The 471,002-nt window shown below is 45.7% G+C and overlaps 8 protein-coding genes and 1 non-coding gene across 13 annotated transcripts; 5 read left to right on the forward strand and 4 right to left on the reverse strand.

The window, feature by feature from the left end:
* Nucleotides 1–6,431: 6,431 nt before the first annotated feature.
* On the forward strand, nucleotides 6,432–20,327 carry LOC126532086 (uncharacterized; the record flags this gene model as incomplete). The annotated part of the gene is made up of 2 exons (XM_072288359.1): nucleotides 6,432–7,501; nucleotides 18,890–20,327. Coding segments are annotated over 2 exons (2,232 nt in total), but the record flags the coding sequence as incomplete, so codon positions are not given.
* Nucleotides 20,328–37,442: 17,115 nt separating this feature from the next.
* Nucleotides 37,443–48,505, forward strand: LOC129380115 (uncharacterized). Its single transcript, XM_055071002.2, has 6 exons — nucleotides 37,443–39,186; nucleotides 41,349–41,437; nucleotides 42,916–43,088; nucleotides 44,275–44,333; nucleotides 47,320–47,385; nucleotides 48,259–48,505. The coding sequence occupies exons 2-6, from the start codon at nucleotides 41,351–41,353 to the stop codon at nucleotides 48,378–48,380; spliced, it is 507 nt and encodes a 168-aa protein (XP_054926977.1). The 5' UTR covers nucleotides 37,443–39,186; nucleotides 41,349–41,350; the 3' UTR covers nucleotides 48,381–48,505.
* An 11,993-nt stretch (nucleotides 48,506–60,498) lies between these two features.
* Nucleotides 60,499–73,212, forward strand: LOC126531173 (uncharacterized). Its single transcript, XM_050178598.3, has 6 exons — nucleotides 60,499–60,604; nucleotides 66,518–66,606; nucleotides 68,062–68,234; nucleotides 69,476–69,534; nucleotides 72,015–72,080; nucleotides 72,962–73,212. Exons 2-6 carry the CDS (start codon nucleotides 66,520–66,522, stop codon nucleotides 73,081–73,083), a joined length of 507 nt encoding a protein of 168 aa, XP_050034555.2. The 5' UTR covers nucleotides 60,499–60,604; nucleotides 66,518–66,519; the 3' UTR covers nucleotides 73,084–73,212.
* A 9,278-nt stretch (nucleotides 73,213–82,490) lies between these two features.
* LOC126532087 (uncharacterized) lies at nucleotides 82,491–143,366 on the reverse strand. 3 transcript variants are annotated; one of them, XM_055071003.1, is made up of 13 exons: nucleotides 142,998–143,366; nucleotides 140,851–141,114; nucleotides 110,336–110,455; nucleotides 108,763–108,951; nucleotides 100,315–100,413; nucleotides 98,545–98,723; nucleotides 95,185–95,576; nucleotides 93,893–93,989; nucleotides 92,576–92,771; nucleotides 89,538–89,682; nucleotides 87,427–87,507; nucleotides 86,232–86,386; nucleotides 82,491–83,420 (listed from the first exon to the last, which is right to left on the reverse strand). In XM_055071003.1, exons 1-13 carry the CDS (start codon nucleotides 143,277–143,279, stop codon nucleotides 83,256–83,258), a joined length of 2,364 nt encoding a protein of 787 aa, XP_054926978.1. In that variant the 5' UTR covers nucleotides 143,280–143,366; the 3' UTR covers nucleotides 82,491–83,255. The 3 variants fall into 3 exon arrangements, with proteins under 3 accessions (XP_054926978.1, XP_054926979.1, XP_054926980.1); XM_055071004.1 differs by lacking the exon at nucleotides 87,427–87,507; XM_055071005.1 differs by lacking the exons at nucleotides 140,851–141,114; nucleotides 142,998–143,366 and adding an exon at nucleotides 111,801–111,998.
* LOC126531169 (uncharacterized) lies at nucleotides 115,196–137,687 on the forward strand. The gene is made up of 13 exons (XM_050178592.3): nucleotides 115,196–115,545; nucleotides 118,821–118,940; nucleotides 121,191–121,379; nucleotides 121,957–122,055; nucleotides 124,168–124,346; nucleotides 126,304–126,641; nucleotides 129,565–129,661; nucleotides 130,865–131,060; nucleotides 131,526–131,597; nucleotides 133,254–133,398; nucleotides 133,542–133,619; nucleotides 133,845–133,999; nucleotides 135,251–137,687. Exons 1-13 carry the CDS (start codon nucleotides 115,324–115,326, stop codon nucleotides 135,413–135,415), a joined length of 2,055 nt encoding a protein of 684 aa, XP_050034549.2. The 5' UTR covers nucleotides 115,196–115,323; the 3' UTR covers nucleotides 135,416–137,687.
* Nucleotides 143,367–146,441: 3,075 nt separating the features above from the next.
* Nucleotides 146,442–156,673, reverse strand: LOC129385071 (malate dehydrogenase, cytoplasmic-like). Of its 3 annotated transcripts, XM_055071006.2 has the most exons (5): nucleotides 155,997–156,672; nucleotides 153,962–154,015; nucleotides 152,740–152,793; nucleotides 148,216–148,754; nucleotides 146,442–147,201 (listed from the first exon to the last, which is right to left on the reverse strand). In XM_055071006.2, exons 1-5 carry the CDS (start codon nucleotides 156,531–156,533, stop codon nucleotides 146,619–146,621), a joined length of 1,767 nt encoding a protein of 588 aa, XP_054926981.1. In that variant the 5' UTR covers nucleotides 156,534–156,672; the 3' UTR covers nucleotides 146,442–146,618. The 3 variants fall into 3 exon arrangements, with proteins under 3 accessions (XP_054926981.1, XP_072144389.1, XP_054926982.1); XM_072288288.1 differs by lacking the exon at nucleotides 153,962–154,015 and having other exon boundaries at nucleotides 155,997–156,673; XM_055071007.2 differs by lacking the exon at nucleotides 152,740–152,793 and having other exon boundaries at nucleotides 155,997–156,673.
* Nucleotides 156,674–175,885: 19,212 nt separating this feature from the next.
* jus (EB domain-containing julius seizure protein) lies at nucleotides 175,886–379,561 on the reverse strand. Its single transcript, XM_050178591.2, has 7 exons — nucleotides 378,788–379,561; nucleotides 238,692–238,850; nucleotides 206,416–206,556; nucleotides 204,662–204,800; nucleotides 203,525–203,679; nucleotides 191,605–191,729; nucleotides 175,886–185,552 (listed from the first exon to the last, which is right to left on the reverse strand). Exons 1-7 carry the CDS (start codon nucleotides 378,924–378,926, stop codon nucleotides 185,445–185,447), a joined length of 966 nt encoding a protein of 321 aa, XP_050034548.1. The 5' UTR covers nucleotides 378,927–379,561; the 3' UTR covers nucleotides 175,886–185,444.
* On the forward strand, nucleotides 338,089–463,142 carry LOC126531174 (uncharacterized). Its single transcript, XM_055071008.2, has 4 exons — nucleotides 338,089–338,107; nucleotides 427,052–427,380; nucleotides 462,082–462,294; nucleotides 462,982–463,142. Exons 2-4 carry the CDS (start codon nucleotides 427,199–427,201, stop codon nucleotides 463,058–463,060), a joined length of 474 nt encoding a protein of 157 aa, XP_054926983.1. The 5' UTR covers nucleotides 338,089–338,107; nucleotides 427,052–427,198; the 3' UTR covers nucleotides 463,061–463,142.
* Nucleotides 402,548–402,620, reverse strand: TRNAK-UUU (transfer RNA lysine (anticodon UUU)). Its single transcript has one exon. It is a non-coding gene; the product is annotated as a tRNA-Lys (tRNA).
* Nucleotides 463,143–471,002: the final 7,860 nt, after the last annotated feature.

A 471,002-nucleotide genomic window follows, 5' to 3' on the forward strand; every position in this document is an offset into this window, starting at 1 on the left:
GCGAACAGCGATAAAATATGCGTCTCGAAGTCCTCGTCAAAAACAGGTGCTCTGTGTCGTGTGGACGTAAAACTGCCCATCCGTCGCAGCGTCTCGAAGGCACGCAGGATCGTTACTGAACTTGGCCGCCTGCCTGGGTGCCATTGTTGCATAAGGTCTGCAGCGCGCCTTCTGTTCCCATGACATGCACCTAGAGCCAGAACCATGTCTGCTTTCTCTTCATTTGTAAACGGCATGTCTGCAGTGCTAGTAATCACTACACCAAAGATTCAGTCTCGCATGAGAGTGGCATAAGAAGAGCACACGACAAACTGTGCTTCACCGCTGCTTCCAGCTTTCAAAATCCTCATTAGGAAACTGCAACACACAGCCGCCAACACCTCGCGGCGAAACATTATTCCCTGTATTTCTCTTTTGCTTCTGAGTGACAAAGCAGACTCGCCATCTCAGTATCTTATCAGATTGGGACTAAGTCGTCGTCGCCGGGTGCCAACTAGCTGACGCGGACGAAAAACCCCCGCCAAGATATCGGCCTGCCGCTGCAACGGGGCCGTCGAATAAAGGCCGGAGCTGATTTCGTTCACTGAAAGCACGGTTGAGAGCAGCACGATCGCGACGCGCAAATGTGCTCGTCACGTGATTTTTTTTGTATTTCGCGGGCTTTCTTTCGAGCTCGGAAAAAGAGGTACACGTAAGGTTTTCTTTATGGCGAATAATGGAATGCGGGTTTCTGAAAGTGCTCTCCAACTTTGCGAATCACATTTAGTGTCTAAAGTCAATATTAAAAAATTTAAAAAAATTATCTTAATTACTAGTTAAGTAATTGCGATACAAAAAATTTCCCGTGGTGCGCCAAATGCCTATCACCAATATGCAGTTAGTTTCACTCTCCTGACTCCAATATTTCATTTTTAAACCCTTGGTTCAAGTTAGCTGGGACACCCGGTATAGACAGGCCACCACAGTTGCCGCTTCCCGGCAACTTCAGCTTATGCAACCGTAATCGTTACCGGGAAATGCTTGCGGCGAACTTTATGCGCGAAGCGAGCTTTCCGGTTCTTTTCTCTAAATGAGTAAGCATTTACATGCTTACTTAACAAGAAAAGCCATCCGTCTGTCCTTCTTTCCTTCCGTCTCGTAAGACGATCGCTTTCAAGATAGTTCCCACAGCAGCGAGCGAATTCACCTTCGTGCTGCCTATCGCTCCAGCGCGAGCTATGCGGCGAGAACACAGAGCACACGAAGCTGTCAGCACTCACCGCACTGAGCGTATACATTGCAGATCGCTTTCGAGACTGGAGCCCGCGCGCCTCTCGTCAACGCGAACTCAGCGGCGAGCACAGAGAACACACGAGGCTGTCAGCAGCCGGCGCTCTCTTTCGCCTTCGCAGATCACTTTCAAAATACGGCCCTCGTGGTCGCGCCAGATGCAGCCACCACCGGAGTGCGTTCGATGATGCCTCATAATTGTTCGACGGAGACGGATAAGGCGCTAGAGGGCGATAACGGCTTATAATGATCTGAAAGTCGTCAGCGCACCTGACGCCACCCCATGCTGTATTTTGCTTGTGACACGAACTGCTGCCGACGGCAGCAGTTCCTGTCGCCGCAGTGCTGTCGCTTGTACTGGTCGGATCAAGTTTCATAACATTGATAATGACACCAGGCTGCGTGAAGATGAGCAAGTGGCCCAATGTTTACACAGACTTAACATACAGAGGAGTTTCTGCTCAAATTTTTTCTTTCTCCCGCTGCTGCTCCGTTTTTCCCTAGACGTGCGCGACGACACGCACCACAAGTAACGAGATAGCTGAAGAAGTAGCCATAGCGCTCGCAGTAGCTCAGACTAACGCAACCGCGATAGTCAGCGACTCTCAGACGGCAATAAGAAACACTGCCAACGGCCGAATATCCCCGGAGGCACTACGCATTCTTCTTGCAGGAGGGCAAAATTACAAAAGAAAGATATGCATCACCTGGACACCCGCTCACACCCTCGCGGAGGACGGTAACGACGAGGCGGCACACGACGCAGCTTGAGGGCTTACGGACCGAGCCGCAGTCGCAAGTGACGCCCCGACACCCTCCGGACGTGACGGTGCGGTAAATGAGTGGGAGTGGGAGGACAGAATGACAACATATAATGACATTACGAAACATTATAGGTTACAGAGGCGTATATTCCGGCGACCTCACGCTAAATTGACAAAATAGCAGTCTGTCACATGGCGGCAGTTACAAACTAGGACGTATCCGAATCCTGCGCTCTCGCACATCATATATCCGGATGTATATGCTACGGACAAATGCAAAACATGTGAATCCAGAGCCACTCTGGAGCATATATTATGGGAATGCCGAGGGATAAATAACAATAAAGAAAACGCGGCCTCTAGCAGCAGCATTCGCACGCGCTGGGAAGCCGCGCTGCTCAGCCCCGCCCTCGAAGATCAACTATGGGCCGTCCAGCGGGCCGAGGATGCCGCCAGGACCCACGAACTCCTGGCCGTCACCTAGGCGGGGCCTTTGGCCATCCCCACCAACTTGCAGGGCACACAATAAAGTTCTTTCCTCCTCCTCCTCCTCCCGCTGCTGCTGGATGGATGGATGATAGAGCGTCCCCTTTGGAACTGGGTGGTGGGTTGCGCCACCAAACTCTTGTTATCTTATTGCCTAATGTCCTGCCTATGGGTAAAAAGGAAGAAAAAAAAAGACCCACGATGACAAAGAAGATGGCGGCTAAGCAGGACGCTTGGAAACTCCACGGGAAGGTAGTCTGCGCACACGAAAACGCAAACATGCTTTCCTATGCGCTTAATGTAAGTCAAGGCGTTTGCAGACGGTTCGCAGACGCAAATAGTTTAAATACAGAAATAATGTGTGCGTTGCTACACTTTTTCTCGTCGTCGCGAGGTGGCGTCACGTCGCAGAAGCGTCTCCCATACGCATTCTAAACGGTTCGAAATGTTTTCGTTACTTGGGTTCAAAGCTGTCTTAGCTGTCTACATAACCTGTCTCCGATGCTGGCCAGAATTGGAACACCCCCTTTAAATACACTGCTGTGTTAACGACCAGCATTATTGCACCAATATATCATAATATGCCATCCCTATTTCGTTTCCTTTCCCCAGCCCACAATAGCAGGTTAGAGTGCACAAACTCAGACCGATCTCTCTGACTTTTTAAAGCGAGAAGTGGTGGTTCTTGTGGGGAAGGAGAAAAGCTAGCGCTATTTTCTGCAACCCATGCGGGAGCACGGCTCAGCGCCAGCAGGGTGGAGGGGATGGGGTTAAAAGAGAGAGAGAGGGTAGGAGGGAGAAAGGTAGAGGGTCGTAGAGATGGAAGCGAAGTAGTGGTCGATCAGGAAGCCCGAGGTGGTGGGATGGCCGGTAGGCCATCCGTCTTTGTAGAAATGTCCTATAGTTTCGCCGAGAGCCCCGACGAGTCGAGGTACTCGACGACACTTAGGAAGGCTGGTAGCTGATTACGACAGGGGAAGAGGATATCTTCCTGTCGTGAACATGGGAGCCCCAGGCGGTGGAACTCTTGCAGAAGTCGACCGCGATGCTGCAGGTGAGCAGGGCAGGCCAGCAGGAGGTGCTCGAGAGTTTCTGGTTCACCACAGGAGGCACAGGCTGGCGAGGTGGATTTCCCAAGGCGGTGCCGGCGGGCTGCCGTCCAGTAGCAGCCAACTCGCAGTCGGAGCAGCAATGAGGCATCCCTTCGTAGGAGGCCGTGCTGTGGAAGAGGCCGTGGAGGCCGGCCCAGGGATACCCGTTTGTCCGGGTGGCAGGCGATGATGTGCCGGCGCAGCCTGTGCTTCGAGAAGTCTGCGGCCGTTACAGCAGGGCTGAGGAGGACGCTTGAGTGGTGGGCACTTTTTGCCAGAGTGTCCGCCTCTTCATTGCCCGGGATACCCACGTGTGCCGGTAGCCAATGCAGACATACTGAGCATACTGCGTCCTGAAGGGCCGTCAGTCTTGAAGAGAGTAGCGCTACACCAAGGCTAGCCTTGTCAGGGTTCTGCAGGCAGAACATCGCCGCCTTGGAGTCGCAGAAGATGGCTGCGGGGGTCGCTGGTAGCTCCTCTGCAAGTAGTTCCACAGCAAGGTGGAGTCCTGCTAACTCTGCTGCGGTAGAACTTGCGTGCCCCGGGAGACGACACAGCTTGCTCTTTCGTAGGGCCGGTGCAACGCAGGCTGCTGTGGATGAGCCAGTCTCCGATATCACGGATCCGTCGACGAAGATGTGAAGGTGGCCCCGAAGTCTCTCTTGGAGGAGAGAAGCTGCCGCCTGCTGTAGGGCACATGTTGGGGAACGGTTCTTCGAGACACCTGGCAGCTCCGTCGAGATAGGGATTGGTGGTCCATGTGGTGGGCGAGGCTGTACAGCGTTTGCAGGCGTGTCCCCCATGACCTCCTTATAGAGGCCACACAGCCGTTCCATGTGTGGTGCTGGCCGGGAGCTTAGGCGGGTCAGAAGTGCTTGAACATCTGCGGCATGGTGTAGGCGATCAATGTGTCGTAGCCCCTGTTGTAGGAAGAGTAATGACAGGGGCAAGGCGAATATATCTTGAATTGGATTGTCTCTCCTAGTCGGGCTCGTGCCACCAGTGAGCGCAAAAGAAGACGCTCGAATTTTCGCTGCGACGCTGGACCGCGTTTGCAGGAGCCCGTCAAGCTATATCTTATGTGTGCCGCCCACTTAGCCTTTCCAGTGACAGCGTGAAATGTCTCCTCCGGTAGCGTGCATCCACCCGCGAACTACAGTTAAAATCAGTGAAATGGAGGCACTGATGTTGAACGACGACAGCTTGGCACCACCACATTGTCTTTTTCTCCTTTGGACGCTGCAAGGACATTCTCCAATCTTCCTAAAAACGACACCACAAGCCCCTCCATCGAATGCAATGGGACCAATACTGCGGCGACCTTCATTTGAAATGCAGTAGTAGTTCATTTGGAAGTCAGAAGGTTTTTTTTTTTTTTTTAAGCGCAGTGCCCGCTGACGAACAATCTAGGTAGCGATCTGGACGTGCCATACGGTGACTGGTAGCGCACTGACCGAAAAATACCGAAGGCAAGAAAAAATTTAAATTACACAGTCAATGCTCTTTGTGCAGAAAGAGTAGTACCTGGTGCCACTGGGGTCACTCTTGCATTTCAAGTACATTTGTGTCGCTAATGCCTGCGAAGATTCTACGTCTCATAAATGGTAGAGCTTTTGTGAATAACTTTACGCGCAGCTTAGCGCCAACGCGACGAAACGTGACTGCTTTCTCGTATAGGTTTCCCTGAAATACGAAATCACTCTTGTATAACATGCGATCAAGCAGCTCAACAGGAAAAAGAATATTGCCAAAAAATATAGGTAGGAAACACGCATCGTATACGACGCCGTTTGATCTACATTCCGTCAGCGGGTGGATTTAGAAACCTGTTTTGTGCGCGCTTCAGTAAACCTTTAGTTGTCGCCTGCCCGGCTTCTCACTTCGACTTCTTTTGTATTCCGCTGCTTCCGAGCGAAGGTATATTCTCAGCCCAACTGAGTATACGTGTAGAGACCAGCGATAGACCGTGCCGATACAGGGTGTCAAGGTCGGGTGGTAGCACTGCCTCTCCATTATGGTTGCATGGAGCGTCACTTCATTTTACCTCACCTTAAGTGAGGAGGATAGAACGCTTGGGAAGTAGCGGAATGCGCTTCTAACCGCTTTGATAAAACATGCATAAATTGCGATGTATCCTCTTCGTTTTTGTTCTTTTGTATCTACGCACTTTGATCGGCCACCGCTAGAGCGCTGCCGGTGAGAATTTCGATATAAAAAGGAGACCGAACGGTGGAAAAATCAGCAGTTGGACCGTCAGCAGCTGAGAAAGACCATGGTAAGAAGCACCAGCATGTCTCTAATAAGAATCTTGCTTGGCTCCATAGGAGAGCTTTAAAGGGAGTTGGGCTTAGCGGGAAGGTTGAAGTCAAACGTTTGGTGAACGTGCAAGACAGTCGTTCAGATTTAGTGGTAGGCTCGTTACGATATTTACGTCCATCGCTACCATATCTAGCTTCTTCCTGATCAATAATCCCTTATAAAGCCGTGGTCTGAAACCAGTTTCGAGTACCAGAAGCTGGACGCATAGTCAAACTGCTGCCACTAGCTTTGACACAAAATAAGCGTGTTGCGAATAATTAAACACATCATGCGAAATTCGAATTCCAAGCAATTAGGCAAACCTTGATCGTTTAGGATTGTATAGGACGAGTATAAGGTCTGATGGCAGCCGGAGATATTTGTACTCCAATAATTTCACCATTTATCAACGTTTACACAAATATAGGAAGCAAATGGAACCTTAGATATCTACTATCAAATATTCAGGAAAAGCTGTACACATTAAGGCAGAACCTTGTTGTTTAGACGAATGTGATGTTTACACCACCACATCGTATTCTTTGCCCAGATCCGTGCCTGCATTGTCCTGGCTCTGGCCACCAGCGCCTTCGCTGGCTTCACCGGCGGCTACGGCCTCGGCCTTTCCCACTACGGCCTTGCTCATGGCATCGGCTACTCTGGTCTCGGCCTCGGCTACAGCTACGCCCCAGCTGCCAGCTACGCCGTCGCCGCCCCAGCTGTTACGCGCACCGTGTCCACCTACCACGCTGCTCCAGCCGTGACCGCCGTTCACGCTGCTCCAGTCGCCACCTACGCTGCTGCTCCAGCTGTGACCACTGTTGCCCACGCCGCTCCAGTCGCCACCTACGCTGCCGCTCCAGTTGCCACTTATGCTGCTGCCCCAGCTGTGACCACTGTTGCCCACGCCGCTCCAGTCGCCACCTACGCTGCTGCTCCAGTTGCCACTTATGCTGCTGCCCCAGCTGTTACCCGCACCGTGTCCACCTACCACGCTGCTCCCGCCGTGACCGCCGTTCACGCTGCTCCAGTCGCCACCTACGCTGCTGCTCCAGCTGTGACCACTGTTGCCCACGCCGCTCCAGTCGCTACCTACGCTGCCGCTCCAGTTGCCACTTATGCTGCTGCCCCAGCTGTTACCCGCACCGTGTCCACCTACCACGCTGCTCCAGTCGCCACCTACGCTGCTGCTCCAGCTGTGACCACTGTTGCCCACGCCGCTCCAGTCGCCACCTACGCTGCTGCCCCAGTTGCCACCTACGCCGCTGCTCCAGCCGTCGCCACCGTTGCCCACGCTGCTCCAGCTGTGGCCACCACCACCGTCCACCACGCTGCCCCAGTCGCCACCGCTGTTGCCACCCCAGCTTTCGCTTCCTACCACGCCGCCCCAGTCTACGGCTACGGTGTTGGCTCCCTCGGCTACGGCGCTGGCCACTACGGTTTCGGTCACGGTCTCCTCGGCTATGGCCTGAACTACGGCTATGGTCTCGGCAGCGCCTACGACTACACCGCTCTCCTCCGCAGGAAGAAGTGTAAGTACTTCACGTACATTGAAATGCGTTGCTTGAAACAGTCTGACGTTCAATTAAAATAGCGATACTTGAGTTCATACCAAAAAAAAAGAAGGAACAATCACGGGCTGATATTGCTACTATGCTTTATATAAGTCCGTCTTGTTTGCGCCAATTACAGTTTTTTTTGTCTTTATTAAATATTTGAGGTGTTGTAGACGATGGAGTTAAGAACTTATATCTGAAAGGCCATATGCCGCACTTCATACCAGTGGCTACAGTATGCTGCGCATGTAGCAATGGTCAAAAAGAGTTTGTTATTGGTTATTTGAATTTTACAGCATTGAGTGTATTAGGAGAACATTATACTAATCAATATTATTTTGCTTGTTTTCAGAAATCTCCTTCGTGGGAAGCAGCACAGTCATCGTCGAAAGTTAGTAGATTTAACAAATTTAGGGTCCGTCTTCTTTTGTCCCCTTTCATCATGGCACAAGAGGAAGGCGAGAATAAACTTAACCAATTTTCAACTTGCACTACTGTCTACAATATTTCTTTCATTAATGTAAGCATTGTTCACTGTTTCATTGTTTCAGCGTCGCTACATTCATTGTTCAAAACACCAATCACGCGTTTATAGTCTCATTTATTTAGGCTTAGGGAAGGATGGAGTTATGGTCCTCTATCGGCATCAAATGTAACGGGAACAGCGGAGCGTGTGGCCCATGCATAAGTGAAGGTTTAGTGCGCGCCGTCCAGTCATCACCGTTGAAAAGCGCGCACATCCGATTTGGCCGCACGGCGCTCGTTTGGGAGTCAAGCAAACGGCCAAACGCGCTCGGCACGCCCACGCCGGCCAACGTGGTGGCTGCCAGCGATGCCACGTTGTGCAAGTTTGCCGATCGAAAGAATGAATGTGGTGCGCAAGCGGCCAACCGCATGAGCGAATCTATGTAATGACGGTGCAAACTTCACTACGCGCACCGCTGTTCGCGTCGTTACCACTTATGGTTTCGGCGAAGTGCGCGACAAAATTCGCCGCACACTGCAACATTTTAGCTTCTCTTTCATTTTTATTTTCTCCCTTTCAAACGTAAGAACCAGAACAGAAGCAAAAGCATCGCGTGGTGCGGCCAAACCGGATGTGCGTGCCTGTCAATGGTTGATGACTGGACGGCGCGCACTATATTGGTGACTGGACGGCGCGCACTAGATATATTTAGTGCGCGCCGTCCACTCATTCTTCACTTATGCTTGGGCCACGCGCTCCGCTGTTCACGTTTCATTTGACGCTGATAGTATATTAATATGAAGCATTAGAGTAAGATTGCCATCACACCGTACGACACCGTGTTTCAGAGGCTATGGCAACACGTGGCTAAGCACCAGGGTGCAGCGGTGGCGTAGAGGCAGAGCATCCGCCTCACGTGCAATAGGACCACGGCTCGAATCCCGATGCCGCCCAATTTTTCACCAGATTAAAAAAAAATCCGCGGGCTGATAAAATTGCAGTAACAGGCCTGGAGTGCAGCCTGATCCCGGTGACCAGAAGTGGTAACGCACTCCTTCACCAGAGCAGGATTGGCACTCCGGTGCAGTAATTGGCCACAACCTCCTAAAGAAAGTATGGGAGAGGCCTCTGTCCTGCAGTGGGCGTAACCAGGCTGATTATGAAGCACCAGGGTAGCACGTTCGGATCCCAGGGGGATATTAGTGATGTGAAGTAGGTAAGTGAGCTGCTACTGAGATCTAGCCAGCGGCCTTGCTGATCGTAATCAATTCAGAACTCTGTAACAGGCGCAGCTGTAGAAAGTTAAACTAACCTCTCTCTGAATACTAAACCAGAGACACGTCAAGTTTCAGCCAGATGCAAGCATACGTAGCAAGCTGTCAGGCGCACGATGTGGTTCCAATATCAGCCAATACTCCCGTTCGGACTGATAGGCCAGAGGTCGCGGAGCAAGCGGCTATTGCGCTCGCCCTGGTTGACAGGCGCAGGCCTTTTGTATATAACGATTCAAAATCAGCCGTTAGGGCCTTTGAGAAGGGCTCGGTGGCTAGGGTTGCTTTTAAAATTATGCAGACATGTGAGATCCCGCAACACTACATATGTTGGTTCCCTGCTCACCTTGGGATGATTGAGGGAGCCCCTCCGAATCTTAATGAGTCTGCTCATGAGGCAGCGCGAGATCTTACCCTCCGCTCTGCCCCGCGCCACGGCGTGGTGGTACTCCCCGAGAACAGAGACTCCCCTTCCACATACAATGAAATCACGACGTATTACCTTCTTAATCTCGCAGGGTTTACGGTTCGCCGCATCCTAAACTAAACAGGGCTAAGGCGCTTACATTACGCTTACTACAGACTGGTACTTATCCTTGCCCACGGAGACTGAACATGTTTTATCCGGAGACGTATACAGAGCTTTATTGCCAAGACTGTGGTGCTTTAGCCACGCTCGAACACATGCTCTGGTCTTGCGAAAGAATTGAAGACTCGGCGATCAAGGAATGCATGCAGGTGGGAGGCTGCACTTCGCAGCCCGGAACTGGATGAACAATTCTGGGCTGTCCAGCAATCTCACGACGTGGCCGTGAGGCTTGGCCTTCCGGTCCCGACGTGGGAGTGGCCCGCTTAGTGGTTAATTATCACTACTTGCAGGACCAAATAAAGTTTTCCATCCATCCGTCCCTGTCACCAAGCACCAGCTGTTGTTATTTTATTGCCTAATCTCCCACCTATGTTAAAAAAAAGGAAGAAACAAAAAACACACACGATGACTGATGCGCGGAGGTGAGCACCATCCGGTAGTGCTCGGAACCCAGCACCCACTTGGCGCGTGCCTCTCACTTATCGGCTGTGGCTACGTGACTTCTTGTACCATGTACGGGGAAGCCGCCAGATTTTCCGTTTCATGAGCCAATAAAGCTTTCGAATTAAAATGATGGAGGCTACTTTCCTGTTCAAAGAAGATGGCGGCTAAGCCGGACGCTTGGAAACTCGATGGGAAGGTAGTCGGCGCGCACGAAAACTCAAACGCGCTTTCCTATGCGCCTAATGTAAGTCAAAACGTCCGCAGACGGTTCGCAGACGGTTCGCAGACGGTTTGCAGACGCAAATAGTTTAAATACCCAAATAATGTGTGCTTTTCTCCCCTTGTCGTCGCGAGGTGGCGTCACGTCGCAGAAGCGTCTTCCATACGCCTTCTTCTTTTTTTTTTTATTGCGATAAAGACTTGCCCTTAAGGCATAATTCTTGATGCGTATATGTGTATTATATGTGTGTATTATATGTGTGCATACCACCTAATATGGACATACGCCTTCTAAACGGTTCGAAATGTGTTCCGTTACTTGGGTTCAAAGCTGCCATAGCTGTCTCCTTAGCTTTCTACGTAACCTGTCTCCGACGCTGGCCAGAATTGGAACACACCCTTTAAATACCCTGCTGTGTTAACGACCAGCATTATCGCACCAATATATCGTCATACGCCATCCCTATTTCGTTTCCTTTCCCCAGTGCAGAGTAGCAGGTTAGAGCGCACAAACTCAGACCGATCTTTCGGACTTTTTAAAGCGAATAGATTTTGAATTGGGTTGTCTCTCCTAGTCGCGCTCGTGCCGCCAGTGCGCGCAAGCGAAGACGCTCGAATTTTTGCTGCGACGCTGGACCGCGTTTGCAAGAGCCTGTCAAGCTATATATGATGTGTGCCGCGCACTTATCCTTTCCATTGACAGCGCGAAATGCCTCCCCCGGTAGCGTACGTCCGCCCGCGAACGAAATAAGGCAGGCCATTGCCTGGGCACCTGCGTTAATCGGTCAGGATTTACGGCGTGCCCAGCGATCACCTGCGGTGCAAAAAGTTCCGGTCGCCATGCACTCTGAGTAACGAATTTCAATCGCTGAACATTGTGCATACACTGGTCTGAGCTGAACGGACAGCGAACTGTTGACGCCAGACTAAATCTATCTGGTCCTTTCGCTCGCGCTGATCTAGGTGTGACGCTTGTAATGTCGCTGCTGGTGTTTCTAATCGTGCCAGCGTTGTGACAAGCCGGGCGTCCGCCTGGTTGTGGTTTGCGATGGGCAGCAGCAGTTGTCATGTCGTGTCATTTACACCACGCGAAGAGCTCGAGTCCACTGCTAGACGTTCCTGTGGCTTTCAACGAAGGCGGAACTACCGATCTTTCTAATTTAGCTGCTGTAGCAGTAGACATTTAATTCAAAAATACCTAAAAGTTAGCCAATGCAGCTTCGAACCACACACACACACACACACACACACACACACACACACACACACACACACACACACACACACACACACACACACACACACACACACACACACACACACACACACACACACACACACACACACACGCACACGCACACGCACACACACGCACACGCACACGCACACACGCACACGCACACGCACACACACACACACGCACACACACACACACACACGCACACACACACACACGCACACACACGCACGCACACACACACGCACGCACGCACACACACACACGCACACACACACAAACACATGCACGCGCACGCACGCACGCACGCGCACACACGCACACACACACACACGCGCGCGCACGCGCACGCACACGCGCACGCACACACACACACGCACACACACACACACACGCAAACACACACGCACGCGCACGCACGCACACGCACACACGCACACACACACACACACACACACACACACACACACACACGCGCGCGCACGCAAACACGCACGCACGCACGAAAGATACCTCTGTAAAATGAAGAAAATTAGAAACTTAGTTGTGCATCTTGTTGAATTACAAATTATCCAAACTTTCAATAACTCCGAATTACAATACCACCGGCGGCAAGGTCAAGAGCTACAAAGGGCAAAGGAAGCGCTTTTCTGGTAACAAAGTGATGAGAGGGCATGAAGAAGACCGTCCCGTCGGATATGGTACTACAGAAGAATGGTACGAAAACTGAAGAGCACGGGGGAATACAGGTGTCTTCTTTCACGAGAATTTTAGCGGCAGGATGAGCATCGACAGAGGCCAGGTCACCAACGTGGAAAAGTTCAATCTCAGCCCGAGCGAAATTGATGATGGCATTGTGGAGTGAGAGAAAATCCCATCCTAGAATAACGGCGTGGGATCACGATGAAAGAACTATGAATTCAATCGTGTACAAAACGTCCTGTATGGTCACACGGGCAGTACAAGCAGCGGTAGGGCAAATGGGTTGAGCACTCGCCGTTCGTAGCGACAATCCAGACAGAGACGTCGTCACTTTACGAAGCGAACGGCAACACCTGGCATCCATAACTGAAATAGCGGCACCGGTATCGACGAGGGCGACTGTGGCGACCTTTTCGATAAACACATCAATGAAATTGGCAGGTAAAGGAGGAGGACTTCGGCATGTCGACACTTGCGCAGTTCTTGCCTCAGGAACTGCGTCGTCTAGTTTCCCTCTTCGTTAGAGACGGGTCGTCGACGCATAGGGGAAAGCGATCGGCGACATGGAGAGGGTAATCGGAGGCGTTCGAAGCGAGGACGGCGATCAGTCTGGGAGCGAGCTGGTGATGGGTCGAAGGGTCCGTAAGGCGAACTTGAATCAGGCGGCACATAGGGCGCTCGGCGATCGTCATCGAACGCCTGCGATCGGCGGCGGCAGAACCTTGCGACATGACCGGGACATCTACATGCGAAGCATATAGGGCGATTGTCCGGCGTACGCCACGGGTTAGCGATGGCAGTGGTGTTCCAGGGGTTGGGAGGGAGAGGGCGGTGCACAGGCTGCTGGAAGCGACGCACGGGAACAGTGCGAGGGGCCATTGCAGCAACTGTAGCATAAGTGACTGGTGTAGTCACGACATCCTGCTGGTGAACAGCCGGCAGCGCTTCTGCGACCTCTTCATGGATCACGTTACGGAGATGAGACGGTAAAGTGCTAGCAGACTCCTGAGTGACGGACACCAGAGATAGCTGTCGTGCGACTTCTTCGCGCACGAAGTCCTTGATTTGGGTTATCAGGGAGGCTTGTTCTGGGCCGGTGGTCAGGCTGCAGAGTGACGCCGCATTTGGTGTGGGATGTCGACTTGTCAGAGCTCGCTGCTTACGTAATTCATCATAGCTCTGGCACAAGCTGATGACGTCGCTAACAGTGCGCGGGTCCTTGGCCAGAAGTATCTGGAACGCGTCATCATCGATTCCCTTCATGATGTGCTTGATCTTTTCCGCTTCTGTCATGGCAGCGTTCACGTGCCTGCACAAATCTAGCACGTCTTCTATATAGCTGGTGAATGTCTCACCCGTGTCCTGTGCGCATGTACGCAAACGCTGCTCGGCTCGTAGTTTCCTGACGGCGGGTCGGTCAAATACTTCCGTAATCGACGTCTTGAACGCCGACCACGTTTGGATATCCTTCTCATGATTTCTGAACCAGAGACTGGCCACGCCCGCGAGGTAGATTGATACGTAAGCCAGTATGTCCGAGTCATTCCATTTGTTGTGAACGCTCACCCGTTCGTAGGACGACAGCGACTCTTCAACGTCGTTGTCGTCGGTTCCGCTGAAGATGGGAGGCTCCCGCTGGCGAACGGTGCCAGCGCAAGGCGCCGGTGGCGATGGAAGAGTCTGCTGGTCGGCGTCCGGCATGGCGTAGGGTAGCGTCCGAGAACGGAGTTCCAGGATGGTAGAATGGAACGTCACCCCGCACCTCCACCACTTATAAAGGAGATTTATTGGGGTTCGTAGCGACCGCCGGTCCTGGGATGCACCGAGCAGTTCCCGAGCTCGAGCCTCTGCTGTGCGCTTGATGCTGCCGATGCTGCTGACTCTGTGCGCACGTTTGTCATCTTCCTTACACTAATTATTTGTTTATTTATTTATTTTCAATACTGCCAGTCTCATCAGGAACCATAAGTGGACAGCAAAAATTAAATACATGGTAATAAACGTGCACGTACAAATTGCGTGTCAATAAGCCAAACAAGGAACGCAAAGGAACAAGGTAAGTATACATAAAAAACAAACAAATGTAGATATAACATATCTAGGAGATATGCGCAGCAATACAGAGAACACACCATGAAAAAGACAGCAAACGGGAACAAAAATAACAGTAAACACCTTCACGATAATCAGCATGGCTTACAAGAGTTGCAAAGCATATTATGTGAGTAAGACTGCGTTACTGATTGCTTGATATGGATTCTAACCGTGATGTGAACTGACATAATGAGTCTGCAGAAATGACTGAAGGATCGATGCGATTCCATTACCTTATCACGAGGGGGATGTAAGAGTATATGAATGTGTCATTATGACATGAATATTCTGTTAAGGCGTGTACATGTTTACGTCTCGGTGATCGTGACTGCGAAAAACATGTATTTTGTCAAGTCTATGTTATAATAGTTATGAATCAAGTTAAATAAAAGTTTGAGCCGTGCTTGCTTCGCTCTTTATGATAGCGTCGCTAAACATAATATAGCCGCAAGGTTAGTGAGTGAATCTGTGCGCTTATATTTGTTGTAAATAAACCGCAGCGCTTTTCGCTGTACTTTTTCCAGTTTCGTTATATTAGTTCATGAGTGGGGAAACCAAACTGTGTTAGCGTGCTCCAAAACCAGTCTAACGAAAGTAGTATACGCGAAAAGCTTAGTCGACGTGGGTGCCAGGCGGAGACATCTTCGGAGATAAAATAGCTTGCGTAATGCCTTCGAGGTCACGTTGGTAATGTGCACGTCCCATCTCAGGTCAAAAGGTAGAGTGATGCCTAAGTATTTATGCTTGTGAACTTTTGTTAGCAATGTGCCGATAATAAAGTACGGAAAGTCGTAAGGTTGTTGTTTTCTTGTTTCCGTCATTCAAACTGATTTAGTTGTGTTTGTCATTTGCATTTTTTGCACCATTCATTTAGCTGGCCTAGTGAATTGCTTATCTAAACTTGATCTTCGTAGGTGTTCTTTGGTAGATGATGCAGTCATCAGCAAACAGTTTGATGTTACAGTCAATATTTCTGGTTAGGTCGTTAATGAAAATTAAACATAACAGTGGCCCCAACATGGATCCTTGGGGAACGCCTGATGTGACAGGCACTGTCGCAGATTACACATGCTGAAATAGTACGAATTGTGTCCGGTTTGTTAAGAAATATGTTAACCAGTTTAAAACTTCCCCATTCAAAATAAAACCTCGCAATTTCGTTAATAATTTACTGCTGCATACGCGATCAAATGCTTTCAAAAGGTCTAATAATATTATATCAGTCTGGTTACAGTTGTTGATATTGAATGCGAGGTCCTGCACAACTTCCATAAGCTGGGTGACGGTTGACAATCCATGGCGGAATCCGTGCTGCTATGGCGTTAAAAAGTTGTGAGTGTCAATAAAGTTTGTTAGGTGTTTAAGGATGATATGCTCGAGCGTCTTGGAAGCGGTGCTAGTGAGAGATATTGGTCGATAATTAGAGGGCAATGAGGTATCTCCTGTTTTATGTATTGGGATGATTTTCGCATTTTGCCAGTCATCGGGTAAGGATGACTGCAATAGGGATATTCGAAATATCAGGCCCAAGTATCGGCAGCACCACTCTGCGTATCTCTTTAGAAAGTAGTTTGGAATGTCATCTGGTCCGCATGATATTTTAGAGTCAAGGGTGAGCAACATGTTAAAAATAACCACGTCAGATATGATTAAGGATCGATGCGCCATGTTGAACTGCTACTCAAGTCTGAAAGGTTACCGTCATCTTTTGTGAAATTCGAGTGAAAATAATTATTGTACGCATTAGCGTTGTTAGTTTTTTCCTCAGGAGACAAGTCCGATAACGTGTCTTTAGTAGGGCGGAAATGGCTCCAGAATCGCTGAGGGCTGTTTGTCAGAAAGTTAGGCAGCGTTACATGAAAATAATATTCCTTAGCTTCTTTGGCTGTCTTTCAAAAATGTGCTACTGCGCATGCTAGTTTGTTGGTTTTGGATGGGCATGATCCATGATTTTTAATAGAGTTACGTATCCTTTTTACATGACGCTCTGCGTAGATAACTTCCCGAGTTATCCATGGGCTTGTTCTTTGTGGTCGCCTGATTTTTAACGGAACATAGTTAGTTACGCAGTAGGAAACCATATTCTTAAAATGAAGTCGGGCTTTGTTCACATCGATTGGCGGGTCGGAGGTTATTTCAGTAAGGGCTTGAAATTCGTGCGCAAGGTGGGTTAATATGCTGTCGTCATCCGCCTTCTCGAAGTTGGGTACTATAGATGTACTACAACGCATTCTTATCGAGCAGTCCAGAGGCAACAAGCATAGCGGTATTTTGTGATATGAAATGCCTTCAATAATTTCTGTCTGTGCTTGGTGCCCTGCAAAATGATCACTGATTAGTATAAGGTCAATGATATTGTCTGCTGAACATTGCTTACGCGTCGGTTCTAAGATTATTTGGTGAAGGTTAAATGATGACATTAGGTCAAACAGAATTTCTGAAGAAGATGATGTGTGATGCATAGTTACCCAGTCCACGTCCGGAAGGTTAAAGATTCCCATAAGGATAATTCTAGAGTTGTTAGCATATCGGCGTAGAAACTCATGAATGGCAGAAATGCTCTCATCACCCGAAAGAGGGGCTTCTGTAGAAGCAACCAACACAAATAGTAGTCTTGTTACAAAGAAGCCTGCAAAACACGCTTTCAGCACCTGACACATCTATATCACAAATATCATTGGATATTTAGGGAGTAGAGCCGGGATTTGGCCGCTAATGAGGCAAAAAGAAGTTGCTGCAACTACTGTTAAAATCAGTGAAATGGAGGCGTTGATTTTGAACGACAGCTAGGCCCCGCCGCATTGTCTGTTCCTCCTTTGAACGTTGCAGCGACATTGTCCAAGCTTCCACAAAACGACACCACAAGCCCCTCCATCGAATGCAATATGACCAATACTGCGGCGACCTTCATTTGAAATGCAGTAGTAGTTCATTTGAAATCAGAAGATTTTTTGTTTTCTTTAGCGCAGTGCCCGCTGACGAACAATCTAGGTAGCGATCTGGACGTGCCATACGGTGACTGGTAGCGCACTGACCGAAAAATACCGAAGGCAAGAAGAAATAAAAATTACACAGTCAATGCTCTTTGTGCAGGAAGAGTTGTACCTGGTGCCACTGGGGTCACTCTTGCATTTCAAGTACATTTGTGTCGCTAATGCCTGCGAAGATTCTACGTCTCACAAATGGTAGAGCTTTTGTGAATAACTTTACGCGCAGCTTAGCGCCAACGCGACGAAACGTGACTGCTTTCTCGTATAGGTTTCCCTGAAATACGAAATCACTCTTGTATAACATGCGATCAAGCAGCTCAACAGGAAAAAGAATATTGCCAAAAAATATAGGTAGGAAACACGCATCGTATACGACGCCGTTTGATCTACATTCCGTCAGCGGGTGGATCTAGAAACCTGTTTTGTGCGCGCTTCAGTAAACCTTTAGTTGTCGCCTGCCCGGCTTCTCACTTCGACTTCTTTTGTATTCCGCTGCTTCCGAGCGAAGGTATATTCTCAGCCCAACTGAGTATACGTGTAGAGACCAGCGATAGACCGTGCCGATACAGGGTGTCAAGGTCGGGCTGTGGCACTGCCTCTCCATTATGGTTGCGTGGGCCATCGCTTCTTTTTACCTCACCTTAAGTGAGGAGGACAGAATGCTTGGGAAGTAGCGGAATGCGTTTCTAACCGCTTTGGTAAAACATGCATAAATTGCGATGTATCCTCTTCTTTTTTGTTCTTTTGTATCTACGCATTTTGTTCGGCCACCGCTAGAGCGCTGCCGGTGAGCATTTCGATATAAAAAGGAGACCGAACGGTGGTAAAATCAGCAGTTGGACCGTCAGCAGCTGAGAAAGACCATGGTAAGAAGCACCAGCATGTCTCTAATAAGAATCTTGCTTGGCTCCATAGGAGAGCTTTAAAGGGAGTTGGGCTTACACGGAAGCTGAAGTCAAACGTTTGGTGAACGTGCAGGACAGTCGTTCAGATTTAGTGGTAGGCTCGTTACGATATTTACGTCCATCGTTACCATATGTAGCTTCTTCCTGATCAATAATCCCTTATAAAGCCGTGGTCTGAAATCAGTTTTGAGTACCAGAAGCTGGACGCATAGTCAAACTGCTGCCACTAGCTTTGACACAAAATAAGCTTGTTGTGAATAATTAAACACATCATGCGAAATTCGAATTCAAAGCAATTAGGCAAACCTTGATCGTTTATGATTGTATAGGACGATTATAAGGTCTGATGGCAGCCGGAGATATTTGTACTCCAATAATTTCACCATTCATCAACGTTTACACAAATATAGGAAGCAAATGGAACCTTAGATATCTACTATCAAATATTCAGGAAAAGCTGTACACATTAAGGCAGCACCTTGTTGTTTAGACGAATGTGATGTTTACACCACCACATCGTATTCTTTGCCCAGATCCGCGCCTGCATTGTCCTGGCTCTGGCCACCAGCGCCTTCGCTGGCTTCACCGGCGGCTACGGCCTCGGCCTTTCCCACTACGGCCTTGCTCATGGCATCGGCTACTCTGGTCTCGGCCTCGGCTACAGCTACGCCCCAGCTGCCAGCTACGCCGTCGCCGCCCCAGCTGTTACCCGCACCGTGTCCACCTACCATGCTGCTCCAGCCGTGACCGCCGTTCACGCTGCTCCAGTCGCCACCTACGCTGCTGCTCCAGCTGTGACCACTGTTGCCCACGCCGCTCCAGTCGCCACCTACGCTGCCGCTCCAGTTGCCACTTATGCTGCTGCCCCAGCTGTTACCCGCACCGTGTCCACCTACCACGCTGCTCCAGTCGCCACCTACGCTGCTGCTCCAGCTGTGACCACTGTTTCCCACGCCGCTCCAGTCGCCACCTACGCTGCCGCTCCAGTTGCCACTTATGCTGCTGCCCCAGCTGTTACCCGCACCGTGTCCACCTACCACGCTGCTCCAGCCGTGACCGCCGTTCACGCCGCTCCAGTCGCCACCTACGCTGCTGCTCCAGCTGTTACTACTGTTGCCCACGCCGCTCCAGTCGCTACCTACGCTGCCGCTCCAGTTGCCACTTATGCTGCTGCCCCAGCTGTTACCCGCACCGTGTCCACCTACCACGCTGCTCCAGTCGCCACCTACGCTGCTGCTCCAGCTGTGACCACTGTTGCCCACGCCGCTCCAGTCGCCACCTACGCTGCTGCCCCAGTTGCCACCTACACCGCTGCTCCAGCCGTCGCCACCGTTGCCCACGCTGCTCCAGCTGTGGCCACCACCACCGTCCACCACGCTGCCCCAGTCACCACCGCTGTTGCCACCCCAGCTTTCGCTTCCTACCACGCCGCCCCAGTTTACGGCTACGGTGTTGGCTCCCTCGGCTACGGCGCTGGCCACTACGGTTTCGGTCACGGTCTCCTCGGCTATGGCCTGAACTACGGCTATGGTCTCGGCAGCGCCTACGACTACACCGCTCTCCTCCGCAGGAAGAAGTGTAAGTGCTTCACGTACATTGAAATTCGTTGTTTGAAAGAGCGTGACGTTCAATTAAAAGAGCGGTACTTGAGCTCATACAAAAAAAAATAAGAACAATCACCGGCTGATATTGCTACTATGCTTTAAATAAGTCCGTCTTGTTTGCGCGAATTACAGTTCTTTTCTGTCTTTATTAAATGTTTGAGGTGTTGTACACAATGGAGTTAAGAGCTTATATCTGAAAGGCCACATGCCGAACTTCATACCAGTGGCTACAGTATGCTGTGCATGTACCAATGGTCAAAAAGAGTTTGTTATTGATTATGTGAATTTTACAGCATTAAGTGTATTTTGAGAACATTATACTAATCAATATTATTTTGCTTATTTTCAGAAATCTCCTTTGTGGGAAGCAGCACAGTCATCGTCGAAAGTTAGTAGATATAACAAATTTAGGGCCCGTCTTCTTTTGTTCCTCTTTCATCATGGCACAAGAGAAAGGCGACAATAAACTTAACCAATTTTCAACTTGCACTACTGTCTACAATATTTCTTTCATTAATGTAACCATTGTTCACTGTTTCATTGTTTCAGCGTTGCTACATTCATTGTTCAAAACACCAATCACGCGTTTATATTCCCATTCAATTAAAGGTTAGGGAAAGATGGAGTTACGGTCCCCTTACGAGAGTACTATCGGCGTAAAATGAAACGGGAACAACGGAGCGCGTGGCCTAAGCATAAGTGAAGGATGACTGGACGGCGCGCACTATATATATAGTGCGCCGTCTAGTGATTAATATAGTGCGCGCCATCCAGTCATCACCATTGACAAGCGCGCACACCCGATTTAGACGCACGGCGCTCGTTTGGGAGTCAAGTAAACGGCCGTGCGCGCTTCAGTAAACCTTAAAACCAGTAAAAAAAGGCCAAACGCGCTCGGCACGGCCACGCCGGCCACCGTCGCGGCTGCCAGCGATACCACTCTGCGCAAGTTTGGCGATTGAAAGAATGAATGTGGTGCACAAGCGGCAAACCGCATGAGCGAATCTATGTAATGACGGTGCAAACTGCACTACGCGCACCGCTGTTTGTGTCGATACCACCTATGGTTTAGGCGAACTGCGCGACAAAATTTGCCGCAAACTGCAATGTTTTTTTTATTTTCTCCCTTTCAAACGTAAGAACCAGAAAAGAAGCGAAGACATCGCGAGGTGCGGCCGAACCGGATGTGTGTGCCTGTCAACGGTTGATGACTAGACGGCGCGCACTATATACCTTCACTTATGCTTGGGCCACGCGCTTCACGGTTCAGGTTTCATTTGACGCTGATAGTACATCAATATGAAGCATTAGAGTAAAATCGCCACCACAGTACTGGTGCGACACCATGTTTCAGAGGCTATGGCAACGCGTGGCTAAGCACCAGGGTAGCAGGTTCGGTTCCCAGGGGGACATCAATGATGTGAAGTAGGTAAGTGAGTTGCTACTGAGATCTAGCTAGCGGCCTTGCTGATCGTAATCAATTCAGGACTCTGTAACAGGCGCAGCTGTAGAAAGTTAAACTAACCTCTCTCTGAATACTAAACCAGAGACACGTCAAGTTTCAGCCAGATGCTAGGATATGTAGCAAGCTGTCAGGAGCTCAATACAGGAGTTCAATATGTCCATTCTGACACGGTTTTTGCGGTGACCCCATCAGTGTTTCGCCACTTGGGTCAAATCTACCACAGATAGTTTCCCGTGAAACGTTAAGCTCCGTCACTCATAAAACACCAATTCTAGCGAAAAGAAGTCACCTTTTCGGAAAAAGAAATTCTGACAATTGCGATACTCCATAATGCAAAATTTGAGCGCAGCTCGATACGTGTTTTCATTTCGCGATGTTTTGAGCCAAAGGATCGCACCCAGTGGCAGTGGGCCAGGGCCGTCAGGGCCTTCGCAGAGGGAGGGGCAGTATGGAAACGCTGGCATGATGAGCGGCATCGGAGCCAGTTGTGGGAGAAACGATGAACGCGCGAGCAGTGGCACGAGTACGTTCACGCGGCTACGCCGAGGGACACGAACGCTTAACCTCAAAACCGGCACCTAAGAGCGGCGCTCTACAATCTGCGTCGCACAAGTTGCTCCATGACAGGCAAGTGCGAGTGTTGATTTGAATGCACTGCATCGTGTGCGTGTGTAAAACGCTTTTACATCCAGGACAACAATAGTCGTCTAAAATGCTCTGCAAAGAGTTATGAATTACGCTATAATTTTATCGACTCCAACAATGCCTGTGTTACATAATGCACAACGCTTTATTTGAAGACTCAAATAGCGCATAAAGCACTTGCTGCATTGTTTATAATGAGTTCTTAACAAAACTATGTATTCGAGTAAAACAAACTCAAAGACGAGTGGATCCAGGACCTTCACGCCATGTGGATGAAACAGCATGGCAGCACAAATCAAATTTAGATGGACGGCAGATTTCTGGAGCGATTCCACAGCTTAACTTCCGTAAACTGCTATGCTTGGTTCCTGGCATGGGAAATGATCGAGCCGTAACTACAGAGCGCTCGAGTTGTTTTCGTAGTTCTGGGCTACTGGACAAGCTTGTAGAATGAAGCAGGAAACGATGGATCAACTATTCTAGTAAGTCCGATATGTCAACTGCTCTCGCCAGTTCAGTGGCTATATGTGTTCCACTCCAGAGCACGTGGTCAAGGGTTCGATTCCAACTGAGGAATGTAAAAGTGCTCGCGTACTTAGATTAGTACGAGTTAAAGAAACCTATGTGACCTAAATAAAGTCCATGAAAAGCAAGTTATGTACCGTCAAGGTCACGCATTGGTCATCCTGGCCGTGGCAATCTTGTGATTCGATTACAATATATTTTTTTTCTCTGCGCTTCGTCGTCGGGCCGAGCTTCGCATCGCTTGCGTTATTACTATGATCGGCCGGCCGTGAGCGGTAAAATAACATGAGCGTCAGAATCGAGAAAAAGGAATCGCTCCACATCGCCAGAACTCAACGCCACCCAAATAAACACAATAACACAAATCGACAAGCATTGAGAACACAGGTACCCGTGACTTCAGATGATTTTCCCGTGTTCTATAGGGTACTTTGCCGGGAGAACGTTAAATGGAGAAGAAATGAAGGCTGCCTTTACAAACCACTTTATGACATTTTACTAACAAATTAAGTCAAAATGGGGTTTCCAAAAGTAACTCTGCTGGAAATTAACTGCTAAGAAAAAAAGAACAAATACTTGATAAAATTGAAAAGAAAATTCTAATTCTGCGAATATTTCTTAATTTTAAAAAGGCATTCGACAGCGTTCAGCAAGACATCCTTTTTTTGAAAGAAGCACTCCTTTTCTTGTGGAATTTATGGTGTTGCTCTAACACTACTAAGAAACTATCTTACTATAATATGACTCAGTTCACAGTCATAAAAAATTGACTTAGATCCGTAACCGGATACAATTAATATGAGGTACCACAACGATCTATATTAGGCTCGGTCCTATTTCTGCTGTATATCAATGATATCGTAAATGTGAAGGGCTGTTCTGAAGTGATGTTATGTGCAGCTCTATGTTTGAATCTAACCGTTTTCGCGCCTACCTGGGTCACTGGCTAGTGAGTGGTCGAATGGTTAACGCGTCAGGCTGCTGTACTGAGGTAACAGGGTCTGAAACCAACCATCGGATCAAGTTGGGTCACGGAGTACGCGCCGATATGTACATACGTGCCTCTCTTCAACGAAGCTCTCTCACGCCGACACGGGTCACTGCAGGTGCGGGACTGAGTTGACAACGCTGTTCGAAGAAGCTCTTTGACGCCGACTTGAAGTACTGGGTATGTAGCACTCGGTCTGTGCTGATCTGCAATGAATATCGTCGATGCCAACTTGGGAGGCTGGGCATGTGCCAGTGGGTGCGTCCCGCTCCTCAACTAACGTTTTTGACGCTAGCTAGGGCGACTAGATATGCGCCCCCGAGAATGTGCCGCTCTGCAATGACGAAAAAGGTCCCTTAAAGCATTTCTGATGTCGAGCGGAATCACACCCACGTCTCAAGAGTTCTTCAAGGACAGCAACCCAACACATTAGCAGGCTCTGCCACAAATGCTCTGGGTATGTGCCACCTTTCAATGAACGCCTTTCACGACAACGCTTTCCGCGAGCTGCGCTACAAGTGCCACTGAGTGCGAGGCAAGCAAGGGAACAATTCTCAGCTTTCGCAGGCACCGGCGCGCCGCGCTTCTTGACTCGAAGGCGATGAACGGACTTCTCGGCCGCGCCACTAGATGGCGCAGCGTGTTCACAAAGAAGCGCAATAGAGGAGCCCGGTTTCCGCATGACGCGTTTCTCAGTGTTCGCACGCACCGCGCCAGTACATGCGAACACTGAAACGGTGCACGAAGCGTGGCCTCCGAAGAGCCATGCATCTCGGAGGTCCCCCACAGGCTTCGAAGCGGCGGTGCTAGATGGCGCCGAGTGTTCTTAGGGAAGCGCGAAAGAGGAGTCCCGCTGCACACACGCCTCATACATTACTCATTTAGACGGTAGCAATACGTTGCGTACGACATATTGAGCCAATGCTAACGCGTTACTTTACTGTCAACAGTCATCATCGCTCTGCTACAATATTTTAAGGTACATATCTACAGATCTTTCAGATACATATTTAATAATCAGGCAAATGATTGGTTGTAGGATTTAGGCACAACAAGCTAAAAACAGACGAGACGAAGTACTTACATTTCAAATATAAGAATACTACAACAACCGAAAATGTACGCCGAATATTTCGTAATCGTTTCATTCAAAAGGTAACAACTACTCGATTTCTAGGAATCAAATTCCGCGAGAACCTATTGTAGTCACAGCATACCAATACTCATAAATCTGGCATCTTGCTGTTGGCAATGTGAACAAGTTGAGACACATTGTCCCACTTACAGTGAAGCGCTCACTATATACTTTGCACTATACACACTCGCTTTATATACTGTTTTCTAGTATGCTCCACTACAACACAGACAAACCTAGGCTCGTAGGAAACGTTACAGAATCGTACGCTCCGGGCAATAGCGAAAGTAGGATGCAGAGATTGCACTGTGTCATTCCATAACAAATAATAAACCCTAAACATAACGAAAGCTTGTAGATACAAGCTAGTGTTAAAAGCACTACGACAATATTAAACGAAAATGTCATTATTTTTATCCCAATTTCCAAAGAACGAAAGTACGTACAATTTAAGAAGAAATATGATATCTAAACCATGATAGAGAACAAGATTTGAGGAACGAAAGCTTGCCTTTAAAACAGCCGAAATTTTAAATGATTAGCCAATGTCCCTAGAGCTGTCAAACACTGGTATATCAACACAGAACTGTCAGAAGAAAATGATTGGACTGTTATTAGATTACTAAAATACTTCAAAATTTCTTTCTTCGTGTCTTCATTGTGTTAGCCAATATGATCTTGCTATAAATTGTCTGAAATGTTTAAAATGTGCAGATGACCAAAATTTTATATGTGTGCGAATGCTCTCAACAGAACTGTTAAGGAATAAGCACGTTATTATGCATTATTAGCATACGTCTTCAAAATGTTTGTGAATTTTGCTGCAGCTTCAAAGGTGTCACTTTCCAGCCCCGCAACTGCTCGCCTTTAGCCATGCCCCCCACGCCGATTTTGTAAGAGCTTCTTGAATAAACAATCAAAGAAAGAAATAAAGAACTCCAGGTTGAGCTAAACAGGCTACATTGAAATATTACTAGATAGTTCAATAGATCTTACTGCGACAGAAAACAAAATCTTGGGACCCTGTTTGCTGTGTCTGTTCGTAATTCCGACCCGTTGCACCGCCGACGCCGGCCTTCGTCCTCAAAAGTCATTGTAATTATTCTCTCGTCGTTGTCGTGAGGGCATCTTAGTGTTCTCAATTTCGCCCTCGTCTAAAGGCAACGAAAAGGAAAATTAGCCAATGAGCCACTCACGAAAGGCACAAAAGAATGCAAGAAATTGGCGGATCCCACGTGCATTTGAGAAGCGAAATTTTCTTTGATGTCAAATGACATTTCTTCACCTCTTTTTCATTTTCATGCAGCTCAACGCTCCTCGCTAAGTGCACGCACTCGTTCCATTTTTGCTCGCTCAACCACTTCCTTCACAGTCGTCTACTTCTGATGGCGACTCCTTCATTTCTTTTAGTCGACTTCTTCACTTCGTCCTTCCTGTTCTACGTACTTTTCGGGCACCTACTCAGGGGCACAAATCCATTCCGATGAGATTGGCTAATAATGTTCACATGCCCAGTGCCACATGCCCTGTCGCACACACCCAGTGGCCCAGCTTTCCTGTTAGGAGACAGATTCATAGTGCATATCCGGTCACACAGCTTGTCTATACAGGCACGCACCTAGTGGAACAGAGTCAGTGCCTCAAGCCTTTGCGTAATCGGCACGGCAGCCAGCATAGGTAACGTGTGGGAAAGACGCAAAGAGAGCTTCGCTTTAAAACGAAAAAGAATCACTGCAGGGGCGCTATAACATAAAACTATTCCAAACTTTTCCATTCCAATTCTGTAATCGATCCTCCGCGATCTTTTCAAAAACCTTTTTGGACCCCCTCCACTTCACCTGCCTGTCACGCGACGTCAGGAAAACCGCGATAGCTCCCCATCAGATATGACGTGTACACACTGATTATGCATGATTTGACCGAAAAAAAAAAAACTGGTTATTTCTGATTGCACACCTTTTCGCCATTAGCCCCCGGATATTGGTCAAAAGTTTTCGGGCTGCACCCACTTCACCTGCCTGTCACTCGACGTCACAAAACCGCAAAAACTAACGCGTCAAAGTGACGTGTACGCATTAAAGATGCATTAATATGCCGAACAAAACTGAATTTTCTTCTGAATAGCCGCAGGCTGCCCCGTTCCGAAAGGAATAAAATATGGCTGCCGCCGATCACTCAGGTGCTGGGTACTCGCACCTGCCTGAGAGCATGGGTTTACTAATGTTCTTGCGTTTACTAAATGTTTTTGCGTGGCCGTGTAACGTTTTCAAGCACTTTCGGCACGTTTAAGACCTCATTCTGCCTACAATTCTTTGCTGAGGATCCGTTTTGGCGTCATTCTTAAGCTTCCGTTGCATGCCGCCGCGATTTTCGACGAGCCACCGCAAGCTAAGTAAGGGAAAGCGGACGAATCTCAGACGCCGGTACCTATCATCGCAGACGCCGGCCCTATCAAATCTCTCTCCACTTGAGCGTGCTCCTCGCCTCTTTTCAGCCAATCAGATAAGACAAGCCGCTCAGCGTAGGCAACGTTATTCGTTTTTCAAGCAAACAAAAGTGCCCTCCTATAAACGAGGGGAGCGTTCGATTGGCCTGTTCAGACAACCCTGCGGGTCACCGCCCGATGCTTGCGTCGACGGTTACGCAATTTGACGTCACGAGATTGGAATAAAACCTATTGGAATAGCTTTACGTTAGAGGGCCCCAGAGCACGTCCGTGGACTCCCATTACTCCATCAACCGATCATGCTTGGGCGTCGAGCAATCGGCATGAAGGACAACGAACAATGCTGATAAGCTCCCTTTCAGGGAACACAAAATACAAAATCATGCGCCCGATATATATTCTGACTTTTCAGCGTATCAGCAATAGAGCAAACTGTGTAATCGTTCGCTCATGTGCAATCCCTAAGGTCCGGTGCATATGAGCTTCATATATAGCAACTTTCCCTCTGCCAGGAGGGTCCCATCCGGCAAGCTGCAACATGACAGGTAAGTGTGATTTGTAGATTGGTCGGCAATTTGGGACATACCCAGTGAATATGGAAGGCGTTTCGATTAACGTGCTCATAATGAGTTTTGTTGGCAACAGGAACACCATGTCGCCGGCTTCTCCGCAACATTGAATTGTCAAATGAACAAAGGACGATGATAGGTGAAGGAATAACATTTCACAACCAAACTCAGGGCACTCACGTGCACTAATAAAGAAGGACATATAAGAATATATCATATTCCTCATAGCCTGCTGTATTCTAGTGTTCACAAATATTTCGCATACACCTCACAGGTAGTCACTCTAAGCAAGATGATGTCAAAAAAGAGCTTTCGCTTAGTTTTGCAAAACCATACGAAAAGCGAGACATCATCAAGACAACTACACACATACACAAACACAAAATACCGCTTGAGTAATCTATTATGCCGTTTTAATATGAGCGTCTAGGACATTTATTCTTAAAATGTCGTCTCTTTTTTATTTTAGCTGAAAGAAAAATACTTCTTGGGAATCATTTTCGCAATCTGGACCGGAACAATAATCTTCCGGTAGTCCTTTTGTTTCGTGCACTTGTTCTCGGTTTCAGGCACATCAATATTTGTGATGCAATATCAGATTTCCTGAGCGAGACGAGAGATGGATGCTAAATTTCTCCTTTCTTTAGTTTCTCACTTCTCACTAAATTATTTATTCATTTATTTATTTTATATGTACCTCCCGGCTTCCGACACCAAACCATTGTGTGAAAGAAGAGTTACATTTTTATATTTATGAGGAGTAGTCAAAAGTGCATGAAGCAGAAATGAAAGAAAAGCAAGGAACTTTTGTTTTGTCAGGAAATACATAAAATGTACATAGGAGATGAAACATCATACAATTTTAGGGACGAATCAGCTGTATAATCTACATAAATAGCGATACCTAGCCAATAATACATTCCTATATATACTAGAAAAACGGCGTACAAAGAAAATTGCAAAAACGTACAACATCTTGAATGTTCATTATATCTCCAGCAAGGTTATTCCATGATACTATGGGGCGTGGCAATGCAGATGTGCTAAATATACTTGTGTGACCACAGAGACAATAAATACTGAGAATATTGTACAAATTGCGGGAAGTGCGATGTGGTGTAAGAAGACTGTCAGTGAAAAGGGGTATTTGCTGCAGGTGATTTTGTGTAGCAGACGAACCGAAAGGTTCCTGCCAGAACCTAACACAACTCGCAATTTATCAAATGTCGAGTTCTTTTTATTCTGTTTCCACCTCTTGTTTCTCAAGATTTACTTTCTGTTCTTGAGCCCAGTTACCGCCCGATTGTTGGCCGATTCCCAAGAGTGGATTGTGTCATTTCTCTGATGACCCAAAGAACCAACCAATCGGCGCACAAAAGAACCACTCCATCATGGTGCACCGCTCGTTATGCAGATTGTGGTTGTACAAAGCGTAAATTTGCGTAACTCAAACTGACGTATCTTGAGGGACTGCCTGGCTCCAATTCAGCAGTTTCAACATGTCACCAACTCAGTTTATTCGCCAGTAATTGCGGCCTTTCCACCAAAAATATTTATATTGAGTTTTGATGGAAACGCCCTATAGATCAGACAAAAGTCATATAGTGTCTCTGTTTATCGTCCGCTAAATATTGCTTCATGATTACGTTGCGCTGAGTTTTACACTGACAAAAAAAATAACAAAGAAGGGCATAAGGATGCAGACGGACGAACCGCAGGCGAACTTGCGTTTCGTCCATCTGCATGCTTGTTCCCTTTCTTTTTCTTAGTTATATATTTTTTTGCCATTGTAAAACTTAGCGCATCGTAATCACGACCGTGCACCAAGTGCTTTCATTGCTTTACTCAGCATTGCTTGTTAGTGCATTCTTAACTGCTTTCCCAACTCTTCTCGTAGCGCAGTTTCGGTGGGTACGCTGCCGCGATGGCACCATACCGATCAATGTGGTCACCGGTGGCGTAAGCAGAGGAGACGAGCCGCCGTACTCGGTACACGTTCCACGTCCGGCTGTTCTCGAGGCGCTCCACGTACACGACGTGCCGAGCACAAGGGCGGCCTGCTCCCAGGCAAGGGTCACCGCTCGCACCGCTGCTGCTATGTGGCCTGGGGCGGCCGCGAACACGCCCACAAGGAATACGAAGTAAGCATGGCTTTCGTTGACTGTCTCTTACACCTGGGTTGCCTAGCGCACGTGTCCTTTAGCCACCGCATCTGAGTTTGGACGTACACGTCGAAAAAAAAAAAGATTAACTCTGTTAGGTCCAAACGCAGTTCAACATCGAGAATAACCAGAAAGGCGTGTTCACGTTTATTTGTGGCCTAAGAGTAATTCGTACAGCAAAGAAGCAAATAAATATTGTTTGAGTAATAACTTAGCATGATAAACAATTAGTTAATGGTTTGATAAACTCATCGAGCGTAAAATAAAAAGCAGTAGTACAGACTATGCGTTTTCTGCGTCTAAATCAGAATTTTTAGGTACCAAACTCAGCGTTGCAAAATGTGATACTGGCCATTACAGGATTAAGGTAACAGAAAAATAGATGGCGATTTGATTAGATAATGCAATCTGCGTAACGGCACAATGGTATGGATAGAGCCGACACTGCAATCACTCTATGCGCTATAGACGAATTTTTCTGACGCTCGAAGGTACTGCAGAGTGCTTTGTTCATAGTAAAGTATCACCCGAATAATGTAAACATTTGAACGAGAGATTCGATAGGTTATCGAGGCCTGACCTCATGCGAAACTCATTAAGTTCTTAGTTTTTTATCAAAATGGTGCTACTTGCGTCAACACGGCAGTGACGTCGCGAGGAAATCGCGTTTCTGGTTCAATTGATAGAGACACCGAAGTCTAATCACTTTGATATTTCTGTGGCATGGCTGTTCAGAAGACGTTGATGCCTGCTGGATGCGCCGGCTGCTCTTCTTCCCTGAAGTTTGAAAATGCTCCATTGAAGACTTTAAAAAAAGCTTAGAACTCAACGTTGCAAAATTTAAATCCTAACTTCACAAATGTCTCGTTTCTGTAAGTTAAGAAATGACATGATTTAAGACTGAATGCCTGAAAACGTTGGTTAGACAATGAAATTCAAACATGTCTTATTTTACTTAAGGCTTCCTGCAGATTCCACTATTACAAGTTGCACAGAGGTCATTATGGCGTTCGTAATATAGTGAGAAAAAAAAAAGGAATGCGAATGGGACAGGGATACAAAAAAAAAAGAACAAAGACGATGACCCGAGCCCTTACTTACAAACGGTTCTTTTACTGAAATAAACACAGAACAATTGCAGTCGTGGTGGGCAAAGAAAAAGAAAGGACACAAGAAAGCCTAACATTGACCAGAATTTGTTGAAAATAAAAGAAATTGGCGGGGTGTTACGTGAAGAAACAATGTTCTTATAATGAAGCACGCCACAGTAGAGGACTCAGGATCAATTTCAACGACTTGGGGTTTCTAAATTGCTCCTACATTGAGTACATGAGCGTCTTCACTCCCCACTGAAATTCCGTCACCGCGGCCGTTGTTGAACCTACGACATCGACCTCAGCTGGATAACGCCATAACCACTGCGCTAAGGCGGCTGGCAGAAATTATTCTGGGAACATGACAAGCGGTTGTCAAGGAAGCAAACCTTTTATCACAAAGTAGAATTGTGGCTAGTTAACACGTGTTGCTCCTTTCCTTTTGATGTGAAATGCTTCGGTTATTTCGTGCGATGTATGATTACGGTGTCTAGCCACAATGGCTACGTTACGAGAATCATGGTGGCGTAATGAACGTCTCTGTCCTGCTTTAACTCTCTCTCTCTCTCTTTTCTCGCTATGGCGCCCTACTAAATCGCCCAGTTGACCATCTTTCTGCGGTGCACGCAATGTTGTAGAGTAACTCTGGGAAAAGTTGCGGGCTCACCTACAGCAGTCCTTTAAGCTGTGCATAGGTTAACAATACGGCTTTCGTGACATCATCAGACTAGTATGTGTAGACAAGATGGTGACATCGTGCCACTGTTTTGACAGGTTGTCGTCTCTGATGGCGCGCCACTCAGCTGGGTCTATTGTTTTGAAGGCGTCGTGCCGAGTAACGCAGTCCAGGGCGGCTACACTTTCTCCGGCGAGCCACTCTACATCGGCCGCGTCGTCTACCAGGGCACGGTTTGCGGCAGGATTCAACCTTCCCTGAAGTCTCTATTCGTTTCTCACGCAGGTGGAGAGTACAAATTCATAGGCTACGAAGTCCTCTTCAGTGGTACAAGTTCTCACTGAACAGAGGAGTCAACAAGTGACACCAACTACGTTGCGAGCCTGCGAGCTCGTGGATTGCTGCACACTCGCAATCGCCACAGTCCGCATTTATGTATACAGTGTGTTGTTCAGCTTCACGTGCACAAGTTGCGTTTATTATGTTGGTCTTGCTTGCTTGCTTCCTTCTCTCTTACCCCCCCTCATTTATTATAGGCGAGACAACATCGGATAAGCGGCGCCACTGCGTCCTTTGAGAAGCGCCCCCAGTGTTAAAAGTGTTCTCTTTAGGTCGCGTCACTGTGTGATTCTACGGAATCGCGCATGCTTTTCTCTAGTCCCTCGCAGCGTCGCAGCGCTGACGCTTCATTTGCTCCTATTTGGTACGGGACGCTCAGTCACACTGCGCGTGCTCTCTCTCTAGTCCTTGGTAGGTGAACGGTACATACAACATGTTGATACATTATCCTTGTTTCGGTAACCGCCACCAGCCATTATAAGTGCCTTGACTTGCAAACGATTGCTAAGAATAAACTAAGGGCTTTAGACAAACAGTGCGCAATTGACAATTGTGTATAAACTACTAGAGTTCTCTAACTGTCAAGTGGCCAACTCATAGGCTCGAAGACCGCGGGTAGAATTTCAGGAAAATACCCACAATATTTGCACTTTAAGTTACTGCTAAACGTGATATTGTTCTTACTGCATTTCCGCGCTGCCCACTTGACCACGACAGTGTTCATCAGCTGGTCCTGTAGTGCGCCTCTTCTCGAAGGGGCCAGCGCTGCGGCAGTTTATATGAAGCTTACTAAACTTTATTGCTGTGCACGTAGGGGGAGGGGGGTTTCTCGATTAATCACAAAACAAAAGAACGCACGCACACACACACACACACGCACACACACACGCACACACACACGCGCGCACACACGCGCGCACACACACGCGAGCACACACGCACACGCACACGCACACACACACACACAAACGCACGCACGCACGCACACACACACACAGAGAGATAGAGAGAGAGAGACATTGCAAAGTTCCTTTATTTTTGCTGTACTGGCATTTGTCATTGCTACGCAACACAAGCTGCACAGGTGTTGCCACATGGCCGCGTTAGTTTGCCAAGCTTTATAAGGAAGCAAGCGAAGCCTTACAGTGCACACTGCAAGTCAAGCCTCACAGTGCATACTCCCAGAAGGTAAGTTACTCTATCACTTATAACAGTGGTCGACATTACCATTGTGCGCACCTTTTCTCTCAGCTTCGTCGTTGTCGTTCTTTATAATTCTACCATGTAGCTGGTAGCGATTGCACAGATGAATATTTTTTTGTGTATGTCTGAGTGGGTTTGATTATTTATGCTGAGGAAAATTGATGAAACGTCTTCCCCTTGTTATCATTAGAGTAATTACAATGAATGTGTTCTGCAATACTCAACTAGCCCTCTGCATGCTTGAGCTCAACATAAGTAATGACTAACAATGCTGATGTGAACTGCAACATGAAGAAATACTGGGCAAGGTCGTTTGTAAACTTGCAGGCTGAAAGACAGTGGAGAAACAACAAGGCGAGCAGCGTTCGTCTTGTTGCCTTCTCTGTTTTTCTGACTCATGGTTAACGGCTCCTATTTTTCAATTGAACTCAATTGAGAGGGCCAGACATTTTCTTAATTACATCCCTTAGCATGCACGATGCAGGGCAATATTATTGCCGTACATGAAAGACAAGTACGAGCATTTGGTGTGATGTCGTTGCTTTAGGTTGAGTTACGTCATAAGCCCGAAGAATGCAAATTAAATTTTGAAGTTGCCATGCCTGACTTCCTACGTACTGCAAGGTAATTGCAGGTCGATAGATATCCTACAGTGCTTGCTTTGACTTCTAGTATAAGTATGATAGTTGGAATGTGGTCTGGTTTGGCAAGAAGAGTAGTTCATCCTAACCAGATGACTTGTACTTAACGAATTGCCTGTCATTCATTACTCGTAATCAACTACATTTGTTCGTAGTTTTGTAATTGATTAATTACTCTCTTTACTTGGTAATACTCACTCTAATTGAATTACTTCTTCGGTAACCAATTACGCGCAATCAGTTAGTTCATCGGCAAGACAAGCTGCAAGAGGCGAAGTAGCTTTGAGCATTTGAATTTGGCGTAACTACATCTGACTTTCGCACGTTACAGAAAAAAAAGTGACCGATTGCAATTACAGTTACTTGGTTCAACGTATAATTGATTACAGTGATTAATTACAGCCCCACGAAAGTAATCCAGCAATCACTAAAGTATAATCAATTGCTTTCGAGTTACTTGCCTACCAACCACGAATTCTGCAAATAAAACAACCTGGCCAGGCTCTTTCAGTGCATCCTCTGCAACCTTTTACAAGTTTATTATCTTCACAAACAAATGCTTTTCAGGATTATTGTCGGTCATCCCCCGTCGTTTTCTTGTAGAGAAAGCACGCAATGACACGGGAAACTCGTTCGATGGGCGCGATAGAGGAAAGGGTGGGGTTGCAACGTATACGAACAGCTTGCGCAAAAGAGGGTGGTTACTCAATGCCGCGATGATCGCGTCTGGGTCCTCTATGAAGCGCTGAGCTCCGTTGCTGCTGGGGCTCAGAGAAGCCGCTCCCGGTAGGGCTAATGAAAAGTTTAAGAAGCAATTGTGTCTCGGGCATTGGGGGCACGTTAAAGATCCCCTGGTGGTCAAAATTAATCCGGAGTCCCCCGCTACGGCGTGGCTCAACACCCCAGAATTCAATTTAAAAAATTGCAAATGACTTTCTGGAATCAACGTCTGAAGTGACCATCGCCAACGAGCCATTACATCGCTGTTTGAAATCAACATAGACCGAGCGTTAAGACGAGGAACCAAATACTGAGCGCCCGGGTACGCATGCTTGAACATGCGCGTCCTCGAGGCCGATGTTTGGCCTGACCGAAGGCGTTCTACTCTATACAGTTCCCGCCAAATTTAAGTGCTCAAAGCTACGTCGCCTGTTGTACAGCTTGTCTCGTCAGTTAGTTTTACCGGCTACGTGTAAGTGGTTGCTGAACAATATAACAGAATTACTGCAAGCGTTACCAAGTAAAATAGTAATTGTGAAATACTAGAACTACTAATAAATGTAATTGATTACAAGTAATTATTTATATGCCATTCGTTATGTGCAAGTCTATGTGCAGTAGAACGCCCGCGGTTGTAACCCACAGCAGCCTCGCGCATGTGCATTTTCATAGAGTCAGCACCTAGGCTCTCAGTATTTGTTTCATGGACAAGATATTGACTGACTATTCGAACCGGCGCTGCTATATGGCTCGACATCAACGGTTGATGCCAGGAAATCACCTACGGACAATTTTGTTATGTAGATTTTCATTGGCTCTACTGGGAGAGCTTATTCCGAGTCCCAGCGACAATAACGAAGCACGGCACTTCGTAGAGGACCCAGACGTGGGCTTCGCGACACTGAGTAATCACACTTTGCGCAAGGTGTTCGTACGTTACGAGACCCTCCTTCACTCAGGTGCTCTAATCCAGAGAATTTTCATTGTCGCTGCCGGTCTATGCTTACGTCTTCACAAAAAAGAAGGAAAAGAAAGAAAAAGAAACGACGAAATATGACCGACGATAACTCTGGAAAGTTATTGTTAGTGAAAACACACATGTGAAGGGCTGCAGGGGATGCTCTGAAACAACCAAACCAGGTCATTACATTTGCTGCATCTTGAAGAAATGTTGGCAGAAAGGTAACGTAAAAGAAATCAATAACCTTTTAGTAATTGCTCTCATTTTTTTCCTGGGCCACTAACAGGTAGCTGTAATCAATTACATATTTGAGTACTGTAATTGTAATTGTAATCGTTTCTCCTTTTCCTGTAACGTCTACAAGTGCTGCTACCTCCAATGGTTTCCCGATCCGCACAGTGGGGGCCGGTGCGCAAACCACTCAAAAATTTAAGAAGGGGGGGGTAGGGAACAACACTTATACGTCTAATACGTTTTGTGTTTCATCGCTTCAATATCCCTAGCATGAGACTAATTACTTTCGACGTCCCTGGCTAAAGCATGGATATGCGACATTTTGTAGGGTTGACACAAGTGAAATATTTGTCTTCTGTTTTTTCTTTGAGAATACAGGGCCGAGTAAATGCTTTTGAACCATTTAAGAACAATTCAGTTTGATAACTCTATGTATGTGCCTCAAACCACGAACGATGAATGCGTTTAGCTAAGAGATCTATAAATCGCCATACGCCCACCAACCTTCCGCGCATTGCTTTGACTGAAGACGCCGTCAGACAAGCGATAGCTTCCCGTGTAATTGACTGCAACAGAGAATGAGTAGCACGTTTATCCGACGAAAGTTATAGCTTTGACTTTTTCAAAGACACAACTTCGGGGATCTTAGGAACTTCTCGGAGGGGGAGCGGGTGCTTTAATGGCACTACAATAAGATTCTTTCATTTTCTCTCTCTGGTGTAGACAAGATTGAATTCTGTCTCTGTATGGAAACGACAGACATGCAGACGTTACAGGATGAAAGGTAACCGATCACAAATACAAGTACTTCATTCAAAAATGTAATTGAATACGTTGACCAATTACAGATCTACAAAAGTAATTGAACAATTACTAAAATGTAATCGTTAATTTTTATGTTTCCTTCCTTCCTATCTTTGTTAATATCGTTCAAATAAAGTAAATAGGATCAGCTGACCTGGCTCTTTCAGTGCACCTCCTGCAGCCCTTCACACGTTGTGTGTCTTCAGTAACAATAACTTTTCAAAGTTACCATTGATCATCTTCTTTCTTTCATATTTAATTATTATATTTGAGAAAGCATGAGCAGTAACTAGCGGCGACAAAGAAAGATATCGTTGCTGGTAGCTCTATGTACGATCTGGCGCTCTGTGTGTGCGCTATAGGGAAGTGCGGTGTTGTAACCTATGAACAACTTGCGCAATAGAATGCGGTTGCACAATGCCGTTATGCTCGCGTCTGGGTTCTCTTTGAAGTGCAGCACCACGTCATTGTTGCTGGGCCTTTGGAAAAGGCGCTTCCCGGTGGCCTAGGGTAAATGAAAAGCACGCAAAAAAAAAAAAAGAAATACATGTCGTCCGTACACATATAGGTGATTTCCCAGCATAAACTTCCAAAATGGGCTCCACTGTCTGGTGGTGTCCAATATCTGGTGCAGGAAAGAAATACTGAGCGCCCTGCCTGTCTGAAAAATAACATTTCAAAGATGCTTCTGCGTGGCAGAACCACTGGCATTGTACTTTATATAGTTACCGCTGAATTCAAGTGCTCAGCGCTGCGTTGCCTGTTACAGCTTGTCTCGTTAATAAAGTGTGTAGTTGAATGTAAGTCGTCACTGAAGAAAAAGTAATGAGCGTTACAATGAGCGTTACCGAATAAAGAGAGTACTCAACAAAGAAACAAGACAACTAATACCGAATTAAGAGAGTAATCAATAAAAAACAAGATAACTAAAAGTGTAATTGAATACAAGTAATGAATTACATTTCTCTCGTTAGGTACTAGTGTGGGAAGTAGCGATGAAGACAAAATTAAGCCTACAACTGAATGCAGTTCCCTGGCCGAAACTCTTGTTTTCTCGTGAAACCGCTCCCGAATATAAAACTCCATTCAGTCCTCGGAAAGAGTCCCTCGTGCTAGCATGCGTATGTTTTTTTTTTCTTTTTGCGAGCAGCAGATGTGTGTTGAACTAATCTGTTCTGGAGGCAGAAAGGAAGCAAAAAATAAACGAGAAGTGTGCTTAAGTGTCAAGAGAACAACGTTGAAAAAATGGGGTCATTGTCAATGACGCTAATTACAGATCACACAACTCAAAGCCTTGGTCGACGTGCAAAACGTCACGGTGACATTAGTGCGAAAAAGAGCGAACGAAATCTTGATTTATGTTTTCTGTTCATGTAGCCCTAATGAGAAGACCGTGGCACCAGTAAATGCCACAAGAGGGGGAAGGGTCTGCAGTCAGACGCACTTAAATTTGCCTTGACGCGAGGTGACAGAGCTCGACGAGGAATACTTAAGCAGAAATATTCTAGTGCATATATGCATGCAGTTTATGTTCGGTAATAAAGTTAGTCATTGCTGCCTCGATCAAACACCTCCCTTATTTTATATAGCCGCGGCGGTATTAGATTGAAGTGGACGTTCTGAGAAAAGCTATAGGGATACCCGCAAGTGAGCCGTCAGTTGCCGATCACCCTGCATCACCCTGTTGGTCCTCACCTCTCGACTGTCGTGTACGAGTAGGTTCACCCAGGCAATCATGCGACAGTCGCACGAGCGCAGTCTCGTTTGACATGGAAAGATGTTTTCACAAAATAGTGATTTGGGCGAGCTGTTCTGAGTTTATGGCGTGATTTCGGCAGCGTGAAGCACTGACGTGTGGATATAAAAGAAAGAAAGAAAAGGGTTAGCGAAAGGACAGGCACGTGCGCTTTGTTTTTCTTTTTCTTTTTTTTCCCCTTGAGTGCTTCGTGCTGCATAAATAACGCCACGTTTTGACAGGCCTACAGCTCTAGAGAGCGCAACAGGTGGCTTTACCAAAATAGTCACCACGTTCTACCATAATTATCGACAAAAAATTGCCTTAGAACAAATATATATATATAGTAGTAGTAGTAGTATAAGACTTTTATTCAGCCAAAAATTACAGGCCGAGCATATCGACCGCCTGGGTGGCCAGTCGACGCTGTTCTTCTTCACCTTCAGCGCCAAGCCAGTCGATATATATATATATAGCACCTGGGAGAACAAAAATTACCCTCTGAAGTGCGCGTGCCAACACGCAATTTACTTGCCTTTACTAGTCAGGCAATAAATCTTGCGGAAGGCTGTGGTAAAAACATGCCCCACAAGCACTTCCTTAATTACGGAAACAAGCGCACCCTCTGCGTAGGTTCTGACGCAGCGTGTTCTATATCGGCGTCATTCGAGCGCGGTGTCAGCGTTTCCTTTACCTGTGCTGTGCATCAACTCTCTGAGACCACTCCGACTGTAGTACGAACGTCCCAGCTGTTTCCTGAGGATACAAAGTTGTCCACATCGGAGTCAACAATCATCTTCATGAAAAATAGGCGAAAGTGACGCTGCTAGTCTGGGCTCAACTGCAACTCCAACCTTTGGTGAGTATACACAATGGCACTCGCTAGTGAAGCGCTGAAATGCTTTTGTTTGGCGACCGCTGTTCTAATTTCAATAACATTTGCTGATATTTGGATGGATAGTCTATTTCCAATCGCTGAATGGTACGAAGAATTGATTTAGGGCCTCTAGGAATTGGTAAACATTAAAGAGCAATCGTAAAACTTACAACTAAGCGTGAATATAGCAAATTCGCAACTTTACCGCTGACTCTAAAACGGTACGTTTACTTTAAGGCAAGGGGAAACAGAACATTATATCACACTTGATATGTTCTCGTTAACTCGGCTGATGGAGGTTTCGTGGCTGTTGCTATCCCGAAATACAGGTTTTGATAGGACGAAATATTGTACAACTATTAGCGCTACTGTGAGGTGCTGGTTACAGAATTTGGATAACAATTTTCTACACGAGCTTTTTGTGATCATTAATCAGACGTTTGTATGCCTTTTTCTTTTATGTATTGCAATTTTAGTTAAATTTCATGAAATTAAAATAGGGCGAATGTCATTCAGTGGAATATGACCCACACTTCGAACATAACGATTGAAATGGACTAGTTGTATTCGCATTCGAATAAAACACATAAAACAAAATCCTTCACATAAGTCAGCGAACTATTGTTCGAGAAAACGTAGCAAACATTTTTGTGTACAACGGGCACCAGGCGTCGAGAAATTGGTAGTTACCGATCATGTAAAGGTTTCTGTTCGGAGAAATCTGACACTATGGGAACTGAGGTGGCTATAATTACAGCGAAATACCCCAGGAAGTAGGTGGTCCCGTCAGCTGAATCTAGGGTCTAACCCCCTAGTACCCCGGGAACTGTCCCAATTGTAGTTTCATCATCTACATTGACTACCTGTGACTGTCCAGAAACGAGGCCTCCACAAGAGAAAATTTGTAGAGCTACCAAGTTAGCGGGCTGATTAACAGACACAGACAGACAGACAGACAGACAGACAGACAGACAGACAGACAGACAGACAGACAGACAGACAGACAGACAGACAGACAGACAGACAGACAGACAGACAGACAGACAGACAGACAGACAGACAGACGGATGGACGGACGGACGGACGGACGGACGGACAGACGGACAGACGGACAGACAGACAGGTTGACTCGTTGGCTTATGGACAATAAGCTTTCCAAGGCAACACTGCAATTTTTACTCGAGGAGGGCCACTGGGTTTTTATTAGAATCCCCACATACGTAGCAGGGAAAGCCGTTCAAATTAAAAAAAAGAAAGAAAGTGATGATTCAAACCTGACGCATACACGCATATAGCATAGCGGAGAACATTGCTAGGTTTTGAGATTTCTTTTTCTTCGAATGCAATGTGAAGTGCCACCAATATTTGACTCCTAGGTTACGATTGTTTCTGAGAATACAGCTTAATTATTACATTACTTCTAAAAATGCAACCATATAAATGGATATATATTGCAGGGGATGTAGTGGAGAAATGGTGCAATAATCATGTTACCTTGAACGAAGATCAGGTCATCTCATTTTGTTTAATATACAGGTTAATGCGAGTAGTCCCACAGTGATAAACTTTCAATGCTTTGGCGCCACATACGTAAAGTCCGACGTTATCGGCGCGCGGGCGACCGTCGTTCGCGGTCAGTCACGCTACGTCGGTTGCGCTGCGCCAGCCGAGATGCCATCCCCTCTATACTTCAACGCGTCCGCCGTCGGCTATTATCTTCGGAGCATGCGCAGAACGTTCGCCAAGTCGCGCGCCGTCCGCAAAAGCCGTCTACGGAGTCGTGTTGGCGCCTTTTTCTTCGCGCGCAATGCATTGTGGTGCGAGAGTTCTGCCGACTCCGACGCGCAAATGGCTCAGGAGCCATATCGGCGCCGGGCCCGTCGGGGCGCGTCGGAAGCCGCCGGTTACGTTGGCTGCGCCGGTGCGCCCGACTGTAGAGGGGTCGTTTTCGCCGACGTAACGTAGCGCGCGCGCGCGCGGGCGTTACGTCGAACTATAAACGGCCCTTAAGGGAAACAGATCATTCCGCTATTATATGTCAGTTAGCCAGCTGCGTATTCAGGTTACAAAAAAAATAGGGAAACTCTGCAGAACTGTGACGTGTCTCAATGTAAGTGCATGATCCGTCGCTTGGTTGTTTGCAGCCATGTTGAGGAGATACGCCAACGTGGCTTCTCTGATTGCTGCAATCGTGGTGGCGGTCGGGGCAACTGATCTGGAGGATTTCTTTGAGGCAAGAAACGACTCCCTTCTACGCGTGTTGCGCCAGCTGTATTAGCCTCGCAACTGCTACGAACAGAGCAAGAGAGAGGGATAAATGAGGTGAAAGGAGGAGTAGGGACGTCAGTGAGACGCACGGGGGAAAGTGTTACGAAAAGAAAGAAGAAAAGAAGAGAGGCACCAGCAGCTTGCCCACACGGGGCGGCCCGCTGCATTCGCGTTCGGAGCTTCCCGTGCAAGTAAAGTCGAACGATATAGCGGCTAATGGTGAACGGAAAAGCGAATCGTTTTTTAAATGGGGAACTTGCTGTCAGAAGCAGGGCTTATTGGCTAAAAAGCGCCTTTACGTTTCCTCTCGTGCCATGCAGGTATTTATATGGGCAGCATGCGAAGGTTTTATATACGAAACATTTCTTGCCATACTGGGGCTCGCTGGAACCGCATTCTGTAAGGATTATCTTGTTTTCAATTCCTTTACTCTTGCCTTCCGTCATTGGCTGGCACGACGCCAGCCGCATCGCCAGTATTCACAATTTTCTCGGACGGGTGATAAGATTTTGATAGAATTGAAGGAAACAATTGAAGGAAACGTAACACAGCCCTTATTCATCGTTGTCGCGTTCAGTCGCTTATTTGGATCACTTGACGGCAGTCGGCGCTAACGGTCACGTAGGCGCCGCGCAGACCTTTGAATCACGTGATTGTCTTGCGAGGGAACGAGCAAGCACTGACGTGTATTGCGCGTTTCACCGTTTTACGCAGGGAGGTAAAACACCGACGGAGTGTTCACTTCAACTTGGCGCTTGCGGCGAGAGGCAGCTACCGAGACAGCGGGAATAAAGACATCAAAATTTCCCGCGCGTAGCTGCGGATTTATCACAGAGCGTTAGCCACCCCGCGTTACCCTACCGAGAACTCCTTGCCATACGGTAATACGGTAAACCGCATGTCTTGCACCAGTTGCATTTCAACAGAGGGAAAAACCTTGCCACGTGGTAAGCGTACGGCAAAATACGACTAAAACTTTCTATTACTGCGTTACGTTGCCGCAGTAGTATTGCGGCAGGATACTGAATAAAGTAATGTGCTTGATTTTGTCAATTGAGACTGCCACAAAGTCGGCCCTTCATCGGTAATGCATGAAAATAAATTGGGTAACTAGGAGGCTCGCTTAGCGAAGCAAATTGCCGAAGAGCATCAAGAAACATATACATTAGCGCGTATTTAACTTGCTGATTCTGCAGCCACGCTGACTTCAAGTGTGGTGATGGTCACAAAAATTCTAAGAAACATATTGGAGGACAAATCGTTGTTCGAAAGACCCGTCTATCAGCACGAGCTTTCAGCCCACACATTTTTGGGTTATTCTCACACCGAAGACCCTCCACTCTACACCAGCACCATGTTTCTAACACAGAGCGTTAAAGTGTTGGGCATTTGGTGTTTAAATGAATCAACCAATACGAAGTATGATGTCTCGAATATGTGCAGAGGATACACAGTGAAGGCGAGGTGACGACGTACCAATGCTACCGAAACGGCACCACGCTCGAGCCATCCTCATCGCGCGACTTCACCGTCCTGTGGAAAGGCTCGGACCAGCCCGATGACGAAGCACAATGCGTGTGTACATTCCAGATTGCCGGTGACAGTGAGAACCAGAGGTGGATACCGTTCGTTTTTTTCTTTGCATTTCGAAGACGCTTGTATAGGTGCTTCCATGTCGGGGTGTGCTACTGCTTAACAGGAAGTCACATGTCCACAACAATCACAAGGTGACCTTTAGTGCCAGGCGCATTGTAAAGGTGTCCGTACGTGTGCTCATATTTTGGTGCAAATGAGCATGACCAAAAGTTGCCTAAAAGCCTTCCTGCTACGGTGTTCCTTCTAGGCCAGATGTAGCCTTAGGAACTCAAACGCTACCAAAGTCCTCCCCTCGAAGCTAAAACAGATGAATATAATGGGAGAAGTGGTAGCCTGGCTTCACTGACATCAAGTATAAGCAATGCCGCAGAATTTCACGTTGGACAAGAAAATTTATGGCACCAACACGAACTTGCAGCAAATATATATACGTAATATAGTTACGTTTGTTTATATTCTAGTGTATACGTAAACTGCCAGAAAACATTTAAAACTAATGGGTTCGATCTGCCATTTTCACCAAACAATCTTGACCTATGGTTGTCATAGTCAGGTAGCGTCTACTTGAAGTTTTGAAGAAAAAAAAATTTTTAATGGAATAACTTGACTCTGGATCCCAGGCTCTGACACTGAGTTGTTTTCGACCTCATTGCAAAACAGTATTGAATTCACCAAACTGAGATAAGGCATTTAATTGCGTTCTGTGCGTGTCAAATAGATGTGTATCCTACGCTATTACTCGCAGGGCACCATCCTATTAGCCAGCTTCACGATGAATGGAATCCTGTGCTTGCTCTTTTTAACGTAGCGGCATAAGAACATCGCATTTCTTTTAAAGATGACGTAGGACTTAAGTTGTGATTGTTACCAACCAGAACTGCACATGAAAAATTTCGGTTTAATGTTAGGTGCGACAATGACGTCGATGCTCTCGGTTGATTCAGTTGTTTTAATGGGAACAACATTTACAGTGTTTGCGCACTGTTATAAAGATAAACAAAAGTCAGAGAAGGGATCATAAACTGAATCCAGATACCCTGGGGAAATTTAAAAAAGAAAGAAAAAGAGAGAGAGAGGCTATCCCAGTCAACACTGTAGTAGAAGCCCCCAAGAGAATGTTTACAACAACGTTAATAATTTTCGTTAGTGGTGTCTAGTCAGTTTGCAGCTTTTTGCTAATGTCATAACAATTTCAACCCTTTGCAGGTTCGATGCCTCTGCCGAGTACGAATCACAAGGAGACTACGCCATTCTGTCAGGCGACGGTACGTTCGGCCATCGCGAGCCACGTCTACACCGATCTCAAGTAGAAGATCCATAAGCGTTAGTTGGAACGGGGGTTAACGTTAAAGTGGAAGGCAGGGAGAGCACGTAGACTTAGGTTGATATATCTTTATCTAATTCTTTTTTGTCTTGAGCGAAAATGTCTGGAAAATGAGGTTAGAAAAGCGAACAAGAAGAGGGAAGAAATTTACCATAGGTTTTCTTTCCTTTGCATGGGTGTATTTATAGCAGGGGAAAAAATATGCAACTCTCACACACAGAGAATTCGCGGACGCGAAGCTTTCATGAGCCAGTGAGGGAAAATGGCGTATTAAGACAAAAGACGCGCTGCAGATTTCAATCAGGGAAGCTTTCCTCAGTCATCATTGTTGACCTTGTAGAGAAAGTGTTATTTTTATTCAGCCTTAAAACGTGTTAAATTGCAAGACATGACGTGCTTGACCTTGTATAGAAATAAGGTTCCTTGTGAGTCTAGGGACCTTACGTAAGAACGCCCCACTGCGCCTTAGTACAATGCCCAACGCGCAGAGAATTTCTGCGAAGAGTCCGTCCCATAACTTCTATCTTTAATGCGAGATTGTTAAGGGTCCTGTGTCGCAAAAAAAGATCCAGTGTCGGCGTATGAGACGTTGTTTCGCGAAAAGTCATTCCGAACCACAACCACGCCGTCAATCCGCGTGGAGCAGAGGCGTTACTGAACTCTCGAATTCCTCAAAGTGAAATGCGTCAGCAAAATCGTAAAGTACGACCTAAACACAACCTACAGACATGATAGTGTCGCATTGTAATTTCAATATGCCAGAAAACATAATTCTCTTACGTGGAAACTGATGCACAAACCTCTTTCCCAGTGTTTCTACCATTCACACAGCGGTTCCTTGCAACAACACCATCTAGATGGCGCTCGCCTCCGCGCATCAGCAAGACAGCTGTGGTTGCCGGGAAGCGTAGCAAGCAGTCAGGGATCTTCGCGAAATGCGAACCGAACCCACAACCTTCGCGAAATGCGAAGTTTGTGGGTTCGGTTCCCACCTGCGGGAAGTTGTTTTTTCATCCACTTTAATTTCCAATAATTTATCGTTTCATTATTCCATTTATTAAGCACAAGTAATTTCCCCTATGTTGTCCTTGGTGTCAGTGTTTGTTGGCTTCTTATGATATGATGATATGACTAATAAAAATAGGGCCCCTCGGTTAACCCCCTTTCTTCTCCTTTATATATATATATACATATATATATAATATATATATATATATATATATATAATATATATATATATATATATATATATATATATATATATATATATATATATATATATATATATATATATATATATATATATATATATATATATATATATATATATATATATATATATATATATATATATGTATATGCGGTCGTTTAGACTAATGTCGAAGAGTGGTGCATGTCATATACTACAGATGCAGTATGTTATGTGTACAGTATGCTGCACGTCCAACAGTGTCACAGATATGTTTTACGTAGAAAGAGCAGCGCTTCAAGACGGGACACAAGGGAAGTACATGTGTATGTTTTGCCGTGCATATAAGAATATTTGTAAAACAAGAACTCTTCATGAAGCGAGCATTAGCCGCCACCGCATTTGTCAATTATACAAAAAATAATAAACGTAAGAGAATTGTACACCGAGTTAATGCAGTTCAAGTTGGAATTTACCTGACGACGTCTTTCTGGCATGTTCAGTATATGAATGCAGAAGGCGCTGATCAGCGTGAATATTTTAAAACAATAAAACGCCGAAAATCTAGAGCTTCGTCAGTATGCTGTTGTTTTTACGACGTAAATACTTCCCAGTTCATTTCTCTTGAGAATTTAATTATCATTCCTTTTCGCTACTTTTCATCCGGTGCACGCTCTGATGCTTGTGGATACGACCACACAGCCATGTAATGGACTTTTTAGATGACATCTATAAAAAAAAATTGTGACGCGCACCATTGCCTGTGCGTTTATCAGTTCCCGCGCAAGGCGTAATGGGGTGCGTACGTATATACGCGAACATCTAAAGATAGTCTTCTAGAGTAAAAATAACTCCCTCTATAGCTGCAGATACCCTAAATGCACTGGTATTTATGTGCGCGTCAGACGGTGGGGAAACCAAAGCAATTTCAAATTAAGAGCACGGTTTTTTTTTATCACTTCAGACACACCATCCTGAAGGATGAACACTAGTATCAGCAGCACGTTTACGACAATTGCGTGTATAGTTTCATGTGCAACGGGAAAATTAATTTGGTACCGTGGTCTAAGTAATCTAAGAGGTGCTTTCAGGAAAAAGAAAGAGACCACATCCGCCCCATAACACCCGAAGGTTTCTGTAGTGGCGAGAACCATAATACATTGGCCATACGGCCTCATAATTTTTTCTTCTGACATGAGAATACGTTTTCGTGACTTCTAGGGCAAATGTGAGCGCAGCGTCTGTCTAGCCCTCCGTTGTCGCAGGACTCGGTAAGTCCTGCGCTTAAATCCTGGTTCTTGCTCACAACACCGCACCATGCTACTGTGGAGTCATCCGGAGAGTGGTCCGGAATCCTTGCCGCATCGCAAGAGGCTTTACTTGCGTACAAGACGTGCTCATCGCGCATTTCGTTCGCGCACACCTTCGCCTTAGCCCTTGATCCAGCACCTATGGCCTCGCTTCTCTCTGCAATACTTCCCTTTGCGCATCTTTTGCGTACGCCATACGTCCACATTCGGTATTTTATTCTTTCCCATGTCCTACCTACATACTCTCTTCACCCTTCTTACATTGCCCGTTTCCCTGCGGTCACGTGTTAATTTATGCAACGCGCGAGGCTTGACATGTTTCCCAGCCATCTGCTCTCCATATGTGGCTGCAGGGATTACAAGAAAGTTACATCACTATTTCAAAATTGTCTTTTTGAACGACCCAATATATTTTTTTCATATTCTAGGTAAACAGGCGCGTCTTTACCAACTCCAGCCTCCATACCAGGGTGAAGCCTACTACTTCAAGGAAGGTCAGTCACAAGAAAACACTGTGTTATCTCGGCTCACTCAGTAGCACCATTACGCCAACGTTAGAAACAGTGGTTTCACCTCGAACACGATAGTCTCGGAGTACGAGATTTCGTCGCTGCAGGCCGGGAGACCATGCCACGTTAAGGTCCGAATTTCTCAGAACTCATACAAAGTCGATATGCCTTGCAAATGCACTAGCTACAATTCGTGGATAGAAATATGTGGCGTAAGCAATAATTAAAAAGGTAATTCGTGTAATTATGTTGATTGTCCAATTAAGCATTTTGATTTCTCGTAGAAACAACGATCCCCTCATTTAGTAATTTAGCTCAAGGGCTAGAATTGTGTTATACACCACAGGCTATTTATCAAAATTTGTTGCAGCCAAAAAGAAAAGGAACACCTCATATGATGATCGGCGTTTATTTTGAGAAGCGCTAAATATTCGTATGTGGCTTTAGATTAAAGTAAAATTCTGGGGTTTTACGTGCCAGAACCATGATCTGATTAGGCACGCCGTAGCGGCAGACTACGGATTAATTTTGGCCACCAGGGTTCTTTAACGTGGGCCTAAATCCAAGTGCACGAGAGTTATTGCATTTCGCGCCCACGGAAGTGCGACCATCGCGGCCGGATCGAACTCGCGACCTCTAGATCAGCGTTGCAACGTCATAGCCACTGGGCTGCCATGACTGGGAGGTGGGGGCGCATCTGGCTTTGCACTTTCGTGGCTGCGTAGTCAAATTGATAATGAAGTTAGCACGCCTATGTAATCCTGTCCGTGCACGTTTTGAGGTTAGAATTGAGCTTCAGCATTACTAATTTTTAGGTGCATTTACTGCGGCATTAATTTTTCTCTGGTTGGTGCGCAGTGGTCGACGCGGATGGAGATCCAGTCTTCAAGATTTACGACACAGCCGAGACCTGCACGAACGCCGAAGCGCTTCGCAACCAGGTCTGCCCTGAACCGTGCGACTTGGAATACGTACGTTGAAGGATGCAAAGATGCGGCTCAGGCAATAACAAGTATAACAACGAAGCATTAAAAGAGGTAGAGGGAACACATGTAAGTTTTACTTGTACGAGCGAAGAACTGACTAATAAAGTCTTTCCACGTTATTTACCACGATGTTATTTTTTCTTTTCCTGGGTCTTTCCGCATTTGGAAGTATTAGCCATCCATTCGGCTCATTGCATTGTCACTAGGTGAATTAAGAACAAGAATTGTGCACTGATATCTTTCGCACGCTTATATTTCTTTGTATCCTTCACCATTCACAGCCGGTCGAACCTGGTGATAACACGGACCAAGCGCTGCTCGAACCACTTACGAAACGCGAAGGGGAAAAGCATTGCAATAGACTAGGTGGTGTCCAAATCTACGCCCTAACGATGGGCAACAGAAGTTGATATGAAAGGCCATGCTTTTGCTGCCTGCAGGCGCCCGAAGCGACTGCAGAGTTGGACACGCGTAATAGACGCGATGTTTTGTACATCATCCCATTTCACGTGTGTTTTACTATCGGCCTTTACAAGCACTGGAACGGTATTCACAAACGAGAATACCACCCTTTCGGGGATCACTTTCTAGGATCGCCTACGTCACGCCTCGAAGCAAATTTCGGAATGTGCAGAAAGAGGCTCTAGACAATTTTCGTCTTTCTCAAGGCCTGCCTTGGTACAGTGTAGAGCTTCTGTCTTATGCTGTAATATCGGAATTATATCTTCACGGAGTCGTGGTGGTGCTTTGTCAGGCAAGCAGAAAGGCAGGTAGTGGCGAGGACTTTATGAGGCAAATATGTGCTTGCGTCCTCAAAGAAATTAGAACAACGCGGCCGTGGCAATTGCAGCAAGCACGGCCAGCGGTCGTGGAATAACAGCCGCTTGCGTCTGGTCGCTTTTTTTGCATGTGTCACCGAACATTCCAGATGCGTTAGCGCGCTCTGACCGGAAAGCTTCCTGAAGATGCCACAAACATATATGAGCCTGCCTACAAGCTACGACGGGCCGTCGATAACGTTCAAGCGTCGTCCCTTATCTGATATTGTGAGCGCGTTCATGCGTGACAACTGCGGTAACGTATAACGACTATGCCGGCGCAGTCAGAGCGTATTATTGAGACTGAAATGAAACTCGCATGGTAATATCAGCAGGAAGGGACGAGCCGCAATGCCTTTTCTGGAACAGGCTCATTTATGACTGAGCAATTTTCGCAAAACTAATTGGTAGAAAAAAAAAGAAAAAAGAAAGAAGACCAAACAAAAAACCGTGGAAATAGTGTTGCGTTCCTCAGTGTGTTTCAGTCGAATGGAAGTGCTGCGAGATGTCGCTCACTATTTCGTGAATACCAGCGAACCAAGCGGAAGGAGACAGCATTAAGCGTGGAACCTACAAATGTGCTCTGTGCGCATGGATAACGGCATCAATGACTGTGTGATTGTGGAATTTTCGTGGAGACGGCTGGATCATGCACAGGGGCAATTATGTTTACCTAATGCCCATTGGTAGGAAAACATTGTGTCAGAAGTTTATTTCTACGGGATAAGCAGGCTTTTTCGCGTGGTTCTAAATGTTAGGAGGAAGCTTGGCCTCGGAAGTCCTTACTGAATGCACGGGGGAGGTGCAATCGTTTTAGGTCGACGTCCACTTACTTTGATGTCACTTGGTTTATTAAAAAAAAAAAAACTTTACAGCTGTCGTCTACTGGGAGCAGATAGCACAACATAATTGCATCGTTGCATCATTATAGTAAGCTACGTCGATCTTGTGAATCGTATTGAGCCTCAGTCCCCCCCCCCCCCCCCCCCATTTTTTACGGTGCGACGGAGCTTACGCTGTTTCTTGATGTGGTTGTACGCTGCCAGTTAATATTGAAGCCTTAAATAGAAACATTGCAAATACATTCAAGCTTTTGACGTAGTAGTTCTGCGGAAACCCGCAAGGTGGAGAGAAGTAATTAATACAGGGAAAATCAGACATCCACCAGTTCGTAGCAATTGCTACAAAGGAACCCCATACGGGTTCCTCGAAAGAAAAGCCTCAGAGTTGAAGAAAAATTCGTCCTGATCCGGGACACGCAAAACTAAATGATGTCTAACGGGTAGATGTCTGTTTTTTCCTTTATTAATTACATTCAAGCTTTCGGGTATCGCTGCAGCATACAGACGTATTAAGTGTAAGTAGACTGACCTAGATTTTTAGGTCACGCTAGTATAAGACCGCATGACATTCAACTGTTTCCTTATACATGTCTCCGCGGTAGATAGGCGGAGGATAAACAAAAATGTTTTTTTGGCCTCGCGTGGTTGCTAATTGATTCACTAAAATGCTCAACACAATTTCGCCGGTTTTGCGCTGAATCCAATCTTTGAACAATGAGCGATCGAGGTCTTTCATTATTTAGTGAGCTTATGAAGTCAGTATTTTCTAATGAATTTCTGTATACAGTGAGGAAACTACGTTCTCACCTCTAAAAACCAACGGATGCATTCCTTTAATTTATTCATTAAGGCTGAATGAGGCTATTGCTAGAGATCTCGCATCGAGCTGGCGCCATTAGGCCATTGTATTGTGCCAGGGCTACGTGCGCCATCCCGCGAGCTTTCGCCGAAGCGTCTGCATCGCGAGTACCAGCTGGTCGCCTATAGATGGGGTAGCGTGTTGAAATGGCATATGTGCACTGGAAATTTGTTCGCAGAAAACTAACAAAGGCCTCTAATTGCAACGCTTTTCGTTGATCACTACAACGAGAACAACAAGAAAATCCTTGGCAACCTTTGACGTGCTTGCGACTTAGGGTCGATTATATGTCGGTGTGCTGAACGAAAATTTGAAGCCTACTTTTATCGTAGGCACAGGGGAATCCCGCAAACGTTTTCAGAGAACGGAACAGCCGACTCGGAAAATAGTGCATGTCTTCCATGCGGCGGCCGAACTGAAAAACCTGGCTGGAAATCGAGGCATTACCCCGCTGTCGATATCCGTTGGGGAGTCACTCGCGTTGCACGAGACAGAGATAACGCGGCTTAGAACGCACGCTTTTCACAAATGGCCAGTCGCTTATGCGATCTCAAAAAAAAAGAAATAAATAAAGAAAGAAAAGCAAGAGCGTTGGCGCCTAGGTGCGACCAGTCATTACGTTTTATTGAGATATCAATTTCTGCCGTCGTCGTCGTCACCATGATGTTGCGTATTAAGTCCAAGGGCGATTACACCATCGCCGCGCGCCGTACAGTCATAGAATAAAGAACCAACTTTATGTGCGAGTGAAAGCGCGCGAGGGGAGCCGACGATCAGCGGCTCAGTCTGGCGCGAGCAAGCGAGTCAAGCGGGGAGGAAACGCGCCGTCTTCCGTCACGCGAAGGGCCCGGGGTGGTGGATGAGGGGGCGGCGGCGTTGTACTCCGGCAGCAACTACGGATTGCGCCACCACGCCCGAAGGGAGCCGACGATTGCCGCTCAATCTCACGCGCGCAGCGGAGGAAAGTGGGGCGGCAACACGCCGTCTTATGCGCATAGCCCGGGGGAAAAGCGTGTAAGGGGTTCGGCGTTATGCCAACGGCTCATACCTTTGCGCGTGCTGTGTATGCGCTGCTCAGTTTGCGTTGAAGCGATAGACATCCCGAATGTTCCTTCGCTCGTTGCTGCTGCCGCGCTTCCTCACACCAGCGTTTCGACAGCGACTGTCCGCGGTCATTAAGTGTGATATGTTAATGTTTGCCTGTGCACGCTGACACCATGCTTAATGATTTAGTTAGCAACCGAATGTTCCCAAGCTTATATACGGCCGACAAAACTAATATCCGTACTTCGTATAGCTGTTTACTAATTTGCTACCGCAATCGATACTTCGCCTTTCGGGCAACACAGCGACTATTTTTTTAAAGAGGAAGCTTTAGCTCGGGTGCTCCTATATAAATACATGTAAAAGGAGAATTCGTTTTTCTCGGCAACCCCTGCACCAAATTTCACGAGGTCTGTTGCATTTAAAATAAAAAATAAAATCTAGTGACTGTTAGTTTTCAATTTTTTATTTAAATCATCAAATTTTATTAAAAATTGGCAAAAACATTTTCGGAAAACGAAACTATCAAGTTTACAACTCTAACTCAGCAAGGAAACATGAAGTCACAATTCTGTGAGTTGCATCTGATAGTACATCTAGCGGACAAAACTGATGTGTTACACATGAATAAAAAAAGATTTAATAATGTGCAGATACAGCTTTTGCAAAACCCTTGTACAGAACGTAACAAATTCACGTAAAATATAAATTTACATATAGAATTTGCCCGCTTTGAATGACGTAATGGATGCCGTTTGCAGAACCGAGATATCTCTTTTTGACGCAGAGCTATTAATTTATAAACTTCGTGCGTCTATCTTCTCAAACTTTCGATTTTTCGAAAATACTTTTCGTAAAATTGAGGCCCTAAATCAAAATTCCTCTTCTGACAGTCGCTAGAATTTATCTTTTTCTCTCAACTGCAACAAATTTCATTAAAATCGGTCTAGGGGTTACCTCAGAAAAGCGTTTTTGCGTTTTACATGTATTTGAATAGGCCGCGTCAGAGTTGGGCCCGAGCTAATGCTTCCTCTATAAGAGGTGGACGTAGTCCGTCGTAACACGCGCGCGCGCAAAGCACGCCTGAGCGCACGCTCTACATACACTCTTAAAAAGGTATTCAAAAAGAGTGCAAGATACGACCCTTTTAGGTCGTATCTTGCGCTCTTAAAATAGTTGCACCCTTCGGGGTGTATATTTGACCCACAATAGCCGTCATCTGCCTTGTTTGCGTTTCCTCCCTTGAAAACTCAGCGCTCGCTATTTTCTCAGCTACGTTATCAGCTCGCTACGCACGCTGATAACGCGTGAGCCGTTCGTGATTTGGAAGTACGGTACTCGAAGCGTTAAAGAAGGGAAATACTTGCAAGCCAGATGACGATTACTGTTGTGGGACAACACTCTAAAAACAGTTGCACCCTTTGGGCTGTATACTTGCAGCATAACAATAACGATCATCTGTCTTGCCCACATTTCCTTCGTTTAACACTGCAAGCCCTGCATTTCCAAGTTAGGAATGGCATGCGCGTTATAGACAGATACACCATTCGGGGTGTATATTTGCCCCGCAACAATAATCGTCATCTTTCTTGCTTGCGTTTCCTTTCTTGAAAAAGCTGCACTTCTTGCTTTCCTGACGAGAATGCTCTGCCACGCTGATAACGCCGTCACTGACTTGGAAGTACGGGGCTCGCAGCGTTAAATAAAAGAAACGCTGGCAAGACAGATGACGATTATTGTTGTGTGGCAAATATACTACCCAAAGGGTGCAACTGTTTTTAGAGCGTATAGCGCCATGGAGTGGCCAGCGTAACCGTCGGCGTTCGGTCCGCTTTCGCGCGGCCGGCGCGGGAATAGAGCATGTCCAATTTCATGCCGAAGCCGCTAGACCAGAGTTCACCACGCGCTAGAATGGCTGGTCGGCAACATGCTGGCCTTCTCTTCGGGTGCACTGAGGGAAGCTGTATGAGTGCTTGCTGATCATGTGCAGTTTTATTTCCTTTTTTTTAAATCCTTCTCTCTCTCACCTATCGCATTCCCTTGCCCCTCCCCCAGTACAGGGTAGCCAACCGGAGATAATCTCCGGTTGGCTGCCGTGGTAGAATTTGCAAACAGGCGTACCATGTCCTCACACGACGCCCCCTAAGCGGCTTGAAAACCCTCGTGTGGACCCCCGCTCACGCGGCTGTGCCCGGCAACGCGTCGGCTCACAGTGTGGCTCGAGATCTCGCGCGCCGAGCCTCGTCCGCGGATGCGGACGGCGTGAATGAGGAGGAGAGACACGAGAACCCTGCGAGACTTAGTAAGTAAGTAAGTTTATTTCGACCATCACGTCATACATGATGATGCAGGGGGACCGAAGTAAAAGCTGTCTTTCAACAGCTTATTATGAACGACTTATTATGAAATAGCCCATCGGTATCGCTTGAGGCGTCGCGCGCTCCCACCACCGGCCAAGCAACTCGACAAAACGCAAGCGGTCGCGTTTCGGCGACTTCAGACGAATACATACCCACACCCAAAATACATTAACAAAATCACAGGGGGCAGGGAAAGCGACAAATGTAGGCTCTGTTCAGAAACAGGAACACTCACACGCATAATGTGGGAATGCACCTCGCTCCCGTTCTCTCATCCCCCCGTCAGCAGCGAGACTGACTGGACAGCCTGGCTCAGTTCCGGGGACGTCGACCGACAACGTGAGCTGGTGGACTGGGCGGAAAAGGCCAAGCAGGCCCAGGGCCTTACTTGAGCCCTAACCCTCAGCCACGTCCCTCTTTACCCTTCCCCCTTTCAATAAAGTTTATCATCACCACCACCACCACCATCTCTGGTTAACCTCCCCGTCTTTCCTTTGTCTCTCTCTCTCTCTCTCTCCTTCGCCAAACCAGAACGCGCACGCTCGCCGTGCACTTGAACGAGTGTACCGTATACACTGCTGCAACAGCAGATCGCCGCGCTGCTACGGGCCACGTTCAAAGTTTTGACGATCCTGGCTTGGCTAGCGTGGCGTATCCAAATTTACTGGCCCCCTGCCAGGCACGCTGGAAACGCCGGACGATATCCACGCCTTTAGAAAATGGCGGAAGGCCCAGAGGAAATGTTCTCGGACGGTCACTTTCGGAGAGATCACATTTCGTGCGCGCTGATTGGATGTTTGAGCGAAACCGATCGAATCATCGAACGCGCCGTGTGCTACGACACGCGAAAATGTGATCATCCGAGAATACCGAGCCTGAGTAACACCTCTGACTGGAAAGCACCTCTCTTGCGCACGCGGCAGCGCGCCGCATGCTTGCTGCTGCATGCGTACAGCAGCAAGGCGCTTCATAGAAGACCCAGACGCGAGCGTCGCGACACTGAGTAATCAAATTTTTCCGCAAGGTGTCGGTACGTTACGACACCGTCCTTCTCCCAGGCGCGCTCATCCAGAGGGTTTTCATAGTCACTGCCAGCCAATGCTGACGTCTTCACAAAAAGAAGGAAAAAAAAGACGAGATATCAGCGACGATAACTATGAAAAGTTATTGTTAGTGAAAATACACAACGTTGGAAGGGCTGCAGGAGATGCTCTGAAATAACCAAACCAGGTCGTTCTATTTGCTGCATTTGATCAATGTGAATAAATGTTGGCAGAAAGGTAACGTAAAAGTGATCAATTGCATTTTAATAACTTGCTCTCATTTTCTTCCTGGGCCACTAATTGGTCACTGTAATCAATTACATTTCTGAATAATGTAACTGTAACTGTAATCGTTTCTATTTTCCTATAACGTGCACAAGTATGCCACGCACGTAAGCTGCTACCTCCAATGGTTTTCCGACACGTACATTGGGGGTGCCCAAACCACTCAATAATTTGGAGAAAGAGGAGTAGGGAACGACACTTATGCCTCTTATACGTTTTGTATTTCATCGCTTCAAAATCCGTAGTATGGGACTAATTACATTCGATGTGCCTGGCGAAAGCGCGCATATGTGACATATGTGACAAATTTCTCGGCGGAAAGTCATGGGGCACTTCGGTGCGGTCAATGCTGCAGCTGTATAACGCCTTGTTCCTCGGTTTCGCAAGATACAGCCTCCCTGTGATTGGGAACACCTGCAAAACAAACCTGCGTATACTCCAGGGACTACAAGCTCAAGCCCTAAGGACGTGTCTCGGTCTTCCGAGGTGTGCGTCTACAGCGGCAACGATTGTCATAGCTCGAGATCACCCAATATCAACGTACTTGGCAACCGACGCTCTCAGGGCGCATATTCGGCACGTTGCCCGATTACCTTCTCACCATCTTGCCGCTCTACCCACAGAAAGGCCACACACAACTTTCAGTCGTTTAATTGATGCCAATCGTAACTCACTGCCATCGAACTACATGCCTGCAGCAAGACCATCCTTACCTTTATGGTGCCTGCACAGACCTGACATACGCCTCACCATCCCAGGAATCATGAAGAAAGCCAACATGCCATCGTTTGCCCTTAAGCAGGCCACGTTAGAACTTTTACATGAGGTGCACAGTGGCCGCGTACACGTTTACATCGACGGTTCAGTCACATCTGCAAGCGCAGCTGCCGCTGTGGTGATACCAAGAAGATCCGTCAAGATACAGCTAAAGACGTCACATGTATCCTCAACGACAGCTGCTGAACTGGTAGCCATGCGTGCGGCTCTTCATTTTATTAAGGAGGAACCATCCCACGCATGGTCAATCTTCTGTGATTCCAAGGCAGCCCTGCAGAGTGTACTCTCAGCACTGCGCCATGGATCACATGAGCAGCTCGCCGCAGAGATCAGAGAAGTCCACCATCGACTAGTTGACGAAGGACACGATATAATATATCAGTGGTTGCCTAGTCACTGTGGCATACATGGCAATGATCGAGCAGACGCAGCTGCCCGATCTGCCCATGACGGCGTCAACTCCGTTGCCATTCCTCTTTCGAGAGCCGACGCAGCGAAAAAACTTGCCGCACTTGCGCGTGACCTGACATTAGCCCAGTGGAATTCATCCGATTTCACAAGTGCACGCCTCCATACACTGGACCCTAATTTACAGCTCCATATTCCGCCCGAGCTTCCACGAAGTGACTGCACCCTTCTTATCCGTCTATGGCTTGGAGTAGCATTTTCAAATGCCTACTCTTTCCTTATCGGAATGGCCAACAGCCCACTGTGTGACTTCTGCGGGTGCAACGAAACGATCGAGCACCTTCTTTGTCAGTGCTCTCGTTTTAACCCACAAAGAACTGTCCTCTCAGCCACCTTAGACAAACTGGACAAGCGCCCAATGACAGAAAGCAAGATCCTTGGAACCTGGCCTACGCGAACATCAGCGCGATCCGCTATGAAGGCGCTGCTGCGATACTTGAAAGACACGGGACTTTCTGACAAATTGTGACAGTACACTGTGTGGCGCAGGACTGTACGGTGACACTGCGTAAGACTAGGAATGCCTTTGCGGGTTGCGTGACAGTGCCCACAGAAATAGTTCGTGTGTACGTGCGTGTGTGTGCTTAGGTTTTTTTTTTTTCTTTTTTTTTATCCTTCTTTCTTTCTCACCTATTGCATCCCCTTTCCCCTCCCCCAGTACAGGGTAGCCAACCGGAGATAATCTCTGGTTAACCTCCCTGTCTTTCCTTTGCCTTTCTCTCTCTCTCTCTCTCTCTCTTGACACCGGCGAAATATATGTTCTTCTCTGTGTTCGTTAGGAATACAGGGCCGGTTAAACGCTTTTGGGCCATTTAAGAACAATTCAATTTGATAACTTTAAACAATGTAAGCGCCGTAAAGCCCAAACAACGAACGCGTTTAACCAAGAGATCTATAAATCACCATACGGCAGCCAACTTTCCGCGCAAGGTTGGTGGCCGTATGGTGATTACTGCGACAGAGAATGAGTAGTGCATTTATCCCGACGAAGGTTATAGCTTTGACTTTTTCAAAGAAAGAACCTCAGGGATCTCGGGAACTTCTCGGAAGGGGAGCGGGTGCTTTAATGGCACTACAGCATTAACATTTCTTCGTTTTCTCTCTCTGTTCGAAGTCTGCCTCTGTATGGAAGCAACATACTTGTACATGTTGCAGGAATAAAGTGTAACCGATTACAATTACAACTACTTCAATTAGAAATGTATATGAATACATTGACTAATTACGGATCTACGAAAGTAAGTGAGCAATTACTAAAATGTAATCGTTAATTTTTATGTTAGCTTCATTCCTATATTTATTAATATCGTTCAAATATAGTAAATAGGATCAGCTGACCTGGCTCTTTCAGTGCACCTCCTGCAGCCCTTCCCACGTTGTGTATCTTCAGTAACAATAACTTTTCAAAGTTACCATCGGCCATCTTCCCTCTTTTAGTTTCAACTATTATTTTTGCGAAAACACGGGCAGTGACTAGAGGCGACATTGAAAAATATCGTTGCTGGTAGCTGTATGTACGCTTTCGTGCTCTGTGTGTGCGTTACAGGGAAGTGCATTGTTGTACGGTGCGAACAACTTGCGTGAAAGAATGCGGTTGCACAATGCCGCCATGCTCGCGACTGGGTTCTCATTGAAGTGCAGCACCTCGTCATTGTTGCTGGGTCATGGGAAAAGGCGCTTCCCGGTGGCCTAGGGTACATGAAAAGAGCGCAAAAAAAAAAGATGTCCGTACATATAGAGGTAATTTCCTGGCATAAATTTCCGAAATGGGTACCACTATCCGGTTGGTGTCCAATATCTGGTGCAGGAAAGAAATACTGAGCGCCCTGCCTGTCTGAGAAATAAGATTTCAAAGATGCTGCTACGCGGCAGAACCGCGGGCATTGTACTGTATAGTTACCGCTGAATTCAAGTGCTCAGCGCTGCGTTGCCTGTTACAGCTTGTCTCGTTAATAAAGTGAGTAGTTACATGTAAGTCGTCACTGAAAAAGAAAAGTAATGAGCGTTACCGAATAAAGAGAGTAATCAACAAAGAAACAAGACAACTAATACCGAATAAAGAGAGTAATAAATAAAAACAAGACAACTAAAAGTGTAATTGAATACAAGTAATTAATTGCATGTCTCTCGTAGGTACTAGTGTGGGAGGCAGCGATGAAGACAATGTTAAGCCTAGGACTGAATGCAGTTCCCTGGCCGAAACTCTGTTTTCTCGTGAAGCTGCTCCCAAATATAAAACTCAATTCAGTCCTCGGGAAGAGTCACTCGGGCTAGCATGCGTATTTCTTTTTCGTTTTACGAGCAGCAGATTTGTGTTGGATTGATCTGTTTTTAAGGCCAAAAGGAAGTAGAAAATAAACGAAAAGTGTGCTTAAGTGTCAAGAGAACAACGCTGAGAAAATGAGGTCGTCGTCATTGACGTTATTACAGATCACACAACTCAAAGCCTTGGCCGACGTGCAAAGCACAGAGGTGACATTAGTGCAAAAAAAGAAAGAACGAAATCTTGATTTACGTTTTCTGTTCATGTAGTCCCAATGAGAAGACCCTGGCACCAGGAAATACCACGGGAGAGAGAAGGGTTGCAATGGGGAGACGCACTTAAATTTGCCTTGACGGTAGGTGACACGAGGAATACTAAAGCAGAAATATTCTAGTGCATATATGCATACAGTTTATGTACGCTAGTAAAGTTAGTCATTGCTGCCTCAAACCCCTCCATTTTTTTTATATAGCCGCGGCGGTATTAGCTTGAGGAGGACGTTGTGAGAAAAGCTATAGGGATACCCGCAAGTGAACCATCAGTTGCCGATCACCCTGCATCACCCTGTTGATCCTCACCTCGCGACTGTCGTGCACGTGTAGACTCACCCAGCCAACCACCCAACAGTCACATGCACGAGCGCAGTCTCGTTTGACATGGAAAGATGTTTTCACAAAATAGGGATTTAGGAAAACTGTTCTGAGCTGATGGTGTGATTTCTTCAGCGTGAAGCACTGACGTGCGGTTATAAAAGAAAGAAAAAAAAAAGTTAGCGAGAGGACAGACACGTAGCACTGTGTCGTTCTTTTTCTTTTTCTTTCCCCCCGTCAGTGCCTTGCGTTGTATAAATAACGCCATGTTTTTGACAGGCCTACAGCTCTAGACAACCCATCAGGTGGCTTCACCAAAATGATCACCACATTCTCCCATAATTATCGTGAAAAATTAGCCTTAGAACAAAAACAAAAGATGCAAGGAGAAATACAGCGCCCGCGGGAACTAAGATTACCCTTTAAAGTGGGCGTGCGAACGCAAGATTTACTTCCCTTTACTGGTCAGGCAACAAATCTTGCGCAAGGCTGTAGTAAAAACATGCGCCTCAAGCCCTTCCTTAATTACCGAAACAACCGCATCCTTCGAGTTGGTTTTAAAGTGGCGTGTTCTATGTCGGCGTCATTTGAGCGCTGTGTCAGCGTTTCTTTTAGCTGTGCTGTGCATCAACTCTCTGAGACCACTACGACTGTAGTACGAACGTCCCAGCTGTTTCCTGAGGCCATAAAGTTGTCCACATCGAGGTCAACAACCATCCCCATGGAATGAGGATCGTTTTTTGAGCAGCCTGAACAGACCTCATAGCTGAACGTGTGCACATAGAGTTATTGACAGCGCAGGCGTCTCACTTGCAATACAGGCGAAAGCGACACTGCTAATCTGAGCTGAACTGCGACTCCAACCTCTGGTGAGTATACACAATGGTCCTCGGTAATGAAGCGCTGGAACCCTTTTGTTTGGCGACCGCCGTACGAATTTGAATAACATTTGCTGATTTTCGGATTAATAGCCTATTTCCAGTGGCTGAATGGTACAAAAAATTGATTTAGGGCCTCTGGGAAATGATAAATATTAAAGAGCAATCGTAAAACTTACAACTAAGCATGAATATAGCGAATTCGCAACTTTATCGCTCACTCTAAAACGGTACGTTTACGTTAAGGCAAGAGGAAATCAAACTTTATATTACACTTGACATGTTCTTGTTAACTCGGCAATCATGGAGGTTTTGTGGTTGTCACCATCCCGAAATACAGGTTTTGATAGGACGAAAGATTATACGTCTAAACTGTTAGCGCTACTGTGAGGTGCTGGTTACAGAATTTGGACACAAATTTTCGACACGAGTTTTGTGTGATCACGAATCCGACGTTTGTATGCCTTTTGCTTTGATGTTTTGGAATTTTAGTCAAACTATGTGAAATTAAAATTGGGCGAATGTCCTTCAGTGGAATATGACCCGCTCTTCGAACATAACGAGTTAACGAACTCGTTGTATTTGCATTCGAATAAAACACATAAACAAAATCGTTCACATAAGTCAGCGAACTATTGTTCGAGAAAACATAGCAACCATTTTTGTGTATAACGGGCACCAGGCGTCGAGAAATTGGAAGTTGCCGGTCATGTAAAGGTTTCTGTTCAGACAAATCTGACACTATGGGAATTGAGGTGGCTATAATTACGACGGAACACCCCAGGAACAGTGGCGTAGCCAGAAATTTCGTTCGGGAAAGGGGGGGGGGGGGCTCACGCAGCAGCTCGGCCTCATCCTTATAGAATTTGTCGAGGGATCCAATACATTAATAATAACTGCATCGCCATTGCAAAAAATAATGGAAACGAATTCTTGAACGCTACGCATCGTCAAGACAAATAAAATATGTACCTCTTCATAAAAGAAGATACTCGTCTGTCTCAAAAATTGTGCTCGAAATAACTTATAAGATTACGTCCATGTTTTCTGTCTATTTAGTACGTAAAGATAATATCTCACGAACTTTATAATTGTATCAGTTTGAAACCAGCAAAGCAGTGCATGGCGCTGATATGAAAATTGTAAAGGCCATGAAATGAACAAGGTGGGGACAAATATTTTATTGAACCTCCCTACTTTCTCTCATTTGCATCTTTCTCTCCGTGCCATTCAAGAACCCTGCTTACATTTTTGTACATATACAATGACCAGGGGAAAATCTCAATGACGTTGTCCTTTATTAGAATGTATTGCGAAGGAGTTGCTGTCATCGGTCGTGCATTCTGAGTAATTGCACCGAAATTAAAGTCGCAACAGAGAGTACATATAGAAAGCGGGAGATCTGCAAGATATACGAGGGCGAGTCAAATGAAAGTGAGCCAATACGAATATGTGACTAACGGCGTACTTTATTTAAAAGTAGTATAATGAGAATTTACACATTTGTCCCACTGACTAACGAGTCGCATGACTCCCGTCTCACAAAACTCATTGTGTGGCTGTTTCAAAAAGTCTCTAACTGACTCTTTCGCGTCACCATCCGACACGAATCTGGTTCCTTTGAGCTGCTTTTTTCAAATGCTCCAAAATGTTGAAGTCACAAGGCGGCAGGTCTGGGCTGTATGGCGGATATTGCAGCGTTTCTCACTTGAATTTTGCCAGTTTTGTGTTAACCACATCAGCGTCGTGGGGAAGGGCGTTGTCGTGGAGCAAGGTGACCACATTCCTCAATTCTCCACGTCGTTTGTTCTTGATTGGGACACGCAGCCGATCCAACGTTTTACAATATCAGAAACGATATATAGCTTCTTCAGGTTTAGGAAATGGCCGCTCACAACAACGACAAAAAAAAAAAAAGTCAGCAACACTTTTCCGACGGGAATGACGGCCTTTGTTTTCCTTTGGGGTCGTGAATTCAGATGTTTCCACGGTAAGCTTTGTCGTCGTGTTTCAGGCTTGTAGTAGTGGCACAATGATTCATCCCTGGTCCCAATTGCAGAAAAAAGTGGTCATCCTCCTCGTGATACCGGATTAGATGAGCCAAGGCAGCGCCGAACCTCTCCGTCTTCTGGTGGTGGTTCAAAATCTTGGGCAATGATTGCTTACACAAGATGCGATAACCGAGGTGTTCATGAATTATGGTGTGACCCGAACCGTGACTGATGTTCACACACTCTGCCCATTCATCGATGCTTATCCTCCGTTCTTGTCTAATCAGCCTTTGCAAGGTGTTGGGGTGATTGCACGGTGGCTTTGGCACGGTCTTGGATCGTCTTTGTAACGTTCACGTCCTTTGAACCGTTTTCTCCAACGCTTCACAGTGGCCAATGAAATACAATGTTCAACGTACACGGCAGAAATAAGGTGACTAATTTCTTTTTGGGAAACATCTTCATCTGCCAAAAACCTCACGATAACACGCTGCTAAATTCTGGAGTGTCCATTATGCCACGAAACCAAGTTCAACCCAGTATACGAGAGCATTAGAGGGCCCCTCACCAGGCCGCATAGCAAATTTCGATTATACGCTGGTGGTTGTTACGTGTCCTCTAGGGAGTGTTTCGCCACAAAAATTTTTTTAAGTCGGCTCATTAATAACCGAGATAAAAATATTTCAGTGCTGCGAACCCATGATTTCAGGAGGCGAGCTCCACTGCATAGTGAGACTCTCCACTCGCCCTGTCTAGCCTCCCCAAGCGAAATTCTTTCCCTGCGTTCCCCTATGCCGGACCTCGAAGATGGAGTGACACGCACGTCTTGGGCCCCACCTTCACTTTTTTTTCCTCGCTTTTTTCTTCGGTGCCGCGCACTTTCGCTGACGGCGTTGCGCTCGAGCTGTTATCGTTTCGCGCAGCGCACGATTTTGCACGCTGTGCACAAGAGCACATGACTAGCGGAATAATTCAGTACTACACGAATACTGAGGCAGAACAAGCGGATCGCACAACATGATCACGCGCTGGAATACGGTAGAAAATGTCATAGTTTCGGTACCGGCGCACGTGACCGCACGACCGTTGGAACAAGCAGACGAAGCGGAAGTACATCGCTCGTGCTTCGGTGCGAAGTAACACACACACACACACACACACACAAAAAAAAAAAAAAAAAAAACGCGCAGACATTCCGTTTGTGTGCTTTATTATTTCTCTAAAGTTCAATTCGTCAATTCAAGCAACAGATCACACTGATAACAGATGTTGCCTTGAATAATTCTCGAAGTCACGTGTCACCACGAGTGACGTCACACTGCAGGCACCAGTACGTAGGGACAGCTACACGAGTACGTCATCCTCCGGATTAGAGCGCGGCGGCCGCGAGGAGAAGGGAAAACTGTGTTCGGTTTGAAATGTCAGATCTTTCCGCGGTGCGTAGCGATGTAATACTTTGCAGACACGATCGTTATCGCACAATGTATGCTCTGCGCTTGTCAGGTCAAATGGCCAGACCTGGTGAGGGGCTTTTTAAAGAACCTTTATCCTCACACCTGCGTGTCACTTTTGTAAATGACAGATGACTCTGTGCCACGCGCATGCCTCGCACATTATGAACCGAACCATTATTGCGCTGGGCGGGTTGGTTCACTTTCATTTGACTCGCTCTCGTGCGTTAGATATGCGAATATACAATGGAATATACAGATGCGAAGATACAGCTTGATAAGGGCAAAAAGTTGTCACTGGAAACAAAGTTCACTGCACGTATACACAAAACCTCGCAATAAGATATTTAAATATATGTATAAGTCTCCAATAAATTACGTATCTAAGAAAAATTCACTTTATATAATGCGTCAAATAAGGCAAATAAACATCTTGCGCAAAAACAGATCCGCAGATCAGTCGCACTTCCTCCACGCTTTTCTCCCTTGCGCACACAAGACTGAGACACCATTGTCGGCTCCGCCATTTCACCCCCGCCCCCTAACGCTTTCACTAGCACACAAAGCAGGCGGCGCGCGGTCACGATGTTATCGCCCTTGGACTTTATACTGAACATGAGGGCGACGTCGACGGCAGGAATGCGCCTAGAGTGTCCACATAATTGCTATCGCAATAATATAATATCAGTATTCGGCATGTGAAGCATCCCGTGGATTACTTTCCGCAAAAGAAGTAATAAAATTCAACATTCACCGTGCGACAATTTCCTGCGCCGCAACAATGCCTTTTTTCTATTGTGGGGCGGGGGCACAGAAATAATAGTACAAAAAAAACATAAGAAAAGCATGTTGGCCATAATCGAATGCCTACTTTGGGTACCTAATGTGGCTACGGAAGGAATATCGAAGAAAACGTGAGACGCTTGGTCTACAGAGAACCGTAGGCATACTGCTCGGTATTCTACAATGGCGAGACAAAATTTTGCTGAGAGGTTGCACTAAAGCGAACGCGTTGCAATCCGTCGAGTCGCCACAGTGATGGCCGCGAGGGACCACGCATTGTTTCTTTTTCTCGTCTGCTTGCCAGAAAGCGTCCAAAGCTATGCCAGCCGAAAATCCACTCGGCCAGAGAAAAACGAACGCGCATCGAAGTGTGCAGCGCTGTGGTCGGCGCAACTCGAAAAAAACGCATGCGCTCTGGCTGGTTCCATCAGCCCACGGGTAGCGAGAAAAAAAAAATTGAGGAGGTTCTAGTGTCCTCGCGAATAAAATTCAAAGTAGAAAGATAAATCAGATCGTATAGTTACCTTTGCTGGCTTTAGCGTCTTGACATGAATGTGCATGTGCAAAAAATGTTGATATTCCTTTCTGTGACATCATGACACAAATTAACCACCACAACGCTTCGTCTCATTGGACCTCGCTGGGTGCTTCTTCAACTTGTCTGATAGTGTGTTGATTTGGCTTGTCTCGTTTTATGATCCTACGTACGACTTTAGGAAAGTCAATGCACCTTTGGCGTCAAATGTTTATAACAACATTAAACCCACAAAGTTCCGGAGTTGAAAATCTAAAGCACGACTTTGGAAATGTCAATGCACATTTCGCATCAAAAGTTTATCAGAACTTTATACCCATAAAGTTTCAGAATTGAAATCCGTGCGCTCCGTACACATTCCGCGGCCTTCGCGAGATGCCGCGACGAGCCCACTCGCCATCAAAACGCCCTTGAAACTTTGTGCTCGGATGGGGCTCTTTGCGTTACGATCTGTGGCTCCCGGTGCATGGGCGTTGCCGCAAAATTCAGCCCTATTTCCCAATGTTCGTGCTGAAATGACTTTTCGAGCGTGAAAAGGACATTCTAGACAAAGTCCAGCATGATTTCCTTCGCCGAGGGTTGTTTTTGTCGGCGGCGCACGACAGCACGAAAAAATTGATGATTCAAGCCAGGCTCATAACACGAACTGATGGTTCACGAAGTGATGATTCAGCACTTAGTGATGATTCAAGCTAGACGCATACACGTATATAGCATAGAGGAGAACATTGCTAGGTTTTGAGATTTTTTTCTTCGAATGTAATGTGAACGTGCCACCGATATTTGGCTTCTAGGTGCCGATAGTTTCTGAGAATACAGCCTAATTATTACATTACTTCTAAAAATGGACATCACATAAAGTCATATTTGTTGCAGGGGATGTAGTGGAGAAATGGTGCAATAATCATGTTACCTTGAACGAAGATCAGGTCATCTCATTTTGTTTAATATACAGGTTAATGCGAGTAGTCCCACAGTGATAAACTTTCAATGCTTTGGCGCCACATGCGCAAGTGGAACAGATTGATGATTTATTATAAGCCAGTTTGCCGGCTGGCTATTGAGCTCAAAGAAAAAAAGAACATCTACAGAACTGCGACGTGTCTCAATGCAAGCGCATGATCCGTCGCTTGGTTATTTGCAGCCATGTTCAGGAGATACGCCCACGTGGTTTCTCTGATTGCTGCAATCGTGTTGGTGGTCGGGGCAACTGATCTGGCGGATTTCTTTGAGGCAAGTAACGACTCCTTTCCACGCGTGTTACGCCAGCTAGTGCTACGAAAAGAATAAGAGAAAGGGACAAATGAAGTCAAAGGAGGAGTATGGGACGTCAGCCAGTGGCGTGGGGGAAAGTGTTACGAAAAGAAAGAAGAAAAGAAGAGAGGCACCAGCAGCTTGCCCACACGGGGCGGCCCGCTGCATTCGCATTCGGAGCTTCCCGTGCAAGTAAAGTCGAACGATATAGCGGCTAATGGGGAACGGAAAAGCGACTCGTTTATTAAATGGGGAACTTGCTGTCAGAAGCAGGGCTTATAGGCTAAAAAGCGCCCTTACGTTTCCTCTCGCACCATGCAGATATTTCTACGGGCAGCATGCGAAGGTTTTATATACGAAACATTTCTTGGCATACTGGGGCTCGCTGGAGCCGCATTGTGTAAGAATTCTTTTATTTTCAATACTATTTTTTTTTTTGCCTTCCGTCAGTGGCTGGCATGACGCCAGTCGCATCACCAGCATATTTGCTCGGATGGGTGATAAGATTTTGATAGAATTGAAGAAAAATAATTCATACGTAATACAGCCCTTATTCATCGTTGTCATGTTCAGTCGCTCATCTGGATCACTTGACGGCAGTCGGCTCTAACGGCCACGTGGGCACCGCGCAGACCTTTGAATCAGGTGATTGTCTTGCGAGGGGAACGAGCAAGCGTTGACGGGTTTTGCGCGTTTCCCGCAGGGAGGTAAAACACCGACGGAATGTTCAGTTCAACTTGGCGCTTGTGGCGAGAGACAGCTACCGAGACAGCGGGACTAAAGACGTCAATATTTCCCGCGCGTAGCTGCGGATTTATTACAAAGCTTTAGCCCCACCCGTATTACCCTACCGAGAACTCCTTGCCGTACAGTAAATACGGTAAACCGCATGCTATGCACCAGTTGCATTTCAACAGAGGGAAAAACCTTACCACACTGTAAGCGTACGGCAAAACAGGCCTAAAACTTTCTATTGCTGCGTTATGTTGCCGCAGTAATATTGCGGCAGGATAGTGAATAAAGTAATGCGCTTGATTTTGTCAACTGACACTGCCACAAAGGTGGCCCTTCATCGGTATGCATGCAAAGAAATTGGGTAACGAGGAGGCTCATTAAGCGAAGCAAAGTGCCGAAGACCATCAACAAACATATATATTAGCGCGCATTTAACGCAGCTAATTCTGCAGCTACGCTGACTTCAACTGTGGTGACGGTCACAAAAATTCTTAGAAATATACTGGAGGGCAAACCGTTGTTCGAATCACGTGTCTATCAGGAAGAGCTTTTAGCCCACATATTCTTGGGTTACTCTGATGGCGAAGACCCTCCACTCTGCACCAGCACCATGTTTCTAACACAGAGTGTTAAAGTGTTAGGCATTTGGTGTTCAAAACAATGAATCGATACGATGTACGACGTCTCGAATATGTGCAGAGGATACACACTGAAGGCGAAGTGACGACGTACCAATGCTACCGAAATGGTACCACGCTCGAGCCATCCTCATCCCGCGACTTCACCATCCTGTGGAAAGGCTCGGACCAGTCCAATGACGAAGCACAATGCGTGTGCACGTTCCAGCTTGCCGGCGACAGTGAGAACCAGAGGTGGATACCGTTCCTTTTTTTTTTCTTTACGTTTCGAAGACGCTTGTCTAGGTGCTTCCATGTCGGGGCGTTCTACTACTTAACAGGAGGTCGCATGTCCCCAACATTCACAAGGTTACCTTCAGTACCAGGCGCATTGTAAAGGTATCCGTACATGTGCTCAGATTCTGGCGCATGTAAGCATGACCAAAAGTTGGCTATATAGGAGCATCCCTGCTATGGTGTTCCTTATAGGCCACAGGTAGCCTTAGGAACTCAAACGCTTGCAAAGTCCTCCCCTCGAAACTAAAACAGTTAAATACAGTGGGGAGAACTGGTAGCCTGGCCTTACTGACATCAATTATCTGCAGTACCATAGAATTTCACGTTAGACAAGAAAACTTATTGCACCAACGTGAACTTGCAGCAATTATATATGATTACTGCTAGTTACGTTTGTTTATGTTCGAGTGTATACGCAAACTACCAGAAAACATTTCAAACTAATGAGTTCGGTCTGCAATTTTCACCAAACAAGCTTGAAAATTGGCAGTTGCCAATTGCAAGCTTGGGAACTGGGCAATTTTCACCAAACAAGTTGTCATAGTCAGGTAGCGTATAGTTGAAGTTTTGAAGAAAAAATATCTTTAATGGAATAACTACACTCTGGATCCCAGGCTCTGGCAGCTGAGTTGTTTTCGACCTCAGCGCAAAACAGCATTGAATTCACCAAACTGAGATAAGGCATTTAATTGCGTTCTGTGCGTGTCAAATAGCTGTGTAACCTACGCTATTACTCGCAGGGCACCATCCTATTAGCCAACTTCACGATGAATGGAATCTTGTGCTTGCTCTTTTTAACGTAGTGGCATAAGAACATCGCATATCTTTTAAAGATGACGTAGGGCTTAAGTTGTGATTGTTACCAACCAGAACTGCACATGGAAAATTTCGGTTTAATGTTGGGTGCGACAATGACGTCGATGCTCTTGGTTGATTCAGTTGTTTTAACGGGAACAACATTTACAGTGTTTACGCACTGTTACAAAGATAAACAAAAGTCAGAGCAGGGATCATAAACTGAATCCAGATACCCTGGGAAAATGAAAAAAAGAATAAAAATATAGAGAGAGACTATATCCCAGTAAACACTGTAGTAGAAGCCCCCAAGAGAATATTTACAACGTAAATAATTATCGTTAGCACTAACGATAATTTTGCAGATTTTTGCTAACATCATAACAAATTTCAACTTTGTGCAGGTTCGAATCCTCTGCCGAGTACGAATCACAAGGAGACTACGCCATTCTATCAGGCGATGGTACGTTCGGCCATCGCGAGCAACGTCTACACCGATCTCAAGTAGAAGATTCATAAAGGTTGATTGGAACGGGGGTTAACGTTAAAGTGGAAGGCAGGGAGAGCACGTAGACATAGGTTGACGTTTCTTTAATTCTTTTTTTTGTGTTTTGTTTAGATCGAGAATGTCTAGAAAATGAGGCTAGAAAAGCGAACAAGAAGAAATAAAATTGACATAGGGTCACTTTCCTTTGTATGGGTGTATTTATAGCAGGGGGAAAAATATGCAGATCTCACGCACAGGGAATTCGAGTGCGCGAACCGTTCATAAGCCATCGAGGCAAAGTGGCGCATTGCGACAAAAGACGCGCTGCAGGTTTCAATGACGAACGCTTTCCTCAGTCACCATTGCTAATCTTGTAGAGAAAGTGTTACTTTTATTGAGCCTTAAAACGTGATAAATTACAAGACATGACGTGCTTGACCTTTTAGAAATAAGGAGCGCTATAACGTAAAGCTATTCCAAACTTTTCTATTCCAATTCTGCAATCAGCCCTCCGCGATTGGTCAAAAGCTTTTTTGGACCCCTCCCCCCCCCCCCCCCCCCGCCCACTTCGCCTGTCTATCACATGACGTCACGAAAACTGTAATAGCTCCCCATCTGATATGACGTGTACACACTGATTGTGCAAGATTGGACAGAACAAAAGAAAAATAGTTATTTCTGATTTGACGCCTTTTCGCCATTAGCACTGGGCTATTGGTCAAGAGTTTTCGGGCTACACCCACTTCGCCTGCCTGTCACGGACGTCACAAAACACGAAAACTCACCGCGTAAAAGTGACGTGTACGCGATAAAGATGCATTAATATGCCGAACAAAACTGAATTTTCTTCTGAATAGCCGCAGGCTGCCCCGTTCCGAAAGGAATAAAATATGGCTGCCGCCGATCGCTCAGGCACTGGCTACTCGCACCTGTCGAAGAGCATGGGTTTATTTGCGTGTAATAAAACTTTCTACGTGGCCGTGTAACATTTTCGAACACTTTCGGCCCGTTTACGACCTCGTTCTGCCAACTCTCCTTTGCTGAGGATCCGTTTTAGCGTCATTCTTATGCTTCCTTTGCATGCCGCCACGATTGTCGACGAGCCACCGCAAGCTCAGTAAGGGAAAGCGGACCAATCACAGACGTCGCGCACCAATCCCAGACACCGGCACCACCCTCTTCATCCGGTAATCGATTTTCAGTGCACTGGCTCAGCCCCATCGAACCCCTCTCCACTTGAGCGTGCTCCTCGCCTGTTGTCAGCAAATTAGCTAAGACAAGGCGTTCAGTGTAGGCAATGTTATTAGTTTGTAGAGCAAACAAAAGTGACCTCTTATAAACAAGGAGAGCGTTTGATTGGTCTGTTCAGACAACCCTGCAGGTCACCGCCCGATGCTTGCGTTGGCAGTTGAGCAAATTTGACGTCGGCAGATTGGAATAAAAACATATTGGAATAGATTTACCTTATAGGGCCCAAAGTTCCTTGTTTATTTAGGGATCTTACGTAAGAACGCCCCACGGGCACCTTAGTACTATGCCAAACGCGCAGCAAAGTACTGCGAGGAGCGCCCACTAACTTCTGTCTTTTTTAATGCAAGAGTGCGTTTAGGAAAAGTTTATTTATATGTCACAAAAAAGTCTGGTGTCGGCGTCAGATGTCGTTGCGCGAAAAATCATTCCGAACCACAAGCGCGCCGTCCATCCGCGTGGCGCAGATGCGTTACTGAGCTCTTGAATTCCTCTTAGTAAAATGCGTCAGAAAAATCGTAAAGTACGACCTAAACACAACCTACAGACATGACAGCGTCGGATTGTAATTTCTAAATACCAGAAAACATAATTCTCTTACGTGGAAACTGGTGCACAAACCTCTTTCCCGGTGTTTCTACCATTCACACAGCGGTTCCTTGCAACAACACCATCTAGATGGCGCTCGCCTCCGCGCATCAGCAAGACAGCTGTGGTTGCCGGGAAGCGTAGCAAGCAGTCAGGGATCTTTGAATGCTCTCGCATTTCACTCTTAAAGACGCAGCTTAGGCGTCCTCCAAATTTTATAAGTGGATTGTGGCTATGCGGAGCTCCGCACGCGAAAAGCCTTTTGGCTTGCACGAGGGAAATTCGTAAACCTGTTTTATGCCACCTCTTTAGGCATGCACCCATGGCCTAATATTTAGAGCATATTTTTTTTTTGTGCCGAGGGGAGGCGTGTTGGAAACCGGCCATCACAAATGTCCACATTCTGTTATTCTTTCTTTCCCCCATGTCACGTGCACATACTCTCTTCATCCTTCTTACATTGCCCGTTTCCCTGTGGTCACGTGTGAATTTCTGCAACGCACGACGCTCCACATGTTTCCCAGCCATCTGCTCTCCATATGTGGCTGCAGGAATAAAGTTACATCACTTTTTGAAAATTGCGTTTTTTAACGACCCAATATATTTTTTTCATATTCTAGGTAAACAGGCGCGTCTTTACCAACTCCGGCCTCCATACCAGGATGAAGCCTACTACTTCAAGGAAGGTCAGTTACAAGAAAACACTGTGTTTTTCTCGGTTCATTCAGTAGCACTATTACGCCAAATGTTAGAAGCAGTGGTTTCGCGTCGAATGCGACAGTTTCGGAGTACGAAATTTCGTCGCTGGTGGCCGGAAGACCATGCGACGTTAAGGTCCGAATTTCTCAGGATTCATTCAAGTAGATATGCCTTGCAAACGCACTAGCTACAATTCGTGGATTGAAATATGTGGTATAAGGTAACTAATTAAAGAATGTTAATCAGTGTAGTTATGTTAATTGTTCAATTAAGCATTCTGATTCTTTGTAGAAGCAATGACCGCCTCATTCCGTAATTTAGCTCAAGGGCTAGAAATGTGTTTATACTGCAGGCTACTTCTAAAAAGTTGGTGCACTTAAAAAAACAAAAAGAAGCACCTCCTATATTTCTCTACGTTTATCTTGAGAGGCGGCAAATATTTGTATCTGGCTTTAAAATAAAGGGAAACTTTGGGGGTTTTACGTGCCAGAACCATGATCTGATTAGGCACGTCGTAGCAGGGGGCTACGGATTAATTTTGGCCACCGGGGTTCTTTAACGTGGGCCTAAATCCAAGTGCACGAGAGTTATTGCATTTCGCGCCCACGGAAGTGCGACCATCGCGGCCGGATCGAACTCGGAACCTATATATCAGCATTGCAACATCATAGCCACTGGGCTGCCATGACTGGGAGGTGGGGGCGCATCTGGCTTTGCACTTTCGTGGCTGCTTAGTGATATTGAAAATTAGGTTAGCACGGATACGTAATCCTGTTCGTGCACATTTCGAGGTTAAAATTGAGCATCAGCATTACTAATTTCTAGGTGCATTTACTGCGGCATTTTGTTTTCTCTCGTTGGTGCACAGTGGCCGATCCGGATGGGGATCCGGCCTTCAAGATTTACGACACAGACGAGACCTGCACAAACGCCGAAGCCCTTCGCAACCAGGTCTGCCCTGAACCGTGCGACTTGGAATACGTACGTTGAAGGATGCAAAGATGCGGCTCAGGCAATAACAAGTATAACAACGAAACATTAAAAGAGGTAGAGGGAAAACATGTAAGTTTTACTTGTACGAGCGAAGACCTGACTAATAAAGTCTTTCCACGTTATTTACCACGAGGTTATTTTTTCTTTTCCTGGGGCTTTCTGGATTTGGAAGTATCAGCCATCCATTCGGCTATCACTATGCGAAATAAGAACCAGAATTATGCCCTGATATCTTTCGCAAGCTTCTATTTATTTGTATCCTTCACCATTCACAGCCGGCCGAACCTGGTGACAACACGGGCGAAGCGATGCTCGAACCACTTACGAAACGCGAAGGGGAGACAGCATTGCAATAGAATAGGTGGTGTCCAAATCTACGCCATAACGATGGCTATCGCTAGGCAACAGAAGTTTATCTCAAAGGCCATGCTTTTGCTGACTGCAATCGCCGGAAGCGACTGCAGAGCTGGACACGCGTAATAAACGCGATGTTTTGTACGCCATTCATTATATCCCGTTTCACATGTGTTTTACTTTCCACCTTTACAAGGACTGGGGCGGTATTCTCAAACGAGAATACCGCCCTTTCGGGAATCACTTTCTGGAATCACTTACGTCACGCCTCGAAGAAAATTTCGGAATTTGTAGAAAGAGGCTATAGACAATTTTCGTCTTTTTCAAGGCCTACCTTGGTGCAGTGCAGATCTTCTGTCTTATTCTGTAATATCGGATTTATATTTTCACGGAGTCGTGGCGGTGCTTTTTTAGACAAGCAGAAAGGCAGGTAGTGGCGAGGACTTTATGAGGCAAAGTTGTGCTCGTTTCCTCAAAGAAGTTATAGCCGAACAACGCGGCCGTGGAAATTGCATCAAGCACGGTCCGTGGTCGTGGAAGGATGAGCGCTTGCGTGTGGTCGATTTTTTTTGCATGTGTCATCGAATATTCTAGATGCGTTAGCGCGCGGTGACCGGAAAGATACCTCCAGAACATGCCACAAACACATATGAGCCTGCCTACGTGCTACGACGGGCCCGTCGATGACGTTCAAGCATCGTCCCTTATCTCACATTGTGAGCGCTTTCATGCGCGACAACTGCGGGAACGTGACGAAAGAAGCCGGCGCAGGCAAAGTGTATTATTGAGACTGTAGTGAAACTCGCATGGTACTATCAGCAGGAAGGGACGAGCCACGATGCCTTTTCTGGAACAGGCTCATTCATGACTGAGCAATTTTCCCAAAACAAGCTGGTAAAAAAATAATAAAAAGGAAGACCAAACAAAGAATCGTCGAAAGGGTGTGACGTTCCTCAGTGGGCTTCAGTCGAATGAAAGTGCTGCGAGATGTCGTTCACTATTTCGTGAATACCAGCGAATCAAGCGGAAGGAGACAGCTTTGAGCGAGGAACCTACATATGTGCACTGTGCGCGTGGATAACGGAATCAATGACTGCGTACTCGCGGAATTTTCGTGGGGACAACTGGACCATGTACAGGTGCGAATATGTATGTTTACCTAATGCCCATTGCTACGAAAAGATTGTGTCAGAAGTTTATTTCTACGTGATAAGCAGGCTTTTTCGCGCGGTTGCAAATGTTAAGAGCAATCTTTGCTTCGGAAGTCCTTACTAAGTACACGGAGGCGGAGAAATCGTTTTAGGTCGACGTCCACTGACTTTGGTGGGACTTGGTTTATTAAGAAAAGCTTTACAGCTATAGTCTACTGGGAGCAGATAGCACTACATAATTGCATCGTTGCATCATTATAGTGTGCTACATCGATCGTGTGAAGCGTATTGAGCCTCAGCCCTCCCCCCCCCCCCCTCCCCACCCTTAATTTCTTACGGAGTGACGAAGCTTAAGCTCTTTGTTCATATGGTTGTACGCTGCCAGTTAATATTGAAGACTTAAATAGAAACATTGCAAATACATTCAAGCTTTCGGGGATCGCTAGATCATACAGACGTATTAAGTGTAAGTAGACACCTAGATTTCGAGGTCACGCTAGTATAAGACCGCATGACATTCAACTGTTTCATTATACATGTCTCCGCGGCAGACTGGCGGAGGATAAACGAAAATGTTTTTTGGCCCCGCATGGTTGCTAATTGATGCACTAAAATGCTGAAGACAATTTCGCCGGTTTTGCGCTGAATACAATCTTCGAACAATGAGCGATCGAGGTCTTTGATTATTTAGTGAGTTTATAAAGTCAGTATTTGAATTAATTTCTCTATACAGTGACGAAACTACGTTCTCACCTCTAAAAACTAACAGATACATTCCTTTAATTTGTTCATTAAGGCCGAATGAAGATATTGCTAGACATCTCGCATCGAGCTGGCGCCATCAAGCCATGTATTGTACCAGGGCTACGTGCGCCATCCCGCGAACTCTCGCCGAAGCGTCTGCATCGCGAGTACCAGCTGCTCGCCTATAGGTGGGGTGGCGTGTTGAAATGGCGTAGAGAAGCTCGCAGTAAAATTGAGTATGAAGAACAGCTGAGGAATATGGAAGAAAGTTAATGGGCTGGGACAGTGTTCAGGTATCTGTACAGGAAACACCTTGATTCACAGTGGAGGAAAAGAACTAGGAAGCTTACCACCAAGTATGCGGCCTGTAGGGTGGCCAACACAGCAACAAAGAAGGTCAAGCGGAAAGTCGGAGAGGCTGAAATAATCTCATGGGTGGCGGCAATGGAAAAGAAACCTGCCATGAGTAACTACTTAAGAGGAAAAAACGAAATCAGGAAAGAAACCATTTATGATAACTCAAAGGGACGCTCATTACTTTTCGAAGTGAGATCGGGATGCCTTAGAACACGCACCTATAAAGCGAGATATAAGAAGGAAGAAGAAGCTTGTGCTTGCTGCGGTAAAGCTAGGGAAACGACGGAGCATGTTTTATTAGAATGTGAAGACGTCTACCCAGCGGTCGATTTAGGCACCACTGGCCTCCTTGAACTTGAAGCCCTTGGATTCAGCGGGAGCAGTGGTAAAGCAAACATGTCCACAATAGGCATTAGTAAGAGGTGATTGGAGGTTTGGTGAAAGAAAAGTAAGGAAACGAGAAAAGACGGAGACGTACAAAAGCACTGTTCGCAATAGGGGATCAGAAAATTTGGGCGTGGTAATTCATAGTTTTTTTTTTCATTGTTTAACCTAGGTAGGACATTAGGCAGTATAATAGCAAGAGCTTGGTGGCGCAACCTACCGCCCCGTTCCAAAGGGGACGCTCATAACGTCCATCCATCCATCCAGCATATGCGCGCTGGAAATTCGTCCACAGAAAACTAACAAAGGCCTCTAATTGCAACGCTTTTCGTTGATCAACACAACGAGAACAACAAGCAAATCTTGAGGCAACCTTTGACGTGCTTGCGCTTTACGGGTCGGCCATATGTCGGTGTGCAGAACGAAAAGTTGACAATTTTTATCGCAGGCACAGGGGAATCCGCAAACGTTTTCAGAGCACGGAACAGCCGACTCGGAAAATAGTGCACGTCTTCTTCCATGCAGCGGCCGAACGGAAAAAACCTGGTTGGAAAACGAGGCATTACCCCGCTATCGCTGCCGTTGAGCTGAGCCACTTGCGCTGCATGAAACAGCGATGACGCGGCTTAGAACGCACGCTCTTCACAAATAGCCAGTCGCTCATGCGGTCTCAAAAAAAAAAAGAAAGAGAAAGAAAGAAAAAGAAAGAAAAAGCGAGGGCGTTGGCGCCTAGGTACGACCAGTCATTACGTTTTATTGAGATATCAATTTCTGCCGTCGTCTTCGTCGTCGCCATGTTGCGCATTAAGTCCAAAGGCGATAACACCGTCGCCGCGCGCCGTACGGTGTATGTGCGAGTGAAAGCGCGCGAGGGAAGCCGACGATGGCGCGAGCAAGCGAGTCAAGCGGGGCGAAAACGCACCGTCTTCCGTCACGCGAAAGGCCCGGGGGGTGGATGAGGGGGCGGTGGCGTTGTACTCCGGCAGCAACTACGGATTGCACAGCCGCGCTCGAAGGGAGCCGACGATTGCCGCTCAATCTCACGCGTGCAAGGGAGAAAAGTGGGGCGGTAGCAAGCCGTCTTTTCTCACGCGCATAGTCCGGGGGGAGAGCGGGTAGGGGGCGGCGTTGTGGCGACAGCTCATACCTTCGCGCATGCTGTGTATTCGCTGCTCAGTTTGCGTTGGAGCGATAGACATCACGAATGTCCTTTGGCTCGTTGCTGCAGCCGCGCTTCCTCACGCCAGCGTTTTGACGGCGAGTGTCCGCGGTCATCGAGTGTGATATGTTCATGTTTGTTGATTGAGTTAGTAACCGAATGTTTCCAAGATAATATAGGCCGATAAAACTAATATCCTTACTTCGTATAGTTGTTTACTATTTTGCTACCGCGGTCAATACTTGGTCTTTCGGGCGACACGGCAACATTTTTTTAAGGCATGGACGTAATCAGTCGTAACATGCGCGCGTGCCACGCGCGGCTTAGTGCATGCTGTACGTACACTCTTAAAAAAGCTTTAATAAAGAGTGCAAGATTTAACCTTTTAGGTCGTATCTTGCGCTCTTAAAATAGTTGCACCATTTGGGGTGTATATTTGACACAGTATAGTCATCTGCCTTGTTTGCGTTTCCTTTCTTGAAAACTCAGTGCTCGCTACTTTCCTGTCGAGAATGGTGTGTCATACTGATAACGCGCGAGCCGTTCGTGACTTGGAAGTACAGTGCTCGCAGCGTTAAAAAAGGAAATACTGGCAAGGCAGATGACGATTACTGTTGTGGGACAAGAGGAGCCCCAAGGGCGTAAATGTTTTTGAGAGTGTGTCCGTGTGTCCCACAGCCATAACTGTCATCTTTTGCCCGCATTTTCTGTCTTTAACGCTGAGAGCCTGGTACTTCCAAGTCAGGAACGGCTTGCGCGTTATCAGCGTGACACAGCATTCACGACAGGACTGTAGCGAGCGCTGAGCTTTCAAGAAACGCAAGCAAGGCCGATGACGCTTATCGTAGTGAGACAAGCCCCAAAGGGTGTTAACTTTTTATAGACCACTCTAAAAACGTTTACACCCTTTGGGGTGTATATTTGTCACACAATAATCGTCATCTGTCTTGCCCGCATTTACTTTCTTGAAAACGCTGCGCTCGCTACTTTCCTGTCGAGAATGCTCTGTCATGCTAATAACGCGCATGCCCTTCGTGACTTGGAAGTACCGGGCTCGCAGCTTTAAAGAAAGGAAATGAGGGCAAGGCAGGCTATTATTGTTGTGTGGCAAGATATGACCCAAAGTGTGCACATTTAAGAGTGTAGCTACACTCTAAGAAAAGTTTACTCTCTTTGTGTCGTATCTTGCCACACAACAATAAACGTCGTCTGCCTTGTCCGCATTTCCTTTCTTTAAGAGGAAGCTTTAGCTCAAGTGCTCCTGTCTAAATACATGTAAAAGGAGAATTCGTTTTTCTCGGCAACCACTGCACCAAAATTGACGAGGTTTGTTGCATTTAAAAGAAAAACTTAAAATCTAGGGACTGCTGGTTCTGAATTTTTGGGTTAGGTCGTCAATCTCTTATTAAAAATCGGCAAAAATCGTAAATAAAAAGAGAAGAACGGAACTATCAAGTTTACAACTCTGTAACTCAACAACGAAAAAGGATAATACAATTCTGTGAATCGAATCTAATAGTCCATCTAAAGCGGACAAAATTGATATGTTGTACTTAAATCTCAAGAAATCTAGTGATATGCGAATGTAGCTTTTGCAGAACCCTTGTACCCAACGTAACAAATTCACGTAAAATATAAAATGACATATCGAATTTGTCCGCTTTGAATGATCTAATAGATACCGTTTACAGAACCTCAATATCTGTTCTTAATGCAGAGCCATTAATTTATAAAGTTCGTGCTTCTATATTTTCCAAACTACCGAATTTTTAAAATTTTTAAAACAAAATTGAGGCCGTAAATCGAAATTCCGCTTGCAACAGTCACTAGAATTTAACTTTCGCTCTCAAATGCAACAAATTTCATTTTAATCGGTCCAGGGGTTATCTCAGAAAAACGTTTTCGCGTTTTACATGTATTTGAATAGGCCGCGTCGGAGTTGGGCCCGAGCTGAAGCTTTCTCTTAACGCTGCGAGCCCGGTACTTCCCAGTAACGAACGGCATGCGCCTTATCAGCATGACATAGCAATGCCGACAGGAAAGTAGCGGGCGCGGTGTTTTCAAGAAAGGAAACCCAAGCGAGAGAGATAACGATTATTGTTGTGTGGCAGATATACACCCCAAAGAGTGTACATTTGTTTGTGTATACAGTCTATACTATTAAGCAAAATTACACCCTTTTGCCACACAACGATAATCATCATATGTCTTGTCCGCATTTCCTTTCTTTAACGCAGCGAACGCGGTACTTCCAAGTCACGAACGGCCTGCCCGTTATCAACATGACAGAGCATTCTCGACAGGAAAGTTGCAAGCGCATCGTTTTCAAGGAAGGAAACGCAAGCAAAACAGATGACGATTATTGTTGTGTGGCAAATATACACTTCAAAGGTTGTACATTTTCTTAAGAGTATATACACTCTTAAGCAATATTACACCCTTTTGCCACACAACGATAATCGTCATGTGTCTTGTCCGCATTTCCTTTCTTTAACGCGGCGAGCCCGGTACTTTCCAGTAACGAATGGCATGCGCGTTATCAGCACGACATAGCATTCCCGACAGGAAAGTAGCGGGCGCGGCGTTTTCAAGAAAGGAAATGCAAGCAAGGCAGATGGCGATTAGCGTTGTGTGGCAGAGATACACCCCAAAGGGTGTAACTTTGCCTAAGAGTGTAGCGCCATGGAGCGGCCAGCGTAACCGTCGGCGTTCGGTGTGCTTTCATGCGGCCGGCGCGGGAATAGAACATGTCCAACTTTATGTCGAAGCCGCTAGACCAGAGTTCACCACGCGCTAGCTTGGCTGGTTAGCAGCATGCATACTGGCTTTCTCTTCGCGTGCACTGAGTGAAGGTATATGAGTGCTTGCTGATTTTGCGCCTTCGCCAAACGAGAACGCGCACGCCCCCGCGCACTTGTACGTGTGTACCGTATGCACTGCTGCAACAGCAGATCGCTGCGCTGCTACGGGCCACGTTCAATATTTCGGCGATCCTGGCTCAGCTGGCGTGGCGTATCCAAATTTACCGGCCGCTGCCTGGCACGTTGGAAGCGCCGGACGATATCCGCGCCTTTAGACAATGGCGGAAGGTCCAGAGGACACGTTCTCGGACGGTCACTTTCGGAGAGATCACATTCAGTGCGCGCTGACTGGCCGGTTGAGGGAAACCGATCGAATCATCGAACGCGCCATGTGCTATGACACGCGAAAATGTGATCGTCCGAGAATACCGAGCCCGAGTAACTCCTCTGACTGGAAAGCAACTCTTTTACGCATGCGCAGAATATTTTTTTGAAATGACCCATTCGGAAAAACGTTTAAATGTCGTGGCTACTTTGCAACAACACCCCGAATTTAAGTGAGAAATGTGTTAGGCGCGTACGTACAGGTATCCTCCGCACATGTTTGCCGTAAGTGAAACAATGTTTTTTTTTTCTTTTTCTTTTTTTGAGGGAGGCGGGGCGGTATGTGGGTGGGGATCTCATGCACTGAAAGCTTTGGCTATTCGCCGCGAGATCGAGCTAAATATGGTAGCACCATGGCAGCATTAGTGGGGACGGGCGGTCGACAGCACGCATTGAAATGTGCATGGCGGCGTTTCGAGGTGAAAGATTTGGTCAGATTTTCGTATAATAAGACGCGCTGACTGCAGTGAGCTGATCTTATACTGCCCTCGACCGGCACATTTTTTTCACGAAATGCACAAAACATTTAAATTTACTTATCAGAAGCTCAAACTGTCGGTCAGCATGGGATTGGCACACAGCCACACAGTCTCTGTTTCAGCATTTTCTTGGGGCTTTTTGTGTATATTTGGCTTGCGTTCCACCTACTCTTGTTAATATCGTTGCACAAGTTAATTATTAACTCAATCTGTGCGAGCCTAGCATTGGTGTAAAAAAGTCTGTATTCCTGTGCAACGAAGGTAACGTAGCAAGTTAATGGGCCCTCTGCATCATGCACCAGCTGAACGCATACATGCGTGTGTATGTGAATGCCTATGCTGTTAAGTGTTTATCGTTGTATATATCGTAATAATTACCCAGCACCTGATGTAGCATGTTAAGCTAACAGTCAGGCTAACATCTGCAGCATATCATTCTAGCTTGTTTCTCGCTCTCTCTCAATTGTTTCCATTTTATTATTGTTCACTGCGACATGCAAACAGATAGTAAAGTTCATTTACTCGAGCCAGGCCACTGTGCTCGACAATGCGTTAGTAGGATCATCAGGTTGCTTCAGACGAGTTTAGTTTTATTGCACTTGCACGGTCACGCGCAAGACAGCTATATGAAAACGTAGTTATTTGAGCAGCTGAAGTCATTAGTTTGTTTTATTACAGCTAATAGTGATGATTGTGTTATGTCAAGCTAACAATGTGAGAATGTAGAGCGAAAGGAGAATAGTCGACTTTAAACTCAGTGTTATGACGTCCTGCGTTTATAGACTTCCGTTTCACACACGATCCTCATATAATACCCTATTTTAGCTTCTATTTCGTAGCAACGAATCGCAGTATAAAAGCGCGCGGTTTAATTGGTATGCAGAATTCATTCACCGTAGTGGTATCAGAGCCACATATCAAAAGTGCGCCTCTGGTCGCGAGAACACTAAACGAGGGTCATGCAATGATCGCAGTTATCATAATGCAGCTATCCTAATATAACGTTTATGACACGATATGATATGAGCGACCTCCTTACGGTTTCTTGTTTTTTTTTTTCTGCTGCTCACTGATATCACGCTACCCCCTCCATGTTTCGTGGTATCACAAAGATGGCGGAGTGATCGACACATCGTGACAAATCGCTAAGGCGTGGCATTTCTGTATCGCTGCTACACTTCATTTATTTAAAGCGAGGTAAAATGCGTTTCTTTATGTACTCGAAACACGAAGCGATAAGAAAATTGGTATCGTTGTGGCTAGCAGAGGGTGCGACAATCATACATCGCGCGTTCGACAAGGGAAAATAGTCACTGACCATACTACAGCGCGAAGGCGACAGCGCAAGGCAAAAGGATGTTGTACATCGTCAAAAAGTGCATCGCAGCAGTTACGACTGTGCTACAACCAGGGAAAAAACGGTCTTTAAAGAGATTCGCGCCGTACGCACGTAACGGTCACGCCGTACACGCACGTGTAAGCACGTACACTAGCCATGGTTGAAGCCAGTGCTCCCCAGGCGCCAACTCTGCTCAGAGTGGCGACCAGTTGGGTGTGCTCGAGGAAAAAAAGAAAAAGAGTAGGCGGCACGAAGGTGTACTTTAGGAGTTTATTACGAAAAGAAATGTAATTTATACACTTCAGCAACGACACGTGAAGAGCATTTTTGCATCGCGTTGTAAAAAAATCACGTTCATGTTCTAAGCACGTCTTGCACGAATACCACTGAATATACCAGCTTAATCTCTCTTCTAATTTTTTAGCACTCAATGTTATTCCCATCACGTTTAAACCACAATTCTCCCTGGTGTTATTTTTGGAAGGTTATTGACAATAGAGGGAAATATACAGGACATATGCCATGTGATAATGAAAATAATTGTCGTGATGCCGCACTCGTTATGTAGCGAATGTGCCTATACACTACTTATAGGCGACTCGTGCTGCGTTATTTACCGCTTAATGTGTGGTCTATCGTTCATGAGGTCGCGAATGCCACCGCGTCTCATGCCACGTAGAAAGTGTCTTATAGGAGACTATCTGTTGATATTCCTGTGCATACTTCAATAGTTAAACAGCCAGCCAGACGGGTGAATAACACCGTCCCAATTTGATGTTCACTATATTTTGGTTCACTCAGAAGGCATAGCCATTATTGCTGTCCTGCGTCACTTTCAAGATGAGAGTTCCAGCTGCGGAAGAGGTCCAACGCAGCCCAAGCGCTTGGCCTTCCTCCTGTGACCTAGTTTATTTCCTTCCTTGTTCTCTGCAGTCTGTCTCGAAAAAAAAAAAGCAAATAGCAAGACAAGCGAAGAAGTGAGGAAAGCCGGGCCGGCGTGTCGCTGTTTGCTCAATTTCACTTGGCGTTGTAAGCCTTTTGCGAGACCGGCATTGGCAGCGCCAGCCATGGGAACACAGGTGTGCTGACGTAGAGCAGACCTCGGCCCTGGATCATCTGGAACTGCTCGCTCGACGAAACGCACACGTCTGTGCGGGCGGTCATTAGGCCTTCCTTGGGAACCTGCGGCGACGTTGTGTGCAGTACAATACAAGCGAAATATGTGGAAGAACGCGTGTGGGCCGACTGGTTGGGCATTGCAGCGAATTAGGTTTGTTCAAAGTTGCACTCGCAAAAGAAAGGATGCGTGTAATAAATCTGGCTATAACTGTAGGTTGCGGCTACAGGACAGTAATGAGAGCGCAGAAAAAAAAACGAGAACAATAAACGAACGCGATGTCTTGAGCAAGCTAGAGGAAGATATAGAAATGAACTTTCCAATGGACTTCTCTGCGACGTCTCAGGTTCATAGGTGGGCAAAAGCCCTCATTTTTTCCTCCCTCACCCTTACGACCGAAGTACCTTCCTCACCTCATCCTCCCGCTGAAAAATGTGACCATCATCCTTCACCTTCGCCCTCATATATAAAAAATGTTAACCGCCCCCTCCCCCCCACTCTCTCACCCTCAGCACAAAGAGCTTTACCTGCCCTCACTCACCCTCACGATGAAAAGGCTGCCATTCTTCTCTTCACTCCCCGTTTTCTACAATTTGAAATAAACCATTTGCTCGACCAGCGAGATTAGTTTACAACACTGATTGTCTAGTGCTGTTCCTACTTACTATTGCTACGTGCCACACTGCTTTTAGGCTCTTGAACAGCGCCGCCTAACAATATCAAGAGGTTTCATTCTTTCATGGCGGTAGATCATCAGACGGCGATGTTAAATTTGAAGAAATACACTATGTCACTTGAGATGTGAATATATCGTCAAAATTGAATATTTTCGAGTGCGTGCGAGTCGTGGTGGCTCAGAAACTACACGCATAATACTGCTTTCGTCAAGCATGAGATCACGCCTTCCATTTATGCCACAGTGGTTGCCTATCGGCAATGGGCAACGTAAAAAAACTTTAGTAGTAATTACTACACCTTGCTTCTAGCAAAGTAGGCCTACATTAAGCCGAAGCTAATACTTTACAGCAATAAGCGTGTTCGTTAACTGCATGAAGCTGACTATTGTCTTTTACAATGCGTGCCTATGGATAGCGAATTAGATGGATTATAAATGAATGTGCTGAGCGCTGTAATGTGTCCAATAAATCGCTAGATGTGTTTTTCATGTCAAATGTTTCAGGATGCTTACAGTGATTTGAAAACAGAGAACTGGTAGGAATTCAGGAATATATACTAAGCAACTACGTGCTAATCTATTCAGCTATTCTGCTCTGATTATTGTTGAGAATCGATGCAACAGTTCGACGTTGTGGATGTTGAGCTAAAACACTTAAGCTGAATCTTTACTGTAAATAAAGTCTCTGGACTGTCGTTGCCATGCGCGGGCTTAAGAATAAAACAAGCAAGTTTTAGTTGTACAGTAGATGAGCTCTAGCTATATTACGGACATGGTTTTTCTTCACCTTGATGTTTATTTTAGTTCACATGCGAACAAACGCCATCAGTTCCCGACAATTCTCAAACTCAAATTTTAGACCATTTCATTAGAGCAAGAAAAGGTAAATTCCAGGATGTTCATTTCGGATAAAGGAGAGCGCTTACAGGTGGTGATCAGCGAAAAAAAAAAAAAAAGAATCTGGCAGTGACGCCAAAACGTCGCCATCACTCCTCCGGCTCTCGTTGCCGCTTCTAGGGACTAGAGTTTTCAATAAGTTTAGCTACAGCAAACATGGACAGCCATTTATGACTTTATTCCCTTAGAAGTGGGCTTCCACGTACATCTGCGCTAGAGAGACTTCCTGTCACTGCACTTCAGGGCTTTAGTCTTTAAACCCACCCCGCATAAGCTTAGTGTGACATTTCCGTACTTCAACAATATGAATCACCTTTTCCTCATTTAACCTCGCATCGTAACCGCACCCTCTCCCCCCCCCCCCTGACCTCACAACGTCCGGCCTCCATAACCTCACCTTCACCTATCTTCCCGAAGGTGTTTCTCACCACAACTTCAAGTTACCATGTGAGGGTGACGGAAGGTGAGGGTGACGAAGGCCCTCGTGAGGGCTTTCCCTCGTGGGTGTACGAATGTCTCCTCAGGTGAGGGCAATATCGGCTCAAGAAGGTTGATAAAAAAGAAGTAAAATCGACCACAAGTTAAGTACTATTCACAAATAACAAAAAAATATCGATCTTGTAGCTGATATAGTAACTTTACACAAGAGCAAGGTAAAGAAATTAAGAAATGGGTAATTCACTGCTGGATGTTATAGCGATGACGTGTTCAGTGCCGTAGTTGCCACGCAAATTACTAAAAAAGAAAGGAAGAGGTGGCCTTGAATTCCTTCTAAGCTAATATATCGTTATATTGTTTTTAACATACGCCGAGGTCGCTAAAAAACTGTGACGTGATTGTTTTCTTTCACTATGGGTGGTGTCACCACAGTTGCGTTGACTGAGGCGTGAGGACAATGTCACGTGAACTGACTTCACAGAGCTACTGTGCAAAAGCATAAATTTGCTGGATGCGTCCAGAGAAAACCGATCGGCCTGAGTTCATGATCACCTTGCTTAGCTGTTGGCAGAACTAAACGACGGGAAATACTGCTTAGTGCAACTGCCCTCTTCAAGCATGTGGTGCATGTTTGCTTTTTATTACTTCGAGATATTTCATCGTCGTCTGTCGGACTTGCTCTCCACGTGACATCACATGTGCCTCGATCACGCAAGCAGATTGACACATGCTCGCTTTGGCATCCACACGAACTCTTTCCAGAACTAAAAAAAAAAAAAACAAGGAGCTCCCGCTCAGCGTTGTCCATGGTGTCTCTAGTGCTTTCATGTTACGTGTAAGCGTCTCTGGTGCGAGGACTACTTACGAAATCTCCGTTCCAAAAATTTTTTAGGTCGCCGCGACACCAGGCGAGAAGTATTACGGGCAGCAGGATAGCAGGAACGAGGTAGAGTAGCGCAGGCTGACCAGTGTCCATCAGACTGCTTGCGGTCAGTGCCATGATCAACCCTGCGGCGTAGCCTGGAGGGAGGATTCGTAGCAAAGCCAAACGTAACAATCAACCATGGGCTAAAGCATTTATTTCCTCAACTCAGTCAATCTGAAGACCAGGTTGAAACTGGCAATAAGTACACAGTCCATATTAGTAGTCACCGGCCCGTACTTTAATAAGCCCCTCAAACTCAACGGGATTGAAGAAAGTCCCAGATTATTTAAGCAAGTCCTCCACCTTTTTCCACTTCTACAAATCTGCAGCCCATATTTAACTGCCGCTTCTCTGCTAGCTTCTGCGACTGTGCCTTCTCTTGCGAGGTGTTTTCGAAGAGCACGCATCTGTTCCTAGGCCACCGCACCTATAGCAGTCGAATTCTTTTCCTTTCATTGGCTACATACGGCGCATCGACCTGTGCAGTCGCGGAGTCGTTCAAGCCCCGAGCTGCGCGCCGGTGAGGTCATTAGCCCCAACGTGGCGGCACAGGAGCTGTTTATTGCGAACGGAAGAGCGAATGGAAACGTTCTGTGCATTTCCTTGATTGCAATTACTGTGCGCACTAACAAAAGAAAGAGGATGACATCGCATTGGTTTAGTGCCTTTGCAAATTGCCTCCGGACGTGATTGCAAGGCTGTGATGAATCCAAAGGTGCGAGCGGTATGCTTTGTTGGGAGGCGTGAAATTGCGACGGCGGGAAATGTGGTGAACGGGCTATTGCTTGTGACGGCAAGAATAAGAACAAATTACTTGGCCCTTACTTTTTTTAACACACATTTACAAATCACTAAAGGTTGTCAATCTCATGACTAAATCGTGTCGAACTGGCCCGTCAACGTTAAGCTGTTCATGGTCACTGTATCACTCATTTGGGTTTAGGCGCCCTAAAACTTAGAACTCTAATATTTTTTCCTTACTCGGAGTGTTGTACCTGGTGTTTCTGGCCAACAGTCTACAAGTCAGCAAACGCAGCCGGCTTGCCGGCGTTATAATTCGTGCACATAACTTTTATAAGACTGAAAACTTGCATGATTAACGTTCGCAACTGCATGCTCATGATGCACAACTTACAGACTATTGCAAGCAGGAAGTACCAGGGCAGTCCTTTCTTGACGATGATGTCGTACGAGCGACAGTATGCGACGGCGAGTCCTAGAGAAGAAAAAAATATAAAGGGCCAGAGGTGTTTCACGGTCCCTATTCGGAAAGAAGCTCTTACACTCCTATAACAGATCGTAAGAAAAGGTCGCGGCCAATCATAAGCAAAGATGCTTGGGGAATAAGCTATCGTTATGGATGAAAAATTAAGTTTGCGAGTTTTCTTAAAGCTTTGTACGGACGCGTGCAACGGCTCAGCTCAAAGCGAGCCGATTGAAGTGCACCGAAATACTTCTGACTAGAGTCCTTTAAAAGGAAAGCCTGGTCGGAGAGTTCCGTGCTCCCACATCCCCTCCCACTTAGCTCATCTGAAAAAAAAAAAAAACAATTACATTCGCGACTTTCAGTGGCGAGTGCCAGGCTGTTTACAAAGGACATCACGTGAAAACGATTTCATTGGTTAATGAAGTTTTAAGTCGGAAAGCAACAGCTGCGATGTAAAAGCTGCTGTATCGCAGACATGTTACCTTCTAAAATCACGGTATACGTTTATCTGCAGATGTCTGTCTTATTTACTCGGGTGTAAGCTGCCATGAAGAGCAAGTTTTTTCTAATTCCGCATCGCAATGTCTCAAGCAGTGGTGCGCGGTAAATAAAATGAAAATCAACCTTACCAAGACCCCATACATACGACTGACGAACGGAAGTAAACATATGCTCGAATTCAAATGTGAAATCGATGGACAACATCTAACCCATGTTAGCCACCTTGGCACAGTTGTCTCTTCTGATCTACACTGGAGTACACACATTACCAATGTCTGTTCTTTAGAGGAAGTTAAATCTTGCATTCATAAAGGCCGAATGAACTGCGCATCTGATCTTTGAATGCCTCCTGCTCGTATATGCGAACGTGATATGGGAGCTGCGCCAAAAATACCAGATTGATAAAATAGAAAAGGCTCGAAGAGCGGCGCAGGGCGCCATATTACCGAGATATATAAGGCCAGATACCGTTATTAATATGCTAACTGACCTTCAACTTCCTTGCGCTTTCCAAGCGCAGAAGGGTTGATAGCCTAAAATTTCTGTATCAATTACACCGTGGTTCGTCCAGTTTAAACACTGAATTGTACTTACAACAGCGCTCACCTCGGACCACAAGAAGCTCTCACGAAGTAGAATTTGACATATCACAACGCGAACTAACACATTCAAATATTCGTGTTTCCCTTGAACTATATATGGTTGGACCTCTCTACCTAATGCGCTAACCCAACCAGATTACTTAAGCCAGTTTGAAGGTTCGCTATTGTGTCTCATTTCATTTGGGCAGTTGATGTTATAGTGCAACATAGTGTTAAAATTAATTCTTCCACAGGTAGTGGCTTGTTTCCTTTTTTTTTCTCTGTTTCTCTGCTGTAAGCATTGTGTAACTGGCACGTTTTACTTATTTGTTTGCTTTTTGACTTGCCCTGTTTTACTCCGCACACATACCTGACCGCTCTGTAATCCGTTATCTCACTCTTTAGTTTAAGGTAATATTCTCAACATTCTTCCTCTTTTACATTTTATGCAGTTTGCATTGGGCTTTATTAAGCTGTGGGTAAATTCAGTGCCCGGTATGCTTATATTTATTATTCACTGAATATTTTGCCCTTTAACGACCTTCGGCTCGACAGCATGCATGCATGCGTGCGTGCATGCATACATACATACATACATACATACATACATACATACATACATACATACATACATACATACATACATACATACATACATACATACATACATACATACATACATACATACATACATACATACATACATACATACATACATACATACATACATACATACATACATACATACATACATACATACATACATACATGCATGCATACGTACATACATACATACATACATACATACATACATACATACATACATACATACATACATAAAACGAGGCCCAGTGGAGCGCTCACGGTCATTTGTTCGAAATGCAGTGCCGTTGATGTGATGTAGGTAATGTTTAAGTAAATGGGCGAGCAAGAGAGGCACCTGACGCCGCAGCTTACCTGGTACGGCAATGTCGCCGTATCCCAGGAACATGGCACTTCCGTTGCAGGCGGCCGATTCCCCCGGAAAAAAGTGCGGGACCCTCATGAGTACGGGCAAGTCTTGCACTCCCATGGCCACGCTTTCCATCACGCTCACGTCTTTCTGCGATAACAAAGCAAAGAAAAGAAAAAATTCTGGAGGACGCTTAGGCTTCGCCTTTAAGAGTGGAACGCGCTAGCATTCAAACATCCCTGAGCGCTTCTCATGCTTCCGGGCAATTGCAGCTTATGTAAGCGTAATGTCTACCAGGAAACGCTGGCGGCAAAATCTATGCACGAAAGCCAGCTTTCTAGTCGAAACTTCTTGCGAAAGCCGTGCGTGGGCCGATCTTCTGTTATTGTTTCGCACTTTTGATTTGTGTTTGGCGTTTGTTTGTGGGCTGCCATTCTCAAAATTCTGAGGAATAACTGTGCAAAGAACGTAAGAGAAGGTACGAGCAACTTTAGTGCCGCATAGGATATGCGTGGTTCGGAATGATATCTCGCGGAAAGACGGCCGAAGCTAGTCGCGGGACCCCGGCGCCTGATTTTTCGCGACATGGGGCCCTTGACGCTATCGCATTAAAGAAGACGTAACAGTAAAGGTACGTAACAGCCGCTCCTCATAAAAGCGGGGCAGCTCACGTGCGATACCTCGTGACCTTCATAAATGTGCCGGTCAACGTGTTGTTTATCTGGCGCTTATGTGTACCACTATTGCAATTACTATCCTGCCATGTGCGAGTGCAAGGCGTAAAATTATCTGGCATGAAGTATGTAACATGTACTTCACACTTGAAGTTGAATCAGGGCGAAATAAATATTAAAAAAAAGCTCGCACGAGAAACACAAAGGGTAAGAGAGCTCACTAGCTGCTGTTTATCGTCAAAATGACAATACAATAATATAGCGAACATGAGCTATATTAATAATGTGCCCTTAATTAAAATCTGATGAAAAGCAGTCGCTAATGGGTGCTTGCGTTCGCTGTCTTTTCTGCGTGCACATTTTTTCGCGATCACATTTCTTCCATAACAACGTACAGCCTACTCGTTGACCAAGTGGTTCTGCTGTTGCACAATTGACCATTGCTTTAGCATTTAGCGTTGCTACCATACCTTAGGTATCCAGGTATGCGATAAAACCAATTTAGCGCTTCGAGGCCTTAATGTAGCATATACTCTCGATTTAACTTGACACTGAGCTGCGCCAAAGGGCCGAACTAAATTGGAATTACGTATTTACATTGTCTAGCTGTGACATTAAAAAGGGATTTAGTTAACAAGAAGAAGGAGAAAAAATGAGATTCATGGAACCTTTGATAAACATCGCATTGAGTCAGAGTGCTCGTCTACTTAAGGCATTAAATGGGAACCAGTCATCGCAGCAGCTATAGAACTCCTGCCAGTAGTTTCATTTTACTTCCATTCAATGTTTTAAGGCTGCTGGCTTCACTATGAACTGGAGGGCTCATTTATATATATATATATATATATATATATATATATATATATATATGCGTTAGAAGATAAATATTGTTTAATTTCTTTTTTATAATGAATGATCACAGACTAGCAGTTCACGTCACAGCGCCCTGAGCACTTACCGTGAGTAAAGATGTGATGAACACCATAAATATGTCGTCCAAGAATAGGAGGACGGATATCAGTGTAATAATCTGTAAACACGAAAGACAAACCAAAAAGTAACTTGCTTGGGGCCCTTGAGGCAGATAAACGAGGTGATTCTCTTTTTTTTTTTTTTTGGTTGCAGGCTGAATACAAATTGCCTACGACAGATAGCGCAGTTTCGCAATACATAAGCTCGATTACTTGGAGAAGCGGACATAGATTGCGTTATATTGTTTGATAAATAAGTAAGTCTAACTAATGAAGCTATATGAGTATTGCCTTTAGGAGACACTTCTCAAACGCAGAATTGATGCTCAGCAGTAATGGAGTGATATGCACCTAGCCGAAATCCTACTCTTAGGACTACCAGTTGCGAAAAATACGTTATATAAATCTGTGGCCGAAGGCGTTGATGTTGCAGTTAATGTTTTCAGCGCTGTGTTTTTTTTTTTAATGCGAGAGAAATTATAGGGACGCTCGAAGCGCATTGGTCCCGCTGTCACGGGGTCGACGCGCATGCGCGCAGTCATTTCCTTCTTTGGACCTCTCTCTCTCTCTCTCTCTCTCTCTCATTTGGCTGCAAAAAGCGACGAAGCCAACGCGGAAATGACGCTCCGCTCAGTCGGCTCTGCTGGAGTCGGGGAAGTATTCTGGCTTCTGCTGCAGACGCGACCGTTGTGCGCGAGCACATTGGCGTCCCCGCTGGGCAGCTGTGCGCATGCCACGCACACCGTGGTGCACACACTGTTCCGAGTTCACCTGTAAGTAAGCATCAACATAAGGACAGCATAGGTGTTACTGAATACCTGTCTCAACAGACACCGGCGACAACAGACACCTTCGGCCTCATTTCATGCACCGTCGAGGTGCGACGCCTGCACTAGTGCTTGCGGCGCTTCACGTCACGCAAGCGTTGCAAGACACCTTCAACGCAACGCTAAAGTTTGCTATCGCTTTCAACGCTTCGCCGTTCTATCGCCCACTAATACTCTGCGATTCCCGAGGGTGAAGCTGAAAGGTCCCGCGTTGCGGCGTTCATAAATAGGGGAAAGGTATGTGTACAGTAGCGTCCACAGGTAGTATACTACTCTGACATTTACCAGTAAAGGTTAGTTTGGTAACTCTTGGTTATACTTTCAGTTGTAGTTAGTGCACGTGTGCTGTCTCGCTTCTGCGCCTTGTCTGTCATTCGACGAGCCGTTTCCTAAGGTAACCGGCGCCTGTTCACACAGTTTGCTGCTGATCTAAACTTTATACCGTTCAGCACTAGCTCACCTCAGGATTTCTTGTCCTTGAGCGGGAACAGAACGACATTCCCGAGACACAAGGCATAGGGAAACGGATGGACTCAGTAATTTCAGAAAGTGGCATTTCCGTCAAGCTTGCCTTGAAATTTGGAAAGTGCACGCATCGCAGGATGTTGATGGCGAAGCTCGATCCCAGGAAGTCCTGCAGGATCCAGGCGTGCTCGGCCTTCCGGAATATGATCCAGACGATGGGAATAGCCACGGCGAACCATATCACGATGTGGTGCCGCAGTTCCATGCTCCGCACGAAGCACGGGAACATCAAGTTGGTCATCCTGCACAGGGCCGGTTGTCCGCGATTGTTTTGCGGTTGTCCGCGATTGTTTTGTTGCATTTTGTGAAGGGCCAAAGGCACGTCAACGCGATAGCATTAAGGGCCCCATGGCGCAGAAAATCCGGCGTCGGTGTCGGCGTCAGCGGCCAAGAAAATCCTGCTGATTCATCCAGGCCCTCCGCGTGGAGCACAGGCCTTACTGTACTAATTTATTTCTCAAAGTAAAATGCGTCAGAAAATTCGTTAAGCCTGACTTCACACAACCTACCGACATGATAGCGTCTGATTGTAATTTGAATATACGAGAAGACTCAAACAAAAACCAATTTCCCAGCTGCCGTTTAAGTCCGTCTTAGCAGGAGCGGCGCGGGCCGCTCTGATCCTTCCAACACTATACAAAAAAAAGAGAAAAAAAAAACCTAGAAAGCAATTCTTCGGGCGTATACCGTTGCCTGCCAGCGTTTCCAAGAAAACACTACGGTTACTTAAGCTGCAGTTGCCGGAAAGGGTGAGAAGCAGTCACTGTTCTTTGAATGCTGTCACATTGCACTCTTAAAGGCGAAGCTCAAGCGTACTCGCAAATTTTCTTTCGCCGACAGAATGTAGCTCCCACGTTTGACGCGTTTATTTTTTTATAGTAACATTCGCCGCGTCTTGTTCAGGAAGTTCTTCTGGGTGTTACTGACATGCACAAAAATTATTTGACAATACAGCTGAAGACGATGCAGGCATGAAGGAGAAATAAGGAAGAAGAAAACGACCAGAAATATACAAGATGCCTGTAAGAAATAAAGTGAAATATATATTCATTTACGCGGAGTTTGTTGTTCGAAATGTGACTGAACATTGCTTACATCTAAGACATTGATTAGCTAGAGCTACATTAACCCCTGGGCGAGTCACTAGAAGCAAATAATTACTTTTTGTCTAAGCACGTGAAGTCCACCTATGATTGTAAAAGTAATTTATTCAAGTCGACGCATAAGAACACAGCGTAAGAGACTACGGTGTATCACAAAAGTTCTTAAGGAGTCAAATGCCTTAAGGGAGACATATCGTCTGCGTTTCTAACAGACGATGTTAGATACGTATCGCATGTGACATGGAAAAAGTAGAGCTTACCTCGCGCTGGCGCAAGGTATAAGAAAAGCGATGCAGTCGAAAATGATGATCAGTGACATCACTGCGCCGATCGCAATGCAGCCAACCAGTACAGGCCCTGCAGAAAAAAAAAAGAATGAGGGGAAATATTCGTGAATGACACAAGACAGACTTGATGTTCGTCGACTTTCATCTGATTAGGAATTCTGTGCAGTTACACTAAGTGTGAACGATTTCCCAACGTTCCTGCGAGCAGCACCTGTATTGACGAAGTTATCTGCGCTGTATTAAATGAAGTATGGGGCTTTACGTGCCAAAACTACAATATGATTATGAAACACAGCACTCCGGATCAATTTTGATCACCTGGCGTTATCTAACGTGCACCCAATGCACGGTACGTGGGTGCTTTTGCATTTTGTCCCCATCGAAATGCGGCCGCCACCGCGGGGATATGACCCCTGTGCGCTCGGGCTCAGCAGAGCAACGCCAAAGTCCATACGTCACAACGGCGGGTTCACGCCGTATTCATGGGCTGCGTCGTTTTGTTTCTCTAATGTAATTCCATTGCGGAGTGAGTTACTCAATGCTATTGACGGGTAACGTGCGGCTATGAACACTCTTTTCTTTTTTAATTGAATTTCAGTTTTGTATAGATCAGGATGTCACATTGCGTTTATTTTTTTTTATTGCATATATGAACTATGCATTAATGGTGATTGTGCTACTCTTCTTCTGAAGAATATAGTAGTAGCGGTGTAAATAAATAAATAAATAAATAAATAAATAAATAAATAAATATAATAAATAAATATCGATATATTTGACAGGCTCTGATTGTGTACCTACTCTTTCATGTGTCTTTATTTCATTCTTGCGTCGCTATCAATGGGAACCAAATTCTTACATACATGTAGCTACTGTTTACTGTTTCAGTGACCATTTGCAGGAAAAATCAGAAGATTGTAGAGTTTAGCTACATACTAATAACCAAGCAGAAAAGATAGAAATAATCAGACATTCAAGCGCAGAGTGGTCAGTATTACCTGGTACATTCATGGATAAGAAATTCAACTCTTTATTTCGTAGGAGACCGGTATGACTTCCCATTTATAAAAAAACATTTCTACATCAATAACAACTGCCGAGAAATCGTGACTGCAAGCGGGATGAGAAGCGACATCACTGGTAAATGTCAGGTTGCTTACGAACTAACTGTGCTTATGAATTAGTCACCAGATTATAGTTTGTGCATAGCACCCCAAACGTAAGAGAAAAGAGAGCAGAATGTTAAAGACGGAGCTGGCACTCACACATCTTGCTGAAAAAGTAGTACAGCAGGAGCAGGTTCACGGCTATCGCGAGCACGAACAGCGTGATGAGGTTGCCGTCGACAGGGCACTCGCCAAAGTAGCTATCCTCGTTCAGCAGCTCCTCGTCAGAGCTGGCGAAATCGTCAGCCGGTTTGCGTTTGTGGCCGTGCCGTGGGCGGCTGCGCACATCGAACGGCTGCTGCTGCTGCTGCTCGTGATGATGCTGATGCTTGCGCTTGTGCTCGGAGACCGCCACTGAGGAAGTGCTCGCCAACGCCAACGATGTGTATGACGATCCCGCAGCCAGGGCCACCGGCACCACGTCCAGGTCGGCGTCGTCGTTATGCAGTGGCTCGCTCTTTGGCTTGACGCGCCGGTGCAGCGTGAGGAAGCTGCGCAAGCAGTGTCCGTCGAGCGCCGGTTTGCGCGCGAAACAAGCAAATGAGATGCGCTCGATATCTTCTTGGAGGCACCTCGTCCCGTATCACAGGCGCTAAGTTTATGCTTCAACTTCTCTAGCACCAAAGGAAAATGCCGCTGATAAAGAGGTTGCATGTGTTCGAAAGTATTCCAGGGTACACGTGTTAGAAGTGAGCGTTTGAAGTGGGGTGTAGAAAAGCGAGCGTTAGAAGTGGGGTGTTTCGGAAGTATGCGTGAAATTAGGGTCGGGTGTCTTACGTGCCAGAAACACGATCTGGTTATGAGGTGGTTCGTACAGAATTTTGACCATCTGGGATTCTTCAACGATCAACTAAATCGTAAGTACTCCAGTGTTCTTGCATTTCACCTCATTCAAAGTGCGGCTACCATAGTTGAGATCAAACCCGCAACCTCGAGTTCAGCAGCGTAACGCCATAGCCACTATGGTACCGCGACGAGTAAGATTGCAAGATCAGTGCCTGGAGGAATCGCTGAAGGTGCCAGTGCCATGCAGATGCGTTTCATTTGGTGTTTGATGAAACCGGTTTTCTGAAACGGCTAGGCAATGTTAAGTATTCCCTCTCACAACACACGTATGGACCATCCGTTCTCAAGTGTGCCAAGTGTTTTGCAAACTATCTCCGATTCTTATCATGACCTTCATGTCACGTCATTCTTGTCCTGACCATCCACATCTCCGAGTACTGACATCAACACCGCCAGCTTAACACACCTTTCCAAGATGCTTATCTTTACACAACTCTACAGCAAGTTTATCACGCTTTGGCCATCGCGCTCCTGAACGTGCCAGTAGTTTACAGGGGAATATAAAATTTTCGATGATAGCCCTGCACTTGGAATTCTTTAGAAAAATGAAAGATACATTTAAGACTACTATTCAAAGCGGGAACGTATGTACTTTAGCTCAATGCTATCGCGGATTGACCTATCACACAAAAGAACAAAAAAAAAAAGTGAACGTGAGAGCTTTTGGCTGTCGTCTAAGAGATATCCAATGCGGTAGAAATCGCGGCTAGAGCATCGCAGATCCCTATTCCGCATCTTTTTTTTTTTTGCGTTCGGCTTCCCTCAGTGCACTTTTTTGCTTGCAGGTTTGAAATGTAACCTGCTTCACGTTACCGATATATTGATCGCATGCGACTCGCATACCAACTTAACCGCGTAGAAATAGGCACTACAAGACCGCTCGCTCTTCTGGTCTGTACGAAAGTAACATCAAGTTTTAAAAAAGCGTACATTCGCGGGGCGAAGTGATATGCGCGCCGTGCATACATAATACGACAGAAATATTGGAACTTCCAGCGTTAGATATTGGGAAGCAGATGCATTTGCGTTATTTCTTTTTGCTGCATGATAAGAAATATGTTTGATTTGCCGCATTTAATTATTCGTTAATTAAGTCGCGTTTACGCATTCGTATATATTGACGCACCTCCCGAGAAAAACAACAGCAAAAGAAAAAAACAAGTATAGTGATTGTAGATGGAGACATTATGTGCTCAAGACTTGTAAATTTCAACCAATGAAATCTGCCAAAAATTCGTGCGTATTACCCGCCCAGCGGGCGCTGGCTACGGTGCTTTTCTGATGAAGACGAGGAAAGAAATTCTATACTTGGCTTGGAGTCCGCATTCTGACGTGGCAGAATGTAAAAAAAAAAAAAAAGGAGAAAAAGAAGGGCTAGCGTGCCGAAATCGGGTGGGCGTTAGAAGTTGTCATGAAGTTAATGTGGAGCCCTACGCATCGATGTGTAGTGTTGCAGCTATGTTTTTTCAGGACTTTAAACCTCATCGGCTAGTTTAATTCATGCATGCTACGCTTACTTCTTGTGTCGTGGCGCAATTATACTTGACTCATTGCATTATTTAGTACGGTCAGAGTTTGCACCTCCAAATAAGAAGGGCTAATATAGTAAGTGCGACTGGAGAGAGAAACCGTATACGCAGGAATAAAAGCCACCGAGCTGCATGCGAAAGACGCCGTACAACCAGAAACCTTGGTGAATTTGCAGTCTTTTAACGAACACCTACATTGCGTTGCACGCACCTATGTACGATACGTGCGGTGGCAATAGAACCAGAGTCTCTGTGCTTAGTACCAGAATGCAATAAACTGCTGGGTCATTGCTGTAGCTCCCAGTGAAAGCATTCAACCAGCTTTATATATGCGACTTCCTACTGCGTTTTCAGGAGCTGCAAGAGCCGCTCATGCCGACTTCGCATTCCTCTTTTATATTCAAGCTATGCGTCGGCAACGACTATCGTAAGTGTGATACACCTATAGACAAAGAATCAATAAATGCTTGGCTTGTAGGCTTTCTTAACTTTGCTTTGTTAGAAACTACGCCTATGTGTTGTCCTTCTTGCCCCACCGTTTAGCGATGGTACAAAAGCTTCAAAGTAAAGCAGTTTGGATAGCCTGCTACTGGGTAAAAAGAACACAAACGGCTTTTCCGGTTTTTGTTCATTTTTACCTAGTTCTTTTTACTTATGGCGGGCTATATCAGGTACGTTGCTACTGGTCCTCGCTAATCTCACGCGAGCGATATTGAAGGGATGGTCAACACCTCCTAAAAAGAGTAAGATATAAAAATGCTCAATGCTAAAGGGCCCGCAGCCGATTTGTTGCACCAGATACTTCGCTTGTGAAATCGCACGCAACGCTTCTCTATCTTAGACGCCCAACAGCGGTAAAACAGGCTACTGTGTGGGGCATCCTTTCCTCGACCTCTGTTGATCCCTTCATGTCTCCACTCCTGTCTTGTTTGGATTTCGTTCTAAACGGGCCTTTCGACTAACGTCCAGCTTATAGAGATGCCTTTGAAGACAACGAATGACTTTCGTATATGGCGTGACGGTTCGTGTTTGTAAATTATACCTGTGAAGAACGATAGGAAAACCAAAGCCCTGTTACTCTTACAGCATTTTCTTGGTGTTTCCGGCCCAAAGAGCCCCGACGGCCACCGTGGAACAGGCCAAGATGCCCAGGACGATCCAGCTGGCTGTGATGTCCACGTGCACCAGGTACAACTTGGCCGCAGGAGCCATGCGTGCGCTCTCATTGGCTGCCACCGACGACCACTCCAACGCACTCTTGGACTGCATCAGGAGTGAGTATAACGTTGATGAGGGTTTACGGACTAAAGTTATCACAGCCGTGGCGTGGGAGCTCAGGTTGTCTTGGCTATAAGAAGTTGTTGGTTGTAATCCCAGCGAGATTGGATATGTTAATTAAGGCACGTAGCTCCTTGCAGAGATTAATTGCAGAGCTTATTTAGCATGTGGTTACCCATTGGTAAAGCAGGTACAAGCGTCACTTATGCCAAAAGCCTGCTTCCGAGCTAAGGGGTGTGGACCTGGGAATATCTGATAACTCTGCTGTGTCCATGAGCGAGCATCTATCAGCATGGACAAATAGGGAAGGCATTGAGGCGGTTGACATGCATGTGTAGGTTGCTAACCGTTGAGAAGCTACACCGGGCCTGGACTCCAGAAGCCAAATTCACAAATATTTTAAAGCTTACGTTGCTTGCTTCACACGGTTTCGCGTGTCGTGTCTCTGTCCACGCACGATGGACGGAACCGACAAATTGGTGCCACTGAGCGCCACCCTTGTCTAAGACAATAAATAGCGGCATAAAACCTGTACTTCAATGTCAGCTCAGAGATGTCTCTAAAGCAAACATACCTTTTTATGGAATTCAGCGCCTTCTTTGATTTTCTTAATGTTATATTTGGGCTGCACCATTCTTGGGAAATTGGGGGACGTGCCACTAGGTATATGGCACTTGGCCAGTACTGCGGAATTGTTATGTGCCACTGAGACACGAGGTGTAATAATGCTTGAATATATTTAGATATTAACCTATGAGCGTACGCCTTTCATAAGCATTGTTTCCTCGAGAAGAATCATATGTCGCTTTCGTTCTTGTGACACTCTGTGCATTCGCCTGATTTTGGTACTCGCATTTCTGCATAGCTTGTGAATGATGTAGCGCGTAAACATAAACATTGAATGAGATTAAAGTTGTGACTTATGCGGTGCATAAACAGAAACACTGTATGAGATTAACGTTGCGTAGGATGCGAATAGATACAGTTGTAGGGATCGCATTGAGTTGAACATAATTGAATGAACCGCCCCACTGAACCTTCCTTTCACATAGGTTCCAAAAAGTGCGTTTGCCCAGAACAGTTTCTTTTTTGCTCGCGTGAGATGGTTGTCATCAACTGGTGTGAGATGGTTGCCTTCCCTAAGAATGTGTAATTATGACGACTCATGGAACCATTTATGAATAGCTCTAGAGCTAGAATTCTGTCAATACGGGCCTAGATAAATTTCGATTGCTTGGCGTTCTTTAATGCGCACGTAAAGGTCAGTGAACGACCATTCTTTCTTGAGTTCCTGGTAGACAATCAAGCATGATAAATAGCGGCCAATTAATATCGATCTTCATGCTTCAGGGAAAATGAATGCGAGTTTCGAAGGAAAGGGGTTGCTCTGGCAGAAATGGAGGCCTTTCTTTGTGAATGTGTCTGGAACCAGTAATTTTTCAGCCGGTGTCACATTTTCCAGGCAACAATATTTTCAGCTTGTGCTTGGAGCTATATATCGTTTTCTCATATACCTCAATACCCGAGAAGAACAGTTTTATGTTTCGTATCTGGTTAGCTTGTTCCTGGTACATACCTTTAACTTTTCAGCTGTGTCGAAGAACATTTCACCAAGGATGATGTCCTGGGGTGGTACCGTACCATTTGATCCGGGAGCAAAATAAACCTTGTGAGACTGCGTTAGAAAGTGAAAAAAATTGAACTGTAGATAGCTTTATTTAGTGAGTCGTGAACGCATACGAATGTATCTTCACATAATGTACAGCAGCAGCTAATAAAATTTATGGCGATTTAAGAGAAATTGACACATCAACCCAGATGACACAAGTTATATTAACTGTACTAACTTTCCCTGGCCACACTTAGCTGTGGTCCATGTCGCCAGGGAAGGATAATTACAAACCTTTTTTTCGAAATGTTTACTTCGGAATCAGAACTAGCAGCCTGTTTCAAAAGAAACCTTGCAAATGCTTTCTGGAAGCAAACTGCGAATTTTCAAATTTAAATAATAATAGCAGTTACAACCCGTGCATGAGGATAATAGAAGCTATAGAGATAATTTTCTTGTAAACGTATTATAAATGAAAGTTGCAGCAAGTTATGTTACGTTAAAGGACTCCTCACCAGGCCCCACTTAAAGTTTTGGTCATACATTGGAAGCTGTAAAACGCCGTTAAGAAGCGTTTCGCCTAAATAATTTTTTCATGTCTGTTTATTATTATTAGAGGCGACAGAAAAAATGAACTGTCCTGTACCATGCCGCCTGGAGGCGAATGCCACTGCCAATGGAAACAGTCTATCTTTCTGTTCTTAGTAGCCACCCTTAGCGGTGTTTATTCCCTGCCTTCACCCATACCAGAGCCGAGGAATGTACAGCGGCGTCGAACCCTGTCTCCTTCCTTTTCTTTTTTTTTTTTTGCCTTCTCTTCATATTTTGTGTTGCGCCTTTTGCATTGCAAGGGCAGCCATGGCTAGTGACGAAACACACCCTGTGAAGAGGCATTTGTGCATGACTGTGGCTGTGGGTTAAAAGATTCTTCGGGAGGGAGGGCGCGAAGCGTTTCGATTTGTTTTCTGGCGGCGCGCTACGCCGTAATACTTTACAGACAAACACGTCATTTATATGCTACGCTTGTATGTTGAAAATGGTCAAACCTGGTCCAGAGGTACTTTATACGCTTGGATTATAAAAATATGAGTTAAGAATAATGCACAGAATAATAATAATAATAATAATAATAATAATAATAATAATAACCATCCCATTTTATGTCCACTGCAGGACGAAGGCATCTTCCTGCGATCTCCAATTACCCCTGTCCTGCCCCAACCGATTCCATCTAGCCCCCGCGAATTTCATAATTTCATCGCCCCACCTTCTGCCGTCCTCGACTGCGCTTCCTTTCTCTTGGTACCCATTCTGTAACCCTGATGGTTCAACGGTTATCTAACCTGCGCATTACATGACCTGCCCCGCTCCATTTCTCCCTATTTATGTCAATTAGAATATCGGCTATCGCTGTTTGATCTCTGATTCACACCGCTCTCTTCCTGTCTCATAACGTCATGCCTAACGTTCTTCGTTTCACCACTCTTTGCGTGGTCCTTAACTTGTTTTCGAGCTTCTTTGTGTCTCCAAGTTTATGCCCCATATGTCAGCACCGGTAGCATGCATTGACTGTACATCTTTCTTTTTAATGATAATGGTTAGCTTCCAGTCAGGATCTGCCAATGTCTGCTGAATGCGCTCCAACCCATTTTTATTCTTTAGTAAATTTCCTTCCCATGATCAGGGTCCCCTGTGAGTAATTTACCTAGGTAAACGTACTGCTTTACAGACTCTAGAGGCTGACTGGCGATCCTGAACTCTTGTTCCCTTGCCCGGCTATTGATCATTATCTCTGTCTCCTGCATATTAATCTTCAACCCTTCTCTTATACTCTCTCTGTTAAGGTCCTCAATCATTTGTTGTAATACGTCCAGAGTGTTGATGAAGACGATAATGTCACCTGCAAATCGAAGGTTGATGAGATAGTCGCCGTTGATTTTTACTCCTAAGCTTCCCAGTTTAATAGCTTGAATATTTCTTCCCAGCACGCAGTAAATAGCATTGGAGAGATTGTGTCTCCTAGTCTGACCCCTTTCTTTGTAGGTATCTTCCTACTTTTGTCGTGGAGGATTAAGGTAGCTGTGGAATCTCTGTAGATACTTTCCAAGATATTTACGTAAGCTTCTTGTGCTCCTTGATTCAATCATATGCCTTTTCGTAATCTATGAAAGCCATATAGAGAGGCTGATTGTAATTGTCTGATTACTTTCAATATTGGAAGTAAGCTAATGGGCCTATAATTTTTCAATTCTTTACCGTCTCTCTTTTTGTGGATTAGTATAATGTTGGCTTCTTCCAGTTCTTGGGGACCTTTGAAGTTGACAGACAGTTCATATAAAGGGCTGCTAGTTTTTCAAGCATTATGTCTCTACCATCTTTGTTTAAATCGACTAATAGTCCATCTTCTCCTGCCACTTTTCCCCGTTTCATGTCTTGCAAGGCCCTTCTAACTTCATAGCTAGTTATAGAAGGAACCTCTGTAGCCTGTTCACTACTACTTCTAATTGAGGTATCGTGGCAGCTTTGGGTACTGTACAGGTCAGTATAGAATTCTTCCGCTGCATTTACTATATCTTGGAGACTGCTGATGATATAACCCTGCCTATCTGTCAGTGCATACAACTTGGTTTGTCCGATGCCTAGTTTACTTCTCACTGTTTTCAGGCGGCGCCCATTTTTTACTGCTTCCTCAGTCTTTCTCACGTAATAATTTCGAATATCCCTTATTTTCTCCTTGTTGATTATTTTTGAAAGTTCCTCAAATTTTATCTGATTTGTTGAGTTGGGCACTTTCATTCTTTGTAGTTTCTTTATTAGGTCCTATGTTACTTGGGAGAGCTCACCTACTGGTTGCGTTGGTGCCTTACCTCCCACTTCAATTGCTGCTTCAGAAGCCAGCCTAGTTACGGTTTCATTCATTGCCTCTATGTCGTCTTCAGCTCTCTGTTCTAAGGCCATATATTTGTTTGCAAGTGCCAACCTGAATTGGCCTGCTTTTACTGTTACTGCGTCTAGGTTGGCCCGTTTTGTTTTGACCAATTTTACACTTTTAGTATTCAAATTGAGGTGAACCCTAACCCTCACTAACGTATGATCACTGCACTTTACCCTACCTAACACTTCTACATACTGTACTATGCTGGGATCGACAGAAAGTATGAGATCAATTTCATTTCTTGTTTCACCATTTCGGCTTTTCCAGGTCCACTTTTAGTTCCAACGCTTCCTGAAGAAGGTGTTCCTTATTCGCGACTTATTCCTTTCCGCGAATTCTGCCAACATCTCTCCTCGAGTGTCCAAAAATCCACGCCATAGTTGCTACTTGCTTGTTCACGAGCCTGCTTTCCCCCACTTTTGCATGGAAGTCACCCATGACTACAGTATACTCAGTTAGCACTTTTCGCATCGCTAATTCAACAGCTTCATAAAACTGTTCTATTTCTTCATCACGGTGACTGGAGGTTGGAGCGTAGGTTGGTACTACCTTTATTCTATACATCCTATTCAGTTTTATTACGACTACTGCTACCCTCTCATTAATGCTGTAGAATTCGTCACTGTTCCTCGCTATGTCCTTATGGATTAGGAATCTTATCCCGTATAGCTTCTTATCTGGGAGACCTCTATAGCAGAGGACATGTTCGTTATTCAGCAATGTATAAGCCTCACCAGTTCATCTAACCTCACTAAGGCCAATTATATCCCAAACAATGCCTGATAGTTCCTCAAAGAGTCCTGCTACGCTAGCTTCATTCGAGAGGGTTCGACTGGTAAAGATTGCAAGGGTTAGTTTACATTGGCGGCCTGTCCGGGTCCAGAGATTCATATCACCCTCTGCTGCGTCACAGGTCTGACCGCCGCCTTGGTCAGGTGCTCCACAGCTGCTGGTGACTGAGGGCCATTGGGTAATTGAATGAGTCAATTGGGAGGGTTGGTAAAAATAAAAAAAATTAAAATAAAGAATAAATAAAAGGTAGGGTTGGTAAACAAAGTATAGAGGGGTTTTTTAATGCTTGCTATAGGTCCTAAAGGAGCTGAAAGAGTCGATAAGTTCCCACGTGTAATTACAGGCTTTCAGCATTTTCCGCGTGTGTTTCTATAAATCTCGGTACATTTTTGTTCGTTTAGTGATTATCTTATTCACCTGAATGCTTAGTGCGCTCTTGCTAGCCGTAATGTTGAGACGGAATAGTAAAATTAACAGATTACTTTCGACCAATCCATTGATCCATCTCTACCTGATAACTTGTTGCATACTTGCGGCATTATCTGCGACATCTTCAGCCGGAATAGCGCATACGGCCCCAGGTTACTTCGTTCTACAAATGGGAACGTAGTGCGGTTTTGAAGCACTGCACAAACGGGGTGGCTGAGACTAGGTTGCGGTGAATGGAATGAAGCCGTCCTTATTCCTTGTGGCTAATTAACACGTCAAAACACGTGACAAGCGTAGCGTACTAGAGCTACGCGTGAACCGCTTAACAAGGAGAAATGTTACCAAAGATAGTGCTAACTAGAAATAGCGCGAAATCGAGGAATAACAGGCAGTTATCAAGCACGTGCAGCCGCTTTTCCTAGCAGAGACCATCCATGATAAGGCAAATCTAAAACGTGTCACTTTCACCATTAGGCGAGGTCCTTAATTCCTCGCACAATAACACAATAGAATAACCTTCATACACACATGGCTAAAATGGCTTATGAGTCGAAAAATTCGTAGTCCGGCATTGGCGAAAAATTGGCCGTCCGGCGTTATTGATCCAAAATTCAGTGGCACCAAAATTGATGGTGGCATCCACGACAATTGGTGGAAATCGAACCCACGACCTTAGGCGTTAAAAATTAAGGCACTTGAACCCACGACCTTTGGTGGGACCAAAATTCAATGAAACCGAAATGAATGGTGCCACCATTGATGGTCGAACCCATGGCCATTGGTGCTAATTACGGCGAAGTTAATTAAGACATGTAATTAAGATATAGTTAATTAAGGCACCAGAACCCACGCCCTATGGTGTTTATTAAGGCGCGGTTGATTAAGGCACAGTTAATTAAGTTATAGTTTATTAGGTCACTCGAATCCATGACTTTTGGTTTCTTTTTTTATTTAGAGAATACTGCAGGCCATCAGGAGGCCCTAGCAGAGTGGATATAAATACATTCAACTAATACAAAAATACATGCAATTCAGATGGATCAATGCAAAAACACCAATTGTATTGTAACAGCAACAACGATAAATAAGGTAGAAAGTGTGATAACAAAAACAAACTAAAAAAGGGTGCTTTTACACACCTAAAAGCTCTAAAATAAATGACAACGCTGAAGACCACTACAACTCTTCAAGCACCCAAATGTTAGATTAGGTTATACAATCAGGCTAGTAAAGAAATGCACGAAATACTGTAACAAAAGCAAAGCAACAACATACCAATTTGAATCAAGCAAATGGAGACGCATATGCATAAGGTAACAAGTACCAACAAAACAGAAGGGTACCAACATAAGGTACCAACAAAACAGAAAAGAGAAAAAGATACCGCTACGTCCTATGTAACCATTTGTTCGATTACCTCAGTGCTGTACAACCATGCCGATGGAAGAACGTTCCAGTCATTTACCGTGCGTGGAAAAGAAGAAAATTTGAGTGTGTTGGTTCTCGCGCTGAAAGGGCTAAGAGACTCAGCATGGCGATGCCTTGTTTCTCTGGTGAAGAGGAGTGATATATAACCATCTGGATTTAAAGCTAGTTTCCTGTGCTCTATCTGAAAAAAGAAACTTCAATCTTTGAATCTTGCGCTGAAGCTGCAATGTTTGAATGCCATGTTAACGCATTAAAATAGTCGAGGAGTCTTTCTGCCGATACTTTTAATAAGTAAACCGTATAGCTTTCCTCTGGATCCTCTCGAGTGCATCGATATTAAGCTTTGTGTGTGAATCCCAAACAATCGCCGCATATTCAAGCTTCGGTCGAATAAGCGACGAATATGCTAACCGTTTTGCCGCGACCGGTGCTTGTTCTAATTGACGTCTGAGGAAACAGAGTTTCCAGAATGGGGACGCGCAAACATTTGATATATGTGAACTCCATTTCAATGCGTTTGTTACAGTTACTCCTAGGTATTTGTAGTTCGATATCTCAACAAGTGGCTGTGATGCAAGCGAGTACGGAAAGGCAGAACAATGGCATGTTCTGGTTATTTTCATGAAAACTGTTTTCTGGGCGTTAAGAACCCTGTCCCATTGTTCACACCATTTATGAATGTTCTGTAAATTGTCATTAAGAAATGATTGATCCTCAGAACATTTCACTTCATTAAATAGCACGCATTCATCACCAAAATGTCGGATACAAACTGGCTCACTAATTACATTAACAATATCATTTATGTATATTGAGAACAACAAGGGACCAAAGACACTTCCTTGTGGTACACCTGATCTCACTGGTAGCTTCCGTGGGCAATGGCCATCAATACTTACAAACTGCACTCTGTCGCTTAAATACGATTCAACCCAAGAAACTATAAATTCTGGTAAGCCTAGAGACCGAAGCTTTAAGATTAGTTTTGCATGACATACACGATCAAATGCCTTCTTAAAATCCAAAAATATAAGGTCAATCTCACCTGACTTGTCAAGAACCGAGGCGAAGCTGTGAGCCATTGTTGTCAACTGGGTGACTGTGGAGAGACGCTTTCTAAAGCCATGTTGAAACGGTGTTATTATGTTATTATCGGTTGAAACCTTGTTTATGTAATTCATGATGACATGTTCCAGAATTTTACAACATGAAGGCCTTAAAGAGATTGGTCGATAATTTGTTAATATCATGCTGTTTCCTTCGTTGAAGACAGGAAGGATTCGAGCAGTTTTCCAATAGATACGAATGCTAGCTGATGATAGGGAAGCACGAAAATTAACAACAAGAAATTTAGCAAGTACCTCGGCATACCTGAAGAAAGGGGTTGGCTATATTGTCAGGTCCAGATGACGATTTAGTTTTTAAGTTTAGTAGCCTAGAAACAACACCGGGTTCTGATATAAGGGTAGATATGTCATACCTGTTTTTAAGGCTCAGACGTAACGGTTTCGTTAGGCTAGAAAAAACACTGTGAAAGTATTCATTGAACTTTTCAGCTATACTACGCTTGTCATCAATAGTCATGCCATCGCACACAATGCGATCAACTGCATTCTTTTTTGTGGACAGCTATCCCCAAAACTTCTCAGGAGAGTTTTTTAATGAAATTGGGAAACGTGTAGTTGAATAGTGCGTAGCCTTATAGATTACCTCGTTTAAACTTGTCAGTGCCATGTGCACTGTGATTTTGTTAGATTTTACTCGCTTGAGTCTTTTAATTCTTCGTTTGAGGTGCAATATATCCCTCGTTATCGAAGGATTGCTTTTGCGTGTTTTTAAATATTGTTCGGCACGAAATTATCAAAAGAGTACGTGCAAAGGCCCTTAAAAGTGTTCTACAGTGATTCGACATCACAGCCTTGGAAGTTGTCTAGGTTATGAAGCAGATAAGCCAGAATACCTTCGTCTTTATTACTTTCGTGTTAATACTTTCGTCTTAATTAAGACAAGGTAATTAAGGTACTTGAACCCTCGAACATTGGTGGGCCCAAATTTCAATGGCACCAAATTTTATGGTGCCACCATTGATGGGCGAGCCCCCGACGATTAGTGAGAGTCGAACGCACAACCTTTGGTGTTAATCAGGGCACTCGAATCCACGACCAATGGGGATAGTCGAACGCTCGACCTTTGGTGGGGCCAAAATTCAATGGCACCAAATTGATGTCACCATTGATGGTCGAACGCACGATCATTGGTGGGAGTCGAACCCACGACCTTTGGTACTAATTGAGGCGACGGCAATTAAGGCACAGTTAATCAAGATAAAGTCAATTATGGCATTGGAACCCACGACTTTTGGCGGGAGAAAGCAATAGGAAGTAACGACGCATTCCAATGAGAATGTCAGGTAATTTAATTGTTGTCTGGGCCGCGCGCAGGCTGTCGCCTTCATCCTCTTTAGCGTATGCTAAAGTGACTGTGAACTTTTTCTCATACCAAGCAGTTTTTTAAATATGTTCAGCTACTGTTGACTTGCACCTCCTTAAGGTTACATTATCCGTACTTTGAAACTATTTTATGCATAGTGTCAATGTATTGCTTAAATTATGTTACATTCCACGGCTTCTTTGCGTCTATGACCTATTTGCTTGCTCCGTGCCCTCCTCTCCCCCTTCTCCCTCCCTTCCCGCGCCCACCACCACCAGCTCTCCTACGTATACCTACTCTAAGTGCGCCTTCAGTGATGTTTTAATAAATAAATAAATAAATAAATAAATAAATAAATAAATAAATAAACGTTTCATAAGACTGAACTAATGTAGACGCACCTTTACAGATAAATTGCGAGCCACGAGGACAGAGTGAGCGTGGGCCGAGACCGCCTGCCAGAAGGAGGTCTCGAAAGGACACGGGCTCTCGTCCACGGGAAGCAAGAGCACCACGTGCTTGGCCGACGGCTTCTCCAGGCCGAGGTCACAACTTTGGTTTGCGTAGTGGAACACTGCTTCGCGGAATGTCTGCGAGAAATAGCGAAACGTGCCCCGCTATCGCCACATTGCCTCATTTCAAACAAACTCTGTACGAGTCCATGCTTATAGCACGACTGGTCCGAAGGTTTTGCTGCTTTTCTTGCTTGCATTTCTGCCTGGAATTTTTGTGCTGCCATCTGTCATTTCGCATGATGACGCTAGTCTAAAACGTGAGGTTAAAAAATTTATAGCCCGCTTGAGATTCTGCGAATCTCGTAGCAGGGAAAACAGTAAAAGCTTTTCTTTTTCCCTTCCGACTTACCAAATAAAGATATAGTGATACAGTATAACAAACATATTGAATAAACACGTGGCATCGGCATTGATGAACTACACGGGCCTTTAACTTCGAAATATGAGCGTGTTCGATAATATCGGCTGGCTGCCACCAACAGTGTACACGCGGAGCCATTCAATGTGGTGGAGTAGATCCGGTATGCTAGTGACGCTTCGTTAGTGAGTGTTGGTGACTGTCAGGATCGCGAACGTTAACGTAGTGGTACTTGCTGTATCGCAATACTGTCACACACTCGCAACGCTGGACACAATGAGTGCTGCACGCTAACCGGCACATGTCAGAAACTTACCGGTGTAGTTCAGCGGCTATGGCCTTAAGCTGCGGGGCACGAAAGCGCCACATACTTCTTTTTAACGCGACAGCGTTGAGGAGCTCGTGTCGCAGAAAAGCCGTGTCGTCGGCGCCGGCGGCGTTGGCCGTGAGCGAAAAATCCCGGACGGCAATTCATAAATAAAAACAACTTTCAAGATGGGCTGGGTGGGAATCGAACCAGGGCCATGAGTTCGATGGTTCAAAGCGGGACGAAAGCGCCTCTAGTGAATGCGGTGTTACCTTAGAAACGAGCCGTGGAAAGTTATACTGCGGTGTATATCGGTAATTATGTGCATGTAAATTACAGAAGTCGCAGTCAAACGAGTAGCGAAGTACGTTTCTGCTACATTTCTTCTGCGCTTGGCGCACACGCAGAGCCATCTTGCGGCAAACACAGAAGACCCCCTCCTCGCAATGTACGGCGCTGCCCCGAGAGGTGGTGCACTACTCGCCCGCTTCTCCTCTTCGTCTCGTCAAGAGCATGCCGAGCGAATGAGTGAGCGGTGCGAACGGGGTGCAATAACGTTATCACGTTCCACTCTTGAAGGCGAGCTTAAGCGTCCTCCAATTTTTTTTTTTCATTTCGCCTTCGAACAACAACAACAACAACAACATGTTGGTGTGTTGAAACTTCAGCGCGCGTTAGGGAACCTCGGCTAGACTAAGTCATGATGGATGTTAGTCAAAATTAGAATGTGACTGTGTAATGTAAAATTTCATAAGTTATCATTACTAATGAGAAATAAATCAGAATGAACGCACGTCATTTTCTTTGCCGTATGGAGGTCGTTTGAAGCGGGTCGACACGTAGGTGCAGTGGATAGATTCGGAGCCCGAGGCATCTCGATAGCGTAGGACTCCAAGCACTGGATAGCCGAAATTCTGGAAGAATAAATAAATAAATAAATAAATAAATAAATAAATAAATAAATAAATAAATAAATAAATAAATAAATACTTCGTGAAATAAAGAACGTTAAGTTTTATGATTAATATATTTTTACTAATATATACAGCTCTATTTCTCTCTCCTAACACCCAACATTTTCAATTCCATTGTTCATTGGGCGATATTTAGGTTCCTCGCAAGTTTCTTGTTAACATGCACGTTTTCGAAGCAAAGGCTAGTACTGCAAGAATACAGTGAAAATTGCCACGCGTACTTTCCGGTGACCGTGTCTTTCGCCGAATGTTAAAAGTTGTCGCTCAGCGCAAGACGCGCCTTTCTGTATCGGAAGTTGAAGTGTTATCGCTGTTCCTATAAGGTGCCTATGTCGTCGCCGAACCTTGTATAATCAGATTACATGCGCGACGCAATTAGTGGTGACCATCCAATAGCTTACGCGAGCTCCCACCATTACGCTGTGAGGTTTATCGAGCCACGTATTAATAGCTGATGCCTCTGGATCGCAGATTGGATTTTCGATAAATGCCGCATGCGCTCATCGCTATCGTTCTAGCCGAGCGTAACTGCTTTATGGTGGGCGCAGGTTCGCCGAATAATTAAGACAGTATTGTGACTCGCAGTTGTGCCACGATGCCATTGTTCACACGTCACGATAACGTAACGTGACAACGCTTTACAAATATTCATCGTAACCCTTCTAACAGCGCAAAAGCGACACGCTCGAAAGGAAGAAAAAACACGCCATGTTGCTCTTGCGCTTTTACAATGAATTTGAAATATCACCCACCTTGCTATCTTACTGTTCAAAGGTATCGGTGAGCTATCGTCGATCGCTTGGAAAGACCTACCGCATGTGCGCCACACATACTTCGGGCAACTTTACACAACGGATACTTCAAGGCAGCGTCCCCATTCGTCCTTCGTTGTCGCGTCTTTTCTGGCTTATCGAGCCTCCTTTATCGGTAAGAGTAGCTTCTTTGGTATTGTAGAAGGGCACTTTGCTAATGCAACTCAAGTTACAACTTAGTAGTCATTTTAAACACCCGATTCCGCAAAACAGTCGACGAAAGGGAGCACGGGGCACATCTTCACACTGAGCACGACTTCATCGTCTCATCATCATCATCATGATTTTATTTCAAGCATTGTAGCCGATCCCATGGGGCACAGTGAAAAAGAAAAAAAAAAGCCAAATTGTGGCTCGACGCGGATTACGCGCCGCACACTTGACAGCTGCAGTGCAACCGTAGGCGAACGCTGCCAGATTGTTCTCCTGTTGCTGCGAGCTACACGTTAAGCGCACGAGGCGTTAGAGCTCACCGCGTCCTCAGAAGGCGCGCCCGCCGCTGCGCAGAGAAGCAGGGATCCTTCGAGCAGCGCGAGGAGTACTCGGGGGGGATACAAGGCTACGCTGGTCTCACGTCGGGTGGCCGCGGTTCGGCCGGGCCCCATGGCGATGTGGCACGGCGCGGATGCTCCTCTCACGGCGGCCTCCTGAGAATCATTCCGATGGCGATGGCGGTGGGGATGTGCCTCGCGAAGCGACGCGCATTCACACTGTCAAATCAATTGAGTCAGTAGAACAGGGCAAATACACGGTTGCCTCTTCTGGAGTTAGAACAAACAAGCAAAAGAAACCAAATTACGCTTCTTTCGAAACGAATGCAATAAATGAAGGCAGACGTTCGGCTTGAGGCACTTATAGCAAGCAAGAAAAGAAGAAAGCGGAAGATGGTGACGGGGAAGAAGACAAACATGAACAAAAAATTGCTGCCGAAGTCCCTAGGTATACTGGACAAAATGTCGTTCTAGAGTTTGATCTGGTTTCCGGCCAATCCCCCAGAATGAGTTGCTTGGCCTGCGAATTTTTCCATCACAGCCACTTTATTATTACAGCAGCCACAACATTTATACCGAGGTGACGGTCTTATTGTGTGTATGGGCCAGATTTGCGTGGAAACGAAACCAAACCAAGCAAGCGTTTTTGTTCTACTTTTTAAAATAATGGGGCTTACGTGCAAAAAAGAACATTTGATTATGAGGCACGCCGTAGTGGAGGACTCCGGAAGGATTTGGACCACCAGGGGTTCTTTTACGGGCACCTAACTCTAAGTGCACGGGTATTTTTGCCTTTCACCCTGTTAAGAATGGCGAGCTGCAAGGAAAAATTGCCACCCAATTACGACTGGGGGACAAGGCGCGCATCCCCCACTCTCCGTTGCTGCAGCTAGGCTGCGTTCGAAGAAGCGGGCTTTGTGCTGAAAACCGCCTCCATCCACCAGCCCCATCGCCGTTGTGACGAAACGGGTTCGACGGACGAACTATTGTGCCCGAGGTCCCTAGCGCGAACCTGATTTTGCTTCGCATGAGCAAGCCGCGGCGGGACAACGAGCTACCCAGAATGTCTCCGAGCTTCCCAGAACGGCGCCCCTCCGACGACGGCTCCAGACCTTCGCACCTGTGTGTTTGCGTGTGTGTGGGCGTAAACGATACTGCGGAACGGCGCCCCTCTGTCGTCGGCTCCAGACCTTCGCACCTGTGTGTTTGCGTGTGTGTGGGCGTAAACGATACTGCGGAACGGCGCCCCTCTGTCGTCGGCTCCAGACCTTGGAATGTGTGTGCCTTTGTGTGCGTAAACTGTTCTTCGGGGCGGCGGCGAATTTACAATGAGTAAACGAACGCTCGCGTCACCTTGTCGCGGGAGGCGGCTAGTTTTGCGATGACGAAAGGAACATTCACTGCCTTGTATCGCCGGAGGACCGAGTGTTTAAAAACGGCTGTTGGGCGGAGGCTCGACACACTTCTCTCGTGCAGTGAGGTTGGACTGACACACTTTCTCTTGAGCAGTCATGTTGGACTGACACTCTTTTTCTTAAGCAGTCATGTTAGACTGATTTAAATTCTGTAAATAAACCCATTTTCCTCGTTCTCGATGAGAAGCAGTTCTTCCCTTCATCAACGTCCTCAGCGTGTTTAAGTTGGACGACGGCATGGGCCAGCTACCTTCGAATTCATGCCGGACTCCAATCTTGGCAACGGATCTCGAGTGATGGGATTGAGCCCCCAATCCTGACAACCCCAATCGAAATGCGGCCCCTGTGGCAGGGATTCAATCCCACGACCTCGTGCTGCTGAGCACGCTATAGCCACTAAGCTACAATGGCGGGTTTGTTCTACTTCTCAATGGATGATTATTGATTAATCAAATATTGATGAATAAATTAGTATTGCTCTCATTTTAACTTATAATTTCGCTTTTCAATAGCCTTTACACTACAGCATTCTGCAGTGTTATTTCTTACCTTAAGTACGATGGACAGCTGCCAAAATAAAGGACCCTATGCATAGCTTCCTGGCTACGCTGCAGTAACTTCGAGCCTTGCCCTCGAAGTCGCGTATACTGTGAAGTGTAGCTCTCATCATCAACTTCATTATACCGTCCTCTTTTCTTTTCGCATTCCATCTCTATTGCTTCACCCTAAGCACTTCTACAGCAAGCAATAGGCACTTACTGAGGCAAACCTCTCCATCTTTCTGTCATTAAAGTATCTCTCTCTTACAGAGAGGCTTTAATTTCAGTGTTTCTGTAGTACAGAAACGTTTGGCTTTTCTGTGACTAAACTTTAACGACTATCTTATAAAGGTCGTCATTGCACGCGGATGACACTGCTCTTGCGGGCGAATGTGTGCGGCCCCATAAAAACAGCACGAATCCGACACTTTCAATCTTAATATCACGTGACACATGTCCCCGAGGACTCGGCGGGTTCGGTACATACGCGAGCATGCGTATGCCAGAGGCACACTATTAGGAAATTGTCCGAAGGGTGCCAAGCTTCAATTGGGGATGAGATTGATTTTAAATAAAAGCACCGTGTTCCTACATGACCTCATACAAAGGGCGCATGGCCCCATCCTTCGCTGGCATTGAAAGCTGTTCGTAAGCTTTGGAACGCTCGAAGTACAGCGATCTCAGTGACCTGTTATAGACCTACTGCGCGTCTTGGTTCGTGCGTGCAGTGCTCGCTCAGTCTCCCCCTCCTTTCCACTTGATATTACCTTTTCCCTTGCCGTCTGTCTAGCGTTGCAAACCGGACGCCCTTATGGTTAACCCCCCCTACCTTGCTTTTCCTGTTTTTGAATACAAGGCAACTTCACACGGACTTGGCGTACAAGGGATCTGGGTACAGGTATCTATCAACCTGGCTCCTTGGTCTATACATGGTCCTTTAGCGCCTTCAAATCATCGTAGTGAGTCGGGAAACGTATAAAAACATAGATCCTAACCGGAAAAGAAGCGAGAATTAGTCGCAGAATAGGTAAACTTAATGGCACGAACGTATTTAGCACTAATATAGTCGAAATTTAACCATATTACACTATATATACTTCATTATTTTTGTGAATAGCTTACCTGGATTCTTGGCAAAAGAAAAAGAAGATAACGTCGACGTACATACGCATAAAAACAAGCAGAGCAAATGAAAAAACTTCATATAGATGAAAGAAATAGAGTGTCCTGAAAAGAAATTTAAGGTCTGATAATGGAACGAAGAAAACCGTACAAATAATGCAAAAATATAACTAAATTATGCAACGTTGCATTACTTTAATGCACCGATTTCAGCTTAACATAAATACATATACCATGCACGCCGACCTTGTCTACTTTTGGGTTTGGCTTTGGTTGACAGGCCGTTTCTTTTCTCTCGATATCTGCGAAAGGTGACCTCTCCTGTTGTTTTTAAGCCCCAGGGGTGCGTCATTGGCCAGTTCTCTATCAGGCGTATACGTCACTCCAGATTCGTCGCGTGCGTAGGTGACGCTCGAACGACAGGATAAGATGAAGATGAAGAGGAAGCTGGGCGACGGGAGAGGAACGCGGCCGCCGGCCACCGCCGTCAGCGGAGCGCACAGTCATGTGACTACGCCTTCGACGCCGCGCTGGCCCTTGGCCGTTCGCCAGCTGAGTCACGGTGCCATCTCGGTCGCTTCACTGCTGCGGTGGCTGCTGCTCGGGGCGACGCTCCAGACCGCGGCAACGGCGAGGAATGGCTTCGACGCAGTAAGCCCCATGACTGCTTGCATCGTTTTGTATTTTTTGATGACAGTAAGACTAATTTTCAAAGAAGATGAAGCGCCAACAGTGACGGCACACTAAGAAGGAACAAAGACACGACAAGGAGCTTAAGAAGGAACTGTTGGCGCTTCATCTTTTGAAAGCTATGCACCAACTAGCCTCATAACGTGTTTTACTGCAATACTTTATTACAGTAAGACTAAACAACGGCTAAAGCAAGTGGAATCTACCTGGAGGTATTGGAGGGTTGCACAAGCAGCAATTAAGCCTGCAGCTGTGACACCCCAACAACTCTTAGCTTACGAACTCTGAGGTGCGACGTCGCTCATGCGCTACTGTATTGCAGCGCTCTCAACTGTGCTTCGTGCGAAAGAACAGTGCGCGCGGACCATGGCAAAGAGAGCGGTCCTAGGCATCGGTTTCGCAGTGCATCAGCACATTTGGCGCACGGAAAGGAAACCCCGTCGTCCCTTATAAGAGCTAGGCTCGGCGCACGGTTGAGCGTGCTGCAATACGGTAGTTCATGAGCGTAGTCAGGTGGTTTTATTTCATATTTCGCGGGCTTTCCTTAAACGCCGGAAAGAAATCGCCACGCAGCATGTACGTTGCCACAAAAAATTTTATCGGTTGTCTTGAAATGCCTTCTACAGCGTAACGAAACGCACTTGGCCCTAAAGGGAATAAAGTTTTTTAATAATTGACCTTAGTTAGTTAACTCATTAGGCACACTATAAAAATATCCTAAGGAGCGCCACATGGCGGCAAACCATATGACCTTGGTTTCATTCAGTTCCCGTTATTCACTTCTTTTGAATCCTTGGTTCAAATCCTTGGTACGTGAAACACCCTGTATATTCGCACGTATGTGTGTTTGCAACTATACCTATCGTTTTTCCACCTACCTGGGTCATTGGGTAGTCGCTGGTCGAATGGGTAGCGCATCGGGCTGCTGTTCTGAGGCAACAGGGCTCGAAGCCAACAATGGGACCAGCCGGGGCACTGAATACATGAGAGCAGCATTCCGGGCAAATTGATAATCTATTACTCAAGTGATATTACGCAAAAAAAAAAGAACACACGGACGTCAGAGAAGAAGACACACCAAGCGCAAACTTTCAACTAAGTTTATTGTACCACTGAATCGGTTACATACATGTGAAGCAGTGTAGACTGCGCATGCGCGTACATGAAAACGAACACGAATGCGCAGTTCGTTCTTATGTAAGCGCATGCGCAGTCCACATTGCTTGACATGTATAAAACCGATTCAGTGGTACAATAAACTCAGTTGAAGGTTTGCGCTTTGTGTGTCTTCTCCTACGTCCATGTCATTTTTGTTTTGTTGCGCAATATTGCTTGAGTACTGAATGCATGAGATGTGCACATGCCTGCCGCTCTTCAACGAACCTCTTTCACGCCGACATGGGTCACTGTCGATGCGGGGGTTGGTAGGTGCCGCAATTCGCAGAAACTCCTTGACACCGGCTTGGAGAATTGGCTATGTGCCGCTCTGTTTGTGCTGGTCCCCAATGAACCTCTTTAATGCCAACTTGGGTCACTGGGTATGTACCAGCAGGTGTACGTCGCCCTTCAATGAACGTCTTTGACGGCAACTTGGGTAACTAGGTATGGGCCAATGGGAATGGGCCCCCCTACAATGACGAAAAAGATCCCTTAAATTTTCGTGATGCTGCGTGGAATCGAGCCCACGTCACAAGGGTTCATCAATGACAGCAACCCGACGCATTAGCAGGCTGTGCCATGAGTGCACTGGGTATGTGTCGCTTTTAAATTAACGCCTTTCATGCCAACGCTTTAGCGAGCTGCCCTATGAAGGCACTAAATATGTGCCTCTGTTCTTATGAACCTCTCGCCAACTTGGATCACTGACTACTTGCCACTGAGTGTGCTGCAAGCGAGAGCCCATTTCTCGGCGTTTGGCGGCACCGGCGTGCCACGACACTGATCTCAGAGGCCATACAAGGACTTTTCCATAGTGCCACTGTATGACGCAGCTTCTCCAGAAAGAAGGGCGAGAGAGAAGCTTCGTTGCTGCATGACGCTTATCTCAGCTTTCGCAGGCATTGGCACGTGATGCATTTCGGAGGCCAGGTGCGGACTTCGCGGTGGCATCGCTAGATGGCGTCGGTTCTTTGGGAAGCACGAAAGAGGAGTCCCACTGCAGTACACGCCTCATACGTAACTCGTTTTCACGATGGCAATACGTTATGTCGTGATATTGATCCAATGCTAACGCATAACTACCGACAGTCATCGTTAGATGGATTCTGACGCAATTTTTTAAGGTTTGCATATGACATGATATTGCTGCGGAACAGTATTTGCGATCACGAAGAGGCGAGCAGTGTGAAGACGACGACGACGATTAGAGGCTAGCGCGGCTGTTGCCTCTTGGCGAAATGCGGCGTATTTTCCTGTAAATATACTTGTATATAGTTTTTCGTCTGCGTCTTTCTACGTAACAATATTAAGCTCTGTTTGTTCTTTCCCAGTTCTCTCTGCAAATTAATGATACATATATTAAAAAACTGTGTTGCCTAGGTACGCCAGTGTTTAGGTGAGGCCAAAGTGCAGTAAATATACTTATTAATGGCCAAGAAAAGATGCACTCGCCAAGAATAAATGAAACATAAAGAAACATGTTTTTCTTTATTCTCTTTTATTCTTGGCGAGTGCATGTTTTTTGGCCTCAGTATGTTTCCTCGCCAGACGAGTTTTCGTCGAACATTTGACTAAACATAACTATTTGTTTCACTTGAGAGCTGGAAATGAACTTGGTGATATCATATGGTAGCTTATGATGCTGCCTTGTGGGAACAAAAGACAACGAAAGAAACGCGAGCGAAGGGCTTTCTCCAAGCTCTAAAATTTACTAAAGCAGAATCTGGGAAGCTTTCTTATATAAGCACAATGAAGCTGCTGGTGACCCTCCTCGCAGTGGAGCACACTGGGCTCTTTTGGGAGACAAGTATGGACTATACGCTCTCGGAGTTGCTCCGAATGAAGCCCTATGTTTTGCTAGATTATATTTGAGAATAAAAGGAAAAACATTTAAATATTCTTGGCGGTTGCAGCGCCACCTAACGAACTTCTACACGCCACTGCCCTACTATTGAAGCTAACGAGAACAATATGTCACAGAGTCTGCATGTAGAGCGCACGCAATAGCCATTGAAATGCAGGTATCGTTGTAACAAGCACGCAAGGCTCGTTTCTAACAGAGGTGTATGTATTTTCAGAACTTCGGCAAACCGGTGCATGGGCTGCTGCTCTACCGGAGCGCCGAAGGTCCCGTACGCCCCTGCTGCACCTTCTTGTCGACTCGATTCAGGCTGCCACCGCTGTACGAGCAGGAAGACGTGAGTGTTGTCTCAATACTGCAAGCGCCATAGAAATTTCGGGAGCAGGCCCGCTGCATCGCGCGCGAGGAAGCTGCCGATGTTTATTGGTGACGACCACTTAAACCCAGTTTCCCTTGGAAAAACGTTTGCGTCTGAAGGCTCGTACTGCATGCGCGATCTACCGAAGCAAGCCTCCGAGCAAACAGCCACGGCGATTGGCCCATTGTCTATTTCCAATCAGTGCGTAAAATAAGATAAAGCAGGCATGTCGAGGCGTAGCGTCCATGTTTCGCAAAAGAGGAGCAATGTGCAGCTAGCCAGAATGTAGCCGCAAGTTGTCGCAGGATGAAAAAAAAGAAAAACTAAGAACAGTAAACGCAAGAAGCAGAGTGCACAGTAGGGTGGCGATAAAGCGAAGGAAATCGAAAAGGCGCGAGTGGCAAGACCTTGCCTAACGAGAGCAAGAAGCTGAGGCATGCAGAGAATGTGGCACATAGATTTACGTACAGTGTATTGCGCAGTTTCTGCGAGCACCGAGAAATTTTGCAACAGGGATGCATTACGCAGGCACAGGCAAACAAGACGTGGCCATTACATCCTTTCGCAAGATATGCGAAGATTTGTACTGTTGTGGCTCTCTGCCTCCTGCGCCGATGTGCGAGCAAGGATTGTATATTTTGGTAGAACGAAACTTTCCGATGATTGCCTTCATGTTTCGTGATGCAACCGAATACAGCGAGAAACAACAGCGTAGCGACGAGAAAATTCCATGGAAGGGAAATACAAGAAAGCACGTTCATAACTTTGACTGAATCTCCTTACCACGTGGTTCCCCTTACTCCGTGTTGTCCGTTTAGTCTCTTGGCTGACAACGACGTCATTTTAAATAACCAAAGGAAGGCGAAATTATTACGTCGCACCTCCCCCCCCCTCCCTCTTCGCCCCTCTCTAGGACGGCGTCACTTCTAGGTAGCCCGTGAGTTGCTTGGGACATTAAGCCTGATAATTTCGGTTCACTTCAAATGACGGGATCTTTGGGGTAGCCGGCCCATTTTTTACAGCGCGAGCTGTTATGGCCGTAATCTAATAGCCGTTTCGGTCGGCTATGTTGACCGCTGCCGCCGCCGCCGCCGCCGCCGCCGCCGCCGCCGCCGCCGCCGCCGCCTGTGTCCGTTGCAGCTATCGTTAGGATTGAGAAAAAAAAAACCTAATTTGAAATTTGAGCTCAGCTTGATAAGTGTTTGCATTTCGGGATATATTGAGGCAAAGAATTTGATACCGAAAACACCGCACCGACTGGCAGTGGGGCAGTCCCGTCAGCGCCTTCGGAGAGGGAGGAGCAGTACGGAAGCGCTGTCATGATGAGCGGCATCGGAGCCAGCTGTGGAAGCAGAAGACGGCGACGAACGTGCGAGCAGTGGCGCGATCACGTTTGCGCGGTTACGCCGAGGGTCACCGACGCTCAACCCAGGCACGGGCGTCTAAGAGGTGCGCTCTAAAAAAAAAAAAAAAAAGAAAAAAAAGGGAAAGACAGTTCTCGCCGGAATCCAACTTGTTCCCCCTGCGCGGAAGTCACATACTCTGCCACTGCGCCAAGCCAGCGCTTGCTAGCTGCTGCGAAAACATGCACTGTAGGCGTTCCCGCGCGCGAGGAGTCACGCGATGCGAGATGGCCGCTGCGTAGCACACTTTGTATTGCAGTTACATATTATTACACCAAGTGACACGCCATGTAGCAGTTGCATCGTATCGTGCCACTTGTCACGCGATGGGAGATGCACGCCACGCAACTTCGATACGTGCAAACTTTGCATTGCAGTTGGGTTGTATTCCACCAGGTGTCACGACATGTAGCAGTTGCATCGTATCGTGCCAGGTGCCAAGAGAGGTGATATGAGCGCCGTGTAGTCTCGATAACTCTGTTCAGTCTTCGGCACACGTTATGGAACCTCCTCGCGAAGTACGAACCGCTCCTGAAGAAGGGAATCTTACAGCTAAGCGCGCGGCTGCAACCAGGACATCTTGGGCTCTGCAGACCGCTGTGCAGAGAGCAGCACAAGCCGCAGCTCCCCGTCGACGCGGGGCAAACATTTTAGTTCATTCCTGTGAAAACGACGCAAAAAGATGGTCTCCTGTGGAGCCCCTCCCCCAGCTTACGCTGTGACTGTGCTGCGTGTGTGGCGCAGGCCTGTGACTTTTTTTAAATATCCAGACTGAGGGTGCAAATGCTACACGAGTACTACACGAGTGACTCTTTCGCTGACGCAGGTCTCCCGTGGTGTGGAGTTCCGCTACGCGAACCGGAGCTGCCAGCTAGACTTGGCCACTGCGTCTGCCAAGCACGTCTTCCTCACCGTTCCGGTGGACGACACGGCATGTCCATTCGAGGACTCGCTGGCGCAGGCGGTCTCTGCAAAGGCTTACTCCCTCATCGTGGCCTGCGACATTGAGCGCAAGGTGCGCATGAACTCGCCTCGTCGAATGAAGCGTGCCGACTAAGTTAAGTGCTGGGGCCAGATTCTGCAAAATTAAAAGGAACACAGGACCAGAAACCATATACGATAACTTTTCTTTTTTGATCCTGTTGTCTTGCTCACAAATACTGTCGTCTACGTCATCAGGAAGCGTTCACTGGCTGTTCTGGCGCTTTTCATGTTTTTCCAAAGATAATTCGAGCAAATTTCTTCTGCACTAAAGGAAGCATACCGCCCCCCCCCCCCCCCTTCTTTTTCTTGCTATCGTGGTAGCTTGAGTGCTTGTTGGGTCCCTGCGACTCAGTTAGAGGAAACTGCTGCAAACGCTGAACCACTTTGTTAGCATATGCAAGTAACTTTTGCTGCTGTCGAAGTTGAAAGAATGTGTGGGCACTTGGAAGTAAATTCATCACGTTTCCCTGGCGATTGGTTAGAATATATAAGATTATAGCTACATGCCATACGTTGTGTATGCGCTTGCTTATTCATTCTTTGTTGTCAAACGATATTCTTGCTCGCCCAGTGTGTTATCATTGTGTGTTCCTTTTTATATTGTGCAGGTCCACCTAACCTATTTTACATCTGGAGAAAATTACACAGTGCCTGTGCAAGACATTATAGTGGGCCTCATCAGGCATGACATAGTCGAAGCGTTCAAGGTAGGCACCAATTGCCTATGCAGCGAAGCCATTTGAATGAGTACTATCATTTATCGAAGCCTGTACAGTGATGATGTGCTGTGTTTGTAATGGCATAGAACATGACAACATGTGGAACAGAGATTTGGAGATCATCTGCGGGCGCTCACTTTAACAAGCCATAAGAAATCCAGATATATTCATTTGTTCCTTTTTGTTGTGATGTTTTTCACTAGATGGGGAAAGAGCCTGTGTTTCCACAGAGAGTAGAGAGAGAAATAACAATTGTTAGTATCAAAGGAACTAAAGCCCCAGTCCGGGCCTCCTGGTAGGCGCATGCCTTCTGGTGCATAACGTTGTTGACGTGCTGCACTAAAAGCGGCCACCATAGTTATTCAAACTTTGGCGGACGAGTGGTCCATTTCTCCCAGCTACTGGGATGCTGGTTGCGTGGTACTTTAGAAAATATTGTCTTTCTGAAGATGGAGCTGGCAGGGGAACTTCCACAAGGTGTGTTTATTTTATGGATAGGCTCCGCACTGTTTCAAGGGGGGAGCCTGGGTCTCTGTTGATATAATGCGTATAGTGTGGTGTGAGTAACGTGTCTGTCTGCGCTTTTCGTATGATTGAGGCCTCCTCTCTCGAATGCGTGTAGGATGGTGAGTTGAGAAGTGTTGGTGCTTCCATGCGAGACTTAAAAATATCTACCCTTTCGTTACACTCAATCTTCCGCTCTTTTCTGAGGCGGTAAATGTCTTCGACAGGCCAAAGAATAGGAAGTTCTGGATTTTCTGCGCGGGAAAGCTGGGGCTCTATAATGTACAACTGTTCCAATCTGTTTTTATTTCAATTTCTTGACGTCATATTTACGTAAGCACCGACGCAAGCATCGAGCAGCAACCCGCAGCGTTGTTTGAAAAGCCCAATCAAACGTGCTTATCTTTTATAGGATGCCCCTTTCTTTCGCTTTCAAAGCGAATAGCATTGCCTACAATTAGCAGTTTTTATTATCTAATTGGCTGAGAAGAGGCGAGGAGCATCATCTGGAGAAAGTTTCGATGGGGCTGAACCAGCACAGTGAAATTAGACAACCGTATGAGGAAGGTGGTGCCGGAGTCTATGATTAGTCGCTACCTCTTACTTAGCTTGCGGTGGCTGGTCGAAAATCGCGGCGGCGTGCAAAGGAAGCTTAAAAATGCCGCTACAACGCATCCTCAACAAAGTGGAGTTCACAGAGGAATGTCGTATATGTGCCGAAAGGTCTCGATAACGTTATACTGCCACGCAATTGTTTATTATTATTATTATTATTATTATTATTATTATTATTATTATTATTATTATTATTATTATTATTATCATCATCTCATGGGGGTGATTTAGGGCGGAATTGCAGATAAGTTGGTGGTTTCGTATTGAAGTGTGTTCAGTATTCGTCGACCTTGATGAGATGATTGAAGTGCTTGTATTTGCGCCTGATTGTGGATGTATATTCTGCCTTCTACTGAGTTAAAGAGCCTGGTTGCTTCAAACTTATGGTTGGGTGCGAAATTACGAATTTCCTGGGCAAGTCTAGCACACTTTCTAACTATGATGTCTATCTTTTTGGGTTGCGTGTTGGTTATCTTAGTGTATGGTAGATAGTACATTATCCTGGAAAAGACCAGGGCTTTTATAACATTACGTAGCTCGTGTGCTTTCATTCCTCTCCTTTTTCTAGATACTCTACGCATCATTGCAAGGATCTGTTCAAGTTGTACGGTCGGTTTCTGCACCCATGGTGTCGTTTTCAGAGGTTGTCTGCTGGCGTTTCAAGATGTTAGTGCTACTCCCGACACAGCTGCTACACAAATGATAATCGACATGGGCGCTACCCTCGACACAGAAAATTATCAGGCGACAAAATTTCTTTGTCACGGAAAGGTGAAGTGTCCTTGAAGGCAGTCACAAACAGCAGGGCGGGCTTCACTACATGTGCCCTGAATAGGACCATGTCAGTTCTTTACAATGTAGAAGGACAACACTCAGTGATAGTCCTTGCATGAATTTCTCAGCATGCCTACACTCGACCGTATGAATCGCTACGCCGTCCCTTACTGCGCAGGTGATTGATGCATTGGGTTTCAATCGCAGCCCAAAAATGCGGAGGTGCCGGCGACCTCGGCAACCAACGTCAGCTATTTGGGCGGAGACACGGCTCAGCTGTACGTGCTGGAAGCGAACACCATCATTGGCGCTTCCCTGATCTGGTTGATGGCGTGCACCACCGTAGCCGTGGGGGCGCTCTGGTCAGGAAGCACCAGGAAGCTGCTGTAAGGCTCCACAGGAGACGCATTTGCCAACGATTATTTCACTGTGCCTGCGACGCGCACTCTAAAATAACTTCTATCTAACGCGTCGGTGCAATGCACAGCAAAATAGGTAATCCCACAAACGAATCCGACCATTTTTCTGTCTAGTTTGTCAAGCTGGTAACACCGCTGTTTATTTTTGGCGACAGTTCATGAAGTACGATTCTGAAATTAAGGAGCGGGAAAAGTGTAGGGGTGAGCTCAGTATAGTGGGGTTCTAGCTTTACTTTGACGCCGCTGAAGACGGTGAGAACACATTCCCCTTATAAAACCAAGATAACAGCGCTGACATAGTCCAAAAGCACAACGGTTTACATACATTTACACCTGCATGGCCACTGCTATACTGAACGCGGATATTTGAGCACCTTCTGGCTGTAGGGAAGGCCAATGATGGCATCAAGCTAAGCGGGCGGAAGAAGGCGCTCCGTACACACTCAATTTCTAGTAGACGAATTTCGTCTGCACTATGTATACCAAATTATGTCAGGAGGCATGTCACGGGAGGCGGAGGTGTGAAGCTGTGGATCTGCTCGTATCGGAGGGGAATCGTGCGTTTTATTTACGTCTATAAAACGACTAAGATCACATGTATCGGAATATGTTAACTAATTATTTCGTTTCGAACGGAAGAGGTGTTACAAAGAAATACGCAAATGATATAACAAGGGTTCCGATTTAGTAAAGCAATGAAGAGGGCTAGTTGGAGAAGGTTCATGGTTATATTGCGCTCAGTTTTACAAACACGATATTAAGGAAGGACAGGACGTGGACGTACGTAGCGCAATACCTCCGTCCACATCCGGTCCTTCCTTAATATCGTGTTTGTAAAACTGAGCGCATATAAACATGAAGGGTTCCGACTTTGTTCATGTGGGTGTGCACAGCAACATGACTGAGCGAGACCATCACAACATTTTCGTAAGAGTGATAGATATGCTATATATACTACAGCAGTAGAGGCACGTACGCTGAAAGCACTTAATACAGAAAAAATTAATCGCATACAATGAATGCATTGTATGTCCATACAACACTGGAAAATTGAAAATACAGTCAATTACAGGAGGTAAATTAGCGCAGGTGTGTTGATGTGTCTTACCTGGTCTCTCTAAATTTGTCTGTAGAGGTTTAGCAATTGAGAGATAACTTATTTGAGAAAAGGGCACAGAGGTCAGTCTCTGAATATTATCACTCCTACTCCTTGTCATTGAAGGTGGCTCAAGTAGAAATAATAAATCGGGCGAGGGCAGACGACGAAAGAGGAGGGACGAGTGGAGAAATGGTGCAAAACCTGCGACACCGCTAAAGTCATAAATCAATACCGTTACTTGTTTTGTAAAGCACCCAAGCTGTGCGCAAGTACCTCTATGTTTTGCATACTTGGATAATCCCATTGAACTAAGAAGAAACTTTTGAAGGCAGATGGCATGTTAGTGCGGATCCGAGGAGAGGTTGGTGCCTGCCGCTGTTGGACACTTGTGCACAACGGGTGCGACGTGTGCAGTTTGTTTTGCGATACTGGATACAGGGATAACAGGCTCGACTACCTGAATTATTTGCTTACCTGTCTTTGTCATCGACACCTTGAGTGGCAGCCGCATGAAATACATTTCCAGCGTATTTTAGGCGTCACGCCGTTCCGGTAATTCGGGGCGAAAGTTGTTCGACGTAGCTATAGAAGAAAGCTTATAAACGGAAAAAGCATTTCTTCATTTGTAACTGCGCGGTTATCGTGTTGTGCGAGTGGACGCCTCTCGGTCGACGCTGTTTCAAGATTACGCCACAAATGCATTCACTAAATAACGAGGAAGCGCACGCGTTGAGTACAATCCTTCCACTTTACCGACGAGCGTGCGCCGGTACAACTTCTCAAAACGCCGCTACTGCATCCTGCACGTGCCTACCTGTCTCGCAGCTACTTAACCCAGCACCGACGCACCGAGCCGAAGGGCGAGCAGCAGCGTGAAGCGGACGCTGCACAAAGCCGCACGTCGCTCGGGCCGGACTCCACGACGTCGCGCCCGGCGTGGACGACGTCGACCAAAGAGCGCTCCAAGTCGCAACACCACCACCACGACGCTCGGTCGCGGTCGTCATCGAAACGTGCCGACGACTTCCCCAGTTCGGACAACGAAACGCTCGACGAGGAGATCGCGTTCGCCGAGTGCCCTGTCGACTGCAACCTCCTCACGCTGTTTGTGTTGATGTTGGCGGTGAACCTGCTTGTCCTCTACTACTTCTTCAACAAGCTGTGTGAGTCGCATTTCCGCAATTTGTTTCAATAAATCTATCCCCCGGTAAACTGAAGGGGATGCACTGGCGCACATAACCATCATTTCACAACTTTTTACAGCGAAGCTGTTTACGGCTAGGATCTCGAAAAAGAATCTGAGATGCTGACAAAAAAAAAAAAAAAGATAATGTGGGCCGATCTTGGTGATAGTGCAGAAAGGGTCTACGCTCAGTGGCACATTCCCCTATGAGCTCGGGGACCTGTACCGTGTTCTTGAACTACCCTTGTCACACGTGGGACCCGCGTGTCGAAACGTCAGTGTACATGTATCAAGTAAAAAGAAGTAAAAAATAATAAAAAAATGACAATCATTCCACTCTGTAAAGATGGAATGGTAGCGAAAGCTGACGACAGTCAAAGCTCTCAAACGAAAAGCAAAGTGCTTTCGCTGTCATTCCATCTTCGCACAGTGGAATGGTTGTCATTTCTTGCGTTGCGAGTCCGGCGTCGTTGTTCGTTCGGAGGTGCCCGGGCTCGCAATTGTCGCTTTCGTTCACGGGAGCGCGTAACCCGCCGTGGTTGCTCGGTGGCTATGGTGTTAGGTTGCTGAGCACGAGGTCGCGGGATCGAATCCCGGCAACGGCGGCCGCATTTCGATGGGGGCGAAAACACCCGTGTACTTAGATTTAGGTGCACGTTAAAGAACCCAAGGTGGTCGAAATTTCCGGAGTCCCCCACTATGGCGTTCCTCATAATCAGAAAGTGATTTTGGCACGTTAAACCCCATAATTTAATATTTTTTTAACGGGAGTGCGGTAACGTTCTTCGTCGGTGGTCGTTTCGCGCCGGCGCCGTTTACATTATCGTTGCTGTTGCCTCCGGCGCTCCTCGTACGTATATTGTTCTTCGGGTGTGCGAACTATAGGTGTCTGCCCCATCGATAACGCAGCTGTACTCAGCGATGATACCTCTGCTACTTATATACCGCGAAAACCTTGACGTCGCGCTATTGTTCACGGCGAGCGTTCTAATCTGTTCCGCATTTTGACTTCTGCACCGCTGCACGGCACCCGTATGGGTTTGTTAGAAATCGTTAAGTCCGTTTTTGTTGCCGGACTCCCAAAATAACGACGGAAGGTTAGTCATATACAGCTTTCGCTGTAATAAAAAGTAAGAAAAATAAAGCAAGTCATGTGCTTGGGCCTTTATTCAACAAATATAGCATAATGGCCACATAGAATTTCTTATAGCTATTGAGCAATACAGCTTCGCTGGTCTTCAATCTTCGCATAGTGGCAGGGCTCTGATTTTTTTTATTGATCAGCAGCTCTTTGCATTACATTGTATCGCTGCACCCTATTTTTCTGCTTTATTGGCCCTAATTATGGTAACTTCACGCCCTGACGGCTGTGGCACGATATTTTGCTAGCTCGACGTGACGCATGAAGCACCCAGTGCACCTGACTATCATCGTGGTGTGGTGGAGGCTGAAGAAATGAATGATTGTCACAAACAGCATTGAGCGTGCAGAAGTTTGAGCGTTACTGTCCGCTTGAATAAGCATAAAAACTGTTTTGTGGAGTTCCACAGAGGGCTGGTGAGCTTTCCCGTATGGTGGGCAATTAAATTGACCATAACTATTTGTCGTCTTTGCTAAATATCTCATTATATTTATTCAACAGTGCTCGCTTCGCTCTCTTAAAACTTCTTCGCACATTTTCAGTTTTCTCACAGAAACAAACTTTTGTCAGAGACAAGCAGATGACGCCAAAACCTGTTGCAAAGTTCCAGGTGTGCCAGTGTTACCGCTCTGCGTAAAAAGCCGAACTTCATTGTCTTGATCAACGTAGAATAATTTCCAGACTTAAATATTTGTACCTTCTATATCATGAACATTCTAAAATATCCAGAACAGAGCATCTGCCTGAACCGCTCAGGCACTTCTCAAGAACTAGCCACAACAATGCGGCTACCTAAAAGCCACATCATTAACAAAAACTATGTTTTGAAACATTTGCTCAAGAAATCAGAGATGTTGATTTCTTCTAAATTGTCAATTAGCACTACATGGATAAACTATTACCAGCACAAGGTAATGAGTAGGATTACACGGTTTATTAAAAACTTAAGTTTTCTCCCATTATTTATTAGGTTTGTGTGTTTTCGCACTGTATTGTTTGCGCTGTTGTTTACACTGTACTCAGCATTGAATTGTTTCTAAACTCGCATTGTGTTCGTCTCTTTCTGTATGGGACACTATTGTAACTGTACCGCATATATTGGGTGCCACTCCTGCTTAAACCGAGCAGGTCTGCATTATATTGAAAATTAAATTTAAAAAAAAGAAAATTATACAAAAGTTGAATAGAAGATGATGTGAAATTGAAGCTCTCAAGCTAGCAGCAGCAAGGATATGCGCCATAAAACTTGCCGTAAATGTGCATTGTTCCACTTGCATAAAAAATAAAAAATAAAGCCATTGTATGCATAGAAACACAAAAGTAACTGGTGCGTCAGTGTATTTCTTCGCACACTTCTGGAATTAATATTTCGAAACTTGATCGCTTCCTATATTTCTTTCCAAGTAGATACGCTTCGTGCGCTTATCGGCTGCAATGTGCAAATTGCAATATGTCTCGTGAAGTAGCTTGTTAAGAACCTAATTAGTAGGGTTCTGTTAGCCAATTATATATACATTTCAATTTGTCGTTCATGTAGTGTCCGCCCTTACGAGTAAGTCAGATCAAGGACTAGAATTGTGCTATCTGCGACAGGTGAATTTTACAAATACAGCATAGTCTAGCAGAACGACACAATCATTCGTTCTGATTTAGGACGGCCGAATAATAGCTCACTTAAAAATCGGAATATCACGGGCTGTGGTACTTGATGAAAGTGTAAATACTCACTCAAAAGTAAGGCTGATTTCACCCTTTCATGCAGGGCCCCTCCTGGTTGGGTGCATCGCCTTGGCATCGACGATGTCATTAATCGTCATTTTCAATTCCCTGGCCTTCTTGATACCATGCGCCAGTATGCGGTAAGGATTATTTTTCTATATATATAGCGCGAACTAGCAAATTAAAACATTTACCAGGGAACTGTTCCATGCATCCTAAGCTAATTACTGATGGACCTTCGTGGTCGATTTATGGTTATGAGCACGTTTGCTTTCGATGGCGGTAGCCCATTTCGGGGTCACTTTGTTACCGCGTGTGACAATGTGAATGCACGCGAAATTGAATCTCATATATAAAGCATTCATATGCCTGTACGTGATATGAAATTTTCTGTAGGATCCTGGTGAAAATATTCTAACATTCGGCAACGAAACTTCGCAAAGATAAGAGATCATGACCAGTATGAACGAATTCCGAAGATAGAAGGAAGGGGTCAATTATGAGCCGATAAATCTGCAGCCCTGCTGGATGAATGTCGTCTTTCCAGCGCCTATTCACAGAAAAATATAATGCGTTTCCTTGATCACGGCTGGTCTGGAGAGCGCGTCTGACGTGTGGCAGACGCGAGCTCTAAAGCGGCCATGGCTTGGCATCAACAGCACGGCCGTAGGTTCGACTGACTCGTGAGCTGGATCGAATAACGAGGGACACTCGCATGGCAAGGTCTTTGTTTTATCGAGTTGGTTCTATCGCATTCACCGTTTACACCCCATAACGTCAATCTGCCTGAAGTTGACTTATACAGTCACATGTTTTTATTTAACGTAATGTAGCTTGTGTTGAAGATATTACATGTCAAGAAGCTGTTAGAAGGCCGCAGTTCATGGTTATTAGGTATGCATATACTTTCCACGTAAGCGTTGCGCAGGTGGGTTGTCTTCTGTTGTGGCAATCTACCATGGTGCGCATGCGCGAACTGTTAACCCAGGCCATGCCATTTAGATGTGCACAGACATCGTAAAAGCTTCTGTGGCGAAAATTCTAGCAGAGGTCTGGTTCGATGAAAACCGTAGAAATTGCGGACTTATGCGACATGTTGTTCACGCGAGTTAACGGGCACGAAACGTAAGCTAGACAGCGCAGGACATGATATAGCATCTCTGTTGTGTCCTAACTTTTTTTTTTTTTTTTTGCACTGTGAACACGTCTCAGAAATAGAGCCAGCAACTGACCCACGTTGCCATGTTAAATGTTTGCGGAGTTTGCCCATTAATGTTTGCCCATTAATTAACGTCGCTACGTGCTACCATGAAGCAGACTTATTATTTTTTCTACTTGCACAGGATGCCAAACGTGTTGTTTCCGTGCTTCGTGCAAAGCATGGAGATACGACACCACGTGGCGATATGGTGCGCCATCAGCATCACCTTAGTCTGGGTCGTCTTCCGCAAGGCCCACCACGCTTGGATACTGCAGAATTTCTTGGGCTCCAGCTTTGCCCTCAACATCTTGCGATGCGTGCACCTGCCAAACTTCAAGGTGTGCTTCCATGTAAAGCTTGTTTTAAATACATTTCAGATGACTTCAAGAAGCCGTTCGACAAACTGAAAGTTCATTAATGCACGCCAATCGTAAATATATGGGCTGCAGCAATGAAGCCAAGTGTATATAATGAAGCATATTTCAAGCAAAGCACATAACTGGAAACCAAAAGAGAAGGTTTCACATGCACATCGTATAAGCGGGAAAATTTTGTATGATTTTTTTTACCCTAATATTTCTTTTCTGGGACGTTGGATTGAGTCCAATCACACTGTATTTTGCGTCGTGAAAGTATCAATCTGCTAAGAGAATGCGCCTGAGGGAAAGATAGCATTTATTTGTGGCTGATGTCAGTGAGGCGCACACCTTTATATGCACATGCTGTCCTTATGGAGTGGCACATTGCATGACTGTGCAACCACATTGCGCAAACCAGCACACATGTGCTTTGTTTTCTTGCAGATTATTACGTTCATATCCATCCTCATTTTCTTCGACGACATATTTATGGTGTTCATCACATCTTTAATTTCGGTAAGTGGGTGACTGACACATATAAAAAGTTATGAATGCTGCTGACTTCCTACTTTTAAGACTACAACGTTTAGTCGGTGATTGCGAACTTGTGTTAAAAATATGCTGTAAAAATACTCTCCCATACTTTATGAGCACGGAGCATCACACATTCTTTAAAGAAATCAAAATGTGACTTCCACATTTCTGTGTTTCTTTAATTGAGTACATGCTTCATGACAAAGTGCGCTCTGGCGCTTCATTCAGCAGCAGTATTGGCGTGTAAAAGTTTATGCAATTTAAATGAACTGGATGAATGGGACGGAAATGTCTGAAGTAGAAAAAGTATAATTACCCGATTAAGGGTGGCAGGCTGAGCTAGTTTGTTTTGTAGTGAAGGCTGTGCTATAGTATCATGTGCTTTACGCAGACGGGAGAAGTGTTTCTACAAGAGTTCGAAGTATGGCTAGTTAGTTGAGCAACATTCGCAGAAGAAACAACGGAGCAACAGGACCAATGAAAGACGAAACAAAAAGGGTTGTGGTACTTTTTTTTAACGCGAAGCATTCCTTGCCTCATTCTTAGCACCTTGCGGTATCTAGGTAGGCTTTTGTTTCACCTGGCTTTAATAAAAAGAAAATGTGTGATCGACACAGAATTCGAACCTATGATGTCGAACACAGCGACCCGGTGCCTAATTAGGACACAATTGCGTTTTTTCCTTCTTGCACACTTCTCTCATTCCAAAGCCAGCTGGCTCTTTGAACCATACTGGGCGCCTGCGTCCCGTGCCACTTTCTGCTAGGTAGCGCTACGTAGAAACTCTGCCGACTTCATGATCGCCAAATTTAATCCCGTTTGAACGTTTTTTCGCCGGAGTACAAATGCTATCGTCGTTTCAGCATACACCGTACGACATTGCCATAGGTACGTACGACTGTATAGCACGAAATCACTGACGACGTCACAATCCGTGTTTTTTCTCGCCTACGCCGTCGTCCGCTACACATATCAAACCCAACAGTCGCCATGCCGTAAGCTCGCGTCGTGTGACCTGAGTAGGAATTGTGCTGTTGCCGCCGTACGATCGTCTTCAAACCGGTCGTCATCGTGCCGCTGTCGTCGCCCACGCGTACGCTCACGACCCACCCACATTCATCTCATGAAACTACTCAGTGCAGACAAACACGTTGGTCCATCTGGTATCGCTTTGCCGAACCCCAAACAACAATGCTGGATAGCCAGGTACCTGCACAATGCTTCGCATAACGTCGATTCCCACAGTGCGTGAGACCTGCACATTTTTTCCCCCTCTAGTCCGCGTAAAATAGGCACCAGTACGATGCATACGCCCAGCAAACTTGCTTTGTCCTAGTATTGCAACCAGCCCACGCAGAATTTCTGCAGGCTCCTTAAGGTTGGCAACAAGTTGTCTTTGTGGTATGGACGCCAAAGAACGCAACACCCGAGACCCCAACACAAGAATAGCCCAATACAAGGACGTAAGAGCAACACAATTCTAAATTTCACGCAGTGGTTGCTCCATGGTGCACCATCCTTACGGGTCAAATTCTTACGCTATAATCCTAAGCTTCCATTCCGCGAGACGGCGTCTATTCAAGTGGGCGACCAGTTCATCGGCAACATTGCTTGTGTTGCTTCTTTTCTGCTGCGCAGAAAGACTTGAGCGTGATGGAGAGCGTTGCGAGAGGCGTGCAAGACCTGCCCGTGCTCATGCGCGTGCCACTGTTTTTCACCGGTGACGCGACCGTCTGCAGAGCTAACTCGATGATGCTGGGCTACGGGGACATTGCAATTCCAGGTGACTCTACCAGCTTCGTAGCGCCAGACGACTTACATGAATCCTACGTGATTCTACGCGGGCAGTCACGCATGCTTCACGATCCTCTTTCGTAGTTCATGAACCTCCATTCTCCATCCTATGTTTTGTATCACACCTTCTAGGTTTTGCTATCGCCTACTGCCGCTCCTACGACGTCATCGTCAAGAATAGACCATGGTACTTCCTGCTCGCGATTGCATGTAAGTGCCCAGCTAAGGCTAGGTTCGAAATGCTGGCTCCATTTCTCTGGAAAGCTATTTGCAACGTAATTGCCTCCAATGGCCTGCTTAGGTGTAGGGGAGCAACTTAAGCGCTTAAATATTTATGCTCTTGAAGCAATTCAGAACTACCTACATTCTACGGTTATACGTCAATAAAGTTCGGGAAGCCTTTCAGTGCTGCCGTTTATTTTCAAATATTCACAGGTTACGGCGTGTCTTTGGTGTTCACGTTCTTCATGGGACACCTCATGAACACTGGTCAGCCAGCACTTCTCTACCTCGTTCCTGGCGTATTGTTGCCCACCATCCTGCTCGCTTGGTATCGCGGTGATCTGCATAACTTCTGGAATGGAGAATTCGTGAGTAATCCCGAATACAAGTTTATTCCGCGAAAATATATTAGGCACATGCGCAAATGTGAGCTTAACATCATAAATACAAGACATGAGCAACGGTTTTAGACATAGGATGCAGTGCCTAGTGGGCTGCGAACAAAATAGAATTTATCGGGACGTACTAAGAAAGTTATTTGCCTCTTTAATTGTAGTTAACCGGTGGACAATGCGACGCAAGGTCCCTCCGCAATGCTCCCTCCAGGGAGCATTGCTTCACGCTCGAAGGCAGCATTTGTAACGAGCCGACTCGAATGTTAGTTGTTTTCATGAATGACTGAGACGTGTTTTGGTGACTTAACATAAAGATTGGCACGCTGCAGAGTGCGTCCAATTTTGCTGAGAATAGGTTAGAAGATACGTTTAATGACGGTGACGTCGCCTTTACAGTTAACACTTGTGTCTTAAAGGCGTTTCACGGAGATAACAGAAGCCTTGATCTACTGACGAGTACTGAGCATGCCATGTCCACAGTGGCGCGATTACCGTAGCTTCTGAAAAAAAAAAAAGTTCTGCTGGCGATATGCAGCATCACTAAAGCTTGTAGCGCTAGTTTCTTTTTCCGCAGTCCACAGAAGTGGACTGCGGAACTGGACGCCCCGCTTCCGAATCAAGCTTTTATTGCGTGCAGACAGTTAAGAAGACGTTGACACATACATTGATTTAGACGTCCTCGCCGTCATTGCACTGGCTGTACTGACTGTAGGAGGCAGGCGGGGTAGGCGGGTGTTGTCGCACGTCATTTCGTGCCCGGTATTTCTGGTGCACAAATTCCGGGCCAGGTGAGGGCGCGTGCCCCGGCGTGCCACCCTCTTCCTTATCCCGGCTTTGCTCATGGCCTTGACCGAAGTTGCAAAGAGCACTGCGGCTGAGGCGAATCAGCGACGTCCAGCTTCTTCCAAAACATTGCACGTGGGCAGAATACACCTTGTAGTAGTGCATGGTAGTGTTGAGTGAGATTCAATGGAACTCGAGTTACTTTTTCGCAGAAGGCTTGAAAATTGAGCTCGTTGGCAGACAGAAACGTTTAGAGGAAACATTTTTTTTCGCTCTGTTGAGTGACAACTTCCCCCGGAGTCTAAAACCATGAGCCCCCGGTGATGACGCTGTGTACCGTGTTTCACGTTGCCACCGTACGTATACTCATGGTGTCAGTAGTCAGAAAGAAAGCTCTGATCTAATGGAGACATTGCACGTGCCATGCGACGTGATTCGCAGGTTCCCAAGAAGGGACTGATGAGTTCTCACCAGGACGTGTGCGTTTCGTCGAGTGAGCAGTTCCAGATGATCCAGAGCCGGGGCTTGCTCTACGTCACGACCCCGTTGTTCGCGTGGCTCGCGGTGCCGTTGCCTGTATCGCAGAAGGCCTACGACGCGAAGTAGAACTGTGGCTCTGGCGGGTTAGATTTAGGCTGCTTGAGTGACGGACATTAGCTTGATTACTGCTACGCAATAATACCCACCGAATAGGAGAATGAATCCGGGAGCTTGTTCTTTGATCTTCATACCGACAGTAGCTGGAGTGAGCCATCTGTTGACGTGTGGAACACCTTGCTTTATATTTTGTTATTTGTCTTTAGTGACGAGGTGCTCTCGTGCACACGTTTTCGAACCAAGATAGACAAACTTTTCGGATATCTGAAGTCAAGATAAGGGCCGACAGACGGAAGTACAACAAGATTAGAAAATTAAGAAATTTCTGAGAAACACAGCACAAAAGAGGAGATGGGACAAGGGAGAAATTTCAGATATGCAGTGACGTATACAGGCTATATCAAAATAGGGTCAACTATTCTTTCCTTTTTGAGTAGCCCCTGTACCTAAACCGAGTATGCTGTTGATATATTTCCTGTTCAGTATTCAGAATAGGAGAGGAAGTACTTGCTGTAAGTTTGAATTCGAGGATATAGATGACTTTGTTGCGGAAAAAATAAAAATAAGTGTATGGTATGCCACGGTCCAGAAACTTTTGCGATTGGAGGCACGTACCGGTACATTGTGAAAAGTTGGCCAATCTAACCTGAATTTACGAAGCGAGGTACGCTCTAAACAGAAAGGGTTACCAGAGTCGTCGGTATGCGTTCATAAAGGGTAAGAAAACGAGGTGGAGGTGGTTGTGCTTGTAGTTGCGGTTGTAGTTCCTGAGGTATGGGCTGCAAAAACAGTAAGTTCTGTTTTCTCGTGGCCCACGACATTGCGGCGGGACTTCATCTCCCGGTCCCATCGTGGGCGGAGCCACCGACTTGATCTTCGGGAGCCTTCGGGTTTGGCTCCCCAAGATCTCAGTCCCTCTGTACTGAAATAAAGTTCATGTCGTCTCGCAAGTTATTATTGCAAATGGGGCACCTACAACTGAGTGCTGTGAATTTGCGTTGGGCAATCGAAGCGTTATTTCTGTCAGCTCCGCGACTAGTAAACTATAGTGTTACTTAACAAAGCAGAAAGGAGGGGAGTGCGTCGAAGATGAAGAAACTCTACACGGCCTGCTTGAACCACGGCACAAGCATGGTAAGGAAGTGACGGAAAAGAAAGGCTGCTCCAAACAAATTAGCGCCTTAACATTAGCGCACACACGTGTTCATTAACATTATCGAACAATTTCAAGCTACTCGATGTCGAGTCAATGAAGCGAGGCCTTGTGGTTCGACGGCAACGTGAAGACACTGCCCATTAGTGTGCACAACGTCTTTATAATGAGTGGTGGTGCAGATACACATTTCTCAACAGCCGCACTAACAAGGCCACAAGTGAGAGCAACGTGCTTCGAGTTAATGGGCTTTCACTTCCACAAATCGTGAGATGCCACACTATTCCGCAATAACCGATGCCGTTCCCTAATAGTCATGGCCTAAGGGGATCTACAAGCGTCCAAACAGCAAAACAACCTTCGTTCTCCCTGTCACGATCTTTTTCTTTTACTTTGGCGCGTGGACTAAAAGGCGCCAAATGTTTCTCTTACTAGTGAAATCTACCGAGCGGTTTCTTATATCAAGTTTCCATGACAACAGGGTTTTTGCAAGAAGAAAAAGCAATACAGCACGCATGAGAAATTTCCCCGCCTCCTTAACTTCCTCCTCAATAAAGAAGAAATGTAACTAACTCTCCACTTTCGTGCGGTTGCCACTTCTTTATCATGTCACTTTCACTTCTTTTTTCATTTACTTTTTTTTAACCAGACATGCGAACTTTCAGTTCCCCACGACAACCATTTCCCTGCCAATTAGTGCGTTACCGCTTGCCTTGGTTGCATGTCTTGCTTTGCCCATATTCAGTGCGATCGCTCTTCATTGCATAGCATTCAACGCTATGGCGCTCGATCGTCCAGCTTTGGACGTTATTTCAGCATTTGGGCCACAAGCCATAAGCATATCCAATTTGAAATGTAAGAGTGCTTAAGTAAATGACTAACTGATATACAATGCCACCACTATATCCACTTGTTCTTTCATTTTTTGACACATTCGTGGTTTACGGGGACAGTCGCCTTGTTGGAAGAACGCCTACGGGGAAATATAGGCACCGTGGCAAGCAGCAGGCGTGTGTCAGGCAGCAGGCATTGGTTAGTTCTATCGCGATCAGGGGCGCCGTTTCGACTTTCACATTTCCTGACGGTGATCCCACAGCAGTGGGCGGTAGTCCGACGAGTTGTCTCCGTGACTAGGCGGTGACCTCTACTCGCACCGCGCTCTGGATCTCCTTCATCATGAGCTGGGCGGACTGGTCGATGCGCTCCTTGACGTTCGGTTTCACATCGATGCCCTCGACGATCTGCCATTCCTTGTTCTCGATGCGGACGGGAAAGCTGTAGACGATTCCTTTGGGCACGCCGTACGCACCGTTGCTGAGAACGCCCATGGAGACCCACGTGCCTTCAGGAGTGCCCTGTGGCATGGAGGCCACCGTTTGTTTAGTCAGAAAATTGGGGCCATATTTTTTATCAGTCGCCCGCGTTGATAGCAAGTTTACAAGTCACATCTTTTTTTATTGGACAAGCAGAAGCGGAACGAATGAATTGAGATTGTGGGTGTAATACTAACGCCATTTTTTTTTTCACCCGCCGTGGTTGCTTAGTGGCTATGGTGTTGGGCTGCTAAGCACGAGGTCGCGGTCACAGCGGGCGCATTTTGATGGGGGCGAAATGCGAAAACGCCCGAGTCCTTAAATTTAGGTGCACGTTAAAGAACCCCAGGTGGTCCAACTTTCCAGTCCCCCACTACGGCATGCCTCATAATCATATCGTGGTTTTGGCACGTAAAACTCCCATAATTTACTAGCGCCATTTTTGTCTACTATCGCTGGTGTTCATGCACATATAGTATTCAGCGGTTAAAACCGATTCATTCGGGTAACCATTATGTTGATATGCACCGATTGGTCAAAGACCCACGACTTCACTACCCTGGACGGCATCTAAAGGGCGCCAGAACCACGACAGGTGGCGAGTTAGTCAATACACAAAAGTAAATTGATAAAGACGTGGAACAAAAACATCTCGAACGTGAAAAAAAAAAGCCATCTATGCTGCCCTCTGTGCGTGCGAGGGGAGTATAACTGCAGCTTTTTTTCCCATTTAAAGCAGGAGACCCTATTGTGTTATGTCGACAAACGGCGGGCTATCTGTAACCCCATACTTTGTGCCGAAACGATCGCTGTGGGTTATTTGTCCACCTGCACATCCACCGCTGCGCGATCAGGGCCATAGAGATTTCTACAATAATTACTAAGGGGGGGGGGGGGGACACTAGTTTGGCTCTGCGAGCGTTCAGCCATCATGGGGAATGGTGGTTATTACATAGATTTGTCTGGTTTTCGTGCATATGGCTTCGAACATTTTTGCGCCTTCGCTTATTATCAGCCTTCATTGATATAAATTTCAAAACAATCTATGCCTTTCTAAATGTAGAAGTCGACAAGTCTGCAAGCACGCATAATCGCTAGTAATCACGTGGTTCCACCTGCCAAGGTGGCAAAATTGAAACGCGCCAAGGGTTTCATCGTTTTATTGGTTCATCGAGCTGGTTTGTCCGAGATTAATTATTATGGATCTTCTTGCCACTTGTCGGCCCATTCATCCGTGGCGCAATGGTTTAAGTATCGAACTTCTGTGCTAGAGCTCTTGTGTTCTAGTCCTGCCGTCAAACAATGTTCGTACTGTTTTTTTAATAACCTATTACGCAGTACCTTGTTGAATACGAGGAGTTTGCAAAGTCACGAAGCAGTTTGAAGCCAGGATGACGAAATCAAGGCAAAATGATGTACCAAACATCATTCCCTTGCTGGCTGAACCAACCGGATGGCAGATCCCGTAGACTCTAGTGCCAAAGTACCTTCTAATAATTTTTGTATGAAGCTCTGTATGCACGACAATGCTAGTCTGCTCAAAATAGCAGTCGCTCAATGCCTTCATAGGTAAAGTTTCGAACGTGGGAAGTTTAAGGAAAAGTGTTGTGTGTTACTATATCTGCGGCGCCTGCGTTTCGTGCGCTTTGAGAAAAGCGTTAGAGAAGAGATGATATGCGCTACTGTCTACTTTACGGAAAGAATAATCGCGCTGCCATTTTCGAATTCTGCATCACTCCGGCAAAGCTTCCTATAGTTACTATGCTTGTTATCGTTTGGTTCCTTTTGGTTAGCGCAGCTGCTCGCGCAGGTTTATTACGCCACGTAGTCGGTGGAGCGTCAGGGAAAATGAATATTCGAGACTCGTCTCCAGTGTTTCCTTCTTGTCACGTGTCAGTTTTCGTGTTCTGAAATGCGTCCGATAATTGCAAAACACGCCCTCGGCGAGTGATTTCGAGTATTTTTCCTACCTGCCACCAGTCGCGCATGTGGTCGCAGGCCGCCTTGCCCTTGGAGAGGGACGGGTACTTGGAGCGTGCGTTGTGCACTTCGCGGGCGCGGTTGTTGACGACTTCGACGAACTCGCCGCTTAGGTACGTCTCGTCCTTGAGAGTCTCAGTGACCGGGAGCAGGGCGTCTCGGTGCAGGAAGACAGCGTTGTAGGCGTCCGGAATGCGGCCGCGACCTCCCCAGACGACGACGTTGCGGACCTTGTTCGGCGCCACGGCAAGCTTCGAGGCGATCTGGGCGAGCGCCTGGTGGCGGAAAGGTTCATGTCGAAACTGCCGCGGCGCAGTCTCGTATAACGCCGTTTTTCAACCGCTAGCGTAGAATTATATGTTGCGAAAGTGTGTTCTCGGCCATGGGCCACGTTCAGGAGGGAGTTAGCAACTTCTTAAATTTTTTAAAATTTCGATGCGTGCTTCGAGAATATTTAGTAGAGGAACGTGTAATTAGATTCTTGGCATTTCGACTTAGCTGAATTCATCGAGTAATTTTGGTGCGTAAGACAGACAATGGTCATTTATCACTTTCTCCATATGTTGGTGTATTGACACTTATCCGCAAGTTCAGGGTCAGTCTGGTCAGAATTATCGGCTCTGCAATATTTCCATAGGAAAAGACCCGAAAGTCGTGCTTTTTCCTTTAATGGATGCTTTTCCTATATATGTGTGCGGAAAATAGAGGTAATATCTGGTACACTCAAATCGGTAGACCATTTTAGTAGCAATTTATTTTTTTGTGGAAAGAAGTGAAAATGATGCAGTACGAACATTCAATGGGTAACCTAAATAATGGCTATGTAACAAGCATGTGAATATATGTATGAAACAAAGTGATAAACATGTACGGAGCCAAATTAACGAAGAACGAAATGAATAACTTCACCGTCCGTCATTCCTACGCGATTAGAGAAATCACATAGAAGGATTGTGATTTTTTTCTCAGCATCAGTGATGTTGAAGGAGACCCCATACCTGGTTGTGCTCGAGCCTTGTAAGCGCAGTGATGTTGCGGCTGTCTACGGAGGGTGCACTTTGGATGCAGGCGAATGCGTTGATTGCAACCTGGCAGCCGCAGACGACCACCTTGACAGACCTCTTGGCATACTTCTCGAGGGCGGCGCCATAGCGACGGAAAAGCTGGACCCCTTGATTGACGGGCGCGTCTTGAGCCTCGTACAGCAGGAAGGCGGCGTCGATGCCCGTGAAGGCCGAGTCATCCACGGTCGTCATCAGGACCTTTAAAAAAAAACACCAATACCAGTGGCTCATATTCAGCTGTTTTATTATGCATGATGTTCCCGGGCAACCTGAACAGTCGTGGCTGAGAAAAAAAAGATATGGTGAGGCTACCATTATCAAATTGCTGTGGCTGATGGACTCTGGAGGAAACGTTACCGCAGCTTCCGGCAAGAAAACTTGTGATGCAGTGAAGAACAATAAAAATGGGCCTTTATATTATCCATAAAGCACGGAAGCAATGCGGTTTGCAATGCGTTAACATCGTAGGCAGCCTGCTTTGTGACAACTTAACTACGTACACCTTGCTAGTTGAGCTTAGCATCGCATTTGGTGTTTTCTCTCTGAATTTGGCTTTCATGGCCGCCATTTTATCAACACTCCCATGGTATTGCCAATGCGACCCTCAAACCTCACCAGAGTGCCAAACGACGACGTGCTTCGTCGCGTCGATTGGCCCCGTCGTTCATTGAATCGGCCATCCTTGCTGAGCAACAGATGGCGCCACTAACCATGTCGATGGCGGCCAGTCAAGTCTCTCACTGAGAAGAAACTTTCTTGTACGGGCGATCACCGCTAGATAGCATGCACTCCCTCTGCTGAATACTGTTCGCGCGCTCTAGACATGTGTGCTGTTAACTGCAAAAATCAAGTCACGCGGACGAAGCGAAGTAGATCTGGCGGCGACACAGCTTTCGCTGACTGGCAACTGTAGGGGTATTCTTGTTTCTGTTCGACAAGCAAGATTTATAGCCGGCTTGCTTTCCTTGTCGCTTTTGACTCAAAAGTTCTGCACGCCAATTACATGCAAAAAAGAAACGACGACATGTAATGCTTTCTAGCGCATAGAAATCAAACTGTGCAGATGAAGTTCGCGTGTTTGTCACCAAGACTTAATATAGTTACGTCTTCGGAAGCACCTGAAAAACGCTTCGTCAATGACTTGAATCAAAGTTAGTCGCCATAATAACGGGAAACACAAGCCTGGATTCACAAAGCCGTACCTTTATTTACTCCAAAAACTCTTACGGCTCGAAGGTATTACGGAGAAGAGGAGTTATTGCTGTCCATAGAAAACAGCAGTTCCTGCAATAGCTTGCAGCCTTCTATTGTAGTGAGCGACATAATAGCCGATTTATGGCAATTGGCAATCCTACATCAGTACATCATTAATACTACTGACTGAAGAAGAAAAAGGTTACCTGCGGAAAATGGGTCTAACAGCCTAAAAAACTGACTGTTGACGTAACAAGAAAAACAAAACAAAACAAAACGAAGAAAGACAAGACACTGCATTAGTTGCTTTGCGATAACAAAAGTCTGAAAATGAATATTAAAAGTTAAGTTGCTAGTCTAGCGCTGAGTCGTCTGTCGTTTTCCTTTCTTTTCATGCCAGTGCTTTCTCCTGGAAGCCTTTCTTGCTGTAGTAGCCAAAGGCAGGGACCAACAACAACGATGTTCGTGTAAGCATGAAGAATTGCAAATACGGCCAGTTATTTTACGAGAAAGTTGCATACTTGCAGCAAGGAAGGAAGGTCCGTGTAATATCGGGCAATAGTTGGTCTTATATGCTCTGTTGCTCGAAACGACACGGGGAATAAAGAAAACAAGTAAAGTTCTAGAGTATGGCGGGCCAGAACTACGACATGATTATGAGGGACATCGTAGGGAGGGGGCTTCGAAATAATTTTGACCGCTGGGAATTTTTAACGTGCACCCAATGCACGGTGAAATGAGCGTTTTTGCATTGCGCCCCCATCGGAAAACGGCAATCGCAGCTGCGATCGAACTCTCGAGCTCAGTAGTGCTGTTTGGGCTACCGCGATGAGTCAAGAAACGAAGAGTACGAGGAATAAGACACGAGATGACATATCAGGGCCCACCTGCCTCAGAAGCGGATAAGTGCAGTCCAGCAGCTCGAGCACGAGTCCCTCGAGCATGCCCATTGTACCCTTGGCGTCGAGGAGGTGCAGAATGATGGGCTGGTCGTAGCCGAACACGTAGCCCTGAGCCACGGCTGTCGCGATGGTGTGCGCCATCGGGTTGGTGGCGTTGGTCACCAGCACACGGAGGTGATCCTTCTTGCGCTCTGCCTTGTCCTCCGCGACCACGATGGCGGATTTGGTTTGCGGCTGCTGCTGTGCCTCCTGCGTGTGCTGCGCCATGCCTTCCTCGGGTGCCCCACCACGACAAACCGCGCTGCTTTCTGGACCACGACTGCGGCTTGTTTCTTCTCAGTCAATGTCGGGACACCCTATTGGCTGCGGTGATGGTGATGGCAATGGCGGTTGGTGTCTGTGAACCGCGCTAATGAAAATAAAAAAAAGGAAAAGGAAACAAGGGGAGAGATGACGTTCTATATGTAGAAGAAAACAGGGGTGGCGCGAATTTCCCAGTTAGAGCACTGTGTGAAAGCACCATGTGCAACCGTATGCGGCGTCCTGTATGATGAATCGGCATTTTAGCTTTGCTTGTTCAAGCTCCGCACAGTTATCACTTTCATTGCTAATTTATAAGTTCATCTTAGTTTACGAGTGTCTATCGCCACTACAACAGCAGTGGCAGCTTTGTTTTTCTCTTTAATTAGTTTGCTGACATCTACATTAATAATGTAAAATTACTTCCACTTCCGATTTTAGATGCTCTATTACTAGATAATCTGCAGATTCTCCCAGTAAACATCATTGTTACGACAGAATCTTCGAAGTGGGTAGAAAAGTCTGGCGTTGGTATATTTGGCCTTTTTCTTGACCTGCTTTTTTCTCTTCGACTGCCGGCTTTTATACCCATCCTTATGAACGAATTCGTGGCAGTGGGACTGGCTTTACGCGATTGATATCAATCACTCATGAGGATCTCTTGCTCTGTCTCTGTGCTCATCATTGCTTCTGGGGCTCTTATGTCATGAGGAATTTTCATTCATTGGTACCTTGACATTAGGGCGTTCATTCACCTGGGTCTAAAGGACAATTTCTCAATGAAGTTGCAGCTTACTTACCTAAGGTTTCCATCCACCCAATCCTTTCATATTGTTCTTTGTCTGCTTATGTCACTCATGTACAAATTCTATATTCTGGCGCAGATAATATTGCCAAACGCGAAAACGAAGTGTCCAGCACAAGGCTGTGTTTAGTATACCTTCACTGAATTTCTATATACACACGTCGAGACTGGTTCTCTTCCCATTACGCTAAATATGCGGCGAGGGTGAGGCAATCAATATTTTTTTGTCCTGTCGAAGGAGAACGAGGGAGAACACAACTCCGACCTCGATAAAGAGCTTAGCGAAGCAGAAATAACAGCAATCCTGCACAAACACAGCGCCAAATCTGCACTAGGCCCAGGCGCCACTACGAACAAGACAATCAGAAACCTCAACGACGCGTCCATTGGCAAACTGACAGAATATATCAACGAGTGCCGGTAGCAAGGAAATATACCGCAACAGTGGAAGACGGCACAAGTCGTCCTAATACCAAAGCCTGGCAAACAAACACAATTCAGGAATCTAAGATCCATATCGTTAACATCCCGCGTGGGCAAACTAATGGAGCCTGCTTTCGTCTCCAGACTCACCAGCTACATAAAAGACAATGACTTCCTCCCAAACACGATGATAGGGTTCTGAAGAAACCTGTCTACACAAGACGCCATGCTACAACTGAAACAGCAAGTAATCGATGAACCAGGGAGATCGACTCGACCCATCCTCGGGCCAGATCTCAAGGAGGCATTCGGCAATGTAGCACACCAAGCCATATTGCACCAAATCGGCAACCTTGGCTTGGACGAGTGGGCGTACAATTATATCCGAAACTTCTTAACGAACAGAGAAGCAAAAATCACAGTAGGAGACCTCACATCCGAGAAAGTGCCTATTGGCAGTTCTTATTAACTTAATTCTTATTTCTCCTAATTTTCAATTCAGTGTTTAATTCGATATTGTTTTGTGTATACATCTTCCCCCAAATAGGCTTCGCATTTTAAACTGACAACTTGGAAAACTTGGAAATTCTTCGAGAGAGAGAGCGCTCCTAATGAATCCTGGAGATACTTTACTGACAGCATGCACAGCATGCTACTGCAGATGAAAGTGTTGAAACATTAAATATGCATAGTGCATCTCACCGCTACTGGTACACTGCACTCAGAGAGCACGCCACAATACACAACTAAAATATCTCATTCAGACCAATGTCTCTATGAAAGGTTAAAGTTACTTGTTAATTGAAATTGTTAATCACCTCGTCTTTGTACACTCCTCTTAACCGCCGAATTTATGGCCAATTTTTCACTGTGGGTAGCTACTATTGCCAATCAGGAGACCGCCACAACCGCTACCAGCAGCAGCGGCAGCAAGATTGTGATTGTAAGGGTGGATGGCGGAGAAAAAATCATTAGTGAAGTTGATGGCACGTGCCCTATGCTAGGTGAAAAGGGAAATTCCAACTGCTACGAATAGTTAGTGCACGTAAGTAACCTCTCCCGTACACAGTTCCTTCTTGTGTTAAAAATGTGTTACGAAAGGAACAAATTTGTGAAAGTGCCAAGGTCTAACACTCCCATTTAATGACTAGCGGAAATTCGCAAATTATCAAAACCTAATTACAGCGCTTTTTTTACCATCAATACAAGTAATTACCCATGGCAATTGGGAGAGAGAAGTCAAGTGATGCATCTGACTAGCGCTACCTCCACTGGACGCACGCCAAGACGTAGCATCGGTCCTAAATACGCTCATAACAAAGTTTCTGCTCAGCGCTCATGCGAAGTGCACTTTTGATAGGCTTAAAGACAAGGCATGTATAACGCGAATACGTAAGACATTAATAGGTAAGAATATCTAATAGCTGAATAAGTAAGACAGGCTAAGCCATCAATACTTTATGCACATGCTCGCGGTGAGAGCGAACAGCCAAGCATAAGAACGGTGGCTATAGCAAGTATGTGTGAAGTGCATGAGGTATAATTTATCAGGGAAGTGCATATATTGGGCCGTGCAGCACGTTTCGTTGAGAATCATTCCTCCCGTTGCATCACTCCTCCCGACACAAGTGCATACAGAGATAATAAGGTCCCAGCACCATGTTTTCTCGTGCGCAGTTGTCACTTAAATGCATATAAGGTAGTACAATGTACAACGAATCTGTCGTGCATCGGACAAATCCTGGCGTGATGAGTAATTGGAATGTTGTTCTAAACTACCGATAGTAATTGCAGATGCCTGTCACTTCAGCCGAGTATCGCGAAATACCTCACACCAGACGCCCTGTTTACTTGCTCAGCACGCTTCATTTGTACAATGTAAAAAACAGAATATGGGAGGATTGTACGGCTCGTTATAATGTATTTGTACCGGTATTAACGTGAAGCTGATGGTTCTCGAATAAGCCAATTCCCGGCACAGAGCTAGCAAAAAGCAGTTATTGCGTTTCCAGGATTGTCAGACGTCCTTGGCCTTGTGTTTTGTTGGCTTCGCCACAGAAAAGGCCTGCCTCCTCTGTTCACAGAGCGAGCTCTGTGCAGATCTCCATAGCCTCGTCTCGTTCCCGCTCGAGGTCCTTGGCCGACTCGGTGATGCAGTTCCGTAGATTTTCATTGACAGAGATTCCCTGTACCACTTTCCACGAGCGAGAGTTATCGATGAACACCGGGTACGAGAATACAAGGTCGGGTGGGACGCCGTAGAGACCGTCGCTGAGCACTGCCATGGTAACGAACTGACCCGCTGGCAGACCAATCCACCAGTCCCGCATTTGGTCGCAGGCAGCTTTGGCCCGAGACAGGATGCCAGGATGCTTGGTGAGTTTCTGTACGAGGTCCTCGCGAATCTTGACATCCTCTGGCAGTCCTTCGTCCAGGTAGTCGCGGCTCACTAGGTCCGATATCTTATATCGTTTCGCCTTCTTGATGACAACGCTTCGACTGTAGTCTGGCAAGAGCATGTCACCACGGTGACCCCAGACGATCATGTTGACGATCTTGTTAGGAATGACGCCCAGTCTCTGAGACAAGAGTGTGACAGCACGGTTGTGGTTGAGCCTAGCCAGACCCGTGAAGTTTTCGTAAGGAATGTTTTTTGCATACCTGAAAAATAGTGAGATAAATAACAAGGAAGTCTGGTTCCCACAACTTCTGACGATGTGCCATGCTTGACTTTCTTATGGTACAAGTAATCCCCGCTATCACGTTTAGGATGCCAGGTTGCTATAGTTGCGGCTATACAATTAGAAAACGCTAAGATAAAAACAACTTGCGGGTCTTAGGTGTAAATTGAGATTGCCGACAGAAAACGCATAACATTCTTCTTATAAATGTACCTTGTCGAGAGTAGGATTTTCTGCAATACCCATAACTATAGTACGTTACACATCTGTAAGCCGTGAATTAAAATAAGTGAAAGAACAAACAAGCAAGCAAGCAAACAAAGAGACAGACAAACAAGCTAATGAATGCAGTATAAAATTTCGTGTGCTCGTCTTCGAAATCGATCACGATATCAAGTAATTTAAGACTAATACTATGAACTCTTATAACTGTGCGCCATTTGTGTAATCGTTTTCTAGTCCTCACACGCTAGCTTATCTTTGTACTTCGAATGTTTTTTTTAAACCCTGCGCGATGTGCTTTCTGCATGTGTGTGCTTTGTTTTTCAGTTTTTTCGTGATTTAATCAGCACGTTTAGATTCTGTTCTTGTTCAACCATGTACCCACCCCCTCTGTAACGCCCCAAAGCCCTGAGGGTAAATAAATAAATAAATAAATAAATAAATAAATACATACATAAATAATCATCTTTAGCAGCAACGTCCACTCACAAGTACTTCGCAAGAATAATGTTCAGATCCGTTATAGTTTGCGTGTGCTTCGCCTCTATGCATCCGCTTTTCTCCAGCATAATGTATGAATTTGTTTGAAAACGTTATTGATGGCGGGAATAGCGAATTTCTGACATCAGCAAGGCATGGAACCTGAATGCGAATACGGCAGTTGCATTTAATGTAGAACACATGCCGACTTCATAAGTAGCTATGCTATTTACAACTATAGTTACAGATTCAAGAGAACCGGCTAACAGTTAAGAGAGTCAAGATGCCTCACCGGGTACAGACGTAGGTGTTGGTGTGAATAGGGTGACCAGCGATGATCACCTTCACCGTCTTCTTCGCGTGCGCCGAGAGTGCCTTGCCGTGACCGGCGTACGTCTGCACACACTTCTCGAATAACGCTCGATCCCCATCCACGGGCACCGAGTCATTCAGGAAGGCCACGTCGACGTTCAGGAAGGCCACCTCGTCTTCTCCGGTGAACACTACCTGCTTGAGCAGTGCGAACGAGCAGTCCTCGATTTCCATGGCGATGCCGTGCAGGTCTGATATATTCTCGCTCTCATCATACAGGTGCAGCACAATCGGCTGGTCCCCACCGAATACGTCGCCACGCACCATCGGAATAAGCATGCGGTACGATAGCTCGGTCGTCACTGCCGTCACTAGGACTCGGATGGGGTCCTTGGGGACGACCGGCTCCTGCTGCCTCACCACGATATGGGACCCAACTCGGCTCAGAAATTCTTGCTCGCTCATGGCTGGAAACGTTTTGCTCATGGGCGTCGAATGGCCCGAGGGTTTCTTTTCCACCTGTTGGTTCACCAGCAAGAGCAGTAGCTGATCATTTGACAGTAACAAGCGACCAACGTTTGCCAGTTTGCCCAGATTTCAGTAGTGGAAACAAACAAACAAACAAACAAACAAACAAACAAACAAACAAACGAACGAACAAACAAACAAACAAACAAACAAACAAACAAACAAACAAACAAACAAACAAACAAACAAACAAACAAACAAACAAACAAACAAACAAACAAACAAACAAACAAAAACGAACAAACAAACAAACAAACAAACAAACAAACAAACAAACAAAAACGAACAAACAAAAACGAACAAACAAAAACGAACGAACGAACGAACGGACGGACGAACGGACGGACGAACGGACGAACGGACGAACGGACGAACGGACGAGCGAGCGAGCGAGCGAGCGAGCGAGCGAGCGAGCGAGCGAGCGAACGAACGAACGAACGAACGAACGAACGAACGAACGAACGAACGAACGAACGAACGAACGAACGAACGAACGAACGAACGAACGAACGAACGAACGAACGAACGAACGAACGAACGAACGAACGAACGAACGAACGAACGAACGAACGAACGAACGAACGAACGAACGAACGAACGAACGAACGAACGAACGAACGAACGAACGAACGAACGAACGAACGAACGAACGAACGAACGAACGAACGAACGAACGAACGAACGAACGAACGAACGAACGAACGAACGAACGAACGAACGAACGAACGAACGAACGAACGAACGAACGAACGAACGAACGAACGAACGAACGAACGAACGAACGAACGAACGAACGAACGAACGAACGAACGAACGAACGAACGAACGAACGAACGAACGAACGAACGAACGAACGAACGAACGAACGAACGAACGAACGAACGAACGAACGAACGAACGAACGAACGAACGAACGAACGAACGAACGAACGAACGAACGAACGAACGAACGAACGAACGAACGAACGAACGAACGAACGAACGAACGAACGAACGAACGAACGAACGAACGAACGAACGAACGAACGAACGAACGAACGAACGAACGAACGAACGAACGAACGAACGAACGAACGAACGAACGAACGAACGAACGAACGAACGAACGAACGAACGAACGAACGAACGAACGAACGAACGAACGAACGAACGAACGAACGAACGAACGAACGAACGAACGAACGAACGAACGAACGAACGAACGAACGAACGAACGAACGAACGAACGAACGAACGAACGAACGAACGAACGAACGAACGAACGAACGAACGAACGAACGAACGAACGAACGAACGAACGAACGAACGAACGAACGAACGAACGAACGAACGAACGAACGAACGAACGAACGAACGAACGAACGAACGAACGAACGAACGAACGAACGAACGAACGAACGAACGAACGAACGAACGAACGAACGAACGAACGAACGAACGAACGAACGAACGAACGAACGAACGAACGAACGAACGAACGAACGAACGAACGAACGAACGAACGAACGAACGAACGAACGAACGAACGAACGAACGAACGAACGAACGAACGAACGAACGAACGAACGAACGAACGAACGAACGAACGAACGAACGAACGAACGAACGAACGAACGAACGAACGAACGAACGAACGAACGAACGAACGAACGAACGAACGAACGAACGAACGAACGAACGAACGAACGAACGAACGAACGAACGAACGAACGAACGAACGAACGAACGAACGAACGAACGAACGAACGAACGAACGAACGAACGAACGAACGAACGAACGAACGAACGAACGAACGAACGAACGAACGAACGAACGAACGAACGAACGAACGAACGAACGAACGAACGAACGAACGAACGAACGAACGAACGAACGAACGAACGAACGAACGAACGAACGAACGAACGAACGAACGAACGAACGAACGAACGAACGAACGAACGAACGAACGAACGAACGAACGAACGAACGAACGAACGAACGAACGAACGAACGAACGAACGAACGAACGAACGAACGAACGAACGAACGAACGAACGAACGAACGAACGAACGAACGAACGAACGAACGAACGAACGAACGAACGAACGAACGAACGAACGAACGAACGAACGAACGAACGAACGAACGAACGAACGAACGAACGAACGAACGAACGAACGAACGAACGAACGAACGAACGAACGAACGAACGAACGAACGAACGAACGAACGAACGAACGAACGAACGAACGAACGAACGAACGAACGAACGAACGAACGAACGAACGAACGAACGAACGAACGAACGAACGAACGAACGAACGAACGAACGAACGAACGAACGAACGAACGAACGAACGAACGAACGAACGAACGAACGAACGAACGAACGAACGAACGAACGAACGAACGAACGAACGAACGAACGAACGAACGAACGAACGAACGAACGAACGAACGAACGAACGAACGAACGAACGAACGAACGAACGAACGAACGAACGAACGAACGAACGAACGAACGAACGAACGAACGAACGAACGAACGAACGAACGAACGAACGAACGAACGAACGAACGAACGAACGAACGAACGAACGAACGAACGAACGAACGAACGAACGAACGAACGAACGAACGAACGAACGAACGAACGAACGAACGAACGAACGAACGAACGAACGAACGAACGAACGAACGAACGAACGAACGAACGAACGAACGAACGAACGAACGAACGAACGAACGAACGAACGAACGAACGAACGAGCGAGCGAGCGAGCGAGCGAGCGAGCGAGCGAGCGAGCGAGCGAGCGAGCGAACGAACGAACGAACGAACGAACGAACGAACGAACGAACGAACGAACGAACGAACGAACGAACGAACGAGCGAGCGAGCGAGCGAGCGAGCGAGCGAACGAACAAGTAAACAAGGAAGCAATCAATCAATAAATCAATCACTCAGTCAATCAAACAAACAAACAAGTAAACAAGGAAGCAATCAATCAATAAATCAATCACTCAGTCAATCAAACAAACAAACAAGTAAACAAGGAAGCAATCAATCAATAAATCAATCACTCAGTCAATCAAACAAACAAACAAGCAAGCAAGCAAACAAAGAGACAGACAAACAAGCCAATGAATGCAGTATAAAATTTCGCGTGCTTGTCTTCGAAATCGATCACGATATCAAGTAATTTAACACTAATACTATTCCTTAGGACCACAAATTTCTGTTAGAATACACATGAGAAGTGAAATATACTGTGGCTAAAGCATCGTTACCCACTAGTCCAGTGAAACATGGGGCAAATTCTGAATTAAATGACGTATAGCAGGGGAAAGAGTTGCTTTGTGCCACTTGAGTGCAAGAAACGTTTCGGCTAATGTATTAGTTCTGACGGATGAAGTAATTGAATATGTACATGCCCTTTTAGCTCATCTTCGCTAAGTTGCCGGCTCCGAGAAGCTGGTGATTTCACGCCCCTAAATTATTTTCTACCATTAAGCTAGTCACTTTGACTGAGGTCCTGCTTAAGATTGTTGGAAGGAGAGACCCTTTACTCACATAATAAATTAGTTGACAATGCAATAAAAATAAATAAATCACTCCCCATTTTTTTCCACAAACGTCCAGGTGCAAGGAAGATTGGGAGCTTTCTATCCATTGCAGTACTCGTTCCATCAGCTGTTATCATATTTATTTCTTTGATAAGATAATAAGGTTATGTGATGTTAATTTCTTTATCACGAAAAAAAATTGTGCTGTGATATAGCTACGAGAACCAGAACACTCTTTAGGAATTCTCAAATGCAATGGTAAAGTAAAGTGTGTTTTATGCTATAGTCCTTGTGTGGCGGCCTTGTTATTCATAGCACATAACATTCAGTGGAGAAATCGGGTATTTCCGTATAGTGGCGATAAAGCAAACATAAAGCATCTTACATGCAGAAAATTCGGCGTTTGATAACATGGCAAAACAGTTCACCTGTTTTACAGTGCGCAGCACTTCCTCTTCAAAGTTGGCCCTTGGAGCCGCTGGCTTGAAGATTAACACATATTTTATTAATTTTCCTTCATCATAGAACAAATACATCTAAATCGTGCACTAAATTTTTATCTAATACTATATTTATTGTACTGTTCTTGTACTACACAAGCATGCCTTTCAAGAAAAAGAACACTTTCAAGAAAAAGGAAAAAGCTCTCACAGTATTGCAGTGTAAGGTCAGCCTTGTTAAAAGGTCAGCACTATTTTTTCTAATAAAACAACGTCTTGAGCATCCAACACATGTCACATGTGTTTGAAGCACAGCGCATTTGCTCTTGCTCCAGGCAGAAACGTGGTTCTCGTATACCCCTTAAAATCAAGTGTAATGCTATCTAACATGACAAGGCAGTACTTGGTGTCTTCATTAATGATTCATTTATGTCCTCTCTGATTCACTATATTTTCTTTTTTTTTCGTGTTAGATTCTGTTTTACTGAATCACTTTAAATGTAAGCAGAACAACGCCGTTGTTTCGGAAATGTTTGCAAGCCATTATATGGTGTTTTCGACTTTTTACAGCATGCAGTAGATAAAACATCAGTGGTTTACTTACACAATACAACCATGACCAAAGGATACATTTTTACGCTAGCATTCACTCAAAATCTCTTACGAAAGTGCCATTCGCCATCGCATCGGCGTTTGTTTCATAATCGAGCCGATTGCTGCCATAAGTTATGGGCGCTGGAACTCCGCCAACGGGAATACGTTCTATGTAAATCGATTTTTTTACACATGCCTCCTCAATTCCATGCTTTCTTATATCTGTAGGAATAAAAGAACTTTGTGAAGAACGATGGTGTAGACATTTCGTTCCTCTGCGCAAATAGCTCTGTCTAGTCTTCTAGCGTTTTTTACGTGCCTTAACATGCGCTAAGCAACTTTTGACTAGCGCTCTCAGAGCTAAAGTTCACTTGTCGCAGTACGTTGTAATTTCAACGCACTCTAAAAAAGCTGTGGACAACGCGTCTGCTGAGATATCTTGGACCTATAGTGTGACTATAATGAGCTGCAGAGTGTCCATACTTTTTGACGCCATTTTTCTTAGCGGACTTGAAAACCATTGAGGTTTAAAAGGTCTGAGTACTAGCAGAATCGCAACTATTTCATTTACTCAACGAAAATGGGAAGTCTTACGTAACTTAATGATTTAAATTACCTCTTTCCCTCGGGGCTGTGCTGCTTCCGCCACCTTTGTCCGCGAAGATGTCGGCTTAAAAACAATATAAAAAGGAATTAGTTGAATTTCGACAGGCACATGGAGAAGCGTAACAAAAAGCCGAAACGTGAGCCTAATAAAGTGAGAAATTGCTATGGAAAGTCAAAATGTAATATAATAAAGTTAATCTTACAGAAGGTGCATGGTTGTGGAGTGTGATCATTCGCAACCGCGTGAAATGTGCGAACATGTTTACTGCTCAGGCGACAGCGCAGCCGCATTCGGTAGCCTCTCTGTTGTCGCAACAGTAGACGAGAAGCAGGCACACAGTCGGCGTACAGGAGAGCGGCGCGAAGCAAGAAGCAAATTTAGGTGAGAATGCATGAACACTCCGTAGACGTGCTCTATAGATGACTTAACGCGATGTGACTTTTTGGGTGCTTAAATTTGACGGCACTCGCAATTCCTGAAAGCCATGACTCCTTCGTGGAACACCTTACTTGCAGCATTTCTGGTGCTGGTCCAAGCACACCTAGGATTCCCCGAAAGAGTTATGGCAGATCGCATAGCCACACTGAAATTGCGTCACTGACAAGCATCGTGTATGGAAAAAAAAAGAAGAACAGTTAAAGTGGTTGGGGCGCATTTTGAGCATGAAGGAAGCAAAGAGCTAGAAGGGTGCATGACGTCACACAGCCAGCTTTCGCATGGAAGCGCTACGTTCTCTCCCGTGCCCCCAAAAAGCTTACGGGGATATTCGACAGACTCGATCACGAATGTTTGGCTTTCAGTAGGTTCAGATATGGATGCGAGCTTGTTCGGTTGCTTTGCCAGCCACTTTGTGCCCATTATCTCGCGGTAAGCTTGTTTAGCTTTGGTCGTCTATGCATTCACATTTATTTTCGTTGCAACACGGGAGTGCGGCAGCCGCACGTTCCTGATACATGTGTTTTGGTCTCTTGAAGAGCTTCCCCAGAACGCGGTGGTTTGAGACACTAAAACATACCGTAATAAGATCGCTTGCTAGACCGCTATTATAAGCCTTCAGTTCTATTACGTGACGCTCCCTCCTAGCTTCTTTCTTTACTCCATGCCTTTGGCGCAGTGAGAAAAGTAATTGCCACTATTTTTCATTAAGTGTGCCGTGTGTAAGACATGAAGAAGGTATGGATCCGTTTGCACTAACAGATGACACTTGCGATATATTTACAGCAGAACATTTCATGACGAGAACTGCATCTGTAAAAGAGTACGAACAGAAGTTGGGCGCTCTTTTTGGATCTCTTGTGTGTCCGTGTCTTGAGGGGTCAGAAACTGTTGCGCAGCATATAGCGTAGATTGTGCAGCATAGCAGCTAGCATCATCTAGCCCAATTACGTTTGTCTACTGTAGTTATACTTAAATATGACTTCTCATCGTCAGCAATATCACTGATATATTGTAGCCACAGTTTCATGCTAGAATATGGGACAGTACCCAGGTAATCTTGCGTCATTGCAAAATATGTGTAACGGTCGCGTATGTCTAGATTACTAGAGACATCATGCCATTTCAAACGCGACATTAAGCACATTATAGGACGACGAGTGAACTGACACTGAAGCACTTCTTTGAATTTGCAATGGACAATTACTTTTATGCGTTCTGAAGCATAAACCCTTGCATTTATTTTCTAATCCGCAACAAAGCATCAATGGCAGTTGTTGCAACATATCGAACCCTTATGCGACCTTGTACACTTTGTAATAAACATAAGATGCCCATGGCCGAATATGTGGCAAGCGGGCACCTGTGCACCGTCCATGTCTCTTTCACAAGCGGCGGCTTTCTCAAGCATGTGACAACCTCCGTAATGATCGTAAATAATATCAATTGTTCGAGTAGGGCCGATAATTAATCGCAACTATCGCGGAACGTAACCAACCGAAGTCCTGCTTTCGGGAATGCCTCGCTGCATTCACTGTATCCACGTGAACGCAGAAAGCGTTCACGGATACAGTCACTCTAGAGCATTCCTTCGGAATTGGCTGCTTACCGTTCCCTTGGCGACTTGCTGTGGTGGCGGTGGTGGCTTGGGCCTCATCGTGCCCGGCTTGACGAAGGGTTCTTCCTCGCTGTTCAGCTCGTCCGGTCTTTCCCTGGCATGCTTATGGAGCTTCTGATAAGCAGCGTCTCTTTGCTGCTCCACGTTACTCGACGCGGACGCGGACGACCGACGCTTGTGCTCGGACGTCGTATATTCCTCCTGGCTAGCGCTGAGCTCCTCGGCTGGCCTCGCACCCGATGCCGCCTCCTCGTCGGCAACGCCATGCGCGGAGGCGGCGTCGGCCGATACTCCCGGCACCGCCGTCGCCGTGGCAGCATTCTCTGTCGTCGATTTTCCGGCAACATGGGCTCCGTGCTTCTTCTTCGTGTCCCACTCGTCCGGTATGAGTTGCTCCTGGCTTCGCGGGGCCGCCGCTGCCGTAGGTCTTTTTCCCGTGGCCTTCGGGGCGCGCCGCGAGACATTCTCGGCGGACCTACGCGAGACGCCCTCGGTAGAGCGACTCGGCTTAGAAATGAGCGTTGACATCGCTCCGGCTGGGCGCTGATTCTACGTTGCTTCGCGTCAAGCGGTCCACGTCGGAGCGGCGGCCCCACAGGGGCCCCAATGCAGCGGAGGGCTTCAGCTGTAGTTCTTTTGTTTCTTCTCTGCCTCAAGGGAAAGGGCTCGAGGCTGTGCCATTGGTTTATTGTTCTCTTGTTCCTTTTAATAAATAAAAACAAGAGGACGTGGTCTGCACTTCCTTCTTTTTCCCTTTATATTTCTACAGTTAACACTTATATGCATTTATTTCCTCATATAACCTTATTTTACTTTATTTGTACAGCCCGCTTCTTGGCCAGTCCCCTGTGGGGGGTATGTGCTATATAAAAATCATCATCATCATCGTTCTCAAGTGTAGTTTTCTGCCACGTCTAAGACCTAAGAGAAGGCATGGCGGCAGGTAGGTATGTAGGTGGGCGACATCCACCATTGAAAAAGAAATCGTTAGCAGTGGCTCTGAGTCATCGAGAGCCTTCGCATCACCGCCGGCAGGATCGTTCCCATTCGGGCCACAGTGATCGGTATTTCATTGATATAAAACACGGTGGCCCTTCTCTTGCGCTAGAGTGTGTTAGAGAGCTGTCATACGAAAAGCAATGTAATACCAATTGGACCACGCGAAATATTGCCACAGAAGGCACAGACTGGACCCCAAGATATTGTTTAGGCTAGCACCAAAGATTCATCGGTGAAGTACCAGCTTTCTGCAGAGGCTTACGTTTGGAGTGGCGTTTACGCGTCCTTGCTCACGTGCAGATAATGCGTCGCGCTGAGTGTGCTAGCTGTGAGTTTCGACATGTGCGTGACTATATACACCATGTGTATGTGACTGTCCTTAAAACGTGCAAAATCGACAGAGGTTGACCGATGCATTTCTCCGTCTCGACGGCCAACTGTTGTCAGAGTACTGTTTTATTGAACCAGGTCTGGCATGTCCAGGATGTGATTACACCTTGCCGCTATGCACTTTGCTCCCCTCACTTGTCGCCTCACCCATCTTGTTCCTCTTCGATTTTTTTTTCTCTTCCCAGAGCACGGAGAAATCTACGAGGGCGATACAGAAAGCAATGCCTCCAAGCCCACTACTTTGCCAATAGTACTGCAAACATTTTGAACTCTTTATCTTTAATGCACTGATGTTTAAGCTATAGAATGTCACTTGCTTCACCTTTCTGCCTTTTCTTGTTCCAGAGCAATCGAGCGATTCATGGCATTTAAGGGTAAAGTCCGGTTGAAACGGCGGGCTGTAATTGAATTTTTGGGTGCGGTAGGTTGTGCGTCCATCAACGTTCATCGCCGTCTGACTGTGTTGCCTGTGTTGGGAATGCCCGTGTTGGGGAATGCCTGTGTTGACTTCAGCACTGTAAAGAAGTGGGCAAGGATAATGAAAGACGAAAATCCAGGTGCATCAAATCTCCAGAATCAGCACCGAAGTGGACGGCCCGCAACAGCCTCTGATGAGGATTATCAACATCAGGTAGACGAGTTGATTCGGGGCAATCGCAGGATCAAGCCACACGAGATGGCAACAACACTCGCCCTTTTTATTGGTTCAGTGAACCACATCATTGAGCACCTTCTGCGTTACAATAAGATTTGCGATCGTTGTGTACCACGGCAACTAACGACTGACTTGAAACAGTCGAGGAAGCGCACCCAACGAGCGCAAAGTACAGGGCGGGACAACATATTAGTTACAGCGCGAAGTTCGAATGTATAACCAATAGTGTTCTTAAGCAGTGTTTCGCCAGGTCGTTTTCCAATAAGAAACGAACGATCGTAAGAAGCACCGCGAAGAATTCGCTGTGCTTTAGTTTTCCTTGTGGCAACAAATAAGTAACCGGAATATTTGGCATCTTCCGAGAGAGCTGCACACAAAGCGAGGAGTAATGGAGACTGCGACGAAATGGTGCCCCGGAGCACTCGATGCTGTGAGCAACACGAACGACCCCCACCTCGCACCCCCCTCCCTGAGTTTACACAGCAGGCGCGATGCTTACCACGCGCGGCACGGCCGATCCTCGCAGCTCGACAAATATTTGCCATCGTCGCCGTACTGGACCGCCGGCAGCCCCGGCTGTCGACACTCCGGGGCCAGAGGTGATCGGCAGTTTGAACAGCTTCGTGAAGACCATAAATCCCTCCAGGATTTGTGTACTGGTGGCTGTGCGCGCTAGGCGCTATAGCATTTCTATGGCATTCTACTGCGGAAGGCCGTTTGGCATCCTCCCACAAGTGGAAATTTGTGGAGGAGGCTTACCTGTTGTTCTTCCAACGATGATGTCGCGACGTTCATAACGGCCAAGACTGGATTGCAATCGGCGTACATTGCTGATTTATGGCGCATCGTGCGATGGTTGATGTGCGAAATGTGGGTGATTGCCGTTAAAAGCCCATTGTGTGGTAGAACGCGCCTTATGTACGACGCAAAACTTGATTTCTGCGTTAAATTAAGGAGTGCTTTGCGGTATATGTTTATCCTGTAACCAGCAATGACAGATACGCAGCGAATACAGGATTACAGACTGTTTTGCAAGAATGGCTGCGCTTTTTTGGCCATAGAGCCCACATTCGTGTTCCGTGACAAGTTTGATTCTTCCTCGTTGTAGAAAATGGACAGCTCTTGCAAAAACCCTATCGCTTTAGATCTCAGTTTCTTCGACATGACCACGTTATGTAACTAGATTGGTTGCGGTGCTTTGTTGCGAGCGATTGTATTCGTGAATACGGGAATGGAAAATGTGATTACGTGTATCGGTGGCCTAATGATTCTCTGTTTAGCTAAATAGCGGAAATAGGATCCTGTAGGAAAGAGACAAAGACAACCAGAGCACACCAAGATCAAAATTGATAGGGTGTTTTCTTGATCTTCATATTTACTGACAGTGCTAGCATGACAAATAAAAAAAATGCTTGAAAGAAACTAAGAAGATGCAAATTTATGCGTCGAGGCTGAAGCAAGTGCTGGTTGTGCCCGTTGGGAAAACCAGACCAACGCAGTGTTGGACTTCCACGCAAATCAGTGACACGAGTGACATAGGCAAATCACGCATGGACCACCGTAAAATATAGAAAACAGCCGAATCCTACCACATTATGTACGCTGTATGCCTTTTTCACTCATGTTATTTACCCATATATAATCGTGTTTCACCACTGCCTTCCTCGAAAGGTCTTGCCGGTTGTCACAAACTCGTCAAGAATCAAAGGTAGAAAAAGAAAACGAAGACAGTGGCCAGGAAAAAGAAAATCGTCTTTGGCCCTAAACAGTGTCACTGTAGAATTTCCTTCTCGAGCAGTTTAGGGCCCATAATGCACTCTAAAAAAATGGACTCGCGAAACAATAGCCAATCATTTAGCGCACAGTTGAATGCCTTTGTGTTGCTCCGGTTATGCTTATATCTTATTACGATTGTTAAAGTGCAACTAGTAGTTACGTCCTGTAACAACGTTACGACAACTTACACTGTAACCTGGCTTGTTTTGATTTGTCCTGCTACTGAACGTTCCTATGAACAAGTAAAGACGTGTGCCGTGTCCCTCCGTGCCCCTCTTATGCAGTGCATGCGGATATTTAACGTGCGATAAATGAATTTAGAAAATTATGTGCAAACGGCCATCATATTTCGGCGGAAGAAACATCCCCACTGCTCATTTTAACCAGTGATACAGAAATTGGTGTGCCACATATGCGTTGGTGGCAGGTGCCTCAGTTGCCGAGTTTTTCTCGTTCCCTCTTCTACCAGAACTGTTCTTAGCGCTTGCCCGAAAAGCATCATCTTAATTTCCGGAACATTGCATGAACGCTGCACGCTTCCTTCGTTGCCCATTAGCCTCCTATCGGACGCGAAAATCCCGAGGATTTTAGGGGAGGGTACCTGCAGTTATTTGGCTGCCAGTGATGGGCGCCATTCGTGCACACTTTCTTACTGCTTTCTTGAGAAATTTCAGATGATTGGCTTTACGAAGAAATTCCATCGTTAACTGAATGAATGCGGCGCTGCCTTTGCACATAGATACACGCGAGCGCTGCCCTGTTCACGAGTACAGTCGTGCGTCGTAGAAATAAAGACGAAGTTTGCCGCTACAGATACAATCTTCATTGTCCGCCTCTGAATGCTCTCGTCTAAATTTTTCTTGGAACAATAGATGACGCTCCACTAGAAAGGTTTGCTTTCGAGAATACCTTGTCGAGTGTCCCTACTAAACTTTCCCCTTCGCAGGTCTGGTTTTGCTATATGCGCTCACTGTCATTTCTGTTGTGAGGGTGAATCTCTGAGACACTTATTTTTTAGCGCCGTTTTAATATCTAGTGGAAAAAATTTATTACAAGGACCATTATGTAAGTTTCGCTTGAATTTGACTCTCCCGGTGGTCCTTTCCTTCGGTGCTACCGAAATGAGTTTTAGTCGGAGGGAGGTTAGTGATGTCCTCTGCAATCTACTGTTAGAGAGAAAGAAAATTGTTTTCCTAAATGTTCCACGTTGTTTTTCTTTTCTAATTAACACGTTTATTTGCTTACTGTGTGGATATTACAGGCTTTATATTCATATCAGGCAATATCTAATTTAGCAAGCTCGAGTTGCCAGTTCTGATTGAATTTGTATTCCTAGAAATTAGTATTATTTTTGAGCCCTAGCTTTGAACAAACGAACGAAAAACAAACGAACAAACAAACAAACAAACAAACAAACAAACAAACAAACAAACAAACAAACAAACAAACAAACAAACAAACAAACAAACAAACAAAATGAAGGAAGAAGGGTTCATATAGGCACCTGAAATTTTCGCATAATTGCATAGCACGAGAAGACATATACGTTGAGAGTACAGCGTTCTCGTCCACCGAGAAAAAGACCCCAGGTGAGGCAGCTAAGTTAGCATGAGTTGAGAAGAGCTGCTAATTTTGGTTTTCAGGCGTTAATCCATGACAAATAGTGCACCTGTTAAACAAACAGAAGGGCTTCATCGGCAAGACGTTGTAGGTAAGGGAGAATAGTCGGCAGTTTCGCGCGAAGGTCGAAGCTGTTGGCCAGTGATAGCGGGGTACAGTACTGAGCTTGAACTCCTCGGACGGTGTTGTAATTATATGCGGGTGCGACATGGCTCGAAGCAGAACGCGAGGTAACTACTGCTTGGCAGAAGGAACAGCACCTTGGGCGGCTTGCCAGTCATGTAGGAACGCGAGCGTCATAAGCGCCGCCACCAGCCGTGCTGACGTAATAATGGCATTGGCCTTGCGCTGCTAAGCCCGAAGGCGCGGGATCAAATCCTGGCTGCGGCGCAGGCGCATTTCAATGGGAGCGAAATGCAAGTACTCCTGTGTATCGTGCATTGGGCGCACGTTAAAGAACTCCAGGTGGTCAAAATGAAACCGGAGTCCCCCGCTGCGGTGTGTCTCGTGATCATATCGTGGTTTTGACACGTAAAATTCAAGAATTTAATTTTTTTTAATGATCAATGCCAGTGCAGGGGCAGGTGTCACACCTAGACGCTACCCGAGATGAGTCATTACGGGAGACCGCCTGCTCCCACTGCAATGAGACATGCCTAAGGGCACTGGCGCTGTTACCAGTGAAACTGCATCGCTTTCAGATGTTTAGCCCTAATATTGTTGTGGAGTTTTTAATGATTCGGGCTAAAAGGCATACACTGCGAATGAAATTACTTGACTGTGGTTTGCCAAAATTCTGACGAACGAATCATTCATAGCCACAAAACTAGACCAGGGTTTCTTGGGCGTTTCAATATTACGGCATCTATCTAGCATATCGAAGAATTCGAACTGGTCATCACATTAACTGCGAAGGCCACCCCTTCGACGATGGCGATCACAATAAAATACCATCGTTATTGCTTTAGTATACGATACAAAAAGTGAAAGCGAAAAGAAGAGTGACCTTCACTCGCGTTGGTGAAGAAGCATCTGCAATTGAAACGCATTTTAAAAGATGACCATAAACAAATAAGCGACGATGTTTTTTTTAGCAATCCACCAAGCATGAAGCGCATGCGGAGTTCCTCCTCTCCGGTGTAACGTTCGAATACCGCAATACAGCATGCCATATGCATGCACTTGCTCTAGCACTGCCATAACACTACCAGGAAAGCTGTCCTCAAGAAGTGCAAGGGGAACATCCATTGTCATTGACTCCGTAGTTTTGCCTGCCAAAGGGGGCGTTTGATGAGCAAACAAGTAGGGTGGCCTCGAACTGATGCTATACACGTAAGCACAAGTGTAGGTGTTCCAGCTTCAGTCATGCTCTGATGTGACAGCATTCACTGACTGGTCAGGAAGACATCGTGAAGCTGACGTGGCGCCTCTGCAAAAATTAGACTCCTCGTTCAACTAATCTTCAGGGGAGTTGCTTCGTCTACTTTCATACTTTCATATTTTCCGAGTGAAGTAATCATATATGAGTCACTCGGGCGTTCTCGCGTCTGCGCAACAAAGCATTCACCGCCCTTGCAAAGTTTTATAAGTATTATTGAATTCCAAGTCGCAGAAACTCAGCTGCCCCCTTTTGAAAGAACGGCACTGTGTCCAGTTATGTAACTGTCGCGGGCACAGCGCGACGGGCCACAGAGACATAAGCATTGTACAGAACGGAATACCGTAAGCTTAGACGCTGTCAGGCTTTGACGGGAGAAATCTGAGTGATTGGATATTGGAGGTACGAAAGCTGTACACCGTCCCTCAATTATACGAGTTATAGCAAGGTTTTTTATAGCAGCAGCTGCAGCCATAAGATATGAACAACACCGAGGTGGTTGTTATAAAATCAGTCCTGCAGCTTAATTTGTCCACACATAGTGTTCGCTATCTACACACCGAGCGTTGCTTCTGCTCAAGAGCTTAGTATATATGGACTTACTGTCTCTAATGCACTACGCTGTGCTTCAAATTACCTAATTAGCTCGTGTCTTTAAAAGCCTCACTTGATTGCAGTTCACGAATGAGAACGAACAATAAAAAAATAATTCAAGAGGAGCTCGTGCCTGTAGGCTTAAAGCAGGTGGTCGTGACATTAATGCTACATCGATTTTCTTTTTTCATTCATTTTAAAAGTCTTTGTCTCTCTCTGTTCCTGTACCTACTTGACGCGTCTCAGGTTCTAAAAGTTCTTCGGTGCAAATATCGTTCTCGAGAGACGTTTTTCTTTTACCTTCTCTTGTACGTGAGATGCTTTATCATCCCATAGCTTATCGTGTCTTGATTCTCCTGGCTTTTTACTTCCGTTGAATGCGGCGTTTATTCTGCAGATCTTATCTTTCGCACGTGCATGCAGCTATTGAATGCGACGCATTCTCCCGTCATCATCTATCTCGTTCAGCTCGGGAGATTCACAAAAGTGTGCTCCACAATATCGACGTTTGCGTGGTGCTATGCAGACTCGTACTGAACCGAGGAAGGAACAGCGAAAAAGCAAAAATAAAAGAAGGAAGAACGCGAACGGGAAAATCGAAACTTTTTTGGGATAGGAGGGGGGGCTCTGAAAAAGTTCCCTCGCGTTTATAACCCTGTCTTCTCACCGCTGCCGCCACTCGCTTTCTCAACTACGTGCTTTTACAAGCGTTTCCTGGCTCAAGAAACTAGACTCAGTTTTCAGAGGAAGCGCTTCTCGGAACAGGTACGCGTGTCGTGCCCCTTTGTTCACCGCGAGATAAATGAAGACTCGGAGAGAACTTAGCGTGCGCACGCTCTATAGCTTCGAGGCGAAAGGGCACAGGGACTTTGTTAATAGCCGGTCGTGAGACTGCAGGCCGAAGAAGTGGCGCATTATGCAGCCGCGCGCGGGCGCCCGCGTTATGAGAACGTTTCTAATTAGTGGCGTATGCAGAGCGCGAAGAACTGTACGTCGGGTTAGCTTGTAAGCCAGCTTTAATAGTGGTGATGTCGTTGCATAAATGTTTGTGGCGCCCTTCATGCAAATGATTAATTTTTCTCGTGTGCGACTGGCTATTCGCTGTTTAGTGCAGAATACAGTGGGCTCTCCTGGAATTTCGAGACAATGGACACGTGCTCGCTTGAGTATGATTATGAACGAGCAGGTCATGTGGGAAACAAGCGAAAACATTATTCCTAACTATCTGCAGCTTTCGTCTTTCGCGGTTCTGTATTTAATCTTCATCTATTTCCTTTTCTTTATTGTACAGGAGAGGCCATTTGGAAAGAGAAAGGCACTACAAAGGTTGCAAATAATTACTATGAGTTTACCATGTGACACTGAGTGAGGTGTATGCGTAAGCTCTGCAACACTAAGCTAAGCATACGACGCCCTCTTATGACTTGAGAATTCCCACAGTATGAGATAGTTATTGCGCTGCGATATTTGGAGCTACATGTTTAATTTTGGCCCAAGAGCGTGGTTCGCTGCTCAAGAGTATCAGCCCGCACGATCGACGAGTCCTCGCAACATTGGCCTCGCGGAGGCATTAATCGGCAGAATTGGCGCCGGTCAGGATCTGCTGCAGGCTGTCACGTTGCGCCATTTACATTGCCGCTGCAGCGTCTGCCTCGGAGTGAACTTTCTTGGTGCGCGATGCAGCCTTTCGTGCAGTTTGGGACCAATCAGCGTCGCTACAATGTCCGTCCAGCCTACTCAATCCTCCTCCACCAACCAACAGGTGGCCCTTAAACGCCCTCTTCGCTCACTCCTTCAACAGTCTTCGTCGCATAGCGTGAGCTCGGCCTCCTTTCCTCAACGCCAATGTGGAGGAGGCATCTTTTTTTATATTCTCCTCATACCCCAATCACGAAGCGCAGAATGCTTGCTGTAGACTGTTCTTACAATACATACGAAAACAACGCACGTGATTGACAACCTCTATGAACCTTGCGGAGAAACGTAACAAAAGGGAACATATAGTTGCATAATGTACCATTTGACCACCTAACATTGATTGCTCCAGACGTTCGTTTGCTAAATGAAACTGAAAAGCGATAAAAAAGTTTGTGCGGATAAATTTAAGAAGCATCATGAGTGCCTATTTCTAATAGTCTTTGCACCGACTCGTGAATGCGTGGTATTTTCTAAGCATAAGTCCCGACTTGAGACGTCTTTCTTGCGTATTAACTTATTTGGAAGAATGGGGTGTCTCCGCTGGACTAATTTATCCCGAATGTTTCGTTGTCCTACATGAAAAAGCCTACAAGTTATCACCTATATTTAGCCACTTAGGTATAGTGCTCCTTCAGTCTTCTATGAGTACATATTTCTTTGCAGACAGCATGGTTAGGCTGTGCTTGAGTACTTGCACTTTTGACGTTGGACTAGCTGCGTTCAAGTGAACACATCCCTATTCGCGAGGCTTTGTGCGGGGTCCACCAGTGCTCTTAAGATAGGACAGCATCCTAGCGGCACACGTAACCAATATGTTCTTGTGCTTGACTTGTCTGCAGAGAACGTAAGCGAAGGCGGAAGCACTAGACTGACAAAGGAATTTCCTCTTCGCTTCGCTTATATGATCAAATACGCGAAACAAGCAAGCTAACTAAAAACGAAAGCGACGCGCACCTAGGAGGCATTAATAACAGCCAAACGCGTTTAAGCGCCTGTTTAAAATCAATAGGGATCTTGACAAATTGCGAGCCATTACCGCTCCTTATTCTCGCTACTTCAGCGGTACCAGCACGCGGGCTTCTTTTTCTTCCGCCTGGTTTCACCATTAATGAGTTTTCGCTTAGTCTCCGTCGTACGTTCAAATTTCTGTCCATCGTACCGGATGTCCTGCGGCGATCCCATTATTCGGAGGAGAAACGAGCCAGCCTTCTCTCTCACCACAGCCCTTCTCTTCGGCCTCCGCGCTTTCCCCTCTTTCCACCGATCGTCCACAGTGCGCACGAGCCGTACAAGGACAGACGCACGGAGGCTCGCAAAGTCGCGTGTACAACACGCTTGCCCCGCGCTTCCCAACTTACCGTAGCACGAGGGAGAAAGCGGTGAGACAGGGAAGGTGCCATTATCGGAGTCTCCCGGTTGGACGATTCGCAGCCGCTACTCGGTTAGGGGAACTGCCGCGCCCGGTGCACGGAGGAACGAAGTAATTGGCAGTCCCCCGCTACCCTCGAGCAGGCGTGAAGCCGGACGCGTCGCTTGGGCGTCGAAATTCTCTTTCGCCTTCCCATCTCGCCCCAGCTTTCCATCGTAGGGCCTCCCACGTCATTAGGATACCCGCTTTCACCTCCTCCCTCGTTCTGCTCGATCTCGTTATTCATCATCGGCCGACATAAGGAGTGGACAAGCCGGTGCTATGAGCTCGCGAGCAGAGTAAAGAGATAAATGCTGGAAACGAGCGAGCCTGAAAGAACGAGGGCGGAGATGGACAGTGCGCTTACGGGAAGTCGATCGTGTCCTGTGTCAACATCGACTTGGACGGCGGTGGCAGTAATGAATTTGCATGAGCCTCACTGCCTGTCGGCTCCGCCTCCGGATAAATAAGACCCGTTCCGCGTCACTTGGTAGCCCTGGCAAGTTCACCGCACCCAGGGACTTAAGAGAGGGGCTCTTACGGTGCCGGAGACAGTTATGTGGGAGAAAGTAAAACAATAAAGAGAAAGGAGAAGACTCACTGCAAAAGAAAGTCGAAACTGAAAAGCAGTTGGAAGGCAGGAGGAAGAACTGTAAAAGGAAACCTGTTTTGCAACGTACGTGTATGGACATCGCTTGGTTTCTCTTAAGGTATTAAGAGGTACTGTTTGAGGACACGTTCAAGACACGATAACTTTTAAGGTATTACAGCTGCAGAGCAAACTACCCCCGTAGACATCGAAAATGAGTCTACACACTTCGTTTGCAACCATTCCTGGTACTCTGAACTAGTTCTGTGGGTGTGAGTTGCCGTTTCATATGTAATGACTATCTTTATGTCAAACGTTTCTGGTACAGCAAACTAAGTGAATAATTAGGCAATTATGCAGACTTTATTCCCTTAAGGCACAAATTACCATGAAGTGACGATAAATGCAGTTACATAGTTTTTATTTCAAAGCACTGGAGGCTTAATTAAAGAGAACTCAACGTGGTAGGTCTTCTCACACACAGTCTCGTCATGTGGAGTTCACGAATGGCATACACTAAAGAACGAAACTTTTCACTGTACCGGACAAGGCTCCGTTGGGAGTTAACAACTGTGAACTGCTACAAACTGCCTGACATTGCTTCAGTGGACGGAACCTACGAGATAAGCGTTACATAATAAGTGTGATGGCATGGCAGTGGCCTTATTTTATAGTGGAATGCAAGTTGCAACTCATATAAAGAAAGTTGCACTTGCTCCCAGAAGGCGAATGATTGGTAGCAATGACGAAGTATTAGACAATTACGCGATGGAAAGTTCGTACTTCTGTCGGCCATGCAAATTGCAGTAAACAGGCTCTCACTAAATAAATTAGCAATCATGGTGTCACAACGCTGGTGTGATGAAGAGCACAAATAGAGAGAAACGAACGCTTCTGCTGCCTCTTGCTTCGGCACGTCTCCGAAACTTGAGTTTACGCGTCCTCCAACACTGTAGCTGGATAGAAGACAACGCATATGCAGCCACCAACCAGCCATATTGGCTCGCCGAAGCTTGGCACCTGTCGGGTGTTATCTCCTAGATCGCGCGCGGGTGGTGAACGTGCTCAGCCGCGTGGACAGCCGCAGCCACGGCCGTGCTATAGAGACGATACGCGGGATACGCACCCGCAGCATACGGCACACGGGGCGCGATAGGATCTTATCGAAATTTGACTTTATAGGGAACCTCACGGCGACGTCCATGATGACGGCGAAAATTCGCCTGGAGTGTCCATATAATTGCTCTCGCATTAAAAGCAAGAGGAAAGCGGGTTACCTAGAGAGGCAAAAGCAAAACTGTTATCGCGTAAGGGCAACCTGATCTTAGAGAGGCAGACGCAAAAAAACAACAACCCTAAACTCAAATATGACCCCATTTCTTGCTAATCTCTAGCATTTTTCATCCTTAAACGACATAGCCGCCGGTTACCAAACGACAGGTTCGCTCCCGTGGTACGATTCGGTGCCTGATGGTGCGTATAGGGTGCTTTACTACGACTGTTCTGGCTGGCTTCAGTGCAATCTTGAGAGTTCCTGTTAATGAATATGTGACCTGCTTTCGAAAACGTGCACTGTGTGGCCACGTGATATCTACGTTAGCAGCATGACATCACTTCTGAAACACAAAGGGTGGACAAGCATAAGCAATCGTAAAATTAAATTTATGTAACTTAGGTCGCGAAAGCAAAGCGTGCGCATAAATATTGAAAAAAAAATAAACACGTGCAAGTTTCCCTAAGTTAACCTACGGAAAAGAAACAAGCGCAGCTAAGAAAATGATACACAACAACTGATGAACTTCGGAGACGCCGAGCCGGTTCAAAAGACTTTCAGGAAAAGAACCATTCAAGAGCCTGTCACGAACGTGGGTGCTGAGGAACGGGACCGGATCACGCAAGGGTCGGCTCGCCGAGGCATGGTCACGCCAGCATACCACCACTTTCTTTTTCGTGACGTTGTGCTGAGTCATTTCCGCATACGAAAGCGCTTTCTCCGCAGAGGCCGTCTTTATCTGGCTCCACCACTCGCTCGGCTCGTTCTCGGATTCCGAAAGCCTCAAAGCGATACGAGTCCTACGGCGTACCTTTTTTTGGCCACCGGACGATGTCTTACACCTGCAGAAGGTTGCGCCTCGCTTGAGTTAAGGTGAAAGGTTATAATTTTTCAACGAAAAGAGAGCGCCGGGACAAAAGGCAAAAACCTGATAGAGTTCTGGTCACTCGTAAAACAATTGTCATTGTACACAAGCCCTTCATAACAAGTTTACACTGCTTTATGCAAGCATGCAAAGAGGATGACCGCAGTTATAGTCAACATGCATCAAATTTATATAAGTGTACGACCGATGTGTACACTCGATGCGCAAGTACGATGTCAAGAGCCCGCAACTGGAAAGCGGGCATGCAACGGGATAGTTCCTATGGACAAGGAACCGATGCCTAGGCAAGTTCGAGATAAATGAAATGTGCACAATGACAGGGTAGAAACGCCAAAGAAAGCCCTGAACCAATCACTGGAGTGGACGTAAAATATTACGCCCTCGAGAAGATACTAAATAGGAAAATTATTTTAGCCGTATTAGTAAACTGCTTCTTTACATAGACACTCTTACCGGGAGAGAAGGTTTGGTAAGCCAGAAAAGACAAAAACATGACAGACCGTTCGTGACGCTCTGTGAAATTGGCACACCTGGGGCGTGACCAGAGATTGGTGTTCGAAACTCACGTTCAGTTTTAGTTCAGGTTCGCATCACGCGATTGGCCTAGTACGACTTGGCGCGGCCTAGGCCAATCGCTTGAGGCGAGACTGAACGCAGACTGAACGTGTTTCCAAGAATGAACTCCGATCGTGCCCCAGCTTGACTTGACGTCATGGATTTTGACTTCAATGCTCGTAACGGTCTTATCAGTAAAGATAAACTGCACTGTATGTTAAAGGAGCCAAAGGCAAAATTTTGCAAGTTCCGAAAACATTTACGGCGCCACACTAACCAGAATACGGAGACATACTTGGAAATCCGCGGGACGATACACCAACGTACTGGCGCTGCGAGTTCGGCACGGAATGGAAGAAAAAAAAATAAGACTTTCAGCTCCCTGAAAGTTTCATTTATAAGAACATCAAATTTTTATGAATGCCAGCATTAGTAGGACAACTAACGTAATATATTTAATGCACCTTCCATAAACCCACCCGACCCGATGTGGTAGCCCCATGCTATCGCGTTTCGCTGGTAGAAGCTCGACGTTTCTGATTAGACTTCAGCAGAGGCGGCCACATTTCGATGGGGGGTGAAATACAGAAACGCTCATGTATACTTAGATTTAGGTGCAAGTTAAAGAACTCCAGGTGGCCAGAATTAATGCGAAGTCATCCATTACTTCGTGCCTAATGATAGTTTTGTGGTTTCGTTTTGGCACGTGATATTCTAGCATTGAAAATGTTTTTCAGTTAAACTTTTTTCATCATAGAACTGCAGCCCTCTCAAGCATGAACATGGTCTCGGGTCTCAGTCTTAAAACGTTGCGCCGAGCTAGTAAATGAGAGTATACGCAGCTTTGGAAGCAAAGCACGATCCCAGAGCTCATTCGTGATATTTCGCGTCGACTATGCAGAATTGTAGCTGAATTGAAATTTTACATTTCCCTTATAATTCATGTCCCTTGGTGTTGCATATATAATTTCTTTTCTGACAAGAAAAAAAATGTAATCATTTCACTGACAAGCGGTTTATCCGGAACATTACCTGCACCACGCCCTATCGTGCTTCGCAATCGTCAAGCATGCTTTGCACTTGTTTCTCACAAATAAACTCATTGCCACTTTCTAATGCAAAACCATTTATGTTTGTTTAGGTTAGCATAATACTATTTCCGTTAAACGCGCTTTCACACAACCGCAAAATACTCGGAAAACCACCACTTTATTAGCGTGTGAATAAAGACGTGGCACGAAGAGAAAGAAAACGCAGGAAAGCTTGTGAACATTTTATTGCGCCCTTGTATGTCCCCGTTCTTTTTTTTGTCTGCGTGTCTCGCGCTCCAAGTACTTAGTCGGCCAAGTGCCAGCGATCCTAAACTTCTCAATTTACCTTAGTTTTAAATACTTATGAAGTGCTTACAAAAGAAATATCTCGAAAATTATTATCTAAGCAAAGGTTGGCACCTGTTTTTGTTACTCGATAGCACTTATTCCCATCGCTGGGTGAACCTCGCCCGCGAAACGTGTTAACCAGCGGCGGTGGCTCAGCGGCTATGGTGTTTCGCTGCTAAGCACCAGGTCACGGGATCGAGTCCCGGCTGCGGCGGCCGCATTTCTGTGGGGGCGAAATGCAAAAGCACCCGTTTCCCGTGCACAGGGGGCGCGTTAACGATCCCCTAATCATCAAAATTCATCATCACTACAGCGTATCTCATCATCAAATCGTGGTTTTGTTACGTAACACACCAGAATTCAATTAATTTCACCCACTAACAAATTAATGTTATCGCTCAGCGCGAGACGCGCCTGCATTATTTGGAACTTACTCGAAGGTCATGCTTGATTCTACCTACTGTGTCTCTTGTCACCGTACTTTGTGTAATCTGATTGTATGCGCGATTCGAATTGTGTAGTATTAGACAGTTTTAGTTACACGTACGTAGAGGCTTCACGTACGCAAACGTAAAAAGCCTACGTACCTTACGTGCACGCCATCTGAAACGCTTTTAGCTACACGTACGCGACGCACGCCAAGAGGGACCCCGTAGCTACATCTATCGGGAAATGCGAACACGGCGGTAGCCAATTCAATCCTGTCGCCGTGTTTCGAAGCAAGCCGTCTGCGCGCGCGCGGCCCGCTATCGCTTGTTCGTGATCTCGCGGAACTCCCGCGCGAAGCTGTGTACGTGCGCAAGAAACGCACGCAAAGAATTGAATCTCACGTACGTCCGTGAGACGCGCGCGCGCCCGCTACGTACTACGCATGCGCACTGCTGACACGTAGAAGCTCTACGTACGCAAAGCCTCTACGTACGTGTAACTAAAACTGTCTATTGTCTAAAAGGCACGCAGGCACCAGCGATTACGCAGGGACCTTCGACGAGTCATGCGTAAAAGCAGACGCGCTTGACCCGCAGATCAGATTTCGACGATCGCCGATTGTGATCGCCGCTATCGTTGTGCTTCGAGTATCACTTGCTTTTGTGGGCACAGGTTCCCCAAATGACAGTTAGTTTCGTTATTCACAGTTTTCTACACTGGGTACTTAACCGTCACTATGACGTGACAATATATGTATGATGGGAAAGGAAACCGAGGGGCCCGATTTTTATTAGATCAGAAAACACTAACAAAAATGTCAGGAAGGAACGCATAGAGGCATTTATTTGTAGGTCCTAATTGAATAAAGGAATGATAAACGCGTGCGGTGCTCTTACCAATTATGCTACCCAGGCGCCATTTTATCATCCACTTTTGGAGGTAGTTATGTCTGTCCACGAGAACTAACCCTGCTTGTATTCAAGGTACACGCGAATTTATATATATATATATATATATATATATATATATATATATATATATATATATATATATATATATATATATATATACGCATACATGCATGCATGCGTGCATTTCTGTACGTAGGTACGAACTTAAGTGTGTAACTATGTATCTACAGTCGACAGCAAAGGTCTGGGGCCCACAGGTGCCGTGACAAAAATTTCTTAAGCGAGTTGGAATTGCATACTGGTATTTGTTACGCTTTCAAAGACAAGGAGACAAGGACACAGTGCGATGAGCAAACGGAGAACAAGGTATAAACGGGAGCCAACGTTTCGACAAGTGAACAATTGTCTTTTTCAAGCCTTGAAAAAGACAAGTCTACTTGTCGAAGCATTGGCTCTCGCTTTTACCGCGTTCTCCTTTTGCTCATCGCCTTGAATTCCCATCTCCCACCTACCCCCTGTTTTCCAAGTACACGGTAAGGCACACTGTGATTTACTGTTTGCTGTTACTTTAGTTTATACGTATGTGTGCCTTACTGCGTCCTTTTCTTTGAAGGCGCAACCTATACCAACAAAAGTCTTTTCTGTCTTCGCAGCGTAGGCATGAAGAATGAAATTGACTGGTGTAGCCTAGGTCATGCATTAAGACAAATTAATGTTGCATCGCTGCGCAAAAGAAAATAGCTTTTTTTTGCTGATGCCAACATATCTATACGATTTCTCTCGACCGTATGTATGTATGACGCAATAGTTCTCCGGAAACCCGCAAGGTGGAGAAAGGTAATCAATAAAGGGAAAGTGAGACATCCACGGGATTGTACAAAGCTACAGATACAAGCTACAGAGATACAAAGGCCTTTGTAGCGATTGCTACGATTGGGTGGATGTCTTATTTTCCCTTTATTAATTATGTATGTATGTATGTATGTATGTATGTATGTATGTATGTATGTATGTATGTATGTATGTATGTATGTATGTATGTACTCCTTCTATAGCTGTATATCATACTCGCAGATGGTTTTAGAGAAGTCATTAAAGGACACATTTTTTTCCGAGTTTCGACAAGCCCTACTTACGCCGTAAGCTATATGACCTACAATACATGAATTTGATAGTGTATCAAAAGGAAAAATATACATCGCTCGGTGGTTAAGTCCGTATTATTATGTTTTTGCCAAGGTCCAGAGGACTGCCCGAATCGATTCATCGCACTTTCTTGCACGACAGAAACGTGCGATTTCAGACGCGCCCAAACTCCCCCTTGTTCGAGATTTCTCAAATACCACTTGCAACTAGATTCCAAATAATGCCGAGAGCTGAACCTCTTCAACTGTGCTCGATTCGTTTCTGTGTTCTTTTACTGGAAATCACTCCACAGGAAGCCATTTCAACTGGCTCGAGGATATGTTGAACGATGTCAAATGCAATGAGTGAGTAGTGACCCAATGAACGATGATTACAGGGTCGCGCAGCCCTTCAGTGAAATGTTCTTTTTGCACAGGGTGCAACTGACGAAGCATTGGCGAAGAAAGGTTCAGTTGTCTTCATCTCCCTTGACTTGCAGGGAAACTGCACCGGCACCACTCGCGATATGCTTTCCTTCTCGGTAGTTTTGCGCAAGCAAAGTGGGACAATTTCAGAGAACAGATCGTTCCCATAGAAAAACGTGAAAGTCTTCACTGCCCAGATAGTGAGAAAATGAAAAAAAAAAAACAAGAATGAGAAAAGAATGAACACATTTTCGTAGACCAAATTTTGTTTACCTTATAAAGAGTCCATAACGCGCAATGCTTCAAAGGCGACATTTCGACATTTTGACATATCTCAAATTGATCTAATCCAATCTTATTTTAGTTCTGTTGCAACGAAACTTCATTCCGGCTTTGTTATTATTCTGAACGTCAGCCAACTTTTAGCCTAAGCCGGATCGTCAAGTAAGTAGGCTGATAGTTACAATCAAGTGGAACGGGTCGCTGTATGTCTACCGCCCCAGAAGGCACAATGAAATATGGTGGATAATTTTCTGTATAGAATTTGAGCTGCCGTTAAAGCCCGGCACCTTTAGTGGAAGTTGTTTACGCTGGCGTGTAATGGGAGAAGTTCGTCCCTCAGTGCGTCGAGAAGCCCTATGCGTGCCTGAATACCTTGCACTGCGTTTCTTATTGCGCGACGCATTACTGTATACAGCACTGTCGCGTGCAGGGGATTTAGGGTTGCAGATCGACCTTGGGGGGCTCAATTGGCCACACCAGGCTGCAACTACGTCACAATATAGGTTGCACGGCGTCCAAGATGCACGCTTCAGAAGATTCCTGCTGAATGTGAACTCTAAGCTGTGCACACGTTCAGTTCGGCGCAACCACCTCTGGTGATTTGTACGAAATATTCTCAAGTTTCGCTATCAGTTTCTTTTTTTCATAATTACGAATAGATTGTGAAAAAATAAAGTTAAAATAAGACATAAAAGCCAACCTGGCATTGTCCGCGTGTTTCTCCAATGTTGCATTTTGTTTTGCAAGAGTCCCGACTATAATACATCACCGAGTTGCTCGGTTTTAAAGTATGCCTTATTCAACAAGTTGAAGCCGTGTGCTCCCCCACACTGAAATCAGGGGATGTTGTAAAGAGACTTGATCAATCAATAAAGTGGGAACCTGATAACCGCGGTCACGTGCATGACACACTTGTGCTTGGCCGTCACCTTCTCTACAAGCTGCAGAACCATGGCGTCATAAAACGGTGGTGGTGCTGTCATCAGTTTTGATACACCAAAAAATGATATTTAAGACATGCTCACCTGGTTTGAGTCTTCCCGAGTGTGCGATGATGTCTGAGGCAAATTTACCAAAGCTAGTCGTATGAAGATTACCTTTGAAAGTGGCCAATAGCGCAGACAATGCGAAGCGTTAATTAATGCAAACCCTGTATACTGGCGCCATGGCACCTCCAGAACTGTCTGTTTGCAAGGCCTGACATTATTAACAATCGCATACATCACGCACTACTTTGACTTTTGCATTGTTCTCGTGAAACCTTCGTGACTATTTCAGAATTTGCCGCAGTATTCGAAGCTGGTATTAGTGCATGTAAAGAACCGCCGGACTGACCTTGGAGACTCAAACGCTGTGTGGTTTGCAAATACCTGGTGTTTGGAGTGCTGCCTTCGTCGGACTTAAAGTTGGCAGCTAGTCTATTGCGATCAATCTGTATCCGGTACCTTCTGTGCAAACAAAGCCCGTCAGATGCGTTTCATCCACCGGAATAAGGACAGGACGAAATGTTGGGTATCAGGTAAGAAAAACGGAAATCTGTTCCTTTAATGTCATGAAGGCGTGAGATGTACATAGTATTGGTAGTAGTAGAATGTATCACTGTATCTTCGCGATGGTGCAAAAGGAGCCATATAAAAAATGGAAGGAAACTCTCGGTAACTAACATAAAGTAGGCTCTGGAACAAAGAACTCGCCATTTTTTATGGAGGTGCACGGTTTCGCAGCGGACGCAATACACTGCAGAGAGGCACATCTTTACACACGCAACAAAACTTAGGCTGGCAACCATACAGACAGTGTAAAAAGTATTGAAGAACGACGGCAACGTCTAGGGTGTTTATGAAGGCGTTAGGCATGCAGAAAGGCTCGTTTTTGACCTCAGCATTCCAGCGGGCTCTTATTTCACCATAAGTTTCGTGCGCCCATAAAGGAACTGAATATATACAAGTAAATTGTATAAAATAAATAATATTGTACCGGATTTAGATGTCCATGAGCGACATTTTACGAAAGAAAAAAAAAAAACATTCAGTGAAACATGAGTGAATGAAGTCGCCTTGTGGTTGGCTTCTCGTCAGTACAGGCTATAGCAGTTGCTTGTACCTTATCAACTCTGCGACTGCATCAATTTAACAATAAATCTATCGATACTCCGTATCAAGGGGCTTCGCTGATGTAACTTGTGAATGCAATGTCGCAATGTTAAAAAAATAACAAATAACACTCACTTTCCTATAGGACAATTACGAAACTTTATGCTGGAAGGACATAAGCTTTTTTGCATGCCTAAATAGGCTACTGTACATAATACATTTTCCGCTTCAGGCATGTCACTTGGTGGTCACGAGTAATGCGTCTTTATACAAAAATTGTTCTGTGACATTCAATTGGCCACATAAAGCCCTCAACAACGCGTTTGTAGGTGGCCTAAAGAATCTCACACCAATTTTTTTAAAGGGGGATTCACTCATCTTTCGTTACATTTTAACGCTTGCATGTGGTACGCATAACGGGGAGGGGGGGGGGGGTGACAACGGTGTTGTTTGGTTAATGAACCTCGTTTGTTGTCACAATGATGCCATGAAAAAACGTGAACCAAGCTACTTGGTGGAAGAAAACTGCTTATGTAATGACAGGACTTATCGGCAGGCTGTGTATTTGAAAGATGATTCTGGCATCTTTGCGTGGGCACTGTAAGGGTTACCTAACACGGCAGCGAAATGGCGTTGTCCTGGCATTCATGTAGTAAGGGCTAGAGTTTGTATTTGGTTCTATCGCTTGTTGTGCGGCATATCATAGTGCGTTGAAAACGACCTACTATTGTTGCAGGAGCGGCGCAGTCTATGTTCTCAAAAGGACATCCTTCTTTCAAAAGAGTAATGCTTCCTCAGTGATAGGAGGCATCAGTGTAGCTGTGCTCTCGAAGCTATTACATTGTCTTCGTAGAAAGGAGTCTGCAAGGGAGGTCAGTACACGTATTGAAGCTACGTTCGAGAATGGTTATTTCATTTTGCACTTTTACCTTGAATGAACACCTTGCCTTCTTAGCCAACCTGGTAATAAGAAACCATGGCTCATGCTTTGAAAAACAAAAGAAGCTGCCCTGCTGCATGGTCTTTCTGCAGTGCTTTTTCAACACAATATGGCAGCGGCACATTTGCACATTGCCCCTTAGTATGAGCGAAAAAGCTTTGAAAAGCTGGCTCAAGTTCATTACGCTTCTGTGTCAAATTCAGTGAATGTTTACACTTTAACGTAGGGCGTTTGGAAACCATTGCTATGATGAACAAGATAACCTGCCTGAGAGTACTCAAGCCAAATACAGTAATATTTCGCAAAGGTTTCCGATAGCGTTGGTTCAGGCCTTAGCCTCATCTCGGCTATTCCTCTCCATGACAGTGCGGCGTCCAAGTGCCGTTTGGTTATTGAATGTTTTCGTGTTATGCAAAGCCAAGCGCAGCAAGCTTTATTACATAATTTTAAAGTGTCTGAAAGAGAGCTCTCTGAAGGGTTATTAAGATTATTTTTACTGGTAAAATACGAGTCCTTTTGAGCACCCTGCGGAAATAAAGACTACACCCACAAAAATCATTAAAACTTATCAAATGATCGTGAAAAATAAATATTACAGAACATCATTTTGCCCCTGGGAAACCTTTCTGGGCAAATGAGCATCGCTAACCTATGTTGAGGGCATGAGAGAGAGTGTGTGTGTGTGTGTGAGGATGCAAAAGGACTTAGTATTTACAATAATTTGTCCTCGGGTATTTACATGAAGCATTAAAATAAAAGTGTCCTATAAGCTGTCACATAAGAAAATGGTTTCTATTTCCTACGGTGCGAAAATCGGAAGTGCTAGTAGAAAGAACTAATGCGCGATTGCTCTTTTCTGTATACGAGCAGATATAAACGAAGTTTCTGTGTCATATTCTAAAGATACTCGGCATTGAAAATTTACTAAGGCTTTGCATTAAAAGGTTAAGCGGTTCTCTGTCACTACCCCACCTGCACTCGTTGTTTTGGAAAATCATACCCAAAATATTCGTGAACCAGTTATGTCATTATTACTGCGTTTGGGTTGGTGAAACACTTCTAAAGGACATGGATTCCATGGTCCAGTTCCCGTAACGAAATGAAAGTTTCTAGCAACACATCATCGCTGCCGCACTCTAAACCGGAGAAGTATTTTCTCAGTGATTATCTCCATGTTTGAGCTCTGGCGTTAGAACCGGCTCCCAAATCCATCGGTGCGGTATTGCGGTCTGCGGTATTGCCCAGTCACGTAGCTCTTCAACTAGAGTGACTTTGGGAGTTCACAATTCTAGTTCAACTAGAGTGACTTTGGGAGTTCACAATCATATGAATTGACATTGGCTTACGGCATGTAGCCTGCGCCTTTTACAAGCAGCCACGTGGTAAGCATTAACGAAAAGCCTCAATTCGTACCTTCATTTTGTCTGCACCGAATTTGAGGTCGTCCGATAGGAAATTAGTAACTTGTAAGCATCCGACCAATCCAAGTTGGATTTCGGAGAGCGATGGTAACACTACGCCGCAAAACGCTGCGCTAAGAAACCGAGTGGTGTTGAAAACGGTGGGAGGTGGTAAGCTAGCGTGTGTAGCTTACGTTGTAGCGGGCTACTTCACGACCAAAGAACCAAAATCACGCAAGCGTCTGCCGCAACCGACTTGCTAGTTTTATTCTGGACCAGTTTAGCACGCTGCTTGAAGTAGTGATCAACGAGCCACGATGTTCTGCAAACATTTTCTTACTGGCTTAGATGCAGTGGCTCCTGATTGCTGAATGCTGGACGCCCCCCCCCTCCCCCCCCCCCAACGCAATGCTTAAACTCTATCCATGTCATAAGGCAGTACTTCTTTATGATCAGAAATGTTATGGCGTCACTAACTATATTCGTTATCAACATCATCAGTGACGACAGCCTTCATTCCAAGTGTCCGGACGTAGCACTATTGTGTCACTTTTCTGTTTCATAATGGTCTGTGAGAGCACGACTACAGGCATGCTTGCATTGCCTCGAGGGATTGGATGCTTGAATGCTTGCTTTGAGCAAGTATATGCGATGCATGTTAGTCTTAGACTGAATAACTGAGACCTAGAAAGGAAGAAAATTTTGAAGTGCGTTAAGATGAGGTATTACTTGCATCGAGTGCTTTGCTTGATCGGTATAAACCGTAAACTTTTAATTCTTCTTGAAAGCCAAAGTATTTATTCTTGACCTTCCGTACAGTGGACTTCTATCTCGCCTAATTTTCGTAGGCCATTACTTCATTTCATTACATATATCGCACTTTCATAATCTTCCCAGATAAGATGTACGATAAGATGGGCGAAACATTGCGCGAAAGGCGCTTGCTCTGTTTCCTGGGGCCTTTATTTCGTCGTGCCGAACCACCAACAGCCCCTGCATGAATGAGCGACAAAATCTCCAAAGCTGAACATTTTAACCTCTGTTTTGCGGTGCTACTTGCTTTCCTGTTCGCGCAAGCTTGTCTCTGAGATGCAGTGGATTAGCCTTTATAAGAGCTTAGCACTGTCATTTCAGATAAAGAAAAAGGGTAATTAACGTAAAATTTCAGAGAAATAGAACTACAGACTGCAGCAACTTTTCGCAGTCAAGAGAAAATTGGCGAGTTGTGCGAAAAGCAAGTGCATGACCGGCTTCGCTCGAGAAGTGTTCACTTGCCGCTTTCACACCGTACTTTTGTTTCTCCCCTTGACCGGCGAGCAATGGGGCACGTAAGGAGTCGATCGGTACGCCGCACGCGTGGCACACCATCGTTAAACTCAATGAGCCGGATAGACCAGGATGTGTATTTCGGTCGATGAAAGGCGACCTTCGAATACTCCTCTCAAAGAAATTGTGCACAAAAGGACGCACCGACAGTGGTATACGGGAAGCACTAGCATTCACTATACGCCAAACTACGCCTTCAAGTCGAGCCCGGGCTGTTGGACGAATGCTCGTGCACTGATGACGGTGCATGGAGTTGCCTGCGCGTGCTTGCGGTGCACCTTAAGGTAAAGGAACTTCTGGCCATTGTCTGATATTGTTCGTATTCGCTTAACATGACCGTGTCGTATCGTGCCAAGAAGAAAACAATGACGAGCTCGTAAAGCGTTCTGAGAAATTAACGGTCCAGTACGTAACATTGTGACTATTTCTGAGGTACTTCCATGATATGCGGGCAAATACTCTAATTGTAAATTTTGGCAAGTAGCACAAAAAAGATCAATTTGTTAACAGAACAAAAGGTGCCCGTGATGCAAGAACGTTGATGGTAGCAGCACATTGGCTATAACAACAAAAATATATCTATTGATTTCTTATTGATTTTACTAAATATGAAATAAAGAAAAGAATATGAGTAGGCTTTGACGAATCAAACAGGCCGGCCTAGGTTTTCATAAGAGAACGCAGGAACCAGAAAGAGGTTCTCCTAATGAAATGATGACCAGACTGCTTAAGAAAGTCAACTTGGTTCAACCATTTTTTTTCCGGGCATGTTCACTTTCATTTGTTGGTACAAGAACTTCATAGTGGGTTTTATTAACCTTCCCTGTATCCAGACAGACATATAGGCAGTGATGGGGGCTAAAAAAACTTCAATACAGGCGCATAACTCTTGTTTAGCAGATAGTAGTGCTTGTAGCGAATAAACTGCGACGAGTTCGGTATAATTATCGAATGACACAGAATGCCCACAGAAAGTTCACGAAAACATTCTGGGTTTTATGTGGCATGGTCACATCGTAGCTAAAGTCCTCACGATTATTCGAAACAAAGAACTGGTTTCTATCTAACTTCTGTTTGTGGATATGTATTACAGCGGTTAAAGAACTTTCGAGTGAAATAGCTGAGAGAAGTAAACAGCTGGAGACTCTGCAGTGGCTTTTCGCTGGCACAAAGCGCCAGTTTCTGTGTCACAACAAACACAACGTCATACGTGTGACCCTTTTGTTCTGTGCGCTAGTTACTTCATAATTTTCGCCGTTCCCTGAAGTATTCGTCGTTTAGTGCTAGCATTTAAGAAAGCTTTGCAGTTGGAAGTAAACACTGGAATTTCATAATTGAAGAGGGCTTTGCAATTCTGTGCCCAACGTTTAAAGAAGGGCAAGGGAATACTCCGCACTGCATATAATCACTAACTCAATATGACAACTGTGAGTAAGGCAATAATTTCCACTAATGCCTTCAGTGAGAATAAATAAGATTATAAAAAGAGATTTACAAAACACAGAATATAGTTGGGGTAGCCTCGATGCCTACAGGTACGTAAAGCCACTGGAATTTCACGAAGTTGGATGGATCCTTTGTGGCGACGAGAAGAAAATTGTTGATTTTTTTTCCCCAACCAGTCTCAGTTGCTGTTTAAACATTTCAAAATGCACTTGTTTTATGTTGACAGTGCGGATGTTGACTGTCACTATGTGTCCCATTTGTCAACGAGCAAGCAAATCATGATGGGGTATTGCATCAAATTTTGATTGAGATGCATTTCTCAAACTTTTGGACGAAATATAACGTTGTTTCTTGCACTTGGGTACATAACAATTTGCTGCAATATATTTCTTAACATCAACATTCACTTTCAACAAAACAGGCAAGGAAAGCTTTTGTACGTGCAAAGGCAACAAAACATGCACAAGCTAACGAGTAACGTGTTTCAACCTGCAAGTTGGAATGTTTGCAGGAAGGGAATGGAGTATGTGTCGCTGGCGGTAAAAATTTACAACGTGGCGTGAAAAGATCCGCGAGGACACGCGCTACGCCACAAGCACGAGCGACGCTCATTTTGGATATTCCGGATGAATCTCACTTAGCAAGTCTTCGCAGAGAAGTGCAACCGATCTCATAGCGCTTTCGCAATTAATAGATTGAATAGCACATTGGCTGGGCAACTTACAAATCCATTTAAGAATAGGACATCATGATAAAAGAAAGAGAAGAAAGCGGGTAATGATCTGTTGTAACCAACCGTGGTAACTTAGTGGCTATGACATTGCGTTGCTGAGCTCGAGATCGCGGGTTCAATCGCGACCGCGACGGCCGCATTCCGATGAGGGCGGAATGTAAAAAGACGTTCGTGTACTAATGTTTAGATGCACGTTTAAACACCCCAGGTGGCGTGAATTAATCCGTAGTCCTCCAATACGGCGTGTCTCGCAAACAGATCTTGGTTTTGGCACGCAGAAATCCAGAATTTTGTGAAAATTTGTTATTTGGGGTAATGGCGCCATAAGGATGGTGGGATAAAGCCCTCGATTCTGTGGCATTGTTAACAACATTGTTAAGCTCACGTAATGATTCTTCGTAGCGTTTAACTTCCGAGTGTTTGTGAAAATGTAAGACCCCTTAAAAGCATGCATGTTGGTTTTTTCTTATAAACCTAACAAGAGATGATGCACCGTCGCCTTTGCGCCAAGAAAGCAACCCTGCATGTTTAACGGGCTCACTTTATTTTAGTTGAAAGGGCGTGTTGCAACATCTTCATAACGATGGTACAGACAATTAACTTGAGAATACGCGAATTCGACAAACGGAAACACCTAGTTTTAAATATTTTTGCTACCCATAATCTTAGTTTTTTAATCTTTCTTTGTGCATCCTCGCTTAAAGGTATTTGAAGCTGAACGAACGATCACTGGCCTATTACTTTGAAAAAGTACTGCTTCCCTCTTTATATGTCATTTGTGATAAACAGGTGTTATACATTGTGCCTATAAGTTACAATTCAACAGGATACTGATTTCATTACAGACTGGTAATGCTTGTTGTATGCCTATCAGTAAAGAGGATACAGGGCTTTAGGCGCCATTTCAAGTGCTCGTCGATGTATTGCGACAACAAGAGAAGAAATGTGAATTCCTTGGACTTATGTATTAATTAATGCTGGAAAAAGAAATGCTACAAGAGTTGCGCGGTTCCTATTTTCTAAATATGACAAGCATAGGGCGAGCTATGTTTTCATTGCTCTTTGCCAGTTTCCTCTTCTGCATTATCAACATGACCTATGAATGGACATGGTGACAAATGTGAATAGTCGTTTCACCCTCGTGAATGTCAAGTCACATTAAGGAATCCTCCAAGCAAGATCTTCACGATCAACCCAATATGCGAAGCGGTACTAGTAGTTAATGTGAATTACAACGTTACGAACGGAGCTAATAAATAACGTGATTGAATAACCGAGTCCCTTAACACTGTCAATATTGGAGTAGGAGCTACGCGTCTCGGATTAATGTCATTGAATGCTATGACATCCATAAATATTGCCAAAGATCGAATATGATTTTTTTTCGAATTCTAAACGTTATTTCAGACTTGTCCGTATCTTTTAGGCAACTGTGATTAATCTGAATAAGAACCGCTTTATAATCAAACGTATATTTAAAACTTTTTTCGGATGCGAAACAAATTATACATAAGCTTTGCTGAGCAACACGTATGTTTGTAGACAAGTTAAAGGCTCAATCGGCATCTGGTTGCTAGGTTAACGTTGTGTATGACTCGGTGAGCGTTTTTGAAATTACCAGCTTCGGATTTCACCGTTTCTTGCCTTGAGAAGCGTTAACACTGCTTGTTCGAACAACCGTTAAGGCAGACCCCATTAAACATTTACTCGTGCTGCCGGTATCCTATATGGAAGGCCAAGTCGCAATAGGTGGTTTATGTCATTCAACCTGACAGTGCCACAGAGATGTTTGGAGTTTGCATTAAGCAATATGGACTTCTTGATGCGATGGAAAGTGGAGCCTAGTGGCTGGCAGCGGGAATTCAATGAATGAATGATTAAAAGCGTCTAGAGTTCGAAAGAATGCGCACACAGACACACATGTGTGGCCCCTGACAACACCTTTTCGGCGGAACAGGACGAGTGAGCCGGTAGCTGTTATATAATAGCGCGTGGCCGGAAAAAGCTCAATTAAGCTGAGTCGAGCACGCGAATAACGGCGCGTATACGTGCGCCCGCGCGCACGTGGTCGAGTGTGCGAAAGCGCCTTATCGGCATCGTATGCAGACGCGAATTCTGGCGATAATTGCGACGTGCTTATGGCTCTTATTTTTAGCAGTTGTTCTGCACTGGCCATTCACTATAGCAAAGGAATCCATTTTAACGCATCCGTGTTATCTCACGAGGAAACCGCACACTTTAGCGCTACATGAAGTTTGCGTCAGTCTGCTGGCTGTACGATTCCCCACAATGTGACGTGATTCCTGGCATGCATTCCTGGAAGTGCAAATCATCGATACTCTAACACTAAACCGGTAAACAGCTTAAAAAAAGAAAAGTGTAAGTTTGATGCTTTGTCTTTTTATATGCAGACCCTCCACCATGGGATAATAATGGACGTTAGTCAAACGCTTTCCCTTCTTTTAAACTTTTTTTTTTCAGGACAAAACAGCGTTTCTCTTCATCTTACCACGTACATTGGGTAGGTCATCAGAAACAAACAAACAAACAAACAAACAAACAAACAAACAAACAAACAAACAAACAAACATACAAAAATTTACACAGGCAGTCGCCTATGAGGAGAGGCTTGTCCAAAGGCAAACCAGTATCGCTCGATTGCGCAATAACAGAAGTCGAGCAACGTCATCTCGGGCCTGTTTTAGAAACTGGACAGCCACCGGAAACCAGACAAGAACGCTTTCTGCTGTCAGTATAGAACACAGGGGCTTTTCAGGGCACCACGGTAAGGTGGGGTCCTGTATGGCTTCTGCTGCTGGAAGCCATCTCCACTTCAACAATTTCCGTATAACATCGTAGGCCCGAGTAATGCCGCACAAAATGCGCGTGCGGGAGGCGCACTATGGCGTTTTTCGGCTGAGATGAAAGCACCGCGTGTTGGTGGGTGGAAGAGAAGATACGAAGCGGGAGGTTGGGTGGCTCTGCACTGAGCGTTCAGCTGGGGCGACGCAAGACTGGCTGCTGCTGCTGCTGCTGCTGCTGCTGCTGCTGCTGCTGCTGCTGCTGCTGCTGCTGCTGCTGCTGCTGCTGCTGTTGCTGCTGCTCAGCCGGCGACGTTGGGGGGCGGGCTCACGCTTGCGGCGGTGGTGACGGGGACCGTCCCCGATTCACGATCACCTTGGGAGAGCCGTTCTGGAGCGACTCCGCAGCTCTGGCAATCAGTGTGTGGCCGCTATCCTGCGTGCAATGAAAATAATAAACAGCAAAATTTTATGTAGGCGTGCAGCACGGGGAGCGTCAGCCGAGAGCGAACATTTTAAGGACCCGCATAGATATCATGATGCAATATTTAGCCGATGCTGGACAAAGAGAGAGAGAGAGAAAGAGGTCGCTTACTGCCCTCACGTGGTTAAAGTACGTAACAAAAAAAAAGTAAATTCAGAAAGAGGGCCAAACTGCTGTAGTGGAACCTCTCATACTACGCGTTTCATTGAATCTAAGTATTTACAGACGGATCCAAAAGAATAACAAGTATTCACAAGGATCATGCATGTCGTTCACGAGCGAAAGGAAGGGGAACGGAGGGGATCAGTTTTTATAAGTCACAACCACATGAAGCGAACGGACAATGTGGGTAGCGAAGAAAAGCATAGGAGAAACAACTGTGATTTTAATTGAAATCTAGAAATATCAAAGACAAGAAAGCGAAGGTGGACTAAAAAAAGAAAGACAGCAGGTTTGTGAGACTTTGCTGAAACATAACCCAATTTTCAGCGAAGCGGTTTTTCTTGAGCAAGTGTATTAAGAACTTCAGTTGCCTGTGCTTAAATTACATACTTTAAAACATTGCCTGCATATAACTGGCCCCTTTGAAACCTTGCCTGAATTTAACGTTTCCGAGCACTTCTTAACAAATATTTAAAAGGGCAGCAATTTACCTCGCATGTTTTAGTTTTTCTAGACATTGGCCATAATGTCCCTCCCTCCCCCTCCTCGCCCCTATCTCGCTTAATTTGACCGTGGTTGCGAGTATAGTTCTCCTAGGGCAGCGGGATAAATAGTTTGCATACCTAATTCACTGCGAACGCTGTATTTAGTCAATACATTTTGAACTTCCCGTAGATATTACCCATAACGAACCCCTAATTTTAAACAAATAAAAACAAGATGCATGTTGAGTTGACTGAAGACAACGCGGAAGCCTTCTACGAGCCTCTTATAAGGCATGAAAATGAGAAATAACGAGGCCTCATTAATATCTTCCAACGCGTCTAATTAGGCGAACAACGTTAATGTTTCCCCACACATTTCGCTTGACAAGATCCCCCATTTCCACTACATTTAAACTTGCTGTAACGGACAGTTTTCTCGGAGCATACAGAAGCATAGCTGATAACGGCGGCCGTATGACACTTTGAAATGCTTGCTTAAGCATTTTTTTTCGCAAAGATTGTATTCGATCCATACGCGTTTGACTTCGCCCCCGACTTGCCATGGCTCTCCCTCCCCTTGCCCCTTTTGCCCAAAATTTGATGTCGATGGAATTTGTAGTTCTTCGAGTGCAACGAGCTAAATTCTTTGCTGCTCATAAAAGACACTCATAACGCTCCGGAGCATTTCCATGCTTAATTTATTGCAGCGGCCGCGATTAACCCATTGAATTTGAACTTAGCCTACAGATCACCTATAACGTATCTCTTCGCTTTCACCAAAGAAAAAAAAAACAAGTACCCTGTTTAGTTCACCGAGAACAGCCGGGAAACCTTGTGTAACACATCAAAATGCCGCAATATAGTCGAGGGTTAATAAATATTTGCAATTCTCCTTACTAAGTCAGGGACGCTAAAATTGCGCGATACACTGCACCTAAATTGCTCCCAATTTCTACTAAATATATACTGGGTGTAACGCTGAGATCCTTTGGGGCATTGAGAAAGATAGCTGATAACGGCCGTGTGACACTTTCGAACGCTTGATTAAAATTTTTGTTGCTAAAGCTGTATCTCCTCCACGTGCGTTTAACTTCGTGCACTGATTACCTGTTGTCCTGCCCCCGTTTTCACTAAGTTTGAACTTGGTGAGTTTTGTAATTATGCCAGGGCTACGCGCTAAATTTCTGACCACTTGCAAAACTGAATCATAAGTTCCTGGAGCACATGAATACATAATTTATTACAGAGACGCGGTAACTACCCAAAAGATTGTGAATTTTGCTTACACATAACCCATAACGTAGCCCTTATTTTCACTATATATAAACTTAATATAACTTAATATATTTTACACTGGAAACCTAGCGTAAAATGGCCACGCGACGCTATCGAGCACTTGCTAAAGATAATTTCTTTAAAAAAAACTCCATTTGACTCGCAAGCATTTAACTGCCCGCAAGAACTTGCCGTAGCGTTCGCCCCGTACTCGCTACATTTTATCTCAGTGGTATTCGTAGTTATGCGAGGCCAACGGGCTAAATTTTGCGTTGCTCGCAAAACACACACATAATGTTCCGGGTCACTTGTACGCGTAATTTACTTTGCCTATGCATTACCCATAGCTGTCCCTTATTTTTGTTAAATATAAAACTGATGTCACGCGAAGCTCCCTCTGTACACCAGGATATATAGCGTAAGATGTCGATAGTGTTTTCGAGCGCTTAAAAATTAATTAAATGGGGTTTTACTCGTTGAAGCCATAACTTAATTATGACGCACGCCGTAGTGGGCGAATGCGGATTAATTTTGGCCACCTGGGGTTCTTTAACATGCACCCAAAGCACGGCACACGTCGTTTCTGCAGATCACCCCCTTCAAAATGCGGCCACCGTGGCCGGGAATAATGAACCCGGCGACCTCGTCCTAAGAAGCACGACGCCATAGGCACTAAGCCACCATGGCGGGTATTTTTCGAGCACTTCCTGAAGGAATGCTTTGCTAAAGATATATTTGAGCAACACGAATTTAACTTCGCACACAGATTGGCCGTGGCAGTATCCCAATTCTTGTTATGTTTTATCTTGGTTTCATCTTACGTTTAGCCAGAGTAGTGGGCAGAATTGTGCGCCGCTCGAACACACTTATACCGCTATGAAGTGCTAGCGTACGTAATTTATTGCGAAGTCCGCGACCCACACTCTCAACTTTGCATACGTAACACTCATAACCTACCTCTAATTTCACAAACATAAACAAGGTCTCATTTATTCCTCTGAGAACATAGGGACGTACTATGCGAATCTCGTATACCGCATGAAAACAGGGAAAAGAAGAGCACTCAGTAGTTATCTGCAGCTCTTGTAATTGCGCCAAAACCTTTACAACTTCGCCACATGCTACACTTATTTCCTTTATTTACCTCGACTGTGAACTTGGTTTCTTGTATAGTTCTTTTAGGACTCTGGAAAACATTGTGGATAAAATCCGTGTCACGCTTTGGAACGCTTGAATGAGTAATTTTGTACAAACGCTGTAGTTAATGTGCACGTATTGAACATTTAGTGCTTGTTACTCACAACGTACTACCTACACTTCAACAAAATATAACCAACATGCCTCGCATAGTTCCCTGAGGGGATCGGGGAGATAACTACACATCTCCTTTATGACGCATGAATTTGAAGAAGACAAGTATTCAGTAATTTTTTTTCAAATAACCTTATTATACTGCACCCTTCAAACTTTCGGTACTCGTCACCTGTAAACTGACGAGTGAAGATTTCAGGCTACATCCAATATGAAATATGTGCCTTACTGGTCCTCTCAGGAAAACGGGGTAACTTTGTAAGCGTTTCAATAACGAATCTTAACTGGCCGAAAACGAAGGTTTAACATATTTCGTTCGTTTAAGACCTAATTACCTCACACACTTCAAAAATTGTCTGCAAACCGCCTCTTACACTCTCCGCATTTTTTTTTTTGAAATATGAAGCTCGTGAATGGTCTAGATTTATTCTTTCAGGGGGTGGGGTGGGGGGGTGGAGGGTGGCAACGTGGAAACAATCATTCATTAACAACTTCGGTGTAAAACAACTTGCAACAGGCGGGAACCAAGCGCACATCTTACGTTTTACGCGTGCAGGTACTTTACCAATTGAGCTATGGCGGTGACTGCGCTCCCGTTTGTTTTGTTGGGTATTCGTGTACGTGTAGTACTTCTGCCTCTGACAGTGCTAGACAGAGCCACTCGCACCAATGGCTGGCGGCGGATGAAGTAACGTTCACATTAGGTACCGTGAAGTGCGGTGACGTGGCTCTCAGCCACCTTCCGCGGCATCCACCCTCTCTTGGAAAATTATTTGCAGATTTGCTAATTATTGGTTTTATCATTTTGCTTATCATTTTGTTATCGTATACTCATCGGTATCTATACATGCTCCACTCGCTTCCTTGAAAATTTCTTCTCAATACATGCACTTTTCTTTTGTCCCACTCTAGTGAATAATGGAAGTATAAAGCGCATTCTGCGTAACGGTCCATACTCCGACTCCTACACGATATGATCTGCGTACTAGTCCCAGCCACTTAGACGACAGGCTGCCCTTGGCAACAAAGGTCCTGGGACATTGGGCGAAACAAGTCTAGTATGCACAGGGCCGCCAAATCTTTAATGCACTTCCGGAAGACAACTGAGCCATACCAGAACTCGTGGTACGTGCGTGAGCATTGTCCTGCGGATGTAAGCGCACTGACTTTGCTTCTTCTCTGCCTTTCTTTCCCCCTTTGTCCTTTCCTCACATGTAGGGTACCAAACCAGGCGCGTCCATGATTAATCATCCTGCCTTTTCTTCCTTACCACTCTCAAACAGTGTGTCTATGTTCACCAGTTTAATGTGAACGACTCTTAGCGAACGACCGCTGGTCGAGAACACCGACAGTGAATATCTGAAGATGTGGCAATAGTGTCTGCCCCCTTCCCGCGAGCGTCAAAGTTAAAGGGACCGCAAACTTTCCTGTCGCAGTGGCAGAAATGGCCATGTAGTGATGAGTTTTAAGGTGTGCTACAGAAATACTGTTGACACAAAAAACAACAACAAAGAACAAAACAAAAATATCCAGCAATGTTTTTTGTAATTTGCGGATGGAAGACCGCAATACGGAAATTTCTGTCGCTACATGCATATCTGTATCGCTATATGCCTGACAAAGACGCTATGTCGTTATGAGTAAACATTTCTGGTGTTTTCACACTTGTGTAATGTAATTTTGCAAGCACGTCTACTAAGTAGTACCCTTCTGTCAACAACGCCTGTCTCGAACGCCAAACAGGCCGTTCGTACGATAGTTTGTAAGAACAGGCTTCGTCAAAGCACCCGATTACCAATACATGGGTTATGCCCAATGCGCCTCACAAAGATAAATCAGTAGTGGGTTTTATATTTTGTGATCCCAAAAGTTTTGGGGACGCAAATCACTGGGCTTACAAAAGCGTGCAAAAAGTAAAAGAAACCGTAAGAACTATGTACAAAAGAAGGCAAGGGGGTATGACGCTTTGGGTGCGCAAAACCTAAAGCTCCCTAGTAGCTACAAACGAGAAGTGTCATGAATCTAGCCAGATACTTTGTTTTGACTCTGTTTGGCCAAATTTCGCTTTTGTTCTTGCATCTGAGATCACTATTGTTGTTTCAGTAACTATGTGCAGACATCTGCACAGCTCTCAATGAAGAGCATGCGAATGTACGAAACACCCCAAAAGAAAGAAGCAATGAGCAAGCCTATTGTGAGCTGCACCCGAAAAATGCTCATCGGTGAGCATATGATAATAAAGAGCAGTCACCATACGTCAAGAGCGTAAAACTACCGCTTAAACTTCAAAACAGAGAAAAACTGAAAGAAAAAAAATTATCGTATGTTACCTGCTTGCTAGATGAGGAAAGAAAACTGATCAAAGCATCTGACATCCAAAATTTATCCGCTCTTAAACAGCTATGTCGCTTCTTATCTCGTTGTTGAACGTGGATCTTTACTATATCTAAAAGCTATCGAATGCGCCACAAAAGAGGGCGTATATAGATACATGACATTATCGAATAGTGCCAGCATTAGCTGCCATCTTCTCTTGGGTTAGCAAACTGAAGCTGACTATACCATATTGAACGCTATGCTTTAACGAAAGGGAAATGAGGCTCCTGCCAACTGAAAGTGTCTGCAAATACTATACAGAGAGATAGCCAGGGAAGGGAATACAAAACAGAGTAAACGTTGGCGCTCAGCGTATCACATTAAAACGTCAGGAACGAGCTTCAGGTTATAAATATACTTCCGGAGATCGCGGCAAGCCATTCGTGCTAATGTACCTTGGATCCATGGCGCTCTCCGTGGTGCTCGCCATGATGCTGAAAACCTGAAGAGCGTCGAACGTCGGGGCTTCCGCTCCTGCTTCCGGCTCTGCTACCAGCCCTACTTCCGACCCTGCTTCCTGCTGAAAAGGAAGAAGAATAAATATGTTACCAAGCTCGCTATAACCACAAAGAAATTACTTAACCTCATGGAGTGCACTGACGCCTCTTTATCGCTTAACTCGTGGTCCTTATGGAAACAATAATTCCTTTGCGCACTCACTAAAAAGTCCTCCTACCGATTCATCGAATAAGTTTCATTTTCTATGCGTTAAAGCATTGACATTACTTTCGAATTTTTGCATGACCTGGAGGTGTGGTATAGCGAATTTTGAGTTCTGTATGGCGGTCCTTTGGTAAAGAAATTGTCATAATTGGCTGCAAGGGTAACATCGACTGAGGGAACCTGACGTAAGTGAACATAACCTAGCACCACCACGTTGCACCAGCACAGTCGAGATGGTCTTATGTTCCGTCCCATCCAAATACCGCAACATTTGGTCGAGTCAAGAAAGTGCGGCACAATGAACCAATTCAAATTTTTTTATTGCTTGAAGTAATTTGCAGTGTTATTTGGCTTCTCCCTCTTGAATCACGTATCGACCATCTTGTAGTAAAGAGTGCCAACATATGTCAGCGTCGGACTGGCACATTGATGACAGTGTTGTCGTCGTTGAGTGGCCCACATACCTCAGGAATGAGAAATATTGAAAAATGAGAAAAATAAGAAAACCTCAGATTGAGAATAATTTCTCAGAGGGACAGAATAGACAAAATAAATAGCTTCGTCAGCTGAATTTCTTGTGTTTTTATGTTTTCAGTAACCGCGAAGGCTAAAGAGGGTGCGCTGGTTTATATATGTTGGAGTCGAATAAACCGCAGCGACATGCTTTTGCGTTCAAACTAAGCGTGTTTTCTATCCATAGTAATGTATGGTTTCTTGCAGGGACTTTTCAGTGTGGTCCAACTAAGAGTAGAGTCCAATTAACCCACATCGAATTAACGGCAGCCTATCATATTAAGTTCGGTATTTCTCCTTTTCAAGCTGGCTAACTACAAGATGCCCGATGCTGTTGCACTAACATTATAGACGCTTTGGAAAGCGCGATGAAAATCCAGCATCAGACTCTGCGCACCCTGCATGCTTGTGCAAGGGCCTTGGTTGGAGCCTTCATCTGCTGTCAGGGGCACAAACGCGGCCGCTTGGTTGAGTTGGGAATTCATCATTCGATAAAAAGCGCTCCCAAAAAATAAGCTCAAAGGGAGAACGTGCTACACGTATGTCTCCTTTAGTCCTTGTTTTTAGTGAACTACCCGCGCTGAAACAAAATGTCTCGTGTTTTTATTGAATATTGGAAACCCTATTGTATGCAAGACGTAGCGTCCGTTTTTCTCTGGTGAATACAAGAATCGCTATTCGACCTCGCTTTGTTCAAGCCCTCCCTGTCTTTCAGATAATTGAGACGGAAGACAAGGCAATACATGCTACTGGGCTGCATGATTCAAGCTTAGGAATAGTGCTAAATAAGACATGAACAGGAAGGACCGAATAGGTTCCATTTCTTTTTCTGTTCTTTTTTTGCTGAACAATGAACGCCTAGAAGGAATCGATTGTAGAATGAAACTGTCCGCGTTTTAATTATATTGAGCTATTCTTAGGCTTGAAGACATGAATACACTACTAGATGCTGTTGCCACCGTGCTAGGATTGACGCTAACTACTCGCCCACCGTATTTTCAAAACTGTTTGCACGTAGCAGGGCATTACGATGGGCCGGACGTATACAGAAGATTTAAGCGATATCTAGAGACTGCTTGGAGACGTAGACAGTGTTGACGGCCAATATGTTTTTTTTATCCATACTCAATAGTCAAAACAAAGTTGCCTTTCACGTTTCCTAGCTAACGTTAATAAAGTGTTGAGCGAATGCAAAGATCGACAAACGACAGCGCAAAATAAAATTATAAAGTATTCGGTCGTCAGAGGTATGACAACCGGACACCGCAGGTCTTAATATTGTTCCCTGCACCATGTTTTCTTTAATTTCCTTTTCACTGAACAGCTTCAATAACGGCAGCCAGGACACCCTATATATTTACATAACCATTAGTAAACCGGTTGCAAAAGGTATGCAGACCTCAGCTTTGGCGAAAACCTAATTTCTTTGTGACTGTGACTGACAACGTGACACTGACTAATGATTTGCGATGTTTACAATGCCGCCTGTTAACTGCAGGGTTCAGTTTGCGGTTACATGCCAAGGCGGCGAGAATTTTTTTTTTGCAGGGCCACGTGCTGGTCCACATAATTTTTTAACGGATGTATAGATTGTTGCCTGTAGACGCTTATCAGCATAGTGACAGCAATGCCCTTGCGACCCCCCAAAACGAATTGAAAACTTACATTTGCGAACGTTTAGTTTGTCTTTCACCTTTGTTGATTCATATTGAGTAGTATTTTGCTCGAACGGGAGATATCGCCATCCAAAGGAATGTAGTGCCAAGCTACAGAATAAACCGGAACAGATTCCTCAGAAAGAAAATTTCGTAATTGAGAAATTTGTTCCATTGCGAGGACAAAACCTGTCGCCGCAGCTTTTCCAGGGCGTTCACTCAATCAACTTCTTTAGTAATGTCTTCTAATGTTAGAAGATAGGGCTCATGACAAAAACTAAGGTATACGCTATTTTTTTTTTCTGCTTTGTAATAAAATAAAATAAAATTACCTGCGGTGCGCTGACGACACCTGCAGAATAGAATCTCTGCCTAGTGAAGCTATATATTGTAGAGCTCAATAGCCACCTGCATAGTGAATCCGCTCGACGCGTTGGGAAAGGTTGGGGGGATATTTTTTTTTTACGTGACCCACCGACTAATTTTTCAGAAAGGAAAAATCAAGCCGAGAGGCAACATTTAAATTATCCTTCCTCAGTTTATACTTGTTGCGTTACCAAATAATATCACCACCAGCGTTGCAAAGATGCAGAATCTCTCTCGCGGGATGCGGTAATCGGCACAGCTCTCCAGCCGTACCATGCTGAAAATCTTCCCGTAAGCACCGCGATTCAAAGTCAGGACGCGGCGTACGACGAATAGTGTCATCGTCCGCTGATATCCGCCACCTAAAAACGAAATAGTACGCACAAAATGACACCTTACCAAGCAACGAAACGATCAAGAAAGGTAAAGATATGAACATTCTTTCAGAGAGAACCAAATAAACAAAATGTATTCCGACCAGCAATTTTTCTGCGCTCGCATTTGCCATTTCGAGTACACTTCGCTAGGCCGAAGTGTCTTTTTAGCCTTGTTGTTGTTCGGTGGGGCCGCGTCAGAAAGTAACTCGAGTGCATCGGACATCGGTTGCCCGCCCAGAGTTCCGAATGATGTGAAGGAAACCCCAAGGACGGCGCACTACGGTGTACTCTCGTGTCCAATTCGCACCACTACACTTAAGTAGCCACCTTTACAAGAATGCAACAGGAGCGTAAAACACTCCTTAGTGCCTCACTGTAACACTTATGCGGCAGCGTCTACATTTGGTGCCTCTCACTTCACCCAAATTCAGCGAAAGCCTGTCACCGGCGATTTCAGTTCAGCTGTGTAGCGGAGGAGAGTACGCGATGAAATCCGTCCCAGTTTTCTTGTCTCCCTCAATGCGATATGCCATATAACATTCACAACGAGAAATAACTTACCCCGCCTCGATCCACCCTCTCGTAACGCGCCAATGCGATTTGATTTTCCGGCGCATTACCACCATTTACGTCAATCCCATGTGCTTGAAAAGCGACGCGAAGCGCCGCTTACCGTATTCATGTAAACGCCACTAAGAGGGAGGATATACTGAGGAACTCGCGAAAGCAACAGTTAATGGTGTGCTAAACATATAACCACGCATGCGGGTCGGATAGTGCCCTGCCCTCGCCTCTTTCTCACTGTAAAGAAGCGGGACAGCATGGTCCAAGCCAAAGCGAAAGCATTGCTAAACGCCAGCAACACAGCACAGCAGCGTGTGTGCTCCGTTACGAATTCTCAGGCTCGCCGGAAGGCGTTTTATCCTGGCTTTTCAAGGTGTGCCCTTTCTTTCTAATATGCCTTTCAAGAATCTTTCACGGTGTATAGAAATTTTCATTTTCGAAGGCAACAGCACGTTTGACGCTCTCTCGCGTGGACCCTTTGGCTGTTATCGAGGACATCAAAACCGGGCTGTTCTTGTTTTCAATAATGTATTTAATAACATCGCTATCTTTACTCTCAAGTGTACCGCTGCTTTTCTGAAGAGCGAATTTCGTACATGAACGACCAAAGCGTGGACACATTTCGCTGCAACAAGCGCTAGAGAACCGAGTTTTTGCTGTTAGCGGCTGCCATTGAATTTTCTGCAAGAATTACTAGAGGCGTCTCTAGCGCTGCGATGGTTCAAATAACATGTGAATGATTGTTAGTACACATGGACTTATATTCGTCCTCGTAGCTTTAAACGTTCTCGTGATCGCTAACTTTCTAAACAATTATAGTTTTCTAAATAAAGCAATTAGTCCTTGCACACGTCTAATCACCGCGAATTGTTGCAATTATAATGCTATATTTAGTTTAATATCTATATTAAAACTCACAAAGCCATTTGAAGCCAGAAGGACAAAGTCAATACGAATATATGTATTGTTCATAGGCTCTATTCTGGACAATCTGCCATCTTCTTCGAGGCGTGACGTAGGTGCCACGCGTGCGATATGGTGGTGGTGGCCCTGATTTGCTTTCGTGACGGGACGCATGCTTAACGTATTGCCGAAGGAACTGAACCTAGCGTTCTTGATAAAGCAAGTTTTTTTCCTCCTCTGTAAGAACAAACAAACACAGTAGTGGCGATATTGCAGCCAATGCAAGAGAAATGCCTTTAGCATTACATCGCACCTTTTTTGGGGTCCAGGATTTATGATTTAAACCGCGTTCCCTACATTGCTAAGTGTTGTTCAGGAGTTCACTTGACAGCACGTTCTTCTTCTTCGAGGAGCGAAGTATACCGGAGTGCAGACCACCGTCAGTTGTACTATACGTATATGCAGGGTGTCCTACGTAACTTCTACCAAAATTTGAAAATATGCGAGTGCCACGGAGCTGGACAGAACCAAGATAATGTTGTTTGCCGTCACTTGGAGCAAGTGGAACTATTCTTTTTTATCTCGCCTAATTACATAACTAATTATTATTGATTAATTAACTTCGTAAATAGCATAATCAGAGCAGAATTGTCAACCATGTAATTATAGGTTATCTCGAAAAATTCCCGATTCCTCTTTCTGTTGCTCTATACATGCTGCATAAGAAAATTTTCCAAGCGGTAAAGAAAGCCCACGAAACACAAAAAACTGCATTGCGACTATTTGCGCGGAACGCATGCTCTTGTGGAATTCTTTATATAAATATATATATATATATATATATATATATATATATATATATATATATACACACACACACACACTCATACACGCGCTTCTAAGCTCTCCCACCATCTACCTCTACCACGTGACCGGCTTCCCACACATCACACACTTTTTCCACTTTGACACTCCTCATTAAAATAAAGAAGCTAGCTCTAAGCACATGATTTATCCTGACAAATATGCCCGTTGTTTCCGTCGTCTGCCGCGTATACAAGCCATTGTCTGCTTCCTTAGCCAAGATCCATGTCTCCGAGAAACGGAATGAGTCATCGTATATCGGCACCAAATCGCTTGTTTTCGCTCTTGAGACAGCATACGCGACCGACCAATGGTGACAAGCGCGCGTTCTAGGCCGCGTTATCGCTCTCTTGCGAAGCGCAAATGACCCAGCCCGACTCGGCTTGCTGGCAAGTGGTCGAATATCGCCAATGCATGACGCAAGCGCCGGCGCTGCTATCTCCCCCCTCCCCCGCCCCTTCGCTTCACTGCTTGCTCGCACCGCACTGCGTAGATTTCATTTAATAAATGAGAAAGTGGCCGTTGTCATAACCTCTGATGATGTGGAAAGTCATTAATCATGACCGCAATAGGAACGCAGCAGTGAAAGGGGCAAAAACTCGCACAAGGTTCGTGATGCTCAACCAGTTTTATTTCAAGTAAACACTTCCTTTAAAAAAAAATGATGGCTCAGAACAAGAATGCCAACACCACCAGAGATCACTGCAAACGCTACGAGCACGCATTATCACCAAAAGACCGCCACGACCCGCTGTGATTGCTTAGTGGCTTTGGTGTTGCGCTGCTAAGCACGAGGTCGCGGGATCAGATCCCGCGGCCACGGTGGCCGCATTTTGTGGGGGCGAAATTCAAGAAGACCCGTGTACTTGGATTACGGTTCACATTAAAGAACTGCAAGTGGGCAAATTTAATGCGGAGTGCCTCATAGTCAGATCGTCGTTTTGGCACGTGAAATTCGATATTTTTTAAGAATCTGCATGGCCCAAATGACGGGTAAAATGCGTAGATATATACGTCTTTTGGCCTCCATTGCGTATGGCCGCTTATTAGCAGGTTTTGTGCAGCTAGTCGCACCCCAAATTATGGCGGGAAATGTTTTCAATGTGGCCCAGCGCAACGTCAAATCAGCGTTTACAAGACGGCCCTTGTCGTGAATTTACTCACGTGATATTTCTTCAGCCAATCAAGCTGACGAGCCAGCTATCTCGTAACGCCACCATATATTCACGAAATTGCATATTCATTGCACGAGTAGCTGCACGCTACCGTTTACGTTCTTTTCAAAGCGCAAACATCGTTGTATAGATGCCAAGTACCAGCAATTTATCGTATTCGAAAAAAAAGAATACACTGCAGCTGCACGTCGGGTTTCGTCATCTTGACAAAACGCAAAATTGAGTTCTGTGAGACTACCAGCTTCCCGGCACATTTTCCAAGAATGCGCCTCTCGACAGTAAATTAGAGAGCCAACGTGGTCAATAATGGCTGCCTTGCAGCCGCCGTACGTGTCGACAACAGATTCTCGTCATTCGCCTGCTGCTTAACCACACTGTTAGCAGCTCTCGTAAACACTAGCGCCACAGTTTCCTCTAGTGGTTGTATGCGACTCTATGCGTTCGACGTGTTTACGATGCAGTTTAGTAGAAACCAGTGCGCTGATGAGCGACGCGGCAGGTTCGTCGTCGTCAAACACGGATTTCATCCAGCCGCGTATAGCGCGGGTGCAACCGCGCAGTATTCCCGTCTACTGGGTGCCATGACGCAGCGTCTAGCCACACTAGCGGAACAGGCCGACAGCGGTGATGAAAGGCACGCATAGAGCTCACGCGTTCAGCAGAGGGCGGCTATTCTAGTAAAAAAGCGCAGTTTCTTCCATGCGTCGCGTTCGAAATCGGTCGCGCCATGTTTCTCGGAAGCGTCCAAATGCGCAGTGCCATCTGTTCCGCCAAAGTGATGTGAGAGGCCTGAACTGAAGATTTCTCCGAAGGAGGAAAAGGTAGGATGTCTTACGTGCAATACCGCCTTACGTTTTCTTGCGCTCTCCCTATTGCTTTAGTGGCGTAGCTCAGAAGCCTGAGGAGGCTCAACAAGCTCGGTCACTTCACCATCTTGCTCTGACACGGGAACTGTCGCAACTTAGGCTGTCATGTTATTTCCACGCAATAACAGTAATGAAGCACCTTTTACGTGACAGATTCTTTTTTTACTAAGTCGGTTCCCGACTACGCATGCTACAAAATGTGATCTTTAATATCAATTGAAACCCTGCTGAAATATTGAATGCGAGGATCAGTACACCCAGTACCAACTTATAGGTCACGATAGGGCGAAGAGCAGCTTTGTGTATTTCACCCCGTTGCACGGTATTAGTGAGACGGAATGTGCAATACTTCGACGCCGACAGACAGGAATCGCTATGGAAAACTTTCCGCACCAGCGCTCTCAGTGTCGACTCCGTGGGCTGTTCGGTACATGCCACTAGCGTGCCTTCTCGACTGCCGCGAATCTACCTAAACCAAGAAAACATTTCCAGCGTAATTGTTTGCTCAAACTCGCTCCGTAATTGAATTTGGGCAGCCTGTGACATAAAGGGGCTCGGTTCGCAGTAAACGGCGCCCTCTGGGTTTGTAATAGCGTTGTGTCTGGATTGTACTTAATCCAATCCTACCGCGCTGCAACAGATTATGAAAAGAAAAAAAAAAGAATGAAAGACGGCACGCCTGTGCTTTTAGTAACTGAATATGGTGTCACTTTTAACGCTCGCGGAATATGTCTGCATAGGTCTATCAAAACATGTCCAGATACAATTTAATGGCGTCTAAGTAAAGGACGGATCTATAATTTAAGACATTTGGTACACAGTTTACTGCGGCTATCGGAAACATTCGCTACTTGGGACCAACCTCATGAAGACAAAACAATAGAAATTAGTGACCCCACGACTTTTCTCAAGAAATCGTACGAAAAATTTCTTCTGGGTCTCGAAACTTACGGCTGGTTCCCGTTTTCGTTTAATTGTTACTATATTTTTTGAAAGCGTCGCCAAATGAAGTTTTTCGGGCGTTCGTGACAAAGCAAAAGGGGAAAAAAAGAAGAATATGCAGTGAAAGAGAACATCATCTAATACAGCGTAGTTAGCATTTCTTTGTTTGCCGAATTGAGCTGTTTCTGATGTAATATTGTTATAAAAAAACGTGACTTAGCTGTATGCCTCGAAGTTTGCAATTCTTTACATTGCATAGCTGGGAACCTACGCAGCTATTATCCGGATGCTCCGTGTTGCTCTGTCGAGTGCCTTTAAGTAACGTTCCTATTGAGCATAGCGTGCGGGTGTTTGATCGCACCATTAGGAACACGCGTATGCGTATGGACACGTGTGCACCACTTCACGGTCAGCGACAACAGTACCTGCTCTCACCAAAATATAATTTCAGACACAGCAGTGGCTTAAGCAGACGCAAGTAACAGCGGAGGACGCGGTGGTCAGAGACTTGACGTGTTTGACGTTGCGTCTACTATAGGTACGCTATTAGATTAGGGGGAACCCGTCACCAATGTGCAAGCGACTTTGGCAGCTCCAAGTTAAAGCGAAAGCTTGGAGAGTGACCATCGATTATTGTGATTAATGCGGTGATCAAACAAGATAAGGAGACTTGTTTTCGCCAGGGTGGCTGACGTTGATCGCTCCACTGTTGATCAGTTGAAGTCTCCCACTGCCTCTGAACCGGTGTCTCGTTTGGATCTGTAATCATTGTATTGCCCATGATGGTCGTCAAATCGGCAGCTTTTCCCCATCTTTCGAAGTAAGATAAGCGCTGAAGTCAAACTGTATTGAACATTATTCAGCATTCTACCTGTGAGTGTATGTGCCCTGTAGTACACGTCGTCGATCTTCGTGTTACGCGCAAAATTGCATATAGGGCACGTATTTGCATAAAGGTCCGTGTTTGAGGTCACAACGAGTCTCCCGAATATTTTTTTCCCTCTTGCGCGTGCATACAGGACTGTGAATTTTTCGCGGGCATGGCTGAACTGATAAGGAAAGAAGGAAAGAAATATTGTCGAATAAACATAGAAGAAATTGCGCAATCTGCCTTACTTCCGTGTGGCGCTTAGCTGCCACATGCGAGCAACTGATATGAGAGTCGCTGAAAAAAAGGGATGAAAACGAACCGCTAAGGAGCGCAGGTATACCTGTTGCGTTTCTTAAATAAAAAGTTCTTGGCCCCACCTTGCCAGGAAAAGTTACGACAGGCCAGCGCGCACTTCAAAGACCGGGCAACGGCTGTAGAAGAGGAACCCATCGATCCTGTCGGAGCCGCCTGCATCGGCTGGGAAAGGTATACGAGAGCTCCGCCGACGTAGGCGCGAGAAAGATATAGATATCTCGAACCTACGACTTCAGGGTCCTCCCTGTGGTCGTATAAGAGAGCGCCGAAGAATATAAGAGTAAAAAAAAAGGGGAAAAAAAGGGAGGGCGTTCTCTAGCCATGCTCTTCTGCGGACGCTACTTCTATACTGCCACCGCTAGAGCCGCAGCCCCTCCCTTCCTCCCTTTCTCTCTTTCTCGCTCCATTTCTGGTCGCGCCTTTGCTTTTTCCCCCGATCGCCATCAGTCCTCGAGGGAAAAATCGATGGGTTTTCCTTCGAGCTGAAATTGATGTCGATTCTCCGCAACTTTCCCGGCATCTGCCGTCGTATGATGGGTTGGTCGCTTTACCTGTTCGCCTTGGATTATTATGCTTTACTTTCTTTCTTTCTTTCTATTTTTTTTCTCTCCTCGTGGTTGGGCGTCGGATTCAGGCAGTCACCGCATTTCGTTCCGCGCTGGCATTTCGTTCTTTGTGTCCCGTCATCTGTATTTTTTTTAACCTCTGGTGCGCGTGCCAGGTATTTGACAAGCCGCAATAGGGACATCTGCATTCGCGCCGCTCGAGAAACATTGGAGCGGAATTGAGCTTTTCCACATCGTCTCGCATTTTCCTGAAACGCGATCTCGGAACTGTCTGCCCACACAGGCGAGCTCTCTCATCGAATTTTTCAGCTGTCTCATTCATTGCAATGAAAGTAGGGCAAAGGGCGAAAGCGAAACAGAACTGCGATTTGCGTTTCAAACACGTGAAGTAAACGACTAATAACTTATTTTACCCCGAATAGCAAGGAAAAAAATTCAGATACAAAGGAATGACCCGCCGTGGCGTTGCCCTGCTAAGCCCGAGGGCGGGGGATCAAATCCCGGCAACGGTGGCCGCATTCCAAAGGGAGCGGAGTGCAAGAACGCCCGTGTACCGTGCATTCGGTGCACTTTAAAAGACCTCACGTGGGCAAAATTATTTCAGAGTTCCCCACTATACGGTGTCCCTTATAGTTATATCGTGGTTATGGCACGTAATACCCTATAATTTATATTTAAATTCAAGAAGCAACGCTCCCATTCGAGAAATGTTATATAGAAGAGCTGAAATAAAAACGCCATTACAAGCTTCCAGCATTTGGGCGCGGAGAAATAACGCAAAATTTGAGTTTATGCTTTTCCTGCCCCTCGCCTCCCCCCTTTTCTTCTTCGTTTTTTTTTTTCGTTCCACTTGAACCAAATAGTGAGAAGCCTGACGAACTGATGCTTTCGCCGCAGACGCACAGGCGAAAACACCATTTCTATAAGATGCTGACACGAAATATGAGGTTTTGATGCTCACGCATAGGGCTCTAAACAGTTTGGTCAATTGGGGCACGCTTATCGTTCTTCTATAGTTGTAGCTGCCCCAATGTGAAGGGGGTCAGAACAGTGTCGGGGTATTGGCTTAAAATACGAGAGTATCCGTGAGAAAGGAGCTTCTGGAGTTGAGAAATAAATCGTGCTAATTGATCCTTACGCTTCGTTGTACTATTTGCTATACCAGCCAAACCTGCATTAGAGAAGCGATGAACAGCCGAGAATGTTCGCCAATGATTTGAATGTTTACTTTATGGATACACTGACCAGCAAATATTTAAATTGTTTGCATTCACTCTTGGCGTATTAACGTGCACGTACGTAAATAAGTGCTCTCGGATGAGCCCACTGATTGTGTTCTCATAAGCGGGGCCTATAAATCATGGTGAAGCGGAAAGAAAGGGAGCAGGGGAAGAACGTTCGTGCACAAACTTCACAAGAGCCGTCAGCTCAGTACTCAAAGAAAAGCTAATGACCGTCTTGTTAGCATGACATGAGTGCGTATATAAGCACAAATCGCACAAGAAAACATGAACGGGCCGAGCGCAAACTACTTGATCCTCCATTAGTTTTAGTTCGGACTCCGACGTCTCTGTGTTTGGAGGGAAGTTACTCAACCGAGAGCAGCGCTCGTCACGGGCGCTGTCTTACGTTAGCCCAGTGAAACAGGAACCAAATAAGAGCCGGTGTTGCTCACCCGTCTTGGAAGGCGACAGCTGGGAACAGGCGCTGGCTCTGCGAGAGCCTGCGTACAGGCTCGCGTGACTCTGGCGCCGCTTGCTGTCCATCTTGAGGTGCGACAGCCGCGGGTTTGGAGTGTTGAAGATAGTGCGCTGGTTGCGGAAACGAGCCCTGCGCCCCGTAACAACGGCAACAGGGTTAGTTGGGAAAAAACGCTGTCATTACGTCCGTGCAGCAATTACGCAGTGTTTTGTTTTTTGCGTTTCCTGTTTACCTGCTGATAAAAAGAAAGGAAATGTGCACGGGTACTTCTTCATGCGATAATCGAACGAGATATCTTACAGGCGATAGCGACCGCCTTCGCTTCAACTGGTGGGATTCGTAGGTTCGCTACACTAACGGCTCGCGGAGGTACAGGCTCTAGCACATCTGACGAACACGATGGGCCACATATTAAGTACGGCGTTGGCTCCGAGAAGTTAATGTGCTACGCGGACAAACGCACGCACTGTTCGGCGAGGTAGCGCGTTCTGTTTGGAAAAGGAAGCACTGGTCCTCACATGGTATCTCGCTGCACAAACATGCGCTCAGGCAAAGAGAAAACGCAACGAAATGAGCCTTATCGATAGAAATTGCTTGACCACGCCAAGGTCGAGAATGTTCATTCAAGCTGGCTAGCGCCTGACAAGGAGTCCCGCCCAACTTCGCGATTTGGGGAAGCGGTCAACGTGCTGTGTGAAGAAACAAAGACAAGATAGCAGTTTACGTGTGTTTTATGTCTACTGCTATGGGGTAGGCGACGTCTAAGGCATGCACCGGAAGCATGGTCGGCTTAAGCGACTCCTTGTAGAGAGGTTCGTGATTAGATCTATCGCAGTACTTAAGTGACACAAAGCATCACATTAGTCATGTAATGTTGTCGTGGTTAGAAAACGCGATCAATAACTTATGTCGTGCGTGCTGGGCTACGCTAAGATTAAAGAGTGCCAACGGTGAACATGCCCGATCTTGGACGGTTCATGAGATGCAGCTCTGCGGGTTGCAGTGTCACCGCTATGGCTGTTAGTCGTGTTAGCGACCTTTAATGGCGAATGTATCTGTCCTTGGCGAAGACGCATTACCAGGGTATCCACGCATCAAGATATTCACGTACCTGCTGAACAACTGCAGGGCAACGCACATGCCAACGAACATGATGGCCAGGCAGACGATAATGGGCACCATGTTTTCCTCTGACAGGCTGTTGTCCTTGGGCATCAAGCCGTAAGGATGCATAGTCTGTACCTCCACGTCTGTAGGCAATCATGCAAGCAGGAAGGCAAGGGCGAAACAGCAAGTTTGTCAACATGTTATGGGCCACACATACACAGCCAAAACAAAGGCGCAGCGAAACCTTCTTCAGTCGGTCCGGGCCATGCAACTTCTCAGTGTACTAACGACTTGCAGTGGGATGACTGTGCTAGTCTGTATTAAATAACGGTGCGCTTCGTCTTCCGGAAATGCACGTAAAGGCAGATTAGTCTGTCCATTTCTCACGTCCTGTTATGTTGCGCTGTTCTGCAATTTTTGAGGAACACCGACTTCAATGACCGATTCTATACCGCCATGTGTCCTACTGTGAGCATGCAGTCCTCCTTCCGCACTTCTTTTCCTCTCCCTCTCTTTCTATTTCTATTCCACCTTATCCCTACCCCCAGTGTAGTGTAGCAAGCGGGACGCTCGTCTGTTTGACCTCCCTGTTTGACCTCTGGTTGCTTCCTTTCTTTCTCTCTTTCTCTGCTCAAGGCAGGTTAGTAGTTCGGAAGGAGCCTCTCGGCAGAAATCAATGTGGCGGCGCTTCACTCACGAGCCAACTATGTCGCAACATCGCCTACAGCATCGCTAGTGCATCGGTGCACTACAATCTGAGCGGCATCACATAGTTGAAATCGCTGCGCCAATCAGCTCCGGTTGCTTTTCTTGAAACAGCTGGTAGTGCAAAAACACAAGAGGCCGTGGGCCCAGAGGTTACCCGGAGTTCATGTCATGGGGGCGGAGACAATGTCTTCCATTTAAAGCGTTAGTAGGCGTAGTCTCCAGGTGGCTTTTGCTGTGGCGACTACCATGCGGTATTCTATTCTAACTAGCAATATTTACATGACAACGTGTATGTGTGAAGCAAAACAACGAAGCGTAAAGTTTTTTGACGCTTTGTGACCTTGTCTGTGAGTTAAAGCTTTTGTAGAATGCAACGTGGCTTATAACAAACTGCCGAAATTCGGGGCTGAGGTCAAAGAATAAGGATGCTTGTCGAGAAATATTTATGTTAAGGCAATAAGTAATATTCATGGATTACTTTGTTCGCGAACAAAAAAAAAAAAAAAGAATGGTTGTAAGGCCTGCTGTGCCACTGAACCCGAGAGCATTGTAAAAATGATATTTTACAAAGAAAATTCATAGTATGAACGGCTTCAAGCCAAGGCCTATTATCTTCAGCAGCACCGAACGGGTGGAAGAGTGCTCACAGTCTCCGCACGAGAGAAAGATAGAGAGTAGTGAGCGAAAGAACTTGTATTTGCCTTTGACCATTTGAGATCCATGTCAGTTATGTAGTTTGGTTTGAAGTAATAAAACAAAAAGATTGCACTTAAATGAGAGCAGAAAGTGGTGGACAAGAATGTGAAATAATTCTAAAGTCACAGTCTAGGGCTTTGCACGTAGAAAAAGCTTTCATGTTAGAATAAAGTTGAGCACGTATGGCAACTCTCATAAATCAGACACGAAATGCACGGAGGTCAATCACGGTCTCTGAAGAGATCGTGCTGCAGAGGCAAGCGATCATCGAACGCTACACATACCACACCAGAGCATGCACAGCATTTCAAGGGCATGTAAATGCAGACGGCGCGAGCAATAATGAGAACATACCTGGTAAACAGTATGTGCCGTTGATGTCATTGAATAGAAAGAAGCCATCTTTGCACTTGCAGAAGCCGTCGTCACACTCAGAGTTCTTGTCAATTTTTAGGCACTGCTCGTTGCGCCGGCAGGGTTGTCCCAGCATGCGAACTGAGATCGGAGAGAAAGAAAATGAAAATAGTCAGGGACCGTACTCGCTGGGCAGTTCGTATATGCTAGAGCACGCAATAACAAATGGAACAAATTGTGAAAGAAGACATTAGTTAGCGATGACAAGCCAACGACGAACAGTTATTACAAAATGAGAACTATGCAAATTTGGTTGCAAGCTTCACATTCACAATGTACTTCACGATATGTCATAAGGTATTACCTTGTGAATTCTGAGCAATCTATATCACGCTGTCACAAGATGCCCTTATATCAGTTGGGAAAGTTAACCATGCAAGTCTAATTAATTTGAAGTCTGCTTAAGGTTGGTCACTGCGCGCTCAGAAACAGCAACTGAAATTTCGAGTAATTGACGCAGTTCGAAACGCTACCGTAATTCAACTCGAGAAAAATCCATCGTCCAACGACAGCAACGTAAGATTCCGCACCGCATTTAACAGCGTACATGCCGTTTTAAAAAACTGATCGATAAACGACCACCGCCAATCTATTTACCTGTGTTGGAAAGTCGCGCCGTCATTAAAGCCGGCTTCTGCATGTATCTCATGCATTTCGCAAATCGCGTAGTGCTTCCGACGCTTGTACCTACGCTCGACTATTACTGTTCTCTGCCCTCCGCGCTCTCGCGCTGGGCCTTCTCGGAGGATACCGATAACGTTGCGCTGACGTCGCCCAACCCCATTACTCACGAGCCTGGTTCTCTCTGCCTTGCTTTTTCACGTACTAGACGAAACGCGCACCGACAAGCGTAAGAGAGAGAAAGAAGGAGACGAGGAAGGCGGTAAGGTCTAACTGTCAGATCATTAGTGAGCGGTAAGTGAACGTTTAGGGAGGATGCCGACAGACACGGCGCTGACGAGCTTATTTTTTGTTTTCGTACAAGCTTGACGTGGCCGTGGTGACCTCTGGCACTTCCGGATTGGTTCGGCAGAACGACGCTCTTGGGAACGGCCAAATAGGTTGTGCCCACGACCAAGCGCTTTCATCAACTGCGGCGAAAGTAGAGCCGGGTTAGGTTCAGAAATTAACAGAAAATGTGATCACGTGAAGTAGTGAACGTTATAGTGAAATTATCGCTTTCAGCATACTTCCTTTAGTAAGCGTGGTATAAGAATTATTACTACTCGATATTATTACTGAAGTTAGAACATCAAGCGATGTGCGCGTACTAATGAGAAATTGTTTAACAGTGCTTACGAGAAAAACAGACAGGTATTTATTTAGAGAAATGCGAAGACACCAGCCAGAGTAATAGCTTGCCCTGGCATGTTACTGTTAGGAACAGTGAAAGAAAAGAACGACGCGTGATGAAGAGAACACAATGCGTATATAAAGGTACACCCCATTGCGGAAGACTAAAGCCATGTGTCTAGCCCAGAGGAAAATAAAAAGACTAGAATTGTCTTAATAATCGCGGCTATAGCGTTTCTGTCACGCCAAGGACAGAAAAGGAAGTCGTCATCATAGCAGTCTGCCATTGACGTGTGCAGTGGAACAAACCAGTTTATTTCATTCTACCGTGTACGTAGGGCAAATGAAAAACATGTGCGCGAGTGCTTCTGGCAGCTCACAGCATTCCCAACTTGGTTTACTAAAAAGAATGCTTCTGCTGACTAACAATAAAGACGTTCTATCAAGCTTAATGTTTCCACACTTAGTTTCCCGGTTGATGGCGTCGCAACTCGTTTTTGTTTTTCTTGCTAAATTCTCGACCTGTGAAAATTAAATATCTTAATTTATGTTCGTTAGCATGCATTGCGGCGGTGTCACGAGGACCCATTATTAGGCGACACTACGCCTGTGCTGCGTCTGGCACGGTCGGGCACCCGATTATATTTGCTTCACCACCGTAAAAAAAGTTGTCTTACGAATCAAAGTAAGACGGATATCGTTTTCACTGAGAGAAATTTAGGTACATGTGCCGGCAACAAGCACCAAGAATTGTGTTTATTCACCACTTGCTTTTTGTATAGGCGTTGTGATCGGTAGCAGACAGACTTCTGAAGGCCGTAGGTCGGTAGCCATGCTGCTGAGATCGAGGATTTCTAATTTCCGTTTTAAAATTGATTAATAATTAATTTTATGCCATACAAATCACCAAAATCAAAACAGAATATACTGGCTACGACGTTTATAGATTATCAAAGTTAGTTTTAATAAATATGAATACATCAAATCTGCTGCATAACATCGCTACGTGCTATAGATCATTGGCTATTGGCAATACAGAGATCACGTGAAGGCTGTGTGGCTACGTTGTCCTTGTCATGGCAGATGAAACGGTAGTATCTTGTGAGAGTTAACATTATTGTAAGTAATTACTTCGTTCTTGACAATATGTATTAGTTTTCAGCATGTGGTGTGCAAAACTCGTTCTATCTTGGGACGCTAGTATTGAACCAGGATGAAAATTATTTACCGCACACATCAGTAGTTTTAGACGACCAGCACTTGAGATTTCAACAGAGATAGCCTTAAGGAACTAATAATGCTGCAGTTGTCAAAAGGAACTACTAACTGAATTTCAGTCATCGCAACGGGAATCTTGAGAAAGGTAAAATCGCACCGTAGATGAATGCTAAGGTGAAGCGTCGAATTACACAACTAAATCTCCTTTCTTAGGAATAAATTGAGGAAGGTAATGTGATAAAATCTCGTAATGTGCTGATAAGTTTAAACTACATGTTATAAACGGCAGCCGGCGAGCTGTGTATAACCTCCAATTGCAGTGATTCATCAATTGACATGTCTGTCCTCGCGTTTGTGTGGTTACCCTGTAAGGCAGAGATGTTCATGTAACATTTAAAGGTTATCATTCTGCGTGTATTTTTTCCTGTTTCAGTTTTCATTTCAATTGAATTTTCGTATTGGCTTTTGACATCGCGTGCTACTGCGTTGTACGAATAGAGTTTTTGTTACGCTGATGCCTTTTCTTGTTAATGAAGCTTATATTGCGTTGATTAAACCTTGGCCCCCTCTTATTCGATGCATTCCTAAAGGTCTGTAATGCATTCCTTATCTTCTGTTAAATAAACGAAGACATCGGGAACAACAGCATACGGATTTTTCTGGTGTTTGGCATGCATATAAAGGCGAGAACAGAATGATACAAGCTCTCATTTTCTTTACTTGCCACAGGATTAACCATTCTGGCAACCAAGCATTGCGCTTTCGCACTTGGCCAACAATCACGTGTATCACTTGCGTTGGAACTAGAGTGCTTGTATCAGCACCAGGGGAAGAAGAGTAGCCGACTCAGCTGCAGCTTGCGTCGTCTGTTCGTTATTGCGCGCTCTTGCATTTTGTGTGAAACTTATGCTTTGATATAGCGGAACAGCCATCATGAAAAAAACCAGGAAGAAAGAAAAAGGAAATAGAAGGAAGCTGCTGCGCCACGAGGGTTTACTGCAGGATCCACTGAGAAACAGTTAATTCCACGCACGTGGAGCCCCGTAATCGTTCCTCATTTGAGTAGCATTATTCGATTAGCGCAAGACTGCCGGCCGTGCTCCTGCCTTGTGCTAAAGGAAACGACTTTGCGTACGTGCGCAATTATGCTGGTGGGAGACCTCGCCTCTATACTGACGTTAGATAAGCGGTACACGCCAGCAGTGGGAAGACGAAAGGCGTGCGAGAGAGTCTCCGCAGAAGCGCAAACTCGGCAAGCCCACCTTCGTTTGAGCCTTCGCTTCTATTTGTTTTGTTTCTTACTTAGTTTTCTCAGAAGGCCCGCGCTGATCCACATTCCACGATGCTCTCGATCTGTTAGCCTCGTGTGCGCACTCTAGTCACGCGCAGCTCGATGGTCACTAGTCGGTAGCCTTACGGTTGTAGTGGGCCTCTCTCTGTGGGCTCTATATGCTTCCTTGGGAATCAGCAAAGTTCAAGCACTAGAGTAAAGCATGCTGGCCCTTCCCATGCTCGAGCGCGTCGATTGAGTATCGCTCGGTGTCAAGTCACGTGGAATGTTGTGTTGCATGTAGGTGTTTCTCTTCTGCATTATTGAAGATGACATTGAATCCCTCGATGGATTGCCGGCTCGTGACAGAAATAGTGTCGTCAAGCGTTTCGCCCTATAAATGTTCTTTCTCGCTTCCGTCATTATGTGATGCCTTCTGTTGTGTGTGTCCCTTAAAAATACTGCATCGCCCACACAAAAAAGAAAACATAGAATTTATATCAAGGACGTGTTGTCGATGAACCTGAAGTCACTAGAGGAATGTAAAAAACAACCAACCCCTGTGTTCGCGATCTGGGCCTGCTTCAAGGCGCTAGAGCAGCACTACTCAAGCTAAGGGTTGGCTGCCTGAACGTGTGCGAACGTTCATACCGACAAGCACGTGTGGCTATTGCATCGTGTTCGTCTTGTGGTTGCTGCGAGACACTTCGGCGCCTGATTTTGGAGAGTCCCGTTTTCACTGCACAACGCACATGGCTAGTGAGGGACATCAGTACCTTGACCTGCTGTGTAAGACCCTCGACAAATGTTGGTACCCCACTGGTTGTGCGTCTCGACGAGATCCAGGCTGATCGCGCTGTCCCTATTTTTCTAGAAGCAACTAAGTTTCGCGTTTGTACCTCATTTATGCTTTCAAATGACAATAGGGAGGTATGGCTCGGCGTACGGGCTAGTGAGTCCAGCGAGCCAGCCGAGTCGCCACTACGCATGTGCGGTACGCACATGCGTAGTGCGTACCTCAAATGCAAGTGCGGTACGGAGTGGGCTACGGAACGGGCCACTCGCTCGCGGGTCTCGTCTCACCGGCGGACCGCGCGCAGCGTACCATCGTTCTTGCGAAACAAACATGGCGACCACCCGCACGAACGGCGGCGTGTCGTCACCAAACGGGGCGCTGGCTCGTCTGCAGTAGAAAAAGCCTCGGATGTGTTTCATCACTGAAGAGGACCTCTGTGCTCTGCGAGAGGTTTCAGCAACGGGGCCGTTTGTCGACGATTTGAGGTGGACGACTGCAAACGAGAACCTGAAGCGAGCGTGCTGATCTTTTCACAGTAAGTCCAACCTTGTTCTACAGGTGGAGCAGCAAGGAGCTCCGCTCAAAAGTTGAAGGGGCTTTACTCCGCTCTAAAGTCCCTTGATAATTTATTTCGCTCGACAGAGCGAGGGATCGCTGAGCTAAAGTTCTTCCATTCGTGCGGCGCCCCGCTGCCGTCTCCGCTCGCCCGCTGGGATGGCTGGCCCGTAAACCCGCTGAGCAACAACTGTCTCATACCTCAGACACTATTTCTTCTATTCTAACATCCTTACTAGCGTCCCCTACTGTGCGGGACCTGTACTTTATGTGTACTGCTTTATTTCCTTTTTTAGATTTGTCAACTTTCTCTTTCTTGCCTCCCCTTTTTCCTATCCCCCATTCTTATGTTTCTGCCTCCTCCTCCTTATTAAAGAGTATAGGCAGGCGTTGTGCCCCTTCTGGGGGCAGTTGTTGCCAGCCTGCTCCTCGCTTTACCTTTCCTGTCAAGTGCATATATGTATTCAAGGCAAATAATAATAATAATAATAATAATAATAATAATAATAATAATAATAATAATAATAATAATAATAATAATAATAATAATAATAATATAATAATAATAGGGAGATTAATCAAAATATTAATTTTAATATTTCAATTATCAATATTCATATAAACATATATAAACACTCACCAGAGAGAAAGGAAACCCACTCATTACATCTGACTTTAAGCGTGACTTTCCCATTCTTACCTTCCTTTCTTTTGTTCAGTTCCACCATTATTACGCCATTTGCACCATATTTGGCAGAATTTTGGTACCATAGTTTAGTTACGTGGCCGGTAGCTATCTAACAAAGACAAACAAGCAAGTCCCGAATGTTGTGTCAGTACTTCGCTGCAGTTGCTCGCACTCTTTGTCCACGTTTTCCTGTAAAAAATGAATACATCTCGTCTAACGCTAACTGACCATGCATTACGTGTTAATGTTTGTAAAAAAATGAAAGTAGGTGCCTGGTTGTTAGACAACACGTAATAGTGTTTCAGAAAAGTGAGCACTCGCAACTAACACAACTTTACAAATGCATCCTGAATCCACAAATTTATAGCTTAAAATATTTAGAGGAGTCAAATAAGTAACCGAGTGAGAGCGTTCGACAAATGTACAATATTGTACCTATCATGCGTGGCTATTGCAAGAATGCAAATAATAAAAGAAAATGTTCTGTAAAAATCACTTCAAGTTCTTGATGCTGATAAATAGGAAAAATCACATTGCACCGATTCTTAAAGCGCACTTATAATGTTCTAGAGCACTTCCATGCGTAATTTACTACAACGGGCGTAATTAAACCTAACACTCTTTGTCAACACATCACCTACACTCCTTCCGTTATTTTCGCCAATTATAAACAAGCTGCCTCGCCAAGGACATTGGCGAAATCTGCTCGGCACCTTGTATAACTCATGAAAATGAAATAAAGAAACAGAAATAATGAGTTGAGTAACTATATACAAAACTCATATTTAAACAACGAACGTTAAACGTTCCGCTCACATCCCCCCGAACACGGCATCTTTTTGCCCCAATTGTTAACCTGGTGTCATGTCCAGTTCTACAGCGTTTAATGGCCGTTTAACCCTTTCGATCCCTTGCTAAAAAAATTATTTATAAAAACTGCAATATTTGCACCACACATAACTTTGCATACCCATAGGCAAAGTTAATAACGTAAAAATGTAATATTCCCCACATTCTTACAAGGGTTAGCTTACTGGCTGTTGTACTTTTCAATGGACAGTGGGCTATACTTGCGCCGGTCATAAAACGCGCTCATAATACTCCGGAGCGCTTCTATGCGCAGTGTAGTGCAAAGGCCGTAATTAAGCCACGCAATATGAACTTCACCTATACATCACCTGTGCCATGCCCCTTATTCTCACCAAATGTCAACAACGTAGCTCGTTTAGTACACCGAGGCCATCGGAAAAGTGTACTGTGAATCTCGTATAATACATCAAAAGTAGAAAGCGGGAGTTCAGTAATTATTTACAACATGTATTTTTATGCTAGAGGCATTAAACTTTCCCCACACGTCCTCGCTAACACGGATCCTAGTTCAACTTAATATGAACTTGGTGTCCATTCCACTTCTCACTGGAGACAGGGAAACACTCCGTTTAACTACTTTCGAGCACTTTCAATAAAAAATTTACAAAACCCGTAATCAACTGACGCTTTTTAAGCTTTGCCCACATATCAACCAAATTGGATGCCTCCTGTTCCCACGAAGTGGTAACGTTGAGGCACGTCATATTGTTTCGGAACATTGGCCAAACTTCCTACGCGTTTCATAAAACACACCTGTAAAGCTCTGGCACCCCTGTATAAGTAATTTACTGTGAAGGCTGTAAGGAACTTACACAGTTCAAACTTTGTGTAATGGCTATCCATAACATATGGCTCCTCTAAATATAAGATTGGTGCCACTCCTACTTCTCTCAGGGCAGTGGGAAAATTTTGCGAGCGTTCCGTATAACCCCTCTAAACGGGCAGAAAACAATAATTTCTGCGCCAGCAGTTCATAGCCTTTCCCGAACCCGTTAGATGCCCTGCACGAGCAGTATATCCTCCACGACGACGAAGCGTGAGCGGTGGTCTACCGAGACAGTGCGCTCCGACGACGCGCAAAGTGTACAGTTGAGCCAACCATCCGTACAGTTCAGCGAGCCATCGAGACCACTGCGGCGAGCCACCTGAATACTCCCGAGGCAACACGCCACGTGTTGTCCCGAATTGACGTAAAGGGCGTCGTCCGCTTTCGTAGAATTTCAGCAACAACGACTCTGGGCTGGACCTGTGGTCGAGTTGGTTCGGAATCGTTCCTGCAATAAGGCCCGGTTCGCTTTCGGTTCCAAGTTGGCCGAAACAGTATCGGTTCGATTCGGTTCTGGTTCAGCTGAAAATCACGCTTCAGCTCCGGCTTTCGGTTAAGTTCCGGTTCGGTTCGACGCCTTGCTATATGTATACTATTTGTCCGAGCACAGCAGCCGAAAGGCAAATTAAGTATGGCGTAGCTTGACTATCAGTGTCTGGGTATGCACGTGTTAGGGTTGTCTTTGTGTACCCTACAAAAAGCTGAAGTCAACAGAATCGATCGATCGATCAATCAATCAATCAATCAATCAATCAATCAATCAATCAATCAATCAATCAATCAATCAATCAATCAATCAATCAATCAATCAATCAATCAATCAATCAATCAATCTGAGGTTGACTGACTGATAGAGCCTTTGATTGGCTTGGTTTTACAGCGCAGAAGAACACAACGCCCAGGAGACAGGCTGTATATAGTTCGAGCCTGCGAGTTTGTGCATTAATATTAACCGCATCGTATGTTTTAACGTGCATTAAAATCTCGGCACACGGTCACTTTTTTCTTTCTTTGCAATGCGCTCCCAAAGAAAATTCGGCATCCATGGCCGCGAATTGAACCCGTGATTTGGTGGTGTTCAGCAGCGAGATACCGGAGCGAGTAAGCTACTGCGGCGAGATACAGCCTTAACGAAATATGTTTCAGAACATAATTAAAGGAGACTATCCTAGGTGGCAAGGTTATTTATTTCCGTATGTTTGGCTCGTCGCAGAAACTCGTCGCAGAAACTTGTCGCACGGTCTAGTCCTAAAGACGACATTTAAGTCGGTAATGTTATCGCAGCCGGTATATGCCTACCTCGCTATGAAATCTAGGAAGCTCGGAGAGAGCATTGCCGTTATGCTTAAATATCTCATGACTCCTGAGGCATCTTAAGTCAGAGCTGTGTGATCTCTTAACCATTTTTATTTTGCGTGACTGAAACCTTTTGGCAGATGGACAGATAACGTTAGCTCGCATTACCAGAATATATCCATCGCGATGTATCAATCATCATCAAGAACGTGTTGCCATCATCAAATATTTGCGCCTGTCTACGTTTCAGTAAAAATTTCAAATGAGGCTGGATATGTGCAGCATAACTGTTAGTAAAAAAAAGAAAAAAGAAAAGAAAGCTTAGAACGCTCGTGTCTCTGGAATTTCTGACGGCAAGTGTATCCACCAAGAATATTCTCAACACGTGCATAAAATATGTTCCCTGCAAACCGTTTACACATTAAAGCGGAAAGTGAAATTCGCAGGAAGTTGCACGGCTACTACAGTACTGTCTCTCGAAGACGGCACTCTGAGATGTCATTCCCAGTCGGAAATGAAAAGCGTCGCAACCTGGGAGAAGACGACGTGCCACTGGCTTGAGAATAAATTAAATAAAGAAAAAAGAAAACTTGCTTCCGCTGTAGACAGACGCAGTCGACCCACGTAAAATTCATAATGGCTTCATTTCCGCGCTCTGTATGTGCAGAAAAACTAAAGTTAGGTAACGAAGAGCTAGAAGGGGCGCAAACGCAATGCCTAGACTGACAACAAATTCACTTTTACCTGATTTTGTGCATTTGGCGACGTACAGAATATAGGTATTCCTGGGCAACCTTTCAATGGCGGTGCCTTGTCTTTGTCCACACATTTCAACAGAACATTAAAAAACCTGTTATGTCTGCTAATAATAATAATAATAATAATAATAATAATAATAATAATAATAATAATAATAATAATAGTAATAATAATAATAATCAACTGCTTTGTATTTGTTCAGAAGTGCACACCTTAACGAAGAGTCGTGGTAAAAATTATCCTACTTAAACAGGCCTTGCAACAACGCCATTCTGCACTGTATGTGTTTCCGTGCGCCGTAATGTTTTTGCATGCAAATGGACCACCACACACACACGGTTGCGACAAAAGCTGCAATACTACGTTTTCTCACGCGGCCGAGCGCGATAGGTTGACTGCACATAGGGCGAAAAGATAACATAAACACTGCGCCGTATAATTGCGCATGACTGCCCGTACACCAGGGGCGTCGCGCGTTCAGCAGCCAAGCGCGACAACTGACAACTTCTGTGGCATATAGCGTGATGGCATTCGGTTGCGTCATGGAAGTGCCTCGGAGCTTATGCGTTATGTTGCTTTTCCTTCTCCTTTGGTTGCCCGAATAGGCCGGCACTTTTGACGTTTAATATCCTCACCGCGCTGTGAAAGACAACATCGCGGGTGGCTCCGCATTATTTTTCCGCAAATCTTAGTATGCGAAGTGTCGCTGCTTAAGGTCGTCAGAATGAGACCTCGGCTCCTTAAAGTTGACCCTGCTACCTGCCGCGTAGCAGAATAGAGAGAAAAAGAATATTTATTAGAATTCGGCCCCCTAATTCTATAGTTATGGAGTCACTGGGGCGGTTTTCAGTAGTGCCTGTACATGTTTTTTGTATCATGTGTGTGTGTGTGTGTTTAAAACACACACACACAGATTTTTAGTTTTTCTCGCATCTCTCTCGGTATGTCTACCATCCAGTTCCAGTAAACTACCATCCATCCAGTAAACCATAATCTCGCAATTCCACGCATTGTCGTTCTGTTACGTGGGTAATACTGGTAGCACCAACGTTCTTGACTGGGCAGTGACACTTAATACAAACTTAAGGTCACTGGTGGCCCTCTCTGAAAATTCAGCGGCAATTGTTTGTCTAGTTTACTCCGTTCGTCTGTCAATGTGTGAGGGGAAAACTTGTGCTAAGTTTCCGTTTGTCTAAATCGTTGCCTTAGGTGTGATGACACGTATCTTGGCTCGCTTATAGATCTTATATCATGCGCACAGTCATACGGTAATTTTGACGCAGTAACTACGTCACATTTTCCACATTTACAGCGGTATGTGACGCTGACGACCGACCTACTCTGGGATCGTCTTGCATCGAATCTCTGCCACCCCGAAACCCTTGGTGTCATTCAAGGATATGGCTTCTCGATAATACTTTGCCTCCATATACTAAATGAATCGTGTTCAATGTCACCATAAGTGTTTTCCTTAACCTAACGCAGAACTTAACGTTAATTTAACGTTAACCCGCTACTCCTCATTTGTATCAATAATGTTACTCGTCTAACGTCCAACTAAATGCGTTCTTGAGGGCAATAATCTTCCCATTTGATGTCGCGAAGCAAATCAATGAAGAATTTTTACACATTCACGGCTCCCGAGCGCTGGCAACTTTTGCTCATATGTGCACTTTTGCGTTCAACCTCGACATTGACTGTGCCTATATATGACTTGCTTTTTTTGCTCTCCACAGCGAGGGGAAGCAGGCGAGGCTTATTTTCTTTTACATTTTTTTTGTGCTCCTCTGTCCGCTTTCTCTGAGCGCTAATAATGTATAGCTTTCCAAGAAAACTACTTTCATTTTGCAGATTTTCAGCATAAGCAATGAAAAACTTGGAGGACGCTTAAGCTTCGCCTTCAAAAGTGAAACGCGACAGCGTTATTGGGCCCCATAGATGCTGACACGGGCGCCGGATACTCTATATGATACGGAGCCCGATAGAAAACAATGGTAGGCTGATCCCGGCGCCAGTGCAGGGTAGAGCAGTGGCTCATAGCCCGTAGGCAAGAAAAAAGACCTTTGTGATGGAGTTTCCGCTTCAGAAAATTATGTTTTCTCGTGTATTCAAATTATTTTCTCGTATGTTCAACTTACAATCCCATGCTATCATGTCTGTGGCTTGTGTCTTAGTCGGACTTTACGAATTTTCTGACACTCTTTACTTTGAGAAAGTCAATTAGTTCAGTAACACCTCGGCGCCACGCGAAAGGCCTGCGTGTTTGTGGTTCGGGATTATTATTTTTTTTTTTTTGACGGGCAACGCCGCCAACGGCGGACGCCGACACCAGATATTCTGCGACACCAGATTTTCTGGGCCCTTAGCACTAGCGCGTTAAATATCACAGAATTGACAGTGGCGATAAGGTTTGCCCTTTAGGCCCGAAAACTTACAGGTGGAGGTTTCACAGATGGAGCCATGGTTATAAAGGTAGCATATACAAGGGATACGTGTTCATATTTTGTTGTTGTTTGCTATGGGACAACCATACTTACTAAAAGCTCAGAGTCAATTTAATTGATTCTGAGCCCTTAGTAAATACCAACTGTACCAGGTTTGTTACTGACAATAATATTTTGCTACCTAAGCTTTCTGCCAACTACGGTAAATCACCTTCATCCTTCTGTGCGATAATATTATGGAATCTGTAATGAAGGCAGTGGGCATGGTGCTCGTGAAAGAAGAAAACGACGAGAAGCGCTTGCTTGCCCGCTTCGCCACCGCATCGACTGACTTGTTTCTTGGCCAATCCTCCATAGTGGGTACGCGCCACTGTCTGGGACACAAGACAAGACAAGACTTGTTTCCGCCTACCGCTCCAAAGCTACAAGTACTGCTAGGCCAACGCCTCCATTGTATTCGGTGGAGGCGATGAGTTGCTCTTCGACATCCTGGAACTCCGCGGTTGGACGCTACCACCAGCTATTGAAATGGACGATCTGGGATCGTCCCATGCTGCTGCTCCCGTACCCACGGCCATCGTCTGCCCTGACGTCATCCGGCAGCACGATCCTGCTATATTTATCAGAACAGATGAGCACGACGTGGAAAACTGGCTCGCCAAATATGACCGTGTAAGCGCCTATATTAAGCGGGGCGACCGCGCCAAGCTCACTAATGTGATCTTTTACTTGGCGGACGTGGCAAACCTATGGTTCCGCAATCATGAATCCGATCTTGCCACCTGGTCGGCTTTCACGACAACTCTGACAGAGATCTTTGGCCGACCCGCCATTCGCCGGCTTGCGCTTGCGTAGTCGAGCTCAACGCAAGGAAACTTCACAAGTTAAATTGAAGACGTGCTCTTGCTCTGAAAGCGCGTCATCTCGTCGATAACGAAGCTGACAAGATCAAACAAATCATAAAAGGCATCGATGACCATGCCATCCAGATGCTCGTCGATAAGAGTACCCGGATGACTGCCGAGGCCATACAGCTCTGTCAGCAGTACGACGAGCTGTGCAAGCAGTGGGCCTCAACGCGTTGTGCTGCTCAGCAGGACACCGCGGCTCTATCTCCCTTGGAGTTTAGCCGCAACGGTGCCGATATTTTGGTTTAAGGCCGCAGATAAAGCAGTTCATCTACTGTTAAGAACGGCCCAGCTGTAGTGCAAGTTTTGCCAGCCAGTTGCAACAGCGGCCTCAACTTTCCTGGAACGCCACCGCAAACCTCTAGCCACGGCGTCACTAAGTCAACTGTGTGTGAAGAACAATACGCGCGTACTCGACTCTCCATCGCTGGAGGCAAGATGAATGCGACGAAGCAGGCTTTGTGCTTGAACCCGCCACCGCCAACCTGGTCTGCTGTGAACGAGGGAGTCCCCGAGGGAACGTAGTTCGAGGCTCCTTCCCACGCGCCCTTCAACAGGCAAGACAACGGGCACCTGGCGGCGCGCTGCGGGGGTCAGCTCGGGGAATAAAAGGCGCCTTTCCTGAAGTAAGCCCCGAGTTCTACGAAGTCCGTCTGACGTCGGCTCCGGAACGTGAACCTGTGCGGAAGTGTGTGTGTGTAAGCCGTGCCGCAGAGAGGCGGCTTGTTTACGATGCCTGGACGAACGTTTCCCTCACCTTGGGATCGAGGGGGGACCGAGTGTTTATAAACCGTTTGTGCGGCTGCTCAGCACTTTCTCAAGCAGTCATGTTAGACTGATGCACTTTTCTCTCGCAGTCATGCTAGACTGATGAACTGCATGTAGATACTGTAAATAAACCCATATTCCCCGTTCTCAATGAGAAGCAGTCCTTCCCTTCATCAACGTCCTCAGCGTGAATAAGTTGGATGACGGCATGGGCCAGCTACCTTGTAATTCATGCCCGACTCCAATCTTGACAACTGATTACGAGCGATGGGTTTGAGCCCCCAATCCTAACACTACCAGGAAGTCGCACGCTTACTCTCTCTGGCGACTAGCGCACTCGAGCTGTCGACACCGTTAGCTGCTTCGCTTCGTCACGTAATTCAAATGCAAGTCGCCGAGCCACTGCCACCTGCCTTCCCTCCGCAGCCAGTTGCTGGACCGCTAACTTACGCTAACCCTGTTGCCCGGCCATACGCTCCTACGGCTCCTGAAGCCTATCGGACCACCGGAAGCTTCCATGTGCCGCCGCCACCTTCACGTCCGATTCCCGTCCCTTACTCGGCAGCTGGAACCCCTGTCATCAACCCGTGGCGATCACCTGATATGAATAAACATTGAGTGATAATGAGTGGTAAACACCCCCATAGTAAATTATTTACCAATCTCCCTAAAAACCAATGCTCCTTTCATTTCACGCAAGAATTCATTAAAAGACTATTTGTTAAATTTTTGATCTTCCTGCTTGTTTAGTTGTACTAGATTGGTGTTCTTATATACAGTATTTATTTCTCAGTTTCTTAGTTTTTGCTATCATGCGTGTTTATGCTTTCTTCCCTTATGCTTACTGTTATTTCTTACTTTATATTGTTCGGACTGCTGCCAATTCTTGTATTATTTATACGTAATCTTCACCGAGGATGCCGTTGCAATCTTGTACCTTGGGACCCTCCTCTGTATATTTTATAGGCTGTAATTGAATGAATGAATGTGTGGTTTTTATTGGCGCAAGGGCCAGGTGTGGCCAAAGAGGTCATGCAAACAGGCTGTAACTAACCTACGATGTAATAATAAGAATAAACTGATTGGACTAGCCTAATTAAACCAACAAGCAAAATATCACGCGGCAATGCAGAGTATAGTACCACTTGTCAGAACTTTCACTCCCTTTGTCGAGGCATGAGTTTTCAGGACTAGGGCCGAATCAACAAACATTTTCGTCCGCAAGTGTTGTTTGCTATTGGCCAGTCGCGTTCGCTAATAATACGTCGAACGTCATGATTGCTTGTCACCTGCTCTTAGGAAGATTACTTGCGCAAGTGCTCATTTGTAAATGCAGGCCCTGTGTATACATTACTCGTTATGGCGACGCAGCTAACAACTGTTCATGTCCGGCTTCACACTTTTCTTGCAATAAAACAAAAAGAAAATCTAAGAACGCCACCCCTCCCTCTTTTTTTTTTCTTTACCAGCGCTTAAATATTCCTCTCTACGAACCTCGAGCGGAACTTTTATTTAAGCTTTCTTCGATCTGAAGCCTATCCTTTTAGGATCAAGGGCCAAGACTAGGTCATGAAGGGAAAGGAAAACAATAGGAAAAAGCACGAATGAGAATGAGAAAACGTCGACGGAGGCATCGCATACGCGGGCACCGGAAGGCGAAGAAGCCGCCAGACGGACCACAAGAAACTCGCGAGTACGTTTAGGCGAGCCGAGCCAAGCAGGGAGAGGGTTTTTGAGCGGTTAGTTTTCGCCTCGGAGGAAGCGGTGCGTGAGCCGCATCAATGCGGGCCTATACGAACGAAGCAAGCAGTGACCAACGCGAAATAGCTGGCGGAGGAAAAACAAACAAACAAACAAACAGAAAGAGTACATCGCATCTCGGCGCGCGAGCGGGCATCCAAGCGCGAGCCAGACTACGCTCCAGCGAAGAAGTGCGCGTGACACTCATTTGTATGCGGGTAAGCGAGGACGCAAAAGCTGCGGGGCCCTGGGCACCGCCGCGAGCGCATGGCGATGGCTGCAGCAACGACCACGAGCCACGGGCCCGTGGACCGCGCATAAGATTCGCGTGAACGCACTACAGCGGTGAGCAGAGCTACGGGGGGACTTTCTTGCTGCAGGCATAATCGATACTCGTTTCTCCAGAACCGTTCGCGCCCTGTCGAAGCCGACTGCGCGAGCGTGAAGGTGAAGTTCCTTTACATCTCGGTGGATTTCGATGGAATGAAAACAAAAACGACGCGGAGGAAAAGAACCAGCTTAACGCGCAATTTAAGAGTGAGAAGCGAGAAATGGCGAGTAGAAGCCGAGCAGTCTGCGTGAGGGTACACGTAGTCGCAAAACAGGGGTCGACTTTTCTGGAATTTCGAAAAGGCAGCAAACTTCTCTTTGAGCCGCATACGTGTCCTAGTGAATGAATGAGAAACTTGAATAACTTTCTAGTCAACGCTTCAGTGACTCAGTTTTATGAAGCAAGGGTGCGGGAGAAGAAACGAATACGGAAAAAAAATCTGAAAGTGAAGAATCTTCTATCCAGGCGGAGTGTGTTTAAAGCTTTTTACCATGCGAAGGGCTATTGGTGCGAGATGCACAGATGATGAAACAATTGTGGCCACGGTATAGCCGCCGCGACGACATAAAACTTGACCCGTACCTTCATTGACCGCGGTTTCACAGGCCGCCGCCAGTAGCCTCTGCGGCTACGGAAGGAAAGCGTTTCAGTACTGCGCGCGTTTTCCGCGAACACTTGAGAAGCTTCCGTCTGCGTTGGCTGGCGGCGTATCCGCTGTTAATGTACACAATGTGAAACTCGAGCATTTGAAAGCAAACCTTCAAGAGTTCGATATCAGCGCCTTATACCGTTCCACCACGGCAGTAACGTAGGAAAAGCGCGTTATATTGGACGTTCGTCTTTTTCGCGAATCCGTAAGCCCGTCTAAGAGCAGGAGGAAAAACTTTATTTGCTCTAATTGGTTAGAAATTAGCGGTGGCAGATGCGGTCGGCCGTCTTCACGGTCTTCTTCCCCATCTGCGCAGGGTCGACGCCCCTATTCCAGGGCACCACTGAGGGTGGCTACTCGGCGAGCGTGCCTTACTAGTCCATGCTGGACTTTCGGGTCGCTGCTGGCGAGCACCCTCTCCCACTGCTCCGCACTCGGGTCTTTTATTTGAAGGAATTGTTGATTCTGAACGCATTCCCATGTAATGTGATATAAGGTGGGCTTGGCGCCGCACCAGGGGCAAATGTCTCTATACTGGGTGGGAAACATCTTGCTTAGTGTGTTTAGGTTTGGATATGTTCCTGTTTGCAGCCTCCTCCAAGAGGTTGCTTCATGCTGATTTAGGCTGTTGTGGGGTGGAGGGTATTTGAATCGGACCCCTTTATAGTAATTCAAAATGTCTGAGTAGCTTGGGTTGTCTGGTATGGTTTCCTCAGGGTCGGTGCTTGTGGCCGCTCGGTTTGTGTGCTCTCGAGCTGCCTTGTCCCGTCTAAGAGCTCTTCTGGGCCCAGCGTCCACATCAAGTCTGCACGTAAGCCCAGTGTTGATAACCCCGAAGAATGCTTATTTGTGACAAAGTAGGAATTTAAATGCGTTTCATTTCAATCGAATACAGGATGTGACACATACGAGATCGGATCATTAAAGACAAGTGTTACTGCCAGCAACAAAGGATGAAGTGACTTAACGTTTCTTAACTGGGAGTGGTATGGAGTTACAACAAATAATAAAAAAAGAAGATTTCGCGCCCGCTCATATTTTGTTTTAGTTGAAATTTCGGAGAAAACATGTTTTTGTTCACTTCGTTAAGCGAAGCTGCTAGCATCTTGTTAGCCTACTTTTTTAAAAACAATGATAAACGTCTGCCGTATACATACTACTGGAGAGAGGTGGTTTTGTTGCCTGTCGGCGAATAAAGTTCCAGAAAAACCGAGCAAACAAGAATAACTAATGAATGGCCAGAAAAAAAAGGATCCTTTCTCTTTTAGGAAACGTGACTGAAAACAAAGCACAGCTAGAGAAAGAGAGAAGGAGAGAGATTGTGGTACGGCAGAAGTGTTATTTACGTCATTCAATTATGAAAACAACCTTTATTTCATATTCCTCAGAATAAACGCAGATCCCTGCCGACCTGCGTGCACCTATTTTGTTGTTGTTGTTGTTTTTTTTTTGAGCTGTTTGTAGCGCTTAAGTATTCGCTCGCATTCCCTCGTCGGGTGCAGGCTGCAATTTGCGTTAGCCTCTCGTGTACGGTGCTGGCATGTAAGGTTGCGTGCCTGTTTTCCAAGCACCGCATCTGCTGCGCCACAGTGCGTCCGCGTATATCCGGGGGACTCGGACAGCACGCTGGAACGCGGGGTCTGTCGCAGCTGTATTTCGTAACAGCCTTCCTATCGTGACGTGCGTCGCACACTTCACTCTTGAGCCCGCTGTAGTGAACCTCTCCGCGCTTTGAGCGTTGAGCTCGCGGTATGAGCTTTCAGGGCGCCCGCAAAGACGTTTAAGAAAGGCCCATATGCGAGTTTAAGCCTATAGAAACTGCAGTGCCTTCCCAAACGTGTTCATCTGTCGGGTGTAGCAAACAAGGACGCAGAAGAATGAAGTAACGAAAAGCAACAAATCAAAGCAACAAATCGACCCACAAGACTCAGCTTTATAAACTTTTCTTTTGCCTTTCAACGGGCAATTAAATCGTTTCCATGCTTTATATACGCTATCAGAAGTTCCAAATAAGGCGTTTTCGCCGTTTAAGCTGCCTGCTCCAGGTGGTCTCGGTCCGGAACGCTGTACTGTTCTCGGCGGGAAGATGTGGGCGCTGATTACTCCTTCATTAGGTGCCGCAATAAGTATTAATCTCCGGGAGTGTCCGCCGCTGACGCAAAGTAATGCGTTCCGGAACGAAAGAAATATAAACACACGCGCGCTACCGCCCCAAAAGCAAACGGGCCTTCACCGCACGACAGCTCTCCACACCGGGTTTCCTGTCTGTTCACGGCTTTTCGTTCTCGCAAAAGAAGGCAAGCGCACCCGCAGGGCAGCCGGAGAGTGGAGCGCGCTATTTCTCCCAATTCAGTTCGGCACAATAAGCGAGGACCAGTTATGCAAGGCGGGGCACCAAGCACGTGGAGAGCACGCCTGATTCTCATAAACCGCGGATGATGGCGGCGCGAACGAACGAGTGGATTCGCGTTCAGGACGGCGTGGCTGCCCCTTTCATCGAGTCGTTCATCATCAAGCCAAAGGGCCCCAGCGCGTGCCTTTGAAATAAATGACCGAACTATATCCTCTTTTTTATCTCTATCTATCTTTCCTTTATTACTGTCTGCCGCTTTTCCGATTCTTCTTCATTCTAGCTCTTTTATTCTAGGTCCGCGTATGCTTGTGTGTTTAGCTGTCTGTCGCTACGTATGCTTGTCTGCACTCATGCCCCAATGTGCGCGCGTTAGTTCGGGCTTTCGAGCGTATATACATAGATGGTGGCGTAATGTCAGGAAATGAGTCCGAACAAAGAAAGGGCGGTCTTTATAGTAATAAAAAGCGAGGCAACCGAAAGGCTCCCGGTTAGTAATGGCAATCGAGGCTTCTGCGAAATAGAAAATATATCGCCACGCCCGTATACCTTCTGTCGATGACCGATGGGCTTTCGAGGGCTTATCGAGAGCATAAATTCTGGTGGCTTATACGCCTCGACCGAGAAGAAGTGAACGCTTGTGCCAGAAAGTACAACACATGGAATGGTCGAGACCAGCGGTACATTCTGCGGCTTTTTATTCCCTTCACTCCTGGGAGTGCAAAAAAAGGGAAATGAAATACGGAAAGTTTGTTTCGGAAAGCCGACGACGAATAGGAAATGAAGGTGAAACCCATTATATAGGAGGCCTAAGTGCTAAGCGCTAACGTTGGCGCCACGTGACGCTTTCCCAGACCTTCCCGGCAAATTTAGCTCTTAGGTGAATCGTGTTCGTTTCTTTTCGCCGTTATCCTCAATTGCTGCGGAAGTGCTTGTCGAGTACCCCGGGTAAAGTTCGAGCACAAATGCTTGTACGACTGCACAACTTGTGCATTAGGAACACTATAGGATGTCTTCAGGGAAGTATCCTTATTTTACTTTTTCTGTGAACCACAAGATCAAGGGCACTCTGCTTTAATAGTGCTGCACCGAGTACCGTAAACTGAAAAGACATCAAAATAGTCCGAGCTGCTATTCTGGGATGCCCTTCCATTAGCTGTGTGCACGGTCTTTTCTCCGCAATTTAGAACAATTACGTCTCCCTTAATATTTATTAAGAGACTAAGGGCTCTAATGGGAAGGTCCTTCGGCCAAGTGCAGGGAGGGCAGGAAAAAAGAGAAAAGAAAACAAAGACATTCCAGTAGCTAAGGAAAGCCGACGCACGTGCTTACTCAGGAATAGCATAACTCCGTGCTCAGACATTCTATACGGCGCCGAAGTTTCAACTTAGCTGCAACCACCGTCCACTAAGACTGGTAACGATCTAGCGAACCACAGACCTCCCTGTCGCAACAGAAGCATGTGCAGCCAGTATGCTTGATAAAATCGAACGTCAAACAAGCCCCATCGCCAACAGTCGGTTGCAAGAAGAGGGGAATGAACGAAAGTAGCGATGGAAACGAATAGAAAAGAAAGTAAAAAAAAAAAAACATCGCCGTGCCCGCGTTCAAGTGAACGGAGCCGTGAACCCCAGCGCTCAACAAAGCGATGCTACGAAATCTCGGCTCTCTCAATCAAATAAGCGTTGGCCGTGCCTCTTACCGAGAAATTCGCGCGTCGGTGAGCCAGCTTCGAGCTCGACGTGTTCACCTCCGCTGGTCCGCATAGACTTTATTCTTTCTAATTTTCTTTTCTTTTGACTCTGCTTATTGTAAGCTCTTCTTCTTTGTGTTTCTTTTGCTATGCCCAAACTTTCCTTCCAGCCTTTCTGTGCCATTGACCTAATATATCATTTTGCGTTTCTCTGACGCGACTCGCAGATCACCGTCTGTATCCTTAACTCTCTCTCTCCCTCTCTCTCTTTTTTCCTTCTTTTCCATGGTTGTGTCGTGTGCTGCAGTCTGTCTGTTACGCTCAAAGCGTGGCGCAACTTTTTTGTTCGCCTTTTTCTTTTCTTCTTCTATTTCTCTTCTATTCCTCCTGACCGCGCGTCTGTCCGAGCGGGATGGACGTGACTCGTAGGGCGTTGCCACATTGTGGCGCTGATTAGGCAAGGCGCACGATCGGCGCCGCTTAATGTAGCCGAGGCATGCTTGCGCAGAGCGGCACTCAATACGGACGCAACCTGTTCTGAACAAGACTCTACTTCGGCTTCTGAAAAATAGAAGCAAAAAAAAAAAAAATGAATGGGCGGGTATAGAACGCGTACATGTACACGGAATATGATGAGTATGAGCTCGGGTGGTCACCGAAGCAAACCGAAAGTATAAATGAAGTCTTGCACGTATTGCGATAGCGATGAATTCTGGCGATGTTAGAGACGTTTGATCTTATAAGTGTAATAGATGTTGTTATTAATGCTAAAGCGTTATATTTCCCAAGAGGCAGAAAATTCAGCGTGATCAAGCTATGGTACCTAAAATCATCATCATCAACGATGTCAACACCATCTTGTATGTCGTGACTTGTAATAGAGAAGATAGTAAATGGTATAACAAGGTTAATTAGTAGTAAGTATTTGTTTTGTCGGTTCTATATCAGTGCCTGTGCCTTCTGCTGCTGCCCTCAGACCGGGTTTAAGGCCCGTCAAGTTGCTGCGAGCAACTTTTTCCTTAAATCCCCCATAAATTGTACGTTTATGGAAATAAAGGCCTCGTTCGTTCGTTCGTAATTATGGGGAATTTTCGAGAATTAAAGTGAATTAGAGTGAGGTAAAGTGAATGAAGGTGAATGAAAGCGGCTTAAAAAGGATTACGATTTGTACAAATTGGACCAAGGTGGATTAAGGTGGGCTAACGTCGATTAAGGTGTAAAAGAGTGGATTAAAGTCGATTAACATGGACTAACGTAGATCAAAGTGTAATACAGTGGATCAAGGTGGATTAATGTAGAGTTGTGAAGGAGACGTGACAATGTATGACGTCACGTATCATGGACATAACTAATTAATTAGAAAAGTCACAAGGCGCTCGCATTCAAAACACGGAAGGGTACTTAAGTGACTGTAATTTTTTTTTTATTTCTTACTCCTGCTGTATGTAATATCTATATAAATTCAAACGCGAACATGTCGAAAACGATTATGGTGAGTTGTTGCGTTTTCAGCTTCGCCTGCATTGGCAAGAGTGGCCTAATTCAGGCCCTCAAAGCTACACTTGAGTGACGCGATGCTTATAATGACCCGCTATGGAACAAATGCACGCAGTTCCTCCTTGTGATTAAGTGGGGCACGTGTTACAATAAGCATATTTTCTCTCACCGAGACCCAGTTTATGCTGGTGGCACAGCCACGAGCAGAAATTTGGAGACCACCGCGTCAGCAAAAATAATAAATTTTTACTAGAACAATTCTGCAACATGAAATTTCTTAAGTTGATCGCATTGGTCGAACACGTACACGTAGTATGAACTAACTTATTTCAGTCTGCATGCCCAGGCTGCGGAGAGAGAGAAAAAATACAGACAAAAAAAAATACAAGTTAATGAGCCACTAAGTAAACACGGTGGTTGCTTACAAGCACGTCATGCGCTATTGAAATACAATGCGACCCGCCACTGTCAGAGTCATGAGAACGCGTCTGCGAACACTCTCTCATAGACGATACCCCTCTGCCTAATTACCCCTTTCATGCTCTGCGGAAGGTCGACGATGAGAAGAGAGAGAAACGCTAACAAAACTGGCGCCTCATTCTTAACGCTACAAAGCCAGTAAACAGTAACGAACTGTCTAGAGGGCTACCTACGGGCGCACAGATCTTAGCTCACAAAGTACGGAGCAGCATTCTTGGTGGATCGACCATTCGGTATAGCATCGCACGAGGCATCGCATTGTAACTAAATAACACCGGTTGACAAAGGTTCTCGTGCACTTTAAAGAGAACTTCTGCGTTCAACATTAAAGACGATCCCTGAGACACAATCTAAATTGCATGCATATGCAGATGTTATTTTAGGAGGTGGCAACTTCATTTGTATAGAGGCACGATACCACAAAAGCATTGCGGCTTTGTTTTTCATTAACAGCCACTCGCATTGTCCTAAAAGTGCTCAAAACCAGCCTGTGAGCCGCAAGATTAACGCGCAGGTGAGTTACGACTTTGCTTGAGAAAGCACCCCGCGTCGCCTATTCGCGAGCACGCATTAAATACGTTGCGTCGCAACCGCCGGTTACCACACAGACGATAAACCTGTATCCTCTGTCCCAGCTACAGAGAAGACTTGACGCGGCAGCAGCAACAGCAGCTGCGGGTAGCAGCTCGCGTGGCTATAACTGCTGGAGGGTCGCGTACGGCGCTTTCCTAAAAGCCTTCCGTTTATGAGCTTCGGTCGCGGAAGCTACTGCGGCAGTCGAATCAGCTGCTGCTGCAGCAGCAGCAGCATAAAAAAAGACGCCGCGAAAGTGTACAGTAGCAGAAGGCTTACACGCCGGGTTGCCCCGAGGCAGCATCGCGACCCACGAGCTCTCGTTGCAAATACCAGCACCGGGAAAGATTCCATTTTTCCCCTCGTTCTTTCTTTTTTTTTTTCTTTTTATCGCGATTCGGGGAAGAGCTTTACGAGTCCCGCAGCACACCTGACTCATAACTCGAGACCGTATACACGTCGACGAGGTTGTTTGTTGTTTCTCTCGTTGTGACTCGAGCGTGCGCTGCTGCGGTTGCCCCGACGCTCCCAGCGCGAAGCCCCGCCCCATGGGCGAGTGCGCGTGTTTCGTCAAGAAACTTCAGAGCAAGACGGCGCGGCTAAACAACCTGCCGGAAATTAAGCCCCGCACCTTGTTTGTCGTGCTTTAGCTTTTTTTTTCTACTTCTTTTCTGTTTTGCTTTGTTGCCATCTCTGCGAGTTCTCGCGATATCTTTTCTTCCGTGCGCTTCCGCACAGCGGCCTCGTTCGTGTTTTTCTTACGACGATGAGAATTAATGGTCGCTGGCTGCTGCGGTTCGCGTGGATGTTCTTCGAAAGGGAATGCTCACGTGCGATTATCTGAGTGTGCTGATCTTCTTTTTTTTCATTATTATTTTGATATTCTTGCGCCATAACATAATTTCCGTCTTGTGTCTCTCTGAATTTGAGATGCAAACGTATTTATTTTCTTTGTTTCTCGCAACGTGTTGCTCGAATGAGAATTTCGAAATCGGCTAGAATTTTGTAATAAGGAAACTTATACTGACGACTAATGACTCTCTTCTTTTCATTGTTTCCTTCTGTTTGACCGTTTCTCTATTGTACGCGACGCAATTTTAAAGACATTTTGGCATTTATAGAATAACGTGATGTATAAAAAAAGTTTCAATGAAACTGGGAACTAAATAGGGGAGACAATCGAAGAAGCTACGACGCATCGTTTGGAAACAATATTTGGAAAGCTTTTAAAGTTGCTGCTGTGGGTGTTATGCCATTATGTGCTCTGCCGTTATGGGCTACGCCATTATGGGCTATGCTGTTATGGGCTATACCATTATGGCCCATGTCGTTATGTGGGACTTGAAAGACTAAGGATGGTGTAGAAGACGATTTGCTTGAGTACCCTGGATTCGCTGCAGGACGCGAATCTCTGGTTAAAGCACTCCATAGTCAAGATGTTTCGCGTGCTAGCGTGAGCGACGTGTGTGTCCGCGATGACACTGGACATCCGAGAGGAAAGCGTTTCAGCTATCCTCAAGTGCTCTGGTTTACCTTCCTGTTATTCCTTTATCTCTCAATCTCTCCCTCTGTTTCAAGTTCTTAAGTGATCTGAACTAAGCATGTCGTCAGTAACGTTTGGCGGACTCATTTCAAGGCATTGTGTCGAAAGGTGGGTAAGCCGTGGCGGATCGTGCTCTAGATGGCTAGCCAGCTGCGAGCTTGTGTCATGTTCCGCTTCACTGGGCACGTCATCTTGTTCACGAATCTCGCGCTGCGTGCCTTAATGATGACGCACTTAACAACACAGGTGGGAGCTTCCCTGTTGGTGGCGCTTGGACGAAGTGATCACCGGAAAGTCTCACAGGGCTAGGTGCGCCTGCAACCAACAACATTCAGCCACTTCTCTTATGGCCTTTGTGTACCGCCAGGTTATGAAAGTAGTTTTTAGTTCCTGCGTATGAACCCAGTAACGTGCAATAACAAAAGAACTGAAAGCTCCGCAGGCTGGCATTGATCCAGCGTGCAGGATTGCGCAAAACACGACGGGATCAACGCAAGAAGGGAAGGCACACACGGCATAAGTTTAGTTCCCAACTGGCATTTTCATTGAAGAGCACGAAAAATACAGAAACAGCGATCTCTTGGTACGTTAACGAAGGAAACAGTTCACCCTCTAAAGAGTGACGTTACTGTTTGGTAATGTACCGCACCCTACCCGACCACCAACATGCACAAGCTGGTATCGGTTTACTAACGCACCAAAGTGACAAATTACACAATGTAGGCTATAACTTTTCTTTTGTGTGAAGAAATATATTTTGTTTCATGGCTTAAAATAATAGTCTGGGAATTGTATGAGATACGAATAAACAAATAAAAAAATAACAGAAGCACATATTAGGATGCATACTTGAAGCTCCAAGAGTGGTCCGACAAAGGACGCTGTAAAGCCAACGTTTCGATAAAGAACTTATCAAAACGTTGGCCAAGACAAGTCGTTGATGAAGTCAAGTTCCCAGCCGAAACACTGGCTCCAAAGATAGGACACTGAAAATATGATAGGACGGAAATTCCACTTGGTCCTACTTACTTCGTACGGGCGCACGCTTCTTCAAATTTCTATTGCAAATTGATGAATTACTTCAAGGAATCATAACTGACTCAACTATGTCTCCTTCTTAATTAAGACCTTGTTCTCGGCTCTTTCAAGGAAAAGGAAAGAAAATATAGAAGAACCGGGAGCAGATAAAGTTCTAACTTTATTTCTTTTTGTTAAAGAAGCAAGAAGACTCGTGTAACACGAGGCACTAGCTGCGAAGTTTCAGCACATCGTGGACGCGTTGTAAGTACTAAGAATTGAGTGATTTAGGCTTTAAGAACATTCGATAAAATGATTATTAAGTGTTCCACTGATCGATGGAATGCACGTATGGATTACTGCTCTTATTAATTTGAAGCACTCTTAATAACGCTCCGCGTTCATTTTTTTTGTATCCTTCGAATAACCTGTTCACAGAGGCAGCTTTGTGGGGATTTATTTGTAATTACAGGCGAGTGCCATGTCGGGCTAAACGTCTCACTTTCATATTTGTCCCCGCTAGCCAAAAAAGAAAAAAAAAGAAACCCTATCTGACTTTTTTTTCTAACTGACAGCAACAGCCGACGCGTGTCTTGAAAAACAAAGTGATACCGAAAACCGGAAAATTGCAGTCCTCATTAGCATGGCGGCTATTAGTGTGCTCGCCAGTCTTCATTTTTTACGTGGCTACAGCACGTGGAACATTCTCGAACGAGTAAGAAAGCAGTTTTTTTTTTAATATGCCATGTAAGGACGGCGGTATGCTTTAATGTCCCACGTGCTGCCTTATTTCATTGGCTAGAGCACGGTCTCTGACGGGATAGATATCTGAAAACCCGAACCCCTCATGGGATGAAGAAGCGGCCTTATTGATTCTCGTTCAAGGGACGGAGCTTATGTTGAAAACAGACTTCACGCTGCCTGGGATTGTGGCACAAAAGACGGGGGAAAAAAACTTCAGGGCTATGCTGAACTTTTTTTTCTTCTTTTATCTTTTTTATAAAGCACAAACGGAATAGCGGTGACTAGAAAAATATTGCAGCTTCCCGTAATTACTCCCGTTTAACGATGAAAAGAAAGGTATCCTTGAACCAGAGGAAGACAAATTAATGGCCAGGGCTACAGATATTGATGTTGAAGTTTCTTTTTGGTCATGCAGCTCCCAGTGCGCTCAATAGAAGTAGGTACGCTTACAGAACTGCGCACATTAACGCTATGTTAACGCCCGTTAATATTGAACACCCTGTACAGAAAGTCTGTGCCGAAGACGATTACACCCTGCATTGCTTGGGAAAGGTTAGTTTGAAACTTGCTAAAAAGATACATTTTCTCTTGTAACTGTGGACCTCGCAATGTAGTGACGTTAGAGCAAAAACTTTACAGTGTACCTGAATGCCCCCTTCACGGTTCACCACCCTAAGTCAACCCTTTGTCTTCATCAGAGGTTAATCTTTTATTCTGTCGAATAAATAAAACAGGCACGTGTACGTAGAAATAGATATTTTTTTCTTCCGGGCATATCAAGTTCATGTTGCTCTACTAATTATCATCTTCTGTGGAGGATCCCACGTCGCGGTATATGTGTTCTGCTAGGTTATGGCCTGCTAGACTATCCTTGTGGCCTGCTAGGTTACTCAACAATGCTAGTACTTGCCTGCTCATTAATAATATCCTCACTCTAGTGCGTGGTTCACGTATGCGTCAGGGCATATTTTTTTAAGAGCTTGTGAATTGCGCGACTGACTTTGAAAGTTATAGCGCATAGTGCTACAACATCGTCTTATGCGTGAATTTTTCTCACTTTGTTTTTTAATTTGTTTCTTCTATCACCTTTTATTCTCTTTATTCCGTTCCTCAACCCAGGGCAGCCAGCAGGTATACTTACACTGGCTTACCTCCTTGTCTTTCCTTCCCCCTCTTTTTTTCTTTGTGCGTCACGGGACGTTGTGTTGTTAGCCGTCTAGTGAATCCCGTTGCGCCAATTTACAGTCCTCCTAAAACTACTGGAGGGAACTAATAAACCTTTTGCTCTGTAAACATTTTCCGGAAGCGTCCTTAAATGTTGTATTTGGCCATCCTCCGCGTTGAAGCCCTCGGAGGAGCCGTCGCTGTTTGCGTCCTCACCGTGGTCACCGCGTGTACTCCATGGTGTCGTACTGTTTCAAATGCATTCACGAGCCAGGGGTACAATTCACAAAGCTTTTCTTTCGTAAGTGCTCTATTGCCATTGGTCGGTCGCCTTCTATAACGATACGTCCGGCACCAGTATTCGCTCTTACTAACAATTTTAGTCTAAGAATTTTTTGTGAGTACGGACACTAATTGGTTACACATACTTGTCTATATTTTTGCGAAAAAAAAAAAACACAGTCGCATAAGCAGTACGTGCCACAACTGAGCGAATCACACGCTACGTTACGTTATTTACGCAAAGTTACGTTATTTCGCACCGCTGATTTCGCAGCATATGTTTGCCTACGGGCATACTTTTTGACTATGGAAATGCGTAAGAAAGCCATTAGATTATTATTGGGTTGTTCATTTTTGAAATATGTGGATTCATTTTTGGTAATAAGCAACTAACCACTCACGACCAGACAAAGATAAAGTTTATGACGTTACGAGCAGAAGATTAATAAGCAACGCCACCTGGCTTTCTGTATCACATAGCTTCCGGCGTGGCAAATTCTTACTGCCTTTAAAAGGGCCATGTCACGGTGGTCAGACTATTCTCAGTCTATTACTGTAACTAAGAGTAGAGGCCTCAGTAAGGTTATATAAAAAGAAAACATCAAAAAATAAGAAGAGAGATATTGCTTTTAGCACACATATCAATTCAAATTTTCCATTTCAAATCTGTGGCTCTAAGCTCCTCCGCGGAGCCATCGCTGTGTCGTCGGCTCCAAAACATTTCGACACCCCATTAGACGTTCTTCTGCGCGCGTTCCGGCACCAAATGGCACAGCAGGGGCGTCGACATTAAATTGTGCCCGCAATTCTTTCACTCGCATGATAAAAAGCAGCAACAGACTGCCTAGACGCATGTGCAAAAAAGAAATGACCCATGGTGGCCGTGACGTGTTTCGAGCTGCGGCCAATCACTTCCTGTGCTTGCGGTACGCAAAATCCTTGCCTTAGAGATGGGCGTCCCTTAAACTGAGGCAGCCCTTTGCGGGGGTGGTATTGATTTCATCACCATTTAGATTTGCCGGGCTGCTGTATGCTCTGAGCGCGATATAAAAATAAATTCAAATATTCTACCCCAACAAACGCGTTCAAATTTTGCCTACTTGCTATCGAACGCATAGCGCTTGATGGACCTTTTAAGAGCAACATTTGCGTTATAACAGAATTCTCATCTGCAAATTTGCATCGTCTTAATAACCGGCAAATTTCGATCAGCTTAACACTCACATTTAGTGACTCGCCCCTAAGGCCTTAGAATGCTATGCCATCATCATTGGACGGGGTACATCAGTGTGCTATTAAATAGATTCATTTTGCCGACTTTCTTTATATCGCAAACACGCTGTATAAACAGTCTTCAGCACACTGCAACTACGAAGTTTAATTGCTATTTTTCCTTTGTTTTTTGATCATCCCTCCGCTCTTAACAATAATGGTAGTAGATGAAAACATTGTGAAATTTGTGGTGGATCGATTTCTTTCTCCTGCTACTGGCCGGATGCAAAGTCAGCGCGTTGGAGCGCTGTTTTCGAAGCTTCGAATTACTTGGACGCCGTGCGTGGCAGTATTTCTGATCGATACGAAAAGGAGAAAGCTAATCAGATACTGTTTACCAAGTCTCAGTGGCTTCAGCGTAATGCAAAACGGAAAAAGAAGAAAAGACACACCAGTGAGACATCTCTCTCAAACGTCACTGTTAATCGATTCTGAAAAAAAAAAACACTGGGACCGATGATTGAAGACCCACGAGACGGAACTCACACGGTGGCAGGGTAGAAAAGTCTCTGCACACACATTAAAGACTGTAAATCTGCGTCACCCCACTCGGCCATGACTCGCACGGAGCTCCCTTCTCACATAAATCCGGCGCGCCCGCGCCTTCGTTATTCCGTTCGATAGCAGCAGCCGATACCTTGCCCAAGGAACGAAGGCGGGCTAGGCACTCGGAACGCACGCGACTCTACGACGAATGATTGTTTGCCGCCGGCCTTTCTGCTGCGGTCTGTTTCGAGAGCGAAGCCCACGGAGGCAAAGGGAGAGGAAATGCGCACGTCAGACAGAATATCAATTGAGACCGCCGAGCGAATTAATCTGGACGGTGAGCGATTGTTGCCGAAGCAGACGCTGTCAAACGTTATTTCTTTGTTCGTTTCTTTCTTCCCCTGCCTTTCCCCAAGTAGGGGCTGCCAGGGAGCCACCACACATGTTCTGGTCGCACGTCATCTTCACCCCCTACCAATGGCTTTCCCTCAAAATAACTATATGTGTGGAGAAGCATGATTTAAAGGGTGAGCACTCTGACGGCTACAGAAGCCCACCAAATACGTGCTCGGCAGTTCGGGAGATAATGCGACGCGCCCAGGAGCCGCGCATTTTCAGCTGCAGAAGTGATGACGGAGAGCTGGAGGTAAATAAAGACAGAGAGAGGGGTAGAGCACGTGCCTGCTGCAAACAGACGTGGAAATGAAAGGGAACGCCGGTCGACCGAGAAGCGGCGGCTCTCCTACTACCGCGCCAGATGGCACCGACCTGTGACCCGAGCATTGCACATGAAAGCGCGCGCGGGAGATGAAAGAAATGCTTCCCCTCGCAGCCACACAAAGGTACTGGGCACAAAAGTGGAACAGTGCACGCGGCGAAAGTAATTGCATTTTGGCCGGCTGCTGACCACGCTCGCTTTTCGCGCGAGCCAACTGTGACGTTGAGCAAAAGTTTCTTGGAATGGTTAAAGCAAACGCTTGGTAGAACTGAAGCCAACGGACGCCCACAGAATTAATCTCGTTTGGAAGCTTTGGCGTGGCTGCTAAGGGGAAAGAGAGATCATGGAAGAGGAGCTACTGAGAATTCATTTGCGCTGCGCTTATTAAAGAAGTGTATAAACAGATTGTGCTTTGGCTCTTTTTGCCAAACAGCGCCATGCGTGCACTCTGCAAGCTACAGACTATACCTCCGAGGCATGCGCTTCTCACTGTGCGCCTGTGTTCAGAGAAGGGCTGCAAATTGAAAGAATGACGGCCATAGATGCTAGGTAAAGCTAGCGTCACTGTTTGCTGATACTTGAAGGTTCTTTAGGAGATTATTTCTCTCTCTCTCTCTCTCTCTCTCTCTCTCTCTCTCTCTTGTTTTTGTTTGTCTTGTTTGGTTTGTTTCTTGAGAGGTGTCATACATTGGCTAACGGTGCATGCACTGCATACGAGCTCCGTGCATCGCATTCGATCTCGGAGTTCAGCACTTAGGTAGGCGAGCGATACCGAGCGAAACTGCACTTGGTGAAATCTCTGCGGAAATCACTCACGTTTTGAAGCAATAACAATAGCTGCTTTAGCTGTCTCAGGGTATAAAGGCTAGTAAAGAACGTGGCATCTCCACCATCGTGGTCTATCTTGCCGAACGCGGCCTTTTCGGTCACGAAATTCTGACGACAGCGTATACAATTAGCATCCTCGCGCTACTACAAAACTTTTCGCTCCTCTCTAAGGCCCAGGGCTGCGTCATATTTACGAGTGCTAAGCCGAACCGCTTTCCTCTATTCACGCCACGATGGCGACGAAAGGAAAGCGCCAAATCCGCAGAAATGACGCACGCTCATAACAATGTCGCCCGTGCAGTATTTATCAGATTTGTCAATGAGAGAAGCACTCCTTCTTGAGAGAAATGTCATTGCCACTAACACTAAAGAACAGTTTACTACGAGCCCGGTCTAGACCGAGCATGTACAGAGCCCGGCATACGTCGTGCATGCGCTAGGCATAAGAGAAGATTGCTGAGTGAAGTAAACTGAGACATACATATTTCATAGCGGCCAAAGGGACGTGCGATAGAAAACATCGTTCGCGTAACTCGTCAATTTTGAGTCCCACTTCTTGCGCTGGCCATATAGTTAGCTAATTAGGTAGGTTTAAATTGGCTTATGGGAACTCTGTTCAGAAGGCTATATTTGCGCTACGAAAGTACCTGAGAGTAAGGGGCCTTCATAAAAGACATTAAAAGGGCCGCCCGCAAATGTTGCACAGCGTACTCAGCACTTTATTTGTGCTCGTTCCTCTTTCTCTTTTTATCCTTATGCACCCTTTCCTTACATATATACATCCTTATACATCTTATACACTCTCCACATGCAGGACAGCCAACCAAGACTACCTAGGCTGAAGCTCCCTGTCTTTGTATATAAATCCTTTTTCTCCCTCGCTCTCTCTAAGTGAGGTCTAACTTGAGAGATTAGAAATAGTACCACCTCTAGCTACTCCTTTCAGCTTTAGGAAAAATATAAATGATGTTAAATAAATGTAGTAATTTAAATGAAAAATATACTAAGAGAGACAGCGCACACACACATATACAAGAAAAAAAAAACACGAAACAACGGTCGCGAATCCCTGTGTACAAAATCCTCCCTAATATTTCTAGCGCATGCCTGTACTGCAATACAGACATTTTTTATCACGTAAAAAAAGTGGCCACTCACTGGGCAGGCACGTCCCGCGGCGCGTGAGCACGAGCGTCCGGTTGGAGCAGACGCATCGGTGCGTCGACACGTCGCACCCGACGCCCACCGTGGCAGCCTGGAAGCTCAGTCGCCGGCAGTCCGCGTCCGACTCGCAAGTCGCCTCAGGGGCGCTGACTGCTGCAGTGGCAAAGAGCACAATCAGCAGGCGAAAGGTCCCCCACGTGCGACAAGGACAGTTCAGGGCGCGGTTACGGGTCCCCGAGCTCACAAGGGTATGTGCCAATGAGCTCGGAACCTTTCTGCACTATCACCGGGATTGGCCCACGTGATGACTTGTTTTTTTTTTTTTTTGTCAACTTCTCAGACACATTTTACCCCATATCCTAGTCATAGACAGCTTCGCTGTAAAAAAAATGGCTGATGTTGTGGTCTAAGTTTTTACTCCCCAGGGGGCATAGGTGTATTTAACGTTGTATAACTTACTGTGCTATGCGAGTTTTTTTTTTTTCTGTTTCTCTTTTTGTGTGTACGCACCACTTGTGGACGAATGGTCACAGCGTTACGCTCTCGAGGGTACTGACAGTTTTAGAGACAGGCACAACCATTTTCATTGATTGATCGCATAAAAAACAAGCTAAAACGCACTATCGGCTTGACCCTTGTCCGCATCTGCGGACTTGCCCTTGCATGGTTTCAATTCAAACTGAAAAGAAAGCACATAGTGGCCGCAGCTGGCATTGACAAAAACATCCTCAGAATGTTTATTTATCTCGGGACCGAAGCTGCAGCAGTAACGTCTTTAGAAAGCGAGTAAAGAGTGGCAGAGAGCGGCAGTCGGGCTACAGTGAAGCAGTAAAAAGGAACCAATGAACGGATCTAGAGCAGAAGAGATGGATTATTAATGGTTAGCATCAATAATCAACTGAAAGTTTAAGGCTTCCTGATTGCCTGATTTCCTACTGAGAAAAAGTCGGCTGACAGATGAGATGAGATGCATCGTGTCCATACGAATACACGATCGACACATACATGCATGGACGCGCACGCCCACACGGAAGGCTGTTAAGAGTTTTGTCAGCACCTGTAACTCTTGAGAAGACTTCTTCCCCTGCATCACGCAGCCGGCAATTGCGCAAAGGACCACAGTGTCCCGCATTTCGCGGCGAGTCTGTAAGGGAGGCCCTGGAGGCCCTGCCAAGACATGAACTTGGTAGTTCGTGTAACACGTGAACTGGCCCTGGTGTATATGTTGCGTAGAAAATTTGTACGCTGACAAATTTGAGCGTGAAGCTAACCTCGCTCTCCACCCCACCCTCTGTGCGTGTTCTATGTGTTTGACGAAATCAGCCCCACCCACCTCTTTCTTAATAATGCCCGATTCGCCTTTTGGCTGCAAGCACACAGAGTATGTTTTATGTCCTTTGAGACATCACACATGGAGCCATATTAGCGAGCCGGTCCACTTGTGAAGCTCACTTTTACGGTATTAGGCGAGTTAACGTGTTAAGCGCAGACAAACAAGATGGTCACATTTTTTTTTCAGTCTATGTGGAGATGTTCGCGCCTCGTAGAAGCGCCGGCTACCCTTTTGCTCGTACACGCGTTTGAAAGAGGAACACCCTAATAAGAGCCAAGCCATAGTCATAAAAAAATACTTTTCTCATTCCTTTCTTTACCCCAGTCCCTTTCTTAATGAAGTTTTACTACTACTACTCATGAACGACTTTACGCAAGTAGTTCGCAAGTTATCAAACATAAGCCACAAGTTCACAATTAATGTTCACAAGCTAGAACAGAAGCCCAATGCTGTCCGCGGGATAAGAAATGAGGTAAATAATTAAGCAACACACAGAGACCACCACGATATGTCATTCACCACAATATATGCGCATACAATGAACACTAAACAAACAAGAACATATCTCTAGAATCGTAGGTTTTTATGTTACCACAAGTGTCACCAACTTCTGTGCACATGTCTGAATGAGTATAATTAAGAGTCATAAAAAGTCCAACATCTCCGAAATTATTTCAATATCTCCGATAATTTTTTTTGCAATTCTTGTTTCGTCAAGAAACTCAAAAAAAACATGTACTACCCGTATGTGTGATGTTTCTGTTCGCCACACACCCAAGAATGTCTCCACCGGCAGTGTTCTTCAATCAAGAATCTGTAGTTCTCTTGAAAGCTTTTGGTGGCAAGCTGAGTGTTTGATATAGTGTAAGATGAGTTGCTCTATATCTCCATCAAATTCTTTACAGGAACAAATGGGACTATTAGCTTTTTCTATCCTGTATAAGAAGCACATTGTGTATACATCTGAAGCCGTAATCTTTGTTTTACTGTTTATGTAGCACGTATGACCTTGAACGATATCCTGAACCTCATTAGTGGCCTATCCTGAATAATGTTGAACATTGAGTGCCATTATTATCCGGAGTCTTCCTCGTAATTCGAGTGGATATTTTATTCATAGCACTACGCGCATCTCTACAAATAACGAATGATTGCAGTCTCATCCTTCCTGTGTGCCCCGCGTGCGAAAGCATCTACATTATCATTGCCTGCAATTCTACGATGAGTTCGTACTCACTAGAGTACTATATGCTGTTCCTCTTTTGCAATGGTGCAATTTCTTTGTATCTCATATACCAAAGCACCATACGCTGTGCAAGCTGATTTTTTTTTCGGGAAAATAGTGATGCTTCAGAATCACTTTAATCACATGGTTGTCTTTGTGAGCATATACATTTCACTACAGAAAGAATCGCGTGAAGCTCTGCCGGGGTTGATGGAGCCCTGTGACACAATCTGCGTGCTGCTCTTTCCCTGGACGACGACGAAGTGTCTTTTGATACAGCGCTGTTCTTTCTAGCTCCGCCTTATTTCTGTGAAAACCTAAGTTCATCCGCTGGTCTTCGCTCCCTGCTCGGTCGTAATGGAAGTGGACGACCCCGCACGTCTGCCGGCGATGGCGGCGTCAGCGGCGGCCGCCTCCAGGAAGCGGATCGGTCAGCAGAGCGACACCGACAGCGAGGACACCCATGTCTACTCTCTCAGCAGTGAGGACACTTCCGATGACGACTTCCAGCTTGTGCAGAGCCGCAGAGCGAAGAGAAGGAACACCAGGACGTCCTCATCGTCAAGCACGCAAACAGTGAGACAGCCGCAGAGGCCGGACGCCAATACCATCATATTTGTGCCCCTGCTTCCCAACGTCAACATGAGGCTACTTAACAGGCAATCTGTGTCGATGTCACTGGAAGCCCTGGTGCCAAACGAAATATCGGACATTCGAATGAACACCCGAAAAAATCTTCTGGCGGTTGATGTCCAGCATGCGGCTGCTTTGACCACTCTACGCAGCGTAACGGACCTCGATGGCATTCAGGTGCGCTCTTACATCCCTCTGGGATCTGACGTAGTCACCGGTGTTATTTACGACGTAGACGTTGCTATCCTTAATAACGACTTGCCGATTCTTATCAAGCCAGCCAATGATGAGGTCATCGTTGATGTTAAGCGGCTAGGCAGTTCACGCTGCGTGAAAATAGCATTCAAGGGTAAATATATACCCTCGCATGTTAAGGTGGGACACTTCAGACATGCAGTGCGGCCTTTCATTGCGAAACCTCTTCAGTGCCGCAAATGCATGAAACTGGGACACGTGAGCAGCGTCTGCGAAAATCAGGCAGCATGCCCCCGCTGCGGAGAGCCCCACGCTGCAGATAAATGTGGCGCGACTGTAGTGAAGTGTTCCAACTGCGGAGGATCACATGAAGCTTCATCGAAGAAATGCCCACATATTAAGAAGGAAATGGCCATCTTGAAAGAGATGGCGAGAGATCATTCATCTCATCGCGAAGCCGCCGAAAAAATCAGGAAGCGACGTTCACGTCGCCGGCGCTCCTCAAGGAAGGCTCCTGAAGGAAGACGCATGCCACTTCCTACGACACCACCTCCTCCTCCTCCGCCCAGGCCAGACAATGTGGACAGGACCGCGAACAGCAAGTCCACTGAGAAGACCGCATCTTCCGAATCTTGGCCGGCTCTACCGAAACGACAACATTCACCAACAGACACACAGCAAGCTTTCGCTGGACAACCCCCGACGTCTACTGTCGGCGATTTGTGCGACCACGACAGGCAGGTGGCTGATATGCTGCAATCGCTAATTAATACAATGCGCATTATACTGAACAAGCTGCAAACACCAGCAGCTCGAAGCGCTCTGCAAATACTGGATGCACTAAATCCAGTGCTTGCTAGCATCGTTTAAGCATCATGGCTCGATCAACAGTCCCCTTCCGCACTGAACTTAAAAGTGCGTCGATTTTTCAATGGAATGCCAGGGGTCTAAGGACCCGTATATCAGACTTTCGCCAATTCATTTTCACACATCGCTTCCCCATACTGGTCATTTGCGAACCAAATACATCAACTCCACTCAGACTGTCCGGTTATGAATCTTTCGTCTCGTCCACATGCGGTGCGAGCACGAAAGTGATCATCTACATCCGCACGGACTTAACATATGTCGCTAATGCGATAGAGCCTCATGACGACAACCAATATGTCTGCGTAAATGTCCAAAAGAAGAATGTGTCATTTACACTAATTGGAGCCTACATATCCCCAGCGGGTCACTTTGACGGTGAACGACTAAAGAAAATATTACTAATGAACAATGGCCCCTGGGTTATCACAGGTGATTTCAACGCGCATCACCAGCTATGGGGAAGCACTAAAATTGACTCCAAAGGCAAGAGCCTTGCCTCCTTTGCTGCCGACCATGATTTGTGCTGCGTGAATGACGGCAGCCCTACATTTCTGCGAGGCACGACCTACAGTAGCTGCTTGGATTTAACTTTGGTGTCACAGCGCTTTGCCTCGAGCGTCCAATGGTTTACAGACATAGAAACACATGGAAGCGACCATATTCCAACATACATAAAGATTAGAGGAGTTGAGCAACGCTCCTCTACTGCCTTGCGTACAGTTGATTGGTCAAAATTTCAGAAGGATATGGATGACACATGTCGGGAAGGCCTCTCACACACTATCGAAGAAGCAATCGCAGAAGCATTGAAAACATCCATCTGCTCGCTTCCAAGGTCAACAAGGCGAACAGACTTGGACATGGAACTGGAGAGGCTGCGTGCAGCACGCCGACAAGCGGAGAGGAGGTATCGGCGCACGAAGTCCGTCTTGGATCTGAGGGCTTCACGACGCATACAAAAGAAAGTCCAGCGTCGCATGGATAAATTGGAAGATAAGAGATGGAAAGCATTCTGTCAGTCGCTTGATCCCCGCAAATCGCTCTCGCACATATGGAGAACGGTTAGGGGTCTTCGCTCATCTCCGCATCAAAGGAAGCCCTTCGCTGCTCTGGCCCTCTACCAACTCCGCTCGGAACTTCAAGTGGCTGAAGAGTTCTGTGCACGGGTTGCTGGGTCCGTGGCCATCATTACTGACGTAGCATTGAATGACATCCCTGAGGCACGTGTACCAGAAATGAACGTGCTATTTTCACTCGAAGAGCTCGATGCTGCGTTGGCGACCTGCCGGCGTTCTTCGTCACCAGGACCTGATGGCATCACGTATGCTGCCCTATGCCACCTTGGACATGACGCACGTGATGAGCTGCTCAACTACTACAATGAATCTTGGCAGAACGGCGCCGTTCCTAAACAATGGAAATCGAGCCGCTTGATCCCCATTCTGAAACCTGGAAAGTCTCCGCTTGAGATCTCATCATATCGTCCGATAGCGCTTTCGAGCTGCGTCGGCAAAGTGATGGAAAGAATGATTCTTGCTCGATTGGAATGGTACCTAGAACGATTCAACATCTATCCGGACGCCATGACAGGTTTTCGTCGAGGTCGCACGTCCATCGACAACGTCATCGACATCGTAACATGGGTCCAAAATCAAAAAAGCCTCAAGCGCCTATCTGCGGCACTTTTTCTGGATATAAAAGGAGCATACGACAACGTCGCCCACGAGGCCATACTAAACTCACTTGAGGCTGTTGGAGTTGGTGGCCGGATGTATCAATGGATTCGGGACTATTTGACTGAGAGGCATTTTTTCTTACAGACCGAAGACGGCCCAACTTCAGACCATTCCATCTGCCGTGGTGTGCCGCAGGGTGGAGTGTTGAGCCCTATTTTGTTCAACCTCGTCCTGGTAGGACTAGCGGATTACCTACCGCAGACAGTACATGTCTCAATATACGCCGACGACATTTGCATCTGGGCCTCTGCGGTGACTCGCCCTCAGCTAAGAGCCAGGCTTCAGCGGGCGGCAACCATGACGGCTTCTTATCTCCGAGAGCAAGGCCTCAGTGTGTCTACTGAAAAGTGCGCATTACTTGGTTTTACGCGGAAACAAATGTCATCGTATCCTGTTACGATCAATGGTCAAGCTGTACTCTATGTTAAGACGCATCGCTTTCTGGGCGTCATCATTGACCGCAACCTCTCGTGGAGCCCTCACTGCGTCTATCTGAAGAAGAAGCTAGTCGCCATTGCTCAGGTCTTCCGATTTCTATGCGGGAAAAACTGGGGTACACCAGTCCATTCTATGTTGCAGCTGTACAGGGCTTTGTTTCTCGGACTCCTTCGTTACAGCCTACCAGTATTGTCAAATGCATGCAAGACGAACTTTCGCGCCTTGGAGAGCATACAAGGTCAAGCCCTACGCACGTGTTTAGGGCTGCCTAGGTGCACCTCAACAGCAGCGACAATCGCCATCGCAGGAGACCATACAATCCAGACACATGTAGCTGTCGACTCTCTCAGAGCGCACATTCGCCATCTGTCAAGGATCCCCGACCATCATTTGGCCTCCCTACCAGCCGAGAGACCTCAAGCGACCTTTTCACGAGTTATTAGCGCTCATCATGAGCACATACCGGCATCATTTACACCGGCGGCGAAGCCTTCCTCTCCCCTGTGGTGCCTGCGACAGCCTCAAGTGAATTTTGCTATTCCTGGAATCACAAAAAAATCCAATCATCCATCGCCGGCTCTGAAGCAACTTACGCTCACATTACTGCACCAGACGTATCATGACCGCATACATATATATACCGATGGTTCCACCTCACCTACCAGCTCAACTGCCGCATTCGTCGTTCCAGCCAAGAACGTTACAGTTAAATTCAAATTGTCGCACACGACTACATCTACATCGGCAGAACTTGCAGCTCTCCATGCCGCTATGATGTACATCACCGAAGAGCCTACAGAGAAATGGGTCGTATTTTGTGACTCAAAGGCAGCCCTTCACAGCATCAAGTCCGCATTACGTCACAGAACCTACGAGCAAATGACATCTGAAATCAGGGAACTGCACCACCATGCTCTGGAAAGTGGACACCACATTATATTTCAGTGGATTCCAGCTCACTGTGGCATCGTCGGCAACAACCTAGCTGACAAGGCTGCCCGGTGTGCCCACGAAGATACCAAGACGCGTCCAACACCTTTGGCGAGGTCGGACGCTGCCAGAGAACTTCGCCAACTTGCGCGTAAGAAATCCCAAGATCTCTGGATTTCAAGTGGCCTAAATTGCAGATTACGTAAACTGGACCCCACGCTACGGCTACAACTGCCATCTAGCCTTCCCCGCGGCGAAGCAACCTTGTTGTGTCGCTTGTGGCTGGGAGTGGCGTTCACGAACGCATACTCCTACCGTATGGGAATGGCCGAGAGCCCGATGTGCGACTCCTGTGGGTGCGAGGAGACCATCGAGCACCTATTGTGTACCTGCCCTCGCTACGATGTCCAACGCCTCTCTCTGCGGGCAACTTTACGCAGACTGGACTCGAGATGTTTCACCGAGTCAAAGATACTCGGACCGTGGCCACACCCGTCACTGGCTCGAAAAGCGATTCGTGCACTAGTGCGGTACTTGAAGTGCACGGGCTTAACAGACCGTTTATAGTGTCCTTGCGTATGGTGTCGCTCCCACACGTACTCAGTGCTTCCTCTCTCCCTTTCTTCCTCTTTCTATTCCCCTTTCCCCCACCCCCAGTGTAGGGTAGCAAACCGGATGCTGTTCTGGTTGACCTCCCTGCCTTTCCTACCCTTGTTTTTCTCTCTCTCTCTCTCTGCTCTTTCCCCGCAAACTGAAATCAAGAGCGCTCCGCTCACCCACATATATATAACTTCATCTGTTTTTCCCATATGCCGTCCTGTAAAATTCCTTCCGAAAAGTACGCTTTGAACGTTTGTTTTCCCCTTGCAAGTGGAAGTATAACATTCTATGTCCATACCATTGTTCCTACCAGGCATTGAGAACCAGTGACAGTACGCATTCCCGGTTTGAAAGTTATACCGAAAACATCAAGTACCGTCTTGATTCCTTCTGCGCTCCTTTTTTGTCCGCTGAAGAAAACACGCCATCCGCAACTTAATTCGCTACTCGCTAATGAGCGTGAATACCCAGGAATCCATGTCGTTTGCGGAACGTGACAACTTAAAACATCATAGCTTAGAATGAACTTTCTAAGGGCATTTAAAGTAACTTCGCACCTTTTTTTAAACAGCGTGCAACTAAAGTTAGAACAATGAAGTAAACAAACAGAACGCCCAAATAAACACCGCTATGAAAAAAGAAAGTAACTGACGAAGGAACACCGCAAATATTACATCAGTGTCGCGTTTCAAGCGCACACGCAGCTTGACATTCCATCGGCCTCGTCAAAGATTAGCATAAAAGAGCTCGCGATTCTTTCAGGTGATACTATGATACTATAACAAAAATTTGCTTATTGATTCTTACTGTGGAGAATACGCAACAGCGCAGTTTACTGCAATCGTATAGCAAGCAAAACAATGTCGTGAATGAAATATAAAGGAGCCTTCTGGCTGGCATTGTTGTCGCTACCTGCAGAAGCGCGGTTGTCACTAACGGAGAGTCTTTCGAAAACAAGCGGCGCCTTAACGAGCGTGCTTTAAACGAGTAAAAAGAACAAAACGGGATTTAATTGTCGCTCACAGTGACTCATTAGTGGCCTTTGTGCCATTAAGTGGTATGACGCAGCCACCAGGCTAATCTGCTTCATTAGAGCGACTGGGGTCATTTATAGACAGGGTATCTTTTGTTTTGAAGAGGCCAATTCGGGTCTCTGGATCTGGAGTTCAGAACATTGTATCGTAGCTTGCGTCGTTGTTTCTGTTTGGAGAGCTTATGCCGATACCGGTGCCTAATTGAAGCCAGAAAAGAGCAAGCTTTTCTGGGGAACGTAAAAGGAGTTAATTAAACGCACTTCACTAAAAACAACCGAGCTTGATTTCTCACTGGTAGAAACACATGTCTAAAAAAAAAGAAAGAATAAAGAAAAGAAGAGGGAGCGCTATGACCAGTTACCGGAACGAATGTTATTTTTGTTTCTATTGCTATATTTGAGGCGTAACTGTGTGATTCATGAATGCCTTGTGTTAGGTATTGTTATTTGCTCGTTTCATTTGGCTCATTCATTCATAAATGCTTTGTGTTAGGTATTGTTATTTGCTCGTTTCATTTGGCTCTGCAACGGCGAGTTCGCATGTGAATATATATACACGCTGTACCGTTGCTACCCTGCATTGGCCAACTTGGCCTTGTCAAGCCACTTTTTCGGTTTTTAGCTAAGCGAACCTTCCGGCGTATTGTCTGGTAAATGAAATGTGATTCTGCATCTGAGTTGGATACAATAGTCGTAAGACAGGATCACTAACGCTTATAGGAAGGTTAAAAAGTTTGGTTAAAATTCTCAGATTTCATCATTTACGGCGCATTTATCGCCTACGAAATATAACTGAGTTAGTGAAGGCAGGAAATAACACACAGTTAACGTAACGAAAAATATGAACTATGACATAAATTAGAGTAAAATGAAGCAGAACAATGCGCAACGTTTGCTCAGGAAGAGCTTTTCTATTTTGGGCAAAATTTCGGCTCCACGTTCCTAAGGAATACTTCATCCTGTATATGCTGCCTAACGTAAGGCATTGAGGGCGGTTATTGCAAAGTAAGAAAACCGGTTTCTTGTTTGCAAGATACACGGCAAGACTGATATTGTACGCACCGTTATGCATCAACAGAAAATTTGAGATCAGAGGGTCCCCCCGCGCTTGTAACCCAAATGTCCAGGCTTCTTTCAAAAGCAGCTGCCAGTGGAGCAGAATGATTTCAAACGACCTCATTGAAGTGGGCGGCCATGCGAGCACATAGACATGCAGAGAAGCGGAGCTGTAATTTCGCGAAACGACTTAAAGAACAAAGTTCGCAAAAAAATTGGCATTCAGCGCTGCACTGTCCTGCCTTATTAAAAATCTCTGAACCCCAGGAGAAACCGCTTCGCTGCCCCGATTAAAGCGATACCAAATAAGTTAGAACATCGCGGCAGAAAGCTCCCCACCCCCCCTTTATTTTTTAGTCGCAGTTTAAGTTTCAGCCTATTCACTCAAGTATTTTATAACTTATTTTTTTTTTTAAGAAATTTCACCAGTCCCACCTTTTCCAATCTAGGTTCGCTTTGCGGCCCTCAATATTCGCGAGGCAATCAACCTTGCATGCTGTCAGCGTTACCGCACCGCCGATCGACGCGATTGGCCCGTGTCGTCCCTTTAACGTCACCATCAACCACGGCGAAAGCAGGCGAGATGAGTAATAAAAAGAGAAAACAAAATAAAAAATACAAACGAAAAAAGGAAGGAAAATGTGGCGTCACCCCTCTTCACCGCGAAAACATTTCCCCGTCAGTGACTGGCTCTTGCTTCTCTCGTTTCGTTCCTGTCTGATCTCGGCCACGTGTTTGCGTCGGCACCATCGACGTGTTCTTTCCTCTGCAACGCGCAAGCAGTCATACTTCTTTCCACACCCACTGCCACCCCCACCGCCCTTTTCTACCCCGTTTTCTTTATTGCTCATCGTTTTTTGTGTGTGTGTGTGTGTGAAACACTGCCAGAAGATACGCTTCGGAAAGTCCTCATTCTGCTGGCCGTGTCGAACGAGCACCCATCATCGATTGAGGCCCTTTTCTGGCTAACGCCTCAATCGTTCCCGACACGACCCCCAGAAAGTGACAAACAAATCACAAGAGATAAAAAACAAAACAAAAGAAAGCAAACAGTAAGCGAAGAGCGAGAGCGCGAATCTGTACCCGGAACACGAAGCGCAGGAAACGCCTGTACGCTACGGCGACGCGAAAAAGAAACAAGCAAATAAATTAATCAAAGAATTGAAAACGAGAAAAAGGCGCTCGAGCGCGCAAGAAAAGGAGGTGATTTTCAAGCAAAGCGGTGTATGATATCAAGAAAGGAGGAGACAGAAGGAAGGGAGTCGCGTAGGGCGATGAAAAGGCTGGAGCGAACATTAGGTAGCCGGCTACGTAAAAAAAAATTATTACAAAGAAAGAAATACTGCATTATAGCCGCTCTAACATTTTTTCCCCCACCAGCTCTTTTCAACGCCTCTGCGTCTCCCCCCCTCCCCTCTCCCTTTTTTTGTGTGCTTTTGTTTGATTTACTTTTGCTTTCGGTTTCGGAGACATGTGGCCCGGGCGTTATAAAACGTCCGTCGCCCCCGGGTACCGCAGCTCCGGCGCTTCATCTTACGTCGAGTGCTTCCAAGCCTTCCCCAAACCAGCGTGCTCATTTTCCTTTCTTTCCCTTCCGCGCGACTGTCAGCGCTTCCCCGCTTTCCTTTCCTCTCATTTTCTTGTCTCTTTTTCCCTTCCGGTACCCGTTTCGCTGCCAACGCCTCCGCCCCGTGTCTGCGCCGTTCGTTAGCACTTCGCCCCCTACGGCGAGCCAGCGAGCGGGCGGGCGGGCGCTAGCGCCACAAAGTGTGGCGTTTGCGCGGGCCGCGCTGTAGCTCCCGGAAAGGTGCGGCTGCCTCTTGCGAGCGCTTCTAATTGCGCAAGCAGACGCCGCGGGGGATAAGTGGACCACAACGGGCGCCTATCTGTCAAAAACATCGCCCCCCCCCTCCCACCGCCCCCCACCCCGGTCCTCTCCTCTCTCTGCTTCGGCGACAACGCAGACCTTGCCGCTAACCAGTCACGTTGAGGCTCCCGACTAAGTGCGGTCTTGACCTGCTTGCGCTCCGCGTGCTCTGCCGGCGAGCATCGCTGCGGCTCATTGCTGGTCGTTTGCATGGGGTAATGAGGGGCGCGTGCGTCCACGCGTTGTTGTCCCGCTTCTTATTTCGCGCAGACCGCAGCGAGAGCTCGTGGGCGTGCGCTCGGTTTAGCAAACTTAGCCGCCGTGTATTCGCATTGTTAGTCGGGAGCGTGGCGGAGACAACGCCGTCGCTCAGTTTGGGCTGTGAGCAGCAGGTGGAATAGACAGGTTAATGGAAAGCCCGAGCGAAAGGGCATGACGGCGCAACGTCCTAGCCGTCCTAGCCTTTATGCGTGACGTTGTTGTACTGGCAGCGAAATCGCGCCTTTGTTGCTCCGCGTCGTGTTTGGTGGCACTTTCCGAGTTGTTCAAGCCACAATGCCCGGCTCGAGTTCAAACCCACTTTGGACAGCAGATAGGACAACAGAAGGTGGTTTAAATGCTGTAGGTGAAATAATGGCCATACGTTGGTTCACGCAAATCGTTTTGTTTCAGCTTGATTATGGGTAATGTATCCCGTTTTTTTTTTTAGGGTTTGGGCTTGTGAATTGGGATGTTTCCAGCGATTCCCACAACACTTAGCACATGACCGGGGTAGTTGGAGAAGTATGGGAGAGGCCTTTGCCCTGCACTGGCGCAGTCATGCAGGCTGATGATGATGATGATGATGACGACGACGACGACGACGACGACGACGATTATTATTATTATTATTATTATTATTATTATTATTATTATTATTATTATTATTATTAGCCTCCTCGCCCGACTTCCCGGGTGCTGCTGCTGCTGCTGTTGTGGTCAAACCCGCACGCTCCGCTGGGTTTCTTGCAATACCTACAGATGGCTCTCGCCTCCGCGCATCTCGGCCGGCGCCGCCGCGGCAGCATTTCACTGTTCGTGCGCATGGTACGTGCTGTGCTTGCTTTCCCACGCGACAAAAATGCAGATGCTGGGCTGTGGAGGTCTAATGCTGGGCTGTGATAGTGCAAACGTTACAATCGTCCATAGCTTAAAGAAAGCGCTTGCAGCTGGCGTCTCTGCCGGTAGCCGTGGTGGTGAAGCATGCTGCGCTGCTGCGTCCGCATGTCAAACGTCCGAGCGCTCCTTTTCAGCATCCCAACGCACAAGAGCAGTCCCCTTGCTGACACTAGTCGTTATTGAGGAAATGTTCTTCTTCACACTTCTGCCACGATGCGATGTGCCATGCGAGGCAATGATAATTATCAATCCTCTCAGCGATTACGAACAATAACGCACAACAACGCGTCAAGCGAACACGTCACCCTGGGTGTTCTGCGGACTACGCAGACAAACAGCAGTGGTGCACACAAGGTAATGTTTGACATCAACTCACCGCTCTCGCGTTGGACTAAACGTTGAAGAAATTACACATTCTCCACCAACATCACCGATAATCATCGTCAATCAAAGCAAACAGCATACAAAGCTTTGCTCACAACGATTCCCACAGTGCGCGGAATCCACATTTTCTTTTTCTTTTTTAAGATTTAGTCTATCTTCATCTGCATCCATCGCAGGAGTTTAGTCGAGCTGTTTGCCTTGCGGAGCGACAGAGAAATTCTGAGGAGTGCGATTTAATAAATAACAATAGACAGTGAAAATTTATAGTCTCCATAAGTTATAACAGTTGGCTTTTTCCGAACGGAAATACACTATAGGTGGGGCCCTGCAGATCTTCCTAAAACACTCGCAATGCCTCACTAATATTTGGCGCAACACCCTGCTTTGGTTGTTCAACGCAATAAAAGGTACAGCGAAGGAAAAGAAATTCAGTAGTGTTTATCTTGCGTAAAATCGCATCACTAACCATGTCATCACGAGGCAGGCGCATTTACCAGCTTAACTATGAGCTTGTCAGTGTCGACATGGAGGTTTCGAGAAAAACGACGCTTTTTGGTGGCCGTCAATTTGGGCAAGGTCTTGCATGAGCATAACTTCATCGTACGCCAGGTATTGACAAAGGCGGTCCTCATGGGGACAAAAAGAAAAAAAAATGCTAGTAACTGAAAGTGCCAGCAGATGTAAGAAAAGCGCGACGAAAGCGATAAATTGCTTCGTAAGAGGGAGGAATAAGACTACGACGATAACGATCAGAAGCTTAAGAAGAAGAAGGAGATGAACGCTTTTCTTTTGGGGGGTCAATCTCTCAGCCGGGTACGCGCTGTTTCTTTTGAAAAGAAGAATGAGTAGGATGCCCATTATAACTGGCATCTAGTTATTTAGGCGCACCAGTGGTTTCGACATTAACTTCGAAAAGCCCCGGATGAGTTGCTTGGTTGGCTTATAAGTCGGTTGTCATGTGTAATAAAGCTACTGGCTCCTACATCAAAATCGGATTCGTTTACATGGCGAAGCTGGATGACTGTGTTGGATTCGACCCAGACCATGATTATATGAACACGCGAGGGCGCTAATGTATCCCCAGAAGCGCTCCATGCTTGCGGAATGAGTTTGACAGAATATCTCCCATAAAACGGCCATCTTGCACTGACGAAAGGAGCTTTGAACATACTCCTATGTTGATGAGAAGCGGAAAAGAACATACTCCTATGTTGATGAGGCATAGAAGTATGCTCTTTTCCGCTTCCTTCTAAATTTCATAAGGTGCTACCAGCCCCTAATTGTTCGAAGGAAGCAGTTCGTTGCGTTTGCAATGAAGCAATCAGAAGCCATCTAATTTTCCCCTGCTCCATTCGAGCGCACAGTTGGAGGCGTATAGTTCCTCGTGAATAATATATATATATATATATATATATGTGCAGATATGTAGATATATATATTGGCATGTGGCATCGTCCACATGTACCTAAACCAGTATAATAATGCTAAGGAGAAAATAAGGGCTTAAAACAGAAGGAAAAAAAAATTCAGCTGCTTTTTAACCGACGCGTTCCGCATCCCTCGAGCTCCATTGGTACGTGTATCGTCGGATTCCCCGTTTGGAAACATTTCGCCCGAAACTTAAATCTTACGCGAACTGACCAAAGCCTACGAATTCGCTTCCAGTAACGTTCGTGTCCTCTATCTCAGCGAGCGCCGAGTAGGGCTCTTTTAATGTTGCCAGCCAAAGTCTGCTGATCCCTACGCTAATCCCTTCACTGCTGCTCGAGGCCATTCCCTGCTACCGTGTGGGCTCGAATACTAACGAAAATCCCTATATGCCCCCGAGGATTCGTACGCCGCGCAGCATCTTCGGCGCGACTGCCTGGCGAGTTTTAAACCGACTCAACCCAGCGAATATGGCAATCAGTGGTGCTCTCGTTGATGACTAGCCCGAAGTCGAGCCAGGGCAAGCGGAGAGAGACCGAAATCTCAGGAATAAAGAAATAAGGAAAACGGCAAAAGTGCCGTGGAAACACTGCGGATAGCTATAGCTCGTACAGGATGCGATAAGGATGTACACGGGACGAACAGAGTGGTACGCGTATGTAAACCCTCGTGTCTAGTCTCGCGATCGATGCGGGAGGTCCTTTATTATCCCGCGGGAGCCTTCCAAAGCCCGCGACATCGCTTCGTTCCTGGGCTCTCAACGACCGTCTTATGTAGCGGTAGGCCACTGGCTTTTTTCCGCGTTCTTCCCATCAGGCTCGTTTGGTGTGTTGAAATGAAAAAGACAAAATAAAACGGATTAGAAGGATGCGCGACGCAGGGGGCAGATCCTGGGAGCGGTGATGCGGCAAACTTGGGATCCGCAGTTAGCCCGGCTGGTTTAATCTCGCGTGGTAGGGACTGAGATAATTGCGACTGCTGGCCGCGCACAGTAAATTTTGATTAGAAGGGAACGAAATAAAAAAAAAAAAAAGAGTCTGAGCTGCGTAGACAAGACGAATCGTAGAGAGTACGCCCGACGTTTAACCTCCCTTTTTTGGTTTTTATCTTTCTGTAAAGCTGCAGGTCGGCTTTTAAATGGAAGGAGTCCGCATTTCGCCGACAGAACTGGGCGGCGAAAACTATTTCTTCTGGAAATTTCTTCCGCGCTGCGAGTTTGTTTAATGAACTCCAGTAACAGGAAGAGCGACGCTTCGCACACGAAGCTTATTGAGTGACTCGCTGCAAGTCGGATTCTCCCTTTGTGTCGTACAGTGGCCTACATTTTGGAAAGCACAAGCCAGCAAAACTCATTCAGCAAGTGGTTCGCTTGATTATGCGCTGGATGTGAATCTCTCAGAACAGCCAAGAGTAAGAAATTAAGTCTGCTCTTGTGGGAGAGTGAGTGAAGCTGATGCAGGTGGAGATACCTGGCGGGTAAGGACACGCTTTCACAATAGAGGCAAGCGAGCAGTACAATACGAATATTTGCAAAGGATAGCAGTGCGTGTACGAATTACCTTTCAACTTAAAAGGAAGGAGAACAATAATTTTTCATTAGTTGCTCACATATACACTGCTGTCCTTTCCTGAAAGTATGTTGGCATGTGACAAAAACAAAAAAGGGCACTCAAACGACCAAACATTCTCTCATAAATGATATACGCAATTCGAGTTATGCGTGGACTCGCTTCCTGCGTCCATGAGAGTAACGTGTCGTTGTCATTTTTGCTTTCTTTAATGCAGTTACATGCTTCAGTGCCTGCTAGAAGGAACCCTCCCAATGAGTCAATGCGTAGGTTAATTCGCGTAATTAACAGCCCCCCGAAACTAAGCAGTACCCCCCCCCCTTCTTTTTATAAACAAAAATAAAAAAAATTCATGATCCATTCCACTCTGTGAAGGTAAATAATCAGCAAAGCTGATCCGATCGGCTTTGAGCTTCGGAAGATGCGCCGGTACATGCGCGTAGACATAACCGTTCGTTGTCGAGAAACGTGGAACCACACCCATTAGCAGAGCCTCTGTACACGCCTTGTACTGAACCGAGGCACGTTACACTTTATCAGTGCCCCCTTACAAGTGCCGCGGACTCGAAACTCCGCAACGTTCTCGCCCGAAAAGCACTGCATCAGCGCGCCCACCGCCTTCTGCCGTCGCTCTTCCGGCCGTAGGCCATTGATTTCCGAGAGGTCGTTATCGAACCATAGGCGATCCCATAATCGGCAGCTTGATCCGAAGTTGCGATCGAGGAAGCCTCGTTGGAACCTTGCGTAGGCGCCGTCGAATACCGGCACCGTGCCCTCGTGGCGTCGACGCCTCCTTGCGGCATTTTCGGCATCGCGACATGCGTCGTCGGCTTTTGCGCGTCGCTTACGTACCGCCACATCGCGGGCACGCTCTTCTTCTCGGGCCGCTGGATTGGCGCGACGTAGATGGTATCTCTCCTGAAGCTTCTCTCGCTGTCGCTCTTCGTAGATACGCTGCTCTTCAGGCGTGCGGATCACGCGTGGCCTTCCCATAGCGACGGTGAAGCGAAAGGCTACCGAAAATTAACCTTGGTCGCCTTATCAGGCGCATACTACGTCGTTGTACATTCACAGAGATACACCTGCAAAGGAGCGCCGTTTTAGACGCAGGCGACCGTTAAACCGAGCTCCGACGGGAGCGGGTGATGTGCGTTTGCTTTGTTGTTTTCGCTCTCCCTTCCGCTTTTTAGGCGAGAATATTTAGGGGAGAGACTTTTCCACGCGGACGTCATAAAATCCCGAATCCATAGAAAGCTTCGCTGTAAAAATTTTGTGTGCAATGCCCTTGCGTTATCTATAACGCACGTAATGCCCTCGAAAAAAGAAAAAACGACAAGAACGGGCAATGTTATATTAAGACTCCTAATTTATAAAATTTCCATTGAGTTAACAATCTCAATTTGGCCCCCAATCGCTCGTAAAAGCCGGCTTAGAATAAGAAAATAAAAGGAAAAGTTGTGGCTATGTAGGTCACATTAGATAAGGATTATCTAGCGAAATCGGTTACATGAAAACAACACACCGCATAGGTGTAGGATTCTTGCTCAGCTTCTTCCAGGCTAGGCTGTGCAGTACTATATATATAAATACAACTGCTTTGTTAATTTCCCCTCGAATTAGCATGCGTGCATGCTTTGTACAACGCTGTGTATGGTTGCGTAAGAGAAATGAGTGCCAGAGAAAGACTGTGAGCTAGAAAGAGGAAGCTGTCCGAGCAGCTTGGACAGCGACTACCTTGCTAAAACAATGCGTTATTGTCTGCGTAAGTGGAAGAGTCGGCTTCAGGATAGTGCGACTGGCAGATCATTAATATACGTGATGAATGGGGAGGATCCCAGTACCCCATCCTGTTCATGCCGCGTCTGTCTTTTTGTGCATGTCGGTGTCGGTAATTACCGAATCCGGAAATGCGCACCCTTTGGCACCCAACGAGGCATCCAATATGACTCCATATGTTGGCGCGTGCATTCCATGACATTGAGCTCTTTTATCATGAAGGGATGAATGTAATATGTTTTAAAATTAGTTGGCCTCCAATGCATCTGCGCAAGTGTAAGCATAATATGAAAATAAAGAGGACTTTTGCTCTGATCGACCACAATAAACTTAATTTCTCCGCTGTCTCTGCCAGAAACCGCCAATAGAAATTTCAAAGGAAACCTCGGGCACTCTGCTTCTTCCTTAATGTCTGGTGCATGCTGAATTTTCAAGAAAAGTCATTTTTCTCTCAGCTGCATTTGGAGTCAGCATTCTCTTTCCTCGTTGGCACACTGTTTGTCAAGAGTAGACCAACCAGTGCCAATTCGACTTGGTTTCCCGCTTTCCGCACAAAAGTGCTCTTTTGGATACGTTGTTTGCTCGTGCTTATTTGTTCAAATGAAAATGAGTCGCCTGCATCTGCGCAGTGGCTGCAACTGAAAAGCCAATACCATTTCCTGAATTCGTAAATAAATATTTCAAGAACGCATCCCTTGAGGCTAGGGTTTTGGGATGGACTGGTGAGGGCTGCTGGACTGACGAACAGTAACTGACCCAGCAGTCCGTGCATTTCGCACGTGCCGGAACGCAGTGCGTCCGTAAGTGCACTCGCATGAAGGTGCATTCCGTTGACCTTTGCGTTTGAGCATGCGTGATTTCGGCGCGCATACGTATGAATAAGCCAGTACGCGCTTCCATCATGTACACTTAGCCGGGCGAGCGCCCCGCAGCCAGTGCCGCTAAGGAAATATGACTGGCGATGGTGCAGAGTCCACATCACGGACGTCGGAGCAAGTTCGAGGGGAAAAAGGCGCGCAGAAGAGAACGCGCTGCCGCGTTATTACGGTTCCCTCAGGTATGCGGTCGCTCCACGCGTTGGGGGGAAGTGGAGAGGGGGCAGACTTGCGCCGGCGGGCGGAGGCCGATAACGCTGGCCTACCCGTGGATTCACCTCCGCGGGTATGCCCGTTTAGCCGCTTCCGTAGATAGATGAGCGAAGCGACGGCGCGGCGTTGCGCACCATCCCCGAGGAGTGCGGCGCGTGGAGCGGCGACCCTGAAGCAGCGTCGCCGGCCTCCATTATTGATCAGCGGAAGCCATGCGCATACGGAGAGAAACGGTACCCTCTGCCTCTTTTTTTTTGTCTCGTTCCGCTCTCCCTCGTTCCTCCCTCGCTTCAAACCTTGCTGACGACCTCGAACGGTCGATATCCTCTGGCGGGCGCTCTCCTTCCCCATATTGCCTCCTTTCTCGCAAGGCCCAATCCCCATTTCCTCGAATTTTCTTCGTCCCCTCCTCTTTCCACATTTTATTCTCCTCCTCTAGAATGCTGCTCCTTGGGCTCCGTTTGTTCTGTGCGTGGCTGCAGAAAATGCCGTAAGATCCTCTCCCCCCCCCCCTTCCCCCACTTGTGCCTTGGTCGATCCAATCAGGCGAGTGAAGGCATGCAAGCATAGCATTAATTCCGGCCGCCTTCCTTTCAAGAGCTCGACTTCGGACCGTCTGCTCCTTCTATCGCGATGGAACAGGCACGTGGGAGAAGCGACTCGGAAGCTACAGCGCGGTGTTTCAAAGAGCCGCCGCTGTTGTCTCGTTTCCGCAAACACTCGATCGGCGGACGTGTGCCAACAAAACGGCGGCGCTAGTAGAACGAAGTCACACTCATTCAGGCAGGCATAAAAACCGTTTTTCCGCAGTTCCTTCGCTAACATCTTCCGGCCTGGGGAAACGATCGGACGATGCAAATAGCTGCGTTCACTTGCACGAGCCAGTGCCTTTAGCACAGCGGTGTAACGACATCGACATGGAGATCAGAGTAGAAAAATCTGCTCTCACTACACGTCTAAACATTTCAGCGGTATGGAAGGAACGTCGTGAAAGGTTTGGCAGCGGGATGGAACTTCGTCATATTTGCTTTAGATCTAGACGCATTTGCTGCTCCTATAGGTGATAGCCTGTGTACGGCGTATCAAAGACTGCGCTTAATTCTCTGTCGATAGCCGCGTGGCAACCAGAGGGTAAAGCTTTACAGGCAACCTTCGCCCTCCATGGAAATCACTGTGGGGTCGCTTCGTTTCTGTACCCGTGAGAAAATATATAGGCATAGACTCCAGCCCCGATACAGCTTCGAGCTGTCCTCTAGATTCTTTTGCTATGGTGCCTTTTCTTCCCGCGTGACAAGTCTACGTTTTTGTACTCCTTGCTCTTGACGGCCAATATTTGCTTCGGCCGCAGTCTATTCTCCTTCTCCAACTGCACCACTTAGAACAGGGACAAACAAAATGACACCGTGCGGGTGCTGTTCTCAGTAACACCCGTGACTCTGTTCTCTTTAAGGCCTTTGTCTTTCGCGCCATTCACAAATATACGGACAACTCTCGTGGTTTTTTATCTGAACACACTGTCAAGTCATATGTCTGCACAGGACCACTCAAACAAAGTGTGATGAACACAAACACAAGAAGAGCAAATAAGTATCTCTGCACACACCACCCAAACATCCTGATACACCGAATAACAACGGTGATATCTATATTCACCCTGCATCTCAGTTTGTTTTGTAACCATGACAGGCACGTACCCAAGAGAGAGAGGGGGGGGGGGGGGGGCTGGCCACCCCCTAGAAATTAAGCGGCATAACTGCTCCCTTCACCCGTCCCCCGCACACGCCACCACTCCTCACACACATTCTAAAGCGCCACCAAATCAATCTTGAGACTAGACAGCTATTCGGTGGTTAACATTTTTCTGCCTTTTATCTGCTTTTGGATGGCGGTAGTTATCGGCATCTCCTGTGGTGTGAAGGCCAGTTTTCTCATTGATTAGGTGCCCGCACTAGTAACTCGGAATGCATTCAGTTGTCACCATCTGTTGCAACGGTCACGCGCATCACTGTTGCTTCGTTAGTTCAACCTTCTTTGTTTAGACTGATCGAGGGACCAGGAAAGGAATTCAGTCCGTAGTGAGCTGGTCTGTAGGCAGCCGGAGAAAACGCCAGTTGTGTTTAACTTTTCCTTTTGCTTCATTATTTCCTCGAATGACGGCTCGCCGCGACGCTGGCCGATCCTCGGAACCATATACCCGTGATATGGGTTAGATAAGGTGGAAAATAAAATCATGCAAAATAGCGCCCATCATCATACCCTGCATTCACCGGTAAACGCATAAACATTGTGAATGTCACCCGTTACCTCGTCTGGTATTTCCCTAATTGTACAGTACTTTTCTTGCAAAATTGGCAACTGGAAACAAAAGTAGCAAGGAGTTGATAAATTAAGCGATCTACAAGGGACAGAGCCGATGCAACAGCCAAACAGGAAAGAAAAGCGAAAACAACAAATTTAATCGTAGTTCGTGAAAATATTTATGAATAAAGACCTCTTTACTTAGAAAGGAAGCAGTGAAAACGCTGCAGGAAGTGAGGAATGATTCCATGTGTTTTGAGTGACGCTTCTAGAGTTACCAGTCGAGCCGCCTGATGTAGCCACTTCTCTGATGTGCTTATGTGGGTGTTTATATAACCTTCCGAGGTGGGCGCAGTACGTCTAGAAACGCAGCGTCCAGCGCTCTACGTGGTTGTATGGGACTGCCAGTCACGCATCGTTTCACAACTTCCCAAATAACAATACGAGCCGGGCTTGGCATGTAACTTGCTAAAGCAGTAAACGAGGGATTCAAATGAACTATGGTCGTTTCGCAAATATATCTTTATCCATAATTTTTCCAGAGCTAATTCAAAATATGCTACTAGAAATCTTTACTTTACACTTTCTCTTGGTCACTTTTTCTTGGCAGTGTTCTTCCTGTGCTTCTTTCTTGCGTAAGTCTATTTGATGTGGTTCCTTTATCGTCAAGTAAAAGAGAGGTGTATCTCACAGGCGTACCTGTGAGATACATCTTACGTCATTTCTTTTTTGCGGGTTTGCGCGTCTTTATGGTGAACTGTTGGCATTGTTCACATTTATACTAGTAAACGTACCCCCCCCCCCTCATTTGCATAGAAAAGTTACCTTGGGATGGATCCCACCCGAAAAAAAGTCTGGGTACGCGCCTGGACCATGATAGTAGTAATGAGTGAAGTCGTTATGGCTCAGTGCCTGTTATGAGTTCTCGTCATCATGAGGATAAAACTTTCGAACTTGTCAATTGAACTTGGAATGGCGTTCAGCGTGTCATTGGTCAGTTCACAGCAAAGCTAGGCGAACTGCTCTGGTAGCCTTAGTGGAGCATTCAAATTTGAAGCTTCGGTTCAGAGTTTAACACAAATATATCGACAGAGCACGCCTAACCTGTCGTCGAAGTGAGTTGAATTGCAAGCTTCCATGTGCAACTCCGGCTTCTATCACAACTATTGCATGACACAGTCATCACGTGTTAGTTGCTCCAACGTGCATGTCGCTCCATCCTTTCATCATAGTGTTACTTTGCTATGCTGCTAACAGTAGAATTGTACGTTGCTTATCAGCTAGCACCCAAGAACGAAGGCAACGGCTTTCCCAAAAGTAATTTACCATATTATGCCCATGTGCAAAAGAGGCACAGGTGCAAACAGAACTGCATTAACTATATTAGAGACCTTGTCAAAAAGCGAAATCGCGCAATAAATTATTTTATTTGTTTAACTCGCATAGGACAACTGTTTGCACTTCCTATCAAACTGTGCAGTTGTTCAACCAGGCATATTTCTTGCACATACAATAAAAGCATTTGCTTCATCTTGGACGACAAGGAGAAACATTGCCAACAAACAAGGACGTGAAGAATGGCGGAAGTAAAAAAATAAACAAAGAAAAAGAAAACAAAGAGGGAGGAAATAACAATACAGATGGTACTGCGCACCGTACTTTTGAAGCATGAAATGAAATCGAAAAGCGAGAAGAACGGAAGATCGCAAGGCAGTGGTTCTCTGTAGAGTTCGGCAAGTTCTTGCTGTTACTGTTGTTTGCATGGCTACTGCTTACTTTTCCCGTGCCTTTCTTCAGTTTTTAATTCGGCCAGACACGCACCTTTTATACAGGCGCGCATTGTCTGGCTTTCTATAGCTGTGCGGAAAGGCACGTCAATGTGTCAGTGATTGCTGCAGATGGGCGTAGCACTCCAATTTATGGAAACACCCGTCGCAACGTCGCCGTATTGACGCGGTCTCAACGAACGCCCAGAAAACGATGGAAAGACGTGGCTTTAAGTACCCTATTGCTGACGCAGCACACAAGAGCGTGTTCACAGATTTTTTTTTCGTTGCTGAGAACACGTCGCTAGACATACAGGAACGCTTGTAGTTCGCCTCTACCTGGACGACCATGTACAGAAAACCGCCTTTACCAAGGCACCGTAGGAAGGTTCTCAATGAATGAACAACCAAAACTCAAAAATATTCAGTAAGAATTTTGGAGCTTGAATGATGAGATCCCGGAAGGCCAAAACTGAGACAGAGAGAGACAGAAAAAGAAAAGGAAGCTTGCCTCTATTTCCTTTTATTGAATGCGTGTCTGACAACCAAAGAAATTCTGGAATGCCTTCGGATTTTACAAATGAAGCCACCCGTCGAATCGCAAGCAATTCGCCTACGGTACAATGACGACACTTGAACGGGGACAGCCGCACCAAACTGGTGAGCACTCCAGCACGTGCCGCGCACAGAAGTTGTCTAGTTGCTTGCAAGCTCGTTTAAAAATTCCTATGCTCTTGTGACTTTATTTTCGTCTTCGTGATGGGGAATGTGCAAGTCTCTCAGGGGAGCTTACGGCTTTTGAGCGATGCGGTTTGCTTGAGCTCTCCCGACTGGAGCGGCGTTCGTTGCCCACGCTATTTGCGAAGCCAGCTCCTGCTAGAGACGACTTAAACCGTGACACGCGAAGCACGCGAAATACCTGTTACGACGGCCAAGCGTGTTTGTCAGCGGTCCCCCGCATTTCGATGGGGGCGAAATGCGAAAACACCCGTGTACGTAGATTCAGGTGCACGGTAAAGAACCACAGGTGGTCGAAATTTCCGGAGTCCTCCACTACGGCGTGCCTCATAATCAGAAAGTGGTTTTGGCACGTAAAACCCCATAATTTAATTTTTTTTGTCAGTGGTCCCTAGCTTAGCGAGGTAGATTGTCCCTAGCTTAGTGACGTAGATTGTCCCTAGCTTAGCGAGGTAGATTTGGCTGAGAGATCAGGTGGGGAGGTGGGTTGAATGTTTTTCCTTCAGCTTCATTTCAATTATATATGGCCTAAGGCACTATGACTGATAAAAAATTGCGCGAAGAATTGTCGATTACCATGGGAAAACGGAGAAGTAAAATGACAAATGATTTACTGCCCCACATGATCGTGGAAGTGAATAAAAAATAAAATAGAATTTGGGTGTGTTTTTACTGTCATCACTTTGAGGCTGGGTTGCACGAAACAGACAAAGCAACAACAACGACGACGACTACGACGACGAAATATTCGCACAGCACATAATGTTTTCTTTGCAATGTTTCGAGAAGGCCATGGTCTAAGAATGCACTAGAGATAGCGCCGCACTCCATATTGTTCTAAACTCGACGCACAGTTCTCGCCTCTGCTGGACATAAAGCGGACATTTAACATCACATGTGAGCTAACCTCATCTAGTTCACCACAAGCACACGATTATTAGTCAGTGACCACCGAAGTGGTCAGTGAAGGACGCACTTAGCCGAAGTCGGTGAAACAATGTTTTTTTACACAAGATGTCCGAAAGCGAGGGTATTTCTTCTCTGTTATTATGCATTAATTTGGTCGCTATCAATAGTATGACGACGACAGCGTCACAAACGGTACTGAACGGAAGGAGAGACAGACGGAGCGAACGCAGCTTCTACTTCATATTTCTAGCAGTAAAAGGAGGCTGCCATATTCTGACCGCCTAACAACCATTATTCGTGCCGTGTAAAAGGCTCAAACTATTGAAACCTAAATGGGAGGTAAGTAAAAGAAACAAACTGCATTGTAAACGTACAGCTCTGAATGTTAGTAGGTGTGCGTTTTGTGAACCCTTTTTATTCTGTCGGCAACACGGTTGTCGTGCTGGTGAACCGTTAAATGTTTAAAATGCAGGATCGGACCCTGTGACTGCAGCATGTGTATACGCGCTTTGTGGGATACGTGACATACGTTACTGCCTTTGTCAGCGACTGCCGAGGCAGCAAGGATTTAATAAAATCGATTACCGCGATTTGCATACCCCGTGTTTAGTTGTCCCATTGGGATTTGTCTTCCCTGCGGCCTGGAACGGAGACGTGACGTTCACGTATTTTGAGTGCAGCTTTGTGGAAAGCCGGATGCACGATGCTTTAAATGTTTTCGCGTTTCGAGCTTCAATCAAAAACAGATGCTTGCTGCACTCAAATGCAGACTGATATTCCATGACCCGAGGTCCTGCGTGTGTTTCTTCTTGTGCGAAGTGCGGAAGCAATTTAGAAAGCCTTGTTGTACAGAGCCACAGGCACCATCAAAGCTGCACCAGTCTTCTGGATTCACATCGTACAACGAGGACGTGTGCCTGCAGTATCGGTGAAGTTACCGTGAAGTTTTCAAAGAAGTCTCGCAAGAATATCGCAAAGACAGGAGACCTGTTCAGCGAGTGCATTGAATTATCTTAATAAAGTGTCATGAAGCAAAGGCGTTCCTACGATTCATGGCTATTGCACGCGACAAAACAAAGAAGCCTAGCGTGACGCATGAGCATTCCCGCAAACACAAATGGGCATGAAAATTAAGCAACCCCATTCTAATATTATGAGCTCCCTTGTAACAGCGACCATTTAAGGCCTTCACGCATCTGCCACATAGTGGCGCATAAAGGAAGGGCCCAAAAAATAACTATACAGAAGGCGCACTGAAAAGGGTCTCCTTTGTTTAATGCTGCGTTGTCAACTATACTTGTTCTGGTTCATGACTGCGCTTTAATATTATTTGCATAAGGACTCGCGTGTCTTGCATTTATTTACTTTTTTCTTTATACTGTGCCAGAAAATGTCGACAGGAGCCTTCGCAATAAAATATAATATCAGGCCTAGATCATATCGTCTTAATGACCGACCTGCTGGCTAAACATTTAAGTCCATGACATACCCCGACTAAAGGTTTAGTTCAGAACACTATATAACACTTCTAATAAACACTGATTTTTGCTGCTTAGCTAAAGACGACAGACAGAGTTAAATGAGGCATCTATTCTTTTTCTTCTCGCTTACGCTTTTCCCGGAAGCCTCTAGCTGCAAGGTAGCTAGAAGGGGTTCATTGAAGCTACCAATGTTGTCAAGTTTACTGCCGAATGCACATAGCGAAAGCTTGCTATAAACCACTCGCCTTGTCGCGAGACACGTAAAGCCAAAGTGAATATTGAAGAACAAGAAATGAAAGTGAAGTACATCGACGAACACAAATACGCACAAATGAATTCAAACACACAAACACAGCAAACAAAGGCGAAAAGAGTTCTAAAACTCGTTGCCTTTTGTCTTTAACATATTTATCTTTGTGCCTCTCTATTTTTGTGTGTTCAGTCGGTTTCTGTTTGTTTTTGACGTTTCTTTTTTGTCCCAGTTCACAACTTTCTTTCTTCCTGCCCTTGTTCCCAAAGAAAGAACGGTTACAATGTGTTCAGCTCTACCGGATTCTACGGCAAAGAGAATAAACTGGGGGACGAAGACATTAAAAGTGGAAAAAAAATAAAAGAAAATTAGGAACTCAGATTGCAATAGTGGATGCTTTGTTTAAAATTTTCTGTACATTAAAGAAAGAGAGCTGTTTCAAACACGTAAATGTCTAAGCAACGCATTATTTTAGTGATGGGCGAGGTTGTCGAAAAGAACCACATACTAAAGAAAGCGCTGGGATGAAGCTGTTCGTAAAATATATAGGCCCAAAGTTCAACTCGGAATCCGCGTGTGGCAGTGATGAAAAAAAAAGAAAGAAACGCTGTCACACTTCCGACGCTCGCGTAGGTAAATAAAACGAGCGCGGCAAACAAACAAGCGAGTCGAAGGCAGCAAGCGGCCTTTCAGACCGGCTACAGGCATTTAAATATAAACAGCTACTAGCTGTCAAAGCATGCGACACTAAGACCACATTCGCGGGCCGGATCAAACTTGTCAACATGGCGCCAGCTACCCGTTCCCGAAAGTGACAACGGCGACTGTCGGAGACAGGCGCACTGCATGCACGGTTGCTTGTTCACCAAGCAGTGTCGTATATATAGACGAAAAAAAAAAGAACCTTGCTGAAAGTATTTCCTTCCGAAGCAGTGTAGTAAACGTTTGATAGGCCCCGAGGAAAAGCTGCGCAAGTAGGTTAAAGCGTGACGGAGGTATTAAGCCACTATACTGTGGTTCAAACTGCAGCGTACATTCGAAGGGGAAGGAAAGGTCTCTTCGATTTGGCTGCACTTTCTGCCCTAGTTCAGAAAGTGCAGCACTTTCGCATTCGCTTTCCAGGTGGCTCACGCGTCCTTCGCAGTCTGCTATTTCTCTTGAGGGAGTGCATGCCGAGTTCTCGGTGAGTTCACGACCGGAATGCACTCGCTCGTTCGGGTGCAGCCTGAGTGCAGCAGCATGGCTGCGCAGCCATGGCGCTTCGAGCCGACGATCGGTTGCCACCAGCTTGCGGCTTTGTGTAAACGATGATCAGAGAGATGTTCTCCTCGTCCGCAACGCCGACGGCTTGTTTCTAAGACAAGAAAACGGCTATGCTTACGAAGCGGCAGGTAAGAGAAGTCAATTAGGCATCGTACTGTGCATGTGACGAGCTTCCATCTTTCGTCCGGCTTTCCGTCGCTGCCCATGCTGTCAGGGTTCATTCTCTATAAAAGAGCGTCTTGTGGCAATAGCTAGTGCACCTTTTGTTGGGATAGCTGTTACACGGACACTCCAGGCGAATTTTCGCCGTCGTCGCCACCGTAGGCGTTGTGGTGAGGTTCCACATATATTTAGGTATATATATGCTATATGTGTATGCCTGGCGTATCAGCATCCGCGGCGGCATTGAAAACTTGCTCGAGGAAGAAACAGGGAAAGAAAAAGAGCTTAGCCAATTCGTTCTATGTGCGCGCGCGAGGGTAAGGCGGTGTTGTTACCTATACGGATGTTGCGCAGATTGTGGTTGCTCAGCATCCGGGTCCTCCATGACGTGCAGCGCTTCATTGTTGCAGGGATCTGGAGAAAAGGGTCCCGGTTCGGGAAATGAAAAGCTAAAAGAAAGTATTCCGTAAGTGATTTCCTGGTGTTAATGTCCTAAGTGGACTTCGCTGTCGAGACATACCAGCACCTGTTCAATTCGTCGGCCAACGTCTGGTGGAGCGTTAAGAAGAGGAAACAAATACTGAACTCCCAGGTGCCTGAATATACGTATCTGCGAGGCTGCCGCCTGGAACGATCTCGGGCGTTCTGCTGCAGTTTCGCCAAATTCAGGTTCTCAAAGCTGCGTCGTCTGTTACAATTTATCTTGTAAATAAAGTAACTCGTCACATGTAATCGGTTACTGAAAAAAAAAGTGCTTGAATTACAGCATGCAACCATATATAGTTTCTGCACGGGCTGCGCATGAACTTTCTGAACTGGCACTGCACTCTCCCGGCACCGCAACGGAACCAGTTCAGCAAGTTCAGCAGTTCAGACAAATCAGCGAAGTACAGTCATGGAAAAGAAGTACAGTCATGCCTGAAAGCGCCTGAATGCGACGTTAAGGCCACAAACACTGCTATGACGCAAATCTTCAAAATGTATTGCCACCGTTCGCTTTTAGGCTTCGGATGTTGGCATATGTTCTTTGCATGCGTCTTTGCATTGAGTTCAAATTGATTAACTTCATAACAGTTAGACAGACATAAACAATGCCTAACAAACTAAATAACTGATCGGTTCCAGTGATTTTCTCTTTGAAGGATTGGTCAAAATTAATCGTTTGCTCGTACGTGACATTACAGGGCTTCAGCTTGTACAGGCTTCTTTGGTGTACTTGAGCCCGGGCGAGCAATTTTGTCGATTAATGAGTAAGCAAGCTCAGTGTACCACATCTTGTGCATGAATCCCCGAAACGTGTTTGTTTTCTCTGAGGGGTTTAATCGCTTTTATGCGACCACCTAACTATGCACGCACTTAAGTCAAGTGGCACGGATGAGCGACGTGCTACCTGAGAGCCGCCGGCGCTGTAATCACGATAATGCAGCAGCGAGTCAGCTTGACCATTCGTGGCAAATCTCACCCTAGTTCAACAATCATTTACTTCTCTTAACGACCGCGAGCAGCGCACGTGATCGCACAACGCCAGGAGAATATGCCACGCTCGAAATGACATGGGTCTCATATTCAACAGATCTATATGCTCGGCGCACAACGAATATACGCAGGACTGCATGCACAGGTCATCAAACGCCGCCTTCGCAGATGCATCCCGAGGCGCATATAAAGAGCGTCTTTACGAGTGCACGCTTTTCGCAAGCTGTTATGAATAAATACCACACGAAGAAAACCCCTCTATATCATGAAAGCCACGATGAACGAGACGGCGTGCTTATGTGGACCTGCGTGCGTGCTACGAAGACACGCATCCCCGCTGGTGCCGTGAACAACAAGCGAAAGGCGGTTTTGAACGCGCCTGCATACGCACGTACTTCGCAGGACGAGAGAAAGGAATATCGCGTGCTACTTCTCGTGCTCGCATCCGCACATACACGCATAAAAAAGGAAGTATTTCTTGAAAACTATATACCGTCATATTCTCCACGTGAGAGAAGCCTAACAGCCGTATGTCGGAGGCGGCGCCATAAAGGCGCCTTCGTGCCTTGGGTCTGTCCAGCCGAGGCCGGTTCCATTCGGCCATGGCCCACTGTCCCTCCCGTGCCGACCGCTGTTTCGGTGCTCTATCTCCGGTACCATCGGCGTCGACCGTGCAAAGGGCCCTCGGTTCACCCGAAAGCGGTCGCGCTTGGCCGGTAGCCCGTTGCGGGACGCCCGTCGCTCGGTCTGGCGGGCCGGCAAGCTCTATTGAAGAGAGGTCTCGCTTCGACTCCTTCTTGCTCTTTTATAACTTCAGGAATCTCGGCGTGAGTGCGCCTGTCATTCTGCGCGTTTGTGATCGTGCTTCTCCGTGTGTGTGTGTATGTGGCCATTCTGCACGTGCGTGCGTAAGAACGGGCGCAGCTAAGTGTCTATACTTGCCCGCACTTTTTTGTATGAGAGTGCATTTGTGGGTATATGCGTATATGCGGTACCTGCACACGCCCGCACAAGGTATACGCACAGGCGAAAAAATGCGGTATCCACTCGTGCCGCTGAATCATGGCGCTTGCTACTGTCGGAGCTTTGTCTGATCGATCTCGCTCTATCTCTTTCTCTCACTTTCGATGCCGTTCGTTCGTCTTTAGTTGTTGCAGCTGCTATCGGTGCGCTGCTTGGTCGCGTGGCGCGGTTGGGTTCTGGGATCTGGACACGCTTCGCGGAACACGCGGCCGAACTGCTGAGCGAAGGGTCATCACGTCTGGAGTTGCCCGAATACAGTGCGCAGACTACAACGCAGTGCATCATCAAAGAGAGAGAGAGAAAAAAAAAGGCAAAACAACAAAAACGCCCCAGCTGCAAAGAGGATAATAACATGAAACCGCGGCTCTGAAACCAATCAGGCCCGTTCCATGGTGCACCTGACTCACTGCTTTTCTCTCTTTACTAATGCTGTGTCCTCCCTAATCTCGTGATATTGATTTCATTTATTCGCGCGCAACGTTACTTCGCCTTCAGCGCGCGGTCGCATGTGCGCGGGATTAGGTATTTCTTTATTGCTTTTTTTGACTTTAGCTTTTCTCATTTCCTAGCGGCACGCAAATGTGTTACTGCACGTTTAGAACTTGTTGACGGTGATACGACCGCGGTATCAGGTCACTGAATTGTTTTCGTCGGAAACGTATACATTCCAGACTTACTCTATGCTAAATCAAGTGAGACTAGATCGCTTGGGACTACCAAGTCGAACACAATTAGGCCTGTATCAAAGTTGTCTTTTCTTTCTCATTCACAAAGAAATTCTTATGAATGTCAAACGCATGAAGCGGACAAACAATAGCTTTCATCCGACTTGGTATCGTGATGTTGTGCATTCGTCATGCTTTTCTATGTGCATCACAGTTTAGAGATCACACTTTGCCTCCACGTGTGTGTCATGTATACATCAATCGAGAGCGCATGTTTAAGGGGTCAGAATCATCCTTGCTTTTCGCTTTGAAATGTACTGCAGCTAACTGGTCAGCTTGTTATTGTGTATGTTACTGTTCTCCGCTTCCTTGTTCAGCAGTATTATTATTATTATTATTATTATTATTATTATTATTATTATTATTATTATTAGCAAAAAGGGGAAAGCGAGGAGCAGGCTGGCAACTGCCACCGGAAGGGGTACAACGCCTGCCTACTCTTCAGAGAGGAGGAGACCGAAACTTCCACTTCTGAAGTACTGAAGGAGAAAAACGAAGATCAAGAGACGTATAACGAGAATTGCCCGGCTGGCAATCTTCTGCGGATGACTGTCCTCCGTAGCCATTAGTCGGCTTCCACGTACGTGTTGGATATTCACCAAGCTAATAGTTGCTCTGACCATTAATCAAAATGAAAGCGAAGTTTGTTCCGAGCGCACATGGCTGGCACGAACGTGACGAAGCTACTGCAGGAATATCGTCATCATAGTCGTCGTTGTCGTCGTCGAAAAAAAAAAAAAACTTGTAATACGCATGTAATCCCAGCTCGAATACTTAATTTGGTTCACGCCATTAACTTGGCCTACTTCGCTCACAAATGACTGGATTGTGTGGGTGTGCGCGAATCAGACAAAAACAAAAGGTCGAAATAAAAATGACATGAACGGAGAAGCAGATATATGATCACGCATGGTGTACGCCATCACGTCATTGTACAGACCAATCGCAGGAGCCATTGGTCTGTACAGTGACACGTCACCGTAAACGTTTCGGGGCACAATCACACAACTTTGCTTCGTGTATAGTATTGCACACTGTAATAAAGCTTTGTACCGTTTGGGGCTTATCTAATCCCTAAAAAATATTCGTTTATCTGTCTTGCATGCGGTTGCTTTCTTTATAACGCTCCCTTCCTGGTAGTTTCAGCTCAAGAACGCCATGCGCGTAGCTGCGTCACACAGCGTTCCTGACGGAAAGGTACAGGGAGCACAGCGCTATAGAAAAGTGTGCGGATGATAGATGAATATTCTTTGCGGACAAGATAAGGCATAACGGGTTTAAATTTGTTTTTTGTTACAGTGTATCATACCAAAAAAGTCGAATCTAACTTTTGCACGCCTCGTTTCTTTTGTATGCTTGTCTGAACATCGGCATCTTGTACCAATATCGCTAGCAGAAAGGAGAAAAGGGTTTTAAAAGAAGTTAGAGAGAAAAAAAAGTATAAATGAAATTTGTATCGGAGAAGCGAAAGGATTTATTCAATAAGAAAGGTGGCACAACTCCCAATTTGTTGGTTTATTAATTGCAAATAAATGTACGAAAGTAGCCTATCCCTTTCTGTTACGGCGTACACATATGTTTACGCGCCCTATTTTTCGTCATTTCTCTGCAAAAGTGGCAAGGAATAGGCCACAAGCTTAACGCAAATATAATGCTCTGCATACCTAATGTACCTATATCTTACTTCTGAGATACATGTATCGCTACAGACGACCGCCTTGGTGACGACCGCCTTGGGACTACAATGTTTGAGGGAACGTTTGAAGTGAGGCATTTTGATTGTAATTTCTGAATTTTTTTTTGCCTTCTAGTAATGCTTGCAGCCAACATTTACGTCTTGCATGTGATTCGACGGGATCGTTCAGTTCCATTCATGAATAAACGTCGCACTATTGACTGTAAAATAAATAGATATTTATATACTCTGTAAATGTGATGACTCGCTACAAAATGCACAGTCATTGTACCACTTTGATTTGCTTTCAGATCATGGAGTCTCCGGCAGCTTGGCACAAAATTATGCAAATTTCACACATTTATCGACAGTCGATAATTCGTGACTGAAGCAGGTCTGCATTAAGGGCTGGGTTTCCCGATACACAGAAAATAAAGCAAGCGGTAGGGCATTTTCCCATACGAATATAACAGGCACACCCTTACCACCGACACAAACATACCAAACCTACAACGAACGTAAATGTAAAAAAAATAATAAACTAACCAGAAGAGGTGTCCTATATGCACACCCGTTATGGAATAGAAGATAACTTACCCTCTGCAATAACAAAATACACACACATGTGTATTTTGTTCTTGAAACAAAGGCTATTTTATTTAAGAACCAGTGCAGCTGAACTCACAAGTTGCATGACTGGAGACTCAAATATATGCAAGCATATGACTCAAATATATGCAACGAAGACTCAAATATATGCAAGCGATGGCGTTGGTGTTATAACCTATATTTAAATGAAAGTATCGTAAGACCATACGATAAAGCTCTTCGATAAAAGATAAAGCTCCTCTGCTTTAAAACAATTTGCTCGCATGGGAGCGGACATGAAATGGCGGCGTAGGCAAGAGAGCGAATAGGCATGTAGAACAAGTCGCAGGCTAGTAGCTTTATCGGCCGTGTAAACTCGTAATCACTCGCTTAATAACTAAATTGACAAGCACGGTTTCACGCGCGCACAGGCAAACATAAACACATCTCACTTGATGAGCGTGGACACTCGCTGTCAAAACACTGGCGCGGCAGCAGTACCGAGCGAACTGACCTTCGTGCTGCCTCTCGCTTCAACGCAAACGAAGCGGCGTGAACACAACACACACGAGGCTATCAGCACTCCGTGCACCCAGACGCCTTCAAGCTAGGGCCCATGCGGCTACGCCATACGCAGCAGCAGCCGGAGTTGAACGCCGGTTCCCCCCCCCCCCCCCCCCTCGGTGCATTGCGCGCGACGGAAGATGGCTGTCTTCCGCCCCGTTTTTCTCCCTTGCGCGCGCGAGATTGAGCCGAATCTTCGGCTCACCCTCTCACGCTTTCACTCACAGATATGGCATTCGGCGTGCTGCGACAATGTTGACGCGCTTCGAGTTTATACGGAGTATCACGGCGGCGTCGACGGCGATGGCAGAAATGTGCCTGGACTGTCCATATAATTGCTATCGCAGTAAAATGGATAGAAAAATATACCGTGGACGCAGCTGTATAAGCTTCGGTTAGCTGTGCCGCTACAACGGCAGGGAAATTGCTGCACCAATGGCGGATCTCGTTCAACATTTCTGACGTGAGGTCGGTTATTGACTGTGACAGAGAGTTGGCGGGAGATGTAGCAACCAGATTTCCGTCCTCTAAATGTAGATAAGCAGAGCTAAGTCATAAAGAAATAGCTGTTAAGGGTTATTTCATCACCCACGGTGGTTGTTTAGTGGCTGTGGTGTTGGGCTGCTAAGCACGGAGTCGCGGGATCGACTCCCGGCCACGGCGGCCACATTTGAATGGGGGCGAAATGCGTAAACACCTGTGTACTGAGATTTAGGTGCATGTTAAAGGGCCCCAAGTGGTCCAAATCTCCAGAGTACCGCATTACGGCGTACCTCATAATCAGATCGTGGTTTTGGCACCTGAAATCCCATAATCTGATTTTTCTTTAATTTAGGGTCATTTCATCAAACTTTCGCTGCGCCTGCCGCAAGTATGACCCTCACGTTTATAATCAACATGTTTCCTCGGCAAAGCACCTTGCTATAGAGGAAAACTCCATTCAGTTTCATCAAGAATTTCAACGCTGTTGTCCCGGCATGCGAGCTGTCGCGTCGTAGCTGAGTCATCACATGAGTGACATGAGTCATCTTGTCGTCGCCAGCGGTTTTCTTCGTCATGGCACCGTTTCGTCTTTGTGGCGCCCTCTGTTCTTCAGCCAGCCATCGCAGTGTTCGGTAGTGTTTAAGGATTCCACCTCAACCTCTTTAAATATTCTTTATAAGACACCTTCCGTCAACTCTTAATTGGAATCGACGGCCAAGGCGTCTGCTGTGAAACGGAACATGTTTTTAAACTGGAGTTGTCAAATGTATCTATTGTATGTATATGCTACGCTTAGTTCGATGCTTCAAAGGGGTGATTTAGGCGTAGGATAACATAGCGCCAAGGCCATAATTAAGTTGATTAAGTTGTGGATAGTTCAACAAAGCGATTACTAATTAATAATATGCTATACTAACTTTATTATACCTCAAATAACATTTCATTGCTTTTTACTTTGTACAGATGTACTACATCCCATGGCCAAAAATAAAGGTCAATAACTTGCTTAAGTTTTCCTTGACGTAGAACTGCATTTGGGCATTATAGGATTAGAAAGCGCCCAAAATGAAATTCATTCGAACAAATAGGGTGCCACCATGTGGCAAGTTTTGTTTTTATTTATTTCTTTTTCCTACCTCACGTAGCGACGTTGGCTGTGGGTATATATACCCAATCCTCATAAAAAACTAGTTGGCGAAGTGAATTACAATGTTGTACATGAAACTGACATCCGGAGAGTGCTGATGTTGGCCGCATGTTTACTTTGTTTCCATTTTTCAATATGCGACTCTGTATGAGTGCGCCGTCTATAGCACAGTGGGGGAGAATGTACGCGTATGACAAGGTTTAGCCGGCAGCAGCTGCTGATAGCCTCGTACTTCATATCCCGCACGTACAGCAGATCGTTTGAAACACTAAAATTCACCGTTTGAGACTTGGTACAACGTTAACAAAACACTTTCTGCATAAACTTTGTCATGCTGATACTCCGCAACACATTTGTGGACAAGGGGGTGAGGACATACATTAACGTTGCTAGAATTCCCGTGACATGATATTGAGAGACGCCATTTGATGCGCACTCTAATGGCATTAGACCGCGAACCATTAAGCCTCAAAAAGATGAATGGCCAACAGATATATTACAAATGGCAACCGCTAATGGCCTTCCAGGAATTTCTGGAATGAATACTGCTGAAAATTATTCAATTGTCGTTTCTGTGCATAAATTATGGCGCTTTTCTGTTACCTGACTTTATGTTTTCTGTATTTAGTGTGTCTGTGCAAGCTGACTACGTTCCTGCGCGTTTTATGTGACCTCTGTTGTGAACTGTCTTTAGTGTAACTATGTGAGGTGACTTTACATTCCAGTGTTTCTATAGCGAAGCTGTATATATATGGCTAGGTTCTGGAAAAAAAATGTTTGCGTCTACCGAGCCATGTAGATTGAGACTTTCTCCCCATACGTGGGCCGATCCCGAACATAGTGTAATTCCGAGCCGACCCGCGGCGCAGGTAAAACAGGCTTTAATCCTTCCGCCAACTTTCAAAAGTAAGCTTAATATCTTAGGTCCAAATACAACTCGTCGTGGCGGTCCCCTAAGCGTGCTGTCCGGGACCGCGAGGCGGACAGAAATGCGAACCGTCCATTTGGCCCCTATAACGCAAACTTGGAACTTCTCACCGGAGCAACAGCCAGGTTTCAGAGGGAGTTCGTGGGGAACCACTTTCTGTGGCCTGTGTTGTGTGTGGCCACTTTTGGTTTTCGAGTGCCCTCATAAATATTACTGCGCTGCGGAATTTCGACCAACCCACGATTGCCTTGGCTACGGTGAAGCAGCGTGTGCCGTCAGAGTGCGGGGAGGTGTGTTTCCGTGATTTGTGCCGAGATTGGTTAGTAAAAGGTATCGTGCACGTTTTGCAACAATACATGAGTATGTATACTTTCCGGTGCCTCATCATAATCTTCCGAGGCTTAACATCGGGGAGCAGCGACTAGTCGCACTTCGCTTCCATTTCTGTGCATAAGGCGTTTGACGCACGGCAATGGACAGTTCGCCATTAAGGGTCCCACATACACAGCTTCGCCGTTCATCTACCGTGACAGAGTGGAATGGCACTGAATTTTTTTGTGATCTATGTTGTGAGCCGTTTTTAGGGCATTTGTATCGCCTAATTTCGATACGAACTTTTTCGCTGTCGTTACCTCTCTTTTGTTAATTGACGGCTCGTTATTTGGTTTTACGCGCAAGCGCAACCGGCCAGTGTTTCAAATCGGCGGCGCTTGTCTGAGGCCGCGAAGCATTTTATATGGTACAAAAGTTGTTCCTTCTATCCCTAAAATAGCTCATACGTTGTCTTATATCCATCTCATGATATGATTAATAAAGATTGGGCCCCTCGGTTAACCCCCTTTCTTCTCATTCCTTACACAGTTATTCCTCGGAATTTTTATAATGAGAGCCCACATAAAAATGTCACAAAACAAAACATGACAGCGCATGCCTTTTATGTTAAGTCTTCTCATTCTGAAATATTAAAAGTGCGAAACGATAACAAAGGATCGGCCCACGCAAGAGGCCGCGTTTTTTTACCAGAAGGTTCGCTTTCGTGCATAGCGTTTTGCTTGGACGTCGCTGTGCTGGAGGCGCATGTTCGCGACGTCTCTTATTTGCATGTGTAGCAACGGCGCGTTCCATGTGGCACACCAGGCGTTGCACCGCCAAGATCAATGTAGCGAATGCGTTCGCGCCCTCTCCGTTTGCGCTTCGACATTGCGGTGCCCGAATGCGCATGTTCGCCGCGTCTCTTCGCATATCTAGCACTTGCGCTTTACCTGTTGCACAACAGGCGTCGCACCGCGGGGATTAATGTAGCGTCCGCGACCGCGTTCGCGCCCTTTCGGTTTCTGCTTCGACGCTGTGGTGCTCGCTGCGCAAGTTTGCGGCGTCCATACGCTTGCGCGTAAACCGCGCTCACGAAGTGGAACGTAACTGTAATTTCTTTAGCATATATTTATTTTATCTAAAAAGGGGAAGCCGGCACCGCCCAAATGTGCCAGCATCTCTTAAATATCACGTAATAAAACATAATAGACAGCGACATAAGCACAACGCAGTATTTACAGTTGCGACGTTTAAGCGCAGTGCAGCTTCAAGAAATGAAACCGATCTACCATTAGAGTTACATACGGAAGTAGTTCAGTAACGGCAGCTGGAGATAGATGCCGGACAAGGAAGATGGACGAGTTTACCAACGACCAAAACGTGCAACACTTGAGAGCTAGAGAACTTAAACAGGGGCACTGAGCAAAAAGGGCAAAATACGCGAGAATTATTTGTGCTTCAAGGAAGCAGACCTATACGCGACCTCTGACCGAGTACAATCTACTTCGCGCGTCCTCTGCTCCACCAAAAAGAAAAACGTTTTTCTTTCTTTTTTTAGCGTGCTACAAAACGCCCCCTTGTATCGAAGAGAACAGTCGGTCGTGCAAAGAATGGCGTTCGCTTTTTTTTGAGCTGCTTCTCCCACGCACGGAATAAAGTCTTCTGGTTGCGTGCTGAGTGTTGAGTGTTCTCGCTGTATAGTGGGCGCATAATGCAATCCTCGCGAAAAGAATTTATATATATATATATATATATAAAAGACAAATAGAAGAAAGGAGATGACGCCACAACTGGTACCGAATTAGGGAACATTGGTACCGCGGAAAGATGCTGCCCTTGATCCTCGAGCTATAACATATCATTCTTGAATTTAGAGCTATTCTTTTTTTTAAATAAGCCGCACGGGCTTTCCTTTGCAACATTGAGCAGCCCTCTGGCTAACCATAAATTTCTCTTTCATCGTGCGAAATATTTTTTTGCTGCTAGTCGCTACACGCTTCAGTACTGCCATGACTCTACGCAGATGTGGAGTTATTTCCTTTTACCTAAACGCTTTTATTATAGGGGGAGGTCGAATTCGTGTTGCCTCTAGTTTATATTATATATAGTGCACTTGACTTCATGCAGTATATCACGCCAAAAAATTTACTTGAAATAGAATTGATATGGCGCTCTATTGACGTCCACGAACAAAAATGTACTAAAGTTCAGTTGATTTCGGTGGGGATAGCAAGCGAGCTTGTCGATCTTTGGATTAGCTTAACTTTATTTGACGTGAAAATGATAGCCTCTGAATATATTTGTAGGGTTGCGGCATCGATTCACTGAAAGGACTGAAAGGTGCTGAAGCACAATACACACAAGTAATACACAAAAGTGTTATCAATTTACCTCCCCCTCCCCTCTTTCAGCAGCGTAGGATAGCAAACCGGATATTCCCTCTGGTTAACCTCCCTGCCTTTCCCCTTTCCTCTATCTCTCTCTGTAGCGTTTGGTCATTTATGTTCCTTTGGTTAGTTATTTATTTCGCGTCGCATTTAGCTGCGGCAGCCTTTTTAAGATTCAAGCGTTGAGCCGAGAACCCGAGTCCAGGAGATTATGGCTGCAACGTCATCAAGAGAAGCGCGCAGACCACATTACATAATATTCGTTTCCAACAAAAACGCCAACAAAAGCTTGCAGTACCAATTTCAAAGGTTCCGCCAATTTCCCATCATTCTTTGGATTCACTTCAGATTCTGCAATATTACAGCAAGGTAGGTTATTGGAATCAATCGAGACAAGGTCTGTATGTACTGTCGTACCACTAACGAGTGGTTCGCTTAAGTAGAACGCCTGGCGTCTATTGGTGAGCCACTTTTTGTTAAATTTTAGCGATGGTTTTCGCACTCTTTCTGCATGGTACAGTCGGCAGTCATTCCGAACTTGCACCGGGAATACAGCCATGTACCAATATATCTGACTGAACCCGGCATCCTTGTTTTGTTATTGTTTTGTCTGGCTTTACCTCAATACCAAACGTTTGATCTGAATATAAAAGATTACGACAGCGATTTGCGTCATTTCCACTCTAATATCTCCAGCAGGAACAAGTGGAAGCCCTCAATCACTCGTGGTTGAGCGACGGTAACATTTGCGAAATATCACGTGTGCTCATCAACCGACCTGCGTCGTATCTTTCTTCCAACTTCGGAATTTTTTCTTTTTTTTCTTTTGCTAAATCCTCCGTCTCCCAGTGCCTAGCTAGCGCGCTGCTATAGCGTACGGACAGTCATGTGCCAACTTACTTTTCTGAAATGTTTGAGCTATAGACGAGAACTCCCACTGAAAAATCGGCGAGGATGAAGTAAAGCTAAGAAATAAGGCGTGGTCGAAAGAGCGACGGACGGACAGACACATACAATACGAATGGACATCGCTCGATGGGACGAAACTGTCTGAACAAAAAGATCCGTGTGTGCGTTTGATCGACTGCGTTGTTTTCGGAATCCCCTGAGTTGCATTTCCTTTTCTGGTTCACTTCTCGCTGATCCAGTTCACTGCCGTCCATCGAACCGCTGCCTCAGCGTCAGCACAGAAACGGCAAAAAAGTTCCTGACGGACACGTGTGAATACAGTGCACAGGGATTGAAAGAAGAAAGAGCAGGGGCGTGCTACCAGGAAAGCTGACGTTTGTTTACTTTTGCGAAGTGAGCTAAGATTCCTTGGATTCTTTTTTTTTTCTTTTGTGCACAGCCGTGGAGTCTCTTTGGCTGCCCATGTATAGACGGCTAAGGAACGCAGTGAAAAGGACGGAATAAGAAGAAGTGGCTGCCTGGCACAAGTGATATGCAAATAAGGAAAGGAAACCACGAGACCGCTTCCCGCTACGTTAGGCTTGTGGAGTGTGCATAGGCTTGTGAAGATAAACATCAGTATTCATTTGCATCAAAGAATATCTGATTAAAATACTAAGAATGGAAGATTGGGAATGGGACAAGAATGGGAAAATAGCATCGAGTGTCCCTGTAATTGATATCGCGATACAATTCTAAGAAAGATGAAAGCAGAGCACGGCTCATGACGTAACATTGCACCTGCACGCTAATTCGAGCCCAGCTTACGAACACGCGAAACGAGCACTTCGCCGCTGTATAGCGTTGGCGGAGAAGGCAGAAATTAGGTCACGAAGTATCTCTGGGAATTTTTCAACGAAGATTTGCGGCTGTTTACAAATTATCATATCCGCGTAAACATTCTGGCGACACGAGGTTGGGTTACTACGTCGTGAAAGCTGGTTTATTGGGGAATTGACGACGTATCTGTTTTCGGGCGTTGTAACGTCAACGCGAAGCCTAAATTTTGAAAAGTATTGTGTGGTGTGGATTTCAAAACAGACGCTTTCAATAGAGCTGTAGACCTGCACATTACTTTGGCAAATGTACTTTTATTGCAACACTAATATCTATTTACAACGCTTCAGGGCAAGGGAGAGATAGAAGAGGGGATGGGCCGGAAGGTTAACTAGATGAGTTTCCAATTTGCTACACTGCACTGGGGCTGGGAAATCAGTTGGAAAGAGGGGAGAAAGACAGAAAGAGACAAGAGAAGAAGAAGAATTTGCATGCACCATATACATGTGGGCTCAAGCGAGCTAGGATTGGTGAACTAGGAGCAAGCAGTAATGGTAGGCTTTTTTTCCCCTTTTCTTTCACTCGCCATTGGCAGAGTGTCGCGCTAGTACTAGTCGGAACACGGACTGAAATAAATATATTAGAAAACGCGTGCTACGTGTACTTAAGAGTGTGGTGGCAAATTCCTCCACCGCCGGTTTCTAGACGACCACTTGTTCAAAACATTTCTTGTAGTATACGTGTGTGAGAGAGGGAAAGAGAGAGAAAGAGAGAGAGAGAAAGCAAGAAGAGAAAAGGCCAACGAGACGAGCGTCTGGTTTGCTTTACCTTATACTGGGCGTAAGGGAAAGAGGGAATAGAAAGAGGAAAATGGGAGAAAGTGAACACTGAGTGCACGTGGGAGGACGCACAGAAGCACTATAAGCAGTCTCTCAAACCGATGTACCTCAAGTACGGTAATAGCGCACTAATCGATTTTTTTGTGCCAGTGATGTATGTGGAGACGGTCCGTGCGACGTTTTAAAAATATAGAAAAGGGCTGGTGACCGTGCTAAACGTGACGCCATTTTACCTTTCATTGTGAATTGATGCCGCTTCAGCTTTTGTGGATAGTACACGTGCATGCGTAAAGTAATTAGGATAGTTTCAATTCTCTGCAAGAGTACCATCAAGGTTTACTGGGTGGGCCTGCGAACGAAAAAAAGGAACTATTTGGTATGTAATGTCACAGTTTTTATTTCTAAGAGATGTTCAGCGATGTTTTGTTTTCTGTAGTGTGTTCAGCAACTTATAAAATCAATGCTTACGCAGCTTACTTTCGTACGACTGAGTATATAAATCCGCTCAAACTTTTCTAATCAGCGTGAACTCTGAGTACTTCTGAATCACCTAAATGTTACGCACGTTGAGAAACAAAGGAATGAAAATGCACGTTCTTTTTTGTTTGGGCCGCAGTGCAACATTTAGACGGCAAGGCTTCGATTTGTACGCGTTTTGGTTTATTTTGACAATCCATGCACGTTGTAAAATAATCTAAATAGGACATTTTTAAACGAGTGACTTGTTTTTCCCATGTAACTTTCTGACCCGAGCCATTGAATGGCCTCTCAACCAATAGTTCATGCGGTCGCCATTAACTTTTTTAATGTTCAACTGCCTTTGCAACAAGAAAACAGAAAGCAGTACCCAGCACCGTGAAGAGGAATGACAAATAAAATGGGAGAGACCCACGCCAGCAACAATAGGAAAAGAAAATGCTAAGCGTGCATACATGCACGTACAACTACATGCGTTCGTGAAAAGTGCTTACGTAAATAGTCTTTCTTTTTCAGAGAGTTGACGCACCTTTACATTCGATCATACATACTCGCCCTGTGGGCTGTTCTTTGTATACATAACCAATGCGGGAAGGAGAAGCCCGTTGCGAACCTGGCGGCTTGTTTACGCCTATCACGTTTCTCTACACTTTCCCATTGTGCGTGGTTTGCAATACGTGCTTGAGCAAGCGAATGTGGCGACTCCTCTTTTCTTTGTTAGAGACTGAAAAAAACCCCTTAACAAGCATTGCGATTGGAATAGTCGGTACGGATCCATAACTCTAGAGGGCTTCTCTTGCGTATTTCTTCGGTATTCGTTCCTCTTGCGCTATCCAGAGTTAAGAAAACACACATTTCAGGTATCATGCCTTGTTCATTGCATTCAATCTTTTCTTTTGCCAGGGTACAAGCTTGTGAAGGAATACTGGCGTCATACTGTCGACCTGTTCACCTAGGGTAGCTTTTGCAGCTTCTCGCAAGTGCGTTGTTACTGTGTGCCACAGAGTGCGTGTTTGAAAAACAAACGGACTTTCCTGGCTCTTGTGCTGGGCTTAGCTTCATATGGAGTAAATTGCGAGAGGATATTGCGAGCACATGCGGAAGGATTTACCGACGTTATCACCGACTTAATTGACCTGACGACCAGACGTGCGCTAAAGAAAGAATATGAGCAATCAAATGAATATATAAAGGCAATGATAAAGACGAGGAGATGGAAACGAGTGCAGATATAGAAACACAATGAACAAGAAACAAATACAAGAGACAAGCGAGGAGGAGATAATTTATTAGAAACAAAAGTGACAGGAAGCTTACAAACACGAAAGCTTGAAAAAAAAAAAAAAAGAAACTTACCGGGGACTCTATTATCAGATCGCGCCTCACTATAGGATCTGGTGCCGAGAACTTAAAGCCGTCGTCTGAAAGACGAGACAGGTAAATATATGGCATAATTCGATGGCGGAGATTTTTAGCACTTCATGTTTTGTTATGCGAAATTCACCATATGTATTCATGTTATGGGGCTCTTGACATAGACAGTGTCTGCAGCTGTACTTCAGCGTCTGATCAGCAATTTTCATAGCCACTTGCCCACTAAAAAAAATTTAAAAATCACATCTCTGTGAGCCCGCGTGGCGCAAAAATTGCATATGCAAGGAGCCCTCCGCGGACAAAAGAGGTGCGGCCGACTCAAGCTATAAATAAAAACCTCTGGTGCGGATTCAGTCTGAGTTTGAATATTTTAGCATTTCTCTGTCTGCATTATGAATTCCGAGAAAGAAGTAGTAATACATTCACGCCCAGGACCATAATATTCTGTAGTGCGTTCCACGTTGAAATGTGAAAGGCTCGCTCTCCTGTGTCACAAAAGCAAAAGACCAAATGTTCTGCAATCATTCCCAGCAATCATTCAGCATGCGAACCAGTTTCAGGCCAATATTTCGCAATTCCAAATGTGCGCATGTTGCGAAATAAGGTGTGAAAGAAAAGGCGTGGCCAACCAAACTCAGACTTTTCTTGTTCTTCGTTCTCCTTTCTGCAATGCAAGATACATTCTAACTATGATTATAAGTACCTTGCGCACCGCTCGTGTTTTACCTGCTGGGATTGTATTTACTGCATTTGATATCCGGCTACTTGGAAATTACTTCGCTGATTAGATTTCTTGCCGTCAGTACGCGTGGTTGTATTACGGTGAAGACCTTTGCAGACTTAGATTAGGGAACATTAAGGAATTCGGGTGGGATTCAGATTGTGCACACGCAGTGCCCTTGTACACTGTGCCCCATTATACGTGCGGCTATTTGAGATTCACAATCTGTGCTAGTTTATTCAGCGAGCCTCCGAAATCGCCCATTCGGGACAACGCAAGGAACGACGGTGAGACTTTCAAGGCCAAGACGCGGCGAGAACACGACGTGACTGGCATCGCCAGGCTGAAGTCGACGCATTGTTTCACACTTCGTTTCTTCAACAAAGGCTTCCTCCCGTACTTGCGATTCAGTGGTACTTTGAAGATAACGTCTCTGCGAGCCTCCCATCTATAATAGGGGCGGAATAAAGCGTGTTGTGTGCGAAGATCTAGAGCTAAGTATGCCATGCCGTTAAGTATAGACCAAAGCACCCAAGAGAACCGAGACCAGTTCCAAACTTCTCGTCCAAATCGGAGCTATTCCCTTCGGTTGGCTAAACCCCACAATGGAACGAACGGCGGAGGTAACATGAGCAAGCGATTGGGGAGAAGGGGGGAGGTGAGAGGGCCCGGGCGGAGCTGTTTAGAGGCAGGCGCTTTTGGCATTTTAGTCGTTGAGCTTCCCAGCACATTGCTTTGTATTGTAGTGATACGAGGAGAGGCGAGCAGTGTGAAGTCTCGTTTGACTTATTAGTGCTCGGGTTTCGTTCTCTGTTGCAGACAGTGGCGTTGCCATATGGTGTCAACCGCAGCGTGCGAGGTCTGGGCCTCGCAGCCAGTGTTGCGTGTTCGTGGCATACGCGCATATCTGCTCTAAGCGGTTTCTAGAACGATGCAGTAGGGGAAAATATACCGAACTGCATTTACAAAAGGTCCACGCTTAAATGGTTTGTGAGGTAGGTTCCGGTGATTTATGAGGGAGAATGTAGTATATCAGCAAGCGCGGCTGGCCAATCGAAAATGGCCCTTCAGAGGGAAAATGTTTCGCAATTCTGGCCAGAGGGTCTTCACACTCTAGGCGTGCTGCTTGAAATAGAATAGAGTGCCTCGTTGCGCAGGCAAGTGTTCATTGCCTTCCATCGATTCCTGGGTTCGCTTGCAGGAAGCAATTCACCATTGAGTAAACTTGCGCATGGTTAAGACGCTTTGTCCCAATGCCTGTAAGTGCTCGCAAGGAAGTAGTGGAGCGACGAAAGTAAAGAGATTTCGCTCAAGTATCCTTTCTTTGTGACTGAGCCACTTACCGCGTGGTAGCTTATTGTCCCTTGAGAGAAATGCAATCTCCCCGCTTTGTAGACCCGCGGCTAAAATGGTTTTTGCAAGCCTTCCCAGGTTGCGGTTGTTTAGAGCCTGCGGGTATTCTACTAGACGTAGAGTGTTTTTCATTGCACTTCCACTCTAATGCGGCTGCAGCGGTTCTGGATCGAACCCGCGACTTAACGTTGAGCGGCTGACCGTCGTATAGCAAGCGCGCCACCGCGACGTGTACGGCAACGTCTACCAGCGACTTCGAAGCTAATGCGTGATGAAATGCGCGATATCCATTATAGTTAGTCATCCGATTAGGAAGGTATAAGGTTTCAACAGTGATTTCATGTTGCAGACCAACTATAACATTGCCAGGTAATATGCCTTGGTATGGCGACGACACTTGCCAAAGTGCTATACGCAAGTTTTTGCCGCTCGGACTGCGTTCGTAATTCTTTGACTTCACACCTGCAGTGCCATTAGATTCCTTCTTGGTTGCTTATTTATCACCGATCTTGTATGCAGCGTCTCCCTGTTCTCTATCTCACTTTGTTTATTGTTACGCCTAAGCGACGCTGACTTCTCCCCCCCCCCCCCCTCCATGACCACGTGATTTACCCGGAAAATTTGCCGTATGGAACTTCGAAGATAATATGAATTTCAATTAGTACGAAAGATGTAACCGGAAGGTGTCTAGACAAGGCACGCACCTGTGATCGTCGTACTTTCTTAGCCTGACGTTATTGAGTTTCCTCAGCGCATCCTGGAGATAGTTGTGACGGCCGCAGCTCCTATACGTTTATCCCCTTCAATTCTAAAAACCAAACAATGGTATCATATTTTTATCTTTTTTTTCACTTTCTTTTGCGCGGTCGGGCGTAGTATAGTACGTGGGTGAGCCAGGCGCCGGCGATGCAAAGCGTCGACCAGCGGTCGGCGCGAGACGGCCTCGAGGGATATCAAGAAGTCGACCGCCCGGTTCTGCTCATGACTCGATGGAGGCCGCGGCGGAGCCTGCATTGTAGACCGAGCTGGGACACCCGCGAACCGCACTCTGTGGTGGCCTCGGCTCGTTTCCCTTGGCAACCGGACGGGACACGGCAGTGGCCGGGGAAGAATCTGACTGCCCGCGAGAATCGAGGCGCCAAAACTGCTTTCGCCTCAGTCTCTGACTCTTGTGCCGTCTTTTCCCAGTGCTCCCTTGCTCTCTCCTGTTCTCTCTGTCTCTCCCAACCACTCTTCCCCCCTCTCCGTTTTCCACTTTTTTTTTTACTTCGCTGACTAATGGAATTATGTCTGCCTCGCGTGCGTCGAATCGTAGACCGCTATTTCTTTACTCTTCCTCTACGATCACCAGTCCTGTCCTTGATTTATTATGTTTTTGGATCGCATAGTTCGCTCGCATTATGCCTCTTCCGTCGTGTGCATATAGCGTATTGCTCACGGCTAAGAACATTCGCGATCGCGGAGATTCTTGTCCTCTTCTCTCTTTCTTTTCTCTCTCTCTCCTTTTTTTTTGTTTTGTTTGCTCTGCATCCTGCGATGGCACAGGCACATATTATCATCGCAATTATTTTCTCGGCCGAGTTTCGCGAGCCAACGACACGCAAAGGCATCTCGAGAGCCAAGCCAAGCAGCGGAGGGAACTTCGTTTCCCTGATCCTAATTCACCAATTCCAGGATATCGTGTTAGTTCTCGCGACGTTTCTTTTGTTACCGTGCTCTTTCGTGGGTGAGCTTTGCTCTGCTTTCCTCTACTTCTCCCGTGTGTCAACTCCACTTTGGTCGCTGTCGTCGTTATGCCCAAGCACGCGCACAGGAGTGTGTATGCTTTTTTGTTTTGCTTCCTCTGTGAGTTTTTAGCTGAAATCAATAGAACAGCACGTGTCGGTGAAAAATGCAGGAAGATTTGGCTCCGTTGGTTCGTGCAGACATCATTGGTTTGTAGACAAGGCTATAAAAACACAGCTGTTCTGCCAGTTCCTCATTTCTGAATGGAACTTTGAAACAATCTTCAATTTCTTTACAAAAGCGAAATGCATGTTGTTCATGCAGAACGAGTCATGCAGTTTCCTTTATTTAGCTCTCACGATCCAAATGCCGGTAATAATCTCGCTAGGATGTCGACGTAGCATTACTGTTACTATCCGTGCACTTAGTGGTTGAGTGATTGGTCGATTCAGCGATTGATTGATTGATCAAAGCCATGGTTACCTACGCAATAATGGGACCACTTGGCTTTCGTCAACGTCTGTATGGAATAATAATGACATAACGAGTGACTGATCGCTGACTCGATCGATCAAAGTAACCATGCCTAAGTTCTACTGAAAGCGCCTGGTCCTTCGCAAACGACCATAAACACACAATATGGGCGATATATCATTTGATTCATCAAATAATTGAGGTTCAACTTGAGTTTGAATTTATTATAACCACGCGGTACATGAGGAATGGGCATTTGCGGTTTGCTATGACGGGAGAAAGCTGCATAAGGCAGCTTGACAGGCCCCATGACCCCTAAAACAAAATGAAAAACAAGCAGCAACAGCAGAAAACAACAGTACATGAAATACAAATGTGGTCTTTCACAACAAGGAATGAATAAAACACTTACAGAACACGATAAAAACTAGACGTTCTATAGTTATTGAAACGAATATTATACCTATTAAGTACGCTTGGAAAAGAGAAACAAAGAGTTTCAAGTCCATAATTTGTTCGAGGACATGGTACATACCAATCCTCTGTATGTCGAGTTATACGACAGGCTGGACTAGTTTGCAAGCCCGTTAAATTATGTATGTACGTGTTGCCTCTGCGTATTTCAGATGAAAATGTCGACAAGATACGGTATTCTTAGCAACAATAAACAATTCATTCACCAACAAATACATTGACTGATCAATTAGGCGGCTCTAATCTAATTTCCGTATTCAGAAATGAGCCTTTTTTACGTTTTTTTACTGGCATGATGTAAGGAATTGTTGGCGCACAAGTACGGCACCGGCTGTATGTTATATTTTGAATGTGGTACACTCAACATGTAACATATGCAATATAATTACAACAAAGTTACGATGTCACACAAGAAACAAGCACTCAAGCAAAAATTCTAATAACAATAATATAACGTATGCACCTTGACAACAAAAATGAATATTTATCTTATAAGCAATTGTTTGTCCTGAGTTAATAAAGGGCAATAATGTCATTGTGTTCCAGAATTTCTTCTTATGCTATTAAGGCTAATTCTTGCATTTTAATTGTTCTCCACGGCCCTAATAATTTCTCAAAGCTGAGAGGTCGATGCTCTAATGTCATTAACGACGATTTAAGTAGTCGTCTGTGTGCCATGGTGTGGGCATTCCAGAAGTAGGCGATATGTGTCTTCGTCAACAAGGCCGCAATGACAGATGCGCCTCAACTTGAAGTCCATGCTTGAATTGTTCAAGGTAACGCTTGACGTGAACGCGCCGAAAGAAAATCTGGAGGACGCTTAAGCATCGCCTTTAAGAGTGGAACGTGATAGCATCATTCAAAGATCCCTGACTGCTTCTCACGCTTCCCGGCAACTGCAGCGTATGTAACCGTAATGTTTACCTGGAAACGCTTTCTGCGAACGCTGTGCACGAAGGCGAGCTCTGTGGTGCAATTACGGCCCCTTGCGTGGTCCGCGATGCGGCGGAGGCGAGCGCCAGCGGGAGTTGATGCAAGGAGCCGCTCCGTGGCCCTCAAGACACCCACCACGCAGGGCGTACGCAAAATGGCGGACGCCGCGGCCGGTCTGGGAACGCCGCCACCGGTTTGTGCGTGTGAAGGGTTTTTTTTTTATGTCTTGGCGTAACAGAATTGTGTTTTCTCGTATAGTCAAGTTACCATCCGAGAGCTATCATGTCTGTAGGTTGTGTGAAAGTCGTAGTTTACAATTTTTCAGCGTATTCTAGCTTGAGACATTCAATTAGTTCAGTCAATTGCTTGCATCATATGGAAGGCCGGTGTATACGTGGTCCGGAAACATTTTTTGCCGATGCGACGTCGCACACCAGACGCCGAAACCGGGACGTCGGGTTTTCTGCGACGCAGGATCCTTAACGCTATCGTGTTAAAACGCAATGATCGTCTTGGGTACAGTCACTCCAGGTGTCATGCTCGAACAAGTCAAGCATGGGCTTCAAGTTAAGGCGCATTTATAAATACGGGAATTAGTAGACCATTGAAACCGCCTGGTTTACAAGTTATGTGCAGAGTACTGGACCAGATGGACAATCGTCCACTATCGGAACTGAAAGCTTTAGGTCAGTGCTCCGAAAAAACATCCGCGTTGAAGGCCTTACTCGCGTTGTCATGGTTTCTGTGGTCTACGGGTCTTCACGATAGACTTCAAGAATGCCGCCCCCTACCGCTCTATAGTGTACTCGTTTTGTTCGGGCTCGTCTCTCTTTCTCTCTATCTCCCACTTCCACTCTCTTTCTCTTTTTAGCCCCCTTAACCCTTCCCCCGTGCACGGTAGCGAACCGGAACTACCTCTGATTAACCTCCCGGCCTTTCTCTACATCCTTTTCTCTCTTGGCAACGACTATGTAAACATTATACGCGAAACATAATCACGGAAAGCAAATTGCTCCACCTGAGACTGAATTACCGCAAGCAACAAAAAAATAAAAATGAATAAGAATATCCAGGTCAGGCCAAGTTGATGAGAACTGGCGATCTCTACTGACCGCAACCAGCCGAAAAGGCGGCCAAGGCTACAAGAGGACCTCGTTCAGCTGCTAGTTCACCGAAGATGAACGCTACAGGCACCACTCAAAATTACGGTCATGCGACCCGTGTATGTTTTTCAGCTAGCCGCGACAATGGAATCGCTTTATGCTTGATTCATTCATTCAATATTAATACGGAAAAAAGGTCCCGGAGCTACCAAACGGTCAGGGAGACCTCCTGTGAGTATTAAAGAACGTGAGAATGAATGCAGTATTGGAAACGAAGCAGTGTCAAAATAGAAAAAAAAATGATAAATTCGCATGTAATTAGGGACAATTAAAGTGCGTAGTATGTGTAGATATATATGCGCAGTATATGCAGACAAAGAAAAAAAGCAGCCATTTGAAAAAAACCGCTTATAGTGTGCTGTTCATAGTGCGCACTAATTGGCACACAAGAGCCAAGAAATTCATTATCTTCCGAGAAAAGTGACGAAATCCTCGAAATCCAGTGCGAAGCAATAAGGTGTATACTGCAATTCAGGGACCCTCGCTTTCGCCTAATCACCCGGCCTTCTCATATATATATATTCAATATTTAATTTCAATGAGGACTGAACTTTCGCGTATTAATTAATTTATACGTTGGGCTAGATGCTTCTTTTCGCAAATGGAGGGTGCTTCAAAAGCGTAGAGCGTCAGGAATTAGCGATGAGGTATTTAAATCAGTGTTACCAACATACGTGCGTGCTATATTTTCTTGCGAGCCCGGAGAGAACAGTAACACGATAAAAAAAATGAGGCAATTGGCAATAAGTCTTCCTTGAAAAATTTGTTATGAATTTGAGTAGCAGATATCCGCAGTAGAGAGAGAGAGAGAGAGAGAGAGAAAGGCAGGAAGGCTGACTAGATGGGAAGATCCGGTTTGCTACCCTACGCTGGGGAGAGAGGAGAGGGGGAGGTAAAATGATAGCAAAGTAGAGATAAAGACGGAAGTCAGCATAGACAGACAATAACAGTCGGTCACTGTCGCCGCATACTATCACCGCACAGCACAGTAGCACTTTTATCCGCAGTAAAATGGTGCAACTCCTTTGACGCATTAAAATATTTAGGGAGATGTTCCTGGGTTTAAACACAGCGGTTTTGTTTTTTACCGTATTAGAAAAAACTGGCTGCTTTGGTTGATCGTCGTATTATGTTACACGCTGCTCAGAAACCCGTACACAATTGCTTTGGCCTGCGGAATAAAGAAATATTATAATACTATTTCATTTCGTAGACTACGAGGAATGCTATCTGAATAACATACATGCGCACATCGCTTTCTTATGACACACAAAACTTTTACATCACCTAAAAATTCTAGAAAAGAGAACTAAATAAAAGAAACGTGGCGCATAAATAAAAAATTTGAAGCGGAAGACGCTTTAATCTTGGTATGGGAATGCCCACATTTATCGCAGTCCTTCACGTGTACCGCCATACGACGCGAGAATGTCCGGGAGGCGACTGACATAAAACCATTTTTCACGGTGAATACTGGGTAAGCATACGCTCCATCTTTCAACAAAACCCCTGCACGTTATTTAAACAAAAAAAAACGCTAAGTAATTAACGACGTGCCCTTATTAAACAGGTGAAGGAGCTTCTCGTATAAAGCACTCCCTGCAGACGCCAGTGTAAAAAGCACATGCTGGCTCAAAAGAAAAAAAAATTAGTAGGCATTTACAATCGCGATGTAAGCTCGCGCAGCGAAGCATGCCTTTTTCCGAACGTGGAATGCACGGATCACTTTCATCTAATTACGGCCTTCTTTTTTCCTTTCTTGCCACGCACGGTACGGGTCGCGTACCTTGGTTCGTCAAGATAACGTCGCGAACGTGCACGAAACTTATTATGCACGCAAATGAGGCCCTGTCTTCCCACCAACCGGCCTTGAAAAACACTGGCTTGCAAGCAAGCGCGCTGACCTGGAAAGCCTCAGGGCCCGAGCCGCCGTGTGTCAAGACAAATATATATATATATATATATGCAGAATGAGAACCAAAACAAACTGCACGACATGCAAGAGACTTGTATAAAATTAGGCTGGTGTGCCGGCTGTTCAGCGGCTACATGCCTGCACCAGGAATGCGATGGTTTTCGTAAAGCTTCGAACCCGGGTTTACAACCTTCGTCAGGCAGAAATTAATCCGAAGTGGAGTTTTTACTCTTGTTCGTCAGAGTGAAATAAATTAAAACAGCGGGATGGTTAATTAAGTGAACTGGTGGGTCAGGCCAGCCTGGGCCAAGTGTGATTGACACAGACGCGACTGCTACAAGTCAGAGCTGCCTTTCACTCGCCGAACAGCCTGCACCTCACGTCAGCGCCTGGTGCGCGATGTTTACAACGGTTACCTTAACTATGCGTTAAACGTGCAGGTTCCTTCCTTTCGGTGTGTTACTGAATACAACTGGGCTGTTCGAATGACAGAATTTCCGAAGTGAGTCAAGATCCACTATTCGAGAAAGACGAGTTTCTAATACCGAACATCAAATGTTCTCTTGTTTATAAATGATGTAAAATATAGAGGTAATGCGTCGACTCCGTTTGATAATAAGAAGCCTATGAACATTATTTGACACATGTGAGTACGATTACAAGGAGACGTCCGGTCAACTGATGTGCTTGTAAATGGGAAAAAATACTGAACAGTGTTCGTATGTGGTGCACCATGACAGTGACAGCAATGAAACAAAAGAACAACTTGTCCTCAGATAAACGAAGAACGCTATGTTTATGCACACTACTACGGCACCTAACAACGTTTCAGGTGGATATAGAAGTATAGTGAAATTAGCGAAATAATAAAGTACAGTGCGTCTATCGCGACTAGGATTTCTTAGGCTGTCTATAGGCAAAACACTTTTTACTGAACGGCTGAAGTATATTGAACAGAATCTGTTTTGCTCCGCGCATTTTCGCAGGAAATAGATTTCCCTGGCCACTGGTAACAGTCAGCACTTGCATTGATCTTTCTCTGTGTGTGCTCCAATAAGTGTTCGCTCTCGTATTCGAATGGAAAATAATATTCGACCATTCCCAATAGTCAGTTGTCGAGTTAAATAGGAATCAAACAGTCGAAATTGATATGTCGAATAAATTCGCACACGCTTTAAAAAAAAATTGAAAGTCGCAGCTTTCTTCAAAAAAATAAACTGAAAAGAGAAAAAGAAGCATTTTGATTGTGGAAAAGCCTGTTTTGGTCTCAAAATGTCATAGGACATGTTTGGGCGGACTGAAAAAGTACACTTATAATAGCCGTGCGTATTTGCTTCCAAGAAACGTGCAAGGCAAATTTCTTGCTCGTATATCTCCTCCACGGAACAACTTCGTGCAGATCGCACATAAATTTTTAAGTAGTACATGTATTCTTTATGAACTGCTTCTGCGAACCTGTTCAAACTCTTATGCATGGAAATCGAAATTTCAAAGTACTTTTCATCCAGTGATCGCGCCAGGTAATGTTATGTTATTCTTTAGCAAATATAAGTAATGCTGACCTTTGCAAAGTTCTTGGCAACACTGCGCCATTGAATAAATCCTTCCAAGAAAATTTCTCAAAAGCCGAATGGTTTCGCGAGTGCAATTATGTCTTGAACCTTGAAATGTCTGTCTCTAGGTTAAAGCAGTAATACGAACAAACTGGGAAGTGCTTGTGCAGGCAGATATGTATGGAACATTGGTGCGCCATTTTCTTTCAAAAGCACATTTCAGAACCTACATTCATTGATCGTTCAAAGATATAGCTCATTAAAATAAATGAGTGATAGCAATTATGGCCGCTGCAATGTAACGATTCCTTCCGCTCGATTCCATTGCATTGTTACCATTCACTTTTCAAGGCCAGCTCCTGTTGATAACCCTGACGCAGCGCCGTTTAGATCACCGATGAAGTGCGACAAGAAATGACGTTGCTATGAAATAATTACATTATTTCGGCGTTACAAGACATAATCCTTTATGTTGTACGTCCGAGGTCATTCCCAGAACTGTTCTTACGCCAAACAGTGCAATAGCAGATGCCAGCATTTCGTGATGCTTGACATACTATCAGCAAAGGCGGTCGACCAAGAGCAAACAGCACTTACAAGCGAAAAGCTTTTTTTTTTTCGACCCAGTTCCATAGCTGCTGAGAATCGTTACTTTATTACGACTTAAACAAATTCCACAAATATTATTTTCATTCGGTCCTGCAGTTTTCGTAACATTCATATTGACAACGACCAATAGTGGCGTTAGCGAGATCGTAGCGGCGTTCGAGCTATTGACAAGGTTAAATAAGGACAAAGAAAAATATTCGTTACTAAATAGGGTCCCAGAACAATTATTTCAATGACTATTATCTGAAAGATGCAACTTCTACATCATTTGACTCGCGTTGACCTAAACATCAAAACACAGAAGTACCAAATAAGTGAACGTCTTGTCGAAACTCTGCAAATATACGTTCTGCGAATGAAAAAAACATGCGAATATCAAATTTGCTCTTAAGCGTAAAGCATGTTCTCGAGTTCTATCGTCATAAAATCTTGGGATTGCGAAATGTGAAAGCTTTCCATGGAAACACCGCTACGTTTGGTGTGCATTGCAAGCCACATAATTTGGGCTGCCTAACCTCTTTGGTCTCTGGACTAACCTCCTGCCTTAGTTACGTTAGCACATACACCTATCATGCTCTCATAATATGCACATTCTTCTTCTGGCGAAAAAAATCTAAATATCTCCTTCTCTGATGCCTAACCATAAACTCATCCAAGTTCTTTTTGAATGATTCAACGCCATCATTGTCTTCACTCCGATGAGAAAGCAATGATGGCACGCAAAAAAAAGTCTACAGAGCTGTTTTCTTTTTTATTTAATTTTTTTGTAGAACTTGATGGCCATTCAAAACCTCTAGCAACTTCGTTTTACTTAGTACTAAAGGAGAAAAAATGGTTACCACAACTCTGTGCTCAGAAACAAAACTTCTCTTGTTTTTCTTGCTCTTTTCTCGATTATTTTTTAATGCAAGAAGGGCTTCGGTAAGATAGGATTATCACCAAAGGAAGAAGCAGAGGATGCAGGAATGGCTGAAAACTTGAGCAGCAAAAACAGAAAAGCAAAGACGGCGTTCCATGAACACGCGGCCCATCTGATGTCGTATAGAGATGGCGTGCATCTGGCCATCTTCAGGAGTGCGGTTTGAATGGAGGTGCATTCCGAAAGCGAGGCGCCCTCTCCGGAGGGAGAATTTAAAACCTAAGTGTATTTTTAGAAACGTAAAAACTCCCCTTAGTTATCTCAGTGAACCGCCACGTTAGGTTTCCGCTCACGAAATGACAGAAGAAAGCTCCGAGGGCTCGGGATCATGTGGATCACGCTTCCTCGCAGCGACGAAACACGGAGGATGGTTCATTGGTAAGAAGAAGGTTTGTTAACTGTGCGGGAGGCTCGGCGTACTTATTTTTCTTTTCTTTAACATCAATCTTGCGATGACAGCTGCTTCGACTGGCGATGAATGGCGATGAGCGTTCTTCGTTTATGCAGCTTCGGCATAAAGGCTGAAATACGGGTGCCAAGCTTGGACGGGTGGGGGTCTCATAAGTTTGAGGAAATGTGCAAAAGTGAAGGAATATAATGCGCCGATCGATATGTCGAAGCTCGTCAGCGCACTTCTTTTTCCACTTTTGCAAGGGGCTGCTTGAGAGCTGACTGAATTCTTTAAAGCGTATCCATGCAAATGTTTCTGTTATAGATCTGCTGTCTGCTAATTGCTTATTCGTGCCTTACTAATTTTCTAGTTCAGTACTCAGGCTTGTACTTCATGTCCACAGCGTATCTTCTTGTGTAAGATGCTTCATTACGCAGCAAACATGGTTTATTTAGGTTATGCCTTAAATGGAAACTTGTGTTATCTAGCTCTAGTGGGTCCATAAACGTATCACAATGCACGAAATATAGAAACATCGGATACACAACCACCGCACCAGCGCTGGTTATGCCATCTTGTGGCGATGACGTAAGCGACAGCACACAAATCTACAATAAACAATATCGCGTTCTCGACACGTTGCCGCCGCGGCCTGCAATTTAGCGCGTGACCTCGCGCTCAGAAGCAACAATGAATGAATGAATGAATGAATGAATGAATGAATGAATGAATGAATGAATGAGGGTTCGTTGAAGAAGGAATAAGGTTGTGCCTAGTTATATGGAGGAAATGATGTTGGAAAAGGCTATGCTTGTCAGAATTGCTGACTCCTTCTCAGGCTTGAAATGTGGGGAATGGTGGCTGCTACACCCGAAGCCCACGCTTGTCAGCCTCTTGACGGGAAATAGCCTGATTGTTTGCATTGATACATGTCGCCAGAGTTGGGCGATATATTTACAAGTGGCAACAGTTTATTTTTCATGGCCGCAAACTCGTAAGCTCATTCGTGCGATACTTCGTAGCTGACAGCTGCCGTAGAATTTCGCCTCATCACCGCGGCCGAAAAGAGGCGCCAGTCTCTTCTGAAGCTCGCGGACCTTCCCGTGCAGTTCCTTAGCCTTCCTATTTTCGTTCTTCGTGCTACCTCGCCCGTCGCAAGAGCGACTGTTTGTTTGGCCAGACCTCAGCGGCGAACTATACAGCCCCCACACCTCTAGCCCCCCCTTTTTTTTATCCACGTGAAGCGAAGCTCCTACTAGAAGCAGCACACAGGACGAAAACTAAAGCTCTCCTACTAGCACAAAGTGGAATATATTGAAAGAAGCCCGCCATAAAAACGCGGGTACACTTTCAGTTTCGTACGTCCCGAGTGGCCACCGTGAATTTTTCATTGGGCACTTTGAGGGAATGGCCGGGACAAACAGCCGAAAAGAGCCGAAAGAATAGATAAAGAAAGCGTACACTATTTTTCCTTTTTATTCCACAATCGTTTGGAGGGTTGAAATGACAACAAAGAAAAAAATAACATAGTTGCTTGCAAACGCACAGACGCATAAAGAGGAAGGGTATGAACACCATCAAACAGTCTCTCCTCAGTGAAAGCTGGGGGTCCAGCTGCACGCGTTTTGTTGGCCTTTTGCATCCGCGATGTGGCAGCAACGCGTTCGTGATCCCAGAGAACTTTCGGTCAGCCATTTTTGACATTCCAGTTAGCCAAGAAAAAAATAAGTGTTCTGTAGCATAGTATACTGTAGGCACATATTTTTGATGTTTTCAGATATAAAGAACGTGCACCATGCGTCGAACTTATGTACGTGCTTTTGTTTTGTTGTTGTTGTTGTTCACGCAACAATACAATTCACTTGTCAAACACTCCAACTCCCCAACAAAACTGATGCCAGTTGGAGGGTCCTATAAATTTATTGGCGCTATTGTAACGTGTTCTTGCGGAGGGGTTAACCGGAAGTCTTCCTGCGCACAACATGATGAGAACACACGCAGCTTGTAGTGGGCTAAAACAGGTGGCACTTGGACATGCTGGTATTTGCTTCACTCTAGCTGCTTCACGCTGAGATCACTCGGTTAGCAGGATCACTTTTGCATGCATTCGGTGTTTGGCTTAGTATGCATGCATGCGTTGATACATACATACATACATACATACATACATACATACATACATACATACATACATACATACATACATACATACATACATACATACATACATACATACATACATACATACATACATACATACATACATACATACATACATACATACATACATACATACATACATACATACATACATACATACATACATACATACATACATACATACATACATACATACATACATACATACATACATACATACATACATACATACATACATACATACATACATACATACATACATACATACATACATACATACATACATACATACATACATACATACATACATACATACATACATACATACATACATACATACATACATACATACATACATACATACATACATACATACATACATAGAGGAGCATTCTCATCTATGTGTTTTGAAAAGCATTGAAGAAATACAGTGATTTTAGTCATTTAACGATTACGAGCGACTCAAGTCTCGAGAGCATGTTTACTATTGTAGCCAAAGCGCTACTGTCAATAATTCACGCTTGCCATGATGGCCCGTGGATCCATCCCGTGCATCCATTTTCTTTCCTTAATATAAGAGCAAGACATTTCCGGCATGAAGGGCTGCGTGGATGTCCTGAAACATATGCGTGTAATGCTTTACATACATATAACAAGGCAGGAATTGGGCGCACATGAATGTCTGGTTTACTGCAAGCTACCGCTATATGTACAGAAAGTGCTGACTTCACTGCTCACATAAGCTATGTAGATGTATGAACGAAATTAATTTTTTTATGTGGTTCATTACGCGATTTACAAAGGCCGCGCAGGAGCTTGCAGGTATTATTCGCAGTACGGTACCTGCTCTATCTCGCAAGAAATGTCCTTACCTAAAACACACGTGTACAATCTATGGAAACATGGTAGACGTTATCGGTGCTGAATAGTTAAAAGACAGAGCTGTCTAATTACCTCCTCTAAAGAAAAATAAAAACAAAAGATGTAGAAGCACGAGTGTTTTGTAATCATTCGCTGAACTTCAATAAAAATAAAAGTGAGAGTGTTTTACGCGTCGGTAATGTTTTGAAGCTCTCACGCGGAATTAGATGTGATACTGGTGGAAGTTACTGTAACCTCGTTTACGGCGCAGCGTAATCCCGCACAACGTGTCCGGTCTACGTGAACACACAGCGCGGCCCCTGGGCCGGGGGTCTCTACGCAGAGAAGCGCTTCCGTGCGAAGGGACCAACAATATAGCTCCATTGTGGAAGCATTTCCAAGAACTTTCTTTTGTCAGGCGTCGCATTATGATGCAGAAAGGGCGCAAGTGTCAGCCCAATGGCAAGAGCCTCGCAGGGTTGAAAGCGAGCAAAGAAGAGAATGTGCTCCACGTGGCAACAGCGGGGCCAAACCGCCGTGAACACGGCCGCCGACGCGCCATTCGACGGCTCCCTTGAAAAGCATCGCACTTAATTACAACGCGCTGTCGACGCTTATCGATCGTTCAGCGGCTTGGACTGATGCGGTTCGTTTATGCCACCAACCTATACGCAGCTCAGTAGCCATGGTTTGTTCCCCCTGTCCCTGTGTTTCGGGTTCAGCCCCTTCGCCCATCTGCCTACTGCCCCCCCCCCCCCCCCCCCTCCTTCTTTCCAGGCGATATCACCCCGAACGCTGGTCAAACTTGCGCAATCATCTTCCGCCTTTCAAGCTATCATGCGTGTTCTGAGCCGTAATTACCGCGTGTTGCGCGAGAACTCGCTGGTGCGAAAGAACGGGATATTAATCATTGCGCGACAGAGCTTTGGCAGCACGCTGGCGTAAATCAGGCGCTCTCTCGTGCTAGATGCATTTCAGCATCGTGCATCTGCAAAATGGTAACTACTGCTCTCTCGCTAACACAATGACGCACCAGCGGTAAGTTGGTGTAAGGGTTCACTGTGTGGAAGTTAAATGACGCGTTGCAGCTAGAAGCCTTTCTTTTCTGCATGCTCTCCAGTATATAAATTTGAATGCACAGCGAAGTGTTTCTTTCTCTGCAATTCAGAAATTGTTTTTCTCTTATTCGTGGCTCGCATGCGAAGAATAGAAGACTGGTCTGCTCAACAGAGGTTAGTTGATGGCGGCACTGAACTTTGAAAGGTAGTGTAAAAGTAAGCATTGTAGAAATCCACCCTTTTATCCTGTATCACATTTTTTCTCTAAATTGAGAAAGATAACGAGGGCTCTCGTTCAGCAATATATTTAAAGCATGAGCCCCTTACTTGATGCCCGGCTACTGTTTTGTTGATTAAAAAGAAAATGCCGCTCTTTGTGCCGTTTCTATTGAGCCAGATTTCTTTGTGCGCGCTCGCGGTGTGTCATGGTCACCACTTCGAGTTCCGCACGCTTTAACCTATATTCCTGTACTTTTTACTCAGTCATTTTTGTGTATTTAGAAACTGAAGCGGAGGAAACTTAGTAAGTGAAAAAGAAAAGAAAGAACGGAAGTAATAAAAATATCTGCCAGAGTACAGATCCGATTGGCTAAACATGGTAAAGGAACTGGAAGGTGAAAGAAAAGCAACAAGGAAATAAGGCTAAACTATGGGCACCAAACGATCACCTCAGGAGAACATGCGTTTCAGGGCAGTCGCAGTGACCAAGATGTGAAAAAGCTGCCACACTCAGAATACAGTGACGCGGATAGAGTGCAGGATGCGAAGCACCCGAGCCACTAAGTATTGTCACAGTATTAAATTTTCTTGTTCTTTCTTTTTTTTCCGCAGCTCTGCATTCACAACGCGGAGCATTCCTTCACCCCTATTTTTCTCCACTGCCCCTCATAGCTTTCTGCAATCTTGGATACAGAGCTAGCAGTCTACTCCTAGTATGAAGCAGATCTGTCTCCATTATCGTCGACTACTGTCAACTTTTTTCTTCTTTTTTCAGTATTTCAGCTTTTCCTGTCTTTTACCCGTGTTCTTCGCGCAGGAGGGAGGATGAAGCACGGTAACCAAAAAAAAGTTATCAGAAGTCACCGTTAAAAAATGTGTGTGTTTGAGAGGGAAAGAGAGAGAGCGAGAGAGAGATAAAAATAAGAAAAATGAAAGATAAACAAACAAACAATGACTGAGACAAGCAAGGAGGGAAGGGAAAGGAGGCGACAATGATGGAACGCAGGAGCGATTGATGCAAATCTTCCTGTCCTGGAAAACGTTGCCGCTGGAACGGAGCCAAAAGGAGATCCCCGGCCATCTTCCCAGAAAGCCCCGGTTGGTCGCCGCCGGCCAGCTTTCTCGTAATGGTTGCGCCCCGTGGCTCGAACACCGGGTTATCACCCGCTGTGCCTTGCCATCCAGCGCTTCCCTTTCCTTTCCTTTCTTCTTCTTTCCCTAGCCACCCGTCCACACAGCCTCCCTGCTTTCCGTCTAGTCCCGTCTGGGGACAAAGTATAACGCCAGTCCGCCACCAGATACATTCGACGAAAATCCCCAACCACATTCAAGGGAGGGATGCCTGAACTTCCACGAAAACTACCCTGTCTCCCCACGTCAACCCTTTAGGAGTCATCGCCTCGCATTGCAGCGCCACGGGTGACTCCCCAGGTGAATGTCCCGGCGCCGTTCGGTTATATCGATTCGGAGGTAAAACATACAGCTGCTAATCAAACCGTTAACGTTAGGTCGATCACGTCGGACCTGGTTGGAGAGCGAGAAAGGATCACAGCAGGCAAGTGGGGAGAAAGAGGAGTAAGATAGCGGCCCACAATGCTCGCGTGAATGCATGTGCCCGCAGTTTCCATCATCATCATCAGCAGCAGCAGCTCTGGTCGATTGCGCAGCCGTTCAGCATTGCAAATGTTATGTATACGTACGGCATAGCAGGCAGCAGGCGGCTTGACGGCAACGTCCACTGAGGCTGGGCGGAGTCGACAACGTACCGGTGCACCAACCCAGGCGAGATGACAAACAATCCCTGACGTTTCTGACTTTGTTCCGCGGCCTGACTGTGGACGCGAGCGCGATGCCGTCTCTTCGACGGCACGGCCAACGCGGCTCTCTATAATCGAGTTGTGCCGTGACGCTGCGCGTTCGACGTGTATCTCTTGGAGAGTTTGGTTAAAGCCAAGGTAAAACGAAAAAGAAAGTTGCGGGTACATCTGGCGTTCCATCGAAAGATCTCGTAGAAAATCAAAACACTTTAATGTACTGTCGCGCTAGAGAAAGAAGAAATATATTATGCAAAATAGCGTCGCTTGAAAAGTATTGTGCGAAATATTTGGGTGCAGGCAAGCGAATTTAGCAGGAGCCAGTGCCGCCGCCATCATGTCTGTAGGTTCGCGTAGGAAACGTGTAACGCCTGCCACGAACCACTCAATACTCCCGCGCCGCGCTATCGATCGATTTGTTCTTTTCGGGGAAGAAAAACGAAATAGCAAGAGGGGTTGTTGAAAGTTCTTGCAACATTTCTGGCGTGAGTCCCGATCGAGAAGGAGACGTTCCCGTAGTCGACAGAGTGTCATACTTGCGCACCATCCCCATGCAGAGAAGGGAAGCGCGAGGTGACTAGCTCTTTCTGAGACTGCGAACACCTGCTGCGGGCGTCATCCTTGGAGTTGCTGAGAACTTAACGCAGATGAGTTCAAGGGCTCTCTCTCGGCGTGCGCAACTTTGGGCGCCGCGCATTTATATTTCGTCGAAGGAGACATGCTCCGCGAAAGGGCCTGAATATTTCAGAAGATTTAGCCCAGCCTGTCCACACTGAAACGCACGTAAAACGCAGAAATGCTGTCGTTACACAACCGCCGAACCAACTTCTGAGAAAGTTGTGGCATCTTAAAGGGGGAAAGAAAGTGGGAATAAAATTTCATTTACTTATCTTCGCAAAAATTTTCTTTGGAGCCAGAAAACTTGTACGCATTTAGCAAAATACAACATTTTCGACGAGGTTTAACGGCCAATGTATAGCTGAATGACGCCTCATAAATTCACACATACTATTGCACGAATACTGCATATCTGTAAAGCGCTGTTCATATCATTGAAAGCACGAACCAAATCAGTAAATATTGGTCTCTTCTATATATGCCGTAGCCTGACCCTTCAAGATATACTAATAAGTAAAAAAAAGCTAAATAATTGAACGAAAAAAAGAAGCAACCGTCTTACCGCGCAGTTCACACATGATGCAACCTGCACACATGAATATGCTACCTGCGCATTCATGAAATTTTCGAGATTTACATTCCAGAATATCCCACGTGATTGAAAGCCTCATGTGGTGTGTTGGTTTTGACAGCTCTAAGTGCAGAGTAGAGTAAATTTTACGAAGCTATAAAAACTGCTCTGTCTCAATGTCTCAAAAAATTAAAATGCCTTGGTCACTGCTTCTTAAGTTTAACGATTTTTGACAGTTCTAATGACATATTCAGGAGCAAATCAATGCTCTGCACCCGTTAATCAGCAGAATATCACATTTCTTTAGATGCAATAAATGTCCTGCAAGTCCCCCCCCCCCCTCCCCCCCGGTTTTGTAGCTGCATATTATAAGAACATTTCTTCGTTTCGCCAATGCTTGAATGGGTAAATGGCAGCTCGTCTCAAGTTAACGCTACCTCTCGAATGAGAAATTTTGTACACGAATGTATGAAAACACAATAATTGAGCCGCAGGAAAGTAGTCCCTATGACCAAATGGAGTCGTATACTTGAAATTTTTGGTTTATGAAGCGCCGTGTAAGGCGACCGGAAAGCTGCATTACCTTTCGCAGTGCTACCAAAGACAGGTAAGCGCACAAACTGTTACTAGTCATGTAGGCAGTGCACCAGTCCTTCCTTGAGCAACAAACGAGTCTTCCGAAAGAGGCCTGGGTTACAGACGAGTTCGAATAAAGATTTATTTTGAGATAAAAGCAGTGAGGTCGGCTCCGTGAAACAAGCTAACTCAGCATTAAGGTGAGGGAAGGGTGGACAAACGGACACGAGGAAAGGGACGAATGCTGATGGCGCTCGATGATGAACAAGTTCACGCGCGCTGGTGACATATGGCTGTCTTTTCGAATAGAGCCGCTCATCTTGAAATCAATATTGATTGTTTGACTGGCTGACTGCTGCATTAATTGATTAATTTAATTACTTGATTAGCGAATTAGTTGGTTGTATATTTGATTGATTGATTGATTGATTGATTGATTGATTGATTGATTGATTGATTGATTGATTGATTGATTGATTGATTGATCGATCTTGACCGTTATTCTGTAAATGTTTCAGAGCTGCTCCTATCGTTGCTGCGAATTAAATCCGGGGCTCATATTATTGCTCCAACTCACAATCGGTAGAGACCCGCGGAAGCCTGGCACATCGACTGAGGCTTCGTGCGACATCTACGTGACCTTACGTGCTCATTGATTAGACGTTCGAAAAACTAAACATGACGTGAGTGCACTCTGGTGGCTACAGTGGAGCTTTCACATCCTGTTTGTTTCTTACGAGTGGCAGCGACATTTGTTGCTCATAGCGTTAGCATGGTTTTACTGGGACCCCCTTTCAGATGACACTAACCTGTTACCGCAGGTAAATATGGTGACTGGTATGGTACCGTGGTTAATATGATATATCCGCCATACCATCCTGATAGGACGGATATAAAAAGCGCACTACTTCAAACGCGAATTGTATTGTGCGACTGGTGGCAACTGCTCTATTTGTGACAAGCGCCAAAGTACCTCTTTTTGCTCTTGCCGAAATGGCAATGATAAGTAGACAAGATTCTTAGTTCCCACTCAGCGATGAACAGCGCAACTGGGTACTTCTTTCGTATCTATAGCAGGTTTACCACATAAGAACTGGTGTTTCAAATCAAGCGAGGTTTATTTTCTCCTTGAAACACAAGGTAAGGACAATTGCCTTCCTATTTGCTTTCAGTTTTAGCATCCCGAGGGGAAGGACGTGTGTATGAGAGGCCAATTTTCTAGTGTGTCTTCAGTATCCGCCTTGGGGCATATGCTTTCGAAGAGGAAAAAAACAAAATACAAAACAAAATTTGGTGGTCTCATTTTAACACGTGTCGCTGTCTTCTTCGGCCGAGTGCCATATCTAGGCTCAAGAATGGCACATCGAACCTACGGCGAAGTAGCCGACCTTTTCTCCAATCAGGAAGAGGCACGGTACACTGTTACTTCCTTTCTATGATTTCTGTTTTTCACTATACGCTTGCCTCAGGGATTGCGGTCTGTTTGGTTGCTCTCGAAAAGCCTAATGGTCAATGCCGTAATCCGGTGAATCCAATCGAACAGCGTAGCCCGGAGAAAAGGCGAAGGAAAAGATCAGGTTCAGTGGACCCGCTAAGAGCCTTAAAGGCTTAAGAGACACCGAGGTTCACGCACGACATGCGTGTGCGTAATGACAAAAAAAAAAAAAAAAAAGAACGACGCATGTAAAACTGAAACGAAAGCAGCCAAACGAGCAATGCGGCACGTTCCACCGTTCTTTGTCGCACCGCCTTCACTGTCTGCACTACGCCTATACTTTATACGGAGAAAATTAGCTTCGTTTCGGGTCTCTGTCTGCTCCATCCCTCTTGTAATTGCTCTTTATTTTTTTTTCTTTCTTTCTCTTTCAGTATTTCGTTTTCCTGTGTCTCTCTTGGCTACGCGGTAAAGATGCTTAATCTTCATCTGACAAGAAATAGAAATCAAGGGTTTGTCTCTGGAAAAAGGTACACGAAAGAAACGAGGGTAATTGGGCCCAGACACGCAAGTACTGTGGTAACGAAACTTTCTTATCTCTAATGAAGTCACTTCAGTTCTTAAAGCGAGAGACTCACAAACGAGGAGCTATTGAGCGCTTCGAAACAGAATGCTATCTAATGTCGACATATATATCAGTGAGTCGCGCACATAACGGTGCTATTGGTGTCTTCTGCACGCCCCCCCCCCCCCCCCCTCCGCTGTTCTCTATTATGTATGATACCGGCAATGCGTTCCAAATGATCAGTTGTTGCTCATAAAGATACGTACATTTTGTCCAGGGTTTACCGGCAGACGTCCAAGTATTGAATGTATGCATTAGAAACGACCGCGAGTGACAGCGGGTTGTACACATCTCGAGGAAAATTGTTTCATCTTACCCATTGTATTTGCCTACACTTCCTACCTATCCCTTACTTCGATTACATTTAATACCCTTTCTCCTTCCATATTTTACTGCTGGGTGCTGCGGCCTGCTCACCATAAATATATACGAGCCAAAGAAATAGACCCAGCTTACAGCACACATAAAGGCCAGATTAGTCGGCTGAATCGCTCTCTGCAGGAGGAATAAACTTACACCGCGAAAGTAGAACCTGAAAAAAAAGAAGGATGAACAGATGGCGCTGACTTCCAACTGGTTTTACTCTTACTCTTTCAGAAGAGAAGCATTTATACTGGAACGTGCGAACATTCGAAACTTTCGTTTGACTAATCGAACATTGCCCTATTCGATTCGTTCTTCGAACCGAATAGTCGATATTTGAATATACGAATGCTCCTTTAATAGTCTTTGAATGTTTAAAATGGCCAACTGTGCGCGATCAATCATTATATTGGAGCAAATGTGCTACAAATTTATTCCCGGAGGCCATAGCAGACCTAGAACACGAAATTGTAAAAACGCCAATGTACCGTCCATTGCGTGCACGTTAAAGAACCCCAGGTGGTTAAAACTAATCCGGAGTCCCTCAGTACACCGTGCCTCATTAAAACATCGTAGTTATGGCACGTGAAACCCAAGAATGCAATTTAATCTGTAAAACACGAAGTCTTAGTGCGACACGCTATGTCACTCAGGAAGCCAGACTTTTCCCACTAAATTGCCATCATGCGCACTGGCCAAGGAGTCTCGGCTGTGCAAATAAACTGCTCATTTCCTAATTCGTTGTCTCTGCTTTAAATGGGCAACGCTATACTCTTTACAGTGGAATGGCCGAAGCTTGGTAAAGTTGTGAACATACTTTGATGTGAACATCGTTTTATAGTAATGGTGAAAACAGCTGTTCATTATTTAAAGAAAAGTATTCGATATACGATTTGCTTTTTACGCTATTTGGTCCGGATTCAGTTCAGTGTAAAAAAGTTACTATTCACACACCCCTGCTATTATATTAATTACAACTACACATACACACAAAAAAAGAATTATAAATAAAAGGCAAGACCAATAGCAACAAAATATACACGACAGACCCAAAAAGGCAAAAAGAAAAAAAGTATGAGCAACGTGACCACTATACTTATGCCTATGTTATAGAGCTCCCACGTTGCAAGTTCAGAAAGCTTAAAAAATTCAGGATGTTTATCCCTTTTTCTTTCTTTTCTCCAAGTTCTACCTTCATGCTGTTAATGTTAATAATGCCCTACCAACTAATGGAAAGCTGCACCTCGCTGTAATTTTAAGAGGGTTTTACGTCACATGCTTTTTGTATAACGTTACGATGCATGTACTGGGTCTACTTGGTTTAACTGCGTAATTATTTGGAAATTGCGTTGCTGACAGGTCGAAAGGAACAGGGACGCCACATTATACAGCCCCAGTGGTTATGTAGCTGTGCTGCTGAGCTCAAAGTTACGGGTTCGATCCAGGCCACGGCGGCCGCATTCCTGTGGGGGCAGAATGCAAGACGCGCTCATGTATCATACATATGGTGCAGGCTAAAGAACCCCATGTGGTCGATATAAATATAGAGCCCTCCACTAATGCATGCCTCATAAGCATATCCGTGGTTTGAGCGCGTAAAATCTCAGAATCTAATTTCAATTTTTACGATATTATAGGTACGGCTGAGATGAGTGTAGACTTATTCTGTTGATTGTTTTTCGATCTACCGTCTGATGTACACATCATGTACTCTGTTAAGCAATAAGAAAATGCGAATGAAGACTCGAAACCACATCAGTTGTTGGCTGCGTAAAAACAAAAATACGGAGTGAGAAAAACATGGAAGCACATAAAATAGAATCATGCTGGAGACGCGTTATAAGAGGGCGTCAGTGAACCATCCATCGCATTACCTCTGTGAAAGGGATAGTGTTTTAGTTGTCTATCTAGGCTGTGGTATCGACAACATATAACAAAACTTCGACAAAGCAAATGATAAGCGAGGCTGCCTTGATTGTAATTTTTCGTTTTTGTGTGTGTGCTGCAATATTATTTACATTCTAAACATATAAAATACCGTGTGTTTTAAAATAATAAATAGTTGTAGGCGGTGCTCGTATCGTCAGTTTTACTTATGTGGCTTCCCTGCCCCTTTGTATTTTTTAGCACCGCCGTTGCCAAAGAGTGCTGATGATGACGAGTATACGGCCCCTTCAACCAAAGAAGTATGATGGATCGTCGATAAACGTTTCAAAGTTTCGTGATTTAATCGCTAGGCGCTGCAGACTCAGCTGGAAGGCACTCGAAGAGATTGGATGAGCTCTTATGCATACTCTAGTTAAGTCCTCGTGATTACAGATTAGATTACAGAATAACTAAGTCTTAATTTAGTGTAGTCAGTAATTTCCCATTTATTAATAAAAGAAATCGAATCATCGGTAAAATATGATGCTCAGCTTAATTGTTTGCTACAAGCACTAGGGCGGGAAAAGAAAGGAAACACAATTCCTGCGCAATCGATAAAGAAACGTGACACATCGAAGATCCCATCAAACATGGCAGTGCTTTAGTGAAGTGGTTGTCTGTAACAATAACATGCACGATGAAGTGAAATGGAGCCACAGTGGAAAAACAGAGGATTGAGATTGCATGATGGTTTTGACCCGGTCTTGGAATGTGTTTGCAACTTTCCCGTCCTTCTTTGAACCGTTTGCTCTAACGTTTCACAGTGGCCAATGAAATGCAATGTTCAACGTACACTACAGCCATACGGTGATTATTTTCTTTTTGGGAAACAACTTCCGCTTTAAAAACTTCGCGACACCCAGCTTTTCAGCTTTTGAAGTGTCCATTATGTGACGCAACCATATTCAACCCAGTGTATGAGAGCATTAAAGAATATTTATCCTCACACCTGCGTGTCACTTTTGTAAATGAGACATGCCGATCTCCTACGCGCATGCCTCGCAGATAATGAACCGAACCATTATTGCGTGGTTAGGGTAGGCTCACTTTCATTTGACTCGCCCTCGTACATTAGAAATGCAAAGATACAATGGGATATACGGCTTGATAAAGGACAAAAAAGTGTCACTGGAAACAAAGTTCATTGCATGTATACACAAAACCTCGCAACAAGATATCTAAGTACACGTATAAGTCTCCAATGAGTCTGTGTATGTAAGAAAAACTAACTGTATATAGTGCGTCAAACAAGGCAAATAAACATGTTGCGCAATCATAGATTCACAGAATCCCAGATTCCGCCCCCATTCCATCCACTCCCCCCGATGTATCGCGCGCGACGGAAGGCGGCGCGCTTGCTCCCCGCTTTTCTCCTTTGCGCGCACAAGACTGAGTCACCATCGTCGGCTGACCCATTCCAGCTGCTCCCCTACGCTTTCACTCGCACATACAGTATGCAGCGCGCGGTCACGATGTTATCACCCTTGGACTTTATACGAAACATGAGGGCGACGGCGACGGCAGGAATGCGCCAGGAATGTCCATATAATTGCTATCGCAATAATATAGTAAACGTGTCCGGCAACTGAAGCATCCCGTCGCCCATTACTTTCCGCAAAAGAAGTAACAAAATCGAACTTTCACCATGCGACAATACGCTGCGCCGTGTTACGTTTCGCCTACAACGCGCGGTAATGCCGGCGCGGATGCAACGGACGCCGGGGCTTCGTTCAAAGCGGCGGACATTTTGGCCCGTGCGACGCCGCCGCAACGCTTCCCCGCCAAGCGTGTCCAGGCGTGTTTCAGTGCCACGTGTCTTCGTGTGTGCGTGTGTGTGTGTGTGCCCTCGCTTGTCAAAGCGCGGCAGCCGGGGAGCGGAGTTCCCCGAATGAGGAGCCTGGAGGTCTCTCGGCTCAACCGTTCGCGCCGTCGTGTGGGCGGGTTGGCGATGCGTCACTGCACTCGGTTCAGCAGGTCTCTCGGCTCGACCGTGCGCGCCGTCGTGGGCTCATGCTCCGCCGTCCCGTGACCTTCATCCCGTGACCTTCATCCCGTGACCTTCCCTTTTGGACCGCGACGCCGAGAGTATAAGAGCAGCTGCCCCCGGACGCCAGGAGGGAGGCTCCGATTTGTACTGTTGAGTTACGTGCTCTCCCGTCTCTCCAATTCGGTCGACCTGACCGGCCGCTCTTTTGCTATGTTAGAATAAACAAGTTGTTCTGTTACCAGTCTTCTCATGCTTTGCCGGGACCTTCGGATGCTTCCAGTGCCCCAGGCCGCCAGGCCAACGCTACCCTTGGGGCTTGCGACCCATTGGCAATAACGGGCGTCAGCACCGAGACCCCAACAACTCGGGCCAGCGGTGCGATTCCAACATCTGGTTGCCAGCGGTGAGATCGCGACAACGGAGGCCAGCAGCGAAGAGATGCGGTTGACTGTATGCTGAGCAGCACAACGACCATCCGGGAGCAGTGCAACGAGCCCTGTGTGACGACTGGTTGCCTGCAGCGGAACGACTGCGCTGAAGTCTTGGCTGCGAGGTTTGGTGAGTGCGGGACTTTCTTCTTCTGAGTTTTGCCAGGCTTTTGTTAGTGTTAGAAACAGAGCTGGTAATTGTGGTTGTCGTTGCTACCGGGTTAGTTTGCGGCAAGACAATAGTAGGCAGTAGAGAAAGCAGCATTCAGAGCAGCCATGGATTTGAAGTCGTTGCGCAAACCGAAATTGCTGGAGCTTGCGAGAGAGTTGGGTCTGGATGTCTCAGACAAACTCAGAAAACCAGAACTGCTAAGGGCTATTCTTGAGTTAGAAGCTGAGGATGACGAGCTGTCGGAATGCCTTGAGACCATTGAGGAGAGGGAGGAGCAAAAAGGGAAGGTCACGGGATGAAGGTCACGGGATGAAGGTCACGGGACGGCGGAGCATGAGCCCACGACGGCGCGCACGGTCGAGCCGAGAGACCTGCTGAACCGAGTGCAGTGACGCATCGCCAACCCGCCCACACGACGGCGCGAACGGTTGAGCCGAGAGACCTCCAGGCTCCTCATTCGGGGAACTCCGCTCCCCGGCTGCCGCGCTTTGACAAGCGAGGGCACACACACACACACGCACACACGAAGACACGTGGCACTGAAACACGCCTGGACACGCTTGGCGGGGAAGCGTTGCGGCGGCGTCGCACGGGCCAAAATGTCCGCCGCTTTGAACGAAGCCCCGGCGTCCGTTGCATCCGCGCCGGCATTACCGCGCGTTGTAGGCGAAACGTAACAGACCGCCCCGCCGGGGAAAGGAGATACCGATGGTCAGGGGACTGCATCCGCTGTCCGGAGGGATGTCGCTCGATGATGCCCATAACCGTAGTCGGGCGTCCTTTGGCGTTTCTTGAGCGCAGCGCACAGAGAAGGCCTCGTTCTCACGTTCAGGTGCACACAGGACACTGCAAAGTGACTTCGGGAGAGTTGACATTTTTGTTCTCGTTTCCGGCAAGCGTTAGAACTACGCCGAAAGTCAACCGCTCAGTCAGCAAGCACGGCACAACCCTCACTAAGCCCTGCCAGGCTCTTTCCCCTTTTATACTGCTTTTCAAGCCTCATGGATAAAGTGTTGCGGGGACAGCAAGAATTCGCTTTACCGTATCTAGACGACGTAGCGATATTCTCCGCATCCTGGCCTGAACATATGGCGCACTTGCGGGCAGTGCTAACCCGCCTGCGCGATGCGGGCTTGACAGTCAAGGCTCCCAAGTGCCAGTTAGCACAGGCCGAGGTTGTCTACCTCGGACACGTGATTGGTCGGGGTCGACGCCGCCCCTCTGAAATAAAGGTGGCCGCTGTGCGAGACTTCCCGCAACCGCGTACGAAGACCGATATTCGGTCGTTCTTAGGTGTCGCCGGCTACTATCAGAGGTACATCCCCAGGTACTCTGATATCGCGGCTCCCTTGACGGATGCTCTAAGAAAGACAGAGCCGCAAACAGTCGTCTGGGATGAGACGAAGGAAAGAGCTTTTAGCGCCCTAAAGAGCGCCCTAACAAGCCAGCCTGTGCTACGATCGCCCGACTACACAAAAGGGTTCGTTGTTCAGTGTGATGCTAGTGAGCGAGGCATGGGCGTTGTACTGTGCCAACGGGAAAATGGAGAAGTAGAACACCCCGTCCTGTATGCTAGTCGTAAGCTGACCAGTCGTGAGCAGGCGTATAGCGCCACCGAGAAAGAGTGTGCGTGTATTGTGTGGGCCGTTCAGAAATTGTCATGTTACCTAGCCGGCTCGAGGTTTATCATTGAAACGGATCACTGCCCTCTCCAATGGCTGCAGACCATCTCTCCCAAAAATGGCCGCCTCCTGCGCTGGAGCCTCGCTTTGCAACAATATTCCTTTGAGGTGCGTTACAAAAAGGGGAGTCTCAACGGTAACGCCGATGGCTTAAGTCGAAGCCCCTAACGTGAGAATCAGCCTCAAAATTGCTTGTTACTGATGTTTTTCTTCCTGAGGCAGGATTTTTAACCTATTGCTTTTGTGTAGTGTTTCAAAGTGAGGATGTGCTTTTTAGTGCAATTTTTCCGATTTGTGGACGCGTTCTGAGTGCTGCTAAACTACTGTAAGGAACTAGGCAGCAGTATAAAAGGGGAAAGAGCCTGGCAGGGCTTAGTGAGGGTTGTGCCGTGCTTGCTGACTGAGCGGTTGACTTTCGGCGTAGTTCTAACGCTTGCCGGAAACGAGAACAAAAATGTCAACTCTCCCGAAGTCACTTTGCAGTGTCCTGTGTGCACCTGAACGTGAGAACGAGGCCTTCTCTGTGCGCTGCGCTCAAGAAACGCCAAAGGACGCCCGACTACGGTTATGGGCATCATCGAGCGACATCCCTCCGGACAGCGGATGCAGTCCCCTGACCATCGGGATCTCCTTTCCCCGGCGGGGCGGTCTGTTACGTTTCGCCTACAACGCGCGGTAATGCCGGCGCGGATGCAACGGACGCCGGGGCTTCGTTCAAAGCGGCGGACATTTTGGCCCGTGCGACGCCGCCGCAACGCTTCCCCGCCAAGCGTGTCCAGGCGCGTTTCAGTGCCACGTGTCTTCGTGTGTGCGTGTGTGTGTGTGTGCCCTCGCTTGTCAAAGCGCGGCAGCCGGGGAGCGGAGTTCCCCGAATGAGGAGCCTGGAGGTCTCTCGGCTCAACCGTTCGCGCCGTCGTGTGGGCGGGTTGGCGATGCGTCACTGCACTCGGTTCAGCAGGTCTCTCGGCTCGACCGTGCGCGCCGTCGTGGGCTCATGCTCCGCCGTCCCGTGACCTTCATCCCGTGACCTTCCCTTTTGGACCGCGACGCCGAGAGTATAAGAGCAGCTGCCCCCGGACGCCAGGAGGGAGGCTCCGATTTGTACTGTTGAGTTACGTGCTCTCCCGTCTCTCCAATTCGGTCGACCTGACCGGCCGCTCTTTTGCTATGTTAGAATAAACAAGTTGTTCTGTTACCAGTCTTCTCATGCTTTGCCGGGACCTTCGGATGCTTCCAGTGCCCCAGGCCGCCAGGCCAACGCTACCCTTGGGGCTTGCGACCCATTGGCAATAACGGGCGTCAGCACCGAGACCCCAACAACTCGGGCCAGCGGTGCGATTCCAACAGCCGGAACAATGTATTTTTTTTTTGCTTCTGTGGGGCGGGGCACCGAAATGAAAAAAAAAAGGATGCATAGGAAAGTATGTTGGCCAGAATCAAATGCCTACTTTGGCCACCTAGTGGGGCTACGGAAGGAATACCGAAGAAAACATGAGACGCTTGGTCCACTGAGAACCATACGCATACTGCTCAGTATCCTACACCGGCGAAACAAGACTTTCCGGAGAGGTTCCGCTGAAGTGAACGCAGTGCAATCCTTCGAGTCCCCACAGTGATGGCGACGAGCGACCCTTGTTTTTTTTTCTTCTCGTCTGCTAGTCAGAAAGCGTCCAAAACTCTGCCAGGCGGAAATCCACTCGGCCAGAGCAAACCGAACGCGCACCGAAGTGCGCCGCGCGGTGGTCGGGGCCATACGAGAGAAACGTACGTATGCGCTCTGGCTGGCTCTGGCAGCCCGCGGGTGGGGTAGCGAGAACAAAAAAAAATTGAAGAGGCTCAATGTGTCCTTGCGAATAAAAGTCAAACTAGAAAAATAAATAAGAACGTAGTTACTTTGGCTGGCTTTAGTGTCTTGACATGGATATTCTGGCGTAGGTTAAGAAATGTTGATATTTTTTATGTGACATGACGACACAAATGAACCACCACAACGCTTCGTCTCATTGGGCCTCGCTGCGTGCTTTCTCAACTTGTCTGCTAGTTTGTTGATTTGGCTTGTCTCATTGTATGTTCCGATGTGAGTCTTTACGAAAGTCAATGAACCTTTGGCGTCAAATGTTTATAACAACATTAAACCCACAAAGTTCCGCAATTGAAAATCTAAAGCACAACTTTGGAAATGTCAATGCACTTTTCACATCAAGAGCTTATGAGATTTATACCCATAAAGTTTCGCGATTGATATCCATGCGCTCCATAGATTCCGCGGCCTCAGAGAGATGCCGCGGCGAGCCCGCTCGCTATCAAAACGCCATTGAAACTTTGTGCTCGGATGGGACTGCTTGGCGATGTTACTCCCGGTGTGTGGGCGTTGCCGCGAAATCCAGCCCGAGTTCGCAATCTTTGCGGTTAAATGTCGTTTCGAGCGCCAAAACGACATTCTCGACAACATCCAGAATGATTTCCGGCACCGGGCTTCGCTTTGGCCGGCGGTGCATTGACAGCACGAAAAAATTTCGGGGGGGGGGGGGCTGAAGCCCAATAAGCCCCCCCCCCTCGCTACGCCCCTGCCTAGAAGAGCGCCCTGCTCCCGCGCTCTAGGCAGCCATGGCGGTGGCTGCGACGGGTGAGGAGATCAACGAAGTACCTTAAGCTTCTGTAAGGGACTTTGCGTTTCGGAGTCCCTTAGCGCCACCTACTAGGGGAAGCTGTAAAAACATAGTTGCTTCTAAGCACGCGCACCGCCATACACAGGCAGACAGGGCCTCGCGACTCGCCGTCACATCCATGCGCTTTGAGCACTTCACTTTTTTTGATGATTCTGTCCGATGACAGGGGAAGCCCGGATTGAGGCCAGAAGGGCAGCAACTGTGTTTTATGAGAACGCGTCCTGACATGACAACGCAACTGCTCGTCACGCGATTCAAAACCGTGCGCTTTTCCATCCGATCAGAAATCCTGTCATAAGAAAGGGGGAGCAAGCGCTGTGGGTGACCTCATGACTAAGTCGTGTGCAAGTAAAGACAATTTTCTGTCTGCAAACTGCGACGGCGATCACCCAGCTAGCTACGGCCGATGTCCTGCAAGGACAGCCGCTCAGCAAAGGAATAAGATGTTTGTCTTGGGTCCAAAGCATGCAAGCGCACCATCGAACAAGAAGAAGATGTCCAGCGCTCAACAACTAAGTGGTTTGGAAACAGAATATGCATCAAATTTCCCAGCGACTCACACCGTCAAAAGAAGCTTTTGAGCCAACGCAACTGGCCGACGCCACTGGAGAACATGCTCCAAAAGAGTCCGAAAAGCGCACCTCTGCAGCCACAGTGAACCGACCTCAAGTACCAGTTGGAAGCACTCAGCAGGAAAACAGCCAGCATGTTACACGTGCTTTGTTCATGGCACTACGCTCACACGTCGCGAAGATACCTGCGAGTTCAACGAAGGATATGCTGGAAGCCATGCTGGCACTTGATTCAGTAATACTCTGCTCTACTTTCGTATACGTTTAGTAGCATAATGGCAATTTCTCGCCCACGTGGCCCATTCCGCAGTTCAAAAGTGCCCTCAATAATCCAATGGAACTGCGCCAGTATTCTACAGTGTCTGTGAGAATTTAGTCTTTTCCTTTGATACTTGCCTTTACCAATTCCAGCCCTCTCGCAGGCTGGTCTCCCAAATGGAAGGATGATCCCAGGGTACATCAGACACGGCAATCCAAGTATACCTTCATTTGCAAATGGCAGTGCAATAATGTACATCAGGCGCGTAATACCTCACGTCACCTTACCAGTGCAAGACCTTTGTTCTACCTCCTTGGAAGTCGCCGCTGTGCAAGTGTGCCTAGGAAACCAAGAACTCAGTGTGGTGTCGGTGTATGTAAGTCCATGAACGAAGGTCTCCACGGAGGTGTTTCTAAAGGACCTTTGCATTCGTTGCAACTCGCCTAGCATAAGCTGTGGGGACTTTAACGCCCATCATTCGCATTATAATGATGGTGCGGAGAGAAAACAAGATACTCTGGGCCATGTAAACGAGGCTCCTCGGACGCTTGTTGGTAAACACTTGATTTTTTTTTTCCGTTTTACCTATTCCCCGATGTAAATAAGTTTTGTTCAAGTGCCAGTAATGCTCGTTTTCCCAACTTCCAAGCTTCTGATTTCTGCAACCCGAAGCCTATATCATTAAAAAAAATTAAATTATGGGGTTTTACGTGCCAAAACCACTTTCTGATTATGAGGCACGCCGTAGTGGAGGACTCCGGAAATTTCGACCACCTGGGGTTCTTTAACGTGCACCTAAATCTAAGTACACGGGTGTTTTCGCATTTCGCCCCCATCGAAATGCGGCCGCCGTGGCCGGGATTCGATCCCGCGACCTCGTGCTCAGCAGCGCAACACCATAGCCACTGAGCAACCACGGCGGGTAAGCCTATATCATGCTACCATATCCAGCCCGGTTCGAGACATAACCTAGCACCGCAACAACGACTAGACCAAATGATGATATATGAACACGAGAAAGACAGCCTGGGTAGCGATCATAAACGTTTAACATTAACATTTGAGAAAGATATTAGCACAGAGCACGAACCAATAGCATCAAAATTTGTAAAATTAATGAAAAGCAAATAATTGAGATCACAAAAAAACATACAGAAAGAAATGGAGGCGTTTCCTATAACAGTGTAGGAATATAAGGAACTGGTAGACGTTATGCAGAAGTAGATAAGACAGACAAAGAAAAAAAATACAATTGGATTTGGAACAGAATACCACGTAAGTGGTGGAACAAGGAAATAAAGCCAGCTAGAAGAGCGTAATCAGGCGTTTAAGGATCATCGAGAAGCCAATAAGTTGGAATTGCACGAAGAGGTGCTCCTTAGATTGAACAAATACCAAGAAAAAAAAGGTGGCGAGTAAAATTATGCAAGATAAAATTACTATAAGTGAACGTGGGGTGCATAACATTTGCAAAAGAGACCAAGGCGCACCAAGAAGATTCCTGAACCCCGTAAGAGCACTCGGAATTCCGTCTAAAAATTTGCACACGGCTAGTAGGCAGGAAGACAGTAACATCGTCGAAGGAGACGATGCACTGCGGTGTATCACAGACACTATTAGGGCTAACTTCGGCACAAAAGAAAGCATAGTTAGACTTAAATAGATCCAGCATCAACAAATAGATAAAAATTTATAATAGACATCTGTTCCTGAAAAAAAAAAGAAGATATCCCTAATAACACCACGGCTGGACACAATGAAATCCTAATACAGCTAATCAAAAACCTCAGCCCAAAGAGCAAGACACCGCTCACTAATCAGTGAAAAAGTGATTAAAACGATGAAAATTCTAATTGGACGACGTGCAAGCAAGATGAATCTCATCTACAAAGGCAAATGTGATAAGGATAGGACGAGCTCGTACAGGCCAGTTACAATAACGTCGGTGCTATATTGAAAGACAATGCAAGCCATAAAATTGGACCGGTCGAAATGGGCGTAAACAAATTATGTACTGGGGTAACTACAGAATGGGTTCCGACCAGGCAGACAAATAGAGGATAATACTTTTCTTCTAATTCAGTGCATAGACATATAAGCAGCTCAGAAGAGGCCTTATTAGAAGAGACCTTACATTAAGGGAGCCTGTAACAACGTGGGCAGGGAGTTGTTATGGGATGTTCTCAAGCACGAAGGCATAGATGACGATTTCGTGGAGCTGCTGAGGGAGATTATATATAGAGACAACCAAGGAAACAATTGTATGGGAAGGTCGAAATTGTAATGAAGTGGTGGAAATTCATCGAGGACTGAAGCAAGGATGCACTCTCTCTCTCCATTGTTGTTCACGCTTTATGTTAAGGGTATAGGGAGACAACTGGAAAACAGTCAATTAGGATTTGGTTTATTATGCACGCGTAATGGACAAATGGTGCAACAGAAGGTGCCCGCACTGATGTATACGGACGACACAGTGCTACTAGCGGACAATGCAAGGAATTTACAGAAACTGGCCAATGTGTGTGGCAACGTACGACAAGTCTAGGCCTTAAATTTAGCACAGAGAAATCGAGAATTATGATCTTAACAAAGATACGAACTACTACGTCCTTTAGATTCAGCAGCAAGTCATACCCATAATAAAGCAATAGAAACACCTTGGCGTATACATGAACGAAGGAAAGACTTACTCAAGCACCCACCAAAGTAATGTGCAAGGGGACATGGGTTGGGCCTCATTTGATGTCAGAGAAGCGCCGAGCAAAATTAGTTTTGAAGAAAGACCCAGGAACATGGATCAAAATAAATGAGCAGTTAAAGTGAACAAGTATCTGTATAGCTAAATATCGTGGATACAGAAAGGAGGAAGAGGTCAAGAAAGTTCGAAACCATGTACATGGTAATTGAAAGTGTATATAGACAACCAGGAGTAACCAGAAAGAAAGTGAGAAAACCAGAGACAGCGAATTGGATGCAAAGAATAGAAACGAAAAAGACCACGGATGTTTACAAAGATGAGAAAAAAGTAATTAGGAGGGAAAATCTGTACAATTACACCAAGGGAAATGTCTTGCTATTTGAGGCTCGAGCTGGTTGCCTAAGGACAAAAACATACCGGAACAAATATTCGGAATTAAATGAGGCATGTGCAGGCTGCAACAAAAATCCGGAGACTACTGAGCACATGTTAATGGATTGTGAAGTAATTGACCAGGCGCGACCAGTACGTAACCTACAACTTCCAAAAGCACTTGGATTTAATGTAGACGGAAGTATGAACCGGTTGGCAGTCGACATAAGCGGTAGAGCTTTTTAGTATTTGGGGGAAAAAGGCAGGGGAGAGACTGATACGACCGAATCCATTACAGGCATAGGCAGCGGTACAAAGTAGATTGAAAGAAAGATAGAATCAACTTTTATAGATGCCAACACTCACGGATGCGGACGCAGCCTCCCTCTGCTTAGCAGACAGCCGAGATCCTCTGGGTCTCAGCGGCTGTCTCAGGTGTCTGGACGGCCCAGACATGCTCTCGCCTGTCGGATGTGAGCAGTAGGGTCTTCCACTGCTGCCGATTTTGAATTTTGCGGCCCCAAAAGAAGCCACCTTCGAGCATACCCATAGAATATGTAGCAGATCCGCCCTACCCTTACATAATTTACATTGACCATCGTATTGCTCTAGATAGAATCTCCTGCAGGCCACCGGGCAGATAGATAAGGTAGCTAAAGAAGAGAGAGAAGATTGAAGAGATGTATGCAAGAGTGCTAGAAGGAGAAGCATTGATAGTATGCCTGGGTAACTCAATCAGGCTAGGTGACGATTCGCCTCCGCCCCATTTCAGAGGCCGTGCCAATGAATCAACATCATCATCATTATCATCATCATCATAAAGGTAGACGTACAAGGTACACAGAGAAGGTTTGAGGAAGAAAATAATATTAAGGAGAGGCACGATAAAGTTCCTTGCCTGTCTGTCTGTTAAGGAGATGCATACAAAAACACTAGAACAAAAAACATGTACACTATACCTCATTAATGAAGCTGGTTGGGTGACTATTTGTCTACCCCGTTTCAAAAACGATGGCAAATCCCCCTCCTCCTCTACCTCACCTCCTCCTCCTCCTCCTCCTCTCCTCCTCCTCCTCATCATCATCATCATCATCATCGTATCGTTGCACTTGTCACGCGATGTGAGATGCGCGCGCCGCGTAGCGTCGATGCATCCACACTTTGAATCGGAGCCGTATAATATTACACCAGGTGGCACGCCATGCCGCACTTGCACAAGTAGCGGTCGGTACAAAGGAGATAGAGAAGTCTCGAGGAAGAAAAAGAGGAATAAGGAGTTGTATACGAAAATGAATGAAAAATGGAATGAAAAACATGTATAGCATACCTGAATAGATCAAGCAGGCTAGGTGATTGTTTGTCACCACCTCATTAAAAAAAAATGGGGAGCCAATAAATCATTAGTATCATCATTAGCATAATATTTTGCGGCTTGTCATAACTTGACATGGGCGCCGCGTAGCGTTGATACGTGCAAGTTTTGCATTGCAGTTACGTTGTATTGAAATAAGTTTCCCGACATGTAGCAGTTGCATGTAGTAGTTGCGTGCAGCAGTTGCATGTTGCATGTAGCTGTACCTGGTCAACTCAAGCGGGCTAGGTGACTTTGTCACCGCCTCGTTTCAAAGAGGATGCAATAACTGATCATCATCATCACCAACAGCATCCTATCGTACCACAGGTCAAGGGATTTCGGTAGACGTTATGGCGCCTCGTCGCAAGGTGCGAACCATCTAGTCTGTGCTGCCGAAAATGGACCGCCTATGGAGGCGCTCCTCCAGCTTACGCTGTGACTGCACGGCGTGTGCCGCGCAGGCCTGTGACTTTTTTAGTCTGCACCACAATTTCGCGTCCCTCGTTGCGCTTAAAATGCCTCTTAAATTTTTTTTCATTAGAACACAATGCGTTTTAGAAGTGGTGGCATACTTTAAGTGTAATAGCTAACGGGACGAACCCCATACATACGGCATTTTAACTACTCACAGGCATAGGAACGCTGTTCTTGCGATGGTCAACCGTGCCTACAACGAGAAGTATAAAGGATTATTTGATTAGAGTACCAATCTAGTTAACTGCGGAGATATTTGCGTGAAATTTCTGTTTAGTCCTTCCTCGATAGTAAATACTTATTCCATTTACGCAAGACACGATACGCTTTTTATGATAGTTTCGAGATGTTAAGGATATTGAAGGACTGAGTTTCAGAAGGCAAACAGCATAACGCGGATTCTGCGTATGATGGGTATCTGTTGGGCGCGCGGTAAATCAGGTGTCCACGGGCAGTCAAGTATAGTTGAGGCTTATGAGGGAGCCGCTTATAGCAGTAACACTAAAATGTTTTGCCTTTTTAGAAGCAGACTCAGCACGAGTCGATCTTTAATGATGCGGGAAAAAAATTCAGAGCGCAGCTAAAGAACAATGAAAGGAAGAAAGCAAGCAAGTAAACTCAAGGAGTTTGCGGTATAAAACGAAGAAAGAAAACGAAGCTTTCTGTGATTGTCATGATTTTTACTGGCTGCAGAGTGCGAATGATATAAATTTGGACTAAATGTTTTCAGGTGGATTTTTAAAAATTTATTTACTGCTCTATCGGCGATGGAAGCCTGGTGATATTACTTCCGTGTCGAATGTTTCACAGGGACTTGCATCGAAATGGCAGTTCCACCAGTTAACTTATTTTACGAACAAAAGTTCTTCCCATCGTAAAATAAAAAAGAAAAGAAAAGGCAGGAAAGAAATTGCATCGAGTCTTTCAGAATTACTTGACTTTCCAGAACGCCATCTTTCATCGTGAGGAGAAGTAAATAAACGAGATGTAATAAACTGCTGCGGTCACTTGGTGGAAAAGCGAAGGGAAGAAGAAAATCTAGAAATGAAGCCGAGGGGCTTCAGCAGAAACTGTCACAGGTGAGTGGGAAACAATATTTAAAGCTAAAATAAAAGCGGACCGGCAATAGATAAACGTCTCAACCGGTACGCTCTGGGCACTAAGAAAAATTTCGTCTGAGACAAGACCGCATGAATGGATGGCTTTATCAAAACGTGACGTTGCTTTCAATCTGATAAACATTCAACTATACAAACAAGCCAGTTTGCAGAATGGTGTATTCGATGCATGACTTGCACGCGCAGCAGAGTAAAACAACATTTTTTCTGCTTGTTCGCTTTCAGTTGTGATCGGGAGAGAAGAAAAAGAAAATTTCTCGAGCCTGCGACAGCCGTGACAAGTTGGTTTAATGGAAGGCTGAAATAAATGGCTCTTCGTCTGGCGCTCAAAAAAAAAAAAAAATACCTTGTGACCGGTTTTCTAGGTAATGCGTGTCGCCTCCGGCTGAAAGAGCAGCCATGATCGTTTTCTCAGAACACGGCGATTCTGAACACGCTACAGGTACTGCGCGAAAACGTTACAGGCGGTACAACGAACATTCAACGCACTCTACTCCACCAACGTCTGTCACACCAGTGCACTTGCGATCTATGCCGCGATTAGACGTAATTTGCTGACGATTTGAGGCGACGTTTACAGGCGGCTGTCAGCAAGTACGAGCTAAGATTTACTGGCAATAGCACAATATATTTAATGCACGTGTCTTCCCTACATATACCTTCTATGTCAACGCGCACATTCGTGTGTCTGCTTTCTTCCCCGCAACCTTTTTTGGGTGGAGGAAGCTAGCCTTCTGAAGCTATGGGCTGGGATGCTTTTGACACCTTTAGTCACCTGGGCAAGAGATAACCCTGAAACGTGTCCCAAATGCCCAGCTCCTGTATACGGCGGCCATTCATCGCCTTTTTTTTTTTTTTTGTGGCTGTGTGATGGTACTTCGGATAACAGGCGACAGATGCTCAGGGAAGCAAAACCAAAGCCTAATGTGTTAGACGGCTGTGCTCGTTGGCTAACGGACAACGAGTGCGCGAACAAATTGATTCAATACCTGCATCACGGGGTGCTGCGAGGGTTTATTTGATGCTCTTTTGCTCATACTTCACCACGTTTGCCTTGCAGCAAATTCTCAGAGAAAAAAGGCAGCACATGCATTCTTTAGAGACGATTGGCGACGTTAATGCTATTAGCTATTTTTCTCATGATGGGTGTGTAATTACGTGGTGATGTATTTCACAGGTCATGACGAATATCATAGAGAGCGGCACATTTATTCTTTCTTGCACACTGACCGGTTTGCGTGCGTGCTCTTGTACGTAAGTTAGTTGTGTAAATATCAGTAAGCGAATTATGTAATTAATTGTAGTTTATTTAGTTAGTTAATCGTAAGTTAACTTCCAATTGTAGGTTTGTGCTCTCTTGCTGACGGTGCCGTTGACGTGCGTGCTTTGGCTCATCAATCTAGAACGCACATGGCAAATAACGACCGTTACATCCGATATTTGGGTGGAAACCTTTGAGCATTTTATAGGGGTTTTCAAATACTAAAATTTCTGAATTGAATCGAATACAAATATCGCAGAATAATTTCTATCAAATATCGGATATTTTCGTATTTCAAGCAAACTCAAGCATAATCATTACGTGTAGTCTGTCTGGCTAAGAAGCAGACCTTATTTACATGAATTTATATTCATGTTATGCCGTTGGCAAGTGAACTCTTGTTCAACTGATGACCTTTTAAATGCTAAACTACTATTACAAGCTATCTGGCGCACCACGAAAATGACCGTTATAAAACAAGAGTACGGCACGTCAACATGTGGATTTAGAATGTTGTCTTCATTGAAGGAGAGAATTGGGATTCTACAGCACCAGACATTGTTTTAAATGTTTGCAAGAGAGAGAGAGAGAGAGAGAGAGAAATTCGGTGAGAAAGAGTAAATAATCTATTGCGTGGCTTAAATTGAGACAACGTATTCGTACATAAGCTGCCTAGATAGCCATTCGAATGGAATGACAAAAAATTATTGAGCCATATTTATTATCGTAGTTATTGCCATAGTTATTGAGCTATAGTCAGTCAGAAAAGCGATGCCTCTGCTAAACAACCGCGATTCTCCCGTGATAAAATCATTCGGAATCGGCCTTACCTGCACCGATATCGCGCCCTCAGTCTTCAATAAGTATTGTTAAACCTTACATTTTAACAGAAACGAAAGTCCGACAACTTCAAATAGAAATTTCTCGAATTGAATACGAATGAGACGAACTGTAGAATTCGTATACAAGATTTGGAACATACGCACGCTCTTAGTATTTTGCTATCGTTTTCATGCGTGATGACATAAATTTACTTCAGACAAGATGACACAAACCCGTGCACACAGTGAATAAAACTTGCTGCGGCATGTAAAATTTTGTGGGTTCGCCATCTCTGAGAAATATGCGATACACAAGACGATTCAAAACGCTTCACAAACCGGTGCGAACATTAAGTACAACTTGCGCAAGTACAAACTATAATTGTTAAGTCCTCTCAGTGGCACTCATATGCGAAGCATTTCTTTTGTCTTTTCTTTATTCTTTTTGTACTCTGAAGTGGAAAGAAATAGCCTTCACAACTGTAAAGCAGTTAAGTCCCCCTTTTCGTTACATTGAAAGAGTATACATTGATTGTTTGTTGTAGTTAAAGTGGGCGCTTTCAGTGATGTTCTTAGCGTGTCAGTGGATAGACTACGAACTTGTGCTAAAACTCACTGGTGACATATTCTTATCTTTGTAGCTTTGTTAATAAATAAATAGATAAATAAATAAATAAATAAATAAATAAGTAAATAAATAAATAAATCGGCAATACGAATCGTGAAACAAAGCAGTATTGAATGAAGAGACCGCAGAAGAGATGCCATGGTACCTATAAGAAGATACAAAAAGAAATGCGGCTGGCTCGGCATTATGTAATGAATAATATTTGTATTCATAAGGAGTAAGGAAGTTAGGGAAGGTGATCGTGTATGTGTACTTACACTGGACGCGTACACGTAATGACGTCGGTTTCCTGCCTGCGCCTAATAGACTACCGGCGACAAACGTCGCAGCCATCGACCACAATGGGTTGAACCGCGCCTCCTTCCTCTCCAACTAATGACCGGAAAACGGCACTTTCTTGTTTTGGCGATGGCATCGCTAACTTACCAGGAGCTTGAGACAGCGCCCCCATATTAACCATAGCAGAAGTTACAAGATTTTTGGCCTCCGTTACCATTCCGGAAATGGTCCATTTTCTTTGCTTTTCCTTAGCGCTATCTTTCGGCCCTTGCGGTATCTGTACTTTATCAGCTCTACTAGTGCATCATCACAAGAGCTCCTCGCTGCATACGCAGTCTAACTTGCGTGCGTATTTATTTGGCGATTTCACTCAATCCGTAGCATTCTGTTATTGTCTTTTTATCCCGCCATGTTTGCGTGGCAGTGCTTTGAAATACTGGCGTTTCTTTTTCGCTAGGAGACAGGAATGTTTTTTTTTTTTTTGCTAGCTAGGTGAAGGTACCAAGCTGATAGGCTTGATAAATGAGAGCTTTATGCAGCGCTCTCGCTTGGCTGCCAGCATCTTTCTTTTTCTTTTTATCTCCTTCAGCTCGGTGCCCGTATCAGTGCTTTCGTCGACACGATCCAGTTTGTTTCGCATACGAGCTGGCTAAAGAAGTGCGTCGTGTCTGAGAGGCGCAGTTTTGAAATACGCTTCCTAAACTCGCTGCATAAACATTGAAGCCGCGTAGGACGTCTCGCTACGCCACCCATTTTGATCGAAATCGCCTCAAACAAATTGCTGCCTCGCTTTCGCAGGGAGCACTGATATGAAACTGAATGAAACATAGCCTTGAACATGCAACTACGGTTCTGTTTTGTTATAGATGTACTGCCGTGGAGATATTAAAGTATACGGAGTATCTCGGCTGCACTATTCCTCGATGTATATAAAAGCAAAAACGACTGTTCTAAATTTATAGTTATACCTGCCTTCCTAGCTGTGCCTGTACGGTTTTGTAGCTTCTAATCGTGCTTGCAAAATCTAACTCAATTTATTAAGCATGGCCCTCCATTTCGTTTTCTCAACTCGTTTCAAAGTCTTCGTTTATATTTCACATTTGTGTAGTGTTTTGGTGCATACATATTAGTTCATTTAGTTTAACACCACAAAGTTGAAAGTATCTTTGTGGATTACTGAGTTTGATACCTCGTAGTGTTAATTATTGCGCGCATTAAGAGACTGAGCATGGCACTTGTAGTAGGTTTTCTGGCATGCTGAAGCGATGTTCTTGAGTTGTTTAGAGCTGAGAAAACCAACCAGTTATGATGCAAATGAATTTATACAATATTTCTTTTATTGAATCCTTTAAAATTCATTGGTATGAAAAGATTATTGTCAACCTTAGCACTAGTTTGACGCCCGCTGCGTGGAAAACTGAAGTGCCATTGCTCCTGCCCGTGGCGGTGAGTGTTTGTACATTTTAAGGAAACTCTGTTGTCAATAGAAACAACCTATTAATGATGCCAAAAGTTCCAAATTGCGTGATGTAGACAGGAACATGTAGTTCAACTAAACCAATAACGACCAACAGCTCTCTCGCAACAATTCTTAGATTTTGGCTTGGTGCAATGTGTATCATAATTTTTTAATGAAATACGAAAAGAAGGTGACTCCACACGCTCACTTGAAGTGGTGGTTGAAGACATGGAGCACCTTTGTTTAAAGTGCAATAAATATTATACTCATCGTGAGATGCTCTCGGCAGAACCCACACGTCCCGGAAAGGAGGCCAATTAAATTCGGAAACATCTCTGGTATGTGGTCATTAGGAAAATTGGAACACAGTGCTGCCCGCCCATCAACACAGCTTTTTTTTTTTTTTGAAGAATCAGCAACAGCTTAGGTTGACTAAATCTCATCATTCTCATTCTGATGCTGGTCAAATGTTGTGTGTCTCTTTTCTGGATCGCTAATCTTGCTTCCGTGTTTTCTACTGTTCCCTGTTTCTGTGCTCGCGATTGTTGTGTTCGCAATGTGCGCCCTTCTAAAGGACTTGCACCTGGTCAGGGCCATTTGTATCTTGGTGATGTTAGAACGGATGTAATCAGATGTAATCGCTTTTTTTCTCTCTCTCTCTTTTTCATAATATCACGTCAGTGCACGTCTGACGTTTGGGCCTTTCTTGACGCACGTCTGACGTTTGCGCCTTTCTTGACGCACGTCTGACGTTTGCGAAATCTTGGACGCAGCTAATCAAAAGGAAATTCACTCCTTACCGAGGTATGTAAACAATCAATAAAACATGCCTTCTTTTTTCGCCGCAGTGGCCGTAGCTCTCGCCTGTAAGTGGCTGCGAACGCGTGCGGAGCTTTGCGAGTGGCGAACTCTCCACGGCGTTGCGGCAGCTCATATATGCGTCTTTCCATAAGCCGGGCGTGTCTCCAGTCAAAGAGCGTGGGCGTTTCTATTGAATTCTTTTCTCTTTTCTCGTTCAGTGTCGACGAGAGCTATCACATATTTAGTGCGCGCAGCTGCCGTCGAAGAAGGAAAATTAAAGGTACAAAAGCTCGCAAATTTGTTGTCAAGAAAAAGAAAAAGAAGAGCGAGTGGATGGATGAAATGAGGTCCCTTAATATACACCACTCAACAAAAAGCAATCGCTTCGCGTTGCGGGGCAACTTCGAATAAGCGGCTTTCAATCTTTAATGACGAGGTGACGCCAGGGACCGTTAATGCGCTCCGCGCGCAATTGTGAGCCACTGTGGAGGAATACCGACGAGCTTATAAAGGTTCTTATCGCATGACTGCATTTCAAACAAAGACCTGAGCCTCTGCAAGGGATCTGAAAGATAAAATTGAAGACACTGTCTGATGGTGCGCTAGAGAATGCGCTCGTATATTTCACATACCAGCAACACGGTACACACAGACAACGCTTAGCACTTCATTTAGTGGCATTAGATCGCAGGCCCTTCAGCCTCAGGAAGATCTTAGGTTCTTGGCAAAGATACTCATTGCAAAGGCGAGCGTTACTGGCCCTTCAAAGATTTCTAGAAGCGAGCAATATTCTCGGAAAGTATTGAGTAGAGTGTTTAAATGTGATAGCGCATTCTATGTTTTTCTTTTACCCGACTTTGGCCAGTCCAATGCCTGATCTTTCTTCTAACTTCATAAGAATTTAATCCCTGATTTCTTATGTGCCCTTATTTTAGTCTCGCTAAGTGACCGGGCTTTGTGTTCACATTAGTGCACATATGTGACAGGACATTGTGTTGTTATGATTTCACTATTGTTGTAACAATTTATTCTTTCTTTTTTAAATCCCTATGCGCAAAGGAGTAGCCAGCGCGAATTACAGGCGACAACATCTCTTAAATATCATATAGTAACTAAAGAAAAGACCGTCCTTTACCCGCCGCAGTTGCTTAGTGGCTATGGTGTTGGGCTGCTAAGCACGAGGTCGCGGTATCGGATCCCGGCCACGGCGGCCGCATTTCGATGGGGGCGAAAACACCCCTGTACTTAAATTTAGGTGCACGTTAAAGAACTCCAGGTGTCCTAATTTCCGTCGTCCCCCACTACGGCGTGCCTCATAATCAAATCGTGGTTTTGACACGTAAAACTCCATAATTTCATTTTAATCTTTAAGACGGTCCTTTAGTGACTTAGATGAGATAACGTTATGCAAATGACATTCATCGATTCGACTCTTACCTAAAGATTAAAGCTGATTCGAGTTGTCCGATGTCCGGATTAAATGGAGCGTTTGTGGCTTTTCAACCTGGTTGATTTAGGAGAAGGGCGAAGCCAGCGACGTTGAAAAAACGGATGTCGAAGGTGTTTTAAGGAGAAAGATCGCCTGCCATATATCTATCGATATGTATGTATCCACCCTGTATCTACCAATATGGATGTATATACAGTATATAAGAGACAAGTGGTTATTTTCTTGCTATTATGTTATATATTACAGCTCACGTGATTTCCCGCGCACCTAAATACAAATTGAGCCTGCCTCCTTGGACAGTTAGAAAACAGTATTGGAGATTGTGATTCAGCTAATGCTAAATGTGCGAGGAGTCCACGTGTAGCTTCGTCCATTGTGTTTTGAGCCATCTTTAAGCGATACCTTTCCCAGAATTTTGTTGCACAGTGAAGGCACCTTCGAGCAGAAATATTGGAACGCATTTGGAACATGTCTCTGCAATTTGACGCCAGCTCAACTCTACAAAGTAAATAAATAAATAAATAAATAAATAAATAAATTAATTAATTAATAGATAAATAAATAAAAGAACACAAATGAGGAAAAGCTAATAGCATCGCTATAATGTTCATCTCTTGCTAACATAAAAACGAAAACACATCAATAAGGTTGGTTACTCTGGGTACATTAGAAACACTGACTACGTTTTCTCGTACGCAGGCAATCTTCTCGTCGAGCATAAGGGCAGGCTGCTCACCCTCCCTCTTGATTGGAGAGCAAAAGTATGTAGCAATGTTCTTGGCTTCTGAGCTGTTTCCAAGAAGGTGTCTTCTTTGCCAGCTTCGCACGGAATTGGAACCAGACCTTAAGAAGGTCCCTTACCGCTTAACCGTCTATCACACCGTATATAGATGTTTTGTTTATTAAAGGGGGCAATACGGTAAAATTGGGCTACTTAGCCACCTGCTATCCCAAAAGCACAACTAACATATACAGGCTTATGAAGACTACAAGAGGGAAGAAATTCAATAAAAAGATTGTCACAAGCTCCCAGAATCATAAAAAGTGACTATCTCTAGACTTGCTCTATAGGCATCCAAAGGTCGTGAAAGAGAAAACTGTGAATATATGCGGGCATAATATACGGAATACAGGAACGCACCCATGATTGCTTACACGGGAGTGGCGTGCTTCTGGAGCATCGCTTTTCGATCTGCTGTGCAGGTTTTCTATGCATCGCTATGATACTGTCATTGTTAAGTGCATTCTTCCAACTATTGTAGCGTCGATCCTCTGGGACAGGTTGACGTTTTCAACAGGATACGATAACTGATAAATATCATGGACTATTCCAGGCACAAATCGAACACTCGCTTTTGTCTGACCTCTCGTCCATCGGCGCAAATTGTTGTCAACGCCGACCCTCCGAGAGACCACTCTCAATCTTCTTAGTGACAGTTAGATTAAAGCTTGGGAGGATTTGTTACTTCTTTTTCGTGTATTTCCCGTCGTAATTAGCGCAGCGGTGTTCGATTCACGATAAGAAACCGCGATAAGAGTTAATTGCGGTCTCTCCGTTCCAGCACGGCGGTTGCGACCTGAGGCACCAAACTGGTAATTGATTGTCGCGGGAAGCCATTAAACTTAATCTCTGCTCCTCCCCCATTGCACGAGGCTCGAACCATTTATTCCGAGAGCCATCCCCCGGTGGAGATCCTTAATATAGCTCCTGCTCTCCGGCAAAACGTTAAACTCTCGTAAGTGCCTAAATTTCGCGTCGATGAAATCAACCGTGACGTATCGGGCTATATATTTCCTTCGCATCCCACGTATGAACCATACGCGACATCTTTTTTTTTTTCCCTGTCGTTTCGTACTAGGAAAGCGTTCCTGCAGTTTAGTTGTTCGGCGACAAGGCAGACAAGCGAAAGACCAAACTTATATAGCGACGTTTCCAGACACTCGAAGTTCTGTCCCGGTGCTCTTATCTGCGCCAGCGAAACGGAATTATGATTTAGAACGTGCTCTTCCATAAATGGATTCGCTTCGTGTGGCAGCAATGTGCTTCAAACGTCGGGAAATGCTCAAACTAATGATAAAGCGAGGAAAACCTGACACGGTGCGTTATGGGACAACGTGCTCTCATTTTCGTTGCATAATCTCGGCGTGTTCTTGGCATGATTAAAGTCCATCGTTTATTCAAGGCATAGATTAATACAATTTAAATTACTTCTGTAGTAGGACATCTAGTATATCTGGTCGGGTGGCGTATTGGCTTCATGTTTTGTTTCATAATTGCAGCCGAGTACGATTTCACTTTCCCGCTCCTCTTCAACATGTTAAGCATGCTAAGTCAGTTATCGTCATCCATTTTTATTCGCTCAGGAGGCATTTCGCTTACATAATTATCGGGATCTGCCGTCCGAGGTAACGGCTGAAGAAAGTCAGTGCGACGAAATAAAGTTAGAAGAAAGCGGTCGTCGTATTTTGAAAGCCTTAAAGTTGTCGTTTGGCAATCAAGCGACATCTCCAGTGAAAAGCACCATGTTTGTCAGTACTACTGCGGCAACCGGACAGCTTTATATACTGAGAACACCAGCACTGAAACGGGACGACAGCAAGAGCAGGATGACGTGCTAACAACGTTGTGATTTTATTGTGTGGAACAGTGGCCACTTTATCCCTATACAGCTACAGCACTATACCACGAGACAATGGTGCAGTTGCACATGAGTATAGTGCTATACCGCCGCCCCGCTATGCCGCTATGCAACTACATTGTGAAATGGAGTACTGTTGGCGCACAGTAATGGTTGAAAATGAATAAATTAAGAAATTAAGATGCCGTGCTTGGTATATGGACCCCATTGACAAAGACGAGGTCTAGGAAGACTCAAAAGTCAATTTCGCCTGATTTGTTGAAAAAACGAGAAAGACGGTGGTACAAATGATGTCACCGACGAGTGAGCGAAAAAAAACAAAACCCACGTTTAGAGAAGTCGTCTGATGAAGAGAAGGCGCAGATCCAACGCTATGTGTATTTCTGAATGACACGAAACTCGTTTGAGTTAGCGAGGTGGCAGTATAGTAGCGCAGGACATCACCGTCTCGTCGCCTCTTACTGTTAAGGTGGCTGCGTTCTTGGGACTAAAGTGATATTCGCGGCGCTTATCGAGGAAAGAATGTCGATGAGTGAGGCATACCTGTCCAGCACGTTAAATTGCAATGTCAGCGGTGATGTCGTATGTCCTTGTTTCTTCGTTTCCCCTTATAGTGATTGTACTTCCAGTACATATTTAAGTCGACACGCAATAATAATAAAAAAAAAGAAACTGGTCTTCAGTAAACGCCGGTTCGCTTGCTCTCGTGTTGATTCTGTATTTCTTTCTTTTTTAGCTTTTTAGCGCTGTTACCTTCACGTTCCTAAATGTGCCAACCAGCCCAATTTAAAGCTGTACTGATGAGAGATGTATGCATACATGACAGCCTTGTTTTCATCATTAATCGTGAAACCTTCTGCGAAAATTTATACTCTCACTTCCTGTAAAGATCTGGGTTCACATTGTATACAGTTTTTTCTCAGTCATTAAAAACATTCCTTTGTGCCTTTAAATTATTGGGTTTTACGTGCCAAAACCACTCTCTGATTATGAGGCACGCCGTAGTGGAGGACTCCGGGAATTTTGACCACCTGGGGTTCTTTAACGGGCACCTAAATCTAAGAACACGGGTGTCTTCGCCTTTCGCCCCCATCGAAACGCGGCAGGGATTCGATCCCGCAGCCTCGTGCGCTGCAGCCCAACACAATAGCCACTGAGCAACCACGGCGGGTTTTGTGTCTTTGTTCTTATTTATGTTTATGTTCTATGTACATCTGTTGCATTTCATCCTCCATCACTGAATGTTCCGATCGGAATCTGTGATGTAGCTATATATAATTATAATACTATAGAAGTAATACACTTGCCTAAATTGATTTAGGGCCTCACGCACTTGTCTCACATTGGCACATCAATTCGGCAGGATTGGCCAAGAATGGGAACATTCCAAGTGGCACGTACCTATTTTTACATGCCCACTAGCCCAAGTTATCCATAGGTGCCTATGAATATATCTGGTGAGAAAACAGTGACTCCGTAGAAGAGGCAAAAAAAAAAAAAAAAGGCAATGCTTTAAAAAGTTGTGCTTAAGGCTATTTATTAAACATCGAGGGTGTGAGAAATACCAAAGTTACATATTGAAATAATCAGAATGCCTTGTTTCAGGCAATTTTTCACGCAAGGATGCAGAAGCAACCTTCATGTTCATCATTAATGTTTTTATCCGAATACGAAGGCAGAAGCTCGTTAGCTTATGCTTAAAATATAAGATCGGACCTTCACTGCATCTTAAACTTAAACTCAAGCACCGTGTTCTAAGCCTTCGTAATTTGAGACGAAAAAAAAAAAGATGTTTCTCGTGCGCTATAATATCAGTCATTTAATTTCTGCCACACTCCAAAGCCGCTTAGCAAGTGTAGTGAGTGGGCCGCGGTTTGGAATATTCATTACGTCGCGTGAATGAACTCGGGCGGCATGATAAGATGAGCGACTCGGCGCGGCTAAGGAGTGTTTCGGGAAGCCAACTCGCCAAAAATCCTATCACCACACACGCATCACCGACTCTTTAAATAACGTCATTAGCGCACATGCGTGATGCCAGAATATCTCGCTCATTCAGCCCCGCTTCCACCTATCTCAGGAGGGTCGAGCGTAAGCCTCCTCAATGCAACAAGTAATAGTTAGCTCCAAATCCTATACTTGGAAAATTCGTGCGCACTAGGTATCAACATCCGTAAACTTCGAGGTAAGTTATCACGGCTCCACTGCGGCCGAGCCGATGCGGCTAGATCCTTCGATGCGGTGGACCAGCGTACACCTTAATGGCGTGCTTATCTGACCTCCAGATGCCGTTAAAACAGACCCGTAAGCCGCTAAGCGCTCGCACCTTACGAGCGCTTCAACGAACTCCAGTAACTGAGCAATTACCGAGCGGAATTTACGATCGGGGATTGGCGCAGGTCAGGTGTAATGATCATGAATGCATGCCTCTCGCATGTGAGCTCTGTATAGAAGGATGTCTTCTAATTGCTGCTTGAGTGTGCCTCGTTGCGGCCACTTTTTTTACACACCTAGATCACAGCGCTGTATGTAGCGTTTTTTATATCCTGCTCTAAGTTATTAAGGAAAAGAAGTGCGATAATGAGAGGTCTTCTTCCTGCTGTTTCGTGCTCGGTTATTTTCTCTGTTTGTTTTTCTAATATATACGCTTTTCCGCCTAACTATAAATATATATACGTGTACATTATTGTGCGCTATTAGTGTGCTGTGTGCCGTCCGATAATAAGGATAGACAAAAAGAAAATTGATGCCACAAGTCTAAGACATATAAACAATAAAGTTCCGATAATCCACGAGCTCCGAAATTACGAATAAACTTCAAGTTACAGGCTAACTATAACATGAATCGCGCGCCGCATTTCTGGCTGCGTCACTTGGTCAGCATGTTACCAGCGGCGTAGCACAGGTCAGACGCCAAGCATATAGCTCACATAGCCGGGAAATCACGCGTATGTAAGGGCCAGTTTTGTCAACCGAGGTTGAGCTCCGGTGTCACACAAAAGCGTGACGCCATGACATCACCCTGCGGCTAGTCATAGCCTCTGCTACAGAGAAGTCTCTGCAATAAATGTCTCATAATTGTGCCTTAGCAATCATGGAGATGGTGGTCGTCTACACGGCAATATCTACACCTTTTAAAATCAACAAAGTCCATCTTGATCAGCATGGAGTAAAGCCGTTTTCAATTGAGTAGCGTAGAAAACGGCTGGAAATAATAACCATTAGCTGATCGCGAGCGCTCCGCAAAGGCCTCTCCAAAGTTTTTCTACACGAGGAATTATTCGAAAGGTGGCCTATCAGAGGAAATAAATGCGCCATGCAACGAAAGATGTACTTCGTAAGCGTTTTCACAAGCGTACAAGACTGCACCAAAAGATCTCATAGTTGTGAGCGTCCTCACTTTGAATCCGGTGCTTCCAGCGTCAAAATACGACAGAGTCTGTTAGGACAATAAAAAGTGGGTAGCTACCGAGGGGGCTACTTCGTAAGCATCTACGTGCACACTCAAAGACTATGCCGCAAGAACTCATAACTCCAACTGTCGTCACTAAGGGGAGGCCGAGACAGACAAAAGCGGGGCCGCCGCTGCGCTTCTATATCAAACGCGACAAAGCGACAATCTCCCCAGCTCACGACGCCGCGTAGGACGCCGTTGGTACTCGTGCCCAACTTCGCTGCGGCGGGCTTCGAGAGAGAAACGTGGCTACGATGAATGGTCGCAATATACGGGGCTACGCTTTTGTCGGCTCACGACCGGCATTGCCGCTTGCCTGCTTCGTCTCGCCTCCGCGCCGGCTGCGTCTTCCATGCATTTTTTTTTTTCTGTGCTACGAACCTCTGCGTTTGTTTCTTGCAGGCCCCATGCCAGAGAACGGCGCAAGAAGAGACGCTGAAGCCGTTGACCCCTGCATTCATATGATCTTTCCTCCTTGTTCCACCGCCTTCTTTGTTCCAATATTTTGCCCCCTCTATATTTTGCTTCAAACTCCGTGTAACACAGCGTGCGCAGCAGTATTTGAAACGCAAGAACCGACGAATCACGGCCCCTGAGCTGTCGCCGCTTCCCATTTTCTCGACGCGCCAGCGAAGAACAAAAGCGAAGGCTATACAAGCTCCGAAGCTGGTTCGGCAAGCACTTTACATCGCTTCAGTATCGCGTTCCCAGGAAGGCTGGGAGGAAGAGAGGCAATCACACATGAAGACATCGCCGCGTGAACACTCTTCTCTCAGCTCGTTCACTTCGTCCGCGACACCCAACTACAGCCTCCGCTGTGTAGTGCTCGGTGGCATGTGACTAAAGTAAGAGCTCGAGCGGCGAGGAAGCGGGCCTTAACGCCCCTAGACAAAATCGCACAAAGTAAAAACGAAACCTTGTCGAGCGCTTTAAAGCTCGTGTTTCGTGTCCGACGCGAGACGTCGAAAACCATTTATTCTGGCGTCCGCCCGTCGCGTTATCCGCGGGGCGCTTCGGCGCGTGTGATTTCTAGCAGTGCCAACGCAGTCACTTCACCCGAAGGCGTCAGTCGGGATAAAGTGCCTCGCGCGCGAACGTCCAAAGCGATCGGGCTGGGAAGGGTCTGGTCTCCGTTGTTTTGAAAGTCAACTTTGCATGGCTCTATTCATGTGATGAGAAGTGCAGGAAAATAAGAAGGCAGAAAACGTCAACGTCCGTGTGGTGCCTTGTGATATAGACTGTATATACGCCCATCCTACGGTGATTTCTTATTGAAACTCTAGTTTATGACGTTAAGCAGGCGGTATATGAGGCCATAGTATCGTAATTTGTGATTGCTGGTCTATTCTGTGACATTACCTGGATGTTTCTTTTCTGTACTTTTCTTATAGTTTGTCACATTGACGAGTTGAAGTAAGCAGCTTTGCGAAGTTAACCTAGCACACTATAATGAAAGCTGGAAAAAAAGGAACTGCATATTCAAGTGAATGCAAGCCCACGATAGCCCAACCAATAAATAGATAACAGTTTAAATACAACTTTATTCTTCGGCACCTCCTGCAGTTACGGCAGCTGCTCGATGTCCGTCCTTTCAAATTTGCTTAAATCCTCCAATATACGTAGAATATTGTATATGCGTGCACTTAGTCATAAACATGAAGTCAATGAACATGGAGCCTCTTTGTATTAACTTGAAATCTAACTTCAGTTGAGTTTACGCAATTAGTATTATTATTATTGGTATTATTATTTATTACCCACGGTTTGAGTTGTGGTAGATACTAGGGGCCCATTAGGCGCTGTTTACATTGACCTAAGTGAACCACTTCCTGTAGTTTACCATGCTCTCCTAATTACAAAGTTCAAGCAAATGGACATGCCTTCTTCCATCAGTATACCCTTGTCATCTAATTATCTGAGCAATAGCCCTTGCTTCATTGGCATTAATGGACAGTGATCCGTTAACTATGAGGTCAGTAGCGGAATTCCTCAAAGCTCTGTTCTTGGGCTTCTTCTCTTCTTACTGTTTGTAATTTACATTTTGTCAGCAATTCAACACTCTTCATTCCTTTAATATGCTGACGAATTAAAGCTATTTAAGACTGACGACAGTGCTCGCGACTGTAGTGACATAAAAAAATTTTCTTTTTCTTTCCGAGACTGACGCAAAGATCCCTCACCAATAAGCTACTCTTAAATGCTTACAGAAGCATGGTAGTAAGTTACACGCAGAAAACATAGCATGAAAAATTTTCGTACACTGTTCGTTATGCTCCATTGCTCAGGGCCAATGAAATTAGATATCTTTGGTTTGTACGTTGACAAAAATGGCTGTGCTTCTCTTCACGCGCTAGATATGTGAAACATGCCCTTCGCTCTCTTGGTATTGTTTGTCGTGTACTGTACGACTTCCACTCCCCTGTTGCCTTTCTGAAATATTATTCTACTGTGTGCCTTCTACTATTAACGTCTTCCTCTGTAGTTTGGGGGCGGAACATGCAAGTCAGATTCTGACCTCATCGTATGCGTCCAGAATAAATTGATGTCTATTTTCAAGCACCGCTTTTGCCATACTGGCGGCCATAATCCAGCCATCTCAGATGTACCTCAATTCTCCCCAATGAAAATCAAACCTTTTGATTCTTTATAGGGGGGCTCCATGGCACTATACATTACCCAAATCTTCATGATTATATACAGTTTTTCGTGCCGCAAAAGTAAATGAGACAACATTCTGCGTTTTCTGCGGGGCCTTGTTGCAGTAGTCACTGTCCTATGGCTCGACTTCATTAAACATGTGCTAAGTATTCTGCCTTGATAAACAGATGTCAGAATTTATTTCCTATGTTCTGTGGATATGTAGATGATCATGTTGTAAGATTAACTCCCTTTTACGCCGGCATCCACGTTTCCTTCTCCTCTACTTTCTCTTCAGATTGTTTCGTCTGCCACATTTGAGTTTCCGGTACATGGTGTTTTGCGTATTGCTTTTAAGTGCACGAGTACAAAGGATCCGTAGCTGTTCCTGGGGACTACAATTAAATATCTGAATTTTTTTTTCGAAGTGGCTGATTACTTCTAAGCTTTTCATTTGGTCGGCCACTCACTGCTTCTGGTCAAGCTTGTCACTTCAGTGTCGACTCGTAAGTTGTCAATCTCTCACGCAGTTATCTTATTGGTAGGTCAAGTTTTGTTAACGTCACTTGCCAAACGTCGTCTTTCTACATGCCAACTACCGCTGCCCCTCAAGGATCAGTATTAGGACACCTCCTTTTACTTCATGAATGATGTCCTTTCCGCTATTCCAAATTCTTGTTTCCTTCTATCTGCCGATAACATCAAGATTCTTAAGAAAATTAATACTGCTGATGACTGTCACAGCCGGTAGTCTGACCTGCTTTCTTTTTCTGGTGGTGGTCGTGAACTTTATTGAAAAGGGGAAGGGGAAAGGGGGAAGTGGCTGAGGGATCGGGCTTAAATAAGGCCCTGGGCCTGCTTGGCCTTCTCCGCCCAGTCTACCAGTTCAAGCTGTCGGTAGACGTCCCTGGAACTGAGCCAGGCTGTCCAGTCAGTTTCACTGCTGACGGGGGGATGAGAAAACGGGAGCGAGGTGCATTCCCACATTATGTGTGTGCGTGTCCCTGTTTGTGAACAGAGCCTACATAGGTCGCTTTCCTTGCCCGCTGTGATTTTGTTAATGTACTTTGGGTGTGGGTATGTGTTTGCCTGGAGTCGCCTAAACGCGACCGCGTGCGTTTTATCGAGTTGCTTGGCCGGTGGTGGGAGTGCGTGACGCCTCAAGCGATGCCTATGGGCTATTTGGCGATAAGTCTCACAGGGTTCCTCGTGTCTCTCCTCCTCATTCACGCCGTCCGCGTCCCTGAACGAGGCTCGGCGCACGAGATCTCGAGCCAAACTGTGAGCCGACGCGTTGCCGGGCGCAGCCGCATGAGCGGGGCTTCACCCGAGGGTTTTCAAGCCGCTTAGGGGGCGCCGCGTGAGGACATAGTACGCCTGTTTGGAAATTCTACCGCGGACGAAATTGCCAATGGCCTGCTTGCTATCGCTGATGACGGTATTCGCTTCCGCATGCATGGCCATGGCAATCGCGGTTTCCTCCGCTTCCACCACTCGGCCAGCCGTGATTGTTGTCTGTTCTATCAATCCTCTGTTGTGATCCGCTACCACCGCGGTCATGAGCTCGCCGCGAGGTTGTCTCGCTTCGTCTGTGTAGACCACTCCATCTTGCGCGCCGTAGCGTCGCCAAATGCTTCACTACGGGCCTGCCGACGGCCCTGATGGAACTCGGGGTCCATGTTGCGGGGTATAGGTGGGGCATAAATATGCGCCCTCACCTTTCGCAGAATCGTCATCTACTCTGTAACCTCGGGGATGGCCTCGAGTCTGAGCTTCCGGAGGACTGCGCGGCCAGCCGGGGTTTGCGAGAGACGACGGACTTGGGCTGTGTGGTGAGCGTCAAAGAGCTCCTCGATCGTGTTTTGCATGCCTAAAAGGCCTCTAGCCTTGCGGTGGCCACGGGGTCCAGAAGGTCTAGGGCCGCCTTTGTGCTTCTTCTTTTTCTAAATGGCGCAAGGATGATAAATTCACCTTGAATGCTGCTAAGACGAAAGTCATTACTTTCACTCGCGAAACAGCAAGCATTTCTTTTTTTTTTCTTGGTCGAGAAATTCTGTATCATTGTGCAAGTTGTGTAAGATAAATAATCTCGGTGTACTTTTTGATGCAAAGTTACGCTTTTCTTCTGACACTAAACTCGTCACAATGTGGGGTATGCGCTCTCTAAATTTCGTTTGCATACTCTCGAGAGAATTCAATTCTCCTACACCGTTCCGCAAGTTGTACCCAACAGTCTGCCTTCCTCAACTCGAATACGCGTCGGTCGTCTGAAATTGCATTTCTAGATCCAACAGTGGTGTTACAGATGGGGTTCAGAAAAAGTTTCTAAGCATAGGCCATCGCCGCTTTGCTGACACAGACATTTGACTTTGTTATAGCACTGTTGCATTATTTGTCATTGCCCTTACTTCGCTGCCGGCGTAATTGTGCTGACCATGTGCTTCTTTTCATACTTCTTCACGGTATCCTCACCTGCCCCGATCACCTCAGTTGTATGATGTTTCGTATGCCGCGCAACATCACCAGAGAACGTAGACCTTTCCATATTCCTGCCTGTCATCCCCAGCACTCAACCGTCGTCAGAATACTGAATTTTTATAACGCTTAGTTTCATGATCTCGATATTTTTCAGAACTAGCTGTTATTATTTTCCGAGCTTTGCGTTGTTGTTCCATATTTTCACACTTTGTTTAAACGCCTTTCTCCCTTTTTCTTTTGTATTTACTTCGCGTTTTCTTTTATGTACACTCGTCCTTTCATGATAGGGCGGAAATGCCGTGATTTATTATTTTTGTATAAACTAATTCACAACCACTTTTCCTGTCTGTGGTTACTGTCAGCTGTAAGGATCTGCGTGCTTCGCCCTAACCTGCCTCATCCTAGCAATGTCTACGTGAATTCCTCTTGCACCTCTGACACTATAACACACCTTGTAACAAAACAACATAACTTGCGTGATGATCTTGATATATTCAGTTCTACTATTTGCTCATATATGACTTCTGTTTCTGAATAATTCAATTTTTTGTTGCACTTTGTACCACTGTTGTGCGATATTCTGTTTTGTTTTTCGGTTTTATGTTCTTTGTGCAACACAAGTGCACCAATATTAAGGCGTAAAGCTGTTTCTGGGCACTTTAAGCAAATAAATAAATAAATAAATAAATAAATAACCAAATAAATAAATAAATAAAAACAACTTTCCTTTAATTGTGTGTGCTCCTCATGAGTTACTTTATCGTTCAAATACACGGCAACCCGTCTTGCCATTATTATTTTTCTCATATTCTATAATAAGTTGCACAAAGGAATGACGTCCTCAACGTAATTTTTATAGAAGGAGCGGGGAAAGTACGCAGCACACGTAGAATGAATCTCGGCTTATGGCTTCGCAATAAACGAGCACTCGCTACTTTGTTTCCCCCGCACTATGTTTCCGCGTCCATCAGGAGAAAAAGAAAACGAAAAGAAATAAGGATAAAAGGGGGACCGCAGCCTCCTAACTCAGGCAGCCTCCAGGGCGCTCAGGCAAGCCTCGTCCGGGACCAGTGATAGGCTATCAAACGCCTTCCCGTTTGCCGCCACAACGTCAACAACCACAGCGAAGGCGCGAGCACGCGGGGAAAGAACAATCAAGGTCGCTTCGGAGGCGGCAGTCAGCTATGACTGCGTTCCTTCCGGGCCGGCCACACCACGCCGAAACCACCGCAAACGATCCTAAAGCAAAACAAAACGATATATATATATATATATATATATATATATATATATATATATATATATAGATACACGAATGCAGCGAGCGTTTCTCTAGTGAGTGGAGGGGGTAGGGAAGGGAGGCACACCACAGCATATAGCTCTCGCAAAGCGCAGGTACGGAGAAGACAATAAAATATAGGGAAAATAGGGAACGGGTAGAGGCTGCGGAAGGGCCCATCTAAACCACTCGGGTGTTAAGGGAACGCCGAGGCAGGAAAGCACACAGAGAAAGCGAGATATAGAGATAAAGAGCGAGGAAGGTGCCCGAGGCTGGAGAAAAGATCACACACTGGAGTGAAATGGGGAGGTGGGGAGACGGCAAGAAAAAGGAGAAAAGCTAAAGTGGCGGTAATAAGAAGATGAACTGGGCTCCCACGTGCGAAGAGGCACATGCATGCAGCTCAAAAAGGGGTAACAGAACGAAAGTTATAGCAGTGAAAATATAAACGATATAGTAGGGAAATGTTGCACAAAAAGAAACGAAACCATAGGAATTAAAGGGACAAAGAGAAACAAGGCAATACCTCGGGTGCCTTGGGTATAACCACAAAAGAGCTGAGGCGAGAAAAAGAGGTAAATAGGAAGACCCTTCGTTGGAACGCGTAGGTGTAAATAGACGGGGGAAAGATGGGGAAATAAAAGAGGGGTCATGAGAGAATGAAAAGGAAGGTGGGGTACGGGTGACGGAAAGGAAAGGGTGTCCGGGAATCGAGCGAGCTGGACAACGCGTAGGCCGCCGGTGCGCGCGGCGAGCGCGGCGTTGGCCCGGGGCCGAAAACAGCGGCAGGCCCCTCCCAAAAATCGTTAGGACGCCAGGGTCGCAGGCAGGACGCGCCAGCAGCGTGGTCGACTGGCGCACCAGCAGACCAGCAACGCGACATGCAGCTGTAGCCGGCTCGGGTGCGCGGTATCGCGTTCGACAGCACGAGGGAATGACAGTCGTTAGCCTATTTCGTTTTGGTGACCTTCGACTAGAGGAAAGAAAAAAAAAATATTTCTGAGTATTTACCCTTGGGAACTTGTGTTATTGCTTTTAGCTGTTATGCATTTCGCCAGACAGTCATTGTCACGAGAAAAAAACAACATATGTATCACCATCATCACCATCGCCATCATCATCATCATCATCATCATCATCATCATCATCATCATCATCACCATCATCATCATCATGGTCGTCGTCGTCGTCGTTTTCTTCCTGGAAATCCTCACGTTGATGGTATCAAGTTCAGGAAACATGGGTAGGGCGGCAGCTATACGCAGGCGAGCACTTGAGGATCTTGTACCTACAGGATGGAAGGGAATAGCCAACACACTCCTTGCAGGTTTTTCAAAGCGCATGTCAGTGCATCTCTTGATGATACTTTCTTTCGGGCAGTGTTCCACTACATTCGCTTGCTGCAAAGAAGGGCAGCCGTTTCACACACTGGATCTTCCAGTCCTGATTGCATTATTGCGCATATTGAAATGAAAGCGCAGAAATTAAGTGAGCGGTGTATTGTGAAGACCACTAAGGTGTGAACTTCCAGAACAATAGTAGCAATAAACGCTAATTAGAAGTAAACAAAAAACAGGAAGTACGACACCAGCCGCATGATCAAGTACCACCTTACGAAAAGCTTACTATTTCATTAGACATGTGCAGCATCAGATGTGTATGTGTGAACGCTGCGCATTCCCAGCAATGTATATAACGCAGTATGTTTGGTCTAAGTCTTAGTTTAGCTGCGATTGTTTTACTATTCTTTCTTTTTATTTTGTAGCAGCTGGTCATCGGACACAGTTCAGAATTTGTTACAGAAGGCTACGCGAGGCTTGAGTAATGACCGGAGTTTCCATTTTATTGTTTTTATTTAACATAGCACGCGAGCGACAACACAAAAAGTAACTAAATAGTGTCTGAGCACCGCGTCACAGGTACACAAATATCTTGTTGACAGGGAAAAGAACTGGGGAAAGAATTATAGCTCGCTTCACTTTCTGTTTCAATGAGTTATAGTCACTCTGAGAGTAAAATAATGTACGTTTGGCACGCTTGAAAAACCCGCTAATAATGCCTGGCATTCACATTCTCAATATGAAATAAATTATTGTGTTATATTTTCAAATGGCGATGATAATGCAAGACTTGTGGACTTTCTCCCGAAAAGGTTTTCAAATTTGATATTAAGAAATGAAACATGCGCGAAAGTTTCATCTTCAATATAGAAAGCGTTCCGCTAATTACTGTCCACTTTCTGCCCTCAAAGTGAAAGTTCCCGAAAGAAGAAAGTTGAATGCTTCGGTCCTCAAGTAAATTTTCGTTATGAAACTTTAATAACCACAACTCAAGAAAAACACAGACGGTGTAGTACAACCTATACCAATGACAAGAATTCCTCCTTGTGATGTCACTGAAATTTTCATACTTCGCCTTTTGAAAATTCCGCAGTCACAGGCACCTTTCCCTTTTCTCTTTTCTCTCTCCTCCTGAAAGAAGCATCATACTTTAGAGACGTGCTAGGTTTCATTAAGTCATATACTATTTTGGCTAATAGGTATAGGCGAGGGAAGATGTTTTGTACCTGTTCAAAGAAAGTAAATCCTTGTTTTATTTGTTTTTGTTTCCCTAACCATGAGAAGAGCAGCCCATTCTCCTCTTGGCAATGACATACAGCAACATGCCAATTGCTTCGTGGTGAATAATTTCTAGCCCCTTCTGTCTGACTCAAGTTTCACTTTTTATTATCAACCCAGGTTCTGTATCATGTACGTATTGCGTGAAACCACCTACTATTTCACAAGGTTTATCCGTCCTTCGTGCCAGACCGTGGTGTGCAAAAACAGTGACGTTACTCTTGATGTAGTCCTTGAGATAAAATCTCAACCGTTGCTGTTAACGTTAACGCTATGATAAAACCACTACGCAACACTGGTTTCTACCGAATATGACACAACAAGCGCTATCAGAATTCCCCATTCGTACAACTTTTCGCGTCCGCAAGCAGTGTCGGTCATTGGCGGTAACAATTGGCCGGCGCCAACGCTTGCGGATCACTTTAATGTGCAAGTTGCTTTGTGAATTTGTACCCTGTGCATGTATGTACTGGCGATGTTGATGAAATTATTCGTTCTATTGCCACTTAATTTTAATCTTTGTTCTTGTTATCTCATCACGGAAAATGGCGCAAGCACAACGTGGTGAATGGTGTACTACTGGCTGCTTCTCAACTTCGTGTAAGTAGTCATGGCCAGCAAATGCTCCTGTCACTCATTTACTCCACTTCAACAGTTCTTATTGCAAATTTTCATTTCAGCTTCTCTACATCATCCCTCACAGGTGTATCTCCAAGTGAAAATTTGTGCTTTGAGGCTATGCGGCACTATGCAGTTGTGTTACCACCTCGCGCCTGCTGTCTTTGCGTTTTCTAGGACAGAAAGTACTACGCTCCCGGTAATCACTTCTTTAACCAAGACCGATACATTAGACAGTTTTAGCAGAATGTTTTCTGCTCCCCGCTCCGCTATATGGTACACCCGCTCCGCCCCAGTGGATGAACGGAAAAAATAATCTGTTTCAGCTGAGCGTTCACGCGTTCGGCGGGCGTGCAGTGGCATGCTGTGCCACCTGGTGGCAGAAGAGACAACAGCCAAAAGCATTTTTTTAATGTTGCTATTTTTAAAACGATAATTGGCGGTCTTTTTCTTCTTTTTCATTTTTTCATTTCTGTTTTTACGTGGGCGGCTGCATTGTCACGCGAAGGCTGCGAGGCTACTCTAAGTCGAAGACGCCTGATGTGCCACTTATGTACTCGTCAACAAATCGTCGTATTCCCAACCGTGCTTTTGGCATCGAGTTTTTACCCTCATCTCGTTTCGTTAACCACTCTGTCAAAGATGCAAAGTGTGTACCGAGCAGATCAGCCAACCCGCGGGTAAGCTAGCCATCCTACCGTGGCAGTGGCGGCAGCCATTTTGTAGTTTCGTTAATCTCGCTCGCCGCGCTTGTGCGCTCCGCTCAGCGAGCTATCTGGCGGAACGGAGGCGCCCGTCCGCTTAAGCGCTCGCGGCTGACCGTTCGGCGCATGCGCACTTGCGCCCCCACTCGCTGGCTGAGTGGAGCGGGGCGAAGAAAACGTTCCGCTAAAACTGCCTATTGCTTCTTTTTCGTTCAATGCTTTATCGTTCTTGTAAGTGTCCGTTGCACCAAATGCATGGCTGGATGCGCTGTGACTACCTAAATGGATCGCCACTCAAGCGAGGAACAAAGGCTCAAAAGAATCAATTCACAATATTAAAACAGACTAGAATAGTTGTTTCTTCCCTGTGGTATATTCATCGCAGTTATTTCCATTGTCGTCAGTACAATATCAGACCAACCGCCACTACGACCAAGACGGGCTGAACGTAAGGTTGCCAACTCCCGAGTGTACGAACTAGACAGTTTCGGAAGTTTCGGGCGGAAGGGAAAGAGGGGGGGAGGCGACTATTGACCCTGTCAGTGCCAGGAGCCGCCAGTCTGATTCTGTATGTGCAACCAAGTTGCACATATTTTTGTAGCCTCGAGTGTACCATATTGCGATTTACAAGAAGATGGGCAGTGGTTGCCTGGCTAATACGGATAGCAATATGCAGAGGTACCGAAATGGTTAACCCGTGCAACAAAACAAGAACCCCGTTGAAAACAAGACCACCTTTATGTTTACACACTATACCAGCAGACATAAGAGAAAAATTTGCGAGCGAGCTGTTAGGCACTATAGAAAAGAAATCTGATTTATTGATTATTATTCAGTAGAAAAAAAAATGCAATGTAGTAAGGGCATTAGCGGTCCTGACTGTGCGCAGTCGAGAATCGGGACGTTTGCTCGAAAGTTAGGCCTGTCCTGCTAAATTTGGAGACCGTTAGCAACCCTAGCCGAACGCCGCTACAGTTAGGCGTCGAGACCTTCCAGTTCGCCCCGGAGACCCGTTCCATTTACCACATGAAAAGGCAGCGTCTACGCAGTCGGGCCCGGGCGCAGGTGTACGAGCTTCCGTGTGTGCAGGTACAGGGAAAGGAGGCCTGCTTGATGAAAGGGGGAGGGGTTACTAGCGTAGAAAGGAGGAGGCGGAGGGGAAGGGTGCTGCGCAGTGGCGTGCGCGATCGGCGCCAATCCAGCGCCGCTCTGCCGTGTCTCCCGTACATCGCGCCGAAACCGGCGTTGACCGCGGTGGTAACCGCAATCGTCACGCTCCGAGTCCTCGCCGCACGGGCGATATTACACCGCTCGATGGCCGAGAGCCAAGCCAGATCGCGTCGCGGTCGACCGACTTGCACCGGAGTCTGAATCATGGATTGGGTTTCGTGCAGACCGTGTGAAGAGCGAAGGTGAAGACAGTAGATTAGTGGTCGCCTAACGCCGGCGGCTGCCGGCAGCTTCCTAGGACTTGAGATGAAACAAGGCTACCTGCCACTTTCTGTCCTCCGAAATAAAAAAAAAAAGGATAGGGGGTAGGTGCCCAATCTCTAGAGTGCTATAGGCACAGAAGGTCATCCAAATAAAGAAATAGAGAAGCAGTTTTGTGCATTGGAAAGAATGTTGCGCATTCTTTATTCTATCATCTTATTTTCCGAGCCACGTTAACGTTGTTATCACCTAAGACAATGAGGGCGGCACTGAGCACGATTCTGAGCTCTCCGTCTGAAAAAAAATCGCTCGGCATTATCTTTGCAGTTCTTTCCCCTTTCTGAGGCATTTGTGGTAGTTCACATTTACCACGTCGTGATTGGACCTGATTATGGACTCTACGAACATTGTGCTTGACCGCAAACGTGGCTTTGAATAGATATTTGCTCTTCGTTGGGCACACCTTGTGTAGCGTATCATTCGCCAACGCTTCTGCCTATATTTTTTTTTTTCTGCTTGCAACCTTCTGTTGGATTTTCCGTAACGTTGCCAGTAATGCTGGAGCAGAAAGTTAAGACGCCTCCCTTTGGTAACAACTGTTGATATTTGTCTTTGTGCGGACACCATCGCTGGCAGTGCAATAGCTATGGTGATTGGCCGGCACCTATCCATGTGAATAGCTCGAGTATAAGTTCACATTTCATAGTTTAAATAGTTCTATAAACTGTTTTAAGAATGCGGGCTAGGATTTTATTTGGTGTTTCACTAAATATATTAACCATGCCCATATAAATCGAAAGGATCAGCGCAGAAAAAAAAAATCTGAGAAGAGGCTTATACGAGAGAACAAGACACTGGATCAGTGCCATCAACCACACTGACAATGCTTGTGCAGAAGCTTGTGTATACAGTAGAATCTCATTGAACATAACTTCAAGAAACCGGAAAATTATGATCTGATGAACAGAGAGAGAGAGAGAGAAGCTTTTATTGTTTAGAAGGATTTTCGCGGAATGGTCAGAGTTCCTTTTGTCTAGGGCCCCACTGGCCTCGGTCGCCCGCTCAACCTGTTTTATGAAGGACTGTTGTCCCGCCAGGTCTGAGCTGGTTGGCTGTGCCTCCCCCTACTTCATTGTTTGGCGTGTTTTATCAAACCTTAAATTACAAAATGCCATGTTCCCCACTCGCTACAGGCCCGAATGCCCGTGGTGCGGCGGCACACCAACACTACAACAAATTACATGGGATTGTGCTGAAAAGAAGTTTTGCTTACCGAGAAAGATGTGCAAAGGTGCAACTCTATTTTGTCGCACACTCTCTTAACACTGTTAGATATATGAAGCAGACAAAAGTGAATGTAGCAGGTCCTTTGTTGGCTACTGGATTGACTAAGCTTCGCTGCTCTCGGCTTTGAGAAGGCACCGGTGACGTATGAAAACAAGAACATAGCTCTTACTACGCCAGTCAGCGACAAAATAACACGCGGTCGTGAAGTTGGAGTCCAAAATATCGGACGGCGCACTGCAAGGCGTCCGATACTTCGATTGGCCTTATTTTGGTGGTCTGTGGAGCGAGTGGCTAGGCAGCGAAGCTGTCCAGTTGTGCATATGATAAGCATTAAACACTTTTCAAATCTTTTGACTACTTCATTATTTGCTACTGCTTTCTACAAATGGCTTACAAAATAGAAGACAGGTGTCGCCAACACTATATTACAAACCCCCCTCTTTTTCGAAAAAAAAAAAGAAATACTATAGAGCTCGCTTTTGCGGTTCCGCTTGCAGAGAGTGGCAAAAATTGTGGCTACAATTAGCAAAACGTTTTTTTTTTTTTTGGGGGGGGGGGGGAAGGGGGGTTACCCAAATAGAAAACCAACCAATTGAGAGGCTGTTACGTTCAAGCGGCAATTTTGTTTAATTAGGCGATTCCCGTATATCAGGTTCTACTTCATTTATTGCGTTTTAAGAAACAGGTTGCTGTTAGCGGCGCTCGATTGCCTTGTTTGTCTTGTTCTAAGGCGACTGTATTTTGCTCCTGCACAAGATGCGTCAAGCTTAACATGTAACAATAAGGGCAACATAGCCTGCTCACGTGCGTGCCAATTACCGCAATCATTTCCACTGACCGCACTACCCACGTGACACGTGGCGAGACTCACCGCGCAGGCTTCCATTTTGGGCACATCGTGCGTAATCCTTATGTAATCGTGAGGCACGGCGGAACGTCGCAGCGGGCATATAAATAATGACGCCCAGAAATTCTGAGCCGTCTTTGGGCGACACATGAATGCATTTGGCGCATATAGCACGTCATTGTAGCTCTATTCGCCAACGAAGAGGCAATGCGGTAGCTGTGCGGGTGCACCGTAATCAGCTTTTCTTCTCCTATTCCGCTCCGCACGAAGTTTTATTGCGTGAAGGTAACCCTAAGAGAAATTACTAAATATATGTGGGGTTTTGTAACGATGCCTAGTGACGCGGAACGAGAAGACACGAGAGACAGGCATTGACTCGCGGCAAGCTTTCTATAGAAACACCCGCAATTACGTACGCTTCTCCGCGTGAAACGCAGACGGTAGAAATAAGCCAGATCACGTGTAGGCTTATTGATTGCTTGCGAACATAAATGATTAAAAGGGCTGTGTATAGAGGTCTAGCTTCGCGGTAACAGAAAACAGGATTACGGACTACTTAGTCGGCTGCGTTATTTCAGAAAGTGCGCGGAAAGATCACTGACAGTTTTTGTTTTGTATGCCTATTAAAGACTAACGCGTCGCGCTTATTCACACTTAGCAATGTGTTCAGACACGAAAGAAGGTGTGACGTGTTTGTTTCACTAATCTGTTTCGAAACACTTATTGTAGCATATGGTAAGCCCAGTGAGCGGTAGTCATTTTAATGTCTAGCCCACTGGGGCACTGTAGTAGGGACAGTCTAATTTCAAATGGCTCAGTGTTGCTAGATTAGTTTTTCAGCTCGTAGTGCGTGCAAACGTGATCGAGCACACAGAGCCCTTCTATCAATTTTTATAGTGGACACATTTAGACTCCCGATTAAGCCTAAGATTTTGCTCCAATTTTCGTGCTAAATTGTGGACTATTTGCCAGACGTTAGGTGCCGCCCAATGAGCGTATGTGACGCAGGTGCATGTTTTATTCTTGTGTTCTCCTCCACCCCTTTTGTTATTCTTCTCTCTCCTTCACTCACTATGTACCACCCTTTTACCTCTCTCCAGTGTATCATACCTATATTTTTTTCCTATGTACCTTTCCTTTTCGAGAGCCGGCAGGCCTTGTGCCCCTCTTGGTGGCAGTTGCCAACCAGTTATCTCTCGGTTCTCCCTGTGATTGTTTTATGTCTAAAACGTTATAATAATATGACTTTGAGACGCGCCTCCCTAGAGATTCCTAGCAACAGAAACAAAAAGGGGAAACAGCGCTAAACAAGAATGGCGACAACCCCGTGTTTTCCTGCTTTTTATATCGTCCCATTGTTCGTCTTATTTTCCTTTTTGTTTAATTAAGGTTAACCAGTGCAAATCAGCAAAATTCTGCAGAAACATATTTTTTTAGATATTGCTAGGACCTTTCTTAAATTTGGAGACCTGTAAAACTTTGGTAACCATTACTAAACAAAAATAACATTATATGTTCCGGCAAACTGTCACACAGAGGCTGTCATTTTGTTGGATGTAAAGGTAGAAAACCATTGGCGCACTTTCGTGCCTAACAGCAGTATGTCGCAATGTCGTGCTTATATGCGACACGCTAGCCGCTTCAGCCATGGCGGTAAGCATCAGCAATGAACCAGTGTGTGAGGCAGGCGTACTATAATATGTCACCACTACTACCTTCAGCCGACATGTGCATTGCAAGCTTTTTGCTGCTATAGCACGCAAGTCGATGCGAACAAAGAACAACTGTCGGCAAAATTAAAGCATCAACAGCAGCGTTTACTTTAGTTTTTCGGCTTCAGACAAAGAACGTGCAATGATCCGGAATAGAAGTTGCACAGGGAGTGTCGCAACACTGCACAGTAAAATAAAAGCGAACGTAGACTTTACCTTTCTGCCCGCACTGCCGGCTTCTCCTGCTTATGTATTATAATGTGGTGAAAGGCTCTTGTCAGGAGAAATCACCGCGCTGTTGCTTTGAACGATCCGATCTCAGCAACGTTGACAGCACCAACGATAACTGGAGGGCTGTGGGTAGTTGCACTTTACAACGAAGCTGTTAAAGGGTGTTTAAAAGGTTAAACGCCCTATTAAAGGGTGAAGCTGTTAAAGGGCCGCCTAACGACAAACCGCCTTTTGTCGTTAGGCGGCGCGCTTGGCATCAACCTGCATCGGAGTCCCGACTCCTTGCTTTAAAACGTGATTATCAATGATTACAGAATACAGGGCACTTTGCACGCACCTTACACGAATGGATAACACTTTCTTTGTGGGATTTGTTCAGCTAGTAATCCGCAACTTTGTTTCTCGAGCTCTGTTTTACTGGTTCCACGTCGGAGGTCAGCTAGGAGTTCGCACGCCTGCGGTGGTAAAAAACAACCGGAAGCGCGGGATCACCGAGGCAGCCTGTATTTCGTTTCGTGGGAACCCCGAAGCGGCCCTATGACCTGGGCGTCGGCGATGAATCATCAATAATAACAGTACGTATTATTAAAATAATAACTATATGGCGAATAATAATTATATCACGGCGTCGCCGCGATGTTCTGTATAAAATCCAAGGGCGGTAACACAATCGCCACGCGCCGTATGCTGTATCTGCGAGTGAAAGTACGCAAGGGGAGCCGACGATCGCTTCACAATTTGGCGCGCGCGAGTGAGGATAGCGGAGAGCAAATGCGCCGTCTTCCGTCGCGCGAAAGGCCGTGGTGCTGGAAGGTAGGGGTGGGCGCCGTTCAGCTCCGGCAGCAACTGCGTATTTCACGACTGGGCACAAGGAGAACTGGTGATCGCGGCTCAATCTCGCACGCGAAAGGGAGGAAAGTGGAGAGGCCGCGTGGAGGGGAAAGGGGGGGCTTCTACTCCGTCAGCAACTGCGTACTTTGCGCGGTGGCGCGCGGTCGCGCGCGCCGTATCTTGAAATCAATTTGCAGACGGCTCATACCATTGTTAAAAATTAAACTATGGGGTTTAACGTGCCAAAACCGATTTCTGATTATGAGACACGCCGTAGTGGGGGAATCCGGAAATTTGGACCACCTGGGATTCTTTAACGTGCACCTAAATCTAAGTACACGGGTGTTTTCGCATTTCACCCCCATCGAAATGCGGCCGCCGTGGCCGGTATCCAATCCCGCGACCTCGTGCTTAGCAGCTCGACACCATAGCCACTGAGCAACCGCGGTGGGTCGCTCATACCATTGCGCGTGCTGTGTTCTCGTCGCTGTTTGCGCTGAAGCGATAGACAGCATGAGGGTCACTGCGCTCTCTGCTGCTGCCGCACCTGCTGACGCCAGCGTTTTGACAGCGAGTGTCGACAGTCATCGAGTGTGATGTGTTCATGCTTGCCTGCGCGCGCTAACATCATACTTGTTAATTTATTAGCAAGCGAGTGTTTCCAAGTTTATACGGCCGATAAAACTACTGTCTTTTGTTTCGTATAGCTGTCCATTAAATTGCTATCTCAGTCGATGCTTCGCCTTTCGAGCGAAACTGCGACTATTTCTTTTCTGGGGGTATGAGAACTCAGCCAATGGATACGTCAAAGGCAGTATCACTGTCTTTAACGTGAGATATCGAAGACAACTTTGATTTCTTTGATATATCAGTTGAGCTGACTAGCATACATCGGTGAAGGATTTTCAAGGGCCCCTGAGAGGCACTTATAATTCAAAACTCTTCATTTTTAATGCAATAGCATTATTGGCGGAACTGCACGCATTTCGTAGGTATCTGTCTGATGAAAAATGAGCCAAACTCGAAAGGCAGTGCAGCCTAAAACAGCCTCTGAATATGGACCGATTCCCAAGGCGGTGCAGTCTAATGCAGTGCATGAAAGCTTTAGCTGTCACGAGAAAAAAAAGCGAGAAACTTCTCACGTAACGCACGCGAGGTGTGCTGAACGCACCCGAGAGGGGCGCCACAGTGTGCACGAAACCGCAAGTTCCTAAAATATGGAAGGTGTATAACTGTCGCTTTGATGAATGAGAGTATGCAAGGTCACTCGTGATGTCACAATCAGTAGAGAAGTCACAATCATCACATTGCTATCGCTTAACTTGTAGATTAGCGGGGCAAAGTTCCGGCCTAGTTCTTTTGTCAAGCGACGGATAAGATGGCGTGGATTTCTTTCGAACCTGTTTGACCAGCACAAATAAATAATCGCTTGAATCGAACGTGTGTACTCAGGCCTCGACTTCCTTCTGCGTGTGCTTTCGCAGGAAGGTACGACAAACACGAAAGAACTGATTGTCACCCTGACGGATGGTCACGAGGTGGATCTAGCGAGGCGGCAGCGACAACTTTCGCGTAAGCGTAACGATGTACATCACTCACTGGAGGAAACAAATGGCAGCATGTCTTGCTAGAAAAAAAAAGAATAGTAAGAATAGTAATCACATGTGTCTGACATGGCAAAAGTAATCTTTCAGTCCACTTTTATGGTTTGTAGTCGTAGTAGATGTCGATTTAGAACGACGATAGCAATTTCGCAATTTTCAGCAAAAAGCAATATGTCATCAGTAAATGTGCAGTTTTATGTTGCGATCGAAAAGATATAAATCCCTGAAAGATTTGAAGCTCGTCTATCCATAACTCGGCAAGCTACATTTTTTATGATTTTCTGTTCATTACATTTTTTATTGAATGCGCTTTTTATTAGTCCACCTGAAAGTACCTTTTCTCTATCTCTTTTTGTCTGCATCTGGATAACTTTGCTTCCGCAACAAGTTTAACATTGTTTATATTGTTTTGCGCCTGTTTTGACCATCTGCCGGCTCATGCTTTGCTACTGTGTTGCTTCTGCGCTATGTTAAATATGCCTTGGTTCCCATGGCAACCATTCCGAAAACATTTTTTTTGTTCTTCGCCTTTATAATCACACTTATTCAGGTAACAAGCTTCAACGTTATCGGGTTACGACAATAACTTCGCTTAGTTTTTACATTTCGTGCATACACACTTTTTGCTAAGAGTCAGAAGCTAAAGACGCTGTAGATAATTGCGGTCCTTCAGTGTTTCTACCTTTCATAAAGGCCGCACAAAGCTTGAGCACTTATAAGAATTGCTACAAGATTAGACAGTAAAAACGAGTAACTACATACGGGCCTTACTGCATGCATTAGCTGATCATTCTTCGCAGCTCATGTTGCTTCATACAGACTTTTCCATGCCATGAACATTACAGTTTGATACACTCAGAGAAATCAGGCACCCGAGTAAGAGCTGCAAATAAAAAGAAAAGAAGAAAGAAGATTGTACGTGGATGAACAGACATAATTTTCTGTTCAGTCTGATTATCCCGAGCCATCATTCCCCCGCTGCGCTTAAGTGAGCTTGTACTGCTGTTATCAGCGTACTTAAAACTCTATGTTCTTAATATTAATTATCTTACCCACACAAGGGGTGAAAAAAAAGTAAGGAGAGTGTGATACTAGTTGGAATGCAAAGTCAGCGCGTGCAAACATTCACGCACTACCAGCAGTAGAGAACGTCGCAAAAGTGAAAGAAAAAAAAGAAGTGCAGGAAAAAAACTGCAGCGAAAATTGTTCAAGCTCAGAGAAGCTGTCAGACGAAGGATACGCAGGCAAAAATAAAGAGAGCACTTGTTATGGAAAAAGCAAACTGGTCGGCTCGAGATAGCGTACTATAGCCTGTTGTTCTAGAGACACAGCAGACTTTGCTCAGGTATGGAGCAACACTATGAACGTTCTCTATGCCATAGACTTTCACACACTAATTACTAGAGAAAACTCTGGCACTTGTATGGAAAGTACATAAGCCACCGCGGGAATGATGGGAAATAAATGGATTTGTCTGATTTTTGTGGTTGTGGATGCAGACGCTCCTGTGGCTTTTTTTATCATACGGTTTATCTGCCTTCATTGTCATAAATTTCAGAGCAGTCTTACTTTTCTAAGTGCGGGAGAGTCTGCGAACAGCCCAATCGCTGCTAATTGCAACGGTTCAGCTTGTTGAGGTGGCCAAATCGAAACGCGCCAAGCATCTCAAGGCACTAGTTTCCACGTCCGAAGTTCACAAGTAAGATTTCAGTCGCAACGCTACATATCTACATTTTCTTAAATTAGAATCAGATAAGATCGATACTGTTTGACGCAAAATATATAAATTCGCTCTGGTGGTCCCCATACGGACCTCCACTGAAAGGCTCATGCTTACTGGCACCTTCAACACACTTACTGAACTCACAGAAGCCTATCTCACATCCCAGTATAGCAGACTTTCTAACACCGCAACAGGTAGACACATTCTACAAACTCTGTCTCTCACTCCGGCACCCATCATCAAGACTAAATACACCATTCCACATCACCTGCACGAGAATCTCTGCATCCCCCCCCCCCTTCCTAAAAACATGCACCCTGTGCACCACAAACAACGCAGAAGGCAGCGAGCAAAGGCTCTCTAAAAACAATTCTCCACCTCAAAAGACGTGCTGCCGCCGAATATGGGAACAAAAATCATTGTGCAATATCAGTCATTAACTTTCACGGCCAGGTCGCTGCGGCCGCCTCCATACCTGGCTCTTCCTCGGAGGAGGTGGAGGAGGCGGCCATAGCCCTGGCCCTCACAATCCCAAATTCATCACTTATCGTTAACGACTCCAAAGCAGCCATACATAACTTCGGAGCGGGCAGGGTCTCTAAGACAGCACTTTCCCTCCTTTTGACCCATCCTTTCCATCAAATTTGGGCATTAATCTGGACTCCCGCGCATGCGGGCATTGCCGAAAACGAGGCGGCTCATGCCAGTGCCCGAGGATTCACAGTCCGGGTTCAGGCATCACATGTGTCGGACCTCGATACGGAGGAGACGCCGTTTACAGCCTGGGATCGGCTTATTACCTACCACGACATCTGCACACACTACTGATTAGTCCGCTTAACCTTTCCACCACTCATGCGCAAATCTCCGCGCAGGTGTGAAGTTCTGTGGCGACAGCTGCGGACTCGCTCCTTTCCCTCCCCTCACCTCCTCTACCGCATTCACCATTCCATTTACCTTTCTCCCTCTTGTAAATTCAGTGTCTCTCCCAAAATAGACTTCAACCAAATCATGGGGGGGGGGCTAAGCACCCCCTTCCCCCTTCGCTCAAGCAGTTAATATCTAGTGAGGAGCAGTTGGAGGCCGCCTTGCGCAGCTCGAGGCCCGAGCTTCAGGAGGTCATCCTAGAGCCGGCTGAGAGGGTGGAGGAGGCCTGCTTCAAGTAGTTCCTCCTCCCACCCTCTATCCCATTGCCCCCTTCCCTATAATGAGGGATTAACAAAGTTTTTCATTCATTCATAAGGGCCTTCTATGCCGCTTTTCGATGCATGCGTCCGTGGCGTAATGGTTTCAGCGTCGGCATTCTGTACAGTAGGGGTCCTGTATTCGAATCCTGCCATCGGACAGTTTTAATAATGTTTACTTACCTATTTATTGCACAGTACTTAGTTGAAAATGACGGATTTACAAAGTCACGAGGCCGTTTGAAGCCAGAAAGACCATGCTTGGGCACAATCCATGTACTTCCCGTAATTCCCACGCTGGCTGAACCGCCCCCGACTGCAGCTCTCGCGGGCACTACTGCCAGAGCTTCCTCTAGTAATTATTGCATGAAACTCTATGGTGCATGCAGAGCGCACCGGAAGGCACGCGGGCGATGTGCGAGAGTGCAAGTGGCGCCGCCGAGAGCGAATCACAAAGCAGTGCCGTATAGCGAGTATACGCACGGCGAAATAACGAAAAGCAATAAGAAAAAGAAAGACATAGCAAGCACAAGGATGATGAATGTTCGTATTAACTCCCCACCGCAAACCGCAGAAACGGCGGTGGTGTTTTAACTGACGCCATAGCAGATTTTCTTTTCTGCTTTCTTAGAGCAGCCCACGCAATTAGGTGTGGGAGCGTGAGTATACGTATTGGCGCGTGCGTGTGTCTGCACGTACGTGAGGAGGCGGAGGAGGAGGGGCAGTTTGTTTTTCGCGCTGGGCTTCGTGCGTCTGTGCGCGCGCTTTCTCGCGAACGGCGTTTCGGGCTCGTTCGGTGGACGACTAAATTGCGCGAGCATATAGCCCGGGCCAGGCTGCGGCGCGCTTCCGTACTCGCGCAAACACCGCGCGAGCCCTCCTGCTGTAAAGAGCAAAAAACATACATATATGATAAAAGAAATCGCTCAGCAGCGGGCGATTTAAGCGAGGACGAGGCAAACAATCAGAAGAGCACAGCCGAGGGGATACTGCGCAGCGAGCGGAACTGGCGCGAAGCGAAGATTCCAAGCTGGCGAGGCTTAAACAAAAACTAAAGCAGCGAACAGAAAGAAAAAGAAAAGGAAAATGTGCTCGCTGACTAGATCGACGCCGCGGCAGCCGCTACACTCGCGGACGCCCCACATCTGCAGTGCAGTATACGTATACACGCTTCTAGAGCGCAGCGGCACCATGCGGAGGGAGAGTCCGTGGCGCGTTCTGATAGTTCGGTGCAGTTGGACGCGAAATACCTGAACGCAGACTAGCTCCACGTATTTTCTGCGCGCGTGAAATGTGTTCACCACCGAGTATAATTTCTAAAAATAAGTTCATCACTTATGCCAGGCTCTCCCGAGACTATAATTATAGACAAGACGCAGTAAATATTCAGACCTGGCAACTTCGTCATTAAGAAAGAAAGCGTGAGGAGAATTCACATAAAAGTATCGTCGTGGAGCAGGATATTTTGCGGGTCATGGCTGACGCAAAATAGAAAGGACAGAAAGTTGGACAATAGGACAAAGAAACGCGAAGCCTCATGTTTCGGTGACGAATTGCGGTGGTCTTATGCAAAAGTGCGCTTCCTCAAACCTAGTAATTCCAAGCGTCGTTGGTTAGTTTTGTTTTCTTTTTCTTTTTTTTAATTTACCCGCAGAGCTTTGCCACCTATCGTACGTATCTTAATATGGCTAGACAACGCAAGAGGCTTAATCTTCTCCCCCTCATATATCCAACGAATTCTAAATCAGGCCTCGAGAAAACTGCACCGAATTTAGCTAGCGAGTACGCGTGGGACCTTTTGTCTAGATGCCGTGCTCGCGCATTTGTGCGGGTAAGATTCTTTTGTTTTGAGTTCCGGGGCGACGCTCGTCTTCACCCTTTGCGACGCTCGTATGAGAGCCGCTGACGTTGCCGAACTCGTCCTCGGGCGCTGACTGTAGGCGGTTTTCCCACTTCCGCTTTCGAATTTAAATTCGCCTGCGCGGCGATATGGTCGGGTCTCAGACACGTCTGTTGTCAAGCGCTCCGGCGATAAGTGTTCCTGGGAGGATCCCGGATTCACTGAGCTTTTTACATGCCCCGCTCACGTCGTTTATATCTTACTTTGTCTCTATTTTCTGTATGTGAAGTGTGATTGCGCTTGTTCTATTCTGGCAGGCAAAGCTGCGAACGTGAAACCCGCTGAAAGAGTTTTTCTTTGTTTCTTTCTTTTTCGAAATACCAAACGCTTATAGTTTCCTTCATTATTGACCCTTCGGTTTCGAGACATTCCGCCGGTAGGAATAATCGACTGTTTTAGCCTTTCCGAAAGTTGCGGGCCGTAGACGTACACCGGAATTCCAAAAGACACAGACGGGTGGCGAAGGGTCGGTCTTGTAGGCCTAAAGCACGCGGAAAATTTATTGCCCGCAACTTATCTGATGGCGTAAGCACGTCGGTGGCGGCCTAACTATCCCGGATTTATGTTCACACGCAATAATTCCTAACTTTTTTTTGAGGTGGGGGGAAGGGGCTGATTAATCGCTGTGACACCCAAGAATATTCCTAACGCGTCAGTATCTACTTTAGCGTTGCAAGATATCGCCAGCATCGCTGCCCTTGTGGGATATGTAGTTTGATTTGATTTGATTTATTGATTTCCATTTACACACACACATGTACAGAAGAGTGGTAAATGGAGGTGGATGAGGGAAAAAAGCCGCACAGACGCGGCTTGAGGTAACCTCACCCCCTTAGGTACAATATGGCTGCATGGGGTAACACATCAAGCGCCATATAAATTACATTTATATAGTGGCCATAAAACATTGGAGTTATACAATATATGAAAGAACAGTGAAATATTTCCACAATAACAATGCAAAACACACTGCGGCATTAAAATAAATAAATGATATACACTTGGTAACATAGACAAAAAAAGAGGACCATAACATGCATTATTAATCATTAACAAACGCGCTCTAAAGAGGTGAAAGCAATAGAGTTTTAAATTCTGACAGTGATAAATCCTGTAAACTTAAGCCTGCTCTGTCATGTAAATTCATTAATCTTGGAAGGTTGTTACACAACATTTGACAACCGTAGTTAGTTCTAGAGCGCGGAACATTCCAGACTTCAGGTGTACGAGTTGAATAATGGTATGAATTTACGGATAGATTTGCAAGTTCTACAAGTAAAGTATTGTTACGTTTGGTATTAAAGTAATACTCGCGTAATAGTCTGCAGTTATAGATGTTATGGGCTGTCGCAATGTTGTATTTCTTGGACAGGTTTTCAGTATGGGCGGCAAACGGTACATTAGCGATGACACGTATTATTTTCTTCGGCATACGAAATAATTTACTCAAGTTACATTCAGTTGTGGTGCCCCATACAAGATGCCCATAATGTATGTGAGACACGAATAAGGCATTATAAGTTAATAATTTTACAGAGACGGGTAAAGTATATCTGTAGCGATTTAAAACACCTGTGTTATACGTTCTACTACTACGTCGATGCCGCTCTATTACGCTTCAACTTCCCCTGCCTACCTGCGAACTCGGTTCCGAAGTCATTCACCTCACCTTCTGATGACTCCTTAGTGCGCTGCTGCCCGCCGTTAGCAAAGACGCGTAACGTGTGAGAAGTTGAACGCCCGAAACGCTTATTTCGTAGCTTGGACTGACCGTGCACGCTTAGCCATAATTTCACGAGTCTCATCAAAATTCCATTTTGTTGAGTAGTTACCCGGCCATGCTCAAACTTTCAACTCGTACATCCTCGTAATGTATTATCTGTGCTGCGTTTTGTAGCCACCCAGTTCTTATTTTAGGATGAACGCGTCAAACCGCTCTTGCCTGTGAATCCGACGCGGAGATGTCGTACTGCTTATTCGACAGCAAACGTCCAAAAAGCTTAACAAAGCAAATATTTGTCTATCTTAATATTATTTTGAGTGATCCTTGCTTGCTGTAAACATTTATTCGATGTTCTCGAACCACTTTAACGTAGCGGATAGGAACTGTAACATTCTTACAGGAAATATAATATATATAACATGAATACCAATGTCACTAACATTGTGGTTAGTTTATATACCTCTGAACTTCGGAAGCCGCAAGTATGTACCATACAGATAAATAATTTGATGACGATGACCTTTGTTATTTGCTCTTCTTTTTTTTGCGTAATGGGCTGAATTTACTTTAGGAATACTTCTTTTTGGCATTTCTAAAGGTCCAGCCAGACGCACGTGGGTTGGAAACGACGGCAAGAAGCGACGGAGACAAGCTACAGGTTTTTCCGTTGCGGAGGACAATCCGTAGCTATCGCATCGCCGGTATTTTGGCCAGCCAAAAAAATATCACTTCTCGCCCGGAAGTGCACGCGGTGACTTGCGCTGGGCACAGCATGATTTCGCAACAACATGGCAGCAACCAGTCCGCCCCGGTCTGCCCGCTTTGATCTGAATTCGTACTTGCAACTTGCTCTCTTCAGTGGCAGCAAAATAAAAATAAAAAATAAATAGCAAGCTCAGCCATGGCTACGTCTCATGTGAAGCTAAAACAGAGTATCGGCGTTGTCTTGTCGTTATAATAAAGATCAGTTGTTCCTTTTGAAGCTGTTTTGCCTTAGACACCATCAAGAGCCGCGAAAATGTTATGAGTCTTGCTCACCAGACGGCGCCACGCCATTTCACGCCTGTGGTTATGGGAATGAGGGGAATTGTGGGAAACTTTCGTTATGGGAATTCATAGTGGGTTATTTTTTTTTCTTTTCATTTTTCTTCCTTTTTAACATAGGTAGGACATTGGGCAATATAATAACAAGGGCTTGGTGGTGCAGCCCACCGCCCCATTCCAAGGGAGACGCTCATAACATCCATCCATCCATCCATCCATCCTCGCGGAGTGGTGGACGCTCGTGCGGCGATAGGCCATACTGTGTGCAATGAATATGTGACGTGACAGTGCGCGCTACGTTTGTGCATTTACGTTTTTTTTACTTTTTTATTATCTTTATTTATATATTCAGACCAGGGTAACAGTTTACCCCCGCCCGGTACAATGGGAATGTGACAGATAATAATAATAATAATAATAATAATAATAATAATAATAATAATAATAATAATAATAATCACGATCATCATCAGCATCTGGTGACATAGAATTGTTTTACACTGGCGATAACAGCATATGTAAGCTAGATCTAATACACCTTGTCTAAAACGTTAGCCTGTGGTTAGTTTGCGATTTCTTTACGGGTGCACCACAGTGTCTATTCCGAGAACAGTGTAAATTTGTCGCTCCTTTTCATTTTTACGATGTCACGTCCATGCGGTTGCTCCACGCCGCGACGCGACAGTGCGACAGGGTCTGCCTGTCGCGTCGCTTGAATGTCGCGTGCATGTGGTTGCCGCTGAAATGAATTAATCTGAGCAGAAAATGTAAAAAAAACCTTTTTTAGCTTTTGTATGAGTAGGTAATTGTCTGCTGTCTTCAAGTGTGTGGCGTCTGTCTTAGTGCATGCAAAAAAAAAAAAAAAAAAGAATACTTCACTGTGGAGGAGTCTTTTCTTTTTTTTTTTTTTTTACACGATGCGCCTTCAAAAAGGTCGACGAGCTAAGCCAATTGTGAGATGTTGATCTCGAGTAGCACAACTATAAAAAATAGCTAGAAAGGAATTGAAACCGCAAGCCCTTCTCCTATCCTACTTCATTTCGTCCACGCTTTGTCATGTGTTATATAAAAATAAACCATTGACTTCTCTCTGCCACAGCACGAGTAAAAGGGGCTTCATACTGAACGGAAGCCGCAGTTTCGTGTCGGAATGGTCGACAGCCATAAACACGACAACTGTGGCCTCGAGGAAACAGTTACGCATCTTCTTTTGGTGAGTGTCCCCACTTGAGTGCACCTAACCAAGAACATCATTAGACAGACTGAACAATCGCCGTTTGTCAGAAGCGACAATCCTCGTCAACTGGCCGAGGCCGTTCTCAGCACAGAAGGCATTGAGCACGTTATTACGCTTCTTGAGGACATGTGGACTGAGTGACTGACTTTGAGGAGCGTCGTGTGCTGCATCACACTCGTGCATGTGCAGTTTTCTTTTTGCTTTTGTTTTTCTTGTTTTGTTTTCTTTCTTATTTTTACTGGAGTACCATTTAATCATCTCTTACCTCCTGTTCTGTGAAATCTGAGTCCTGCAGCCCTCATCGTCAGTTTCATAATTTGTTTATTGTGAATGAAAACAAGCACCGCTCTAGCATATAAAAAAAATTCACAGCATTTATAAGTAACGCAAGTGAGCATACGCTCCCTGTAACGCCGGTCCACGCAAGAAACTTATGGTATCATTGGTAATGAACGGAAGACCACGTAAACCTAAAAGCAACACACACGGAAGCGGCTGTAAGGACGTGTGCGCTGGCCGAAAGAATGCGAACTATAGAGTGCTGGTTACATTGTAGGCAGCATAACTACGGAGGTGATACTAACAATGTATTAAGGCTTTACACTACGTGACGGGCAGGTTTAAAGTATTGCGTAAACAGAGAGCTGATAAAACTTCTTTTGACCTACTATGCAACTCTCGCAATGCAGGCTGGCAGAATGAAGTGAACAAAAGGCTGTAATTTTCTACCTGAAAACAAAAATGACACTGATAAACAAACGGCTGCCATGAATACAGTAAGAAGACAGGAAAGTGCTTACGACAGAACTTTCTGAAACTCAACAGAGCGTTTTTTTGTTTGTTTGTTTGTTTGTTTTCTGCGGCGTCGTTGTTGGTGGGTGAAGCCCGCTGCGTTGGACATTTATAAGACATCTCTAGTTAAAATGTTCTTCCGTTTCTTTTTCGCTTTTCTTTTACTTTCTACTACATCATGTTAGTCATGTGGAAAGTCATTTTAAGCATAAATAAATCGCACAGATAGATTATGACGGCTGCACAGGTCCGGAGCATCTTAGAAAGGAAGGCGATGTTCTAAAGTGGAAGGCTTCCTTTGAAGTTTACGCTCACTGCGACGAAACGTATTAATAGCCTCGAAGTCAAAAGACACACTTTGAATATTTTAATTTCAAAAAGTAAGCTTTAGTACATGGCTGCAACGTTCTCGCTTATATATCAAGGTAACGGAAGCAGCACGCTGGGCGTAGAAAGTGACCGACTTTCTGAGATGTAGCCGATTCGCTTAAAGTGAGCTGAATTGACTATGCGACTATCGAGAGAGAGATTCTGAGACCGAGGCGCATGCATTATATCCGGCTCTGTTGTGCTGCAAACAACTAACCTTCCATTAATGGCACCATATTTTAATATACTTAGCTTCATCCTTTGCTGAGCATACGTTTTACTTCGTGCACTCTTGACATCCTTCTTCCCTCGCTGCATTGTCGGGGCTCCAAAACGGAGGAATACTGAGAACACGATGGGCCTGTTCAATGGAAAGCAAATGCGAAATGAACTTTCGCATCAGACGTGCTCACTAAAGGGGAAAAAAAAGAAGCGGGGTAAAAAAAAGAACGCCTCTCAAGCCTTTGCTGTCGCAGTAATGCGTGAGCGGCGCTTGCAAAACAAGCAGTGTCTTGACATGCCCGGCAGCTAGGCTAACCTAATAGTGACAGCGGACATATCGCGCTGTTTTCCTTTTTGTTAGAATAACTGAGCAACGAACGACCGAGAGATCTGGTGGACAAATGAGTAAGCCGGACAGTGATGCCCGCCTGCCCTGCCGTGTAGCTTTTATACATAGGTGATGAGGCATGTCAACTGTCTGCGTGCTGTCTTGCGTAAGCTCTGCGTGCTATCCCAGCGTCATGCATTGTACGTATTGATGCTGGCTGTCAGGGAAAATGCCCGCTGATATCCCGAGACACTGGAGCTTTCGCTGCCATAAACAGTGAGTGAGTGAGTGAGTGAGTGAGTGAGTGAGTGAGTGAGTGAGTGAGTGAGGGAGTGAGGGAGTGAGTGAGTGAGTGAGTGAGTGAGTGAGTGAGTGAGTGAGTGAGTGAGTGAGTGAGTGAGTGAGTGAGTTAGTTAGTTAGTTAGTTAGTTAGTTAGTTAGTCAGTCAGTTAGTTAGTTAGTTAGTTAGTTAGTTAGTTAGTTAGTTAGTTAGTTAGTTAGTTAGTTAGTTAGTTAGTTAGTTAGTTAGTTAGTTAGTTAGTTAGTTAGTTAGTTAGTTAGTTGAGGTAAGCGAGCGAGCTATTCTGAAAGGAAAGAAAACAGAAACAAAAGACGGCTCAACTTATTACGAATATAGAGGTGGTCCGTTGAACTGGAAGCAAGAGGTATTCCGCTGAATTCTGACCTTTCCGAGATTAACCGCATTGTTACCCGCAGCCATAGCGATTACCAGTGAAAGCAATTGTGCGGCTGTTGCAAGTAACGAAATACTTGTTTGCGATAGTGCCTTAAACACATGCTTGCACATTGTAAACGCCTGCGCAAGTAGCAGGACAACATAGTTACTGGCCTGCTTGCGAAGTGACATTCATATCATGGAAACGATGTTGCCTTTTAAAATGTGCAAGTACATTCGCCGTTCCAATCGACCCACCAGCGAGACCACTTGCAAAATCCTGTGTCCTGGTGCCCTATAACGTAAAACTATTCCAATATGTTTTTATTCCAATCTCCTTACGTCAAATTTGCGCAACCACCGGCGCAAGCATCGCGCGGTCACCCGCAGGGTTGTCTCAACAGACCAATCAAACGCTCTCCTTGTTCATAGGAGGTCATTTTTGTTTGCTTGAAAAATGAATAACATTGCCTACACTAAGCGACTTGTTTTCTCTAATTCGCTCACAAGAGGCGAGGAGCACGCTCAAGTGGAGAGGGATTCGATGAGGCCGAGCCACTGCACTGAAAATTGATAAACGGATGAAGAGGGGGGTACTGGCGTCTGTGATTGGTCCGCTTTCCCTTACTTAGCTTACCGTGGCTGGCCGACAATCGCGGCGGCATGCAACGGAAGCTTAAGAATGACACTAAAACGGATCCTCATCAAAGAAGAGTTGGCAGAACGAGGTCGTAAACGTTCCGAAAGTACTGGAAAACGTTACACGGCCACGCAAAAAGCTTTATTACACGCAAACAAACCAATGTTCTCCGGCAGGTGCGAGTAGCCAGTGCCTGAGCGATCGGCGGCAGCCATCTTTTATTACTTTCGGAACGGGTCAGCCTACGGCTATTCAGAAGAAAGTTGAGTTTTGTTCGGCATATTAATGCATCTTTAACGCGTACACGTCGCGTTGACGCGGTGAGTTCTTGAGGTATAGTGATGTCGCGTGACAGGCAAGTGAAGTCGGTGCAGTACGAAAGCTTTTGACCAATGGTCGAGGGCTAATGGCAAAAAGGCGCGGAATCAGAAATAACTTTTTTTCTTTTGTTCGGTCAAATCATGCATAATCAGTCTGTACAAATCATATCAGATGGGGAGCTATCGCGGTTTTCGTGACGTCGCGTGACAGACAGGGGCAGTGGGGGTGGTCCAAGAAAGTTTTTTGCCAATCGCGGAGTGCTGAATGCAGAATTATAATAGAAAAGTGTTGGAATAGTTTTACGTTATAGGCGCCCTGGAAGGAAGTCCTGATATCGAGATGTAATTTCAGATTTACCTGTCTTTCTAATGCGTCCCCTTCCCCTGCCCTCGCCCGTTCTTCCGTGCCACATGGCTTAAATGAGGCTTATTTGGCGCTGACGTGAGTGAAATGGCGTGGCAGAACCACGCCGCTTTTAAAAATAAAGGACGGGAAGCCACGGCTCTACGGAGCAGCAAAGGAGGTTTGAAATATCAGAAACTGACGCTGTTCATGCAGAGAACTTTTACGTTCGTACGTTAACTTTTACAAAACGTACTTGTGAGGAACCAGATTGTTGGTGGCAAACCGGTCACATTCGCGTTGAACGAGAAAACTACGCGCCGCAGATCTCTTGCAATGATGAAGCCACGTTTTGTCTTCCGTCAAAGCAATATAGCACAGTATGTATAGCCGTAAGCAAAAGTATACGGAACAGGGATTGCGCGATAAAGCCGATTTTTTTTCCTCAGCCTGCGAATGCAACTTAAATTTCAGGACTGCAGTCCAAACTTGGCACTGCGAACTTTCCAGTTTACTCGTAAATTTCAGTTTATGCATGCTAATTACAAAGAAATTTAGTTTTTTCGGAGACCCTGTGGTCCGTATACTTTTGCTCACAGGTGTACGTGCACATGTGTTGAGCTGGGAGAAAGCCATTTTCTTCGCCGCACAAAAAAAATTATGCTTTCCCTATTTCGTAATGGAATAATCATTACAGAATATTGTTTATGTTTAAAAGCTTGCGTACATCAGTGGAATGGGCAACGATTTATACGCGTGAAGCAATGTAATTAACTTATGTCTGTCTAGTTACTGTGTGGAGTTTACCATCTGAAGCCTGTTCATGCCCTATTAAGAGCATCCGTCCTACAGACAAGAAACGCTTCGACAATTAAAGGGTGAGCGTCAGTTTAAAAGTTTCAGGACGTGACATATGCCGTTTCATGCACATGGCAGGCAGGAATACACAACAGTAGCACCTCATCTGGCAAACAAAACAGCGCTGTTTGTTAGTTAGACTTCAGAAACTGTCATTGCACCAAAGCACAATTTATCGAGGAAAACCCTGCATGAAATAGAGTTCTCACGCACCTAGCGTCACAACATGAAGTGCCTACGCGCATAACCAGAAGCACTGAATTTATCGTGAGATATCAGAGGGCATTAAATGTAACAAATTTACTATATTCAAAGAAAATCAAAAAGGAGGTGGACAGACGGAGTTGCACACGTAGTATAAAGGTTATAAACAGGAATAAGGTGCCTCAGAAAGGCTGGCCAACATTTTATTGAAGAACCTATGGGAGGCCCCCTTTTTTATTTTGGATATTGTACAAGTTGCCATCCCAGACATTGCAAACAAGGCATCTTTAAAGTCAAGCCACACGACTACGTCGCATTTGTGCTGAACACCATGACTACATAGATAGTCTCGATCACGTTAAAGAGACCCTATAAAACAGGAACCACCCGAACACTGCCCTTCAAAAAGCCTACATCGATGCAACCAAACTTGATCAAGCCGAGGTCCTCTAACCCCGACCTAAGATCACAAGAACAACCCCTCTTCTTACTAATAAATTTTTAACGCACTCCCAAACGTAAACAACATCCTCAGTCAACAATACCCAATTCTCAATAGCAACAAGAAACTTAACATCTCTCTCGACCCGCCCATAGTAGTCTACAGACGCTAATTTCAAGCGCATTCTTGTACACGCCAAACTAAGGACAAAGACGAAGCCAACATCCGGTCCCTGTGGCCACCCCAGGTGTACTAAATGCAAACATATTCAATCTTCTACTGCAGTAAAGAAGTACAGCGTCGAATTACCTTCACAAGGTAGCTTCGAGTTTCACCTGCACGTCAAGCAATGTAGTCTGCTGTCTAGAATGTGCCGCTTGTGAGAGTGGACATAGGTGAGAGTGAACAACAAATTCATAGAAGACTCAACGGCCATCGCGCAGATACAAACACAATTTACCTAAAGCAATAGCCAGCCATATCATTGATCATGGCAATATATTCTATAAAGCAAGGCTCTATATACCACAAACAAATTTCTATTCACCTGGCGAGCGTGAGTATACAGAATCATACCTCGTACACAAGTTTACATGCCTACACCCGACGCGGATCAATTTGGCACGTGGCAATTTAGAATCGCTAAAAGCTGTAACTGGAACCTGAAACTCTCATGTCATTAACAAAGGCACAAAACACCTTATGCCACCAGCTAACCTCGATTCCCAATCTCACCCATTCCTCCATTTTCTGTTCTTCCCTGCCTCTCCCCTAACACTCAATCTATTATTCTCTTCTGCGCTTTTGCGCATATATTGAACATATGAGCCCTTTTCCCTTGCGCACCTGCCCCCTCCCGTTCTTTCTTTCTTTTTTTGCTGGCACCCTAATATTTGTTCTTCCATCCGTTTTTTTTTTTTTTCTCTTGTGCGCTCTTGTCTCCTCGTCTTAGAAACCACGCCTAGGGACGTCAAAATACAGCACCCACTTTCTTTTCAGTCTTTCTCTTTACAGCCAGCTGCCCTCGACAACGATCGCATGTGATGTCAATTTACTAAACCGTTAAAGCTAACCAGCCGACGATTACGAGGCCGCGTTTGACGAAGATAGATTCTCCTTATCGAAAGGTTGGCCAGCCTTTCTGATGTAGTTTATCCCTGTTTGTAACCTTTATACCATATATATCAACAAGGCGTTGCATCATTTCTAACACAAACGTTTCAGAATGAAAGCATTCGTTGAATTAGTATGGAAACTTCAGTTACATCAGGGTCCTTTCGGTTAGAATATATTAGATAACACTGCGTGTACGGTAGCTATTTCATGGCAGTGTATGAGGTCCAGTTGAAAAAAAAGCCTCTTAGCACTCGTCTGTAAGCCTTCAAAGTTAAACAAGCACGTATACGCCACTGTCACCTCATGTTGATGTTTATTTGGATAAAAAAAGGAAACAAGACATAATGCTGCAATTCAAATGTTAGCTGGAATGTTCCACCACAATATAGAATACAATACACAATACACAACAGAGTCATCCCATTTATTTTTAACCTTGCAAGCCTTCTGCCGTTGCTTCATGCAAAGGCACGTGTTTACAAGGGAGATGAGATCAACCGGCAAAGCCAAGGCATATTGCAGCGCGAATGTCGACTTCACTGGCTAATCAGTTCCGCATTGCTTCAATTCCCCTGCCGACAAGGCCGCTCGCAAGGTCCAACGAGAGATCAGTTGTGTCACACGAGAGCCTAGTCTGGCGCCTCGACCCACACATCGCGCGAAATGACAGTGGCAGCTCGAGCGGCGAAAAACTGATCCGAGTGGGTCTTGCTCGAGAGGCGAGGCACGATCGAAGGCGCCGTCGGCGACACCAAAGAAAGAACGGATTAGGGAAAATCAACCGCAGCATACGGAACTGAGAGAGCATGGCGTACGCCCCTATCCCCCTCATCCTACGCGCTGCCGTCCTTCGACAGCCGCCTTTGAGTCATTGCCTGCTGCTGACTTTCATAGTCCTTAAGCTGGCAGTGACATTGAACCAGTCTTAAGAACACGAACGTGAAAGGGACCGAGGCATCGAAACTTCAGCAGTTCCATTATAATGTTTGATGTCTATGCTTGCATGAAGTACTATAAAAACTCATCAAACATCCCAGTTTCATGCGCCAGAATCTCGGAACTCTGTCGTTTAGTATGAACGCTGAGAAGTGTAATACTATTTGTGAAGTTGACATTTTACATGCTACATTTGTAGCGTCTTGGAGAAGCTTGCAGCTGCTGGCATGCTAGCCATATAGCTACATCTAATCACGCCCGTATTAGTACTAAGCAGTCTTAGTGGCGTATTAGTACTAAGCAGTCTTAGTGGCGCGGCACATCAAAGTTGATCCCTTGAAAGGAAAGACTACCAAGAAGTAACCGCAATACACATGATGAGATTGCGCGTGGTTGTAATCCTCTTCCAGTAACCGCTCACTCGAAGACAGCCGTCTCACAGTTAAACCATGCAAGACTGGCTCGGTTACGCGATAACGTGGGCGGCCGTTGCAACATCTCTCAGATTACGATTTATATGTTTGTAGGAATACTGCCACATAGAACACGGAATCACTCACCAGGAGAAATGTTTCCACGAATCTTAATTTTGCAGCTACAATGAGAAATGTGCGATCAAAGCAGCTCAAAAGTCGTCGCGCATTATTTTGCCTTCTTGCAACAGTATTTATTCAAGAAACCTCGACCTGAACTTGTTTCAAACAATTGAATGCATGCACGCATACACACGTGCGCACACAGACGCGCGCGCACACGCAAGCACACATTTTCTGCATCCTGATTGCAGAATGTGTAATGTAAGCAGAAGTAAGTTGGCTATAGCTAGCTTTCCAACAAAAAAATATTTGGACTGTCTTTTATACGTACGCAGGACAAAGTTTTTGCTATCACCACACAGGTTCTACGGCGGCGGCACCACACAAATAATCTAACCAACAGCTAAGACGCATATACAAACTGCTGCAATGGCAGAAAAAAAAAAATGATGTGAAATTATTATGCATCGCATCTCAAGAGATCCCAATCCTTCGCTTTTCAGCCGAAGGAGACCCAGGCTAACCTAATCTGGTTTATGGAGAACCCCAGTAATCATTACTTAGGATAAGAGGTTATGCTTGCTAATCAGCAAAAACAGTGCAACAATCAATAGGTGGCTCTCCAACTTCTCAGACATGCACAGATAAAGTTGAATTAGCGTTATTTAATTCTTACAGCCTCAGCCTTTGAAAAAACCTCCACTGGAAAATAAAAATTACCTGGAGACATCCGCAGTGCCTGCCAGAGATGATTCACTGCTCTGCTGAGTCCAATCAGCCTAATGGCGGTTTACTCACTGTATCGGAGATTATACTATATCGAATCAGAAAGTCTTTGCCCCTATTTTTTATTAGGCAAAATAAGGTACATACAAGTAATTACAGAAATATGCACTATTCTACGTACCTAGCACTATTTTTCCACCTAGTCCCCACACGGGTTAAGACATTTATCCCATCGCAGCGCTAAATTTGAGATGTCTCTATGGTAGAATTCGTCCAGCTGATTGTGGAACCATCGTCGGACTGCTGTCGGCTTTATCGTTGCACGTGAATCCCGGTCCTGCCAGCAACTTCTTCAGTGGACAGAAAACATGTAAATCACTCCGGGCGAGGTCCGGACTGTATTGTGGGTGGATCTATTGCATCCACGCGGGAAATGTCGTCACTCAGCGACGCACACGGCCTCCCGAAACGCTCATTGTCATGCAAGTCCTTACGGCCTTTTGCGAACACACACCACCACCTCACACTTCTGAAAGTGAGGCAGATCTCCCCATACGTAGGCTGCATCTCGCTGTGGATTTAGATGGGCATTCGTCCTTTACTCCTTAGAAAACGAACCACACTACGTTACTCGTACGCCATGGACGTATGAAGCACGACCGCCATCTTATATAACTGACAGCAGCGCCGTGCCGCGACGCTGCCGGCAGATAAGGCCGGGCCGGTCCAAGAAAGCTCCACCGCTGGGAATGGATATGTTGACTTCGCATTTACAGCCGTAATTTGGCTAAAAGAAATAGAGCAAAGACTTTCTGATTTGCCCTCGTACTTGCTAGCTTGCCGGCTGTGAGATTATACTATAACTCACCTCTGTATGGGAAGTTATATCTTGTAAATTATCGGGGGTGTATTCATGACCAGTCTGTTAGTAGCATAAGGAGTTCTTTTGAAAGCTGGTTTGTACCCTTATTTCGAGACTTAGCTAGACCATTAGAAGGCATAGCGGTATTTCTAAAATTTATCTCAGTGAAAGCAGTGAACCAGTACTGGGCTGGTAAGAGATGGTACTGCTTTTACGTAAATTAGTGCGTGCGCGTTCGTCAGCTGTGGTATTTAGGGTGGCCGTTCTTCAATGCCAGATCGATATATTCAGCTCATAGAAAACAAACAAACAAAGAAACAAACATCAATACCTCTGCAAACTTCGGGAATTCTTCCGCCTCTGATCTCACTGCGACAGCAGCAAGCCCTCACGTAGGACACCGTTCTCAAGAAAATTGTTTTCTTTGTGATGAACTCAACCGCGTCCACGTGCACTGCAAAACTGCCTACTGTGGCCTTCGAAGTCGACGTACAGACACAAGCCCACTCAGAGCCTACGTAGCTTCCGAAAGATTTCACGTATTGGCAAGCGCGAACGTAGTCTTATAGTGCACTGGTTAGTGCGTCCGACTGCAAGTGAAAATTGCCCCCGACAGTTCACGTGCAACTTCAACTCACCTGGCCGAGGCAGTTTGCACTTGCTTAATGTGCTGATTTGTTCTAATCACGTAAACGCTTATTTGGCTGCCTTCGGCCTATACGGCCATCGTTCGCATGTAACAGCTAATTTGGTGTTCCAACTCTGCAATAAAACCGTTACCCCATAATGCACTCTTCTAAAAGCAGGCACGTGGGTTTTTTGAGATACCCATGAGCTGACTATGCGTACGCAGGTACTCTATCATGGTTTACTTTTTCATTACGCAGAACAACGATGCGCTCGCAGGCACTACCTTGTGAATCACATATAACCCTGCAATGGCCAGTGTATCACATTGTACACTGCTTTTGTACCACAAAATTTTGATTTCTGAGCGCGAAGTTTAACCCAAGGATATACTAGCATTTTTAGTAACGCTGGATGGACCTTTCAGTTGTGGTTAGTTCAGCAGGCCCATTGCTAGTTAATTGTTGTTGGAATAACACTTATTTAGATAATAAAATTTTATAGTTTTCTTCTTTTTTTGGGGGGGTGGGGGAGGGGGGAGGAGCATGAATGTACACTCAATAGCTAAGTGGAAAAGTGAAAAAGTTGTTCTAATTTTCCTATATCCGGAACTGTGTTTGAGGCTTACAGGGATAGGTCGGTTTTCGGTTTTCTGGAGCGTTGGGTGTCCGCAGCGCAAGCAATGCAGTAACGTTGGTGAAGTTTTTTTTTCGTCGCCTTATGGGAGAGTTCGCTGCTCAGCAAGAAAGGATGTGGCCTGACGACGTACGACGGCAACTTGATGACGACGATGACCAACGCTGTCCCATTTAGCGTAACGGAGAGGAAAAAGGGAAGGACAAAGCTAACCTAGGTTACAGCTTTTAGCTGATGTCGCAGTAAAAAGTATTTCTTGGTGTCAATTCGCAGTGGTTCACGAAGCAAAAAAGAACTTTCGCTTTTTAAAGCGCAATTTACTAAGTTACTTAGCTTAGAGGACCATGTTCATTGCGACTGTATGTCATAAGCTTCGTTTCATTGTGTCTTCATTTTCTACTTTCCTCTTGCATATTTCCTCGCTTCTATGATAAACTTATTCTTGTGGCTGACAAGCTCAGGGTTGCTTCAACCTGCGACAAAATGAATGAAATAATGCGTAAAGTAACGGAAAGACTGAATTATTCCTTCATAATTAATTAACTAAATGAGTGAGCAAATTAATCAATTGAATGAATACATGAATTACTGAATGAATGAATAAATGAATGGCTGCGGCTGAGCCATAAGCGTTTTGTAAAGTTGGCATCTCCTTTACAACGATCATAATACAGTGAAGCACCATTCCGGTTTCCCGTCATAAATTGGGTGAAACAAAGCAGCCAGACTTAACAGATGGGAGACAGTGATAGCTTTATTAACGAAAACATTTGAGTGATGGTTCCATTCCTCCTGTCAAGCAGACGTACGCTGTGCATGCCCGTGTGTTTCTTTCCTTTTCTTTTAGTAACACGCATGAGATTCCACCAAGACCTTTTATAAGGAAACGCGGGTCGCATTGTGCTACCCACTGCAAGCATCAAAGAGGCGCATAGTGATGAATGCATACTGCTACTTGTCTACTGACGGGCCTCGTGTAACGCACAGCGCCCTTAAATCACGCCGGTGACCCTGACACACCGAATCAGCCGGAGAGACCCGCGTGTTCCACTGTAGCGGCGACCAGAAAGCCGACACAAGCGACAGGGAGAGGCCAGCCAGGCGAGAAGACCCACTAGTATCGATCAGTTTTTTAGCGGGAACGCGACCGTGGCACTGTGAAGGGACACTGCGCCATTAGGACGCCCGGAGCGCACGCCTTCCTGTTGGGCTCGGGAAATCCCCTTGCGAAAGAACCGTCGGAGCTAGCTTCCACATAGTCAGAGCATGGCGTACTCATTTGCAGCAAAGCTCACGCTAGATGGAGCCTTACGGAAAGGGGCGAAATCGCGCCACGTGCGAGAAAAGGATGGCCGCAGGTTTTGATGTGTTCACACCAAATAGTCTGGACTATAAGGATGTTCTGTTCAGTGGTTCGTCCCTTTTTAATGGTTTCTCGGCCGGGGTCCTTTCGACATTCTGAACAACCGCGGGGTTGCCCAATAACTTCGTCTAGAAACATTTTCTATCCTTGCGCCACTTACGTTCCAACTGTCGAGTTGGACCAAACACTTCGAAAGGCAAAACTAACTATACAGCTCTGTATTGCTGTGCCCACGATTCCAAGCAGAGGGGTTTCTATTTTTAAGCTTTTGTGGAAAGAAAATGGGATGTGATCAAGAATCGAACCGGAGATACTAGTAACCTAAAGAAAAAATACACTCAGCACAGTATTACAGGAGCACGCGCTATCAGACTCACATCCTAGTAGCATGATGTTCGGTGTAAACGGCATGGTTAGAGTGCAGTACTAACCGAGACTAGTTAGGCTTGTTACGTTTTATTTTTCTGTCGTATCTTTCGAAAATCTCACTGCCCTTCAACGCTTGTTAACACTCACGGAGGCCTGGCTAAATGATGAATAATTAACAGTTTCTGCAAATTGAAAACACAGTTTCACTTTGGCTTTCCTGTTAGCTTGCTTTCTCGTATGCTTCCTTTTCCGCCAGAAGGCGTTCATGGCCAACGAACACAACTTATACTTTGGGTATTGATTTTTGCCGGCAGCTAGCCGGCAAAAATCAATACCCAAAGTATCATCCTTGTCCTTGTCTGTCTACCTTGTGTCCGTGGTTTTATTCGCGCTAAGCTACTACTTCAAATATGGACGACCAACTAGCCCAACAGTCAACTCTTCTAGCTAGCCGGGCCGTTCAAGCAACCCTTTGCGAACTGTCTTCCTAGCAAAGTCGTCTTTCTAGACATTACGAGGTGCCATTTGGCCTTTCGTTACCACGGAAAATAGTTGTGCCGTTGGAGCCAGTGGGGAGTTAGAAACTCATGTAGTTGTACGGAAACTTCTTGCAAGTGCTGCCAACAAACTGATAAGACTTTCTTCATTATTCTCCACGGTGCGCTGCATTATTTAGGTCAACTTATATGATGTCTAAAGCCAACCAACATATCATATGTCGTAATATAACGACATAATAGTGACATTATTTTGGTAAGCATAGCTGGAGGATGGCTGCTTATTTAATTCGTTGCTATTTCGTTATTGGCGTTTCTTCGCTGCTCTGCAAGCAACTTGCAAAGTACTGGACTCATTTGCTTCTGTAATGCTGGCTTTTTAGAATTTTCCTCACATTTCGAACATCGATGCTTTTTGTCACAAAAATAACATAAACCAAAAATGCTCTAGGGAGCCAAGATAACTAATCTAAACGGACACTCATGGAGGAATCATGCCATTAGGGGTTCGCTCTTTCTTGTTTTATTAAATTACGTAGGGTAGCCTCAATATTAACATCGTCAAGACAGAAAAAGTACGTTAGCGTCAGAATGCTGGAGATTAGCATTTTAGCGAGAAAGTTCATTAGTTCTCTCATTAAGCACAGGGGCGCTGAAGTAATGACTTAGGTAGCAAATATCTACGAAAGAAGGAGTTCCTGCCTCTTTTACTTTAACACAAGGATAGAGTGTTTCCTTTTATTAATCCGCAGCATTATGATGAGGGACATTACGGTAAGCTAAGGGCAGCTGGCTAGTCTTAATGGCGGCTACGCTTACTATTTGCGCTCGTCCTTTGTTCTTGTTTTCTTTCCTTTCGCTCGCTGGTAGATTCTGCCTATTTGTCGCTGGACATTAGGGCTCCTTGAAGTGTCCTGTATCTTTATAAAGGAGAAGAAAAGGGGTTAACCGAGGGGCCCGATCTTTATTAGTCATATCATAAGAAGCCAATAAACACTGACACCAAGGACAACATAGAGGAAATTACTTGTGCTTAATAAATGGAATAAAGTGACGATAAATTAATGAAAATGAAAGTGGATGAAAAAAGAACTTGCCGCAGGTGGGGACTGAACCTACAACCTTCGCATTTATGCTGTTGCTGTGTCAACGTGGACCATGGTTGCGTTGACATGGAATACATATCCGGGTAGCAAGAGTATGAAATTGCAATTAAATACGCTTGCGAAACTATCGCGACACTTATTTTTAGAATTGAGCATCCTGTATAATCTGGCTACTTCCACTGCGTGATGATACTGACACAATGCTACAGGCTAACAACTTTCCTTTCTCATGGCAACGTTTTGCACTTAAACAATTTACTAAGTGACATTGTCTATCTAAGATAAGCAACATCACTGAGATTCCACAGAAGTGCTGATTTCCACTGGTCTGCATTTCATGTCCACGTCATAAACGTCAGTAAATATATAACTGATAAAGCTGTGCTCAGTTTTAAGGCTTACTGTTACCGACACACTAAGCAATGTTTACACCTTTTGGGGCATCTCGTGTTCCCCAAAAATGTTCGTCATCCATCTTGCCTGCGTTTTCTTTCTTGAAAACTCTGCACTCGTTACTTTCCTGTCAAGCATGCTATGTCACGCTGACAACGCGCATGCCGTTCACGATTTGGAAGTACAGGGCGAGCAGCGTTAAAGGAAATGCGCATGATGTCGACAATTATTGTTTGGGGGCCAGATGAGCATCAATGGATGCAAACCTGTATATATATATATATATATATATATATATATATATCTTGACACTGACAGAGCGAGGTTGGCTTATCAATCTACCGCTGCGGAGTATAAACGTGCCGTCATCCGTGCCAAACCCAATTATTTTCATTCACCCCTTCCTTCTTTACTTACTTCAAATCCACGCAAGCTTTCGAATATTATCGACACGCATGAATCGAAAACGATCGAAGAATCAAAACGATCGAAGAATTTTTATCCCAAATAAACAATGTTGTATTCTACTCGACAGCACATTTTCGTCATGTTTTTCATATGTTGGATTAATAGCCTTTTCTATTATTTCTTCACCTGACTGGGTAGGCATTTCTAAAGTCATTCAAGTGGCGAAAATTTCATCGTCAGCTGGTACTGATGGTATTAACCACAAGTTTTTGAAAAAGCACACAGACATAGTCACCCATTATACTGTCGTAAGTACTTTCGCATTCATCACAGGGTGCCACGTTGCTGGACGGCTGGAAGATACGAAAGGGGATTCCGGTGCACAAATCTAGCAACGATCATATCCCTCGCAACTACAGACTTATTTTATTAACGTCAGTTCCATGCAAGTTGCTTGAACACATAATATATTCTAGCCTTATGTGGCACCTAGAATGAAACTGTTTCTTCACACCTAATCAGCATGGTGTTCACAAATACCACTTAAGTGAAACTCAACTGCTCGCTTTTACTAATGATTTGTTTTCCATTTTGCATTGTTCATATTTTGTGGGTTGCATCTTTTTAGATTTTGCGAAGGCAGTTGATACTGTGTCACATCAACTACTACTTTTCAAGCTTCGTAAACTAAATCCTGGTACTAATTTGAGGAGGTGGATCGAGTGCTTTTTGCAGGGCCGTACCCAGTACGTTACAATTAATGACTGTGACTCACCTTTATGCCCCGTAACCTCCGGAGTTGCCCAAGGCTCCATACTAGGTCATCTGCTTTTCCTAATTTATATTATGACCTTCCTGACTCCATTTAATCACAATTTAGACTTTATGCTGAGAATCGCGTATTATATAGACAAATATCTAAACATTCTGATGCAGCCACGTTTTAATCTTAACTGGATAATATCTCCCCTTTGCGTCGCACCTGGTCTATGAAGCTAAATATTGGTAAGTGCAAAGCAATGAGAATAACGCGTGCGCCTAACCAGTTTCATGCACCTACTTCCTTAATAACTCTCCCTTAACTTTTGTCTCTGGTTATAAGTATTTTGGCGTTTACATTACCGCCAACTTATCATGTAAAGTGCACGTTGAATGTATCACTATTAATGCTCACCGTACATTTGCTTTCCTTCGCCGTAATATTTCCTTGGCTTCTGGTCCATAAAACTACTTCTATATAAGACTCTTGTGCGCCCGAAATTAGAGTATGCCTCTTCCGTTTGGGATCCCCAAACCAAATCACTCATACAAGTTCTCGAATCCATCCAAGATCTATCTGTTCATATTATATTTTCTAATTATTCTCGTTCAGCTAGTGTAACGCTTATGAAGGAAACATTCAATCTTCCTTACCTTTCCTTACACCATCGTAATTCTCGTTTATGCCTCTTTCACAAAATATATTTCACCAATAAATTCTAAAGCAATAACTTTTTATTACTCCTACTTACTTTTCGTCCCGCATGGACCACCGATTCAAAGTTGGCGTGATAAACTGCAGGAGTAATCTTTGTTTTGATTCATTTGTTCCGAAGACCAGCGTGGACGGGAATCACCTTCCCGCCTCCGCCATCTCCATGACAGTACCCGAAGCCTTCAGGTCTGCTATATATGATCATCTTTATTAATCTGCTTTCCACACATGTATTGTTCTCCGTTACCCACTACTTTCTGTAACGCCGAACGGCCCTGGAAGTACAGGGCGAGCAGCGTTAAAGGAAAGGCACGTAATATTGACAATTATTTTTTGGCCTTGAGAGTAAATAAATAAAATGAAATTAAATTTAAGACAATGTAGATTACACAGAGACAGTCCATCATTATACTGCGCTTAGTGTTACATTGACGATTTAAGTGAAGGAGAGTACGCGGACGTACGTAGCGCAAACTACCGACTGTTTAATACTGTTAAAGAACGCGCTTATATACAAGGAGATATGACGTGGGGAGGGGATACAAAAAGATATGGCAAGGTGACGACATGTGATCATACTTTGGGTCAGGCATACATCGTTCACTTGCACCCGTTCGCCCTGGCAAACTCGACCTCAGCTTCGATAAGCGCGATAGACGGTGTGCTTACGCACATCTCTTTTTCTTTAGCTATCGCAAGTGCCTCCCATATTTCTCGCTACGTTTTTGTTTTTGATGTGCCAACGACTGTGGCGCTTTCTAGTAGCGGAGAGCATCTGCATTGTTTGCAGTGTCCAGCCAAGTTGCTAAGTGCCTTCAGAAGCTGGCACGTGTATTTGTGCTCCCGTACCCTATCATTTAGACAACGTCCAGTTTGTCCAACGTACACTTTCCCGCAATCTAGTGGGACTTGGTAAACCACTGAAGTAGCACATTCCACGTACTTTTTCACGTGCTTAGTCTGACAGACCGTAGCACCTCAATTGCCCTCTTTGGATCATGCGTTCACCCTCTTGCACATGCTTTTTAGATTTTGAGGAGTGGAGAACAGTACTTGAACATCATGGCGTTGGGCTGTCTTTTTTGTTCTGTGTGACAACCCATGGATGTAAGGCAACATCACGCGTTCTTTAAAAAAAATTATTTTTCTTGGGTTTTTACCTTGCGAACTAGCAGGAAACAGATAGAATAGAGCTAGTTGATTTCGCCTTTTCTTGAAGGCTAATATCTCAGCGTTTGCAGTACAGGCTTGCCGGAAACTTCGTAATTGCGACGTTGTTTGTCGGCCTACGAGGCTTCACTGTGAAGCACGTTGCCAAGCTTGTCTTGTCACGCGCTGTCTCTCGCCACGCGCGAACACAGTCCAACTCCTACAAGCGCGTCACAATATAAGCACGCAATGACAAGCAAACGAACTTCTTCCAGGACGTTCAGAACCGCCGTTTTAGAGTCGACCTAACCGCACTTCGAAAGCATGTTAGCGCAAGCAGGTACGTGCAATAAGAAAACAGACGCACGGAGCGCGCTAAATTGTCTACGTCTCTTTCGTGTACGTGTCTGCTAGCACTAAAGTGCTTCTCAAGTACGTTTACCAACACGGCCAACACATATCTGGCAATCGTCTTCACGAGATCGCACTAAGTAAAAACCTGCAAGCAATGACTGTTGCATACAGCAGACGTTCTTTTTTTTGCTGAAGCACTTGCGCGTACAGGCAATTGAACGTGGTGGCGATGACGTGCTACCTTCTTTTTTCTGCAACACGGCTACCCGCGATGTCCCAAAACATGCGCGTGGGCGCAATACCGTTAACACTCACCGGTCGTTGTATCATTACCGGGGGCCGGAGATGGTGCAGCGAACGCAGCCGACGAGTCTGGCCGCCCTGCCCGTAGCAGAAGCAGCAATATCATAAAAAGCGGTGATGCCGTCGTCGTGAGCACGGTAGACACCGTCATCGCGGCCTTTCCTCTGTTTCTACTCTCTCCCTATTTCGCCCGAGAAAGCAAACTGCGTTGATCCTCCTCCGGTTGCGCCTTCTTCGAGCAGGCCGGGGCACCGAGTGCTGCTAGCAGCGAGTCCTAGCTACGCCCTACGACGGGACCCATGCCGAGGTCGAGCGCGCACCAATGCGACACACGCCGACCGAGAGAGCCCCAGCCCCGGAGCTTGCCCTCCCTGGCCAGCCGCTTCACCGCAAGCCCGCACCCCGATCTAGTTGCCGCGAACGCCGCTAGGTGTGGAGGCACTTGCGTGCCGAACAGTGCTGCCCTCTTTCTCGCGCACGCGACACCACGTGATCTCCCAGTCGCGCGTGTCGCTTAGCCGTAAGCTTTATTTTATTTCGTCTTTCGGTTTGCCTTGCTTTGCTTATGGAGGTGGCGATCGTTGAGCAGAGAGAAGCGGATTGCAGCAATCACAAAAAAAAAAAAAAGCGCGCTGCAACCTTGAAGCGTGGCGCCATCCCAGGAGAGTACATAGAACGCGTTTCGTCTCATACCTGGCCCTCTTTTTCGCACTACGGGGAAAGAAATATCCCCAAGCCCCTGATTTCATGCGCTGCATTCCGCCTTATGGCCAGAAGTAGTGAAAGTAATATGGTGGCAGTTGTGGTAGCTGTAGTGGTAAAGGCCGTGATACGCGGAATGTCTAAGTTTACCATTGTCATTGTGTAAAAATCATGGATACGATCGTGCAATTCCATTCGTTACGCATGCCAAAATTTGGTGTGTCGTGCAAATTACTTTTTAACCTATTATCTCTGGAAATGCTAACATCCCTGTGCGAGTGCCTCGAAAGAGCGCCATTAAAGCATTGTAATAATTTAACACTAACATACGAAGAGGAGCTAAGAAATATCTCAAAAATACCACATGCACGAAAAGCATTTAACATACAATATTGTGCTTTCTACCTTCGCTAGCATAATAACTTAACATCTGTATTCAATGATCACTCTGTTGATGCAAACGTCGTGGTAGCTTTAGTGGCTTTGGCGTTGCACTGTTGATCTCGATGTCGCAGGTTGGAGCCTGGCCATGACAGATTCATTTTGGTGGGGGGCAAAATGCAAGAACGGTCATGTACTTAAATTTAGATGCACGCTATTAATCCTCGGGCTGTCAAAATTAATATGGAGTGCCCCACTACGGCGTGGCTCGTTATCAGATTGTGGTTTTGGCACGTAAACCCCATAATTTATTCTTTTACTGACTTGATGCAATTTATCTTTCATCTGCAAAAGTCGCACAAAAAGGTCATCGGGGTAAGTGATAAAAATAAGCAATATGTTCTTGCTAAGCACACATGGCAGAATGGTAGGCTAAACTAAAGGCTACTATGATCTGCTACTCTGCAGTGGGAAAGGGGGAAGGAGCAAAAGAAGAGTGATGGTGAAAAGAAAGAAGTGTGCGAGCTCAAGTCGCTAATTCGACGTTTTGTTTATTACAACTGCCTATGAACGACATGGGTATCGCCTCCAACGAATTTATCAGACGGAAGCCACCATGCACGGTAGAATGACGCCTCAGTCCATGTGAACGAGACACTAAAAAAATGTTAGATTGTCTCGTTGTACATTAATTACTTACATTAATTCCATTAGCTCCGCAGCCGCGAAGCGGAAGGCAACCGTGCACTCGAATGGCTATTACGACTAGCTTAATCGAGGTTAATTGACATTTCTAAATCTACTTTCAAAATACAGTTGTTACAGTCTGCGCAAATTCTTATCAATTTGTAACGGATGCCTTTCTAGCGACTTGTGCTTTAGTCTATGCAAAAATTACATTCGCTACACAAATGTCCTTATTGAGTGACTTTTTTCTACCCACGAGGGATCTGTGTAGTTTTAAACGGACGAGCTATTTACAGTATTTATGAATAATAGGTTGCTTTTAGGTACTCAATTCCACGATTAAAAAAATGAACACGCTTCGACTTTCTTTGTAACATATATATATATATATATATATATATATATAGGGTTAAGAAATTTGAAGCCGCACTTACATTCAACCGAACACTGCCGCTTTACAAATGTCGGGTAAGAGCAATGAAAGTGATTATACGCCGTACCGCCAAACCAAACTGGTACATGAAACAGAAAGTCAGGTGCACGTGTATATCAACCATGCCGTGTTTAGAACACAGCAAATAAACAAATTCCTTTAAACCACATAGAAAGGAAATTGGATTCCATGCTCTGTCATCGGATGTAAATTGGATTAAACTTGTCTTCCAAAAGGCAAGTCGCGTTCTGTGTTGTAGAAAAAAATGAAATAAGGGTAAGAAAAAAATAAAGGGAACAAAGGGTGCTCGTTGTTCAGCAAGGCATCCGCGTCAAGTCTGGTCCATCTTGGGCATGTACTCCCAGTTGGCTACCGAGCGCTCTCGCATGAGCGAAGGGCTGTGTGCGTGGTGGTAGAGCCAGACGCCGAGAAACAGCATGGCGACGGTGAACACGACAGTCAGGGTGAACCGGATCACCGAGTGAACCTTGCGCATGCCGTCACCCGACAGGAACCTCCGCAAGCAGCCATAGCCCCAGGGGACGTACCCCGGCCTGCACAGTGTTCGTTCAGTTGCAAGACTCGCTGCCAAAGCAAAACTCGCAGCGAAGTGAGAACCCAACAGAAAGAAAAAAACAGTTGGCATAGCAAGTTCCAACGCGAACCCAAAAGCGCAAAGATGCAACTACGGCGGCGCACATTTTCTTACAGTTCGTAGAGCCGCTGGGGAAGAAACAGTAGGAGACAAATTTAAAGAGAGAGCAAATTAGAAGATGCCTTGCGCAGCGGGTAACAGAGGATGCCCTCCAGGCTTGAGGTCTCCGGCATCTAACGACGCTGGCGACTTCACTAAGCCGAAGTTTTATATTTGTATGTTCCCCCCCCCCTTCACCCACCCCATTTAGCCCCGTCGCTTCTGGGCTTCTGGACACTTTTCTCGAAGCACAAATGCAATTTCAACTACTACTTGATACACTTGTGGTCACTGTCGTGTTTGATGTAGTCTTTGTTATTGTTGTTCAGAAATTCCTAAAGCTTCCAAGCATTGAAATATTAAAGCAGTATTATTATCATCAAAACATGTTTCTTTTGTTCAATTTAAATGCAGAAAAGTGGGCAGGTAGACTTCTTTAAGGCGGGATATTAAGAAATCTGAAATACAGTACTCAGGCAAAATATTGAAGAAAGAAAAAGCTAACAAGTGGAAAATATCCCACAAACTAGACACGTGAGCACAAGTCACACGCACACAGATAACGTGGATATACTAGCATCGGAAACATGGTCCAGTACTTGTAGCACTCACCCGTGACACAAGAGAAGGTAGGTGGGGAATTACACATAATTCCTTCGCGTATATCCGTATTTGTAGTATTCGCTCTTCCATTCCTCAAGTTCTATCCCAAAACAGTTTGCCAAAATATGTTAGGTGTAATTTAGACTCGAGTATGTACGTTAATGAAATTTAGAAAAAAATTACTTCCTGATGTTAGGAGCAACGTAGCTTGTCGTTGTCGAATCGCTACAGCGTTTTCGTGTTTCATGTTCCTTCTATCGGGAACAGCACTGATACCTTCTGTGTCCGACTCGCCTTGCTGTTGAGATGCCACTCGAACTGTTGTTCGCAGTAACACATACTTCAATGAAATCAAGAAGACACAGGAACCTGAAAATTTACTAGTTTTTTTTCTGCGAACAGCCGTTGTGAGCTGGTCACTGAGGAGAATGTGTTCCTTCCTCCGAACTCATTGCCTCGCGTGCCCCTACACCGGTGTTCGCGACTCCCAGGTCGTCACTTGGCCTCCCCGGTATCACTTTGTACCGCATCTACGCTGCATCACGGCACTCTATGCTCTTAGTGCCCAAAGCAAAGAAGCCCGTGGACCCAGTTTTAAATTTTATTGCGATGCCAATTGTGTGGACCCTCCAGGCGAATTTCCGCCGTCCCCATCGTCGTGTTGATCCGTATAAAGTCCAGCTGCGATAACATGGCGTCCGCATGCCATATGCTGTGGATGCAACTAACATCGTGTGAGGGTGAACCGAAAAGCATGATGGTTCGATCTCGCGCGCGCAAGGAAGGAAGACGGGGAGCAAGTGCACCATCTTCCATCGTTCGAAAAGCAGCAAGGGGCATTCAAATCTCGCGGTAGCTGCCTATGAAGCGGCCGAGCGCGGCCGAGTGGGCCCTACATTAAAGGCGACCTGCAGTAGGTACACAGTCTTGGCGCGCCGATGGCTGATGGCTTCGTGCGCGCTGTGTTCTCGCCGCTTAGTTCGCGTTGAAGCAACAGGGTTCAGCACGAAGGGCAATTCACTCGCTGCTACTGCCACTCTTCCTCACGTCAGCGTTTTCACAATGAGTGTCGGCAATCTTCGAGGGAGACGTGTTCATGCTTGCCTGTGTGTAAGTGACGCAATGCTTATTAACGTACACGGTGATAATTTTTAAGCTTTATGGAATTTTTAAAAATAGCCTGCTACATATAACATAACTCTAGTCTTTGAGCTGGATTATTCAAAGAGGCGAACATTATGTGCAGGAGAAATCAAAACACATACTTATCTAGTTAACAAAAATCTACTAATTATATCTGAATGAATTACTATACGGCACATATTCCAACTTACGAATCGTAGCCGGTGAGTTTGCAGAGCATATCCACTTGGAATGAATTTCCAGAATAACGCCAGTTTGGAGATATGCGCCATCACACTTGCCGTGAAAATGAACTGTTGTTCCACTTCCTTTCTTAACAAAACGCTCTTTTGTGCATTAAGCACAAAAGTAACTGGAACGCCCATGTATTTCGTTGTACAGTTTGGGAAATAATATCTCAAAACTGATGCCATCCTGGAAATTCATATCAAGTGGATACGTATTGTAAGCTCACCGGCTATACAACTCGTAACTTGCAATATGTGCCGTAAAGAAATTAGTTAGGAAGTTCATTAGTGAATTTTCTTTAATTATTTGAATATACGTTTTGATTTCTCGTGCTAGTAATGTCCGCTTCTTCGATTATTCCAGCTGAAGAGCAGGAATTATGCTATCTGCCACAGGCGATGTTTTAAAATTCCATAAAACTTAAAAGTGATCACCAGATAGTTAGTAAACGAATGTTTAGAAGTTTATACGGCTGATAAAACTACTACCCTTACTTTGTATAGCTGTCAAGTAATTTGCTGTCGCAACCCATGCTTCACTTTCCGCGCGAGTCTGCGACATTTTGTTAGGCTAACAGCAGTTATGGGACATGAAAAAGGATTGAATGTATGCGTTTGTTAGTCAGACCGCTAGCTACAATGATTACCTACTGCGCCGAGGTTCATCGTTTGGCGCTAAAGGGCCCTACAGAAAAAAAGAACAACTACAATAAGCAATGCAAAAGATAAATAACTGCTTTATGATACAGTGGCACGCAGACAATAGTCAGTAATATCATAATAATAAAACTGAGCTCATATAGAACTGTTTTAATACTGGATTGAGGTTCTGAGGTATTTTCATATCAGAGGTATACAGTTCAAATGCTACAGGAATTATAAACTGGTGATCCCCATATTTGTTATGAATAAAAAGTAAATTAAAATTTACTGACATGAAGAAGGTTATTCAATCTAATAACCCTACTAACATTTATTACTGACTTGAACTAACTCAAGAAATTAAAGGGCAGTAGTTGCATGCTGTAAAACTAAGCTATACTTGGATAATGATATCTTAGATTTGTTATTATTTTTAACGCCCTTTTTGAAAACTACAAATGGAGCCAAGATATTTGTCGTAAGTCCAGCCTCACGAGTCTATGCGGTGCACTAAGCGAGAGTGAATGAACGCAAAATGAAGAATACGTAGTACAGTGGGACCAAAATATTGACAAGCTTGTAGCAGTGTATGGCAGCCTTAAAGAGAACTTAGAGCCAATTGGAATAAGTTGAGTATGACAGTCGACGGTGTTGCCTATAGTTACACTGATCTGTTTGAAAGATGAAGTTTATATAGTCTATTGTAGTGCTCTAATTTTGTACTTTTAGCGCGCTTAGTTCAACTGTCTTGTTACGCGAATGAATTGTCGTGCACCTAGTTTTTCTAGCGGTAATGGGTAACTTCTTGTCTGAAAACGATTCTCGAATTTCGACTATTGCTGCGTTTGCCTCGCTTTCAATTGCTTCTGCATTGTCGTCTGTCGCAATTTTAGCTGCATCATCTACATACGTCACAATTTCTGAGGCGTTTAGGAAACGTGGAAGTCGTTAACGTAGAATAAAAATGAGAAATACCCTACAAATCAGCGTAGGCGTACACCACTGCTGAATCATTGGACTGTGGATGCTGTTTTGTTATGAAGTACTACTTGGATGGAGGACAAAAATATATTTGGATAAATATCTATTGTGCCTTACCACCGATACCGTAGTCTTCTGCGTTGAGTAGTAAACTATTGGGGCCGACTGTGTAAAATGCGTCTTTTTCAGTCAAAAAACTAATAGCGGCTACCTCGTTATTATCCAGTGAAGCATTAACTAACTCTCTTCAGGACAGAACAGTGTATAACTTTCAAAAATGATGTCGAAATACATGTTTCTGTGGCCCAATTACCTCATGCTTCTCTACAAATTTATGAATTTGCACTGAAAGAATTTTTCTAGTAAATTATATTAATAACACTACAGACGAGTATCGGCCTAGATAAGCAGGGCAGGACCGGTCCCCATACTTGAATACAGACCCGACCCTGCTTAATTTAAGCACTGATGAGTATGTAGAAGATTCTGTGAAATTAAGAATGCGGCACCGAATTGGACCGAGTATTCCTTGTCAAAGTTATCTTTGATGAGACGCACTGTAACACCGTCTTAACCAGCTGCTTTCTTAGTAGACATAGTAACCACTATAGCTTACAGTTCAGCAACCGAATTTTCAGGAATAAAAAGGGAGTTGACAAGAGAAGTAGAAACGCATACGTAGCTGTTGCACTTCGGAAACCGAGTCGCTAGAGCTGGCCTTATACTTGTGATATGCGAATGGAAGCGTTCTACAGCGCAAATATCAAGCTTCGGTTTCTGAATGAGGGAACTGTAGTATTATTTTTAAGGCAACGTCATCGCAGTGACTGATTTATTTCGAAAAATATTTTTACTGACTCAGGTAATAAAGATTTCTTATATATTGCAGTCACTTATGAAATTAAGAAGTCTGTTTCTGAGTATATACAATAGCCCATTCGTCATCCAAGGATACATTAGAGCTTCATATAATAGACTGGGCACATTTACTCGGCATTTGGCAATAAGGCCTGTAAGGGTGTCAGTGAGGTTTGACAGTTTTATCTCGATGTTCTCGTTAAATATGGAACCTGAGTCTGGTGACAAGATGATTTGATACACTGTACAAATGAAGTCGTTTTTATCGTCGTCCTTTGCGCATTGTTACAAGGAATTCTGGTAGTAAGTCAAAAGAACAAACAAAAAGGTCAAGCTGATCCAATGCGTCTTCATTATAGACACCGCCAGCGACGGGAATAGATGTGCTAGTCAACGTATGGCCAAGTAAAGCTGCTGATGTAGCATGCGTGTATGCGACATCAGCTTGGGACGTCAATGAGATTACAAAAACTGAAACTTATGAGTAAATAAATTATCGCAATATGTACGGCCATATTCACCAGTGTTACTATCACAATATCCTATCATAACCACCGGATATATATATTCAAGGAAATAGCAAGTCCACCAGAGCAGAACGTTTGTGGTGCGAGGTCGTATGCAGGAAGCAGGATGAATCCCAAGACCTCTATGTCCTGAGCAAGGCTTACAGACTGCGCCAGTTGTATATTCATTCTTACAATACACACAGGTGCACTAGCTCATGTTAACCCAAACGCCCGTATCGAACCTGGTTTGCAGGCCAGACGCGGGCCATTCGGCACTCCTTGCTCTTGGGCTCGCGACGCGTCCGAACTAAGCTATCCTTGCAAACGGAAGGTGGGCTGCATATCAACGTTTTACGTCGCAGCGACAGTGAAATCCACGCTCTTCCCGTGCCGCTCAGAGCTCTTACTGCAACCGATACTTCGATTCTCGAAGTACGTAACATTTAGCAGTCGTGTGCTTTAACTACGTCGTACTTCCTCGAAAGTGAGAATTCTTTTACTTTTCTGTTTTCAACTCAGTGCAGTAATTCAGCTGTATCTGCTTTCAGTTTGTGTCCATGTTCGTTCCTTTAACTTTCTCTCCCAGTTTTCTCCAATTCACTTTGAGCTTCGAACCATGCAAAGAGAACTCAAAACAACATGTTTCATTTATATTCAATCCGTATTTTATATTTACCATCTCCCCGATTTATTTCGGCACTATTCGTTGGACCTGCTTCAGCCTTCAGATGTTTATCAAAGTAGTGAAAAATATTCCTCATCAGCGTATAGTCACTAATTATAGTTCCTTTCGTAACAACTTTCACTTTAAGGATGAGTACTTCAATACGAGCTTCTTCTAAAAAGGAGTCACTATACAACACGCCAACAGCGTAAATCCAGAATAATGAAATTAGGTCAGCTGCTTCAGCAACATAGCCTTACAAGCCTCTAAGAGTTGTCTTTCAGGAATTGTCACTTGGGAAGCCTGCACGCAAGCATGAAGGCTGACTGCTGTCACTGGACTGCTGGCGCCATGTGTGGTAGTAGTACGAAACCCAGAGAGGAAACAAAGATATTTATGCAGGAAGCTTCGCGAGCCGCCAACTAGATGGCACTATTGGTCTTCGACGAGACGCGCCCAACACGTTGCCACGACGGGTCGATACCGTGGCTTACGAAGGACTGCTACATTGTGTCTTCAATGCATTTGTGACACTCCCATTGCCAACTTTACGGATTATGAAAACCCTTCGATTCTGTTAGCGAAGCTAAATGTTGGAATGGAACTAGCCTGGTTCAGAACTCTAATCTGCCTAGCATGCAAGAAGTGGGGCTAAACTTGTGATGGTGAACAGGTACATTGCCGTTGCACCCCATAGGCAGGACAGACACCCGCACACCGTGAAAAAATGACCTACTTTTCGAAAATGCCTGCGCGGTGCAATACAGTAGTGCCTGCCAAAATGGCGCCGCGTGTTTTGCACACTCGGATCAATTCCAGATTAGGTGTCACCTTTACTTCCGAGTGTCCCTTAAAGTAGTGTTCCAACCAGGTCAATTTAGCTATATTTAAGTGAAAGGACTTGACTAGGACATGAAAATTTTACTCGTGAAGCACCATCGACGGCCAGCGTGAGTCGAATTGGATTGTAGCGGACTGCCGTTCTGCTCACCCCGCGTACAAATTTAGCGGTCCAGGCCAGAAGTTTATCGGTAACGACAAAAGGTAACAGCACTCTATTCGGAGAATTGGAGGTAAAAATAAAGGCGGCAATACGAGAGAATGGTGTCATGTCTTCCGAATAGAAAGAGACGAACCCTCAGTAATAAAGACGCTTGGGTCCTACATCGCTGACCTGTTGCACTAAAGAATACGACCGTTTGCATTCACACAGTTTCCTCGATCACATGAGAAGGGTCTGAACCTTTGTCATTCCACTCCTTATTATTGTCCCGTTCTGTGAAAAGTACAAAGCATTCCGCGGCAAGTTTTAGCGTTGCAACATCGTATCTAATACAAAGCTGCCGAGGCTGCGTAGTATACCTGCAAGCGCAAACGTTGTTCACGCAGTGCGCTCCGTCGGGGCAAAGACGGTACGCGTCGCAGCCACTGTTCAGCGTCACGTTAACGCGGCAGCCGGCGCCGTCCTGCTGGAAGGACGCGCGGCAGTGGCAACGGCCGTCGCACTTGTCCACCACTAGGGCGCAGGGGTGGTCCAGCATGCACGGTGAGTTGTGCTCCCGGAGTGCCACGCACGTCCGTGACTGCGGAGCAATAAAAGAGGTGAAAATATTCACGGAATATGCTTCGAAAATTACTCCCCTAACCACGTTGTAAGAAACCTACAGTGTGAAGCACACTGTCTAGAGCGGCCCGCTGGGAACTGTGCGCGTGAGGCGTAGATAGCTAATGGGTTCTAGATATCTGTGAGTTAGGCGCACTTGAAACGCGCGTGTGGAAGTGTCATGCTTGGTACTCTTATGGCGTCGGGTCGTACTTTTTTTTTAACAAGAGATGGGAATCTAATCGGCCTTAGTGGCCACTCTAGACGAGTTTCAGCCACACTTTACGAACTGGCGCGAAAAAATTTCACATGGGTAGTATCCGTAACGCTTAGACAGACAAAGGCAATAGAAGCCTGCACACTCTGCTTATTGCAGTTATTATGCCAGCAGCGATTAAGGTTGAGCGGCCTTGTTGCTGCAAAAGCAGCAAATGTGAAAGTCGAGCAATGCGTTAGCCTCATTCTTTGGATAAAAGGAAACTTCTCTTGTGAGTGCATGAACTATCAACTGCGTAACAAGGGATGTCTCAGGTTGAAACCAACGTTTCGACATGAGGACTAGTCTTCGAAGACAAGCACCCTTGTCATCATTTTTGTTCGAACCCGAGACGTTCCTTGATCGACTACTGTTGGTCAACCCAAGACTTCATCTTCTGGTGAACCTTCGTCTTATGTGGCACGATGGTGCATATCATGTCATGTGCACGTTGGCTTGCGGGGTGCGAACACGTCGGCATGACACGCAGTGACGCCGAAGTTGACGAAAGACAAGGTCATCGTAGTATGTGACGGCAACATTAAGAGTCAACATGCCAAAATTAACAGCGTTGTTAGGTACTGAGACTGAGCTATGCCAGAAAAACATGAATACAAGCGAGCAAGAATATAAGCACGTGTTCGTCAGGCACAGTCCTGACTTTGGATGCGCTTTGATGAAAACACCCTCCCCTTTTCGATTTATCCCGTTATTCCTAATTTCTATATTCCCTCGACAAGGCAAACACTCTACCCCCAGATGTGCGACTTGCACGTTTTGACCCGTTTCCTACTTTATTTTTCGATTATGTCGTAATTACGACTTTTCCTTTACCCGTTATGATATTATACCAGAAACTTGGGGCGTCTTCACTATCTGACACCACCATTACACTCAGCTTCATTAATTTATTCGCGTTGTTTCACTGAACGAGCGGCCGGGACCACTTTGGCAGCTACTATAGATAAGTTTGCTCATTGATAGAGTACACGAGGATTCATTCGGGAAATGGTCAATGATTTCGATATCTAAGCAGGCTGTTCGGAATCTTTTTATTACTAACCGGGGCTAAATGTTCTGCGCAAAGCACTGATGAAACGTTAATAGCCGCGCAGTCATCTGTCTTTAACTTACATTTCCCAATACCATTTTGAAAACGAGGTTTTTTTTAAGTTACATGACAGATAACCAACTAGCCTCCGTCGCAGTATCTTCCTACACAATGATTCTTGCCTGGTCGAGGTATCTGTAGCCATTGTTGCAGAGGCAGATGGGCCCTGCGCGGCCCATGTCGCAGCTGGCATGCTCGGGCACGCAGTTGTAGGTGCGCCGCTGACAGGGCTGACCGTACGTGACGTGTGGGGAGCCGCCGCTCCCTTTGTACACCGTCGACAACGTGCTCAGTGTGACACGCTTGGCGCTGATATGGTTCTGCGAGTCGTGCTGCTCGACGACGCAGCGCACCATGATCTCCTGGTAGGCACGAAGTGAGAGAATTATGTAAACGTAAAAAGGAGGCCTGGTGGCCATACTGCTGAACTGTCTAAAACGCCACTGATGCCTGAACATTGGTCCGCAGTAAGCAGAAGCAAAGGAAGGAAAGAGCTAACATATAAAGTCAGTTCTGCTGAAGCCCGCAAGGTGGACGAAGGTTCATGAAAAAGTAAATTGTCATCCACCTGACTGCAAATATCAAATCAGGTGGATGCCAATTTTTTGCGATAGCAATTATATGGACACTCCAGGCGCATTTCTACCGTCGCCGTCGCCGTGATGTTTCGTATAACTTCCAAGGGCGATAACACAATCGCGGCGTGCACTACGCTGTATGTGTGAGTGAAAGCTTGCCAGGGTAGCCGATAATCGCGGCTCAATTTCGCCCGCGCGAAAGGGAGAAGAGCGAAAAGGAAGCGCGCCGTTTTCCGTCGCGCCCGAGGCACCCAACGTTACGAGGCACCGTGGGGAGGGAAGGCGTTCTATACTCCGGCTGCAACTCCGTATGCGGCAGCTGCACTCGGTCGCGCGGTCGTATCTTAGATCTGCGTTGAGGGCAGAGTCTAGGTGCATCGACGGCTCGTAGCTTTGTGCGTGCTGTGTACTCTCGGCGCTGAGTTTGCGTTGAAGCAACAGACATCACGAATGTCACTTCGCTTGCTGTCACTGCCAGCGTTTCGACAGCGTGTGTCCGCGGTCATCGAGGGTGATATTTTCCTGTTTGCTGCGCGCGCTGACACTATGCTTGTAAATTTAGTTAGCAAGCGAATGTTTAGAAGTTGATACTACCGATGAATGTGCTATTCTTACTTCGTATGACTGTCTGCTAATTTCTTCTCGCAATAGCTGCTTCGCCTTTTTAGGGAAACTGCAAATTTTTTTCATTTAGACTTTTCGTCTACCTTGCGTGTTTTGGCAGTATGCTGCTTTGCCATATTGAGTGTCCCTGGGCTTCGAGTTGTCCAATAACTCGCGGCCTCGCTCTGGTGATCTGCTAGCCTCCTGGTTACGTCAGAGGGTAGAGCGACAGCCACAGAAAGGCATTGGTCCCGGGTTCGATCACCCGTGTCAGGGTGAAGTATTCTTCAACTGCGAATCTTTCTTTCTGAGAAACCCGTATGCATTTCTTGTGCATCTCCGTGCTGCAGTCAGCTGGATAACAACGATTTTTTTTTATTTCATAAAGAGCAATTTCAAGAAAATGGCACTTGGTAGCTGGGCCATCTGAAAAGGTTTGCGAAGAGCTGAACGCACTAACGGAAAAAGCCGAACGTGAGTGCTCCCACTGGACATATTTCTATATGATATCAGCTACGGAGGCTCAGTGACTGTAGCTGCTGAGTACGAAGTGGCGCATTCAATTCTTAGCAGCGACGGCTGAATTCGCATTCCGGGGAAATAAAAAAACAAACGACAGTGTGCTTATAGTTAGGGGCACATTAGAGAACTGGCAGATGGTCATAGTTAATCCTACATGAATTGATCCATATATAGCGTCCTGTTACCAAGTTACTCTTTAGCACTGTTCGCTCCTAAACCATGCACCAAACAGCTCGCCTGTAGTTGCTTTATTGACGTAAAATATCCATTCAAGTTCTCGCTGATGCCTCTTGAGCTGATCGGCATCTTATTACAGCCGACAGAACGCGTATGTGCCAAGCGGCACTAATCCTTTCCGCTGAAATGATTCCTGTAGTAATCATAACGTTTACCTGAAGATATACAACGTCGAAAAAAAAGCTACATGGGGAAATGTTCATGCGAGCATATAACTATATAATTTGTTGACTTTGTGCCGCGGATAAACATGACTCTCCCTGCAATTTTAGAAATGCTGATTCGTCGCAGCATGCTCAGGTTAGACCCAAGCGCTCTACTTTTTGGAGCTTGCTGCCTAATGTCTTTTTAATGGCACAGAAATAAACTTCAAATCATCTGTGGCTAAAGTACACGCGAATACGATTGTGAATTCGGGAACCTTAAGAACCACGTGCTGCTTACAACACACTGAGTTCCTGAAAATTTATGACAGAAACCTTCCTGCAGCGGCAATGTTTTGTGTTGTTATACCTGACCCGTGTCGTTCTGATATCCGTAATATAAAATTTCCACTTAATTTAAAAATTGGTATCAGAAAGGGCTGAGGATCAAAATGTGCATCCTTTTGCACGCTTTACCTGGCTATAGAAGAGAGCCTTAAGTTTCTTTATCTCTATATTTGTCAACTGACTAAATGAAATTTTCAAACACCCTAAAGGATAAATTAGAAAGAGCCCTCAATCTATTATTGGGCTATTGGGCTATTATTATCTCTTAATCTGGCATTGCCACGGCAAGGAAATTCTCAGGTTCGATAGGTTCGGCAACGATACGTTGCCCTCGAAACTTAACATACATATTTCCTGCCAGTGCAATTCACGCGCCTTTTGCATGGATTATGTTATCTGTCTTGATCTCATATGGGGCAAATGACGGAGATCAATGATGACATGTACTCTTAATGCACGATACTGTTTTTGCACTGCGAGTAGGGATTTTGAACCACTTAAATACAAACACCTTCACATGGAGAAACTAGTTGTAGAGGAGCGGCTCTTTTGAAGCGATTCGTGTATTTTGAGTAGCTTTATGCGGTTTAGAATACTCTTGATCTGCCGGTGAAAGTAGCATTGAAAAAAAAAATCATTCCAGCGAACGTGCATAAAAACATGTAGTGCGGACAGTTTATAAGACGCTCGTTATACATTCACGCGTTGCCGCTGCGGTCACCTCAATTACGCCATACTCAACTCCTTCCTTACCATTTGGTAAGCCTTCAAAAAAGGGCCAGTTTTTGCCATGCATGGCAAAAACTGGCCCTTTTTTGAAGACTTAACAAGAATGCTTTATTGCCTATATTAGAGTTAGAACATTGTATTTATCAATAGAAAGGTATTAATGTACTTTAAAAAATAGAAAAGTTAAACTAAATTTATTAAATTGTGAAGTTTTTCTTGCCAAAACCATGATCTGCTTATGAGGCACACCGGAAATGTGGACTTCCTGCGGTTCTTTAACGTGCACCTAAATCTAAGTACACGGGTGTTTTCACCCCCATCGAAATGCGGCCGCCGTGGCCGGGGTTCGATCCCGCGACCTCGTGCTTAGCAGCCCAACATCAGAGCCAATAAGCCGCCACGGCGGGTGGAGATAAAAATGTAAAGAACACATGTTTGACTCTAATAGCCACTATATAAAATTAAATACGAATTTCGCAGAAAAGTACAGAATATGTTTGCGATGTTATGCTGATAACAGAAAATTAAACGAACAGTTTATTATACAAAACAGTTCCGCTTTTCTGCGCCCAACAAAAGTTTCAATGTTCTATATCATATAAGCGACGTGATCGATTGAACTTTCGTTTTTATAATTTTTCTAACTCTGGAAAACGGCTTCCTTCTTGTAGGTGCCACAAAATATTGAGCAAAATTTCACGCTCTGTTAGTCTGGGTGCAGCAAGTCACGACATGCTGTAGAGACACACTGCGAAAATTTTTATAGATAAAAATATGCCGACACCTAACTTTCCGACGTCTTAATTGGCAGAATTGTTTAGTGTGTCGTAAAAAAAACGCAGAAAACGAAATTCGCTCCCGCATACAGCTGATGTCTGTCCGGGCCCGTTTTCTGGGTCACTATATTTCTTCCATGGGGTGAAGTTCTACAATCTGACATCACCCACACCGACTCGCAGCTACTAATCGCGTCCAAGCAAGCTTTTGAGAAAGCGACACAATTCCGAGGCACGCGAAGACACACGCAACTAACCGCAGCGCCTGCGATCTTCGGGATGACATGCTGCGCGCCTCCGCGAGCGGTCGTTAAATATTGCACCCATACATGGCAACAAACCAAACTACTCAGGAAATGGAAGTTTGCTCTTTAGAGTACGTTCTACACGCGCAACAAAGCTGTAAGCGCTCCATGCAGGAACCTGGAAATCGGGGGAGACGCTAGTGAGTCACTCATGACCAGTGTTCAATGGCCGCGACAAGCAAAGAGTTAAAACGCGGGGGCATTTTATGACTGTACATTGCCGGCGAACCTTCCTGCCATGTTCTGTTACGGTGCTTAGGCCATAGGTGGCGTATACGCGAATCGGCCAGTAAATCCAGTAGGTGAGAAGCAGCGAGCGCTTTCTGCAGAGTGCATCGACTGGCCTAGTTGGTGAGTGTTGATATGAAACTGTAGCATGAACAGGACAACGCAAGGAGAGAGAACAAGGCGTTTGCGCCTTGTCCTATCTTCTTATCGTGTCGTCCTGTTTGCGATAAGCTTTAATGGGAATAATTTATGTGAAAGAGTACCTTACGTGAATCCCTCATTACATGAAACAATGACCCTTTTTAATGTTTTATTACTTATGTTTACTTAATAGATGATTATGTATGGTCCAAATAACGTGGTATATGTCGAAACAACGCTAAAGAAATTTGCTTTCCAAATTTTCATATTTGAAAGACACATGTCACGGTGCAAGATGTATTATAATTTGTGAAGCACAAGAGTTACAGAAATGCAGAAGAACTGCCTACAGCATTGCACTATTAACATCAAAACCGAAGAAGGGAAATATTCTGAAGTAAACAAAATGTTTCCCCTTCACTTGCGTACAGCACAAAGAAGTTTGAATGTTCTAACTCATCCTGAGCGCATGCTATCAAAAAAGAAGAAAGAAGCAGGAAATTCGGGCAGTTGTGTCTTGCATGCTTACAGGTACCTTTTCCGCCATCTTCTTGATGGTGAGCGTGCTGTACCGGGCGAACACGTTCTTGGATTCTGCGGCCATGGTGGCCATCGGGCTGTAGTAGATCTCGAAGTGCTGCCTGTCAAAGGCCTGGACACCGGTTACATTCCAGTTGATGCTGTTCGGCAAACGCGTGGCCGCGAAGCACGTGTAGCTCGAAGACTGGCCCAGCGTGACGGCACCGTTGTGGTTGTCCAGGCGGAACAGCGGAATTTTGCCCTTGATCACTTCGTCCAGCGGGCTCGAGCTTCCCGCTGGCCGAGTTGACAGCGCATGCGCCTCTAGCGATGCTAGGCCGACCGCAACCATCACCTTCCAAACGAACGCTTTGCCGTCAACGCTGCGTGATGGCATTCTCTTCGGCATCTCAGCTCTTAATAATGCCACTGAACCTTGTGGAGCTTTTACAAAGCCCTGCAGAGTGACGAGATATCGAAAGACGTTCCTTCGCTGCATCTGTTCAGGTGACCTACGTTCATCCAAAAGACTGTGAATTCATTCAGGCGCACTAAGTGCAAAGTGCAAAAGATACATGTTTAAAACTGAAAAAAAAAAGAAGTTGTACATTTTTCTACAAAACGTGAGACGTTGCGTTTTTCAAGTAAACAGACATGCACTAGAAGCAGGTAACAATGTAAATTCATTTTTACAGTTGCTAGGTGCATCCCCTACGTTATATCGCCTACGTTCTTGGGCGTAACCTAGTTTTGCTCCACCAAATAAACTAGCTTGAATTAAGGTTACGCGAGAGATTAATGGGTGCTAACAAATAGAGAAAAAGAACTTGTTATATGCATACTACGACGTATTTAAGTGTATCTAAACGCCATCAGGTGTAGTAGATGGTTAAGAGTACCAGCAAAGCTTCGGAATAGCACGACAGATCCACGTGACAATCGCTTTGTTCGAGAGCTTTTATATGAAGGGATGGGTCAAAAGAAAAGAAAAAGAAAGCTGACCATTTTAGTGACGTTCTGGTAGGGAAGTTTGGGCGATCTACTCATGGTATCAGCTTCCAGCTTCGGCAATCCGAACAGTTGCAGCAGCAACACGTAAACAGTTTCAGTTTCAATTTCATTTCATTCAATATAATCAACTTCAGTTAATAATATTTTTTACACTAACTTTCCTATTTCTCTAAACGCATTTTCTTTCCCACTCGCAGTACTAGACAAGCTTTAAAAGGTAACCTCAACTTACCAAAATGTTACGATGTATACGGCGGAAGGTTAATTGAATTCAGTGGCACAAAAATCTGGAATATATTACCCCTAGAGGTTAAAACAGCACGTAATTTCAAGAAATATAGCGAATTCTTTTTTCTTGATAACCAGAATCTCTAACTTACTTGAATTGATTACATAGGAGTATTTTCAGAATGTTTCTTGTCTGTTATAACTCACGACGTGTTCCGGAATACTGTGCTGTTAAAATCTGCTCCTGACCTGTCTGTTATAATTTGACACTGGACCGGAAACTAGCATTCCATGGCTATCGGTCCAGATATATGTATAACAATGATTATTTGTAGAAAAGTAAAGCACTTGTACTTGCTAAAAAAAACAAAAAAACCGGCCAAGCAACCAATAGCGACTCCAGAACTGAGGAACAGCGCCGGCACCAAACAAGGCTAACTTTGGCTCGAGTAAAAAGGAATAAGGTTCTGCGGACTACGTGGCGACCGCAACACAGAGGCTGAGAAAGATGATTGAGAGAATACGAATAACAGGCCTTGCTCTTATAAGTTTTTTTCGTATAATCAAATATATCTCCATCGGAAAGTTGAGTTGAGTTGAGTTGAGTGGTTGTAGGCTACTGGTGGGATTAGCCTTGCAGTAGCTGCCGGCAATTGCTCCACCGTGGCGACACTTAAAATACATAAATCATATAAATCAGACACAGACCTCACAACTACACTACACATAGTCACACCTAAGGTCACCATGTGGAGGCCAAATCCGTGTCCTGCAGGTAATTTAAAAGAAGGCGAGAAACCTCCTTCCTATCTAACCGGTTCCCGCGCGGGAAAACAATGTCCTGTATAGAACTGTGGGGAATTCCTGTCCTCTTGAGGGACCCGAATAACACGCTCCTTTCCGCGTCATACAGAGTACAGCACATAAGGTAATGTTCTATGTCACCGCACACATCACACGTTGAACATAATGGTGACAACGCCAGGCCAGTCTTACACATCCACGCAGGGGTACGAGCAGAGCCCGTGCGAATGCGGAGCAGTAAAGTGGCTTGGTTTCTTTTGAGACCCTTAGTCACACATGGCTTGTGAGGTGAGCTCCACAAAGAGTGGAAGTGGCACGACACCGCTTCTCTGAAGAGTCTCTTGTCCTCTTGAGGCACTTTTCTCAAAGGATTCCCAGACAGCGCTCTATGGGCAAGGCTGTCCGCCATCTCGTTGCCTATGATACCTATGTGCGAGGGCACCCATTGGAATCGTATGGAGAAGCCTTTGATAAGGAGAGTGTGCACCGAGCGTAGGGAGCTTAGACATAAAGCATCAGTAGGGAACCCATACTCTAACCTTTGAAGGGCGGATTTCGAATCTGTAAGAATGACTACGGGTTGAGGCGTACAAAGCCGTAGCTTTTTTAGGGCTGCCTCAATGGCAACGCTTTCGGCCGTTGTGGAGGACACGACTGTAGTGAAGCGAACCGACCAATCATACTTTAAAGCGGGAATATGAAAAGCAGCTGCACTAGATCCTCTGACCTTGTCCACAGAGCCATCAGTAAAAATTTGAAGATGACGTGCATATTCAGTTTCAAGATGTTCCAGTACGAGCGAACGTGTTGCCGCCAAAGGAGAACTCCGCTTAGCACGAACGTGAGGAATTGTCAACGAACAATCGAGGCTCGCGAAAGACCAAGGTGGATTCAACCTCTTAGTTCGACCTCTAGCGTCAAGACCCAGGTAACCAATAGTATTAAGGGCCAAGTACGCTCGCGACTCGGATCTCTTTCGAAGGCTCTGTAGAAGGGCTCGACCGGCTATCGTCTGTTTGAGGCGGCCAATTTGCATCAATAGCCTTTGTGAAGCGACTAGGCTAAGAGGTCTCGATAGAGACTCATAAAGTACTGCATTATTAGGAGCAGACTGCGGAACGCCAAGAGCCCTCCTTAGGCCCTTTCTGTGCAAAACCTCAAGTCGTTCCAGCTGTGATAGTGAGGGGGAAATTAAAGGGAGCTGGTACATTATTCGACTCGTCACTAGTGCATCGTGCAGCCTGACCATTGAAGAAGGGTGATTTCCCCATTGCTCACTTGCAACTCTACGGATCACATTGAGACGCGGAGATAGTGATGTCACAATAGAGTCCACAGCTCGTCGCCACTGTAGACGGTAGTCAATAATTACGCCCAAAAAGCGTTTGTACTTCAATTGACGAAGGCAAGATTGATCAATGTCTATCTTCAGCCGCGCATACCGTCTTCCTCTACCTGGAAACATGATGAAGCAAGATTTTTCCACCGAGAGAGTCAACCCTACACCTTGAAGGTAATTTTGAACTGAAAGTAAGGCCTGTCGAGCTATCAGAGCTAAACGCTTGTGTTGATATCCGCTTAACCAAATACAAATGTCGTCCGCGTATATCGACATATGGATATGCCTGCAATGTTTTTGCACTTCAGCGGGAAGACCAGCCATTACAACATTAAACAGCGTCGGGGAAAGAACACTTCCCTGAGGTACACCTCGCGATACCGCCCTTTCGGTGCTTATGGTACTTCCTAACCGCACTTGGATTTTACGATCACTGATAAGTGAGTGAATGAAGCGCAGAAGATAGCCCTGTACGCCTATGTCCATCAAGCTATTTAGTACTGAACTTTGAAGTACGTTATCATAAGCCTTTGATACGTCTAGGAAAATAGCTAGTGTTGAGAGGCCGAAAGCTCTTTGATGTTCAATGTGGCTTATCAAGTCCAAGACGCTATCTTGCGCGCTTAGACCTGTGCGGAATCCAGTCATGCATGTTGGCAGAGCCCTTCTATCTTCAAGCCACCATGATAAACGCTTACTTGCCAGCTTCTCCATGAGCTTAGCCACACACGACGTCAATGATACAGGTCGATACGAGGCCAAGTCTGTCATTTCTTTGCCGGGTTTCAGCACTGGGACAACACAAGCCACCTTCCATGAAGGAGGGACGTCGCCAGTCTCCCATACTCGATTGAGAAAGCTTAGGAGCATCTTCCGGTGTTCTAGAGGTAGGTTCTGCATCATCTGGTTGGTAATGTCGTCAGGACCTGGTGCACATCGACGCCGCAGGCTGCTGAGTGCTGTCTGTAGCTCTCGAAGTGTGAACGGGGCGTCCATAACAGACGTAGATGTTGCAGGCCGAGCGCACTGATGAATTCCTGCGCTTGCACGTACAAATGCATCTGCAAATTCCTCTGCCAAGCAAGCGAGAGGTTTCTGCTTTAGCAGTGCAAGCGCTTCGAAAGGCTTACGAGGACGAGAATCACCAGCAAGGCCAAATCACCAGCAAGGAAGCCAAAGAGCACTACTCACACTGAAGTGGATTAGCATGAGTATTACGGTTTGATATTTCAAAAAGATGGACCTACCCTAGAATATTCATCATAGTACGAGCAATCAAATGCGACCAAGGAAGGAGAAAGAAAGCTTACCAGAATATTGTCAGTGGGGCACTTTCAGGAGACCAGCCTGACAGCGCCTTCCGTTCACTCGCCTTCTTCTTCCTCTTCTTTCCCTTTCATTATGCAGTAATGTCTACCGAGAGGTAGTGAACTGATTCTGCAATATCAACAGCGTTATTTACATCACACAAAAACAAATCAGACCTAAGCTTCAAGTTATTTTATCTGAAGCAGTCTTGTACGGGTCAGAGAAAGAAAGCGACTGATCACACTGACATTAAAAAATGTAACTGATTACAGATACCAGTTACTGCACCAGAAAAGTAATTGAAAAATTACTCAAATGTAATCGAGTACTTATAAGTTACTTTCCTCCGAACTTTTTATAACATTGCACAGATTCAGTAAACAGAAAGAGCTGGCCTGGCCACTCAGCGCGTCCTCGGCAGGTATTTATACATTGTTTATCGTTACAAACAACTCCTTTAAAAAGATTCATCGGTCATCTTCCTTCGTTTCTGCCATGACCACAGCAGCAGCGACACCGAAAACTTGCTTAATGTGTTAACTGCGAGGAAGGACGATGTTGTCACGTACAGACATATCTCGAGCACAAGATTGTCGTTGCTCAACATCTGGTAATCTTCTGTGAAACTCAGTGCTTCAGTGTTGCTGGCACTTGAAGAAGACCCTCCCGGTCAGGCCATTGGAAAATTGCAAACGTCAAACGTAAGTGATATATTGGTATTAATGTCATAAATGGCCTTCGCAATGGAGACATACCAGCACCGGTTCAATTGGTCGGCGAACATCTGATGGAGGCGTTGACAGAGGGAAACAAACACGGAGCTGCCAGGTATGCATATCTGAACATGCGCATACGTGAGGGTGCGGCGTGGCAAGATCTCGGGCGTTCTACTCAGTTCCCGCAAATTCAGGTTCCCAAAATTGTGTCATCTTTTGCACCTTGTCTCACCAATGAAGTGAGTGTCTGCATGTAATTGGTTACCAAAAAAGGTAATTGAACAACAGTGAGCGTTATCATGCAAAAAATGTAATCTCTAAACTAAAAAAAAAATTACCAAGAAATGTGATAGATTATAAGTAATTAATTACATGCAATTTGTTAGTAGAAGTCTGATCTCAATATCAGGCCCAAATATCGAATTGAGACTCCGAAAAGGTTACTTACCGGTACAATTCAATTCAATTCAATTCAGCAAGTGAATCAGTGAAGATGTGTTAATGAAACGATGTGGCAGAGCAGACGAGCCAGGGCGAAAGACTGAAAGGGAATCTTTGCGGGAAGTAAATGTTGTGCTAATCGGAAGCCGCCCTTCCTGGCTTAATACCAACTTACTGAACAATCACGTTAGCGTAAACAGAGTCCTTGGGTAAAAAAGAAAAGGAAGAAAAATAGGAAAATAAAGAAAAAAGCATAATGAGCGAGGTACTGGTACGGCAGACATTGTCAGCTCCTGACTGGAACTTACCATTGTCATTGAAAGGGAAGTTGTACAATCAGGGCATTTTACTGGTGCTGACAAATGGGGCAGAAGCCTGGAGACTGACAAAGAAGCTTTAGAAGAAGTTAAGGAGCGCGCAAAGAGCGATGGAACGAGTAATTTTTAGTATTCCTAGCAACGTAAGGCTGACTATAGTATTGATCACTACTTTATCTCACATAATCACAGTTTATTTTTCATCTTGGATTATACATTTATTTTCCTTTCTTTTTTGTGTTATTTATTTATTAACTAACTTATTTTTTCAATCATTTTACCACCCGATTCATGGCCTATCTCCCATAGTGGTTTTGTACCATTAATTGAGGCTTCGTAATCATCATCATGCTAGGCATAACGTTAAGAGACAGAAAGATAGCGGTTTCGATCATAGAGCAAATGGGTATAGCTGATATTCTAATTGACATTAAGAAAAAAAAATGGAGCTGGGCAGGTGATGCAATGCGTAGGGTAGATAACCGGTGGACCATTAGGGTTACAGAATGGGTGCCAAGGGAAGGGAAGCGCAGTCGAGGACGGCAGAAGGCTAGGTAGGGCGTTGAAAGTGCGAAATTTGCGTGCGCAAGTAGGAATCGGTTGGCGCAGGACAATGGTAATTGGAGATCGTAGAGAGAGGCCTTCGTCCTGCAGTGGACATAAAATAGGCTGATGATAATGATAACCGGCATTTCTTAACTGGGATCATTTATAGGTTCTCACGAATTACCTTAATCATTAAAAAGAGGAACAGAGCATTAGCTCGAAGAGAGACTCGAATCATGAACCGTTAGGTTAAAAGCCTACCCGACTGAGTTATGCGGGCTGCGCAATGTTCTCTCCGTGCGTCGTTATACTGCTTAAAACTTGTAGGATATAATTAAATATCAGCGTTTCGACGAACGGTACATGTTTAACGTAACCGATATCCTTTATAAGTTTCTCACAAATTAACTTATTCACTGGGAAAGAGAAAAAGCATATGCGCCCGAACAGGGACTCGAACCCGGGACCGTTAGGTTAAAATCCTAACGCTCTACCGACTGAGCTAGCCGGGCACCACTGGCTCAGGTCTACTATTCCGGATCGCTACACAAACAGGAAAAAGTATTTGAGAAGAAACAAATGTTTGAAACTTTAATAATCTAGTTAAACTTGGGTCTGGACTTGCAGATCAAAGTCATCAAGCTATCATTTCATATTAAAATAAAAAATGAACTAGTAAGGCAGGTTTGAAACTTTAGTATTAAATGTTATGTGGCAGTTTCTGCGAGTAATCTAATCTTAAATAATGTTTTCTGTAAAACAAGGTTTTAAATAATGCTGCGAAGTATCTGCTGTGTCAGCTTACTCATCTTTATACTATAAATTACGATGTCGGGACCATCTGGTTAGCTTTCTTATAAGTTTTGAAAGCTTCATTCGGTCATTATGGTCGCCAGTCACAATATGGCATGATTAATATTTTTTTACTATCTTGAACTTGAAACTACCGCCCAAAGTATCCCAAGCTGCTGATAGATTGTCGTTAATATATCGCGCAAGAAGACCTGAGTCTGCAAAAGATACGGAGGCAAAAAAAACAAAACAAAAAAACGGGGTGTTGACTAAGAGACAAAGTGGTGACATCATAGCTTTCTGGCTTTCCATCCAACAATGGTAACTCACTTAATTGCTACTATCTCTGTCACGAACAGCATACCAGTGATAAGTAATCAAGAGCTTGATTACTTATATAATTTCTTCCATTTACATGATAGAAAAAAAAAGATGGCGCATGAATACGGCGCCAGCTACCCTTTGTTTCTTAAAGTGATCATGTTTACACATATATACTCGTATAGCTTCTAGGAACAGGCGTCCCGATTTCACGAGCCTTGTGCGCCAACCATAGATCGAAGTTCACCGTAAACCTTTCAAGGGGAACGTCGGCTTGCCTACCGACTTGTGAACTGCCCGCCTGCAACCTTAAAAAGCGAAGCGTCTCTTTGTGAACCTCGCCGGGTTCTCTGGACCGTGTGGGCTGCAGCGTGACTTTTCTCTATAGCCGAATAGGCCAGCTGCACTGTTAAATAATCTACACCCTTAAAAGTGAAAAATGGTGTAACTGTCTATACCTCACACCCTCAGAGCGTGAGTTATATAAATCATACTCTAATGGTGGGAGTTATAGACACATTTACACCCTTTCTCACGTTTAAAGGTGTAAATTATTTTACAGTGCGATCACAGCGGACGACGCTCGCGACATCGCCGCTGGGTTCCTTACACCACCACCTCGTACGTACTTCCCTCGTACGTTACCCATGTACTTTTGCGCATGTAACATATAAATAAGACGTACCGCACATATAGGTATGAACATTTAACATCCCCGTACAAGTATAACACGTCCCTTTTCTACGTCCGCTCCGGCTTACCACGAGGTAACGTTCTTGGGCCACTACTATTTTTTATGTACATTACTGGTCTTCCCGATACCTTATCATCCCGAGCGCAAATTTTCGCACATGACTGCATTATTTATCGTCCCATAACCAGTTCCGACGACTACCTCCTTCTTCAAAACGACCTTCAGCTTATTTTTCATTGAGGCAACACTTGGTTAATGATTCTAAATTCATTTAAACGCAAAGTAATTGTTGTAAATGTGGTTTCGGCTCCGGTTTGGGGATCACCTGCCGCCAGAGGCACCAGTGTCGCTATGTGTATATATATGACTGTATGTGGCAATAAACCGGGGATTGTTTGGTTGCTAGCAGTTCGTGTACTCAATTTCTAACTTCTCTTATCACATAAATAATAACCTGGTTTTCTCATCTACTTCATATAAGTACTTATGTATTCATCCCGTACGCAACCTTTCCTGCACCCTTCACGGTACTACTATGCGTGCCAATGCTTCAAAATCACGGGGTACTTAGGCCTAAACCAACGTAATTAACCCTGAAACATCTGCAAGCTAGCTTATTGGATGTTCGTTCGCCCGCAGCTCGAATTTGCCTCATAAATTTGGTCACCTTATCATAACAACCTAATCAATTTATTAGATTCAGTTCAAAATAGGGTCGCGAAGTTTATCTCACGTAACTATACATACAGTTCAAACGTCTCACAAGTAAAACTTGATATTTCACTCCCGCCCTTAAGTACTCGTCGTGATTTTGCACTCTTGTCATTACTTCACAAGTACGTTCATACTACTAGAAAATCTTTACACCTTGAAGTCACAACTTGCACATCACGCAGATTGCATAATCACCTCAGCTGCACGCGCATCTACGGGAACACTCATGCATTCAATTCGTCGGCGCTTCCTCGTGCCATTCGGTTATGGCAAGCTATTCCTGATTTAATTGTATCCGAAACCAATCCTGATAAATTCCACCAGCTCGTAAGTTAGTATCCCAATGCGTAACTTCGACAAGAGACATGATGTCATTTCTTTTGTTTTCCACCCTTATGCATTCTGTACGCTCTTTCTTGTACTTCTGAGTTTATTCTCTTGTTTATTATTCTTGTATCATTCTTTTTTTGCTGACGTTGGAGAAGGTATTTTGAGCTTTGCTTTTTTGTTTGCTGAATGGACTATATCTTTTTGCCTTTTCATTTGTCCAATATGTATGCTGCCGTTTCCTTTTTTTGTACAATGCTTTAATGTTTGTATAATATGTTGTGTATACATTGTTATAGTGTCTATTTGTAGTGTGTATATTATGTTTTGGTTTGTACCTATTTCATTTTTACTGTGATGCCCCTTCTTACCCAATGCCTCATATGAGGCATGTAAGGAAATTTTATATAAGGTATTAAATAAATAACATACATATATAATGCATATGTGCATGACGACCACTCTTTTACGTAACTAATTTAATTATGTAACAGTGCAACTTCTTTTTGACAAACCTCCTTGGGCGTAGTTTTATCTCACTGGCTAACGTATCAAGTATGTATGACCCTCGTTAAACAACACGCTTTATTCCATTTGTATTTCTTTCAACGGTCCTCTTTTGTTTACGCCTTCTTTGTAATTTCTCCGCATTTCTTTAGGTGGTTGCTTTATGTCTGTGAGATAGCCGGATCTCTGTTGGCCTATTCTCTTACTTCTACATCATTTAATTAAAAGGAACACCTAGACTAACTGTATATGTCAATCACACCTCTGCGACCTTCTTTAGCAGGAAAGGAGTTCGTCGGTTCGCGCAATGCGCTCTTTTAAGACAAACGCACTTGGCATTGTTCTTAAGGACTTCATTGGAGGCGCCATTCCTGAAGAAAAAGGCTCATTTCATTGCTGTTGGGGCCGGTACAATAACTGACTGCAAAACAATGGACTGGGTAAGTAAGGCACGACGGGAGCCCCGTCGTTAAACTGAAACTTCGTTGGGAGCCCCCATGTACACACGCATGTAGTAAGCATAAGCAAATATGAACATCGCACACTGAAACCAAACGTAAATCTCCCATATATGACATAAATTAGGAGACTCGCGTTATGGTAGGAGATTACAAATAATTAACTGACCACGTATTCACGCTAAAACAGTGATAGTCATTCCTGGCAGATGCATATTTCGTTAAGTTTCTTAATTTAAAAAAAAAAAAGCCTTTAACAAATCATAAGTGGTATCTCGGGTCCCTGTTTGTTTACAGAAACGAGCATCTACCAAATTTGAGCACGCACCCCCACAGGATGATGATTATGTTGTTTGTTGTTTATTGGGACAAGAGCCAGGTATGGTCAAAGAACGCCAAGCAGGACCATACATGTTGAGGCGGTAAACGAAATGTGAGTAAGGGGACTCCTTTACTGCCGTCCAGATATCGACTTTGGCTATCCAAATTATATTCTGGCTGGTAGAAGCTAAAACACAAATAGTTCAACTCGCAATCCTAACCCACGGTGGAATAAGATAGTGTTGCTTACAAAGAGGGGTTCAGAAAGCGGAACAGAGAGCCCGTTTTTATTTCCGCCTAAAGTTATTTTATCTTGTTCAGAGGCACGAAATGGTTCGGGTTAAACTTGGCGACGCCGAAAATTCTAAATTTTCACAACGTCACTCGGCGAAACCTACAGGAGAAGGAGCCGACCCCTTCTTGAAGTAGTTCTTCGAATTCAGCCTTTTTTCCACGCCACGAAACCTTAAGAGCAAATCAGATGTAAGAAAAATAACGAGCAACAAGCAAATATTAAATCAGGGGTCTCATTTTCGGACCATCACTTTCACGAGAATAGGACCCTTGATCCCGAGGAGCCGAGAGACCTTAATGTCTGGATACATTCACTTTCGCGAGATTTCGCGTCGATAGGACCGGGCGTGTCGGCATCGACGGGATACGCTGTTTCTGGCACTGTGATAATACAGCGTGCTTGGCACTGTACCACGGAAGCTTTCACTCGTAGGCGCCGGTGAGTCTGGTGCTAGTCATGCGAAATCTTATGAAAGTGAAAATCTTCCCGAAAGGCAATCGTTCAGGTATACCAGCCCTCGCAAATGTGTGTCAATTTCCAGTTCAGAAGAAAATACCCCATATGAACGCGTCGGGGAAAAGGACAACAGGAAAATACCAACACTGTGCTACAACTAGATGATATGAATAGGCGGAAATATTATTACTGGTGCTGAAAATACGCGCAGCTCATTCCGGCATTCAGGCACGGTGAAACCTTTCTTGTGCATTGTGCAGCTTTCGCAAGACACGCACCTGTCGGGCACAGCGCATCGCACGCAATTTCCTCATCTCGGCGTTCAATATCAGCCAAAGAAAGAAGTGGAACACATGCCAGGAGACCGAATGTAAAAATGTAGGACGCTGACCTAAATCGCCTAACAGAGATGTTCCTATGGTAGCAGAATTTTCGGCGGGGCATTTTAAAGGAGTATGTTTTTAATTCACTTAAGTTCTTCAAATTCAACCGCTTTCCACGCCACGACACTTCAGAGTAAATCAGATTTAAGAAAAATAAAGAGCAACATGCAAGATTTAAATCAGAGGTCTTATTCTCGGGCCATCACTTTCACGACAATAGGACCCTCGATCCCGAAGGGACGAGAGGCCTTCTTATCTGGATACATCTGACTCTGACTCGGTACAGTATTTGAGGACAACAACAGGTCGCCACGAGCTATGGCTCCCGTGTCAGGCTTTTTTGTATTTTGAAAGAAGCATGTGTCTGCAGCGTTACTTCATATTGGCATGGTCGATTCATCTGCTTTTATTCAAATATACAAGCAGTAACGCTAGTGAGATTATTTCTCAGCATTTGCAGCGAACGCAGAGCTGTACAAATAATGCGTGCAAGCCACGCGCAAAGCTGTGGCACCAACAGCGCATTGAAGTACGTCTTTCCTTGCCTCGAAATCACTGTTTTAATTTTGTTCTTGTCTACCAGGCCGTGCATTTTGCTCTGAAATAACAGTCAGCCAGAAAAGCAAAGGGAACATTTGATAATCTGGACGTGAATTGGTTTAGAGGAGCCAGAAAGAAAGGAGTTGGGTTTAGGAGGAAGTATGTTACTCTATCACGGAGTTGCACATCTTGTTGTAATTAAACGCATGCTCGGCTATCACATATCACACAAATGCTACCGGGACAGCTTAGAGCAAAACACCTGCATCAAAATACGCTTAAACATAGGCACCAGTCGAGTGCCCAGTTTATTTCTTAATGTCTGCCTTGCGCGCTGTTACTGTAGTCAAAATATAAATGTGCGCCAAACGACGACATACCGGGCGAAATAGGAAATACTGGTTTGTGACAAGCAATAGAAAGGGCCCATATTCACACACGCACAAAAAGAGTTATTATGCTGGAACTACACTGTAATTCGATTTACCCCCTTTAGGCAGTCCTTAAGGGTGCAAATCGATATTTAACACCCCCTTACAGGTGTTAGGGTGTGAGTTAGAGACAGTACTTTGCCGACTGTGGCTTGGTGTCACTTTCACAAGATATTTTGCCTTCCGAGTAGGTATGGACGAGAGCGCGGCTTGCACTCACTGCAGCGGCGAGGAGACTATAGAACACGTATACTTTTCCGCGGTCCTCGATACAGCGCGCACCGGCTGTCGCTAGCGGCCGTGTTGGCACGCCTTGACGAAAGACCACTTTCAGAAAAGACTATCTTGGAATGCCGACATGAACTATCGTCGCACCGAAAGTCGGTCAAGGGTTTGTTGACCTTTTTACGTGGCAGTGGCCTTTTAGAAAGGCTATAATGATCCCGTCCTTTTTTGTTCACACCTTTCCTTTTGTCCCCGCTCTTCTTTCCGTCTTTACTTCCCCTTTCCCTTCTCCATGTGCAGGGTAGCAAACCGGAGGCTTTAACTTTGGGTAACCTCCCTGCATTTCTCTCATTTGCATTTCTCTCTCTTAATCGTTCCTTACCAGGGTAAAGGCCACAATAGATTCAGTGTTTGACTTGTGGGCAGATGTGAAGTTGAAGGACGCAAAATCCAAGGAAAACGCCTTTGCGCAAGACTGCATCCCGTTGCGCTTTCCCAAACAGTAGAAAAGAAAGAATTGTCCTTAGACATGCTTTTTTTTTTCGCGCAAAAATGCATAAGGTTGAGTGGCCCTTTCGAACCTAAATTTGGAAACACGGAACGTGGCAAAAATCACTCGCAGTTTGGCCTCAAGGTCGTCGAAAATTCTTGAGGGCTGATGACTCCTTTATGGTGTACAATTCTTCCGTGATTATTCAATTTCGCAATGAGCATACTCGTGCACCTTACAAGGCTATGTGTATCAATTGACATTAAAGACCTATATTATTCGCTACCGCACTATCAACTTTTGTCTATTGTGGAGAAAGCTATCTTCGAATTTGCCACCGTTGCCTTTCAAAACGAGTGTGGCATTTCTGTTGCTGACTTTATCGAACTGCTACACCTAAACCTACATGCTGCAACATGCACAAAGCTGCAACAATACATAGGTACACTCAATCACACACCCGACATCATAGCCCCGAAGGATAAATCCCCGATATCAGATTCTCGCCGTACACATTGTTCTGCACTCTAGCACACAGCACCTGCACCGCAATGACGGTAGATCTCGACCTCTGCAATGCGAAGCTTGAATACGTCTTCATAAAAGTACTGCCACTCAAGCTCCGCCAACTGTCAGTATACGTGCTTAACATATACAAGGAACCCAACGCGCATAAACAATCCTTCCGCAAGTCTTCCACAAAGCCAAGAAACAAGCTCGAAATGCTCCCGTGCTCATAACAGGCGACTTTAATTTCCTACACCCTACCTGGGGTTGCCCACAGGAGCACATCAAATGGCGGAAACTGAACGATCTTATGGCTCTCGAGGGTATCACTCTCTTCACCTAACCAGCTTACTCCATTCACATGGCTAACAGTGTTGCGAGGGATACGTGTCCAGGTCTAAAAATGGGTGCCAACCTTCCTCAGCCATGCAAGTGGAACTCGCAGGAGCACCTCGGGAGGACCGTTTCATTGTACACAAGTCCCTGTCATATGGCAAGCACAAGAAACATCGCAAACCAGCCAAGCTAATAGATCAGGCCGCTTTCTGCAAGACGAGAAATTTTCACTTTCATTAAACTTTCAAAGCATATTCTAAATGTGCCGGCACACTACTGCAACTAAAGACCAAGGTTAGCAAAACAATCACAGCTACACTCGAAACACCAGCAATCGATACCCATCTCCTGCACTTGTGGGACACCAGGCGCCAACTCACGAAACGCTTGAAACGACAAAAGCTCAATCGCCAACTTAAGATACGTATTGGCACCGTCATCACTAAGGCAGAGAAATACGCAATCAACCTCGCTAAAGAAAATTCATTCACAAAATGCGTCTCCCTTACGGGATCTCTTCATACCAAATCTTCCTGGCACCTCTTGCGCCACCTCATCGACCCATATTCTAGCAGAGGCGCGACCAGAAGAAGTCTGCAGAAGGCTATGCACGGCTTCCCTGGCGACAATGGGGACTTACTTCGTGCCCGAGCGTCGAAATACGTCAACACCGCGTGGTATCACACACCGATGTCCCTGTATGGCGTCCCGGATAACCCAGAACTCTCTCAAGTGTTCACGGTCGACGAAATCAAATGGGCCATACAAAGCATGAGGAAAGGCACCGCCGCGGGACCCAATCAAGTATCAATAGGGCATCTCGCCAGCCTAACCGATGACATGACTAAATTGCTAACAGATCAAATCAACCAGTGCTGGGACGACGAAACGCTTCCCATAGAGTGGAAACTCGGCGAGCTCACTTTCATATCGAAAGCCGGCAGAGCGGTCAACATCAATAATCTTCATCCCTTATCACTCACGTCATGCGCTGGTAAAGTGATGGAGAAGGCAATGCAAATGAGGGTAACCTAATATCTGGAAGAACAGAACATCTTGCCTGACAACATGTACGACTTTCGTCCCCATCTGTTTGCACAAGACATCCTCCTGCAATTCAAACATAAGATTGTCAACCAACCCAGCGGAACCATTCTAGCGGAAAGGGCCATTCTTGTAATCGATATTAAAATAGTTTTTGACAATGTCCGACACGATACCAATCGGAAAATCTTCGCGAGCTCAACTTCGGTCCCAAACTATACATATACGTGAGGGACTTGCTTACAGACAGACAGATCACTATTCGCATAGGAAACTTTAAATCTCAGCCCATCACCATGGTTGATTTCGGCACCCCCCAAGGGACCCACTCCTTACCCCCCTCCTCTTCAATATCGCCCTCATGCGCTACCAAAAAAAAAACAAAATGGTTGTGCTACCCTACACATCGTGTATGGTAGCACAACCCCTTTTGTTTTCCCTGTTGCTTCGCATCGTAGCATTACTTCCCGAGTTATTTACTTGCCACGGACACTAGCACGTGTCCGGGGCATCCTGCAGAAGTGGGAAAGTGCTTGGCACGTGCGCCTACGTCATTCGCGAGCACTTGTCATCGTGGGCGAGCCATTGATCACCCTTCAAGTTCTTTGTGTACGTATACTACTGCGCTTATATATGAGCCTGTCGTTTAGTCTTTTGTGCTTCTCAGTTTTGCTACGCTCGCTCGCTCCCGTCTTCGGAAACGGGCCCATTGGGACAAAAATATAGTGAGCCGCTATGCACGCTGCGCGCTCGGCGGGACAGATCTGGTCATTTATGTAATGGCTGCCGTAACGCACGTCAGCCGACAATGCATTTTCTTATGCAACAGAAACTTATTAAAGCAAGATGGCACAACTTGGACATTTTATGATGTGAACACTGCGCTAAGACGTCTGCGACTTACGTATGATATTATTACGATACAATCGACAGATGCTGAATAAAGGAGCCTCCACGAGAAAGACAATGAAGTGGCTGGGCTCTTGGCGCGAGCTAGGGCGCTATAACATAAACCTATTCCAAACTTTTCTATTCCAATTCTGGAATCAGACCTCCGCGATTGGTCAAAAGCTTTTATGAACTACCCTCACTTCGCCTGTCTGTCACGCGACGTCACGAAAACCCCGATAGCTCCCCATGTGATATGACGCGTACACACTGAATATGCATGATTGGACCGAACAAAAGAAAAATAGTTATTTCTGATTCGACGCCTTTTCGCCATCACCTTTCGGCTGTTGGTAAAAAGCTTTCAGGCTGCGCCCACTTCACCTGCCTGTCGCGCGACGTCACAAAACCGCGAAAACTAACCGCGTCAAACTAACGTGTACGCGTTAAAGATGCATTAGTATGCCGAGCAAAACTGAATGTTTTTTTTCTGAATTGCCGCAGGCTGCCTCGTTCCAAAAGAAACAAAAGATGGCTGCCGCCGATCGCTCAGGCACTGGCTACTAGCATCTACCGCCGGAGAGCATTGGTTTATTTGCGTACAATAGTACTTTTTGCGTGGCCGAGTAACGTTATCGAGCGCTTTCGGCACGTTTATGACTTCGCTCTGCCAACTCTTTTTTTCTGAGGATGTTTTTTTTATTGATATGATATAAGGAGATGTTGGCGCACAATTTAAGGCGCCGGCTACTCCTTATCTCTTGAGCGGTTCCATCATACAACAAACAAGGTTCAAGATTACATATAAAATAATCTTTTCACGCAAGCACCAGGACTTATCACGCAACGTTTTCACAGGAAGACTATGACGTAAGAAACACATGGTACATACAATACACAAGGTAAATGTCTCCACAGTTATGTAGATAAAAGTCTCGAAAGTACAAACGATACTGGCGCCTAATAACACAGTGCCTAGTCAACGGGTGGTACATACATCGTGTAAATGCATCATCACATACAGTCACAACAAAACAGTCAACATAACATAATTCATAAACACATGCATATATACAGTGACATCGAAATGAAGGGAACAATAAAAGCGTTACTAACGTCCAACAATGCCGCTGTTTTCAAGAAAAGTCTTTAGTGCTTTTAAAGCGCTCTTCTGCAAGGACTTTGTTGGCCAAGGACCCAAAAGCTTTCTTAAACAGAAAGGTCCGCGGTCTAATTTAATTAGCGTTGATTTAAGTCGGCATCTTGGTGTGTCGTGATGTGGGCAATCTAGAAGGAGGTGATATATATCTTCGTCTACAAATCCACAATCACATTCGGGGGTTACCGCACGGCCAATTCTGTGTAAGAAATGCTTTGTGCAGGCAGTGCCTAGCCTTAATCGATGAATAAGGGTTTCCATAATTCTGGCTAATGACAATGAAAATTTGAATTCAATAAACGGATCAATATGGTATAAGTCCGAGCTCTCAGAATGCTCGACAAACCAAGTCTTTCTAGACATTTTGAAAGACGTTGTCCTTATAATGCAGCGTAATTCATTCTTTGATATTGGGAGCGGAACCACATCTTTGAGGTGTGCTTGTCGTGCTGCTTCATCGGCTGCTGTGTTGCCTGGAATGTTGCAGTGCCCTGGTGTCCACTGGAATGCTATTGCATGTTTCACTCTGCTTGCCTTTGTGAGGTGTTTAAGTGTTTCGTACATTATACTGTCACTGAATGTTTTCCCTTTTGTGCTGCAGAGTGATGTTAGAGCCGCCTGCGAATCGCTGAAAATTGCCCATTTTCGTGCATCTCTTACTGACAATATAAATTTTATCGCACATAGGATTGCGAACAGTTCAGCCGTTGTGGACGAAGTCGCTCGAGATAACTTAAATGATTCTTGTTTGTTGAGGCGCGGTTTAATGAATGATGAAGTTGAAGAGGTTGCTGTACTGGAGCCGTCTGTATAGACGTGTGTGTATCCTGAATTCGTTTTAGCGACATTCTTAACCTTTCGTTGCATGCTGCCGCGAATTTCGACCAGCCACCTCAAGCTAAGTAAGGGAAAGCGGACCAATCGCAGACGCCGGCACCACCCTCTTCATGCGTTTATCGATTTTGAGTGCACTGGCTCGGGCCCATCGAATCTCTCTCCACTTGAATCTCTCTCCTCGCCTCTTGTCAACCAATTAAATAAGACAAGCCACTCAGTCAAGGCAATGTTACTCGTTTTTAAAGCAAACAAAAGTGACTTCCTATAAACGAGGAGAGCGTTTGATTGGTCTGTTCAGACAACCCTGCTGGTCGCCGCCCGATGCTTGCGTCAGTGGTTATGCCAATTTGGCGTCAGGAGATTGGAATAAAAACACATTGGAATAGTTTTACGTTATAGGGCTCCTAGTGTCTGTCTTGCGGTCTGGCTTCAGTGTAAAAAATTGACTCGCCATTCCGGCCCTGCGAAAGTGGATGTCCAGCGAAGCTGTTGAAAAGCACGACTACAAATGCTGATGGGAGTATGCGATGCTTTATGGCTTTAGAATAATAGTAGTAATGCAATTTTAGAGTAATGATAGTAATAGGATCAACGGTAATTTTTACAGCACACTGCTTATAGCGGTGCTGAAAAAACATTGAAATAAGTTGATAGGCTGGTTATTCTACATACAAAAGGGTAGGGACGTCGCCCCCACGTCGCAAGCTGCCTCGGCAATGGCAGCTTGCGCAACAGTAATCTTTACCGGGAAACGTATGCGTGGAGCGCGACGTGCTTCGCATTTCATGGATGCGCAGGAGGGGATTACTCATCAGTTATGTGGTTGGGATGCTTGTTTTGTTGAGCTTGTTCTTTATTAAAACGTAAGCTGTTCTGTAAGTTGAATGTGTGATTCCAAAGAATGTATGCGCTGTTCATTTCACTTTGCTGAGCGCTTGTAGCCTCAGCCTTACGGGGATATGATCCATTGCATTTTTTTTGCTTGCTTACGAAGGTATATGAGCCATGTAAAAGGTCCCGCTGATTTTTTTCTTTTTGTACACCTCGACTAGACGCCACGTTTCTGTATGCCGTATGCTTGATTCCAATGAATGTATGCACTGTACGCTTAATTTTGATGAGTGGTCGTAGCCTGTGCATTACGAGCGAGGTGAGCCATTGTATTTTTTGTATATTTAGCGGGGCATAAGCCATTGCTGCTGCTGATGGTTTTCGTGCCATTGGGCCGGACGACGCGTTTTTTGAAGCAATTGAGGGCATTACCCACTTAAGGCTTTCGCCTTAATATTGCGCTTTAAGCAACACCTCCACTTGCGTGAACGCCTTTTTGAATCTACCCACGGCAGATATAAAATATTCAGTGCAGCTTTCCACATTTCCACAAACGTGACAGCGCTCACGAAAGATGAAATGGTGGGCGCGTTGTATTGAGTCGTTATGCGAAGTGCCTGATAATCTCTCGCGTCAATTATTGTGTACACAGCGGTGAATGTTCATTAAGCACTCACGCCACACAACCTTAGTTTGTATGGCGCGACCGTTCAAAATTTAACCAAGCGAGGAAATGCGATTGGCGAAACATCCCACGGATATCTTTTCCCAAAGTCTGAGCCAATAAATCGACGCACGCATACTTTTTTTTCCGACAACGGCGACACGTAGCTGAGGTCTGGCATACTTAAAGGAGTTCATTTTTATTTTTCACCGCGGAACCGCAATCGCAGGGAGCGCCGCGCGTTTACCGTGGCGGCCATGATGGAGTCGCGTTCTTTTGCCTCCAGCAATATGGCCGCCGCCTGCTTCGCTCGCTCCCGTAAGCGGCGGCTGGGACAGCCACTCCAAAAGTTTAAGTATATGACCTCCTTGCTAATTTCATCGCCCCACCTAATTTTCTAACATCCTCGACTGCGTTTCCCTTCCCGTCACACACAGTCTGTAACTCTAATGGCCCACCAGTTATCTGCACATGCCCTACTCAGATCCATTCTTTTCCTCGAATGTCAACTATAATATCCGCTATCCCTAATTTCCCTCTGATTTACACCGCTTTCTTCCTGTCTCTTAAAGGCACTCTGAACCATTTTTTTTATCGAAGAGAAGAATGCATTTGAAGTTTAGATAGGCTATTTCAGAAATTGCCGCAAAAAGTACTTCAGTGTGTTCAGCAAAAGCGAAGTTATTGGCAATCAAACACGGCCTTCGCAGCGCTTCGGCTCCTTCTCCAATGTTCTGCACTGCGAAGGTTACAGCGAAGCGGTGCATGCTCACAACACTCCGCCTTCTATATGTCACTGTGGCGCGCAGTTCAAGCATGATTTTGGATGTTAATGTAGACGCCAGTATACTTCCGATTTTGGCGCCTACGACGCGCCAAACGTAAGTGAAGGCGATGGTAAAGGGCAACAAACCTCTGTATTGGTGTCACCTGAGGTCATCGGTCTCCTGACGCAGGTTCGGAGCGACTGGACCATGTTGACGCAGGGCACAGAAAGTGGATCCAGGCGGCTGTGGAGGAGAGAGGGGCACGCTCGGAAACACTGTGACAATCGGACATGCAAAGACGCTACCATAGTGGGCTCCGATAGTAGGAGCCGTACTGTAAAACTCAACAATGTACTTTTTTAAATATAGTACTTTTTTTTCATTCTCTTAAACGTCTTTCTCCCGGCACCTGGCACACCATCCGTGGAAACTTCGTTGGCGGCACGCACCCCCGACTTAACAACAGCGCTTAGCTATGAACTTCTCGCGGCACCCCGTAGCGGCCGCGGTGTCTACGCTACGTAGCGGACTGCAGCTACATGCTACTGTAGTGCGTATACGCAACGTTTGTTTTGTCCACGACAGGGCTATAGTGAGTGCTCTGGCTCATATGCTACAGTCTGACCATGCTACGTGGTGCGAATCGGCTTTGTCCTTAACCAGCTTGACCGACGGATAGTAGCCACATCCAACTTGCGCATTTTTGAAGCGCTTTCAATTAGTGTGCTAAGGCGTATAAGCAAGAGTGGCCAGGAGTAAGCGAGCGTTGGCAAGCGTGCGTGTGGTGCGGTCTTCAGTTACGCGTGGTTCGAGGCGAGTTTAGCGTCGAAAACTAGTCGAAATTAGCGAGACCCGCAGGCTACGACACCGATGAGCAGGGCGACCAAAGTTTAATTTCTAATCGGGCGACCGCAACCGAGCGTGAGAAAACGATAAGCGGCTTCGTACGGAAGTACGTAATTATTATCGAAATTCGAAAGCACGTTTCCGCTTACTTCAGCCTCTTTATTGAACTTGGTCAACAAATATACACAGTAACTGTAGAAAGAAGTGCACCGGTCCAAACACCCTTCTTGATTGACGTTAACTATTGGCCAATAGCAGTCACGCATAGGAATCCGATTTATTACGATATAAAGCGTCCAGAAAAGCTTGAGGAGCAGGCTTCTGCTGAAAAGAGCGTTTGAGAGAAAGGTGACTTCGCGCTCCGCTTGCAAGCTCCACGCGCCGCGTACGACATCAAAACTTGGTTGAGATGTTCACAGCAGCTTATGGTATCTTAGGACTATGTTATCTTTTTTTCACAAAGCCCGAGGCGTGGTTCAGCACCCCTTTACTGTTACGCCTAACATTTCTCGTTCTATTGCTCTTTGCGTGGTCCTTAGCTTGTATCTTGAGTTCTTTGTTAACGTCCAAGTTTCTACCCCCCATGTCAGCACCGGTAGAATGTGACAATTATACGCTTTTCGTTTCAACGGCAGTGGTAAGTTCCCATTCAGTACTGGGTAATGCCTGCCGTATGCACTCCAACCCATTTTTATTCTTCTGTATATTTGTTTCTCACGATCAGGGTCCCTTTCCGCCTGATGAAACTCCAACATCCCCGCTCTTTCCATTCCCTTGCAACATATTCGCCATCTTTGAACCATGTCCTCCTTACATCATCTTATGTGGAAGTCGTGCCGAGTTCAATATGTCCCGTACACCGCCTTAAACGCTGACCGCCCAAGAGGTGTCGCACCGTGCGGCCCCGTTTTCCGCGGAGCGTCGAATGGGCACCGCTGTCCTCGTGCGGTCTGTGACGTAAGATGTGGTTCTGTGGCCACGACGGGAGGCTCGTTTGCCGAGCATCGTCGAATGTTCAAGCAAGATATTGGTACAAGAGCGCGGCAGGGACTCGCTTTCGCGAATAGAAAGGCGCTGGAATGTAACGAGAGCTCTCTGGACCTGACATGAGCGTCCGTTTCGTAAGCGACCGAAGGCTGCGACAGGCCCGTTCGCTCTCGACCGGGCCTGTGAACGGCTGAATGGTGAAGGGGCCTATACCGCCAAGCCCGGCCCTGCCATCCCGGGGTGCATCCGGGGCAGAAAAGGAAAACCACGGGGAACCTAAACGAGGCGCATGACACGTTATAGAATCGTGGCGATAAAATAAACGACTAGAAGAACGAGACCGAAGACGAAAATGAGGGAAAGGAAGCCATGCGAGGTCATAAAAGGGCCCTACGTTTCCGCTGATTCGCATATTTTGCACTAGCGCTCGGACCAAGCTACCGGTGACTTCGAGAGCGTTTGTGACGTTCTAAAACGGAGGGTAGGTAAAAACGTTGGAGCGTTTTATACCTGAGCGTGTTTACAGTCTTCCTGTGCCATAGTGCGTTTGGTTAAGAGTGCCCTTAGTATTTGCCACTCCACCGCCATCTTGACGTGCATGTTGTTTTGCAATGCAATAGTCACAAAAGGCAGAATCAGAGCAGAAACAAGACAACTTTATTCGCAGCCTTCATTTGCCTGTTCCTTAGTTTTTCGTTTGTTTATTTTTGTTTGTCTAAAGTTATTGTTTTTCTGTTTGGTTGGTTTGGTTGGTTAGTGTTCGTTCTTCCCTTTGTTTATTTGTATTCCCCGTCGGTTTGCTTGTTATTTGTCTGTTTAGTTGGTTTATTTATGGCACCACCTGACTTGACAAATGCTCAACAATGCCTTCAGAATCAAGGGCCGAATTCACAAAGCTTTTCGTTGGTAAGTGCTGTTTTTCATTTGCTGATCACCTTCGCTAAAAATGTGTCCTACGTCACTATTGGCTGGCACGAACGCTTTTAGCGTCAGAACATTTTGTGAGTACGGGCCCAGTTTCAGAACTACAGCAAATGGTGCATGTCAACACAGCCGGCATATTGCTCCTGTCAGGATTGTTAACATTGCTAAATATTACGCCTGAGCTGCAGGCTTTCGATACAACTTCTTTGAACATAGGCTGCCTGACGAATAAGCAATCGCTCCTTGTGCTCTTCACGGTGCCGCACGAAGCTGAAACTCTTTTTCGAAGATTGAGTCCATCTCGTAGCGAGGCGTGCTGCACATATCGCTGTGTTTTTCATATTTGTCATTGTTGCTACGCACTGCAGTTACGCTGTGATTCATCAGCTAGCAAGGAGCTATCTGTAAGGCTCAATAGTTGTCGGGCACGCTATCGCTACACCATGGCAGGCTCGCGTTCGCAAATTCTCGTCTTCTCAAGTGTAACTCTGGCTAAAATGGTCACGAAATCATCGCCGCATGGTATTTTCTGCGTGATCTACAATGCATAATTAGGGGTAACATTAGGGGCTCGTGTCGAACAACAGCCGAGTCTAGTGGGAAAGAATGCCAGCAACTAGCTGAACACGTTGCTCAAACCTCAAGCCTCGTCGCAGTTGTGCGCATCGTGTCGAAGAACGTGGACAAAAAGGAAGCTTGAGCTTAGGCGTGTGCGAAAAGCCGAGAGGTGTCACCATCATCTCGGAAGAAGTCGGCGACGTGATCAAAGAACGCAGAAGACCAAGCGTGTGCTTCCGGATTATCCGATTCATCCTGACATTCAGCGACGTCTCGAAGGATGATGCTCGCAGTCGCCGCAACATGGGATGAACTTATCAATTTGTGGGCGATGTGGAAAAGGTCAGTAAAATGTGCGTGGTCCACTGTCTCATGGTGATACTGTACCACTATCCGTCATAATTAGACTGCAATGGTGCGCTTTCAACGTAGAGGCCGATGTACATAGGAAGTTTTATCCTGAACCATACGTAAGAAGACAGTGAGAAGCACATCAAGCTTTTGTAGTATCTTCTGGTGCTGGGCTGAAGATTGCTGAACGATTGATTCAGAGCTCACTTCTGACTACACAGGACTGCCCTGCGCTCTTGCTATTATGTAAGTTGCCATACAGGTACTAACTTCTCTATTAGGATATCTCACTTCAACTGTCACGTCCCGGTTTTGTCCCCGGTTGCCATGAATATGCAGCTTTTTTAGTTGGTCAGAATGTTTTGCGAACTATTTCCAGCGTTAGGTAAGCTGCCAAGCTCTATCTAGCGAATTATCCTGGTATAGAGCTTTATCACGGCTGTAAGCTTAGTTACTGTGTCGCCATCTCTATGTTCATGATCAATAGTGCTACTGTTGTGCCGGTTCCGTGTGTATGGCGTCGCCCAATAATAATGGAGTTCGTAGCAATGGTAGTCATCACGTGTTTTATGTCACTACTACAATTACCACTTCCAACACATTTCTTTCTTCAAATCCGTTGCTGCTATAGACACACCAGCCACAGAGGTACACCATCTACTTTCACGTAAAATGTCTCCCCTGCATTTTATGAACGAACACACACGTTTAATGAAAGGCGCCACACTACCTATTTTGTTTGCGAGCGTACTCTCTCGGAGAGAGAGAGAGAAACATTTATTGTCCTAAACGATTTACGTGCAATGGTCGGAGCCCCTTTAGTCCAAGGCCCCGCTGGCCTCGGCCGCCCGCTTGACCTGTCTTATGAAGGGCTGTTGTCCCGCCAAGTTTGATCTGGTTAGCTGTGCCTCCCGTTGCTCCATTGTGTGGTGCGTTTTATCAAATGGGTGTGATTCACAATCCCATGTAATGTGTTGTAGTGCTGGTATGCCACCGCACCACGGGCAGTCGGGCCTGTAGCGAGTGGGGAACATGGCATTTTGTAATTTTATGGTGGGGGAATACCCCGGTCTGAATTTTACGCCAGCTGGCAGCTTCCTCTTCACTGAGTTGTGGGTGAGGAGGAGGGTATCTTTTTTTGGTTTCACACTAATGAGCGAGAATCTCCCGGGAATTCATTGGATTGGGGTTATTACAGTGGCTACCTGGGACCGTTCCGGTAGAGTCAGCCCGGTTAATAATACCTCGGGCGGCGAATCGGCCAGTTCATTCCCCTCAAGGCCTGCGTGACCTGGGCACCATAGGATTCGGTGATGATTGGCTAATTTCGTCGGTATTATTGAGTGACATGTTTTGGTCACGTGGCCCCTGAGAAGCAGGCGACGTGCTTCTTGTGAGTCTGTTATTGTGGTGACGCTCTTTTGCGTGCGTTCCGCGTGAGCGAGGGCCATTGCCACGGCGAAACTATCAGCAGCCGCCGGAGTACCTGCCCTGACGGATGCCGTAAATTGTTGCTGTGCTTTCATGTCGACGATTGCTACTGCGTACCTCCTGCGTTCTTTTGGGCATCACTGGCGTTCGAGTGTGCGTTCGAATACGTGGGATTATTTTCATACATTGTTCTAATATGCTGTGCGCGTGCTTTTTGCCTTGCTTTATTGTATTCTGGGTGAATGTTTTTGGGTATGGGTGCCACTGTTATTCGAGCTAGTGTTGAGGTTGGTAGCGGTAGTACGTGTTCGCTGATAAATTGTGGGTGTGGGGAAATACGAGCCCTTGTCAGTAGGGCCCGTCCTGCGTGAGTGTAGCTCAAGCGTTCCCTCTGAGAGAATAGTGTGGCTTGTTTTAGCTCTTCGAATGTGTTGTGTACTCCTAAGGCTAGCAGGCGCTCCGTGGACGTCCCCTTGGGTAGACCGAGGGCCACTTTGTATGCTGATCTTATTATGATGTCGACCTGCCTCTTCTCCTCATGACTAAGGAAGTGGTAGGGCAGGCCGTACTTTACTCGGCTTATCACTAGTGCTTGGACGAGCCTCAGCGGGTCGTGTTCTTGCATGCCCGCTTTCCGATAAGTTACGCGACGGATCATTTGGGCAATGTTATTTGCGGTAGTTTTCAGTGTTTTGATGGTGTGGGATGCTTTCCGGCTACTTTGGAGCCAGAAACCCATGATCCGCATGGCCTTAACTTCTTGGACCGTGTGTCCTTCCACACCGATGATAACAGGTCCATTGGATATGTAGCCCCTCGAGTGTACCCAAATGACCTCCGATTTTTCGGGGGCATATTTGAGGCCACTGCTCCTCGAGAATTTGTCTACTGCCTCGGCTGCTTGTTGTAGTACTTGTTCTTTGTGCCCCAGACGGCCCCTTGCTGCCTACAGCGTTATGTCGTCCGCGTACAGTGTTAGCCCAAATCGGGGATTTGATCCAGCTGTCGCGCCAAGCGACACATCGCTATATTGAACAGCAAAAGTGAGATTATTGTCCCTTGGGGTGTTCCTCTACTGGGCATCTTGAACTTTTGGGAAGCGATTTGACCGATTCCTATTGTGGCCGTGCGGTTGGCGAGAAAAGCCCGCACGTAGTTGTACGTTCGTTCTCCGGATCCCGTCAACTCGAGTTCCTCCAATATTGTTTTGTGCGAAACGTTATCAAATGCTCCCTTGAGGTCTAGTTCGAGCACTAGACTTTCCTCTCCGCGCGCGACGTTGCCTATAACTTCTTCTGTGATCAGTAAGAATGCGTCTTGACAGGATAGCCCCGTACGGAACCCTATCATGGTGTTTGGAAACCATCTTATGTCTTTGAGGTACCGCTGCAGTCTTATTTGTACTACTCGTTCGTACAGTTTACTCAGGCAGGACGTGAGAGAAATGGGCGCCAGAGCGCCTATTGAGTGGTTCTTTTTAGGTTTGGGGACCATGATAATTTTAGCGTGTTTCCATTCCGGGGGCAATTGGCCTTTGAGCCAGTTCTCGCCATTGAACAGTTCTGTGATTTTAGTCAGGACTCTAGCGTCCAGGTTCCGGAGCATCGCGTTCGTGATGGCATCAGGGCCAGGCGCCGAGTTTTTGGCGGCCGCTTGAGCTGCCTCAAAGACTTCTGCATATGTGAAAGATTCATCTAATTTGGAATTGGCCTTTCCAAGGTATGGCCGCTTCTCGTTTGGGGCGTCTGTGTTTAGTGGTGGTCCTATGTATTGTTCTTTCAGTTTCTCTAGTAGTTCCGCGTCTGTGCCTGGGAAACTGTCCAATATGCTCTCTCGGAACTTCTTTCGAATGAAACTGACCAAGGACTAAGTTTAGGTTACGGAGCCGAAACGACGACATTAAAAATTGTTCATTCGAAGGGCCGTGTAACACAAACCTATTCCAATCTGCTTTCATTGCAACCTCCTGACGTCAAATTTACGTAACCACCGACGCAATCATCAGGAGGTGAGCCACAGTGTTTATTGAACGGCCCTATCAAACGCGCTTCTCGTTTAGGGGGGGGGGGAGTCACTTATGTTTTAAAGCATTGCCTACCTTGATAGGTTTTTCTTAACTAATTGATTGACAAGAGGCTAGGAGCACACATAAGTGGAGAGGGTTTCGTTGTGGCCGAGCTAGTGTAGTGCAAGTAGACAACCGGATGAGGAGGGTGGTGCCGGCTCTTGCGACTGGCGCGCTTAAGCTTGTTTCGCTTGCGGTGGATGGCCGAAAATAGCGGCGGAGTGCAACGGAAGGTTAAAAAGGACCGTAAAAGGGATCGACCGGACAAAAAGTTGGCAGACCGATGTCGTATACGTGTCAAAATGCCTCGAAAAGATTACACGGCTGCATATTTTTTTTTTTATTACACGCAAATAAATTCATTCTCACCGACAGCTCTGAGTGGATAGTACCAAAGCAATCTGTGGGCAGACACGTATTCCTTTCCGAAGGGTTAGTTTCCGGCTATTCCAGAAAGAAAATCACTTTTGTACGGCATATGAGTGCACGTTTTCGGCGTAAACGTCCCTTTGACGTGGTGAGCTCCCGTGTTTTTGTGCCGTCACGTGATGGAAAGGCAAAGTAGACGCAGCCCGACATCTTTTGATTTGTAGCAATGGGCCGATGGCAGAAAAGGTGGGGAATCAGAATTTTTTTTTGTTCGGTCTAATCATGCGTAATCAGTGGGTACACCTCATATCAGATAAGGAGTGTCTGCGGTTTTCGTGACGTCGCGTGGCAGACAGGCCAAGTGAGGGTGGCATGAAATATTTTGACTAATCATGGAAGGCTGATTACAAAAACGGTATAGAAACAGTTTGGCATAGCTTTACGTTATGGCACCCTAAATTTGGGTTAGGGTGACCAAAGGTGCAGGAGCTTGCGGCCATCTGGGCAAATTTAGGATACCTTTAAGTAAGCACGTCTAGAGTTATTGTACCTTCATGGAAGGTGCCTCTCAACGTATTCGACGCTTGGAAATCGCAGGATTTTATGTGCCAAGTTCGCGTACCCTCTTCGCTTGGGGATACTAGATTGTTTTTGATGCGCATGTGTTCATGGCCATAGTATTGCTAACTGTGCTTATGTATCAGTAGTTTCCTTTTAGGACATCCTTGATGTAGTTCCCGACCTTGCATCTTTCAAAAAGACTCCACCCAACACCAACCCAGCTCAGTGAAATACACCGCCACCCGGTCTGCACAACCTCATCGCGCAATATTTTCTATAAATATTTCTTTTTTTTATTTTTCGCAAACGAAAGTCTGGTTTCTTCCCTGTTGTTTTCGCAGGTTCTTGTGTTTCTCTACTTTCAATCTTGTTCGTTAGCCCATGTATGTATACCTGCCTATGCAGCACAGGCTAGAAAGGGTTGAAAAGGAATCTCTCAAATTTATTTTTAAGTTTCACGGTTGAAGTTATATAGCAAACTACTCAGGCGAAGCAGATTACCTTCCATTCAAGCGCATAATCTTGATTCCTAATGGGGATTACTTAACTAGTGCACGATCACATAACGTTAACACTACCGCCCTATTCACTTATGTAACAAGTTATGCTACTAGAGACAGTCATTCCTAGAAATTATGCTATTAACATCACATAACTGCTTTACGTATTCATATTTCCTAAGAACAATAGCTGTTTGAAAGCACCCTTCTGAACAAAGAGTAACACAGGATTCCTTGTAAATTTTTGTAATTCATCTCCAGCTTGATATTGTTTACATATGTATTTGCATTTTACAGCAAAGCTGGATATGGCGAGAGTTCCGTGCACTTTTGTTCTCCCTCAACAAAAACTATCATCATCAATGGCTCATGTCCCCGTAAGCACTCATACGCCCGTAAGCAAGCAAAAAAATTTAATGGCTCATAGCCCCGTAAAGCAGAGGCTACAAGCACTCAGTCAAGTGAAGCGAACAGTGCTTACATTCGTTCTAATCAAGCATAGAACATACATAACACCATGTCGAAAACTGTCATGATCAATGGCTCACACCCCCGTAAGCAGTGGCTCATACCCCCCTAAGCAACCAAAAGATACAATGGCTCATAGCTCCGTTGAATTCACGCCTACTCACTTTGCACGGATTGGTTACGACGACTCTACCCTTGTGATCGTTGTCGGTGATTTCAATGGGGATGAGTTTGGACCGAAAAGGGAGTGGTTTACGTGTTTCGCGTTGCAGACATATCGCTTGCGATGCCACACCGATCCGGCCCAACCAACCACTCTGTGGCGTACGTGCATCGATTTGATATTATCAAAGAATGTGTTTGCAGTAGCGAGTCAAATAATGACCACCGATCAAGACAATAAATAAGCGTGCGTACCTTTCGTCACAATGACTACCCATCAAGACAATATATGAGTTCGTATCTCTGTTCAAAATTCTGTGCCACCTCTGTGTCGTGGGCTAAAGAGATTCGCTGGTCATCCACCTTCACACAGTGGAATGGCACATGATATGCAAAGAAAGAAGCCAACACCCAGTAAGAAACCATAATTATGCATTAGTCTGCGGCCGCTAAAGTTACATCTGCAGCCGCAGAAACACCTCTTGGGCGCAATTATCACAGCTACGCCATTCCAGAATATTATATTTGTTGTTCCATTAATTCGCGTTGTTACTTGATCAATAATTGTAGTGTTCTGTAATCTTCATAGTTAGTCAGCTTTGTATATTTAATACCAGCAAAAAATCTCGCATAATATATCAGTATCTATAAATATATAATATAAAATAATAATTCAAGGGCACTTAGGTATTCACATATGAACAAAGGCGAAAGCATTGCGACGTCTCTCCGACCCCGACTCGTTTTACGAAACGTAATGGTATTGTTTTCACGTTGCCAAACTTTCTAACTCATTCAAGCAATGTTACGGCAGTAAACTCGTACTTAACAGTTACGCGTGCACTAGTTTGAGTCGTTTCTTTTGCAGTAACCTCCATCCTACTGGAAGTTTGGCTGAGAAGCCTTGAGTATATATACCGACAACTGGCGTGGTCGGTCTCTGTGACCACGTGACTTTTTGTGCCGTCTCCGTAACAGGTTCGTCCATCCGAGCGCACGGCAGAACTTACCGAAACCACCACACCGACTATTAGTGGGCTATTGCTGTCAGCGTATTCGTAAAAGGAGGGGCAGTATGGGAACGCTGGCATGGTAAGTGGCATCGGAGCCAGCTGTGGAAGATGACGACGAACGTGCGAGCAGAGGCACGAGCGCGTCTCTGGGGCCATGTGACTTTTTGTACAATTGCCGGTCACGCCGCCGGATTTTCCGCTTTATGATTCATATAAAATTTTCGCATTAACAAATAAATAAGCGGGCATTGTTGCAGTCTAAAATGTCTCACGAATAGCAGAAAGTGCAGAAGGCAACATTCTGGTCAGCTTGTAATTTCTGCTTTCGCCGAATGCCAATGTACAGAGTTGTGCATTGTTCACGAGGCCATGGGTGTGACTCCCGTGCATGGTGAGGACGTGCAGACATAGGAGGAACGCGAGGACACCCTTCCGCTGCCGTTTTATTTCAAGTGAGCCCAACTTCTGGTGACGTGCAGAAGTTGCACTGTCCTGCGCCCTCATTTTCTACAAGTCATATGTTACTTTAGAAGGAGATAAATGCTCACGGACGTATTAGCAAGTCGCATTGCCAACTTGCACGTGGTCGATTCATTGGCGTTGAAATAACGCGCTCAAGAGCTCTTTAAAAAAATCTTCTGTACTAGCACCTTTTTTATTAGCCCCTTGTCTTATGTACACGGCCCGCTGTCTCGTATCTTTAGACTGTGTTCAATTGCAGATTTGGTGCGGCCACCGTTCGACACCATTCGGGACCACCGTTGACATCGTAACTTCGTAGTTTTCTCTCTATCATCATCATTCGTGTCATCAAGACTGCACCGGTACTTGCACACGGCGCCTGTGCTCACGTGCAGGGGGTTGGGCCATGCGCAAGCCTGCCTGGCTGCTCGTGGTTCTATGTCTAATTCTGCTGTGGAGCGAGGGCCACGAGGCTGGCGCTGTGTTGAGGCGAAAGCCGGCCATGCCACCCATCTTCCATAGCGAGCAGCAACTGCTGCAGTACCTCAAGGAGCTCGACGACTACTACCTTATCATTGGCAAGCCAAGGTATGCACGATTGATTGATTGATTGATTGATTGATTGATTGACTGACTGACTGACTGACTGATTGATTGATTGATTGATTGATTGATTGATTGATTGATTGATTGATTGATTGATTGATTGATTGATTGATTGATTGATTGATTGATTGATTGATTGATTGATTGATTGATTGATTGATTGATTGATTGATTGAAGCATGAATTAGTCCGTGGGCCACCACAATTGTGTATTAACTCCAAAATTCATATGGCTCCCACTGCTGAGCACGAGCTTGCGGTATTTCATTCCCGATAGCCACGGCCGCACCCCATCGATAGGGCGATGCAAAAACTTTCAGGTACAAAGCTTTTGGTGCGCTTACAAAACCTGAGGAGGTCAAATTTAATCCATATCACTGCACTGCGGCGTCGCTCCTATGCCAGGTGCCGTTTTGGGACGTTTCGGTGGTCTGCCGTTGTCGCTTGATGAAATTACCTACTGAATGAAGCTTGCCACGAACCTGCAGTTGTTCTTCAGAAGCTTAGAGAGGTGCTTGTTTTTGTGCTACTCCCCCTTATAGCAAATTATTTACATTCCGTTCACTTTCTCTCGTCGTTGGCATTACATCCTCTCATTTTACTTGTTCATTATCTTTTGCTATTCACTTATTCACTTTTCAAGTTTTCTTTTTCTTAGCCTTTTACAGCCGCAACTACGTGCACGTCAGTTGGCATTCATCATTTACGATGATCCTTCAAGAATTAAAATAGTCTCATGAAGATTTAGCTGCGTTAGACGCTTTTTAGTGTTCTTTTCCTCCTAATCACCATCAGCGGCCTAGAGCCATCCCCTTCCTTAAAATAAAGGCTTTATTCTGCTTCTTCTTGACCGTTCCCCGTCTTCTGTGTGTGTTTTTTTAATTCGTTTGTTTATACTTACAGATTTGGACGCAGCATGCCGGAAGACAAGTGATGCAAATGACACTAACACATGCATAGCGCGAGGGAATTCTGGAGGCCACCCTCGAGGATCCAACGTGCATTCGCGCAAAGCAGCTCTACGAGCATAACACTGCACCTTGTAGAATGTGACCACAGTTTGGATACCTTCAAAGAAATGGACCACACTGTCTATCCACTCACGTCACCCATCGCTTTATGTGACGACGCAGATTTCTACCTCATCGGAACTGTGGTTTTCTTCGTTGACCACTAGTCATCGGACTTCTGACGCGTATTTCTGACGTGGCTTATTTCTAAGCAATGTTATGCGTACATACGCTCAGCAGTAGGTAACACACAATCACTCCCTTCTTGTGATAACCTGAGAAAGATGGCTAAACTGGTGCAGCATTGCGTAAGTTTGCGTGAGTTGGTGCATAAACTTAATATAAATCTATCCCAAGCCATACAGTGAAGATTTTGGTGGATGCGGCGTGGTAGGGATCATAGCGGATAGGCATTTTTTTTTTTTCATTTTCTGTCAACTGGCACAAGACAAGAATGCTCAGGGGCCGAATGCACTTCTTTATGTAAACGCTGTTTATCATTGGCTGTTTGTCTTACCTAATAACGTTAAACATCACGATTGACTGTCACCTGCCCTAAGTAACCATTAGAGAACGATAACTTTGTCTGAATTTGGCCCGCTTACCCGCATTTACGAAAAGTTCTTACGTTAGAACTGATCGCAAGAGACGCTGCAAATCTGTCGTGATGTCTGACATGTCCTCAACACATTCTGCCAGCCGGTAGCAAAGATGATTGACGAATGAAAACCTTTGTGGATTCGGCCACAATATTTCAGGAGGATGTCACGCTGGAAAAACGAAATTCTGGAAGGGACTGGTTTCCTTCACAGTCTTAGATGCCGGGCATGCCAGGCACGTGAATTTTGGGCCAATGTTATTTTGTGTAATAACATTATTTTGTGTAACACAGGATATCTTGAACCCACGTTCTGGGACATCAAAAAACGTTTCTTGAGTTTTTTTATAATACTGCGGAAATATTTTAACAATCATGGTGGGCCCATGTCATTTCTGTCTTTAGTCTCGTAAATACAGCGTATATACTAAGCATTCATACTTCTCAGTTTACGTACACCACTTAGGCCGAGCTACATGCCACTGCCTTGGTCCTCATATTTTTTGGGGGGCACAGTTAGCTTGCGTAACCCAAAAAATTTTTATTGTCACCGTTACTTCTAATCTGCCAACGGCTTAGAATAACTCATGGCAGATTATCAAAGATGTTTTATGCATTCTTAAAGGATAGTCTTTCCAACTCTCAGATGTACAGGCAGCCTTAAGCGTAGCAACAGATCTCACTATCATAGACTGAGTAGATTAGCTTAAGTGTACGAAATGATTTTTTTTCTTGCTCATCGTAAAAACTAGGCACGCTGAGGAACCAGTCTGGGCATCTAAGCTTTACAACTTGCTACAACGCAAAGCACATCTCTGGGCGCAGTTCACTTAAATTTAGAGCACTGATTAGCAAAGAAGTTTGTTATAATTTGTCGTCGTATGTGCAACGCACCTAACGTATAGAAGGAAACAGCCCACACATTGTGCGGACGACGTGGCACCCGTTGCACTACATGAATGAAGTATGCACACGAGACTTTTGCAGCCGCCAGATTGTCGGGAAAGAAATTAAATCTTTGGGCATGCGCAAGATGCCACAAAAGCAAGCGGTAAACCACGACCTGTGCATGAGAATATGCGAATCGAATGGCAAAACTATGATCACATTGTTTCCGCCAATGGAATTTCCAAGGATTAAAGGCCAATTGCAACAATATTTCACTTTGGCTAAATTTGTTATGAATGAGTACTGTAATACCCCTGAACGAATCTTGGCATAGGCGCAGCAGTGGTGATTATTTAGCATTTTGTTCTTGTTGTTAACAGCCTTTTAAGAGCGCTTAAGCAGAGGATGCGCGCACCTGGTGGTGTCACTGTGACGTAAATCCCAGCACGCCGCGTCTGAGAACATTAAGCGCGCCGGGCGCTTGGGCTGGCTCGTGCTGCCACGCCTGGCGAACCACAGAGACCAATCAGAGCACGCGGTAGATTGAACGTCTCACACGGGGAGAGGGCTCTTCGTGACATCACCCTGGCGTCACCCCGTGGCAAGATTGTGATTTGTGCTACGCCGCATGCCGAGGAACCATGCATTAGGTCATGTGTCACTTTTAGCCAGCGGCAATGGCGTATTTTTTTCAGTTTCAGTATCAAAACGCCTATTTCTGTAAGATTTTCGTGGCGCTTCCGCTCGTATTACAAACGTTAAATTTTCAATGGCGGCTCCTCTTTATCTACGTTATCTTAAACTAGGCTTCTTTCGAGGTTCGAAATTTCGTTACAGTTGGCCTTCAACGAGCGTTGAAGTCTGTTTCTTTTCTTTTTTGATCTTCACTACTCGAGCATCCCGATCAAAATCAAGGTAAATAATTCACATGACATGATGCGCGGGATATTCTTTCGAGTCTCCTTTCCTACACTGGAAAAAGCACTAGGCAGGGTTAGGACCGTGATCCTCAAGATCACGAAAATTTGGCTAAGAATTCTACATGTGCCATTTTGACACGGCGTAGAATGTCACTTCATGTGCAAGATAGACAGTACAGTGTTTGTCGAAGGTTTTTAATCCAATGCGCTCGCAACCGGAACTGTGGTCGGGCTTTGTGCTGGATCTATCGCATGGCTTTCGTTTCAGTAACGTCCCAAGATTGAGAGACGCAGTGCTCATCATTCATCTCTAGTTTTGGGCAAGGCTTGCCACAAGAGCCCAATTCTATGACTCAATTTACTGATGGCAACTTGATATTGCATAAACCGACGCTGCAAGAAGTCAGTTACAAGCCGCATGTTTACGTCTTTAATACGGTCTTGTACCGTGCACCGGTTTTTCCATTGTTGCATGTGTTTTGTAACCTCCGTAGACGCACGCCTACTTCAAGTTACCTTGAGATACCCACGACGTTGTTACAATAAGAGTCACTGTATAAATGTGGCAAAATAAGACATACGATCTAGCTGCACATGGAAATGCACAGTTTTGAATAAGCAAATTCGAGCTGATGTAAGAAATCCAGTTTCTGGTAACTAGTGATATTATATATTGTGCTCATTTGCTATTACCTAAATAAATTGGTTTTCACCAAACTGCTCATTTTTTTGCCAAGCTTTTTTTTTGTCACGCAAGAGCTTCTTCCTGAGCTGGTCGCATACATACCTTAGATTGCCAGGCCAGCGGTATGAATACCGCTTTCAAATGCTAGCGGAAGCATGCACGTTCAGATGGGATACTCATTCGCTTTAATGTGCTCGAGTTCTTACCTTACAACATGGTCCCCAGGAGCACCACCGTTTCGCACGTCTTCCACACCAAATGGTCTCACTTTCACGTCACTGTGAAGATAAACTCTTCCAATGCCAGCGATATCTAAGTACCGGAGGCAAGACCACTAGGCAGTCCTGGTCATCCGCTGCCGACTTTCTCTTTCTGCAGCTTGGCTAGGTCGAAGTCGAAGCTCATCATAACACTACTGTACGCTGTAACGGCCGGTAGTGTTATAATGGCTATCTGTAGTGTTATGAATCTATCTGTGCCACCTGATGCTCTTCCCATGCATCATGGTCATCGAGAACGTGTCATAAAAATATGATTAAATAAACAAAATCAAAGTACAATGTCAATTTCACAGGCCAAAAACATGCTTATACTGTTCTCTAGTGGGATATTCAAATAAAAAAAACTAACACCAGTTCACCCGAACAGGATTTCCCACCAGGAACTGTTACCCCCGAGTTTACCATACGAGCCTCGACTTGAAACTCTTCCACGACTCCAGCGCGTAAAGCAAAATCCCAGCACATGACTGAAAAAACATTCAACATTAAGAACGCTCCTCAGTCATCCATATACGACGAGGAGTTGCTTGAGAATCGCATTTTCACAGTAGCACATTCGAGTAGGTGCCGAGAGCGCGAGGTTGCAAGGCTTTCCCTGCGCATAGTGTCAAAGTGGGGCAAGCGATATCGCATCATAGGGCCCACCGGTGTAATCTCTGAGGCCGTCGTCATGAAAGCACTGTGACCACATCGGTCGAGGAGCGGCACTGACATCCATTTGATTGAAGAGCATAAGCAAGCGTCAACAGATCATGGAGATCAACGAAAATTTAGAAGGATATGAATTGAAGTAGTTGGTACGAATTCATCACCGAAAAACCAGTGCGAAATAAACACGGATGGTCAGATTCACAGTGTAAGATCGCCAGAGTAATCTGACCATCCACTGTGCAAAGTGTAGCTGCCATCCGGTTTTTCAAGAGACTAGGGTTCTGCGCCCGTACAGAGACCGAACGGCACGCCAGATTTTTGAAGTTGTTGCCATAAAGCGTAAGACGACGCATGCGTCAGCGTTTCATCGATCTCTCTAACTGACGAAGGGATTAGGAACCTCCGCCCCTCATCTAATAATGCATTTTAGTTTCACTCTCATTAATTGACTTTTTTAATCACTTGATGCATGCGTTGTTGGAAGAACATGATGATTCCTCCTCTCCAAACGCCCCTTTCAAAAGCATATTTGTGTATGAGCAGAATAAATTCAAGCAGTCGGCCGTCAGCGCTTGTCTCGTGTTGCTTCCTTGTCCTTGTTTATTTCGCGATGTTTCTCATCGATAAAAAACTAAATGAACATGTGAACTATGGGTGCATAACATTCACAAAAAATAGAAAGGCGCACCAAAAAGATTCTGGAACGGTGTAAGAGCACTTTCAGTTGCAAGTGAAAATTCGCAAATCGCTGTATGGGATGCAAAATTGGAGGACGCTTAAGCTTCGCCTTCAAGGGTGGAACGCGATAGCGTTATCGCACCCCGTTCGCACCGCCCACTCATTCGCTCGGCATGCTCTTGACGAGACAAAGGGGAGATGCGGGCGAGTGGCGCGCTACCTGTCGGGGCAGCGCCGTACATTGCGAGGAGGGGGTCTTGTGTTTGCCGCAAGATGGCTCTGCGTGTGCGCCAAGCGCAGAAGAAATGTAGCGGAAACGTACTTCACTACTCGTTTAACAGCGACTTCTGTAATTTACATGCTCATAATTACCGATATACACCACAGTATAACTTTCTAAGGCAACACCGCATACACTAGAGGCGCTTTTGTCCCGCTTTGAAACATCGAACTCGTGGCGGAGTGTTAGCGTCTCCGTCTCACACTCCGGAGACCCTGGTTCGATTCCCACCCAGCCCATCTTGCAAGTTGTTTTTATTTATGAATTGCCTTCCGTGATTTTTCTCTCACGGCCAATGCCACCGACGCCGGCTTTTCTGCGACACGAGCTCCTTAACGCTGTCGCGTTGATCCTGTAACATCCTCGAAGGAGACGATGAGCTGCGTTTTGGCTGCCTTGGCTGTCAGAGGTGCCGGTTGCGACTAAATAACGGCTACTGAGGTGTACCAGTCATTTGTGCTCTAAGGCATGATGTATGCGTTACCAGTCCTGAGCGTACGAGCTAGTTTTATGGTTCAACTGGAACGAGATAATCGTGTTGCCCTTCGACTAATGCTTAGATTACCTCGTGAAGCGCAATCTGTTGCATTACTCACTGAAGTGCATCAGTTACCCCTGAGGCTGCAAACAGACCAGAGCACTCTGTATCATTGCGAGCGTCTACACCAGGGATCGAACAGTCCATCGCTCTCTTGATCGTCTGATTCACCGCCTGTTTTCTCGCGTGGGAAAAATAGCGGCAGTATTTATGAACTTTGCGGGCAGTTCTGAACATACTGCTTGAGTTACGCCTCCGCCTCCGAAAGGTATCATCAAACACGCACTCCCCATTCATCTCACTACGCCTGACATATGCAAAAAGTCTGTTATGCCTGTTTCGAGAGTATTCTAATTGGATCTGTCGCACATGTTCGAAAGATTTCCAGATAATCTGCACAGATTGACAGATGCTTCTGTGCAAAGCGATGGTCAAGGCGCTTCTGCAGGTTTTCTCTGCCTTTTGACTAAGTTAAGACGTATATTTCATATATCCCATCCAATAGCGGAGCTGTACTCGCGGGCAGCTTTCTGTAGCTATGAAGGGAAAGCTACGGAGGCAAAGCGCGCACAAGTGACAGCGCTTCTGAAAAGAGTCCCGCGTTTTCATCCACGTTAGTTCAGGCTAGGGAAGAGCACGCCTTATCAGCAACAGTTAAATAAGAGAAAACACACCACTGAATGTAAAAGCTTACTTATTTTGCGGCTTTTCCCTTCCGCGTCTGAGAAAACGTGAAACCGTCGCACGTGGAAGCTGCATCGGTTCACCGTCTGTTCCGGGCAACCAAAAGCACTGTAAAGCGCTGGTGGACTACTTGGCGCAGAAACACATGTGCAGGAGCTCCGCCTCCGTAGCTTTTCCTTCATAGCCTCAGAAAGTTGTGCGTGAGTATAGCAGCGTTTAATGTTGCTCTGAAATAAGTGCAAGAGGCGTTAACCGCGTCGAAGATAGTCATCTTTGCAGAGTCCCGCGCGGTCCTTAGCAGATTACAACACAGTCAGACTGATTGTCCAGCTGTGCGCAGCACTACTGACTCTGCTAACAAAATTACGTCACATGGGGCAGCTCTTATTGCTCAATGGATAGCTTCGCACGTAGGGATCGCGGAAAATGAGGAGACGGATCGGCTGCTTCAACTTGAGCTCATAACGACTTTGTCTGCCCTGAAATTTCGCGCAAGCTAGATGACGCTCGTCTGCTGATTCATCACCGTCTACTCAAGCAGCATCCAGACTGGCGCGTCGCAAATGGAACGTTCCTGCCTCGTGTTCACGTTCGAGGCTTACTTAGTCACGCAAGAGCACAATTACTCAAGCTAAGGGTTCGGCTGTGTGATCTGGTGCGAACGTTTATACCGACAAGGACATGTGGCTAGTCCATCGTGCACGTCTTGCGGTTGCTGCGAGACACTCCAGCACCTGATATTGGAGTGTTCCGCTTTTAGTGCGCAGTACGCTTCGCTAGCGAGGGACTATCATATCCTTGGCATGCGGTGTAAGACACTCGGCGGAGGTTTATATCCCTGTGGTTGTGCGTCTCGACTTGATCATGCTCATAGCGCTCTCCTTAGTTTTCCAGAGTTAACTTAGGTTCACGTTTGTAGCTTATTTCTTACTCCAGATGACAATACCTCAGACACTATTTCTTCTATTTTAACATTATTTGTTAGCGTAGCCTGCATGACCTGCCCTACTGTGCGTCCTCTGTAGTGTGTGTGTTCTGCTTTATTCTTTGAGATTTGTCATCTTGATCTTTCTTTCGCCTTTCCTCCCCTTCTTCCAACTTCCATTTATATGTCTCCTCCTTTCTCTAGATTAGGCAGACATTGTGCCTGCTCCTCGCTTTCCCTTTCCTGTCAAGTTCATACATGGTTTCAACACAAATAGAAATTAAAAATAGTAATAATGCACAGAACTGCACCAAAGATGTTCAAATGACATATCGAGGGCCAGGCTGTAGAAAATCCAAATGATTGAAAATTACCTTCTAGGGTTTAACGCGCTAAACCACGATATGATTATGAGGCATGCCGTTGTCGGCAACTCCAGAGTAATTTTGACCACTTAAGGTTCGTTAATGTGTAATGAATGCATAGTACATGAGCGTTGTTTTGCATTCCACCTCCATTGGATGCGGTCGCCTTGGCTGGGATCGATCGCGCGACCTCGTGCTGTGCAGTGCAGCGTCATAGCCACTGAGCCCAGAGTAAAAAGAGGATTACGAAATGATCATAATACAAGCACGGCAAAGCACGTGAAATATGGACACGCACTGACTTATACATTAAAGACATCGCGTTGTACACTTTTGAGCTCAGCCAATCGTTTACTTACACCGCAAACAATTAAAGAAAAACGTACGCACGTCCCTTCCACTGTCCTTTTTTTATCGCATGCGATTGCATTGGGGGTGGTTTTTGTGTGTGTGTTTCATTTTTGTTTTCCGGTTAGTGCATCGCCCTGCAGAGTCGTGAAAGTCGTACGCGTTTGCTGGTGCTTATGCTGAATTGTTTGCAGCCACGTAAGTGCGCGTCCTGTTCGTAAGGCGGTGGGTACGTCACGTGAAGTACAAGATGATATTTATAGTAGATCGTGGTTTTATGCATTGCGGATCTACTTACGCATCCTATGTTTGCATAGTGCGCTTAAGAGGTCATCGGAAGTTTTATAAGCACGACCTCCATAAGCGGTTGCACCTTTAACAGAGCAGTCATCTGCTCTGTTAGGAAACAGAGGCGAAAAAGCGTCCATGTAAGCCAGAACGTACTAAATTACTCTTTTTTCTCTTCATTCCTTATTTCTTTTCACTTTTTGTTGCCAGCGGATAAAAAAAGGTGCAACTCTTATGCAGCTAAGCTGCTGTTCTGACTTGAAACACTCTAAACGCAAGCGTAAACGCAAGCCACCAGAAAAGTAATCGCTCTTTTTTAGCATCGTAAACAAGGGCGCTATAACGTGAAACTATTCACATCTCCTGACGTAAAATTTACGTAACCACCGACGAAACCATCCGGCGGTGACCCGCAGTGCTGTTTAATAAAACACTCTCCTCGTTTATACGAGGTCACTTTTGTTTCCTTTCATTGCGAATAGCATTGCTTACGTTGACTGTCTTTTTTTAAATCTAATTGACTGAAAAGAGACCAGGACCACGCAAAAGTGAAGAGGTTTCGACAGAGCCCAGTTAGTCAAGCTAGTGGAGTGAAATCAGATAACCGAAAGAGGAGGGTATTCCTACGCCGACGCTCGCCGTAGGAACAGGCGCCTAAGAGCTGCGCTATAAAATGCGGAAGGTTTAAAATGCCACTAAACCGTATCTTCAGTGAAGGTGAGTTGGCAGAGCGATGTCGTATACGTGGCTGAAAGGGTTCAACAGCGTTATACCCAAACATTATTATTATGCGCAAATAAACCCACTTCCCCGGCAGCTCTGATAAGCTAGTGCCGAAGAGATCGCCGGGCAGCCATATTCGGTTGTTCAACAACGTTATACCAAAACATTATTATTATGCGCAAATAAATCCACTTCTCCGGCAGCTCTGATAAGCTAGTGCCGAAGAGATCGGCGGGCAGCCATATTCTGTTATTCAACGTTATACCCAAACATAATTATTATGCGCAAATAAATTCATTCACACCGGCAGCTCTGATAAGCTAGTGCCGAAGAGATCGGCGGGCAGCCGTATTCTGTTATTCAACGTTATACCCAAACATAATTATTATGCGCAAATAAATTCATTTCACCGGCAGCTCTGATAAGCTAGTGACGAAGAGATCGGCGGGCAGCCATATTCTGTTGTTCAACAACGTTATACCCAAACATTATTATTATGTGCAAATAAATCCATTCTCCCCGACAGCTCTGATAAGCTAGTGCCGAAGAGATCGGCGGGCAGCCATGTTCTGTTATTCAACGTTATACCCAAACATTATTATTATGCCCAAATAAATTCATTCACCCCGGCAGCTCTGATAAGCTAGTGCCGAAGAGATCGGCGGGCAGCCATATTCTGTTATTCAACGTTATACCCAAACATTATTATTATGCGCAAATAAATTCATTTGCCCGGCAGCTCTGATAAGCTAGTGCCGAAGAGATCGGCGGGCAGCCATATTCTGTTGTTCAACAACGTTATACCCAAACATTATTATTGTACGCAAATAAATTCATTCACCCTGGCAGCTCTGATAAGCTAGTGCGGAAGAGATCGGCGGGCAGCCATCTTCTGTTACCTTCGGAACAGCGAAGCCTCCGGCTATTCCGAAAAAAAAAGAACTGTTTTGTTGGGCATATTAATGCATCTTTAATGCGTACACGTCACATTGGCATGGTCAGTTTTCGTGGTTTTGTGGCGTCGCATGACGAACAGGCGATATGGGCGATATTTGAAAAAAAAATTAACCGATAACGGTGGGCTCATGGCAAAAAAATAAACTATCTGAAATAATTTTTATTATGCTTGAAATAGCCATGCATAATCATATGTACATGGTATATTAGATGGTGCGATTTCGCACATTTCTTTATGTCACGTGACAAACAGCTGAAGCGGGTGTGGCCCGAAAAAATATTTCACCAACCTGGAGTGCTGATTGCAGTAGCTGAATGGAAACAGTTCAGAATAGTTTACGTTAACGTGCCCCAGTATATATATATATATATATATATATATATATATATATATATATAAATGTATACGGCTGTGGGATTCAGCCATGCAATTTGTAATTTATGTAAAGTATTTTCTTCTTTTTACATACGTATTTAGGTATCCTGTAATTCTGCCCCTGTTTTCAGCACCCTTCCCTCGAGTTGCCAATTCCACGTCAGTCCATTTGACCTCTGCTTTCTTTTCGTGCCGACATTTATGTTGTACAGTGCTGCTGAAGTGCACAGGGCGCTAAACCCCTGCCAAGCTGTGTAAAGATTTTGCTTTCTATGGCCTTCCACTCAATGAAGTGAAAAATAAATTGATTGATTGATTGATTGATTGATTGATTGATTGATTGATTGATTGATTGATTGATTGATCGATTGATTGATTGATTGATTGATTGATTGATTGATTGATTGATTGATTGATTGATTGATTGATTGATTGATTGATTGATTGATTGATTGATTGATAAGTACTCTGACTTGGCAATCAACTTGGTTAACAGCTTATGCTTTGGGCGGCAGAGGCTACGAGCCACACCAACCATTCAAGAGCGAGAAGCAGAAAAAGTGCTCGTCTGCTTTACGCATTTTATCACCGAATCATAAGTGGCGCACAGCAGGCCAACCCTTCTCCAATCCCTGAGAGGCGCTGACCGCTCTCGAACTTGGTTGTCTGACGGGACCTGTAACCTCCGCAGCCCTAGATGATGATCAAGATACCGAAAGGAGATAACTTGTAGAGCTTCAGTTCATCTGTATAGCAACACTTTTTTACAGAATTCTGGAGATCGAGAGAGAGAAATATAGGGTGTTTTACGTAACTTGAGCCAAACATTAAAAATATGCAGATGCCATGTAGCTAGACAAACCCAAAGTAATTTGTTTGCCGTCGCTTGGAGATACATTATCTTTTGCATTCCGCCTAATTAGATAATTAGTCTTAATTAATTAATCAACTTCTCAATCATTATAATTAGATGAAAAGTGTCAATGAGAAAATTATATAGCAACATGAGAAACTCCCGATACAGCTTTCGGCTGCTTAATACGTGCTACGTAAAAGTGTTTTTCGGAGCGTGAAAGACGCCCGCGAATACATGCAAATTACCACGCGACTGGCCGAGCGAGCAACTTAGCCTGTATTCGCGGGGTTCTTTCATGCTCACAAAAACAATTTTATGTAGCCCTTATTGAGCAACAGAAAGCTGTAGCGGGAGCTTCTCATGTTGCTCTACAATTTTCTCATTGAGACTTTTCATCTAATTATGATGGTTGAAAAGCTGAATAGGTAATTAAGACTAATTATCTAATTAGGCGTAACGCAAAAAATAGTCTATCTCCAAGTGGCGGCAAACAACATTACCTTGGTTTTGTCCAGCTACGTAGCATTTGCATATCTTTAAAGTTTGGCTTAAGTTAAGTGAAACACCCTTCAGAGATTGTGCCAGCTAACGTTAGCAAAGCTGTTCAATTAAATAAATGGAATTAAAAACAAGGTGCAAGATACTCTCTTAAGGGCTACGGTGTTTGGTCGTCAGACCTCCGTCGACCGAACATCGTAGGTCTTGTAGTTTTATCTCACGCCGTAACTTCCTAATGTTCTTTTATTTGTTTGAACAGCCTGCCTAACGTTAGCGTGAACACACGGTATTTATTTGTATTAGGGTGACGTACCTCCCTCATAGGGACGGGCCCTTTGTTCAGGGCCACATTGGCTCACATCTGCGAAGAGAACAGGGCGAGAGACCGGACAAGCGAGTTACAAACACAACCAGCGCTCCGTGTTCATGACTGGTCATTACGTGACGCTATGTTCAAACACCACACTTCATAGACGTGCTTGTGTTACAAGGCTGTTCTCGTCGAATAAAAAAAAGAGGAGTCAGTTTAACGTTCATAAATATTACGCTGTGGATTACTTGATGCCAGCACCTAAGTAAAACATAGTAAGAAAGAGAAAGTTACGAAGAAGAACAACAACAACAAGAGGCAGAGAGGTTAACCATGGCCGCTCTCAGTTGGCTACCCTGCACTTTGGGGAGGGGAAAGCAAGCAAGGCAGATATGAAACAGGAGAGATACGGCAAGCAACATTAGGAAAGATTAGAATAGTAAGAGGCAACGAGCGGGAACATGTTTGCAGAGGGCTATTCGCTGACAGTGACAGTCCAGTTTCCATCAAAAAGCACAATATGGCTGATATGTCCTTTTCCATGTCAGATTGGTTAGGCCAAGGTCCCAGGATCTTTTCTTCCAAGAGCGATCCGTCATCTAAGCGGCTTAGACTAGAACTTAGTCATCATTTAGCGTCGAACCGATGCCGCCCATGTTTTTCTTTATTATTATTATTCCGCGTGCACCTTTTGCGGAGGGCTATGAAAAGGTAGCCACACATTTGCAATTGCAGTATTGCATGCATGGTTGTTGAACTTCGCACCCCAAGATGACACTATGAGTGCTGCTGCGCACGCGTGCATCTCCGGTATTCCGCGCGCGGCAACACGTATACATTGACCGGCTGGAGCTCTCCAATTTACCCACCGTCATGTTTCTGCGGCTGTGGCATAGCGCTGCTGAGCGCGAGGTTAGGATCCCAAACCGCGTAGGGGGCGAAATTCAAAACGCTCGTTTACCGTAAGTTGGATTCACGCTAAAGAACCCCAGGTGGCCAAATTAATCGGCAGTCCACCACTACGACGTCCCAATAGAGCCAGTGCACTATTTTAGGACCTTAAAACGGATAATTTTTCTTACTTTTACTTTTTAAAATAGTGATAGTTGCGGCTTCGTTGTCAAAGCTACGTAGAGCACGACGGGACATAAGACAAAGCGCCCTCCCAATGCACGACGCGACACTTCGCGCTCAACATTTATTTTTTATTCCCGAGAGGTCGACGTACGCGCGTGACTTATGAAACTACGTGATGCTCGTCAGTCAGGCGGCATGCCGTCGACGAACGAAAAGAGAATGAGATTAAAAAAATTAAATTGTGGGGTTTTACGTGCCAGACCCACTTCCTGATTATGAGGCACGCCGTAGTGGAGGACTCCGGAAATTTTGACCACCTGGCGTTCTTTAACGTGCACCTAAATCTAAATACACGGGTGTTTTCGCATTTCGCGCCCATCGAAATGCGGCCGCCGTGGCCGGGATTCGATCCCGCGACCTCGCGCACAGCAGCCTAACACCATAGCCACTGAGCAACCACGGCGGGTAAGGGAGAATGAGATACTCTCCTCATTTTTTTTTTTTTCTAGCGACACTAGCTCCTATTATTACGTCGCCTACAAAGAGCACAGTGCTGGAAACCTAGTTCCAGTATGACCTTTTTAGCACGTTCTACGATGATTCGGGTCAACATGCGCGTTAACTAAATTGTGTACCCTTCATTGAGTACATTTAAATAAACTACAGCAGGTACATAGCAAAGGTCGCGTAAAACGGGCCACTCGAAGCAGTTCTGGAGAATACGACATCACTCTTTCCCGTCGCATAGCGCACAGAAGACCTGACAACTTTTCGCCGGAACCGCGAAGGCTTGATCGGCGGAAGCCTCTCTTATACGCTCTGCTCACGTGATTCTGCGCAGGTGCGTTTACCTGCGCAACAGCCGACTTCGCACTCAAACCCACAACAGCGGCGCGCTACTGCCAGGCGATGCACTACAGTGACCTTCCTTGTTCGACGGGAATGAAAATATTGATTTATCCAACCATTAGACCCAAAAATCTTCGTCGCGCTTGAATATATATCGAAATAACGGAAATACATTACCTGGGGTAAGAAAATAAGCGCACATTAAGAATATCACAAAAACAGAACAAGCAACGTAGTCAAACGCATGCGTCGCTAATCCCGTCGAAAAGGATCATTGGGCCAAGGAAGCTGCGAAACCTTGCCTGCAATCAAGGTGCCGTAAGGATTACGGAATGCGCTGACGCCCATCTACGCATGCTATTACGACCTCAAGAGGGCACGCAAAGCAGTAAACCTCCTTCAGAAATGCGCCGTAGAGACTCGGAACAGCCGCCAGTGATTGAGAACTATATTTTGGAATGGTGCAACAGAACTAAGTCGGAAAGAAAGGGAGTGGAAGTCCGAATGCTCATCCATCAGGGAGCCAAATGGAAAAAAAGCAAATTCAAAATGTGCAGAGCTTCTTTGGTTAGCATGCACAATGAGTAGAAAGAAAACTTCGCTGGGCGTAACGTAATGTGGACCTTAAATAATTGCAGAGAAAAGAATCAAAAGTTAGAGGAATGGCTAAGTGCCGATATTAAGGGTTTCGTGACTGGTGCCGAAATCATCCTATTAGGTGACATGAATGCCCACATATAGGGTCTAGATAGCTATGCCTAAAACAACGGGAAATCAATGCTAGTTTTTTGTGAGCAACATAACCTCTTTATTGTGAATACAGGGCCTAAGTGTGGCAGGCAGACCACGTGGGAAGTGGAAAATCGGCATTTGACCATTTATGATGCATTTGGCCTGATGACAGATGGAATTCATGATAAGTAGAGAGAAATGGTCATTGACGAGGAAAAGTATAGAAGCATAGGAAGCGACCATAAACGCATCATTTTGAAAATGGGATATGTAGTTGCGAAAGAGAGCAAGGAGCCCAAAATGGCCAGTCGGAATTTGAACACTGAGTGAATAACAAATATAGTCACAAGAGTCTAGGAAGAACTTGGCAAATGGCCAAGCAAAGAGTGGGAATACGGTGAACTTCTAAGTGTAATAACGACAGAAATATGGAAAAAAAACATGTTCGTTGGAAAGGAAAAAAAGAAACCGAAAACCTGGTGGAACAGGGAGATACGAGAAGCGATCGCTGAACGACTGAAAGCATCACGAGAGCACAGGCAGGCAAAAAAAGCGCAGTTGCCGCAGGACGAAGGAGCCAGTAAATGGGAAATATACCGGGAGAAAACTCTATGGTTCAAATACTGGTTCAAGCAAAGATAAAAGGTGAACGTGAACGTTGGTTGTCAGAAATGCGTGAGAAAATGAAGGCCGACCTAGAATATTTTGGAACCACATAAAATGATTAGGCAGGAAATCTGGAACAATAAAACAACATATCCTAGACGACGATGGAAACAAACTGGAAGGAGACACGGCATTAAATTACATCCGAAAAATAACAGCTGAATCGTTCCAAGGCTATGAAGAGGTTTTACTTGAACAAAAAAAGAGCATGAATGGAAAAGGAGCTGGTGCTGACCAATTTCAATTGGAAGAAAGCCGAAGAAAACATTCCGAAGCGCACAGCCACAGAGCTAAAGGGGATTCCCGTTATGCTGATTAATGAACTAGGTCCAAGAAGTAAGGGAGCTCTGGTGAAAGCAGTCGAAAAATTTTTGAAAGATGGGAGAATGCCAGGCAGTCGGTGACAAAGTATAATGAGATTAATTTATAAACGTAAGGGGGAGGAAGAATTCACTCGTATAGACCATTGACCATTCCATCGATAATATACAGGTTAGCGATGCAGTCAGTCAAATTAAAGCTGCAAGCATAGGCAGACAATGTTGGAATTTTGGACGAACTTCAGAATGGCTTCAGTATAGGTAGGCGTTTGGATGACAACTTATTTGTTCTTATTCAGCGTACAGAAATATCAAGAGCAGAAAGCCGACCATTATATGTGGCCTTTTTAGACATTACAGGAGCGTATGACAACGTAGACCGCAACATATCGTGGGATATTCTAGAAGGGGAAGGCTTAGGTGACGATTGTCTACAGCTTCTGAGAGAGAGTTGCCTAGAATATACAGTTTGCGTTGAATGGGAAGGCATGAGGAGCGAGGAGAATGTTGATATCAACAAGAGACTGAGGCAGGGGTGCCCTTTATCCCCACTGCTGTTTATGATGTACATGGTGAGGATGGAGAAGGCGCTAGAAGGAAGTAATAGCGGGTTTAATCTATCATACAAACAGGCAGGTAACGCAGTAGAGCAACAGCTTCGAGCTTTATTTTATGCGGACGGCATTGTGTTGCTAGCCAGCAAGCAAAGGGATTTGCAACGTCTGGCTAATATCTGCGGACAAGAAGGCAACAATTTAGGCTTGAAATTTAGGGTTAAAAAATTAGGTGTTATGGTATTCAATGAAAAAGTGAAAAAACAGTGTCAATTCAGGACCAGGAAATACCTCGGGTTGGAAGGAAGGAAGGAAAAAGTGGAGAAGGAAAGGCAGGGAGGTTAACCAGTTTAGCTTAACCGGTTTGCTACCCTACACGTGGGAGAGGGATGGGGCGATGAAAGATGAGGAAGGGAGAGAGAGAGAGAGCACATAGCACGGCGCACACACATCGTCCGTTAGAGTCCATCAATCTGGCGTGGTACGTGAAATCACTGTCACAGCCGCTTGTCCAATCCTGTCTCTTTCAAAAACCGAAGTAGACCTTTCGTCGCCTTCACCTGCGATGTCTTCTGTCGGCGGCATGTGAAAATCGTGTCGAGGGACAATGGTCTAGTGTCAAGGTGTGCTAAAACGGATGGCCAGGACTGTCGCTGAACATTATATTCAGGACAGTCGCACAGAATGTGTTCCAGCTTCTCCTCGCAAAGACAGGCATTGCAGAGAGCGTTGTCGGCCATTCCAATGCGAAATGAGTAAGATTTCGTGAAAGCCACCCCTAGCCATAAGCGATAAAGCAGAGTCGCCTCTCTTCGGCGGAGTCCAGTTGGCATATAGAGATGCATCAAAGAGGGCAGGTGGTATTGACGGTTGCTCCGGTTGGCCTGGCTGTTTGGTGTGCACCATAGAGAGAGCGTGATCTCCTGTGCAAGAACTCGAAGTCTGCTAGCTGCGTCGGATCGTGAAAGCGGTATGGCCTCTTCTTGTGCGTCTTCAAGAGCTGCCCGAGCAGCATTATCGGCGTCTTCGTTTCCAGTGACGCCGCAGTGACTTGGCAGCCACTGAAACGTCACGTGGTGTCCTTTCTCCTGTGATATATGGAGTAGGCATCTAATATCGAATACGAGCTGTTCGAATGGCCCGCGACGCAGAGCTGATAGCACAGATTGTAGGGCTGCCTTTGAGTCGTTGAAGATTGACCATTGTCGAGGTGGCTCCCGATTGACCAAACAAATTGCAGCGCGAAGAGCAGCTAGTTCAGCAGATGTCGATGTTGTTGGGTGGTCAGTCCTAAAGCTGATGGTAATAGCTTTTGCTGGGACAACAACAGCACCGGACGAACACTGGATGTTTGTGGAACCATCAGTATAAATGTGTTCACTGTCCGCGTACCTCTCGTGCATAAGAAGCAGAGACAGTTGTTTCAGCACAGGCGACGACAGTTCAGACTTTTTCCCGATTCCTGGTACACTGAGATAGACTATGGGGCTGATAAGACACCAAGGGGGTATGGATAGTTTAGATGCAGCGGTGAAGCCCGAGGGAAGTTTGTCGTTGTACTTGGCGATAGTTTTAGAGAATAAAGCTTGGTGCCTGTCTGAAGGCAGTGTTGCAAGGTGGTGATAGGGGGCACGTGCAAAATGTCTGATGTGCGTTCTCAGGGCTTCCACCGTAATGTGAGTTTGCATTGGATGGTCCGGAGCAATCGCAATAGTTGCCTCTGTTCACGTGCATCTGGGCAAACCAAGGCAAACTCTGAGTGCTTGAGCTTGTGCTGCCTGCAGAACACGAATATTTGTCTTGCAGGTGTTGTTCAGTACAGGTAGGCTATATCTTAAAAAACCGAGAGAGAGAGAGCTGTGTAGAGTCTCAGCATTGCGTCTACTGACATCCTCCACGTCTTTCCTGTCAAGTATTCATATAACTGGGAGGTTGCTGTCAGGCGCCGTTTCATGTAGGCCACGTGCGGGCTCCACAAGAGGTCTCGGTCGATAATTACGCCGAGAAATATGTGGGTTCTGACATAGGAAATGGTCCGCGCATTGATTGAGATGACATAAGGCGTCATCGATTTCCGAGTAAATGCTACTAGTGCGCATTTTTCTGGTGATAGGCTGAGACCCTGTTTACACAAATAGTTCGCTGTCAAAGTGGCCGCTCTTTGAAGCCGCGCACGTATCTGAGGACGTGTGACTGCCGAAGTCCAGACACAGATGTCGTCAGCGTATATTGAAATTTTGATGGCAGTTGGCAAGTATTCAGCAAGTCCAACAAGAGCGAGGTTGAATAGCGTCGGGCTGAGAGCACCGCCTTGAGGAACGCCCCTGCTGGTACAGCGTCGCGTAGTTGGGCCATCGTCAGTTAACACATAGAATGATCTTGCAGATAGGTAACTTGCAATCCACAAAAAAACTCGACCACCTAGGCCAACCGTTGGAAGAGCGTCGAGAATGGCCTCATGTAATACGTTATCGTATGCCCCTTTCACGTCTAAGAATAAAGCTGCAGATAAACGCTTACGGGACCTTTCGTGCTGGACATATGAAACGAGATCAACTGCATTGTCGATGGAAGAGTGGTCACGTCGGAAACCAGCCATGGAATTCGGATAAATCTTGTAGTGTTCAAGGTGCCATTCCAGGCGGCCAAGGATCATCCGTTCCATTATCTTTCTTACTCAGCCGGCCAGCGCTATTGGGCGGTAAGAGCTGAGTTCTAGTGGGGATTTGCCCTGCTTTAAGAGTGGCACCAGGCGGCTTACTTTCCATTCGTCAGGAACATTTCCCTCCTGCCATGAGGAGTTGTAAAGGCTCAACAATTCTATCCGTGCGGACTATCCGAGATAGCACAAGGTCCGGTATGATATACCATCTGGACCTGGAGATGATGAGCGCCTGCATAGAGCTAGTGCCGCTTCGAGCTTCTCCCTTGTAAAAGGAAGCTCCATGCGGCAATCACGGGAATGGAGGACGTCAGCTCGGGCTAGATGATCTGGACGAGTCGCTTGGTCTGCGATCCGCGCACAAAAGTCTTCTGCGACATCGATGTCTTGCCGCCTTTGGAAAAGCGCTAGCGCCTTGAATGGAAAACGCCGTTCCGGAAGGCAACGCAGACCTTGCATCGTTTTCCAAATGTGAGACAGTGGCTTGCGGGGGTCGAGTGTCTGGCAAAACGTTGCCCAACGTTCCGACGCTAATCTATCCATACGACGCTGAATCTTCTTTTGCATCCTCCTGGCTGCCCTAAGGTCATGGATTGATTTTGTACGCCGATATCGACGTTCGCCCGGAGACGAAGCGCTCGAAGTCGCTCTAATTCTATGTCGAAGTCATTTCGCGTGGAAGAGATCGTCATCATGCGAGTGGCGTTTCGCATCGTAATTTTAATCGTTTGCTCTAACCCAGAGGGTAGGCCCTCGCGGCAGGCATCTTCCATCTCAGATTTGAAGTTGGCCCATTGAATCGTCCGAATGGTATTCCGTGGGCCGGATCTAGACGACAAGCCTTTGATGTTCAGATAGGTGGGAATGTGATCACTCCCATGTGTCTCAATGTCTGGAAACCACTTCACACATCTGTCGAGAGAGTTGGAGACGAAAGCAAGGTCGAGGCAGCTGCCGTATGTCACGCCTCGAAGAAAGGTGGGGCTACCATCGTTCAGGAGAGTAAGGCCATAGTTGTGGGCGATGCTTGCTAATCTTCGTCCTCTTGCATTTGTCCTTGTACTTCCCCATGCTGGATGGTGTGCATTGAAATCTCCTATGATGACCCATGGGGCGGGACAAACACTCAAGATATCCGCAAATCTTTTGGTATCGAAATTGCTGGAAGGCGATATATACACGCCTATGAGAGTAAACAAGAGTTTGTTCGTTTTAACTGTGATGCATATATATTGATTGTCGTCGTGGGGCGCAATTGGTTGCAAAACATAGGTGAGTTCACGACGAACAAAAACGACGATTTCGCTGCATGCACCATTTGTTGATGACATGATAAATTCGTACCCTGACAGTCTTATTGGTTTCGACAAGTTGGGCTCACAAATGACGATGAGTGGAAACACATTGGTGTACACAAACTGACGAAAATCTGAAATTCGTGATTTTAGCCCTCTGGCGTTCCACTGGATGACGGACGCTGCCTTGACTTCTTTCCGGAAGGATGGGGTATGGGTAGCCATCTGTCTAGTTGAGGGATGCAAGCACTGGGCTTAAGGCGTCCAGCACTTTAAGTGCGCTTCGAGCAGACGGTGTCCCCATGTCCACCAAAAGCGCTCTAATGGCCTCCATGAGAGAACGTAGCACCGAGATGACTTGACGGTCTGTTTTAGGTGAATCATCCATGGCCGGAGAAGGATCAGGTGGGGCCCTGACCTTCTGAGGTTCCTTAGCAAGGGAGCGGCTCGGTAGCGTAGGCCATTCCTCTAAAGATAGAGGGCGCTATAACGTAAAACTATTCCAAACTTTTCTATTCCAATTCTGCTATCAGCCCTCCACGATTGGTCAAAAACTTTTTTCGACCACCCCCCTCCCTTCAAGACCTGTCTGTCACGCGACGTCACGAAAACCGCGATACCTCCCCATCTGATATGATGTGTACACATTGATTATGCATGATTTGACAGAAAAAAGAAAAACAGTTATTTCTGATTCGACCCCTTTTCGCCATTAGCCCTTTGGCTATTGGTAAAAAGTTTTCGGGCTGCACCCACTTCACCCGCCTGTCACGCGACGTCACAAAACCGCAAGAACTCACCGTGTCAAAGTGACGTGCGCGCGATAAAGATGCATTAATATGCCGAACAAAACTGAATTTTCTTCGGAATAGCCGCAGGCTGCCCCGTTCCGAAAGGAATAGAAGATGGCAGCCGCCGATCGCTCAGACGCTGGCTACTCGCACCTGCCGGAGAGCATGGGTGTATTTGCGTATAATAAAACTTTTTGCGTGGCTGTGTAACGTTTACTAGCACTTTTGGCACGTTTATCCCCTCATTCTGCCAATTCTTCTTTGATGAGGGCCCGTTTTAGCGTCATTCTTGAGCTTCCGTTCCATGCCGCCGCGATTTTCGACCAGCCAGCGCAAGCTAAGTAAGGGAAAGCCGACCAATCGTAGACGCCGGCACCACCCTCTTCGTCCGGTTATCGACTTTCAGTGCAGTGGCTCGGCCCCGTCGAATCCCTCTCCACTTGAGCGTTCTCCTCGCCTCTTGTCAGCCAATTAGATACGACAAGCCGCTCAGTGTAGGCAATGTTATTCGTTTTTCAAGCAAACAAAAGTGACCTCCTATGAACGAGGAGAGCGTTTGATTGGTCTGTTCAGACAACCCTGCGGGTGACCGCCCGGTGCTTGCGTTGGCGGTTACGCAAATTTGACGTCAGGAGATTGGAATAGAAATATATTGGAATAGTTTTACGTTATAGGGCCCAGAGTCTTTTCTGCTTCCTTCGTGGAAGTGGTGGGCCTTTTCGCGGCGCGACTAACTGGCACCGCAGTGGAGGGAGTACTGTCACTTCGCGCATGCGCCTTCTTCGAAGACGTACGATGGTGCCGACGTCGACGCCAACGCCGGACTACTTCGGCTGCCTCCCTGTGGGCCGAATTGTCTCTGGCCATTTGCTTGAGAACCGCGCGCTCCCTCTTGATGCGGGGACAGTCTTTCGACGAGGCCGCGTGAGGGCCGCTACAGTTGGCGCACTTCAAGACCGTGGCACCGCAGGTCTGTTCTGCATGAGGTTCAGCGCAACGGGGACACAGTAGCGAGTTGGGACACACGTCCTTGACGTGTCCTAGCCTGAAAAACTGATGACATTGAAGCGGCTTCTGGATGAATGGTCGAACCGGATGTCGGAAATGTCCGACTTTAACGTGGGATGGGATACAATCCCCCTTGAATATTTCTTTTACGCAGCGCGTATTCCCAAGGCGGCGCACTTGTGTAATGATCGTACCCTCGTATGCCGGCTTGATGAGGCTAGGTAAGTCATCATTGGGAATGGCAATGCCAATGTCGTAAATCACACCGGCTATGGATGTGTCGTCGATCGGAATAAAGGGGCGCATTTTGATTCCGCCTAGCTCCGTGATTTCTTGAAGTTTTCCAAGCGCACTCGCGTTGTACACGTCTATGGCGAGTATATTCTTGCGTGGATTTATTCTTATGTCTTTAATTTTATCCGGTGCCACACATTCCAGAAAAATAGATAGGGCTTGCCCGTTTAGCAATCGTAGGTTGCTTGACGGTTCTTCCGACATAAAGATGATGACGTGTGGCCAGCGCGCAGGCCTTGACTTCAAAGTCGTTGTGCTCGCCGGAGTTGACGGCGCTGCATTGACGATTTTTCTCCTCGCCCTCTTACTCTGGACGGGTATGAAGCCGTCGTCGGATGAGTCGTCTTCCGACATAGAGTACAGCTCGGTGTCTTCGGTTTCACTGGGGGAGCCAACTCGCTTCCTTGCGGTTGACGGCCGTGACGACTTCTGGCCAGGCGGGCCTCTGGCATGCTCCGCGTCCATGGCCTCAAGACGGGAAGGTGAGGCACCTCGAGAGGCGAAGATTTTACCAAAAAATCACAGAGGACAGAAACAAGTGTTCTGCCAAGAAGACACTTCGTCGTCTTCCCTTCGGGTAAAAGAATATAAATACCTTGGTATACGGATAAACGAAGGCGATAAATATCTGGAAACACAGCAATAAACAATAACAGTAAAGGGGAAGAGAAACACGGCCATAATGAAGCACAGAGCGCTATGGGGATACAATAGGTACGAGGTGCTCCGGGGTGTGTGGAAGGGTGCAATAGTTCCAAAACTTACATTTGGAAATGCGGTTGTTTGCTTGAAATCAGGGGTACAACCAGGTCTCGATGGCAACTAAAAGTCAATGGGACGCTTCGCAGGGGGCGCTCACGGGAAGACTACAATTTTCTTTTTTTATATTTTCTTGTACCCTCAAGACCGAAGTATTACAGAGGGTAGCGGGTAAAAAACATACACAAGTAAATAACAAAGCCGCAAAAATTGTTAGTTATTACAGCAAAATTTATTAGTTAAATGTATCCGGGAGAGATGATGTCTGATAAGGCTGAACGAAACTTTGAGTTGTCCTTGATTAGGACAACTGCGCCGGGAAGGTGGTTCCATTCCTGAGAGGTCCTCAAACGAGTCACTTCCCGAAAGGCTGGCATGAGAGAGGAGAGCCTAATTAGGCTCGTCCAATCCTTCGTCATCAGCCACGTTGCGTACGTTGCAGCCTACCACAGATGGCTGCAACACGAACGAAACAAAATCAACGTGCTCATCAGAAGAGCGTACAAGACGGCGCTGGGCCTGTTCGAGTCCACCAGCACGACCCGCTTATTACAATTCGGGCTACACAATACGCTCGGAGAAATAGCCGAAGCGCAACGGACCTCTCAACTGGAGCGGCTGTCCATGACCAAAGCCGGGAGGAAGATACTGGACGATCTGGGAATTAGACGCTCGAACGAGGTGGAGATGAAGCTCCCCGTCCCCGAAGAGGTCCGACGCCAGACCAGAATCCACCCCATACCGAAGAACATGAATACCGAGTTCAACAAGGGAAGAAGAGCGGCGAGGTCCAAGGCTCTCATCGACCAGCATGCCAACGACGAACACGCGCGGTACGTGGACGCGGCCGAATACCAACGGAACGCCTTCGCAGCGGTCGTCATAGGGGCGTCAACCGGCGCCACGAGGACTGTCAGCGAGCGTGAGAAGCGCCGGAGCGGAACAAGCGGAGGAGGTAGCCATCGCCCTGGCCATCGCCGACGCAGACTGCCACATGGTGCTGAGTGACTCACGACAGGCGGTGCGAAACTTCGCCAAAGGGCAAATCTGCAGGGAGGCTGAGCGCGTACTGCGAGCGGTAAAACTAGAAGAACGAAAAGTACGACTCAAGTGGTTCCCGGCGCACGCGGGCGACGCGTCGGAACGCAATGAGAACCACAATGAGACGGCACACGCAGCGGCGCGAGCGCTAACCAACCGCGCCCCGGCGACAAACCGTCCGACGTGGTTCGGAACCAAGGACCGCATGACGGATTACAATGAAATCACGAAGGCCTACCGCCTGGCTCGCAGGACTCTCCCACCCCCGCACCCGAGACTGAGTCGAGCGGAGGCGGTAGTACTGAGACAGCTCCAGACCGGATCGCTACCTAGCCTGAAACTGATGAATCGCATGTACCCGGAGACATATCCGACAGATATGTGCAGAGTCTGTCGGAGGGAGACCGCAGACTACACGCACATATTGTGGGACTGCATTAAATATCCAGAAGACGCTAAATCAAAAACACTCCCACCGCGGCTCGAGGCAGCCGCGAAGAGCTACGACCGAGACGATCAGCTCTGGGCCGTCCAGCAGGTCCTCGAGGCGCTCGAAAGGTACGGACCCAGCGAGCCGGCAACGGCGAGCGGAGACCCGCGCCGAGTAACGGCAACTTCGAGGATGACGTAGGCCCTCGTCGGGGCGCGCGAGCGCCCAACTGCAGGCATAAATAAAGTTTCTCCAATCCAATCCAATAGGAATAAATTATTTGTTGCAGGTTCTGGTGCGGCATTGAATAATTTCAACCTTATGGCTATGATCAATGCGAGAGCACATGTAGGTAGGAGATGATATAAGATTATCGCGCAGGTAGGAATTGTGGAAATATAGTTTATGAAATAAAGCAAAAGTATGAAAAGTATGAAATGAAGCTGTGCAGGGTGATATAGGCTGGACCAGTTTTGAAGTGAGGGAAACTCACAGTAAAATTGATTATGAAGAACGACTGAGGAACTTGGAAGTAAATGGGCTGGGAGAGTGTTGATGTATTTAAACAGGAAAAACATTGCTTCAAAGTGGAGTAAAAGAACTAGGAAGCTTGCCAGCAAATACGCGGCATGTAGGGTGAGCAACACGGCAACAAAGAACATCAAGCGGAAAGTCCGAGAGGCTGAGAGAATCTCATGGGTGACGGCAGTGGAAAAAAAAACTGCTATCAGTAACTACTTGAGAGGAAAAAACGAAACCAGGAAAGAAACAATTTCTAATAACTCAAAGGGAAACTCATAACTTTTCGAAGCGAGATCAGGATGCCTTAGAACACGCACTTATAAAGCGAGATTTAAGAAGGAAGAAGAAGCATGTGCTTGATTCGGTAAAGCTAGAGAAACGATGGAGCATGTTTTATTAGAATGTGAAGATATCTGCCGAGCAGTCGATTTAGTCCTCTCTGGCTTCCTTGAAGCCCTTGGGTTTAGCGAGAGCAGAGGTAAAGTAAACATGTCCGCAGTAGAGATAAGTAAGCGGCAATTGGAAGATTGGAGGAAGAAAAGTAGGAATAACGACCAACAACGGAGGAGTGCAAAAACAAAATTTACAAAATGGATTCAGAAAGTTTGGTTATGGAAATTCATCGATTGGGTTTTTTTATCGTTTTTTCTTCTTCTTTAACATAGCTAGGACATTAGGCAATATGATAACAAGAGCTTGGTGGCGCAATCTACCACTCCGTTTCAAAGGGGACGCTTATAGCATCCTTACATCCATCCTTTCCAACCCCTCCAACTTACCCTTCTCTGATGGTTATCGAATAAACATTGCACAAGGAACACACTTATTAGACATTTTGTAATTCTCGTTTCAGCGCATATTCGCAGTGACGGGGTGCGTCTTCACAAATCACACGTTTATATATATATATATATATATAACAGAGGATTCACAAAGAACGAACATGACCGCAAATGTTACGCGAACGCTAGGTAACGGAACATGACCTAGTAGAATAAACTGCAGGAATAAAATCGTTACGGGTAAGGGAACGCACATTGTCAGCTAACAAATTCCAAGGACAAATTGTTCCGGGGTTAAAGCTGTACTTAAATGTATTAATGCGTGGGTAGAAAGGTTGCAGATTAAGTTCTCGGCGACTTCTGGTAGAAGTTTTCTTAGCGAGTGTTAAGTGCGCACAGCTTGATAGACTGGAGGAAGAATTAATGACAGTTTACAAAAAATTAAGCAGTCGAAATTGCGATAGAGGAGTTCACAGAATTAGAACTAACGTATTGTGAGCGAGTAGTGAGGAAACTAGAAACCCAGTCTATTAGTTCAGGGATCTTGATAGTAGCAGTCAACTTTAACATGAATTTAGGGTGAAGCACAGTATCAAACGCCTTCAAAAAATCAATGAATATAGCATCGACCTGGAGCCCGAAGTCTAGCTGATAGAAAACGTCATGAGTAAATTCGATGAGTTGGGTTACACTGCTGCAACTGCGCCGGCAACCATGTTAAACATCAGACAGCAAATTGTCATCCTCAAGAAAGCGAATAATATGCTCGTGAATGATTTGCCCGAGCATCTTGCAGTAATAGGATGTCAAAGAAATGGGTCTGTAATTACTTATAGTATGCTTGTCACCAGATTTCAACATAAGAAACAATTTAGCGAATTTCCTAGATCAGGGCACGACGCCAGACGATATAGTTTTTCGAAAAAAATACTGTCAAATAGCGAGCTGTCCACATGGAGTAGCGATTAAGATAGGAGTTAGGAAATACATCAGGGCCAACCTAGCTGGAACTGTTCGTAAGACGAACTGACAGCAACGTTGGTCATATTATTAGCGATGACGGCTCGCCTATAACAAGGAGTACTTACGAATGATACGAATGAAAAGCTTCGTGAATTTGGCCCCAGAGTTTTTCATGGAAGGCGTCACAATTTGCTGGTTTCCACGAACAAGAAAGAAGTTTAAGGGAAACTATGGTATGTATGTATGGTGTGAGGACAGGTGGGATGTAGACGAATGTATATAGTAACAAAAGAAGAGGAGGTGGGGAGGAGGGCCGGGGGGGGGGGGGGGGAGCGCTTCAAAACGGTGCGCCGATAGATTCCATCATTGTTAAGCGTGATGAGACGTATAAGCCGCAGATACGCGGACACCACGCTTTCGTCAATACACCGACGCCCACCTCGGCCCATCCTCGTTAAACTCGACCTGCGCGCATCTCCACCGATGAACATCCCTGCAGTGCTGCATGTAGGCAAATTTACGCCGCGGGTGCAGCTGCTGCGAGCTTCCTTTGTGGTCCGCCGCGGGGTGTAGAGTGGCTGTCATTCTCGCTCTCCGGAGGAGGGCAGCAACGCTGTTACGCTTCGCCCATGCAGATCGCGTCGCATTTCTTCATGTTTTCAACAGGAAAGAAGAGAAGGAAGGAAAGAAAGAAAAACGAGCTCGCTCGCGCTCTCTGGCATCTTCTTGCCATCCTATCAAGCCGACCAACAAGAGAGAGAAAGGATGCAACGAAAGGCGCACAACAAGAAATGACGCGTAAGATGCAAAAGGAACAGGCAGTAACTGCGTGTAAGATGCAAAGAAAGCAGTTGGTGTGCGATGGAGAAAAAAGAAGGGGTTGGGGGAAGGGGGAAGTAAGAAGAGAGGCGTGTCTGGTGGCATATTGCGTCTCTCTTATGGCGACGGGAGGGCTATGGGGTTACGGAGCGCCTTGCGGCCAAGCGCACGGTGATTTGTTCAGGGGCGGAGTATATAAGCCGCTGGTTGAGGCGCTGCTACGATTCAGTAGGCCCGTCGACACCCCTGTGATACGGAACGGTGAGCAGAGGCATGCCTCTACTTTTCTTCCCCCTTTTTTCCCAGTGTAGACAATGCACGGGTTTTTCAAAGTTGAATTTATAAGAATTCTTAAAGTTGAAAATCCAGAAAAGAACGTGCAATTCAGTCAAAAGAAACAAATAATTATGAAGAGAACTGCGCTACCAGATGGATCTTGGCTTGCTGTGGTTTCATTATATAGAATATGAGCATAACTGAGCGGGAAGTACTGTGTTAACCGCGCTTCGGCGATTACAATGAGGCAAGCTTGAGGCATTGACTGTGTACACTACTAGCTGAAGTTTGGTTTCAAAAAGTGGCTTTGCTGGATATGCCTCAGAGTTCCCATTGTAAACCTCATTCTATAACTCGCATTACATAGTTCTCATGTGCAAGTGCTTTGAAAGAAATTTTTCAAGGAGCACAGAGCTGTTCATGTCATCTTATAGCACCTGGCGATTCGCTACCTTCTCAGTGCATCAGGGCATTTGCCGATTGCCATGAAGCTTAGCGGTAGCAGTTTCCCGCATTTTGTGACTACTCCTTACGGATCCTGTCACTTTGAAGAAACCATCCCCACTCTGCTAAAAATTGAAAGGTGGCAGCCGTATAGGATCACTGGCACGTGGACACCAGCCGTAAAGTCCACTACACCCAGTGCATGTACTAAAGCACCGATTCCAAACAGCTTAGCATTTCTGAAGTGAGCACCAGATTGAGTATATTCGCTGTTTTTAGGATATAGCCCGTTCGTTCTCTGTAAAGATTGTGGCCATAATGTGACCTACGCATGGCGCCACTGCAAGTTTAGCGCGCGCTGGGTAATGTGCCGATTGTCATTGATTGTCAGATGTCGCCTGATTGTCATTTAAAAAAAATACCACTGGTTAGGCGCCAACGATAAGATATGCTGGCTTATGACAAGAGTTTCAGTCTGATTTTGGAGAATACGCAACCTAAAACAACCACTTCTAGCCTTAGGCATGCTGGTATTTTGCCAAGTCAGTCTTTCGCAATTGATTTGTTGCTGAAAACACTGTGCACAATGCAATACATTGCATGTTTTTGGCGGTACGCCTTCAGTAACTCGGCGCAAGGAATTGCTCTCAACCTTTAGGAACCGAAATTTCCATGTATACATTTTGCAAACAGTTTCTGAAAGTTTGTTTATTTTGTGTGAAACATGAAACTTGCGTTAAAATTTTCCAATTAAGCTTTGTGAACGTATACATTAATACTAGAACCTAGACCAAAACTAGTAGCACTCGTACAATGGCAAGTTCTGGTACGAAGAAATACAAAATGAATGTGCGGAAGGCCTGCAGACTTGCTTGCTTTACGATGATGAAGTGCTAAAGATAGTGCTGAGAGTGGGTCGCGTTATGAAACTCTCACGATGACGTCAGCCGAGGCTTAACGCAATGGACACTTACATCATAAAATCACTCTGCCAAGCGTGAATGACTTTCAGGTTGTTGTTCTTCGATTGCCTGTAAACAAAATAGCGAAGAAAAAAGGCCCATTAAAGGGATACAGCCACCTGGGGAGGATGGGGGGGGGGCTACTTTGTAGGAGTCTACTTAGTGGACATGTCTATTTCGTCTGCTGCAGAAGTTCTTATTGGCTGGGCTAGGGTACGCGTGAGGAAGAGACAGGCGCTCTCAGCCAATCAGCATTTCAGCAGTAGATGAAATAGACAAGTCCACTAGGTGGACAGTCGCAGAGTACCCCCCCCCCCCCCCCCCTGTAGTCTCGTTTATTGGCTCGTTTATTTCTGCTTATACCAACCAACTCGAGAAAAAAAAGAATTGGGAATCGCTTGCGTAATAATTAAGTTTTACGTCAAATCCTTGCATCCTTCCATCGATCGTCCCCGTTATTTCCCTGTTCTGAAGGTTATCCCTATATCCAGACTTTTCTTTATTTTTCTTTTCTTTCGGAGGGAGGGGGAGGGGTGATTACGTGATCAACGTGTGTGCATGTCCAGATTTTCGGGATAAGGACGAATTCCCAACAGAAGTTTGCCACAGTGTTAAAGATCATGAACCCGCCGCTGCAGCTCAGCGACTCTGTTGTGCAGTGGCGTTCCGTTGCTGATCCCTAGGTGACCGGTTCGCTTCCAGACCCCGGCTACTGCATTTAGATGGAGGTGAAATACGAAACGCTCGCTGTTAGATGTAGATGCCCGTCAAAGAACCCTACGCGGTCAAAATTAATCCGTGGATCCCTACATTATGGCGTCCTTTGTAGCCCTGTGGCTCCTTTGGGACGTTAAACCACACGGATAAATCAATCAAGGCCTTTAACATGGCCAGCTCTTCCGAAGAGACCAGCCGTTTTCTAGCAAGCTTTAAAGTAAAGCTCTTATAGCGTTGTGTGGTCTCGAGTGGAGGAAACGGTCTTGTTACTATAATTATAATAACACGAAATTTCGGTACGTCAACAACGTTCACGTGATCGATCTTCCCGTTGAGCACAGCACTAAGATACAACTGAAGATGCCATTACCTTTATATTATTTGCTTGCTGTTTCTTAAGAGCTTCGGTACATCTCTTGTACCGTTTCTACGGAAACCCACGAGACCGAAGAATATTTTTGAAAGAAAAGTTTTTTTCATCCACTCAATCGATATTCCATCCTCCAACACGTATATCTGGACAGGACGAATTTTTCATCGACAACGATACTTTCTTTCCAAGAAACCCGCATCGGTCTTGTTTGCAGACTTGCTTGCTTGTTTGTTTTTTCAATACTTTTACCCATCTGCACTAGTTCTCCTTTTCCACTCTCATGAGTACTCTTAAACAACATCAAACAGTGTTTATTTCATCCTCGAAATCGAGATTCATTCCATCGTAAAGAAATACCTTTACAGAAAAGCAGTAAAAATATAGAGACAACTCACAAAGGAGTGCGCGAGCATCGTCTTTTTATTGCCGTGCCTTCGTTTTTGCTAGCAGATCCTTGCTTTACCCTTCAGTTGTGGACGGAATCTCTGCAAAGTGTCCTAGGTAGCAATACGCAAAGGTAATTTTTTTCAGTAGAGCTCGAAACATAATCTTCGCCTGCAAAAAAAAAAAAAAAAAAAAGGCACTAGCAAGGTCTTCTGCGTTTACGCGACGCTGTTAAGTTCATTTGTGATAGCCGCTTTTCAAGTATATCACTTGTCTTAAATCCATATATAAAGTTATTTTACGTTAACTTTGCCCCTACTTCGTAGGTGTAACAAAACTTCCCGGATTCTTGTGGAAGCGAAAGTTTCGCGATGCTTATAAGAAAAGGTATAAATGCTCCTTCTGTGCGAATTATGTGGCTATATTTTGCGCTCATATTTCACGTGAACCTTTTTTTTTTTTTTGTATAGTGCGCAACGTGTCTACAGCGTTCCCCTTTTGCCACTGCTGCTAAGTTTTGCTCTCCGGAACGCGCTTGGTCTCGCAGCGAGAAACCCCCATTTGATTATCTAGCTTCACCACACATTTTCGCAAATGGATATGTGGTATGCCTTATCGCTTAATACTGACATTATTAATGAGAAGTAAATGACTGAGCAATAGTTACGTAAATTGCGCAGAGGGATTGTAAGCGATTCGTTTTTCTGAAGTTTTTTAGAATTTCTCCGCATGTTGATGGAATACTGGTCTAGAGTCAGATGAGAATTACGCAACTTTTGCTTTACTACTGTCTTATTAGTATTGTGTGTGCGTTTAGTACAGTCGCGCTCTCACACTCGAACGTCGAACAAGAGCGGGAAGTGTCAGTTCGACGTTTCCCACTATACGTGTCGGAGGTACGCAGTCCGGCACAGCGGGATCCGAGCTCCAAAAACATCATCGTAACTCACAATGCCATGACCGGCCATGATGAATCTAGAAACAGGAGGTTCCCATGCACTTAAGGCGTCCGACCTGGTGTCCAGCGGGGCTCCGGCTCCATACCATCGGTGTATCACCTGCTGCTGTCTGCTGCTGCCTGCTGCTATCTGCTGCCACCTGCTGCTACCTACTGCTAACTGCTGCTAACTGCCGTTACCTGCTGCCTGCTGCTACCCGCTGCCACGGGCGACTGCCTGCTGCTATTCGCTGCTACTTGCGGCTTTCCTGCTGCACCCTCGCCTGCTTCAGGCTCTTGAAGCCTGCCTAGTTGCTTTGCACGGGCCATCGTGAATGGTCCCTGAAGGGACCGCTCCTACGGGTCACTGTCGGGGTACGCCGGTGGCGCATGCAAGAAGGTTCGGGGAACCTGGAGCATCGAGAACTTTCAAAAACTCTGGACAGGCCTGGTCTCAAACACAAGAGTCGCTAGGCATTATTTTGCTGCGACCGAAAATCTGGACCTGCCTCGCGCAATACTTACGCGGGAGATTGTTCTGCTGGAAGCTGGATGCGCCGCGTAGCTGAGTTCATTAGAGAGGCGGTGCGTCGTCTCTCGAAACTCAATGTAGGCGCACGCAAAGTATGGGTCACTATGGTGCAAAGCTACGGCTACGACCCTACATTGACTTCCGCGTGTTGCTACACCCGTCATCCCTTTGCTAGCCGTGCGTTGTAATGCAATTATTGCATCAAAGACAGCAAGAATATATTTATTAGACTTAAACAAGTACACGTTGTCGTATCCATTCTCTCTGCCCTCTTCATTCAACTAGGTGGACGGGTGGGTTGGCTTTGCATACATGTACGAACAATGTGATATGCTCAATTGGAATTATACCTTTAGAAATGTTGTCAGCTCAATCTTTATTAGGAATATTATTATGAAAGGTGTTTGTTTTATGCCGGCGAGCAAACTGTCTGAAGCCGTAGACATAAAAATTCATTTCTAACTTGGCGCTAGAGATCGTAAAAGCTTTCACTTTATTCCTATTAATGCAGTCTTTCGTTGCACACCGATGGTTCCGGCAATAATTCCGACGTTCCATTACTCCCCCTCGGCGTGCATCTCTCCAATTATATCGTCTCACTCTCGCTATGGTTGGTCGCGGATGGAAGCCACATTCCCTATTATTGCCTTAACAGAGCAGACAAGGTGAAATTCCAAAATGTGGCAGAATTAGATTGTGTCACGTACAACACATGCTGTTCAGGTCGTTACTTCGCCTTCGCACTAATTACGCAGAAGTGTGGGGGCGGGGGGGATGAATGGTATATCATTAAACGCTCTCCGCATCTTACAGTGTCTGGTGAACGCGCATGTGCGGCTTGCGGGCGTAATTAACGGGGGCGCAGTTCACAAAGCCTTTCGTTCGCAAGTGTTTCTGCGCCATTGGCTGGTCGTCTTCGCTAATAATATGTCCGGCATCAGGACTGACTGTCATTCGCTTTCAAGAACAATTCTGGCGCAAGACCTTTCTGTGAATGCGGGCCCAGAATATAAGGTTGAGACACACATTGCTCGTTGTGTCCGCACACACAATACGCTATGTGTGTATCGTCCTCCCGTTCTGTTTTCCATGTGTGTTGAGCGCGTTTACACCTTCGTAATGCTCAACCAACACGCCCAACTACACATTTAAAGAAATGTACACCCTTTGGGTCGTATCTAGCCAAACAACGATTCTCGTCATCTGTCTTGCTTGCGTTTCCTTTCGTGAAAACGCTGCGCTCGCTGCTTTCTTGTCGATAATGCTATGTCCTGCTGATAACGCACATGCCGTTCATGGCTTGGAAGTACCGGGCTCGCAGCGTTAAAGAGAGGAAATGCGGGCATGGCAGATGGTGATCGTTGTTGTATGGTGACATACGACCCAAAGGGGGGTAATTTTGCTTAAGGGTGTAGCTGTGTTGACCAACTTGCAGAAGCGTCTTACGAAGGATACTAAGTATTGTGCAATGTGAAATACATGAGCACGTAGGCTTGACGAACCGGGCCATCGCACTCGCATTGAAATCGCCAGTAGATATTGACGTTTGGAACGACAGAAAGTTGTTGTAGATATTGATGACGTGACGTGAATCACTCCGGCTGACTGACCTGCGTGAACACTCGCGCGTCACAGCTTGCCGCCTGTTCCTCCTCGTCGTCTGCAAACCATGTCCCCTTCGACGCTGGTGGCCATGCTGATGGTGCTGGTGGCCTCTGCTTCCGTCTCGATGGCCAACATGGGCGAAAGCCAGAAGCCCAACATGCCACACGTCTTCCAGAACGAGAAACAGCTCTCCCAGTACCTGCAGGCTCTCGACGACTACTACCTGTTGCTCGGAAAACCCAGGTTTGTGGTTGTTGCGTTTGGCACGGGCCGTATTTCCGAACGATCACTTTTAGACATATAATTAGGCTGCACTTCCGAGCAACCTATGATGGGACACGATGTATAACTCTAGCAACGGCCATTCTGTCATTGCATTCAACGAATTATATTACAACAATTATATTACAGGGCATTTCTCACCACGAAATCTTCTCGTCAGATTCGCTTCCGCCACGTAGTTTTCACAGATAGCGACACGCCCAAAATTAATCAATCAAAAATCCTTCATGTTGTACTGCGGTGCGCATTACGTTTAATTGCTTACTAGCCGTTCCCTAATAAAAGAGGCTTTATTCTTCTATCGTTGAAACGCGCACATGGTACGGCATAGCATAGTATAGACACCCCAATTACTATCTCGCAGATTGTTAGACATGTTCTATATAGATTTTCGTGTCCACGGTGCAAGATGTATTCAATATCTTAAACCGGGGAAAAGAAGTTTGAAACCCTGCAGGAATCTTGACATAGTCGACGTGCAGTAAAGACACATAGCATTTCGGAAATGAACCTCAAAAAGCTCGAAGAGGCTTACGAAGACGGAAGAAATGTGTAGGAGTGTCCCGACCCTTACCGCATATAAGGTTCTTACGTTCATCGAGGCAGCAACTCCCTCTCACATTATTAATGTTCTGTACCGCTTTCCAGGTTTGGGAGAAGTTTTCAAGACAGCTACGAGACCAGGCGATGGAACCTGCCATATACGGAATTCCTTCGAACAGTGTGACATTCAACAGCCACCGGAAGAAGAAACTGAGCCATCCACGACGCCAAATTAGGAACAATAAAAGGAATCAATCAATCAATTACCTCTGCTTCCTTTTTCTTTCTGGCTTGTCTCTCTGTGAAAGCTTTGCCTTCCAGCAGTAGTTGCTGTCTGTAAATGTAGTTAAGCTTTGATCTAGAAAATCCATACATGCGTGTTACTGCTGAGGAAGTTATTAAATGCCTTTCTGAAAGAAATAACAAATTGGACTCTTGTTGTTGGAATTGTCCATTGTTGTCATATAATGACTATACACGTAAGGGAAGGTAAGGGAAGGTACGCTACATTAAAGACGGCTATGCCGAGACACAGTTAGGAAATGGAGGATACCCCTTATTCTATGTAACACGGAGACACAAATACCCAAAGAGCGCTAACTTTCTTATTCTGCAAATAAATAAAGGACGGCAAAACTAACGCGCATATCAAAATCTTTTTTTTAATTGCGTTGTTTTCCATGCGGCATATTATTTAATTAAGTGCATGCAGTCTTTCTTCGTGACAAAGCTCCATAAGTGGCCTGTGGATCTTATCGTCCATAATTAACTGTTCGTAATCTGTGGGCAGGTCTTTTCGTGTTGCGCCATTTTTTGGCACGTTCTCGTGACATTTGTCTCTGGACAAGGTCCCAGCAGATGTCGGGCATCCACTGCACACGCGGGGGCAGGGCAATGCGGGCGCTTTACAGTGTCTTCAGGTATTGCTCCCGGTCCAGGTTACGGAAGGGGCCAGGACCGCCCCAGCACAAAGTCTTCGGTGACAGACTTCCTCCACCGGAGTCAGATTACGAGGAAGGGCGCAGAAACACGGGGGAATTATGGCCCGTGTGTCCCGTTGGAGAATAGATATTATTTCGTTAGCATCCTTAGAGTACTTGACGCACTTTCTGGGGGTTAACTATCTATTTATTTATGTACGTTTCTATCTAACCGTTCTACAGCCTACATGGGTCACGGGGTAGTGCGTAGTTGAATGGGTATCGCATCCGGTTGCTGTGCTGGGGGAACAGGGTCCGAAATCAGTGGTCGGTCCAACTTGAGCCACTGAGTATGTGGCAATGTGTACCTGTGTGCCACCCTTCGACGGAACTCTTTCACGCCGGCATGGGTTACTGCAGATGCGGGACTGGGTAGGTAGCGCTGTTCAGTGAAACGCTTTCACGCCGACTTGTAGCACTGGGCATGCCACTCGAATCTGTGCTGGTCTTCAATGAACGTTTGTGATGGCAACTTAGGTCACTGGGTATCTGCCGGTGGGTGTGTGCCGCTCTTCCGTGAACGTGTCTGACGCCAACTTACGTGACTAAGCATGTGCCACTAGCAATGTGCCGTTCTAGAACAACGAAAAAGATCCCTTAACTTTCTACGATGCTGAGTGGAGTTGTTGAGTTGAGTTGTTGTAGGCTACTGGTGGGATTAGCCTTGCAGTTGCTGCCGGCAATTGCTCCACCGTAGCGACACTTAAAATAAATAAGTCACATAATGAGACACAGACCTCACAATTAAAAATGGTCACTCCTCAGTTCATCATGTGGAGGCCAAATCCGTGTCCTGTAGGTAAATTAAAAGAAGGCGATGCTGAGTGGAATCGAATCCACGTCACACGGATTTCTCAAGGATAGCAACCGGGCGCTTTAGCAGGCTGCGCCACAAATGCACTCGGTATGTGCCGCTCTTCAATGAACCATTCGCCAACTTGGGGTCTCTGAGTACGTGCCATTTGGTGTGCGGCAAGCGAGGGAACGATTGTCAGTGCTCGCAGTCACAGGCGCGCCACGTTTCTCCTCTCGGAGACCACGTGCGGACTTCCCAGCAGCGCCACTAGATGGCGCCACTAGCGCGAGAGAAGAGGTCGGCTGCCAAATGACGCGTGCCACCGGCGCGCCATGCATTTTGGTGGCCACGCGCAGGGTTCGCGGCGGCGACGCTAGATGGCACCAAATGTTCCTAGGGAAGCGCGGAAAAGTAGTCTCGCTGCAGTACATGCCTCATATATAGCTCATTTCGACGGTGGCAGTACGTTGTGTCACTGTATTGCATTACCGTCGACAGTCGTCGGGAGATGGGTTTTGACGAATATTTCTTGCTACGGATGGAGCGGTGGCCGGAAGGAAAGGATGTAGGTGGGCTGCCATTTGAAGGGGAGTTGGTGACCTTGCCGGTCTTGTTATAACAGTGATTGTGACCGTGACCCTGCACCGAGGGGATTTGATGGGTACATGCGAAGTCTGTGAATCTCTTCAATATAGCCAATGTTCTTTTTTTAACTTACTTGAACTGCTCCATAGCGTTGAGCGAGTCGGTATAGATATCAACGACGTCAATGCTTGTCAAGTTGCCAGCAGCTATAATCACATCGTGGATGGCCTGTAGCTCAAGTTATAAAGAATTGGTTGTTTCTGTAACGTAGCTGCGAGAATCCTGAAAACCGGGGCTTCTCGGGCTGATGGAAGCAACCCATCTTTAATTCCCGTGGACAGCTGTGTCTGTGTAGATCGCAGTGTCCTCTAGCGGACACTGATCTCTGGTGCAGGAAGTGGCTGTTTACTTTTCCGAAGTTTGTTGTCTGTGTAGCAATGTTAGTACCACGATGGAAGGTCATCCAATGCCATGTTCACGGACGAATCTCAGTAGAAATGGGAACGCACTGTCGCAACTGCCGTAAAGTGCCGTTGTTTAAGCTGTCTTGCTAGCTCGCGCTGAACAGCAAGCATATTGGAATGCATGTGAAGCGAAGCTGCCGTGAAGCGGTTAAAAAATGCTTTATTTACAACTATATATATGATGTGCATATTCTCTTTATTTTCAATTTATACAAGATGTAATTTCATGCACTGCTTATGCACCGCAGAAGTCACAGTTTGAATGTCATCCAGTGTTTATATTTATGCACATTGTTCATAAGCTATGCTGGAATACATCCGTCATATCCGGTGGGCACACACACTGTGAGACGTCAATGTTGTTTGATCCTTGGCGAAGGAAAATGGGTGTGGAGAAGCGTGCGCTGCAAGAAGAACGACACACATATGTACAGGTGCTCCCAGAATAATTCGGAACGCTGGACACGCAGCTGCTCGTCGGCGGAGTGCGCCGGCGGAAAAATACAGGCAGGATCTGCGCATGCGCGGTCTCCCTAGCGAGCAAGTTTGGCTCCCTAGTGCATCTAGATTGACGTTGCCTTGCTCCAAGAAGGTAGCACTAGGTGCCCTTTAGCATTGTGCAATGGAGGCTTGGCGAATTAATGTCTGTAGCACCGCATGCATGCACCGTAATCTATAAATAAAGGCTTGTGGATTCCTTGCAGCGTATTCTCGCCATGGTCTGCATCCGGTCTGGGAAATAGCAATCCTTTGCGTGATTACGTGCTAGTGAGGCGACTTGGCTACAACGGCATCGCTGCCATATTTTTCCACCCTGTTAGCCTGTCCTGCGAAGTATTAGCTCTTAGTAAAAGACCTCTCTATCCGTGTTACTACTAGCTTTGTAATACGAGGACAATTTCTACTATTACATGACCCCTCATAACGGGTGTGTCTGCGATAGTGGCAATAAAAGAGTTTACAAATGAAATTACACGGCACGTTCGTCAAGGCCGATTTCACGCGCAGGAAGTCACTTCATGCAGAGGGCACTCTAATGAGCTCTTCACGACTCTAGTCATTTAGTGGCGCACCCGTTACGTGGTTCAGATTTAGGTGCACGTTAAAGAACCCCAGGTGGTCGAAATTTCCGGAGTCCTCCACTACGGCGTGCCTCATCATCAGAAAGTGGTTTTGGCCCGTAAAACCCCATAATTTAATTTTTTTTAGTTACGTGGTTCGCATGCATTGTGCACCAATCAGTCATGGAATTTGGACCATTGGTAGCGAGCATCCTTACCTATTGATCGCGTGTCCGCGTTTGTTGGCGAAAATACTCATTTTAATACTCATTTTCTTTTGCTCAGAGGAAATATACAATAAGAAAGGGCAGGCTGTGTGAGCTGAATGCAAATAAAAAAATAGTAAGAAGAACACGGTAAATCTAGATAACAGGAAGAACACTGGGGTTATTTCTTCCACAGTAAACAAAAAGAATCGAAACGTAACTGCTTCGTCTAAAGCGGTTGGCATGCTCCGCTATCAATATCTCGCGAATGTGCCGTCCACGCGAAGCACAGCTTGTACGCGGCGTGCAATCGACTCGTAGAGCGCATCTACGAAGTCCCTCCTCTCACCAAGGCGATTCCACTCACGCGTTATGGCGAGCCAGAGCTCGTCGGCACTGGCCCCACCCAGATTCAGCTTGGACAAACTTTCCTTCATCGTGCCCCACACGTTCTCCATAACATTGAAGTCTGCGCCTTTCGGAGGCCAATCAAGAACGCGAACACCACGTTCTTGAAGAAGCTTTTCCACAGCTCTGGCGGTGTGCATCGGGCTCAGGTCTTGTTGGAACAAGTAGCAGCCATCTTTAAATGACCCGTCCTGAGCGTATGGCAGTAGGTGGTAGTCCAGAATTTCGCAGTAAGCTCCAGCTGTGAACGATGGGGACAGTCGGATTAGCGGACCGATGCCCTCTTTGCTAATTGCTCCCCAAACGTTGACAGTACAGCGGCCGCTGCTGCAGATCTCGGAAACATACCCAGGCTCGTATCTACACGAAAAGAAGGGAATAGATAACGGTCTTTTCAGATGAAATACCTTTTGCGCGTCCGAAGAATTTGTGCTTAAGAGATCAGAAAGAAAATCAAAATACCTGCAGTTATATGGTCTCCATACGCGACGCTCTTGATCCCATCTAGATGAAAATGTCGATTCATCTGAGAATATGACTTCTTTCCATTCTTCAGTCGTCCAGTGCTCATATGCCCTGCCAAACTCAAGGCGCCGGCGTTTTTGGCGCTCCGTAAGGTGTGGCTTTTGAGCCGCGACAAATCCACGAAGACGAGCCTCTCGCATGCGCCTTCTGATTGTTTCCTCACTGGCTTGCAGGTTGAGGGCTATCTTGATCTGTCGGGCGCTCTGAAAAGGATGGGCAACGGCTGCAGCAACAATGAGAAGGTCGGACTCTTCCGACGTGCATCGGTATCTTCCCGATCGTGCTGCATCTTTGAGTCGGCCATCTTCATCCCTGTATGCTTGGATTATTCGGTTGACCGCACTTATAGATATTTCTGTGAGGCGGCTTATCTCACGTTGAGGTATTCCTTGTGAACTAAGCTTAATTATATTTCTCCGCACATTCATCGGCACTCTTTTCGGCATGTTGCCTCGATTAGAATAGGGCGGAATTCGCGTAACTGTCCTTGTTTAAATGTGTTCGTATCCCTTTATCAATCGAGCCGCCGATATCATCACGGTTGCATCAGACGAAAACGCCGCCCTTGGCCAGCGCTAGTCACGGTCACCTACCCTAAATATTTTGAGCAAATGACAAAAACGGCCCACACGAGAAATCAAAAAAGAAAAAGGCGCCCAAGCACCCGAAAATGCAGACACGAGCGTTTATGCTCCAACGCGAGTGCATGCGCAGACACAGCTTGTCGCAGACACCACCGGCCCAGCCCCCCTTGGCAAAACGTTAAGGGGCACCTAGGGCTACCGTTTTGGAGCAACGCAACACAAACTAGATGCACTAGGGAGCCAACCTTGCTCGCTAGGGAGACTGCGCACGCGCAGACTATCGCACTATTTTTTCCACGTGCGTGCTCCGCCGGTGAGCGGCAGCGTGTGTTGCGTTCCGAATTATTCTGCGAGCGCCTGTACATATACATATGTCACCGTACAGTGCACTTAAGGCTTCTAAACACTTGTGTCACAGTGGCACATACTCAGCGACAGATACCCAGCAACCCGAGGATTGGGGTAGGCAAATATAAGAAGCTTCAATAAAACCGTAAAATACCATGCGCTATTCAATTACGAGGCCTGTATACATTAGGAATACCCATGAGATGACAGTATACGGGCATGTTTTATGTCGTTGTTTACTGTTTGATAGCGTACAAGAGTACGTGCTCTGGCAGAACTGTGGTCAAAATGCAGTGGTTACATAGGCCGGTGCACACATGCTGTAAAACCTTTGCAAACACACGCGTGTACATACGCATTTATTTATTTATTTATTTATTTATTTATTTATTTATTTATTTATTTATTTATTTTATGATGCTAAGGTTGGTCCTTGCAGGGACTGGCACTCATAGAAAACAGCGAGAGTAAGCAAGGCAAAACAAAAAATATATAACAAAGATAATGTCGCATAATACAAGATTGCACTACAATATAATTCCAATACAATAATTGCAATACTGCATCAATAACAGTAAAATAACTGCGGTACAAAAATTCCAATACAAATACTAACAAAATGAAAAAGAAAGACAAGCCCAATGCATTTGAATTTCACATTCCATGTGGAAAATACGGCTCGGGTAGGGAATTCCACTCGGAATTTGTACTCGGCATAGCATATACGATACGTTCGGCATTACAGTGTTAAAGTACTTGATTCGATATATATATATATGAACGAAGAAAAACGAAGACACCAACGGCAATTTAAAGACAATTACTTGTACTTACTAATTGAATTTTAGAAATGATAAATTAATAGACACGAAATAACAACTGGCCGCAGGTGTATATATATATATATATATATATATATATATATATATATATATATATATATATATATATATATATATATACACGCACACACAGGGTGTTTCAGCGAACACTTTCAAACGCCGGTCTACTCGAAGCGGCGGACACTACTTGCACAAAAAATTAATATGCGAAATCATATAATTAATAAGAGTTCACTAATTCACTATTTAGCTAATTATATCATGACCCATATTGCAATTTACAAATTCCAGAAGTGGACTTCGCAAGGCGGATTCACTTGGAACGAATTCTCAAGACGACACCAGTTTCCACATATAAATTCCCGTACTTTGCGGCGAAATGCCTTGGCGATCCAGTTACTTGTGTGCTTCAGTGCATGAAACGATGTTTCGTTAACAAATTAACTGGAACGCCAATGCACTTCTCCGCAAAGTTCGGGAATTTATATCTCGATACTGGTGTCATCTTGAAAATTCGTTCCAAGTGGATCTGCCTTGCGATATCCAATGCTATAATTTGTAAATTACAATATGGGTCATAAGATAATTAATCAAAAACTTAATTAGTGTATTTTATTAATTAATCGATTTTTCATCTCTATTTTTGTGCAAGTATTGTCCGCTGCTTCGAGTAGACCATCTCATCAACTAGGATTATGATATCTGCCACAGGCAACCTTTAAAGATTTTTGAAAGTGTTCGCTGAAACAGTCATAACGTACATGTCCCAAGTTACAACGATGAAAATACACTGTTATCGGTTATGTTTACTACGCTTTCAAGGAGTTGGTTCCATTCTCTAATTGTTTTTTAAAAGGAAGTATTTAGCAAAACTGGTGGTTCTGAAGGAGTATTCTTGTATTTTGTTCGTGTGCTGGTCAGGCTTTGAGCGATACGTTGGTACCAAAAGATATTCCGTTTTATTAATTCCTGTTTGATTGTAATATGTACTGTGCAAAACATTTAACTGCAGTTTCCGTCTTCCACGTTGTAGCGTTTCCCAACTCAGTGTGACCTTTATTTCCGATATACTGGCAAAGGGATTGTAAATATTACTGACAAATCGGGCTGCCTGGTTATGAACCTTTTCACTTCTGTCTGCACTCCCCATTCCCCTCCCCACGTGTAGGGTACCAACTGGCCTCAGTTTGGTTAACATCCCTGCCTTTCCTCCTTCCTGTCTCTCTCTCTCTCTCTCTCTCTCTCTCACGCTTCTGTCTGCAAGATACTTTTGAGCCGGGTCCCAAACAACCCAAGCGTAGTCAAGTATCGATCTTACATGTAGGGT

Source organism: Dermacentor andersoni, chromosome 5 (assembly GCF_023375885.2).
Source record: "Dermacentor andersoni chromosome 5, qqDerAnde1_hic_scaffold, whole genome shotgun sequence".
Classification (NCBI taxonomy): Eukaryota; Metazoa; Arthropoda; class Arachnida; order Ixodida; family Ixodidae; genus Dermacentor; species Dermacentor andersoni.

What these genes read in the sequence shown, in the direction of transcription:
- LOC129380115 (XM_055071002.2), top strand. Translation starts at nt 41,351, where the DNA reads ATGTTGAGGAGATACGCCAACGTGGCTTCTCTGATTGCTGCAATCGTG. An exon ending in ATCTGGAGGATTTCTTTGAG is followed by an intron (nt 41,438 to 42,915) that starts GCAAGAAACGAC and finishes GAATATGTGCAG; the next exon opens with AGGATACACAGTGAAGGCGA. An exon ending in CGCCATTCTGTCAGGCGACG is followed by an intron (nt 44,334 to 47,319) that starts GTACGTTCGGCC and finishes TTCATATTCTAG; the next exon opens with GTAAACAGGCGCGTCTTTAC.
- LOC126531173 (XM_050178598.3), top strand. Translation starts at nt 66,520, where the DNA reads ATGTTCAGGAGATACGCCCACGTGGTTTCTCTGATTGCTGCAATCGTG. An exon ending in GGCGACAGTGAGAACCAGAG is followed by an intron (nt 68,235 to 69,475) that starts GTGGATACCGTT and finishes AACTTTGTGCAG; the next exon opens with GTTCGAATCCTCTGCCGAGT. An exon ending in CGCCATTCTATCAGGCGATG is followed by an intron (nt 69,535 to 72,014) that starts GTACGTTCGGCC and finishes TTCATATTCTAG; the next exon opens with GTAAACAGGCGCGTCTTTAC.
- LOC126531169 (XM_050178592.3), top strand. Translation starts at nt 115,324, where the DNA reads ATGAAGATGAAGAGGAAGCTGGGCGACGGGAGAGGAACGCGGCCGCCG. An exon ending in CCTGCGACATTGAGCGCAAG is followed by an intron (nt 121,380 to 121,956) that starts GTGCGCATGAAC and finishes TATATTGTGCAG; the next exon opens with GTCCACCTAACCTATTTTAC. An exon ending in CTTCCTGCTCGCGATTGCAT is followed by an intron (nt 133,620 to 133,844) that starts GTAAGTGCCCAG and finishes AAATATTCACAG; the next exon opens with GTTACGGCGTGTCTTTGGTG.
- LOC126532087 (XM_055071003.1), bottom strand. Translation starts at nt 143,279, where the DNA reads ATGGCGCAGCACACGCAGGAGGCACAGCAGCAGCCGCAAACCAAATCC. An exon ending in CTTATCCGCTTCTGAGGCAG is followed by an intron (nt 141,115 to 142,997) that starts GTGGGCCCTGAT and finishes TTTTTTTTAAAG; the next exon opens with GTCCTGATGACGACCGTGGA. An exon ending in ATACCTTGCGCCAGCGCGAG is followed by an intron (nt 92,772 to 93,892) that starts GTAAGCTCTACT and finishes GGCCCTGTGCAG; the next exon opens with GATGACCAACTTGATGTTCC.
- LOC129385071 (XM_055071006.2), bottom strand. Translation starts at nt 156,533, where the DNA reads ATGTCAACGCTCATTTCTAAGCCGAGTCGCTCTACCGAGGGCGTCTCG. An exon ending in TGCTGCGCACTGTAAAACAG is followed by an intron (nt 148,755 to 152,739) that starts GTGAACTGTTTT and finishes GTGAACCAACAG; the next exon opens with GTGGAAAAGAAACCCTCGGG. An exon ending in AACACCTACGTCTGTACCCG is followed by an intron (nt 147,202 to 148,215) that starts GTGAGGCATCTT and finishes ACTATTTTTCAG; the next exon opens with GTATGCAAAAAACATTCCTT.
- jus (XM_050178591.2), bottom strand. Translation starts at nt 378,926, where the DNA reads ATGACGGTGTCTACCGTGCTCACGACGACGGCATCACCGCTTTTTATG. An exon ending in CGGTAATGATACAACGACCG is followed by an intron (nt 238,851 to 378,787) that starts GTGAGTGTTAAC and finishes TTGCCACTGCAG; the next exon opens with CAGTCAGCGCCCCTGAGGCG. An exon ending in GCTGTCGCCTTCCAAGACGG is followed by an intron (nt 191,730 to 203,524) that starts GTGAGCAACACC and finishes CTTCCTTTTCAG; the next exon opens with CAGGAAGCAGGGTCGGAAGT.
- LOC126531174 (XM_055071008.2), top strand. Translation starts at nt 427,199, where the DNA reads ATGCGCAAGCCTGCCTGGCTGCTCGTGGTTCTATGTCTAATTCTGCTG. An exon ending in CTTATCATTGGCAAGCCAAG is followed by an intron (nt 427,381 to 462,081) that starts GTATGCACGATT and finishes CGCGCGTCACAG; the next exon opens with CTTGCCGCCTGTTCCTCCTC. An exon ending in CTGTTGCTCGGAAAACCCAG is followed by an intron (nt 462,295 to 462,981) that starts GTTTGTGGTTGT and finishes ACCGCTTTCCAG; the next exon opens with GTTTGGGAGAAGTTTTCAAG.